Genomic DNA, 487587 nt, shown 5'->3' on the forward strand with positions numbered 1-487587 from the left:
ACCAATGGAAGGATGGCCAGGCAGTACTGGGAGGGGTGGGGGCAAACTAGTCAGGCTGAGGAGATAAAAAAAAAAAGAGGGGTAGGAAGGCGGGCAGGGGCAGAGACCACCTAGAGGTAGGGGGAAGGAAAGTCAGACATGGAGGCAAACAAAAGACCTGGAATTAGCTGGGTGGGAACCTGGCTGGGTGGGAGGGAAAACTTGACCCTTGACCTGGCCAGGCAGGAACAATGATGTCATCTTGGACCTGAAGTGGCAGTCCTCCATCAGGTCCTTCCACAGGTGGGAACTTGAACTTTGATATAATTGGATATTGCCAGAATTCCTTGAAGGGACCAATCAGAAGCTAGCAGAGTATATGAATACCCCCTAGACAAAGAGCTGAAGTGATAACCCATTTTCATATATCTCCTAAGCTTTGTTTTTTTCCCCCAATAAATTTTGTTTTCCTCCCACCAATTTTGTCTGTGAATCTATTCTTCAGTTTTATGAGACAAAGAGCTCAGACCCGACCACATTTTGGGTATATTTTGGGTTTCAGGGCTGGGGGATCATGAGTTTGCAGTGGCATCTGCTGGGAGTGGGGTGGAGTGGGGTCGTCTAAGTTTCTGTATGTAGCAGAGCTATGTCCCCTGACAGCTAGAATGTGGACTTCATCCAGGGGTGAGATTGTTAGTGGGGTGCAATGGACTGGGGGCAAGGAATTTAAACCTGGAAAGGGAAGGACCTAAAGAAAGTGAGAATACTAGAGAGAGAAATGGAGGGTCCAGAGACTGGAAGTCCCCATATTAACAAAAGAAAGGGTGTGGCGGGACAAAGAGGAGACAAGTTTAGAGTGTAGAGTAGGGGTGTCGAACTCAATCAGAGAAGGGGCCAAAATCTAAAATCCAGCCTAAATCGCGGGCCGAATGGTTTACTGAACAGTCATAAACTGACAATGTCATAAACTGACAGCGGAGTGCAGTGATGACAGCGCGGTGCGGGCCACATTGCAAGGCCTGGCGGGCTGGATTTGGCCCGCGGGCCTTGTGTTTGACACATGTGGTGTAGAGCATTGAAGTTCAAGATTTCAGAAGTGCAGGTGTTCAGAGTGAAAAGAGAGAAGATCCATTAGTGGAACTGAAGCGGCCAAAGAACTGGGAAGTGAGGGCAGCAGGGAACTGGCCTCTTCCCTCTGCATCCAAGTTTCTCGGCCATTCCAGGTGGACTTGGAGCCCACCACTCCATGGAAACTGCTGTTATGCACGTCAACAATAACCCTGTTGCCAAATGTCTAGTCCTCATCATACTCCATATGTCATTAGCCTTGGGTAAGTTGACCAATTCCTTTTCCTTGAAATCTTTCTTTCTCGGTGCACAGACACACAAGCTCTTGGCATCTTTCTCTTCTGGCCACTCCTGTCTCTTTTGCCAGCTCCTTTTTCTGACCTAACTAGAGGCCCACTGCACAAATTCGTGCACTGGTGGGGTCTGGCTGGCCCAGCACCAATAAGGGCAGATTGGGGCTGGGCCTGTTGGGAGGAGGAGATGGTGGGAGGTTGGCTGGCTGGCCCACCTGGATTGGGGCCCAATCAGGACCCTGAATCAGGACCGGGATGGCTAGGGGAAGGGGCTTTGGCGATTGGCTGGCAGGTCCCACCCCCAAATGGGGTTAGGGGGGCTGATTGGGGATAAAGCCAGCAATAGGAAGGTGATGTGGATGGTGGGCTGGCCAGCCCCATCCCCAAATAGGGTGGGTGGGGGTGCCGATCAGGGACCAACAGCCTGGGGGAGGGGCCATGGGTAGTTGGTTGGCCAGCCCTGCCCCTGATCAGGGTGGGGGGCCAATCTGGGGTGGAGCCAGGAGGGGGGTGGGGCTTCAGGAGATTGGCCAGCCATCCCCGCCCCCTATTGGGTTAGGGGGGCAATCAGGGGTGGGGCTGGCCAGAGGGAGGGGCTGTGGGCCTATTGTGGTGGGGCAGGCTGATTGGTGTGCAGCTGGGGGTGGCGATAGGGGGAGTAGGGGAGGGGACATTTGGCCAGCAGGCCCCGCTCCTGATTGGGGTGGGAGAGTCCGAACAGGAGCAGGCTGGCAGGGGGGAGGGGCTCCAGGTTAGCTGCGGGCCTCACCCTTTGATCAGGCCTGTTCATTGGCCACAGTGGGCGTCATAGCAACCAATTGTTAGGCCGTTATAGCTATTACGGTAGCTGCCTTTTTATACATATAGATGTGGATGTGCTCAGACTCCATCATCAGACTTCTTCTCTACACTCTTGCCCTAGATGATCCCTTTTGGTTTAAATTCTATCCTTACCCTGATGTCTCTCAATTTAAGTCTTAAGTTTCCACCTTGTTCCTCAACTCCAGGTGCTTGGATACAAACATTTTCTTGGTATTTCCACTTAGGTGCCTATTGATACCTCAACTTTAATGTGTCAAAAATAGAAGGCATGGTTTCCCCTGCCCAAACTTCCATCCCTACTGATCCTCATGCTAGGGATTGGTGACTTCATCATTCCAGTTCCTTAGTTTGTTGCCAGATGCTTCTTTGTGTTTCCATTTTCTTATCCACAAACAGAGTGAGTAATGGTACTTACTTCAGAGAATTCTTGTAAGGACTAATTGAATTATTGCACATAAAGCACTTAACAGGCCTGGCCGGGTGGCACAGTTGGTAGAGCGTCATCCCATACACCGAAAGGTTTCGAGTTTGATTCCCAGTCAGGGCACATAACTAGGGTTCTCAATCCCTGGTTGGGTTGCATATAGGGGGCAACCAAATCATGTTTCTCATTCTCTCTCTCATTCTGTCTTTCTTAAAATCAATAAAATCATATCCTCAGGTGAAGATTTTAAAAAAGAAAAGAAAAAGCGCTTAACATTGTTCCCCACTCATAGAAAATGCTCAGAAGTTACCTATTATTAGAATGTGTATATCTATACATATATATGTATGCAAAATCCTGACTCTGCATTGCCTGAAGCTAACTGATAATGAGCTCCTAATAATGTAACTGGCTTAGAATGGAGTTTTTGTTGCTTAAAAGCCATTAAGTCTGGCTTAATGAGAAAGAGTTCAAGATCAGTGTGGGTGTGTAAGATTGGATGAGGAAAGAAATTCCTTATTGCTGTTTTCAGTTTTGTTCTGGTAGCCAAAACATGTGGATAAAAAATGAACATTTCATCTGGATAAAAAAAAAAAAAAAAAAAAAAAAGGAGCATTTTTTACTTTTGAGGCCAGGAGGCCAAATGTGTCATCTTTGGCAGCCATGGGAAACCCACTGCCCGGGCAGCCTATGGATTGCTGGGGCCCTAGCGGGGTTTCGTGGCCTGAGGCCCAGGGGCAGGGTGAGAGTGGGCGGTGGGGAGAGATCCCTGGCGAAGCTTTGTTCCAGGGTCTGGAATTTAAACAAATCCTGTTTTCAATTATTCAGATATTTCCTAGAAAACAGATGTTTAACTTCACATAGCTGTAATATGACAACAATCAGCTACATTTCCCATGCAGCCACGGGAGCAGTGCGAGAGCCGCATTCGCCTCTCCCAGAGCCCGGCCGCAGGGGTTTTGCCGCTGGGATCCTGCACCGTCTTCCTCCCCTTCTCTAAACCTTTGGGCATGTTCTTTTGCTGTGAGAGAAGATGTTACTCCCGAGCTCCTAACAGGTCCTTCCTCACTGTTGCCACCTTGCTCACTCCAGTCCTCTTGTACGTGGATCTGGAGTCCAGCCAAGACAGTTGTGCCCGGAGAACGCCCTCCTTGTACGGGAAGGCCACCCTTCCCCACCCCGATGGTGCAGCATTGGACGGCATGCCTGGAGAGGGGAGAGGAGACCCGGAGCTTCCTTCCGCAGCAACCCAGTCAGCCTCATCCCCAGGCCCCCATGGAGGTGATGGATGTCCCAGCCATGCCCCCCTCATCTCTGGGACGGTATTTATAGCAACTTTGCAGAGTAGGCTTTAACTTTTAAAAAAGAAATCAATAAACCAAGAGCTGCTAAATTTAAACTGTTAAGAGAAAATCAAATATAGAATCTTGAGCGAGAATGAAAACAAATAAGTGAAGAGATGGACCTCCCTGGAGATTCCTGAGTCAGTTCCTCTGAGTGCTCTACGTGACAGTTTTATATCCTGAGTACTTTTGCCCACACAGCTCTTGTCATGTAAGCGGAGAGGACATATACAGGTGGGAGAAAGGAAAGAGGCAGCGGCTGTGTCTGCACGTGCTGACATATCCCCACCACGAAATGAGCCAGGTTGTCAAACGTGCAGGTGTTTATGTATGCCACTCCTGAGAGTGCACTGATTTCAGCTTCAGCTTGTCATGGCACCCCCAATCTATGGTAAGATGTTGGGTTTTTACACCCACACCTGACAATGGACAGGGGCTTCAGTTCCTGTTTTATTGAGTCCAGCCAAGACAGTGAAGTACAAGGGAGGCATGTGTGTCTAGGGTAGAACCTGAGAAGAGTCCTGTTACTGGATCCTGCTGGCCAGCAAAAGATGTAGGAAGCTTCTGGTGAGAAGAATTAAAGAGAGAGAAAAGAACAAAGAGAGGAGGAAGGAAGGAAAAGGAACCCCAAGAGAACAAAAGGAGTACAGGGTGGGCGTGGGGCTGCTGTGCCCAATGTCATTGAAAGGCTTTGAGAAACAAAAAAGAACGTGCACATTCAAAAGAGAATTGCCCAGCCCTTGCCAGTTTGCCTCAGTGATTAAGAGCATCAGCCTGTGGAAGGAAGGGTCTTGGGTTTGATTCCCAGTCAAATGCATGTACCTCAGTTGCAGGTTTGTTTCTGGCCCCAGTTGGGGCATGTGCAGGAGGCCACCAATCCTTGTGTCTCTCTCACATTGATGTTTCTCTCTCTATCTCTCCCCTTCCATTCTGCTCTCTATAAATCAATGGGAAAAATATCATTGGGTGAGGATTAACGAGAGAGAGAGAGAGAGAGAGAGAGAGAGAGAGAGAGAGAGAGAAATTACCCTCTTTCAAAGAAGTCCCCTTGAAAGGGAAATTGTTACATATTTTCAAAGTGCAAATATTTTGACACTTCGGATCATGAACCTAAAATACTGTCCATACAATTTGAATAGCCATTCTTTGCCTAGGAACCAAGTTAGTTCATCTCAAATATAAAATTGTTCGGCATGCAAAGACGTGACTCTCAACCAGTGGTTCGCAACCCTCTTTAAACTTTAGAATTACGTAGAGAGTCTTCAAAATATACTGGTGCCTGAGCCTCCACCCAAACCCTGGGGTGGAGCCAAAGTGCAGCCCATATTGGCTGCTGCTGTTTGTTTGTTTGTTTTAAAGCTCCTGGGTAATTTCAGTGCACAGACAGATTGGATGACCAGTGATGGAGATCTTCGCTTGAATGAAGCCTTCACACTATTCGGACTTACTCAAGTTTCATCTCCTTTGAAAGGCTGCCTTAATCTCTATCCCATGCCATACCCCATTCCAGATACCGTCTACATTTTCCTGTCTCACTGTCTTCAAGGATTTCTATTCATTTCTTTCTCTTTGTCTTTCTTTTCCCTAATAGGATCTATATCACTATATTTTCTTTAGTCTCTAATTCTGAGGACCCTTTCTCACTGTATTGTGTAGGATGTTGGAGAGCAGGTGATGGGTCACTGATTCTTAGTAATTAAAACTCTACCCTAGAGAGGCCAAACAGAAAGTTCTGGTAGCTTCTCTGGCCTTCCCCATTTCCTACAGCAGCAGCCAGGGACTCCTCCTCTCCTGGTTTAGGGTGTTTCCAGGATCCTCCCCGCTTCCACCAGGGTAGTGCCTTCAGCCACTTGAGCTTATTCATTAGGGGACGTTATAAGAATTCTCAGGCATGTTGACTCTTTTTCTGGATTAGAAGCCACATTGGGACATGCTGATCAGAATCTTCAACCAGCTACCACTTTTCAAAGTGCAGTTCAAGACATTGTGTTCCCTCTTGTTCCTGGGGGAGTTGGGGGATGTTCCCCCCCACCCCCCAATTTCCATTATTTCTACTCTCTCACTCATTTTGTTAGCTTAAAGCATGGAAGAATCACCAAGAATCACCAAGAATGCAAATCATTTGACTGCACCATTTTATCAGGAAGTCATAAAAAGTTCATAGTAATGTAATAAAATGCTAATATTTATGGCAATCAGTCAAAATACCAGGCATCAATATATTCATGCAGTATGATAGTGACTTTTTAATATAAAAAAGGTGAGAGGACATACAATAAAATGATAACAGGAATGGAATTTTTATGGGGGATGATGAAAGAGGTTAACATAAAACTTTTCAGTACTTCTCAAGTTTTCCACAACATTCTTATTTTGCTTTTATAGTGATAAAAAGTACTGTAAAAACAAAAAGCAAAAGCAGTCCTCTTGGGAGCCCGAACTCTTTTTCACAGAATTCTCTTATTGCTCCGATAGTTAACCCTCCTCTGTCAGAATCATCCAGATACTTTGGTCTCTTCCATGACTGTCCTAATCGGAACTCATCTTCATCCAAAGCCCTGAGGCTCAGTGAGTGGTCAGGCTGAGAAATCCCACTGATGGTTAGCATGGGGCTGAGTGCTGGCTTCGAGGTCTCCTCTTGGAAAAGATCTGAGATGCTTTGCAAACTGACAACAGCTAGACTTTCTCAAGTGCACTTACTCTGTGCCAGGCACCATCTCAAGCCCTTCACATGTTTGAGTGTACTTAATACACAGGATGATCCAATACATTTGGAACTACTTTAAGCCCAATTTTGTAGATGAAAAAGCCAAGGATAATATCTTAGAGCAAGTCACAGAGCTTGAATTTATACTTGTGAGCCAGCTCTCAATTAAGGTCCTATACTAACCCTTGTAACAAGATGGTAGCATCACTGGAAAGATTCAAAGCCATGTCCCAGGAGATACCTTAAAGAGGGCAAGGAAAAACTGGTATGGGTCTGACAGGTTTGATATCATTGTCCCAAAGTGACAGGTAAACTGCAGAGTGATGGCTAATGAATGAGTAGAAGATGGAGTGGTGGAGTATTAACCGTATGGGGTACCAATCTGTCCCCAAGCACCTAAACCACTGGCTAGTGCCAGTGTCCTGCAAGGCCAATCCCCACCACTGAAGGCACTCACCTGTCATTCTGCCTTCTGACAGAAAGTTGGTTAGAGGGGCAGTATTTGGGTCATGACCTCATTTGTTCTCTCGGGACTCATTATGTCACAAAAAATGCAGCTGCACACACATTCCTCTATTCCTGGGTGCCAATGGGCACAAGGACACTTAGTTCTAGGCTTATCTGAGGACCAAAGCTAGATCTCTAGTGCTTCCCTAAGGATTGCTGTGTGTGGAACAATCTTTAATTCCCTCACGTTTCTCCCTTCCTCTCTCTGTCTCCACACCTTCCCTCTTCCTCTTCTCCTCTCTGGCATTCCTCCTTCCCTTTCTCTTATTTCACTCAGCATCCTTGGAACTGTGGCTCTGAATCTTTCAGAGGCCACAGATGCCTTTGAGATTCTAGTGAGAGCTACTGACCTTCTCCTCAGCAAAATGCACAGAACACACACACACAGACACACACACACACACACACAAACACACACACACACACACGTATATATATGAAATCTTTCCATGGACCATCATGAGCCTCTCAGTGCCCGCAGAGATCCCTGATCTCTAGGTGAAATTCTTCCTTCCTTACACTATTCCACAGACAAGATTGTGGCTCTATGTGCAATGTCCTCTTGACAGATCAGAGAGTGAGCATGCTTGGTCCCAATTCTTCTTTTCTCTCACTCAGGCCCTTCTCATGGCCAAGTGATTAAAGGCATGGACTGTGAGGACAGATCACCTGGGGAAAAAATATGCTTCTTTCCTTTAGTTAAGTGCCCTTCAGCAAGTTTCTTCACAACCAATTGAGAATAATGTTAATGTCGTTGTGGAGATTGATTATGATTCCTTGCATTAATAAATATAAAAGCCCTTAGAATAATGTCTGACAGGGAGAAAACATGATCAGTATTTGCCATTATTATTATTTGAGTGCTCAGTGAAAGAGGGAACAGAATAAGCCTTTGTGGTAAGGGCTCATTGTAGCTTCCCCCGCTCCCTCCCTGTTTCAGGCATTTTCAGACCCTCATAAGAGCAGCCTAAATAATTCAAATATCCAGGAAACATTTAAGCCCTCTGGAAATCACTAAGATACACTTATTACCACCAAGGAGCTTAAAATTTATCCCCAGAAATAAAATAAACCAAAACAACTGTAATGCCAGGCAGAGTCTGACAAATAGTTTAAGAGAGGAATTAATCCAGAGCTGAGGAAGAGATTCTGTCCAGCTTTGGAGGTGGGCGGCTTTGGGAGGTGGAGGTGAAGTTGGGCCATGAAGAATGTGTAGGCAGGCTGCTGTGAAGGGCATGTTTTGCAGCAGGAGTGGAGGGGGAGATACGAGGCTACCTGTGTTTCGGTGCCTGGGAAACAGGGTTCTGGAGAAGACCGTCCTGGGGAGTTAGAAGAAATGGGGGGAAATCTTTAATGATATGTTTTAAAGGTTAATTTGGTTGAAGAGCAGAAACCCAGGCAAACTAGCTTATATACATGGTGATTTATTATAATATATTGTGGTTTCTCACAAAGTCCACGGACAAGAAATATAGCTGGGTTACTCAAGGGACTTAAACTAGGAATCAGAATTCATTGTCCCATCTCTCCCCTCGCCCGCTCCCCACCACATGCGTACACACACACACACACACACACACACACACGATTGTCTGTCTGGAATCTCTCTCCTGCACATCTCCTCCATTCTTTTTACTTGCTCTCCAGCATTTAGTGTTAAAATTATGGCCCTAAACTCATGTCCACATGATGTCTGGGGTCCATGTACCCACAGACTGACTTTCTCAGCAGGGCTGCTGTGCATGACTGGGCAGATTAGGCCCTGCACATGGGTACTCTGCCACGGGAGTGAGGAGTGGCTGAAATTCAGGGAAATTCTCTCACTAATGTTTATTGGCCACAGCAAGGTCCATGAACAAACGTCAAAGGAAAAGGGTACATATGTGTGTTCCCACCATGGATCCAGGAGTATTTATGAACAGCTCAAAAGCTGATTACTTGGTAAAAAAAAAAAAAATGTAATCTGTACAAAGTGGTATTCAGTGGGAAGAAGTTCTTCTTTCCACACCAGCACATTCCTTTTAACGGCTGCATAATATTCCACCTCGCTCTTTTAAACGGCTGTATCACTCATTCCTACTAAGATAGGCTGTATAGCATTACATTGTAGGCTGTTCCATGATTTGCTCGTGCTTTCTTTTCACGGGACAGTTGGGTTGTTTCAATCTTTCTAATATAAATAACAAGGCAATAATTTCCCATGCCTATATATGTATTTTACTTAAATGCATAGCTGTAGGATATGTAGAGAACTGGAAAAGATGGGTCCCCTCCCTCCATTGTTATAGCAGGGTAAAAGCTAAACAAGCATCACATTAATGACTGTTGGTGAACCCATCAGGAAACTGATGTCACAGAACAAGCCAGGTACCTTTAGGGAAACACAGAACCTGGGCATTGATTATCTAGAGACAGAAGCCACTGGAATACCATATAAGCTGGTAGAAATTTTAAAGTAGCAATTTTAATGATTTCCTGGGAGCCCAGTGTGAACCAGTAAGAGAATATAAAGCTCTAAATAAGGCTGTGATCATAGGGGAGGACGCCCCCACCCTTTGTAGAGTTTTTCTCCCTCTCTCCCTCCCTTTCTTTCTCTAAAATCAATAAAAACATATCCTTAGGTGAGGATTCAAAAAAACATTGAGGGAATTCACTGCCAGCAGATTACTATATAAGGTATGTTTAAAGAGGTTCTTCAGGCAAAAGGAATATTATAAAAAGAAAAAAAAAAATCTACAAAAGAAATGAAGTATGTTGGACTTGGAATAAAGATAAAATACATTTTTACTTATTTTTAGTTGCTCTAAAAAGTAGGTGATCAGGCGTCCCGCTTTTGGCGGGACAGTCCCGATTTTTAACAATTTGTCCCGCATCCCGTGGCATTTTTAAAAAGTCCCGATTTTCCAACACACGATATATGTGACTAACTTTCCGAGTGCATACTTTCAGTGGAGTTCTGGGTCAAAGTCATGATTATGAGGGCTTGGGAGTGAGTGAAGGGAGTGGAGGCATTCGGACTAACTCCTCCACAAAGCTCGGCAGTGACAGGAAGGAGAAATATGGGCCACAGCCTGAGCACCAGCTGGGTTGAGGAATCATATTTTAAGGGTGGATGAAACCATTTTTCTATAGACTCAGGAACAATTGGGGAAGCGGGATGGACTGATGGGAGGAGATAGGATAGGAGCTGAGCGGAGTGCTCCTGCCAGGAGGTGTGAGCACAGGAGGGCGGGTTGGGTGAGGAGACAGAGAAACTGACACCAACGGGATGGAATTGAAAGGAGTTCACTGTGTGGTTACAATCTCCCTGAAGCCCATGAGGTCATCAGCTGAGCACAGTTGGGACTGGTGTGTGTTTGGGGCCTCCAGGAAGTGGGAACATTTGGACAGAGACTCTGAGAAAGTCAGCAGGGAGCCAACAAGAGCAGCAATGAGAAGCCAAATAGGGGAAGAGTCAGAGCAGCTTCAGGGCTGTCTACCACCACTCAGGACTCCAAGAGTGGAAAAAGCAGGAGGGAGGCTTGGCATGGCCCTGGTGCAGATGGGGAGATGCTGCTGCAGAGCCTCTGACTGGGAAGGAAGCACACTTGGGTGTCAGGAGCTGAGGACAAAAGTAGGGGAAAGCTGGCTTTCATAAGCACCATGCCCTGACCTCTGCTCAGATGGTCTGCTTCTGTCTTATCTGAGTTTCCCTGTACGGCCTCCCACTGATCTACTGGCCCTGTCAGGCAGCAGCCTCATCACCCCTTCTCATAGCGGGAGCCTCCTGGTCTCCAGATGTAGAACTCCTCACCTGCAGATTCCAGGGAGCAGGGAAATCAAGTGGTACCTCTTTGAATGCCTCAGCAAAGCACCTGGGTTCTCCACTTACTGAGCCCAAGAATGCTCAGCTTCTCATCACCCCTACATTCTACCAGCTTGATTGCTCCAAGAGCTTGAGCTTCTTGCTGGTGCCAGGCCTTGTTCTGAGCACGAGGGGACAGGTGTGGATGATATCGAGCTGCTGCTGAAGGAAGTTCAGAGCAGAAGGCAAGAGGGGTAACCTGTACCTTTTCCAGGCACATGATTCCAACTCAGCAGGGTTCCAACAGGAGAGGTCTGCAAAAGGCAGCCCTGGAGATGAGTCCAGAGGACCCAATGAGCAGAAGGAGCCCCAGTGAGCAAGGTTCCGAATCAGGGCAAGCCTGCAGTGTGGGCCACCCACGATCAGAGTGACTGGAGCACCAGGCACTGCAGACCCATGCTGCACAGTGCGGGTGGGCGCTTTCCTGTGGGCTGGATCCTAGTTCCGCAGTTGCCAAGGTGTGAGCAAACGTGGTTCCATTTGGTCTTGGACAGGGACCCTGCTCTGGAGGCTGCTCCGCATGTGGGTCCTGGGCCCTCAGAGCAGAGATGTTGCTCTCTGTCCTCTGAGTGGATCTCTGCCTGTGGAGAACATCTCTCCACTTTCCCAGAGCTGTAATCCCTGCGGAGGCCTATTCACTGTGGGCTCCCTGATCTGTGCTGAATGGAGTGCGCTCCCAAGCTGAGTCCCTCTCTGTGCCTGGTCTCAGTTTCTTCATGCACCTGGCAGGTGGAGGTCTGGAGGGTGTCTAGTCCTCCTTTAGCACTAGGTCCATGCTCCTGCCCCTCCAGCTCTCCCTCTTGCCTCCTCTTGTTAGGGGCAAAAATAGAATATTGGGAACTAGCTATAGTTATAAAAAATATTAATCATGCTCTGTTAACATTGATTGCCTTGTTATGATTAAAGAAAGCACATTCTGACCTGGCTGGGAGTTGTAAGCCCCCTGGACCTGGGAGTCAACCTTGGAATGCCATCCACTCTCATTCATGATTTAATAGCATGGAAAGATTAAAACCTTGTTGCCCAAACAATGGAGTCTTGCCCCAGCCCCCACTGGCTACTTCCCCATGCCTATCATTCCCACTTCCCCATGGAATCTTTGTCTTATCGAACTTTAGCAGCTGGCTGATGGGGGGTTGCAGAGAAGATATTTGTGGATGACCTGCTCTTCTCCCACAATGCTGGCATTATTGGAACAAATGGCTCATATATGCTGAACTGGCTCAAGTAGTGACAGGCAGCCCAGACTTCTTGGTTGCCTGGTTATACTCTCCTTTCCTTCTGCTGCGCTGCGATTTATTGGAATCATGTCCAGTACTGTGGCTCATCATATGCTAATAATGTAATTACTTGGTTATAGGATCAGGTCAGCAGAACACCAGCCAGGAAGAGAACTAAGTCAAAGTTGGGCTTTGCTGGGACAAGGTCCAATGTCTCTTCAGCAAAGCCTCTCCCAGATCCCAGCCCAGGGCGCGAGGCCTCAGAGCTGGGCCTGGGGGAGGAACCTCATGCAGCTTCAGGGCTGTGAAACTGAGGGAGGAACAAGCGCCGAGAGGGCCAGCCCTCCCAGACCAGCAGCCCTGGGGCCCAGTCACCAACCAGCTTGGCAAACAGTGTCAGACTCTAACTGGTTCCTGGGGCTTTCTCCTGTCCAAAGGAGGCCGGGTCCTTTGTGTGGTGTGTGCCTCACCCCCATATTGAAAGAGCAGAGAAGCACCAAGAAGCGCATTGACTTGCTAGTCAGGCATGCTAACCGGCTCCTCAGTGCTTGGCAAGACTGGCACCTGGTCTTCTGGCCCAGAGAGAAGCGATTTTCATTCCATTCCATGCTTCCTCAAGTGCCTGCTTGTTACTGTGGTTCCTCAGGACCAGTGGGAGGGACTATGGGTGCCACCAACTCTTGGGTTAAAAGGGGGAGAAACAGGATGAAAAAGAGGGAAAAAGAAGATGAGGGAAGTTAAGAGGGTAGGAAGCATACCAACATGCAACAGCCAGGGCTGTGGAGAGTTGAGGAATATTGATCACACCCTATTGACATGGCCCCTCCCTTTCCTTTCTCCACTGGCCCAATGCGCTTTCCAAGTGGGGGGCCGTGCAGGAACCCAAAGGGAGAGTTAATGAGGGTGGCCACCCTCCTCCGCCCTATCTCTTTCTGGAAGCTTTCACTCCCAGGAGCCCCTTCCCCTCCAAGACCCACCCAGGGTCTGGATTTCGTTAAATACCAAGGAAGTAAAAACACTTCTTAATCATCTGCAAGATTTGAACTCTTAAAGGCTCATGTCAGTGGTTTCAAAATGTGACCCAAAGCACCGGAGAAAGTGTTAGAAATGCAAAGGCAGATGGATTCAATGTAAGGCAAGGTTGGAAAACATCTCCTTCAGCAGTTACTCTGTCTGCTGATGCCAGGTAATGTGCCCTCATCCTGGAGAGCAGGGACAGACCAGTATTCACTGAGCACGTGCCAAATGCCAGGCATGGTGCTAAACGCCTCATCAAGACTCATCTCTTTAGCAGATGAAGAAATGGAAGGTCAGAGTAGTTCAGTGACTTGCCCAAGACTGCTTATATCAATTAGCCTGTGGTATAATTGGCTTCATTATATGTCGTTTGGTGCAATCCCAAGAACCAATCCATGACTTAGTGAGGATTTACTGTAAAATAGTCCCCCTTATCTGCAGGGGATATGTTCGAAGACACTCAGTGGATGCCCGAAACTGCAGATAGTATCAAACCCTGCATATACCAGGCTTTTCCTGTACATACATACCTTCCTTCCTAACCCACTTCAACTCTGCGGGCAATGTGGCCACAGCTTCTTCACCAGCAGGCACAGCCTCTGCAGTAGTTCCTACGTTTCTCAGACCAAACCTATTCCTGAACCTGTGTAACCACCCCTTACTTCAGTAAATGGCTTGGTGTCACCGCTTTCAGAGGATCCCTTGCTCAGGTCTTTGTATAGGCTCAGTGCTTTCTGGCGCAGCATGCTGCCATCAACCGGAACACATCTTCTGTTCATGTCTTCCACCCACAAACTTAATGCCTTTTCCATCTTAACTAAGCACTTGTCACGCACGGTGGCCTTAACTTTTGCAGTCTGAGGTGCAATGGCAAAAGTCTTTTCTCTTCTTCACAATTTCATGGATAAAAGATTCGTTCTTACTATAGATCTTAACAACCTCAGCATGGGATTTTTTTTCCCCTTTTCCTTATGAAGTTGAGAACTTTCACCTTCTCACTTAAAGGGAGCATTCACAGCTCCTCGTTGGCATTTCTGAATTGCCAGCATCACTCCACTTACACTTCGGGGCCATTATTAAGTAAAATGAGTGCTACCTCACCAGAAGCACTGTGGTACCAGGGCCGTTGGTGTGAGGATGGAGAGGCCGATGGGCAGGCTGCGTGTCCAGAGAGCAAGGGGACACTGGACAAAGGGCTGACTCACATCCTGGGTGGGGGGAGGTTTCATCACCACACTCAGGACGGCCTGCAATTTAAAAACCGCTTATTTCTGGAATTTTCTGTTTAATATTTCAGACCACCCTTCACCACAGGTAACAAAAACCATGGAAAGGGAAATCATGGGTTAGGGAGGTCTACTGTGTTATTGTAAAGTAGTTTTAATCTTGCAGGTGCCCTCACAGGTTCTTGGGGACCCCAGAGGACCCTGGACTGCTGGACTGGAGTATAGTGAGGAATCATCCTGAGTGTTTCAGGAGAGCTTTTACTGAATCCATCTTTCACAAATACTGAGTTATGGTCCCTCGTCTGGCAGGAAGCTGCTGCCACATTTTCTTTAAAAAATATTTAAAAACTTTTAAAATCCCCACCCAAGGATATTTTCCCCATTGATTTCTAGAAAGAGTAGAAAAGAGGGAAGAGGCAAGGAGAGAGAGAGAGAGAAAGAGAGAGAGAGAGAGAGAGAGAGAGAGAGAGAGAGAGAGAGGAACAATGTGAAAGAGACACATCATTTAGCTGTCTCTCACATGGGTTGGGGAACCTGCCATGGAGGTATGTGCCCTTGACTGGGAACCAAATCCATGACCCTTTGATCCACAAGCCTATGCTCTAACTACTGAGCTAAACTGGCCAGGGCCAGATTTTCATTGGAGAGATGGGCTGAGGCAGGGGAAGAGGAGGCACTGGTGGGAAACAGAATGTGCTGCTGGAATCTGAGTCAGACCGCATGGTCTCCTGGTCTCCAGTAAGAAAGACTGGGCTGCTGGCAGCTCACTGGGTTTGCTGCAGGCCTTCTCTAAGGATGATGGCTGCAGAGTCAGGATGCCCAGCCCAGCCCGCTGCCCCTGAGCTGCCCCGGCTAGCACAGCCCATGACTCCGCTCTGGCCTGCAGTGAAATTACAGCCTACAGGATATTTAAGCTGTCTGAGACCCACCACCAGTGGGGAAACTGAGGCTCAGAGAATGCAACCTGCTCAACAGCACACAGCCCCTCCTGGGAGGGCTGAGTGGAAGCCAGGTGCTGCCTCTGTGGCTGCCCTGCCATACTCAGTGTCCAGCTGGTGATCCCTCTATCCAGGGGAAGTCAGAGGCCCCCGTTAGCCAGTGCCCATAGTGAGTGCATTATATATGGAGGTGACCTGCTCCTTGGATGCCATTTCTCCTTCTTTACATTTTAATAGCCTCTCTGGGTACAAAATATCATTTCTACCACCACGTCTGACGACATGTAACTATGACAGCCATCCTGGATATCGTCAGTGGAACCTTCAGGCCACCCACCCGGGGGTTCTTGGCTCTGATGCTCCTTCCTGGCTGCATCCAAATGGCCCCACAACCAGGTGCAGCCCAGGGACCCTTCCTCCCTCCCTCCTTCCCTCCCTCCCTCCCTCCCTCCCTCCCTCCCTCCTTCTCTTTTCTTTCTTCCTTCCTTCCTTCCTTCCTTCCTTCCTTCCTTCCTTCCTTCCTTCCTTCCTTCCTTCCTCCCTTCCTTCCTTCCTTCTTTTCTTCCACTGGTCACTTACAATGTCCCTTCTGCCATTGCTGGGGACACATGAACAACTCGGAGCTTACCCTTGAAAAGCCCACCGTCCCAGTGGACAGAGAAAATGAAGGGCACCACCAGGACAGGGTGTGATAAATACTACAGGGTTAGAGATGGTGCAAGAGGAAACAGGCTACGGCAGGCGCTTAAGAAGTGGGGAGACTCAGTGCATGGAAAGCCAGCAGGCTGGGATGTGAAGCCAGAGGCGAAGGAGAGGGTGGGAGTGGCTGGGGGGTGCGGGGGGAGTGAGGACCCTGGGAAAATGGGTGTCATAGGGTTCCCTCTCAAGGCTTCTTGGGGGAGCTTAGCAGGGCTGTGGGGTTGTAACACCTCAAGTAGACAAATTATGTGGTGGCTTCTCCAGATTTTGATCAGCCACAGAAATCTGTCTGTCCTATCCCTGGCAGGGTCTGTCTGCCTCTCGCTTCTGGTGAAACAATGATTCCCCTGGGACTAGACGAGGCTGATGGTAAGCCCTGATTTAAGCAAGAAAGGACAAGGAGAGAGACAAGCTGGAAGGGGGTGGGGTGGGCTGGATTCAGAGTAGACTGAGCTGGACTCAGCCACTGTGTTCCCATTAATTAGTGCTCTGGGACTCATTACTGTGTCTGACAGCACCCCTGCTCCATATGTCTAGCTGAGCCTCCCTTGAGAGGTTTCAGAGCCAGGGCAGCATGGAGGTCCCTCCTGGGCACTACATCCCTCAGCTCTGCTTTCTCTGCCCTGAGACCTCTGAAGAAGCACCTGACAGTCCTCATGGGATTGAGCACGCTCTGTGGAAAGGGTTTTGTTCAGTTGTTTTTAGGTTTCAGCCTCTTTGCCTCTAGAAATTTTTGATTAAAAAAGAAATCGTATAAAGCTGTAAGATAAACATACTTAAGTTTACCCTATTTTGAAAATTCTCCCAGTGGTAAGATGATCACAGATCAAATGTGTTTAGAGAATAAATGCCCTAAAAACCTTGCCATCACATTGCATCAGCATTAAGAGTCAAGGGCAGGCTGAGGCTGTCGCAGAGAGAACTGGGCATATCTGAGCATGGCTTACAGAACACAGCCAGTAGGCAAGTTGGAGGCTGCGTGCACCATGCCTGACCTCCCCATTTCACAGATAAAAGACCCAAGTTCAAGGAGGTTCAGTGACAGGTTAAAACAGAAAGAGATGTGAACAGCAAAGTGCTAAGTGCCACCCTGTTAACATAAAAACACTCAAACCTGTAAAGAATTTTTGTGAGTTTATTTGAGCCGAAATGTCGACAATTGGTGGGAAGCAGTATCTCAACAGACTGGGATAGTGCTCTGGGGAATAGTGGGTATTCATCTGTTTTTATACATTGCAATCAAAGGAGGAAACATAGGTGGGCCACATGAAATCCATTGGTGATAGATTAGAGAGGTGGGAGAAAGCAAAGCAGGGAAACCACTGGGACTGGATAGAAAGTAAAATGATGGACACAAACTTAGATGTGTCAACAATTAACATGGTAACAATGAAGGAATTTATGGCATCTGTCCTGGTGCCCAGGCACATTAGGTTGTGCCCCAAGGGGTCCTGAAAAAGGGAAGTTACAAGTTACCCAGACATTGTAAGGGGTATGTTATTATAGATGCAAAAAGACAGATAGTCTCAGTTAAGGTAAAAGTTGACCTTGTCATTGAAGATATGGGCCTAGGACATAACTACCCACCATAACTGCTTTTAGTTAAAGTTTAATTTCAGACCATCCTTTGTGGTTACTTTAGGTCTCTGAGTTTCCAAGACCGCCATGCAGGGCCTCTCTGAGCTTGTCAGGTTAGCATGTGGCCCCTTTCATCCACAGCCCACAGACTAGACAAGAAATGTAAATCATTCATTTATTCAGCAAATAGGAAGTGATCCCCCACTTCATGTAAAGCATGGCCCCAAGCCCTGCAAACACAACTATGAAGAAAACAGGAGGAAACCCTGCCTTACATTCTGTGGGCTCTGTGTGGTGGGGAGACAGACAGGTTTAGAAAGAGCAATAAGCAAGTGCATGAGACAGAAAGGCTAGGTTAGAGGTTGCTATCTAGAGACGGCCATGCAACCGACAGGTTGAGAACCACTAGCAGGGTCACTTAAGACCATCGGAAAACACAGATATTTACATTACGATTCACTAACAGTAGCAAAATTATAGTTATGAAGTAGCAACAAAAATAATTTTATGGTTGGGGGGGTCACCACAACATGAGAACTGTATTAAAGGGTCGAAGCATTAGAAAGGTTAAGAACCACTGTTCTAGATAGAGTGGTAGGGGTAGGGGGAGAAGGGAAGTGAAAGAAACATCAATGTGAGAGAGACACATCAATTGGTTGCCTCACGCACACCCCCCAACCAGGGCCTGGGGAAATCAAACCTGCAACTCAGGTACCTGCAACTCATGCCCTTGACTGGGAATCAAACCAGAGATACTTCTGTGCACAGGCAGATGCTCTAACCACTGAGAAACACTGACCAGGGCAGGTTCTTACAGTCTGAAGCAGCTATAGGCTTGACTCTAGGCTTCTCCAGCAACAGGACAGATTGAGGCCCACATTAAGGGAGCAGATGGTGTGCTTCAGTGTCTCCACCCACTTCAGTTGAGAACCAAATGTCTCCTTCTCTGTAGCAGTGGGGTTGCTGCTATTCAACAAAGTAGCTCACAACTTCCTCCAAGGCAGTTTGCTTAAAGTCATGAAAAAATGTCTAGGGCTCCTCCAAACTGTGAGGTTCTTTAGAGCCATTCTCTTCCCCAGTTACTTATTCACTTAACAATGTTTGAAGTCTAACTCTGGCCAACTCAGTGTGTGAGGTTCTAGGCAGACACAAATGAAAGGTTGAATGTGGACCTCTGACTTGATTTATCCAGCCCTATAAGACCCCTGGTGGTCCCAAGCATTATAGTTCTGGGATTCCAGAATTAACTGAGCTCATTTAAGTGCCCAGATCCATTACTGGGAACCAAGCCCATGACCTCCAAGTTAAGCCTCTGGAGTAGTTGCCCATGAGCAGACATCCTGCTGTAGACACATGGTTACACACACACACACACACACACACACACACACACACACACATAACACATAGCCCTTTCCCTGAACAAGGTTTCTGTCTTCAAGACTAGCTTCATTCTCTCTTTTACTTCCAGCATTTTTATTGTGGTTAAATTTATTTAATATTAGGGGCCCAGTGCACAAATTCGGGCACCTTAAAAGAAACTGTGGGGCTGCAAGGCTGTGGTAGGCACAGAGGCGGGTCTCAGCCCATCATCCTTCATGCCCTCACCCAGCCCCTCCTGCCATGGCTCCCAGTCCCCTATCTGCCAGCAGCCCCACTCCCACATGCTGATGGCGCCAGCCCCGCTCATCTCTGCTAACAGCACAGAGCAATTGGGGCCAGTGCCAGCAGCAGTGTGAGTGGGGCACTGTCAGTGGGTGTAAGTGGTGGCTGCTGTCCTGATCGCCCCTCAGGAGCAGGGGGAGGTGGAGAAGCCCTCAGAGAAGCCGCCACTTGCACCACTGATGATGCTGAGTGATCAGAACCGGCGCCAGGCACTGGCAGTGGGTGTGATGGTGGCTCTGGCACTAGCTGCAGGTGTAAGCAGGGCTGGTGTTGGCAGCAGGTGTGTGCCAGGTGGAATCATGGCATGAAGGAGCAAAGAATTTTCAGTAACCAACAGAGGCTCGCCCCAATGACAGTGACCAGCATCCTGCCTTGGTCTTGCCCCCTGCTCACCTGCCCCACCATCCAGCCTGGCCATGGGGAGGGGACATGGGTGGTTGGCCAGTCTGCCTGCTGGTCGAACTCCGTCAAGGGGACAATTTGCATATTAGCCTTTTATTAAATAGGATGTACACTGAGTGGCCAGATTATTATTCACTTAGAGATCATAATAATCTGGCCACTCTGTATATATTTAGTAGTGGACCGGGAAGAGGGCCATCACACTGACTTATGTAAACTTCATGAAGACTTCTGGCTGCCAGGTAGATTTGCATACAAGACAGGTTGCTCAAGGTGAATTCAATCCAAGGAGGTATCATTTGTGAAGAATCAAAATACTTCTCACAGAAGACAGCCCTATGGGAGCAACACTAAGAACAGGGTCATAGAAAATGGGATGGACTAGTGCTTTATTTTATGGAAATTTACACAGTACATTTCCACAGTCTGTGAACAATGGCACCCAAGATGTCCATGTCCAAATCCCTAGAACCTGTGGATGGCATCTTACATGGCAAAAACTTTGCAGATGGAATTACGGGTCTTACAATGGGGAGATTATCCTGGATGATCTGGATGGGTCTTAAATGTAATTGCAAGTGCTCTTATAAGAGGAAGGCAGAGGGAGATTACAGACAACTTGACCACAGACATTGAGATTAGAGTGATCTGGCAACAATCCATGGAATGCTGACAACCACCAGAAGTAGGAAGAGGCAAGGAACGAATTATCCCTCAGAGACTTCATAGAGAGCATGGCCCTGCTATCATCTTGATTTTGGCCAGTGAAACTAATTTCAGATTTCTGATAAGAACTGGTAAGAAAATGAATCTGTTTTGTTTTAAGCTACTGCGTTTGTGGTAATTTGTTATAGCAGCCATAGGAAAATAATACAGATGTATTGATTGAATAACTACAGTCTGGCACTTGTGATAAAAGAATGAATTAGACTTACCCCCTCATGTCAAGGAATCTAAATAGTCTGATGGAAGGAGAAGTATGTAAAGGAAGGCTTCTTGGAGGAGGTGATGCTTGAGCCCAATCTAAAAGAATGAGCAGGAGGTAGCCAGGTGAAGAGAAGGAAGTACATGCCAACAAGAGGAGGAGCCTCAGATCCATAATGAGGACTCACAGAATTCCTGGAAAGGCATGAGAACTACATCTGAGATCCTGAAAATTGGAATGATGTTCAAGGTTGTGCTGTACAATGGCTGTCACTTTGTAATGCTTTTCCTACCCCTCCAATGGGCTACATGAGCATTATCCTCTATGACTCAGGAATCTGGATCGAAATTAGGACTTCTTCACGTTCCGAACTTCTGACTTGGAGTCTAGGCAGGGAAGGGCACATGATCAACTGAGCCTGGCCATACATCCATGCCTAGCTGCAAGGGAAGCTAGAAAAATCAGTATCTTGCACTTTTAGCTTCTATATGAAAGTTGGGCTAGGTTAAGGGCTTTCAGATGTCAGGCAGCCGGAAAGAATTACAATGATCACTCTACTAGGAATGGAAATGACAGGGTGGATTTAAAGGACTTTGTAGTCTTCTTCAGAGTGAAAGTGACTTAGCTGTGAAGGAAATTAAGAAACCTTGATGCCTGGCCATTATGATATTAACTCATCAGGAGAGCCCTCTCCTGCCTGAGCAGAACCTTTGGCACTGCAAACGGAATGCAGCTCTGCTGCTGAATGTTTTATGGTCGGTGGACAAGGATGCTGTCCTTTATGAACTACCGTCCATTATAGAAACAGCAGGTGTTTCAATTGCTACTTCTCTGATCAGCACGGTCTGACATTTCAAGTATTTTATATTTTAACCCAGAAGGCAATTTTTAGTATCTTTATCCTGAGCATTTCAGAAAGCTGAAGAGGTCGTTCTGGGGATTACCACATGCTTCACAGGACTTGGGAGCCCCAGGGTATCTCTGATTATCCAGTCTGTGTTAGGGGGCCTGGTTTCTCCGCAGAGAAGTGCTCTCCCTGCGTTGAGTTTTTCTTGTTTCTTCTGCGGAGATTTCCTCAAATCTGGACATCCTGGAGAGATTTAACCCCGCCCCCTGAAAACTTGGACTCACTCATCATTGTCATTGTGATACCTTTTTTTTTTTTTTTTTGCTAAGAATCATAGATTCCCTTCACTTAATGCCGCACAGCCTTTCGAAGGTGTATATACAGAGTATTCCAAAAAATGTATGCACACTTTCCCAGGTGATAGTTCATTTTGAAAATGAAATGTATTTTCATTAACACCACCTTTAGTATTATTCAAAGTGTATGTATATACAGTTTTTGGGACACCCTCTCTATTATAATTCATGTTTTATAGATGGGGAAATGGAGTCAAGAAGAGAGTAGGTGATTTATCTTGTTGCTGTAGGTGCTGAGAACCACTTAACCCACCTGCTCCCATTTGCTTCCCTAGAAAAAACATTTACGCATCAAAATGAGAGAAAGGTCTGCCACTGCTGGTGAGGTAGTGAGGAACTCAGGCCACCGGACCCCAGAGTGTGTTCCTCTCACTCTGCAGGTAAGCTGGTTTTTAGTCTTGGTGGTGGTCACTCACAGGAGAGCAACAGGGCCTCCCAAGTAGCTCCGGCTCCAGCTGTAGGAGGAAAGCCTCTGGGAAGTGGTGAAAATGCAAGGCTTTACAGCAGTTGGAGGGTATGATTTGGCCCCAAATAACACCCACCTAATAAATATGAACATTGCTGTGTGATGGTAAAATTAAGCAAAAGCCTGCTTCCTGTTTGAGACCTGGGACCAAGTGGCAACGCCCTCCAGGTCCTGAGCGGCAGAAGGGGCCATGGCCCTGGGAAGCCAGCCCCGGGGCAGTGGGAGTTGGTCAGCAGAGGTAGGAACAGACACAGTAAAGGGCAGATTTAACGGCCCCAGCAGTGCCAGGAAGGCGTGGAGGGGGACATCCATTGTGAGGACTGGACTCAGAGTCAAGCTGAAGGACAAGCTGAGCCATGGTCCCTCTTACACCTCTGGCAGCGGCTCGGGGACCTCTGGGTCACATCTGTCCTCCCCTCCCCACTGTGTCAGGCTGCATTTCTGCCACGTGGCTAGCATTTATCTTGGCCATCCTCCTTGTGGCGATCGCCACTTGACCCCTCTGAGACATAAACAGGGACTGGTTATTAATAGCTCTGAGTTGTCACATGGCTAATTTAGGGGAAATAAATGACTTTACAGCTTTCATCTTTCCCAAATGAAAGAGAAAGAAAAAGAATTGTGGCACCAGAATAGATACTTCTGGAAAGCGACTTCTAGCATGAGAACGACGCTGAGATTTCCCATTTATTTTATGTGCTGTGAAGTCAAATCATTTACAGGCAAAAACAAACACATTACTGAATTAAAAACAAAACAAAACACAGATCACTTGAAAGCATTAAGTATTTAAATGTCTCTGGTAAAACTAATTGAGCTGAAAGAACGTGGGGAAAAACATGATGACTTCATTTTGGAGGATGCTGGGCCTGGGGTAGGTGGGCTTCCTCGGGTCTGCCATGCCTCACCCCACCTACACCTTCCCCAGCCTTTGATCTCCTCTCTGGCCAGTCAGCTCATCACCTGCTGCAAGCTGGTATAAAGAGTATGGCAGGACATGAGTCTCGGCACATGGAGGTGATGCTGACCCACTGCCTGCCAGTGCATAATTCTAGGCTCAGCCTTTGCACCCTGTGTGCCTCAGTTGCCAAAGGAGAGAATATTGCCCTTGTGCAGATCAATCAAGACCAGATGCTATGTAAACCCGCCAGTAACCCACAAAAATTCCTAATACCTCTTTATAGCAATGGCTCCCTGTGCTTTCTGTTCATAGCTTGCTGCTGTAGGGGCTGTGAACCACTTAACCCGCCTGCTTTCATTTGCTTGAATTGTTGATTCACTTCTGAAAGTCAAGATGAGCACGGCCAAATTCTAAACACAAGCAATGTTGCTGGGTGGGTCAGGAAACAAATAATTGCTGATTATGATTTCGAGTTTTATCTGTATGAGTGTGATATGTTTTAAGGACTAGATTCAGAGAACAGCCAGAGGGACCTTTGCAAGAGGTTTTGTGGCCAGCCCAGTCCTGTGGGCGCCCTGCCATCTGGGTGGCGCATCAAGGCCTGTCTCGGTCTGTACCGCACTGTCACTTCTCTAGGGCCTCAGCTGAAAGTCTTGAGATGTGAGCCCCTGCTTCCGATTTGCCCACTATGGGAGCCAGTCCTGCCAGAGCGGATTAAAGGCATGAGTGCTAGAACAAATCTCTTCCTCTATTAAAACCATCTTATCCTTGCCTTTTGAAGATGATACTGCTAAGCCACCATCAGTGGCATGTAAACTAGGAGCTGTTTTCCCAGAAGCGGAGAGGGGTTTATCCTGTTCCATCCACACGTTCTGGCCTGCTGCTTTTACAAGCAGTATCAGGCGCCCGGCCAAGGTCAAGAGAACTCAGCAAACTGGCTGAGGAAGGAAATGACACTGTGATCCATTGAGCCAACCAGGCTCATCAAACCCCAGAGGCGAGGCAAAGGGGGGGGGGGGGGAGGAGAAAAGGACCCTTGGAGGAAATGTCATCATCATCTAGATTTGCTTCATCGTGAAGCTCTCCAAAACATTCATTTAATTATAGCATCTTCTTTGCAGCTTTCAGTCAATGCCCTCACCCTTCCATTAGTGACATCTTTAGTACCTTCTTTGGTAAGAATGTTAAAAGGCTTGAGGAAGAGAGAGAGATACCATGGTGCTACTGTCTGCACAAGATAATTAGCACTTGAAACTTTTAAATCTATAATAAAAGCGTAATATGCTAATTAGACGAAGCAGGGGCTGCGAGGGCCGAGGCAAGCCACCTTAGCTTCAAGGGCCAAGCCCCTTGCACAAATTTTGTGCACTGGGTCTCTAGTAGGTAAACAAATAAATAAAGAAGATTACATATACAGTCTCATACACACCATGCCCCTTTCTACAAAGGCTTGAAGGTAGTATACAAGAATATAAACAACATGTTAAGTAGGAAACAAAAATTTAAATTATGACATAGGTAAATAAAGATATAACATATGCCGAAACCAGTTTGACTCAGTGGATAGAGCGTCAAGCTGTGGATTGAAAGGTCCCAGGTTCGATTCCTGTCGGGGGCATGTACCTTGGTTGCGAGCACATCCCCAGTAGGGGGTATGTAAGAGGCAGCTGATCGATGTTTCTCTCTATTGATGTTTCTAACTCTCTATTCCTCTCTCTTCCTCTCTGTAAAAAAATCAATAAAATATATTAAAAAAACCCCAACATATAACATAGGAGTATGTCAGGTAGAAACCCAAGAATTATATATGGTTCAATAAGGCAAAAAGATAGCTATAAAATTGGGGACAGTATCCTGGCCACAAAAATAAAATAAGAAATATGATTTATTACACATATTCATTGTTCTTGATCACCATCTCTCAAATTTTATTACTTCTCTGGCATACATCAAAATGTCCTGAAACAGTGGGTCTAAATTTTTCTTTTCATTTGGAGCTTCATAGAAAGAACAAAGCAACAGCTTCAACAGCATGTTTGCAATGATACAAGAGCGGATTGCACAGCAGATTCTTATGGCATTCCTTAGTGTGAGCAGAGGGGCCATTTGAGAAGACTCTTTTGCTGCAGGGGCTAAACTACTGAGTTCTTCAACGATTGGGTCCAATGTCCTCAAGCTTTGGTGTAGATAAAAATTATTTGAAGAACTGGTTTAAAAAATATAGTTAGGCCTCTTGCCATAGATTTAGATTTAGTGAATTGGAGTGGGCATCTGTGTTTTTATTTTATTTTATTTAATTTTTTAAATTAAGGTATTATATGTGTACATATCTTACCGTTGTGCCCCTCCCCCCACTCCCATACATGCCCTCACCCCCCAGAGTTTTGCATCCACTGGTTATGCTTATAATAGTCTCTCCAGGTGACCCTTGTCAGATGGAACTTCATGAACCTTGCCAGGGCTCTGGTTCCAGTAGCCAGGGTCTTTCTCCCGGGCTTCTTTTAAGAGTTGCTTAATATATTGAAACACTTTGGGTATTTGCTTCAAAGGACACCCCACTGGACTTCTCCAAGTAAACAACCAAATCAATAATCCTCAGACATTTAAAGCTTTACTTTTATGTACCAGATCAGCAAGTGCAAGGAAACTTCCCCCATGTCTTGAATTCTAGCAGATTTAAATTGTATAACATGAATTGAAGTTGTATTCATTAAACACCAGGAAGGAATTATGTTGGGAAGATACATGTGCTTTCCCCTGTGGCTAGGAAGAAAGGTGTATTAGAATCACTACTGGATTCACTTCCCTTTCTCGCTGTAACTTATTCCTTTCCAGGATGCTTTCTTGGTGTTAACATGGGGCTCTCGGTTCAGCAACTTGGCTGAAATAGCCAGTTGAATTGAGTCACTTTAGTTGACAAGTTAATTAAATTAGTTGCTAATTAACTAAATAAATAACATATGTTTAACAGAAATCACCCTTAAAAACCTATAAAAATATTTGTACATGTACCCAGAGATTGTTCAATGAATCATGAAATATGTTAGCAAAAATATCTACACTAATAAAAGAGAAACATGCAAATTGACATGTAAAATAAAGTGGAGGTATGCTCCACTTTACCCACAGGCCACGCTCACCAACCAATCAGGAGCAAGTATGCAAATTAACCCAACCAAGATGGCTATAGCCACAGAGTGAGCAGGAAGCTTGGGTTTTCCTGGCAATGAAGGAAGCCAAGCTTCCCACCTGCCCTGGCTGGTCCTGACCTCCACTCAAGGCTACAAAGTTTCAATTATAGAAGATAAATAAATCCCAAGATACCAGGGCCTCCACTTGGCTTGCCAGGGGGCGTGGCCAGCCTGTAAACTACTACAGGCTCCTTGCCCAGGCCATCCCACACCCCAAGGGAACCACCACCCTGATACAGAACACCCTTCAGGGCAAACCAGCTGGCCCCCACTCATGTACCAGGCCTCTATCCTATCTAATAAAAGAGTAATATGAAAATTGACTGTCACTCCAACACACAAGATGGCTGCCCCCATGTGGTCAAAGATGGCTGCTCCCATGTGGACACAAGATGGCCACCATAAGATGGACAGCAGGGGAGGGCAGTTGGGAGGGAGCAGGCCTGCAAGGGGCAGTTGTGGGCAATCAGGCCAGCAGGGGAGGACAGCTGGGAGGGACCAGGCCTGCAAGGGAGGGCAGTTAGGGGTGACCAGGCTGGCAGAAGAGGGAAGTTGGGAGTAATAGGACCCGTGGGGAAGGGCAGTTGGGGGGAGGGGGACCCAGGCCTGCAAGAAAGAGCAGTTGGGAAGGCCTGCAGGGGAGGCAGTTAGGGGTGACCAGGCCTGCAAGGGAGGGCAATTAGGGGTGACCAGGCCTGCAGGGAGGGCAGTTTAGGATGACTAGGCCTGCAGGGAGGGCAGTTAGGGGCAATCAGGCTGGCAGGGGAGCAGTTAGGCATCAGTCAGGCTGGCAGGGAATGGTTAGGGGGTGATAAGGCTGGCAGGCAGAAGTGCTTAGGGGCAATCAGGAAGACAGCAGGCGAACAGTTGGGAGTCAGCAGTCCTGGATTATAAGAGGGATGTCCGACTGCCTGTTTAGGCCTGAGATCAGGCCTAAACAGGCAGTCAGACATCCCTTGAGGGGTTCCAGATTGGAGAAGGTGCAGGCTGGGCTGAGGGACACCCCCCATCCCCAGTGCACGAATTTCATGCGTCAGGCCCCTAGTATTTAAATATCCATGAAAGAAGGTGGCTAATTAAGTTATGTTACATCTGCAGAATGAACTAATATGCAGTTACTAAAAGTAATTCATTAACCATAAAAAAGAACAAAGTACTTATATATGACACAATACACATGAGACTCAAAACTATTATGCTAAATGAGGGGAGTGATGTCAACAAAATAGGAGGTCTCCAGCTCACATCCTCCACCCACAAATAATATGGCATCCATTCATTGGCAAAAGTGCCAATGTGGGAACTTTGGAAACCAGATAGAAGGTTGAAACACCCCAGAGCTGCCCATGACCAGAGAGAGCTGCTCTGAGAAGGCATGTCCACATCCCAGTGGCAAGCTGGCTGAATGTGGTCTCAGCAGCAGACTGAAAGCAGTCCCATTCTCCTTTGTACTTGGCCTTAGCCTCTCAGCCCCAGCCATTAAGTGACCTGGGAGCTACACCCATCAATACCCCTAGTGAGAAGCTCACCAATCTTGGTCTCAACTGAAGATCCTGAATCGGCCCTGTTATTCCAGCTCCAGGTCCAGTCTACCATGGTCCAGAGTCAACCCTGACTATTCTGAGGCCCAGTGGTACCAGTCTTTACTCCTGATATCAATCCCACTGGACCCCCATGCACCCCTGAGGTTGGCTACAGGCCTGCTATACTGTAATCTCAGAGTCAGTTCTCCCTGTTCAGAGGCCAACCCAAGGACCTGGTGGAAGCACATTCAGGAACCTGGCAGAAGCCATATCCATCTGCACCCTTGGGAACAGGCCTGCTGTCTGTGCATCTAGCTGTGCTTGATTATGGTCCTAAAAGTAGTTCCTTCCAGCTGGGGACCCAGGAGGAACCACACTCACCTCCTCTCCCCCTAGTAATAGGCCCACCAGCCATGTATCCACCCACAGACCTTGCAACAGCTCCAGCCCCACTCACTTCTGATCATAGAGGCAGTCCCAGCAGAAGGTCTTTATCTGACACAAACCAGTATGCTTCTTCAAATGGATAGACATCAATGTAGGTTATTCCGATCATGAAAAAAATTAGGCAAACATGTCACCATGAAAGAAAACTAATAAAGCTCTGATAACTGATCCCAAAGAAATATAAATCTCTGAATTGCTTAACAAATAATTAAAGATAATTGTCTCAAGGAAGCCCAGCAAACTACAATAAAACACAGACAACTCAACAAAATCAGAAAAATAATACATGAACCAAAATGAGAATTTGTTCAGAGACATAAACTATTGATATGAAACAGAACAAAACAGAAATTCTGGATTTGAAAAATATAATGACCAAAATGAAAAATTCAATAGGGAGCTTCAACAGCATAAAAGAAAGAATCTGTAAAGAAGGTAGAAGAAAAAAAAAGTTAATTTGAATGAGATCATTTGAAGTAATTTATTCAAAGCAGAAAAAGAAAAAAAATATTTAAAAAGTGAAAAAAGCTTGCAGGACTTATGTGATATCATAAACTAATCAATGTAGGCATTATGAGGATCCCAGAGGATAAAAGGGAATAGGAGCAGAAAGCTGATTTAAATAAATAATGGCTGAAAATGTCCTAAATCTTGAGAGGAGTATGGAAATCTAGATTTATGAAACTCAAAAGTTCACAGACAAGATCAACCCAAAGATTACACCAAGACATGTTATAATTACATTATCAAAAGTTAAAGACAAAGAGAATTTTAAAAGCATCAAGAGAAAAGTGACTTGGTACATACAAGAGAATTCCCATAAGTCTGTCAACAAATTTCTCAGTGGAAACCTTGATGCCAGGAAAGAGTGGAATGATACATTCAAGTAGTAAGATATCAAACTGCCAACTGAAATTACTATATCCAGAAAAGCTATCCTTCAGAAATGAAGAAGAGGTAGACTTTCTCAGATGAACAAAAGCTGAGGGAGTTCATCACTGCCAGACTTGCCTTCTTGGTATCATACAGACACAGACTAACCTGCTCTGGAATGTAGATTCCATAGCTTCTCCCCGAGTCGTCTTCGTGGCCCCAAAATACCACTCTCACCTCCCAAGCTCTTCTCATGCTTTGTCACAGACCCTGAAAAGACACTTTAAAATGCAGAATCCTCACAACAGCCATCCAAAGTAGAGAAGAGCTCCAAAATCCACATGTCCTCATTCTTTAAAGGCAATCTGGACTTGGGAAAATGCATAAGGAACTGAACTCACTACATGGGGAGCCCAGGCACCCGGGGCCTGGCTCTGTGGGTTGACATTGAAAAGACAGCAACTCTGGGCCTTGGTTTCTGTGTTATTCTGGCTTATGTGATTACAGAGGCTGAAGCCCCACCACCTGCCACCTGCAAGCTGGGAAGCCAGGAAAGTCCGGTGTAATCCAGACCGAGTCTGAAGACGTGAAAACCAGGAGCGCTGGTGTCTGAGAGCAGAGGAAGGATGACCTATCCAACAAAATGAGAACAAATCTGCCCTTCCTCTACTATTTTGGTTTATTCAGCCCCTTCGTGGATTGGATGATGCCCATGGCATTAGTCAGGATGAGGTGCTTTACTCAGTCTGCCAATTCAAATGCTAATCTCCTCCAGAAACATCCTCACAGACACACCCAGAAATCATGCTGACCTGCTATGTGGGCATCCCTTAGCCCAGTCAAGTGGACATACACAAATAACCACCATAGAATTCCTTCTTTTAAAATAACTAGAGGCCCAATGCATGAAATTTGTGCAAGGGGCTGGGCTCTCACAGCCACGGCAGCTTGTCTCGGCCCCCGCATCCACAGCTTCATCAGGAAGATCGTTTGGCTGTCTGGTCTAATTAGCATATTACACTTTTATTATTATAGATAAAATTTGAATAAATGATTTATAAAATTTGCTCTTTCCAAAGCCAACATTCTGTGCTACTTCTAACTGTACTGCCCAGAGTGTTCTGCTGACCCTGACCCTGACTCTGCCTCCTTGTCTCTTACCTATGTCCACTGTAGTTGAGAGCCCTGCACAATCTTTACCCCTGATATCAAGCCCACTGGACCCCGATGCACCCCTGAGATTGGCTACAGGCCTGCTGTACTGTAATCTCAGAGTCAGTTCTCCTTGTTCAGGGGCCCACCCAGGGACCTGGTGGAAGCACATTCAGGAATCCGGCAGAAGCCACATCCATCTGCCCCCTTGGCAGTGGTTTGCAGTCACCATTCCCATCCTATTGCCCAAGCCCGCTACATCTGCTCCCTCTCCTGGGCATGAAGACTTTTTGTTCTTCCCAGGTATCTGTGAGAGAAGACGGCTGTGTTTTGATCAGATAGCCCTTGCTCTGCTCACCCAAAACCTGCTGCTCGGAAAATCATAGGTCACGCCTCTGACAGCATCATTAGTGTGAGTCAGCATGGTGTTGTTCAGGCACAGGCATAATGGAGGGAGTGAAGGGTGTAATTTGCTTGAACGCACACACTCTCCTGCAGAATAATTACTTTACAACCCACACACTTTGAGGGGAGGGGAGGAATTCCGCTTGACCCAAGCACAGGCTTCTTTGTCATCTTCTGTCTGAAGAAAGACAGCTGCTCCACAGTCAGAAATGAAAGGGTGAGCAAAACAAATGGAAAAACAAATAATTCAGGGAGACAGGATTTTTTTTTTTTTTTTTTTTTGCATCATTTGCTGCTCCAAGGCTTTCTTTGCCATCAGGATGAGCAGAGGTCCTCATGCTTCACTGTTTTGGACTTTGATAAAAGCCCAAACAGGAGACCGCTCCAGCTTCCAAGCAAGTTAGTTTAGCAGAAGGACAGTCTGCTGATGGGATATGAGGATTTCACCTGTTCTTGTACATCTCCCAACCTTTTGGACTATTCCTATGGCTTCCCCCCTCCCCCCACGGTGGTCTGTTAGCACCTCTCCTCCATGTATGAATCTCAACTTGGAGTACAATGTAAGGAGCTGAATGCACCACAGAAGAAAGATCGCTGCATGGAACCAGGGGACTGGGGCCTGGTCAGTGGGTTGGCCTTGGAAAAGCAATTAGCCACTCCCAGCATTGGTCTCCTTTCTTATAAAATAATAAGGTTGGAATAAATCACATTCTGTGATTCTATTTCTACCTCCACTGTACAGTGTCCTACTGATCCTGACCCTGACTCTTCCCTAGTAGTTTTAAGGGATGGCTATTTGCAATATCAAACACATACCACTATTGAAGACCTACCCCGTGGTTTCAGTGATTTAACACAATCCACCATACAACTACACACACACACACACACACACACAGACTCACACACACACAGCCAGCCTAGTGAAATTACAACATTATGCTTTCTTTACCATTCAGATGCTAATAAATATTGAGCTTCTACTGTGGGTCTAGCTTGGCACTAGGCCCAATGGGGTGTACTAGGGAGACTGTGACATGGCCCTTTGCTACACAGAACTGAAGATTCACTTGAAGATATGCAACACCCATAAAACAAGCAGGGAATGAGAATAAAAGAGGTTTGAAGAAGAAAAGGATGCTTCTTTGTCATCTTCTGGACCCCACTTCCAGAACCAGGTTTTGAGTGGGATCTCTGAGCTAAAATTACTGCACTGTTTGAAGACAGGAGCTAAAAAAGGGCTTGCTGAGCACGCCCATGAAAGTGGAGAGAAGTATTAGGAGCCAAATGGGGTTGAGGCTGGGTTTTCCAGGACAGGTGGAATCTGGATAGGGAGAATCCTGTGCTATCTGCTGTAGAGATTACCTGTTGGAAATGAGGGAAGGTAAACTGGACATGGTTATCATGCAAATACCACTCTGTGCTCATTACAGAACTCTCTTATCTAAGTCATCTCATTTAATTTTATGATGTCCCTCTGAGCAGATTTTGCCTCTTTTTCACAGATGAATAAACGGTGACTCAGAAAAGTTATATAACTTGCCAACAGTCACAGAGCTAATAAAAGAGATAGAGGCAAAAGCCCATGGATCCTGAATTAAAGTCAATGTTCCTTTTATTCTGTAATGCTTTGTGAGCCAGGTTATAGTGGGCCTTAAATGACAGGCCAGACTTTGGGGAGAAAGGTCTGAGACTTTGACACACAAAGGTTATCATCATAACTTTCATTTTCTCAGTTTGTCCCAATGATTTTTACCTGGTGGTCTGACCTGACATAGAGCTATGGGTTTCTGAGAGGAGCTCTGGAGGGAGATACCATTTAGCACCCACTGGAATAAAGGAGCAGGTTTTGAAAGTGAAGGATGAGTCTGCCTAAGAATTTTGAGGTAGGTTGGAGTTAAAATGAAGGAGAGAAAAACTCAGCTGGAAGAAGTAAATTAATGAAGAACTTATGACTGCAAATTTCTTTTCAGATATTAACTCTTTTATTAACTGCCTACTATGGGCTAGGTGCTTTGCAGGTACTAGTTTTGGTTCTTTAATGTAATGGTCAGCCATTCCAATCATTCCTTACCATCTTATAATATTTTCCCTCAGTGTCCTTCCATCACTTCAACCTTCAGTTATAAACTCATCCAGCAAATATTTGTTGAGCATACAAATGATATGCTTCCCACTTTAGGTCTAGGAATGAAAAAAAAAATCAAATAATGGGATAGAGTTGAAACCAAAGAATCTGAAATAGATGCGAAATTGATATTGATGTTTTATACATAATTAAAATGGTATTTAAAATCATTAGTCTGACATAATTAGTACACAACTTGGATCCCTACTTGTACACTAATTAAATAGATCCCAGAGGGACTAGAGAGTTAAACATAAGGAAGAAACAAACCATAAGAAGAAATCGTAAGATCATGTTTCTCTCTTTTGATGGGAGAGACGTTTCTAACCATAAAAGCAAGGGGAGAAATCATATAAAGATATCACTAACTCTAACTTCACAATTAAAAATATGTACACACAAATAAAAATACTGTAAGCAATATTGTTGGAGGTCTTTCAGGGCAAATCAATACTGTGAGTTCACAGCTGAATGATGGTTTTTGCTGGAAACTCAGCAATGATGGACACAACACAAAAGGGAGAAGTGAAAGGTAGACTGAGGCTCAAGCACAAGATAAACATTTTCGTGGATAGGACACAGCAGAAACACAAGCTGAAGCCCTGGGCTTGCTAGACCCTGAGCCAGACCGAGAGTGAGTATCTGAGCTAACATCACTGCTCTGTTTGAAGACAGGAGCTGAAGAGAGGCTTAGTGAATGAGCCCACAAAAAGGGGCTGAAGAAGAAAGGCTACAAAATGCTGTCAAAGGAAATTCTTTCAGATCATACATCCTACAAGGGACTTTTATCTAGATTACTTAAGGAATTCTTTCAACAATAAAAAAAACCCAAATAATCTAATCAAAAATGGGCAAAAGATTTAAATAGACCATGTCTCCAAGGAAGATAACTCAAGTGGCCAATAAGCACATGGAAAGGTGTTCAATACCATTAGTCATTACAGACATGCAAATTAAAACCACAGGGAGATACCATTTAGCACCCACTGGAATAGGTGTTATAATAAAAAAGATGGATAATAGCAAGTGTTAACGAGGATGTGGAGGAAATAGAATCCTCATACATTGCTTGTGGGAATGTAAAATGGTGCAGCTGCTATGAAAAATGGTTTGGCAGTTTCTCAAAAAGCTAAACCTAGAATTGCCATATGACCAAGAAATTCCATTTCTAGAGATATGCTCAGGAGAACTGAAAACGTGTACATAGATGCTCATAGCAGGTGATACAGGCTGAATTGTGTGCCCACAAATTTCTATGTTGAAACCCTAATCCCCAGTGTGATGGCCACGGGAAGTGGGGCCTTTGGGAGATCATTTGGTTTATATGAGGTCGTGAGAGTGGGGCCCCTTGATGGTGTTAGTGCCTTCCTAAGATGAGACACCAGAGAACCTTTCCCTTCCCCCCTCCTCCCTCCCATGTAAGGACACAGAATGTGGCCATGTGCAATCTAGGAAGGGAGTTTTCAAAGTGCTGGCCCCCGATTTCAGACTTCCAGCTTCCAGAACTGTGAGGAATTTAGCCTATAGTATTTCGTTATGACAGCCTGCACTGATTAAGACAGATTTTGGTGCCAAGAAGTACACTTTATCCTATAACAAACGTCTAAACATTTGGAAGCAGTTTTGGAACTGGATGAAAAGGAGAGGTAAGAATAGTTTTGAGGTGCATGCTGGAAATATGAATGGTATGAGTGATTATGGTGGCATCTCAGATGGAAGTGAGGAACATTTTATTGAAAATGGAGGAAAGGTGATCCTTGTTATAAAGTGCCAAAGAACTTGGCTGAATTGTGTTCCAGTGTTTTATGAAAGATAGAATTTGTGAATGATGAAATTGGGTCTTTAGTTGAGGAGATTTCTAAGCTAGGTGTTCCTCTTGATTCTTTATAGCAGCGTTTTTCAACCGCTGTTCCGCGGCACACTAGATGTTGCCTGGTGTGCCGTAGGTGCAGACAAGACAAGAATTTTATAATTTTTCACTATTTTGTTTACTTAATATTTCATAATAAAGTAATTATAAAATACTTTCTTTGTGTTTATTTGATTCCTATTCAAGAGAATTACTTTATATATAGTCAATATAGGCACAGAGTTAAATTTTTTAACATTTTCTAATGGTGCTGTGCCTCGTGATTTTTTTCATGAAACAAGTGTGCCTTTGCCCAAAAAAGGTTGAAAAACACTGCTTTATAGTAAAATGCAAAAGAGGAGAGATGAATTAAAGAAGAAATTATTAAACAAAGAAAGCACCTAGAACTTGAAGATTTGGAAAATTCTAGTCTATTCATATTGTAAAAAAATGAGAAAAAATTTAAAAAATTTTTAAATGAAAAAACTTTTTCTGAAAAGAACACTAAGAGTTTAGCTGAACAAATATTCAATAAAGACATTATGGGTGCAACTGGTAGACTTAATCTGCTATCTCTGCAGAAGCCAGGTGGTTTTATACTGGCAAAGACACTGCAGGATACATATTTATCGATTTCAGAGAGGAAGGGAGAGGGAGAGAGAGAAATATCAATGATGAATAATAATAACAATAAGGTGGCCATATGGTGTGATTCCAGTCAAGGGCACATACCTTGGTTGCAGGCTCCTCCCTGGCCCAGTCCCTGGTCAGGACTTGTGCAGCAGGCAACCAATTGATGTATTTCTCTCACATTATTGTTTCTGTCTGTCTTTCCCTCTCTCTTCCACTCTCCCTTTTAAAAAAAAATCAACGGGAAAAAATATCCTTGGGTGAGGATTAACAACAACAACAAATAACAACAACAATAATAATAATAATAAATAAAAATGAAAATATCTCAAATTTCCATCAATTGATGACTAGATAAATAAAATATAGTATACTCATATAGTGGACTAGCTCGAGTGCCCATCATCAGATGAATGGATTAAAAAACTGGTACATCTACACAATGGAATACTATGTTGCTGTAAAAAGGAAGGAACTCCTACCATTTTCTACAGCGTGGATGGCACTGGAGAGCATTATGCTAAGCGAAATAAGTCAGTCAGAGAAAGATAAATATCACTCATTTGTGAATTATAATGAACAACATAAACTGATGAACAAAGATAGATCCAGAGACAGAGAAGCATCGAATGGATGCTCAGACCTCAGAGGGAAGGTAGGAAAGGGTAGGGGTAAGGGGGAGAGATAAACCAAAGAACTTGTATGCATGCATATAAGCATAACCAATGGATGCGGACACCAGGGGGGTGAGGGCATGAATGGGAGTGGGGGTAATGGGGGGGATAAGGACACATATGTAATACCTTAATCAATAAAGAAAAATAAATAAATAAATAAATAAAATAAAAATGAAAATATCCCAAATTTCCATCAATTGATGACTAGATAAATAAATATAATATACTCACACAATGGACTTTTATTGAGCCATAAAAAGGACTAACTACTGACACATGCGATAATATAGATGAACACAGAAAACAAGCTAAGTGAAAGAAACCAGACATAGAAGGCCATATATTGTATGATTCCATTTACATAAAATGACCAGAATAGACAAATCCATAGTGAGAGAAGAATTAGTGACTGCCAGAGGCTGGAGATAGAAGGGAAGAAGGACCACTACTAATAGGTACTGGGTTTCTTTTGAGGAGGATAAAAATATTCTAGAATCCATGAACAACTTTGTGACTGTACAAAAACAACTGAATTGTGAACTTTACAAATATGATTTTATAGTATGCAAATTATTTCTTAATAAAACTATTATTTTAAAAATGTTGCCTAGGGCCATAGCTCCTAATAAGCTGTAGGTTTAGGGAGAAAGGTGAATACTGCTAGACAAGCTCTGAACCAGCTCTGTCATTGAATATTTGATGTTTCAACATCAAAACAAGGCCTGGTCTGGAGTGGAATCCTGAAGGATCAGTGGAGGCAGCTGCAAACCACTAGAGAGAGAGAATAGGAAAAATGAAAATGAAACAAAAATATTCAATAGAAAATTAAACCATGAACAAAAACATCAAAATGCAAGAAAAAATATATCATGGAAAATAACCAAGGAAATCAACATTTAGAACAGAACATAGATTCATGCATAAGAAATTAAATTTATTGAGCCATAAAAGGACAGTTTGACAAAGACTTTCAAATTATAAAATATAAAATCAAAAATTTAATATATTTTTTTATTTATTTAAGAGAGGAATGGAGAGGGAGAGGGAGATAGAAACATTAATGATGAGAGAGAATCATTGATAGGCTGCCTTCTGCACACCCCCTACTGGGAATCGAGCCCACAACCTGGGCATGTGCCCTTGACCTGAATTGAAACTGGGACTTTTCAGTACGCAAGTTGATGCTCTATCCACTAAACCAAACCAGTTAGGGCATAAAATCAATTTACAAAATATTATTTTTTATAATATTAGGAGGCTCAAATATGAAAATGAAGACATACTTTTGATTAAAAAATCAAGAGATTACAAAAGAAAGCAAATAGAGCTGAAGAAAACCAAATAGATTTTAAAAAGAATCAATTAAAACAACATAATCACAGAAAGAAAAATCATCGTTCAATTTTACAAAATGGAAACAAAAAGAGGTTTAATTACTTACAAAATAGAATTGAGAAGTTCACACAAAATGCACCATAGAAAGCAAAGAGATATTAAAACATGAGCAGTTAAGTGACATGGAAGATAAGTTGAGATACCTCAACATTCACCTGGCAAGGATTCTATAACTTCCAGAACAAAAGAATGGTGGGAATGATGAAAAGTCCTTTTTATTTTGAACAAGTAATCCATAGATATTTTCTAAAATTTTATTTTAAAAATAGTCTTCAATTTGGAAATGCACTCAAAGTAATGAACAAGATTAAACTCCATATAAAGCTCAGAAACATACCCTAAAGCAGTGTTTCCCAACCTTCTCTCATGATGAGAATCACCTGGTGGAGTTGTTAAAACACAGATTCCTGAATCCCAACTAAGAAGTGCTAAACTAGAATTTTTGAGAACATATAGGTAAAATTGCATACCTAACTTAGTGCTCTGTATATAACATCTGTGTTAGAGCACTAGTTAAGTATACAATTTTACCTATATGTTCCCAAAAATTCTAGTTTAGCACTTCTTAGTTGGGATTCAGGAATCTGTGTTTTAACAACTCCAACAGGTGATTCTCATCATGAGAGAAGGTTAGGAAACACTGCTCTAGAGTATATGGAAACTCAGCATAGTAAAAAGATAGCATCATAAATTAATGGAGAAAAAACTGTTGCAGGAGAAATATGGAAAATACTAAGCTCTGACTGCAAACTGTAAACCAAATAAATTTTAACTGGACTAAAAACCCACATTTCAAAAGCAGATGTTTAAGAATTTTAGAAGAAAATATAAAAGAATTTCTTTATAATCTTTTGGTAAGGAGGACCTATTTAAAGGAAAGCACAAAACATAAAGAAAAGATTGATAAATTGGATTATGTTCATATAAATATTCTTCACAATTAGAGTAGAAGAAAATAAATTAAAAGGCAAGCCTCATATTGAGAGAAGATATTTACAATGTGTAAATCAGATAATTATGTACAGAACATTTAAAGAGCATCTACTACCAATAAAAAAGATGATCCAATAAAAAAGGACAAACAATATGAACAAGCAAATTATGATTTATGAATAAACATACAAAATGATTCATGGAAATACAAATTAAAATGACAGGTCATCATGGAAATACAAATTAAAATGACAATGAATGTCAATTCATCCCTATCTGATTGGTAAAAGTTAAATACCCAGTGTGGATAAGAATATGGAGAAGCAAACTCTATTTCACTGCTCCTGAATTGATATAACAACTGGGGATGAATTTGATTGCATCTAGTAAAGCAGAAGATTTTTATGCTCTACCACCCAGGAAAAAAATTCTCACATTATGCTAAAGGAGACATATTTATAAATACTCACTGAAAAATTGTTTGCAATAGCAAAAAGAAGAAACGATGTGAGTATTCAATCCACGCTAGGGAGAATGAATAAATCATTTATGACATGTTAATATAGTCAAATATACTGCAGCTAAAGTGAATGAACTACAGTTAAATCTATGAACATTGAGAAATGTTGGGGGGAAATGTTAAATGAAGAGGGCACAGTTCAGAGGAGTATATGCCAAATACATAAAATGTAAAGTAAAAAGTGTAAAACAATAAGATTGAAAATCTGTAGATATCTAAACTTGTAGCAAATATATGGAATGAAATTACCAAATTCATGGATAGTGGCTAAATAAATGGGAAAATAGCAAAGGGCCTGGGATTGGGGAGGAGACATGGAGACCTCAAGTTGATCTGCAAAATGATATTTCTTTAAAACAAGTCTGAACTAAATGTAGAATAATGTTAAGATTTAAAAAAGCAAAGTAGTGGGTGTTCATTTTACTATTTAAAATTTTAGCTATATGTTTTAAAAGTATTGTAATAAAAATATTAAAATCCAAACACATCAGTACTAATAGATAAAAGTATATATTAGGAAAGAATAATTGCAATACATGTCAGACAGATGATTGAACTTCTTATTCTATAAACTGCTTTTATTAGGCAATGGAAGTGAGATGAGGATCCCAGAGGAAGGTTGAGTCACAGGATTAACAGGCAATTTGCAAGAAGAGAGGTACAAATGATTTGTGAATTTATGAAAGCAAATTCGATAGCACTGCAAAAAAATGAAGACTGAAGCAACAAATGAAACACAATTTTTAATTTATCCAATTCTAGGAATTTATCCTAAAGATGTGGCCAGGACTTCTCATAACTTTATTTCTAGGATATTATTCGTGGTTATTATAGTGGTGAAAACAGACAATAATAGAGTGGGTGCATCTGTCCAAGCTGGTAAACTAGGAGAAAAATTTTAAATTTCATTTTATCCTCTTACTCCTCATTCCCAAATAAGGATTGTTCTGCTTCTTAAATTCGATGTCACACATTTTTTTTCCTTCACATGTTAGCCTCTGTGAAATTGGATTGTGTATTAAACTCACTGCCTGCCAGGGGGCAGTCAGGGGGCAGTTGTCACTGTCTAAACATGCTCATCAAAACTCGAATATACATTAGGTGTTCCATTCTTCTCAAGAGCTTCGTAAGTGCTTTGTGGACTTTGTATGTGCACATAAGCTCAGGAGCACAGAGCCATCTCAAAAGTACCCATCTGGGTGCAAGTGAGAGCACATTAAAGTGAATCTAAGCAGGTTAAGTGAAAACAATGTCAAACTCACACATGTATACGTAAGCTAACTTCCTAAGGTGACACAGAGCAAATCTGAATGAAATCAAGTAATTGGAAACAGCCGGGAAATGGCACTTCAAATTTTTTGTTAAATGTAGAGTGAGTTTAAACAAAACTAAGCAGTTTATGTCAAATGATCTCAGAATCTGTCATTCTTAAAACCAATTTCTTATGAAGCAATAGAGCAAGTTCTAGTGGATCCTAAACAGTTCATGCGAAGCCAAGCTCAAAATCCCTTGTTCACATCAAACAAAATGTATTTCTCGTTAGGACTAATCAATGTGCAATAGAACAATTTATATTAAACCAAGCACAGACTCAATCATTCTTTTCAAAAGTAGCATCTTAGATGATGTAAAATATGTGCAATTAAAACTGAGCAATACGAATATATGTCAAACCAAAATCTCTCACAAGCTTCAGAAACGCTGTCTGTGCAAACAGACAGAAGTGTTTTTGCCTTGGCTATCAATGGGGTCATGTGATTCACTGACCATTTGTTTCCTGCACCCCTTTAAGACAGATTTTGGTTGCTTTGGATGTAAAGGATAAACTTAGTAGCTCCTCAGGGAAAGCATTTTAGGGACACATCAGGAAGGATTTGTGGGTCCTCTAAAGAAATGTACAAGAAGTGATGCGGACCAAGAGTTAATATATCTTCTTTGTGTAAAGGGCCTATAAAAATCTATTTTTAAAAAATGCACAAAAACATAAGCCTCCAAAAGATGAGTGGGCCAAGAAGAGAGAGCTCAGAAAGGAGGAAATACAACCAGCCAAGAAACATTTGAAACATATATAAACTTCAAAGGAGATCAGCTAATGCAGGCTAGGACAAGAAGTTTTGCCTATCAAATGACCAAAGACTTAAACAACCATCTATCCACTGTGGCCCCGGTTCCAGTAAAACAGGAACTATCATCTCCTCCTCACGGGAGGGTTTATTGAATCAGCCTTCCTGGAAAGCAATTTGCCAAGATGTGAAAAGAGCCTAGAAACAGCCATACCTTGCTCATTTATGCAAGGAAAAAAAGTACCGGTATAGGAAGGATAACAGGAAAACTAAACAAATTAGTTGTCTGTGGCAGGAGGAGGGGCATAAAAAAGGAAAAATTAGTAGGGACAGGGAAGAAGTAACAATTCTTTGAATATATATATACCTTTCACATTTGTTTGAGTTTTGGAAAGACAGTAATGCTTTACTTAATTCCATAAATAAATGTATAATTAGGAATCAACCAGGATCTGGAGATTCCCCAAATGGAATATTATTCAGTCTTAGAAGGGAGGGAATTGTGTCACATGCTACAATTTGGGTGAACCTTGAGAGTTCACCCAAATTGTAAATGAAATAAGACAAGTTCTGTATGATTGAAAGATATGAGATTTCTAAAGTAGTTAAATTCATAGGAACACGGAGTATAAGCATGGTTAACAGAAGCTGGAGGCAGAATGGGAAGGGAGTGTGATTTAATGGGTATAGAGTTTCAGATTTTTAAAAAATATTTAACACAGTTTATGAGAAATGCAGATTATTTTTCCATCAGGTGGAAAAAGACAAAAAGGTAACATTTAAAATTATTACATCTTGGAAACAGTGTTGTAACAGCATCACCATATGATCCAGCAATTCCACTACCAGATGCATCCCCACAAGAGCTGAGCACAGACACTCGGGTATCTGTCCATCCATGTTCATAGCAGCATTATTCACAACCAGAGGTCTGGTGCATGAAATTTGTGCACAGGGGAAGGGGGGGGGGGTGGATGGCAGGGATCCCTCAGCCTGGCCTGTGTCCTCTCGCAACCCAGGACCCCTCAGGGGATGTCCTGTAGGGATCAGGCCTAAACCAGCAGTCGGACATCCCTCTTGCAATCCAGGACCACTTGTCCCTAACAGCTCACCTGCCTGTCTGCTCAGTGCACATCATAGCAACTGGTGGTTCTGGTCATTCCACTGTAATGGTCACTTAGGCTTTTATATACATATCAATAGCCTAAAGAAATGACCAAATGCCCTTGACAAGGGACTGGACAAAATGTGGTCTACGCATACAATGGAATATTATTCACCCTTTAAAAAGGAACAAAATTCAAAAACATGCTATAACATGGATGAAACCTGAAAATATTCTGCTAAGTGAAATAAGCCAGTCACAAAGGACAAACATTGCCTAATTCCACTCATGAAATACCGAGAGTGAGTGGTGGTTGCCAGGGATGGGAGTGCAGGGAGGGAGGGAGAGGAAATGGAAGGTTAGCATTTAAGGCGGACAGAGTTTCAGTTGGAGAAGATGAAAAAGTCCCAGGGATGGATGGTAATAGTGGCACAACAATATGAATGTACTTAATGCCACTGAATTGTACAGCTGAAAGTTATTAGAATGGTAAATTTTATGTCCATTTTACCACAATAAAATATTAAATAAGACTTAAAATATATATATATATATATATATATATATATATATATATATACACACACACACACACACACACACACACACACACATTGTATCCAGTAACAGCGATCCAGTTCTTCAGAGGTGCCTGCCCGTTTCAGGTTGCAGGGATCCCACCAGAGGGAGCACATCCAGGAACTACAGTCACTACACCTCACATACGCAGAGGCCCAGGGTTATACACTGCACTTCCCACATGCAGGGGCCCAAGGTTACACACTGCACCTCGCACACCCAGAAGCCCAGGGTGACTGACTGTGCACGGACCTCACCACAGGGGGCACATCTAGGAATTACAGACACACTGCACCTGTGCACACGCAGAGGCCCAGGGTTACACACTGCACCTGTACACACACAGGCCCAGGGTGACTGCTGCTTCACAAAACTTCCCAGTGGCAACAACTCAAAAGCTCCTGGACGGAGGGTTGCTTAAGTAAAGGAAATCAACCAACCAACCAACCATCAAAGAATAAGTAGCACTTACCTTTATAGTTGATGACAGGCCCTATTATCAGAATTTTGCATAAATTCATCCATTTAATTCTCACAACCACGAGCAAACTTATCCCAGTTTACAGAGGAGGAGATTGAAACACAGAAGGTGTACGGCTTCCTCCTGTTGGGCACTGGGCTCTGAGCAAAGCGACCGGTGGAGTGCTGTGTGTCAGTGCCTCTCAGGTTATGTGACATTCGGACAAGAGCCACGTAGAAGAAGGACTAAGAATCACATCAAATGGAGGCCACGTTCCACAGTCTTGAGCTGCTCTGTTCCATTGGAAGTCAGTGTCCATTCTGCTCCCTCCTGTGCGTAGAGCCAGGGGCTGCGGACCTTGTTGGCTGGAGCACAGCGTACTAGTCTTTCCTGTCAGTCCCCCCGCTGCGATGGGCTTAGAGCAGGGACAGATGAACAGGTGGAGGGGCCCTTACCTTTTGCTTACAAATCGTTTACATTTGTTTGCACATCCGATGCATGCAAAAAAAACAAACAAACAAAAACAAACAAACAAAACTGTGATGATCAATAAGTAACGGAAGGCTCCGTTGGCCTGTTCCGAGAGGCTCACTGTCACGTGATGCTGAGAAGGGAAGGAGGCCAAGTGCGGTGTAAGTGACAACAGACGAGCCCCGGTGTCCCCGGCGTTTCCATCAGCACGTGGCGTCTCCATCAGCACGTGCTAGCACTGGACAGAGTTTTCTGCGTGTTACAATGCTCCTCAGAGAGGCCTACTGGCAGGTGAGCCTGTGCGCGACTTCCGGCCTTGCGCCCTGGCCACCGGGCCTCGGGGCTTTGCAGCTTCCGGGATGGGGAGTAAGCCCCCAGGTGCGGGAGCAGCCATGGAGCCACCTGCAGAGCTGGGCTGGGCCCCCGAGTTTCAAATTTTCAAGAAGTTGTGGAGTTCTGTTTCACAACAATATGAAGATACTTAACATTGCTGAACTGTGCACTTAAAAATGGTTAAGATAGTCATTTTTATTCAAAACAAAAATAAATGAATAAAAATTTGAGGAAAAAATGGATTTTTGCATAGTCTTAAAGACTTTCCCCTTATTCAAATATTTATTAATTACAAAGGGAGAAATAGGAACTCTACAGATAACTGGCAGGTACCACTTTAACAGTGTTAACATCAAAAAAAAAAAAAAAAAAACCCACACCAAGATTTATCAGTCTTATCAGCCAGCCCCTCACAGGATTCACTGAGAAGGACATATCACCTCTATGGTTTTCTTGAAGAAAAAAAACCAAAAAACATTACCTCAATCTAAGTATGAGAAACCATAAAATAAACTCACTTTTAGGGACATTCTACAAAAGATCTTACCAGTGCTCTTCAAAAATCTCAAGGTTGAGGAACTATCACAGATTAGAGGAAACAGAAAAAAAAAATTATAACTAAATACAAAGTGTAACCCTGAATTGGATCCTTGCCCACAAAAGAAGAACATTAGTGAAAAAAATTGTGAAATTTGAATAGAGTTTATACTTTATTTAATAGTATTTTTCCAACTTCTAAATTTTGATAATTGTCCTATGGTTATGCAAGATATTAACATTGGAGGAAGGTAAAAGAAATATTTATAGGAATTCTCTATACTATTTTTTGCAACTTTTCTGTAAGTCTAAAATTATTTCAAATTAGAATTTTTAAAAAATTCATACCCAGGTGGGAAAAACCTCAGGAGCTCCTTTTCCAGCAATGTTTTCTGAAGAAATAATCTGAAATATAAAAGTGTTTATATAAAAGGTGTTCATCATAGCATTATTTATAAAAATTAAAAAATCAGACACATCCTCTATGCTCCTAATAGGATGATGGTTAGTAAATTATGATCTCCTCTGGTCTCTGTACTTTATTTTATTTTTATTTTTTTAAATAAATTTTTATTTATTTCAGAGAGAGGAAGGGAGAAGAAAGAGTTAGAAACATCAATGATGAGAGAGAATCATTGATTGGCTGTCTCCTGCACACCCACTACTGGGGATCAAGCCTGCAACCCAGGCATGTGCCCTTGACTGGAATGGAACCTGGGACCCTTCAGTCTGCAGTCCAATGCTCTATGCATTGAGCCAAACCAGCTAGGACTGGGTTCTCCACTTTAAATACAACCTGATGACATCCAAATATATATCTTCATATAATTGACTCTTGGCTCCACTTAGAAGAAGGACTAAGAATCAAATCAAATTAATATGGCTAAAATCTCTTTCTTGTCTCCTTCCCTTACCCCAATCTTTGTCTTCCCTAGGGCTTAGGTGAAAACCTGCAAACCATCCTTGATTCACTTCATTTCCTTGTCTTCCCTACTTCTTGCATAAGAAAGTCCCTTTGCGGTCGGCCTGAGGACTGAAAGGTCCCAGGTTCGATTCCGGTCAAGGGCATGTATCTGGGTTGCGGGCACATCCCCATTAGGGGGTGTGCAAGGGGCAGCTGATCGATTATTCTCTCTCATCGATGTTTCTAACTCTCTGTCCCTCTCTCTTCCTCTCTGTGAAAAATCAATAAAATATATTTTTAAAAAAAGAAAGAAAGAAAGAAAGAAAGAAAGAAAGAAGGAAAGAAAGAAGGAAAGAAAGAAGGAAAGAAAGAAGGAAAGAAAGAAAGTCCCTTTGCTCTCCCTTCAAAGCATTCCATTGGTCCACTTGTTTCTCCCCAGCACCATTGCTTCTCCTGACGCAAGGCGCCATCATCTCTCCTGGACCCTGTGCTTTCTCTGCTGCCCTCTATCACCGTTCTCCACGGGGCAGTCTGAATGATGCTGTACTTCAATCAACCCATTGCTCCTCTGCCTAATGCCCTCCAGTGGTTTCCCATCGCACTTACAATAAAGTCCAGTTTCCTTACCATCTGCTGGGTTCCACAGGAACTCTTCAAGCCTCCATTTCAGGCCCCACTCCTTCATCCCCGGGCCCCACTCCCCTCGTGTCTCCTGTGTTCTTGCCACGGGGGCCTCATTCAGTTTCTTGAATAGCAAAGGTCCTTTCCTCTTCCAGGCCTCTACTATTTCCTCTGTCCAGAAGGTTCTGTGTCTAGATCTTCCCATGGTTGTTTTCTTCTTATCATTCAGGTTTTGAACCAACTGTCACCTTTTTGAAAAGCCTGCTCTGACCAGTTAACATTAAGTAGTCCCCACTGCACCTCACCATCACTCCGTATGTCAACAATATCTTTTAATGACTTCTGAGCACTAGTAATACATTCAATGATTAACATTCTGCCTCTCTTCTCTAAAATGTAATCTTCAGTCTGGTTGGAGTGGTTCAGTGGTTGAGCACTGACCTTGAACCAGGAGGTCAGGTTCGATTCCCAGTCAGGGCAAATACCTGGGTTGCAGCCTCGATCCCCAATGTGAGGCATGCAGGAGGCAGCTGGTCAATGATTCTCTCTCAACAGTGATGTTTCTATCTCTCTCTCCCTCAACCTTCCTCTCTGAAATAAATAAAAAATAAAACAAATGAGCATAGTTTAATTGTATTTGGGAAAAAATTTAGACCTACATAAAAGCTGAAAGAATGAAAGAATAATACATACACCTTGCTTAGATTCATCAAATGGTAACACTGTATCACATTATCTTTCTCTCATTACACACACACAGACACAGACACACACACACACACACACACACACTTTTACCTTAGCCATTTGAAATAAGTTGCAGACAACGTAGCATTTCATTCCTAAACACTTCCTCATGCATTTCTTAAGAATAATTACGTTTATCTATATAATATCTAATATCATCAACACACTTAAGAAAAATAATACTTCCATCTCATCTATTGTAGAGTCCAAATCTCTCCAACTCTCCTAAAGATGTCTTTTATGTCAGTTTTATCTTTTTTCTTGACTCAGGATCCAGCCAAGTGGCAAGCATTGTGTTTGGTTGTCATGTCTTTGTACTCTCTCTCGCATACCTGCCTCTTACTTTTTCATAATGTTGACTCTGATGTTGAATGAAGAGTGTGCATTCCTCAAAGAGCCGTGTGTCTTACACAATGCACTGCACTCTGCATTTGTCTGCTTACTTGCTCATGGTGTCAGTTACCTGTATCTTTTGTGATTTCTTTTAGCCAGAGGTGAACTCCAGAGCAGCACGGTCCTATAGGGCAGCTACTAGCCTTGTTTCTATTGAGCACTTGAAATGTGGCTAGTGTGACTGAGGAGCCAGAATTTCACTTTCATTAGGTTGTAATTAATTTATATTTAAAACTTTAAACTTCTACTCTTTTAAGTTACTGGAAACTTATAAAGTAGGTTTGGAGAAATAATGTTTAGGTATGTGAATCTGTTTTTTTTTTTGTTTTGTTTTGTTTTTTGTTTTTTTTTTAACTATATTTTATTGATTTTGTACAGAGAGGAAGGGAGAGAGATAGAGAGTTAGAAACATCGATGAGAGGGAGTCATCGATCAGCTGCCTCTTGCACACCCCCTACTGGGGATATGCCCGCAACCAAGGTACATGCCCTTGACCGGAATCGAACCCGGGACCTTTCAGTCCCCAAGCCGACGCTCTATCCATTGAGCCAAACCGGTTTCGGCATGTTTTTTGGTTTTTTTTTTAAACTATATATTATGAACTCTCTGATTTGAGATCACTTTAGTTATAAAATACAAACTGAATTTTGAAGATTTGGAAATAAAAAAAAAATCCATTCACAAATTCTGAACTCAAGCCATGGTTAAAAATGTAAACACACACACACACACACACACACACACACACACACAGACACTTTTAAGTCAGAGAGGAACAGGAAGAGAAAGGTGTGCTGAAAATCTCTCCAGGCTGTAAATTCCATTTGGCGGGGAATCAGGCACCTCTCGCTCACCAATGTGTCTGTGGTGTCTACACACTGTCTTATGCGGAGTTGATGGGTAACAGATATTTTTTAACAAATGAAAGTGGATGTCCCAGTGGTTAGGTCTCTGAGGCAGGAAGAATGGCTTTGCTCAGAGAGTGGGGGAGGCCCTTCCTAGCAGACCAGCAAGCACTAACAGCAAACAAAGGTGCCCTCATAGTGAAAAGATGGCTAGAGAGAACAGAGGCCGGGAGGGCTGGGGAGAGGCTGGGAAAACCCCAGGGCAGCATTCAGGATTTCTGGAACTGGCTCTGTGGATGCAGCAGGGGTGCCAAAGGGCAGACTGAGTGAGTGATGGAATGAAGCAGGACCTGGACCTTGCCCTTCTTTGGACATTCTTAGTGGGGACCTGTTTTGGCTTGAACACCCCCAGAGTGTGGCAGCCTGGCATGGTCCCCACCCTGAGACAGGGCTCTTGGCAAGCAGGAACGGCAGGCTGATACCTGTGCTGGTGAGCGGCCTGGCACAGGCACAGCCCTGCCAGCTGCATCTCGCCTCCCTGTGCCCCGACTGTACTGGGGACTAATTCATTTACGTTTACCGAGCCAAGTTCTTACATACTGTCTGTTCTAATCCTGCAAGGCACGTATCCTTACCCACCGTTTAGATAGGAAGAAGCTTCGTTACAATAGGTTGAACAATTTACCTAAGGTCACACAGCCAGTCAGCGCCTGTGTTGGCTTCTGAGCGTAGCTGGCCCCAAGCTGACCTCTGTTTTCACTGCTCTCTTTTCTCTAGGGAGAACAGACCTGTAATCACTTCCTTTTCCAGGGTGGTCTTTGCACAGCGCTGGGGGCTGTGCCCCCCAGTAATAACTCTGTCGCACTAAGCTGTGCTGTCCCAGAGGGCTATATGTCACTTTGTGTGATTATGCACAGGCAAAGATATATATGTGTGTATTACATATACTAGTATGACATAGATACTGCATGTTTTTCATTATATCATAGGAAGAAAGTCTTGACATCCAAATCTCTGGGTATTATTATTAAAAGCTTAAAGGAAAAACTACTAAACCATAATGGGCACAAACCAATTCCTTGTAAAGTGATTTTTCATTTTGAATCGGACCCAATCCTAGGAACAGCACTGGAACTGTCTTCTTGCAAGACCAGCATTCCCGGTCAGTGCCAGGCCTTATTGTTTACCACATAACTGGGGTCTCGGCCAATACTGCCCAATCCCGAGGTGTCAACCCTGGGCCTGTCTAAAGTGGTTTTATCACCCGGCTGGCATGGTTCAGTGGTTGAGTATCAACCTATAAATCAGGGAGGTCACAGTTCGATTCCTAGTCAGGGCACATGCCTGAGTTTCGGGCTCAATCCCCAGTGGGGAGCGTGCACTAGGCAGCCCAGCAATGATTCTCTCTCATCATTGATGTTTCTATCTCTTTCTCCCTCTCCCTTCCTCTCTGAAATCAATAACAATATGTAGAAAAATAAAAAATAAAGTGCTTTCATCTAAACATTCTCCTGTTGAAAGGCTGAGTGTTTCCATGAGAGCGGGCTCCAGTTTTACAATGATCAGAAAGCAGGGTGAAGGGGGCTCTGGTCTCCCCACTGAAGAGCATTGCCCATGGAGAACATCTAAGAGACACCGAACAAGGTCCTCTCCCAGCTACACGTAAACCCCCTGCTGGGAGGAGGGGGAACTGCCCTTCACACAATTCTTCAAGACTCTGGGGCAAATGTGTACGGGGTGTGGACATTTATTTTCATTTCTTTCCTAAATCCCACTAAGACAGAAAGTAGATTTTTTTTTTTTATGCTGAGTGAAATAAGCCAGTCAGTGAAAGAAAAACACCACATGATCTCACTCATTTATGGATAATAAAGAACATTATAAACTGATGAACAAAAAGATAGATACAGAGACAGTAAAGCAACAAACAGACTTTCAAATTACAGCCGGGAGGGTAGGGAGATATGGGGGAGATAAGAGATCAACCGAAGGACTTGTATGCATGCATATAAGCATAACCAATGGACACAAAACTCTGGGAGTGGGGGGGGGGGGGGGCGGAGAGACACAATGGTAAGCTATGTACACATATAATACTTTAATTTAAAAAATGGAAAAAAAAATAAATCTACTTGCTACTTGAAAAAAAAAAAAAGTAAACACAAATGTTTGGATAAACAAGAGGAAAGATAGCAACACCATTTTGGAAGATGGCTGGAAGCAGACGTACGTGATACGTGTGGAAATGGACGCAGGAGGCCCAGGAAAGCCTCAGGCACCTGTGGGCATCGCTGGGAACTCTGATCCATGTTGCAGAGTCCCAAGGAGGCGCGGGAAGTGGTGCCTCTGGACCCGGGGAGAAGGCAGGGGCTAAGGTGAGAGGAGTGGGTAAAAACGACACACATCTGGAGGGAGGCAGAGGGAATGTAGCTGTGCCGTTCCACTTCCTTCCTCGTGTATGTGGGACCAACAGCCGTCCTGGCGCGTCAGCCCTAGGCCTGTCCAAAGTGCTTTTATCTAAAATTCTCCTATGGAAAGGCTGAGCGTTAAGAGGGCTTAGCTAGGAAAAGCCTTCTGCATGCTTCTCTCAACATCTACCTAAATTAAACACGTCAACTTAACATTGTTACCATACATGTCAAAAAGAGAAAAGGAACTTCAAAATAAAAAAAGGCAAGAGTGTGAGAATGTTCAACGAAGTGAGAACTTATAGATTGGTTGCCAGGTCTCAGAAGGAGTGAGTCTTTGCCCCGTGGAGCTAAATTCTCTCTCTCACTCAAGTTGCCTACCCTCTGATGGCAGGCCCTCCAGGCCGGTGCCCTGGGTAACGGTGCTCTCATTGCTCAGGGCTGAAGGATGGCGCCATGCGGACTCAGAGAGAAAACTGTCAGCTGCCTAGAGTTTCTTTCTTGGCACCAATTGCTTTAAACACCTTTGAGTCACACATTTCATAAATTCATCAAGAATTACCTTCTAGAAATACCCTGCAATGTCTCTGTCTGAGCTGGGAGGTTTCCGTTTTAGGCAATCTAAATGCAGAGGTAGGGGCCTGCCATTGTGCCAGCACCAGAGAGCTATCACAAAATGGCACTGAAATAATTTTGGTGACAGGTTTGAGTAGTAAACAGAGAGGTGGCATAGCATTTTTTCCAACTTAAAGGAAAGCATCTCCTCTAAGGGAAGGGGAAAAGCATTTTTCACATAACGTCGAGCATTGACTCAAATTACTTACTTGCTACTGAAACATATACAACTTTAAACAAGACATAAATGCCTTATGCTATAGCTCCGAAGCGATAAAGCCAAAACAGATGTTCACGTTGCACAAAACGCAAGGAAAATAACACTTTTGAATGGATGACATCGAGTTTCCCCCTACTTAGGCTACAGATCACGGCAGCTTATTGCTCCTGCCATAAGGACCGAGTAAAGGGACATGTCACATAGCTTCAAAGATCAGAGAGATGTTGGTGCAAATAAGTTGAAAGGAATACATTCCAGAGAGGAGAGAGCCTTTTCTTAGTGAGCAGAGGTCAGCAAGCTTCTTCCCAGGGAAAGAGCAGCCATTGTCATTTTTAAGGACCTCATGGGCTGGGAGGAAGAATTGGAAGAAGGGGTTTCTCTACCTGCCAGTTTTCTATCACATGACGCTTACTGAGCGCTGGGGTTGTGATTAAGACTAGGGCTTGGCTAGAAAAGCAGAGGAAGGGGAAAGAGTCCCTGCCTGCTTCTGGAAAACTACTGGAGGGAGGATGGGGGGGAGGGGGGAGGCATGAAGTGAACACAAGACAAGTCTCACCCTTAATAAACTTGAAATGAAATAAAAATTAAAACTAACTTAAACTGAAACCCAGTGTCCATGTAGCTCGATTTTTTTCTTTACAGAAAAAAGGGCATGTTTTTGTCTGGGGAAAATAATATGGGTCTCAGTCTGTACGGCTTTCCTATACACAGTATCTGGCATACAATAAAGAATTAAGTGATTTGCAAGGAAACAAAAAAATATGACTCATAATAAAAAAATAACATTCTACTGAAAAACACCTACAGAGAACCCAGGTTTTAGAATTAGCAGAGGACCTAAACACAATCATTATAGATATATTTTTTTTCTACAAGAAAATCTAGACAAAAAAATGGATAGAAAAAAAATAGAGAATTTAAACAAATAAATATAACCTACATAAAAACCCAAATGTCATCCTGGAACTTAAAAAGGTAGTATTTGAAAGCAAGTGGGAAGAGGGTAAGGAAGGACAGGACTTCCAAATTGGTTGAATGAAAAAACATCAGCAAAACATTTCCCCAAAAGCAACTAAAATCTGGGTACGGTGGTCAAAAACAACAATTATAGGATTCTGTAAATTGGCCAAAGACACACACACACACACACACACACACACACACACACACTCACACAAACACACCTGAGTTGCATTTTATTTGAGAAAAACTACTGGACCTCAGATAAACACCCTGGGAACCTATGGTATTTTAGCCTGGAGCTGCTCTCACTCCGCATGCTCCCCTCCCCACTCTGCTGGGGCAAGTCAAGAAACCCAGCAGTTTTGCTGAGGACGGGAGCTGACTTGATTCATTGCTGAGTGCAGAAAAACCTATACTCAAGGCCATTATTGAAAACATAGTGACCTTGGTAGCAAACAAGTAATGTTGGAAAAGGCCAACATTACTTCCAGCCTATTGTTGCAGTAAACAGCAGATCAGGCACACAGGCCAGACCTTTAAGAGATTCGGGGAATGAGCTGGTTACAATGGGCTAAGTGCCTGCATATCCCTGGTAACCTGGAAGTTCCCATGCATGCTCAAGGTTGTTCATGCGTCCAAGTGAGATTAAAGGGGCCCTATTTATCTCCTCTACTTGCAGAGGAGACAACAGAAGGCCCGGTAGAAAGTATATGTAAGGGCCAGTTCCAGCTATATAATTTGCAGAGCCTGGTGCAAAAGGAAAATGCAGAGCTCCTTATTAAAATATTAAAAAGCATTTCAAGATGGCAGCAACGTAACATTAAACTAAGTATTGAGCCCTTTTAAGTAGGGACTCCATGTGACTCCATAGATTGTACACCTAGGAAACTGGCCCAGGCTGGATGTTTTCCCCCAAAATATACACAGGTTGATAAAGAGTAGAAGATTTACTGGCCTAATGTATTTGAGTTCAACCTTTAACCAATCATTGGCTGACCACTAAGCTATGCTGACTCAAGGTCAAATTCTAGGAAGGTAGGCTTAAACATAAACACATTAAAAATTGAGCAGACATGCTAGTAGCCACACACTGGATTGTGTGAATTAAGGGGGTAGAGGTGGAGTGAGATGGGAGACAGAGTTTACAGAATTAATCAAAGTAAGGCATTGAACAAACAAAATGACCAGTAATGATCTCAGAAGGAGAGAATAAAAATCTAAACTTGCTACAATATATTTCCTAAAATATTTAATTTTCAAAGGCAATAAAAAACAACAACTATAAGACATGCAAACAAACAGGGAAGTGTGACCCATCTCCAGTTAAACAAAGCGTTCATTAGAAACTGTCTCTGCTAAATTCAAATGCTGGCATCGCTGAATGAGAAAAGAATTCCAAATGCACACTTGCGGAGAAGTTTAAAGATAAAAGTAAGATTTTATTGTGAATTAAGGGGAATTAATACACCCTCGAGGACTGTTTTGTCACCCTGACTCTCATTGTACATGCCCAAAAGTTTCATTACATCACCTAGTTCCTGTTTTACTTGTGCCTAGCAGAGGAATCACCCCCTCCCCCTCCCCCCCCAGCCTTACCTTCATACGGGGCTTTGAGCACCCCTGGGGAGATTTCCTGTCCTGTTCCATTGGGAGAATTAAGTCTCCTGGCTGCAGTGCCCTAGAGTTGTGTGAATGTGCCTGTTTACCAGTAAACTGGATGGGAATTCTGCTCTGTTACCTGCTTCTGCTTTCCAATTTATTAAGATTACTTAATTCCATTTTGCTTCTTTTCTTATATTAATAACTAGCTATTTTCCTCATATCAATAACTAGCTACCTATGCTGGCTTTATAAACAACACAGACTTGAAAAAGTTATTATAAATATGTTCAAAGAACAAAAGGAAACCATGTTTATGAATTAAAGAAGAGTTTGATGATACTTTCTCATCGAAGAAAATAATAAAACGATAGACATAAAATAAATAAAAAACAAAACAAATTATAAGAACATGAAAACTCTGGAATTGCTTGGTACTGAAATTAAAAATTCATTAGAAGGGTTCAAAAGCAGATCTGATGTGAACTGACAGAAGAAAGAATCAGTGAACTTTAAGACAGACCAATAAAAATGATCTAATCTGAAGAATGAGGAAAAGTGAACAGTGCCTCAGAAACCTGTAGAAAACCAAGTAACCCAGCATGGTTTTAGACTCAGATAAAAGAGGCAAAGGCACACCCACACAAAAAAAATTCTAAGAAATAATGGATGGAGCCTTCTCAAATTTCATAAAAAACATATATCAACACATCTAAAGAAGATTAATGAACTCTACTATAAATACAAAGAGATCCACACCTAGATACAGCACAGTGAGAGAAATTAAAGCTCTAAGTAAACAAAGAGACATCCCATGTTCATGTATTGGAAGCTTAATATTGTCAAGATGGCAGTTCTCCAAAACTGAGTAATGGACTCAATGCAATCTCTATCAAAACCTAAGAAAGACATTTTTAGAGAAATTAACAAGATAATACTGTAATTAATAAGAAAATGCAAAAAACAGAATAGTCAAAACAATCTTTAACAAAAACACACACACACAAAAAACAAATCTTGAGGACTTCTAGTAGCTGATTTCAAAGTTTATTTTAATCAAGGTAGTGTAGTATTAGCATAAAGATAGACATATATTAATGGAAAAGAATAGAATATCCAGAAATAAACCCTTACCTTTATGGTCAATTGATTTTGACAAAAATTTCAAGGCAATTCAATTGGGGGTGGGAGGGGTGGAGGGGTGAGGGGCGGGTGGAGCAGAGTATAGAATTTTTAACAAATGATGCTGGAAAAATTAGATTTCTATATTTTTAAAAAGAATTTAGACCATATACAAAAATTAACTCAAAATGGACCATTTGTTATTATGAATAAGTGTTCCCATATTTTTTGGTGAATACCCAGAAGAGGAAGTGACAGGTCATATGAAAGTGCTAGAAAAATTCTAGTCTTACTATTTTGAGGACCCTCCATACTGTTTCCCACAGTGGCTGCCCTAATTTACATTCACACCAATAGTGTAAAAGCATTCCCTTTCTCCACATTCTTCCCAGCACTTACTATTTCTTGTGCTTTTTGTTGTTGTTGTTGTTGTTGTTGTTAATTCTGAGGATGTTTTTTTCATTAATTTTTTTTGTTTGTTTTTAGAGAGAGAGTAGAAGGAAGAAAGGGAGGGAGGGAGAGAGAGAGAGAGAGAGAGAGAGAGAGAGAGAGAGAGAAAGAGAGAGAGAAACATTGATATGAGAGAGACATACCAATTGGTTGCCTCCTGCACCTGCTCCCCACCAGGGCTGGGAATCAAGCCTGTGAGAGCCCTTGAGTCTATAGGCCAACACTCTAACCACTGAACAAACCAGCTAGGGCTATTACTTTTATTTTGATATTAAGCATTTTATGAAAGTTACTAGAGGTCCTGTGCATAAAATTTGTGCACCCTCGAGAAGGAGGGGGTTTTCCTCAGCCTGGCCTGTGCCCTTGGGGGATGTCCAACTGATGGCGGGGAGCAGGCCTAAGCTGTCAATCAGACATCTTTAGTGCTGCTGTGGAGGCGGGAGAGGCCCCTGCCATCACCACTGTGTTCACCAGCCACGAGTCCGGCGCCTGGCTAAGCAATGCTCCCCTGTGGGAGCACACTAGCACACTGACCACCGGGGAGCATCTCCTGCATTGAGTCCCAGTCTCACTCAGTCCCAATCAGCTGGACCACAGCAGCAAGCTAACCTGCCCCCTGGTGGTCAGTGCAAGTCATAGTGAGCAATTGAGCAGCCTTAGCATATCATTAGCATATTATGCTTTGATTGGTGGAACGGCTGACCAGACGACTGGACACTTAGCATATTAGACTTTCATTACATAGGATAGAATTTTAGTAGCAGATGTTATTTACCCCAACCAATTTAATTTAAAAATGGATCATAAACCTAAATGTGAAAACTAAAATTAAAGAACTTCTTGGTGATAACCTAAGAGAAACCTTTGTAACTGTGAGCTAGGTAAAGATTTCCTAGACAAAATATCCAAACTATGATTTTTTTAAGAAAAGAATTAATAAATTGAATTTCTTTAAAATTAAAAACTTTTGCTCTTGAGAAAATAAAGAAAAGCCACTGACTGACTGGGAGCAAATGTTTATAAGTAAAAAACCTGACAAAGGACTTGCATCCAAAATATATGAAGCACTTTCAAAATGTAAAAATGAGAAGATAATCCAATTTTAAAATAGCCAAAGGACGTGGAGCAATTTGCCAAAGAAGATATACAAATGGCTAAGAAGCACATGAAACCCTAGACAGTTTGGTTCAGTGGATAGAGCATCAGTCTGTGGACTGAAGGGTCCCGGCTATATTCTGATCAAGGGCACATGCCTGGGTTGCAGACTCGATCTCCAGTGGGGGGCATGCAGGAGGCAGCCGACCAATGATTCTCTCTCATCACTGATGTTTCTATCTCTCTCTCCCTCTCTCTTCCTCTCTGAAATCAATAAAAATATATTTTAAAAAAATGTCTCATGTAATCATCTGTCTGTAGCCACTAATGCCAACATGTAGGTTATGTCTCAGTTTTAAAAAAAGAAGCACATGAGAAGATGCTCAACATCATTAGCCTGTAGCAAAATGCAAATCAAAACACAACATGATACCACTTCACGCCCACCAGGATGACTTTAATAAAAAAGACAGATTTTACCAAGTTCTGGTGAACATGTAGAGGAACTGGATACCTCATATATTGCTGGTGGGAATGTAAAATGGCACAGCCACTTTGGGAAACAATTTGGCATTTTTTAACTAGTTAAACCCATGCTTATGAGATAAAAATCTTACTCTTAAGGATCTATGAAGAGAAATGAAAATATACTTCCACATAAAGATACAGGGTGGGACAAAAGTAGGTTGTTGGTATGAAAAATATGATAATAAATAACAATACAAGAATAAACTCTGTTTCACATACACAACTGTAAACCTATTTTGCCCCACCCTGTATGTATGTGAATGTTCATAGCAGCATTGTTCATAATAACACCAAACTGGAAACAACCCAAATATCCATCAATTGGTGAATAGATAAACAAAATGTAGCATTTGCATACAATAAAATGATATTCAGCAGTAAAAAAAAAAACTATACATGTCACAACATAATAGAATCTCAAAAATGTATGGAAATGTGAAGGAAAAAAGCAAGACACAAGAACCTACATGTATTATAAAACTACATGTGAAAATCCTTATAAGTCAAGTCTTTCTAGACACAGGAAACAGATCTGGGACAAGCGGTGGGAATAAGAAGTGACTGCAAATGAGCACAAGGGGACTTTCGTGGTGATGTAAATGTTCTCTAACTATATTATGATGATGGTATCACAACAGTATACACTTCTAAAAATCACACGACTGCACTTACACTGGGCAAATCTCATAGTATGTAAATTAAATGTCAACTAAAATATTAAAATTTTTGCTAAGGGCCCTCACTGGTTTTGCCTAGTGGATAGAGCTTCAGCCTGCAGACTGAAGGGTCCTGGGTTTGATTCTGGTCAAGGGCACATGCCTGGATTGCAGGCTCAATCCCCAGTGGGGGGCGTGCAGAAGGCAGCCAATCAATGATTCCCTCTCATCATTGATGTTTCTATCTCCCTCTTCCTCTTTCTTTCTCACTGAAATAAATAAAAATATTTTTTAAAAATAATTTTATAAGATATTGTAGTAAAGGAAAATTACAGGCCCATTTTACTTATGACTGGAGACACATGGACCCTATCCAGAACAATAACAAAACAGAAGGATATAAAAAGAGAGACTATATCACCACTAGATTGTGTTAATCCAAGAATGCAAAGTTGGTTGGACTTTCAGAATTGACCAATGAAAATGGTCAACGAAAATGATGGGACCAATGTTTCACCAGCCTCTGTTGGATCAGTGGTGAGGTCTCAGCTACTTGGCATAGTGTGTGCCCTCAGCTTCACTAGTCATCTGTGTCCCAGGTGGTTGGGGACCTGGTGCTCTGCCTCCAGGGGGGGGCTTGTTAGGAGCATGAACTGGGCTGCTGCCTGTGCCCTGACTCGGGCAGATGGAGCAGGACATGGGCTGTGGCTCTAACCAGATGGGCTTCTCTACAGTTAACGTTCCAGAAGAGCAGGAGGTAATCTTCCAGCCCATGGATTTACTGGGAGAATATAAAGATTCTTTGATTGGGCTGGTATGGATAATGGAGTTGTCCATGGATGGTAGTAAGCCTAGGCAGGAACTCACACTACAACAGTACTAAAAAAATCATGGAAAACCACTATTCATAATGTGTGAAGAGGATTTTATGGAGGAAACCCTCCCTGTGGCCACCTTTTTTTCCATTATTAGAGAATAATTCTACTCCAGAGGTAAGAAAAATAAATGGGATGGATGAAAATGATATGTTAAGTACATATAGTGAGTAATCTATTAGCTTGTGAGTTATATCCAGAATTCCTAGGAATGTTAAGATTAGTTAACCCTAAATGATTTGGCTCAGTGGATAGAGTGTCAGCCTGCAGAATGAAGAGTCCCAGGTTCAATTCCAGTCAAGGGTATGTACCTTGGTTGTGGGCACATCCCTAGTAGGGAGTATGCAGGAGGCAGGGATAAAGCACATTTGTTCTATAAGAGAAGATTAGGGACAAGTATGCCTGCCTACAGCTGAGCCACCAATTACACTCACGAGCACCTGTGAATTTTATCTGCATTTTTCAGGCAGAGTAGACGTAGCGAGAATGGGGGGGGGGGGGGGGTGCGATACCAGTGAGTAGCTGATTTGGGGATAATATAACTGTCATGCTAGTGGGGGCATCATCTGTACCTGAAGAAAGTCTCTTTCATCAAGGAAAATGTCTTCTTTGTTTCTCTCTCATTGATGGTCAAATGTTTCTCTCTCATTGATGTTTCTAACTCTCTATCCCTCTCCCTCCCTCTCTGTAAAAAAAAAATCAATAAAATATTTTTTTAAAAAAGATAAGCTAATAAGTATGTGGTAAACTGAAAGACATTTTCCTTGATGAAAGAGATGGAACACCTAAGAACATTACTTATGGACAGAAAGGAATTTAAATACTTTCTTCAGGTACAGATGATGCCCCCACTAGCATGACAGTTATATTATCCCCAAATCAGCTACTCACTGGTATCGCACCCCCCCCCCCCACCCCCCCACCTCCCCCAATTCTGGCTACGTCTACTCTGCCTGAGAAATGCAGATAAAATTCACAGGTGCTCGTGAGTGTAATTGGTGCCTCAGCTGTAGGCAGGCATACTTGTCCCTAATCTTCTCTTATAGAACAAATGTGCTTTATGGACACCAGCCAGTCCTGTCCTGTTGCTTCCTTGCACACACTCAACTCTGGTGATTGTGACCACATCATCCAGCGAAGGCTGAGGCAGGAGGCAGGGAAGGGGGATAGAGGGAAGGAGGGAGGAGGAAGGAGAGAGAGAGAGAGAGAGAGAGAGAGAGAGAGAGAGAGAGAGAGAGAGAGAGAGACTGAGAAATTATGTGTCTACTCCATCTCCGTCTCTTTTTTTCTGGCTTCTTTCTATGTGCTTGAAGCATCTTATTTTGGTCTCTGAGCCTTTCTGTTCTGTGAGCTCTGGAAGATCCTGCCAGGTAGTACACTTGGAGGTTATCATCACATCAAAGTAATTTTCCATATGATACCATTGTTGGCTATATCAAACCAGAAATGATCTATGATTCTTTAGAATCACTTATTTTAGCAACTCAAGATAATTCTAAAGAAGCTCAGATGGATTTACTGAGCATGATTGAATTTACTGAACGTCTGAAACTCAAAGAACACAATTTCCTTCTGGTTCCCAAAAGCAAAATAGTGAATGGCCACTTTTGAAAAACCATCTTGTTTATTAGTTTACTATTGCCATGTTTCCCTGCTTTTATCTTTAAGTCTAATTCATGGTTATATTAAAAAACAATTTCCTGTGGTGGAATTAGTTTAAATAGTATAATGTAGTTACTATATTATTTTTCAAAGGTCATATTAAACCCATATTGGAAGAATACTAGGAAGACTAATTATTTTATTTTAAATCTTTATTTTTGAAAGTATTAGATATGTCCCATTTTTTACATGTAAGACTCTTTGTTTTTCATTTCTATTTTCCTTTTCTTTTGATTTTCCTCCCCAGTCTTTTCTTGCTTTCCCTTCTCTTGCCTCCCTAAACAATTCAATCCTGAGGCCTTTAGGTGGGCAGAGCTGTGAGGGCCCAGGGCAGTGTCAGAGTCCAGGTGGGAGTGTGGGAGGGACATCCATACTGGGACACCTAGAATGGGTCATATAACCATAAAGAAAAGAAAAGTGAGACATCAGTTCATACATACAATTCAATTTCAGGTTGATTGTAGAACTAAATGTGAGAGGAAAACAACAAAGCTTTTAGGAAATAATACAAGAGAATATTATATGACCCTAGAGCAGCGATTTTCAACCCTTTTCTTCTCATGGTGCACATAAACTAATTACTAAAATTCTGTGGCATAACATAAACTCTATTTTGCCAACCTGATGAAAAAAAAAAGGTATAATTTTGATTCATTCATACCAGACAGCTATTGTTGTGTTGGCTGTTGTAATTCTACCCCCCCTCCCCTCCACACACACACACACACACACACAATTTAAGGTTAAAGAGGTCAGTACCTCTGACTAGTCAGGTATTGCATCTTTTAAAATTTCTTGCAGCACACTGGCTGAAATTCACTATATTGTATGAAAAATGCCTTCAAGAACATTCTAATTTATGCCCTTCAGCATATGTAAGGATGCAAATACGCTAAGTGGCCAGATTATTATGATCTCTGAATGCATAATAATCTGGCCACTCAGTGTCTATCCTATATAATAAAAGGCTAATATGCAAATTGTTTCCTCAACCAGGAGTTTGACCAGCAGGCAGGCCAGCCAACCGCCTATGTCCCCTCCCCCTGGCCAGACTGGCGGGACCCCACCCATGCATGAATTCATGCACTGGGCCTCTAATATATATATAAATATATTAGACACACACACACACACACACACACACTGAGTGACCAGATTATTATGATCTCTGAACACGTAATAATCTGGCCACTCAGTATACTTATGTATAAGGGAAAGCTTGAAAATCTTGATATGTCAAGGGACCAGGAGATAGTGGCCCACAGCCTCTCATTAATAAATCCTTTGCTTCTTTCTAACTACCCACAATACAGTTCTTTTACATGGAAAAACCTTATTTTAAAATTCCAACTCTGTGATGAGTCTACAATGAGTGGCCAGATTATTATGTGTTCAGAGATCATAATAATCTGGCCATTCAGTGTATATTGGGTAGAATTTTTAGGAGAGAATTTTTTTGGTCATTGGCTCTGTATATTTTCACATTTAATAGAGAAAAAAAAATATTACCCAAGTGGCTTTAACAACTTATACTCAAGAAAATTCTGAAGAAGCTCAGATGGATTTGAGCCATGATTGGATTTGCTGAATGTCTGAAACTCAAATAAGACAATTCTGAGTAGAAGAGAATTCACCTGCTGCACCTCTTTGGCAATAAACTTGTTATCCTCAGACTTACACATTTTAGTCGATCTGGTGGATGCCCAGTGGTGCAACTTTGTGTTTTCAATTTGCATTTTCATAATTGTTAATGACATCTAATACCTTTGCATTTGATTATTGGATGTTTAAATATGCCTTTTTGATGCACTCTTGCTATGCCTTTTTGATGTACTCATTCAAGTCTCTTGCCCATTTTTATTTTCTGTTATTTTTCTTATTAATTTGCAGAAGTTATTTATATGTTCTTTCACAAATCCTTTTGTTGGTTATATTTATTGCAAATATCTTCTACCTCTGCTAATTGTCTTTTCATTCTGTTAATGGTGATTATTATTATTATTTTTTTTTTTGTCAAAGTTTATTTCTTTAGTGTGCTATGTGCTGGAAGGCACGAATTAGAATGTCCTTGAAGGCATTTCTCGTACAATATAGATCACCAATAAAGAGTTTACTGTGAAACCATATTAAACATTCATATAAATCAATAAGAAAACAGTTAACAGAAATATAGATGTAACGTATAGATAACTACTTGACAAAATAAAATATCCAATGGCCAATAAGCATTTGAAAGTTGTTAACTGAGTTAATCATCGGGGAAATGCAAATTAAAATCACTATTCAGTAACATTATACACCCACCTGAATAAGAAATATACAAACACTGGCCATTCAAATGGCAAAGACAGAGCAATTAGAGCTTTTATCTATTGTTGACGGGAGTTGAAGCTTTTGCAACACCATTTCAACTAAAGTTAAATATAGACCTACCCTATGGCATAGTTATTCCTCTACTTTTAGGTTTTTACCTAAAAGAAATATGATCACATGCACTAGGAGATATTTGTAGCAGCATTATCTATAGTGGCTATAAAAATGAGACAACTGAAGTCCATAACAGACAAATCAATTGTGGTACATTTATTCAGTGGAATACTCAACCCCAGCAGAAATGAACACACCAGCTCTCACACCCCTCAAATGGACCTCACAGACGTGGTGTTGAAAGATACCAGGCACAAAGAATGCACAATGTGTGAAGTCAAACAACAGAAATGGTGTGATTAGGGATTTGTGGTTGGGTGGTAAAACTGTAAGAAACAACAAGGAAATGCTTACCGTTGGCAAAGATTCTCTCCTGGACCAAACTTTAGCCAGGCTCATCGGAACTTCTTCTGAAGCTTCAAGGTTGGCCCATGAAAGCATACACTCTCAGCTCCCAGCCCTCACGCTAAAAGTCTTAAACAAACAGTAACATAGTTCTAGCAGCTTAAGGCTGCATTCCTAGGGTGACTCTGGGCTCCCTTAAAGTGTCTGCCTGAGAAAGCACAAGGTCAAAAGAATTTACTGTTTCTTCCTCTCAACCCTGGAAGATAGATGTCAACCCGTCTTTCTTAGAGCACTTATTAAAAAGGCCTTCCAAGGGCGAGTCTTCCTTCCCTCCCTCTGAGAAGCATATGTATCTCCTGTGACTGAGGAGTGTCTTTCCCAAGGACCTGAAAGCCATTCCTTGAAAATGAACTCATCAGGAAGGCTGGGGCCTCTGTCTCCCTGTCTCTGTGGGAGGATGGAAGCCTAACTTTGGCCATTGCCAGCTGACAGACACAGCTGGCCTGATCAACATGTACACTAACCAACCCTTTGTCATTCTTCACTTTCCAGACTCTTCTGAGCCTGTGCTCTCCCTTCTCGTTACTCCCTCCTCCTTCTTTTGAAACTCCCAGTCGTCTCTATGCAAATCAAAGTCAAGTTCAAGCTGGGCTGGCTTCCCTACTGCAATAGTATGTTCCCCATTAACATCTGACCTCAGCGCTCTCACTAGTGTCAGACCTTGCTTATCTGTGACACCATAAGAGGTGGGCGAGGATATAAATGGGAGGGGTGCCAACAGCTCTTCTGGGTGCTGAAGTTTTTCTTTCTTTCTTTCTTTCTTTCTTTCTTTCTTTCTTTCTTTCTTTCTTTCTTTCTTTCTTTCTTTCTTTCTTTCTTTCTTCTTCTTCTTCTTCTTCTTCTTCTTCTTCTTCTTCTTCTTCTTCTTCTTCTTCTTCTTCTTCTTCTTTTAATGTATTTCTTTATTGATTTCAGAGAGTAAGGGAGAAGGAGAGAGAGGTAGAAACATCAATGATGAGAGAGAATCATTGACCGGCTGCCTCCTGCATGCCCCGACTGGGGACCGAGCCCGCAACCCAGGTATGTGCTCTTGGCCAGAATCGAACCTGGGACCCTTCAGTCCACAGGCCAAGACTCTATCCACTGAGCCAAGCCGGCCAGGCCTGAAGTTCTATTTCTTGACCAGAGTGTTGGTTACACAGGTGACTGCTTTGTGTGAGTCCCTGTGCTGTCCATTTTTTTCTTTGTAAGCATTTCTGAAGGTGTGTTATAGTTCACCATTTTAAAAAAGGGTTAAAAAACTACTCCTGGCTTTGCTCCTCCCCGAAGGCTTTCTAAGAATGGAAACCAAGTGCCGCTCATTGTTAGCTTTAGGAGAACTGCCCTCTGTGGTATTGCTAATAGGATTCATTGTAGGAAGAATATAGATTTTTATTCATCACTAGCTTTTTGAGAAGCTACTTGTGTTCGATTTTAAGCGTTTGATATAGAATCTTGCCACATACTTAATAATTTCTTTACATTTTTTATTTTTAAATTATTGACAGTATTACAGATGTTCCCCACCCCCCTCTTTGCCACCCTCCACCCAGCCCCCACCTCACCCCAGGCTTCACCACACTGTTGTCTGTGCCCACGGGATATGCATATATGCATACAAGTTCTTTAGTCAATTTTTTCCTGCTCCCTACCCCCTCCACTCTGAGATCTGTCGATCTGTTTTATGCAAACATGTTTCTGGACATATTCTGTTTATCAGTATATTTTGTATATTAGATTCCATATATAAGTGAAATCATGTTGTTACAGAGTTCCCAAACAATCAAACAATGCAGAAGGAGAGTTTGGAGAGGCTTACTTTATTCATCACGCGATGGGCTTAGAGAAAATGAATTCTAATTCTAAGCAAAGCTATAAGCAGAACTTCTCTTTTTATTAAAGAGCCAGCCCTATGTGAATTACTCAGTGGCCACCAAGTTGGCATCGGCGAGGCCAGCAGAATGGTCTATGGGTCTGGTCCCCAGTAGCTCCAATAATGGTGACCTCCTTCCCTGAGAGAGGCACTACTTTCTGTGTGACTACTGAGTGCTCCGCTCCTGTATCAACCATAAAGTCCACATTCTGGCCCCCAATTTTCATCCTGACCATGGGCTCATGGGGGCCCAGCTGAAAAGAGCCTGGTCTGTGCTAGTCCGAGTCAGCTGCTGCCAGGCCAATAGGTCTGCTTCAGGTGGTTCTGGTTGATAGCGAATGGGTGGAAAAGGGGGCCCTAATTTCTTGCTCTGCCGTTTGGAACATTCATTCTCCAGTGCCCTGTTTCTTTACAATAGGCACACTGGTCCCGTCTCAAACTTGCTCTTCCTTTCTGGGCTGTTTGGGGGCCCAAACCTCTGAAAGCTGCTGCTATCACATTGGCCCTTCTTTGCATTCTCTTTTCTTCCTCTTGTTTTGCTGTCCTGTCTTGGTTAATGAAAACCTTGTTGGCTATCTCTAGCAGCTCACTAGCATTTTTTTCCTGCAAATCCTTCCAGCTTTTGTAATTTTCTCCTGATATCAGGCTGGGCTTGGCCTACAAAGGCAGCAGTTACCATGGTTTGAGTGTTCGGGGCCTCAGGGTTAAAGGGAGTGTAGATTCGGTATGCCTCACATAGTCTCTCATAGAAAGCTGCTGGGCTTTCGTCAGGCTTCTGGAAAACCTCAGAGATTTTAGCTATATTGGTGGGCTTCTTGGCTCTGGCCTTGACCCCCAGGAGGAAAGCCAGCCGGTATCTTTCTAGCCTGGTCTTTCCGTCTTCTGAGTTTGAGGACCAATTAGGTTCCTCATCGGAGAGGGCCTCCCTTGCCCATCTGTCTGTGTCTAATGTCCCTGCCTGCCTCTCCTTTGCACACACAGAACCGGACCCAAGGCGGCAAGGTCTGAGCAATTTCTAATCTAGCTGTCTATATAGGGAAATTGATCTGGGTGTCCAGGATCTCCTGTGACTACATTCCACACCGCCCTGACCAATCCTTCATTTAAAGAGCCTTCTGAGGGCCAGTCAACCCTGAAGACTGGCCATTCCACTTCACACAATTTCCTCAGTGTTTCAGAATTCATTTTAATTCTACAATCTCCATCAAATCCCTTTAAAAAAATTTTCAACTTGCAATTGAGAACAGTGGGTTTACTCTGTCCCGACCCCATAATGATCAGTGGCGCAAGACAGACAAGGGAGGGGGTGACCTGTTTTCACAGATCTCACTCAGATGCCCGCCTGGCTGCGTCCCTTGAGAGCTTAGATTCGTCTTAGCTAAAGTGCACCCGTATAAACCCCGGGCCTGGTCACCTCCATGTGGGGTGAGTCACCGTTATGCCATATGACGAATCTCGGAACCGCAGGTTGGGGCCCACTCAGACTCCGTAACTGAAGTCGTGGAGCCACACAAAGGATAAGAGAGGGCAGGCCCTCTCCCTCCACACTCACACACTTTCACCAGACATTCACTCAGAGTTTAAACAACAATCGTCCCAATTCCTGATTTGCATGAGGAAGCCGTATGGCTTCCTGAAAGAAAAGATCTTCAATCCAGTTACAAATGCTATTAGAATCAGGGTCCATAGATAGTTAATAATAACTTCAGCCTTAGTTCCACGTTGGACTATGATGTCACAGGCAGGGCCAGGGTCTGTAAATCTTTTCGACCTTCGGAGCTGTAAGCCCTGTCTCTGAAAGTCTCAGATTACCAAAGAGATAATAAAGCCATAAATAAAAGTTCTTTGTTCCTTGAAATGTCACCAATTTATACCTTTAAATTAACCTTAGAACTTTAAAATTTTAATTTAATATAGCAAATTTACAAATCAGAGCAAACTGAAACCCTTACTTATACAAACTTATAAACACACAGAGAAATTTTTATTAGCTAAATGGGCTGATTCCCTTCACTGTGATAGAGAGCAAACATCTCTGAGAAAAATAACTCAGCAGTGCTTGTTTAAGACATTTGTAGACCATCATCACCCTATCTTTAAACAATTTAAACAACAGAAAGAGATAACAAATAAAGCAGTTTTCACTTCACACAGACCATTTAATGAACAGATAATTATACCAAAGCAGATAAACATCCATACTCACACTCTCTCCGTAGACTAGCCCAGATTGAAGCTGAGCAGATAAACACAACAATGCCCAACTCCCCAGACGGGCTTGGGGGCACTCCAAGCACCCATGCCCCAAAACAGAATTTTCGACCAACATCTTGGTGAGAAACTACCAGAGGAGTTAAGACTGCGTCCAGTCCCACTTCTCGGTAACAGATTGGCTAGTCCCACACAAACAAACAGCAGAATGAACTCATAATTCCTTCATTCACATCAAAAGTCCCACATTTTTATACTAGCTAGTCCACGTTTTTTAATTCTACCAGATATTTACCCAGATTTTAAACAATCACCTGATTCCTGACTCCTGATTAATTTACCTGAGGAAGCTCTATGGCCTCTGGAGAGGTGATTAAGCTTCCCCTTCCACTCATTCAAGTGGGCTGAACTGACGGGGCCCCTACCTTACAGATTCTGTTGACAGGTCCAGAAGTGTCTGTCCACTCTCTCCAAATGCTGGCCGGGTCCCGGGCTGAGGTCCGGGAGTGCCCAAAGTCCCCCGGTTTAATTCTGCTAAATCAGCAGAGAGGCGCCTTCCGGAGGCCTGTCCAATGCCCCCGGGCCCCAAACCCGGTCCATCCTCCAGATGCTAAAAGAGCTGCAAGGGTTGGTTCCTCGGGCCAATGCACCAAATTATGTTACAGAGTTCCCGAACAATCAAACAACGCAGGAGGAGAGTTTGGAGAGGCTTACTTTATTCATCGCGCGATGGGCTTAGAGAAAATGAATTCAAATTCTAAGCAAAGCTATAAGCAGAACTTCCCTTTTTATTAAAGAGCCAGCCCTATGTGCATTTAGTGGTTATCGCGATGCTGACCTTGAAAACAATACAATTCTATCCAATTAAAAAATGCACCTGGCAAGGCATTAAGATTATGGGCATATCTAGTCTCCGGCCTACAAGGTCATAAAGCTATGTTTATTATCATTATTCTTCAAACAGGCTAAAGCAGATTAGAAAGCAACATTTTATCTAAGAACAACAGCAGAAAATTCCAAACAGCAGTTTGTTACAAATAGGGGTTTCCTTCTCAATGTGATACTTATCTTTCTCTGACTGGCTTATTTTGTTTAGCAGCATAATAGTCTCCAGGTCCCTCTATGTTGCCATAAAGAGTAAGAGTTCCTTCTTTTTCACAGGCAGATAGTATTCCATTGTGTAAATGTACCACAGCATTTTTATCCACACATCTGCTGATGGCACTTGGGCTGCTTCCAGACCTTGGCTATTGTAAATAACGCTGCTATGAATACAGGGGTGTGGATATTCTTTCTGCTTGGTGTTTTGGAATTCTGAGGATATATTCCCAGAAATGGGGTCGCTGGTAGAAAATTCCTTGGAGTAGCAAACTGGTAAAGCTTAGACTTCAAAGGATGTTGCATGTTGCTGTTGTTTTTTGTTTTGTTTTGTTTTGTTTTGTTTTATCTATAATAATAAAAGGGTAATATGTTCATTAGACTCAACATCTTCTGGATGTCCTTTCTTACGAAGCTGGGCTGGAGGGAAGCCAGTCTGGGCCCTGGGTGCCTGCAGGCGGCCCAAGGAGAGCACAGGTACTGGGTGCCAGAGGGAAGTCATTGCTGGCAACTAGTAGAAGGAAGGCCTACTCTTGCATGAATTTTTGTGCATCGCGGCTACAGTTTTTAATAAGAGCAAGCACATATAATGCTTACTATGTGGTTCTGCCTAAGTGCTTCATGTATATTAACTCATTTAATCTTCAAAATAAGTCTATAAGGAAGGTACTATTTTTTATCTCTATTGTACAGACAATAACACTAAGGATCAGAAAGGTTGATCTATTCGCCCAAGATCACACAGCCAGTGGTAGAATTGGACTTTGAACCATGTAGTCAGGCCTCAAAATACACATTCTTAATCAATATACTGCATTGTCTTATAAATGATATTATAAATAATTTCACTGCATATGACACCAATAATAGCGAGAGTATACAAACAAACAATGGCCAGCCCTTATATAAAAATAGAACTACAACCCACAATCTATAGTAACCAGCATAGAAAACCAATCCATTAGCTATACTAACCAGCCCAAGAACTGCTATCTCAATCAGACTTGTAGGAATTCAGACAACTAACTTTTGGTAACTGTTCCAGAAACTAAACAATAACAAACAGCAACAGTTCACCCAGAATGACCAGGACTTGATTAATAACTGACAGCTTCCCTAATTTTTGTTCCTGCTTCAACTTAGGACCAATCAGAGAAAGCAAAATATGCTCCCCTACTATATCATGACTGCACTCTATACTTGGACTCTGAACTATTTAAATGATCTGTGTTGTAGGTATGCAGCTGCCAATTAGGACACAGCTAAGGTTTCTCTTTTCCCACTTGCTGGAACCTAAACCTAACATTGTCTCTGGTAATAAAATGTAAAAAGAGCTAGCCAGGCTTGATGGCTCTGAATGGTCAGACTTATTAACTCATTGACTCTAAGTTGAGTCACTGGTAGTAAATTATAGGAAGAGCTAGCCAACCTTGATGGCTCTGAATGGTCAAAGCTATTAACTCATTGTCTAGTTGAGATAGTGGTGGCTGAGGCAACTTTAATTTGTTAATCATATGTAAATGTAAGTTGATTTTCTATTGTTGGAACTTCCCGCCTAAGAGATGACTTTGTCTCAGAATCTCAATAAAAGGAATGGTAAAAAGCCAGAGCAGGGGTTAGTCTTCCCACTAGAGGTGGACTTCCCACCTGGCCCCCATTTTCCCAAATTAACTCTTTTTCAGTCTCTCTTCATTTTAGTGTGCGGCCTTCTCCAGAAACCGGACCCTGAGTGGGCCCTGAACCACGTGGGTAATGTTAAGGGATCCCACACCCACTCTAAGGCTCTCCCACCCTCTGCCTGCCTTTGAGTCTCTGCTAAGTGAAAGTAAAGGTGCTAAGTCCCTTGCAATAGCAAGCTCTTAACAGACCGCCTTTGCTTTTTCTCATTTGATGGTCTTCATTTATTTCCACAAGTGATAGCAATGTCATAACATCTGACATTGTTTCCTAACATTTAAAGGAAATAGACACCACCAGCATAAGGAAAATATGTTTCAGAGTCTATAAGTATATTGATTATACTTTAGCCTGGGGATATGTGATCACAGCCATTACTTTGCTACCTCCACCACCTTTACCTGGACCCAGGAGCCTCTTTCATTCTCTTGCTGGTCCCTGTTTACTTCCCTCTCTCTGTCCTCCAGCCCTTCCCAAGCTTCTAGCTAACATTCATCACCTCCCTTTCACTTCCAAGGCCAGTGTTGGTCCTCAGCCCTGAACAACAAATAAACTTTGTGAGAAGTTTCTATAAACAGCCTTGGCGTTCTCTTCTGGAGAGCACTATGCCTCAGGCCATTAGAGAAGAGGCTTACTCAGGATTTATTTCAAAAAAATCAAAGGGAGAAGGACTATTTGACTTGCAAAATCCCTGTCTCAACTGTGAGATTCTGCAGTTTTCTTTTAGACAGAATGAAGGATGGGGCGCTGGCATTTACCCATTAAAGTAATGACGAGTAGGTCTAATTTGTGGTATCTGTAACTGATAGTTTGTATCTTAAGGTTAAGATGCTTTATTGCTTCCAGATGGTCAGCTTACTTCCAGCCAGAGGAACATTACTGCGGAGTTTAAGAATAACTACGTTGCAAAGAGAGACTTTAATTATCATGTGAAGGATCTAATTAAAAAGACATAGAGTGGTCGGCTTTTCACATGCTCAATCCTATAAAAATCAGTAGTTTAAAAAATTACCTTGCGGAGGAAATTGGAAAATTATTCAATTTGAAGCACAGACACTTGAGGAATATCTAAAATTAGGGAAGAGGATTTAGGTTAACTGCTTGCTCCTAGATGCCTCAATTTCCACATTGTTCCTTCTATTATGTTTTATGCCACAAACTTGTGAAGAAAGTTCTTCAAGTCCTTTGCTCCTTTGTTAGTTTATTTCTGGAATGAAACAGATTCTCTTCATTCACTCAGTCAATCAAGCAGCAAGCAAGCAAATGTGATCAATTTCTTAGTTTCAGAACTTGAGACCTGTGTTCAGGCCTAGATTCCTGCACTTTGCAGGTGATCTGGGGCAAAGCATGTAACTGCTCTGAGCCTCAGCTTCCTGGTGTGTAAAATGATCAGCCCTCTCCTGAGGGTTTCTGCAGCATATCATGAAACAATAGATGTTAGCTGTGCTTATCTGCAGAACTGTAGATGAGGCCAAGGACTCTGGAGGACAACCCATGACTAGCCCCAAGAATTCTATAGAGATACTCTACAATGCACTGTCTTATCTTTGACTTCCTCTCTCTGACTCCTGAGCTCCACAGCACCGGAACATTTTACTGTTACGCCCAGACTTCATGATCACCAAGGACCACCAGGGAGCTGAGTCCGATGCAATGAACAAAAGAGCCCTTTTCCATGCTAGCATGGGCTCTGTCCCACTCGTGCTGGCAGCATGGCCGAAGAGCGAGGGAATTTCGCCCAGTCCGGGGGTTTTACTCCATCGGTGGTGATGTCACTGCCTCGGCTAACCCTGATTGGTTGGGTGAGGGCTAGGGTTCAATTACAGAATGGAGGATAACTCCGCCCTGCCCTCTCATTCCCCCCTTGTCTAATGTGCCTAGTCAAATCATTGACTCAGCCTACTTCCTTTCAGCATAAACAACAAATACAGTTACCAAGACCCTTAGTACCACAGTTCCCATCAGTACTATCCTCTCTTAAGTCCAGTTCCCCTCCTGCAGGCATCAGTTCTCCTCCTGGCCTGTAGTTGCCAGGATCCAAGCCATGCAGGAGCTGGGAGTCATGTAGTCAGGTCTGGGTGCCATCTACTTCAACAGCAGTGGGCGTGCTCAGGATAACAGTGCAGCATCCCTTTGAGTCCTTGGGCAGTGAATTTCTTTACCCACACTGAGTTCTGGGGCTACAGGGTCTGCGGTGGGCACTGGCAGTGCATCTGGAACAAGCAAACTGCAGAGCCTGTAAGGACTAGAGCAAGGGAATGGTTACCATACATGACCCCCTCCCAAAAAAGGGGAAACTTGTCCCAGTAAGGGGTACACCTGGCCCTCAAGAGGGCAAAGGACAGGGGATTGGTCCAATTTTCACCGATTCTAGGACACATTTAGTTAAACCCCTTTTCCAGAGTCTCACTTACCTGTCCTAAGGCTAGAGCTATACTCTGAGATACCTTAGCTACCAAGGTGGGGTTGTTATCTGATACTGGCAGCCCGAATCTAGGTATAATCTCCTGGAGTAATCTCTTGACTACTATAGAGGCAGTTTTTGTCTTAGTGGGGTATACTTCAACCTAATCTGAAGTGTCTACAAAAACTAGACCTTAATGCTGGTGGTTTAATTTCTGAAATCCACCTACCAATGCTCTCCTGGGGAAGTTCCCTGGGACCCGAATTACCAGGGGGACCCCCTTACCTTGCTTAGCATTTACCTGTGTAAAGACAGTACTTCTAGCAATTCTGCCTCACAGAAGTTCAGAAGTCTTGGTGACACTTAAGTGGGTAACCTGGTGTCACTGGGCAACTCTGACCTAGAGCCTCTGGGACCAACAGTCTTGTCATCTGGAGGGTCCACCAATCATCTGGTCCTTCAGTGGCTTGCTTCTGTTCAGCCAATTCCTTCTGGCTGCAGTTGGTAACCCTCTTTTCTCTGTGGATGGCACAGTGTCTCCATCAAAGGGCCTGGATTAAGGCCAAAAGTTCTGGAGCTGTGCTCAAATGGTGTGGTCCAGGGTGACTACCACTGCCCCTGCGTATCAGGTCCCTTCCTGAACATAACTGCTCCCATCCGTGAACAGTACCTTGTCGTCTGTTACCTCTGTGCAGTCATGAATGGGTTCCTCCATCATCATCTGGAAGCAGGCTGGCAGGGTTGATGGCCAGAGTCTTATGAATCCGGACACAGGGCTGGTCCAGGAGAAAAGCCTGGCCCATCCAGGTTAGCTCCTGGCCCAGAGTCTGTTTATCTGCCTCCTTCACCAGCAATGCTGTGGTGGCCACTGCCTGGAAGCACGCTGGCCACCCTGCTGCCATAGGGTCCAGTCTCTTAGACAGATAGGCAACCGGTCTCTTCCAGGGACCTAGAGTCTGAGTGAGAACCCCTTTGGCAATGCCTCTTACCTCACTCACGTAGAGGTGGAAGGGCTTCATGACATCTGGCAAGGCTAGGGCAGCTGCTGAGATGAGAGCCTTCTTTAGCTCCTCAAAGGCCCGTTGTTCCACTTTGGACCAGTTCAACAGCTGCATTCCCCCAGTACGTGTTCCTTCCGAGGACCACAGTCCTTCTTGATGTCCAAGGAAAACAGGCAGTTTGTTGGGTGGCTTCCTGGGCTGATGTACGAGTCCTATCGGCTCTCTCAAGACTAAATAGGCTGCTCAATGCCCATCAGGAAACTAACAGGGTTGCCTCTCCTAGCTAACCTATCAGGAAATTCTCTTTATAACTTTTATAAAAATCTTATCTTCCAAAAATACATAACCATGCCTCAAATTTTAAAGAAAAGGCAAGGGAGGAGGGAGCAGATCCAGTACCTATTCCCAGGCCTCTTGAAATTTAAAATGCCACATTTTTCCTACAGATACAGATTCATATGCATTTCTAAGCCCCCTCTATTCCCCCCCGCAGAACATCGGTGAAAATTGTCCAAGCAGTCACGGGGGGTTAAATCATACAAATAATTGTTTTCACGTTGTTTTAACACAATTCTAAATAAATTATAAACCTTTGTGATGAAGCCTACTTAAATCTATAAAGTAGACACACATGACTGAAACCAAAAATGATTCCCAAAGTTTAACCAACTGAATGTACAAATATAAGATGCAGGTACAAGCCCAAATTCAACAACAATGGCATATGAGAAAAGCAAAAAAAACAACAAACAAATTAATATGGCTATCACTTTTTCTACATTAAGAGAAAAATATATGACTTGGCCTACTTCTTCACAAGAGGCACACTATAAATTCCCAACAAATTTACTTAGGTCTGTATGAAACAACCTGGATAGGGCTCAAGCATCATATAGATTCCTCATCTGACAAATGAGAATAAATCAATTCTTGAGATTTTGATCATTACTGCTTATTCTTAACACATGTAATACAGTTTAGCCTGCCATATTCTAGGCATTTAGTTAACTTTTCCTAATTCAATTTATACTTTGAACTTTTAAAGCTGGCAAGTCAAATATATTTGGCATTTTTTAGATTAATAACATTACATTTCTAATACATCCTGCTTACTTAGGGTAAAGTTTCAGCAACAGATCTGGTCACACATTTTTTCAGATCTCAAAATTTTTTCTGAAGTTCAAACAAGCACTGAATAATCTCTTTGCAGGAGAGCTAATAGTCTTGCTCTCTCCGGCCTCCCCTAGACCTCTCCGCACCAGAGGCAGTTTACTAAGATTTAAGACAATGTCAGAAAAAAGAATGAATTTTGTTCATAGGTCAATCACAATTCATACTTAAGTAGCTATATGACTCTGCTTAGCTGATACCAATGACAAGGACTAAACATTGTAAGCAAGGCCATCTGGGCAGCTTCACCACGGAATCACCTGCCACTCCCTGCAGATCACTGGAGTAGCATTCAAATGCAAATGAACACATTCTTTAGCTGAAGACTCCCAGCCATTACCATCTAGTTTCCTGCCTCACGGTGGGGAATTTCAAAAGCTGCTTTCAATGACTTGGGAAACCAGTTCTAATTTATCTCCCAGTTAATCTCCACCATTTTTAAAGCTCATTCTGTACACAGAAAAGTTTTAAGCACAGCCCAAAACTTTAAGCACAGCCCAAAACTATGCGAACTAGTTTTGAACTGGCCTTTTAACTTTACTGAGCACAGAAATTTGCCCTTGAGCTCTTCTCCCATACCCGAGGCCTCCACGCTGGCTCAGGCCCCCAGAGCGAGGCTGCTGCCACTGCCGCCCCAGCCACGCTCCAACGCGCAGACTGAGCCCCGCGGGAGCCCCCCCTCCGACCCAACGCCGCCAGGGGGCCCCACACCACCATGCCAGCCACATTTCGCTGGCTCCATCCTGGGGCACCATGTCGCCCGCAGATACCAAACTCAGACCTGGGAAAGGCTCACTTTCTGCAGGTGAGGCAACGGCTCACGCTGCTCACCTCATCCTGGGAGAGGCTTCCATTCCTCTCCGCACATGAGGGTCCCTCGAGGGCCCTCCCGGGAGGTCAGAACGTCTTCTGACCTCCTGCCCGTAGCCTTCATGGTGCGTCCACCAGGCGTATTCGGGCACCAATTCCATGAGGGGTTTTACGTGCCTCCAGAGCGCGCACACACCTACCACGGCCAGTCAGGCTCTCCGGACTGGGGTCCCTCATGGTCCTGCCTGGGGATCCCAGACGAATTCCCCCATATGTTACGCCCAGACTTTGTGATCCCCAAGGACCACCAGGGAGCCGAGTCCGATGCAATAAACAAAAGAGCCCTTTTCCATGCTAGCATGGGCTCTGTCCCACTCATGCTGGCAGCATGGCGGAAGAGAGAGCGAATTTCGCCCAGTCCAGGGGTTTTACTCCATCGGTGGTGATGTCACTGCCTTGGTTAACCCTGATTGGTTGGGTGAGGGCTAGGGTTCAATTACAGAATGGAGGATAACTCTGTCCTGCCCTCTCATTTACAAAAGGAGCAGTGGTGTTTGCAGAGTCCAGCTGCAGACAAACTGAGCTCCTTGGGCTTAAATGATTTGAAAACAGGAAGCTACGAATGAGTGATAACAATAACCTGGAATAGACATGGTCTTCCCACTTCCCTGTATGATACCTTCAAGACCTTCTGACCCACCCCTCCCATTTGGCACCTGGGGACAGTGTTGGAACATATATCTGAAAGTGGCCAGAAAAATGCAATTTTAAAAATGCCCCATCCATTCTCTCTCCCTTTGTGGCCTGCAGTCATCTTAAAGTCTCCACATTCTCTTTCCATTCTCCTTCCCATTCAAATTTGATCCAGGGGGTTAATTTAATTGAATAAACCTGAGGTCTCCAAATATGTTAATTCTGGAGGTGGGTGTTTCTATACCCTGAGAGGACAGGACAGGGTTAACTCCTGACAGTACTGTGGGGCAAGGTGGGGCTGACTCCATCTTGTACTGTATCCTCCATTTTGTATAACTATGTCACTGTGTAATTGGACCCTAGCCCTCACCCAACCAATCCGGTCAGCCAAAGCAGTGACCTCACCATCCCTATAAATCCTTTGTTCTAGAGAAACCTGCTCTCTCTCTACTATGCCGCTGTGTCAATGTACGTAGGATTGAGCTCAGGCTAGCCTGAATAAGACTCTTTTGCTTTTGCATCAGACTTGGCTCCCTGGTGGTCTTTGGGGATCACAAAATCTGGGCATAACATTTGAAGGCTCGTCCTGGACCCCAAGACCCTGAGGGACACCCAGACCCAAGAGCCTGACTGGCCATGATAGGTGTCTGTTTGTACTCTGTCTCTTTTGTGTGAGCTCATTTCTGAAATGCTGGTTGTGCCTGACACAGTCTAAACTTATAAATTAAAGCTTTCTAGGCAGATGTCCAAGCTTAGTTATATAGGGTTAAGCTGCCTGTTTACAGCAAAACAACTTTCTCCCATGCACAAATAAATTTCAGGGAAATTAGACAGGCTGTGTTTGTGGCTAGAAAGAATAACTGGCCACCATGCACAGCCCTGACAGTGTCCTGCAGAAAACTATATAAAAACTTAGATGATGCCTGTGTCTTCATGGACATGACTCCAGAAAGACAAGGACAATTTTGATTTGTGTGGGAAGGTTAAAAGCAAGGACCAAATTCTAAAGTTAACTATTTACAAGAAGGAAGCTTGAGTTGGCAAAGTCACCAAGTTTGCCCAACAAGCTCAAAAACTAAATAAATCTTATTTCTAACACCTGTTGTCACCCAATCTTGATCAGTGGTGGAGGAACGGTATCAGAATTATTTGTCTCAATTGGCCATTTAAGTTTGATGTGATTAATGATTACAGTACATTGTAAAATCTTTGGAAGGAAAAAAAAATATTTTATGGGCTACCTGGTCCTTGTATGTACATATGTCAATTCTTAAATTATAATTTTAAAATCAATAATATTAATAGAAACACACTCAAGCAGAGGAGCTTTTTAGAAAGGTCAGGGTCACCGGTCCCCTCCCATGCCACCTTCATCGGCAGAAGGCAAGCGATTTTCCCAGCGGACTGCCAATTGAAAACGCCCTAGTAGGAGCACCTCCTTCACCACCTAGGACTCATGCCACACTCCCTGCCTCCACCCACCCAGTGTCCATCCCCTCTAGGGATTGTTTTGAATAGCGGTGGTAGAAACAAGGAGGGGAATTCCCTTGTGACCCCCTGCACCTCAATAAGACCCAAGAACCCCCAGTGACTCCTTGGACACTTTTCACCGTGTTCTGTTAGGGGGTGCTTAAAGGTGCAGCTAGAAATTCTCCCATTCCCCTTTTCAGGTTTATCAGAATCTGAGATCTGTATCTATAGGAGAAATGTGGCATTTTAAATTTCAAGCAGCTGGAGGTCTGGGAACAGGGTACTGGACCTGCTCCCTCCTCCCTCTGCCTTTTTCTAAATATTTTAAAATAATAGAAAATTTAAGTCATGGTTATGCATTTTTTTAAATTTTTTTTATTTTTTATTTTTTATTTTTAGAAAAGGCCAGCAGCAAATAGGAAGGAATTAGCATGCTTATTGTAGGAAGCAGGGTCACTGAAAGAGAGAATGTCCTGGCAGGTTAGCTAGAGAAGCAAAAAAGGAGACTCAAACTCCAAGGGTCTTTAACTTAGAGGAAGAGGACTGACAGGACTGGGGCTCCTTTCCATTAAGCCCCCAAGGGTAACCTTACAAGTGAGGAGCAAACCTGTTAGTTTCCTGGTGGACACTGGGGCAGCCTATTCAGTCTTGACAGAGCCGATGGGACCTGTAACCTCTAAGAAGACATCAGTCCAGGGAGCCACCGGACAAACTGCCTGTTTTCCTTGGATATCAAGAAGGACTGTAGACCTCAGAAGGAACATGTATTGGGGAATGCAGCCGCTGAACTAGACCAAAGTGGAACAGCGGGTCTTTGAGGAGCTAAAGGCTCTCATCTCAGCATCTGCCCTAGCTTTGCCAGATGTCATGAAGCCCTTCCACCTCTACATGAGTGAGGTAAGGGGCATTGCCAAAGGGATTCTCACTCAGACTCTAGGTCCTTGGAAGACACCTGTTTATCTATCTGCCTGTGGTAGCAGGGTGGCCAGCATGCCTCCGGGCAGTGGCCACCACAGGCATTGCTGGTGAAGGAGGCCGATAAGCAGAGTCTGAGCCAGGAGCTAGCCCTGACAACACCCTATGGTATAGAGGTCTTTTTTCAAGGTGCTCCAGAGAAATTGATGTCAAATACCAGAGTCACCCAGTGCCAAGCTCTTCTCCTGGACCAGCCCTGCATCTGGTTCCATAAGCCACTGGCCATCAACCCTGCCAGCCTGCTTCCAGAGGATCCAGAGGAACCCTTTCATGACTTCATAGAGATAATAGACGCAATACAAACAGCTCACCCAGACCTGACAGATGTCCAGCTCTCATCACCAGACAAGGTACTGTTCACGGATGGGAGTAGTTACGTTTAGGATGGGATCTGATATGCAAAGGCAGCAGCAGTCACCATGGACCACACCATTTGGGCACAGTTCCTGAATAGAGGAATCACGGCACAAAAAGTCAAATTTTTGGCCTTAATCTAGGCCCTTTGATGGGGACACAGCGCCATCCCCCAGGAAAGAGGGTCATCAACTGCATCCAGAAAGGAGATTAAAAATAAGGAAGAAATATTAACCTTATTAGAGGTCATATGGCTCCCAAAGGCAGTTGCAATAGTACACTACAAAGGACATTAGAAAGGGAAGACAATTGAAACCAGAGGAAATAAAGCCACAGACCAAACTGCTAAGGAAGATGCCCCAAAACCAGTGGGGCCTTTACAAGTCTTAGTAACCCTGCCAGACCCCGACCTACGATGGAACCCCTCCTACACCAAACAAGAGGAAGAATTGGCAAAACAGAAGCAAACCATCAAAAGACCAGATGGTTGGTGGACCCTACCAGATGACAGACTGTTGGTCCCAGAGGCTCTAGGTTGGATGTTAGTTGCCTAGTTATACCAGGATACCCACTTAGGCATCATCAAGATTTCTAAACTTCTGCAAGGCAGATACTACCAAGCTTAAATAAGATAATTAAAAGCATAGTCACTAGAAGTACTGTCTGTGCACAGGTAAATGCTAAGCAAGGTAAGAGGGTCTCCCTTGTAGGGGGCTGTCTGAGAAGGCACATGGACATTCTTTAAATTGTCAGCTGAGCCCGAGGCACTGGCAGAGTACCTTTGTCCAGGTGTCAGCAGGGGTGGGTCTAGATATGTAAGTCCAGTAATGCTAGAGCCTAGTTAAGAATGCAAATAAGCTCCTTTGACCCTATAAAATAATAAAATAAACCTGCTGCGTGGCTCGGGTCGCCTTGCTGCCTCTCCATCAGAGAGATGGTGCCCACCTAGCGCCCAGCTTGATGAATCTATTTCTGCCTCCATGTCTCTTTCTTCTTTCTCTAATTTCTTTTTTTCTTTCTTTCTATTTTTTTAAAAATATATTTTATTGATTTTTTACAGAGAGGAAGGGAGAGAGATAGAGAGCCAGAAACGTCGATGAGAGAGAAACATCGAGCAGCCGCCTCCTGCAACACCCCCCACTAGGGATGTGCCCGCAGCCAACGTACATGCCCTTGACCGGAATCGAACCCGGGACCTTTCAGTTCGCAGACCGACGATCTACCACTGAGCCAAACCGGTTTCGGCTTCTTTCTCTAATTTCTTAATCCCCAGCTCCTCCACTCAGGAAACTGTCATTTTCCGTGATGGACATGGAAAACAGAGAAACAGCCCACCGCACCCTCTGAGAATTCGGGCCCCAGGAAAATTGCCCAGGAGAGCATTGGGAGGTGGATTCCAGAGATTAAGCCACTAGCATCAGGGTACAAGTACATGCTAGTTTTTGTAGATACCTTCTCAGATTAGGTTGAAACATACCCCACTAGAACAGAAACTGCCTCTATAGTAGTCAATAAATTACTCCAGGAAATTATACCTAGATTCGGGCTGCCAGTAATCATAGGAACAGATAACAGCCCCACCTTTGTAGCCAAGGTATCTCAGAATATATAGCTCAAGGACAAGCACGAACAGGACTCTAAAAAGGAGTTTAACTTATTATGTCCTAAAAACCAGTGAAAACTGGACCAACCTCCTGCCCTTCCGCCCTCTTATGGGCCAGGTGTACCCCCTACCAGGAAGGATTCCCCCTTTTGAGATCATGTATGGTAGACCTCCCTCCATCTTTCCCAGGGTCAGGGAGAAACTGAAAGCTGAAATTCATAACCATTCCTTTGCTCAAGTCCTTACAGGCTCTGCAGTATACCCAGAGAGCCACCCATAAACTTGTTCCAGATACACTGCCAGTGCCCACCACGGACCCTGTACATCCCTTCCAGCCCGGGGACTCAGTGTGGGTAAAGAAATTCACTGTCCTTGCTGAAACCGGTTTGGCTCAGTGGATAGAGCGTTGGCCTGCGGACTGAAGGGTCCCGGGTTCGATTCCGGTCAAGGGCATGTACCTTGGCTGCGGGCACATCCCTGGTAGGGGATGTGCAAGAGGTAGCTGGTCGATGTTTCTCTCTCATCAACGTTTCTAGCTCTCTATCCCTCTCTCTTCCTCTCTGTAAAAAATCAATAAAATATTAAAAAAGAAAAGAAAAGAAAAGAAAGAAATTCACTGCCCAACAACTCACCCCAACCTGAAAGGGACACTACACTGTTATCCTGAGCACCAGAAAATGGCCTGGATCCTGGCAACCAGCAGCCTCACCCATGAGATCCCTAGCCTGGGCTCCACACAGGCCAGGAGGAGACTTGATGCCTACTGGAAGGGAACTGGACTTCAGTAAGCACAGTACTAATGGGAACTGCGGTACTAAAGGTGTTGGTAACTGTAAGAACATTTTTACTAGCCAGTGAAAAAATCCAGGACTAAGTAAGGCTAGAAGTACAAGGAGACAGAAAAGCTGGAACAGGGATATCCTCACTTATATTACAGAATAAAAATTATAAGCTACTAAGGGCAGCTATTGACTTAGACATAGAACGAATTAAGAAATCCATTACTCATCTGCAAGAATCCCTTACTTCCTTATCTGAAGTAATACTCCAGAACAGAAGAAGATTAGACTTACTATTCATACAGCAAGGGGGCCTATGTGCGGCCCTAAGAGAGGAATACTGTTTCTATATTGACCATTCAGAAGTAGTCAAGGAATCTATGGCCCTTATAAGAGAAAGACTACAGAAACAAAAGTTAGAGAAGGAGCTATCCCAATCCTGGTATGAGTTCTTATTCAATTGGTCCCCATGATTAACTACCCTTGTCTCAGCCCTTGTTGGACTCCTTACAATCCTGCTGCTACTGCTAACCTTTGGTCCCTGTATCATCAATTGGCTAGTTTAGATAATGGTCTAATTACCCAGTACAGGCCTCTAACAGCAGGCAATAAAATAGAAATACAGATGATCCCATGATTGGGTCCATAAGTTCCAAGATGAGGGGGAATGAGAGGACAGGACAGGATTAACTCCTGACTCCATCTTGTACTGTATCCTCCGTTTTGTATAACTATGTCACTGTGTAATTGGACCCTAGCCCTCACCCAACCAATCGGGGTCAGCCAAAGCAGTGACCTCACCACCCCTATAAATCCTTTGTTCTAGAGAAACCTGCTCTCTCTCTACTACGCCGCTGCGTCGGTGTACATGGGATTGAGCTTGTACTCTTTTGCTTTTGCATTGGACTCAGCTCCTTAGTGGTCTCTGGGGATCACGAAATCTGGGCATAACATACCCCAGTCTTCTTTATAGCTCTGTTGAGTGCCATGAAGCTTGGCCAGATGCTAGAAAGAGAAAAAACACCCCTCCTTCTGCTACTCCTGTTTGGGAGCCCTAATTTATTTGGCACCAAGGCTGTTCCCTTGATAAGCGTAACCCAATCTGAGAGCTGACCCACAACCTATAGCATCTTTAAATTTCTGTTTTCAACTTCAATTGTTGCACACATTGTTTGATTAAGGGGCAGAGGCAGGAACCTGGAGGGATCATTATGGAAGAATGAGTTATGGTCTCCTTTCCTTCAAGCCAGTGGGTAACGGGACTCACATTCAATTTTCTGGACTCAGTAGAACTCACAAGGCAGAACAGTGGCCCAGGTCAAAGGATATTTAACTTGTTCCCTGGGGTGACTGTAATAGCCTTACCTGGATCCTGGTGGGAGTGGTAGGTAGTAGCTATGCCTTCCTGAAAGTCCTTTTCTGTATTCCCACCCTCCCTTTTCTCCTTCCTTTCTGCTATGTTCAGAAGTCAGATTTTAGAGAAAGAGAAGAAGGTTGTAGGCCAGAAGCAAAGCCAGGAAAGAAAGAAGGTTGTTCTCCTAGAAACAAAGCACAGAGCACCAACTAAATGCAACAGATGTCAGCCATAGACAGGAGGCCAGGCTAGTTCACACACCTGTTGTGGACAAGGAGGCGCTGATAACTAGGATTCAGCTGGTTCTGGTAACTAGATTCAGGTGCGTAATACAGACTAACTCCTTACTGCCAATTACATAGAAAAGGGACTGTGTTTAGCTAGACCCATGGTCGGCAAGCTGCGGCTCTTTGGCTTCTTGAGTGGGGCTCTTCCACAAAATACCCCAGCCTGGGCGAGTCTATTTTGAAGAAGTGGCATTATAAGAAGTTTAAGTTTAAAAAATTCGGCTCTCAAAAGAAATTTCAATCGTTTTACTGTTGATATTTGGCTCTGCTGCCTAATGAGTTTGCCGACCACTGGACTCTAGACTAGATAGAGCAATGAAATAATAGTCCGTCAAAACAGAAAATAGATTTAAACCAATACTTCATGAAAGAAGATGTGTGAATGACCTGCAAGCATACAAACAGATGTACATCATCCTTGGTCATGAGGAAAAACGCAAATTAAAACCACGATGATATGATCATGTCACACCCACTAAAATGGCCAAGACTTACCATGCCAAGTACTGGTGAGATGTGGGACTGAATCTCTTATGTGTTGCTGATATAAGTCCTTACAGCCACTCTGGGAGTCAGATTGGCAGTTTCCAATGAAGTTGAACATACACTTACCATATAGTCCAGCAAATCTATGCCTAGGTATTTACTCAAGAGAAATAAAAATTTCCACACAAAGGCTTGGGTATGAATGTTCATTAATAGTTTTCTTAATACTAGCAAAAAAATGGAACCAACCTGATTTTCATCAACAGATGAATAGATAAAGCAAATTAGAATATCTCTACACAGTGGAATATTATCAGAAAAAAAAATTTAAAAAATGATTGATACGTGCTACTATATGAATGAATCTCAAAAGCCAGGCAAAAGATATATAATTCCATATTGCATAATTTAATTTATACGAAAAGTAACCCATTGTTTTCCTGGGGCTGGAGTTAGGAGAGATTGATCACAGAGAGTGTGAGTGAACTTTTTGGGAGGGTGGTGAAAATATTTTCTATCTTGTAAAGAGATCCTGCCATTTGCAACAACATGGCTAACCCCAGAGTACATTATGCTAAGTGAGATAAGCCTGACACAGAAATTTAAATAACTGTATGATCCCACTTGTATGTGCAATCTAAAAAAAGGCAAATACCCAGAAACCAAGAGTAGAGTGGTGGTTACTAGGAGCTGGGTGCTGAGGGAAATGGAAATGGATATCAATGGGTACAAAATTATGGTCACATAGGATGAATAAGTCTATAGATCTACACTGAGTGGCTAGATTATTATGATCTCTGAACGCATAATAATCTGGACTCAGTGTGTCAGTGTGTGTGTGTGTATATATATATATATATATATATATATATATATATATATATATTAGGCCAGGTGCATGAATTCATGCATGGATGGGGTCTGGCCAGTCTGTTCAGGCGGAGGGGACATGGGCGGTTGGCCAGCCTGCCTGCTGGTTGAACTCCTGGTCCAGGAGACAATTTGCATATTAGCCTTTTATTATGTAGGCTATACACTGAGTGGCCAGATTATTATGCATCCAGAGATAATAATGATCTGGCCACTCAGTGTAAGATACAGCATGGTAACTATAGCTAATGATACTATATTGAATACTGGAAATTTGATGAACTAGTAGATGCTATCATCACAAAAAAGGTAACTATGTGAGGAGAAGATGTGTTAATTAGCTTGACTGTAGTCATCATTTCACTCTATGTATGTATATCAAATCAGCATATTGCACACCTTAAACAAATACAATGTTTATTTAAAAATAAAATAAAAATCAATAATGAAGTAGAATAGAATATTCTCTGTCTTGAAAGTGGTGCTTGTTACACGAGTGAAGAATATATTTGCTAAAACTCATTGAAATGTACACTTAAAACAATTACCTTTTGCCGAGACCGGTTTGGCTCAATGGACAGAGCGTCGGCTTGGGGACTGAGGGGTCCCGGGTTCGATTCCGGTCAAGGGCATGTACCTTGGTTGCGGGCATATCCCCAGTAGGGGGTGTGCAAGAGGCAGCTGATCGATGACTCTCTCTCATCGATGTTTCTAACTCTCTATCTCTCTCCCTTCCTTTCTGTATAAAATCATTAAAATATATTTTTTTAAAAATTATCTTTTATTATATGCAATTTACACCACAATAAAATTGAATTTTTAAAAAGAATGGGAGAGCACAACTCTGAACCCAAACCAATAAACACAACCAAAGGTACTGCTACGACTTTAGAGGGGGCTGAGGCATTACTATGGGGGTGCAATGATCAAAATTTACAGCAGGAAGCCAAGTCAGTTGTACAAAACCAGAAATGTTGGTGTTTCTTAAGGAAGAAAATTTCCCCCAAAAGAATCCTGCCTCCCCTTCCTGCTGCCCCACCCCTGCCCCTGCCACCACCTCGTAGTTTGCACACAGCTGTCTTCCTGAAGCTAACATAGTAGTCTGGCTGGTGAATATTGAAAGACAGACAGTGGCTCGTTCATTCTATATGAAATCACATCTATGATGCTAACAGTAAAAACAAGTTACTTGTAAGTGCTAGATGGTAGTGGGGAGTCAGGGGGTCCTAAACTCAGAAAGTGTCAGCTAACATGTTGTTTTGGGTCTGCATTGAGACACCAATATTCTAAGCTTTGGGATGCTACCGTGGGTCTGGAAGGCACAGGGCAATGTTCTGATGCTGGTTTTATGGATACCAATAAAGAAATCTCCGGTATATTGGACACAAATAGGCTTTCAGTTTCTATCAGATTCAAATATCTCCTTTATTCCTTCTTACAGGAATAAAAGCCCATATATACCACAGCAAACACAAATCAAATGCAATGGAAATACTCCATATTTCAGGCTGAAGAACATAAACAAGGGCTACTGTGGGTCACTCTCATGACTCATTCAGACTTCTTGCTCATTTATTTTTTTCCCCCCAGTTCATTAACTCCCTCACTTATTCAGCCAATGTTCATTGTGGAGCTTCTGCATGCAGCGTGTGGAAGAGACAGACAGGTTTTGACTTTAAGTCGCTCACAGTCCGTTGGTGACAGAAATTTGAACAATTTTGATGCAGTATGACCCTTGAGGTGAGCATTCACAAAGCTATGGGAATACAGACAGGGGTAACTCACGGGAACTAGGCAATTAGAAAAGATTTTGCACACACACGCACACACACATATACACACTCGTACATGCACACTGGTACACACACACACACACACACACACACACACACAGATGCCAAGGACCAGTTTGTTGGGAAATCCCTGATTCTCAACCTTACTTTCAAACAACCTTGTTGAATAAATATATCATCTGTGGATTTCTCTAAATCCATGTCAGGTTGAAAATAACAGAACAATGATTAAAGGAGGAAAATTCCTCAGAATGTCTCAATTCTGGGATGAAGAGGATGGGCAACTTGATTTCCTTCATCCTAAGAAAGCACCTTCTGGGGGGAAAAATATCACTTTGGTACAATTTATTTATTCATCTTATTTATGGACTAGGGGCTCAGTTCATGAATTAATGCACCTTTAAAAGAACTGTAGACTGCAAAGCTGCAGGGCACAGAGGCAGGTCTCGGCCCATCCTCCATGTCCCGGCCTGGCCCCTTCTGCCATGGCCCCGGTACCCTGTCTGCTGGCATTTCTGCTCCCATTGCCATTGCTCCCACATGCTGACTGTGCTGGCTCTGCTTGCACCCACTGATGACATGGAGCAATTAGGGCCAGCACCAGCATTGGGTACTAGTGGGACTGGCGCTGTCAGTGGGTGCAAGTGGTGACTGCTGCCCCGATCATCCCTCAGGAACAGGGGAAGGTGAAGAAGCCCTCAGGGGCAATTGGGGCCAGCAGCTGCTGCTCATACCCGCTGATGGTGCCGAGCAATCTGGGCCAGTGCTGGACGCTGGCAGTGGGTGAGAGTGGCAGCTCTAGTGCCAGCTGTGGATGTGAGCAGGGCCATTGCCGGCAGCAAGAACAAGTGGTGGCTGCCAGCACAAGAGCAGGGGGAGGTGGAGAAGCCCTGAGGGGCAATCAGGTCAGCAGCCCCCACTTCCACATTCTGATGTGCCAAGTGATCAGGGCTGGCTCCAAGCACTGGCAACGGGTGCGAGTGGGGCCGCCTTGGTCTGGCCCTGCCTTGGTCTGGTACCCCTGCTCACCTCCTCCACCATTTCACCATGGCTGATGCCCCTGCCATGTTCTGCACTCTGCAACCTCCCGCCACCTGCCATGTTTGGCACGTGCCCCTGTGGTCAGTGCACATCATAGCGACGGGTTGTTCAGTTGTTCTGTAGTTCAGTCTGTTTGCATATTAGGGTTTTATTTATATGGATGTGTGTGGATGTGCTTATTAGTTACCTTTATGTCATTATACAGATACATTTCCCCAAATCCTCATGATGCTTGGATTTGGTTATATCACTCTTGATTTCCATTCTTTGTTCTGGTTCTCCTTTTCCCTCTTATTTTTATTTTAAATATATTTTATTGATTTTTCACAGAGAGGAAGAGAGAGGGATAGAGAGTTAGAAACATTGATGAGAGGAAGCATCGATCCAGTGTCTCCTGCACAAACCCCACTGGGGATGTGCCCACAACCAAGGTACATGCCCTTGACTGGAATCGAACCTGGGACCCTTCAGTCCGCAGGCCGATGCTCTATCCACTGAGCCAAATCGGTTTTGGCTATTTTTCCTTTTATTTTTTATATACCTTTAACTTACTTGTCTTCCGAGGCAAAAAGATCAATAAGAAAAACACTCACTTGCAAATTTTGTAATGATATTCTGAAAATGCAGGTTGGTAACAGAGCATTCTGGGACTGTCTGTATCATGGGGTAAGTTTGTCCCCTGCCTTCCCAGCTCTCAGGTACCAGCTGTGGAACCTCACAAGTTACTAAATGTTTCTGTGCCTTAGTTTCCTCATTTGTTAACTGGGCATGATAATAATAGTGCCTGCCTTATAGGGTTCTTATGAGCCTTATACCTACAAGCTAATGTGTGTGAAACAGTATATAAGTTACAAGGTGTGTGACAAAGCATGATCCATAGTAAGCATCTGATAAAATATTATTTTGTGAATATTTTTTTGTCTAAAATGTACCTATTTGAAAACAGAAGTGAGTTTGTTTCAATAAAAATCATATTTATAATAAAACAGTTGGTATTTAAACATTAAAAGATTGGTAATGGCCGACACTGGTTTGGCTCAGTGGATAGAGTGTCAGCCTGCAGACTGAAAGGTCCCAGGTTCAATTCAGGTCAAGGTTACGTACCTTGGTTGCTTGCACATCCCCAGTAGGGGGTGTGCAAGAGGCAGCTGATCGATGTTTCTTTCTATCGATGTTTCTAACTCTCTATCCCTCTCTCTTCCTCTCTGTAAAAACTCAATAAAATATATTTAAAACAAATAAATAAAAGATTGGTAATGTATTCATTAGGGAAGGCCTAAGTGACTGCAACAAATAGAACCCCCCAATTCAGTGGCTTGGTCCTGCAGGAGTAGAGCTGGCAAGGCTGCTGAGTGCGGTCAGGGAGTGTGGCTAAGGCACTGCAGGTAGTGGGCCTTCATCACTGTCACTCTTGTGGGTGGTTCGAGGTCCCGGTCATCTGCTTTCTTTCCCAGGTGCTCCATCCACTCAGGCCAGAACTTCCTGAGCAGCATCAGCATCAGCATCAGCATCGGCCTCACACTGTCTGTGTGGCCTATGGCAGGCAGGGCCCAGTCTTTTGGCCTCTCTCTCTCTCTCTCTCTCTCTCTCTCTGTGTGTGTCTATAATTGAAGTGGCTAGGTATGCTCCTTTAGGGCTTGAGAATTTATGCTGTAGGCAGAACCTGTTCAATTTAGTTCCTTCATATCATTTCACCACTCATTTATACAAACTTGTTGGCCTGAGTCTAGAGTTTTCTTTCTTCTATCCAGGTATGCAAGCAATTATTGATACAGAGCTCACGAGCCTTGCGTGTCTTCTCACAACTGATTTCATAAACAGCTAGCAAAGAATAACTATTTAGCTCATTATGTTTTTGCACATCTAACATATGCCAGGGAAGTTCTTAAATTTTTGGTGTCACTGACCACATTGGGAATCTGATGAAAGTTAGCGATCTTTTCCCCATAAAAATACCCATATGGCATATACAAAGGTTTTGTATCTGGTTGAGGAGTATTTATGGACATTTGATGTCTACTCTGGACACCTCTATGGAGAGGAGCTTGTTAGGGACATGAAACAGTGTTTTTGTTTGCTTGTTTGTAATATGTTTTTATTGATTTCAGAGAGGAAGGGAGAGTGAGAGATAGAAACATCAATGAGAGAGAATCATTGATCAGCTGCCTTCTGCATGATTGAGCCTACAACTTGGGCAAGGGCCCTTGACTGGCATAGAACCAGAGACCCATCAGTCTGCAGGCCACATCCTTAGCCACTGAGCCAAACCAACTAGGGTGGAACAGTGTTTTTGAGAACAATTGAAGATCCAGCTAAAGTTAGACACCATTGACTGGTAATGTCCCCAAGATTTCAGATGACACAGTTTTCCCTAGGCACACTCTCTTGCCTGGGTGTATGGGTACAAGAAAGAAGATGGTGAGATTGTTTAGAGACCGGGATTGCGGTATTGGGGCAGTGAGAGACCATATGTAAATGAATGTGTATGTATTGTAGCTGTTCCTGGGAATGTGCTGGGAATAAATGAGTACCCAGAACTCCAGAGTAACCAGGGAAGGTAGAAAAGGAACTTAAGAGGGCATAAAAGGGCTTAGATACCTGGGAGGGAGGGAGAGAGGGATTGCTGGTGGCTGGAGAATATTTGGTTGGAATTGAGAAAGGGAGAGGTAAAAGCTAGGGAATGTGGTCACCGGAAGGGATTTTAGAGCAGAACTGCAGGAGTGGAGTATTTCTGTGTGGTGACAAGGCTTAGGGTGTGACCTTGTCGGGGATGTCAGATGTCATTTATGAGCATAAAAGCTGTCCAGGATGCATGCAGAGGTGAGGGGAGAAGCCTGTAAGATACAAGATAATCAGTTAATTTGGAAAAGGTACCTCTTTGATTTTAGAGAGAGAAAAGAAAGCTCTCTGAAGTTGAGTTTTGTCTGGAAACTTCATTAATCTGAGAACTTTCCCCCCCACTCTTTTTTTTTTTTTTACTTTGCTTGCTGTCTCCTACTCCCAAAAAGGCACATGCTTGGGAATCAGACCTACCTGTTTAGAGCCATTTATTATTGGGGACCCTTGATCAGTGCCTCAGGGTTCCCACTTTAGGTCCTGTGGCCCAGGGAATGTGCAAACATTATTTTTGCAGAACTTGCCATTAATTGTGCTAGCTTCCATCTATAGAGTGGTTATAACAACTCCTAACTCAATGGGGTATTCAGTGAAATAAAGTGGGGACTGTGCCTGGCCCAGTACCTGTTATATCGTAATTGCTCAATAACTCAGGCTTCTTTCTACTCAATGCCTTTTGTGCCCAGCACCTCTGGCCCCTTGTGCTTCTGACCTGGCTTTTTCATTTAACTGGTTTGTATTCACTTTCCTGTACATCATACAAAGCAAAAACCATAAAAGTGATATTGAACCCAGGTTTAGGGTTCCAAGGGATAAAAGGATGATTATGTTTTCATGTACTTTTCTACGTTAAAAATCAATGCTTAAGATAATAAATAGGCAACAAAACTTTAGTGAGATGGAAACGATGTGATGAAAACTACCAGATTCATTGCCTGATCTTTATTAGTTGGCAGCCTGGTTTCGTTTTTAGGATAAAGGAATTAAATGGATCAAGGAGGGGCTTTGATTTCCAGCATTTAGAGCTCCAGCTTTGGGGAGAGAAAGAGATCACGGAAACCCAGGAGCCAAAATATGCTTCTGATCATAATAGGCGTAGAGGGGTGTGGGTGGACAAAGAAATTGTGACTTAGAATTTTTATACGCAGGGAACCCACCCAGCCCGCTATTTTGCCCTGCCAGGTTCCCAAAGTAACGGAATCCAAATCTCCAGGCCAGATTTTCCCTCTAGCCATTCCCGGCCACGCAGAGCGGAGCTGGGAGCCCACAGAAAGGGATGTCTTCATCGCCAACCAGGGATGGAACAAACCCGCTCGCTCAGGGAGCGCTGAGAACCGAGGGGTCCCTCCACCGCCCTCAGCAGCCAACATGACTTGACTGCCCCCCATTCGCGCGGTGCCCACTCTCCCGGCGCCCCCACCCTTTCCGGGTGCGCGCGCAGGAGCCGGCGAGCCGGGGAGCTGTGCGCCCGGCAGCCTGCGGGCGGCGGCCGGCGGGCTCTGGCGGAGGGAGGGGGGTGTCCAGTGGCCGCGGCGGCGGCGGAGTAGCTATTACCGCAGGGGGTCCCCTCGGCCGCGCCCCGCTGCCACCTGCGCGTCTCCCTGGACCCTCCAGCGCCGGGCCGTGGGGCCTGTCAGTGCCGCAGCGGCGGTGTCCCCGGGTCCGCCAATTAGGAGCCCGGGCATTTGGCTCCCGGGGGCGCGGGGCGAGCGGCGCTGCCCGTTCCGGCGTGCGGAGGTGGCGCCGCGCGAGTCCCTCCCGCCGCGCCCCCCGCGACGTTTTCGCAGGGGGGGAGATAGAGAACTGCTGTGACTTTTGAGGTCCGACTCCTCCTTCCGGCCATCCTCCTGACGCGCCAGCCCGAGAGAGGCCAGCGTGACCGGCAGGCCCCGAAGGCTCCAGGCGTGGTGCTGGGACTTGGAACGGGTCCCGAGCCCGCGGCTCCGTGCGCGCTGGTTCGTTTGGCGTGGGTTGGGGTGTCCCCAGGCGCAAGGGGGCGGGAAGGACTTCGCACTTTGCTTCGTTACCCACCCCTCCCACCCCCTAGTACTGTTTCCACTTTGAGAGTCATTGAGACTTGAGCCTGACTGCGGAGCCCCCCAGGAGGATGCGGGCGCCGGGCGCGCGGGCTTGCCTTCCCCCCGCCCGGCGTGATGAAGCCGGTTTGTGAGCGGAACAAAGGCACCCGCCCCGGGGGGGAGCGGGTCCGGGGCTGAAGACCGCGGGGCGCGGGCGCGACAGCCGGCTGCCTGCGGACTCGGGTGGTGGCGGTGCCGCCCGAGGAGGCGAGGCGCGCTTCTCCGGGGGCGGACCACGAACCCAGAGCCCGGCACCTGCGCGCCGTCCCCGCCCCGGCGCCGGGCAGCCCCGCCTGCTGGCCCGCTGGCCACGGAGGTCTCCTGCTGCCGCAGCCCCAGTCCCGGAGGCCCGAGTGCCAGCGACGGACCACTTGCTGGTGCGGAGGAGAGGCCCCCGATCTCCGGCCCTTCGCCGAGAAGCCCGGGCGCCTGGAAGGGGCCGCGCGCCGTGGAGTGTACGCAGGCGGATCCGGGAGCACTTCTGCACCCTCAGGGCTTCCAAGTGAGCGATTTGGCCCTCCCCCTGAGCGCCCTGCTCTCTCCACCGTCTCGGCCGCTGGAGCATCCGCTCTGTGGGGCCGGCGGGAGCGGCTGGGATTCTCGCTGTCCACCCGGAGTGTGTGGAGTGTGAGGCTCTCACGGTCCCGGTTGCCCCGCGCCTGCCTCGCCGGAGCCAGAGCCAGAAAGGGCACACGGGTCCGGGGCGAGGGCCGGTCGGGCGTGTTTGATGGCTTCACTGAGAAGAGTCAAAGTGCTGCTGGTGTTGAACTTGATAGCGGTGGCCGGCTTCGTGCTCTTCCTGGCCAAGTGCCGGCCCATCGCGGTGCGCAGCGGAGATGCCTTCCACGAGATTCGGCCGCGCGCTGAGGCGGCCAACCTGAGCGCGCACGGCGCCAGCCCCATCCAGGACGCGGTCCTGAAGCGCCTCTCGCTGCTGGAGGACATCGTCTACCGGCAGCTGAATGGTAAGGACGCGCGCCAGCGCCCACGGGGCTTCGGTAAACCCCGTGGGGGCCTTGGCTTGCACGCGGTTTGGGGGAGCCCCACACCTCCCGGCTCCCGCGCGCTCCCTCTTCTTACCCTTTCTGCCCTGCCTTGGCCAAGAGGCCAGGGCTGCTGGAAACAATTCCCCCTAAGTTTGCTTTTATTGTGGAAACGTGTCCCTACAGCTGGTTCCCGCGTTCAGGGACGTGCAGGAATCATTACCTGGCGACTGAATCCCAAGTGCAGAAACCAGTCCCGTGACCAAGTGACTTAGAGAAAGAAAATAGTCTTACAGTTTAGCGTTTGGTGGAGTCTGACTGGGAGGGACTTTGGTGGGCTTTAATGTTTACAAAGTCAAGGCCTCAGGTCTGGAGCTAGTGTGCTTGGGTAGTAAGTTGGAGGAGGCAAGCTGCACGGCTAATAATGAGACTCCTCCTCCATTTCGCAGCCCAGGGGGAGGCTGCTATTAAAAACACACCTGGCTTCGCCCAGAGAAATGCCTGGGGGCGATGTTAAAGTTCTTGGTGTTCCGGGAAACAGGTTTTTATAGTGTAAAGCGAGGTGTGCCATCCAATTACAGCAGGTCCTCCAATAACTTGAATTCGTTCAACTTCATTTCCTAAAACGTTGATGAAATGCCGAGGAAACTTAGCTCTTGCTCATATCAATTAGCTTGCGGTAAAATTGGTTTCGTTATGCCAGTCTTCTTAAAGTCATAGGATCTATCCTTGACGTGAAGTGATGACTTCCTGAATCTGTCCCATCTCAAATGTTCTCTTCAGTGCTTTAGGAGACGAGAGATATTTAAAGTGCTCTGGTTACATCTGGTCCAGGGACTGACAAGTCCTTGTACACTAGTCAGGTTGAGAATTCCCTACTCAGGTACAGGCAGCTCTCCAGGGCTTGCATAGCCGCTATCTGAGGCAGATCTAAGGCTGCCACCTCCCTTCCTGAGTTTCTAACAAAAGTTCTCATGGTAGTTCCAGAATTAGAGATAATCACAAAGATAATGATTACAATAATTGGTAGAATTCTTGCTGTGTTCCAGATGCTGTGCAGGGCTGTCATAAGTGCATTGAATGCTGTCCCCACAATCAGCTATGAGAAAAGAAGGCTTGGCGAGTTTGACTAAGTTGCCTGGTGTCCTGTAGCTAGTCAGGGGTAGGGTCTGGAATCAGAGCCCATTGTCTGGTTGACCACAGAGCCTATGTTCTTGACAACTTCTATTTACCGTCTCTTCCTAATTATAAGCAGTTTTAAGTTTGATGACAAGAGGATTCTACGTTAGGAAGAACTGACTCCATTGTCTTCCCTGCAATTAGAGTGAGAGACCAGGCTGGCGGCAGGGAGAAGAATGACACCAGATTGTTTTCCAATAATCCTTTCTGGGTCCTTCTGGGTGGGATGTGGGCAGATCTCTGAAAGAATGGTGTTCTCTGTATCATTCAACAAGTACCCAGGGTTCTTGAACTTACCTCCACTGTGGGAAGCTGCAGCCCTCCCAGCCCCTCACAGACATTGTGGCCTGCTGAGCGGTCGTGAGGGAATGCATCTCCTGAGTGTCACAAAATTACTACCCACAGCTCATTTCTGGAGGAATTAGAAGCTTATGGGGAGGGCCTTATTATTCTACACAGATACCTGCCATAGAGGGACCTGTAGGACCCAAAAGAGAGAGTGCAACATAGCCTGAGCTCCCTCACTGTCCAGCTGCATTCAAGACACAAGCTGTTTCAGTATTGGTTTTAATTAGGAAACTAAATATGATATAGTCATGCGTCCATAAATATCCCAAAAGGAAGAATACAATTCCAAAATATATCTCCTAAGTGACACCCAGGGCTCATTTAGTCTTTACCACTACTCTAGGAGATAGGTGCTCTCTCTTCACCCCAGTTAGCTTGCTTACAGTCAGCCACCCAGTCAGGGGCCTGTAGAGCTGGGACTTGAACTCAGATACTCTGGTTCTGGAATTGAGGTTCTTAGCTGTTGCACCAGTGAGTCTCAATCTTTCCCTCTAGATGCTTTCTTGTATCTGTTCTTCCATTCTTTCCGTGAGGCCCCACAGAGAGGGCCTGTTAAGACACATTTCGGGCCCCACCCTCAGAGTCTCTGATTCCGTAGATCTGGGGTGAGGGCCTGAGATTTTGCATCTCTGACAAGCTTGTGCCTGGCCCATGGTCCCCTGCCCTCTACTCTGCTGCCTGCATCAAGCAAAGCAAAGAGGAAAAACGATTTGTGTGCCAACACCGGGGTGGGGGTGGGGACTACTGAGAAGCAAGAGCTTGCTTCAGATGGGCTGAGGGTCTGGCTTCTGCCATGCAAGTGACTCCGTGGGGGAAAGTGGGGGTATCCTGTGCTTGGGACTGGCTGGGTCAGGTGCCAGGGGTGGGAAGGCTGAGTTTTCTTGACTTGCATTCTCCGAGGAAGAGCTGACAGGAGAGCAGCGTTGAGATCTTTTCCCAGGCAAGCCAGGAATTCAAGCTACAACTAGGTAGATGTTATCCTCCTGCTGCAGAGTGTAATTTGTAGTGACATGAAGCCTGGAGGAGGAGAGCAGGGGAAAGTTGTAAAATGGAAGGAACCCACTCCTCTCCACCCCACCCTCCAGCACTCCCTCCTCTGCCTGTGCTTGCTTTGGGTGCTGGTGTCCCGCCTGCTGAGGTGCTAGGCCGCAGGGGCCACCTGCTGAGTGGAGGCTGGTGAAGGGAGGAGAGGTTTCCCGGTGCCTGAGTGATGGGGCCTGTATTGCTGTGTCCATTTGCTTTGTACTGTTCCATCTGTTCCTACTGAAGGAGAAGAGGGAAACCTTGACTTTGGCATTCTTTGTTCCTCAGGATTATGGGGGGCCTGGGAGAGCCAGGCACTGGGCATATAGTAGAAACAAGGCCACTTGGGTCCAGCCCCTCGGGTACAAAGTGGGAGCTAGTATGTATGTGTGTGTGTGTGTGTGTGTGTGTGTGTGTATATATATATATATATATATATATATATATATATATATTTAACTTCTTTATTGATTTCAGAGAAAAAGAAAGAGGGAGAGAGAGATAGAAGCATCAATGATGAGAGGGAATCATTGATCGGCTGCCTCCTGCATGCCCCGTACTGGGAATTGAGCCCACAACCCAGGCATGTGCCCTTGACTGGAATCGAACCCAGGACCCCTCAGTCTGCAGGCCGATGCTCTATCCACCGAGCCAAACTGGCTAGGGCGGGAGCTGGTATTTTAAAGTTTTCCATATTTCTTAAACCTTTCCTGTGAACTCTTATGAAGTTCCAGCAGCAGGGACTCCTGGAGGGCTCCAGGCATTCCCGGTGCTCTCTCAAGGACAGGTTTCCTTGGGGGTTCTGACAGGGCCCCCTGGGCTGGGGCACCTGGATGACTCAGATATCCTCAGGATTTATCTCTCTGCCAAGACTCTTGGTACCAAGGTTTCGAATCCTGCCTTTTGGAAAAACAGTTACAGGTTGTAATTGTTAGTGTTTTTGTTTGTCTTAATCCAGTCTGAAAAGGACATTTTAAAGTGACAGTGGAGATGTTGGTATTGGAGGAAAGAGCACACAGAGATGAATTAGTGTTTTCTCTCTAGATGCTTTCTTGTATCTGCTCTTCCATTCTTTCAATGAGGCCCCATTGTTGACCCTGACCTTAATGGCAGTACCCTCTAACCCAGTGCCCTGCCTCTGGTCTCTCACCCCTCTCTTCCCTGAGCATGCGTAGTTCCAGCTATCCGAGTGGAAAGCACCACCTCCTAAAGGTCCCACACCTACCAGGGGTTCTCTGTTTCCTGAGGGATCATGGTCAGGCCTGGAGGCTGACAGCCAGGACCTGCCACAGCCTGCTCCAGTCCCCATCTCCCACGTTCCCACCCTTGCTTCAGTGTTCTCTGTCTCTTTGAGCCATACTGATCCACTTGCTGCAATACCTCTCATTTGCCTTCAGATTGTAGCCTCCACATTTCAGCCCGTCTTTGAGAAGGACTAGGTATCCTGGTTGTCTCTCCCTGCCCCTTTCTACATTCTTCTTTAAAGCTTGGCTCAAGGTCATGAGCCCTGGGTGGGGAACTTGTGCCAGGACACAAGGTCTGAGCTCTTCCTGCTCCAAGTTGGCTGAGGCTCAGCTATCAGTGACCTTTGTACCATAATTTGGATTTTTTGATACCACCTCTATCCCACATAAACTCATGTGGGATCCTCATTGCTTTTTCTCTTTACCTGTATGCGGTGGCCTTAGAGTCCACCTCTTGGTGGCATACAAAATGATCCTTAGTCCCTGAATGACTGCACTGGCTCTTGTCTTGATGTCTCTGTGCATTGGGCCATCATGCTAACCAGGGGTCTTCAAACTACGGCCCGCGGGCCACATGCGGCCCGCAGAGGAGTCTGATCCGGCCCGCCAGGTCTTTTGGGCAGTGAGCGCAGCCGAGGTGTTACAGTAGGAATTAGTAGTTCATATAGTCCGGCCCTCCAGCTCTCTGAGGGACCGTGATCTGGCCCCCACTTTAAAAAGTTTGAGGACCCCTGCAACCCATTGAGATTTTGGAGCTTATCTATTACAGCAGCTAGTGCTAATTACCCTACTTTGATTAGGCAAGGTTAGAACACTTGATTCCCTAAGTGACAGGCCACACTATCTACTGTAGGTGTCTGTCCTCAATTTATAGGATCAGGAAATGCCATTGCACCTTGACCATAATGTGGGCACCTAAGGTTTATTGGTTGATTGATTGGATGTGAGCTAGTTTTAGGAGATAATTGATAGCCACAAAGGAAATAACCTCAACGCTACAAAGGCTGAGTTGGGTTGGGTAGATATGATGAGGGGAAGAGGGTGGGAAGACTTAGATGGAAAAACTGAGTGTGAGGAGCCATTTTGCCTGTATCATCTTGCTTGCCTATACCATCTTGTTTGCCTGTACCATCTTGAGGCTGCTCTGGTACTTAACTTTCTTGTCTGAAGGGCACCCAGTCCTTCTGAGGAGCTTGGAAGTGATGGAGTCAGCCAGGTTAGGGAGCAGCATGTTTTAGTATGTTTTCTTTGAATATGTAATTTTATAACATGAATATCGTTTTATGTTCCCTTTTCTGTAGAGTAAAATTCCTATTGTAAAAAATTTGGAAAACCAGAATAAATTCATACAGAATGTGTGAAACTGTTTTTTAAATGGCAACATGGTGGTTTTGTAGCTGCCTTAGGAAAATGGACCCAGGGACAGGCAGGTTTCTCGTTAGATTCCTGTGTAACTCTGTACATGACTTTTGGCCTCCTATCATCCTCGGAGGAAGTTATTTGTTTCTCTCATTTTAGAGCCAGGGAAGGTGAGAAATTGATAGGATGTTACTTAGCTTGGATGAACAGCCAGTGAAGGGCCGAGCTAAGATTCTTCAATCCCCCTCTCCTTGTCCCCAATCCAGCACCTCCTGAGGAGTCAGGGGAAGACAGTGGAAGGGTGTGGTGTTTCCCTTGCCCCGAGCTCTGGCTGGTGACCCAGTCCCTCACCAGAGCCCCTGTGCAATGAATTGGAAAGACACATGTCACTACTTGGTTCAGTAAGCCCAGGGCAGCTCTGTCGTAAGTGGAAATTCAATCGATTCAGGTTAGGTTCCAAATTTAGATTTCAGAAGGATATTGAATAGAAGCAGGGTTGCTTGAAGAAATTGAAAATCTTTGTGGGAATGGGGAAAAGTCAGAATTACCTGTCCTACTCCTGCCCCCAAGCCACATAGGCAGACAAGGCTGGAGTCTGAGCTGCAGAAAACCAAGACGTCCCCAGATAACCAGGTGCAGCCCACCCAGCCAGATACATAAGCCAAACCCTCCAGTCAGGGAAAGTGAGTTGGTACAGAGAGACAGTGATAGAGATTTACTGGACAGGCATCCAGGGTGGGGTCAGAGAGAGAGGGACAGTGTTTGAAAGCATCTGTTCATGAGACCAGAGTCGACCCACAGCTGTTTCCTCTTTCCTGCCAGGATATAGATGTGGTCCTATAGACACTACCCAGCTGGATGGTGCCAGCATTTCCTATAAGAAGGAAGTAACGGAGGCCCAGAGGGCCATGGTGGTATGAAAATCCATCACTGCAATGAGCATCAGCAGGAAACCAGGGCAGTGCCTGCCTCCACGGTTTGCCTGCAGGCCCTCAGGTGTGGGGGCCTGAGCTCTGGAGGGAGGCTCTCTTCATTTACCATCGACAGACGGATAGTGCCTGGTGGCAGCAAGTCCCTCCCAGAGAGAAGGGGAATGCAATTTTTGGAAAGCCCTCAAATGCAGGCACATCTGGATTGGCCAGTATGTGTGCTGCAGGTGCCCTCCCCAGGGGGTCGGAGTGGGGGTGGGCAGCTGCTGCCTGCCCAGCCCATGGGTATCCAGGAGAGGCCGCCAGTGCCATTCTCCAGGAGGAAATCCAACCCCCTGACCTTTGGTGTTGCCAAATTGGGAGTGTCCTTTGTGGACAGGAAGAAGGCTCTGTAATTGGAGCTAACAGTGACAAGGGGGAGAAGGGATGTGGGCACAGCGAGGCCCATATCAAATGGAGAGAGGACCTAAGATTAGACAGTCCTTAAGAATAAAATATTAGAAGGAAGGTTGTTGGGCACCAGGCAGACTGGGTTTGAATTCTGTTGTAACCTTGGGCGGATCACTTCACTTCTCCACTGTGCAGCGGGGTTGTTCTAAGTCAGGATGGATCGGGATCCAAAATGACCAGCAAGAGACATAGGGCCAGATGCCTAGCAGCTGGGAGAATGCCAACTGCTTGAAGGTAGGGACCTTGCATGCCTGCTCCCTGTCACAGTCCTGATGCTGAGAACTGCTTTGGCTCATAGTAGGTGCTTAGCAAATCTTCCTGGAATGAATGCGTGAAAGCTAGCACTGCATTGTGGCAGAGTGTGGCCATTGCCACCTGGGGTAGAAATCTCGAGGGGTAAGAGGAGGCCCTTTCCCTTTGACTTGCTTAGACTCTGAATTAACTTAGGACCCTTCTCTCTTTGTGTGTGTTTGAGGCTGAGCTCTCTTTCCTTCTCCTTTCGAATCCCTACAACCCCCAACACACCTCCTCCGCTTAGTAATGATGATGCCTTCGGGTGATCACTTTTGAGGCCTAAGAGAAGAAATGACAGCCTATACATGTCAAGTCCCATTACAGAGCATGTGGGTCCTTCACATCTGTTAGCGAGCCCTGCCCCACTGTGAGGTGTGGGCTGGAATTACAGAGAGGTGCAGACTTTATGCCCAACTAGACACTTGTGGTCTAGTTGGAAAGATAGGTTTGTAGGATATACTAGGTCCCAGAAGAATATTAGAATGAGTATGGAAGGGTGAGGCTTGAACTTGTACACAGTAGGTGCTTAACCAATGAGTGTTGAACAGGAGAACTCAGCAGTTTTGACACATGAATCATAGGAGACAAGTAATGAGGCCATCTGGGGACCTGATGTTGGGGTTCAGTGTATGTGGACAGGTAGGACAGTGGTTAGAACATAGGAGTGGGTATAAAGCATTGGTGTCACTGGCCCAGCTGAGCCTCTGATTCAGGACCTTAAGTGAATCCAGGTGCATCTCACTTCAGAGCCCCTTCCTTGGCCACATCCCTAGCTAAGAGAACTGCTCCCTTTGGAAAATCTGAATCAGCCCTCAGGCACTCTGACCTGAGTGCTCCCCTCCAGCTGGCCAGCCCCACCCCCAACTTCATGAAGGCACCCAGCCCCCCAGCCACACCCTTTCTCTAGCTCCAGCGGCTCCATCCTTCCATGTTAGCCTGGACAGCCCGTCCCATGGTGAGCCTGGCAGGAGTTTCCTTGCCAGCTCCTTCACGGTCTTCACCTCTGCGTCCTCTCCTCCACCCACACAGTGATGCTCTGATGAGCTGAGGAAAATGGGCCCAGGGACAGGCAGGTTTCTTGTTAGATTCCTGTGTAACTCTGCACATGACTTTTGGCCTCCTATCATTCTCTGAGGAAGTTATTCCAGAGGAAGGCCCACCTCATCGCAGGAATTGGCGCCTGGACGATGCAGGCTCTGCAGGCTTAGCAGAGCCCGGCTAGTCCAGCACCTGATGATAGGTGTCACTCTCTGCCCCCATCCCCTTCCCACCCAAAGAGAAGTGGGTAGGTGGGAGGGTTCTATGGGAAGCCCTGGTGAGGAGAGCAGCGCCATTCTCTCTCCAAACCAAGCTTTGTCCCAGCAATGGCTGCTGCAACCACCATATGGGTCTGCCTCTGAGGCTACTGTCAGGCATCTGGGTCCTCCTGCCCTTTCTGGATTCATCCCTCATGTCATGTTGCAGGGCAGGACCTGCCTCCTCAGCAGCTGCTGAGGGGTCAGAAGATGGAATTCAGAAGTTCAGGGGACCCAGCTCCCATGGGTTAGCCTTTGACCAAGGGTAATAGCTACAAAAGAGCAGATAAGTTGTCACCCCTCCCCCCCCCCCCAAACAGGAGACCTGGGACTCTCTGCCTCTCCTCCCTCTCCCCCTTTCCTCCCTCATTCCCTCTGTTGCTCCCTTTCTTTCTCCCTCCTTTCCTGATGCCTGTAATACTTTTAGAAAAAAAATGCAGGACTCACTTGGTTGAAAGACCATCCTCTGCCTTCATTATTGCTCCTCACAGGTCTTTAGACTGTTCTGACATGTGGATGACAATCGGCTTAGCCACTGATAGAGAAGTTTTTGCTTTTAATAATGTTCCTGTCATGGCTGAGCCTCAGCCTTGCATGCATGAGTAATAAACCTCTGCCGTAATTACAGGCAGCATCCAGACACCGGCACACGAGCGAGCTGACAGTTAATAGGGAGCAGGGTTCCACAAGGGCCTCCTTCCATCCTGGTCTCAGATACAATGCCTAATTGTGTGATTAGTGTTCACCGAGGGGTGCATAATGGTTATGCATGGCTTGTTAGGCGCTGTCCCTTCCTGGTTGAAAAAGTACTAACTACTACATGGTCAGGAAACCGGAGTTCCAGTTCTACTCTGTTTCTGACCAAAGCTCGTGCATGTAAAAATGAGAGCTACATGACTTCAGGGTCCGTTAACTTTTCAGATTATGAATAATATGCCTCTACCCGTCTTATTAAAACCTCATGCATTCTCCAAGGACCCGATTCTGAAGCCCTTTATACCCCGAAACCTCCCCTGGCCACCTTGTCAGAATTAATTGTTCCTTCTCTGAACTTTAGACTGAACTTCGCATGGGTCTCCCTTTAGCCTTTGTTGATCTGTGCCTTGCATTAACACGAATTGTTTACATAGTAGGACCCAATAGTTTGCAAGAGAATAGATTTTATTCATTTTTTTAAAAATCCCTCTATAGGTCATTTAGGGATTAATTCACAAGCAGGTAACTTTTTCTCACTTAACAAGCCCAGAAGTAGTGGTAGGATTGACCCAGAGTCCTGAGGTCATTATGATGACATTATAATATAATTTCTTTTGAACTGTTCTTCATAGTTACAAGAAGGCTGCTATAGTCCCAGTCATTGCATCCTTACACAGCGTAGGAATTATTACTGGTATACCACTGGCCATATTTCCTCCTATTGTTTAATCAGGAAAGAAAATCTTTTCCAAAAATGTCCCTGGATGGGCTTCCATGTGTTGAGAAAACAGTCATCATCTGACCAACCTTCAAGAAAATAGCTGCTTTCCAGAGAAATTAAGTGTGGTGGAGGCAAAAGAGAAGAGAAGAAATAGTATTTGCATTGGGAAATGTACATCTTCTCTACACCCCCATTACATTTTTAATGAATATTAAAATGAAGCAAGATTCTGCTACAAGGAATTGAATTAACAAGGATATTCAATCCCTTGAGCATTCTGGTTAAGTTGGATTTGACTTGAAGACATCTCATAGAGTGAAACTGCCATGAATCTAACCATGTTTTGTCAATGATACACGCACATTCGTTACATCTCTGAAGTTGAGATCCATTTTATGATCAATGGTGTATCATATTTTAGTTAGTAGTATTTTTCCCTTTATGGGTACATAAAAATGGTACAACATACAGTGGTAGGCATTGCAGATTCAATGAAATACAACGCATGATATTTGTACACATACATGTATACCATGGTTTATTATTCATAGTGTTTGTATTGAGCAAGTGTTTCATGGTCCTTAATTCTACATGAGACCTACTTATACTATTCTACCCATTTTATACCATAAAAAAGCCTTGTTCTCTACCTTCAAGGAAGTTCAAACTAAACAACCCCGGGTCTGTGGCACAGATCAGAGTGGTGAACAGCATGAGAAGAAGGGTGCCAAGGGGCTTACCCTCTGAACACAAAGGAACCACTCTGGCCATCTGCGTTAGCTATGTGTTGATATGAGGAAGCTGAAACTCTGAGCAATAAATAAGGTGTCCAGAGACATGGTTGGATAATCACAGTGACTGTTGCCTGACAATAAGCTTTTATTTATTTAAATGCAAGTGCCTGCCGTTAAGCTTCAGCTTGCCCGGGCATCCATTTCAGAGACATCCATCATGAATAAACATATTGACAACTACACGACTAGATAAAGAGCCAGGCAGCCACACCACCCCCTTCCCCCTCCGCCCCCCATCAAGTTCCTCTTTTGGAAAGCTCTAGGTGACAGATAACTGACTTCCTGAGTGACCCTGCTTTTCCTTTCTTGCACTGTAATTCCCAATTTTATGTTTTAAACTCACCAATCGAGAATGAATTTACAGAACCCTGGGCACCCCAGCTTTGACCCCAATAAAGACAGAGCCCCAGGCCTGCTCTCTTGCCTCCCTATCTGACCTTGCTGTGTGGCCTGGGGTGTCTACCCTTCAGGACTTGTGAGTAATGACCTTGGTTTTTCAAAGTTCCCTTCTTGTACTCATAATAAGAACTCTAGCCAAAACCGGTTTGGCTCAGTGGATAGAGCGTCGGCCTGCCAGGTTCGATTCCGGTCAAGGGCATGCACCTTGGTTGCGGGCACATCCCCAATATGGGTGTGCAAGAGGCAACTGATCGATGATGCTCTCTCATTGATGTTTCTAACTCTCTATTCATCTCTCTTCCTCTCTGTAAAAAAAATCAATAAAATATATTTAAAAAAAAAAAAAAAAAAAGAACTCTAAGGGCCAGTCCAGCCTCAGCATTGGCTTTGATCAGGGAAATGTCTGTGGGGGCTGCAGCTGGTAGGAGGGGCTCAGCGAGAGCTCCTAGGTGCTTCTGGCTGATAGCATCACTATCCTTAGACTGACACTGACCCAAAACAGGCACCCACCAGCTGCCCCTCTGGGTCTTCCTTTGTGAAGCTGATGCTGGGAGAGGGCCTCAGTGCTGACCAGCATCGGCAGCTGGTCTGGGATTTGGAGAGGGGCACGCATGGGGATGCAGTGACAGGATGGTGGCAGGGAACCTCCCTTCCCTCATGCTCAGCAGTTACTAGTGTGTAAAGTTGTAAAGCTGTTCATTCTGGGCCTCTATATTATGCTGTGTGAGTTTTAAATCCAGCCCATAATTAGACAAAATATGAGAAAAGTGAAATTGATATTAAGTTAATTAAAAGGCTTTGCTTATATTTACAAGGAAATTAGCACAACAGGAGTGGCTGACAAGAGCACATTGTTAATTTCTTCTTCATCTGGGCAACTCTCAGGAGGCCTCAGGCAAGCTTTGTTCTTGGCTTCAGCCCTGTGCCCTCCCTACAATCAGATATGCGTTGTTTTGGTATCATGCTAGCTTTAATTGGGTATGATCCAGTATAAGCTTGTAATGGTCATATTTTCAATGGTACCAAGCCTTACATAGGAAACACACCATCCACCTGAGGGTTTGAGCCGAGAAGTGTGTGTAGGGGGCTTCAAGGATTATATCCACACATAGCTAATGTAGATGTCCAGTGTGGTTCCTTTGTTGTTCACAGGGTAACCCCTTTGCCACCCTTTCCCTCATGCTGTTCACCATTCTGATCTGTGCCACGGACCCAGGGTTGATTGTGTTCTGTAGAAATTTAGTTTGAACTCCCTTAAGGTGGAGGACAGGCCTTTTTATGGTATCGTTTATACCAGATCAGATTCTGGATTAGGGAGGCTGACAGGCAGTATAGAGCTACCCTTATCTCTAGTTGGGGTGGCAGAGGCAACACGGTATTCACCGTAGACTTTTCCTCTTTGACACAGAGATAATCTGTAGTCTGCCCCATAGTTAGGTGTGGCTATGAGATATATCTAACTTCCGGGCAGTGGAAGATGGGTATGTTTGCCATTGTCAGGCCTGGCCACATAAACCTCTGTGGGGTCCTCCATACATTTACCTTTGCCTTTACCTTTACCTTTACCTTTGCCTTTACCTTTCTGTAATGGTCTTAGAGTCCACCACTCGGTGGCATACAAAATGATCCTTAGTCCCTGAATGACTGTATGGAGCAGAGCACTGCCCTTCTTAGCTCTGTCTTGATGTCTCTTTGCATTAAAAGATGAAATAGAGAGGGGCTGGAGACCGGGATGCCAGGACACAGGCTTTATTGAAGAGAAGAGTACCACTGCTGGCTGCTTCCAGAGAGAGAGCAGAAGAGAGCAAGGGCCAGGGTACAAGCACTTTTTAAGGGGAGGATAAGAGATGGGGCTTAGGGCACTCAGCACACACTGATTGGTGGTTTCGTTTAAGGCCTATGATTAGGGACGTAGGGACTTAGGAATCGGAGGCTTAGGGTATTTGGCAGGTGCTGATTAGTGGTTCAGTGCTCAGGAATGTCTGGCTGCAGGTGGAGTTTACGTCTGTCCATCAGTTGGAGGAAGGGAGGATCTATCATGCATTAGACCATCATGCTAAGCCATTGAGATCTTGGAGCTCATCTGTTATGGCAGCTAGTGTTAATTATCCTGACTAATTTGATGAGGCAGGGTTAGAACACTTGTCTACCCAAGTAACAGGCCTGTCTATCTACTGTAGGAAATCAAGGTTTCTGTCCTTGATTAAGATGATCAGCAGATACTGAGTGAATGAAACAAAAAGTGACGTTGGGTAAGGTAGATTGAAAGCCTGCTGGTTCCAGACCAGCTTTTCTATCTGCTCTACTGTTGGCTTTAAGAAAATAGTCTTAGGTCCCAGTATTCCATTGTTCTGAATGATGGAATGCTTGTAATCATACCCTATTTATGCTCCATGTTGGAGATGAGAGTTAAGTATTGAAACATAGCTAAGTTGTTTGCAATTATAAACCACTAAATAATATATGCATTGCTTTTACTACATCTTCTGCTGATGGGAATGGCATTTTTCAAGATGAGACAAACCGAAAAGGTTAGTTTAAGAATTAGCAATTAAAAAAAATCATGATCTTTGCTGCCGCTGCATTTTAAATCATGCAAACATTTATGTTTGTGCCAAAGTCGCACAGTTTCCTTTAGAGAAATTACTGAAATGCATTCGCAAGATAAAAATGTAGTTCGGGTAGAATATTTAAGAGCTCTTTAATGATGTTAAAACTTTGCTAATTTGCCAAGTTGTTCTAAAATCCACTTCAGTCTTGCTTCCTGCCTCCCCTTCTTCCAGCCGCTGAACTGATTCCAAGAGATTTGAAGATAGGGGCTTAGAATGCTATTAAAACACACACATCTTATGAAATAATTTTTCAAGAGTTCCCCTCTCCCCTCTTCATTAGCTGAAGGTGAACACTCAGGAAGATAGAAGAATCCTTGGGCTGCGATTACTTGAACAGAGCAGTTTGGGAGAAAACAAAAGCTATACAGCAGGTACTAATGGGTGGTTTGGATGAAACACTTGTATGTTGCTACTCTCCAGTAGCCTTTACATATAGACCCTTGGGGAGAGTAGGCTGCTCTCAATTCTTCTACTCGTCCTCCTCACTCAGATCTCCCTTTGGCATCACTGCAGCCAGTGAAAGACTTGCAGCCCCTCCAGCACCACTACTCTGTGGGTGCTCCAGCTCCCTCTGCAGGGCTCTGAGAACCCCAGGCTGCTGGGGATCCAGATCTGTCCTTCCTCTTCTCCACAAGAAAGGACCAGTGTTAATGGTGCATGTTTTCATTAGAGTGTATGTTCATGGGTATCTCTCAGGGATGGTTGGGTTGAAAGCATAATCTTCGTTAGAACATTGAGTTCCAGACAAGAGCCAGAGACTGCAGCCCTGGTTTGCTGCCAGAGAGATCCCCCTAACCAGCTGACCTCCAGGGAGCGCCAAACAGTGGCCTGAGGGTGGGCTTTCACGCTAGAGACAGGGAATCTCAAACTTCCTTTGACTAGTACTTAAAGCTAAGCCAAAGCTTGGATTTGGGGCAACTCGCATAACATTGCTGAACTCCCGTTTACCCATCTGGGAGACGTCAGCTGCTCTTATGAGTATGACAAAGACTATGCAAGATGATATTTTAGAATACTTTGAAGTGTGCCTGTAAATAATAAGAGAATGCTGATAAATGGTTTTATTAACACTATAGCAGTGGTAGACAGAATTGGAGCAAGACCTTTAATCCCCCTGCCCACCCCTCCAAGGACTCAGTTTTCTCCCTGGTGAAAGCTAGACAAGATCTAAAGCATTTTCAACTTCCGTAATTTTATAGATCAGATAGGTAGAGTCGACGATTGAAAGAGTGTCTTTTCCTATCAATAATGGCTGGCCCAGACTGGTCAGATTTGCATCTTTTGGCAGCAATAAAAAGTTCAGTCTAAAAGAATGAGAAATGATTTTCCTGGGCGTAGTGGTTTAAAAAACGTATCTGTAAATTCTTTGACACTATTCCCAGCAAAAGGTAGAGTTTAATTCCCCATTGATTATTATGGGATGGCCTTAATGACTTGCTTCTGGTGGATAGAATTCAATGGAAACGATGTTGCCTGACTTCCAAGAGGCTGGATCGTGAGCTTCAGTCCACCCCACCCACCACTGCCCTGGAGCCTCTTCAGCTGGTGCCAAGAGCAGAGAGGAGCTGCCCCCACCCCACGCCCTGCCCAAATTGCAGGTTCATGAGCTAAAGAAATGTAGTTGTTCTTTAAGCCACTAACCTTTGGGGTGGTTTGTTATATAGGAGTAAGTTACTGGATTACTAGGCCGGTATCCCCGTGTTTATTAATAAGGCGGTGGTTTTCCTCCTAACCATAAAAAATGGGTTCCTGATTATAATGATGATGATAACAGTGCTAACAGTAATAAATATAACAATAGTAAACATTTATTGTGCACTTCCTTAAAGTACCCAGCACTATGCTAAAAAGACTTTATATGGGTGTAAAAGTGAGCAATGCATATTTTTTTTTCCAAGTCTTGGGTTTATACACCACAGATAGGCTATGGGTAATAGCCTAACTATTGCAGAGAGGTTTAGGTTGGCCAAGGACTTAAGATGTCTTTTAACTGAGTGTCAGCCTTGGCCTGGACCCCTGTGCACTGCTCTGTGTGTAGGTGGGAGAAAGAAGGGTGGCTGGTCTGCGATAGCTCCCTCCCACGAGGCATCACTTAGCTAACATACAACATCCTGTCCAGGCTCATGGACCAAAAGTTCCCAACATGGCACTGTTTCAGGTCCCTTAGCAGCCTCTAGGGCACATCCGACAGAACCTGCTTCTACAGGAGACAAATGATCACCTGCCTTTTGTGGAACCTGGAGGATTTGGTGCTTCTCCCAAAAACACACACGGCAAAGCTACAGAGCACCTGCTCTCCAGAAGTTTAAACAAATACTGCAGACTTCTTTGATTCTAGTTAAGTACTTTGGGAAATAGGGAACTTGCCAGAATTATGGTTTTATAACAGAGGAAATGAATCAACATCTCACTTATTCCACAGCGAGAACCTTTTTTTATTTTTTTATTTCAGTGTTAACTTGGACAAAGGCACAGAGCCTACAGCTTTCACACTTAGTGGAGACCACAGGATGCACTAGGCAGTGGTCGCCAAACTGCGGCTCGCGAGCCATATGTGGCTCTTTGGCCCCTTGAGTGTGGCTCTTCCACAAAATACCACGTGCAGGCGCACACGTACAGTGTGATTGAAACTTCGTGGCCCATGCGCAGAAGTCGGTTTTTGGCTCTCAAAAGAAATTTCAATTGTTGTACTGTTGATATTTGGCTCTGTTGACTAATGAGTTTGCCGACCATTGCACTAGGCCAGTGGTTCCTGTGCCTGAGGCCAGTTCTCAGATCTTTCATCCTGAAGGTTCCCATTTTGCAGATGCAGGGTGGGACGTGGAAATCCTTCCCTTCAAAGGCTCAGTGGAGGATTTTGGTGAGCAGCTGGGAGCCACTGGGATGACTGACACCTGTGCTTTGATATACTTCTTAGTCCTTTCCTCCTGGCAGAAGCTTTTCAGCCCTCATACCTCTGCACTACTTCTTGAGGGCAGATATCACCCTTAGTTTCAACGTCTTCGACTGTAAAAATAAAGTTGGCTTCATAGGGTTAGATGAAACCTGTTGGGAGGATTAGATGAGTTTATTCATGTGGGATGTATGATATAGTTCTGGCTTCATGTAAACCCTCTGCTCCCCTCTATCTTCTCCTCTCTTCACCTCTTCCCTCCCCTTCCTGTCCTCACTTAATTAACTTTATCACCGGTGTTTGACTCTTTAATGTCAAGGTTTAAAAATTTCAGAGTGGATCCCCGTGTCCTGTCTGTCTTCAAAACAGATAATCTTTCTTGTCTCACCGTGGTAAGAACACTTAGCATGAGATCTGCCCTCTTGATCAAGAGATGTTATTGTGGCTCTTGCTTCTCTGGCCCAGGCTGTTGGCACCCTCTTTGGGGCTTATGCTGCCTCCTGTTCTGCCTACACCATGCCTTCATCTCGTGCCATCTGCGGTGTCTTTTGTTTGGTAAGCTGGATCTGGCAAAATATATTTCGGTCTGTTCATTTTACCTTTTCATGTAAAACCTGCTTCTCTGGTGTTTCCTGAATCAGTTTAATGTGCTATTAGTCTGCTGCTTTTTCAGGCCAGTACCTCAGTCTTTCCTCTCACACCAATGCCTATCCACAGCTCACCCATGGGAACTCCCACCTCCTCTGCACTGTTTCCCCTGCTGCCTCTTCCCAGTGAGGCTCTGTCCTGCAGGACCCGGGGATCCACTCTGACATTGTTCCTGCTTCCAAGACCTGCTCTTTTTAAGTCTGGGCTGCATGATAGCCTCAGTTTTAAGAAGGCAACTTTGTGATGCAGTGTGCAGAAATCTTCTGCATTTTTCCAAAATTCATATGGTTGCTTGGTCCACACCTAGTTGCATACCTTTCTTTTTTAGCTTTTTTTGTGGAGTCATTCTAAAGCATTCAACTTGGTTTTCACTGCAACAGTAATCCTCTTTCTTTTCTCACTCATAATGTCATCAATTTATGTAATTTAATAGAATTACGTAATTATAGTAACAAGCACAGCTGGCATGAAGAGGAAAAAAAAGCCAGCGAACTGTTGGCAGGTATACAACTCAACTGGTGAGAGCAGAAACAGGCAGATCAGATAGGAGGGGTGCCTGCCAGCTGAGCTGACAGTGTGCTGGCGGCTGTCTTCCTTCTGGTCCACAGAGGTGATGGAGAGTGGCAGTCAGTCTGGTGCATCAGTTAAGAGTGTCTGTTGTATTAAATTTGCATGTTCATCGGGAAAACGAGGGAAATAGAAATCAGAAAGCAAAAAAAGAAAGGTTTATAATTCTACAGCATTAAAATAACAAGCATTTTGCTTCCCCCCCCCCCCCGTAAACATTTTTACATCTTTAAGATCATACTCATATGTAAACGTTTGTATCCTATGCTTTCTGTTAATAGTAAATTTTCCCATTTACTGAACACCTTATGGTCATTAATTTTAGTTGCTGAAAGTTATTTTTGTGCAGAGGTTTTACCATAAGTTACTGTCTCACTTCACTATAGACAGAGATGTAGATTGCTTTGAAATATTTATTCTGTGGGTTTTTTTTTTTTTTTTTTTTTTTTTTTTTTTGTGTGTGTGTGTGTGTGTGTGAGAGTTTATTTTGCTCATTAGATTCCACATTTAAGTGAGATTATATGGTATTTGTCTTATTTCACTTAGCATAATAATCTCCAGGTCTATCCATGCTCTCATAAAAGGTAAGATTTCCTTCTTTTTTTTTTTCCTTTTCTTTTTCTTTTCTTTTCCAGCCTAGTAGTATTCCATTGTGTAAATATACCACAGCTTTTTTATTTACTCATCTACTACTGGGCATTTGGCTTGTTTTCAGATTTGGCTATTATAAATGACTGGAGGCACTGTGCATGAACATTCATGCACTGGAGGGGGCGTCCCTCAGCCAGGCCTGCCCCCTCTCACAGTCTGGGTGCCCTCAGAGACGGGAGGTGACACAGAGATCAGGGGAAGGCGATGCCCCCGTTACACCTCTGCTGCTGCCTTTGCCGGCATGTGCAAGCCTCGGCTGGCCCTGATTACCTGAGCCTCGAGCAGCCCTGTGTGGCTGGGCAGCTGCCATCTGAGACTTGCCTGTGCCTTGGGCCAGCCTTGGGCTGCTGGGCAGCTGCCATCTGAGGCTTGCCTGCACCTTGAGCCAGCCTTGGGTGGCTGGGCAGCCACTATCCAAGGCTTGCCTGCACCTAGAGGGAAATAGAAATTAGAAAGGAAGAAAGAAAAAGCAAACAAACATAAGGCTTGCCTGCATCCCCTGAGAGGCTGGGGGGCTGAGGGGACTGAGGGACTCTGGAGGCCGGTGTGCAGAGTGGCTGGGCCCACCTGGGGGCTGGTCCAGCCTTGCCACTCCCCTGCTGCCCGGCGAGGCTGACAGGACTGGGCGCTGCCATCTTGTGGCTGTGGGTGCTGCCATCTTTGGGATGGCGAGAGAGTCAGTTAGTATATTCCCTCCTTATTAGATAGGATGCTTCTATGAACATAGGGGTACAGTACATATATTCTTTTGAATTGGTGTTTCAGGATTCTTAGGATATATTCCCAGAAGTGAGATTGAGCAAAATATAGAAACAGAAGCATGGATACATGGAACAGATTGACAGCTGTCAGAGGGCAGGGGTGGAGCTGCTGGTAGAAAGAAGGTGAAGGAATTCTCCAAAGAACATATATGCATAACCAATGAACACAGGAAACGGTGTGGTTATGGCCAAAGGGAATGAGGCTTGGGGGCTGGGAGGAGGTGGGCAAAGGGTGTGAAAATGGGGGGACATCTGTAATAGCATCAACAACAAAAATAAAATGGATATTGCAGGGAAAAATATTTTTAAAAATTTATTCTAAATAATGGTGTGATGAACATCTTTATATGCAAATCTTTAAATCCATTATCAAATAGAAATAGTCTAATGGGTAATTTATTAGGCCAAAAGGTATGGGCTTTTTAAAGGTTTTTTGCTATATCTTGCCAAACTGGTTTCCGTTAGTTTTGTATCACTTTATAATTTCACCAACAATGCATGAAAGTCCCTGTGTTGCCCTGTCCCCCTTTACAATGACTAGGTAATTTGTAAAATCTTGTCAATTTGCTAAATAATCACATATTCCTATTTTAGCTTGCATTTTCTCGATAGGTAGTAAGACTGATTATTTTTCCAAATGTTATTTATTTGCATTTGCATTTTTAGTTCTGATTTAAAGTTCTGATTTAGCTATTAAAAACAGAATTTTTCTGTTGATTAATTCAATTGTTCATTTGCATGCATTTGTTTTATGTGGCGAAGAAATTATCTGTGTTCAGTGTTTATTACAAATATGCTTTCCAAATGCATTGCTTACCTTTTAGTGTTGATAATGTTTTTAAATGGAGTGTATAGGTTTTACATTTTCATAGAGCATTTAATCTTAAAAAGTTTTATCTCATTCAGTGTTTGAAGAAATATTCATATATTTTTTCAGACTTTAAAAATGAAATTGAATTTTCAGCATATAGCTAAAAATATACATAGGAATTATAATTAGGAATTATACTTGGGAGTTGAGGATCTTTTTCATTTGATCTTTTTCATTTATTTTAGTTTTGTCTCCCCCATTACTTGAGTAATTCTGCTTTCTTACCAACTCATGACCCTCCTTTGTCATGCCCTCAATTGTTATATGGAAAAAGAACAATAATGTTTCTGAGGTGTTTGTTCTGCTCTAATTTTATATCTATACTTGAATCATTGCCATGTTGTGTTAATTATGTAATCATATTAGTCCTCATCATTTGTCTTCTCTTATTTTTTTTTCTTTTTAAAGATGCTATGCATCTTTCTGGTCACAGGGTCCACATACTGGAATTCTGAATTTATTTGTCTTTCAAAGACCAGTAACATTCCAAAAGGAAAGGTACATAGATGATAGATTTTCAGGGGCTTTGTTTTGTATTTTTCTTTTGCTTTTACACATATATGCTTTGGCTAACTATAAAATTTCTTTGTCAGAATCTTTCCCCCAACAGCTATGACATTATATTATAACATTTAGTGTTGCAGTGCATAAGTTGAGTCTGTCTGCCCATCCACTCATCCATCCATCCATCCATCCATCCATCCATCCATCCATCCAGGAATAGCTATGTAATTTGTGAAGTCTGTTAAAAAACAAAAATGTGGCTCTCCTTGTTCAATAATTAGTAACAATTTCAAGATGGTGACAGCAGAACATTAAATCAAGTTCAGGGCCCTTCTAAGCCACAGGGCTCTGTGTGACTGCACAACATCACCTGTGAAGTTGGCCCTGCACTTATTCCTTTCCTGGACACTTATGGAACACCTACTATGTGTTGTGTGTTTTAAAGGAAAGAACCCTCAAGATAGAGTCCTGTGAAGGACACCAGCGAGCCAGACATGGTATTATCAGTACTTGACAGAGGTGTGCACAGGATGCTGTGCGTGCACAGAGGAGAGGGAACTCCACCAGGCCAGCTGCTTCTGGAGGAGATGATGCTTGTACTGATGTCCTAAACCTTTTGCTCTGAGTGGCACAGGGAGACTTTGAGCTCAACATAGTGGCATGCTTCAATTCAAATGCTTTCCAAAGATCATCCATGATGTTATATTGTAGGCGATATGGGTGAAAGGAAGAGTGGAAGCAGTTAGGAGCTATTGCAATCATCTGGGCAAGAAAAGATGGCTGGACCTGTTTGGAATAGTGGAGGTTGTAAGACGTGAATATATTTTGAAGACGGCACTGTGATGATCTATGGATGAAATAGATATAGGGTAGGAGATAAAGAGAGCCATTGACTCACATTTTTATCTAACCAACTAGAAGAGTTGTTATTCACTGAGATGAGATGAGGAAGACCTAAAAGGGAGCAGGTTTTGGAGGAGATGTAACATCTAATTATGGACACATTAAGTTTGAAATGCTTACTCAGTGTCCAGTGGAGATGTCGATTAGACAGATGAATGTGCAATTATGGATTTGAGTTTGATCTAACATCAGGAAGAGGTGGGAGGGAAGAGGCTTTGCCAAGGAGATTGTTGGAGAAGAGAAAAAAGATACGGTCAATAAAATGTTCTTGGTGACTGATTGGATACAGGGAGGAAGGAAACAAGATTTAGAAAATGGAACTCATCAGCTTTTAAAGTCCTTCCCTCCCTCATTCATTAGCCAAACAGGGATTCTAGAATATGGAGTCATTTCATTTCTTCCTTCCTTCCTTTCTTCCTTCCTTCCTTCCTTCCTTCCTTCCTTCCTTCCTTCCTTCCTTCCTTCCTTCCTTCCTTCCTTCTTTTCTTCCTTCCTTCCTTCCTTCCTTCCTTCCTTCCTTCCTTCCTTCCTTCCTTCCTTCCTTCCTTCCTTCCTTCCTTCCTTTCTTTCTTTCTTTCTTTCTTTCTTTCTTTCTTTTTAAGAGTTAGTCTTGGAGCTATTTCTTCTAGTTTAGATTCCTGTGGGAGTTGCTGAAGGTAATTTCTTGGTATTTATTTATGATGAAGAGAGAATTATGCCACTTAAGTATTGAATTATTAATGATTTAGGAGGAAATGATTTCTTTCAGAAACACCAAATCTGAAGGCCCATTAGCTATAAGCCAAGTAGTAAATTACCTCTTTCAGCAACAGGCCTGAGAGTTGATGCGCATGGAAAGGGGAGGCTGTGGTGACCTTCTGTGGGTTGAATTTGGACAGTCCTGATGTTGGAAGCAAGTGCAGGATTGATTTGCTTATGATGCTCAGCATATTTTAGAAACTCATCTTTCCTTATAGAATCCATTACTATGGGATTAATCAATCACTAGGGAGAATGCTGGTCACTCAGTGGAAAATCAGTAGATTTGGAACTGAAACAGCATTTTCAAGATGCAAGAAAACTGGGTGGGACCCAGGCCATTCAGATCCAACCTTATGGGTTCTTCCCACTCTGGCTGACCATTACCAGGGTGGTAATAAATTATGCAAGATAAAATGTGGATACTCATCCCCTTTCAAAAGTAAGAGAAATATTTGCAGAGAAGGGAAGTAGTGGGGAAATGCACTTAAGTAGGACTTGCCATGATGTGTGGTATTCTGTCTCCATTTTGAAACTCAATGCGGGGACAGAGAAAACACATATTAAACCACCGAGTAACCTGGTGAGTGTGAGTGTGGGTGTGACCAAGTATTTATTTTATCATCATCTCAGTCTCTCACTTTCTAAAAAGAGGTTAAGTGATCTAAGGACATTTGCTGTGTTTTAGAATGGATTAAAACCCGCCTTTATTTTCAGTGAGTGATCTAAACACTGTATAACTCATTTATAATTGAATAAAAATGTGGTGGCTCTTTACAGATTTTGAAGGCATTCTCTCCAAAAAGGCTGTTTTGTTTTCTCTTTTTGAAATAAACATGAATTAGCATACGAAATGAGGAGGCTGTGAAAGGAATCAAAATTAACTGGAAAGGGATTTCACACTTTAAATGCATTACACATTCCTATTAGGAGAGATAGGGAGAAACAGGGAATCAGTTCAAAGAGAAGCTGAGGCTCATAAAAGAGTGGCCTACTTCAAGAAGATGAATATTTAAAGTAAGAAAAGCTTGAAAAATAATTTACTTTCCACTGATGGACCGCAGCTCAAGATGACAGTGGAGCCTAACAGAAAGACAGGCCTTTCTGGGATTGGCAAGGTGCTGGGGAGCATTGAGGTGCTGGGAGGAAGCCTAAGCTTGGAGTCTGAAAGTCTGGGTTTGAGGTCTGGCAGTCCTGATTAGTTTTTTTTTTTTTTTTTAAATATATGCTTTTGTTCCCACCCTTAAAACTCTTTTCCTTGCCCCACAGTGGTGGCTCAAGTGTTGACCTATGAACCAGGAGGTCATGGGGTATGCAGGAGGCAGCTGATCAGTGATTCTCTCTTCATTGATGCTTCTCTCCCTCTCTCCCTCTTCCTTCCTCTCTGAAATCAATAAAATATATATAAAACCCCCCATGATTTTCCTTTGTATTGCAAATGAAATTTGCTTGAGTTGACTTGAAATTTGAACTTAAGCCTGTTTAATTTTTCTAGGTGTACAGTGAACCAGGAACAGAGGCGTTGAGGCGGAGCTAGATGTTTAGGGTGGGTGGGTTGAGTATGGGGAGTGACTGCCTCTGGAAGTGACTGGCAACCCTCCTTGAAGAGGTGTGCTGCAAAGACTCCAGTGAGGGGCACTCTCCTTCCCCACCTGAAGCTCTCTTTACCTCCTGTGTGTGGGTCCTCTGGAGAGGGGGTCACGAATCTCGCGATAAATACATGATCAGGGAGGGGCGGGTGACGTTTCCTCCTTCTGAAGAGTGTCCTTTGCAGACTGGTACCGACTTCATAGTTGCAGCACAGTGTGCCCAACCATCGATTTTCCTTTTGCGAGTGAAGATGTGGGTGCTCAGTGTGGGTGCCTGACGGAGCTCAAACAAAGTTCTCTGTTTACCTGGCAAATGACTCAGAATTTCCTTGTGAATTAAATGTAAATAATGCCCAAAAGACTTGCTCATGAATTTCAATTTTTTACTTACATTTTTAAAAAGTTTTTAAAGTAGCTTTATGAAGTATAATTAATGTACTATAAACTGCACATGCTTAAAGGGTAGTTTGGTAAGTTTTCGGCATATGCGTGCACCAGTGAAACCATCATCATAATAAAGAAGATAAACAGCCCTAGCTGGTTTGGCTCAGTGGATAGAGCATCGGCCTGCAGACCTTAGGGTTTTGGGTTTCTGGTCAACAGCAGGTTCCTTGGTTGCAGGCTTCTCTCCTCAGCCTGGGCCCTGATCAGGGTGTGTGGAGGAGGCCACCATTTGATGTGTTTTTCTCACATTGCTATTTCTCTCAATCTTTCCTTCTCTTTTCCACTCTCTCTAAAATCAATGGAAAAATATCATTGGGTGAGGATTAAAAAAGAAGAAGAAGATAAACATATTCATCACCAAAAGTGCCCTGTGCCCCTGTGTAACACTGTCCCCCTGCCCCTCCCACCCTTAGGCAAGCCCGACCTGCCTCTGTCACTGTCGATTAGTTCACATCTTTCCCGAGTTTTACCTGAAGGAGATGATATACAGTGTGTGTTCTTTTTTGGCTGACTTCTTTCACTCAGCATAATTGTTTTGAGACTCATCTGTGTTGTAGTTTATATCAATAATTCATTCCTTTTTATTGCTGAGTATATTCCATTATATGGTTAGAACACAATTTGTTTATCCATTTTTCTTGTTGATGGACATTTGGGTTGTTTCCAAATTTTGGCTATTCCAAATAAGACTGCTCTGAACATTCCTGTGTAAGTCTTTGTATGGACAAGCTCTCATTTCTCACAGGTAAATACTTAGATGCAGAGTGGAGAGATCACATAGTAGGTGTATATTTCACTTTTAAAGAAATAGACTGTTTTCCATTTTATATTCCTACCATCAGGGTGTGAAAGTTCCTGCTCCTCCAGATCCTTGTCTCCATGTTTCAATTTTAACCATTTTGATGTGTGTAGTGATATCTCTCTGTAGTTTTAATTAGCATTTCCCTAATGACTAATGATATTGATCGTTTTTTTGTGTGTGCTTATTGGCCATCCGTATATCTTGTTTTAAGTTTCTCCTTAAACCGTTGCCCATGGTTTGAATTCATATTTTCTTTTTATTACTGAGTTTTGAGAGTCCTTTATATTCTGGATATAAGTACCTACCTTATCAGATATGTGATCACAAATATTTTCTCCCAGTCTGTGGCTTATGGTTTCATACTTCTAATGATGTCTTTTGAAGAGAAGTTTTAAATTTTGATGATGTCCAGCTTTATCATTTCATTCTATATATCATGCTTTAGATAGCATATCTAAAAAAAAATCTTTCCATAACCGGTTATCACAAAGGTTTAATTCCATGTTTTACTTTATAAGTTTCATGATTTTAGGTTTCACATTTAGGTCTCTGATCCATTCTGAATTAAATTTTTGTATATGATGCAAGTCATGGATCGAAGCATATTAAAAAAAATTATATATGAATGTCCAATTGTTCCAGCATCATTTGTTGATAAGAATATCCTTTCTTCAATAATTGCTTTTGTTCATCAGTCAAAAATCATTTGTCCATGTGTGTGTGGGGGTCTATGTCTGGACCCTCTGTTGTGCTCCACTGCTGTGTTTGTCTGTATTTACAACAATACCACACTGCTTTGATGACTGTAGTTTTTATTTATAAAAACTCTTGAAATTGGGTAGTGTGAATCTTCTAACTTAGTACTTATTTTTTAAAAGTTGTTTTGGCTGCTGTAGGTTCCTTACAGTCAGTTTCTGCAAATGGGGGAAGTTCCACTTGGCCATCTTTTAAATTTATTGTTGAATTTGATTTGTTAAAATTATGTGTAGAATTACTGTATATACTGACTGCTAACAGCCAGCACTTTTGTTGGGCCTGTGTGAGTCCCTGGCACTTTTAGCTCTGATTATTTTGGGTGGTTCTTTCCCCAGCCTCGAGTCCTTTTTTAAATATATATTTTTATTAATGATATCAGAGAGAAAGGGAGAGGAAGAAAGGTAGGGAGGGAGGGGGAGAAAGAGAGAGGGAGAGAGAGAGAGACAGAGAGAAGCTTCAATGATGAGAGAGAATCATTGATTGGCTGACTCCTGCACACCCCTCAGTGGGGATTTAGCCTGCCACCTGGGCATGTGCCCCAACTGGGAATCAAACCGTGACCTCCTGGTTCATAGGCTGACACTCAACCACTGAACCATGCCAGCCGGGCATCGGGTCATTTCTTCACATTAATGTGTTTTGTTCAGCTGATGGTTACAGAGGGGCCTCTGCAGAACTCTGGGAGTCTCGGTCTGTGCAGCTCTCTCCTCCCCAGTACTCTGTCCTGTGAATCCTAGCTGCCTTGGTCTCCCTGGACACTCATCTCTGTCCCTGCAACTCAGGAAGGCTGCTGGCTTTCATCTGGGTTCCTGTTTCCTTCTCTTCGGTTTGGAAACTCTCAAGGTGGTGGCTTACCTCATTTGTGTCCTGTCTCTCAGGGATCACCATGCTTCGTTGCCTGATATCCAGTGTCTTAAATAGTTTTTTGTTTGTTTGTTTGTTTGTTTGTTTTATACTTTATCTGTTATTTTAGTGGTTTCAGGTGGGAAAGTAAATTTGGTCCCTGTTCCTTCATCTGGGTTGGAAGTAGAAGTCACTTACTTGGGTTTTACACAGTATTTAAAAAAAAAATATTTTTTTTTAATGTTGTTTGGTGTACTTTTTAGATGGGATCTTGCTCTAGCCATCTGACACAGGCCATCTGACCTTTTTTATGTGAGTGCAAGTTTTGTCCATCCAGAAATCCCTTCCTTTGCCTTGAATTCATAACACTTTGTCTTAACTTCTGCCATTTAAAAAAATTGTGTACCTTTCCCACTTGACTGTAGTCTCCCTGAGGATTGTGGCTGAGTCTTATTTACATCTTTTCCTGAGAGTAAATGTTTGTTTATAGGGTAATGAATGAGTGAATGAATGAAAGTGAATGAAATATTCCATTTCCATAAAAATATATAGCATGCTCTTTTCCACTTCTCCCTCAAAGAAGTAGATGAAAAAGGACATATGTTCTGTTTAAAGGCTGAAGCTTTATTTGGAATGTAGCTTATTTTAAATTTTGAGCGTGTTTGTGTGCATGCATGCATGGAATAATGACAGGGTGCTTGTTTGGTTTTTTAACATTGGTTAAGGGATGGCTAATTGGGATTTAAAGTGCCTCCAAAATAATTAATGGTCTATGATAAATTTCTCTCCAGATGATACAGGTCCGAGACCATATGATCCTGAACTCTGCTTTTTAAATGAAAATTTATTAAACAGATGCCATCATGCTTTATAGCTATTTAAACTAATCTGTGCTGTTTAATTTTTTTCACTTTTATTGCTAAATCAGACAGAGGTAGAATTGCCCAAATACATGATTAATAGGAAGCTTCTGTGGGAATTTTCTGCCCTTAGGGATCTAGTGAGTTTGAGGGAGGAACAGCAGTACAGTAAAAATTTAGCAGAAAAGGTGTCTCTGTGAGTAATTATTTTAGAAAGGGAGCTTATATCTCACCAGAAATGAATTGTTAGACATTTTTGATTTCCAATTACTTGTAAGTTACTGATTTGGGGAGGTGAACTTACTCATTATCCTTGCCGTGTGCTTTGCTTAATTCTCTGTGATTTGTGCTTGTAGTTATCACAGAATGTGAAATGTAAAATGAATACAGACTCAGTTTTTAATCAATTTGAACAATTTGGAAACTTGCATCTCACTGTAATGGAATTTTCTGTGGGGTGCCAAAGGATTTTTTGATTCTGAAGTTTTTGTGCTAGTTCTTTGGCTCTATTTGAAAAAGATTCTGGGATCTTGCCCAAGACAACTGGGAATTGCTCATTACTATATTGGAAACCCACACGAAGTGGTTGAATGTGGAAGCACAGCTGCTTATGTTGTAAATCATTCCTAGAGTTGCGGCTGGGCTTGGTGATAGCTTTTAACTAGTTTTTTTTTTTTTTTTTTGTGATCACGTTCGTAAAGGGATTGTGAAGAATGTGGAGTTATGGGAGTTTTGCAGCTAGATCACCTTCAACAAAAGTTTCTAGAATATTTTCCTTAACTATTTTTGATTTTTCATTTGGTTTAGATTTGTTTTCTAGGAAGGATCTGACACCCTTCCCCTCCCTAGCTGTTGAGGTTACTTGTATGTGCTAATGAACGAGTGATTTTATGTAAGCGAATTGAGGATTCAGTAGGAGTAAACCACATAGGACAGAAGAAAACAGGATGTAGGAAGAATTTGGAAGAGAGCAAAGGAATAAAAAAGAGAGGTGAAGGTATAGGTCTTCATCACTATTGATGAAGTTAGTGAGGTTTAGGAATGGATTCTAAGATTCTGAAATAACATTTACTGTCTCTAGTGTCATCTAAGATGCTTGATTATCCCCCAATGGATAGATACCATCCTGGCCTGCCCTTTGGTACTGAGGACTCCATAGGGGCCAAGCCCTCTAGTGTGAACACCTATGTCACTGTACTTCAAATTGCACAATGCCTTATACATAATAGTAGCTTAAATGTTTACTGAATAATAAAAGTCCCTTAGCATTGAAATTGTGCTTAAACTTCATGATATTTTAAATAAACAGAGTAACCTTAGAGACGGGTATTTAGGGTGTCTTTGAAATGTCCTGATGCTTCCTATTTGCTTTGAAATGAAGATGTTGTGTCCTACAGGCGAGGAGAAAAGGGCTTATGGAGGAACTGACAATAGGTAAAGGAAAACCAGGAGAAGAAGATGGGTCCAGGAAAAGAGCAGAGGCTAGACTAGGATTTGGGTTTTGTGGAGCTACAAAGCGACTATATATTTCTTGGTATCATGACTGTGATTGTTTTGACTTAAGACATTAGAAGTCTTATTCTTCCATCATGACACAATACATGTGTAGCTTCTGGACAGTATAATGCCCATTGCAGGAGAGTCAGGGAGGGTTCTATACTATTATCTGGATGTTTCTATGAGCCTCAGATGTATTAGTGCATGTGGGACTCTCTGGAACATCTGGGCTTTGCAGAATAATTCTGGATATGGACCCTGGAGTCCCCAACCAAAATGGTTAGAAATAGGATGGTGGGCCTGCTCTTCTGGGGTCAAGCCATAGACTTCAGCTTTTGGGCTGTGCATATTTTGATAAAGATGATGGGTATTGTTTTAGGGGAGAGAAAGTATTTAGTCTAAATATTTTGTCTTTCTAATCTATAATAATAAAAGGGTAATATGCTAATTAGACCAGACATCTTCTGGATGTCACTCCAGATATCCTTCCTGATGAAGCCGGGGCTGGAGGGAGGCCAGCTGGGGTCTGGGTGCCTGTAGGCAGCCCAAAGGAAGCCAGCTCAGGTCTCAGGTGTCTGCAGGTGGCCAGAGTTGGGAAGCATAGGTCCTGGATGCCAGAGGGAAGCCAGTGTTGGCACCCGGGGGAAGGAAGGCCTACTCGTGCACTAATTTTTATGCATTGGGCCTCTAGGATTATATATATACTGTATGTGTGTGTGTGTGTGTATATATATATATATATATATATATATATATATATATATATATTTATCAAAAAGAATCCACATAAGCTTCAGGGCTATTTTGTTTTTATTCACATTATATAATTCTCAATACCCAGAGCCATGCTTGGCACAGAGTAAGCACTCAATAGATATTAGTTGAATTTGTAGACTGCATAGTTGCAATGAATGGGAGTCAAGTGAGGGTAGGAGAGGGAGAAGAGGGCTGAATGCATTTGTGCTTGAACCAGTTTGACTGTTTGAGATATTTTCTCTGAGGATCTTAAGAACTTAAGAGATTCTTCTGTGCTTACATGTCCCATCATAGTGCTAGGCATGGAAAGGCCAGTCCTGCCCTTGAGGAACTCTTACTCAAGCAGGAGAGAGATGGTAGCGATTAAACCATAGCCACTTAGAGTGTTGCTGTGGGGGTCTACTCTAGATGCTGGGGACATGCTAAGGATCTCCAGGGTCAGGGAGGACCTCCAGTGGAGGGGACATCTGAGCTGAGCGTGACTCCTTCCTAGGTTAACAGAGGAAGAAACTGGGTGTAGTTCCTATAAGCAGAGGCCATGCCAGAGCATTGGCACCAGGGTGCGCGACCTGGAGCTCTGGATCCTGTGGGGAGGGTCCTGGCATGGAACAGGGCATTAGCAGAAGCCAAATGAAGGAGGGACTGTGTACCATTAGTAGGAATTTGGATTTCCATCTGTAGGGAGCAATTGAAGGTTTATATTAATCTTTAAAAACCATTTTAAGGAAACATTGAAATATACATAAAAGTGTATAACACATAATATTCATAAACTCAACCTCTGGAGTCTAAAATTAATATTTTTATATATTTGCTTCATCCATGTTTCTATATCTTATCTATAAACTAGAGGCCTGATGCACAAAATTCATGCAAGGGGCTCAGTCCTTGCAGCCTTGGCTTTGTCCAGAAGGTCGTTTGGCTGTCTGGTCTAATTAGCATATTGTTCTTGTATTATTATATATATATATCCACCCACCCATCTATGCTTTGGAATTTAAGCAAGGGTGCTATTTGTATTTTAGAGGGTTCTCTGGAAGGAGCTTGGGGCATAAACTAGAGAAGGAAAGGAATGGAGTTTGGGAAGACTCTTTGAGAGTCTGTTGAAATTGTTGAAGTGATAAGTGATGGTGGCCTGAACTAAAGTTTAACAAATGGGTTGGCAAATAGAGGACTCAGAGATAAATTTATGAGGTTATTACAGATTGTCATAAAACTTAATGACTTTAAATAATGAAAATGTGTATTTTGCTTACAAATCTGCAATTTGGGCAGAGACGGCTCGTTGCTGGTCTACCCAGTGTCACCTGTAAGGATTCAAAGGTAGGGATCTGTAATCATCTGAGCCCTCTATCACTCACTTTTGGCCGGTTGATGCTTCTTTTAAGCTAGGATCTCATTTAGAACACCTACACGTGGCCTTGCCATGTGGCCCAGGTTTCTTCACAACATGATGTCTCAATTATGAGGATGAGTGGAGAGAGAGAAGAGGGGGAAAAAAAAAACACAGAGGAGAAAAGGAGAGGATGATTAGAAAGAGAGAATGAGGACACCAGGTGGAATGGTACTGAATTTCATGATGTGGGCTCTGAAATCACATCCCATTGCTTTTGCCACATTCTGTTTATGGAGGTAGTCACAAGTTCAGCAGGAGGGGAAATAGTCTCCACCTCCTGATGGGGAGTGGCAAGATTCTAGAAGACCATGTGGATCTGGAACTATTGCTGTTGACCTTTTTGGAAAATAAAGTCTGTCCATGGACTAAAATGGCAGGATTTCATAGTTGAATGTGGGGCTGTGGGGCAACAGGGAGAGAAAACAGTATGAGATGACATCTGGACTTCTAGAGTAAGGGAAATCATTCACCAAAAGGGAAATGTGGGAGGAGAGTCAGGATGTGATAAGGGAGATGATGAGGAAGGTTTTGGGGTCCCATTGATTTGTTGAGAAATCGTGCATCAGAACAGCCACCTAAACTACAAACCCACAGATGTAGCATCATTCTAGGACCAGAAAACTAAAGTTTTCATTATCTTTTAGATGAATTTGGTTTCCTGCCCTTCCTAGGTCCCCTAGAAGGCTGCTGTATATTCTGAGTCCAAGGAGGTGGTAGGGGTTAGGGGGAGGATAGACAAGTCTTTAAGTGTTCTCAAGTCTGCTGGGAACACTGTGGCTCTCAGCATCTGCTCCCCTTAGTGGGGTTGGACCCAGCATTTATGTAATTCACCCAGCAAACATTTGGGACCTAAAGGACTCATGTATTAACTAAATGCCAACATTGCCCTAAAGAGCTCTATCTTTTGAGGGGAAATGATGCCTGGTGCTAAAATTGGGATAGACTGAGTTCTGAGAGAAGCAGCTATAGAACGTGCTTGCTGGGCTTTTTTGTATTGTCCATGGAGTGTTACTGGTGTCTCACTTAAAAATAAATTTATTTATTTATTAAATTTAATAAATCTTTATTGTTCAGATTATTACAATTATTTCTCCCCCCCCCAATTGCTCCCCTCCACCTAGTTCTCAATCCACCCTCTGCCCTTACCTCCCCTCCACTGTCCTCATCCATAGGTGTATGATTTTGATCCAGTCTCTTCCTGTACCCCCGACACCTCTTTCCCCCTGAGAATTATCAATCCACTCCCATTCTATGCCCCTGATTCTATTATATGCACCAATTTATTCTGTTTCTCAGATTTTTAATTCATTTTATTTTTAGATTCACTTGTTGATAGCCACTGTTCCTACACATGGGGAAATTTATAGGCAATTGGACTCTCTAGTTCCCAAATCAAACTCAACATCAGCAAGATCACATCCCCTCCTCCATATCTGGGGAAGAAGGCAGAGCCAGTACCTAGATGCCCCTGACTAATATCGCTGTCTCCCCTTACCCCCAGGAATACCCTACTTTTCTCCTCACTCCTGACTTCCTTTGTCTGGACTCTGACTTAGTATCATCCATTCTGGGTGATTCTGATACTGAGTTTATTCTATAACTACTGACTGAAAATCTTATTCCCTGTAGTTTACTAGTATACATAAACAAGTGTAATTCAGGGTAGAAAGCACTGAAATGCTGAAGAGAGTTCCAGAGAGTGGGGAAGCCCTTCTGCCTAGGGAGAAGTGGGGAGGTTTCTTTGAGGAGAAGGTATTTGAGCTGTACTTTGGAAGTCAGACATAGTTGGATATACAGAGATGGTGGAGGTGATGGTTAAAGCATTCCAATTCGAGTACCAGCATGAGAAAAGTCAGGGAACAGGACAGAGGTGTGTTTCATTTTAAATGATTTTATCATCAATGAGTAATATGACATGCATAGAGTTTTTATGTGAAGTTATTTACTTTTATGTTTAGAATTCTTATTAAAATTATTTCATTATTTCATCCTGCCTATGAAGCAAGCATTTGATTTTATCAAGAAACCTTAAGTAGAGCCACCCAACTGAATGTAGACTATAGATTATGTGAATAGAATAATCAGATTGGGAATATTTTGATTTAACCCAAACCTTAAAATGTTTAGGAGTTATAGCACTTTTAAATTAATACTAAAGTTTTATACAGCAAAACTTCTATTAAAATTAAGAAAAATAAACCAGAATGGTAAAGTTTGCTTGTATAAAGATTTGGATAATATTCTGAAATGTGTATTTTCCAGGAGCCTTCTGTTTTTAATTCAGAGACCACTACATACATTTCCTTTTCAGTGATATTCACTGCTTCCTACAGATTTGAGTTACCATCTACAGTCATTTCCCTTCAGGCTAAAGAACTTCCTTTAAGATTTCTGGTGTATCGGTCTGCTTATGGTAAATTCTCTCATTTTGTTTATTTGAAAATGTGTTTATTGCATTTTCATTTTGAAGGGTTGTTTTGCTACTTGTAAACACTATTCCATTGTCTTCTGGCCTCCATTGTTTCTGATGGAAGTCTATTGCCTCTTGTATTATTGTTCTTCTTTATTTGTAATATGTCATTTTTCACTGGCTGTTTTCAAGATTTTAATTTTACATGTCATCAGTTTGCCTAGATGTAGTTTTCTTTATGTCTATCTTGCTTGAATTTTGTTGAGTTTCTTGAATTTCTAAGTTTGTCTTTCACTAAATTTGAGACATTTAGGACTATTTAATTTTTTTTTCCTGCTCAGTTTTTGTTTCCTTTCTTCTGGGACTCTAAACATAAGTTGGACTGATTGATATTATCACTCATATCTCAGAGGTTTTATTAATTTTTAGTTAATCTTTTTTTTTCTTTGTTCTTCAGATTGAATAGTTTCTATGATCTAGCTTGAAGTTCACTGACTCTTTCGCTCTCCAATCTGCAGCTGGTACCATTCTAGTTATTGTATGTTTCATTTCTAGAATTCCCTTTTGGTTCTTTCTTCATAGTATCTAATTTCTGGGTTGAGATTACTATATATTCATTAATTGTGTACACATTTTTATTTATATTTTTGAATATATTGAATATAACTGGTCATCTTGCTTGATTGAAAACGTTTTTTTCAATAACAGTGATTTTTGAGTTTTGAACATGAGTTATATTTTCCTCTTTCTTTGCATGCCCGATGATTTTTGATCTATTCCTGGACAATATTAAATATATGTTATGGAGACTTTAAATCCTGTTATATTTCTTTCAACAGGATGTGACAGGAGAGGGGAGATGTAGGATTTTGTTTTAATTTTTAACTTGGCTGGACTTAAACTTCCAAGCCAGTCCCTTGCATTAGGCAGCCGCTGAGATCTCTGCTTATTATTTTCTGCTTCCAGTTGTTGCTTTTCCATCATACCCACTGTGTAGTTAGTAGTCAGCCAGGATTCTGGGTAGATTTATCACAGATTTTTGTGTGCGCATACCTTCTGCAGTTGCTTCCCTTCCAGGATTTCACCTCTAATTTTCTGGTTGTTCTTCTAGCCACCAGTTTTTCTTCTGGTACTTCAAGCCAGTTTAGGCTGTGGCTTTCTTCCACCCCTAGTTGCATGCAAACCAGGGAGTATCCTTAGGCAAATGTCTGCTGCAAACTCACCCGTCTCATCTTCTGCAGTTGTCTTTCAAGGGAAGACTCCTGTCCAGTTTCTGTTGCTTTTGGTCTCTTTCCAATACCTTTAAATACATTAAAAAAATACATTTTGGCACTTTGGGCTTGGACTTCCCAGCCTCCAGAGCTGTGAGAAATAAAGCTTTGTTCTTTAAGCCACCCAACCTATGGTAATTTTGTTCCTAAACTAAGACATTTTGTGATTGTACAATGGTTATTCATATCACCCTTCTTCGAATGAAGAATTGAAGTGGACGTGTTAAGCCATTTGCCCTTTTCATATACCTCCCTTTTTTTCTTACTACACACCTGGGGAGACACAAAAGTCATAGTCCTGCCTTCAGGAGTTCAATTTTATATTGATTGGAAAGGGAAAATGGCTCAGAGCAGGTACAGGTAGGTCTGGGGCAGAGGATATGGAGACCATGAAAGCCAAGTGTAGGTATTTGGACCAGATGTGGGGTGCAGTGGGGAACACTGCAGTGCTTGAGCAGAGGAGTGCTGTGACAACAGTCCTGTGTGTGTGATGAAGGAAAGGCTCAGGAAGAACAGGCAAGGAGCCCAGTTTGGGAAGCAGGTGCAGTGAGCAGGGTAATGTGATGAGCATGGCTGGTGTGGAAATGGAAAAGAAACAGACATTAGAACCTTTTCAAAGGAAGAGCTGCAAAGAGAGAGACTGGATGAGAGAGAGAAAAGAGAAGGAAGGGCCAAGGGTAGCCTCTTTATTAATTTTTGACCTGGGTGCTATTCACTGCACGTGATACATAAACGATCAATGAATGTTAGTTGAAATAAATTCAAGGGTGATGGGCAGAAGGCTGAGGGGGTGAAGCTTGTTTACAAATCACTAAATAAACAGTTCCAGTACTTACCTGTGTGCCAGGATCATCTTGAGGTTAATTGCTGGGTCCTACCTGAGTTTCTGATTCAGTACGAGTGGAGTGCATCCCCCCTCCCCCGCCCCCCATGCATTTCTAACAAGTCCAGCTGATGCTGCTGGCCCAGGGCCACACTTCGAGAATCAACTGCTCCAAGTCAAGAGAGTTTTTACAGATTCCACTGTCTGCCCTTTATGCTTCAAGGCTGATTGTATAGGAATGTTTTTCTCCCAGTCTTGTCTGCTGGAGTCGACAGTCAGAGAGTCATAAATCACAATTTAACATTTGTAAGCAATCTACTTTATTACTTCACTTAAACTCGGGAACCTTGTTTGTGAAGCCTCTTGGGTAACATTTTTGAGAGCGCCACATGTTCTGCCACAAATTCTTTGTGAAAAAGCGAGGAGGCTTTCCAAGGGTTACAGGGAATCCTGTGTCCTGGGGAGGGCGGAGCCGCTGGCTCCCGCAGCAGACCGCTTGGGAGTGCTCCTGGGATTACATTATGTTCATTAGCTAATTTGTGGAGTCCCGACCTCCCTTATCCGTGGGTAGGGCATCCTGGACATCTTGCCCACTTGCCTGGGGCCTTCTTGGGCTTCTGTTTGGTTTGCAAAGAAAAGAATGTTTCTGCACTCCTTGTTGCCAGGCTTTGCGAGCTGGGCCTTTGGATGCAGAGAGTAATTGTTAGAACGAGCGCTTCCTGCCAATGAGCCGCAGGGCTGCTGGAGCATCGTGGAGCCTGTGGAATGTCATGATACTTTTATGATTTTATGACCCAGATGTGCAGAGCGAGGCGGTTCAGCTTTCTTCAGTTTAATGTTAGTTTGTGGCAGAAGCTGTGCTCCAGAAGGTGACAGTGACCCAGTGGCCTTGGTCTTTTCTCCAGGAACCTAGTCTGGGTGCTTAGGGGACCACAGGCATTCTCCAGCTGGATATTTAACCATTGCACCCATCCTGTCCAATGTGGCTGATAGCTTTGCTGTCTCCATACACTTCCTCCCATTGTCACTCTTGGAGACAATGAGACTCACCCTGAGAAAGCACCCTGGCATGCAGTCCAGATGCTGCCATCCCTCTCCCCTTCATATCCTCCCTCCCCCTACCCTCCCTTTCTCCCTCTCCACTCAGATGGCACATCTTCTACAAAGACCCTCACTTCCAGGGTTTTGAGTCAGGGCCCTTCCGGGAGCTTTTAATTCCTCCAAAGGAGTTTTCCCTTTAGTGTTTTTCCCAGGTGAGAGTTGATTCTGAGTGTTACTTGCCAAGTCCCTGATATCTGATTGCCTCTCTCCCGCCCCCCCGCCCCCCCCTTCTGCTAGAATCCAGTGTGTGGTGCTTATCTGTAAAAACCAACAAACAAAGCAGTGGTAACAACAACCACACCTTCGAGAAGAACTGCCGCACATATGTTACGGGCTAAATTGTGTCCCCCCCAAAAGTTGTATGTCAAAGTCCCAACCCCAATACTTCAGAATGTAAGTATATTTAGGGAAAAGGTCTTTAAAGAGGGAATTAAGTTAAAAGGAGGTTGATAGGATGGGCCCTAAAGCAATAGGACTGGTGTTCTTATTAGAAGAAGGTGTTTGGACACAGAGGAAAGACCATGTGATGACATAGGGAGAAGGCAGCCCTGGGCAAGCCAAGGAAGAAACCAACCCTGCTGACACCTTGATCTCAGACTTCCAGCCTCCAGAACTGCGGGAAAATAAAATTCTGTTGGTTAAGCCACCCAGACTGTGGTACTCCTTTAGGCATCCCTAGCAAGCGAACGCAGTGTCTACTGTTGAAGTAAAGCCAGACCCTGTGGGTGACTTGCTCCCTTGGCTTGCATGCTGGAACTAAATTCCACCGAATTCCCCAGCTTTGGCCCTTAGACCTATGTAGAAAACTTATAGTCAGATGCAGCCCATCTTCTGGTCTGTTTTAATGACATACTCTTTACTTGGGTAAATCCTCCCCATCTTTAGCTCAGCCATCTAAGCTCTGTTGGGTTAGAGATTGCCATCCCCAACCTAGCTGTATACCTTGGGCCATACTCTTAGTTCCCCTCTCAGCTTTACTGTATGGTGGGTATTATTACAGGCCAGGGTTACCTTATCCTATGTGTACCTGCCAATTCTGCCCATTGGTGTTAACTGGAATTCTCAATTAACTTTGTAGCAGCACTACAATTTGCATGGGAAAGGATGTAGAGGGGTTAAGGCAGCCTGCTATACCAAAGGTGCGAGCTGGGGGCAATATCTAACTTTCTGTGACTCTGTTTCTATGTCTCCGCAGTGAGTCACAGGGTCACCGTGCAGTATAGAGATACCTGTTACAAAGCACTGGCTCCCCCTGGAGAGAACACTTACAAAGGTTAGTTAGCTAGCAGGATTGTTATTTCACAGGAAAGATTTCCAAGATAATTCAAGATCCCTGTGTGTCCTCTGAATCACAGAGCTGTATTAAATAATGGCAGTTATAGTTTTGGCATTTAGTGTAAGTCATTGTATTTAGGCTTTCCAAAAACCGGTAATCTATGTAGAGCAATGGCACACAACCCCGGTTTTTGAACAAAGAGAATTTTGCTTTTCTTTGGGTCTTTTAAGCCCTTAGTTTTATATTTTCTGGCTAATTTCCTTTTGTTACTTTAAGCCAGAAGCTAAAGTTGCATCCTGCTTCATCCCCCCACCCTTGCTCCAAGAGGAGAGAATACTTGTGTCCTTGGGTTAGACTCCAGGACCTGGATGAAGCCAGGCTTTTGGTGGCCTGGGTCATGGAGTGTGAGAACCTAGTGTCTCAAAGAGGTGGGGCCTCCTTTGCTTTCTCTCACCCATGTTGCTGCGCTACACTGAGCTGGGCCCCTCCTCCTGGGGTGGGTCCAATTATCTTACCATGTTTCCTCTCTCCTGTGGGCACTCCATGCTCGCATATTTCAAGCAGAAAGTGTTAGAGCTCATGTTTTGGATTTGGGCTTAGTGGGTGGGCGAAACCTTTAGAGCTTGATGGTAAGTCCCATGCAGCAAACGAGAGATTTCACTTCGCCTTTGCATTAGCTTTTGGGTGCCCATCAACCTTGGGAGCATGATGGAAAGGAGGGGTGAACAGCCTAATATCATCAAAGCTCCAAACTCGGGACCCTAACGAAGGGATTTATAGCTATGATTTCTCTGGCCAGTACCAAATGAAAGTGGGATTTGGGCCTGCACTGACTTAGCTACCTGGTCATGCCAGTTAAGACTGATGCTATAGTGGGAAAATAAATATGGCCCTAACTCAAGAAAGGCTGGGCTTGCTGCAGCCTACAACTCCTTCCCTGGACAGAGCCTGTATTTCTCTTCTTTTCTTTTCTTTTTCTCCCTGAAAGTAAACACACAAGCAGACAGCTGCCCCCACCCCTGCTCCCCAGACCTCCTTCCTGTTTTCTCTGGATTTTGTCTTTTATTATTTATTTATTTAGTTACTTACTTTGTATTTTTTAGTTTACTTTACTATAAAGTGAAGTTTTATATATCAGTTTTGTTAAAGGACAATATCACCCAACTTACTCATTACTGTGACAAACATTTAATACATTCATAATAGTAGGCAAGAATTAAGGAATTTATAAATATAGATTTACAAGTTAGTAATGTGTATGGCCATATATACACACATTTATATAAAACATTAGCACTTACAGTCACATTAGTAATCTTTATTTTCTCAGATATTATAAATATAGAACAATGGCTTATTTATTTTTACATTTTTATTGAATGTATTGATATTGGTTAATGTAATTATATAGGTTTCAGGTGTACAGTCCTATAATATATCATTTGTATAATGTATTGTGTGTTCACTAGCCTAAGTCAAGTCTTCTTCCATCACCATTTATCCCCCTTTCCCTTCTTCTGGCTCCCCTCAGCCCCATTCCCTCTAGTAATCACCACACAGTTATCTATTTCTGTTAGTTTTTTCTCCCCTTAATTCCTTCACCTTTTTAAAAAGGGAAGCTTAAATATCTGACACATGGACCCAACAAAGGGAGGACATTTCCAAGTCTTAGTAGACACCTTAAAATGACTAATTCGGTAAGAAGGTCTGGAATAAAGACCTGGAAAAACTCGCCAGTGAGCCTGTTCCAGGCTCACTTTTGTCTGCTTTGTTTATTTAGATCATTCTTGTTAGTTTTTGTTTGCTCAGTAATTTTATTTTTAAAGAAACCACAAAAATAAACTGTTTCCTAATATATCCCCTGCTCAAACCATTTTCCACTGTGGAATTCTCTGTCCTTTTGGGAGTAGAGTTTGGACTTCAAAGTCAGGCGATGCTGACGTGGAAGTAGGTTGCAGTTGTTCTATCTTGGGAAATGGCTGGTACAGCCCGTTCAGAGCCACATCACTCTATATGTTGGAATGTCCTCAGCAAAGCCCTGGACACGTCATTGGGTTTCTGGACACAAGTGTATCTCAGAGGAACTAGTGGGCTTGGGGAGAGAGAGAGAATGTAGGTTTTTCAGAGGGGCAGCCCAGTTTATGTGTAAAATACATCTTGGTATAGTAAGTATGTGTGTTTTGATTCATGCTCCACAGCTACTGTAGAAAAAAAAATAAGTGGTTTTGAAACAAGAAAGAGGGGAAGTGTGCGCAAAACACTTCTTGGATGACAGGCTTTCTCATGGTCCTTCACTTAGACGTTCCTGCCAGCAGTGCTGTGGGGTAGCAGGCCTGGTGTGTACTGACCAAAGGGATCCATGGGTTAGTCTGCAGTCTCAGTCTCTGGCCAGAAGGGCAGTCAGAGAGAGGGAAGGGGGAGAGAGCTTGTCCATGAGAGCTGACCAGTCACTGTGGTCCAGTAGCTCATGCAGGGAGAAAGCAAGGATGTGGGTCACTGATGCTGTGACCAGGCTGTGAGGAGGGCACTCATAGGATGTCTTGAGTGGGGAGTCGGGAGAAGAGGTGGTCTGGCCTCACCTTTGCCTCAACCAGAGCATCTTTGCTTTGAGTTTCTTCTATGTTGGGCATGTACCAGAGGACTGTTTGGACAAAGACTGCACAGGCATGCTTTCTTTTATTGCACTTCCCAGATTTTTTTTTTTTTTTTTTTTTAATGTTTGTTCTGTTTGTTTGTTTTTTTACAAATTGAAAGCAAAACCCTCTACTGGCAAAAAGATTACAAATCCCCATATTGCAATGCTCGCTTTATTGGGGTGGTCTGGACTTGAACCCACAATATCTCCGAGCTATGCCTGTAGATGAAATAAGTTAAAAACTAAGTCTTTTGAGGGGTCCCAAGAGGTCTAAGGCTTGGTCATTAGAAACATCTGGTAATTAAGAAAAAGCAGCTGCACAAGATGAGCTTGAACTTGAATTTCAAATGGGAAGCTTAGGATGCAAAGCATCCAAGGAGAAGAAATAGAGGGCCAAGTTTAGACCTAAGATTCTGTATATATGTTTCTTGAAAAAGATTTTTTTTTTTTTTGGTATTTCTAAATTGAGGTGTAATTTACATATAGAGTGAAATGCACAGATCTTAACTGTGCTGTGTGATCACTTTGGACAAACTGCATACATTTATGTAACCCACACCTCATCAATATATGGAACAATTCTGTCATCCAGAAAATTCTCTTGGGCCCCTCCTCAGTCAGTCTTCCACATCCAGCAGAAACAAGCACTATTCTGATATTTTTCGCTGTAGATTAGCATTGACTATTCTAGAACTTCACAGAAATGAAATCATGAAATATGTATTCTTTTGTTTCTTTTTATTTCCTTCACTCAGTAACACTTTTTTTTTTCATTTACGTTTGTCAGGGGTCTGCAAACTTGTTCTTAAAGAAGCAAAAAGCAAATATTTTTGGCCTGCCAGTCACAAGATCTCTGACAATATGCAAATAATTGGGTGAGGCTCTGTTCCAATAAAACTTTATTAGCAATGACCGGTGGCTGGTCTGTAGGTATAATTTTCTGACCCATCTGGAGTTTTGTCCCTTTCTGTTGAGTAATAATAATCCACATGTCGATATATCACAGTTTATTTATCAATTCTTCTATTGATGGGCACCCTGGCTGTTTCCAGTTTTGTGCTATCATGAATAGAGCTGCCAGTAGAATGTTTTTGTGTAAGATTGTTGTGCACCGAAGTTTTAATTTCTCTTGAATAGATACTGAGAAGTGGAATGACTGTCACAGGGTAGATGTTGAACTCTTAAAGATACTACTAGACACTTTTGTTAGGTCACTGTGCCACTTTAGACATCTGTCCAGAGCATATGAGGGTTTTGGCTGCTCTTCATCTTTACCTGTGTTTGGTATCACCTTTTCCCTTCAGTCCTGATATCATAGCTCATCTGTGCTCTGAGTAGGTCTTGATTGGTGGGTTCAATCCAGGCTTGTCCTTGTTTCTGAGGTGGCTGGAGAGGCTACATCTCTTACTGCTGTCACCTCCCAGGCATTGAATAGCCTCTCTCACACAGAGCCTGGTTGTGTAAGTAGCATCCATACACCCAAAGTCCTGGACAGCATGCATTTTTGTCTTTAATCACCGCCTGTTTAAACTGTTCGCAGGAGTCAGATTTTACACTTTACACCCCCTTTGCCTTTTTTAGTGCAAACACCCTACTTTCTTGGCTCAGTTGGTGGAGCAGAGCTGGGATAAGAATGTCCACAGTGACATCATTTTTGGGTTTTGCAAATGCCGTGGTCTTTCCTCCACCAGAGCTTAAGACCAGGCCGGCCCTCATTTATTGCAACACCCGGCCAACGATTCCTTCCCACCATATGGTTGACTTTCCCCAGGGGTGAGGGGGAAGATTGAGAAAACAAACCCATATGTTGCTGGCTAGTCTGTTTGTTTGGATGGGGAGTTTAATTTATGTCAGAAAATAGTAGTATTCTTATTTTTTTAATTTCCTTTTGCTCCTTTTATAAAAGGAAAGAATAAAAGCTGGGAAATCAGCTACAGAAATAACAAGTGAATAATAAAATAATGTGTTGTTGTTCATGTGCAGTTAAAAAAGGAATAATATTTTGCTTTCTTTTGGTGTGTATTGACAAAAATCATACTGGCTTCTGGGATCAATGTGGTGTTCTAAGGATATGCAGCATTATTGTAGCTACTCTCTTATTCACTAATAAAAATAACCTTGTGAAGTAGTTTTTATTAGACATGATGCCCATTTTATAAAAATGAGGAATCTGAGTGTCACAGCTGTGTAGTAACTTGCCTAAGGTCACTTAGCTTGGGCTGTGTTACTAGTTCAATAGGTATTTGAAATTGAAAATTTCTTGGTATGTCATAAGATATTCCAGTGAAAAAACTTTCCCCACCTTGGAAAAGGGGACATGGAATCTTTAAAAAAAGCTTTTTGATCTACAAGGTCAAATAATGCTATTCTCCAGAAGGTATAATATTGAAATTGGAGGAAGAAGGGACAAGTAGGTTTTTGGGAAAAGAAGTCGATATAGAGATTTATGCATGTGACGAAACCAAGCCTGCTGCTGGCATGGTGCTTACTACTGGGGACATGGGTAGTGGAGGGGACAGAGGAAGAGTTATGTTCACCTCTGTGTCCTGGATAAGCCATTTAACTCCTCTGCACCTCTGTTTTCTCATCTGTAAATTCGGTTCTTTGATATGACCTTTTTTCTTCTTTCCAGCTCTAAACTGTACTCATAGCCTAAAGCAACTTCAGTTCCCTCCATTTTAATTACTCCCTTGAATTAAAGAGTGATGCCTTGGTAGAGTTACAAGCAAAGCAGTAGTACCCTTCAGCGCTCAGCACTGTCTCAGATGTGTATGGTCTATTGGAGGAAGGTTCTTAAGGAATTAAATGGATCAGGAGATGGATAAAGAGCTGGCTGTCCCTATATCTGGATATACTATAGTGGCCTCTGGCAAGATCCCTGTTTGTAGGTCCTCGGGATGTGAGCTGATGCAGACAAGTGTTTGCCTAACTCTGGCCTGGGATCAAGGGGGTAAATGGGGAGGTAATAGTAGCTGATATTAGAGTTTATGGTCTGTGTTAGGCACCTGCTCTGAAATTTATGCTCATTACCATATTATACCCTCATAACAACTCCGTGGGTAGGTACTACGATTAACCCTATTTACAGATGAGTGCTTTGTAAAACCTTTAGATGATGCACCCAATGTAACAGAGCTGGCATCTAGACCTAGGTTGTACGTGACTCACAGGTTGAGAACCACCAGCAGGGTCGCCTAAGACCACAGAAAAACACAGATATTTAATTAGGATTCATAACAGTAGCAAAATTATAGTTATGAGGTAGCAACAAAAATAATTTTATGGTTGGGGAACTGTATTAAAGGGTCGCTGCATTAGAAAGGTTGAGAACCACTGCTCTTCAAACACAAGGCCCGCGGGCCAAATCCAGCCTGCCAGGCCTTGCAATGTGGCCCGCACCACGCTGTCATCACTGCACTCCGCTGTCAGTTTATGACATTGTCAGTTTATGACTGTTCAGTAAACCATTCGGCCCGCGATTTAGGCTGGATTTTAGATTTTGGCCCCTTCTCTGATTGAGTTCGACACTCCTACTCTAGAGAATGAATATGTTCACTTTAAACATGTATTTTTAAATGAAAGTGTCTTTTTTTTTTTTTTGATAAATTATCCCTTTAATTTTTCTAGTGAGTTACAGTTGAATCCATTGGATTAATACCACTGCTTGCTTGCACATATATATTTCTTCAGAAAATGTTTTGAGTAAGCTGCTGATTTCTTGAAGTGAAGACACAGCATTTGTTGTTGTTAATTGATTTTTTAGGAAGGGGAAGGGAGAGAGAAACATCCATAAGAGAGAAATATATTGATCAGCTGCCTGCTGCATGTCCCCTCCTGCATGACTGGATCAAGCCCATAGTCCGATTATGTGCCCTGACTGGGAATCGAACCTGTGACTTCTCCATGCATGGGACGACACTCAACCAACTGAGACACATGAGTCAGGGCTGCACAAATGTCTTTAACTCAGTGCCTTTTGTGGAAAAGTATTTTCTTTCAAAGAAGCTTTCATAGCCTCTTGATGATAATGACAGAAAAGTTTTTCTCTGAATAAGGGTGCTGCTTTAGCGAAACATCTGCATTGTTAGCTGGTATCTTCAAGACCTCTGTGTGTTTCAGTGTCTGGCCAGTGGTTCTGGGCAAGATGGTTGTGGAAGGTGAGTTTGCAGTGATGGACCATCCTGACTGAGTCTACTTACACTATGTACTCATAATCATTAGTGGGCACCCCTGTAAATCATTCTAGAGGAATTTCCTGGGGACCCTTGGACCAGCTACCCTTTGGCCTTCACCACTAGGTGAGGTAATTCAGGTAACAGCATGTTTGTGGGTATTAACTGCTTGAATGGTTTCTAGAGACTGGCCCTGAAGGATGTAAATGGTATACTGGTATTTGCTCTGTGTTCCTTCATTCTGCAGAAATATTAAAAATTTACATTATAAATTTTTATTAAAATATATGAATTATTTTCATCTCTCCTTATCCTCGTCCCATCTTTATTTAAACAAACAGAGCTTTTTACTTGGTTGTAGTCATTATGGATATTCAACTTTTTCAGCTTTCCTCACTTCACGTTATTTTGCAAATGTTCTTTCCTGCTCTTACATGGCCATAATGACTCTGTAATAGTCCCCGGAAAATATACCTTTATTGCTTTTCCATTTCCCATTGCTGGATATTAGGTCATTTCTATATTTTAGAAATAACTAAATGATTTTATGCCTAGCATACACACACACATAACCTATATACAGAAGAAAAAAAAAAAGAAAGCCCAAGCAAACTCTTTTTTCTTCTTTTGAATTCTTTACATACATTTATATGATTGGGTTATTATTCTTACATTTTTAGTTACTCTTGATACAACTAGTTAGACTTTCTTCCCAAAGTATTGAGCCAATGTACTTATCTCCCTGCCAAAATTGGGCTTCATATTTTTTTTCCCAATTAAATAAAATTTAAAGAGTACACCCTCTGTTTTGATTTGCATTTATTTAATAACTAACACATTAAATCCATTTTTGGTCATTGACTCACTGAAGGAGTTCTGTTCATACACATGTTCATGTTTGTGCTGGAGACTGTGGAATGTTTTCCCTTTGAATGATATATATATATATTATATACATACACACACACACATACACACACATATCTGTGAGTGTATGTGTGTGTATTAATATTTATGTCTGAGTGTCCTAATGCTATTGTTTTCCCTTTAGTTAGGGTTTTCTAATCTTCATAAATGTTGCTAATATTTATAAAATGACATGTACTAATTACAGCTAAACCTGCTAAGAATAGTTATCTTTCCTTTGAAATATTTCCTGTTACGATAACATTGAAAATTCTTTATTTGGGAGAAGAATGTTAATTTGTTTTATTCTAATTTTTCCTATATTTGATTTGTTATAGTTACTTTTTTTTGTCACTAAATTTAGATTGGATATGGATCTTAGGTAATTTTATCCATTTTGTTATTTGGTTTCTTGTTATACTGTATGATATTACATTTTATCTTAATTTATTTAATTCTTTAAAAATTTGGATCTAAATTTGGGGTGCCTCTTCTGCCTCCATGGTTTTGGCTTGGCTTTAAGCAAGCCATTGTTACCGTTTATATGTTTTGAACATATTCTAATATTTAATAGAGGAAATCTTTTTTATTCAGTCCTTTCCCCTAAGTAGTGATATTTTTTTGCTGTTTTTAATTGCATTCTACATACAACAGTATAAAAAAATAATGAAAAGTTTTATAGATCAAAAGGAGTACAAAGAGCAGCTTCCCCTTCTTTTGTTCCAATGAAATAAAATTAGAAAATTTTTAATTATATTTAAAAAATTCATCAAATAGCCAATTGTGGCAGTCTATTCACTATAGATACAATATTTATAAAATCATTATGTTGTACCCTAAAACTAACACAATTTTATATATCAATTTTATCACCATAATAAAAAATCATGGACAATATTACAATAATAGTAAAGAAAATAAAGTGAAAAATTCACCCATACTCACCTGTAATATTTTCTTGAAATACACACATAATTCTCTTTATACTTATATGTGAAGTTTTACATGAGTTTAAAAAAATATATTTTTATTGATTTCAAGAGGAAGGGATAGGGAGAGAGACAGAGATAGAGACATCAATGATGAGAGAGAATCATTGATCAGCTGCCTCCTGCACACCCCACACTGGGGATCAAGCCCACAACCTGGGCAAGTGCCCTAACTGGGAATCAAATCATGACCTCCTGGTTCATAGGTCGACACTCAACCACTGAGCCATGCTGGCAGAGCTTCATGGTTTTAATTACAGCTAAACTTTAGTGTCATATTTTATATTTATGGAACTAACTTTATAGCAGAAAGATTTCTCCATATTATTATATTTTAAATAATTATTTTACATGAGTCAGTAAACTCTATTCTGTTGACTTTGAGTTGGTGTTTAATAATTTACCTAACCAGTTTCTTTTGTTAAATAATTCGGTTGATTCTATCGTTTTGCTATTATAGAAAATACAGTAATAAACTTTGCAGTACATATGACTTTTCTTGTTTTAAGAATGAATTTTGTAGGATATGCCACTGTAGTTGTTGGGTCACTAGACCAACACATATAAACATATGGGTGTTTATACAAATTGACAAATTGCTTTCCCAACTTGAGAATTTATATAAATTGTACAATGTAAACAAATGCTTGGTGAATTTTACCACAGCTTTGACTGTGTGTTTGCATCAAGCAGTAGTCACCTTGTACTCATGAAATTAGCAATAATTACATGACACGAGGACCCGGTGATCATATAATTTGTTTGTATTTCTTTGAGGTTGAACGTTTCTCTATTCATTCATATGGTATTTCTTAGGTGAGTTTTGTTTCCTGTTCCATTTACCAGAGCTTTCTTAAGCATCCACCAAGAGCCAGGCCATGTGCAGAGACTGCTTAAAGCAGCCCAGGCTTCCCTGCCCACTCAGAGGACGGGGAATGGTCGATTCAGCACGTGGGAGAAGGACACAGCTGGGAACGGAGGCTGCTCGGCAGCACGTGGCAGGGCACCTGACTGGACCTTGATTTCCCACGCTCCCCATCTCTGAGCCCTTCCTGACTGCAATAGTGATGAATAGACCAGGTGATCCGTGAGGACAATGTAATTGCATGATTTATTATCTGCCCTGACGTGGCCAGAGGCAGCAGGAGAAGCAACGGGCCTCCGAAACTCTCTTGAAGGTAGAGGCCCAAGCTAATATTTTTACTAAATCATATGGATATTACTCTTTGAGGTATAAACTCATTCCCCAAATTCCTTCCCACAGGTTCCTATAATAGAGCTAAATAGACTGTGGGTAGCCCCGATTTTAATTCATAGTCTTTTATTTGCAGGATTTTGTCTCATGATGAGGTGAGGTGTAGAGAGAGGTTCTGTTGTCAGTGACTCAGGTGTCCCAAGCAATTCTGATGAAGACCTCGACGTGGGCAGAGCGTGCAGAACATCTCTGGGTTCTCCCATGTCCTCTCTCTGTTTTGCTCTTTCTGTACAAAGAGAGAGCAAAACTTTTCTCGTAAAGACAGATCTGTTTCCCTTGCTCTTTCTGTACAAAGAGAGAGCAAAACTTTTCTCGTAAAGACAGATCTGTTTTCCTGGACTCTTCCAGTCTAACTTTTGATGCCTTTCTCTCCTCACATACAAGAAAGCCTTTCTCTGGATTTTGCCTTTGATCGACTGTGTTGCATCTTTAGTAAGCAACATACTAAAGATGCAACACAGTTTCTATTTTCTTTTATTTTTTTTTAAATATATTTTATTGATTTTTTACAGAGAGGAAGGGAGAGAGATAGAGAGTTAGAAACATCGATGAGAGTCATCGATCAGCTGCCTCCTGCACACCCCCTACTGGGGCTATGCCCCCAACCAAGGTACATGCCCTTGACCGGAATCGAACCCAGGACCTTTCAGTCCCCAAGCCGACGCTCTATCCATTGAGCCAAACCGGTTTCGGCCAGTTTCTATTTTCAATACCTTTTTTTTTTAACTTGTAAGTTTAAATCAGGCCCTTTCGTTGTCAAACTTTACCTTTTGGTTTTATTCTTGACATCCTCTGTTATTGCCCTACCATCCTCTTCTTTCGTACCCCTTCATCTTCTGTTATATGGAGTGAGAATAATTTCTGCAGTGATGTAGAAGATGGGTATCCTATTTCATTATCCCGCTAGTGTGCACCAAGGACTACAAGGAACTCATCAGGCTCCGTAGATGATGGAAGCTGGTTTGTGTAGGGGTTGGGGTATTATAGAGTGCATGCCACATCGGGTGGACAGTCTGAGAGCAAAGGTTCCCTGAGGCAAGAAATGACGTACCACCGTGCGTTAGTGTCACCAGTGCCCGGTGTTTGGGGAGGAGGTAGTGAGAAATGAGCTGAGAACCAGTAAGCAGTCCGTCCTTCCGGCTGTATGCACCATATTCATGAATGTCAAACTTGACCTTAAAGACATGAGGAGCTATTGGAGCTAAGCCATCGGCGTCTTTTTGAAATGGAGGAGCAAAGGTTCATTGAAGAAGATTTTTCTGGTCATTTCTCTCGCTTGGGCATGTGTCCTAGATACACACTTAGAGCCATTGGTATGCATTCAGGTTATGAGATGGACAAAGCACCATAATTTTGGATGGTCCCCAGAACAGCAACAGGTACCTGCTACCACAGAGGAAACTGATCAAGGGAGAAGGAACCTCCCCTCCATAGATGACTAACTACAGGCCTCAGCCAGACTCAGCCGTGCAGACAAATCCCCCCAAAGAAATGCATACGGCATAGCTTTCCCATTGTTTGTTTCAATATAATAAGTGCTTATAAATATACTGTTGGGGGATATAACCACCAATTGACTTGGGCAGTTGGAGGCTCCTCACCTCCACCCCCTCTCCTCCCGCCCCTGCAATCCTGGAAATGTATATTCTGCTGGCCTTCCTCAGGCTAGAAGCTGCTTTAGAATACAGTCTTGAGAAAGGTGTTGTTGAGACCATCATGATGGTGTATGTGATTGAACCCAGTTAAGGCCTCTACTTGAACTTCTAAGAATGTGGTGGGTGGGTATGGAAAACCTATTGGTCTTTCGGTCACCCAGGATGAGCGTAAGTTCCCTTACTTGTTAGAAATGCCGTCTACCTATTTAGAGTGGCCTGCCTCTTTCTTCAGTCTCTCCCTGCCCTCCACATGGGGTTGGGTGGGGGGGCAGTTTCAGTTTATACCTGGGAAATTCGAGGGGGTTTTGACCCAACACATATATTTATATTTAATTTTTCCTATAAGCAGTTTCAGTATTTTTATAGTAGGATATGGGCTTCCAGGAATAGAGTCTCCATTTGTAACATTATACTCACAGGAAACAAATTATTGATTTATAAATACTTGACTTCTTCCCTTTGTCTAATAACAGTTTAGGTCAAGGGTTGGCACACTTCTTCTGAAAAGGGTTGGGCAGTAAATATTTTCAGCACTGTAGGCCATATGGTTTCCGTCATCACTACACAACTCTGCCACTGTGATGTGAAAGCAACCATAGTTACTATGTAAACAAATGAGCATGGTTGTGTGCCAATAAAATTTTATTTTTGGACAATAAAATTTGAATTTCATATAATTTCCATGTATCACAAAATATTATTACTATTCTTTGGATAGTTTTCCCAACGGAGAACATTATGCTAAGTGAAATAAGCCAGTCAAAGAAAGACAAATACCATATGATTCCACTCATATGTGGAATTTAATGAACAAAATGAAGTAACAAGCAAAATAGAGACAGACTCAGAGATAGAGAGCAGGCTGGAAGGGGTAGTGTAGGAGTCATTGAGCAAAAAAAGGAAAAAAAAAAAGAGAAAAAAACTCACAGATATGGACAACAGTGTGGTGATTGCTGGTGGGGGGGAGGTGGAGGAGGAGGCTATAGGGGGGATAAATGGTGATGTATGGAGACGTGACATGAGGTGGTGAACACACACTACAGTGTACAGATGATGTGTAGTTGAATTATGCACCTGAAACCTGTATACTTTTGTTAAACGGTGTCACCCCAATACATTTAATAAAATAAAAAATACAAAACCATTCTTAACCCATGGGCCATATAAAAACTGGCCTGGATTTGGGCCTTACCTTACCGTCCCCTGGTTTAGGCCATAATTTCAGGTTGCCTGGCTAACTATTTACTTAACACATTGTGTGTGCTAAGACAGTGCTACTTGCTTTTCATGTGTCAGGTTATATAATTCTCATGGAAACTTTAAGTTATGTATTTATTTATAGGTGGGGACACTGAGTCTTACTGAGATTAAGTCCCTCACCCATGGTGACAGAGTAGTCCTGTAAAGGCGGAATGACATTTTGAACTGAGCTCTACTTGAGTTTAGTTTTTACTGTAAAATCCCTATTCTTGAGGACATTCCAGAGTTGTGGGGAAGATAGTGGGTAGGTAATTAACCAATATTGTGATTGTAATAGACAGTCATTATAATTCAACTAATAAGTACATTCCCTAGCTAGAACAGATGAATAAAGACTAACATGAGTTTGCTCTTGGGTTCTACGTCACTCTTAAGAGTGTAGTCAATAATATTGTAATAGCAATGTACAACTAGAGTTATTGGGCTGATCACTTCATACGTTATAGAAATGTCAAAAAAATTTAAATAAAAAAAAAGAAAAGAATCAAGAAAAGAATAAAAAGGGGGGGGGGGGAGACACTCAGAATGGTACCACAATTTATCCTAGATGGTATAGCTAGCCAGCTGAGCAGGTTTTAAAGCTCATTTCAGGATATCAAGTCATTTTGTTGGCAATGTATCATGAAAATATTACCCACACATTTAATAAAAAAAAAGTGATAGTGCAAGAAAGAGGATATATTGGATATGAATCTGGCTCCATCACTTGGAATTTCAGTGACTTTCAAGTTATTTATTCTTTCTCTGCCTCAGTTTCCTTAAATGTAAATGGAAGTAAAAATAGTATTTTTTCTTATAGAGTCATCAGGAGAATTATATGAGCTGAGGTAGTCTAAGTGACTAGCACAGTAGTATGTGGCCAATGAATGGGAGTGTTGCTACTCTTTTGAGCTTTTGGAAATTCATGCTGCTGCTAAATATTTCCTTTCCCATTCTGTATTTGTAAACTTGTTTTGGAAAAAAAAAAAAGGGTTACACTTAATGAACTAGTATCATGTTCCATATATTTTCACCACATTAAAAAATGAAACTTCAGAAGAATTTCCTCATGTATGCAATCCTTGGTAAATTTTAATGATTGGGGAATGATGCTTTTCAGGATGAAATATATCACATGCTGCCTCCCATCCCCCAGGTTTAGAATTACTTTGCATTGCTTAGCAAAATTCTTGCACTTAAATTTATTATAGATTTTTCAGATTTGGAAGGATTGTGAGTATATTTGTCTATATGTGTATAGTTTTGTTTTTATTTTATAATTGCTTGTTTTCTCTCCAGTAATTGATTTGTACAAGTTTTATATTTCTCATTGGCTTGGAATTTTGAACTTTAATAGAAAATCATAAATTACCATTAGATTAATCAATTTAGTGGTATGTAACTGTGCATAGCCTTCTTAAATGACTTTCCTTCATCTTATTCATTGTTATTTATTCTTTCTAATGTTGTGCAGTTGTGTTTCCTTTGTCTCTTGTTTAAATTTACCTTAAGATTTTGTATTTTGTTAGTGTTTTGTAAAAAAAATCTTATTTTTATTTATCACTTCCCAAAACTTCTCGATCTGCCTTTTCTTAACCTATGTTTATTATATTGTGATCAGCTAACTTGACTAACATAATAATTACTTCTTTGTGCCCACGCATATAGTATAGTCTTAATTATTACTGTATTTCTTTTTTAAAAAGAGAAACATTCCCTTTTTATTTGTTCTAATTCTTTATTAATTCAGTTATTAATTTATTGTTTAGATCCATGTGTTTGCTTTTTAGTGTACTTGATATCTGTACTCTAATAGCACAGTTGAAGGGCAAATCTTACAACAGAGATTCTATTACACTCTCTACATTGGCAATCAGTTTTTATTTACATATTTAATTGACATTTATTATTTGAAAAATAATCAACATTCTTTGGTTTTTAGTTCTTAGTATGCCTTTAACATTTTATAATAATCAAATATAATTTTAACTCATACACTCAGAATCTAGTCATTCTTACTTTGTAATTAAAAAAAACCTATATATTATACATCTTTTAATACTCACATTTTGTTCATGTGTAATAACTTTTACTTTCTAATCCAGTCAGGAACTTCCCTTTCCCCCATCATGAGGTAATCATTAAGTTCTTTTATTTTTGGAGTAACATTTGGATCATCTTCTGTCATCTTTAACTTTTATTTTTATAGTTGTTTCAACATGTCTTTCCAATTATGACTGCAGAATCCAGACCATTGCTCAATGGCATGGTTCCTTCTCCTCCCCACCCATTTATTTTATTCTTATGGTAATCAGCTTTTTTTCTACAGAAAGGCATCATTCTGCAATATTACCACCCCACATTGATCAGCAAGCACTATTTCTATGTAGACATGTTTAATTACTTAAACCAGTAAGTTTTGTTTTTAAAAAATCATTTATAATAAAATTTTATGTATTTAATGGCTATATAATGACTTGATGTATATTATACAGTATATATAATAAAAGGATTATTACAATCGAGCTAATGTAGTGTATCATCTCCTTACAAAGTTAACCATTTGTGTGTGTAGAATGAGAGCACTCGAGATAGACTCAGCGAATTTCCAGTATCCAATACGGTATCATTAGCTAGTGTCATCATGCTGTACATTAGATCTCTAGACTAATTCATCCTTCATGACTCTAATTTTGTTCCCACTGAGCAACATCTTTCTATTTCCCCCAGCACCCTCCCCAACCCCCCGTAACCACCCCTCTACTCTCTGCTTCTGGGCATTTGACTTGTTTAGACTTCACCTGTAAGTGAGATCATGCCGTGTTGTTTTCTTTCCGTGTTGAGCTGGTTTCACTTAGCACAATCTCAGCAATTTGGGATTCTCATGGTGGAAGAAGAGCAGTTGTGTCTCCACCCTCTCCCCATTCCCTTCTCACGCTGAACAGGGAGAAGCTCAGGCACAGTTTTTCTTTCCTTCTTAATAGCTTTGTCTTTGCCTTCACACTTTATAAGGTTCTCATTGATCTGTGATTCTTATTCCCCACAATACGGCAGCCCTTCCCGCTAGTGCCCCTTTATTTATCTTTGGGAGTTGGCATTTAAGCTCAGTTGCTATTCCGAAGTAATTTTGGAAGTGAAATTTGTCAGTGAGGGGTGTGAGCAATAAATGATGCCTTCAGGCGTTGGACACATTTAGGTCCTTCTGTCACAGGCACTCTGAAGCGACAGCTTTGCAGGTAAAGAATACCTGGAATCTTCTGTTTTTGGTTCTGAGGGATGATGCCTATTGCTGAGGTCTAAGATGAGAAGCCAGAGAAAAGGCTCATTTGTTGTGCTTCTTTAAATGTGACTCGTTTTCCTATTTCAGCGCATGAATAATATTGTTATATTATTTCCTAAGAGAGAGACAGGCCCTGGTCTCTGGAAGACATCCCCTTTCCTCTCCAAACTCAGTTTGTACGCAGTCTAAGAGAACTGTTTCCTCCCAGGGCACTGCTTCCTTCTCCTTCTCAATCCAGCTTTTATAGCTCCCTCCTCCCCGCTTGCAATTGTACAATTTGAAGTTTAGGTTTCCCATGGCCACATGCTTTGTTTCTCCCCCAGGTTACTGTAGTTCTCTCCACTCTTCTTCGTTTCATTGATGGGATGTGTTGTTACAGAACCAATTCTGCTTTTGACAGCATTTCTGGGATGTCCTTAATTGTGTTATCATTTTACTGTAGTCTTCTTTCAAACCCCAGTTTAATCTTGATTGATGATTGCAATGCCACCCTTCATCTTTTCAGGAACAGATGCCAATGGTTTCCCGAATGCGTTTTTTGATTCTGGTAGCTGCTGCATTTTGGTTCCCAAAGTATAGTTCTCGGCCATCCCCATGGCTGATTCCGAGGGCTTTGAGTTCCTGTCCCATGATACTTTTTCATCACTTGTGTTTTTTATTTTTTTATTTTTTTTAAACCTTGTTAAAATGTATTTTTCTGTTTTATTGATATTTTTAATGGAAGAACCTGTTTTGTCGTCATTAATTTTTGGAAAGTGTTTTTATATTATCATTATTTAAAAAAAATGGTCCATTATTTTATGTTATGTTTTCCCTGATATAACTATTGCCATAAATAATTGACTCTATTACATTCATTTATCTCTTAACTGTATTGTGACAATAAAATTCTGTACAAAAGTAGAGAGGATTGCATAGTGCTCCTTCATGTCACCATGTAGATACCCAGATATTTGTCCTAAAGATCAATTTTCAGTCCCATTTCATTCTCAACCCATACCCCAATTCCCGCCCCACTGTTTGTCCTGGATATTTTAAAGCAAATCCCCAATATTGTGTCATTTCATCTATAAATTAGATTCCTGAGTGTGTCTGATGCTTCCTCATAGTGTCATTGCACTTGCTCCTCCAGACCCTGTATTTCCTAGGAAGTATAGTTGGATGAAGGGCAGGGATTCTCAAACTCTTTGGCCTCAGTACCTCTTTACAATTTATAAATAACCGAGGACTCACATGATTAAGTATGTGGTTTCTATCCACTGATATTTAGTATATTAAAAGTTGAAACTGAGAGAATGTTAAAACAGTAGTAGATACAAGCTCACCCTCCTGGGGCTATCGATGATGTTATCATGTGCCATGCACTTCTAGAAAACTCCGCTGTATACTTGAGGAAGAATGAGAGTGAAAAAGACATACTATGTCCTTGTACTTTTAAGCAAATAGTTTTGATCTTGTGGACTCTGTGAAGTGATCCTGGGGGCCCCCAGAAGTCCCAGATCACACATTGAGAACCTCCGATCTAGAGGCTCATGCACATCCAGATTCATCTCTTTGTGGGCAGAAGAGGACAAAAATATCTCTTGGGGGTACTGTATGCTTCTACGATCCCATCAGGGATAGGAGGTCTAGTTGTCCTCTGTTATGGATGCTGAGATAGATCTATGGCTGCAGGTAAGACCATAGAATTGGACCTAGTGTTTGGGAAGGTCTTATGTACATTTGAAAAATATATATATTCTGTTTCTCCTGTTGGTACAATCACAGTTAATTAGTTCTACTTTCTCAATTGCTTTATTTAAAATAAGTATTTTAATTTTTCACTTGATTATCATATTATGATATTGGGTATTATGATTTGTCACTAGTTCCACGAAAACATTTTTTTATATTACCACTATATTGTTTGGGGGTGCCTCTTTATATTCTGTTCATTTCTTTTGTTCTTTATTGTTATATTATTTCCTTGTGTGTACATACATTTTAGCTTTTTGTTTCTGTTTTTACTTACTCTTTTGGCTTAAATTCTCATTTGTGGGTATGATGCTGCACTTGCATTTGATTAACCATTTTGTATTTTAATCTTAGGCTTGGCTAGTTTCCATGAGCTTTCTATAATCAGCATATGGTTGCATGTGAGAATTTCCTTCTTTTTTTTTTTTATCAAACTAATTAGGTTGTTTATAGCTAGGTGTCTGCTTGTTATATTTGAAATACCTTATATCATTCTAGTTTTTTCACCTTTTAGTTCTTTTAATCATGCCCTCCTTTTTCTTATTTAACTAAAAGTACCTAAGTCATATGTACATACATCGTTAGTGAAAAATTTAATAATAGGGCAGGAGAGGAAAGCAAAAGCCCCTTTACAAAATTCTCTCCACCCTGTGCTAAACTGCAGATAATTTAGTGTGTTCCTTTTCAAGACTTCTTCTATGCATTTATCTACAAATATTGGCACCCATAGCAATAAAGTAAGTATTTGGTTTCTAAAAAATTATAAAGGGTATGCACACTTATATTTTGTGTGTGTGTGTGTGTGTGTGTGTGTGTGTGTGTATTTGAACCTGAGAGTCTGTCCTTGTTGGCCCAATAGGCTCTACAGCAGCAGTTCTCAACTTGTGGGTCATGACCTAAGACCATTGGAAAACACAGATATTTACATTACATTCATTAGCAGTAGCAAAATTACAGTTATGAAGTAGCAATGAAAATGTGTCCCTTTTTTGCTTGGCGGTTGTTTGTTGAGTACTTAGGATACACAGGGCACCCTGCTAGGTACTTCCAATATGTCATCTCTGGTGCTTGCCATTCTCCTGCAGGGCCCCTGTGCCTCTGCAGAGGTGACCCTGGAGTGACCGCCTGGTATGCTGCCCCGGTGTGGTCCCTCCCACACTGAACCCACAGTGGCCAGGGCCTCCCTCTGTCCAGTACAGTGTGGCGGAAGTAAGGCCATGCTGGACTCTGGGCAGTTGCTTTCAGAAGTTGCGTGTGCCCTTGAGGGCTCGGCCGCAGTACAGGGGAGAACCCTGGAGAGAAGGCCAGCTGTGCCCGTGTCCAGCTGAGCCCAGCCTTCTTGGATGCACCAGCATCATCCACCACCTGACTGTAACCATAAAACCAGCTAGAGAACTGATCAGCTGAGCCTCATCAACCTGCAGCATTATGAGAAATAGTAAAATGGTGATGGTTTTTAAAATACTAGTGGGTGTGATTCCTTGTGCTGCAATAAATAACTGAAACGGTGAGGCACACATACCTGCTCTGGGCAAGAGATGAGCTAAAGGACTATTGGTAACAAGACTAACAATAGCTGTCATTCCGCGAGGAGTCTATGGTGGTCCTGGGATGGTGTAGAGATAATGTACACACATTCTGCATGGGGAGCTCCTACGTTCTTCATGGATCATTAATCATTTCCTAAGAAAATGACTAAGAACAACTACTCTTTACTGAGCAGCCAATACATGCCAGGCATATTCTCTAGGTATTTGGGTGGGTTCTTCTTGGCTGACTCCTGCCCATCCTTCAAGACTGTGTACAGAAGGAGGAGAAGGCCACCGGACTGTAGGCGCTGCTATCGTGGCTGAGTTCCCTTTGCTTGCAGAGCGCCTGCCCGCTCCACAGCTGTTGTCACTTTGTCTCATGACCTGTCTTTCTCCCTCCTCCCTTCCGGTACCTGCATATTGTAGCTGTTGATTGAGTCAGTACTTAGCATTTACCAGATGACTATGTATGTATTGTTCCCTGATAACTCTGATTATATTGTTAATCTTGTACAGCATATGGAGTTAATAATAATGCCTCTCTTTTTTCCCCTGTTCCTTGCGTGGATGTTTTTTATTTGTTGAAGGTCTAGAACTGAAGGAGAAGCATGTGTAAGGTGCAGCTATGCCCCAGTCCTCCACCCACCACACACCCGGACAGCTGACAGTGTCTCCCCCAGAGGCTCCAGTGCACAGAAGAGGGCAAGGGGTTAAAGGGAACAAAGAGAGGTAATATGAAAGTATAGACACCCCCCCCCCCCCACACAGCCCTCCAAATACCTAGAGAATATGCCTGGCATATATTGGCTGCTCAGTAAATAGTAGTTGTTCTTACTCATTTTCTTATAAAATGATTAATGTTCTGAAAGCCAAAGGGAAAACATACTTTGTAGACACGTGGATCTCAGACTTCTGGCCTCCAGAACTGTGAGGAAATAAATTTACTGTATGAGCCTCCCAACAAGATCGTAAACCCCTCCGAATGCTGCTCTTTGCCACATGGTCATGCATTCAGCTCTCCTTTCTGTTGAGTTTTGGCTATTTCCTTGGAGAGGGACCTCCTGGAACCCTGGGGTGCCTGCCATGCGCCCTTCTCCCTGGGATTCCCTCCTGGACTCAGCACCCCGTTTCCATGCGCTCCCCTTTCTCTCTTTGATTGGCTCCCTGGGGATCCTCGGTTCTGGTGTAAATTCCTTAATTTAATCTTCTTACCCTCTGCTTTCTCTGGTCTCTTTTTCTGAAATGCTTCTACACCAGGGGCATTGAACCCTCGGATTTTTCTTATTTCTCTAAAATTATTTGCCATTTGTCTTTTTCTTGTTTTCCAGAAGATTTGGTCTCTCGTCTCTTCTCTTAAACATTTAAAATTTCTGTTTTACGTAAGCATTTTCTTAATCTCTGGCTGCTGCTCTTCTGAATACGCCGTTTCTGTTTGGTGAGTGTGGTTTCTTTCCTCACTCCAGAGGGTTACTGAGGTTTCCTGTCCTCTGCACGCGATCTGCACACTGTCTGCACGCTCTGTGGTCACGTGTATTATCTATCTGTTGCTTTTGACATCTGACCTCTGAACTCATGTTGTTAGTTTTCCTCAAAGCCTAGTAATGCTTTGTTCTTTCAGATTTAGGAGGGAGGCTCTGAAGCATTTGGGGGCTTTCTGTGCATTTTTGTGTAGAACAATCTCTTGCCCTCACTGGTAGGTGCTTAGGCTGGTGTATGGTTATTTTTCTGGGTGTTACGGTCTGAATTGTGTTTTTCCCCAAATTATATGTTAAAGTCCTAAGTCTCAGTACTCACAATGTGGTTGTTTTGGGAGATGGGCCTTAAAGAAGGATTAGGTTAAATGAGATTGTTAGGATAGGCCCTAATCCAATATCCCTGGTGTCCTTCTAAGAAGAGGTCAGGACACGGACACACGGAGGAGAGACCATGTAGGCAGGCAGGGAGAAGGCGGCCATCTGAAAGCCAAAGGGAAAACCTACTTTGTTGACACCTGGATCTCAGACTTCTGGCTTCCAGAACTGCGAGGAAATAAATTTACTGTTTGAGCCACTATGGCAGCCCAGGCAGAGGATGCACTGGGCGAAGCTCACATGTCAATATTTGTTGATCTTTCCTCTGGCGCCATTCAGTTTTCCAAGGACAGCAAGGTGCAGTCTGCTGTCCCCTGTCTGTCTGCCTGTGAGCATTCTGGGAGCTCATGCGGAGGCATGGGGCCTTGTGTGGGGGTGTCTATATTTTCATGTTACCTCCCTGTGTTTCCTTTAACCTCTTCCCCTCCTCTGTGCACTGGAGCCTCTGGGGGAGACACTGTCAGCTGTCTGGGTGGGGGTGGAGGACTGGGGCATAGCTGCACCTTATACAGAATGACTACCATGCTTCTCCTTCAGTTCTACACCTTCTGGAACCTCTTTTCTGGGCTCCTGGACATGAATTGGCATCTCCCTCCTTGCTCTTCCTCCCCCGTTTCTTCTGCCAAATTTCAGTTCATGCTGCCTGTCAGTAGTCTCCTCTCCTGCTTTTTGTTCTTGCAAGTTTATAGATTTTTTATTTTTATTTTTTTACCTCTCTGGACATAGGGAATTTATTATTGGTTCAAGCCAATAGATGGTCCAGTGGGCAGGGGCCATCAACACGCTCATGCAGTAGAGGAGTGTGATCTAGAAAGGTGTCTTTTTCTGTCTCTCTGTGCTGTTGCCTGTGGTGCGAGCTTCATTCCAAACTTTGTATTCTGAAATAATTTTAGACGCACGGAAAAGTTCCAAAAATAGTACAGTGAGTTCCCTGATGGTGACATCTTACATAACACTGGCATGACTATTGAAGCGAAGAAATTAACACTGGCGCAATACTAAAACTAAATACAAGCGGAATGTAATGACTAAATAAAAATAACTAAATACAATAACTGGATTTGATTCCGATCTGACCAGATTTTCTGGCGATGTCCTTTTCCTGTCCCAGGATCCACTCCAGGATCCTAAGTTGCATTTAGCTGTCAAGTTCTCGGTGTTTCTCAGTATTTCCTGGTGTTTCATGACCTCGATACTTTTGAAGAGTGCTGATCAGGTGTTTTCTAGAATGTCCTCATTTGGGCTTGTTTGGCATTTTCTTAGGATTTGATTGAGGTTTTGGATTGGGGGGAGGGGGAAGGACATCACAGAGACGATGCCCCCTTTCAGGGCATCACATTGGGGTTACCTGAGTTCCATGTGACTGGTGATGTTCATGTGATCACCGGCTAAAGTAGCCTCTGCCAGCTTCTCTCCTGGAAAGTTCCAGGGGAGGGTAAAGCTTTCTTCTTTATGATTAATACAAATTTGGGGGATACTTGGAGGCTATGCAAATATCTTACTTGCCCTTAAACTTTTGCCCACAATTTTTAGCATTCATTGGTGGACATTGCCTGCCACAAGGATTACTTGTGGTTTCTAGAGAACATTTTCTGCTTCTCTTCTTCATCCCACACTTCTTAATTGGAATTCTTCTGTAAGGAAAGTTGTCTCTTCTCCCAAGTTTTTATTCAATTTTTTAATTTACGTCAGTGTGGATTTATGAATATTTATTTTATCCTTTGGCTACATCTAATGCTATGTTTATTTCTTTTATTCCAGTGTTGGCCATTCCCTCTTTTAGACCATCAGGTTGGTTCTTGTGTGCTTTGGAAATAACTCCTCCAAGTTAAAAAAAAAAAAAGAACTTTCTTACTTCTTGGCACCACAAGATGCTCCAAATTCACATTGTATAGTTAATAGATTTAAAAATTTGTTTACTTTTATTTTGATATGGTTTCAGAAGGAAGCAGAGAAGAAGTAGGTATTCAATATGGTGTTTTCCCCAAACGTCTTGGATTGTAAAGATTTTGCTTCTTATGATGTTAATGTTATTTTAATTTTTACTCACTGTTGCCTAAATCATTAATTTCTGAGATGGACATCTGTTTGAATGAGTGCATCCAGTCCCTATTTTTTCAGAGATGTCCTCCCCATTGCTGCCCTGGCGTGCTGGACTGACAACACCTAACTCCAGTTCAGAAGGACTTACTTGGTGCAAACCATTCAGCAGCTAGCATCCTGGTCAGAGCCAGCAAACCACAAGAAAACCTTGTGGTTTAGGGAGCTGCCTCCATGGACAGCATATGGGTGAAGCCAGCCCAAGAAGGGAGGGAGAGGTGGGCAGCACCAGCACCTTGGGAATTCGATTGTGTTGCTGCTCCAGGAAGCCTCACCTGACTTTCATTTGCACACCCAACTCAGGGACCAAAATGCTCCCTTTATTATTGAAGCCAGAAGTATTGTCTTTTTTTCTGCACCTTTATTCCTAATACGTTCTCATTCTTACACAAATTGCGCTTGACACCTTAAATATGCAAGCAGGGTATGCAATAAAGATAGCAATACTCAACTGACCTGTAAATATTTTCAATCAAGCACATCTTATTTTATATTTCCAGGTTGGTACACACTCATTTCTGTCATTTTGATCAGTTTGTTTTTTATTTATCCAAATCAAGTTTATATTGCTTAGAATTAATATGTTAAAATGAATGAAACAAAAATAGCTAAATGGCACTTGTGCCCTTCCCTGGGAACTTAAATATCTGAACAATGAGCGACAAGCTTTTTTAATCATTGGGCTTGTAGTGAACTGCAAAGGTCTTCAGTGGCTGTGATTTGGGTATTTTTCTGACCAGCCACCCTGCCCTTCTTGGTGGCTGGCTCTGGCAGCCGTGTGGGGAGGCAGGGCTTCCTTGGAAGCCGAGGAGCAAAGATAAATATGAAAACAACAGACCTTGGTTCTAATTTGGGAACTTTCATTTCTTATCCTCATGGTCTTGGTTGAATCACTCCTCTGTTACCTTGGGGGCAGGATAATGGCTTTGGTGCTCCATTGCAGTGCAGTGATACCTGAGTTATCACACTCAAAAGAACCTCATCAACTCAACATTTGTTGGAAAGGCTCTGTGTCCTTTCAGGTCTTGACTGGGATGTTGGCCCTACCCCTTACGTTTCTTAGCTTGATAGTCTGGCCCCTCCTGTGCTGCCTTCTAAGGAACATTGGAATGGGAGGGAGCTGGGGGATCACCATGTCCCTTCCAGCCCTTGAGCCCCTCCTCTGAATCTGCCTCTGTCAGGCACCCTGTCCGATGACACTCCTTATCCCATTCTCACTAAATGGCAGCTCCCTAAACCAAATGGCATGGGCACTATTTGGAAGCTTTGGGCCTTTTTCATAAGCCATGATTATGTTCCTTTGGCAAGAGAACCAGCTGTCCCTCCTGCCCTCTGTGCTTGATAGCCTAATTTTGTCTGCGTCCACCATTTGATTTGATTTGATGGTGTGCACCATGAGGTCCCCAAATCGTTTCTGCCTGTTAAGCAAACATATATTTCTGGGATTGATGTTTTAATTTAATGAAACACATTCTAATGAGGGTCAGCTGCAGTTATGAATATTTTATGAGTAATTTGCTGAAAAGCACATCAAATGGCAACATCCTGGCCTTGGTTGAGTGGGTCTGAGTCCGCGCTCCAGCATGTGGATTGAGGGAGCACAGGGCAAGGTTCTGCTGGCCTTGGCGTGCCTGGCTTCTCCTGCTGTGCGCTAGTCATGTCCTCTACTTCCATGCTGTTGGCTTGTCCGATGCCTTATTCCCAAGACTCCCTTTCATTGTTACAAATAGGGGCGATTTCGGATTGTTACAGTCCAATAGAGGAGAAAACAGTGGTCCCAGAGGACCTTGGCTTGGTATTTGCTCCAGAAACCCTTCTTCAAGAGATATTAGGGCAGAGATTCAGGAGGACCCTGCTTGGTGTGTGTGTGTGTGTGTGTGTGTGTGTGTGTGTGTGTGTATCTGTATGCATGCATATGTGTGTGTGCATGTGGGGCACTGAAGTAGAAAGGAGAGGTCAGAATCTCAGGGAAGGAACGTCAGGCTGACAGCTGGTTTCCTAGCAGAAGCCATTCTCCCTTGTATTAATTTCCTGCAGGGGCTGTAACAAATTATGACAAACTTAGTGACTTAAAACAAGAGAAATTTATTCTCTCACAGTTATGGAGGCCAGATGTCCAAAGTCAGTACCATTGGATTGAAATCAAGGTGGTGGCAGGGCTTTGCTATCTCCAGATGTTCTAGGGAAGAATCTGTTTCTTGCTTCTTCCAGCTTCTGGTAGCTCCTGGCATCCCTTGGCTTGTGGCAGCATTGCTCCGTTCTTCAAGGCCCGGCATCTTCAGATCCTTTGACTCCATCTTCACCTTGCCTTCTCCTTTCCTGAAGGTGTCAGTTGAAGCTGCCTATGCCTCTTCTTATAAGAACATTTGAGTTGGCTTTCAGGATCCACCTGGAAAATCCAGGATAATCTCTCCATGTCAAGATCCCTAACGATCTCACCTGCAGAGACCTCTTTCCCAAAGAAGGAAACATCCACAGTATCCAGGGATTAGGACCTGTGTCTTTGGATCATTCTTCAGCTTACAACAGCCCTTCCTTCCCCCAATCTGATCCCCCCTTGGCCAACAGCTCTACTGTAATTCATTGCCCTGCACCTGACTGATCTGGGATGTGGCTCAGTTTGGTCCATGAGGCCAGCGGCATGTCAGCAGTGGGCATCTAGATTTGCTTCCTTCCCTGACAAAGAAAGCAGCGCAGGAAAATACCCTTTTGTTCTTGCTCCTGCTTTTCTGCACTGGGTGCTGCTGTGGGAGGACATGCTTCTTGGAGGTGATGTAGTTATTCTACTATCATGGGCGGATGTCCAAGAGATAGAAATCTGACCCAGCACTCTGACAAGAATTCCTGCCTCCATGTCTCTCTGGCTGAGCCACTGCTTGTGGAGTGCTGCAGCCAGAAGGTTGTGCACTGACACAGAATTCACTTGTGAGGCCCCTCCTACCCTGACCGACAGGCCAGCCTGATCTTGATGGCCTGGGGATAAGGGCATGATGGCCCAGTCTGGATCTTAGTGTTCTCTCTCTCTCTCTCTCTCTCTCTCTCTCTCTCTCTCTCTCTCTCTCTCTCTCCCTCCCTCCCTCCCTCCCTCCCTCCCTCCCTCCCTCCCTCTCCCCTCTTTTGGCACATTGAACAGCTGCAGGCCATGTGGCTTGGCCACAGGCTGTGCTATTTCTGAGTTTCCCTGTCTGGAAACCACTGGGTCTAAAAGATAAGGTCATCAATGAAGCAAATTTAGGGATACTCGTGAGCCATTCCCATTCTTGCTATGGAGGAGTCTCTCACTGTCCCCAACAGCCCCTGATATCCAGATAGACAGGAGTATAGGATGGCTGGACTATTTGAAAGGCTCCCAATTCAACCCAAGAAATGTCAGGTTGATGCAGTGGCTGGGCCCTAGTTTCATGTGGGGAATGGGGGAAGTCACTGATCCACCTGCCCTGCTCATTCAGCTCTGTGTCTGCAACACACTGTGCCCAGGGCCTGGTGGATTCACACTTGGTCACCCACAAGCAGAAGGAGAATAATGGGATGAAGCCAAGAGTGGCAACTAGCCTGTCTGATGGGCTTAAGTTGACCACGCCAGAGGCTAGCTGAGTCTGTTTGCTTGGAGCGACCTGCAGAACAGCTCTCAGGCATCACCCAGCACAGAGCACACCCTGTGCTGAACTTGAGTCAGTGACTCAGATTTGAGAATCACAGACTTAGAGGCTGGGGAGTCCAAGAGATCAGGGTTCCAGCGCAGTGGGTTCTGGTGACAGCCCTCTTCCTGCCTAATGGATGGCTGCCTTCTCTTGGTGTCCTCACCTGGTGGGGAGAGAGAGGGAGAACATGGGAAGGAGAGAGCTCCCATCACCATCCCCACCTCCATCACCTTGGGGGTTAGGGCTTCCACATTTGAATTTGGGGACATAAGAATTCAGCTCAAAACAATGGGGAAGTAGGGTCTAGGTGGTGGTCTCCTTTGGGGCATAGAAAGGTCTTTAGTATTCCCAGCATTTCCCAAGTTATGCCCCATGTCACCATTCACATTGGAGAATTCTGGCATTTCCACAGAAACCAGTGAGCACTGAGGGCAGAATGGGTGTCCATGAGCACTAAGGAAGTTTGGGACGTGAGATGCAGGTGGTAGAGTCTGAGTGAAAGCTCATCCTCCTCAGGAGTCATCTGCTGAACCCTCCAGGCGAGGCCTCCGTGCCTTCCTCCCTCAGTCTTCTTGTCCCCCTTTCTCTTGTCACCCCCATCCTGTTTGTACAAGAGTGAAAGCTCTTCTCAAGGCTTTGGCAGTCAAGGTCAGTGTGTGGGGTTCAGCCTTTCAGAGCACACGCTTCCACTACTGACCACCTCAGGGTTACTTACTTGTGTTTTAGTGGGGACAAGAGAAATGAGGAGGGAGGGGGCCATAGTCACAAGGCAGAGGGGCAGAAAGAACGGAGGCGAGGGGTTCTCATGGGTGACTGAGCAGTGTGAGTTTCCACGGTGAATTCCGAATTCACACACATTATCTCGTTTAATTCTCCACAACCCCGTGACGATAGAGGGGTACTACTCCCTCTGTCACAGATGGGGAAACTGAGGTGCAGAGAACTGCAGGTCTCTCTGCCAACCAGCAGGAAAGCTGAGTTTTAAATGCTCGGGTGTTCTGCTGCTAACCCTGGCAGCCTGTGCACCATCCACTCCCTTCCCACACCCTTCTCACACCTTCCTTTCCAAGTGTGGAGTCTAAGTTACCGAGATGTCCCTGAGCCTGGGGCTGTGAGCTTCTCAGATGGCAGTGCCCAGGGGTGTGCCACTCCCCACCTCATAGGTTTATATCCTTCTTCACAGAATTAGGATGAGGTTTGGAGGGAGAGGACAGAGTTGGACTGGGGAGCCCCTTACTGTATCAGCATCTTGTCCTGTGCTCGCTTTCGCTCTCTCTCTCTCTCTCTCTCTCTCTCTCAAAATAAGGATGTCTTTTATGCTTGGATATTCATATTGCTTTTAAATTTGTTCTGTGTTCTGAGGCTCCAAAGACCATGCTCAGGTGAGGGAAAGTCACACTCCACAGAAGGAGATCATAATGCTGATGAGTTAAGTGGCATGGAGAGATATAACTGCTATCAGCCTAGGAGGTTAGAGTTGGCGTGACTGTATGAAAAGCCAAAGAATAGTCGGAGGGTTACTCTGTGAGCCTGGAGTCTGAATAAGGGAGCCAGGTGAATCAGTGTGTGATGGCAGGCGGTGTAGGATAGTGGCTACGTCTGTATAGCCTCATGGAAGGGTGGTCTTGACATTGGGACTTCGGTTCCATGGTTCCAAGCTGACACACTTGTTGCTTTAGATGTTGAACACAGTCAGCCAGGCCTTTATCTGATGGTTTCGAAAAACTGATTTCTGTGCTAGGGTGTGCTGCTGTGAATTTAATCTTGGAGGACAGACTGAATGGGAAGGGCAGGGTGGGTTGAAGGGAGAGAAACTAAGCTAATCCCATGCACTGGCCAAGTGTTCTGGAATGGGTCTTAATTTCATCCATGGTAACAATTACATTCTTATGGAGCTTTCTACAGTGATAAGCCACAGCTTTGTACAGATTGCTTTATTCCCATTGTCGAAACAAATTTCAATATTATGGGTGCTAATTCCTGAATTTGGTGGTTAGGGGTTTGTCCCATGCCCTTTCCTGCATGCTGGCTCCTGGATCTCCTACCTATCAAGAGCACACTAAGTTTTTTCTCTCTTAATCCTCACACGAAGATATGTTTTATTGATTTTAGAGGGAGGAAGAGAGAGAGAGAGACAGACAGACAGACAGACATAGAGACATTGATGTGAGAAAAAATCATCGATCGATTGCCTCCTGTATGTGCTCCGACCAGGAATTGAACCTGTGATCTTTTCAGTGTATGTGACGATGTCCCAACAGACTGCCAGCACAAGAGGACACCAAGTTTTGACTTTGCACTTGGGGATTAAACACTCAATCTGCTCATCTTGGCTTTTGGTCTCAGTTGGCAGTAAGACCCTCTGTCCATGGTTTGTTGACTACACAGAAGTTCCCATTACCCAGTGTCTCTATTCTTAATGCTGCCACAGAATTTCATTTAGCTCTTTTTGTTTGCTAAGGACCTGAAGTGACTTGGATGGTATTACCACTGGAATAAATGATGTATGAAATGAGAAATCTCTGTCCAGTACTGCAAGGGTGGGAGGAAAGGAGGCATTCGACAGAACCGCTGTTATGCAGAATTAGTTCTGAGATGGCCAGAAAACACAGAGGACAAAGGCAAAGAACCATCAGATCTTTCTCTCCCATTTTTACAGAAAGCTAGGCTTTTATCAGCCTCCCATCCCCCTCGCAGGCTCCCAGTGATGGACGGTGGCTCTTGCATCTAATGAAAGCAACCTTCCACTTGGTTGGGTCTGTGGCCTGGGTTCTGCAGGGGCCAGCACAGGGGAGCATTTAGAAGGGGTGTTTTTATCCTTCCAGCCTGTCCCCCCACTTTGAGGTGACCCCTCCTGCCACCCGGTTCTCTGTGTCTTGTCCTCTCATCTCCTTTGCCTTGAAAAATATACTCTCTCAGGAGAGGCATTGCCACACTCATGCACACTGCGGTTCAGCGGTGGGGAAGGCTTCATTGCTAACTATCCTTGGGGGGTTTTTCCTTGGAATGGTGTGAAACCGAGATCCAAGGGCTTAGAGAAATGAGGACTTCATGTACTAGAAAGCAGACCGTGACTGCTCAGAGGCAGTGGCCATGCTGCTTCAGGCTTCAGCAGTAAGACCACACCTCTCACAGCTTCACCGCTGGGTGGGTCCAATCTCCGAGGTGGGGTGCTTTCTCAGGCTCTGCACACCACACATCCTGGGTGGCTGCACCCCACTGTCTGTAAGCCTGCTTGTTTTCTTTTCCCCAGGATTGGGTAATGGCATTGTTTTGCCCCAGAGCTCCTGATGTCCCCTGGGAGGGCCCGGCTGGTGTTCCCTCTGCCACCAGGTGTGCCTGGATCTCCAGATGAAACCTGCAGGCTGTGTTGGCAATCGGCAGCGGGCGACAATAACAAGAAAAGCGGAATCCGGGCCAGCCCTCAGCGGGGGCACCTGCCCTTGACCTCGCTCACAGCACTTCTGTGGGGTGTTTACAAAAACTGCACCTGCTGCAATAGCTGCCGGTCATGCTGGGGAAAAAAAATAATCATCTAAATCATTAGAAAGAGGAAAGGAAAGAAAGGCAGCCCAGGGAAGGAAATGGTCCATGCTCGGCTCTATTTCTGTCTCTGCATGCTCACTGAGTGTCCTTGAGGGAGTGGCTGCTGTCCTTTGTCTTGGGTTGTTACTACCTTGGCAAAATCTTGCAGGTGCCTGCCAGTACCCACAGGGAATCTTAGCCTCTCCACAGCACACAGACATACTGGCACATTCTGTGGGGGCCAGAGAGTGAGAGGTGGGGTGGTAAGTCATGGAATGGAACAGCGATGCCAAGTTTATCAGATCATAGGCAAATTGAATCCTCCTTTGTACTGCGCTTTCCAAGAGAGACCCCTTTCCCTCCCTGACTCACACCCTCCTACAAACCATGAAATGCATGCCAGGAAGACTAGCTGTGTTGGTGTTTACTGTGTACTCTACACCAACTTTATGTATTTCATATCATTTGCTTCCCACTTTAAAGATGGGAGAATTGAGGCTTAGAGGATCCAGTCATTTTCCTGGAGCAGAATGGTGTATTTCCTCAGGCCCCACCATGGAGCCCAGCACATAGTAGTTGATGGTTAGCTAGGGGTTTGGAAGCTTTGGGGGTTGATGATTCGAGCTCTACCCTGTCTTTTAGTACCTTGGTTTAGTCACCTGTAAAATGAAGGTGTGAACTAGGTGGCTCAATCTTAGTGTGCCATGGAGATGGCTGGGGAGGGCGATTGTGATTGTTAGCACCCCTTCCTACCTCTCCTGAGTTGGAAGTCATATGAAAAACAAGCAGAGGAACCAGGCCAATAGAGTAGAAATTATCCTCTTTATTAGTGATAGAAGCCAGCTTGAAGGGTGGGGCTTAGATCTGTGGCCACAGTAGGTTTCTTACGACTTGACCCAGAATTAAACTTATCCATGGAATACAGCCAGAGTGGGACAGCTGTCCTGTGGGACAGGGCACATTCATTCCACGTGGCAGAGGGCAGGTGAGCCACACATCCTCTCTGTGGCAGGCAGAACTGAGAGAGCCTGAAGGGGCTCTGCCAGAGCAGTGACTCTCTTCTCTGCTATCACACGCAGGATGGTCACTCTGGGTCTGGGGCTGGGGCAGGCAATGCGAGGAGTCGAGAGTCAGGTGGTTTCTGAAGCCGTTTACATTTGCATCTAGCTGCATTCCTTCTTTATTAAATCAGTGGGTTAAATATCAAAGGCCTGGGGAACGCAGGTTCCCCAGCTCTGTGCATCTCTTGGGTTCTGTGTTGGATCTTGCTCCCCAGTGAAACAATGAATTGATACCTCTTTTTATAGACAGTGAATGCCTTGCCCCTATTGTCACAAGGAAGACCTGGTAGGCAACCTCCAAGGTGGTCCCTCTAAGGTGGCCTCCTACCTCTGGAATTTACATTCTCCTGTAACCCTCTCCCCTTGAATGTGGGCAGAACTTACTGTCTCATCCTAATGAACATAGTACAGCAAAAGTGACACATGACTTCCATGTGGGGCACACTCTCTCTCTCAGACCTGGGAGGACCCCACTGCCATGTCATGCATGAGATAGGCCTGTGGAGAGGCCCTGGTGGCAAGGGATGGAGGCCTGCCAACAGATGTGTGTGAGCCTGGAAGAGAATCCCACTCATCCCTAAGTTCAGATGGGACAGCAGCCCTGGCTGACAGTTTGATTGCCATCTAAAGAGAAACCATGAGCCAGTGTTCCCAGGCTAAGCCATGCCCAGATTTCTGACCCATACAAACCATGAGATGTTGTTTTAAGCCACTACATTTTGGAGTCGTTTTTCATGCCATGGTAGATAACTGATGCAAAAATCTTTCTCCTTCCCTATGCAAGGGTCCCTGAATGGTATTTTTTTACCAAGATGGCCCAGTGATGTCTTAACCCCATAGCCTTTTATTTAGCAGGATCAGAGGCTGCCTGTTTGAAGCAACTCAGCCAAATCGAGCGCGGGATTATTTTCCTCCTCAGACCCTAGACTAGAGCTACTGATGAGCAGGACCACGTGGTTACTCTCTGCACACAGATTTAAAAACACTAGCTCACACTCTGAAATTTAAGCCCGACATTTAGGAAATGTGGAGTGTAGCTGGAAAGTGATTTCTACATTATTACTCTTCAAGAACAAAGTGATAAGTGACTTTGGAGTCAGAGGAAGTGGCTGTTTGCAGAGTTTATGAAAAATAAGCTGTCATCTTTGTCTTATATTACATTGGAGTCGCTGGGAGAGAGCTCAGGTTTCTTAAATTTGGGTGTTTTAAGAGACCTTGGATATATTGAGCTAAAAGAACGCCTCACAGTTATACAGAATTGACATATCCCACTTTCTCCCCTCGAGGATGGAACATTTAAAAGCACGCTTACTTTGGGATCCTTACCAAGCAGCGCTAGTGCAGTGCCCGGGGAATATTCTGACGTAGACACGTGTTGCCCCAGCTGCCTCAGCTGAGCTTGGAGGGATTGTCAATTATAACTAGATAAGATATATTCTCATATGTCAAACATGCTTTCTAGCAGCATTTGGAGGACCAGGGAGATCTGTTTCCTGGGTTCTGAGCTTGTCCAGGAGATCTGTGCAAGTGCTTGTTTTGCCAACATACGGTACTTAGCATATTCCAAAACATTCCCACGGAAGTTAGTGGTCTTGGATGACTCTTTGCCTTCAGGGCCTTTCTCTCCTCCTTGGTTTGGCTGATCTGGGGAAGGGCACTATGGGAGAGTTGTTTGGGGAAGCAAGCTCCTTGGGGACAGATACCATGCTTCCTTTGTGTCTTTCACCCTTTGTGACAAAGATTATTAGTTGCTCTCTGCCCCCACTTCTGAGCTCCCCATCCTCTCTAGAGACAGAGGCTGTGGCCGGTACTGGCCGCCAGAAGAGCACTGTATCTGTGGCTGCTCTCCCATGGGTCGCAGGAATAGGAACTAATGGAGCACAAACAGAAGTGCCTTGTGCCACTTCCACAGTTGTCCTTAATAAAGGGAAAGGGAGTGTGCTCCTCTTCCCTGTCCCCCTTACCACTGGTTGGATGTAGATCTAGTTTTGAGCCAACTTGGACACATGCTAGGGAAGAGCCAGGGCCCTTGAGAACTTTGCCAAGCAAGACTGCCACTTGCCTTGTTTCAACCAGAGTCATTTCATGTCTCTGTCATACACAGCAGAAAGTGTGTCATCACTCCTAATCTTTTAGACACCTGTCACTGGGCCAGCTATAGAAGGTACCCAATAGGCATGGAAGTATGTGGTTGACCAAGTCCTCAGCCAGGTGAAGACAACCACTGGAAATAAATGATACCTTCCTTCTTCAGTCTGTGGCCTTAAATTGCTTATGCCACTAGGATCCTAGAGTTGGAAGAATCTTCTAGATCATCTCTCTAGTTCACCCTTCATTGATATCAATGTCACCATGTCATTTTGACCAGTGTAGTTTTTAGCCCGACAGTGTAGCCTATTGTTGCTCATTATTCTTTTTATATCTATTTTTTATTTTTGTTAATCCTCACTCAAGGTTATTTTTCCCATTGATTTTTAGAGAGAGTGGAAGGAAGGAGGAGAGACACACAGAGAGAAACTTCGATGTGAGATACACATCAATTGGTTGCCTCTCCTATATGCCCCAACTGGGGCCAAGGATTTTGAGCCTGCAACTGAGGAACGTGTCCTTGACCAGAATCAAACCCACGATCCTTCAGTCTGCAGACCGACATTCTAACTACTAAGCCAGATTGGCTAGGGCTGTTGGTCATTCTTAATTGCACCAAAGGTCTTTTAGGCAAGCAGAAATCCACCATCTTCTAACTTCTACTCTTTGTTCTTACCCTTGTTATCCTCTTTGAGTCCTCTTAAAACAATACATTTAGAAGCAGATTTTTCAGGGACATTGTGATAAGCAGTGTTCAAATTCATCTAAAAATGAAAAATGTCCATTAATGTAAAAACTGAAATATCACCTTTAGATTTGACACTTCATGGGTGTGCTTCACTGGAGTAGGGGTGGAAGCCAGAATGAAGTAGTTTGAGATATGAGGTGAGAAAATGGGAACAAGGAGCTGATGTGGATGGCTATTTCAAGAAATTGGATTGAAAAGTGAGGAAAAGGGTAGTGGAGGCACAGGGTTACAGGAAGCGTTTGCTGTGCCTTTCTTTGGGAAGTGAGGGATATGAACAGGTTTAGAGGCCACAAGAGAAAGTTAAGACTGAGGGAAAAGGTGAAGATACAGGGAAGTGGAGACTGGCTGATAGAGCATACATAGTCTATGAGAAGGGGGGGAGGGTAGTAAGATTGTAATCGGGCCGCTTGATTAATGAGCAGGTGGATAAACACTTTATCCTTTTAGACCAGAGGGAGGGAGAGAAGAAGGCTATCTGACAGAAGGTGGAGGACCAGAAGCTGAGGGAGATGAGCTTGGTGGAATTAATGAGGTAGGTGGCAAGGCTGTCTGCTGAGGCCAGGGGTCTGATGGGCATGGGAGAGGGAACCTAGAAGACCTGGGTATGGTTGACCAAGGTGCTGAGGAGCTAGAACTTTCAAAATGAATTGTAGTGGCATTCCACATGCTGGTGTGATTCATTCTGAACTTGCTAGATTACAATGACGAAGGCTGGATTTATCTTTGATCCAGGGTGGGGTTGGGCTCTGGAGGAACAGGGATTCTGAGGAGTTGAAATGAGAGTGAGAAAACAGCTCTGGGTGTCAACCTTGGGCTGTATGGAGAAAAAGAGACTGTGGGAGTCAGTGGTTTCTTAGAGCAGTTTCCCCTTAAGCTGGGGGTGGTACAGGAAGATGTGGAAGGCTCAGCCTGGGTTTCTTTTAGGTATGGAAATAGGACAAGCCACCCCCGCCACCTCCTCTTTGTGTCTGGCTCCAGAAGATGCTATCTCCATCTCATTAGGACAGTCCTATTCTGACCAGTCTCTTCTATCCAGTCTCTTCCTTGAATCTCCTGTTGTTCTGTCCCCATCCTTGCTCTGGGGTCCAGCCCCCACCACTCCATGCCCATCCCAGCTGAGTGCTCATCCCAGCTGAATGAGCATTTGGTTTTATTGCTCATTCATTCTCCTAAGAGAGACATAGAGCTTGGTGGTCAGGAGCTAAGGTTTTAGAGTCACACAGACCTAAGTTTGAACCTTAATCCCACCCTTTATTAGCTGTGTGACTTTGGGCAAGTTATTCAGCCTCTTTGTCTCCATCTGTTAAATGGGGATAATAGGAGTGCCAACCTCTTAAGCTTGTATGGAGGAATAAAGGAGAAATTACATGAGAGCTTTGTGGGAATGATATTTTAGTATGAGACTGGGATCCCTAATGTTGCTAAAACTTGGATTAGAAATCAACCAAGTAAACCATCTATCTTTTGGGAAGGACCCCCACTGAGAAATGGGTATTTGTAAGGAAAAGCAATTAATCTGTGTCACATAGCCCCACCCTAGACACTTCCCAAATGCCCTACGGTATTTGTGTTGTTGACTCAGAGACAATAAGCCATTTGTTAGTTACATTCTAATTCTCAGGCTGCCTGTCACCCTTGTATTCCACCCACCTAAGCTGTGGAAACTTTGTCAACAGCCTACAAGTAATGTGACTGGAATCTGTGGGTTTTGCTAACTGAACACACACTGTCAAGTAAGTGGGAAGATTCTTTGGGGGCTATGCTAAGAATGTGTGCTGAAAGACAGACCGTTTTAAAAACCATCTCGATTTCATGAGACAGGCTGCTGTGCCATTTTTATTTTGCACTGCTTGCCACCCAGGACTTAAAGGAGGGTACAGGTCAGAAAGAGTCCTCCTAAGTCCATTTTTCTTGGGCTGTTTGGAAAGGAGGAGGCAGGTAGAAGAGTATAGAGCACCAGGCCTGGTGCAGCTGGAGAAACGTGACTTTGCCATAAAAATGTGGGGGCTCTGAGGACACCCTCAGGTACACAGATGCCCCTTCTAGTTATGAGTGTCTGAAGGTGAACAGTTCTGGGGACTGAAATGGTTGAGTGTTTAGACTGCCTGGTTGTCTGATGGGCAGAAGCTAGAGATAACTCAGGGGAGGACTATGTGTAAATTAGTATTTCAAATTAGCTTTCTGGAGATGGAAAATTTGGAAAACAAAAGAGTACAGAAATCACTCAGTGAAAACAAGGGGACCCAGTGGGAGGAGGCCAGCATGAATGTGAAGTCTGCAGAGAGAACTTTTTTTGCAAACAGATACTTGCTCCAAATGCAGTTGAGCTTTTACTTAGATTCACAGTCTCACAGCTAGCCTGGTGGCCTTGTAAATTTAGAATCACACTTTTGGAAAGACATTTGGAAGTACGTATCATGAGCCATAAAAAATATTTCATGTCCTCTGAACTAGTAATCTCCCTTCAAGGAATTTATCTTGGGACAATCAATCTGAAAGGAGAAAAAGTGCCACATGAAAATGCTGATTGCCTCATTGCTTTTAATGCTAAGAATTTGGAAGCCAACGGGAATGGAATGGTCATATAAATTGTGGGGTATCGAATCAGAGTATTCTTCGTTTATTAAGATTATAATTGTGAATATCACATAGAAGCATATATCCATCTGAAATAACCTTTTAGCACATGTGAAAATAAGCACTATTTATCATGTTGTTCATACTACGATTTATATATAAAACTAGAGGCTCGGTGCACGAAATTCATTCATGGAGGGGGGTGTACCTCAGTCAAGCCTGCATCCTCTCCAATTTGGGACCCCTTGAGGGATATCTGACTGCCCGTTCAGGCCCGATCCCGGTGGGATCGGGATCCAGCCTAAACGGGCAGTTGGACATCCCTCTCACAATCCAGGACTCCTTGCTCCCAACTGTTTGTCTTCCTGCTTTCCTGATTGCCCCTAACTGCTTCTGCCTGCCAGCCTGATCACCCTATAACCACTCCCCTGCCAGACTGATTGATGGCTAACTGGTCCCCTGCCAGTCTGTTGGCCCCTAACTGCTCTCCTGGATCCTCCCCAACTGCCCTTCCCTGCAGGCCCGGTCACGCCCAACTTCCCTCCTCTGCTGGCCTGGTCACCCCTAACTGCCCTCCCCTGCAGGTTTGATGGTCCCCAACTTCCCACCCTTTCAGGCCTGGTCCCTCCCAACTGTCCTCCCCTGCTGGCCATCTTGTGGTGGCCATCTTGTGTCCACATGGGGGCAAGATCTTTGACTACATGGGTGTTCTGGGCTGCAAACATTGCACAGTTCCTCCACTGCCTGGAGGCAGGACACCTTGGGACGGAGGGAGGTAGAGTAGGTCACTGAACAATGGATTGTCTGGAGTTTAGAGGGAGGAGGCAGTTCAAGCTCTGGCCAAGCATGCCTAGGCATTGCACCTGTGTCCTGAGTTTCTTGGAAACGGCTGAAATAACTTTTGTAACCTCTGGGTTGTCATTGTAATTGTCCTAACTCCCTCTTGTGGATTCTGAGTATAAATTTGCTGTAACACCTGTGGTCTGCACTGCAATTGAGCCTTTACCGAGGTGAAGTGCTGCAACTATAGTCGCTGGCCAGCTTAATAAAGACTCATAAATTTTTATCTCTGTCACTGGTGGTCGTCTCTTGTGGTTTTCCCATAACAATGGGGGCAACCATCTTGTGTGTTGGAATGATGGTCAATCTGCATATTACTCTTTTATTAGATAGGATAGAGGCCTGGTGCATGGGTGGGGCCAGCTGGTTTGCCCTGAAGGGTGTCCTGGATCAGGGTGGAGGTTTCCGGGGTTTGGGGTGGCCTGGACTAGGGGCCTGCGGTAATTTGCAGGCTGGTCCGCCTCCGGTGACCCAAGCAGAGGCTCTGGTATCTGGGATATATTTTTCTTCTACAATTGAAACTTTGTAACCTGGAGTGGAGGCCTAGGCCAGCAGGACTGCAGAAGCTTGGCTTCCTCCATCGCTGGGGAAACCCAAGCTTCCTGCTCTTTCCAGCTCTGTGGCTGCCACCATTTCTGTTTGGATTTGTTTACCTTTTATAATTGAATTGTAGCCTTGAGTGGAGGTGTAGGCCGGCAAGGGCAGGCAGAAAGCTTGGCTTCCTCCATTGCTGAGTAAACCCAAGTCTCCCTCCTGTTCTCTGTGGCCGTATTCATCTTGGTTGGGTTTATTTGCATATTTGCTCCTGATTGGCTCTGTGGGTGTGGCTTGTGGGTGTAGTGGAGGTGTGGTCAATTTGCATATTACTCTTTTATTGGATAGGATAATATGAAAAGGACCAGGAAGGAATCTGCCGAATGTTTGATGGGTTCTTTTGATAAAAACAGGAATGATTATTTTCCTTTTTGTTAATCCTCACCTGAGGATATTTTTTCAATTGATTTTTAGAGAGTGGAAGGGAGAGAGAGAGAAGCATCAATGTGAGAGAGACACATCCATCAATTGGTTGCCTCTAACACATGCCCCATCTGGGTTTGGGGATCAAACCTGTAATTCAAGTCCATGCCCTTGGTTAGGAACCCTTCAGTGCAGAGGTTGCTCTAACCATTTAGCACGTGGGCCAGAACTGTTTTTCTTTTTTAGATATCTTCATTATTGTTGTGATGCTGCTGAAAGTTAATTCCCGTTTTGTCATTGGATTTCTTTAGTTTTGTTATCTGTAAAATGGTCAGACCATTGACCTCTCTATCAAACTCCTAATCACATTCTGCCCTAACTTTCCCTGTCATTCCTGAATGCTCTCTGAGAGCAGGGACAGTGTCTTATCATCTTAGAGCCTAGCCCTATGCACTGATTTCGTTTGTTGAGTCAATTGAATTGAAATACAGGGAGGCTGTCATTGGGGTACCTGGTGACCATGAGAGCTGCTCACACATGAGGAGGCCCTCTGGGAGGCAGGGAACTCCCCGGCTGACGCTGGTAATGCTCAGTCAGAGACTGGCCTTTCCTTCTGAAGGGCCCTGCAGAGAGGTCCAAAGGCAGGCCCCTGAGCCCACATATTGTAGGGGGGTTAGTCTCCTTTCTCCACAGAGGAAGAGTCATGTACACTGGACTGCATAGCAAGCCTACACAGGGGAGGGATTGGTACCTGGACTATGGTTTCTCCAGAAGGAGTTAAAAAATATTTCTTTTGGGGAAAAAAAAAAAAGACTAGAAAAATCCATTTCCAAGTCTTTGAAGTGAGCAGATATGAGTTTTTATAAATCAAATTACAGTGTTTTCAGTCACAAATAATCATGGAAACGTTTCCAAACATCCATTTTCAAAAAGCCTCTCCAGTAGTACAAGTTTAGGTTTTTGTTTTTGTTTTTGTAAAGCATCGCTTTTTCATTCATGGTGAAAATGTCATGTTTACTTTGCGGGAACAAATTATGCCTCCTTTTCCTGAAAATATCTGCCGGGTGCTCTTGATAGTCACCTGCCATCCAAGAATACATCCTCAAAATGTGAACTTAAAGAGGAACTCACACCGCAGTCCTCAGTCATACTAGCCTTCAGTTTTGATTTCTGTGGCTTCAGCTACCTATGGTCAGTTGTGGTCTGAAAATATTAAATGGAAAATTCCAGAAAGAAATAACTCATACATTTTAAATTCTGAGTAGCATGATGAAATCTTGCTTTGTCCTGCTCTGTGTTACCCTGGATGTAAACCGTCCCTTTGCCCAACATATCCCTGCTGTATTCACTCCACGCCTGTCACTTAGTCACTTAGCCATCTTGGTTATCGAATTGACTGTCAGATATAACAGTGCTTATGTTCAATCCTTATTTTATTTCACAATGGCCCAAAAGCCATTCACATAATTTTTATCACAGTATATTGCCATAATTGCTCTATTAGTTACTAGAGGCCCAGTGCATAAAACTCGCAGTCCGGGACCCCTCAGGGGATGTCCTCCTGCCAGCTTGGGCCCTATCCCCCTATCAGTGCACATCATAGCAAGCGGTTGACAGGCCTTAGCATATCATTAGCATATTATGCTTTGATTAGTTGAATGGCTGACCAGAGGACCCAACACTTAGCATATTAGGCTTTTGTTATATAGGGTGGTTGTTAATCTCTTATTGTGCCTAACTTATAAGTTAAACTTTCTCATAGGTATGTATTTATAGGAAAACATACTCTATGTGGGGTTCATTACTGTCTGAGGTTTCAGGCATCCACAGGGGGTCTTGGCATGTGCCTCCTGTGCATAGCAGGTGATTACTGTAATTCATTTTTAAACTCACAACTCTTCTAAAGTCCTTTGACATGATAACCAGAAAACTTCTGGATGTTCCAGGAGATTTAGGTCACTGCTCTCCTTATTATAGAAGTTTGGTTAAGCTTGGCCAGCGTGGCTTACGGGTTGAGTATCAACCTGTGAACCAGGAGGTCACAGTTGGGGCATATGCCCAGGTTGCAGGCTGGATCCCCAGTGTGGGATGTGTGGGAGGCAGCCGATCAATGATTCTCTCTCACGATTGATATTTCTATCTCTATCTCTCTCTCTCCTTCTCCTTTTCTCTCTGAAATCAGTAAAATTATTTTTATAAAAAGAAGTTTGGTAAAGATAAGTACATGTAAGTACGTTTTAAGACTGATACCCTGAATCTTTGCTGCAGTCACTTGCAGGGATGATGGCGTGAATGGTTTTCACTGCATTGATGAGGCTTCTGCACCCTTGCTCCCCACAAACCCTCCCGCACTCAGGGTAAGCATACCTTCCATCGGCAGTCAGACCAGAACAAAGCTCTCATCTAAGAAGCCACTGAATTCAGAATATGAATTTACTATACGCCCTTTGTTAATGGACTCACAAGAAATAGCACTTCACCCGTGTGGTATTATCTAGCACACACCACACGCTGACACATGTTTGAGAAGCCCTCACCCCAGGGGGTAGCAGGCTCCACGCTGGCTCACGCCTCTCTCAGGTTTCTCTCTTCAGATCGTCACCAGTGTTTTCAGTACGCTTCTCAAAGGTGTTTGCTGACAAAGAAAAGCATTTAATGTGTGGCTGTATGGTGGAGCGTGATCAGCTAATTTTTCCTGCCATCCAGAGCACAAGCCTCTCTCCAGGTGGCCTCCTACCTTTTAAGCTATTGAGTAAGAAACCTTAAAATATAATCAAAATGTTTATCGTTTCATTTGGGGACAATTCGGAAGGTACCTGAACTGTATCTGGCGTGATGTAAAATATCACTGAGAGCATTGTGGAGATTTATCTTCAGTTTGATTTCATTTTAAAATGTCATCTGAATGTGATGGTTTCCTGCTATGCTTTGCTTGGAGCTCAGGGTGCACTGTATTCTTCAGGTGAGGGTCTCGGTTCTTGATGGGGGATGGGTACCCACAGTACTCTTCTTGTCAATTCCTTCTTTCTCCCCAGATCTGTATCACATTGTCACTGTTCTTACCTTGCAGTGTGGCTGGAGACCAGTTCTCACCAGGAGGAAAGTGTCAGCTTTGCTGCGTTAGATTGTTAGCCTTACTACCCTCATCCTTGGTGCATGCGTTCTTTGTAGAAATCAAAGTCTCCATCCGACCTGTTTACAGAGGCTGGTTTTGTTAAACCTGTGTCCTAGAATCACCATAGTTACTGTGTGGACACTCGGACCCTTGCAGAGGGTGTCCCTGTGGCCTCCTCTGACTGTGGAGGTGCTGGACTCAACGGGGCACACTTTTCCTTATGACACATGACATCCCACTGGCAGGAGGCATGCCACTGCCAGTGCGTGTATGATTAGACCCAATATATTTATCTTGTTTTCCAATCAATATGTATTTCTATCACATAATTTGTAGTGCCGTTCTGAAACTCCAATGAAGGGGTATCTGAACCCACAGAATGTACAACACAAAAGTGAACCCTAATGTAAACTATGGATTTTGGATGGTAATGAAGTTCAATGTGGGTTCATCGATTTGTGGATGAAAAGGATGTCCAAACCTAAGAAAAAATGTTTCGAGTTTATTTGAGCCAAAGCTGAGGACCAGGCCTGAGAACATGATCCCAAGAGTTTCAGAAAGCTTCTGGGGAATGTATTTCTTTTTATACATTTAGAATCAAAGGAGGAAACCTAAGGAGGGTTACATGGAATCCATTGGTAGTAGATTAAGGAAGCAGGAAAAAGTAAGTAGGGGAAATCTCTTGGATTGGATAAAAAGTAAAATGGAGAGATACAAACTTCTTTTTCATAGGTGGGTTCAGGATCATTAACATGCAACATTTAAACCAAATAGGAACAGTATGCGGGCAAAAAGGTAAGAGTGGGATGTTCTGGACTTGTACTGGGTCCTGCCTCTAGGGGTCTGGAAAAGAAAATTGCTCCGGCATTTCAAAGGTTTGTTATCCTGGCTGCCTACCAACAGCAGACAGAGCTCACGGAACGTAAAGATTGATCTTTGTTTAGGAAGCTGTGTGGGTGACTACCCCTCATGACCTGCTAAGTTAGGGATGTATGACCAGACCATCCTGTGTGCTTACTCTCGGTCACTGAGCTTTTGTTCACAGGTTGTAACAAATGTGGGGAACAGTGAAAATGGGAGGCTGTGTGTGTGCAGAGGCATGAAGGGTAGAGGAAATCTCTGCACCTCCCTCTCAATTTTGCTGGGAACCTAAACTGCTCTAAAATATAGCATTTTTAAAAAGGTAGTAAAGCCTAACCTCCACTGAAAAGGAGGCTATTTATAGTGTGGATCCCATTTAGTGTGTTTACTCTGTATAGGGCAGGAATGTGCGCATGTCTATTTGGGTTCTGGCCCAGGCTCACTGGGGAGTGTTATAGGTCATATATGTAAAGTGACACACTGCCTTTCTAAAACTCCTAAACCCAGCTGGGCCCAAGGTTTTAGATATGGGATTGTAACCCACCCTCCATGCACTTCCCACAGCCCTGAGGGCTGTTCTGGCTGCCCCGGTGCTCATGCATTCACTTTTGAACTTATAAAGGGTGACACCAAAGCCCAGGGCAGTTCTGACCCACTCCAGCTCACCCAGCACACTGGGAACAGGAAACGAGGCTGGCCACTGCTGCTTTCCCAGAATCACTCCTGTCGCCCACCTGCGGAGGAGATTCAAGGTCTGTTCAAACCAGAGCTTCCCCAGGAGAACACGTATACCAGGGGCCTTGCGCCCGGAGAAGCTTTGGTTCACTGCCAGCATGAGCTGGGAGAGGCAGTGTCAGCGAATGGGATGGATCTAGAACCACAGAGAGTCCAAGTGTGAGCTTCCTGTCCATTCCACACACCCATTCAGCAAAATACCTATTCACCAGTCCTGTACTGAGCATCAAGTGAAAGCTGGAGATGCTGCAAGGAAAAGTCTGTTCGTCTACCTGCCCTGGAGAGGTGTTCACAGTTTACTGTGGGACAGATGAGCAAATCCACGCGGGCAGTCCCAGTCTGCATGGTAAACGCTGTGGACTTGAGGGAGAGTTCCTTCCCCGAAGTGAGGATGGGCTTGAGGGGACAGGAGCTCTTCTAGGGAAACTTGAGGGAAGACTGGGTGCCTGGGGAAGGCACTCCAGTTGAAGGAACAGCATGGGCAAAGGCCAGGCGGCTGGCCAGGAGACTTGCTCAGTCTCCTTGGGTGTGAAAAATGAGAACACAGAAGGAATTAAATTGAAGTATTCCACACCCATTTCTCCAGAAGAGGACATGTTGCAAGTGCAGAAAGCCTTTGAAAGACCTGGTTTTAGAACCAGCGGGGGTCACGGGGGTGAGGAGTAAGCAAGGTGGCTAATTTAGAACCCAGCCTGTTTGGCAGGAGCCCTGCCATCCCAGGCCCTGTGCTGAGGGCTGAAGGTATCTTGTGTGGAGCTAGTGAAGCCCTTTGAGCAGAGGAGGGATGAGTTTGTCTAAAAGTGCTCCCTCCCCCAATTCTCCCCCCATGGGTTAGGGAACACTCTGCCAGAGGGTTGAGCTTGACCACTTCCAGGGAATGTTCCTTCGCTAGCAGGGAACTTAAATCCTTTCATCTAGCTCATGATCCGTGACCCCCGCTGGTTCTAAAACCAGGTCTTTCAAAGGCTTTCTGCACTTGCAACATGTCCTCTTCTGGAGAAATGGGTGTGGAATACTTCAATTTAATTCCTTCTGTGTTCTCATTTTTCACACCAGTTGTCTTATTATTCTTAACTGTTATTAAAAGGAATGATAAAAAGCAATTAACCATCTGGAACAGATTCATGCTTCCCATTAGTCAGGGCATCCATTATAAAGCCTCCCCAAAGTTCAGCCTTGGAAATGAATTTTCCAAGTAGGTGGATTAGCTAATGAATTTTTCTTCTCCAAAGGCAAGCGTATTTTCCCAGCACAGCCAGTCCCTCCACTGCCCATTTATCAAAGGGCGAAAAAAGTAGACGTGGAAATAGAAATGACTTGTCAGTATAATTTACCATGTAAAAGCTGGAGATTTGATAGGTTTTTGCAAGGTTTTTGCACTTGTACTTTCCCCATTCATATTAATGGATTTGGTGGCGCGTTGACATCGGCTTCAGGAAGGTAACTACATTGAGTCAATGCTCCCTTCTGGATGCCTGGAGAGCACCCCGGTTGTTCCCAGGCCCTGGTGGGGATATAAAAGATGTGGGAAGGGTGTCAGAGGCCTCATATTATTCTGTGTGGGTGCCATTGTGAGTTTTAGGGCTACTTGGAATTCAAGAAAGGATGAACTATGTTTGCAAGAGGGTAAGCTGCTTGGGCTGCCTTTGTTCTGTGAATCACTCTCACGGCATCCTGGGCATGGACTGCTGTCTGACTCCTGGAAGATCATGTGACCCCGTGGCCAGCTTTGTTGGACCTCCAGCTTGACCCCATTACACATAAACCCAGAGGGTTGATTTTCTCTGTCTCTTCCCTTGTGTTCCACCATCGCCCATATCTCTGGACTCAGGTGGGATTCATAGTGGGAACTCCTCCAGGCTCAGGGCTGCCCTGGAGCTCACATGAGCTCAGACCCCAAAAGTCCCTCCTTGGAGAAAAGCTGCTGCCCCTGGTGTTTCTTCTTGGACACAGAACACCGTGGCCAGGCCTCCAAGGGCCGGGAGGGTGACTCCCTGTCATCTGTCAACAGGAAGCATTTGCTTTCCCCGGATTCGAAGCTCCTCACTGCGCTCAGAATTCCCGGAGTACAGTGCTGATGCATGGCCAGGAGCGGACCCTTCATGCTTCATGAACTCTTCCACGATTTTTCATTAGCCTGATAAGGCTTCGCCCCAGTACGGTGTCTTTCACAAAGGCTTGATAATTCTAGTTTACAAATTGATTCTGTTCAACAAATATTTATATAGCACCTTTTGTATTCCAAGCCCCGAGATACACACAGAGGATGCAGGGATGAATGAGGCATGGACCTGTCCTCAAGGAGTTCTCCGTCGTGCCTGTAGGGAAAAATTACAGATAGATATGGTAAGTGCTAAAGAGAGGGCCCAGGAATATGCCCCAGGAGACTGGAGAAAAGCATTCTCAGAGACTTTGAAGGCTTAGGAAAACCTTCAGAGAGGATGGTGTTTATGCAGTCACAGGAGTTTTCCAATTGGAAATGGATGCAGGACTGGGGAAGAAAGGACACATACAGAACAGGGCTTGAAAGGCTGTGGGGTAGGGTACGGTGTGTTTCTTGAGACGGTGTGTGTCATGGAGGGCGAGGCTGTAGCCCTTCCTGGTTGTACTTCATGATGTCACACTCACCTTAGACTCTGAGCCTGGCACGCAGGGCCCACAGGGACATATGTTGGGGGTGGGAAGCCCAGGAGGAGTTAGTGGTTAGGGCTGGGGCAGGGAGCTAGCTTCCACCTTCTGGAGAAGTGACTAAATGTGACTGTCTAGGAGATCCTACACCCCAAAGTGTCAAAAGTGGGGGTCAAAGCGGCAGTTTTCTGAGTAGAGGAGGGAGCTAGGGTGTAAGAAGCAGCAGAAGCAAGCTGTTTCAGCCACGTATGAATGAGGAATTGCGTTTTTCTGTTTTACGCATGAATGTTTTTTCAAATAAATGATATGCTCCTGGGAAGGGATAACTTGAAATTTCTTTGCAAGTTCTATCCACCAGGGCCTAATAAAGTATTGTTAAAACATACGAGAGGTCATGCCGCTTGCCCACAGTTATACAGCTTGTCAGGTGGCTGAGGCAGAAGTAGCCAGCTTTTAGAGCCTGTGTGTTTACCAAGGTCTGTGTCCCCTCCAAGTTCATTTGCTGAAAGCTGGTCCAGTGTGAGAGTGTTAGGAGGTTAGAAGTGATTATGTCATGAGGGTGGAGCCTTCATGAATGCATTACTGCCATTTTTGAACAAAAGAGTCCCAGAGACCTCCCTTGTCCTGTCCACCAGGGGAGACCACAGCAAGAAGATAGGCATCCATAAACCAGGAAGTGGCCTCTCACCACACACCGAATCTGCCTGTGCCTTGATCTTGGACTTCCCAGCCCCCAGATTTACGAGGAATAAATGTTTGCTGTTTAAACTGCCCCAGCTGGTGATATTCTGTTACTGCAGCGTTAGCGGACTAAGACAGCAGCCTCCAGATGAAAGCAGATAACGATCTCCGTCTTGTGGGTCAGATCTCCAATAGAGAATGTGCTTAGCTGACAGTGTCACATGTCAGAAGGGACTGTAACAATGCAGAGAATGCAGATCTGCCGTCCTTTTTCTTGTCCCTAAAAAAAAAAAAAATAAATAAAAAAAAATTAAGGAAGCCGAGAAGATGCCAGGGAAACCTGTCATTGGATATTGCAGGAATGTCATGTAGAAGAAGGATATCTTGTCCCATGTGGCCTCAGGGGCCCTAGATGGAAGTGGGATTAATACAGATCTCCCCCTAACCACTATGGCTGCCAAAAATGGCCACAGGCTGTCTAGGAAGGCTGAGGGTCCCGGACAAAAGGCATGAACAGTAGGGTTGTGGTCAAGGAGCTTTCTCCTTTGAATAGGAGATTCTGCCAAATGATCTGCAATGTCTCTCCACACTTCTGTACTAGTAATTCTGCCCTGTTCCCCTGGCTCCCAGGAGCAGTGGCTCAGTGAAGACATCAGAGGCGGAGAGGATGGCTGATTGACACCTGGCCTTTGCCTTCATTATCTCAGTGTGTGGGACCCATTTGCCAAGAGAAATCAGGAAACATATTTTTAGCTGAGGCATGTGCTTTTATGGGACCCAAGTTCCTAGAAATGCTCCGTTCCTCCTCTTTTATGACACTCCTTATCCTTGCCCAGGATTTTTACTCCTTGGGGTGCTATTTGGATTATTTCCTTTTTCATCTCTTAAACTGGGTTGATTCCAGCAGGATTAAAACCCAGGTGTTAGAATTCAAAATAGAGAGACAGTATCTCATTGATTGTCACAGAAAACACTACCTCCTGAGTGAGCAGGATTCTGTGCCTTGTTTGAAACATCCCTGTTCCCTGGCTGCATGAAGACCAGTTAGATCAGAAACCCTTGGAGGGACCAGGCACCAGAAGTTTTTAAAGCTCCCTGGATAGTTCTTATGTAGAGTCACATCTGAGAATTATGGCTTAAAATACATTCTGGAGTCTCCCTGGTAGGATCTTTGGGTCCCTGGTCCATGTGGACCTTAAAGGCATGGAACAAAGCAGCTTACAGGTTCACCATCTGCCACCTATATACCTGGAGTAAGTTATTTGACTTCTTGGAGCCTCCGTATGGAGCCCTTAGAAGGTCAGCTTTATATATATATGGTTCTTGACATGGTGTCTGTTAGTGATGATGATGATGATGATGATGATGATGCCGATGCCGCTGACAGCAATGATGATGTGGAGAGAAGATGGGCTTGAATTGAGAGGGGGAGAAATGGTGGTAATTCAGTAGTGTTGGATGAAGGAATTATGAAGCCTGGAGGACTCAAGTTTATAATGGGGCCATTTTTAATGGTGCCATTAATCAGTAGAAGGATACAGGCCCTTCTGTCTCCTGGCTCACTTCCCTTTAGACCTGTCAGAACGTGTTTCTGGTGAGCCTTGTGCTGTTTCATGTTCCCAAAGCACCACACGTCCTGCTAGCAGGATCCTCGTGTCCTGGTGCAATGTCCTCAGCTCTCCTGTCTCACGGGTTAGGCTGCCAGATGTGGCTCTGGTTCTTGTCTGTTGGGTTCCTCTATTCATATGTAGAGACTTGGACGCAGTGGCTGAAGCCAGAGACCTGGAGATCTGCGGTTGCTAAGACTCCTTTCCCACTGTACACCTTCCTGGAATGATGATGGGGGCTGAGATGTTAACCTTGATCTCCCCGGTTATGGATTTTTAGTTTCTGCCCCTTCAGGAAGTCATGTACCACTCAGGATGTCATGTAGTCTCTAAAATGGGTGTAAATAAACCTAATAGATGCAAGTGACTTGGAAATTTATCACGGAGGGAAATTTCAGCTGGAAATATCAGAAAGCAATTTTCAAGGCTACTTGCCTGCGTATTTCCAGAAATGTGCTCTCCCTCGAGATAATATTTCTTGTATCTGTTCAGTAAATATCTTTCTGTTCATTTGCTGATGGAGTTAGAAGCTTTCTGTCCCCTGGGTGTTCTGTCTCTTTCCTAACCCTTTACCCTGCTTATTTCTTAAAGTGACAGGACATAGTAGGTTCCTTTATTTAAAAGCAAGGGATGGGATGTTGAAGGGGGCTTTTCCTTTTGCTTTTGAATTATATATATATATATATATATATATATATATATATATATATATATATATATATATATATATATATATATTTTTTTTTTGTCCCAAAGCTGAGAGCAGTAGTTCTTATTTAGGGGAGGACCTACTGCAAGTTGAGTGATTGGTCCTGCACCCTCTCTCCCCCAACCTCCCTTTCCCGCATGACTTTCCTCTATCAGGATGAGATGAGGTCACAGAGGAGAGACTTATAGGAGAGATGGGTGTTAATCTGCCCCCCCCCCCAGCACAGTGACTCCTGCAGGTTGAATGGGGAGCTCTAAGCAGACTGCACATAGAGATGGGGGTGCCTTCCAGAAGAGGGGACAGGCATCTGCCTCCCTGGCTGGCGGGGTACTTGCTGAACTCTAGCTCTCCCTATCTTCATACCAGGGAGCAGCTTTGGATAAGAATGTTCCAGAACCTCTGGAATATGGAAGAAATTGACATGAGTTCTCTGTATTGGGGGGCCTATGTGGACACGAGGGAATTCTGAAGGCAGGGGGCAGCAGTCTCCCACCACTGCATGGCAACAGGTGCGAAGTCTGCTGTGGACACATGGAGATGCAGCAGGGGGCTGGAAGGGGGTCTGCTGTGGAGGGGCCTGGGCACTGCGACTGCCAGGGTCCAGTGAAAGTTCCAGGTGGAGATTCTGGAGAGAGCTGCATCATTCATCGCTGTATCGGGGAGCCCTGTAGTGTGGGGGCCTCCCAGCAGGACCTGGAGAATCAACTTTTGATCACTTGCCAAGATATACAGCAAAGTCTTTAAATGGCAGGCTTACCTTCTCTTGCTCTATCTTCTCTTGCTCCACTCTTCCTCCTGCTTGGTCTTGGAGGAGCCAGGAGGGCTGGGGAGGAGGAACCCGGGGGACCAGCCTTGACCTACCTGCAGCTGTAGGCCCTTGACTCACAGCTGGGGCCCAAGCTAAGGGCGGGGACGAAGCTAGGAATCAGATGTGAATTGAAATATTCACATGGGGTTGTACTGTACTTTTTAAATCCTAAAACAAAGTGGTACTTTCCTAACGTATTTTGTTTGAAGGCTGTGGGATCTGCTTGAGATTATCATTGGGCAAGTAATGGACATTTGTGGCTGGGACAGAGACGGAAGAAAAATGAAGCCTTTGCTTTTTATCCCACGGAGTTCAGCCCATTTGACAAACTTATTATCAAACCTGACATGAACACAAGGCAGGGTGTCAACACAGGATCTGAGATTTCATATATTTTGTGAATTGTTTTGTACTGATTTCGAGACTTTAAGAAAATGTGTGTGTGTGTGTGTGTGTGTGTGTGTGTGTGTAATGTTTCTCTTTCTGATGTTGGAGCTTATAAATGTCTCCCTACTGTCCTGCATATTTAGTAAATGTGCTTTAAATTCATTTATTCCTCACAACAAACTTATGCGTAGGTACTATCGTTGGCCCCATGTTTACAAAGAGTACAGAGAGGTTAAGGAACTCACATAAGGGTGCACAGCAGGTGTGAAGAAGCAGGCATCCGCACCCTGGCTTTCTGGCTCCTTGCACTGTTCTTTGTCTCTCTCATCTGTACCACAATCATCTCTGTCTCTCAATTTTTTATTATAGAATTTTCCAAGCATAAGGTAGAATAATACGTTCACTCAGCTTCAGCATGTCTAAATTTATAATTCGGGCTCAGAACCCCCACGCTCTTCTGCCTCTTTTAGCAGATTTGTTTGAGGTGGTGGATGCTTGCTGAGCGGATGGATAAAAAAAAAAAAAATAGCTGAAGTGTAATTGCCATTTGATACAGAACAGAAGAGCTTAGCTTTGGTTTAAGCTGTTTGTCCCCCTCCCACATTCTGAAGTTCAGCTGCCAGGGGAAAAAATAAAAGTAATTCAAATAATTTAAATTCTGCATGTCGGTTTGTCCTCATCTTATCTGACCTTATTTATTAGACCAAGAGAAAAAAAAAAAGACCAGGAAGGCGTTTTCTAGGGGCTTCATCTCATTAAGGCCCTTTAAATGAATCTTCCATTTACACTTACATAATTGTTTCATACTGGGTAGTCTTAATAATATCAAATTTCATTTCTAAAGCAAGCTGACAAAAGCTTTTAGAGATTCACTAATTCAAATGTGTTAGAGAAGCTGAGAATAACAATCTGCTGCCGATCCATTTCCTTTCAATATTTTCTGTCTAAGGGCACCACACTTTTCCTTTTAAAAAGCCCACAGCTATAGCACAGACAGTGCATCCTGAGCCCAGATCCCCTTCCCAGGTCCTATAAGGTAAGATATGTGCCCTCCATTCCACTCCACCCCCCCCCCCCCCAGGACTCATCAGGCACAACTTCCCGCAGGGGGGACCTGGGGGTGCCAGAGGGGTCACTCCACCTGCTGGCCAAGTGGACTCACATCCTGTGCACCCACCTGCGTCCCAACTTACTCAGTTCACCCCTAGACACCTGTGTCTAGGAGACTGGCTTTGCTAAAGTTCCAGAAACAGTGTTTTAAAGAATCTGATCTTATGGAAATGAATTTAAAAACCTCCAGCCTTCATTCAGGGTTCTCCTTTAAGTGACATTTAGTGGTCTAATTTACATATACTAAAATTCACCTTTGTAGGTGTACAGTTCCGTGAGTTCTGACAGTGTACGCAGCCACCTCTCTATCCACAGAGTTGAGACGCAGAACCGTTCTATTATCCCCAAATCCCTTGCCAATCCCATTCCCAGGCAGCCACTGATCCACTCCCTGCTTTTAAGGTTTTACTTTTCCAGAATGCCATCTAAGTGGAATCATCCAGCGTGTGGCCTTCTGGGTCTGGCTTCTTTCACTCAGTAGTAATGCTTTTGAGATTCATCCCAGTGGTTGCATCTATTGGGAGTTCATTCTGTTTTACTGCTGAGTAGTTTGCCAGTGTATGGACGGGTGTTTGGGTTGTTTCCAGTTTGGGGCATCACAAATAGAGCTTCTGTTAAACATTCACATACAGCCTTTGTGTGACACGTTTTCATTTTTTGGGGTAGAACCTAGAAGGGGAGTGCTGGGCCTTATGGTGAGTGTTTGCACTCGGCAGCAATGTATCAGAGTTCTACTTGCTCTCCATCCCTGTCAGCCGTTGGTATTATCAGGTACCTTTTTAGCTATTCTATTACGTGTGTAGAGGTCATGCAGATTTTTATGAATGGAAGGGTAAACATTTACTATTAAAAACCGGGCCTCTGCTCCAGCCAGGTAGTTCAGTTGGTTAGAGTGTCATCCACTATGCCAAGTTTTTGTGTTTGATTCTCTGTCAGGACACTTCAACAAATGAATGCATAAGTAAGTAGAACAACAAACCAATGAGTCAGTCTCTCTCTCTCTCTCTCTCTCTCTCTCTCTCTCTCTCTCTCTCTCTCTCTCTCTCTCTCTCCTCCTCCTTCTTTCCCTCCCTCCCCCCCCCCCTTTTTTTCCTCTTCCTCTTTCCCCCCAACCCCGCCTCTCTGTCTAAAAGTAAATAAAACAAATAAACAAAAACTTGGTCTCAATTGCGACCCCTTGAGTCTCTCCTGAAAGCCTTAAACTTCTGCTTCAGGCAGTTGAGTGCAAGATCCCCTGAGTATGGGGATCTGTGCCACTGAAGTGAAGCTTGGGTGAGACTTTGCAGCCCACTGCTGGTGTCCCCATTGGGGCGGCGGGCTGGTAACAGGGCTGAGGAGGGCCAAGGTTGTATGATTGGAAGAACATGTTCTTCAAAGCCTGCAGCCAGCCGAGTCCCTTCCTTCCACTTGTCACACCCCTGACATCCAGCAAATTATCTGAGGACTGTGCTTGCCTGTCTCCTCCTGTGAAATGGAGATAATCATGGCTGCTTGCCCACCAACCGATGAGCAAAGAAGAGCCTTGAAATGGCAAAGTGCAATCAGAGAAGGAAGGTGGGCATGGTTATTTTTATCGCTATTGAGTTTGCTGCTGGCTAAAATCCCAGGACCGAAGTTAAAGCATTACTGTTATTAGCAGTGAAGGTCATCGAGACTGTTTTTCATCCGCTTAGTTATTTCTTAAGCATTTTATATACATATAATTCTACGGAACTGCCACAAAACTGCTTGGAGTCAGAAGCTGCACGCTCTGTTGTGACTTTTAATATAAAGTTCTCTTTAGGCCTAGACGTCCCCTTGTAATCACTCACCTCACTTCCCAGATACCAGTCCTCTGTAATGTAATTGGAGACCTTGCTCCAATTCCAAACACTGTCAATTCTTGCTCATAAAAGGAGCTGTTTATATAGTTTGTGGATTATTCCTTTTCCCTTTTGGGCCATTTGTTTTGCTGCTCGGTGCCATTCTCAGTTGGCTCAGACAGGCAGGAGAAATGGAAGATAATGAAATGTAGGCTCCATTATTTTCTCTCTGGTTACGGCTGTAGTTGAAAGTTTGGCTAAAATGTAGCTTTTTGGCTGTCCGGGGATTTGAATTATTCATGCTGTCCCTCTTTTCCGTTAGCAAAGTCAGCAAAGAGTTGAATGAAGGTGGGCCATGAGATATTCCTGTTTGTGGTCCAGGGATTCTCTCCTGTGTATAGTACATAGTATTATGTTCAAAGTTTGTATGGAGCAAAATTTCTTAGGCACTTAGTTCTCATTTGTATATTGGAGACAACGAGTGTTTTTTGTGGGAGCAGTAGAAAAAGAGAGCAAAGATTCTTTGGCTAAGCATTCTTTTGATCAGCTATGAGAAGTTTGATTGTTACTGATTGTCGAATATAATAGTGGCATTTCTAAAAAAAATTCTTAATGCAATGATGTGTGTGTGTGTGCGTGTGCATGAATAAATCATAGGCCTCCATTGACCTCTGTTTTAATGTTGGAGATTCTTTCAGAGATTCACGCCCACAGAAAATGCCTGGCTTCTGAGCACAGCAAGCAGCACTCTTGAGTCCTCATGTTCTAGTTAATCGGGGCCATGCTGGTAGGCAGGCTCTCCGCTGGGGCCGGGAGCCAAGGCGTGGGTGGTGGGGTGGGCCCTTGGTGCACATATCCCTGCCATGGTCGATGTCAAGCTCCCAGAGCTGACTTCCAAGCACAGCCTTCATTTCCAGGCACGCGCTGCTCTGTCAGTGATCCACTTGCACAGGTTTCATTTTCCCACAGATCCCCTTCTAAGACACTTGTCCAGAGCCTGCGCTTCACACCGGTGCACATGGTAATAGGCTAAACTGCATACGGGAGATGCTGCCACCTGGCAGATTTTGGTTTGATTGGAAACACCTTCACCTCCGTGCCCTCAAGGGTTCGTGTGGTCTCAATGGGTGATCCAGTTCCCTGGGGACCTGAAAGCTCAGAGCTCTTTTCTGAATGTCTGTGGAATGGATGGGAGGGTGGGCGAGTGAGTGTTCTCAGGGCCAGTAAGTGTGCAAGTCTGGGTCCTTCACATATGTAAAGAGACTGGGTTTGCATCAATTTGCCTAAAATTTCTTTGCTGATCTGGAAGCACTGAAAAAGAACCCTTGAAAGTTAAGCAAAGCTAAAGGTATCACACTTTAAAAAAAATTAAAGTCTATTGCAAAACTATAGTAATTAAAATAGTATGGTACCTGCATAAAGACAGGCATATAGACCACTGGAATGGAACAGAGAACCCAGAGATAAACCTTCACATGCACAATTAACTGATCCTCAATAAAGAGCTAAGAATACACAGTGGGGAAAGAACAGTCTCTCTAAAAGACGGAGCTGGGGAAACTGGATATCCACATGCAAAAGAAAAAAATCAAAATGGTCTAAAGACTTAAAGGTAAGGTCTGACACTGTAAAATTTCTAGAAGAAAAAATAGGGAAAAAACTTCTTGACATTCTTGGCAATGATTTTTTGGATATGACAACAAAACCACAAGCAGCAAAAGCAAAAATCAAACAAGTGGCACTATACCAAACTAAAAATCTCCTGCACAACAAAGGAGACAATCGGTAGAATGAAAAAACAACCCACATAATGGGAGAAAATACGTGCAAGTCATATATTTGATAAGGAGTTAATAGTCAACATACTCCTACAACTCAATAGCAAAACATTAAGTATGTGCAGTTTTATGTAAATTAGTTATGCTTTGGTACAGCTGGAAAGATAGAAAAAGAAAGGAAAAATAAAAAAGAAGATAGTTGCCCCAATAAGGAGAGAAAGTTTTCTCTTTTTATAAATAGCAAAACAAACAAACAAAAAACCACACATACAATCCTGCCTGCATGCTCAGTGGTTTAGCATCAACCTATGAACCAGGAGGTCACAGTTTGATTCCCGGTCAGGGCATATGCCCGGGTTGCGGCCTTAATCTCCAGTGTGGGGCTTGCAGAAGGCAGCCAATCAATGATTCTCTTTCATTATTGATGTTTCTATCTCTCACTCCCTCTTCCTTCCTCTCTGTAATCAATAAAAATATTAAAACACACGTGCACACACACACACACACACACACACACACACCAATGCCATACCCAAGAATACCTAAATAACCCAATTAAAAATACTGACAAAAAAATTTAATGGGCATTTCTTCAAAGAAGACATACAAATGGCAAGCAGGTATATGAAAAATGCTTAAACTCATGAATCATCAGGGAAATGCATATCAAATGAGATATCATCTCATGCCTGTAAGGATCACTGTTATCAAAACGCCGAAAGGTAGCTGTTGGTGAGGATAGAGAAATTGGAACCCTGGTACACTGTCGCTGGGAATGTAAAATGGTTTAGTCACTGTAGAAAGCAGTATTGGGAGGTTCTTAAAAAATTATATATAGAACTATATAGAATTGCCATGCAGTCCAGCAATTCCATTTGGGGTATATATCCCAAAGAATTGAAATCAAGATATGGAAGAGATATTTGCACTTCCAAATATATTGTAGCATTTTTCACAATAACCAAATGGTGGAAACAACCTAAATGTCCTACACCAGATGAATAAAGAAAACGTGGTGTATACATACAGTGGAACATTGTTCAGTCTTTAAAAAGAGGGAAATATGCCTTAGATAAAAAACATGGAAGAACCTAGAGGACATCATATTGAGTGAAATAAGCCAGTCACAGGAAGACAAATACTGCAAATTCTATTTATCTGAGGCATTTAAAATAGTCAAACTCATAGAAGCAGATAGTAGAAGTGGTTGTGAAGGGATGAGGGGAGGCATGCTTGCTGTTCATTGGGTGTAAAGTTTCATTTATACAAGATGAATACGTTCTAGAGATCTGCTTACAACATAGTGCCTACATTAACAATACTGTATTATGCACTTTAGAAATTGGGTAAGAAAGTAGATCTCATATTAAATGTATTTTTACTCCCCCTAAGAAACGAGGGGACATAGGGAAACTTTTGGAACTGATGTTTAATACCTGGATTGTGTTGATGGTTTCATGGGTGTATGCTTATGTCCAAAGTCACCAAATTGTATACATTAAATATATGCAGTTTTATGTCTATCAGTTATATTTCAGTAAAGCTGTAAAGAAAGAAGACAGCTATCCCAATTACGAGAGAGAGTTTTTCTACTCTTAGGAATAATGACAATTGCATTTTTTCTCATCCTGGTCCCCATCTGTGGTCTTCATTTCGATTCATTTTTTTGCTGCTTTTGTGCCCTGCATGGTCACCCTTGAAGGAAAATATTTCGTTTACACAAAGGGGAAAGAAACTTGAAAACCCATTGTTTCTTTGTAGTTTGAAAAATTAATTTGTGAGCAGAGCTTGTGTTTTGAACCTAAGATGATTGGGCATTTTTTTTTTTTCCTAACTTCTCTATAATGATACTCCTTCCTCTGCTTTTTATTCTATTCAGCCCCTCAATGGATTGAATGATGCTCACTCACGCTGGGGAGGGCCATCTGCTTTGCAAATGTTAATCTCACCCAGAAATACCCTCATGAATACACCCAGACATAATATTGAATCTGGGCATTCCATGGTCAGTCACGTTGACACATAGAATGAACCATCACACTGTGTTTTTACATACTTCTCATAAAAACACTATGAATTGGTCCTATTATTAGTTTCCCTATTCATAGATGAGAAACTGAAGCTAAGAGAGTTTAAGTGATTTGTTCCAGATCAACCACACCCTTTTATTAGTTTCCCAGGGCTTTTATGACATGTTTCCATAAACTGGGTGGCTTAAACAATGGACATTTATTCTTTCAGATTTATGGACTTTGGAGACCTGAAAATAAGGTGTCCCCTAGGCTGTGCTCCCTCTGAAGACTCTAGAGAAGAATTCTTCTTGCCTCATCTAGCTTCTGGTGGCTGCTGGCAAGCCTTGGGTTCCTTGGCTTGTAGCCGTACCACTCCAGGGTCTGCCTCCATCTCTGTGTGTCCTCTTCTTATAAGGACACCAGTCATTGGACTTGGGGCTCATCCTATTCCAGTACGACTTCATCTTAATTTAATGATGTCTGCAAAGACCCTCTTTCCAAATAAGGTCATTCTGAAATTCTGGTGAATATGAGTTTTGAGAGACCACTATTCAACCACTACAACCCTATCTATCTGACTTCAGAGCTATGTCTTCTCTGATGCCGTATATAGGCTAGTGCATGGCAGCTTCCGTGCAGGTGTGCCCAGGCCTGAAGGAATGGAGGAAGGCTGGGCAAAGGGGGTCCAGGAACAGGGAGAATATTCCACCGAGGGGGATGTTTGCCTTGTTCAGGTTCTTCATGTTATTTGGTATGTAAACTTTCTTGACTGTCACATCTTCATTGGGAATTTTACCTTTTATCAAAACTAAATAGTTGTCTGGCCCATATAATGATTTTTGTTTCTCCATCCCTATGTGATATTAACCTGTAGTTCTTACTTCCTGTTTGTGTTTGGCCAATATATCTTGGGGCATGCTTTTAATTGATCTCTGGATTATGTTGTTTTAAGGATGCTTGGTAAGGTGCAGAGAGGAGCATTTTCTACCCTGTTGGGGAGATTTTTGCTTTTGGATGTGAGGGACTGGTAATAGAGGTTGTGGGAGGGAACAGAGCCCAGGAGGACTGTCCTCATTTTCCTGTGTTCTCCTGTCTTCATGGTTACCCTGTGAAGTAGATGAAGTTGATGTAATTTACCTCCCTGTGGTCATTATTAGCGGCACAGCAGGATGAAGTCACTATGTCAGCTTGCCTCTACTTTCCACTTCCACCAAGAGAGGACGGCAGCAGGTGAGGGTGAAAGTGAAAAAGACCAGGATGAAGACACTGACTTAGGAGTATACTTATCTAGTTATCAAGATCTTTTAAATGACAGAAAATTAATTCATCCTGGACTATGCAGGAAAAGGAGAAGGCCAGAACTTATTAGCTCCTATAACTGGGAGTATATGGTTTCAGATAAGGCCAAATCCATGGAGTTTAAGTCATGTCTTGAAGACTCTACCCCTCTTTTTATGTCATAGACAGGCTTTCTCATGGGGTAGCTAAGGTGGCAGCTGGAGAAAGAGGCTCTTCTGGGAGAGATCCATCAGAGAAGTCTTAGGAAATCTGGTCTGGTTTGAGGCACACAATTGTCTTTGAACCCCTACAGGGGTCAGGGGCCTAGGATTTGTGATTGGTTGTGGGGGCTGCATCACATGCCCACGTGTGCCTTAGCAGAGTGGCTTAACTCTGGTCCACATGGGGTGGAGTTTGTTCCCATAAGAAGGGGCCGGAGATGCTTTGCAGATAAGATGCCTAAAGGTGGTGGTGGGCTTGCCAAGAAAGTAGATTGCTTCAGCCCATGAGTACACAAAGAGAAACACAGGAACCACAGGGCTGGCTGTTGGGAATGACCAGGGCTACAGGTTTGAGGAGTAGGAGAAACCACAAGGAGGCCCAGTGAAAATAATCAGTGTCATTCCACAGTGTTATCAACCAGCGGCAAGTTCAGGCATCTCCTCTGTGCACCGTGAGGGCTAAGCCTGTGAATCTAGATGGAGGCTGCATCAGTCAGCTCGGGCTGCCGTAAAAAACATGCCACAGACAGGGCTCATAATTTCTCATAGGGGCTGGGCAGTCTGAAATCAGGTGCCAGCTTAGGTGGGTTGTGGAAAGGACCCATGTCCTGGTGTGCAGACATCTTCCTTCTCGCTGCATCCACACGTGGCAGAGAGAGGATAGTTCTCTTCTTCTAAGAACACGAATCCCACCCTCATGGCCTAATTGCCTCCCAAAGATCCCACATCTAAATAACGTCACATTAGGGCTTCCACCTGTGAATCTTGGGGGCCGCAAAGATTCAGTCCATAGCAGAGGGCTGGCAATAATAACCAGGCCAAAAAAGGAGAATCCATTCTTAGATGGGCCAGTGAAATGCTTCAGCTTGGGTACCTATAAACATTGATGAATCATTTTGCAAGGCCACCCTCCGGAGTTAACTTCTGGAGAAGTCCACCCCTCCTCCCCACTCTAGATTGAGGATGATCCCTGGTCCTGCCCTCAGCCCTAGACTGTGCACATGGTGACTACACAGATAGAGGCCACCCTGATGGCCTGGCTTCCTTTTGGAAGAGAAACAGCCACCTCTGATCTCCATCATGTGACCACCTCACTGAAGGAGGAGAATAATAATAATAATAATAATAATAATAATAATAAATAATAGAATGCCATTTAGCTCAAAAGACTTGGCTCCCATGACTCCAGCTCCAGTACAGACAGGAAAATAGCCCATTTCCTGGAATTTGCAAATGGCCATGGGCAGGTGCACTGACTGGAGAAAGGAATTCCAGACCCACTGCTGCAGCTTTAATTGGATTTGACTCCAGGTGCTGTGATGTCTAGAGAATGACAGGGCCCGAGAGACAGCTTCTCGGTCGAACTCTAATGAGCAGAGTATAAAAATGCATTGTCTCCTTTATTTGTGACCTTCTGCCATCCCTCACCTTTTCCTTTGTGATCATGTCACTGAATTGAGCCTTTTCTAAAGGCAACTATAGTGTCAACGCAGGAGTGTTTCCTTACGCTGGAAATTGTGTCAGCAGTTTTAAATTTGGGAGAAGATTATATATATTTTCTGATATCAGAAAAATCCATTTTGACTGGACCATCTCCCTGTGTAGGAACAGTTTATGGTTTTCTACTTGCTGTTTGAAAACTCATTTGGAATAAAAAAAAGATAGTGACCCATAGATTTCAGGTTAGTTTCCTGGGATAAAGATGAGCTACCTGCTGGAGCTGATTCTGTTCTGGAATGAACCTGATGCTTCCTCATGCCTGCGAGGGTCCAGGCCACAGACTGTCTCCTGATGTCTTCACTGTTTCTTCTTCGAGGTTCTCCATGGTGATCAATGAGAATGCTACCTTTGGGCTCCTGTGTCCTCCGTGAATCTTGCTTTCATGGAGACAAACCCAAGAAGCATCCTCATGCTGATGGCCACTACATGGAATCCCAAACTTGTTCAGTGGGGTGCTCTCTTTTGTGAGCTAAAGCTTTCTACTACTGACTTTAAAGTTTAGTTTAGCAAATGTTTGGGGTTTGAAACACAGCCACGTGGGGGACCTTTGAGCCTGTGGGAAAGATGGTGATTGAATCAGGGAATAAGCAGTGTGGGCCTAGGGAGGAGGGAAAGGAAAGAGTGTGTTTTTCTTGGTTCCCTCATGGTGGACACTAATTCCGTGTTTGTTGGATGGGTGGGCCTCAGCCAAACTGGAGAGCCTGGAGCATGTTTATAGGCCAAAAGGAAAGTCTGACACTAGGGCAGAGGAGGGAGGAATGTGTGCAGAGAGGTTGGGGGTTGGGGAGAAAGTCCCAATAGACTCAGGGCTTGGGTGATGGGTCCACCTGGGAGGGGGTGTCTGCATCTTTGGGCAGGATCAGGTTTCAGGGAAAGCAAACAAGGTGCAGGGAGTTCAGTGGGAGGAAGCTGAAGCCCCCAGAGTTATACTATGGGTCAGGGTCTTAGTGGCTACCCGGGAAGGGTTTGCCAGGAGGAGAGAGGGCTGGCTGGGAGGAGTAAAGGGGTAAAGGCTAGAGAAAGGATTGATGGCAGGAGGGGCTCTCAGGACACACAGGAGGCAGTGCATCAGCTAGTGGAGTCCTCTGAGAGTGGAGGGGTGGGGACAGCAGCTGTGATGTTCCTTAGGTGATTCCCAAGGGCACTTCTCATTTCTTACCCCTTATAATTTGTGGCTCCAATTTTTGTCTTGGGCTAATGCTATTCATTTTATTGTACCATGAACCACAATGAGATTATTCTCATGTAGATACATGCATATAAATCAGTTAGTTTAAAAAAAATTAGGCTCTTCATTGATATTAAAAAGCCAGGTGCTCCTCTTTGGAAGTGAACATCGGTGTGCACTCAAGATTCCGTCCCCCCCCCCCCCCCCCAACTCTTCTGGACACAGTGTTTTCTGAAAGAGTTCTAGTCGGGTTCTATGAGCTTTTGTGGTTAGAAGGTCCTTTTCCTTCTGTATAATTGTTCTACTCACTGTTGTTTAATCCATTTCGGTCCTTGGTGGAGATGCTTTAAAATCAATGCATTTGTTTTTATGAAAGAAAATTCTGATGATTTCCCCACCCTAAATGAGCAAATGTGAGAAATGAAATTAAAAACGTGAGAGCACTCAGTTAGGGGGCTTGGCCTTGGGCTTTTCTGGGGCTGGAAGCTTATCTGATTTTAGCTCCTTCTTTAAGAAAAAGAATGTAAAATCAGCATTACAGAATTAGGTGCAAAAGTAAATATCTAGGGTGAGAAAAAATTCTAAACAGTGCCAACTTAAAAAAGCAAACAATTATCACAAACACCACAAAATCCAGGAAAACAGTGTATTTTTTTTTAGCTACCTGACACACCTTTGCAATCCTTTCTCTGACACTTTTGATGGCATACTTATTTGACTAACTCTGTGTGACAGTGACTTTGAATATCCTTTTCTATTGAGAGAATAGAAAGGTAATTCATTCTTTTTTCCAGTGTGGTTGACTGATTGATCATTTTGGTTTTTAAAGACTTGATGCTTTCAAAAATTAAATTTTAGCTTCACGAGTCAATATTGATAACATCATGCAAATTTTTAATTGTTGTCAAATTTGGGGCAATCTCTATCCATTTGCTATGTGAGCTATAAGATTAGAAGACATTTCACGTTTTCTTGTGTCATTTGTATTAAATATTACATTTTTAATTGATGACATTATGCATACTCTTGGAAAGCTTTTCCTATTCCAGGGCAGCTCAACAATATATGGGAGACTGGGAACCGCCATAAACATATTCCACTAAAGTGACAGTCACCTAGCTGATTGTAATAAAAGCGACTTGCTTTTGCAAACTTCACAAAAACATCTGACCATGTGCACAGGGTCCACAGGGTCCTTTCACGGCTTTCAAAAGGACCCAGGTAAGGGAGGAGCTTCAGGTGCAGTAGCTTCATGGTAAACCCGGCTCCGCACCTGGTTGATTACTTCTGAATGTGAACACTTGCTAAATCCCCTGCGAAGGAACTGGAATAGCATGCCCTGGTGTTTTCTCTTTTCTAATAAACCTTCAAAATTGAAAAAAAATTTTTTAATTGAAATTAGTATTAAGAATACTTGCCCAAGTAATAATGACATTTCTTTACTTCGTGTAGTGGTTTGTAGGCGTTCAAAATGATTTATTTCATATTCACTCCATCCCTCTGAGCTACACAGGGCCAGTGATATTCCTGTTGGCAAGTAAGGCAACAGGCTCTGAGCTTGCCAGGGTTTTTTCCATCTCCTCTCAGGAGGAGCGTGTATGGCAGGAAGCAGCTAACGTGTGAGCAGGGGCTGCTGGGCACCAATCCAGAGGCTGTGTCCATGCTAACCGGCATGGGCTGTCCCTGAGTTTCTGTGTTGAGCCTTCACCAGGCCTCAGTTTCCTTATTTGTCAAGAAGAAATGATCTCCCGGCGGTGATTTTTACGGCCCTTTGTCTACACTGTCTGCCATTTGACGAGGGTTCTTGCATGTTCCCTGACATCCAAATAGCAGTAACTGAGCTTTTGCTCTCCTATTTCTTTGGCTCCTGATGCCTTTTTACTTCCTGGCCTTGTCTGACATCCCATTTCCCGACTTGGCTGGCTCATCCTGGAGATTGTTTTCATGCTCATCTGTCTGATTTCAGAAGCACTTCTCAGGCTCGCAGGTGTTTAAGCACCCAGGTCTCCCCAGGATGGTCACGCTGCAAGCGCACACCTGGTGGCAGTGCAGTGGTCCTGCATTTTGGACGGGTTCCTGGACTGTGGTTCACTGCCTCAGCCCCTGCTTTGATGCACATGTTCTCCCTGACATTCAGAGATTCCACAGTGTCAGAGCTGGGCAGAATGCATTGCTGGAGCAGGTCCTATTGGAGGGTGAAGGAGAAGGGAGTTGGTTGAGTCCGGGAGCATTTTGAATCGGATATACTCCTTTTCATGAGATTAGCAGCTCATTAGATTTTTTCTTTAAATAATCTACTTAAAATAATACAAAAGCATGATTTGGTTCATAGAGTTGAAAAAGACCATAAACTGCATATTTATTGTGTCCATTTTACTTATGGGAAAATTGAGAAATTAGGATGAGAGGTTAGGAATTCTGATTAAACAAATAACTGGGACCCTGGCTGGTGTGGCTCAGTTGGTTGGGCATTGACCCATGCACCAAAGGGTTGCTGGTTTGATTCTCAATCAGGCACATGCCTGGGGCACGTCGGGGTTGTGGGCTCTATCCCCAGTGGGGAGCATGCAGGAGGCAGCTGGTTTATGCTACGCTCTCACATTGACTTTTCTCTCTAAAAATATATTTAAAAAAAAACACACACGGATAAATGGGGACCTGGAGTATATGTTTAGACTGCCTCCATCCTGTGGGCCCATCATTTAAACCATTTTGAAGGTACAATTCAGTGGATTTTAGTATATTTACAATGTTGTGCAACCATCATTGGTTTTATATTGGTTTTATAAATAAAGATTTGCATACCATGATGCCAAGCATATACTTGAGTATGTGTGTCCTCCCCAATGGCTGTACATCTTTCACTTTGTTATGGGAATCTTTAGAAAGGATTCTGTCCTGGCGGCATGTCCAGGAATATGCTCAGTGTTTGAACCTGCCATGGATTGTGAAGCCTTTCTTTGGCTAATGCTGAACTGATGATCTGGGGAAAGTACTGTAAGGGGCTGGGGGAGGGGGGTGCGGGGAGTAGAGGCTATAGGAGTGGTGGGGAGGGAGGATGATTGACCATGGAGCCCCCTCTACTTTCTGAGCCCTGGAGAGTCAGACCGAGGGCAGCATGAAGAGATGAGCGGAGAGGGCTGTCTGCAGAAAGGGGCAGGGAGCCATGGTCCTGGTGGCTGTCTATTAAAGGTTCCCTCTGCAATTTGACAACAGCACCCATATTGGCTGATCACATCCTGTCTCTGAAAACCCTCCCTAAAGTTGATTTGTATATGTTACTTGATTCTCTCTGTGTCTCTCTGCTGTGGATTACTCTTGTTCTAGAAGCTCGTATGTGCAGAGAGCTGCCTTCGTTTATTGTAGGTGATAATTGGGAACAGTATGGCTAGATAGACATAATGCTGGACACAGTGCTCATCTTGGCTGTCGGCCTGTCTGTGTGACCCTGGCCAAGTCACTTGCCTTCTCTGGGCCTTGGTTTGCTCATTTTTAAGTGAGTTGATTGGAACAGATGGTCTAGAAGTTGTTATCAGGATTAAATGAGATAACAAAAGTAAAGCCTTTGGCACAATGCCTGGCACACAGCTTAAGGGCTCAATAAATGGTTATTAATAAAAATATAATTATGATTATTAATATATTAACCATAATAAATTGGTTTATTTAACCAGAATTAACTTCTAAATTGCCATTTCTCCAACACCATTTGATAATTTCTGACACCTTAATTTGTAACACCTCTTTTATCATATATTCAATTCTTATGAATCCTTTGGTCCTGTAACTGGACTTGGTGTGTTTGTTAATTCATTAAAATAACACAATTTTGGCTTTATTAAACAATCTTAACTAAAAGAATTTTAACTCTTCTTACTTCTCTGTTCTTCTGTATATTTTTAAAAAAATATATACATTTTTATTGACTTTTTTACAGAGAGGAAGGGAGATGGATAGAGAGTTAAAAACATCAATGAGGGAGAAACATTGATTAGCTGCCTCCTGCACACCTTCTACTTGGGTGCCCAAAACCAAGGTATATGCCCTTGACTGAAATCGAACCTGGGACCTTTCAGTCTGCAGGCCAACGCTCTATCCACTGAGCCAAACTGGTTAGGACTTATATATTCTTAAGAGATATTTTGTTGGGTTGCCCCCAAATTCTATTGGGAGTGATTAGATCCAGTGACAGTATATTGTCATTTTGGTTTGTGAAAACTGGCTGCCTAACAATATTCAGTGGAATATGTTTATGATGCTTTCCTGTCTCCCATGTATTGGTGAGCTGCCTTGGAGTGGAACAGTTTCCACAAATACTCATGATATTATCAATTCAAAGTGCATCTAAGACAAGTGACCACAAGAAAACATGAAGATCTGCAAACAGTCCTTTAACTATTGCCTATTACAACTTGACATCACTGAAACCGGTTTGGCTCAATGGATAGAGCATCGGTCTGCGGACTGAAAGGTCCCAGGTTTGATTCCGATCAAGGGCATGTACCTTGGTTGTGGGCACATCCCCTGTAGGGGGTGTGCAGGAGGCAGCTGGTCGATGTTTCTCTTTCATCAACATTTCTAGCTCTCTATCCCTCTCCCTTCCTCTCTGTGGAAAATCAATAAAATATATTAAAAAACAAACTAACTTGACATCCTTAGTAGACTTTTGCACTCATATCTAGAGCACTTCATCAGGAGTGCCTGCTGCCTGCCCAGAAAGTACTGTATGCCTTTCTAAGTACTCATTATCAGTGTTATTTGTCAATTATTGTTACTATTTTAACTGGTATGTTCCCCATTATGTATTCTAATTGGCTTTTTTGCTTTAGGAAAGATATTGATTTTTAATTTTTATATACTTACCTTATGTCCAATCATGTCACTGACCTATAGACTAATTTTCAAACTTATAATTTTTATTATTTCATGGTTTCTAGACATATAATCATTGATTATACAAATAATGATAACTTTATCTTCTTTACTAGTGGCCCTGTGCACGAATCCATGTGTGAGTAGCTTGCTGCTGCTCGCCTCAGCTGGCCACCCAGCCCACCGCCACTGTGGCTCTTTGCTGCATGGAGCTCACTGCCCCTGCCCTCCTGTAGCTCTCTGCCACTTGTAGCTCGCCGCCTCACCCTCCTGGTGATCTGTCATTACGCCTTACAGCATAACGACCATTTGCATATTACCTCTTTATTATATAGGATAAGTTTGATTTGCCAGACAATTACCTCTTTTATTATTTTAAACCAATTTCTGCACTTATTTAACAATTATTTATTTAGGCTTTTTTTTTCTTTTCTGTTTTCTGATTCTTTAGTTTCTGCTCTTCATCTCTTATTTTTCACTTCTCCTTTTATTTCTTTGTCTAACTTCTTCAATAGAACAATTGGTTCATTTATTTTAATTTTTTTGGTTTAATAATGAAAATATTTAAGACCATGAATTTTTTTCTGAGTACACATAACTCTGGGTTATTACCATTTTAGATACTTTCAAACTTGTTTATAGTTGCAGATTTGATTTTCTTTTTGGACTATTTGTTTCCCTAATTCTCTTTCTGTGCTAGAATCCTGGGAGAATGAAGTCAATAGTCAAATGGTCTAGAAAGTGTTTTTATGAAGGGAGCAGGGTTAGACACAGGAATGACTTGTAGCAAAGCGTGTCACAGGCGGCCATATGACAGCAAATAAAGGCACGAGTTTTGCTGGGCATCCTGGGTGAAGGGCTCTCGGCATGAGATGCCCTGGGCTACAAAGCCCACAAAGGATGCCAAATCTGTATAGACAATAGTTAATTGAAGGATTTTTTTTTTCCTCTTTCAGATCTTTATGTGGTTTGGATTCTTTTTGTTTGAAATGTTTTTTTTTTTTGTTTGTTTTGTTTTATTGTATTGTAAATTAAATGGGGGTTGGGGAGATTTTGCTTTTTGAAATTTATTGAGGTTAATTTTGTATGGAAAAACATATAATACAAGAACAAATTCTGTGTTTCTCTTACTCACAACTGTAAACCTACTTTTGCCCACCTCTGAATAATATGATAATGTATGATGCATATGTGTAGGTGTCTGCCTGCTTGCTGGCATTCTTCTTCTGATGTCTGGTGCACTAAGGAGAAGCCTTTCCTGGCCTCACTGCCGGCTCTTCCATCATTCTCACCAGATGGGTTCAGTGAAAACTCTCAGGTTCTCCTCCCCACACAGTCCCCTGGGGAAGGCACATCAAGCATGTGGTGCTGCTATAGCCTTTGGTCTCGGCCACACTCTCTCCTGGGAGCCACTGTGTCAAAACTGACCTCATACAACAGGAGGGTCTGGACCAAAATGCTCATAGTGGCCTGATCCCTAATATCTCTGAACTGGAAACCACCCAAATGTCCACCAACAGTTGGGTGAATAAACACACTGGTAGGTTTGTGCTGTGAAATACAGCAAAATGGAGGAGTGAATGGCTGAGGCATGCAACACATCAGGTGAAACGTGAAAAATAGCATGTGGATCAAGGAGGGACCTACAGAAGGATCCCACTTGTAAGAATTCTAGAACAGCAACAGCCATCTGGTGGAGGGGAGAGTTGACTGTGAGAGGCATAGGGACACTTTCTCATGAGCTGGAAATGTCCTAGATCTTGTCACGGGTGGTAACACATCAGATTTTTACAGCTGTCAAACATACTGAACTTGGGATCAGGGTGTTTTATTGTGAGTACATTATATATCAATAAATCACATGTTTTGCAAAAATAAAAAAGAATAGGGGAATGAGATACCACTTCACAACCATGAGGCTATAGTCAAAACAAGCAGAAAATAATGAGTATTGGGGAGGATGTGAAGAAAAATCAGAAGTGTTGTATACTGCTGGTACATAAAGTGATGCATCATGTGGAAAAGAAATTGGTGGTTACCCAAAAAGTTGAACATAGAATTATTATATGACCCAGCAGTTCCAATACTACATATATACCCAAAAGGATTGAAAACAGGTATTATAACAAATGCTTGTACATGACTGTCCATAGCAGCACTGTGTACAGTAGCCAAAATCCATCAATGAATTGATGGATAAAAAAATGTGATCTGCCGAAACCGGTTTGGCTCAGTGGTAGAGTGTTGGTCTGCGGACTGAAAGGTCACAGGTTCGATTCTGGTCAAGGACATGTACATTGGTTGTGGGCACATCCCCGGTGGGAGGTGTGCAGGAGGCAGCTGGTCGATGTTTCTCTCTCATCGACGTTTCTAGCTCTCTATCTCTCTCCCTTCCTCTCTGTAAAAAATCAATAAAATATATATTTTTTTAAAAAATGTGACCTATCCATATAATGGAGTACTGTTCAGCCATAAAATGCACTGACATTCTGATACATGCTACCATGTGGATGAACCTCAAAAACATTATGCTCAGTGAAAGAAGTCAAATGAAAGGTCCCATTTCCTATATAATAAAAGGCTAATATGAAAATTGTCTCCCTGACTGGGAGTTGGACCAGGGGGCAGGGCTGGTCAGTCAACTGCCCTCGGCCCTCTCTCCCCACCCTGCCCCAGTCATGATTGCCCCACCCCCACCCCCGATTGGCAGTGGGGCTGGATGGCTGACCTCCTGTGTCCCCTCTCCCCAGCAGCTTGACCCAATTGGCCCTGATTGGGGCAGGCCAACCAGACCCCACTTGTGCATGAATTTGTGCACTAGGCCTCTAGTATTATATGATTTTATTTGTGTGAAATTCCAGAAAGCTGATTAGTAGCTGAACACTTTATAATGGTTAATTTTATGTTTATACTAGAGGCCCAGCTCGCGAAATAGTGCAAGATCCTGAGTCCTGCCGCTGCCGTGGGATCCAAAGTTTCTCCCACCGAGGCTGTGGGATCCAGAGTCCCACCACTGCTGCGTGCAAAATCGCATGAGATCCAGAGTCCCGTCATGCCTCGGGATCCAAAGTCCCACCCACCACTGCCACGGGACCTAGAGTCCCTTCTGCAGCAGCCGCAGTACCCATCAATGCACCTCCTGGTGACTGGTTGTTTGGTCATTCCAGCATTCCAGCATTTTGGCCACTGGCCTTTTATAATATAGATGAGTTTCACCTCAGTTTTAAAAATATCAATATAATATTAAACAAAAATATTAGAGGAACAAAGAAGTATGTTAACCGAAATAAAATATGAGAATGTTTTTTTGTTTTTTTTAAAAAAGTTAGTGAGGTTGAAGGTGAGGGCTTAGCAGGCACGGATGGGGGATGGGTCTTGGCTCCTGAGGTTGGACCCATGCACAGGCTGTCCCTTTGTCTTTCTGGTTCAGACCTGGGTTTTCCTCTGAGCTGACCATGGAGGACAGTGACAGCCTGATTTCCTGTCTTTGTTCCGAGTGGCTGAGTTTTTCTATTACCAAGGGTAAAGGTGTGTTCAGGTCACTGTATTTTTCAATCTAGCTCTATCAGATTTGTACATCATTTTTATTTCCAGCCGGGGTGTGTGTGTGTGTGTGTGTGTGTGTGTGTGTGTGTGTGTGTTTTCCACCATGTGGACACAGAATGGAATATTGATAGAAATATTTTTTGGGTTGTTTTGGGGAAGCCTGTTTCAGAACTTGGCAGACTAATGCCATTTGAACCCCAAAATCTAGAATATGATTTTCAAAAATAGTAGCTCCCTGAGAGACCTTAGCAGGGGAATAGTGCCAGTGGTGTGATTGTGGATTTGTCACATATCCATGAGTGAGCGCATGAGAGTATTCACGTGGTGACTCCCAGATGCGAGTCCCCTCCCTTGTGGCTGACGAGCAGAGTTAAGAATGTAGAGGACAGAGCCTCTCAGCCACACACAGACCAAGAGAGGTAGAGTCTGCTCAGGACCTTTGATCCCTGGGTCCACCCCTCATCTGACAGACCTGAGCCCCCGAGAGAAATGGCGGTGAAGGGCCTGTGGGGAGCTGGGTGCCCACCTAGACCAAAGTGCTTGGCGTATTATTAACTTTTCTGCTGGACGTTGTTGTTGGTCCGTCTGGACTAAATTATTCTGTCATAAGTCCCTGTGTGCAGGTTACCCCCAGTGTGCCAGGTGCTGGACATATGTCACATCATGAACTCTTCCCAGTAGACCTGTGTGGTGGGGGTCCCCAACCCCATTGAACAGATAAGGAAACTGAGGCTTAGGCAGACTTAGGATTTGCAACACTAGGATTTCCCCCCAGCTCTGTGCCACCACAGTAGCATAGCCTCTGTTCCTTGGTGGGTACTGGCTGGCTGGCTGCTCTGTGCCAGGCACCGAGCACATTTTTGCTGTCATGGGGTGTGCAGGCTGCCCCCCCGCCCCGCCCCGGCAAGTCAGAATCCAGGGGGGTTAGCACAGAGAAAACGTGTGGTGAAGAGAATGCCACGGGTCACATGGAGCCGTGTGTCCTTCACGAGCCTGTGCCTTTAGCCCTCTGGTGGGCATGATCCACCCTCCTTATCACAGTATCACCCAGTCTGCCCTTCCAGCACATCTGGCATTGATGGAGGGAAAATGACAGCTATGTTCCATCCCACTTTTGAGGGAGGTGATTGAAAATTGCTTTGATAATACCCATGGGAGTTGGGCTCCTTTTAAGAATTTAGGGTGAAGGAAGGGATGTGTGCTCTCCTGAAGGAGAGGAGGGGGATTTGGCTCTGGCCTTGAGGTTTTTTTCTCTCTACAAGGAGGCTTGTTGAGTTTAAACATAGGATGACACAGAGCGCGAGACATGTCCGTCTCCTCTCATGTGTCCCTCTCTGCAGAGCTGGTGCGGCTGAGCTTTCTCGATTCACTGACTTTTGGACATTCATGGGCTTGGACAGGATAACAAATGGAAAGGGGGTTACTTTCTGATCCTAATAAGTGAGAAACAGCTGTTCTTCTTAGCTTGGAAGGCAAGTCATTTGTTTTCTATACACACACACACACACACACACACACACACACACACACACACACTTGTACATACATCATTATCAACATGCTGCTGGGAAAAAATTAAAAATTGCACTCAGTATCTCTAAAAGGGAAAGAAGAGAAAGGGGGTTTCCAGACATCCAAACATTCCCCCAACCCCCCATTGCTGAAAATCTCACTGCGTGGATGCTGTGTGTACACATCCCAGCATTCACAGCATGCTCCTGAGGTGGACTGACCCTGACCGTGAGCTCCGCCCTCTGTTCTCCGGCCAGGGCTGAAGAGACATTAGCTGCTCTGAGGGCCTTGAAAACTGGACTCAGTCCTTTGCCATAATTTATCATTGACCATTTATTTCACTTTAGAAGAATGTTACTTTTAGAATGAATAATGTTTGATCCATTAACGTTTAAAATGATAGGAAAGGACTTACCGTTGTCATTTTGGTCATTGTTTTCTGTTAGTTTTGCCATCAATGGGCATGAAGTCTCAGTTAAGTAAGATAAATGGGTTTCAGAAATCTACAGTATACAGCATCATGTCCATAGGTGATAATGTGATAATTTGCACCTGAAACTTTGTTAAGAGGGTAGATCTCATGTTCACTGTTCTTATGACAAGATAAAATTAAAAAAAAAACAACAACACACAAATAATGTCAATTGTAGATAAATTAAGGAGACACCTAGTGAAAAAAGAATTTAAATATAATTTGAATTAGCCTCTTATTGGTGGCTTCCACTTTTTACCCAGGGGAGGAAGGTGAACTTGCTGTGGCCAGTAACTTTGAAAATATGACCTAAGTTAGTACAAAATGGGGTCACAAACAATGAAACTGTTCCTTGAACATATACTAAAATTTATATTTTGAAATGAGAGTGCTCTAACTTTAAATGGTTACCTTGGGATACGGTACAGTTTTTCCAGGGCTCATAATTATAAACATACACGTGCTGGCCCCGTGTGCACACGCACCCTCTTTGGTTCTTAGCACATAAGTCTTCCTGTCTTCTGCTTCCCAGCTCAGAGACTGTAATCACATAGAATGCGACTGCAGTGGGGAAAGAAAGCCAGTTTGAGTTGATGAAAACCCAGAAATACTATTTTATTGAGTTGTATTAGTTTTACTAAATTTATTTTTTTCAGAAACATAGCATGACTCTGCTGGAAAAAATTGAGACTTTTTTGAACTCACCTCATGCAACATGGGGCACTCATTTGTTATCAGGAGCAGTCACTTTCATGCAGGTAATTAGTGTTCTAAGTCCTTAAAAACACGATGGTGAGTTAGGTTAGGCATGCCAGTCTTATTTATATCACCTGCTTTCTTTTTGAAAAATGTTTCTTTATAAATTATACCCAGGTGAAATTAGCCAGCCTATATTGAGTGAATGATCTCTGGACACTTGACGGGAAAGAGTTCATGGTCAAATACAAATCCAGTCTTTTTTCTGACCTGTGCTGGAAAGATGTCTGATTCTAATTCTTCTTGTGACTGCAGTAATTATGGGCAGTTAGCACATGGATCGGTTACTTGGTAATGATTAACATATTCTCTGGTACTAGGGGATCACTCTTTTGTTTCTTCGAGAGGTTGGACTTTCCTCTAAACAGGAAGCCCTTGGATTTGATGAAGAGCCACATTTCTGTGAGACTTGAACTCAAACATTTGAGATTGGCCTTTGAATTTCTCTTTCTAGAAGTCTGACAACAAAAATCAGTGCATTTTTCTGTCTAGGATCAAAATGATAGCTAAACTCCTCAGGGGTAGCTGTGAGGCAATTTTCTTTCTTTCTTTCTTTTTTTTTTTTTTTAAACAACCATGTTAAAGTTATCTGGAGACTGCCAACAAGAGTCGACTTTTATTTCCCCACACCTGTCTCAAGGAGCACCTGTGTGTACTTGGGTCCATGAACACATGAAATGAGCTTGTCCCTCAAGAATGTACAGAGCCTGAAACACCAAGTTGAAAGAATATGCACATCCCTATATTCATAGCAGTGTTATTTACAATAGGCAGGACATGAAAACAGTCCAAGGATCATTAGTAGATGAGCGGATGAAAAAGCTGTGGTACGTTTACACAGGGAATATTATGTGGCTGTGGAAAAGAGGACACTCTTACCCTTTGTGGCAGCATGGAGGGACCTGAAGAGTATGACGCTGAGTGAAATCAGCCAGTCAGAAAAAGACATGTACCATATGATTTCACTCACATGTGGAATCTATTGAACAAAATAAACTGACAATCAAAACAGAATCAAATGCATAGACATGTGGAACAGACTGGCAGCTGTCAGAGGGGACAGGGTTAAAAGAAGATGAAGGGATTAGCCAGAGAACATAAGCATATCACATAGACACAGACAGCAGTGTAGTGATGGCCAGAGGGAAGGGGGGCAGAGGCTGGGTGGAGGTGGGCAAAGGGGGTAAAAATGGGGACAGTTGGTACTAGTGTCAACAATAAAAATAAAATAAAAAAGAACATGTGCATAGCTTATCACTCTAATTTCTCTGATTCATCTCTTAAACATGCTTTGCTTCTACTTCTTGGGTAGCCAGGTACTTGATGTTTCCAGGTGTTACGGGGGAAGAAACTTCTCTACCCTCCTAGGTTCTTTTGGCTGGTTTAATAAATATACATGAGACACATTAATAAGAGAAAATAACCAAACTGGATTACATATGTATGCCTGGAGAGCCCACATACATGGAGAGTCAGAGATTCTACATACTTGAGAGGTTCCAGGGCAGACAGTTAAAATGATGCATATATGACATCCTGAGTTAGGAAGGAGGTAAGGTGCCCTGGGGCTTGCAAAGGAGAGGAAGGTCATTGTTGGACAATAAGAAGAGCAGGTGTTCAGTAATTAGAAGTTTGCTGTGCTGTAGAGATAAATTGCAAAAAGTTATTTCTGGTGATAACTCTCATTCTGGGCAAGGCCCCTCATGTAAATTATTTAAGGGAGAGGTAAACTTCTTTTGTGAGCAGGCAAGATCTTGATTGCTTTTAGTTCAAAATAATTCACATGCCAAAGCGGCCCATTTTGGGGGAGGTTTGTTCTGAATTCCTTCATAACCTTTCTTCTTAAGAGAATCAGCAATACGCAAGCAGTATTCACTCATGCACTGATTCATGTGCAATTTGACCCACATTTTTGAGCATTTACAAAGTTCCAAGCATGGCGTAGCTTTGGGAACACAAAGTCCCTGGTCTCTTGGAGCTTATTATCTGGGACAGTGGTCGACAAACTCATTAGTCAACAGAGCCAAATATCAACAGTACGACGATTGAAATTTCTTTGGAGAGCCAATTTTTTTAAACTTAAACTTCTTCTAATGCCACTTCTTCAAAATAGACTCGCCCAGACCATGGTATTTTGTGGATGAGCCACACTCAAAGGGCCAAAGAGCCACATGTGGCTCACAAGCCACAGTTTGCCGATCACAGATCTGGGGGACTAGACAGAAAAGAAAGCAGGATAGAGGATGGAGAGTGGGAGAAATTGACGTTTTATTTAGAGTGACATTTGAGTCAAGAGCTTAAAGTAGGAAGAAAGCCATGCAGACATCTGGGGAAAGAGGACTGTAATTAGAGGGAATAGAACTTGCACAGTCCCTAGGCAGGAACCTTCTCGGCCCCCTTAAGGAAACACAGGATGGCCCTTTTAGATTAGAGGGAGGGCAGGCAAGGAAGGATGGTAGGTGAGTCAGGGAGAGGGCTGAGGGTTGTGCAGGCCTTTGTCTTATTCCAAGCTGGCCTGGCCATGGCAAGGACTTGAGTCTCCTCTGTGTAAGTGGTAAGGGATGTGAACAAATGTATTTTTAAAACATCACTCTGAATTCTGTGTTGGAAATTTTGGGAAAGGGAAGCAGGGAAGATGGATGAGGAGATGGATTTCGGGAGAGATGGTAGTGACTTGGTGGGAGGTGGTAGTCAGTTTTGAAGGTATTTTAAAGAAAGAACTGATGGAGTTCCTAAGGCCTTCGTGGGAGTGAGGGAAGGAGCAGATGACAAGGAGAGCCCCTGGAAGAGTGGAGCTGCCCCGTGAGGAGAGGGGAGGTATGTGAGGGCTGCAAGTCCAGAGTGGCCTTGGGAGCTGGGGTTTGGACATGTTGAGTTCGGGGTGCCTGTTAGACACTCAGGATGAGATGCTGCTTGCAGGTTGGATGTATGTGTTTAGAGCTGAAGGGAGGAATTTGGAATGGATAGATCCTCAGTGTATAGAAGATGTTTAAAGCCATGAGACTGGCTTTATGGGCTTAGGGAATGAGAGTAGCCTGGGGAGAGGAGAGGCGAGGACTGAGGACTGAGGACTGAGACTGAGGCCAGCCTTCGAAGCCAGAAAATGTGAAGGAATCACCAAGGAGACTGAAAGGAAGCCAGGGATAAGATGGAAGGAAAACCAGGAGAGGTTGGTGTCCTGGGATGCTGATGGAGAAGAAATGTTTCAGGTAGGAAGTGATAAAATCCTGTGATTATCCAGGACTTAAGGCAGTTCACAAAGAGAAAATGGAGAGAGAAGAGCGAGGGTGAAGGGGAGGGGAAGAGAGGTGAGGGGAAGAAAGGGGAGCAACACAGTCACATTGTGGAAGAAAAGGGAGCACAGCAGGAATGAGCTGGGGGGCCTCTGACCGCAATATGAATCTGAGAAAGTCAGACTCTTAGTTGTCTGTCCCCCACCGGTCATGCTCCAGAGGTGCTCACAGCTGGAGGCTGTCCATGGGCCAAGTTCTTTCTGGAAGGGAGGGTCAGACAGCATCTGCATGGCCACCATCCCTGGCACTGTTGTTTCCTGTGAATATTGAGGGCTTTGTGAAGGACTGGGCTGGTGCTTGCCTTTCCTCACCATCGGCTTACCTTGCATCTTTGTCACTGGGTCTGGTTCATTAACACTCATCCAGGAGCTTGCCAGCCTCCAAAATCCTGTTCTTAATTGTCTCCTCTTCTATGTGCCCCAGGCATGAGGGCATATATCTTAACAAATAAATTCAACTTCGGAACTGTTAGTTGGGTCATTTGGGGTAAGAACAAAATTATATGTGTGTGCCCAATCTGCCATCTTCACCCACTGGGAAAAGACAAAGCAGAGAGGAGGAAGAGAAGTGAGGATAAAAAATACTGACTTCCATTTTGGAAGAGTCCAGAATTGCCTACACAGGTTTAACACTAAATTGAGTGAAAGAGGATGGATGAGGGATTCATTGATGTACAAATGGAAACTGAAAGCAAGGGGGGTTGGGGGGGAGAAGGGGGAGGAGGAGGGCGGAGAGGGTTGACAACATGGGTTCTGGCATTGGTTCTCTCCCTTTGAAGTTTGAATAACCTTTGGAAAATTACCATGGCCCTGAATAGGTGCCTGTGTTTGGTTACATTCAATCAATGGGCAAACCAGTGAAAATGGAGAGGGGTTAGATTAGGATTATCACATGAATGTTTTTATTAGGAAATGTTCCAATGTCATCTTTCTCGTGCCATGTCAAGGTCTGATCAACTGGAGATCATCAGACCTTATTTGCAGGACTCTCAAGATGCAAATTACCTACATTTGCCAATCTGTGTCAAGGGGATACCTGCAGTTCAGAGAGCTTTGGTTTGTGCTTTTTATCCCAGTGTTTTGGTTGGAAAACGATCTGCTAAATGAGCATCCATTACTAGTTTTACCTAAAAGTTCAGTATTTTACTTAGAATTTCAGACTTTCCCCTCTTTGGGTGCTATGGGCTGAATTGTGTCCCCCTAAAAATTCATATGTTGAAGTCCCCCAATACTTCACAATGTGACTGTATTTGGTTATATAGGGTCTTTAAAGAACTAATTAAGCTAACATGAGGTTGCTAGGATGGGTCCTAATCCAATATCATCTGTGCCCTTATAAAAAGAGATTAGGACACAGACACAGACAGGGAAGACTATTGGAGACCCAGGGAGAAGACTGCCATCTAGAGGCCAAGGAGAGAGGCCTCTGAAGAAACCCGCCCTGCCCACACCTTCTTCTAAAAACTGAGACAAGATTTCTGTTGTTTATGCTGCCCAGTCAGCAGTGTTTTGTTATGGCAGCCCAAGCTGACTAATACATTGTGGAAACAAAAAGAACAGAGTTGGGATAGGGGTAGATGTGGCTGTATATATAAGTGAATGGATATAAAAAATTAAATGCCTTACCTCCAACTGTGTTATTTTTCTTATATCTAACATATTCCGATTAGGAGCAAAAAGATTTTGAGTGCATTTAAATTTTGCTAATTTACTGGGAGGGGTTTATTATTTATTTTTTCACACTCCTGCTTCCAGGACCTGCAAATTAGAAAATGATAATATAAAGCTTTATATATTAGCAAATCTTTATCCTATCTCTTTCTTCCTGGGGGCGACCCTCCTTAAATTGGAGATCAAATTTGGCTCCGGGCTAAAGCACCAAGATTTATTTTTTTCTCTTTTTGACTCACCCACTGGCAAGAATAAATGTTCTTTTCTCATGGGGTGGCAGGTTGTCCTGGAAATTCATGGAAGGAGTGAAATTGTTAGCAGTTGTTAAAATCTGGTCCTCTCTCTTTTGCAGAGACTGTGCCTTTGACATGCCTTTATGTTTAAAGAGGAAATCTGTCAACTCATTCTCCTCACAGTGCCGGTGTTTTTGGTGAATGTCCCAAAATTAGCTAGGGCAGGGCCCTCTCTCGGATGCTGTGTTCATAGGTCTGATTGGGTCATTGGTCAAGGATACGTCAGGCTGGTTATCTGGGGTGGCAGGCTTTGGACACGCAGCCTGTGAATTTCCATGTTTCAATGCACATTCTGGATTTTAGGAGAGATCATCCTTATTAACTCAGCTGACTGGCCACAGAAGACTGCTCCCCTGATGTGGCATGATTCATTCTGCCACTCTTTTAACCAGATTCCCTGGAAGGCATTGGGCATTATAAGTAGAAGGGTACCATGACTTGATTTATGCTTTAAAAATTATTGATTGTGGTAAAATATACATAACGTAAAACTTGCCATCGTAACCATTTTTAATTACATTAAGTACATACACATTGTTGCGCAATCAATCTCCAGAACTTTTTTAGCTTCCCAAACAGAAACCCTGTACCCATTAAACCATGACTCATTCTGCCCTCCCACTGGCCCCTGGCAACCACCATTCCACTTACTGTCCCTATGTACTGGACTACTCTAGGTACAGCATATAAAAGGAATCAGATAGTATTTGTCTTTTTGTGACTGGCTTATTTCACTTAGCACACTGTCCTCAAGCTTCATTTATGTTGCAGCATATGTCAGAATCTTCTTCCTTTTTAAGGCTGGATGATATTTCCCTGTGTGTATCAACTGCATTTTGTTTATCCATTCATCTGTTGAGAGTTGACAGACACTTGAGCTGCTCCCACCTTCTGACTATTGTGAATAAGGCTGCTATGAATAGGCTCTTTGAGACTCTGCTCTCAATTCTTTTTGGATCTTTAAAGATTGCGGGATCATAATGGTAATTCTATTTTTAATGTTTTGAGGACCTGCCATACTGTGGTCCATAGCAGCTGCACCATTTCCCATTCCCAGGAGAGTGGACCGATTCCAGTGTCTCCACATCCTCACCAACATGTAATATCTTCTGTTTCTTTGACATAACCTTCCTGATGGGTAAGAGGTGGTATCTCTTTGTAGTTTGCTGCAGTTTTGAATGCCTGCTGCCTGTGTGTTAATACGTTTTCAGGATCTAGTACACAGAGGCAGTAAGACCCAGTTTCTGCCACGAGAAAGGACTCTCATGGTCTGTTGGAGGACAGAGGCATCCAGACAGATCATTATACTACTGCATGACAGGTGTCAGGATAGAGACGGGTCTTATGAGAGCCCAGAGTGGATGCAATCAAGGAAGACTTCCCTGAGGTGGGGATATTTCTTAAGGCATTCTAAAGCTATTCAGTAGAAAAATCCAGAAAATGAGAAACTAAATCTAAACTTCATGTGATTGATGGGTTTGGATTAGAGCAATACTTTTGGGATAGAAGGATGTTTGAAGCATTTTTCCCTTCTGGTGTGTGTGTCTCTCTGGTACTGTGAGATTGTCAAGGTTACTTACATCCCAGTTAGTGGTTATCAGAAAGAGTCCAAACTGAGAGCTTTGGGGAGAAAATGTGGACAGCAGGTAAGCAGGGGAGATGTGTGCATTGGGCCTGATCTGATGACATGCATTTTCTACTTCATTCATTCCAGGCAAGTTTGAAGGCTCTGGGTCAGGGGAAGGATTGTCATTGTCACATGAGGCAAAGTGCAATGACAAGATGGCAAATGTGGGCAGAAAAGCAAAGCATATAAAGGCCTGCTATGTAGGAATGGTGCTTTTCTTGTGGTGACTCACACTTGCCAAGCCTTTGAGGATATACTGTATGCAGAGGAAGAGGGAAGGATGGAATTGCAGCTTGGAGGTGGACATTCTGGCTCCCAGACCGGGGACTGAGGCAGAGTATGATCTCACCCCTGTTTCTCAGGGCCCACCTGACACTCGACTGCTTGCTTGCCATTTCCTTATCTCTGCATTGCCACTTATAGAGCTGCTATCTAAAGAGGCAACGGATCTGATGTCTCAAGAACTGTATGTCTTTCTGGGGGTGGGAGAAAGAGAGACAGAGACAGAGATGGGGATGGAGAGGGAGAGAGAGAGAGAGAGAGAGAGAGAGAGAGAGAGAGAGAGAGAGAGAGAGAGAGAGAGAGAGAGAGAGAGAGAGAGAGAATTTAGCTGAAGTTCTGTATGAACCCCTCTCCCCCCCCCCCCATTTGATTTTGATTTAGTACTTTTATATTTAGCAGACACTCCTTGTAAGGCCCCTCAAAGCTTGTCTGTGTCTCAGAGTAGATCAAGAGCCCTCCGTATCCCAGCACCTAGTGCCAGGCCCTTGGCAGGAGGGTGGTAACCATGGGCACATGGACGACTGGCCGTGGTGGCTGTTGAGAATACAGCAGTGGCCACATCTGCTCTGCTCCCGGAGGAACCTTCCTTTCTGTCTCAGTCTCTCTCCGTCTCCCCCTACCACCACTCTCTTAGCTCATGTCCCTTTGACAGCTGCCGATGCCTTCTGATGGCTTTTCTCCCTTCAGTGTTATTTTCCTGACTTTAGTCAGTCATCTTTGTATCATGTAACATAGACCTGGCCATTTCTTTTTTCTTTTCTACTCAGTACTTTTTATGGTTTGCTGGGATCCAGAGACCCAAACCCATGACCCTTTGCGATTTGATTCCTGTATGTCTCTCCGGCCTTGCCACCCTTCCCCGGATCCCTCCCCTGTCTCATTCTACCTTAAATTTGCCCCTCCCTTCTGTGACTTGAGGTAGATGCTTTTCCTTCTCTGGGGATGTGCTTCTTCCTCCTCTCTTTGGCCTGGCACCTTCCCACTCGTCCTGCAGAATGAAATCCAAGTGCTACCACCTCCTTAGGGAAGCTGTCCGTGTTCCCCTGAAGGAGAGAAGGCTGTGCCTTCATCTGCGTTCCCATAGTCTATGGACAGGTCTTCATGTGTCCTTTGCCCCACAAATCCACCCAAAGTATCTTTTATTCATATTTACTTACTTATTAATTTCAAAAATGATTGGAGGCAAAATAAAGATTATGCACTGCAGAATTATCCTATGAATATAGAATGTCCAGTTATAATGAGAATAGTTATGTTCAGAAATTCATGACAAAGGGTAGAGGTAGGGGGTTGATGAAGCTGGGGGTCACGTGACGGTGAATGCCTATGCTGAAAAAGACTATATATTTGCTAGAGATGGAGCTCGGATTTGCACTTTTGCTTTCTGCCAGCCAATACCAAGACAGAAGTATCGTCCATGTGGTTCACAGTGTGTGCGGGATAAAGCCAGTCAGAAGCAGCACAGCTACAGCTATGCCTGGTGCTGAAGCATTGAAAAGATTTCCATTAAGATGTCATAAAAGACACCCTGAATTTCACTATGTCTGCAGTGGCAGAGGAGATCAAAATAACCTCACATTTTATGTGCCTGATTGCATTTGTTTGCAAATAACAGAATACCTAGCAGTGTCTGAAACCATGAAGACATTTACTTTTTACTTAACAAGAATTCTTGAGCTCCAAGGCTCGTTCATAACTCTAAAGCAGGGGAGGGGAACCTTTTTTCTGCCAAGGGCCAATTGGGTATTTATAACATCATTCGTGGGCCATACAAAATTATCAACTTAAAAATTAGCCTGTATTTGGTCAAACATTTAATTACACACCCCTAATGTATTGGCAAGGCCAGACCAAATGATTTCATGGGCCTTATATGGTCCTCATGCTAGACATTCCCAACCCCACTGTACAGCGTAAGGAGAGTGGTTCTCCTCTCTATCGCGTGCACTCTTTTCCTCGTGCCTCATCTGAACGTTATGTCCTGACACCGGCATCCCAAGCAGGTCAGATAGAAAAGGGCTTTCCTTTCTATCAGGGACCAACAGCCTTTCTAGAATCTCTTTAGAAGACTTCCCTTTATGTTGGCCAGAGCAAGATCCTGGGACCCATAGCAGCAAGAGGGCAGGTGAGGTGTTGAGCAAATGGATATGACTGGCCTAGACCAGCAATGTCATCCTGGGGCTGGGCAAAATGTCACATGGCCCATGTTTTGTTAGCAAGGATGAAGGTGGGAGGAGAAGAGAAAGGGCTCATGGGATGGCAACTAAGAGTGACAGCCACTGTAGGCTTCAACGCTGTTCTACATGGGGGCAAAACTAGATGTATTCCCAGAATAACTCTAAAGTCTTGAGAGGAATGGCTGCTCCGTATTTCATCTCAGGAAGCCTCTATGGATATTAGTTCTTTCCCACTGACCTCGCCTATAACCTGAGCAGCCAGGAACTTGAAAATTAAGCTTTCTGGTAATAAGTTACTATTTGACCAGTTCGCCCTGTGCTTCGTCCCTCCTCAAGGATGGGGATAAGTGACCACATCTTTTCAGCAAGGTTGATGGACCCCACAAGGATGCTTTGTTTCCTTACATGTGTAGGGTAGCTCCTGGAGGAATGGCATACTCTAGGGTTAGCAATGACTCCTCTGGTTCAGGCCTTCTGGGTAAGCCATGCTGGGGTGGGACCGTTGGTGATCCAAACAGATGAGGAAGCTTCTGTGGTTGGAGATAGTGTGAGGGTCAAGCCCCTCCATAGAGGGTGGGCCAAGGATGCTGTTATTGAAGCAGGTGGGAAGCCCAGTCAGACAGGTTATGCAGCAATAAGTAAGGTCGGGTGTGTGGAAGATGTTCCCTTTAATTGGTTCCTACCTGGCAAAGCAATGGGAACATATGGTATTGAATAGTATTGAAAACCACTAATTGCAGGTATTGCAATTATCACCTGAGATGTGAAAATAGATGTAATCACAGATGCGAACCCCAGAGAAAATATATGGGAGATAGACTAGATATTGTAGAAACCCAATCTCTGCCTCTCCCCTAAATCCCAAGGAGTTCCCCAGAGACAACCAGGGCAAAATGCTCTCCACCTCTGGGCCAGGCTCTCCCACTTCTACCTCCTTCTCCATGACCAAGATATCTTCCCAGAATTCACCCAGGGATACTACACCTGCCTCCCAACACATTTCCTTAGTACTTTCGAGATGTAGACTCCTGAACTCCAGCCTAGGTTCCAGGGTGGAGTCAGTGGGTCAACTGGGATAGACAGAATATAAGTAGTGTTCTAAATGCACAGATTGGGTAAGGAAGGAACGAGGTTTCTGGGAAGAGAATCTGAGTTTCCAGTGGGATAGGAGTCTGCAGATCCCCTGGCTATCTTGCTGACAAGGGGGATGGGATGGAAGTGCTCAGTGAAGCAAGCACTCGCTTAACAAAAGGAAGATAAACAATCCAATCAAAAAATGGTCAAAGGATATAAATAGACACTTTCGAAAAATGATATATCGAAGGCCAACAAACATGAAAAAAATCTCAAAGTCACTATTCATCCCAGAGATGCAAATCAAAACAATAATGAGATACCATCTCACTCCTTTCAGAATGGCTATCATCAGCAAATCAACAAATGATAAGTATTGGCAAGGATGAGGAGAAAAAGGAACCCTCGTGTACTGCTGGTAGGAATGCAGACTGGTGCAGCCACTGTGGAAGACAGTATGGAGTTTCCTCAAAAAGTTAAAAATGGAACTTGCATTTGACCCAGTAATCCCACTCCTAGGACTATGTCCCAAGAAACCAGAAACACTAATCAGAAAGGATATATGCACCCCTATGTTCATAGCAACACAATTTACAATAGCTAAGATTTGGAAACAGCCTAAATGCCCAACAGCAGATGAGTGGATTAAAAAACTGTGGTACATCTACACAATGGAATACTATGCCACTATAAAATAGAAGGAATTTTTAACATTTGCAACAACATGGATGGAACTGGAGAACATTATGCTAAGCTAAATAAGCCAGTCGGAGAAAGATAAATATCACCTGATCTCATTCATATGGGGGATATAATGATCGACATAATTTGATGAACAAGAATAGATTGATCTAGAGACAAATGGTAGGGGAGAGGGGTAGAGAGAAACCAAAGGACTTGTATGCATGCATATTAGCATAACCAATGGTCGCAGACACTGGGGTGGTGGGGGCTTGCCCGGGGTGGGAATGGCTGGTGGAGGGGGGAGGCAGTCAATTGGGGAAAAAGTAGACATACGTAAAACTTTAGACAATAAAAAGATAAAGTATGAATAACAAAAAATTGAAAATGCTGAGAGGGATCACGGCTCATGCTTCTTTTTCCTCCAGAGCACAGATTCAAAACTTGTGGTCTAGGTCAATGTCTATATTTTATAAACGAGGAAACTCACATCCAGGGCAGTGGAGAAATTAATCAGAGCAGCACACCCTGTCAACGTAGAGCTATGAGGAGGACACAGCTGGGAGCACCTTCCCTTGGCTCATGGTAATTCTTGAGATAAGTGAGGAAAGGTACAGGAGTGTTTGTATTTAAGGATACAGATGGGTGGACCCTGCAGTTGCTCACCAGCCTCTGTGTGAGAGAAGCATAAGATGCAAAAGAAGAAGGACCTTGAGGTCACTGAGAGGGAAGAGAGCATTGCCTACAGTATAGCTCACCTTCTCATACCAACTGTCCCTTTGTCTGCTTCCACCAGTCTTTTCATCATTGATCTACTGACCTAGATCAAAACCTTGACATTCACTTTGGCCTCCTTGTCACCACTACTAAAAAGCCCTAGAAAATCAGCAGGACAGTCTGTGATAGTATATTAGTTTACTAGGCTGCCATAAAAAAATGCCATAGATTGGATGAATTATAGAACAAGTTTTTTTTCACAGTTTGGGAGGCTGGGAGTTCAAGATCAAGGTGTTGGCAGGGCTGGTTCTTCCCAAGGCTTCTCTCCTTGGCTTATAGATGGCCATCCTCTTCACCTGGTCTTTGTGGGTCACCCCTAGTGTCTCTTCCTCTTCTTATAGGACACCAGATTGGGTTAGGGCCCAACATAATAGACTCATTTGGACTAAATCATCTCTTTAGAGACCTTAGCTTTAAAAAAGGTACATTCTGAGGTAACCCAGAGTTGGGACTTCAACATGTAACAGTATGCAACAGGGCATATTTATTACATGTTCTGTTCCCATGCTATACACCTCACTTATTATACTTTAGTTAATTACTAGTAATTTAAGTATTTACTTTAAATGGATGACTTGTAAATTAGTTGCACTATGTCCTTCCCCTTTAGGCTGCAAGAGTCACGAGGCCAGGAATTGTGTTTGATTTATTTGTGGCTAAATCTCTAGGCCTGGGACATATATGTGCCCAGTAAATCTACAGCTGTTAGGGCATGAATGACTCTTTTTCTTTTCCATTCCATATGTTGTACCCTTGTCACATGGCTCCTGGGCCCACTCCTTTTTTAACTGTGCTCACTGGAGGAGTGCATGTGGGTGGGTGTGGTGGGTGAGCACTTCCCCAAAGAGAGAGCTATGAAATCCCGACTCAGAGTTCATGTTGGGGAGAGCCCCAGACTTTCCACTTGTTGAACTAGGAGCAATGTTTCTTTCTTTCTTTCTCTCTTTTTCTTTCTTTCTTTCTTTCTTTCTTTCTTTCTTTCTTTCTTTCTCTCTTTTTAAAACATATTTTATTGATTTTTTACAGAGAGGAAGAGAGAGGGAGAGAGAGTTAGAAACATCAATGAGAGAGAATCATCAATCAGTTGCCTCTTGCACACCCCCCACTGGGGATGTGCCTACAACCAAGGTACATGCCCTTGACTGGAATCGAACCTGGGATCCTTCAGGCCAACACTCTATCCACTGATCCAAACCAGTTTCAGCTAGGAGCATTGTTTCTTAGCATACTTGGATATTATGAACATGAATACATTATTCTAAGCCCGTACTGATCTCCCAGTTTCCTGGGTCACTGCAAAAATCGTTCTAAGGAGTCTTTATTCTTACAATTAAGCAGTGTGAGTGCCTCTCAGCTCCCTGTCCAGACCGTAGATTACAGAAGGGCAAGGGTACATCCTCAGGGTGACTTTTCCTTCCAGGTGTCTGAGTGTTTGGAATGATACCCTTTCAGTGGATTGACATTTGAAAGAGTAAATGAAACAGGGTAGTAATTGAGGAGCAAAGGTTCTCCTGCACGTGGCCAGCTGTCCCGTGCAACAAAGACACAGAAGCAAGCCCTAGTGCTTGCTTGTTTCTCTTTAGGAAAGAGTCATTATCAAGAATGAGAGCAGCCTCAGAACAAAATCTTCAATGAATATTCTGTAAAGGCGATGTTTTGACCTTAAAACGTGGTGAGCCATAGCTCAGTAAAAGCTAATTAGAGTACAGAGCAAGCTAGTCTGGGGAGAAAATGTATATGGACTCAGAGTTTCTCTCTAAGGCAGTTTGCATAACAATGATTACATATTGGGTTTGAGGCCATTATTGCTCACTGGAATCCCTCCAGAGGAACTGTCCTGGTGGATGCTGAGCCCCCTCAAAAACCTGGTTCCGAAAGGAAATTAAATGTGAAGGGTTGAGTTGCTGCCATTGTTAGCCTTGGGAAAGGATTAAAGGGGATGGTTTGTCATGTGAAATGTCAGGAAAATTCAGGAGCAGCTCACTCGGTTGTCTACTGGGAAAGAATCTTCCCCTAATGGATTCAGATACAGAATATTTAATTTTGGCTCACTATTAGCCATTATGAGCAGGGGGAAGGCAGACTTTCATTTTTATGAGGGCAGTGAGTTTTTCTACCTCTGTAAAGTAAAATAAAACATAACTGAAATATTTTTGGTCTGTAGTTCATTCCTCTGCAGACAATGGAATGGAAAAGTTATCATGGATTATTATTCATGAAGAAAAGAAAAGTGTGTGTGTGTGTGTGTGTGTTCGTAACCATGACACAAGACTGCTTCTAATTTATTTGGCAATAGTAACTGAATTGGACAGGAAAAATATGGCAATTAGGGAATTGTGCAGAGGAAAAGAAATAGAATGAAATAGAACTAAGGTGGATGGGTGGATGGATGGATGGATGTGTGGATAGATAGATGGATAAATAGGAAGATTATATGATTCATATACATGCAATTATATACTTTGTTGTTGTTTTTTTGTCTTGTGTCTCTAACTTAGCATAAGTTATCAAGGTTTATCCATGTTGTAGCATATATTAGTATTTCATTCCTTTCAATCCTATCTAATAAAAGAGTAATATGCAAATCAACCATCACTTCAACAAACAAGATGGCTGCCCCCATGTGGCCAAAGATGGTCGCCCCCATGTGGACACAAGATGGCCACTACAAAATGGCTGGCAGGGAAGGGCAGTTGTGGGTGATCAGGCCAGCAGGGGAGGGCAGTTGGGAGGGACCAGGCCTGCAGGGGAGGACAGTTAGTGGTGACCAGGCCAGCAGAGGAGGGCAGTTGGGGGCAACCAGGCCTTCAGGGGAGGGCATTTTGGGGGGACCAGGCCAGCAGGTGAGTGCAGTTGGGGGTGACCAGGCCAGCAGGGGAGGGCAGTTGGAAGAGACCAGGCTTACAGGGGAGGGCAGTTGAGGGTGATCAGGCCAACAGGGGACTGCAGTTGGGGGAGGGGGATTAGGCCTGAAAGGGAGAGCAGTTGGGAGTGACCAGGTCGGCAGGAGAGGGCAATTAGGAGTGACCAGGCTGGCAAGGGAGGGCAGTTAGGGGTGACCAGGCCAGTAGGGGAGGGCAGTTAGGGGCCATCGGGCCAGTAGGGGAGCAGCTAAGTGTCGATCAGGCTGGCAGGGGCAATCAGGCAGGCAGGCAGATAAGCAGTTGGTAGCCAGCAGTTCTGGATTGTGAGAGGGATGTTCCAGATTAGAGAGGGTGCAGGCTGGGCTGAGGAATACATATACCCCCCCCCCCCCGGGGCACGAATTTTGTGCACCAGACCTCTAGTGATTGAATAATATTCTATTGTATGGGTATACCACATTTAGTTTATCTATTCAACAGTGGATGGGCCTGTGGGTTGTTTTCAGTTTTGGGCTATTATGAGTGATGCTGCTATGGACACTTGTGTACATGTATTTATGTGGACATATGTTTTCATCCCCCTGTGGATCTGTTTCTAGGAGTGATATTGCTGGGTCATGTGAGCTTTTAAGGAATTGCTAAACTGTTTTCTGAAATGGCCGAACGGTTTTACATCCCTAGTGGCAATGGACAAGAGCATCTTCACTATTGAGCCCCTATTGTTTGCCAAACACTGTGCTGTTTGCTTGGTGCGTGTTGTTATGTATGAGTTTATAGTCATTATTCCTCCTTTATAGGATAAAATACAGAAGCTCTGAGAGTTTAAGATGTGTATGTATGTGTGTGTGAGAAAGAGAAAGAGAGATATTACTGATGTTATTGTTTTATGGCCAACTGTGGGACCTTACCTAAGACTGAAATCCTGAGATCCTGCCCCAGGGGATGGTGGACACAGTGTAAGTGCAGGCTGGAGTGCTGATGGAGAGGCCTGTAATACAGCAGAGCATTGGGGAAACCAGCCCAGCACCACATCATGCAACAGACCAGCCCTGGGCAGGAGTCTATATCCCATGCCTTTCTGCTGTGTCTGCAGCTGCAACCAGAGCTGAAACCGAGAGAAGCTAAGAGCCTCACAGTCCACATGGGGCCCAGGAGGATGCCACAGGTCAGAACCAGTGAGAGAGCAGGTGGGCTGGGCCGGGTCCCTGACTGTGGTCACTGGATCCCCATCAGGTGGGAGTGGCTGGACAATCCCTAAGACCACCTGTACAGTCTGTCGTACCCACCCACACCTGCCCCAGATCAGGAACTGGACTAGTATTGATCCATGACTTAGTTTTGCCACTTCTCATTATTCTTCTCATAATTACTGACTTTTGCTTTGATTATTATTGTTGCTGTTATTTTTGCACAAGGAGGTCTATAAATATAATAAATACATCCCAAGTTAAAGTGCTCCTTCAGGTCAAGTTAAATAAGTACCGTGTAACCTAGACACCTCCTGCTGACCTTGCAGAGGGAGAAGAGGCTGGTGGTGCCACCCACTCCTGCACACCCAGACAGGTGTGCTTGTCTCACACCTCCTGAATGCTCTGGCCCTGGCCTGGGGTTGACAGGCTCTTTGGAAATGGAAATTGGCATTTTAGCCTTGGGGCCTCTTCAGATGCACCTGTTCCATAGGTCATTAACCCGAAGAGGCTTCCAGATGTTCTCAAGACAAGAACAATAAATTCAGGGTGTTTTTAATAGATTATTTCCACAAGCTCTGGTCATAAAGGCATTTTCTGAGAGGTGGAGAATAACTGGGGCATGGCCACGTGTGTGGTTTCTCTTGCTGTATTATATCCGCTTTCATCTCTCTTTAGGGAACTATCCAAATGGTTCCGCTCATTCACCTGCATAAACCTGCAGCTGCCAGGTTGAGCTGGGCAGGTCTGTTAACCATGGTCGGAGACAGTGTATGTGTCTCCAAGGAATACTTACCTCTCCTGTGCCTGCTGTTTGTCTCGTCCAGGAACTTAAGCAAGAGAAATCAAGCACATGGAATGTTGAGGAGCATGTGAGGAGAACTGGGAGGAGTAAAGATGGAGAAATCTGTTCTGGCTGGATGGTGCCTGGGGGTTTTGGGGACATGATAGCTGTGAGCAAATCAGCTTTCCCTATGTGTTCACAGGCAGAATTCTGACCAGTGTGGGGAAGACGCAATGATGAGGCTGTTTAGAGACCAGGTAAAACAGGCCTCATGTAGTGAGTTGTTTGGGGCTCAGATGTGGATTGATGCCTCTGGAAGTGTTTGTTCTGAGGCTGGAAACGTCCTGGCCACAGCCTGGAGGCTACATCCTGCAATAAGTGGAGGACTGGAGCGGCCCTCGATGATCTGAGAGTTTGGGTTTTGGGGTATTTGGTCATTTCATATTTGTTCAAAGTAGGTCGGGGGAGCTATTTCATATCTGCTGAATTGACACATTTTTAAGAAGTTGGATTTTATCACTTGTACATCTAGGGGATAAATCCTAAGCTAATGTCTGTATGCTCTCTGGGACCACGTGGATAAGGAAGACCGTTGCCTCTTCCTTCCCTTCTTCTGGTTCATTGGGATGCCCAGGGCTCTCAGGTTTGAGTCAGGTGTTGAGACTCAACAGTTGCCCACTTCATGAGTCACACAGAACCAGAAAACCTCCATAACGAACACCTTTGGGAATCTACTGATTCCTGGCACAGTCATGCTATTCCACATTTTTCATTTACTGATGGCTGGGCTTTCTTGCTGTGTCCTCATTCTGTCACATGTTTTCACACTGGAGCTGCCGAGAGGGAGCATGGAATCTGAGAGCTGCAGGGGTTTCAGACACTCATCAGTCCTTGTCCCCATTTGACACATGTGAGCTCGGTGGCAGGCATTCTCTGAGGCCATTGGCCGACCAGGACAGAGCAGGCCCTGGGAACTATAGAATATATACCCTGCCCAGGCCAAGCCTCATTTATGTATTTTTTTTTTCTGTCAGAGTCTCTAGAAGAGAAGCAGATTCACATTTATCACTCTCACTCTGTTTATACAGATTCATTGGAAGCGTTGCCTGTACCTGTTGCTTCATGTCTTCACCTCTTCTCTCTCTTTTATTTTTATTATTATTTGGGAGAGAGATAGAGAGGGAGAGAGAGAGAGAGATAGATTTGTTGTTCCACTATGCATTCATTGGTTGATTCTTGTAGGTGCCTTGACTGGGGATTAAACCTGGAACCTTGGTCTATTGGGGCAACGCACCAACCAACTGAGCTAGTCAGCGAGGGCCTCTCACCTCTTTTCTCTTGAGCCCACTCTGGCTTTCATCCTCTGAAATTTATCCCAGAAAATTCACTGATGCCATGTCTTGGTCTGTGTTTCTCAGTGGTTAGAGCATCGGCCCACACATCAATGGATCATGGGTTCAATTCCTGGTCAGTGGCATGTAGCTTGGTTGTAGGTTTGCTCCCTGGCCCTGGTTGGGGTGAGTGTGGGAGGAAACCAATCAATATGTCTCTCTCACACGGATGTTTCTCAATGGAAAAAATATTCTCGGGTGATGTTTTTCACTGATGCCTCAACCTTACTCAGTCCAAGGGGCATTCTTGGATTCCACCATTTCCAGCATTTCCATCTATATTCCTCTCAGTTTTCTTTTCTTGGCTCTTTTCCTTCTGGTCCCCCTTGTTGGGGTGCCCAGGCCTCAATGTTCAGGCTTCCTTTTCCTCTGTGTATCTTTGTTGCTTAGGTGACTCCTCAAGAACTACGTCTGTAAATTCCTTTAGACACTGGTGAATTCCAATTTATATGTATCTCCAAGCCTGATCTCATCCCATATCATGTGCTTGACATGTCCATTTGGATGTCTCATGGACATATACAGTTTAATTGTCCCAACCAAACTCTTGGTTCTGTGTCACACCCACTAGTATCCAAAATTCTTTCCTCTCCCATTTCTCCATCTTAACAAATGGCACCAATGGCCACCATTCTTCATTGCTCAGCTCAAATATGTAAAATGAGGCTATTCTTGAAACTCCTCTTCCTCTTGTGTGTCTTCAGATGAGGTGATCTGGGCCGAGCTTAGCTGGGCTTGGTTCTGAGCTGCAGGTTGGCTCCTGCTGTATCTGTCATCCTCATTGGACCAATAGGCCTCCCAAAGCATGTTGTCATGATGGTGCCAGAATGGCGACGCCTAGACCAACAGTGCAAGCACATTTCAAGCCTTTCATGGCCAAGCCCGAAGTGAAGGGTGGGGAGGAACACTGCCCACAAAATGGTCAGGACCAGCATACATTGAGTAGGAATGTGTGCTCTTTCTAGAGATGTAGAAGCAGAAAGTAGATATTTACTAAACAGAAATCTCCTGTAGCCCCTTGGAGAAGAGCTTAAAGCAGGACATTTACTTACAAATAATGGGATCTTGTCAACAGGGACTTTAGGGGAGGACCTGGATATTTGTTTTTTTAAATGTTTGGAGCTTCTGAATAGCTCTTTGAGAGTAGGTATTTTATTGTTTCCAGGTTCTAATAATTAGGAATGGTCATGGTGGTGGGTGTGTGTGTATGGAAGTAAGGTGGTATTGAGGATTTGCAGGGGCTAAAAGGAAGGTATCAAGATTTTCCGACAGTGGTTCATTTTTGTTTTTTCTTACTCTTTATTATCTCACTTCTGCTTTCATAACTACCCTCTATGACATGACCTGGTTGTTGTCACTCTAAATCTGCAGGTCATGTGATATTAAAAAATTATATGCTTTTTGCAGAATTTGGTGAAGGTTAGTGTTGCCTCTCTCCCTCCTTTCTAAACCCTCTCATTAACTAAGCCCTCCATTAGGCATAAAATCCTAGAAGGAGGGTTTGGGGCATGAGAAGGGCTGAGTGGAAATTTCCTCTGAAAGCTGCTGGGCCCTGCAGGTGCTGAGAGGATGTGGCCGTGGCTGGTCTGCAGTGTCGGGCATATTTGACGCCAGCACATTCCTTAGGTCATGGCAGGGGTTTCCTTCCATTCAGCACATTTCCCACCTGGCTCTAGGTCAGCTTTTAACCCGTGTGTGGTTTTATAAATGATGTGGGGCTAAGTGACACAATTAACCTGTGCAGCCAGCATCTTTCATCCGTCTGCTCCAAGCCATCTTGATGATTGCCAAACTCTTTGTTCTATTAGAAACTAGAGGCCCAGCATGTGATTGAAATTGCATGAGGAGGCACCCTGCGGATGAGCCAGGACCTGTGCCTAACTCACAGCATCCCCTGCCCCCCCTGCCTGTATCTGAGGTTGCTAGGGCAGCTTGGGCAGGCCCCCCTGCCTCTGTCTCCATCTCTGCTTCAGGCCTCACCTGCGCACAACCTCCTCCTGTCTGGTTGTGACCTGTTATGGAGTCCTGGCCTAATTTGCATATTACCTCTTTATACTATATTTTCACCCCCCATTTTCAGGTGCATGCATCAACCAGCATGGGGCCAGGCCGAGGCTCTGTGTTGCTCACCACTGCACAGGGATGTGTGTGTACCAGTGTTCCTTTGGCCCTGAGAGTGGCCTTTCTGACCTTCTCTGTCACAGAGGCATGAAATCTAAGAGCATTTTCTGAAACCACATGCTTGGCAACCTGAAAAAGGACCCAGGTTCTAAGTCCACTTCTGACCATCTTCAGCAGCCTTAGGAACATTCTTTGTCTTTGTTGGGCCTCCTCTTTGTATCTACTAAAGGTGGCTGCGGCTACTATAAGGAGCAAATTAAAAAATCTTCCAAGAAAATCTCCAGGAAGTATAACATTAATAATATAAGGCATGTCATTTTGAATAAATCCGCAATTTGAAAATTTATAGACAGTTTGTTCCAAAGGCACTTCAAGCACATAACAATGATTCATGTCTCTGGGAACTGCAAATGCTGCATGAACAGTTTGGTTAATGGGCAAAAGTGTACTTCCAGTATTTTTGGTTCTGGCAGGAGCCCACATCCAGAGATCATTAGTCATCGTGTTGTTTTCTAGGACAGAATTCTACAGAGAATGACCATGTGTTATGGACTAAATGTTTGTGTTCCCCCCTCAAATTCACATGTTGCAGCCCTACTCAACATTGTGATAGTATTAGGAGGTGGGAGCCTTTGGAAGGTGATTAAGTTTGGATGAGGTCACCAGGATGGGGCCCCTGATGGGATTAGTGCCCTTATAAGAGGAGGAAGAGACACCAAAACTTGCTTTCTCTCCACCATGTGAGGACACAGTTAGAAGGCAGGTGTCTAGAACTCAGGAGGAGGGCCCTCACCAAGAATCAAATCTGCCAGCCCCTTGTTTTTGGACTTACCAGCCTCCAGAACTGTGAGAAATAGAAGTTTGTTGTTTAAACCACTGTATCTATGGTATTTTGTTATTGAAGCATGAACAGACTAAGAAATCATGGAAAAATTTAAAACATGATCCTATAAAGATGGTTGAAAGAGCAGATATGTCTAGCTTGGAAATAAGATATGAGAACAGGTCATAATAATGTCTTTTAAATTTTTTTAAATTACAGGAAAATGTAATTATATGCACAATAGATATAGACAAGAGCAATAAGATAACTGTGTAAAAGAAACTGGGCAATGCATTTTTGAAATTTTATCTATGTGAGCTGTAAAATAGGAATGCCCAGCTCTGCAAAGTGGTGAGGAGGAATACAGCACAAGCTGGGTGGCCCTCTCGCTGGAATTTCTGCCTTGGATCCCAGAGGCCCAGCCAGCTGAATTCTTCTTTCTTCCAGCCCAGGATCCTAACCTGGACTCCAGGTGTAATATTGGTCTTAGACTTAGGGAACACTGTACTCTGTTCTCTTTCACCAAGTGGAACTCTGATGGCTTCATTCAGAGTATTAAGACTAACATAACCTTTGGACATCATGTCTGGAAACACTGAGAATGTCAAAATCGTTCTAATGTAGATGGCAACAAATGTCAAGATCACAGTGCTAATATATGAAATAGAGAATCAATAAGGATTCGACCTGAGTTCATGAAGCAATGCTTTATCCATCTTGGATGTCTCTAGGAGATTACTGTTTCAACACAGGAACATGGTAATATATTTGGCCAGCCCCGCTAGCAATACACTCATTCATTGATTTTTTTCCTCTCATTTATTTGCTCACTTTGCTCATTTGGCCATTCATTCATGGTACAACATGTATGAGGTGCTTACTATGTGCCAGAGCACATATAAGACACAAAGATGTCTTCCTAGTTGCAGAGGCCTGTGCTCCTGTGAGTGAGCAGTCTATGAGCAATGCTGAGGCTGAGATTTCTGCCCAGGAGCAGCATCTAACTTTCTGGGTAGGATCGTGTTCAGAGGGAGTTGCAGGGTTGTGTGAGTAGAAAGGATGGCTGGCAGCTGCACCGAGGGGCAGTGGCTTGAGAAGCATCAGAAGAGAGTGGGGTCTCTAAAGCAGAGGATGCTGCAGAAGGGGGAGGTGGAGGCTGAGGCTGGGCCGGGAGTCAACTAATGAGTAACTTTGCATATTACAGGAAGAGTTTTGGATTTCTCTTCCATAGGCAGCAGGAATGCACTAATGAACTTTAACCAGGCAGCCATCAGATCTGCATGCAAGAAAGCTCACTGTGAAGATAATGTTAGCAGTCAACTGCAGTAACTTTAAGAAAAAGATGAGTTGAGCTTGAATCTCAGTGGTGGCAGATATGAATTACTAGTAAGCTAATTGAAATATCTACGTTTAACACAAATGCATATAGTTAATATGTTTAATGTAAATATTGTACATATGCTATATATTATAAAAAAAAGTGCTTAGATAGGCTTTGTATCCAGTGGATATTTGTCAGTTCAATTATCACTAACACTGTATCCAAAATGGTGCTCTCCCCTCCCTCTTCCAGCAATATTTATGGGCTCTTTTTCTGTCCCATCGATCTGCCTGTCATTTCCTGTTCCATTACCTCAGTATCTTCATTATTAGAGCTTTTCGCTATGTTTTACTAGCCAGCAGGGTAAGTCCCTTCATGGCCCCTCTTCAAGCATTTCTCAGATGTCCTATTTATCTCCATCATCAGGCTGGCTTCCTCGGAAAGGCAGACCTGGAGGTTGGCCAGGAATAAACCTGGAATTATTGCTCACTATGAAGCTTATGGCTGTGATGTCCCGATTGTCCATACCTGTCATCAACCTCCACATGCTTTAACATCGTGGGATGTCCCTGGGACTCGGGCCTTCAGGAGGAGTCAGGACTTCCTGTAGAGATCAGCTATCATGTGTTTGTTCACCTGAAGACAGCCGTGTGGCATGATGGACTCTCTGGCTGTGTGTGTGTGCATGTGCATGCATGTGTGGATGCATATGAGAGAGAGAGAGAGAGAGAGAGAGAGAGAGAGAGAGAGAGAGAGAGAGAGAGAGAGAGGAGGTTGTCTTTCCCCATGCTGGGCTGTGGCTGCTGAGATGCTGAGATGAGGGGGAGCTTCCTGAGTAGACAAGGTGCCCCCAGGTTGCATTTGGTGCGTCTCTCTCTCTTCCGGAGTTTGTGTGTTTGTTGTGAATACCATCTTTATTTCTGAAAGAGTAATGCCAGCTACACTGTGACCCTGGGAAAACTTATTATATTGTGTGAAGGGAGGTGGGAAGGCAGCTTGGAGTTGATTTAGAACCTTCACTCTTTACTTTTTCCACCACTATGGCGCCTTCAGAACTTGGGTCCAACCGAAGGCAGATGTGGGCAGCATGATTGACTCTTGCTGAGCAGGTGTCAAGCACATGCACCTCCCAGGCCCCAGGCCCCGTGGGACAGAGCTGCTCCGTCATCCACGTGTGATGCTGTGCAGAGAATAGGTGTTGACTCGACTGAGCTGGAAAGGAATTTCTAAAATTCTGAAAGTGGAGGTTCTTTTTGTTACTTAAGGTTTGGAAAGTTGCATGATTATTTGAGAAAAAAATTTTTTAGAGCCTCACCTCCCAGCATATATGTAAAATCACCTCTCTATCACCATGCCACTTTATTAATTGCTTTATGTCCTAACCTAATATGGGATAGGGCAATTCCCCATTTTTATTCTTTTACAAAAAATGTCTACATTTTATTACCTCTGTGTTTGTGTAGGTTAATTTTAGAATCTGTTCTTATGTTTAAAAAAATCCCATTTGGAATTACATTAAACCCATACATAACATTTTGTTATAAGTTTCGTTTAATGTCATTTTGTTATAAGGTTGATGAAATGTCATAGGAAATTAACTCTTGTTTATTTCAATTAGCCTGTGGTCAAATTGGTTTTGTTATATGTGGTTTCCCTTAAAGACACAGAGCCTATCTCTGACTTTAAGTGAGAGCTTAATTTTGTATCATCATAACATTGTTTCTTTTCATTCAAAAACATCCCTCTCACTGCCAATTTATATAGCGTATTTTCCGGCGTATAAGACGACCCCCTAATTTTACAGTTAAAACATAGGTTTAGGCCTATATTCGCTGTATAAGACTACCCCCCACTTCCAAGGCAACACCAGTTCTTTTTTTTAATAGACCGCCTCTCTGACTCTGGCCAATCTGAGCAGGCTTTTTACTAGAACACAGTGTAGCTTCGGGTAAAGAACATGTATAATTTGCATGCATAAAAAGCCTGCTTGGATTGGCTGAGTTAGAGAGGCGGTCTATTAAAAGAAAGAACTGGTGTTGCCTCGGAAGTGGGGGGTAGTCTTATACAGCGAATGTAGGCATAAACCTATGTTTTAACTGTAAAATTAGGGGGTCGTCTTATACACCGGAAAATACGGTATATACTAGAGGTCCAGTGCACGAAACTCATGCACTGAGGGAGGGGTGTCCCTCAACCCAGCCTATACCCTCTCCAATCTGGGACTGCTGGCCCCTAACTACTTGCCTGCCTGCCTGCTGATAGCCCCTTAACCACTCCCTTGCCAGCCTGATTGACACCTAACTGCTCCCCTGACATCCCAATCACCCCCAACTGCCCTTCCCTGCAGGCCTGGTGCTCCTCAACTGCCCTCCTCTGTCATCTTGTGGCAGCCATCATGTGATGACGTGGGGGCACCCATCTTGTTACACATGGAGGTGGCCATCTTGTGACATGAGGGTGTGAGGGTCAATTTGCATATCACCTCTTTGTTATATAGGATTCCACTTAGTAAAATTTTATAATTTTCTTTCTATGGTTCAAGTTATGTATATTTTACATTCTGTATTCTGGTTTGTTATGGCTGGGATACAAAACACTATTAGCATGTGAGCCTCTTCATGCCCCAAGCACCCTGCACTTTTAGTGCCCTGGAAGCACCTGCTTCACTGACGTGGCCATTTCCTGGGTCTCAGGCACCTGTCCCGCTGCCAAGTCAGATGGCCTCAGTCAGGCTGGCTTTGTCTGTGACGTTCATCAGTGCAGACATTCTTCTTCTTTTTGAGTATAAATATGCTAGAATATGTCCTTTTACCCACTCCTCTTCTCCTACTAGATGTTTTTTTTTTTTTTTTTTTCCTCTTCTGGATTTTTAATTTTCTTTCTCAATCTCATTTTGTAACAAATGTTCCCAAATTCATTCTCCAGATTTTATCTCTTGTCATCCATATACTCGACAGTTTTTAATGTGTCAGGCACCGGGTGACCATATCCCTGCCCATAAGGAGAATACCTAGAAGTCTTCCCACGGGGCTGGGAAGATGTTGTATCTGTCAGGTTCCTGCAGGAAACAGATGGCACACTCAGAGGGGTGAGTGAAGAGATTTAGCCAAACATTATAAAAGTTTGGAGCAGAGTTCAGGGGAATCAACAAGGAATGACAAAGAATGGTGAATTTCTCTAGGGCTGGCAACAGAGGAGGGCTGATGGGACCACAGGAGGGAGCAGGTGGCATAACAGGGGCTTAGCTGTGACCCTGGGTTGACCCTGGGGGAGGGCCATCTGATTGAGCTGGAAAAATGCAGCCTCTGCTATACCAGTGCCCAGTCTGGAGGGAGCTGGGGGAATAAACACCCCGACCTCTCTCTCTTTCTACCCATCAATCTCCTTAAGGTGTTACCTGTTGGTTGAACCCTGCCCAAAGCAAGGGAACCTTGATGTTGTCTATACAGGTCTCTTCTGCTGGGGCATGCAGCGGGGGAAAAAGGTGGAGTGGGTAAGGAGAGAAACATGAAGAATATTCACTGTAGGTGCTACGGGATGACTGACCTCAATTTACCGTTCTTCATTTTATCCTCAGCTTCTTGTCCAATAACTCCCCTCGGCTCTGCAGCCTTCAGCTAAAACAACTCAGGAGGCAGTGCCTGATGTGGAAGAGGGAATCATGAGTCCTCCCAGGCCTGCTGCCAGGCAGCTACCTCATTCTCTTCCCTCTTTCCCTCTTTGCTTCTTCTTCTTCCCTTTGCCAAATATGACTTTCACGCCTACAAGTTCATTTGGTCTGCAGCGGCTGCCACAGCTTCTGGCCAAAGAGCAAAGGGTGCTTTCAGAAAAGAAGGTTCCCTGGTCCAGGAGGCATCCGAACCTGCTCTGGGTGGCAAGTTTTCCAGTGAAATGAGCCCTGCTGGTGAATTTGAACTCTTATGTATCTTTGCCAAAGGTTTCTTGGACCCGCTAAGTAAACACATTAAAATGCCAGTAAAAATTTTTGCTGCTTTGTTGAACCTTTCTGGCGGGTTAAATTGGGGGGAAAATGGGAACACGTAGACCACAAAACACATAATTCGTAGTTGTCATATTGCACTGTGAGGAGTGATCTTTTTGAGGCTCCTAAGTGGGTGCCTTTCACACTGGAGGAAATAATGACACAGGAAGGCAAAAAGCATCTCACTGGGAACCATCATTCCCTGTGTGTCCTTGGTGGGAAGCACGCTTTCCTAATCCTCATTCCTATGCCATTTATAACAAATCCCCTCTCCGGCCTCCTGGCCTGCATTGGAAAGGCTGCTGCTGGGAGCGTACTGGGCAATCTCAGCTGAGATGCATTTTAGCTCTGAGGGGACATTTAATGACTTGGATTGGAAGTTGTCTCTTTAGACTGGACAAAAGAAATGCTATTATGATATCAAGGGAAGAAAAGGATGTGCCAAAAACCACACGGATGAAATAAGAAGAAAAATCAGATGTTTTCCACTGGAACTGCTGAGTTAAGTTGAAGGCCAATCTGCCCTGTTCCAATAGTTTCCTTCCTTGGCTCCTGGGCTCCTTGCTGGCAAGAAAACCACAAAAGGCTGCCCTGTGGCTTGTGAGCAAAGGCAGCAGGTACTGGGAAGGAAAAGAGAAACCCAAGGTGAATGAATAGAAATATATAAAACAAGGAGAAAAACCCACTGTCAGTGGTCTGTTATATCTCCCCCGCCACCCAGTCCCCATTCCCCGTTCACCATTGGGCGATCTGAGCCTGCCAGCCAGGAAAAGGGGCCGAGAGGTGGTCAGTGCACCTCATAGTGACTGGTTAAGCAGTCATTCTGGTTGTTCTGCTGTTAGAGTCAATTTGCATATTATCCTTTTATTATATAGGATAGTTCACAGATTGTTTGAATCACATATATGTCAGATAATCTTACCTAATAATAGACAAACATGTAAATTGACCGTACCTCTGCTATCCCCACAGCCAATCAGAGTGAGTATGCAAATTAGAAGGCCAAGATGGCAGATGCCCAGCTACTCCAGGTGCAGAGTGGCTGGTGGGCCAGCATGCCTGCTATAAGAGGGAGGGCTGAGGGTAAAGGAATCGATAGTGCTGCAGTGAAGACAAGACTACAGACTTCCGCATCTGCAGTGAAGACAAAATGGCTTGAGTCTGCAGCAAAGACAAAGAAGGCAGACTCTGGCTGAAGCAAAGGCCTGTGTCCCAGATGCCAGAGGAAAACCAGTGCTGGAAGCCAAAGGAAGAAAGGCTTATTGCACAAATCTCTTCATGCAGTGGGCCTCTAGTAATTATATAATTTTCCTGAACTTACAATCTTTCATTTACCATTCATCATATGTTTTAATTCTGGGTTCTTCTTTCCTACAGAATTTCCTGGATATAGTGTGTGTGTGTGTGTGTGTGTGTGTGTGTGTGTGTGTGTTTGAAGGTTGGAAAGAACATATCATTCTGTCTCTATTATTTCTGGACAATCAAATAATTCATCTTTCTGAACCTCCATTTCTTCATTTCTGAATTCATCATGGTCATATCTATCCTGCATGTCTAATAGAAAAATGGATATAAACACATTGAAAACAATGAAAGCCTAAACAATCCCCATCACTGGGTGGAGAAAGAGTGGTCAAATCGATTTATGAAGATAAGCAGGAAGCTTTACCATTTGATCTATATTGAGACGTTTCTGTACTGTAATTCTTTAAGTCTCAGTTCCTTGAAGTCTTGAGCTTCCAATGAAAGTTTGATGACAGAACATGCCTATAGAGCAGAGAAGAAATAAGCTTTGAGGTATGTGATTCCTACCCTAGATTTGGTCCAAGTGTGCATGAGGAGCATGGTCAGATAACACTTCCTGAGTGATGTCTGTCCTTCTCTTTCTTGCTGCTCAGCATTCCCCCCACCCTTTATCATGGCTACCGTCCCCACCCCCACATGCTGATGGCACCAAGTCCAAATTTCTGTCATCTGAACTTCCATTCTTCTGTGTTCCACTGAGCATCTGATCCTATGTGAATGCTCCATGGTTGCCCCATATTCAAAACACAGAGAATGCAACTCCTCAAACTTACTTCTGAAAGTTTTTAAGGTTCATCCATGTTGTAGCATATATCACTCTTTTATTCTTTTGTATTGCCAAATAATATCACATTGTATGGAGTTTTTGTGTAGGCATATATTTTCATTTCTTTTAGACATATACCTCGTAATGGACTTGCTGGATCATATGGTAAGTATGTTTAGCATTTTGAAGAACTGCCAAACTATTTTCCAAAGTACCTGCACCATTCTACATCCCCCTAGTAATGTCGTTTTAAAACCCAACTCAGATATTTATACTCGACATGGGAAGAGTTCTTGTAGGTTTTTTGAGTATGGTGAAGGTGATGTTATTGAAATTGCACATTAATGTGGAACAAGAAATTAAAGACCAGGAAGCTGGTAGAAGGTGCTGCAGTAATCAAATCCTCACTTCCTGATGTCTGTATTGGGATGGTGGCAGGCAGGAAAATATCAGGGTTCCCAAAGAACATAGTGGACAGTGGAGATGATTCTCAGGCAGAAAAATAATTTTCACCTAAGTTCAACTCTGAGATATTCGCTCAACCTTTGCTTTCTAATCTTGATATTTCAGAAAATAAATACTTGTTTGTAGAGAAGCAGGAAAGGGATGAATACAAGTCTTGCCATTATGTGATAGAGGACCATGTGACTGGCGCAGATCTGTGAGTCTGTGATTTACATGGAATTCCTTAGAAGTTGCATCCTCCTAGGCTAAGTGGGCTGCCCACTGTGAAGGCTGAGGTAACCATCTACAACCCTAGTCCATGTTTTTCCTACCAGTGGCAGCAGTGAGACTTTTGTGGATATAGTTCTCTGTGTGTGTGCGTGTGCGTGTGCGTGTCCTCGTGTATAGTGTGTGTGTGTGTGTGTGTGTGTGTGTGTGTACTGAGTAGCTTGAGCATTTGAAATAGCCAAAGGGAATGAGAGTTCTTAGCAGCAAGTTTTCTAGCTGAGTAGTAAAACCCCCCATAGCTCTAGGACTTAAAAATTGCCCATGAAGCTGTTCATCGTGTGATGGGACAATAGTTGTAAAGCTGCCACCATCCGGGAACTTGCAGTTGCTCAGTGAGGCTTGTTACTGGGGCCTCCTACTCTACTTGGCACAGTTATCACCCTTATGGTTTTTTTCCGCTGTAATTTATTCTCAAGCATTTTGTATTTCCTTTGCCATTTAGATGAAATTTAAATAAAACCTTTAGGTAAAGAACCATGTCAGGTTGTTACACACATTAAACTCACAATAAAAGCAATCTGTATATCGCTCTTTGTTCAAATGAAGTAAAAACACCTGCATTTTTGCAGTTTTCTGTTACCAGCTCTTCTTATCTAGTGTTATATGGGGTGTCTCTGGGCCTTCCTAGCCTTGTTGTAATAGCCCCTTGTAGAGAGGAAAATAGGCATGAATAATAGCCCCCATTCTGTCCCATTTCCTGTGTCCCCCTTGGTTACTACTCTAGGCAGTCTCTTTTATAGACTCCAGCTCTCAAAAAGGGAGAGGGTAACCAGACCTAAACCCACAATTTGCCCATCCTCTCAGTTCTTACTGTAGATGTGCTCAGAGCATATTCCCAAGACTGATCAAATAGAACATAACTCTTTCCATGACAGGTAATGTTAGAATTTCCATTGAAGCTGCACCTGAGCTTGAGTGACATATCATGATTCAGTGGTTTTCAAATAATTCTTTTTTCCCTCCTTTTTCTAGGCTTATCCAAATCTCTTGGGCTCATCGAAGGTTATGGAGGGCGGGGCAAAGGGGGCCTTCCTGCTACCCTTTCCCCAGCTGAAGAGGAAAAAGCCAAGGGACCCCATGAAAAGTATGGCTACAATTCCTACCTCAGTGAAAAAATCTCGCTGGATCGTTCCATTCCGGATTATCGTCCCACCAAGTAAGTTCTGGTCCAGTCATTCAGAGGAGACCCCTTGATCCTATGGGTGGACAAAGACCCCAGCCTGTGGCATTTTCTGATGTCATTTGTAACTAGTGAGGGAGCTTTTATCTCACTCTGCTCCTCAACCAGCAAACTGAGTACTGTGGATTGTGAAATATTAGCTAAATAAAACATTTGGTTTGTATAAAAGCAACCCAGAAACATATAGAAATGTCTGCAATACAAAAAGTTTTCAATAAAAATCGGAAATCACCATGATCTCATTACATAGAGACAGCAACTGGTAAACTCTGTCTTCAAGTCTATTTTCTCTACAGATTATGAGAATATGATATATTGTTTTACCTCTTTTTTTTTCATTTAACATTATTTCATGAGCATTTTCTGATGTTACTAGCTATGATCATTATTTCCATTGCTTGGGACTTTGATTTTTCATTATTATAAATAACACTTAGATGACTAGCTTCCCATTCAAGTCTTTATGTGTATTGATTAGATATTTATTGTCTTAATTCACATTTCTAAAAGTATATTCCTTAGATCACATTGTAGGAATATTTTTTGCAGGCTCTAGACACATATTGTGATGTTCCCCTCCAAAAAGTTTATAGCAACCTCTACTCCTTTTAGAATTTTATTTGACCCTTCCAAAATAGGGTGCTGCCATTTAAAAAATGCCTTGCCAAGCTGATAGATGAGGAAGTACACCCACAACTGTTTCTATTCTTTTGTCTGAGATTCTTACCATTTAAACCACATGTGTCAAACACAAGGCCCGCGGGCCAAATCCAGCCCGCCAGGCCTTGCAATGTGGCCCGCACCGCGCTGTCATCACTGCACTCCGCTGTCAGTTTATGACATTGTCAGTTTATGACTGTTCAGTAAACCATTCGGCCCGCGATTTAGGCTGGATTTTAGATTTTGGCCCCTTCTCTGATTGAGTTCGACACCCCTAATTTAAACAGTTTGTTCGGCATCTTGATTGTCTTATGAAAGTTCTTTTTTTCTATGCCCTCAGATTTAAGAATTATTTGTTTTCTCCTTGTGAAATAGAGAAAAGAAATTGCTCATAGAATCAGGATGCTGGAGGAAAACCTATTTTCTAAGCGGGAGTCTGCCTTGGCCTCTCAAAAAGATTCCTCGTTTCCGGTTAGGTTTGCAGTGTCTCTCTTTTTCTATTCAGAGTGCGGCCTTGTTTTGAGCAGATTATTTCTTTTTTCAAATGGGTTTTGTACAAATCAGTTAAGTATCCTGTTTGCTGAGAAAAATAGATTTGAGATAAAGAAAATTATCTTAAATGGATTTAAAATTGCAGGATTCACCATAGAACCTGTTAACTCTCTCTCCCTGCCTAATAAGCATATATTCATTTGAATAACTAGGAATAATATACATCACCTCTGTTGGAAGCTGTTTTGTATTCCTGGACTTTGGCTCTTAAAAACATCTGGCTGTTTTCATTTTCTGGTACTCTCTGATTAGCCTTCCTTATTTGGACTTTGGCAAATAAACAGAGTCCTGTTTTTTTTCACTCCTGTAAGAATAAAAATGTCTCCAACGTGAAGCTACTGGAAATGGGTCAGTTGAACAAATATTAGTGAGCACCTATTATGTGCCAGATGTTTTTCTCCACACGAGATAGAGGCAGGACATTGGATAAGACACAGTCCTTGCATACTTACTATTTGTCTAGGGAGGGAGACAGATGTGCAGGCAGATTAATTCAGCACAATATGGTCTATATGGTGTGTATCAGGCCAGTGATATACATAGCATGCACAGGGAGGATATGGGAAAGATTCCTGCTTAAGATGATGCCTGAGCTTAATTTTGAAGGACTAATAAAGATTGGAAAATTGAAGAATGGAGAGGGATAAGGGAAGACCAGGCAAGGGAACTGCAAGATCAGAGTTTGGGGTGCAAATAAAAATATGGTGTGCTCAGGGAAGAATGTATGGGTCCATAGTGCTCTGTAGTGTAGCATAGTGGCTTGAGCATGCCACTTGTTTCTTATCACTCCTGAAATTTCACTAATAATAAAGGACTAGAGAAAATGGCAATCCCTAAGGGACAACTAATTTTCATTCTTCTTATGGCCAAATAATATTCCTGTGTGTGTGTGTGTATGTGTGTGTGTGTGTGTGATATTATTTTTCTATTCACCTATCAATGGACACTTAGGTTTTTATCTTGGCTATTATAAATGATGCTGCAATGGGCATGAGGGTGCATACATCTTTTTGAATTAGTGTTTGGGTTTCTTTCAGTAAATACCCAGAAGTGGAATATCTGGGTCATATGGTGGTTCTATTTTGCTTTTTGAAGCACATTTATACTGTTTTCCATAGTGCCTGCACCAATTTACATCCCCACCAACAGTGCACAAGGGTTACCTTTTCTCCACATCCTTTTTATTCCTTGTCTTTTAAAAAATAGCCATTCTAACAGGTGTGAAGTGATATCTCATTATGGTTTTGATTTGCATTTCCCTGATGATTAGTTATAATTGAGCATCTTTTCAGGTACCTCTTGGCCATCTGTACATCTTCTTTGGAAAAATTCAGATCCTCTGTTCATTTTTAAATCAGATATTTTGTGTTTGCTATTGAATTGTGGGACTTTTTAAAATATATTTTGGAAATTAACATCTTATCAGATATATGGTTTGCTATTACAATAGTTTCTCTTCCCCCCTCCCATTCATTAGATTGCCTTTTTATTTTGTTGATGTTTTTCTTTGTTGTGTAAAAGCCTTTTAGTTTGATATAGGCCCACTTGTTTATTTTTTCTTTAGTTGCATTTGCAGGATATTTTTAACCATTCTTTCTAAAAGTTTGGGACTGAATTAGTGATAGTCACAGAAAAAAAATTTGTGAAAAAGCAAAGCAATTATTACCTACACAACAAAACAAAATTTTCTCAAGAAAAGAATTGCAATTCTATACACTCTGTGGCTCAGCTGTAAACAATATAGTCATACAAATGTAAATAATGGATAATTATTTAACTACTAATTATGATATAACTATATTGAAAGAAGAAGGGGACCGAATGGGTGTGTGAGTGGGTGGTATAAGAAAACTAAATCTTAATCTTCAGAAACAAAATCAATTGAAAATATCTAAAATTTGAACATCAAGAAATAGTAGCACAACCATTATTATTAAGAAATGGAGTCCTAGCCTGTTTGGCTAAGTGAGTAGAGCATCGGCCTGAGGAATGAAGGGTCCCAGGTTCGATTCCAGCCAAGGGTACATGCCTGGGTTGTGGGCTTGATCCCCAATGTGGGTGGTGCAGGAGGCAGCCAATCAATGATTCCCGCTCATCATTGATTGTTCTATTTCTCTCTCCCTCTCCCTTCCTCTCTGAAATCAATAAAAATACACTGTAAAAAAAAGAAAAGACGTGTATGGAGATTAGAAAAGTGTGATGAGACTATGCATGTTTTGTTTTAATAAAACAGAAGTTTAAGCTATACATGTAAAACTGTACCAAAAAATTAAGCACAAGATAGGAAGGGTGAAAGTAGGGTAGAAGAAAGCGTTGGAGATCTAGATTGGTTGACATGGCTACATTTGCCATTTTAGATTATGTGGGCAGCTCTGAGGAGGAGGAATTTGAAGGGGAAATTAGAGATAAATTTGAGGGCTTGCCCACAGGCCAGGCATGGTGACCAGGGGCACCATTGTATAATAATTGTAGGCTTCAGAGCAGGCATTACCCAATTAATCTTTTTAATTGCAAGTTAATCCTTGCTGTCCACGAGTGGGAAAGGCCTTGCCTGTAGAAGCTGCTTTTTTGATATCTGAGGGCTGGGGATGGGGAGGGGGCAGCTGCCGGGCCAGAGCGGCTGCTTTCTTCTTCCTTGGCAGGTCCAGGCCCAGGAGAAATTACACCCCCATGGGCAAGATCCTTCCTGAGAAGCCCCCCCCAAATCTCTTCCAATGTTTAGGGTATTTAAATTCTATTGCGAATTTTATGCAAAATCTCATGTTGATTTAAGTCTTATTGTTTTATCATTAGACTACTCCTGAGAGATTTGTTTTACCCTTATTAATATGAGTGAATTTTTAGGCAGTAGTAGGATTTAACTATTTGCTTGTCATAGTCCAGGCAAATGGTTTCCAATATGTTGTTTTTCCTTTTACTTTAATTTTGTGATTTTTTTTTCCCCTTCCACTGGACAGATACTTCAAATTGTTTGAATCCCAAACTGTTGATCTTTCCATTTTCCTTTCTTCACTGCTTCAAAGCTGAGGAAGATGCCATCCCTCAAAAAAGTTATAAATATTATATTCTGCTCTGTGTGGCTGTTCCCTGTCTCTCATATTTCACTCCTCCATCCATCTAGAGTTTATTTTAAAAGTACAGGGTATGTATCTTTTGTTTAAAATGTTTGCCCACGCTGTTTCAAAACCATTTTTTGTAAATACCCTTTTCTCTTATTTGGAGGTGCTAAAGATAATACTTTTTTTTTGTTTGTTTGTTATATTTCAGTGGGCTTATTTTTTAGGCTCTATGCTATTTCTTTGGTATACATTTCTTTTCAAAAATTTTTTTTATTGTTTAAAGTATTACAAATAGTAGAACATATGTCTCCTTTTTTCCCTGTTGACCTCCCTGTAGCCTCCCCCACCCACCCAGCACATGCCCTTACCCATCTAGTGTCTATGTCCATTGATTATACTTACATGCATGCATATAAATCATTTGGTTGATCTCTTACTTCTCCCCCTCCCTACAAACCTCCCCTGCCTTCCTGCTGAAGGGTAACAGTCTGTTCCATTCTTCTTTGTCTCTGTATCTATTTTTGTTCATCAGTTTATAATGGTCATTATATTCCACAAATGAGTGAGATCACACGATGTTTACCTTTCTCTGACTAGCTTATTTCGCTTAGCACAATGCTTTCCAATACCATCCATGCTATTGCAAGTGGTAAGAATTCCTTCTTTTTTACAGCAGGATAGTACTCCATTGTGTAGATGTACCATAGTTTTCTAATCCAGATTAAGTGCCCATCAGTAAATGAGTGGATTAGAAAACTGTGGTATATATTTCTTTTCTTTAATTCTTAAAAAATATTAAAAACTAGAAGCCCGGTGCATGAAATTCATGCACTCAGGACAGGAGGCGGGGTGTCCCTCAACCCATATTGTTGGCCAGCTGGAGAAGGGACCACAGGAGCTCTTCAGGGCAGGTCCAGCCCGTCTCGCTCAGTCCCGATCAGCTGGATCCCAGCAGCAAGCTAACCTACTGGTTGGAGCATCTGCCCCCCCTGTGGTCAGTGCACATCATAGCGAGCAGTTGAGTGGCCTTAGCATATCATTAGCATATCATGCTTTGATTGGTTGACTGGCTGACTGGACATTTTGCATATTAGGCTTTTAATATATAGGATGGCTTTTGAGTGAAGCCTCCAACCTGCCAGGCCCTGTGCTGGCAGCCTGAAGAGGAGCATGGCGCATCTGGGCTTCCTAGGAAATCTGAGAGAGGGGTTGTCCACATTCCTGGGGTTGCCCATCGAGGACCCTAGAACCTAAGACAAGGGAATGCGCCCTCCTGGGAGAAGCAAATGATGGCACAGAAGTGACCTTGGTCTTAAGGGTGAGGAGAATTTTCCCTCCAAAGAGAATGTAGGGCATTTGAGAGAGAAGTGCAAGTGCAGGAGGAGTACTGGAAACCATCTTGGATTTGGGGCTTAGGAGAACAGCACAGAATCTTGTGGCTCAGCTCAGTTTCCAGAGTGAATTGTGAAAGAGCTTGGGGATAGGGGGAGCCCTGCAAAGCACCTCATGCGCCAGCCTGTGTTAGGCACATACTTTATCATTTCAATGGACACCAGTGAAGGCTGTGAGGCAAGATATTGTTATTGTTACCCTCTGATTTTTAAAAATGATGACTAATTGAGGGAGAAATGTGGGGGATAGCTTAGAGGAGATGAAGGCTGCTGGCAGGATGGCCAAATATAAGTCTTTTCTCCATCCACCCAACCTTTGCCAAGCGTCAGCTATGTGTGAGGCACTGCACTGTGGGGAGAGAGAGATAATTCTGATAACACAGCAGATGTTTTATAATGATCACATGGCTTTCACAGCAGTTATTTCTCTTGTAACAAACCAGGGACTAAGAAGAGGTGGAGTGGGATGGCTAGATTCAAGAAAAATTTTCGGAGTTATCAGCAAGATGAGAAGTAATTGGATATGGGTGAAGTGGGTGCAATCAGAGGTTTCTAGCTTGGGAGACAAAGGGAGGGTTAATTCCTTAACCAGGAGAGAGACCCCTGCAGAGGTACTTATTTGTGGAGAAGATAGCTGTTCTGCTTGGCTGGGGTTCCCCATAGTTACAGATTTATTGAGGTCACAACAGGAGACGAATCTCTTCAGCTTCATTCATTATTTGGCGATGTGTGTGTGAGTCAGAAGGTAAAATTTGGTGACACCAGGAGCTAGGCAAGGCTTTAAAAAGCTCTACTCCTTTCCTGTGCTGAGATATATCATCTCGTATTATAAAATTGCGTATTAATGATCTGTTTGCCCCATTATTTTGTAATGTGGGGGAGGAATCCCTGGCAGCACAGAAATCTGTGTGTATTAAAGCCACTGCGGAGGTCCCTGAACACGTTTTATGGCTTGCCTCCTGTTTCCAGACCGCGTAGGTAATTTATGGACAGTTTCTACTACTGTTATCTTCAATTTCTCCTTTGGCCTCATGCTTATAAATCCAGATGTCAAGTTTCTTTGAAATTCATTTTGCTTCACTCAGACAGTCTCCTCTTCCCTTTATTGCCATAAACTCTAACCTGTTAAATTCCAGCAGTGCCTGCTCTGGACACAAGCAGCGTGAGATGCCTGTGGACCATTTTCATGTTGTATCTGGTGGACAGCTGCATGTTTGGGTCTGGAGGTCAGGATGATAGCTGGAATGACCATGGGAATTTGGGAGTTATCCATCCCAGTGGGTGTTTTAGGTTGAGACTGTGTGTATGTGAGTTGTGTGCCTATGTGAGTTAAGATGTTAGATAAAATCTAGTGGAATGAATCTGCTCATCGGTCAGTACCCAACTCAAGTTTTCCCTTTGGATCATTAAAAGGAAGCATCTGATCATTAAAGCTGTACAGGGCTTCTTCTATGTGTTTCTTGTCTTTTCTTTTTTACAGAGAGGAAGGGAGAGGGATAGAGAGTTAGAAACATCGATCAGCTACCTCCTGCACATTCCCTACTGGGTATGTGCCTGTAACCAAGGTACATGCCCTTGACCGGAATTAAACCTGGGACCCTTGAGTCCATAGGCTGAAGCTCTATCTACTGGGCCAAACTAGTTGGAGCTGTGTGTTTGTTTTCTGAATCATTTCTTGAGCAGGAGAATCCTATGGGTCATAAGTTGGTTTTCATATAGAATGAAAGAACCTTAACGATGGTCAGAGATCCTGTGTTAACCTTTCTCTGCCACAGAGGTCAGCTCAGAAGGTAGCTAACCTGTAAATACTTGTTGGTTGAAATAATGAATAGGTGCCTGCTTAGGCGTGTCTCTGACTCACTAACCACAATAATAATTCCCTTTTATTGACTGCCTCTTATGTGTTTGTCACTGTGCTGCATGTTTTATTGATCTCATTTAAATTTAACCGCTCTCTGAAGTAGCTGTTACCTTCTCTGTTTTAAAATGAGGAAAGTCGGGTGGGGAGTTTGGAGAAGTTGAGCAACCTCCCTGAGGTCACAGGCGTAGTAAGTAACGGTGCCCGGATTCAAATCGTCCTCCCTCCACACCAGGTGCCCTGCCTTTCCTTCCATGAGTGGACTGGGACCTCCTACTTCACACTGGTATCACCAGAAGAAGAAATTCTGAGTCTTAAGACAGGACCATTTCCCTGAGGAATTATGTGTGTGTGTGTGTGTGTGTGTGTGTGTGTGTGTGCATGCACATGCTTGCTTAGTTAGTCTTCTTCCTTTGGTCCCTTTACCCACTCCAGCTGTAATAGAATCCCATTACCACAGGGGATAATTTGATTAACTGTTACCATTAAATTAGCCTTATAGTGTAATATGGTTGAAACTCTCTTTAAGCGACAGGGTATTTTTTGTAAAAATCAGGAAAAATAAAATTTTAAAAATACTATTATGTTTAGGAACTATCTTACTGATTTAAGATAGAGGCATAATCAGAGGGGACCTCTTTTGTCAGAGCTGGTCCTTACTCAGCTGTGGGCTGAAGGGTAATGTGCAGGTAGAGGTGCCTTCCCTTTTAATATGTGAGGGTAATAATTCCTGAAGCGCTTGTAGGTGGATATTGATCCCACGTTTGTGATCTCCCTACATCTGGACCATTTAGAAACCTTAATGAGAGAGTTTTTCATAGAGGTCAAGAGCACGGACCTGGAACTCTGTTCTAATTCCAGTTTCGCCTCTTCCTGGCTATGCAACCTTTGGGAGAATTATATGACCTTTCTGTGCCTCAGTTTCCTCATCTGTGAAATGGCAATGTAATAATATCTACTTTATGGGGTTGCTGTGGGGAGGAAAATGTTACACGTGAACTGCATTAGTCTCAACCCTTCTCCTGTATTAACATCTGAACACTAAATATTAGCTGCAGTATTTTTAGATCCTTTGCCATACATCCTTCTTATCCTTATAACACATTGCATGGGATGATAGATTCTTTAGGAAAGCATCTCTCTGAAAAGTGGGTTAGTCCTGCATGTCTCACTCAGATGGATAACTTGGCTCTAGGTTAATTCGTACTCTTTGTCCGGAACTTGGCACTGAAGTGTGAGGCAGCCAGCCCGAGACAGACACCAGGCTGTGCTGAGTGCCTGGGAAGGGCATGTCCGCTTCCTAAGGCTCTTCCGGGCTTGATCAGAGGTTCGGCTCTGAGATTTACAGCAGCTTCCTTATGAAGGAAGGTCAGTCCAGCTGTCCTGAGGGCAGGGACACTTGGGAAAGCCACTGGGATGGGGCCAGCTGCCTCCTGCTGTTTCTTTGCCATCATCAATACTGGTTAGGCCAAAAGCAGCACAACATATGCTCTACTTTTTTACACATCGGAATTATTTTCCCACATATGAAAGTAATTTTTCATGAAAAGGGCTGAATATTAAAAAGCATATTACAGAGTGCTTTTTCTCAAAGGGCGGTATGTGGGGCTTTCTAATAACGGAGGTTGCCGAGCCCAACAGAGATCCTGGTCTGAAGTCTTGGCCACGGCCTGTGGATTACTTCTGTGTGTTGAGAACCTCTGAGGGGGTCAGGAGGGTTTGAAAGATCGGGCATCATTCAGCTGTGGCCTTGCCTGCAAAAGGCCCGTGTACTGAGTGAAGTTTTGAGTTTGGAGACTTCTGGCGAAACTGCTCCAATGTGGAGCATGACTGGACCTCCAAAGCTTGGGGGTGTGTGGCTGGGAGGGGGTGAAGGGACTGCTCCTGCCTCTTGCAAGCTGTTCTGGGATCTGGGCAGCAGAAAGAAAACCCTTTGTTACCTCAATCAGATACTCCTGTCTTAATATCCCCAACTGTCATGGTCAAGAGTGAATGGCTCAGTTTTCATGATCATTTCCTGCCTGTTATGAAAAGATGTGAACCTTGGAGTAAACATGAGTATTCAAAGAGGATGGAGTGATCTTTGGGTAAAGGTGTCAGAAGTTGCAAAAGTAAAAAGTAGACGTTCTTATAGGGCTTACATCCCTGCTCTCCCTAAACCGATGGTTCTCAGTGTCCGCTGGGCATTGAAATTATCTGGGGAGCTTTGAAGGTTGGCTGCCCAGGCTCTACCCCAGAGTAAGCAAACTGGAATCTCTGGGAGTGGGGCCCAAGCATCCATATTAAATTATTTATAAGAAGCTCCCCATGTGACCCCAATGTTCCATAAGCTTGAGAGCTAGCAGGCCTGTCATATTTTGGACAATAGGGTCCTTGCATTTGAATCAACCAGGGCTGCTACAGAGATTGTAGACCAGAACAGAAGCAGTAAATCTATATTTTTCCAAACCCGTGAGGGTTGATTCTTTTTTTTTTTTTTTAATATATTTTATTGATTTTACACAGAGAGGAATTGAGAGGGACAGAGAGTTAGAAACGTCGATGAGAGAGAAACATCGACCAGCTGCCTCTTGCACACCCCCCACTGGGGATGTGCCCGCAACCAAGAAACATGCCCTTGACCGGAATCGAACCCGGGACCCTTCAGTCTGCAGGTTGATGCTCTATCCACTGAGCCAAACCGGTCCCGGCATGATTCTTAATTTTAAAATTTGAGCACCCTGGCACCCACCATCTTCTGAGATTCTCCAGGAGGCAGGTGGAAGAGAAAATAAGGGTCAGGGCAGGGGTTCCCACACTTGGGGGAGTTCCTGTCCTTTGTTGGTGGCTCAGCTTTTGTCACTTCCCTCCCTCCCCACCTGTTCCTTCCCAACTCATGTTCATCCATTTATTTTAACAAAGGAAAGTTGATAGAAATCAACCTCATTTTTAATTATTTGCCTTTTAGAATTTTATTATACCCCATGAATGGTTGATAGCACTCTGGGGTGTCTCAAACACAGAGATGTAGAATAGGAAGATAGAGATGAAGCTAAGAGACTATTTGCAGTATGAGAGGCACCTTAAACATGATGGGGGTCAAAGATTTCCCTCATTTTATAGAAAGGATTCCCACTTCTTGCTAGAGGCAGTGTCAGCCTGGGCCTAAAAGTTTATGAGTTGGCAAACTTAATTCAGTCTTTTATTGGGACTTGAGAGGATTCTCATCTAAATGCATTAAAGTGAGGCCAAGGAAAAGATACCCCTCCATTTCTGTTCTGGAGAGCTTTTTGGACAAGTTTCAATTTCTTGCATGAGGAACTTGAAATCAGTGGATAGAAACCAATGTGCACCTTGTCTTGTCTATGCAAATGGATCTGGTCTATGGCCTGTTCACAACCTTCAGGGTCATTGAGTTCCAAATTCATGTTCCCCCAAATCATGTTTCCCAAATGCAGATGTGTTTATGGGAAATGGGATTCTTGATTTATAACCTTAAATCAAACCAGTGTTGGAATTTGCATAAATGTGGTCCTTGATTCTGTAGCCCTTGGCTGCCTTATGTCAGGATTGTCGGCACTTTAGAACTGTAGGAGAATAGCTCATCATGCAGCAATCAAAATTTCTATAATGCTGGTTACCGGAGATTCTAGATTTGGAACCTGCAACCTTATCTTTCTAGGGGGTTACTCTGCCTTCCCTGTTTCATCCATGGACTTTTATTCTGGTAGTACATGTAAGGTAACACACACACACACACACACACACACACACACACACACCCCTACAAGAAAGCCCAAGGTAGCCTACATGAGCCTAGGGTAGGCAACCTGCCAAATTCTACTCTGATTTGTCCTGAAAATAATTGTTTCTTAGCCCTGAAGATAAGGCAAATGTTTGTGCAATCACAACGCCTTTTTTTACGTCGGGGAGGTTCCTCATTGTTTTGCTCTGTGAGTAGAGCAGGGTATCGACAAGATGCTTTGTAACAAAGAGATTTACAGTGTGGTTAGGGCTGGGGGAATAAGTAAGGCTTCTGGTGGAATGGGCAAAATGGACTAACTTCAGGTATTAATGGGAGTGCTCAATGGGCACTGCAGAGGGAGACAGGTTCATCAGTATTACAGATGGGTTGCCCTTGGAGTTAATTTAGAAGAAATTCTGATCAGCCAACAGAGCTTTGAGAATGCATGCAGGAGAAAGAAGACGGTGGCATATGGAGAGAACATATTTGTTCCTGGAAAATCAGTAGAAAATGTTTAATGTCATCAAAACCTCATTTGCATAAAAATAGTTATATGCAAGAAACCAAATGAAAGCAAAGGAAATCGTGATGGAACCAATGCTTTTTGAATTTCATTTCATTATGAATAACATAAATAATTCAATTGAATAAATAAATACAAAATTGCTTCAAGTAGATGTGCTGCAGAGTATTATTCCATGAAAATTCCTTTACTGGTACATTTGAGACAATGAAGTAATGTGATATTCCTCCATGGACAGCACCTTGACCCTGGATAAGAATACTGAGCTCTTCCTAACTCTCAAATGTTATAGGGTCACAAACGAAGTTTTTAGTAGCACAGTCCTATTCATAACACGACCTTGAAGAAGCTAAATAAGCTACAGAGTACCTTCATCATGATGAATACAGTCCCACTTTGCATGTGGGTCTGCTTAAGCAATATCTGATAAGCAGAAATTTGATGAGCTTTCAATTGTGCTATGCTAGGTACATAATTCTTTTTAAAATTGTTTAACTTTATTTATTTATTTAATTGAGTTTATTGGGGTGACATTGGTTAATAAACTTATATAGGTTTCAGGTGTACAATTCTATAATATGTCATCTGTAAATTGTACTGTGTGTTCACCACCCCATTCAAATCTCTTTCCATTACCATTTATCCCCCTTTTGCCCCACCTTTTTTTCTTTTACCTCCCCTACCTGCCTTTCCCTCTTGTGCTCACCATACTATATTCATGAGTTTGTTTTTTATTGTTGTTGTTGCTTAATCATTTTACATTTTTCACCTAGCCCCAAATGTAATTATTAATAAATATTTGGAACCTGGTGGCAGAATTAGAGCCATTGTTTTTGTCTTACAAAGTCTGATCAGAGAATTTTTGTGTAGGCATAAATTGTGGCTTAGGGAAAATTGATGGAATTTGTTAGTTGATTTCAACAAACATTTTCAAGGACTATATAGATAGCCATGGGCATGTACTATGGGGATTAGAGCAGCTGTATATGGTACAGTCTCTGTACTAATTTGAATTGATTCACTCAGTGAATACTCAGTGATCCACTCCCATGTGCTGGGTACTATGCTAGATGCTGAGATTACAATGGAGCACATAATAAACTGGGAAAAAGTAAATACAAGGTAATTATAGACTGTGATCATGCTTTGAAGTAAATAAACAGGATGCTTATTATAGAGTAACTGGAAATTGGGGTCCACAGGGGAAGCAGAAGAGGTGAGGATGGGCGAGCAGGTCAAGCACCTGGCAGAAACACTCTTCTGGCAGGAAGAACAGTCCTCAGAAAAGCCCTGCGTTTGGAACCGGTTTGGCTCTATTTAGGAGCTGTTAGGAGATACTGGCAAAAGGTCTGAGGAGGATGGTACTGTAGGCAAGAACTAGATCATGCAGGATTGTGTGCTGATAAAGAGTTTAGGATGCATTCCAATGGGAATAGAAGAGACTTATTGGGTTGAAGAGTGTACCCCTTTCCCCCCAAACTTCAAATCCATCTGGAAGCTCAGATGGTAACCTTATGTGAAAGGGTTTTTGCAGAAGTTAGTGAAGATGTCATATTGGGGTGGGCCCTAAATCCAAGATGACTGCTGTCCTTATAAGAAGAAAGTCAAAGAGACACAAGGGAAGAAGGCTGCGGGAAGACAGAGGCAGAAAGGAGTGATGCAGTCACAAGCCAAGGAGCGCCAAGGACTACTAGCAATCATCATCCCTACAGCCTTGAAAGCATGGCCCTGTTGACATCTTGCATTCAGACTTCTAGCCTCCAGAACTGTGAGACATTAAATTCCTGCTATTTTAAGACACTCAGTCGTACTTTGTTATTAGCTTTAGGATACTAATTAGTAAATTAGTTCTATTTACTAATATTTGTAGCAATATTTGTAGTGACTGGGAATTTGATATAGGGAAGTGTCATGATCTGGTTTATGTTTTTTCAAAGATCATTCTAAATTCTGTTGGAGGATAAGCTGTATGGAGCGAGAGTGAAGCAAGGAGTCCAGATTGCAGGGTAGTTCAGGCAGGAGATCCAACTTGGGTGAGCATTGTTAGATGGAGCGAAGAAGGCAGAGGTCTACATGAGAGATAAATGAGGGAGACTTCTGGGTTTTAGCTGGAAACCCATGGGTGGATGTTAGTGCCCTTTACTAGGGGGAAAGACTGGAAAACAAACAAATTTGGGGAAACATTTAAGACTTCTACTTTGGACAGGGTAAGTTTGATTTAACTTTTAGTCATGCAATTGGAGATATCAGGTACATGACTGAATGATTTGTGAATCTGGAGCTCAGAGAGAGGTTGGGGTTGGGTGTAACAGTTTTGGAGGTGTCAGCATAGAAACAGCCATTCAAGCTGAGATCATGAAGGAAAGTTGGAGATGAGGCAGAACCCAGATTGAGTGCTGTACCATGCTCACATTTAGAGCATAGAAAGAGGAGAGGAATTCAGCAAAAGATGTGGAGAATGAACAGTTAACGAAGGAGGAAGAGATCCAGGAAAATGGAATGACATGGAATCCAAAAGAGGAGAGTGTTTCCAGAAAGAAGGAGTGATCACAACCCTCAAGTGATACAGAATGCCTGAAGAAGTGGGTGTGGCAGCAGGAAGTTCATAGATGATCTCAACAAGGAAATATGATCCTGATTGGGTTGGTTAAGGAATGAATGAGAGGGAGGAAATGAAGAGAGCCAATGACTACTCTAGACAGATTTTATTGTGAAGGGAAGAAGTCACGCGGTTGTAGCTTTGAGAGCTTTGAGAATCAAAGGAGCTTCTTCTTATCATTACTGCTAATTTTTGAATTTTCATTTTGATATAACTTCAGACTTACAGAAAAGTTGCAAAATTCTACATACCCTTTACCCAGATTCCTCAGATGTTAACATTTCACAATATTTATGTCTCTCCATATGCACATATTTTCCCCTGAACCACTTGAGACTAAATTGCAGGCATGATGCCCCTTTTCTTCTAAATACTTCACTGTGTGTATCCTAAGAACAAGGATTTCTCTTGCATAACCACAATACAGGTAAGAATATTACCTATTTATAGACCTTATTCATAATTTACCAATTATGTACATACTACAAAAAGGAAGTCCTAGATCGTGTATTGTATTATATTCCTTGTTACAACTTTTGTTTTGAGACAATCATTCATTATGTCTGTGTCTTTTGTGACAATGACATTTTTGAAGACTGCAGTCCAGTTATTTGGAAAAATGTCCTCAATTTGGATTTATCATTTTTTTTTTTCTTTTCAAAATTAGATTCAGGTTGTTCTGTTGTGCAGGAATACAAGAGTGATGTGTTTGTCTCAGTGCACCTTATGAGGATGCACATGGGATCTATTTCTCATTACGATGGTATTAATGCTGATCACTTGGTTAAAGGTGGTATCTGCCTGGTAGTCAAATACATTTCCTGACCCCTCCAGTACAGTGTTGAATTGCATAGTACAGTGGGTGCCTTGCCTTGTTCCTGACCTTAATAGAAATGCCTCTAATACTAGTATTTCGCTGTTAAGGAAGAAGTTGGTTCTATGACTATAGTATAGTAGTTTAACATGCTAAGAAAGTATTCATCAATTCCTATTTTCTTGAGATTTTTGTTAGGATGAGTTGAATTTGTTGAGAGCTTTAATTATTTTCAATATCTGTACAGATAGTCATCAATTTTTTCTTTCCCATGCCTATTAATGTTGTATACTGCATTACTGGATTTCCGAATATTGAACCAAATTTGCATTTCTGGAATAAATTCCACTAGATCCTGGTATATTATTTTCTTAATGTGATATTCACTAAAATTTTATGTAGAAATTTTGCATCAGTAGTTGTAATTCATTCATTCACTCATTCATTCATTTTTTTTTTGGTACTATCCTTAAGAGATTTAGGAATCATTCCTATATAATCCTATATAATCAAGATGTAATATGCAAATGGTCATTACACCGTAAAGCATAACGACAGACAGCATAATGACCAGATCACAAATCAGCAGAAGGGTGGAGCAGCGAGCTACAAATGGGTGGCAGAGAGCTACAGGAGTGGGCAGGGCAGCAAGCTGTGGGGGGGGGTGGGGGGGGTGGGGGGGAGGAGGAACTACAGGAGGGCGGGGCAGTGGGCAGAGAGCTACTGGAGGGCAGCAGCGAGCTACTGGTGATTGGATTCATGCATAGGGCTACTAGTATATCATGAAATGAATTAGGAAGTTTTCTTACTTTTCAATGTTTGATACAGTTTATGGAGCATTATTACTGCCTAGTCTTTGAAAGTTTGATAGAATTCACCTGTGAAACCATTTGGTTCTGATGATTTTTTTAATGCATTAATTTCTCAATGTTTTTTTTTTTCTATTCCTTCTGGTAAAATAGTTCTGATAAAGGGTTCTTTCTGTCTCTAATGAGGTCAAGCTTTATAAAATGCTTTTCCTTAGTGAATTGTGTTTTTCATCTAGGCTTTCCAATTTATTTGCACAGACATCTGCAAATTAGCCTCCCTTTGGCTTAAAAAAAATCTTATTTCAATGCTTACTTTCCCCTTTGATTTTTTATTTTATATCATTGTGTTTTCTCCCCTTACCCCTCAATTAAATTAGCTAAAGTTTGCCTTATTTTCTTAATTACCTTTCAAAAACTAAACTTTTGATTTATTAATTAAATCTTGTATTTTTCTATTTGCTAATGCATTGATTTCTGCTTATATATCTGTTATTGCCTTACTTGTATTTTTTTTTTTTTTTTTTTTTTTGGTTTACTTTGTAGTTCTTTGTTTAGCTGGCTGAGCTGTTAATAAATTTAAGTATTTGTATTGCTAAAGGTTTTTAAGGCTTTAAGTATTCTTATTGCTTGAAAGTTTCTAATTATTTTGTGTGGTGTTTTCATTATCATTATTTTTTAGAAACTCTTTAATTTTGGTTTGTATTTACCCGGGACTCAAGATTTGTTTGGTAGTTTTTGTTTTTAATTTCCAGGTAGATGGCTTTAAAAATTATTAATGATTTTTAATTTTATCGCATTGTGGTCAAGAGTGTTGTTTATAACATCTCTATTTGTTTTAAATGAACTAATGTTCCCGTTGTGATTATTTTTTACAATCTTCCTCTGAGGTTGGGAAGAAGGTGTATTATCTCTTCTCAGGCAGTAAAATTTGATACATATCCATAAGTTCTTATTGATTTTATTATTTAAGTTTTCTATATTTTTACTCATTGTCTCTTTTATTTGCTTGTACTAAGAATAGGGTGCTACAATTTCCTATTATTGGGCATTCTGCCTATGTCTTATTGTATCTACCATATTGATTCAAAAATATGGTTGCAATGTTATTTGCTATGTAGATATGAAAACTTGTTATATCTTCACTGTGAACTGTCAATGTTAGCATTAAAATGACCTTTTTTTATTACATTTAATTTGTTGCATTTAATACTTTTTGGCTTGAATTCTCCTTTTTTGTGGTACCAGGATCACAACCCTCTTTTTTTTTTTTTTAATTTTTGAAGCTTTAGGAATTCTCTGTCTTATAGTAATGCTATAATTCTATTTTTTTATTTTAGTTATTATTATTATTTTGCAGAACGTGTTGAAAAATTTGGATTTAAGGAGCCCAAAATGTTAATTCTGATTTTAAGTTGGGAGGTACTAGTTTATACTGATGGGGATATTAACCTACATTAGAGAAGCAACTATATCAAAATTCCTGGGGGCTCTTGTTATACTACAGATACTTAGGCTTCAGCCTGGATAGACTGGATTAAAATCTCTAGATGTGGGGCTTAGCGATATGTAGTTAAAGTGCAACTTCAGATGGTTCTTATGATCTTAAAGTTTAAGATTCACTGATATAGATGGTAAAGACTATAAAATTAGATATAGGAACAACTGTTGGCTACACCACTGCAAACCAGGAATTTTGGAGATTTGGATATTTGGATAACACATAATATTTATGAGGCCCAATGTGTCATTCATTTACATATTCATTCAGCAAGAACTTATTGGTCACCAATAACTTCTATCAGGAACACTTGCTTCTTTATTTTTAATACTGGAGGCTCAGTGCACAAAATTTGTGCACAGTCAGGGTGGGGGGGCGTTGTGTCCTACAGCCCAGCCTGCACCCTCTCCAATCTGGGACCCCTCAAGGGCAGTCGGACATCCCTCACACAATCCAGGACTGCAGGCTCCCAACTGCTCACTTACCTGCCTTCCTGATTGCCCCTAACTGCTTCTGCCTGCCAGCCTGATCACCCCTTAACCACTCTCCTGCCAGCCTGATTGATATCTAACTGCTCCCCTTCCAGCCTGTTTGCCTCCAACTTCCCTCCTCTGCTGGCCTGATCACCCACAACTGCCCTTCCTTGCAGGCCTGGTCCCTCCCAACTGCCCTCCCCTGCCGGCCATCTTGTGGTGGCCATCTTGTGTCCACATGGGGGCAGGATCTTTGACCATATGGGGCAGCCATTTTGTGTTTTGGAGTGATGGGCAATCTGCATATTACTCTTTTATTAGATAGAATAGAGGCCTGGTCATGGTTTAGGCCAGCTGGTTTGCCCTGAAGGGTGTCCCAGATCAGGGTGGGGGTTCCCTTGGGGCATGGGGCAGCCTGGGAGAGGTGCCTGTGGTGGTTTGTAGGCTGGCCACACCCCTGGCAACCCAAGTGGAGGCTCTGGTATTGGGGATTTATTTATCTTCTACAATTGAAACTTTGTAGCCTAGAGCAGAGCCAAGCCTTCTGCTCACTCCATGGCGGTAGCCATTTCAGTTGGAATTTATTTATCTTCTATAATTGAAACTTTGTAGCCTTAAGTGAAGGCCTGGGCTGGCCAGGGTGTGTGGAAAGCTTGGCTTCCTCCATCCTGGGAAAACCCAAGCCTCTCGCCTGCTCTCTCTGTGGCTGCAGCCATGTTGGTTGAGCTAATTTGCATACTCGCTCCTAATTGGCTGATGGGCATGGCTTGTGGGTGTAGCGAGGTTTTAGTTAATTTGCATATTACTCTTTTATTAGATAGGATTGATGTGACTAAGACTTCCAGTAGTATGTTGAATAGAAGTGCTGAAAGTGGCAACCATAACTTGTTCCTGGTCTTAAGCAAAAACACTTTTAGCTTTTCCCTTTTGAGAATTATGTTAGTTCTGGGTTTCTCACATGGCCTTTAATATGTGTAGGTATGTTCCCTCTACTCCCACTTTGCAGAGAGTTTTATCATAAATGGGTGCTAGATTTTGTAACAAATACTTTAGTCTATTGATATGATCATATGATTTTTACCCTTCATTTTTAAATGTGGTATATCACATTAATTGATGTGTGGATATTGAACCACACTTGCATCTTAGGAATAAATCCCACTTGATCATAGTATATGATCTTTTTAAAAATATATTTTTATTGATATTTAGAGAGAGAACAAAAGGGAGAGAAAGATAGGAAGATTGATGAGAAACATTATTTGGCTCCCTCCTGCATGTTCCCTACTGGGAATTGACCCCACAATCCAGGCATGTGCCCTAACCAGGGATCAAACTAGCGACCGCTTGGTGCATGGATCAACACTCAACCATTGAACCACACTGGCAAGGCCATGGTGTATGATCTTTTTAATGTATTGCTGAGTTTGGTTTGCTAATATTTTGTTGAGGATCTTTGCATCTGAGTTCATCAGGGATATTGGCCTATAATTTTCTTTTTTTGTAATGTTTTTGTCTGGTTTTGGAATCAGGGTAATGATGGTTTTGTAAAATGAGGTTGGAGTCTTTCATCCTCTTGAATATTTTTTGAATAGTTTGAGTATAATCACATCTAGTGTTTTCTTTATTTTAGTTACTGTATTCTTAATTTTTGTCTGATTCTTTTTTATGATCCCTGTGTCCTTTTTTATACAAACCTCTTTGTTGAAGTTCTCATTAATTTCTTAATCATCCTTATAACCAGTGTTTCAAACTCTGTATCTGGTAGATTGCTTGCCTCACTTAATTTCATCAAGCTTTTTTTTCTGGAGATTTTTCCTGTTCTTTCATTTGGCATAGGTTTGTCTCCGCATTTTTTTTGCTGCTTCTATTTGTTTCTATGTATTAGGATGATCCAATATGTCTCCAGTCTTGATAGAGTAGCCTAATATCATGTAGGGATCAGACCAATTTTCTATGCCTGTCTGTCTGCTATATTTAGAGTGATAACTGGTGCTCCAAGGTCATGTTCCCAGGAACTTCGAAGTGACTTTTTCATCACACACTTGTTCTTCCTTTAGGGTTCTTGCTTTAGTGATTCATCTGAACTGGAAGTCACAGTTCTTTATTTTACTTATGAATCTCGGTGGTGGAGGTTATGTCTTATCTGAATTGTTAGTCTTAGTATCTGGATGATCAGCAGATGAACTCCTTTTTAAACAAAAGTATACACTGAAAGTCCTCATTAAACAGTTAAAATATCAAATTGTATTTAGTTGATTTAGTTTAGTACTTGTGTTTGCATTATATTTGGTTAGCCATATGAAGTCGCTGATATTTGACTAGATATGGCAATTTCAAACGCTGCAATCTTATATTTTATTTCTTAGAAACTTGGTCCTGTGTATGGTTTAGCTAATGCCTTCCCATTAATCAGAATAGTTAAGTAACCACAAGGTGCCTTATTTTCATTATGGATACATTATTTACTTAGCTGAAAGTTTTCAGATTTTTAAAAGGTTCTTCCTTTGTACCAAGACTAAATGAATCATTTCACACTTGATTGGAAGACCTTAAATGGTTTCACAATATAAATGGAAATCAACCCAGGATTGGATTATCATTAAAAAAAAATTTTTTTTTTGAGTTTTGCATTGCAGCTGTGATTTGAGAGTCAACAAGCTTCATCAGTGTGCCTCTCCCGTTAAGTTTTAGCACCTGAAACCCACTAATGTCATTTTCCATAACCTAAGATGGTCTTGAAGGTCCCTTTCCCTTTTCATGCTTTCCTCTGTTCTTCTTTCATTCTAATTCTTGGGAAGAATCTTTCATTTAGTTCAACAAATAGTAATTGCTTATTTACTAGGTCAGTGTTGGCAAACCATGGCTGGCGAGCCACATGTGGCTTTTTGGCCCTTGAGTGTTCTAACGCCACTTTTTCAAAATAGACTCACGCAGGCCAAAAACCAACTTCTGTGCATGGGCCACGAAGTTTCAATCGCACTGTATGTGCGCTCCCTCACGTGCTATTTTGTGGAAGAGCCACACTCAAGGGGCCAAAGAACCGCATGTGGCTCTCGAGCAGCGTTTTGCCCACCACTGTACTAGGTGATAGACACACAGCCAAGAGCTTGAGGAATGTGGAAATGAACAAGACACGCTTCCTGACTGCAAGGAGTTTTCAATCTAATAGGAGAAGCGGGCATGTGTGGCTGTAATGCTTAGCAGAATAAAATAGCTGTGACATCCAGTTCCTGTTGGGCTTTACTCCTGTTACATAGATTGAAGGTCTTCTGCTTCAGGTTACAAATCCCGGTGACTGTAGCACAATATATGTTATAAATAGAAAATAGCATTGCATCTTGACTGCAAATGAACTCAGAGAGGAGTGGGCAGACAGGGATATATGAGGTTGGGAATAATTTGCTTATGAGATTGAACCATGACTGGACCCAGGTGCTGTTAATGTCTAGAAGAGGCAGCCTCCTTTCCTGTATGAGATTTTGTCTCTGTGACTAAAACACTTTGGTGAGTGTGTCTGTGTGCAAACTTGCATTCTGCCCGTAAGCCTGTGTGTTCATGCTTAACTGATTCAACGACTACATTTCCCCCAGCATATTACACCAAATGTACTTAACAGCAATTAGAATGTTTGCCGCCTGCTGTGTGCAAATCTCTCCAGAAAACAAAAACTCTCCTAAATGGTAGTATAAGTAATTCTGAAGATTAAATCCGGTGATTTGCAGAGCGCTTGGTTCGTTTGCTTCCTGCAAATATCAAGATTAACAAAGAAATTCATTGATCCCATTTCGCCTCCTTGAAGCTTGTGCACAGGCCTGAGGGAGTACATCACACGTGGCTCTTTGATTCGGATGAAGACTTACTTGGCTTTCTCTTATGGCCAAGTTGCTGACTTAGTGGCATTTATCTTGGCAAAAGTATTTCAAGGAAACAAACCAGTTTATGTGTATTTTATAGGAAGCGCTCCACTCAGTCCTTTCCAGTGCCTTCTCCATGGGCTGTGGAGGAAGCATGACCAATTTGCACCTGTTGGAAGGGCAACTCAGGTCCCAACTCCAAGATCAGACCCTGGTTGTGTGATGTTGGGTAGATCTCAGCTGCCCTGGGCACTCTTTCCTCAACTGTGAATACAGGGCCTTCCTTGAACAAGCTGCTCTTTTAAGCCTCCTTCCGTTTCTAATGCACTCATTTACTCTGAACCAATATTTTTGGAGCATGGATGATGTGTTCTGGATTGCACCAGGCGCTGGAAAATACAGTAGTGATTTGAGGCACAGTCCTTGCCCTCAGAGCAGAAAAATCTTTTCCAAACTCTCATTATGTCCCAGGCACTCTGCGGCAGCCAGCTGCCAATGCTCTGCCATTTTAGACACTTTTCTTTTTAGTCATCTCTGCCTCCTCCCTTCCCTTTGATCTAGACCTTTCTGTTCCCACTCTCATCGCCCCAGCTCGGAACTCTTCTCTTGGCTGATTCTCTGACTTCAAACCAGCCTCCCTTTGCTTCCTCTCTCAGGTCCTTCCCGCTCCTCACTCCCCACCCAGAGGACTTAAGTAACTTGCCCACAGCTAGTTAGTGGCAGAGCCGGGATTCAAAGTCAAGGCTGCTCTGTCTTTTCGACTCTAAGTGGGATCCATGTTCCCTTGACCCCTTCATCAGCTGTAAGCTTGTTAGAAATGCCAGATCGCAGGCCTCACTCCAAATCTGAATCAGAATCTGCATGTGAACAAAACTCTCTGGTGGTTCACATGCACAGGCAGGTCTCAGAAGCCCTGGGTTAGACCAGTACACCGACCAGCCTCTCTATAACGGCTGTTCTTCTCCCCTTCTGGAGAAAGTACTGAGACATTCTGGCTGAGTCCCCACTAGCCACTGGAGTGGATGGAATTCTCCAATTGGCTTCACTCGCTCATCTCCTGTGCTCCTGGTGGCCAGACCCCCTGAGCAACTACCCCAGGGCAGAGGCTGTCCTGTCCCAGTCTTATCCAGATCTGGCTATAGCCAACATCATTAAAACTAACAGGCAGTGTGGGGAGGGAAGGAGAAAACCCTGGATGTACAGTAACTTTCAGCCGAGTTAAGCAGCTGCAGGGAAGGGATTCCCTCAGGTGCTGAACTTTCATGCACAGACTGGTACTGAGGCCAAGTGCACTGACTTTTTCCAGATGGATGGATATTTTGCGCCCTACTCACTAACAAGCCCACTGTCCCCTCAGTGCTGGCTAGAACCAGAAAGGACAACAGGCTGCCCAAGGGGCTCTAAGAGGCCCCTCAGAAGGTCCAGGGTGAGCAGTATAAAGGGCCTGCTAAATAAATATTACTGGACCTCAGCAGGAGAATCCCAGTTGGAGGTGCCCTCCAACAATGGTCTCCACGTATGCACAAATCTCTCTTGTTGAAACTTTTAAAATGGATTCTTGGCTGTTTATGTCTCTAGAGACCATCTGATGTTCTACTGCTAGCAAGCCCCATCATTTTGCTAGTATTTTATACTTTCTTCAGTTTTCCTGGTGTCTCTACCACATTCACCCGGCACAGAGACAGTGTACAGGGAACACATGGAATTCTTCAGGGCCATCACCAGCTCCTGGACTAGGTAAGGAAGGTGCATCTTTGGAGTATTGCAGACATTTTGCTACCTATTTTTCAGTAGAGCCCATTTGCAATGATTCATTAAAGCAATTTTTAAGTTCTCTCTCTCTCTCTCTCTCTCTCTCTCTCTCTCTCTCTCTCTCTCTCTGTCTTTGTCTCTGTCTCTCTCTCCCTTCCTCCCTCCCTCCCTTCCTCCCTCCCTCCCTCTCCCTCTCTGAGACAGGTTGTAACATGTCTCAGGAAGGAAAGATATGCCAGGACACTAATTTTGAAAAGCTATTAGCTTGACTGCTAGACCTTAACATGCCTCCTGCCTGCAATCAGGCCCGGTGACAGAACAGGGAAGCAGATTCTTCAAGGATGTGGGAGCACAGGACCAGAGGGACTCATTTGCTGGGGCTGAATGCCAAGTAAGGATTTCTCGTCTTGAACCAACTTGCTGGCTACTTCTTTCCCTCCGCTTCCCGGCTTTTGGGAGGAATGCTCTTAATGCTCTGCATCTGCCATTTCCTCCACGTCATAGGAAACTCTATACTGAGACTTACAGATGTCTCCTATGACTTTCTAACTGCCATATGTAACAGGTTCTTAAGTCTTTTTTCTTATTCTTATTTTTTAAAAATATATTTTTATTTATTTCAGAGAGAAAGGGAGAGGGAGAGAAAGATAGAAACATCAATGATGGGAGAGAATCATCGAGCCCACAACCAGGCTTGTGCCCTTGACTCGAACTGAACCCGGGACCCTTTAGTCCGCAGGCCAATGCTCTATCCACTTAGCCAAACTGACTAGGGCTCAAGTCTTTTTTTAATTGAAAGAAAATACACAAATGACAGTTGATTGTATTGTTTAAGGATTGTGTGTATATATATAGAAAGCCAAAAACCCATCTGCAAACTTCAGCCCCAAACTTCACTCTCCTCAACCAAGGTAGCCTCTGTCGACTGCTTCATGTGCATCTGTCTGACACGGACATGCGGGGCATGTTTATTTTTAATTTTGATGGATGCCGCTCACTTGCTCTCCAAAGAACTTTGCCTATTTATTCAACCAGCCAGTGTGTGTATCTTTTTTCATACTTGACAGTTCTGTACAAGATCAGTCTTCAACTTGCTTTGCCAACCTGAAGGATAAAAAACATATTTCCTTACAGCTCTTGAATGTTTCTTTGATTGCCATAGAGATTGATCATCTTTCCGTAGATTTATTTTATATTTTTGCTTCTTTTGATTTCTGAGAGAGATGTGTTACTATCATTATGATAGTGAATTTGTCTCTTCTTGAATTTTCTATACATTCTGCTTTACATATTTTCAAACTATGTTGTTAAGTGCATATATTTATGACTATTTAATTATCCTAAGTCATACATTTTACCAGCAAGAACGCTTTCATTCTTCTGACTCAGGATCTCTGCATATCTCTTACCTTTAAGGGGCGGGGCCAGGTTAGGGTAAGGCCTCCTATTGCCTGAGGCCACCAGGAAATTGAAAAATCAGATTTGGCAAGTTGCCTGCTTCTTTGAGAGGTCTCACCAACCAGTGATGAGTCCACCATCTCCTCCTAAATTTAGTTTCGGGGGCATGCCTATTAGACAAAATGCCTTCTCCATAGTTCTGATGACTTGATAAAAAAAACATTTTCTGCCAATCAAACAAGCTATATGTTTATGTGATCAAGGAAGTATTTTTTTTATTTTTATTATGGCCTTTATTCAGGGGAGATAGGGAGGCCCAGCCAAAGATCCATTCTGAACGCCACTCTCAGGGCTTTGGGACCTAAGAGAGAAATTGCAATGTCAGAACCAATCACGAGCATCATTGGATGATGTCTCTTATTGCCCAAAGTGCCTGGGCCAATTGGGGCATATTGTCCGAGGCTATGGCTGGAACAGAGGAACAGACATGGTGAGGAGTTAGGGCTATGATCCCACAGTCTGACATGAATGAGCTCCTTGGACAGAGAATATTTCCACCCATGTCCTTTTTGAGAGCCTGGATCTCAGCTCCTTCAGTTCATCTTGGCCCGACTTGAAGGATGCAGTTCTTTGATTTAGACACATGCCATCCATTGTCATGTCACATCCCTGTTCAGCAATCCTTGACATCATGGCTTCCACTGCTGGAGGATCGAGTCTGAATTGTATAAACTGCCTTCAGAGTACCTGCTGTTTCCTTATCCTCACCCAGTCACTCCCCAAAACACCTATTTCTGTTTCTTGGTGGCACACTACACTTGTTCTCTCCTCTGTTTCTGCACACAATATTCATTTCATTTTGCTTAAAGCGATTTTCCCTTCCTCCCCTCTCTCCCTTCACAAGCTCTCACCTGGAAATCACATACTCATGTTTCCTGACCCAGGTCAAATTTCATCTCATCTGCAAAACCTTTGCGGGGCGGGCCCCCTCTACCTCCTTGCAGAGCAGAAATGAGCTCCCACAGCATTCTGAACAAACCTCCCCGTTACAGTTTTTTAGATGTATGCATACTGGTACAAGAGCCACAAAAAAATCCAGAGATAGGTGCTGCTTTCCATCTGCCATAAGCATTGAGACATATTTGTACTGTTTCGTTGTCTAGTTTCCTCTCTCTTGGCTCTTGCTAGCAGGATAAAATATGTTTGGAATTAGGAAAAGTCACCATCCTCAGCAAGTTGAGCTGCTTCTCCAGTGATCTAATGTGGCATCTTCATAATAGACATAGGAGGTACCCTGGGAGGGGGCTCAGACTTCCTATAATTGTAGACTCTTCATTAAATAATTGGAATTCCAGAACTAGATGCTCCAGCGTCTTTATGCCATAAGTGACTAATATTTTTTTTTTGTGTGTGTATTAATGTACTTACAAATATATATTGAACACAACTTATGTGCTGGAACTATATCACATATAGGGTTGTGGTTCCTGACTCCATGGAACCTACAGGCCAGTGATGAGAACAGTAAATGTTGGGGCCAAAGCCTCATGGAAAGGTTTATTATTACTCTCTGCCTCGTGTATCTACAACCACTTCTGTACCAGCCCAAGATGTGAGAGTTGAGTCGAAATAGAGGGCTCCAAGTTAGCAGAAGATTTTACCTGTGGGATTTTAGAAAAGAAGGCATTACCTGGAGGAAGGTTGAAAAGGATGAAAGCTATATCCTTTCTGAGGGATGATACAAAAGTGGGAGGGAGAATTCTACAGGACATTGCAAAAACAGTGGAAATGGGATTTAAAGAGGATCAAAGTCTTTTTTCATGTGATTCTACTCCCGAGTAGAAGGATGTCCTCCAGTTAGGAATCGGTCACAGAAGTTTAGGTTGTTTTGTAAATGGGTCTTAATAAATGAGACAGGATGCCTGGCAAGCTCAATGGGATGGTTCAGTTCCTTTATAAAATGCCCAGGCTTGGGCTCACATCCCGTTTAGTATTTACTATCATTGTAAACAGCAGTTTCCACAACCTTAAGAAATTGGCATATAGCTGGAGCTAACTCGGATCATTTTCTGTGTGAGTTTTGCATGCCCTTTCAAAGCCACATGTTGACTAACAGGGAACGGCCTGCAATTGGGAGTGACTGGTTTTATGTTTATTATACAAGCCTGTCTCAGAATAGCTTCTGGAAAGAGAGGGAAGTTGGAGTTCATTTCCGTGGTATGTTTGTTTTCTAGAATGGATAGCATGAGGTTGGGCTATTCCATCTTTCCCTCACACCTGCATTTGAAAAGGTAGAATACTTGTGATCTCTGTTTCCGCTCAGAATTCCATCTCTGATTGTGGCCCCAGGGCGCATGTGTGAGATGACTTGGGGTGTCTCTTATTCATGCCAACTGATCTCATGCCCACTTGGAAATCCAAGAATTTCTGGTCAAGCATTGAAGTTTCTTTTTCTTTCTTTTCTTTCTTTTTTCTTTTGCAACATGGTTCTTTTGTCCATCTGTTAATCCAAACTGATGTGTTTTTCTGCGTTATATTTGCTCACTCTAAAAAAATAACAGCAAATGTATAAAGAGGCAAGAAAAATGTTTTTATAATTTCACCACCTAGAGACAAAATGTCATTTCATTATTGTTTTAATTGGAAATTATTTTATTACTAGCGAGGCTCCACCTAGTTTCATGTTTGTTATTTGTTTCTTTCATTCTCTGAATTGTGTGTTTTTATTTATCTAATTGTGTTCTTCAGGTTTTCATTATCTTTTACGCTTTTATAATTGCTATGAAATTTTTTTTTGCAGTTTGCTGTTGCTTTTAAATTTTATTATTTTTGTGATCAGAGGTTTGCAATTACATTGAAACTATTGAAGACTCTTCAACATGCAGAGTATTATGAATATTCATTTACATTTTTATTTCACTTATACTTGGTGTTCTAAATTTAACTGTTTTACCTATATAAAATCTATTTTGAAGTGTGTTTGGACCTCTTATTATTATACCCAATAGAGAGACGGTGGTGCCAGCATCATTTGTTGAATGATTCGTCCTTACTCTTTGCCTTATGGCAACTTCTTGTTATCAGTTCTCTAGGGCAGGGTCAGTTGTTAAGTCAACTTGTTCTTGATTAAATTTTATTAATTTACATTGGATTTTAGCATCATATAATTCTCCAGGTTTCCTTAAACCCTTTTCCCCTTAATAGTTTTGTCATTCTTACCTGTTTATTTTTTTCAGGTCAATATTGACATCATTAGTCAAGTGCTAAGATTATTTCCTTAGAAATATTTTAAAAAGTAACAATTTATGAAATGTTCAGTTATGAAAGTAGTGCATGTTTGGTGTAGAACCCTGGAAATTACAGTGAAATACAGATGAATAAACAGAATCCATCAAAAACCCCTCCACTCAGATCCTCCTTGATAAATAATTTCTTTTCTCAGAGGCAAAAACAAAGGGCCTTGGAGTCAGGCACATATGGTTTTAAAGTTTGGCTCTGCCCACCACTCACTTTCCTTTGGGCAAGGGACCCTGAGTCTCCCTTTTCTCAACAGCAAAATGGGGTCCATACATTATTGGCTCATTATGAAAACTAATGGGATGATGTCTACCTACACTCTCAAGTTCTTGGCACAGTGAGTTGCTGCAGTGGCTGGGCTCACATATGCATGTGAGTCCTGTGGGGGCCACCTTTTCTCCCCTCATCATCCATCCTCATTTGGGACCAGAGGGCCAGCCCAGTAGTTCTCAGATGATGGCTAAGGGCATGAGAAGCTCTCTTGAGACTCATGCTTAGATCTGGCACAAGCACTTCACCTTGTTCTACTGGTCGAAGCAAGTCATGCGTCTGAGCCCAGGATCCAAAGTGTGGGGGAATAAATGTAGCCTCTTTAGTAAGAAAAACTTCCAAGTCCTGTGGCAAAGCACATGCATGCATGGAGGGGAAGGGTAGGGACATTAATGCATTTACCACACAGCGTAAGCAGAGTCTTCTGAATCACACCAGCAGTTCAGGGGGGGAGAAGGCATTTTCTATCCAAGTGAGATACCCAAGGCCAGGTTAGGACCCAACTGGGCCTGGAGGGGCTGGTGTGTGGGATTTGACTCCGAGTGGGGAGGGCCTGGCCTCGGGGAAAGACTTCATGGGTGGCGGAAACAGAATAAAAGTAACAACAATAACGCCAAGGACAGAGTAGTGGCCCAGATGTGGGAATAAACAGAAGTATTTTCAGAGTTGGGGTGAGTAAAAAGGCAGGCTTGAATGGCCAATTTGGCTGGAACATTAAAAGGAAAAATAGCTCGTTGGATAATATGTTTCTCATTGCCGTGCTGAAGTTACGGGATAACAGCCTTTGGAACCAAATGGAGCTCTGAGCAGGGGCTGGGCATGGGGGAGGCGAGACTGGCTGGGAACACAGTGTTTGTGGTCTTCAGATTCTATGAAGAATCCTATTGACCAAATTTTGGACCTGCTGGGCCTTGGAATACAGTTATTTATTCTTTCCAATTGGCACCGTTTCCTAATGTATTTTCATCCCTCCTCAGCGGTCGGGGCTGTCCCCTCTCATTCGACTCACCTTAAAAGGTTCTCAGATAAACACAGTGTATGAGTACTTAGGCACATTTCCTGGGCCAGAAGTCCGCTGAGGGTGTCTTAACTCTGGCCTGAAACTGTCTGCATTCATTTACCTTTAATTGCAGAAATCCTGTCCCTGAGCCATTGCTTAATAAAACTCTAGAGTTTTTCTTTTTCTTTAATTCTGCTCTCCACAGTTGAATACAAGAAGATAAGCTACCTCTGGACAGATTCATCTACAGAGCTGAGAGTCTGAGGCTACCCCTGTTCTTGCCCCGTTTGTATGTGTCCTCATTTCCCTCTTAGAGAAAGCAGTGTGCACAGAGCAGGGAACTCTGGGCAGAGCTGGGGGTTAGAGAAGGTGAACCAACCCCTTGCACTTAAAAAACCTTCTGCAGATAGAGAGAGAGAGGTAGGGTTTTTGCCCCTCTTACCACTTTCTACTACACCTTGAAACTGGTTTAGCTGCCACCTGGCCAAGGAGAGCTGAGTCTCATGGTTTTTCTGGCAAATGGCAATTGCCTTGTCCTTGGAAAGGCAACTTTTTTCAACTCAGAGAAAGTGGCCTCCCAGGATGCCATGAGCCAATAGGTAATCCGTCCAAAAACCAAAAATGGTTTGGAGAGTATTTCAAAGTAAACGTTTATAGAAACCAGGCTGGTAAGGGGGAAGCATAGAGCTTTGTGACCTTATGGTGCTCGAAAATAGGGCCTGGGCACTGGTCTTTAACCAGAGGCTGCAAACTGACCATGGTGCTCTGAGCCATGTCGCCCGGGTTCATCCCCTCCTACCGTGCTCTTGTGAGAAGCAAAGAAAAGGGTATAGATTCCCCCCCCCCCCAGAAAAAAACTAGCATTGCTATACTCACAACATCTTGCATTTACTTTCTGAGGGTTTTCCTGAAGCTCTGTGCTCCCCAGGATAAGAATCATGCCATACACAGAGCAGGCTGAGTCTTGATTCATAAAACGGCCCCAGATAGCTCGGTTGGTTAGAGCTGGTTAGAGCATCATCCTGGTACCCACAAGGTTCCCAGTCAGGGCACATATAAGAATCAACCAATGAATGTATAAATAAGTGGAACAACAAATCCATCTTCCTCCCCTCCTCCCTCCTTCGCCCCCCCCTTTCTGTTTCTCCCCTCCCTTCCTTCCTCCCTCCTTCTTTCTCCCTCTCTTCTTCCCCCACATCCTCTCTCTAAAATCAAGAAATAAAAAATTAGCCGAAACCTGTTTGGCTCAGTGGTAGAGCGTCAGTCTGCGGACTGAAAGGTCCCAGGTTTGATTCTGGTCAAGGGCATGTACATTGGTTGCGGGCACATCCCCGGTAGGGGGTGTGCAGGAGGCAGCTTGTCGATGTTTCTCTCTCATCGACGTTTCTAGCTCTATCTCTCCCCCTTCCTCTCTGCAAAAAATCAATAAAATATAAAAAAAAAATTAAAACGAGAGGAAAGTGGCCCCAGTGCCACTGATGGGCAGGCAGGACACAGGGCCTTGAATGCTGGAGTCTGCTCTCTGTGGGAGCCCAGCTAACGAGGTGTGCTGCTCCTTCAATGAGAGGAAGTGAAGCCACTCAGCAAAGTGTGCATTTTCCCTAATAATGAGAGGTCTGAAACAGGGCCTCATACATCTCAGGTATTCAGCCCCACATCTTGTTTTGCAATGTTCGCTGTTGCTAAAAATGATACCACTCTTCCCTAGGATTATAAGAAAGGCTTGATGCAGAGGAAGGAGGGAAAAAAAGGAGTGTCGAGCTGGTTAATGCACTTGACCCAAGCAGCTTTCAGAATCTGAGGACTGATTAGTAAATGCAGGGAGACAGCAGGTGGCTGTGTTCAGGATGGTATCTTTTAAGTGTTGAGGTACCATCACCGGTGTCATAATTGAGGGAGGAGATAAGTAATGTCTTTGATCACAAGAAGAGCAAAGGAAATGCATAGGGAAGGTAGAAGGGTATTCTCTCGTTCATTCAGTAACCATTTGTCTGCCTGAAAGTGGGCTGGTGAAAGAAGATGAGAATAGCTACCCTGCAGGGGAGAGGACAGAGGGAAGAGGGCCCAGATGGCCATGAGCTGAGGGAGAGGAAGCAACAAAGGGAGGGGCTAGATTGCCAGCTTGGGCTCTGGGGAGGTGCCTGGAGCTGGGGCTGGAGGGAGGAGGGCATGTCAGGCAGAAGGAAGGGCCCTTCAGGCAGAGAGAAAAGTGTGTGAATGGGAGAAAGCATTCCCAGTTCTGGGGAATACAGGGTACAGTGGCTGGAGGAAGGTGGTGTAGGAGATGAGGTTGGAGAGAGACGCTTGGCCTCAACGTGGGTGCCAGGCAAAGGTATCTGAGCCACATTCCAAAGGCTAAGGAGAGGCAAAGAGTTAGTGTGAGGAGTGACATGATCACATTTGCATTTTAGGAAGCTCCTTCTTGAGGTGATGAGATGGTTAGAATGGGGCTTAGCTGCCAAGGGGCAGACTGGAGGCAAGGGTCCAGTTACACCTTTGGGTGTCATGCAAGAGGGAATTGATGAGTGGAGCTAAGGCAGTAAAGATGGGGGCAATGGACTGAGTGTCATAAAACATCCTCACGGTGGCAGAATCTCCAGGATCTGGTGAGTTATGGGTGTGTTGAGCTATTAGACACGTTGGCTGGGTCATGATTTTAACTTGACTCCTGAAGAGAAAGGGGGATGCCCTTGAAGGAAGACAGGAAGGTACAAGGGAGCAGGTGTCAGTTTTAGGCATACCGGATTGGGGAGGCTGGGAGACACCCAAGTAGAGATGTCCAGTGGGGAACTTAAGCTTGAATGAAGGTACAGGCCAGAGATGCGGGTCTGGAAGTTGCCAGTGGAATGAAGGGGAGATAAAGGAGGGAGACAGGGAGGGCAAACAAAGGGAAGGTGGTGATTGAGGCCATGGGAAAGGGACTTCTTTTATTTGCTTGGGAGAGACTTGAGTTCCCTACTGGACAAACATCAGTGGGGGGAGAGGGAAGAGAGAAGCGAGAGAGGCGAGAGAGCGGTGGGAGAAGCAAGGCCCTGAGGTGGGAGGAGGCTGGAGACTCCACAGCACAGATGTGGGGTGAGCACTGACCTCCTGACCTGCTTCCTTCAAGGCTGAGTTTAGAGGCCAACCAAGAAAGAGCGTGCCCATTAACTAGGGAACAGGTGTGCCAGTTCTGGAAGTGCAGGAGCCGTGGCACAGAGGGACATTCCAGGATTGGTCTAGTAGAGAAAGCTCATTCAGAATTGACAAGGGAGACACTCGGGGACTGTCCACTGTGAAGTGGGTGTGATGTTGTCTGGAGATGATAGTGATGGCGAGGCCCTTTCAGAAGGAGTCCTCGCCTCCCATGTTTGCTGCAGCCGTGGGAGAGGTGGCTGTGGCATGTGTCCCCCCCACGCCTGTCACAATTATCAGTAGTTTTCTCATTGGAGCAAGGCTGCTCTCGGGGTGGCCAGGCAGTGTTTTCGGACTCAAACTGCCTATTCTTTGTAGACGCCCTGAACCTTCCTTCCTCTCACTTCAGTCCATGTTGCCTTTCGGCGCCCGACAGGAGGCCTGGCCCTTAGAGCACAGGTGTCCTGAGCTGTGGAATCTTTATGCGTGGGTTTTTATGACGCTATGTCTGTCTGTGAAGCATTTTGAAGATGAAGATCAGTCTCGTAGGACTTTGCAGAGCTTGATGTGAGTCCGAGGTTCCAACATCAGGCTCTTTACCACTCCATCTCTAAACAAACGTAGACAGATTTCTTCTGGAAGAGAAAAATAAGGGGGCCCTAGTGCCTCTGTGTGCTTAGAAGAGCTCTAATTGCCCGCCCCTCCCTCTGTTCTTGACTGTGCAAGTTTGATCCATTGATCCACCTTTCAAATCCAGCTCACAGCTCATCTTCCCTGCCCTCCTGGTCTCACTCAGCTCATCCATCACTCTGGTGGAGGTACAGCCACCGGGCACTTAGCATCCACTGCGTTGCATTACAAACGGCCTTGTTAGAGTCCTGGGTTTGCTTCAGCTGTCAAAACCCAGGACTCCCGTTTACTGACAGCAGGTTAGAGCTTAGGCAGTGCTCGGTGAGTGGTCCCTTCACGAGAGTGGGGCAGCTGGTGGGCAGGAACTGAGAGGCCTTATTGCACCTAGGAGCCAGAGCTAGCCACCAGTGATGGGCCATGTGAGCCAAGTGATGTGGAGACCCTGGGCAGGCCCTGGAAGGAGAGCCCTCACTTTAGATGGGACCTGAGGGACTGATGGGCAGGAATGGGACCAGGGACAGAACTGGAGCCTGAGTGTAGGCCTGTGCGCACCTGCCGTGAACCAGCCCCACCCAGCCATCCAGAGGACACACACAGGTGCACCCTCCACATCCAGCCCCAGCGGTCCTGGGGCTCTCTGACCCTGAGGTCCTTCAGTTCAGAGGCTTCTGATAACACCCTGGTGCACCACCCAAGGTAGCACCTGCCCAGATCACAGACAGAATACTAGGATCTTTGGGTGGGGGTGGGGGTGGGGGGTTGTGGAGTACTGGGGATGGGATAAGGACACATATGTAATAACTTAATCAATAAAGAAAAAAAAAGAGTACTAGGATCTTTGGTTGGGGATGGAGGGGCAATGGGGGGAGATAAGTACATATGTAATAACTTAATCAATAAATAAAAAAAAGAATACTAGGATATTTGCCTATTTTCCCTCCAGCCTTATTAAGCCCGGGTTTTGGGGACTGGCTTCTGCTCACCCACATCCCACTTGCATGGAATTTTCCTGGTCTGTGCTCCTTTGGCCCCCAGCAGGCTATAGGCTATAGGCACGGTGCCACTGTCCACAGAGGGCTGTCTCCAAGTCAGGGCTTTTAGGGCAGGAATAGGAAGCTGAGGCTCAAATCAACTGAACAACTTGCCAAGGTCCCAGCTAGGAAGAGGCTAGGCTAGAAATTTTGTGGGGGTTGTCTGCTGCAGTTACCGCATTTTGCCTTGGTCTGGCAGGAGCTTTGGAAGAGTCAAAACATCAGATGATGAAGCTCACATCCTGGCATTCTTGTTGCAGGTTGCTATGTGAGTTAGGGGAAATGACTTCACCTCATCTGTGAGATACTGCCCACCGTGAGTACGAAATGAGACAGTACAGAACATACTAGCTCCAGCAGTTTCAGGCATGTGGGTTGCTGTGTATATGTTGGTTATTATCATCATCATTATCTGTAACCTCCTGGGTCTCCTGGACTACATTGCATCTATTTTTTTTTTTTTTTTTTTTTTTTTTTTTTTTTTTTTTTTTACAATATTTGGGGATATTTGGGGTCATATTTTTGTTTCCAGTTGGCAGACTGGGCCACAGTGTGTCTAGATACATCTTATCTGCAACACATTGGGTCATATAAGTTGTTTCCTTAAAAGTTGATCATGGACAGCGGTCTGCTTATGAGAAGGTGTGGCCAACTCTTTGGACTTTGATTCCTTCCTTGCCTGGGGCCTTGGTCCCTGACCTTCTTTCAATTCAACTGTGATTCTCTCTGGAGGGTTCGCAATGCAGGTCGGGTCTCCTGGCTCTCCTCTCCTTACCATCAGTGAGATAAGTGAAGTCATTCCTGGCATTAAGTGAAGTCAATGCCAAGGGCTTTGGGGTGATTGGGAATGAGGAAGTGGGAAACAGGGATCACTGAGGTGAGTTACAAGGAAGCTTCTCAGGCATATGGACAGCTGGACAGGCAGTCAGGTAGACAGATGTGAGGCGTCTAAGAGACCTCATTTGGTAAATCAATTGCTTTCTTTTCTGAACAGCTTCATAAGAATCTGTTCCTTGTGAGGCTTTGAGGAGCAGAGCCTGGTCTTGAATTTCTCTGCAGCCCTTTCCTGCCTGGAGCACTGACTGACGTTGATCCAGACCATCTTAGTTCAGGCAAAGGATTGTTTAATGCTTGATGACTAGTTATCGAAAGGAAATTTGTGATTTCTGGGACACACACACACACACGCTATAGATTTTGAGGTATTTTGTTGTTTCTGCTGTGTGTTATCATCTCTTCACTCCCTGCGTGTCTTTCAGTCTGGGACCTGTTCTTTTATCCTCACACACTCCCAGGTTACTCTTACTTACCTGGATTTTGCAGTGGGAAACATCTGATTCTGTATGTTCCATTATGTCAAGATGGGACTAGAAGCCAAGCTGAGCCACCTGCTGCCATCCCCAAGTTGACCTGCCCAGTCTACTTGGCACTGGCCACGCCTGGGGTCACCCAGAGAGCACCATGTGCATCTCTGTGGCTCTGAGCACCTTCCTCCTTTAGCTCAGCAGGAACTTGGGAATGAGAGGAGGGGCTTCTGTCATGTCAGCCTTGATCTGCAGGGTATGGGGACCCAGATCTACTGCCCTAAGGTCATAAGGCCACAGCAACAGTTGTGTTAGCGCCAACTCCTAGGTGCAGGAGCTCTGTATATCCGCTTCCTCTGTGCAATCTCTAGTGCTTCTCTGGCTGGAGAGTCTCTCTCTTTCTTTGTATTACCCACCCTTAATCTCCCTCCCACTCTCATCTTCTGTCCTATCTAGCATTGGATGTCTGATTGGAAGTAACATATATATGTATGCTACTCCTTACAGAGAATGATTAAAACTTCAGTTGCCCACCTCCCCAACATATTCCTCCATGCATCTTCTATGTATCAGGCAATAAGCCAGATTAGAGAGATATTTTTCTTTTTAAAGCATAATCTATAACCCTGGAGTTGAAAGAACAACAAAAATAATGCTGATTTTCTTTAAAATGACTATATTCCTATTTTCTGCCTATGGTGAGACCCTGAGGATGTCTGCACAGGAGACATGTATCATTGTAAGCTGGGTGAGGTTAGAGACCTGGGCTTGTTGGGGAGGAGAGTCCTGGATTTCTGCAGAAACCACCTGGTTGAGTGAAAATTTGGGAAGCCTAGCCAGTGGTGATTAGGAATGTGTGAGATGGAACAGTGAAGTGGAAAGGAGGATGGAGGGGCCAACCAGACAGACTGAGTCTTTCCATTAGATGTTACACCAAATTTTCACAGGGCTCTCAAAGGCTGGTCTCATTTGATCCACGCAGAGCTAGGGATGGTGAGGACTTTTCTGACAGTTTAGAGATGAAGAAACATGTGCCCAGGGTAACGTGTCCAATGTGAGGCAGAGCAATTTTCACTTCTGAAAATCCTGCAGGATTTACTGAATGGCCACCTTGACTCATGAAGAGAGAAGGATCAGCCCCCTTCCCATCCCCCCTTGTACCCCTCCTGCTCCCCTGAGGTTCCCATGTTTCCCATTTCACCAGGGGGGCCTGTCTGCTCTGGCCAAGAGGCCTGACTCCCAACTCAGGCTTGATTGACTACAGTGTGACCCCATGGTCTGTGGGTGCAGAAGTTGGTGCTGGTACAGTGCACTCTGGCCTTTTTGCGTCTTAATTTCAAGGGCCAGAAGCTGTTGAAAACAAAGGACTAAAGAGACCAGCCCCAGGAATGAATGCTCAGAGTAGGTGGGTGTGGAAGGTGTGTGTGCTCACATGTATGGGCTGGTGAATAATGGGCTGAGGAGGAGCAGCTGACAGCCTGCCAGGCTCAGGACAGCTGCCAGGGGGCTCTGAGGGACCTTCCCAGTGCCCTCCTCTCTCGGATCACCACACAGTAAATGAGATGATTCCCGCAGACTGCCCAGGAGCCCGTCAATATCCATTCTAATCTCCCTGGCAGCCCCAGAGGTGAATTTACAGCGATGTGGTAAAAATGAGGCTGCATGATCAATGCATCTCTGGACGGCCTCTTCCAGGAGACACAAATGTATATTGCAACAAAACTTTATTTTCTTCCGAAAATTGCCTACATGATTAATATGGCCCGACACAGGCCAAGCTGTTCAGCATAAAAAACAGCCACATTTCTTGCTCCATCTTCTTCCTGCTTTGCTCACTCCATTCCTTCCTCCCGTTGCGTGGGTTTTGCTCTCACACTTTGTGCTCTACAGGGGGAAGGGGAATGCGAGATCCGGATTCCAGTCCACCTTGTTTCTCCTTGTATTTCCAGGGTGGCTCAGACTAAGCGTGGAACCAAATGCCCGGTGTGTGGGAGCTTCTGGGACTGAGCCACGCAGAGCACGTCCTCTGGGCATTGTACTATCTCTGACATCACCAGCTCTCTGCCCCGAGTCCAGCATGGATGAAAAGGATTCTCCCCTTTCGCCTTGTCTTTGGGATGGGGCAGTTGCTGGGTCATAAGAGGGAGGACCTCTTAGGCAGGTGGTGCCACTTCCTGTCCTCATGGCGGTTTTAGAAAGAAGAGATGGGGTGTGTCAGGAAGCTGAGGACCCATTTCCTTGATTATGATTATGTGCACGTGTGTGTTATGTCTCCTAGAGCGTAAGCTCTGTGAGAGCAGGGGTCTCCTGTAGATGTCTTAGTATGGGTTCCCCCAGAAGCTGACCCTGAGACAAAGAGTTGAGTGCATTAGTCTATTTGGGAAGTAGAGAGGGGACTGGGGAAGTAGGATTAGGAAGGGAAGGCATCCCCAAAGGGGGTGCCATGCAGATTGTTACTGTGTGTGACAGGAACTTCATCTCAGGAGGACCCTGGGAGGCAGTGTAAAAGCTACCCCTCAGAGTCAACCTGCTCCAGAGCTGAGAAGTCAGGTGTTTATGCGCCAGCCCCCACCAGTCTCTGGATGAGAACTGATGGGAGTGGGTAACTGCTTAGGTGGCATCATAGCAGGCGAGCCCCAGACAAGGAAGTGCAGGTGCCTGGAGTGGCGGTTGGACAGGTGGGCACTGATGTGACCAGGGGGTACATGTGGGCGCAGCAGCCTGTGATATGGCAGATGTGTGCCCAAGACTGTGCTTCCCATTCATACAAAGTTGGCAAATTTGGGATAAGTGGGGCTGGATCCCTTGACCCTTTCCTCCTTAGGTTTTTATTCTCAGTTCTTAACCAAGAGACCCAGTTGGTGCAGGGAACCAGTGGTTCACACCTCAGGACGACATGTACAAGGATTGGGCGGACGTCCTTCCTGTGTCCAGCACAGCCCGTGTGCCCCTCCTTCCTGATGTGGCTCTCCCTGCTCTCCTCCCCAGGTGTAAGGAGCTGAAGTACGCCAAGGAGCTGCCCCAGATCTCCATCATTTTTATCTTTGTGAACGAGGCCCTGTCGGTGATCCTGCGGTCGGTCCACAGCGCTGTCAACCACACGCCCACACACCTGCTGAAGGAAATCATCCTGGTGGATGACAACAGCGACGAAGGTATGGGGGTGGCCGACCCAGGGGTTTCTTTGAGAGGAGGATGCAAACTCACAGTATCAGCAGGGGCAATGCCCCTCCATTCCAGCACCAGCCCACGTGTCTCTGTCTTCTGTTCCTGGGGCATATCCAGGGAAAGGGAGAAGTTTGGAGGAGGAAATCCAAGCAAACACTTCATTAGTCGATCAGTCCTCTAGGGCTGAGAGTAAACGACCGGTGATGTATCTAGATTAATTTTAATTTCTCCTCTTTTATCAATGAAGGAGATGGCATTAAAGGGTTGAATTCCTCCACACAACCCCTTTCCTGGGAGGCTAGAGAACCAGGGAAATTCTGTCCTGTGATGGGAAGTCCTACCTCTGGGCCACTGTGCCCACAATGACTGTGGATAGAAATGAGCAGAGTTTGCAGGCCTTTTGGAATTGAGCTCTGTGGGGAATGGTGGCTCAATTTAAAAATATAAAACAAGCAAATACCGGATGGCAGCAGCAGAAGTTCTGTGAGGTCCTTGGAGATGAGAGCCTGGTGTTGAGTTGGTGGGGGGTTGGTTTGGCTAATAATTGTACCTTCATGTTGGCTCATAGCCTGCAGAATCCACTGTGCTCAGTGCAGGGAGAGAACTCACAGCAGGTTACAGACAGAGAGCCAGCCAAGAGGCTTATCTTCTGAGCAACTGTAGGATTAAGGGGCAGCTGAACCCCTTGCTCTCAGCAGACTGAGCACAGACGGATCATCCTGTGAGCTCCTGGTTGGGAGAGGCAGGAAGAGCCACAGGCCCTATTTGAAACCTGATTATCTTGGGGAGCTCCGGGTGACCCAATCACATTTGATTGGCTGAAGGGCTGAAGTCCCCCTGCCCCTTCTGAACCTGCATTATAGCAGGGTGCCCTCAGGCACTACTCTTTGGTGGTGGGGAGTCCTCTGGATTTGGAGGACTAATGGTCCATTTGCTGAATTTTTCACATCCCTATTTTTCTTTTTTGATCTCTGGCCTTTTCATTATCTATATATTCTTTTAAAACTGACATTGAGCCCTGATCTATGAATCAGAAGATCTCCGTTTGATTCCTGGTTAGAGCACATGTCTGGGTTGCGGGCTTGATTCCCAGTTGGGGGCATGCAGGAGACAACCAGTCAATGATTCTCTCTCATCATTGATGGTTCTATCTCCCGTTCCCTCTCTGAAATCAATAAAAATACATTTTTAGAAAACTGACATCGAGAGTCTTGTTGTGAGATGGAGGCTTGCAGTTCCTTGAAGCCTCTAAGTCAGTGGTTCTCAACCTTTCTAATGCCACGATCCTTTAATACAGTTCCTCATGTTGTGGTGATCCCCAACCATAAAATTATTTTTGTTGCTACTTCATAACTGTAATTTTGCTATTGATAATGAATCGTAATATAAATACCTGTGTTTTCCGATGGTCTTAGGCCAGGGGTCTGCGACCTTTAAGACATAAAGAGCCACTTGGACCCATTTCCGAAGGAAAAAAAAACCTGGGAGACGCAAAACCATTGCGATATTTAAAACAAATATAACACTGCATATATTGTTTCTTACCTTAATGCTATATACCGGATCATGCAGTTAGCTGTCAATCTGAAGAAAAAAAGGACTTTTTCACTTAACAATGTAAAATATATTTTTGTAAATTAATAGCTAATGAAAATATTTAATTTACCTGGTTAATGGGATTTTTGCTCCTGAACCTCAGTGCACAGTGTCAGCACATCAGGGCTGTAAGACGTTACCTTCATTTTCACACAGGCTTGCAAATTGTTGGAGCCGCATGCAGCTCTGGAGCCGTAGGTTGCCGACACCTGTCTTAGGCTCTACAGCAGCGGTTCTCAACCTGTGGGTCACATCCTCTTGCAGAGCTCTGCCTGGCTGCTCACAGCGTACCTGGCAGCCTCTCTGTTCACCCAGAGAGACCTCTTGCTTCAGCAGGACTTTCAGACCCCTGCAGGGAATCTCTGCTACTACCCACCCTCCTCACTGCTGGCTAACCCCACTCCTTCCCCAAGTCTCCCAGGGTGTCACACCCTCCAAGACTTTGCCAACATCCTAAGTCCCTGCTCTATACTGCTGTGATACCCTGTATCCTCCTGGAGCCCATGATACCGCCTCTACCTGCATATCCTCACTCCAAGTTCTGGGCAGGACTTTGTCCTATGGGCCTGGCTGGTAGCTGACCCTTAGTCAAGGAGCTAGCAGCTGAGGGGCTGGAAGTGCCACTCAGAAGAGCTGGCCAACCCAGAAAAGAGAGGGAACTGAGAATGAGGTGAGGACTCACTGCCGGTGGGGCTCTCTCTCCCACAAAAATCTCGCAGAGCCTGGCCAGAGAGGAGGGAATGGTGTCTCCATAGATGCCTTAGCTTGGGTTCCCCAACACACAGACCCTGAGACAAAGAGTTGAATGCATTAGCTTATTTGGGAGGTGAAGAGGGGCCTGGGGAAGTAGGACTGGGGAGGGAAGGCACCCCTCAAAGGGGGTGTCATGCAGATTTTTACTGTGGTTAACCGGAGCTTCATCCCAGGGGGACTCTGGAGTCAGTGTAAAAGCCACCCCTCAGGATTATCCTGCTCCAGGGCTGAGGCAGCCAGGGTGTCTATACACCGCTAGCATCAGATGTTTTCCCCTGGGAACCTTGTGGCGCCCTACCCTGGAGGAAGCTCAGTTTCAGGAGTTCAGGGTGGGGCAAAGGGATTTGCATTTCTTACTGGCTCCTGGGGGATTCCCCTGGTGCAGGGACCACACTTGGAGAACCACTGAGTTAAGTACCGTTTCAATGATTCACACTTCAGCTTTCATAAAGATGGTCAGTGGGTGAGAACAAGCAGGAAGAGGCATTTGGTCCATTCTGACCTTAACGCTAACTCCCATTCATCCTTCCCTGTCCTCCCCAGTACCTAGCACAGGGGTGGGAAACCTTTTTTTCTGCCAACAGCCATATGGATATTTATAACGTCATTCCAGGGTCATGCAAAATTATCAACTTAAAATGTATTTGCTTGCTATATTTGGTCAAACATTTTATTAACTCGGCCCTAATGTCTCGGCAGAGCCAGACCAAATGATTTCACAGGCTTTATTCTGTTTGCAGACCATAAGTTCCCCACCTCTGGCCTATGGAACCAGGAGTGGACTACATTAATGTTCTCTCTCTCTCTCACTCTCTCTCTTTCTTTCTCTCTGTCTCTCTCGCTGGGAAAAGAAGGCACTCCTATACTTTCTCTTTAATGGGAAGATAAATTTAACATTTTTTTCTTTATTAAGGTTTTCCTTGTGACTAGTATTATTGAGTTTTGTTAATGTTCTGTATACACTTGAAAAGACCCCCACACTGCGATCACGGAATTGAATTCCTGCCAGACATCAATTATGTGTATTTAGATAGACTCGGGGTTTGTCTTCTTACGTCTCTTTGATAATGGTGTTCTAACATCACCTTCTACAATGACTGTTCCTTCTCGTGTTTTCAATAATGTTTGATTTCTGTATCTTGTCAGTTTCTTTGGCAACATAGATTTGTATCTGCATGGCTTCATTGTTAGTGGAGGTTATTACCATTATGTAATGTTCCCTTTATCTTCAAGAATACCTTTTTTTTTCTTGCCTTGCATTTATATTGCCTAGCATTAATATTTTTTATCCCTTCTTACTGTCTGTTTCGAGTTTGATTAAAATATTTTTCCCAGCCTTCCCATGTTTCTGATCTTAAAAGTAATACATGCTCTTTGTAGGGAAATTTGAATGCGTCCAAAAGCACATCTAATTGAAAAAAACAAACAAAACAAAACACAAATACTGTGAGACTAGCCAGCGGTGACTGCTCATTTGTCCATGTTCTCACTCTCTTTTTAATGTGCATTTGACACAGTTATGATCCTATAGTAAAAAGAAGTTAATGTCCTCGTTTTCCCCCTGAACGTGGAAGCACATTTCCCTTTTCATTAAAAAGGCTCTGGGAACATCATTTTAATGAGGGTAGAATGGTCTGTTCTCAGGTTGGTCAACACTGGCACAGGTGGAAACAATAGCGCCCCACTTCCATATGTTTTTACATCCATTCAAGATAAAAGGCTTTTTCAGAAAAAAAAGAGAAGGAGGAAGAAGATGAGGAGGAGGAGGAGGGGGAGAAGGATGGGGAGGAGGGGGGGAGAATGTTGGTGTAGAGAATGTGTCAGCATTGGGACACTGGTAGTTCCTCTACTGTGTATGTTCTGAAGATCCTCAAATCCATCCCCCCAGCCCAGAGCAACTTAGCCTCTCCCCCAAGCTCCACCCCTGTATCCTCTGTCTCCTAGGTGACAGCTCAGGGTCCCTCTGAAACCATACTCTCAATGGGTCCAGTGGCTCATCATTTTCTTCTCAATCTCAGAAAACTGTTTCTCACCAATTATTTCCTGTCTCATTGAAGAGCTTTACCTTTTTCTCAGTTATCTCATCATCAAAGCCTGGAAGCCTTTGCAAGCTCTTCCTTGTCCCTTTCCCAGTAGCATCTGGTTAGTTACTGTTGAGCGTGGTCCTACTTGGCCATATCCCAAGCCACTGGCTTTTTGTTCAGGTCCTCAGCATTTTTTGCCTTGAAATTTGTTTGAAGGGTTAAGGGCACACAGATTTGTGACCATTATAATTCTTGACACACCCTTTTTTTTATTATACTTTGTTTTAACTGAGATATAATTCACATAACATAAAAGATATCACTATGTTTTGCAACTATTACCACTAATTCCAGAATATTTTCCAAAGGAAGCCCTGAATCTCTTAGCAGTCTCTCCCAATTGCTTGGGCAACCATTAAAGTACTTTCTGTCTCTATCCTATCCTTGACCTTTGAAATCTACAATATGTGTCCTTTTGTGTCTGACTTCTTTCACTTAACAATGTTTTCTATGTCCATCCATGTTATAGTACATATGGATACTTCATCATTCCTTTTTATGGCTAAGTAATATTCATTCATCAATTGACATAGACATCCTTCACCCCAACCACCCTCCTCCAGGCTTTCACCACTCTATTGTCTGTGTCCATGGATTATATATTTATGCATTATAAGTTCTTTGGTTAACCTCTCCCTAACCACCCACCCACCCCTGCCTTCCTTCTGAGATTCACCAGTCTGTTCCATGCTTCTATGTCTCTGGATCTATTTTTTTCATCAGTTTATTTTGTTTATTAAATTTCATATATGAGTAAGATCATGTGATACTTATCTTTGTCTCACTGGCTTATTTTTCTTAGCATAATACATTTTTATGTGGACATATTTTTTAATTTTCTTGGGCATATACCTAGGAGTGAAAATTGCTGGGCGGTATGATAATTTTATGGTTAGTTTTTCTTTTTGAGAAACCATCAAATTGTTTTTCACAATTGACTGTTTTTCACAGCACTGGAATCATTTCACATTCGTACCAGCAATAGGGTTCCAATTTCTCCACATTTTCACCAACATTTATTTTCTCTCTTATTTAAGTTATGCCTAGTGGGTGGTATATTGTGGATTTATTTGCCTAATGACTAATTATCCTAAGCATCTTTTATGTGCTTATTTGCTATTAGTTTATCTTATTTGGAGGAATGTCTATTCAAATCCATTGCCCATTTTGAAAATGGATTATTTGTCTTTCTATGAACTGTAATTGTTCTTTACACATTCTGGGTCTGCACTCTTATAAAATACTAGAGGTCTGGTGCACAAAATTTGTGTACTGAGGGGTGTCCCTCACCCAGCCTACACCCTCTTCAATCTAGGACCCCTTGGGGGATGTCTGACTGCTGGTTTAAGTCTAATCCCTGTGGAATTGAACGTAAACCAGCAGTCAGACATCCCTCTCAAAATCTGGGACTGTTGGCTCCCAACTGCTCGCCTGCCTGCCTGTCTGATTACTCCTAACTGCTTCTGCCTGCCAGCCTGATCAATGTCTAACTGCTCCCCTGCCAGCCTACTCACCCCCAACTGCCCTCTCCTACCAACCTGATCACCCCCAACTGCCCTCCCTGCTGACCTGATCACCTCCAAATAACCTCCTCTGCCAGTAAGTTGGCCCTAACTGCCCTCCCCTGCTGGCCTGGTTGCCCCTAACTGCCCTCCCTCCACTGCAGGCCCAGTCATCCCTAACTTCCCTCCCCTGATGGCCATCTTGTGATGGCCATCTTGTGACCACATGGGGGCAGCCATCTTGTGCAAGGGCATGATGGTTAATTTGCATATTACCTCTTTATTATATAGGCTATTCTGTAAGTATTTTTTTTATAAATACATCTAAATATTTTTTTTCCATTCTGTGGATTATCTTTTCACTTTCTTCATAGTGTCCTCTGGTGCACATAGTTTTTAATTTTTATCAAGTCCAATTTGTCTATTTTCCATTGGGTGCTTGAGCTTTTGGTGTCCAATCTAAGAAACTACTGCCTAATCCAAAGTCACAAGGATTTACACCTATATTTTCTTCTAAGAGTTTTATTGTTTTAGCCCTTACCTTATGTAGGTTTTTACTGATTGTAAGTTAGTGTTTGTATGTCCTTTGAGTTAGGGGTTTGAATTCACTTTATCTATGAGGATATTTAGTTGTCCTGGTACCATTTTTTGAAAAGATTATTCTTGCTCTATTGAGTGGTCATGGCACCCTTATCAAAAAGCAACTGACTATAAATGTGAGGAGGGTTTATTTCTGAACTCTAATTCCTGTTTCATTGATGTATGTGTCTATCCTTGTGTCAGTACCACACTATCTTGATAACTATTCCTTAGTAGTAAGTGTTAAAATCAGAAAGTGTGAGCCTTCCAAACTTGTTCCTCTTTTTCAATATTGTTTTGTCTATCTGAGTCCTGAGTATTGACATATAAAATTTAGGATCCCCTGTCAATTTCTGCAAAAAGGCAGTTGTAATTTTGATAGGGATTGCATCAAATCTAAAGTACAATTTAAGGAGTATTGTCAGCTTAACAATATTAATGCTTCAAATCCATAAACATAGGATGTTTTTCTATTTATTTAGGCCTTCTTTGATCTCTTTGACAATGTTTTGTAGTTTTTAATAAACAAATCTTGCACTTCTTTGGTTAAATTTATTAAATATTTTATTAATTTTGATGCTATTTTAATGTTTTCTTAATTTTAGATTTGGACTGTTCATTGCTAGTGTATAGAGATGCAACTGAGTTTTGTACATTGATTTTATATTTTTCTACTTTTCTAAACTTCTTTATTATCTCTAGTAGTTTTGTGTGTATGTGTATATTTTTCAGAGTTTTTAACATATAATATCAACCCATCTTTAAATAGCCATACTTTTACTTCATGGATGCCTTTTTTCTCTTTTTTCTTTTTGTTCAGGTTTCCTGACTCCTTTGTGTTTTTAAATGTGCTTATTAATAAGTGCTTGTTAACCTACCAGGTCAAGAACAAGAACATTGACCTATATGCTCTCCTAAGAGTTTCCAAAAGCCTCCCTGAAAAAGACAGCAAAAGTCACGAGAGAGCTCAGGGAGGCATGGGGCTCATTCCAGTGGGGGCATATGGCAGGTCTATTGTGTGAACCCGGCACTGGGTATAAAGCAAAAGTCCGGACAGATAGAACGGCCGCTTTGTGATTCCTGCCTCTGACCTCCAGGAGGAGGTCAAAGCGGGTCAGACCTGAGGGATGAAATGAATGTCCTCAACTGATCCAGGCAGCAGGCATGTAGAGAGAGCTCCAATTTAGTCATCCTGTGTTCAGAACATCCAATTACAGGAGATAATGAGGACAATTCGTCCTCATTTAGACATTATGTCATTCATCAGAATAGCAGAAATGACAAAGATTCAGTGTTGGTGAGGATATAGAGGAAAAGACACTTTCCTGTTCTTTTTTGTGGGCTGGTACCAGAACAAATTATCAGTTCGTATTAAAAGTTTGTGTCTCATTCAGACAGCCTGTCCTTAGCCTCAAGTGAGGTAAGTTTGCAGGAGAGATCATAATTACAACCATCATGCGTCTGCCCTAAGGCACCCTGTCTGCTGCGGACGGTGGCCGCAGTGCAGGTGCACCCTGGTCACCTTGGGTCCTCCTTCGCCTTCCTCTTGGGCAGGATCCCATGCCTTTCTTTTTCTTGGTTTACATGCTTATTCTGGTGAAACACACAACTAGGAGCTTCTTTAGGAAGTCTAAAAGGAAGATAAAATCTTTTGAGATCATTCATGTCTGAAGAAAGCTTTGTGCTTATCTTCTATGTGAATGGTGGCCTGGTTGAGTTAGGTAACTTCTTTCAGAATTTTGATGATTTTGCTCCATCATCTTCTTTTGAATTTTTTTTTTTAAAGAAACACAGCATTCAAATTCCTGATCCTTTGTAATTCCCTCCCCCTCCGCCCCGCCTTTCTTGAAGCCTATGGAATCTTCATTTCCTCCTCTCCTCCCTGACCCCTCTGAGTTTTGGAATTCACAATGAGGAGTCCAGAGGTGGATCAGTTATCATCCACTGGGCTGAGCATTTAATGGCTTCAGTCTGGAATCTAATGTATATCAGTTTTTTGAAAACTTCTTAGAATATTTAACTGACAGTTTCCATTTTTTTCTATTCTCTCTTTCAGCATCTCCCATTTTTGTATTATTAAGTCTCCTATATTGGACCTCTAACTTTCTTATCTCTCTTTGCTATCATATCATTTCCTCTGTTCTGACTGCGTTTTTCAATTTTATCTTTCTTCCCTTCTATCCAGTATTTTATTTCTGCTTTCATGAGTTTATTTCCAAGTGCTCATTTTTATTCCCTGAAAGTTCCTTTTTATAGCATATTGTTCTTATTTAATGGAAACAATATATTTTCCTATCCCTTGGAGGATATTAATAATGCTTTATTTGGTTTGTTTTTTAGTTTTTCTCCCTGAATAGTTTGTTCCCACAGTTGCTTTTTTCTTTTTGTTGTTTAGTTTCTACCTTCCATGTTGAATGCTCTCCTTGGATGCCCAGTGAACCTGTTGTCTGTACATAATCTCTTCAAGGTGATTCGATAGCCTCAGGAGCTGGGCGTGCAGAAATGGAGAGTTAGTGAGTCTAGTTTACAAGTTGAAAAAGTTCTGGAATTGGATGGTGGTGATGATTACACAACAATGTGAATGTACTTAATGCTACCAAACCATACACTTAAAAATGATTAAAATGGAAAATTTAACATTGTATCCTCCCTCTCCCTCCCCTTCTCTTTCCCCCCTCTCCCTCACCCTCTCTTTCTCTCTCTTTCTGAGCTTGGGTTTGGACTTTCTGGTTTGGACCACACAGGTGTCTGACACATCTGTCACTTTGGTTACCCTGTGCATCTGCTTTCCAGCTTCCCAGTGTTGTGGTTGGTATGTCTTGTGTTTTCCCTGATCAGGAATGGTATGGGTTCATTTTATTTTTTAAATCCTTTTACTGTAGTTTTCAGTGGCTTTTGAGTAGGGGACATGTCTGATTTATGAGTTAAGCTCATTGTCTTATCCTGAAAGTTCAATATTCATTTTTAAAATTTTTTCATATGAAGTGATTAATATTTCTCCGGGTATGTGGTACTATATGCAAGTGTATCCTCTGTATCCCCACCAACACCGAATCTTATTCACCTTTGTCCCCTTCATTGTTCTGAGAAGTGAAGAATCACACGTTATGCTTAACTCTGCACTTTTAAAATACTGCCTTCTTTGTGCTTAAGCAATAAGATGTGGTGCAAAAAGTGGAATTAAATCCTGTGTGATGTTGGCCAAGGGACCTACCTTTTCTGATCTTGAGTAGATTGGGGATAGTAGTGGCTTTTCTGCAGTGTTTAAATTGTGAGGTTTAGAGATAATACTTGCAAAAGCCCATAGTTCAAATCCTGGCAGTACATTAAAGGGCGTGACTGTTGAATGTGCTCATGGCAGTATTTGATTTGCTAGCTCTAAACCCTTCCCTCCACATTCTGTTTCTGACTCACCCCTTCTGGAAGCCTCCCAAGATTTCCCTCTGCTCCCAGGGCACCGTGTGTAGTTCGGTTCAGCACTTGCCATGCTGTATTGCATTGTGTACTTGCCCACCTCTAAACTGTAAGGCCCTCAAGGGCAAGAACCATCAATGTGCTGTGTTCCCCAGGGCCTTGCCCATAGCTAAGTTACCGTGATTGCTGAATAGGTTCATTTACACTGCACGTGTGCAAACTTTTTTTCCCTTCTTTCTCTGACATTATCCTGGGGTTTATTGTCTTTGGCATTTTTGTACATATTTTGGCTTCTACTCCATAGTTATTTCGCTTTAGAACTCAAAAAAACAAAAACAAACAAACAAAAACACACACACAAAAAAAACACACACAAAAAGCCTATCTCCTATCACTTGGTATCTCAGTGATCTGGACAGCTGTAACCTTGTCACTGTTTCCCTGTGGAACAAGCACACCTGGTCACGCTCTTCCCTTGGTTGGTTGGTGTGTTCACAGGTTGGAAACAGGAAGGCTCGGGTTTGGAAACGGTTTTGAGTGGAAGGATACAGACACCCTCTGGACTTGCAGGCGGGATTTTGGAGGAGCACACCGGCATTGTTTGCTTTTCTTCTCGCCTTATAATTGCAGAGATTGGAGAGTCTGGTGTTTTGGAAAGATAACATTTTTCCTGTGTTGTCGAGGCTCCCAGTGAAGTAGCTGAGAGACACCTCGTTATCACACATGTCCACGCCGGGCCAGCTTCCTTACCAGGCCATCACCTGCCTTCCCCCCTGCCCGGGAAGAGTCTTTCTAATCAGAAATAATGCTTGTTTTTGTCCCCAACTAGATCACTGCAGTGTGACAGCATTTGCTCTGTGGGTCTGTAATCACAGATGGGTTGTGCATTTACATTTTTTCTTGTGTGTTTTTAGGCCGCGGGGAGGAGAGGATAAGAGGAAGAGTGTATATCTTTACACAAGAGATAACACGGGAACCCCAGCGAAAGCTTTCTTTGCAAACTGGCTTTTAAAAAAACAGTAACAGCAACCAAAGAAATTTGTTGTTTTGAAATAGCTATAAATTCCAAAGAAGTTGGAAGAATGTACAAGAGGTCTCATGTACCTGTCGCGGTTTCCTCCATTAGTAACATCTTGAAGAATCCTAGTACATGATCACAAGCAGGAAATGGACTTAGGTCAATCCAGAGAGCTTCCTCTGATCTCACCAGTTTAACATGTGTGTGTGTGTGTGTGTGTGTGTGTGTGTAGATAGATTTATACAACTTTATCAAATATGTATATTACTGTAACCACACCACAATTGAGACACAGAAAAAAGCTCCCCCATGTTGCTCTTCTTTTTAACCCCACCCAGCTCCCTCTTCCATTTCTGTCCCCCCACTACCCTTATTTGTTCTCAGTCTGTATACTTCTGTTATTTCAAGAATGTTCTATAGAGTAAACCATGTGGTACATGATCTTTGTGATTGATTTCTTTTTTAAAAATATATTTTTATTGATTTCAGAGAGGAAAGGAGATGGAGAGAGACATATAAACATTGATGATGAGAGAGAATCGTTGATTAGCTGCCTCCTGCATGCCCCCTACTGGGGACCGAGCCTGCAACCCGGGCATGTGCCCTGACTGGAAATTGAACCATGATCTCCTGGTTTATACGTCAATGCTCAACCACTGAGCCACACCCGGCCAGGCTGGGATTGGCTTCTGCCCTCAGTGTAAGTACGTTACAATTCATCCCAGTTGCTGTGAGCACCATGAGTTCGTTCCTCATTATTTCTGCCTGGTGTTCCATGGGTTTACCACAGTTTGTCTAACATTTGGCTTGTTTCAGTTTGGGATTTTTACAAAAAAAAAGTTGCTATCAACATTCATGTGCAGATGTTTCTGTGAAAATTAATTTTCATGTCTCTGAGATAATGCCTAAGAGTACAATGCTTGAGTTATGGTAAACACATGTTCAAGAGAGCTGTTTTTTTGGTCATTTATTCCATTTATGTGACATCCCTCTAAAAAAAAAATCTGATTATTTTTTAAATCTCCCAATAGAGAAGATGTTTTTGTTTTGGCCTTGGAGACTGTAACTATGTAACTATGATACCGGAAGGAATGGGTTGCATTCCAGCAGTACCTGGAGCAATCCCAAAAGCATGTTGAAAGCCTTGCCCTATGATCAAACTGGGCACCCATTAGATTGGAACCCAGCGATGTAAGAATGATAGAGGGTCCGACATAGCCCAGGGCAGGAGTGTAGGCCAGGCCACAGGAGAGTCAGGCCCAGGCACTTCCAGGGGCCTCTGTCTGGGTCTCTGCTATCTCAGCCCCTCCCTCCTTGTCAGCTTGTGAAGACAGGCCACCTCCAGCGCTCCATGCCACCTGGAGGGTTCTATGGCTGCAGAGACAGCTCAGAGTTGACATTGTAATGACAGCTTCAGGCATTGGAGAGGGACAGGGAAGGGAGTCCCAGGGAAGGGAAATGATGCCTTTCCGTAGATCTGTCAGCTGTGACCAGGAGGGCAGAGTCCTGCACAGAACCACCACCCATTAGTAGCCGTGGGGCAGCACTCCAGAAAGGGAGAGGCTGGTGGACAAGCATACCATGGACTCTTAATGTGACAACATCAGTGGGCTTTGCCCGTGGTATTTCCACGAGTTGGGGAAATAACTGAGGCTTTTGTGAAGGATGTGGCACTTGAGTTGGATCACGAGAGACAGTTAGAATTTGGACTCCAGGAGGGAAATGATGGGGGCGGGAGGCAGAAATGTAGAGACAGAGAAGCTTGGGACCTGTAGAGGGAAGTGTGCAGATGGGATCGATATGTAGGAAAGGATGGGTGGATTAGATGTTCAGAGAGTCCCAGGGAGAGGTGGAGGGCCTTGTGGGCACAGGATTGTGGGGGGAGGAGGGACAGTGTGAACAGGTGAGTCTTTGATGTTTCTGACAATCCCTGAGCCGGAAGGATGTGGAAGGCTCCTTAAACAGCCCTGCTGGGATGGAGATCAGCCAGCCTGACAGTGAGAAGGAGGGGGAGGCAGGGCAAGGAAGCTCAGGGCTGTCAGAAAAGCCAGGCAGGCTATTTTCACCTTTATTCTGGAAGAGCAGTGTTTCAGCTTTGATCTTATTTTATTGGAAATGTGAGATGACATTGACTTGAGTGTCTTTAGATCACTTTAGCTGGGAGCTCTAGTTGGCTTGCTGGACAGAGGCTCTTAGGCCTCAGGCTGTGCTACAGGGAAGTGGGAGCTGTGCCCCTAACCAGCACTCAGCCCAGGAAACCCTGTGGGGCAGGATGGCTGCCTTCAGAATCATGAATCCTGCAGGCCACTAACTTCCCTCTTCTCTTACACATGAAAGGAGAGGAAGGCGAAAGGAAAGGCAGAGTCTGGCCTGAATGGGGCCTGCTAGTTAATTACCCCTGCAGGACATCCAGGAACACCAGAGGCTGAGGCTTCCAGGCAAATGCAGAGCAGGCCTGTCAAGTTGTCCCCCTGCCTGGGCTGAGGACCACATGTATCTTCTTGGGTTTTGACCGGACCCTCTGGCAACTGGTCATTGACATTTAAAAAGGAGAGGAAGGTGTCTTGCCTGTGGCAGCACAGCCAGAATTCACCTGAGCGAAGGCTTTGGCTCAACTGTCCCAGTCCTGGAACCAGGCCTCTCAGGCCTCCTTTCTGTACCTCCATCCTCCTCCTCCAAACCTTCCCCTCTGTGCTCCCCCCTCCCTTCCAGTTTACCACTGTTTCCCTTCCCAAAGCTCCTTTTAACCCTTCCTACATACTTATGACTCATCTCTTTGTTTCCCAAGACACATCTAGTTTCCCTGTACTATATATTTTAAAAATGAATAATAATTTTAACCATTATTGAGTGCATGCTATGTGCCAGGCACCGAGCTAAGCGCTTAGCATGTGTTATCTTATTTAAATACCCAAACTGCCCTTTTGGATAAGGACTTTTATTATCCATACTAGTGACCTGGTGCACGGATTTGTGCACATTGAAAGGAAATTAATTAGAAGGTGGCCAGAGAGGCAGGACTGGGCGAGACTGGCTGGTCATGCCCTGGAGCCAGCTTCCTGCCGTACCTCCCCAGCTGGCCACACCTGGGGTGCCACCATGGCTTGAAGGGCATCTGTGGAGTGAGTGGGGTCCTTCCAGGGGACCTGTGGAGTGAGTGGGGTCCTTCCCTTGGCCTGGCCTAAACCAGCTCTTTGACATCCCCCAAGGGGTCCTGGAGTGCAAGAGAGCACTCTGCAAAGTTGCTGGTACAGGTTGTGGAATGCAAACGCAAGTGAACAGTAAACCAGATTCAAGGCCAATAGTGCTCCAGCAGCAACATAACCCACAGCCGAAAGTGGAATCTCACAGTTCCGTGAGGAACAGGCTCCCTCCTCTCTGGTTTCAGATTGTGTTACCCAAGAACCACTGCTGCCAAGACACTGCAGCTTGGCAGCTCCTGCATTGAGAGTCTGCCCTATGGTAGTCAGTGCACATCATAGCTGCCGGTTAGACGGACACTTAGCATACTAGCCTTTTATATATACAGATTAACGCTTTACCCTGATGTCACAGAGCAGCTCAAGGTGAATTCTCCTGACCAGGTGTGTCCTTCCTCCCCAGGTACCGCTGGCTTAAGGTAGGAGCACACAGTGCACTTGGCCTGGTAGCACCTTTATTCTTGAGACCTTCCCAATATCATCTTTTTCTAGATCAAAGCATTCCTGCCCTGTGCGCACTCTGTGTGTGCCTAAACCCAGTGGCACTTCTGTGAGGATTTAGCCCAAATGAGTGTGCAGGGTGGGAATGTCAGGTGTGATGGCAGGTTAATATTAGCAGAGCTTCTGTTCAGCCAGCAGGTTGAGGTGTGGCGGTCCAGCTCACATCTGTTCTAACCCGCCAGTGCCTGTGTGTCCAGATGTTCTCTGTCTTTACAGTCTCCTAGGTTAGAAGAGACATATAAGGTTCTGCAGACCTTCTGGACCCTAACAAAAGCTGCTCTTTATAGAATACTTTTATGCTACGTAACATATTAATATGCACTGTTTTGTTTTGATCTTTTGTGAGCATGCATAAGAACCTAGCACCATGCTGCCTTTGACCTTGGAGATTTCAGGGCTGTGCATACAGAGGCTCCCCAATGCTAGAGCAGGACTAACCAGATGCCTTGCTCTACTTACCACATTTCTGGTTGCCAGCTGTGTTTAAAGAAAACTCCGAGATGTGACCCTGTTCTCTCCAGGACTTCACGTGTCTCCTGTGCTGTTTTGCTCTCTCCCCTCCCCCTATTAATGACTGTGACTTTTGCTATTTCAAAGGAAGAGGTTTGCGGGCTTCAGAGCATTCAGAATCAATATCGTAGTAAATAAGAAACATAATGAAAAAAAAACACACTGCAGCCTGTAGGCAAATTTTATCGCTTACGTTCACATGTTATTATTAGACTCAGATGCAAATACCAGGCTTGCAACTGCCTTTTGATGGGGCAAGATAGGAGACTACTCTTGTAATTTGGGGTAACAATTTGGAGGCATCATCTATAGGCATTATGATGTTTCTCTGTTGGTTTGAGCTACTTGTGTCTGTTTTTTTTTAAAGGTGAAATTTAAATGGAAGAAGTGGTGGAGAGGAATTTCTTAACAAAGCAACTAAAAGCAGAGATGGCCTTCCTTTGAAAGCTCCCCTCTTGAACGCACAACTCCGTGTGATATATTTAGTTTAACACTTTGGTATTTGTATCTCACATCTCCTTTCTTGCTACTTTTCGTCTTTTGCTTTCTTTTGTCCTTGCTTTGATCTCACTATGGAATCACCTCTAAAATGCTTTCATACACAGCAAAAACATCCCTTTTTAATCTTCCCCATTCTTCCTGAAGTTTCTTGTTCTCACCTCTTTTTTGTTCCCGTAGTCAGAACAGGCATTATTTAATCCACAAAGCTGACAGAAGCTCAGAGAATAAAATAGTCACTATGGCTGCCTTCTGTGTTATTCCATTCTGCATTTTCACACGTGTACTTCCTCTCCATCCCTATTGTTAATGGCCAGAATTTTCCAAAGCCAGATGCCCATGCAGCAGGGGGGGGGAGGGGGGGGGCGGGAACCAGGGCTCTTGTATCCCTGCTGTCCTTTCAGAGTTTGGTGGGCTGCTTGGAGGAGCTGGAAGCTAGCCGGTCCTCCTGGATGCCCACTTTTTTTGAGCCCCTCCTTCAGCCAGTGTCCTTCTCCGGACAGGGCTGACCACTGTCTGAGGACAGCTGTCTAGAAAGGTGGATAGATGTGTGCACCAAGGCCAGAGCAGCAGTGTGGGTGACTCAGAGTGACAGAGAGCCATTGCAGGAGAAGCCTCAGTCTGGCCTTCTTTTTTTTTTTTTATCCTCACCTGAGGATATTTTTTCCATTGATTATTAGAGAGAGTGGTAGGGAGGGGGAAGAGAGAGAAAAACATTGATGTGAGAGACACATCAATTGATTGCTTCCCAAGGGTACCTACTGGGGCCGGGATTGAACGGAGGTACGTATCCTTGACAGGAAATTGAACCCATGACACTTGGGTCCTCGGGCTGATGCTCTAACCACTGAGTAAGTGGCCAGGGCTTAGCCTGGACACAAGGTACAATTCTATGGGAGCAGACAAACATCTTCAGATTTTGCAATCATCGCATCCACAGGAACCAGAGGCAGAATAACAAGGAGCGCAGGCACGCCACTGACAAGCTTTTTGCAAGGTATTCATCCTCTCTGTGTCTCAGCGTCCGCGTCCATAAAATGGGGATAACACTACCCCTTACCTCACCGAGTTGTTAGGAGGGTAAAAAGAGTTGACATAGTTCAAGGGGTCACCACAGCAAGTTAAAACAACTTTGTGAAATGCTGTGAGTTTGCAGGATCGATTACCATATGGTTAAATGTGAACGGGAAAGTAATCCAAAGAGTGTTTTTGGAGCATCTCACGATTGGCTGACATTTTGAGTCAGCTTGGTTAGCAGTTCTCTAGGTTATAAATATTTCATTTTTGATACAGATGGGCATAGTATTGAACATGGCTGAAAATGAGTGACTGTCAGCATAAAAGGAACTTTGCCTCCAGGAAGTGAGCCTCTCCAGGGTGCACTGGCCATGACACTGACAACTGATGCTGAAGCTTATGGTTGGGGCCCCTTTTAGCCCTCCAGGGGGGAGAGGGGCCTAACGATGCCTTAACATGTGCATTTCTTTTTGTAGGATTTACAGAAGAGAAAATTTTCTTTTCATTAAAGAAGCTCCTCAAAATTGTATATACTTCAGGTCCCACAAAACCTGCCTTAATGTCTGGATCTTTCTAGCTCTGTTTGGCAGGTGAGAAACCCAGAGGTGGCATGACCAGGATATGCACCAAGTTTCTCCACCTTTCCTTTAAAAAATTTTAAAAGCTAATTTTTTTAACTTCAAATTTTTGATTGAATATACTTGACACTGTGTAAATGTAAGGTGCACAGTGTCTTACTTGGGCACATTTATATTATTGTAATGTGATGGTTGATGTAGCGATATTTACCACATTACAGATGTTCCTTCACTTACAGTGGAGTGACAGCCCTATAAACCCATCATAAATTGAAAACATCCTCAGTCACAAATGCATTTAATACACACAACCTACCAAACATCACGGCGTAGCCCAGCCCATCTTAAACATGCTCAGAACACAATATCCAAAAGACATTAGCCACACAGTATGGAGCATCTGATGTTGACCTTGTGATCATGTGACTGAATGGGAGCTGTGCTCGCTGCTCTGCCCAGCATAAGGAAACAGTATCATACTGCATATCACCAGCTCAGGAAAAGATCAAAATTCAAAATAAGAACTATGCTGTTACATCACCAAAAGGAAAAAACTTCTAAGTCCAGCCATTGTAAGTCAGGGACCGTCTATGCTAATTAGACTGGACAGCTGAATGATCTTCCAGAAGTCATTCTGGACATCCTTCCTAACAAAGCTGTGGTGGTGGGGGCCAAGGTAGAGGCGGTTAGGGGTGATTAGGCAGGCAGGGAAGTGGTTAGGAGTGATGAGACAGGCAGGCAGAGTGGTTGGGGTGATCAGGCAGTCAGGCAGGTGAGTGGTTAGGAGCCAGAGGTTCCAGATTGCAAGAGGGTGCAAGCAGGACTGAAGGCTCTCCCTCCCCCTCCCCATGCATGAATTTCATGCATTAGGCCTCTAGTTGTCTATATTTATTGTACTGTGTATTAGATCTCTGTGGCTTATTTTCTACATGCTATAAGTTTGTAGCCTTAATCACCATCAATCTTATTTCCACTCCATCCCCTGGTAACCACCATTTGACTGTTTTACAGGTTCAATTTTTTGAGGTCACACATGAGATCATACACATGCTTGTCTTTCTCTGTCTGACTAAAAGATAACTTAAAAATTCATTACTGGCCTTTGTATGGGTACTTTTATGCATTTTGTTTGTTGTTTATTGCAAGCATAAAGATATTCTCAGGCATACCTGAAAATCCAGGTTTTTTTTAAATCTAATTTTTGTGTTCTTTCTATGGCATCATTCTCATAAGTAGTCAATATTGAATATTTTATATAACTTGTTTAAAAAGACACAGTGGAAATGTAGAGCATTGTGACTAATGTCTGTGCTCAAACTGTGTTGCAAATCTGTTTTTCCTGATCTTCTGGTCCCCAAGCTGGGAGCCAGGAGCTAGGGATGAGGGATGAACACAGTTCTGAATCCTCCCCTTAGAGAGATCAGAACCCTCTCTCTGAGTCGGGGGGGGGGGGGGGGGAGGGGGGGAGGGGGGTGTAGCTGGGGGCTTTGGGAGTTGGCTTCTCTGATCCCCATGGTGGTTATCTGGTTAACAGAGGTCAGGGACCAACAACCACAATGGGAATCAGAGAAGCTAACTGGCAAGGGAATATGGATTCAGATCTTCAGCAAGGCCTAGGGGTTTAAACTCACCCCAAAACTTTGCTTTACCTCTTCCCCTCCATCTTAATAACTGACTAGGACTTACAGATACAAAAGCCACATATTGTATGATTCCATTTTTGTGAAATATCAAGAGGAGGCAAATTTATAGAGATGGGAAACAGATTAGTGGTCATCAGGGGCTGAGGTGGGCAGGGGCAGGAAAAAGCTGACTGTTTACAGGGTGCAGGGCTTCCGTTCAGGGTGATGACAAGGTTCTGGAACCAGTCAGTGGTCATGGTTGCACCACACTGTGTATGCACTGCTTGACCCTGAATTTATATACTTTAAAATGGTCAAAATAGTAAGTTTCTGGATGAGTATTTGTGATCCCAGTGAAAGCAATAAATACAAAAACAAAACAAAACAAAAAAGCACAATGCTTTGAGAAGTTTTGGGGTTTTATGAGAATCCTCTAGAGTGCTGGTCAACCCCACTACTGCCCACTAACTTAGAAATTCTTAAGATGGTCTTGAAAACCTGCATTTTCACAAGGTCCCAGCTAATTCCCAGGTAGGGACTGCACTCTGAGCAACACTGGCTCTGAGGCAGGTGTTTTTTGTTTTTAATTGGAATGTGCTATGTGTGCTATTTTTTTGTCCTATTTGTCACAACCCGTCCATGCCCAGCTAGCAGCATGCCCAAACCTCAACAATGGCAGGCAGGGATAAGGGTTGGAAATGAATGCCTGGGGTGGTGACATGGGCACTGATGGTGGCAGAAGCAATATTGGTAGAATTGTAGCAGTATCAGCAGCAGTAAGAACAATAGGGAGAGTGAGAGCAGACGCCAGGATCATATGGGGTCCTAGCCAGGGGACTAGCCTGATTGTGAGGGTGTTCCATGCAGGGGTAGCCAGCAATCAGGATCCCAATTTTGGAAATGGCAAGAAAGACCCTCATTATGTAGATTGGGGTCAACTCCCAGGGGCTCAATCTTGCAGTCAAGGCAGGACAAGAAGGCCAGGTAGTGGAAAAGCACAGACATTACAATAACAGTAAGAGAAATATCTCCCTCCCAATCCCTTCTGTTATCAGGCAGTGGCACAGAACCCTGGGGTTCTGGCACAGCTGCTCGGTTAGGATGAACCCTTTTCTGCACACAGGGGCTGACTCTCTGCACGTGGGGCTGGGTCGGGGGCCAACTCTAAGCCAGAGCTACTCAGAATGAGGTCCCCAGAGCAGCAGCAGCAGCATCTCTTTGGAACTTGTAAAAATGCAAGTTCTTGGGTCACACTCCTGACCTGCTGGTGAGGCCGGCGCAGGTTCAAGTTTGAGAAGCAAACTTGATTAGTGCCAAGTTAGATTGATTTGTGCCAAGTTGCCATACCTTGAGGGAGAATAAGAACATTCAATAAGTCTCACTGCCAAGACCTGATAACTGTGAGGGTTGAGGGATACAGACATGGCCCAACCCGAGGTGGTATGGCCACTTGCAAGCCCGGGCCTGTGTGGCCCAGAGTTTCATGCACTGGTTTGGGGAGCAGGTGGAGAGGAGTCTGCTAGGTCAGCACTTGCTTCTGAGCTGGGCTTAGAGATAAGGCTCTGGACGGATGGTTTATTCTCTTACATCACTCCAAGTGTGAGATCTAAATATAATTCCATAATAATGTGTGTTTTTTAAAATATGTTTTTATTGCTTTCAGAGAGGAAGGGAGAGATAGAAATATAAATGATGAGAGAGAATTATTGATTGGCGTCCACAAGCGGAACATGTGCCGCAACTGGGAATGGAAGCGTAACCTCTTGGTTCATAGGTCGACACTCAACCATTGAGCTACGCTGGCCAGGCCACAATAATGTATTTTTTTTTTTTTTTTGCCTTAGTTCTGTTTGCAATTTCTTGCTGTCAATGTGTACTCCTTGAGCCTGATGACAGGTGTTTCCTTTATTGTTAAGGAGCAGATTTATCTCCCTCCCGGTTCCTTCTGATCACAGGCAGTAATGCTTCTTCCCTGTTGACCTCCCCAAATGCTATTTACCAAAACGTATAACACACAAGAATTCCCAAATGGCTCTCGACCAATTTACTATTGGATTTTGTAACACTGGAAGGTAAACATTTATTTTTGCAGAAATGAGTTTCTGTTTTCCTCTCTGAGTTTGTCAGGGAGAAAAATCTTCTGTAAAATGTTTTTCTTACTGTTATTGTAATGTGGTAGAATGGGTTCATTTGTTAAGGATAACATTTCTTAGGTAAAGTGTTTTTCTTACTGTTACTGTAATGTCTTAGAATGGGCTCATTTGTTAAGTGTGACATTTGGGGATTTGTTTCCTTCCCTGGTGAGCCTGGGGCCTTGTTTTTACTTGGTTAACGGGTGGGTTCTCTCACTTTAAGGCAATTTTCAAATCTCAGCACACCAATGCCCTCAGGCTGTCACCGTCCTGTCCATCAGGAAAAGTCTTTCTGGAAGACTCGCCTGAGCTGTCTGCTCATCCTCTTCTCCCACAGGGCCCAGATGCATCCTGAAGGGAATTCTTTTTTTCTCACTGGTCCCATTAGGAACCTGCTATTTGCTTAAATCAGTGGTCCATCTCAACTCTCATTTTCTCTAATGCATTTTGATTTTCCTGACATTGGACGTGGTGTGACTCTGAGGATAAAAATGGTGTCATTTTTCAGCCATATAGCCTCTCTGTACATATTTGTGAAATGAATGCATATATCTTCCTTTTGTAAACTCCACCCTTGATATGATTCCACCTCTTTGATGCTGTTTCTAGCCCATCTGATCCTCTAGCTTGTCTTCCTGTCTCCTCAGTATACATGTTTCCAGAGTACAGTTCTAGTCTTCTTCACTCTCTCCTGGAACTCTCACCCTCTTATGGGCCGACATCTCTCATCTGTGTCCCCGATGCTCTGAGCCTTTCCTCCTCACCTCTGGACCATCTTTTTTTTTTTTTTTTTTTTTTTTTTTAAATATATTTTATTGATTTTTTTTTTTTTTACAGAGAGGAAGAGAGAGGGATAGAGAGTTAGAAACATCGATGAGAGAGACATTGACCAGCTGCCTCTTGCACACCCCCCTAATAGGGATGTGCCCACAACAAAGGTACATGCCCTTGGCCGGAATCGAACCAGGGATCTTTCAGTCCGCAGGCCAACATTCTATCCACTGAGCCAAACTGGTTTTGGCACCTCTGGACCATTCTTTTCATTCAGCAGGCCACCCCTGAATGTCTGCGGGGCTTCACCCAGGTGAACTCAACTTGTTTTTCCACTTTTCTTTTTTCCCCTCTTTTCTAATTAGTGGCATCTGCCCAATCACCCAGACACTGGTGATTCCATAGATCCAATTCAATGCTCATGTCTTTTGATTATGTCTATGATCTGGAATAGTGAGAGCACATGTTCAAATCTCTGCTTAACTCAGACTACCTTCTCCATGAACACTGCCAACCAAAATAATTTCTCCTTCTGTGACCCCTCATAGCACTTTCCTTCCAACAGCCATTTTCCCCCTTTGACCTTTGCTCTGTTTCCCTTGTAAAACTGAATATTCCAACTCTTTGAACTTGTCTCCCTCCTGCACTACATTGTAAGCATCTTGACGGAGCACTTGTGTCGGAGTTGATGTTAAGTATGGGCAGGGGCCCAACCCAATACCTTATGGGGTGCTGAGTCACATGCAGGGGCTGGGAAGAAAAGCCTGCTCACTGTCACTTGTTTTTGAACCCTGCCAGTGTCAGGGTGATGTAGAACAATGTATATCGGAAGCAGGTCAGGGTGAAGCTGGTGTCACCCACTTTCCCTTTTGACAAACTTGTAAAGGCTTGCCTCTCGCTCTCTCTCCTGATGTCTCAGTCACAACCACTAAACCAATGAGGAGAACACTTGACACTTGGACACGGTGACTGTCATGGCTAACAGCTGACATCCAGTTACTGGGCAGAGCCAAAACTCAGTCCCAGGTCACTTGGCAACTAATGGTTCACAGGTGTGGGTCCCCAGGCATGGTGTTCAGTGCTCAGCATTCAGAATGTTCTTGTTGAACTTATGGAGTTGCCCGTAAGGGCAAATGGGCAAATCCTTCCATGGGTGCTGTGCCCATGCATGGTTCCTTGCCTCCTTCTACAGCTTGTCCTTTTGTCTCCAGCGCACATGGTAAGGGTGGGGGGTTGGGGGGAAGAGGGAGAGAAAGGAAAAACCAAACAGGTTAGGTATGGCCTCCTAACCTTCTTGCTAGCATTACCGTTTCAAGAAATTTAACACAGAAAAAGCCAGCCAACTTGTAGTAGATGGTTTCTAGAAGCTGGGCATTCTTTGGTTATCCTTTCAATTCATGGTTATTTGGTTATCCTTTCAATTCATGGTAAGTGAAGAAGCAGAGGGTCCCCACAGCCTGGCTTCTCCACCAGCATCCTTAACAAACTCTTGGATGAGGGCAAAGATGTCACCCGCCTAGAAAACCCACAGAGGGCGTGCTGTGTGCCCAAGATGGTCCTATGACTTCCAGCTCAGTGATTCTCAAAGTGGTTCCCATAGAAAGCATGGACACTCCTGGATCCACTTAGAAACAGAAGCACTCAAGCTCCACCCTAGACCTTTAAAAATGAAGCTGTGGGGGAGGGGTCAGCAATCTGTCCCAACAACTCCCGGAATGCTGATGTGCCCTCTGGTTTGAGACCACCATTCTAGCGTATGGGCCTATTTTTTCATCTTGGACACAGCTTCCTCAGGTGATCTGGGCTGCTCTGGAATCTCTTTTCTTGTGTTCTAACCCTTCCTAGAGTGAAAATAATCATTAAGACCGGCTACTCAATGTTTAGCATATACCTGATGCCAGATGCCAAGGATAATTCTAGACATCTATGTATTTAACTTATTTAATGCTCACCACAACCCTATGAGGTCCCCCTTCTGTAAATGAGAAAATTGAGGCACAAATTGACTGGCTGAATTGCCCAGGGTCACCCTGGTAATAAATGTTAGCACTTGGTTCTGAAACAAGGCAGTCTGACTCCCAACCACATGCTATGCCTCATTAGAGGTGTCTGCCACCTCCCCACCCAGGCTCCAGCTTTTTCTCCTTTCATAACAAATACCTGTGTTAGTCTGCTAGGACTGCCATAGCCAAGTACCACAGACTGGATGTCTTAATAGAATTCATTTTCACATATTTCAGGAAGCTGAAAGTCCAGCCAAGATCAAGGTGTCGGCAGGGTTTCTCCTAAAGCCTCTCTTCTTGGTTTGCAGGTAGCTGCCTTCTCACTGTGTCCTCACATGGTCTATCCTCTGTGTGCATGTCCCTGGGGGCTCTGTCTCTGTGTCCAAAATCTCCTTTTTTTGGTTTTGTTTGAAATTATATAGTTTTGCTTTTCAATTACATTTAACATTCAATATTATATTAGTTTCAGGTGTATAGCATAGTGGTTAGACATTTACATAATTTATGAAGTGATTCTTCAGTAAGTCTAATACCCACCTGGCATTCACACATAGTTATTACAATATTATTGACTGTATAACCTATGCTGTACTTTACATCCCCAAGATACAGTGTAACTACTAATTTGTGCTTCTTAATCTATTTATCTTTTTCAACTTTCTCTTATCTGGCAACCATCAGTTTCTTCTCTGTATGTATGAGTCCTTTTCTATTTTGTTTGTTCATTTATTTTGTTTTTCAGATTCCACATATCAGTAAAATTATATGGTAATTATCTTTCTCTGTCTGACTTATTTCACTTAGCATAATGCCATCTAGGTCCATCCATGTTGTTGCAAATGTAAGATTTAATTCTTTTTCATGGCTGAGTAGTGTCCCATTGTGTACATATACCACATCTTTATTCAATTGTCTGTCAATGGATACTTCAGTTGCTTCCATATCTTGGCTGTTAAATATAAAATATTCTTCTTTGTCTCTTGTGATAAGCATTGCTCTTCCAGCTTTTTCAAAAATTCCATTTGCCTCCTACATTTGGTGATTGTTATGTACATAGAGGTATCAACCTTCAAGTCTGGGGAGTTGGGCCCATTTGGCCTGTGTTTCAGACCTTCCATTACTAGGTGTGCAACCTTGGGACAGGTTAGCATTCATGAGACTGTCTCTTAATTTGTGAAGTAAAATTAATCTAGATTAATAATTAGTGGAATTAATATGGCAATTTCCTAGGGTTGCTGTAAGGTTTAAATTAGGTCATAGAAATAAAGCTCTTTACACTACCTGCTCGTGCAGAAGGAGATGTGTGTAATCTCTGTGAATACTGCTTCTGCCCATGGCAGCATGTTCATTACGGGGCAAAGATTTCCTTTACATCCTAAGACCAAAGCACCAACCCTGTTAACATTGCCTCTGGTGCATGACTATGTGTCTGGACCACTTAGGACATTTCCTATTTAAAAAAAAAGTGTATATGCAGATGGAAATGCCCTTATAACAGTTGATAAACAGAACCAAGGGACAGTGAGAGGACAGGAATGCTGGCCAGGGAAGGGTGGTGGGCCACAAAGAAAATAAATCTCAGAGGACACCTGCCAGCTGCAGCAGTGGGTTCTGAAAGCTGGGCCTCACTTCTGTCCAGGTGTACAGCTCGGCTGCTGGAAGAACATTGCTGTCCTGGGCTGCTATGTCACAGTTGTCTTCTGACTCACACTGACTGGGTTGTCAACAATTTTCTACTAAAATTACCAACTTGCAAACTTTTCTGCTATTGTATCTTCATTTCCTGAAGGTCTGTCTCAGTGGGTTGGACGCACATTTGAGATGACATGTCATGGACCATCTTGTGTTTTGTCATTTACAGAGGAGCTAAAGGCCCCCTTAGAGGAGTACGTCCACAAACGCTACCCGGGGCTGGTGAAGGTGGTGCGCAACCAAAAACGTGAGGGCCTGATCCGAGCACGCATTGAGGGCTGGAAGGCGGCCACCGGCCAGGTCACTGGCTTCTTTGATGCCCACGTGGAATTCACTGCTGGCTGGTAGGTCACACGCTGAACCCTAGGGGTACTCAGGACCTGCAGTGAGGTCAGGATGGGTTAAAGTCTGGGAGGTTGGGTGCCTGGTTCCTCTGGGGCCCCTGGAAGAATGGAAAAAGGGTGGTTGGAAAAGAGGGTGAGACCATAGTCTGGGATAAAACTGGGAAGCAGGGAGAAATTTACCTGTTGTCTACTTAGTCCATCATTGTCATTGTCATAGGTCCCTTGGGATTCCTCGTTATAGGCAGACACTGTGTCGCAACGTTCACTAAGTTGTCCTGTAGCAATCCTCTCAGCCTCCGGGCGATGATAAAGATTTCTGTCTTGTCCATGTGGCAGGTCCAGCATGGACTGTCTGTGGCTCTGTCCACCTGTCCTCTGCACTCACTCCTGTCTAGGACAGCGCACCACTTCTGTGGCTCAGAGAAAAGAATGCCGGTTGAACCTTGCAATGATGATGCACGTGTCTGCTCTGTGGTGACATTGTCACTTCTGCTCACATCCCATGGGTTAAAGCAAGTCACATGTCCAAGCTAAACATTGATTGCGGGTGAGGGAGAGAGTGCAGCCCTCTGCAGGGAGGCCCTGCGGGCCACATGGTAAGAGGCAGGGTGTCCCCTGGACGGGGAAGCAAATTGCTGGGAACAGTGGCGCACACTGTCACAGACTGGAAATGGAGCTGCTCTCTTCACAAGCATTCTTTGAACACAGTCTCCTGCCCCCATGCTCAGTCAACCATCCAGAGAGAGACTGAGCTGGGTGCTTCTCAGTGTGTGGCAGCAGACAACCTGGGGAAAGTGTGGTCCATTGAAGGAGGCAGTGGGGCTTTAGGGTTGGGGCCGAAGCCAGACCACCTGGGTTAGAAGCCTGGTTCTGCCACCAGCCGGCTATGTGGCCTGAGGCAAGTGACTTAACCTCCTGGACCTCGGTTTCCTCATTTGTAGAATGATGGCCATACTATGTACTTAATGGGATTCTTGTGAGATTTAAATTAGCCATGTGATGTGTTTAGAATGGTGCCTGGCTCGTAGTGAGTAATCAATAAATATGAACTATCATGAGCTTATAAGGAAAAATATGTGTTCATAGATTAACAAAGGCAGCCTGTAATCAGAGTGACATGGATAAGGTGGAGAAGATGGTCTAAGAGTTGAGATGGAGAAGAGAGCCTTCCTACTGGGGGAAATTAGGGAAGGCTTCTTGGAAGAGGCGGCACATGATCTAATTAGCCTCAGTAGGTAGCCAGGCTCCCTGCCGGTGGCAGAAGGGCATTCCCAGAGGAGAGCAGCGTGAGAGAAGACTAGGAGGGGACAAAGAACTGAAGCGTGTCTCCACCTCACCCTGGATGGTGTGTGCAGGAGTATTGGAGGCAGGAAATGGCCCAGCATATATTTTATTGCTCATTTAAAATAGAAAGATGAGGTGAGCCAGCAGGTAATTCAGAAGCTGCAAATGAAAAGAGATGGGATATAGGCCGAGCTTTCTCATCATTCTTCCAAATAATGCAGAGGAATGGGATCTCGCTTGACTCTTTTCCGGAGCCTGTGCTCCCTGTTAAGCAGGGAGATTAATGTGTGGCTTGTGAGAGCCATCTTCTTCCCGAATGAGGGGAAGGAGCCCTGCCTGCGTCTGCTACGGAGACGCACACTGGCAGGGTGACTTACCATCTGCTTTCTCCCAAACCAGCAGGGCTACACCTAGAACCTGGAGCCTTCAAACTTCAGAGGGAAGGCAGGGAAGGTGTAGGGAGAGGAGGGGTGCAGAGAGAGGTCAACCAAAAGACTTGTATGCACTTGTCTGTGTCCATTGGTTATGCTTATATCATGCATACAAGTCTTTTGGTTGACCTCTCTCTGCACCCCTCCTCTCCCTACACCTTCCCTGCCTTCCCTCTGAAGTTTGAAGGCTCCAGGTTATGCTGTGTCTAGGGGGTGAGGGCATGTGCTGGAGGGGGGGAATGGCTGGCAGGGAAAGATCAATGGGGACATATGTAATACTTTAAACAATAAAGAATTAAAAACAAAAAAACAAATGAACAAAAAATGAGCCGGGTCACCGCCTATCTCCCCTGTGCAGCCTTGAGGGGCAGGCTCTCTGGGATGCAGGCATCTGCCTGCGTTTGCATTTAATTCATCCATCCGGTCAGCCATTGCCAACCAATTCAATTAGATCCCTTTTAAGAAATCAATTAAATAATCAATTAAAACAACTGAAATAATCACATACACACACAAAGAAGCTAGCGAAATGCTCATTAAAACCAGGCCATCAAGGACAGAAGCGACCTATTTTAGGAAAGGAAATTCAGCTCCAGCAGAAAATACAAGAAGCATCAACCAGTGCCCTGGGGGGAACTGAAGCTGCTATGTAAAACTGTAATGCGATGCAAATCATAGAGTCAGATGGCCGTGCTTTGGCCTACGAGGCAGGTATAAAAGACAGGCTGGCACTTTCTGAATTCTTGCTCCAGGCCTCTCCTGCAGGCATCAGCATGGCAGCATCCCACTTGGCGAGGGCCTGAGCTGCACGGCACAGCGTTCACTTAGAGCTGCACCATCCAACTGGGGCAGGCCACTCGGGAGCCTCAGTTTGCACCCGAGTTCCAGCCTGCCAGAGCCCATCCCTTAGCTCCAGTGCTGCTGCTCATTTCCTGCCGCCCGGGGGTCTGTGCCCGTGGAGGTGTGGGCTACTCAGGAGAGAGACTTTATTTCTACTTCTCTGTTTCAGGGCCGAGCCGGTTCTCTCCCGAATCCAGGAGAACCGGAAGCGGGTGATCCTCCCATCCATCGACAACATCAAGCAGGACACCTTTGAGGTGCAGCGGTATGAGAACTCGGCCCACGGGTACAGCTGGGAGCTGTGGTGCATGTACATCAGCCCCCCGAAAGACTGGTGGGACGCCGGCGACCCTTCTCTCCCCATCAGGTCTGTGGCAGGCACGCTCTGGAGGCCTGGAGTCCCAGAACCCAGAGGACAGAGGAGCCAGGGGAGGAGGCTAGGGGACAGCCTGGGGATGGGGCAGTGGTGTGTAAACGCTGCTTTAGGAATTTTGGGTGTCCTGCCATGGCAGCATTTTGATCCTTTAGCTACCGTTTTCAAGGGCAGCTTCTTAAACTGAAAGACTGAATTGCTGGTGTTACTCAGGGTGTGAATCCCCCCTTTCTGAGACCCCCAAAGGGGGCTCTTTTGCTGTTCAGCACAAGCTTTATTAAATGGTTCCATCCATAATTAAAAGTGGGCATATGAAAAAAAAAAAATAAAATGGCCAGAGAATTGGGAAGCAGAAGCATATTCTGGTTTTAGCTTGGAGAGGAGAAGTTGTGTATCCACAGGATAGAAATTAAGGGGTGGTCTAAGCAAATAAGAGGGGGGCGGGGATATTCATGGTCTTTCTGGGAAAGGGGTGGTGGTTTTCCCCAGAACTGGCTTCCACCTCGTTTCTGTTTTTCTTTATGGTCCCTTCTGGTTATCATCACGGTGAATATCAGTTGTCATGGGGGTCCAGGTGTCTGCAGAGAGGGGTCCTTCCGGAGGCAAGGGGAGAATCCACTTCCTTGCCTCTTCCAGCTTGTAGAGATTGTCTTCACTCTGGCTCATGACTGCATCACACCCATTCCCCCCTCTTCCTTCTTCACATGGCCTTCTTTCTTTGATTTTCTTGCCTACCTTTATGGTGACATTTGGGGTGCACACGAGTACTCCAGGATAATCTCCCCATATCAAGATCCTTAATTACATAAGTCAAGTACCTTTCCCCATATAAAGTAAATTTTTTTTTTTTGGGGGGGGGCATCATTATTCAGCCAGCCACAGATGCCCTGACTTTTCAATTACGATGATACTTGAATTATAGTTCAGTACTGTTTGTGATTTCTAATTGAGGCCAAACTGATTTAAACTTTCATGATTCCGTCTTACGTTAGAGGAGAGGGGAGAAGGGTTCTTATTTTGCCCTAGTTTTAGGACACTGTTGGTATAAAGAGGGATCTCAAGAAGGAATAGTGGAAGAGCAGTGAGAACACTTTACAGGTAGCCATGAAGTTCTTTCTTAGTTTACAGACTTTTAATCAATAAGAGATTTTGAGATATACAGGACCCCCCCATCCCAGCATCCCCATCCCCGCCCCATCTATAATAATAAAAGCATAATATGCTAATTAGACTGGATAGCTGGATGATGTTCTGAACATTATTTCAGATGTCCTTCTGGACGAAGCACTGAGGCAGAGGTGGTTAGGGGTGATGAGGCAGGCAGGTGGGTGGTTAGGGGTGATCAGGCAGGCAGGCAGAGGGGTTAGGGGATATCAGACAGGCAAGTGGTTAGGGGGTGATCAGACAGGCAGGTAGGTGAACGGTTAGGAGCCAATGGTCCCAGTTTGTGAGAGAGTGCAGGCCGGACTATGGGACCCCTCTCTCTGCCATGTACGAATTTTGTGCACCGGCTTCTAGTGTTCTTCTATTTTCCTGCTCAAATTGAAAGCTTAAAAACTGCATTAAAGTAGAACCACCTATGGGCAAATCTGTATAATAAGAAAGGCAGCCTTTTGGGGCCAATAACTTACTCAGCCAAAGATGACTCCATGGCTCAGTCCTATCCCAACCTAGATATTCAGTGTCTTTGTGCGATGCTACAGAGCCACACTCTTGACTCACTACAAATAATAATGCAGATTCATCACTAAGGTGTCGTCTGAGAACCAAAGCATAACCCTTGGGATATTTAAAAATTAATGGGTGAGATACTACTTCACATCCATTTGGATGGTTACTGTTAACAACGACAACAGAAAAGAACAAGTGTTGGCAAGGATGTGGAGAAATTGGAAACTTGTGCACTATAGGTGGGAACATCTTGTGGTACATACTAGTATATGTAATGGAATACTACTCAGTCTTCTAAAAGGAAGGGAATTCTGACGCTGCAACATGGATGAATCTTGGAAACATTATGCTAAGTAAAATTCATCAGTCACCAAAAGACAAAACTATGATTTCACTCATACGAGGTATCTAAAATAGCCAACACAAAGACAGATGGTACAATGGTGGTTGCCAGGGGGTGGGGTGAAGGAGGAATGGGGAGTTGTTATTTAAAGGGTATAATAGAATTTCAGCTTTGAAAAATGAAAACTGTTATGAAAATTGGTTGCACAATAACATAAACACACTTAACACTGCTGAACTGTACACGTAAAAGTAGTTAAGACAGAAAATTTTATGTCATGTGTGTTTTACCATGATTACAACAAATGAATGTGGAGTGCTTAAAGACCCCTTGGCGCTCAGATTTTTGAAGGAATGAAGTTCAAGTGATTGGCTGACAAGCAGTGAGATTCATATTTTTGGCCAAATGTTGCTTCCTCCAGGACATACAGGAAGGCTGACCTCTGGCCTTGGTAAGTAAGGGAATGAATGAGGTTGTGACGGTGGTGTTAGTGACAGAGGAAAAGAAGTAACCGTAGTGCAGAGCTGCGGGTGCCCGGAAAGCATGCTGTCTCTGTGTATTTAACGCACTAAAGCAAAAACGTGGCTGCTATCTTATGAGCTTAGGGCAACATTAACAGATGATGAATAGGCATTTTTAAAAGACTAGAAAATAGAGTGGTGATCATGAATCATTAATTCACATGCATCTCTGATGTACAAAATAGAATCACATACCAATGATCTCTTTTTAATGTACCATCACTTATAAAATGCTTAATCTGTTTATAGTTGATGGAGATATTTAATTGTAGGAAGGAGTTTTTATGGCCCTTCTGATGTTATTAAGCAGATACAATATGATTCATAAATATTAGGACATGGTGGTTCCCACCTGTCCCCCGCCCCCCTGGGCCCATTATTTTAATAGTAACGATTTTATTCTGGCCAAGGATGGGATGAGAAGAGCTTTCTTGCAATCCAAATGGCATCAACTTGGATGGTCTTTGTATACAGAGCCATCTCAGTAGGCAACATAAAGTAGAAGATTTCGCATTAAGGGACTATGTTTCCTTTCTGTTTTTCTTCTTCCCCTCTTTCTTCCTATATAACTTCTGCTCGGCATACAGCTCTTTCCAGAGGTTTTCTATTTTTCCTCCGCTCGCCTTTGGGAACACCGGAGTTTCAGGTGTGGAGGGCGGGCAGTTACCATTAAAGAAGACAGAGCTAAGTGTAAGGCGTGGGGATGGGAATTGAAGAACTAGGGCCCCCCAGGGAGGTGCCAGTCCATGCGATGGTGCTGGGGACACGGGGCCAGCCTTATCAGGTCCTGAGAGTTGTAAGAAAAGACACAAATCCCTATCATTTCATAAAATCCCTGAATTCTCAGTGTTGGCAATAAGTCTTTCTTTTTCCAGACAGCATGTTTCCAGACTAGATTTGACCAGGAGGGTCCCTGGAGTTGATCTTAGTCTATACAGGCTGCTTTGGGACCTCTGACATTCCCAGGACAGCCTGACTCCATACTTCTCACACTGGGAGCTGAGAGTACATGCGGTTTGTGGCATTATTGTGGGGCTGAGGGATTAGGGGAAAGTGAGAGACCCCCTCCTCCTGCCTCCATTGTGTGCCCAGTCCTCTGCCTGTGGCTGAGATTGTTAGGCTTTGAGGGGTGTTGACCCAGCTCTTGCCTCTGTGCAGAGAAGGCTCCCAAATCTATGTCTTACTTAAGCCCTAATTTTTCACCAAAATGGCATCATCTCCAATGTTATATCAAAAACCTATCATTAGACCAGTTGAGCTTAAACTTTTTTGAGTCAAGGACCTCTGTGATAATCTAATGAAAGCCAGAGATCCTATCACGCTGAACGTGGCTAAACAAACAACTTTGCATATAGTTTTATGAAGTTTATCGGTGCCTTGAAGCCACCCTCCTAATGATCCCCTGGGCTTCTATTCAGGACTGCTACATGTTTCTACTTCTCCAGTTGGAGAGCCTTTCATTACCATTTTTTTTTTTATCACCCACTCGTCGATATACTTTATGAAGCCAGGACTGTGGTCGTGTCATTTGCATCCCAGTACTTAATGAGTCCCTTGATGCCTGACAGCTGAGGCTCAGAATAGAGGTCAGGGTTAATGAACCACGAGGAAGGGGGTAAGATTACTTAGAGGTCCATTAGGGAAGGAGAAAGAAAACCCAAATATTTCTGGATGAAGGGAGCCTCCATCAGCGGGGCTGACAAGTAATGAGTGCTCAGAGAGGTAGGGGACTAGCAGAGCAGCTGTGGCATAAATATTTAATCACAGGCCCTAGCTGGTGTGGCCCAGTTGGTTGAGCATTATCCCACACACCAAAAGGTTGCTGGTTCAATTTCCCATTTTGGCACATGCCCAGCTTGTGGGTTTGATACCTGGTTGGGGTGTGTGCAGGATGCAACTGACTGATGTTTTTCTTTCTTTCCCTCTCCCATCCTCTCTCAAATCAGTAAAAACTTTTTTTTAAAAGCACCCAATAACAGGAAGACTACAAGCAACATTTGGTTTAAGGGATTAACTGGGCTGGGTATAATCTTAGTAAAAACATTATAACATAGTACTACCCTGTTTCCCCGAAAATAAGACAGTGTCTTATATTAATTTTTGCTCCCAAAGATGCGTTAGGTTTTATTTTTAGGGGATGCCTTATTTTTACATGAAGAAGAATACGGTACACATTTATTGTTAAATGAACATAAAGGAAATTTATTACCTGTATACGGTACGGTAGTACGGTAGTTGTCAACACAAACCAGACAAACTGTGAATCCTACAGTATCAAGAATTTACTCATTTATTCAATGACAATCATGTCATCATCTTCTGGAACATCATCATAACAATCCAATTCCTGAATTTCCTGGTGAATTTCTTGTGACTCCATTTCTTTCAGAATCAGTGGACCAAATCTCTCATGTTTAGCAATAGCATTCTTGGACAGAGCCTGGGGGGGGGGGGGGGGCTTATTTTTGGGGGATGCCTTATATTTCACTCAGAAGGAAACCTGTAAGTAGGTCTTATTTTTGGAGGATGTTTTATTTTTGGGGAAACACGGTAGTATATGGGTCTGAAGGTGGATGGCAGTGGGTGAGAAAATGAATTGGACATGAAGAGGTGAGGAAAGTGAGTGTGCATTATACTTCTTGAGATGTTTGAGGGAGACTTGGAGAGGGGCAGAACTGTGGATGGAGTGACAAGATAGAGTGGCATGTTTGTTTGTTTGTTTGTTTGTTTGTTTGTTTTTAAAATGGGAGACACCCAAGAAGTACCTCTAGCACAATGAGCAACTAGAACTCAGGGTTTATATTTCTAAAACCCCAGTTGCTTTGCTTTCCTCCTGTTTCATTTAACTTGTTTAGCACAATGAATCCTTCTCTTCCCTCCAGCAAGTCCCATGATGTTTCTTATTACTCTTGGGTAATGAAAATCCTAGGGTCACTTTAATTCACAAACCAGCCTCAATTTGTTATTGAAATTGTCCTCCTCTCCCTCAGCTGTGGTCTGCTGCTTTGCAGAGGAAGAGAGGCTGGAGCCTCTTATTCTTTTCTCCCTCACCCATCTTTCTCCTGGGAGGTGCAATGTCTGACTCCATGGGGGCCCTGAGGGGTGAGGTGGGGAGATGAAGGGTGTAGGAAGATTCTTGTTTGATTGACACTCTCTTATAATGGTTTGAGCTCTCTGGAACAGCAGGTGGGTAAAGCTGGTTTTTCCCTTGGACACATGGAAGGTATTTTGATGCCTCAGTGTGGGCTGGGACTCCTGCTCAGCTGGCCCCTCCCAGGGCTACCCCACCCCCCATCCCCCACCTCTGCCTTGACATCCACACACTCTTGCTGCTAGGATCTCCAGCAAGCCATGACTTCTTTTACTAATTAATTAATTAATTGGGCCTATTATAGCATTTCCTAATTAAGTAGTATTCCTGTGTGTACATGTAACACGTTTGTTATCCATCCATTCCCCCCCCTCCCCCGCTCTATTGAGGTATGTATAAAAGGGTTGTATATATTTAAGGTGTACAACGTGATATTTTGATATACATGTAATATGAAATTATTATCATAGGGAAGCTAATGAACACATTCATCATCTCACATGGTTATCTTTTTTCTTTTCTTTTCTTTTCTTTTCTTTTCTTTTCTTTTCTTTTCTTTTCTTTATGGTGACAACACTTAGGACCTACTCTTTCAGCAAATTTTAGGTATACAATATGTTATTATTAACTATAGTCACTATGCTATACATCAGGTCTCCAGAACTTATTCATCTTATAAATTCAAGTTTGACCAGCATCACCCCTCTCCCACCTGCAAGCCCCAGGCAGCCACCACTCAATTCTATTTCTATGAGTTCAACTCCTTAAGATTACACATAAATTAGATCATTCATTCAGCATAATGCTCCCCAAGTCTACCCATATTTTTCCAAATGGCAGGATTCTCTTTATAGAAGCTGAATAGTATTCTGTGTGTACATATAGCACATTTCTTACCCATTCTTCCACTACGAACACTTAGGTGGTTTTTTTATATTCTTGTATGTCGCCATCTTGGACATCCTTTTTTTGTTATGTTTCATTGATAATGTTTTTAATTGTGGTAAAATACATATAACAAATTTTACCATTTTAAATGTAGAATCCAGTGGCATTAAGTAGGTTTACAATGCTGTGCAATCATCACCGCCATTTAGCTCCAGAGTTTTGTCATCACCCCTGAGACCTACACACTAAGCAGTTGTTCTCTTCTTCCCTCACTCCCTCCAGTCCGGGCAGTGCCAGCCTGCTTCCTGTCTCCATGGATTTGCCTATTCTCATATAAGTGGCATCACACAATATGTGGTCTTTTGTGTGTCTTGGTTCTTTTATAGCATAAAGTTTATCCATGTTGGTATATGTAGCATGTATCAGTACTTCATTCCTTTCTATAAGTGAGCTTTTATAATGACAACTTTTAAAGTGGCCACAGGTCAATATCCCTTCTGGGTACCATATCGGTTTCCAAGATTTACACACCTTTGTTCTGCACAGAGGAGAAGAGGCGACTTCCCCCACAGGGCTCCCTGTGCCATGGGCCCCTTGCCCTTTGCCCTTTGCCCTTTGCTGGGGTGACTCTGGCACCAGGGAGGGTGTCTCTCCACTGCCAGGAATACTGAACCCCAGGCTTAGGGTTAGATGGTAGGACCCCTAGTCCTTCTCCTTGGCGAGGGGGATTCAAGGTAAAACTCCCCGCCCCACAACTAGGGAAACTTCTGACACATTCCTCCCTGAAACTTCACTCAGTCATCCTCATTGGTCAGCTAACTGCGGTTTGGTTATCTGCTTTGAACTTTTTGCATGATCTCTTTGAATACAGCGCCTATGAGAACATGAAAGGTTCCTTTTTAACAGAGTACATACTAGTGCAGCTGAGGGCATGGAATGAGGAGAGAGGGAAGGGCTGAGCCATACAAGGAGAGGGCTGGTTAAAAAAGAAGGACTCTGAGGGGGAGGAAGGAGTGGGCATAGTTGCAGTTCAGTCTTGAAGAAGAGAAAGAGAGCTTGAGCTATATGGCCCACCTTTTTGTGGTGATTTAGGAGGAGAAAATCAGAGCTCATAGGGAGAGCTAGACCTTGGCTGGGGGGCGCTGGAAAAACGAAAAAGGTCTGGATTAATTGCTGAGAGGAATGGGAATGGGCTAGCCGGCCAAGAACACAGAAACTAATTGTTGGCTGTTATGAGGGCCTAGGAATATAAATTCAATAAATTTCCCACAAGGATTTCTTTGCAACAGCTACTATGCATTCAGTTGTGCTTGGATACAAACATAACTTTTATTGCTCATAACATGATGTATGTATACAGGGCTAGGCAAAGTGGGTTAATAATAATAATACATAATAAATAATAATACAAGAATAAATTCTGTGTTTCACATACACACTATTACAAGCCTACTTTTGCCCATCTTCACGTGTGAAAAATGGTAGCAAAGATAAGAATGAAGCATAACATATATTTAGCCTAAAGCCATGGTCGGGAAACTGGGGCTCTTGAGCCACCTGCAGCTCTTTGGCCACTTGAGTGTGGCTCTTCCACAAAATACCGCGGCTTGGGCGAGTCTATTTTGAAGAAGTGGCATTAGAAGTTAAAGTTTAAAAAATTTGGCTCTCAAAAGAAATTTCAATCATTGTACTGTTGATATTTGGCTTTGTTGACTAATGAGTTTGCCAACCACTGGCCAAAAGGCACCTTGGTTGTGCTCACCACGAAGTCATGGAAACCCGCTTACTAGTAGAGCAGCAGGCTTCGGAAGTCCGCGGCTCACAGCTTGGTAACCACCGATCTGTAGGTTCTCTCCAGCTGTAAAGCCCTGTGGCTTTTACCACGGGAGGGAAGGGCCTCTGGTGTCATCTGAGATGGGACACTTCACAGCACATTACTTTGGGGGCACAGGCATCTGCTGTGAGGTGCCAGTGGTGCCCGCCCGCTCTGTGTAGGTGGCCCTGTAATTAGTGACATGACTCATTAATAACTAATTCAAGCTGATGATTAACAATTAGCAATCCTTAATTCAACATATAATTTGATAATAAATTATAAGGCACAGGAGCCAATAGAGCCTGTGAGACTGTTTGAAATGGCTGTTAAGGATATATAGAGTTGCTGGGATCTCAAATGCTGTACACACATGTACATAAAAGGAGAAGGTTAGTTTTTCTTTCATGGAGGACTATGATAGCTTACACAGAGGAAATTAAGTGAAGAATTGGGTTTTCTTAGACTTGGTAATAGAGGTAGCTTTCCTATGCATTAGCAAATATGTTTTAGGAACCAATTATATGCTCAGCCTGTGGTAGGAAATTACATGGTCCTGCAGAAGGAGTTCGTAGGCTGGCTGGAGACACGGCCCACGCGTGAATAATCACACTTCAGCCCAGGTAAGAGAGGATGTGTGGGAAAGAGGCGAGAGTGGGCGTGATATGCATAGAAAAGCTCATAAGAATCTAACTCTGGAATTCTCTGTGTGCCAGGCATTATTCTTTACATAAAACCAATCCATTTCCACCTGGTACTGGCACTAAGGAATAAATATCATTTTCCCTGTTTCATGGACAGACTACTGAGGTGCAAGGGTAAATCCCTTTACCCAAGCTCACACACCTCATAAGGTGAAGCTGGGATTCAGGTCTCTGATGTTTGTGATGTCTGAGCTCTCTTCCCTGGGAAAGGTGTGGATTATGGGGCCTTGCGGGCTGAGGGGAATTGACACTGGCAGAGAATATGGGAGATGACACAATAATAGGTGTAGTAGTGAACACAAGGCTGTCTGGGGTCCCCAGGATCACCCTTGCATTTGATAACTCATTAGAAGGACTCAAGAAACTCAGGATATTTGTTATGCTCATGGTTATCATTTATTAGAGTGAAGGGATAAAGGCTAGAACCAACAAAGGAAAAAAAAAAACACATAGGAAGGAGTTCAGGAGAAATCAGGCATGAGCTTCTAGTGGTCCTCTCCTTGTGGAGTGGCAAGGACCATGCTGCATTCTCCCAGCAATGACATGTAACATGTATGAAGTGTTGCTAACCAGAGAAGCTCTCCAGAGCCTGGGTGTTCAGGGTTTTTACTGGGGCTCAGCCATGTGGACATGGGAGCACCCATATGACTAACCTTGGCTACTCGGTCTCCAGCACCAGCACCACTCCAGAGACTAGGCTGATATAGCAGGGCCCTAGCAGGGTCTGGGCCTCAGAGTCAGGATGTTCTGCGGGCTGAGCCGGGCAAGAGCCATTTCTTCCTTTGGAAGGTGCCGGGTTTGGACAGCCAAGTCCACTGAGTTAACCCTTACCTGCACAATAGGAGGGGGTGTTTCGGGTCTGGTGATGGTAGGGAATGTGCATTAAGAAGTAGGAGAAAGTGAAAGATTGAGTAGATCAAAACAGGAGGTCACTTTAGGGAAAGTTCTAAATGTACAAAACGGGTGTAGACTATCCAGTGGTCCATTAAGGTAGACAGACGGGAATAAAAAGCTAATAATAAGACACAAAATATAGTGTAGTGATTGGTTAGGGCTGGGGGAAGGGGAGGAGAAGAGTGACTGCTAATGGGTATGGGTGTTTTTTTTTGAGGGGGGGTGATGTAGAGGTACTAAAATTGATTTTGGTGATGGTTATACAACTCTGAACATACTAAAAACTATTGAATTGTATTCTTTAAATAGATGAATTGTGTGGAATGTGAATTCTATCTCAGGAGCTGATGGCCATCAGCAGATGGCAGATGGCCAATCTTGCAACAAGATGAAAACAGTTTAATTATTGGCTCAGAATCTGTGTGGTCCCCCTTTCATGGGAAGTTACAGGGCAGCACAGAGTACCATAGACAATTGAACTGGGGTCAAGTCCCAGAGTGGCAGAATTTGTCCTGATGGAGTCACAAGCAGGGATTCAGGCACTAAGGAGCATCCTGGACAGAAGCTGAGCATTGCCTAGCATTGGACCCATCCACCCGGGACTGCTGACCAACCTGAGCTATGTATATGATGCTGGTCAGTGGCAGCATGTTATGGGAAAGGACAGGATGAAGTCCACAGTTATTAGTACTTGGTTTTGGGTCTAGCAAAGGAGAGTCTGGGAAGAGGAATCTAGCTCAAGGGCCAGGTGAAGCCTGTCACAGTTCAGGAAGAGAAAACCTATAGTGGAAAACCTACATGTTCTCTACATCCTCTTCTGTTTTTCAGTAATGGAGGAATGACCTGTTCAATTTGCCACCAACAGGGTCTGTATCATTGGGCAGAACACTGCCATCTATGTAAATGTGCTTTTAATTTTCTTATCCATAAAACCTACCCAACAATTAAAGATGTATTGTTCCAGTAGCAGACAATTTCCATAACAAAGCTTTTGGTCTCACAGATGAAAAGCAAACACTGATTGTAAACTCTCTGAAGTTATGGGATATGGTGTTGTGGAAAATTAAATGTTTTAGTTAATAGAGTTCTACAGAATCAAGACAAAGGCCAATTTACAGTTAAAAAACAAAACAAAACAAAACACCTCCACAAAACTCTACTTGCTTTCTTCAGGGGAATATCCTGGAGGTGCACAGCTGATAGAAGGTGTTGGTGTAGTCCACACCGTGGGGTTTCCTATCACTTGGAAGAGACATCATTATGACGTAGGATCGGGAATAGTGGTTGGCCTGTAGTGTTGCGCCATGAGCACCCGATTCCCGTTGTGCGAAATCTCTGCTCTGAGCGGCATGGAGGATTCCCTCCTGTGTTTCAGTCCTTTTCCAGTTTACCCAGATTGACACATGTTTGAGACCCCAAATGAGGGCTCAGTGAATGAAAATGACAGCTGGAGAAACAGGGAAGGGAGTCTGCCCTTCTGTAAGATTGTCTTAAGAAAGACATATCTAAACATTTGCCCCTTGGTCAGTTAGCTGGAAAGAATGCCTAGTCATGGTCACAGTTGTCAGAACTTTGAAGGAGCATCATCCTCAACTTTGTCACTTCATGGGCAAGCAGCAGGATGGTTCCCATGGAAACATAGGACATCACTGTCCAGGTGTCCACTCTCCATAGCTATCGACTGCTGGTGCTCAAGGAATACCTGACTCCACAGCTGGGAGCAAGTGGTTCTCAAATGACCCCAGGTGTCAGCTCTCTGATGGGATGGAATCAACATGCCCACGATCCCAAGACTTGTTTTCTATGCTAGATGTGACCACTAGCTTTGAGCCTCAGTTTACTTCTCTGTAAAACGACTAGATGTGCTATGGACCCATTCTATGAGACCTGGGACAAGTAACTTAACCTCTCTGTGCCTTAGTTTCTTCCTCTGTGAATGGGGGTATTCATATATTTTACAGGGTTGTTGTAAAGATTAAGTGTAAAACGTTTTAACATGCTAGCTATTCTGATTGTTGTTGCTATTATTTTTGCCCTCTGTGTCATCCAAAGGCAATCTTACTATTTGCTATGGGAACCCTACAATCCTTTTCTTGCTACCTGGTCTATTCATGTGACTAGATGATTATGACAAAGGATTCTTCCTGAATTGGAACTGCTTATGGAGCAAGTCTGGGTGCTAGTGGAGGAGAGGCATTTTCAATGCCAGGGGATTTTCACAGGAACATCTGGGGGCCCATATTCCTTAGTTGGTCCCTTCAGGGAGGCTGTTCATTACAAAATGGAAGTGTGCTGACACAATGGTGAACACACTGCTTTGGGGTGAAAGGAATGGTATTTCTTGACATCACCTGTCTTCCTCAATACCAGCCTGAGCAGATTGGGTTTCCTCTTTGCATGACACATCCATGTCCCTGCTACATACCTTCCCCTGGGAAGCCAAGTCCCCAGGCAGTGCCCTGGAGCTAGAGCAAGGTTTTCAGGGTAACCATTCCGGCAATGACAAGCAGAGATCTGCCTCCATCAGCCAACACGCATCTTGACAGCTCACAGCAGCACGCAAGTGACTTTGAGTAATATTGGCAAGGCTTCCCTTCTCGCTCGCAAGGAGTTCAATGTGGTGGGCTGCTGAAGAACAGATGAGTTTTAAATTTAAGATTTTTTTAAAAGGGAGACACTTCTCCTCTGAGTTAAATGCTCAGTTCTGGCTTCTTGCTGGAGCAGGAATACCATCAATTTGAGCAAGTGGTTCTGGCAGGAAGAGGGTAGCTCAGATTCCTCTTCAGTTGGAACTGCATGGGTACAATTTGAGTACGGTGGGGAAAGGTACACTCCAGCCATTGTGTTGGTAGCTTTAATCTCCCTTTTCTAAATGATTCCAGAATGAGCCATCTTCTGGCCCCTCTCATATTCCTTCTCCTGCCATTTCCATTTTTCTTTTCACCTCCACCCTCAAAGCGCGAACTTAACTATCGAAGACCCTGGGATTGCATTCAGAGCCAAAGGTGCCCTGTCTTCCTGTCTTCCCGTGCTGCCCCATTCTTTTCTCTGCATCACAGTTTAGAAACTGTTTGTTGGCTTCCCGGTCCATCCGGTTCTCAGTGCGTTGTTTTCCCCGTCTCTTTCAGCGAGTGCTTTGGGTAAAATGACGAAGACACAGGATGTAACTTGTTCTCAGCCTTTTCCACTCACCCAGCTCTCTGGCAGTACTTGCCAGACAGAGTTTCATCCTCCAAGATGCTTACTCCTTATCAGTCCTTCCCAGTTGTGCAGCATTTGCTACATCTGAGGCTCCGGGTGGAGCCCAGCCCCTATCCATTGCCCCTTCTCTTTTATGGAAATGCAGGAACACCTGACTCTGTCATTTCTCCTGGGTTGCAGAGAAGCAAATAGGATGTCCCTTCAGAGCTGGGGCGGTTCACTGTAAGCCCTGACAGCAGCGCCCATGGTGCCCTTCTCTGCCAGGTGGCGAGCTGCCAGCCGTCCAGCACACAGGGCCGGTGGCCGCTGCCTCCCCGGGCACAGGGACATTTTCAGTCCATTGACCCAGCGCCGTTTTTAAGGCAGCAAGGTTCTCTCCAGACTCTCCTAAAGAAAGGACATTTGGGCGGACACTTTGCAATATCTGTCTGGAGTGTGAGGCCACAGTCTTCAGTGTTTTCTGCTGTCAACATGGATCTAAAAATAGCTTCTGCAGCCAGGCACACGAAACATTCGGAGCAGTGGCTTCAGTTTGCTGCAGGCCCCCATGTCCTTCCACCGCCCCGAGGCAGCGCGTCCTCGGCAGCCGAGAGGCTGCAGGGAGCTGCCTTTACTGACAGGAACGACCTGACTACCAGTGCCGATGGGGCAAAGGCCCCATGGGAGGCCCTTCATAGACCCGGGAGGGTGCCCACCTTAGTATGTTGGAGTCTGACTTCTGTGTGTGAAGTTCAATGGACCCCCACGTTCCTAAGAAGTTTAACTGAAAGGCACAAAGAAGGAAACAGTCCTTGAGTGGTTTTTGTTAGCACTGCCTTTCCGACCGCAGTGTCCGTGGCAGCTGCAGGGCTTTCATAGACAGAACCCGCTGCGGGGGAGCCATTCCTGTCCCCGCCAAATCTGAAGTTCCAGGTGGAGAGAGGGCTCTGGGAATGACTCTGGGCAAGTGGAACATTTCTCCTTAAGATTTTTAATTGATTTTTAAAGAGAGAGGAAGGGAGAGGGTAAGCGGGGAAAAAATTGATCAGCTGCTTCCTTCATGCCTCCTCTTCCTCCCCCCACTGGGGATTGAGCACAAAACCGGGGCATGTGCCCTGGCCAGGAATTGAACCAGCACCCTCCAGTCCACAGGATGATGCCCAACCAACTGAACCACACTGCCCAGGGAACCGGCCACAGCTTTTCACATTAGTGGTCAACTTGGCCTCCAATTCTAATTCTACTTAGTTTAGTTTATAAATGTATGCATTTTCATACATATGTATGCATTTTCACACATATGTATGAATGTGCACATGTGTATGTTTGCACGCAAATGTATGCATGTGCATGTATTCATCTTTTTTGCCATCAGTCAGTAAAGGTTTACAGCAAACTTGCTCGCTTATACTGAGAAATAAGGTAACCAACCTTTTTTTTAAAAAAAAAATAGCTTATTAATTTTTAGAGAGAGAGGAGGGGAGAGGGAGAGAGAGAAACATTGATGTGAAAGCATAACATCCAAAGGCTGCCTCCTGAACAACCCTTACCAGGGATCAAGGCTGAAACCTGGGCTTGTGCTGCCCTTGACCATGAGTCAAGCCAGCAAACTTTTGGTGGACATTCTGATTCGCAGTCAACTGAGCCACACCAGCCAGGGCAGTAATAACAGTTCTTAAGCCAGACATTATTGTTACTTCTTGGTATACCACCCGTCTGCTGCCCCACTCCCAGCAGTGACTGATCTGTGTTACGATGAACTCGATGGAAGCAAAAAGGCAGTGAACGTCAATTCTTTTCATCCTATGCCTGACATCCTAGCTTCAATGAAATGCTCTGCCATGGAGAGGAATGATAAGATGGCACATCTGCCATTAAGATGTTACGAAGTTTCTTTAGTTGTAAATCAAATATCTTAGAGAAGTGCAAATATTAAATCCTTCACCCACTCACCGTATTTATTGAGCCCTTACTATACGCCAAGCTCAGCCAATTAAGAAATCTAGGGGCTGTGGCTGGGTTTGGGTTATTGATCATATTTTGTAATATGATCAATAGAAATGCTCAGCCTCTTCTGGAAGCACGTTTAGTCTCAGATGGCTTCTGGGGGTGTGAGAGCATTCCCCAGTGGCTGAGCGGAAGCCTCAGGGTCTTGTTGTGTCTCTCCTTCCCATGTGTCGTGGCCCAGCCCACCCAGCTGCTCCTTGCCCTGCTGGGTTATTGGCAGTCATCTCCGCTGCCTGGCATGTGAGCTGACCTCTCGGCTTGGTCAGGGCCCCCTGGCCTTGGCTCCTCATGGCTTGTGCTGGCTGGAGACACCTGAGCTTAGGTCATGTTTCTCCTCGTCCATCCCAGCCGCAGCTGCAGACTCATCTGGTCCCAGGGGAGACCCTCAGCTGCTCCTCCTCTTCCCTGCGTAGGAACTGAGCCTCCTGCTGGCCACAGTGCACCGCACTTCACCTTGAGGAGGTGGGCCCCAGAGGGATATGAGCCACCTGTGAGGCAGGCTCCTTCCACAGTCCCCATGGAAAAGGCCCACTCTACCCTCTGGACCAGCCTCACTGTGCAACACATCTTTCCCTCTCTCTGGGCTGAATCCAGGCACTCGTCACCTTTTACCCCCTCCCTCTTGCTTGTCTCCTTCCCATGGGACCCTGGGTGGGGAGACGGTGGGCTTTCATGAGAGCGCTGCTAAATTCCTCCCAGCACCGGCCCCAGTGGTCTGCTTCCTCCCGGCCTAGCATCCCCTCCGGAAGGCAGAGGTGAAGGAGCGGAGGTAAAGGAGAAGAGAAAACTCCAAAGTCTCCGCCTTGCAACTTGCAGCAAAGGTCACGTAGTCCCCAAGAGGAAAGAAAGCACGTGAACAGTTGTCCAATGATTACCTCCACTGAACAGGTTTTGCCTTTTCCGGAGTAACACGAGGGGGTTTCAGAAGAATAGCTGCTCCCAGCCTCTGCTTCATCGGGTTTTAGAGGACAAGTGGGGACAGCAATGAGGACCTCTGTCTTTTGTCAGCCTTGCCCTCAATTTCCACGCTGGTTCTTTCTCCAGCTCCTCTGAGATCTCTGCCCTACCTTCTCGTCTGCAAACACAGTCCTACTCTGGGCCCTGGGCCAAGACGTGGGCGTGCAGGACGCAGTCCCAGCCCCCACTAGAAGCAAGCCGCGTTTGCCTCTCAAACCTAGAGCCACCCACGCACCCTGCCAAATCTCCCCCTCCTGCGAGTCTGCCCTAGTCACAGAGGCCTGCCTTCCAGCAGCCGGGAGCCTCTTACTTCAGTCAGTCCCTCTCTCAGCAGACACCAGCTGTCCACGCAGAGTCCTAGGCTCCTGCTGGGCCTGCCCCCTGCCCTGGAATAACTGCTCTGAATCCTGCTTCCTTGTTGCTCTGCTGTGCCCCTGCCCCAGCTCATGGTCTCCCTTTGGATCTCTGGTGCCCGGATCACTGAGCTCTGGTCGGTTCCTTCCACAGTCCCCAAGGGTTAGGCCGGAACCCTTACCTGCAGTGACTTTGCCTGAAGAGCTGTGTCCCTGTGGCCAGTACATGACGTTCCTGGCTCCAAATGGCCACCCTGACTTTCCCAGTCCCTGTCTCTGGGTATCCCCTTGAACATACTCCTATGTCTCTTAAGTGGTAAAGGATGGTAGTCTCATTGCTCATAAATTTTACGTGACTTGGACATGCATATCCGCTTCCATCAAACCCTATAGGAATTTCTTAAAAGTAACCATGCACAGAAAAATGCATCCCTTAAATCTTGTAGTCATCTCCGGAAAACTAGAATATTTGCTAGAAGAGGCTTGAAATTTCAGAGACTTGAAATCCTAAAGAATATGAGGAGGGAGGAGCAGAGGCTGTCAGCCATGAGATGAGCGCTGTGTAATTCGTCCAGAGGCACTCAGGGGGAGAAACAAGAATGGCTTTCTTCCCTGCTTCTCATCCAGATGTGGTCTTCCTGCCTCACAGAGAGCAAGGGCAGCCACCAGGAGACCAGAGAATTTCAAAATCACGTTCTAAAAATACTTTTTCATTATATGTTTACTAGAGGCCTGGTACATGAAATTCATGCATGGGGTTGGGGGAGGTGTCCTTCAGCCCAGCCTGCACCCTCTCTAATCTGGGACCCTCTCAATTGCCCTCCCTTGCAGGCCTGGTGCCTCCCAACTGCCCTCCCCTGCTGGCCATCTTGTGGTGGCCATTTTGTGTCCACGTAGGGGCAGGATCTTTGACCACATGGGGGCAGCCATCTGGTGTGTTGGAGTGATGGTCAGTTTGCATATTACTCTTTCATTAGATAGGATTGTAAAATGTACTGTACATTCATTGTAAATTTAATATTTATTATAAAAATTGGAAAATACAAAAAGTATTAGATAATCACTTTTCATTATACATCCCTGTGACAACCACTCTTGATATTTCATTAGTATCTAAGATTCATTAGAATCTTACATATTTTAAGTCATTTTGTAGTTTTGTAATAATTACATATATTTGTGTTTCAAAAGTCAAATATATATTCTACAATGCCCTACTCCCTGTCTAGAGATAGCACCCTCCACTCTTGTAAATCATCTGTTTACCTGTCTCTAAATAACATGCTTATTTTTTATGTGCTTTGTTTTATTTTTTATTTTTGAGATGTAGGCATGATTTTTTAAACTTTCTGCTATGGGAAATATGGTAATAACTCTTTATTGCTCACCCACTGCTTCTCATTCCTTCTCCCATTGTCCATTATAGTAATACTAGGGGCCCAGTGCACGAATGCATGCACCTTAAAAAGAACTGTGGGTCGCTTTGGGCACAGAGGTGGGTCTCAGCCCATCCTCCATGCTCCCCACCCGGCCCCTCCAACCACAAGCCTTAGTCCCCAGTCCCTGGTCCTGCAGCCTCTGCTCCCATGCCCTGATGGCACCAGCCCTGCTCACACCTGCTGATCTTGCAGAGTGTTTGGGGCCAGAATCCTCAGCCAGTGCGAGTGGCTGCTGCTGCCCTGGATTGCCCCCTCAGGAGCAGGGGGAGGTGGAGAAGCGCTCAGAGGTGAACAGGGCTGGCTCAGGGCACCAGCAGTGGGTGCAAGGGGCGGCTCCGGTACCCGCTGGGGGTGCGAGCAGGGCCATCTTAGGCAGCAGGTACAAGCACCAGCTGAACGGTCTGCGCGAGAGCAAAGAATTTTCAGTAATCACCAGAGGCTCGCCCTGATGATAGCAACTGGCACCCAACCTTGGTCTGGTGCCCCCACTCATCTGCTCCATCATCCTGCCTTAGCCAACACCCACCATGTTTTGCATGCACCACCTGGTGGTCAGCACACATCATAGCAACTGAATGTTTGGTTCAGTGGTTCTGCCATTCAGTCTATTTTTATATTAGGGATATATATATATATTTTACATTTTCGTTTAGATCATTTTTAAAATATTTAACTTTATTATAACTACTTACAGCTCATCCACATGATATACTTTGGTTATTTTCCCTTTCCTGGACAGTTTTTCGTTTATCCTATAATTAATCATTTTCTTTTTGTTTGTTCACTTACTTTGCTTTCTATATACTTTTCACCAACTCAGCCCAAGACACTCTGCTTCTTATCTGAATCCCCTCAATCCTCACAGCCATGTTAGGTATTCTGTCCAGTTCATCCTTTTGCAGAAATCTCTCTAGGGTGCTCCAGCTTTTTCCATCGATTGGGACTGGCCCAATATAATACATATTTGGGGGGTTCCTTTCACCTCTCTCCTGTGTTAAGTCCCCTGTGTCCTGATCCCAGGAAATAAATAAATATATATATATATATATATATATATATATATATATATATATATATATATATGTGTGTGTGTGTGTGTGTGTGTGTGTGTGTGTGTGTGTGTATGTATATATATATATATATATATATATATATATATATATATATTTACTCCCTCGTATTTCTTGAGGCTCATATCCTCAAAGAAATATTTTAGTATTTGAATACATAAAAATATTGGGATTCCCATTTCCCACTTGGAAAGATTTTTCTCTCAGACTTTGAAGGCCATGTCTATTGTCTTTTAACTTCCTACATGCCTCCAATTCTTTGAAAGTGACTTGTCGTTATCTCTAGAATCCTTTTATCCCAGGTGTTTGGAAATTTCAAAATAGTGTGTATTGGGATTTGCTTTTACCAATTTTGCTAAACACTCAGTAGAATTTTCCAATGGAAACTCATATTCATTGTTGATATTCTTTGTGTGTGTGTGTGGGGGGGGGGGCGCGGGGGCGGGTCTCCATTTTTGGATCTTCTTTTACTTGGGTTTTCTACCTCCTGGACTAGTTGTCTAATTTTCTTATCTTTTCTTTCTTATTCAACATTACTTTATTTGTTGACTATATTTTCTTGGAAATTTCCATTTCTGTCTTTGCATTTTAATTTTTAAGGATTCTTATTGGTTCTCTAACTGATGTTTTGTTACAGCACTCATTTCTTGTATCATGAACAAACATATGTTCAAACATAAGTTTAATCAAAGAATCCAGATCCCAAAGAGTATACCAGTATACTGTTTTATTCTTTGTATATACATTTGAAAATCAAGCACAACTAGTCTACATTGTTGCAATTCAGAATAGGGGTTATCTTAGGGCAAGTAAACACAGGGTGAGAAGTACATGGGGGGTTCTGGAAGACTGGTCATCTGTGTCTTGACTTGGATGATGGTTAAATGAGTGTGTCCTATTTGTGAAAACTAACAGAGTTGAACACTTAAGATTTATGTGATTTCCTGTATGTCTGCTCTACTTCAAGTAAATAACATTATAAATACAACTGGTCACATTCCTGAAATCTTTAGGAGTTCTAATAATTTTCATTGATTTTTTATTTTAATTTTTCAAAGTAGATCATCACATTATGAACAAATCAACATAATTTTGCCTCTTTCTTTTCATTCTGTACTTTTTGATTGCCTCAGCTGAAATCTGCAGATCACTATTGAATATTAACTGTGACAGCATATCTTTATCTCATTCCTCAGTTAATGCAATGCCTTGAGCGTTTCACTGTTACGATGAATGTTAGTTTATTTTCAATAGACATGAGGTTGGGGAAATGTGCTTCCTAATTTACGAGGAGTTTTTCTTGGGAGCACATGTGGAATGTTTGCACATGCTTTTTTTTTTGAATTTATTAAAGTGATTATAATTTTTCCTTTTGAATCATATTGATATAATGTGTACAATAAGGCCATATTTATATTGCTAGAATAAATTCTACTTGGTCTTGGTGTATTAATTGCCAATATTTTAGTTAAAAATCACAACCTTCAATTGATTACTGCAATTTGTATGTAGCTTTCTCTTTTTGTGTGTGTCTGTGCTAGCTTAAAAAAATAATAGTTCTTTTTAGATATAACTTATGTCATGCATTTTACTCATTTAATGTATGTACAATTAAATGATTTTCAGTATTGTATATCTACAGGGTTGTGCAACCACCACCAGATAGCTAGTACATACTTTCACCCATAAAAGAAAACCCTTACTCATTTCATCCTGATACCCACAGCCCTAGCGATCACCTACTTTCTGTCTCTATAGATTTGGCTATTTTGGACATGTTATGTAAATGAAGTGGTATTTTGTTGCTGACTTCTTTCACTGAGCATAATGTTTTCAATGTGTGTGCTGGCTTTCCTGCTTTTATAATGAACACTAGTGGCCCAGTGCATGGATCTGTGCACATTGAAAGAAAATTAATTACAAAATGTGGCCAGCGGGGTGGGACTGGGCGAGATGGATTGGACACCCCTTGGAGCCAACCTCCCATGATTCCTCTCAGGCCGACCACACCTGGGGCAGCGCCGGGGCTCAAAAGGCGTCCACAAAGTGAGCAGGGTCCCTCTGGCAGGTGGGGTCCCTTGGCCTGCTGGGATTGGGCCAAAACCAGCAGTCTGACATCCCCAAAAGGGTCCTGGAATGCAAGAGGGCACTCTGCAAAGTTGCTGTCACTCAGCAGCCCCTGCCTTGAGCTTCTGCCCCCTGGTGGTCAGTGCACATCAGACCTATTGGCCGGTCAGCCAGTTGACTGGTTGTCCGGTAGCTTAGCCTTTTATATATATAGATTAGAGACCCAGTGGATGAAATTCGTGCACAGGCTCAGCCCAGCCTGCACCCTCTCCAATTTGGGACGCCTCTCACAATCCAGGACTACTGGCTCCCAACTGCTCACTTGCCTGCCTGCTTGATTGCTCCTAACTGCTTCTGCCTACCAGACTTATCACCCCCTAATCACTCCCCTGCCAGCCTAATCAATACCTAACTGCTCCCCTTCCGGCCCAAATTGCCCCTAACTGCCCTTTCCTACAGGCCTAGTCTCTCCCAATTGCCCTCCCTTGCAGGCCTTATTCCCTGCAACTGCCCTCCCCTGCAGGCTTGGTTATCCCTCAACTGCCCTACCCTGCTGGCCTGGTCACCCCTAACTGCCCTCCATTGCCAGCCTGGTCCCTCACAACTGCCTGATCGCCCATAACTGCTCTCCCTTGCTGGCCATCTTGTGGTGGTCATCTTTGACCACAGAAGGGCGGCCATCTTGTGTGTTGGAGTGATGGTCAATTTGCATATTACCTCTTTAGTATATAGGATTACTCACATTTGGAGAAAATGATAATGTTTTCATTTTCTGTTCTGGGGTACTTCAGATCACATGCTGTTTTTTCTATTCCTCAAAAAATTGACACAATTTATCTGTAGTATAATACACACTGGGTCCAGTGCCTCATTGGATTTTTGGCAATTTCCCGCCCCCAGGATTTTCAGTGGTTAGTCTATACTAGTTTTCTACCATCTCAGGAAGCTTCCCTTTTGAAATTTCTTCCATTCATTTATCTTTAAACCATTTAAAAACTTCTTTATGCTTGTGGAAAAGCCCTTTCCTCAATCCTAATAGCATTTATGTGTTTTTCTCTCCTTTTAAAATTAGATTTAATTTTGCTTGGCCTTTTCAAAGAAGCCACTCCTGAGTTATCAATTCCCCTCCCCCCGTGTATGAATCCTACAGTCTGCTTTGTCTCTTGCCCCTTTGCCCTTGGTTTCTTGCTTTCCACCCTTTTGAGTTGAAATCTCAGTGCCTTTATTTTCCTCTCGTCTTGCTTAATAGCAAAGCATTTAATGTTATGTGTTTTCCTCCAAGTACAGATCTTGCCACAGCTCATAAGGTTTTATATGTAGTGTTTGAATTGGCGCTGTTTTCTAAATAGTGTATAATTTCCGTTTTTATTTTCTTTTTGATCTAAGAGTTATTTAGAACTATTTTTTATAACCCAGTGGGTAGGTTTTAAAAAATGTAAGCCTTTATTTTTAATTTCATGCTCTCACTGCATTGTAGTGGTTTTCTTTTTTAAGTATTAAAATGTGGGGCGGGGAGGTTAATATATAATCACTCTTTATGATGTTTATTGGGAAAGAAGTTGTGCTTTCCATTGGGTAGAAAGTTGGTATGCATTTTTGAAATCACTGGTATTTGTCTCCTTGGTTTGTCCCTGAGGAGTGGTGTGAGCTGAGCAGGGCTGGGTGCCTGTCCCCTCTCTAGAGCAGCATCTCAAGGAAAGGTGACTTTCTGGTACATGCAGACCCAAGGGCCCAGGGTAGGCATAAAGCACCTTGCAATTTAATTTTTTCATGATGTGTAGTCAGAGTATTCACTTTGCTAAATCCTGGGTTGCTTTTTCTCGATTTTGCTCCATCTGCCTAAAATGATTACCAATTCTGCCTACATCCTGGACCTAGATTCTCTGTCACTTTCCAGTATGCTTATTTGTCCTGTCCATCATTTTCTCTGTTCTCACTGGTGGTTCATTGAGTTCCAGACTCAAAAGAGAGAGTATTATGCTTACCTTGTGCATGCTTATCTCCCGAGCACCTTGCCTGAAACATAGCAAATAAACATTTTTTAAAAACAATTACACATTTAATCTTTTTAAAATATATATATATATATATTATTGATTTTTTACAGAGAGGAAGAGAGAGGGATAGAGAGTTAGAAACATCAATGAGAGAGAATCACTGATCAGCTGCCTCTTGCACACCCCCTACTGGGGATGTGCCTGCAACCAGGTACATGCCCTTGACTGGAATTAAACCTGGGACCTTTCAGTCTGCAAGCTGATGCTCTATCCACTGAGCCAAATCAGTTTCGGCACAAATAAACATTTTGTGCATGAATTCAGGTTGAGCGTGGCTGCCTGGGTTGGAACAGGTAGGGGAGAGCTTCCAGATTTTATTTGAACATCATTCATAATTATATTCCAGATATTTTTTGTGTATATTTGTTATAATCAGCAAACTTGATATTTTTTATATCACTCTTTAATATGTATGATAGCATGGAGGGCAGACATAGAAGGGCCGTGAAGTGAGCAGTCTGTCATCCTCCTTCCTTTGACTATTTCACCTCTTTCAGCAGCACCTTCTCCCCTTCTCCACAAACCCCCACTGGGCATTGAGTGTCTTCATGGGGTTCCTCTTGTCTGTCAATAGGTATACCCAGTGGCTCCATTGTTTTCTGTCATTCCAACTCCTATCTGGACTCTTCACATCCTCTCTTAAGAGCTTATGTGTTCAAGCCCTGCTCCCTGATGACTTGCTCCATCTCTTATACACTTGTTCACACTACAACTTTAAAAGTTTATGATATAAGTTAGTATGTCCCATGAATATTGATATATTTCAGGATATTTTTTGGCATTTCAATCAGTCTTTATTCATCATCTCGCTCACTCATTCAGCAAATGTTTTTTGAACATCACTATGAATGAGGCACTGTACCAGACCCTGGGGGTGGGAGGGCAAATGATAGTTTCCACTCCCAGAGAAGACAGCTAACACTAGTGCTTTTAGTCCCCCTCCCCAGTCTTATATCTGGAACCTCAAATCCCACTGGGCAAACACCTCACTGGACATGGGATAACTTCTCTTTAAGCAATAGTCCTATTTGCATAAGGGGACAAGTCAGTCTTTGAAAACCAAGTAGACTGGCTCAAACTTTGCTCCCAGCACTTGTCTGCTCTTTGTCCTGGTTAATTTCAGGGAGCCCCAGATCCCATGAGAAGTCTCAGGAGGGATTGCTATGTCTAGGGCTCCTCTCTGAAGGTTAAGGTAGGTAAAATGGGCAGTGCCATTTACCCAAGTCCATAGCATATAATGGGAGCCAGTGAACTGTTAGGCCTCTCCTACTTTTCTGAAAATAGAGTCTGGGAGGGGAGGAAATAGATGTTGGCTACTGCATTTACATTTTTAAATAAGTATCATTGTAGAAATGAGCTAATGACATTTTAACTAGAACAGCAGGCATCAACAGAAGGCAGGACACATGGCCGCCCGACAGCTCTAGTCTGTGAAGCCCCAATGTGTTCCTCAGTAGGCCCTCTATTCTCTCCCCTCTCCATCCCTCCATGGAGCTCCATGGCAAATTCGTTGGGAGGAGTCATCCAGGATGTGCTGCCAGGCTTTGAGGTTGGCCAGTCCTTTTCCATCATTGCTACAGAGGGACTCTGTTCTGTGCATTAGGAGACTAATACATGATTGATCTTTGGTTGTTCCAGGAATAAGGCAAGCAGAGCTTTTCTGTTGAGTTAAAACTTCCATGGAACAGTATATAGTCTCATCAGATACACAGGTGGAATTAGATATTTTCATCAAATAGATAAGGATGGTCATATTGGAGCATTGGTTGGGGGGAATAGTAAGCAGACAAGAGATTCTTATTTCTTTGTTTTTATTTTAATATATTTTATTGATTTTTTTTTTTTTTTTTTTTTTTTTTTTTTTTTTTTTTTTTTTTTTTTTTTTACAGAAAGGAAGAGAGGGATAGAGAGTTATATACATCAATGAGAGAGAAGCATTGATCAGCTGCCTCCTGGACACCCCCTACTGGGGATGTGCCCACAACCAAGGTACATGCCCTTGACCGGAATTGAACCTGGGACCTTTCAGTCTACAGCACACATGTCAAACACAAGGCCCACGGGCCAAATCTGGCCCGCCAGGCCTTGCAATGTGGCCCGCACCGCGCTGTCATCACTGCACTCCGCTGCGTTCCATCACAATGACGCATAGTGACATAGGAGGCTTGTGATCTCGCCGGCCGCCTCGCCAGCCGCCGTACTTGCTATCTATTACGCATGCACATAGATAACAAGTCACGCGAGATTCAGGAGGCGTGACCTATAGTCCGGCATCCGATGTGGTTGTGCGGGTGGTAGAGCAGAGGAGAGAGTGAGTGTGCGGGCATAAAAAATACACAGCAGAAGCTGCCAGTTCCTGGCATAAAGTGCAGGCATAAAAATCGCAACAGAATCTGCTATCTGTACCCAGCCAGGCATTTATTGACTGACTTTTTTTTTTCTCCACTCCATCTGCCAAATCAAGCTATCCCTGTGCAGTTTTCAACTTTTTCCTTCTAACGCAGATTTCCAATAAACTACATCTTTTACTGCCAATATTGATCCCAAAATGTCCAGGAAAAGAAAAGTTGACGGTGAAGGCAATTTAATGACAAATGGGAAAATGAATACATGTTTGTGCTTAGAGAGGGCAAACCAGTGTGTATATTGTGTTATGAGACAGTGTCGGTGATGAAAGAGTACAATATACGTCGTCATTTTGACACCAAACATAATGTTAAGTATGGCAAATATACTTTTAAAGAAAAGCATAAAATTGTTAAAGAACTAAAAGGCAAACTACAATCACAGCAGCAAATGTTTACAAAGGCTACAGCGAAAAATGATGCTGCAGTGAAAGCAAGCTTTATAGTGGCTGAAGAAATTGCCCGTACTTCAAGGTGTTTTTCAGAGGGTGCCTTTTTGAAGCAATGCATGCTAAAAGTGTGTGAGCAAGTATGCCCAGACCAGATACAGAGTTTTCAAAATGTCAGTTTGTCAAGAAACACCATTGCAGATAGAGTTCAAGAACTCTCAGGAAATCTATCATCACAGCTGGCCGAACAGGCATGCAGTTATCTCGCTTTTTCACTTGCTATCAATGAAAGCACAGACAACACTGATACAGCGCAGCTGTCCATCTTTATATGTGCTACGAAGACCGACCTCTCTGTCACTGAGGAACTTTTGGATGTAGCTGCCATGCATGGGACAACGACTGGTAGAGATATATTTGAGGCTGTGGAGAAATCTATAAATAATTTTAAATTACCCTGGGAAAAGTTGGTGGGGCTAACTACCGATGGCGCACCTTCAATGTGCGGAGAAAAGAAAGGCTTGGTTGGACTAATGAAGGAAAGAATGCAAAAAAGTCACTGCCACACACCCTTGATTACTTATCATTGCATTATCCACCAAGAGGCTATGTGTGGAAAAGTTCTGGACATGAATGACATAATGACCACAGTCATTAAAACTATTAACTTTATATTATACCGGCACATGGGCTGAATCATCGCCAGTTCCAGCAGTTTTTACAGGAGGTGGGTGCAGAGCATGGAGACTTGCCATACCACACAGAAGTAAGATGGCTGAGCAAGAGCGCAGTCCTCAAAAGATTTTTTGAGCTCAGAGAACAAATTGCTCTTTTCATGGAAAGTAAAGGAAAGCCCTTGCCTGAACTGTCGGATCCCGCCTGGCTATGTGATTTTGCTATGATGTGTGACATATGCGAGCATCTCGCCCAACTGAATCTGAAGCTGCAGGGACGCAAACAAGTCATCACGAAGATGTCTGACATGATCACAGCATTCCAGCGTAAACTTCAACTATGGAAGTCCCAACTGGAACAGGACAATCTTGCCCACTTTCCCGTTTGTTTGAATATCTCAACCACTATTTCTGGTACTTTTCCTTGCAGTCGGCTGGCTACCAAAGTTAGCCGTTTACTAAGTGAATTTGAGCGGTGCTTCTCTGACTTTAGAACACAGCACTCAGGCTTTGACATCTTTGCCAATCCTTTTACAGTTGATGTCAACAATGTGCCCCATCACCTTCAGATGGAGATAATCGAGCTTCAGTCTGACAGTGGCCTGAAATCAAGGTTTCAGGATGTTGAAATTGAGGACTTCTACCCTCTACTGCCCCCTGACTCAATGCCAGAGCTCCGACTTCATGCTGCCCGTATTCTATCCATGTTCGGGAGCACCTATCTTTGTGAACAGATGTTTTCAATAATGAATCTGAACAAAAACAAGCACAGATCACGCATTACCGATGACAACCTCCATGCTGTTTTGCGGGTTGCTACAGCCCAAGAAATAAAACCGAACATTGACTCATTGATCCGGGGAAAACGGTGTCAGACATCTAGCCAGAAAACAAAACAATGAGCATTTTAGGTACATTCCAATATTACTGTTTTGCTTGATACCAATATTATTGTTTTGCTTGATAGCATGTGAGTTGGTTAACAGCACTGTTAAGGAAAAGATTGTTCCACTCATTTTAAATTCACATTTCTGGTTAACATTGTCAGTTTATGACTGTTCAGTAAACCATTCGGCCTGCGATTTAGGCTGGATTTTAGATTTTGGCCCCCCTTCTCTGATTGAGTTCGACACCCCTAGTCTACAGGCTCTATCCACTGAGCCAAACTGGTTAGGGCAGATTCTTATTTCTTAATGTTATCAAGCAAGGACTTGCTGCCTGATGCACATAGGAACCAATACTATGGCACCAGCTTTTGGGGAAAGAAAAAGCTTTTATTGCTAAGTTGACCTGCAAGGAAATAGGAGGCAAAGCTCAAAGCTGTCTCCCCAATCCAAAGTTCAGGATGAGTTTTAAGGGGTCAGAGGAAACCAGCTATTATTTGGATGTACTAGCTGGGCAGGCTTTGATTGGACAGCTTTGGAGCTTGGCTATTTATGGTAAGGGGCTTCAGCATCAGAACTTTCTGGACAGTGGACCCTTTACTTCTGAAAGGTTCCAATGTTCAAGTTCGGGTTATGTCCCAATCCTTTGGTGTGGAGTGGATGGTCGAGATTTCAGTCCCAGGTGAAAATGGAGGTGAACATTCTCTCCTCTGAGCATGCTCCAGATGCATGGCTTGTGGTTTTGGTCTGTTGCCTCTGAGAAAAACTCAGTATCTTGTTAGAAACAGGATAGAACCATTTTGAGTTGGTTCTTCGGTTACATTAAGTAGAATTTTTTTTAATCACATATAGCAGATAAAAATATTATTTTTACTGGGTAGTAAAAGTAATCTTTCCTTTTATTCTTCATGATTCTCTACTGGGGTCCCATAGACAAAGACAATTAACAAGAGACACAAAGAGAACTTTATTAACTTGTATATCTCATATACAACTCACCCTTGAACTACACAGGAGTTAGGGGCGCTGACCACCCGCACAATCAGAAATCCAAGTATAACTTATTTCAGCCTTCTGCATACACAGATTCCCAGCTGTGGATTGAAAATACAGTAGACCTTTGGACAAATTGATTTAAACTGCATGAGTCTTGCACTGCATATAAGTGGACCCATGCAGTTCAAGGGCCAACTGTATAACTGGAAGAAACTCATGGATGAATAAACTCAAAGAGGTGGCTTAGAACTGGGGCTTAACTACCATCTTCAGCAAACAAAGGAAGAAGGGTGTGGAGGACCAGTTATGGGAAGGGGACCAGGAAAAGTACAATGGACAAGGTATGGTTTGTTAAGCAGATTTAAGTCCCTGCCTCCTAGCAGGATAAGAGTCTTGTGATGTAGAATCATCTTCTCTTCTAGGTACAGAGGGTGAGTACCTTTTACAAAGGAGGTTCCTTATAAACGTAAATTTCTCTGACAAAAGGGGAACTTCTGTTGTCAGAGCTTCTCCTGTGTCTACCCTTTCTCAAACTAACTCTTAAGCATATTTTGAGATGGCATATTCTGATCTCCTACAGGCATATTTTGGGGTGACATATTAGAATCTTCTATAAAACTCAAACATTACCATTCTAACAACAACTACAAGCAGAGTTTGGGTAGCAACTGCCCATCTGTGATTGGTATATGTGACCAGATCTTTTTCAAGGACAAGGGGGCAAAGTAGATCTCATACCAAGGAATTGGGTTTGAGAATAAAATAAAAAGTAGAGAGGGTGGATCCTGAGAAGAAAGATTCATTTGATGTGAAACCCAATAAGGAATTCATCTACCGAGGCAGACTCCCCATAGTCAACTGAGGTCCCAAATTATATGAGTAATAAAAGCCTAGTGGCCATTTGCTGACAGAGGCTCCTCATGTACTCAGCATACTGGGAAGAACCTCACACTGAACCCTAAGCTCATTCACACTATCTGAATCGACTATAACAAGAGGGTTCCTGCTTTCTTATTTTGAACAATGGACTAAGACCTGCTTCATCCATCAGAACTACACAAATTATATCCATATTTGCATATATACCAACCAATCAAAACTGTATGACTTTGGATGCCTCATTTACATAAAACAGACCTATTTGAGAATCTGGGTGGGAACTTAATATATATATATTTCAGAGAGGAAGAGAGAGAGAGGGAGAGAAAAATACCAGTGATGAAAAAGAATCTTTGATCAGCTACCTCCCGCATGCCCCATACTAGGGACCAAGCCTGCAACCTGGGCATGTGCCCTGACCAGTAATCAAACTGTGACCTCCTGGTTCATAGGTCAACACTCAACCACTGAACCATGCTGGCTGGGCTGGGTGAGAACTTTTGCTGTAAAAGGCAGCCTCCCCTTTGTCTTGGTGGAACACAACTTAGGTTGCTACCTGAATCTGAGTTTCCTTGGCTGCAACTCCTTTGTGCTCGAGTAAATACTTTTTTAAAAAAATTCTTTATTACAGTCTAAAATTCATTTTGGTTTACAGATGAAATTAGACAGGTATCAAACTTCACATTCCTGAAAACTTCTCATGCTATGGCTGAACCCCAGGCATTTAGAACTTATTAGAATATCATCACCCTGTTTTTCTAAACCAAAGGAAGGCCATATCTAAACCTCACTGTGAACATTGGACCTCTTAACTCACAGATGTTAGACAAACACTTGAAAACAACCTGAGGAAAAGAATGGAGAGAATGAAGTAATAGGCCTTCCAGTTTTCTTAAGCAGGAGACATTTAAATAGTTATGTTGTTGACATGCCCCTCTCTTTTCTCATTACCAAACTAAGTATTTGATGACTTCCGTGCTAAGTGTTTGAAATAGAAAGGTGATAATAGAAACATTTCTTAGAAGCAAAGTGAAGAAGCCCTTCATCCCAAGGCTGAGGAAGAATATTTGGAGAAGGATTGCTGAGAACTGTGGTTTCCTTTCATGTGTGTATTAATTCGTTGTCCTTTCTGCTCAGTGGGGCATAAACATACATCATTGAAATTAACATAAAAAGGCAGAAATGGGACCTCCATTAACATATCCTTGGGGGAATGAGCATTTCCCACTTGATTGCCCGATTCCACTGCCTCCCTCCTCGGAGCTGGGCTGCCTGGCCAGCCTTCTGCTGACCCCCTGCCGCTTCTCTGCCTTTCCCTGTTCCATTCTGGAGTGTCATTCCCAGCAGGTTCTCTCATTTTGACAATCACTCCCACAGATGCCCCCACAGGTCTGAGTTATCTATTATGTAATTGCTGTGAACTTGTTGTGTGACCCTGTGGGATGAGAAATGATGCATATCTTTAGTTTTTGGATCATGAAAACTGGCTTTGTTAGTTAGATGTCTGGGAATGCAATTGTTTCGCTCCCCTGTTCCCACCTACTTTATTAAGGATGCAGAAGTCCTAGGAAAGCAGAGCAGATTCTATGTTCAATACTGTGGACATCCCTGACTGGTATGGCTCAATGGATAGAGCGTCAGCCTACGGACTGGAGGGTCCAAGTTCGATTCTAGTCCAGGGCATGTACGTTGGTTGTGGGCACATCCCCAGTAGGGGGTATGCAGGAGGCAGCTGATCAATGTTTCTAACTCTCTATCCCTCTCTTCCTCTCTGTAAAAAAATCAATAATATATATATATATATATATATATATATATATATATATATATATATATATATATATATATAAACCACAAGACTGTGGAGATAGGAGTATCTACAGATACACCACTTGGGTAGATTCACAAGATGCCTCTGCTGCTCAGCCTCCCAAAGACATCCATGTAGCTATTCCCTGTTGGGGCACTGTGGGGGTCAAGATAAAGTTCTCCCCTATACAGTAGGATGCCTATACACATCCTCAGGAGTTATGTTCTAAGACCCACAGAGGATGCCTGAAACCACAGATCATATAGAACACTATATAGACTGCTTTTCCTATACATGTATACCTATGATAAAGTTTAACTTATAAATTAGATACAGTAAGAGATTAAGAACAATAACTAATAATGAAATAGAATAATTTTAACAATATACTTTAATTAAATATGTGAATGTGGTCTTTCTCTCCAAATATCTTATTTCACTATACTCTGCCTTCTTATTGTAATGACTAGAGGCCTGGTGCATGGGATTTGTGCATGGATTAGGCTGTCCCTCAGCTTAGCCTGCACCCTCTACAATCTGGGTGAACGGGATCAGGCTTAAACAGGCAGTTGGACATCCCTATCACAATCCAGGACTGCTGGCTCCCAACTGCTCGCCTGCCTGCCTTCCTGATTGATCCTAACTACTTCTACCTGCCAACCTGATTACCCCCTAACCACTCCCATTTTAGCCTGATTGATGTCTAACTGCTCCCCTGCCAGCCTGTTTGCCCCCAACTTCCCTCCTCTGCCAGCCTGGTCACTCCTAACTGCCCTCCCTGCAAGGTTAATAGCCTCCAACTGCCCTCCCTTGCAGACCTGGTACCTCCCAACTGCCCCACCCTACTGGCCATCTTGTGGTGACCATCTTGTGTCCACAGAGGGGCAGGATCTTTGACCACTTGGGGGCAGCTATTGTGTGTTGGAGTAATGGACAACCTGCATATTACTCTTTTATTAGATAGGATAGAGGCCTAGTGCATGGGTGGGGGCCAGCTGATTGCCCTGAAGGGTGTCACAGATCAGGGTGGGGATTCCCTTGGGGCCTGGGGTGGCCTAGGCAAGGGGCCTGTGGTGGTTTGCAGGCCAGCCACACCCCCTGGTGACCCAAGCAGAGGCCCTGGTATCTGCAATTTATTTTCCTTCTACAAGTGAAACTTTGTAGCCTGGAGTGGAGCCAAGCCTCCTGCTCACTCCGTGGCCAGCAGCCATTTCTGTTTGAATTTGTTTACCTTCTATAATTGAAACTTTGTAGCCTTTTCTGTTGCCTGGGAAACCCAAGCCTCCCTCATGTTCTCTGTGGCTGTAGCCATCTTGGTTGGGTTTATTTGCATACTCGCTATGATTGGCTGGTGGGCATGGCTGCTGGGTGTGGCTTGTGTGGCTGAGTGATGGTTAATTTGCATATTACTCTTTTATTAGGTAGGATGTGAGGTGATACAGTGCCTATGTGAATGAGATGAAGTAAGGCTAATGACATAGACATTGTGATATAGCATTAGGCTGCTATAGGGTGACTAGAACACGAATACTATGAAACCAGTGACTAGTACATGGTAGTACCCATAGCATAGATATACTGGACAAAGGCAGGATTAACACCCCAGGCAGGATGGAGCAGAGCAGTGTACAATTTAAAACGTGTGAATTATTTATTACTAGAATTTTCCATTTAATATTTTTGAGCCATAATTTATTAGGGGCAACTGAAATTGTGGAAAGCAAAACCAGCGATAAGGGGGCCTACTGTAGTGGAGAACATTTTACAGTTTCAAGGATGCTCATCCCCACCTCCAACTATTATATCTCCTTCACTCAAAAGGTATTAAAAATTTTATGACACTTGTCAAAATGGTAAGGAAGACTTTATTCAAGACTTTTGCAATAGGACTTGACTTTCTTGAAATAGGAGAGAAAGCTCAAGCTCTCCTCTGACTACAATGAAGACAAGTGGGAATTTATAGCCAAGGAGCAGGGTGACGGGGTCAGTGGATGGAAAAATTCTAAGAAAACATCAATCTTGGGATGGTTCTTCCTAATCTAACCTAACAAGATTCTTGCTGAAGGTCAGGCTCAGTAAAGGCTTACACATCAAGAGTGGGGGATGAGTAACTTGATTAGATATGAAGGGTTGGGGGTTTCCCTCTAAAGGGACTTTGTAGGATCCTCGCTAAAACTTGACTCAGCAAGGATAGACAGAAGGTCAAGACCAAGGCCTGGTGGAGAAGAAGGTTCAGAGGAGCCTAATTAAAGTTTGGTCAAGGGAGTCTTTGTCAAGGGAATCCTTCTATTCCCTTCCATGGGAATAGAAGGATTCCCATGGAAGGGAATCCTTCCATGGGAATCCTTCTATGCCATGAAGGAGGATGGGGTGGGGCTTTCTCTAGAGATTCCCCTAAAACATGAAGAAGCTATTTTACTGTCCCTCTATTTCCCCTCCCCCAACACAACTGTCAGGCCACAGAGATTTGATGGAAAAATTACCTTTTTGTTCTTTCCTGTTGATTTTCTTTATTGATTAAGGTATTACATATGTGTCCTTATCCTCCCCATTGCCTCCCACCCCCCCACTTTTGCCCTCACCCACCTGGTTTCTGTGTCCATTGATTAAGCTTATATGCATCCATACAAGTCCTTTGGTTGATCGCTTCCCCTTACCCCGACCCTCCCCTACCTTCCCTTTGAGGTTTGATGGTTTGATTGATGTTTCTCTGTCTCTGAATCTGTTTTTCTTCATCATTTAATATTGTTCATTATATTTCACAAATACCAGTAAGTGAGATCATGTGATATTTGTCTTTCTCTGAGTGGCTTATTTCGCTTAGCATAATGCTCTCCAGTTTCATTCATGTTGTTGCAAATGGTAAGAATTCCTTCTTTTTTACCGAAGCATAGTATTTCATTGTGTAGATGTATCATGTTTTTTTTTTTTTTTTTTTTTTTTTTTTTTTTGTGTGTGTGTGTGTGTGTGTGTGTGTTTAAATATATTTTATTGATTTTTTACAGAGAGGAAGAGAGAGGGAGAGAGAGTTAGAAGCATCAGTGAGAGAGAATCATCAATCAGCTGCCACTTGCGCAACCCCCACTGTGGATGTGCCCGCAACCAAGGCACATGCCCTTGACTGGAATCGAATCCACAGGCTGACACTCTATCCACTGAGACAAACCAGTTTCGGCTATCATGGGTTTTTAATACACTTATCTGCTAGTGGGCACTTAGGCTGTTTCCAAATTCTAGCTATGGTAAATTGAGCTGCTATGAACATAGGGGTGCATATATCCCTTCTGATTGGTGTTTCTAGTTTCTTGGGATATACTCCTAGAAGTGGGATTACTGGGTCAAATGGGAATTCCATTTTTAGTTTTTTGAGGAAATTCCATACTGTTCTTCACAGTGGCTGCACCAGTCTGTATTCCTATCAGTACCAGGCTTCCTTTTTCTCTACATCCTCACCAGCACTTGTCTTTTGTTGATTTGTTGATGATAGTCATTCTGACAAGTGTGAGATGGTACTGAATTGTCATTTCGACTTGCATTTCTCAGATGATTAGTGACTTTGAGCATGTTTTCATATATCTCTTTGCTTTCCTTATGTCTTCTTTTGAAAAGTATCTTATTTAGGTCCTTGGCCCATTTTTTGATTGGGTTGTTTATCTTCCTTTTGTTAAGTTGTATGAGTTTCCTTTAAATATTAGAGATTAAACCCTTATCGGTGATAACATTGGCAAATAAGTTCTCCTGTGCAGTGGGCTTTCGTTGTTTTGTTGATGGTTTCTTTTGCTGCACAGAAGCTTTTTATTTTGATGTAGTCCCATTTATTTTCTCTTTAGTTTCCATTGTCCTAGGAGCTGTGTCAGTGAAGATATTGCTTAGGCAAAACCAGATAAAGACAACACAATGAAAAAGAATTACAGGCCAATATCCTTCATGAACATAGATACCAAAATCCCCAACAAAATTCTAGCAAATAGGATCCAGCATTACAACAGATAGATCATACACCATGATCAAGTAGGATTTGTCCTGGGATGCAAGGCTGGTACAATATTCACAAATCAATAAATGTGATACATCACATAAACAAGTTGAGAAATAAAAATCACATAGTCATATAAATTGATGCAGAAAAGCATTTGACAAAATTCAACACCCTTTCTTGATAAAAACCTTCAGCAAAATGGGAATAGAGGGATCATACCTCAACATAATAAAAGCCTTATATGACAAACCTACAGCCAACATCATACTCAGTGGGCAAAAACTAAAACCATTTCACCTAAGAACGGGAATGAGACAGGAATGCCCACTTTCAACACTCCTGTTTGACATAGTTCTGGAAGTGTTAGCCTTAGCAATTAGACAAGAAGAAATAAAAGTTATTCAAATTGGAAAAGAAAATGTAAAACTGTCATTATTCACAGATGACACGATATTATACATAGAAAACCCTAAAGATTCCATCAAAAATTACTAGACTTAATAAATTAATTTAGCTATGTAGCAGGATACAAATTAATGACAAGAAATCTATGGCATTTTTATACACCAATAGTGAACTTACAGAAAGAGAGATTAAAAATAAAATCCCATTTATCATTGCATCAAGAAAATTAAGATACCCAGGGATAAACTAAGGAGGTAAAAGATCTGTACTTGAAAAACTACAGGACACTGAAAAAAAGAGGTAGAAGAAGACATAACAGATGGAAGATCATACCATGTTATGGAGAATCAACATCATTAAAATGTCAATACTAACCAAAGCAATCTATAGATTAAATGCACTCCCCATTAAAATACCAACAGCATATTTCACAGACCTAGAACGAATTCTCCAAAAATTCATTTGGAATTAAAAAAACACGCTGAATAGCTGCAGCAATCCTGAGGAAGAAGAACAAAATAGGAGGGTTCTCAATACGAGATATCAAGCTGTATTATAAAGCCATTGTTCTCAAAACTGCCCAGAACAAGAACAGAATATAGACCAATGGAATAGAATAGAGAACCCAGAAATTGACCCAAACCACTATGCTCAATTAATATTTGACAAAGGAGGCAAGAACGTACAAAGACAGTCTCTTCAATAAATGGTGTTGGGAAAATTGGACAGATACATGTAAAAAAATGAAACTAGACCGCCAACTTACATCATACACAAAAATAAACTCAAAATGAATAAAAGACTTAAACATAAGATGGGAAACCATAAAAATATTAGAGGAATCCTGTCTTCATATGCACATGAAAAGGACAGGGATTAGAACACTCCTTGATAGGCAATCCTTTCACATGCTCATCTCTAATTCCCAGCAAGTCCATCATGGCATCAGGATCCCCGGTGTCCTGGTGGTGGGGGACAGACAAGAGACAGAGAAGACAGCTTTCTTCTCTGATGTGTCCCTCCCCTACTGTTGTCAGTAGCCTCCTAAACACATTAGTGCTAGAGCTATAGCATCACACAAAGAAGAAAAGTTTTAGGGAAACGGAATTTAAACTACTCTGCTTGCTCTGTTGAGAGAGAGTTTTCCAAGACTACCTCTTCACATGCAAAGTTTGACAGCCTTAGCCCTCCCCATGATGATCACGTAATAGATAGGTACCAATGGGATGAAGCTCTGTCTCCTCCTCCTGCATCTAAGCCACCAGGGCCCAACATTAGTGGGAACAAAGTTCCAAACAGCTTCCTTAGCTCATTGAGGTTGCTTAATAAAAGCATTATTAGGTCTTGCTTTGCCTTCAATTCACCTACATTACTTCCTCTTTTCCTCAATCTAGTCACTCTTTTTAGTTAAGTGTCTAAGCAATTCTTGTGCAGATAGCAATAACTGCAGAATCTAGATAGAAGGTGGAGAGCTTTCCCTTTCCAATCCAGGGACTGGCAACATGTCTGATTGGAAAGGGGATTGAATGGAGTTAGGCAACATGTCTTAGAGCCAATTGCATGTCAGCTATACTATGTTATAGATCAGTAGTAGGAGCCTGTCTTTCTAAATAGGCTTTTATTTACGTAAGACCCCATGTGAGACTGAGTAAAAGCTGATTGCCTACATTACAAAAGCATTACTTTAAAAAAAATAATTGGGTTAATTTTTTTTTTTACATATTTTATTGATTTTTTTTGCCCCCCTCCCTCCCACACATCCCCTCCCTCCCCAGAGTTTTATGTCCATTGGTTGTACTTATATGCATGTATACAAGTCCTTTGGTTGATCTATTATCTCCCCCAGATCTCCCTATCCTCCCCATTGTAATTTGACAGTCTGCCTGTTGCTTTACTTATTGGGGTGATGCCTGAAGGATAGTGGGCATCGAAAACACAAGGATAAGAAGTGCTATTTTTCACCTAAAGTACAGAAATAGCTTGTTTTACATAAGAGATATGTGCTTGAAAAAATGGCCTGAAAGTAATTTCTGCATCAGAATCCTACTTATTTGACCCCCTCCTCCTGGCAATACTTGGCCTGATGAGCTACCAGCTTATTGATGAGAAGAAGATTTGGGGTTCTGAGGGCCTGAGTCTCATGAACAGAGTTCGGTTCTAGACAGCAGGGAACATGGAAAGCCAAAGAAAGAGCCAAAAGTCTATGTGGAAACCTGAAGTCCAGATACTGGGGAAATTAAACATGGGTGACAGCTGTCACTTGGCCAAGCAAAGAGGGAGCACTTTTCATTGAAAGTCCTCTTCCTGGTGGTGTCCATCTGAAGTAATCGTAGGTCTCTCTTTGGTTGTTCGGACCTAAACTCAGGAAGAAAAAAAACTCTTTTAAATTGCTGGCTTTAGAAATTCAAAGATGATCCAAGCAGAAGGAAGGAGGGTCTGTAGAAAGCACCACCTAGACAGAGATTAACTAGTAAAACTGGGTCAGAAATCAGACAGACTGGAGAGCTGGGTTACTTGAAAGGCACCAGAAGGAACCCACAGTTCCCAACACACACGATGGGGAGCCACTGACTAAGGCAGTTATTTGGATCTTGTTCTTCAGAGAATGAGGGTGGGTGTTTTGCACATTGAGTAATATTTGGGTTGTTAACTTTTTTTTTGTTTTGTTTTTTTGTAATGAGAGATCATTAGTTCTCGTTTCCTTTTTATAAAAAATTATTTTTAGATTTTGTGCAGGTTCATTAAATTTGAGATGCAGTAATGGACTGAAATCCTGCCAAGTTGGATTCCTCAAACCGCAGAGAATTCGCTAGACATTTTAAAAAGCATGCGTGTAGTTTTTTAAAATAAATTATGTATGACTCCAATGTGACTGGGCCCCTGTGGGCAGCTTCTGTTCCCATCCCTCCATCCTTCTAGAAATCAGCTCTGTATCTTTGAAAAACAAACCCAGCTTCACAAAGCATGTGTTATGTCAAATGGGTTGTACAGGCCATTAATGCCAGAGGGAGTAGAGAGGCTGTGTCACATGCCTCAGTAAAATTTAAAGTTGCTGTTAATTACCTGATTGTACACTTCATTTTCCTCATTGGCTCCTGGTTCCTCTCCCCCTTCTTCCCCCCCCCCCCCAATATCTTTAATATTTCTTTTCTTATTCTAAGCACAATAACTCTGCTCTTCTGATCTGATTTTCTCAAACCCATCTTTGCTTTCAGCAAAGGACCCTCCAGTGCTTCTTCTTTTGCAGTTTGTGGATTATAAACACCAAATATTGCTTTCCTATCAGATATTTATTTTTCAGTTTGCATGTGTGTGTTGCTCCATCCTAATATTTGCATTTTATGATTATGTCCTGAAGTAGAAGATAAACAACCCAACTCATCTTGACCAGGTCCATCATTGTGTCTGCACTCAGAGACGCTAACCCGTGCTTTGTTTTCCAAGTGTTCATTGTCAAAGATGTTCACTGAACTAAATTGCAAGCAAACTGCAGCTTTCATAGCCTCATGGCAAAGCCAGATGGTACATTATAGGCCACTCAGTTCAGCCATCATGTCAGGGCAGTACAGAGCAGTGGGTCCTCCAGCCAGACCATCCTTCCTAGCTGTGCGAACTTGGACAAGTCTCCTAAACTCTCTGGGACTCTATTTTATAATTTTTAAAAATGGGGATCTCTCATAGCACCTAGCTCATGGACTTGTGCTGAGTAGAATTTTCAAAAAGGTAAAATCATGTTTTACATGAGAATATAAAGGGAAAACATAACATTTCCTTTAAGTTATTAATCATGGAAGAATAAATAAGATGTTAAGTCTAGTCAACCACACATGGCCCTGCCCCCTGGTCGAACTCCCAGTCAAAGTCCCAGTTGAGAGGACAATTTGCATATTAGCCTTTTATTATATAGGGTGGCAAAGAAAGCCTTTTCAGATGTGATTGAAGTTTCTGAGATGAAAATATTATCCTGGTGGGTCCTAAAATGGAATTATTTGTATCCTTATAAGAGGAAAGCAGAGGAGATTTGGTGTGCATGTGGCAAATCTTCAGAGAGGTGCGCATACACACAAGGAGGCAGTGTGGCCATAGATGCAGAGAGCAGAGTGATGTGACCACAAACCAAGGAATGCTGGCAGCCACTAGATACTGGCAGAGGCAAGGGACAGCCTCTCTGCCGGGTCTGGAGGGAGTGCTGCCCTGCAGTTACCACAAGTTCAGCCCAGTGAAACTGATTTCAGACTTCTGACCTCCAGAGCTGAGATAGAATAAATTTATGTTGTTTAAGCCACAAGTTTGTAGTGATTGGTTAAAGCAGCCACAGGAATTGGCTACAGAGTTATAAAATAGCCCCCTCAACAGAAAGTCACTCCAAGGCACACACTCCCTAGATGGTTTGCTGGACCAGACCAGGAACTGCATGAAGAGGACCTGAAGGAATCTCTTTCCCATTCCCACATTTGGACAAGTCTTCTCCGTGGTCTTGGGAAATATGTAAAGTCTAAAGTGTTTGGAAAATATGTAAAACATCCAATTCATAGTAAACATTACTATGTAAGTGTTAAGCTCTAATACTTTCTATACTAATAAAAGGGTAATATGCTAATTAGACTGGGAGACCTTCTGGACAAAGCCATGGTGGTGGGGTTGAGGCTGAGGCGGGTAGGGGTGATCAGGCTGGCAGTTGTGGGCAAGCAGGCTGGTGGGGAGGGAGGTTGGGGGCAACAAAGCCATGGTGGTGGGGCCCAGGCAGAGGTGGTTAGGGGCAATCAGGCAGCCAGGGTGGGGCAGTTGGGGGGCGAGCAGGAGGTGGGAGGAGGAGTTGGGGGTGCAGGCAGGCAGTGGGGGGGGCAGTTGGGGGCAATCAGGTTGGCAGGCAGGTGAGCAGTTGGGAGCCAGTGGTCCTGGATTGTGAGATGGATGTCCTACTGGCAATCAAACATCCTCCAACTGGTCTCAGACTGGAATGGGTGCAGGCCAGGCTGAGGGACACCCCCCTACCCCCCATGGATGAATTTTGTGCACTGTGTCACTAGTTACTAATAATTAATTACCATCATCTTTCTCATCATAGATATTATCATCATTTTCTTTTATGCCTGGTCGGCCCTTTAACTTGATGGATTGTGTTGATTGGGAACCAGTGAATCCGTTGCCTGATTGGGATTAATGTCCCAATGGAAGAGAATGATGGAAATTCAAGTGGAAGAAAAATTGCTCTAGTTGGAGGTTGGTGTTTCAGGTTTTAGGAGTAGGAGTATAATAGTGTAAGGTGTTGGCAGTGATGTGCTTTGTATTACCCAAGCCTCCCAGCTTGATGTCCTGAGCTGCTGGGGAAATAAAGATAGCAAAAAGGACAATTAAATAGAAAAGTGTATGGCTTACCATGAACAAAAATCGCAGAGAGTGCTAATAGGATATAAAAGTGCTGACTTGCAAATCCCCTGAATAGGAGAAGTAAGTGCATTATTGCTAACTTAAAAGGAGATTGCATTTTTTTTAATGAATGAGGAAAAGCCATAGGTTGATGAGAATGCTGAAGAAATGGAGTGTGACATTTAATAGAATTTTGAATTAATTTAGTGGTTCTCAAGAAGGTGGGGGAGGATTTTGTTCCTCAGGGGACACTTAGCAATATGTAGTGACATTTTTGGTCATCACATCTGGGGTATTGCTGGCATCTAGTGGGTAGAGGGCAGGGATACACATTCTACAATGCACAGGACAGCTCCACAATGCAGAATTATGCAACACCAGATGTCAATAGTGCTGAGGCTGAGAAGTTTGCATCTAGGGTGAGAGTTCAAGATTCATAGAATCAGAGCCCTGGAGGGGACCATAAAGATCATAAAGTTGAGTGGTTTTCACATGACCTCTTTCAGATCCCACAGGGTGGATGAGGAGGCCCTGGGAGCTACAGTGGGACCAGAGGTGAGCGGGGTATTCTCCAGATGTCACCACATCCTGGCCCTTCTTTCCTCTGCCCTTGGGTTGGTGGGGGAAGGAATGTTTCAGCCAGGTATCATTGCCGCTCAACAGAAGTTGTAAAGATTTTCAGACATGAACTGGTTTAGTTTCTGGCCATAATGAACATATAAAACTGGATACAATAAAAGAGAGCTGTATTTATTGAGAATCTTACTGAGACTGTTTACAAAGGCACTTACTGTGCCTACCCTGCATTTAGTTCTGAACATTTAGAAAGGGTAGGAGTTACAGTTGAAATTATCCAATTCCAGTGCATATTCTGGAAGTTGGGTTGTAAATAAACCTCAGCTTATGTTTAGCCTCCCCTAAACATAAGGGCCAGGAAAAATAAGGACACACTGGGTGTCTTGCTGTCTTCTTCTTGGTGGCTGCCCAGCACTGTGTTTGAGGGAGTTTCCACTATGAGTCCTGATTTCTAAGGTCAAACAGAAACTCACCTGCCCAGCTCCCTTGCAGCTAAGGCCAGTAGTGAAAGCCAACTTCTCCAATCCGATTCACCTACGGGAAGCTCGGGGGAGGGAGAGGGGGTTACCGCAGCAACTCTATTTTGGTAACAGGGAGGAGAAAAACATTTTGTTCCCAGCATGGCCAGATGGCTGCTGGGTTCGGATCTCCTTGAATATATTCCTGTTCCGCTAACCTAGCGAGGGTCTGGGTATTGCAACTCAAAACTCTGCCTGATGTGGAAGGAGAAATAGTACAACAGAAGTACCTCAGAGACCAAATCACTTCTCATTTCTGCGTTTTTGTTAAATGCTCCTTGGAACCATGAGACAAATCTCCAGTTTCCACTTTTGTGCTGCACACCCTAATTGGGCAGGTTACAGAAGAACTCACTAACAGTAGTATCTTGTCCACAGCCTAGTCGTCTTTTGTAGTTGAGTTTAAGACCAGTGGTTTTACGAGAGGCCTTGCACAGCCCAGGGTAACCATATGTATGACTCTCTATACTTGAATTTCAAAAAGTGTTTTAAGTGAAGTAAAAACAGAAAGTTAACATTTTGTCCACCTAGTTTTTTCATTGTGTTGCTCAGCACATATAGTAGCTTCAAGTGGGCTCTGCCTTGATGCTTGGAAGGTGCCACAGAGCAAAGGCCATGATAGGCCGAGAAAGCTGCCTTGATTACACCTCAGCAGGGCTTCAAATGACACCCAGGTAGTTCATTGATTCAGACAAGAGAATCTGTGTGTGATAAGCAGCAGAGACCTTTTCTTTTCAGCTGGTCAGTCTCAGAGGATGACTTTCTCCTGCTGGAGCTCATTTGTTTGCAAATAGGAAGTTGTTTACTAGTAAACATCAGTAGAAATGCCCAGGGGTTGTAAAATCTAAGATTATGTTTGCAGAGAGCATCAAGCTCGTGCTCAGGTGCATAACAAAATTGCTCTTGAGTGGACTGGGTTTGAAGAGCTGCTACTGGTGACCGAATCAAGGCTTGCTCTGAAGTTGTCAGGCTGCAGGGCCGACGTTGTGGCCACTCCAGTCATTTCTCTAAAAGCGTTCAAGTGGAAACACTACACCGGAGCTGCCTTTGTGAGATGTGTCACATCTTCTTCCATGATGCTGATGAAGCCACATTCTGTTTACTTTGTAGTAAACCCCCTTTCAACCAAGCAGGTGTATATTTGGTTGCTTCCTTGGTTGCCACCTGGTGTGCTTCCATCTTTTAATGACCCGAACTCATGTTTTCTGGATCATCGTAACATCAGTTGGACCAATGGTTAAAACTTAGTCCCCAGTAGCAGTCACAGGTTGTGGCTCTTTGGAACCATAGGATTCTGAGGACTCCTCTGTGGTCCTGACTGCCTCTCCCAGCAGGATCTCTGCTTTCAGTCCCCTTGTCTACCAGCATGATACCTTCCATTTCTTCTTCTGCTCCTGTGTGATGTCTCCTGTGGCTTTGAAGCCCCAAAATGCCAGTGTTGTGGGTGGCACAGTGTCCACAAGCAGGCACAGCTGTCCACACTCACTCAAGGTGCTTTGGTGATACACGGTGCCCACCATTGGTGTCTGATGTCAAGGACTTTGTCCCTCAGCATCACAGAAGGGGCTGGTGTCTATTCTGCTGTGACCTTATGCTTTCAAAACCCAGTAAAGATTTTCCCGAATGATCCCCTTCACTGCAGCACAGTCAGCACAGAGCAAAAGGGCAGAAGCCTTTGCAGGTTGCCTGTGAAGCTCATGAGATATATACCCACATCCTGAGCTTGCAGTCCTCTCTCTCCTTTTAGCGTGGCCCCAGCTTTGTACCAAACTGGTGCACTTGTTCAGGAGGTAGCTGTGAATCCCTTGTGAAAGCTCACCTGGTGAGTCCTTCTGACAGTTTCAGCTTAGTTGAAAGCTGAGTATGTTGGCCTGGGGATGTTTCAGCGTGGCCTGGCTGAACTACATTCCCCAGCATTCCCTTCCCAGGATGTTTTCCCATAGTGTAGACCAAAGAGAGATTCAAATAGAAGATGTGAAAGGTAGAGGCGAAGCCATAGCGCACACATATGTTGCTACTCATATGCTGGCTCCAGATACAATAAGGCTCAGTATCTCCTCTTAGGAATTCATAATCTGACAAAATTCATGCACGGGGGTGGGGGGAATGTCCCTCAGCTCAGCCTGCACCCTCTCCAATCTGGGACCCTTCGAGGGATGTCCACAGGGATTGGGCCTAAACTGGCAGTTGGATGTCCCTCTCACAATCTGGGACTGCTGGCTTCTAATGACTTACTCTCCTGGCTGCCTGATTGCTCCTAACCATTCTCTTCCTGGCATGATTAACACCTAACTGTTCCCCTGCTGGCCCGATCACCCCCAACTGCCTTACCCTGCAGGCCTGGTGCCCCTCCCCCCCCAATTGCTCTCCCCTGCAGGTCTGGTCCCCCAAACTGCCCTTCCCTGCAGGCTTGGTTGCCCCCAACTGTCCTCCCCTGCCGGCCATCTTGTGACAATGTGAAGGTGGCCATCTTGTGGCAGCAATCTTGTGACAACGTGGGGGTGGCCATCTTGTGGTGGCCATCTTGTAACAATGTGGGAGTGGCCATCTTGTGATGTGAGGGTGTGAGGGTCAATTTGCATATCACCTCTTTATTATATAGGATTGTTGTCTTTCCCTGGTGGGAGCAAAATCACGTTTCACCAATCTCAATTTTATAGTAATGGAATACATAATGCTCTAGCTACTAATTTTCACCATATCTGAATGACTTAAGGTGCATTTAATGTATTCCTCCCTGGTCTTGGCTGAACCTGCAGTGGCAGATTTTCATAACTTTCTAGACTGTTGAGCACTGTCAGTGTTACTCACAGGAATACAACCTAGAGCCCAGATTCTCGAATTTAAATGGCATCGCAGCTCTCAGTCTCATCCCCAGATTTTCTTATTCAGTAGGTCAGAGATGGGTAGGGCCTGAGGATTTGCATTTTTAACAAGTTCCCATGTGATGCTGATGCTGATGCTGCTGGTCTAGGGCCTTGCTCTGAGAATCTAGACAGAGAGGGAGACCAGAAGATAGGTCAACATGGAGACCTCAGTAGGGCCCTAAAATGCCTTATTCACACACCAAGTTTCTCTAGACAGAGACAGAATTAGGTCCAGAAGGCTGAAATAAGTTCAGGAGATTCAGACAAAACAGACAACCTGCTCTAATCAACAGACTTGAAGATAGATATTCACTATGGGAAGAGACTCAACTGCTCTGAGCCTTGTTCTTCATCTGTAAAAAGGGGGTAATACCAGCAGTCACATAGGGAGGGGTGTTGTAAGAATTGACAGATAAAGTATGGATGTCTGGCTAGAACAAGCTCTCCCTAGATGGAATAATAGCAAGATGGAGTAACTAAATAGGTTCAAAGATATCTTGATGGGATGATAGCAAGGTCCCAGAAGTGTTTGTAGGGCACATGGGGGGTGTAGGCAGAGGGGAACAGCATCTTGAGTGACTGAGTTGGGTTCCATGGGCAAGGGGAGTTAGTCCCTTCAAAAGGTTGGCCTTTTGGTGTTCTGGGCTCTGTTCATACTCTTTCTCCCAGGTTCAGGGTCCCACCAAGTAGCTGGGGAAAAGGTGGTGGTGGTGGGAGTGAGGGAAGGGTGGTGGTACAGGTGTTTTGTTATTTTTCCATAGGCAGGGCATGTAGGAAGCTCCACCAGTTGCATTTCACTGTGGATGATTTGTAGTGAAACACGTAGTCTTATTTATGTTTGTTCCCGGCCTTGTTCCTGGGAAGATTGAAAGCAGCCACACACCCCAGGGTATCAATCCATCTCTGAGCCTATGGAGACAGGCAGAGCTCTGCTCTCAGCCCAGGCAGCTTGGCCTGGTGGGGCAGTCTGAGCGGCAGACCTAGCACCACTTTGGTGCAGGAGGAAGCAAACCATTGGAGCAGCTGTGCAAGGACCTGTTCACACACAGACTGCTAGGCCTAATTAGGTGAGGGCGGCCTGGGGATTGGCATTTCTGACAAGTTACCCGCTGATGCTGATGCCACTGCTGGTCAGGGGCCACATTTTGGGAAGTGCTGACCTGGAGGAACTGAGATCTGTCGTCTGTAAGCCTGAGCCAGATTTTGTGCCCAAGCTTCAGGGACAACTGGGTCTGTTTTCGGCCCTCTTTCCCACCCACAGAGCTGCTGGAGCTTCTCCCTTAGACCCACCTTTCTGAATGCATGATGTGCTAGAACTTTCCTATCCTGGTACCTGTGGAAACCCTGAGTTCTATTGGCTCTCACTCTCTGGGACTTGCTGGGAGTCAGCATCCTAATCCATTGTATGTAAACTAAGAGATAGATAATATTTGAGGCGTGGTTCTTCCCTGGCAGAACAGAAGACAGGCTTTGGGAACTGGGGGACCTGGGTTCCAAAGGTAAGTTGGCCAGGTCCTTATTGGGTGCAACTGGGCAAGTTACTTAAATTCTCTCCATTTGTTAATCTGTAAAATGGGGAGAATACAGTTTCATGGACTCATTCTGAAAATTCAAGTTCATAATAACGAAGTACTTGACACCATGTCATATTCGTCCCTTTTCCGTCCAAAGTGCATCCTAATAAGAGCCATATCTTGAAGGAATGGCCAATAAAAAAAGATTTGGGGAATTATGATGAGCCAGAAGAGTGACTGGGAAGATTTGGGGCCTGGGGTCCCTCTTTAGCATTCCTTAGTTCATATGCTATGTATGGAAATCAGCCCCTGATTTCCACTGGTAGCCAACTAAATTGCATGAATAAATATAAATATTTTTGTTGAAATGACCAGATTCCAGAGTAAATAGTTTGGTTTCTTCTACTGCTCATGCTTAAATTCCAGCAGGTGCCAAGCATCTGAACTGGGTGCTGTGCGTACAGAGATCCATGCAGCATAGTATTTAGTAAAAGTTTATTGTACGTGGAAGAATAGTTTGCAAACTGGTAGCTTTCGAACCCACAACTGAAATGGAGCTCGGAGGCAGGAGGTTACGGGATGTGTTCTCCAGTGAAAACAAGGAAGTCAGAAGTCGCCCAGCCTTTACAAGGATTGCTTATTACAGTGGGGTTTCCCTCGGGCAGAAGAGCAGTTAGGAGGGATTATCTCATACCCCTTTTACAAATGTGACTGGTTTCTTTTATGCTTTTCTGAAGCATTTACAAGACATAAGCTAAGTTTGGTTTATGTTCATGAACTAGACTAGATTTGGTTTTGCTTTTATGGTTTAAGTGGATTTGGGTACTCAGGGACTTTGCAAGTCTGGTCTCCATTTTGTATTTAATTTGAACAAATGTCAGCATTATGGGCTTGGGGTATAAGAGAGAACAGAGTGTGCATGGAGGGATGGACATTTGCCCAGAGTTGCAATGGCCAGAAGCAAAGGATGTGATACTACGGAAGCTGAAGCAGCATCAAATGAAGTATTGGGCCACCTCAGAAATCCTATGAGATGGGTGCTCCAGCCATATACCTGTGCCATAGAGATGAGTAGGGTTGAAATAGATGACATTTTTGTCCCCCTAACCCTGAGATGCTGTGGTCCTGTGAAAATGCAAAACCCATGAGTTAAGCTATCTTTGAGGACATGGTGACATTTGATGCTAAAGAGCATCTGTTGATATTTCTTTTGAAATCTACACTGTGCCAACTCTACCTTTAAGGATGACCTGCAAGACGTTGGAATACTGTGCTAATCTCCATAGCAACTCTTTTGGCAGAAGTGTATTCTTAGGAGGATCCAAAAGCAGAAAGACAGTGTGGTGTTATTTTTTTCATCTCCGAACCTCATGTCTAATGAAATGGCATTTCTTCCTCAGATAATTCCCTTCTCCTGCATCTAAATAACTGTACCATTTCCAATGCCCAGGCCCCAGTGTTGCCAGGATCTAAGTGTGGGCTTATTGTTTACTGGTATTTCGCATGAACCAACAATATTTTGGATCCCAGAAGATGTTGATTTGTAGGGAGTGTTGTAGTGGGAGAGATGGGTGGTAACTCAAACCTGGTGCAAAACGGTAGGCTCAGATCACCAGTAGGAGAAGGTACTGCAGTGAGCATCATTTGCATTAATGGCATGATTATTTTGTGAGTGCTTTAAAGATTCTAAGGGGATATATCCTTAAACTCAGACAAATCGTGAACAGGAGCATTTGCTCTGGCTTCCATCCAGCTGAAATGCTCTCCCAGTTTCTCTTCATCTATTCAATTTTACCTGCTCCTCCTGCACCATTTTGAATCCATATTCTTACTCTATAAACCCAACCCTGCCACGTCCTTCCCAATGAATTGCTTCCTCCTGTAAATTTCCTAGAGCAGTTATTGACAATTCATTGCACTGCTCTGTGCTGTCCTTTACAGTCTTGAATGTCTAGTAAAACATCTGTGCTTGCTTATGTGTTTAGTAAAGTGCTGTGAAAATAATACGCATGCAATAAAGATTCTCTGATTTGCTTGACAAGCCACTGTTATTGTAAGCAGTAAGTGTTTACTGCACAGTGATTGTATCCTCAACTAAGGCAGACCCTGATGGCGCCTTCCTCATCACTCCACACTGCCAGCATCATGAGTCACTTCAGGATCGAAAAGATGCCACTTCTCACATGCTGGCCTATCTGATTCTCAGCTTCCTTCTCTCTGTTGATATCTTGCCCTTGACCTTGGCCATCTAGTCCCCTGGACATACTTCCAGAGCTTGTCATAGTAATGCCTGCCATACCTTGACTTGCTCCACTGGCTCACGATTCTGAGTGTCTTTTGATGGCATCAAAACCTGCAGCATTGCCTCTCTCTTTTCTTCAGGACACTCTTTTCTCATCACTTACTCCTTGCCTGGTTTAGATTCCAGGCCTCAGCTTTTCAATCCCGCCATCTCTGCACACTAAATGCTCTTGTTCTGCCATCTTTCTGTTACACAGTATGGCAAAGCCTCAGCCCTGGATGGGTCTCCTACCTGAACTCCTGCCCTGAGTAGTGATAGGTACTATAATGGGGTATGTGGGCTCCTGATCACCAATCCCAAGCAGACTTGCATCTTGCCACAGTGTGAGAGCAAATCCAACTTCCCTTAGGTAGTGTTTCGGGTCAGCCACAGTCCCAGACCTCTGACCTCCTTTCTCCATGCACTCCCAGCAAGTGAACACAGCTGTTGCACAGAGGAAGCAGGAGCCATCCTCATCCTTAAGACTGCAGCTATAAATGTGGAAATGTGACCACGAGTAGGCTCCTTCACCAACACTTGGGGTTCACTCCCCCTCTTTGCAGGCACTTTGCATTGATAACTGATGAGCCTTTTCCCTCCTGTGTATTCAGCCTTCCCCTCTCCAATGGGTCTGTCCCACTGGCCTTTAAACATGCTGGGCTCTCACATGAAAAGAAGGAAAAAAAAAAAGAGTGATGGGAGAAAAATAAATCAGGGAAAAGAAATTGAGAAAGTTTGGAGAAGTTAAATATAAATAAGTGTGGTCTCACTGAAAAATGTCTTTAGAGAAGAAGCCTGAAGGAAGTGAGGAAGGGAGCATGTAGCTAACTGGGAAGAGCAGTTCGGGTAGAGGGCAAAGCAAGTGCAATTACCCTGAAGTGGGAGCATCCCTGAGGCAAATAAGTCATTGTCATGTGGTGGAGACAGAAATTACAAATCAATGAATGAGGTGGAACATTTGTTTACCTTGTGACAAAAAAAAATAGATTTGTACCTCATACTGTACACAAAACTAATTCCCAGCAGATATTATACTTAAATGTGAGAAGCAAAACTTTATCTTTTAGAAGACATGGGGAATATTTTAATGGCCTTAAGGTAAGAAAAAAATTTAATTAAGACAAATAAAGGTTCAAACAACTGAGAAGACAAAACAAATCAATGTTATATTTGTTGGCATCTCTCTCTTACCCCTCATGACCAATTTTCTAGACTTTTGCTCTTTACTTCTTTACTTCCCTTTCCTTCCTGTGGCAGATTGTCTTTTCCAAAGATAACCATACCAGGAGAAATCCCATCTCATGCTCTTCTTACATTGTAATGTTGACAGTCTTCTATTGAGATATGGGGTCCTGGAGGATCTTGGTAACTGTCTCGGTCAATAAAATGTGGTGGAGTATGGCTGCCTGACCTCTGAGGTTGAGTCATAATAGGCAATATGGCACGTTTTTCTCTAAATTTATCTCAGTACACACCTTAGGAATCTTGAACCAACGTGTAAGAAGTGTGACTTCTTCAAAACCACCATGCTGGAAACCCATGTAGAGAGACCACATGGACACTGAGAGAGATGCTCCAGAAGTCCCTGCTGTTCCCACCCAGCTGTTTAAGTCTTCCCAATGTCAACCATTAGACATAACCACGAGAAAGGCTTTGAACAGCCCAGCTCACACTGAGCAGGGCAGAAACACAGCATCCCCACTGAGCCCTGCCCAAATTGGAGATTAGGGAACTACATTTGTGAGTCAGAGTATTGTTTGAAGCCACTACATTTTAGTGTGGTTTGTCAAAAAGTATTAGCTAACCAAGTGAACTCCCAAACCTTACCCAAGACTACCTTTTGCCCTGTTATATGCTTGAAATATCTCTTATTAGGCTCATCATGTTTCTAAGTCTAATAGGTATTGTTCGGTTTCTGAGTAATTAGCCCTCTATACGGTGGACCCTCCATCCTGAAATGCTAGATTCTTTTGGTATCAATTGTATGGACCCTTATTTTTCTCTCTACTTCTTAGGCTTCTTCCTCCTCTTTTTCTTATATGATTCTGTCATTAGCTATTAAATACTGAAATTCTTCAGGACTCAAGCCTAGACTTCTTTCCTCACTCTGTGCTCTCTCCCTAGGCAATTCTTCCACAGTCACATTTCAATTACCACTTCTGTGCACATGAGTCACATTCACATCACATATCTGAATTCCTGACCCATATATTCCATTTCCTACTGCTAATTCCCTTTTGGCAATGTCAAAGGCACCTCCAGTTCAACATGGTCATGATTGCAAAATGGTACTCATGATCTGCTGCTCCCTGCACCTGCTCTACTTTGGGGTTCATGAGACTTGGTCATTGTGGGGGTGCTATTTCTACCTAGTATTTGAGTAAAACAGATGAAGTTCCTGCCTTCTTGGAGCTTTCATTCTAGATACACGGGTCCTAGAGTTAAATGCATTAATATGTGAATAAATAAACAAACTAAAAAATAGAGACAAATACTGGACAGCAGATTTCACAAAGGTAGTGTGCTGAAGACAGACTGGGTGCTCATTAAGAGGGGAACTGAGTGACAAAACTGAGATGGGCATGACAAAAAGAGCCACCTTACAATGAAAAGAGATGAAGTACTGGTATGTGCTAAAAGGTAGATGAGTGTTGCAAACATGCCAAGAGAAAGATGCCAAGTGTCCCTATGGGAGTTCAACTAGGAGACCGGGAATTCTATTGCTCGCTATTATGTGGGCTGACCTCCAGGGGAATGAAGAAAGGCCCCTGCTGCAGCCAGCAGCCAGGGAAGGGAGGCCCCAGCTGGCAGCTGGAAGGCCCTGATCAGTCCTGATCACCCACCAGGCCTAGGGACCTTACCCGTGCATGAATTTCGCGCGCTGGGCCTCTAGTATATTGCATAATTCCATATACAGGAAATGTCCGGAAAAGGCAAATCTACATAGAAAGTAGATTGTGACTTGCCTTGGGCTGTGGAGTTGGGGAAAATAGTGAGTGGCTGTTAATGGGTGTGTATTTCTTTTTGGAGTGATAAAAATGTTCTGAGCTTAATTGTAGTGATAATTGCTCAACTCTGTGAATACACTAATAACCATTGAATTAGTCACTTCCAATAAGTGGACTGTAAGGTGTGTGAATTGTATCTCAATAAAGCTTTTGTAAAAATAAAACCAAACCAACATAGAGATTAGATGGCAAGAGCATTCATGGCGGAGAGAACAGCGATGGAAAGACCTTTAAGTGGAAACAAAATCTTGAAACTCACAGGGAAGTGAAGTCCACTGTGTGCTCTAGAGAGTGGAGGGAGTGATGATCTGAGATGGAACAAAGAGGGAGGCTCTAGCCAATTCACGCAAGAAAGCGGGATCGGGACTCGAATTGTGTCCTAAGTGGGATGGAAACCATGGTGTTGTCTAAACAGGTAGTGACATGATCTGGTTTAAAAAGGTTCCCCCAGCTTCTGGGTGGGGAATGGGCTGTTGAGGAAACTCATGGAGGCAGGAAGGCCATGCAGAGGCTGGTTCAGGTGGGCAGGCAGGACATGGGGATGATGGTGATGAGGAGAATTGGGTAGGTTTGGGATGTGTTTTGGAGCTTCAGTCAACATAATTTGTGAGCATTAAATGTGAGGGATGACAAGAGAAGAGGGTGATCTCTAGACCCTTAGCTTGGGCAATGGGATGGAGGATGGTGGTGCCATTTTTTTGAAATAATAGGTTGGGGGATGAATTCAAAGTTTTATTTGGCTATATTAAGTCTGAGGAAACTATTCACCATTCACATGGAAGTGCTGAGTCAGTGGCTGGATATATGAGGCTGGGGTCAGAGACTCGGGGGCTCAGCGTCCTTACATAAACCCATGGGGCTGAAGAGGTGATGGAGAGAAAATGGGTAGTTACACACAGAGAGAAGACACCACACAGAGCCTTGAGGACACTGACATGTAGAGGAGCAGCCCAAGAGCAAAGAGGAAACCCAGGAGAGAGCAAGGCACCTTCGGACACAAAGGGAAGTGGATGATTCTGCTGCCCAGCCAGTTACTCAACCAGAAACATCATTCTGAACACACCTGTGTCCCTCACTCTCCACATCCCATTCAGCTGTTAATACTGTGACCTGCAGTGGCTTCCATTGGCTTTTAGGATTAATAGTCTAATTCTTTACTTAGTCCTCTTACCTATCTTCACAGCCCCAGCTGGAACAATCTCAACCCTTGTGCTCACCACACCAGCTTTCCTCTTCTTTCTACCACATGCCCCAGGACCTTTGCACATACTTGTCCCCCTGCTGGGATGTCTTCTCTTCCCTCTTCCACCAGTTAATTTATTCTCATTTCCCTTCTAGAGAACCTCCAGGGTATTCCTGACATCAAATTCCTCCATTACTTACTTTTAGCACGAGCCCCTCCTTCTGAGTTCCAATTGCAGTTAATTGTGTGTATATTTTTTACTACATCTCCCCACCCCCAATAATGCTCCTTGAAGACTCTCCATAGGTACCTGCCTTCAAAGAAGTTGGAAAAAAAAAAATGTGAGGACAGAAAGTGATTGTTTATGTTTTTGTGGCACTGAACACTTAATCTCTCTGATCGTCCAACCCAACATTTCTCTCAGCTCATTAATAAGCATAACATATACCTGAGATGTGGAGGCCACAAGCTCCATGACCCTGGCTTCTCTCTTCTTCCCCTTGGCTAAGGCAAAACCAAGAATTAAAACCAAACAGGAGGGCATCAGCTGGGACAGAGAAGGAAGGCTTTAAAAGGCACGTTCCAGGCCCCAGAAGGTCTGAGGTGAGGACTCCATCCTCCCTCCCTGAACCCCGTCCTCTCCTGCCTGAACACACATTTCTTTCCTGAGCTTATTTGGTAACTTGCTTTTATATACAATGAAAATTAAATTCAGCCCCAATGATGAAAACACTTGGTGAGCTTATGCGATCAACCTAGATGATTTCTGCGGGGGAAAAACCTTATCATGGGTCCAGTATATTCTGAGATGGTTTTGCTAAAACTGCTGTCTGGAACTAAACACTCACTCATGGTGCACTTTGACCTTTGATTCTGAATTTGGTCTGGGCCAGCCTCGACACACCAAGACAATTATACCGGCTTGTATCTGCGAACATAACCAGGCCCCGAGCCAATGTGAGCTTAATCTTCTAGCGGTGTGTCCCTTTACCTCAGTGGTAATTTGCATCTTTTGATTACCTATTTATTACCTGTCAGATAAAAGAATGATCTAGATCCTAGAACACCTCACAGTTCCCCCAGGAGACAAGGGGCCGTGGTGCAGGCTGTGTGGCTGGGAAGTGATTGAACCTGTGAGGAGGGAGGAAAATGAGGCGTCTCTCCCTCCGAGATAAACCTAATTGTTTTAAGCAGGGGGATTTGGAGTCCTGCACACCTGGGATCAGCATTCAGCTCACAGGCTTTGCTAAGCTTGTGTGACAGGATAATCTCCTTTGTTCGGTGCCTGAGGAGGATATTTTCTGCATTATTAGACAAGTCAATGAAGATAAAACAAAATATTAACTATTTTAAGCTGCACTAGGCCATCCCAAAGGAATTAAGTCACCTCATCCTAATTGTACCGGGCTTCCTTGTCATAATGAGCCGCAGGCTGGGGCCTGGGTTTGTAAGACCTGCAGTCCCCAGCTCATTCTGAGCAGGCTTTGCCTCTCCTCTGCTTTGCTCTTTCCCTGGGGTGATTTGCAGAGCTGGGGACCTTGTTTCCAGGCAAGGAAAGAAAGAAATGAAGCTTCAATGAAGACCACAGGGGTGTGACATCCATCAGCATAGTATAAAAAGGCATCTTATGTCTCTGTTGCAATTATGTTAAGCCAGCTAATCCCGGATCTGGGCTTTCACAACCTGGATTCAGTCATGCAAAACTGCTGGTCCTGTATTTGCATCTGTAACAATATGCAGTTTCCAAATGGGCTTACTAAGACAGAAACCTGGCTGTCCTCACCTAAGCATGGATAGTGTCTGCCCTCTTTTCTGGCTCCTCAGAAGCCAGAGTGGTCATGAAAAGCCAGAGAGATTCCTGGCAGGTCAGCTGAACCCTGTCCTGGCTGATGTAGGTGATGGTCCTCCTGGCCCGTGTCTGCATGTCCTGCTGAGCCAGGTCCTCTGGGTCCTCAGCCTTGCCCTCAAGTCCTGGTTTTACAGATTAGCTACTTGTTGGAGGTGTTACAGACTCCCTGTTTTACTTCCCTCCAGAGGTCCTGGCCCTACCCAGCTGGAAGCCTCCCACCCAGGAGCCGCCATGTGACAGGGTCACTGCTTTACAGTTCTGTGCTCTGAGTCGTTTGCTTGGCACTGGAATGTCAGACCTGGGAAAGGACCATGAACACCTTTGTGTGTGCACGTGCGTGCGTGTGTGTGTGTGTGTGTGTGTGTGCAGTCCCTGACCTGGGTTACCTTTCAGCCACTTGCCTATCCACTCCACTAAGTCCCATCTCTGTTAGTTCTAGTGCTTGGCACTGTTTTGGGTGTTGTATTTGCTGTCTTATTTAATCCTCACAAGAACCTTTATGAAGTGGGTATAATTATCTCCGTTTTGTAGCTAAGGAAACGTGGCTTCCCTGAGCCTTAAACCTGCCCAAAGCTAATAAGTTAGTGGCAGAGCTAGGATCCAACGAGAGGCTGGGTCTCAGGCTGGGATGCCAGCAGAGTCCCCGAAGCTAGGATTAGGAGCAAGCAATGTACTGGGAGGGAGTGATCTCAGAAAGCACTGTGACAGGGAACCGAGGCTGTGAAGGGGCTTTCACCAGCAAGCCATTGCTGCAGGTGGCTGGGCTCAACCTTGGGGGACCCCTGAGAACCTGAGGAACATAGCATTTTCCCAGGAAAGGAGAGATCTTTTTTTAAAAAAGAGATTTATTGGAATGTAATCCGCATGAAATACAATTCTGCCATTTAAAGTGTCAATGGCTTTGAGTGTATTCACAGAGTCGTACACCTATCACAACAGTCAATGTTAGAACATTTTCATCATCCCCCAAAAAACTCCATGCTTTTTAAAATATATATATATTTTATTGGTTTTTTACAGAGAGGAAGGGAGAAGGATAGAGAGTTAGAAACATCGATCAGTTGCCTCCTGCATGCCCCCTACTGGGGATGTGCCCGCAACCAAAGTACATGCTCTTGACTGGAATCGAACCTGGGACCCTTGAGTCTACAGGCTGACACTCTCTCCACTGAGCCAAACCGGTTAGAGCGAAACTCCATGCTTCTTAGTCATCCCCCAGACCTGGACAACCACTAGTCTACGTTCTTTTTGTATAGATTGGCCTGGCATTGGGGTTTTGTCCACCCAAATCCTGTCCTCCACCTGTGGGGTCACTCCTGGTGCTGATTCCCTGGCAGGTTCAGCCTGCCCAGGGTGCAGGCTCACAGGCCAAGCCCGCGTCCACACAGAGAATGCAGAACACACCCTGGCAGACGGCCCGGAAGCTGAAGGCTGTGGTGGGTGGGCAGGGCATGGGGCAGGTTCTGACAGCATCTGTGACCATGTGTCTTCCCTGTGCTGCCCGTGGTCCTCTTCTCATCCTTTTCTTTGCTTCCCTCCATTAAATCATGCCCCTCTTTCCATCCAAGATCCAGGGAAGCTGTTGTGAGCAGTCTCTCCTCATCAGATCCATTTCATTTGTTGCTTCCTCTTTATTGCATCCTTTCCAGGCAGGAGTCTTAGGGAGGACGGGCAGGGCATGCTTCTCTAAGCTGAGACCTGAAGGAGAAAAGTGAGCAGAGTCCTGGGGAAGCGCATCCCCTTGCAAAGTTGGGGAACAGGAGTCAGCTAAGAGCTGGCAAGGATCAGACAGGAAGCAGGCTGGGGCCTGGAGTTGGGTAGCGAGGGGTAAGGGGCATGATGAAGTGGGACAAGAGTGTGGGAGCAGCAGATCCTGCACGCTGGCTCTTGGTGACTCTGTAGGGAGTTTGTTTTTCTCATTCCAAAGCAATGGGATACCTTGGAGAGTGGTGAGCAGGGAGGCGACCTGCTCTGATTTCCTGCTGAGGCCTAGTCCATTTGCCTAGGACTTTAGCATCGGATTTGCTAGCCTTCTCCAGCCACCTGGCCCTCCATCCAGCCTGTAGACTCCAGTCCTGGACATGGGTCCTGACACCAGCACCCTTGCTAGCCCAAACAGCACCTGGAGCAAATTAGGAAAAGGCAGGAGACACTTTGTTGCCATCTGCTGGAAAGCCATCATAATTACCATACAAGCCTAGACTGGGGCTGTGCACAGCCTGCCTGCCACCCTCCGCAGACTGTTCTGATGATGTAGTCTGGATTCCCCAGAGTTCACTTCTCTTGTCTGACAGCCCGGAGTCCTACTTCTCTTAGACATTTCTGGTAGTCACTGCCACATGCCACTGTACATCCAGGTGCCATCTGCCTGGGTGGAAAGAATTCTTTCTTTTCTGCTTTTTAAAATTAATTAATAAGTTATATTTTTAATGATTTTTAGAGAGAGAGAGGAAGGAAGCGGTAGAGAATGAGAGAGACGAGAGAGAGAGCGAGAGCGAGAGCGAGAGCGAGAGCGAGAGCGAGAGCGAGAGAGAGAGAGAGAGAGAGAGAGAAAAGCGTCAGATGTGAGAGAGAAACATCGATCAGCTGCTTCCCACATGCCCCTATAGGGGATCGAGCCTGCAACCCAGGCATGTGCCCTGACCAGGAATCAAACCAGCAAACTTTGGGTGCATGGGATAATGCCCAATCAATTGAACCACATCAGCTAGAGCTAAATTTATTTTTTTTTATTGAGATATAACTGACATTTTAAAAACTAAATTTATTGGGGTGACATTGGTTAATAACATCATGTAAGTTTCAAGTGTACAATGCATCAAGCATCATCTGTACATTGCACTGACTTTAACATTTTTAAAAAATTATCTTTTCTGCACTCGAGTCTGTTCCCCCAGCCCTGACTCTTGGGATCTGTCCTCCTGGTATCTCTGAGGTTGCCTTCCCTCCCCAGCTGAGGAGTGGGGTGTGACAGTGAGGAGTGGTTCGGGTGGGGCTTTGCCTGCCTCTCTTCTAGGCATCTGTGTGGATGGCCCCTGCCTTCCAGTGCATAGGTCATCTGGCTGCCTGGGCCTCCCACAGGCCCCGGCTCTTCAGAATTCAAGGAGGTAATTGCCTGTGAGAAATGTCTGTTGGGTGATCAGCACAAATGTTCCGAGGGCAGCTCTGCTTTGCAGCCTTTCCCCCCCTGTCCCGAGGCCCCTTCGCTGACATAGGAGGCTGGGATGTTTTCTAGGCTCTCAGCTCCACCACCTGGGAAGTGGCCCACTTTGGCTGTGCCCATTTATCCTGGTGGTGACTGTGCTGGGTGTTGCCCAGGGTGCTGTTCTCTCCCCCTCTGACAGCCAGGCAGGGACCGGGCTCCCTGTGTTGGGGGTGAAGCATGATGGGGGCATGGGGAGAAGGTGGTGGAGGCCCAGGTCATGGGCCAGCGGAGGGAAATACTTCATTGTTGTCAAATGGGCCAAGACACCTTGTGCTATGACCTGGACTCCTCTTTTTGAGCTCTGCCATCTCCCCAAATGGCAATTGGAAACTGAAACACTACATTAAATAGCATTTCTGTGCAATTAAAGCACATTAAAATGGCAATTAAGTTTCACAAACAGCCTCCTCTATGTTCCCGGGTTGATTAGGCTGTTTGTGCTCTTTTTCAAGGATGATTGTTGTAACTAAAGGCTGAGTTGTCTTTTCACGCATTGAGCCATTCTATGAAAAGCAAGAGTTCTAAATCATTTATTCTTCCCTTGGCAATTTCAGTTTATTATTATTTTTTTGCTCCTTTTTTATGGAAAATTTCAAGCCTATACAAAAGTAGAGAGAATAGTATAACACACCTCCATGCAACCATCACCCATCTACAACAATTATCAACTCAGGGACAATATCCCCTTAACTATTTTCTTTACTACAGATTTTTTTTTTTAAGAAGAAGAAACGTGTAGGGAAATTCTGGTAAGAAAAATCGACATGAACTAAAAGCGTTCTATGTCCCAGGACTGTGGTTACAGTGATGACTAAGATAAATGGCACCCACGCCCTAAGGAGCTAGAGGTCTGGTTGGGAAAACAGATGAGTGAAATGTTAGAACTCGGGATGTGGCAGGTGCTATTTCCCCTAAAAGACGTGGGAATGAATGGTCCCTGAGCCAGCTGAGGTGTGATTGGGGAAGCTGATAACTCCTTTTTTAGGACCTGGGGCATTGCTGTCAGGTATGCCTTCCTTGAGAGATGAGGATCTGCCACTGTAATGGGTTCCATCTGCCCTTTGTCCTCCACCCGCACCCTTATCAGATGCTCATCTGATCCCTCCCTTTTGCTAAAATCTACTAGCTGTCTCATCTCCTTCAGTCTCACACGTGTCCAGCCTCCACCCTGGATGCCCGATTCCTCTTTCTGAAACACTCTCTCATTCTGCCATCCCCTTGCTCGCCTTGCTTTGCCTCCAGCGAGGTCCTTTTCTCCACCGATCTAAATCTAAGCTTCTTGGTTTACAGCTGCCAAAATGTTTTGTTTTGGTCTGTTACAGTGAGACTCCTCCCTCTAGAGCCTGGCAATCCCCTGGTTCATTTGCAAAGGATGTAAGGAGAGAGCATTGCCCCGGGAGCCCTGAGAGGCTGGGGTTGGCATCCCACCCACCCTGAATCCTTGGATTGCAGCTGCCAAGAGACCCCCAGTCAGCAGAATGCAGCCCGTTGGGGTGGGGAGTGGGGGGCAGCCCTGTACAGATGTCATTTCTCTCCTGGTATTGAAGCATGTCCCTTGTAGAACAGGCTACATCGCAACATATCTCTCTGTCAGTCATTTTTCCACTTTTGGGCTTCATGGTCTAAAAAGGACGTCACTGGGATTGGCAGCAGGGCCTTTTGAGGTTGGGCTTCTTAAGAACATTCTCTGAGGTCGGACCAAGGCCCTTGACCTTGACGGTGCTTTCTTCTCATTCATGGACATAAGCCCTCTTTAAATGGATGCTCTTCCGTTTCCTTCCTTTGCTTTCCCATGGGGATAAGAGAGAGATAGTTCTTTCCCTTCTCATTCTGGTAAAGGAGGAATTTAGTGATTGCTCAGAGTCTGCAGAGTCTAGGCACAAAGAAGGACTAGGACTCGAATCTTAACCCTTTGCCCATGACCGGTTTTCCTGTCCTTCACACCTGCAGCAGCCACCATATCACACTCCCACAGCTCAGGAGACGCCCCTCTGGGGAATAGATAAAGGCAGGGAGGCTGGAACCTGTGCCCAGAGGGGAGGGGAGGGGATGTGGAGACAGTGGTGGTTAGGGCCAGACTGCAAGTGCCTTCTCCACCAGGGCAGGCAGGTAGTGCTTTTATTCTTAGCGCAGAGGGAAGCCTTCAGAGGGTATTAAGTGGAGCCATGATCTGATCTAGTTCATAAAAATAAAAATGATGCATGAGGATGCTCATCCGTCATTGCCCCCTCATATACCCAATTTCTTCCTTATTTTCTACCGAATCGTACATTTTCTGCTTTCTTTGATTTCTGAAGAAGACAATTATTTGATCTTCACATCGTCATTTTTACTGCCCTTTTATGGAGGGATCCGAGTTCTAACCCAGAAGTTGCTTTCCCAAGGAACTCTGATTGGATGCCAGCTCTTGAAGGCATTGTAACCTGCTGTGCTTGGAATCTGGTGTGTTTTTTTAAAGTCCTAGAGAAACTGTGGGATTTAAGCAGGAGAGCATGAATCACCCGGGAGACACAGGCCAGCTTATGTTCCTAAAATCGATATGGTGTGAGATTGCCATTTCCAGAATGCCTCCTCACTTGGTGAGTCACCAGGAAGCTTCAGAATAGCTGTGCATCTCCAAACCCTGCGCTTCCTCCTAACAGGATTTGGATACACTCTCACCCTGCCCCTTGGGTGGAGGAGTACAGATGGACGTTCTTAACAACACGTATTACTCAAAGCCCACTGCCAGACAGGATTAAAACCGCTGCCTGGAGTGAGATGGGAAGATTCTCTGGGTTCCAGTAAATGGCCCCATGCCCATTTCCCCCTGTCTCTTGCTTGGATGAGGTAAATGGTTTAATCAGTGAATGTTGGCCAATTCATTCATTTATTCTCACATCGATTCATTTTGTAACCACTCACCCTGCCAAATGTTGTGGAGGGTGTTGAGAGGAGAAACATTGCTTCTTCCCTCCAGGAACTTGCAAGGACTCTTCAGAGTCATGGTTGAGACTCATTTAGGTGTATTCTGTTGGCCAAGGGATGAGAGCCTCAGGTGGGGTGGCTTCAGAGCAGGAGCAGCCAGGAGGGACCAGGTGTGAGTTCAGCGGACTCAGGGAGTGTGGTGGATAGGGAAGGGTGGTCTATAATGGGCTCAGCAGTTCTCTAAGGAGTGTGTGTAACTACCGTGTGAATGCAGGATGCAGGGCAGGCGGGGAGGGGTGGGAGGAATGAACTAGGGCTGTGATTCAAGCAGAAGGCAGCATAGTCATTCATTCAGTGAACATATATTGAGCATTTTATGTGAGCTGAGTTTGTATAAGACTCTGAGAATTTAGATGAGGCCCCAGCCCTCAAAGAGTTCACAGTTAGGGGGAGATACACACTTAAATAGGTACTTATAATACAGTGGGGTTGGATTATGGTCATTTCTGCACAGGGTCCCCTGGGATCCTAGAGTTGGGGGCCTTCTCATCCTGTGTGGCCTCTCCAGGATTCTTCCCGAAGAAGTGCCAGAATTCCAAGTGCAAGGAGGTGGGATGGAATCCAGGAGAGGGACCAGCATGGGCCAGAGCAGGGAGGTATGAGGCAGGGTGATGTGTGTGTGGAAGCTGCAAACACATACTTGAAGTGGATGGTGTGAAAGGCAGGCAGGTGGAGGGGCAACCCTGCCTTGACCCGGATCCGGATGCTAGGAGGCTGACCAGGTGATTCTTAGTCAGTGAGATTCCAGGAAGGATTACTGGGCAGAAAGTGGGATTAGGAGTCTGGAGAAAGCAGGGTGGAAGAAGATGGGGCATGGGTTGCAGGGACCCAGCAAAAGGACTGTCAGGAAGAGACTGGGAGAGAAGGAGCAGGGGAGTGGATAGCTTGGATTGTTTAGCCGAGTGGCAAATGGTGTCACTCCCTATTTCCCCACGGAACCTATAGTGAAATCTGCTAAGGGGTCAGTGTGACTTTTGCCACTCTCTGAAGTGCAAAGCAGATGGATCTCCACGTAGGTGTAAGGGAAGAGCAAAAGCTGCCAGTGGGAGCCACTGAAGATCCTGGATATGTATGTGTGTGTGTGTGTGTGTGTGTGTGTGTGTGTACGTGTGTATTCAAGTGTGCGCATGCACAGTGAGTGCTGTGATTCCAGAATGTCACACTTCTCTGTAGCACTACCGAGCTGTGGCTGTGGGTGCTCAGGTACCACGCCAGCTCTCTTTCTGAAAGCAGGTCCTAGGGCTGCTTGCATTTGTGTGCTCACAGGTTTAAGCACTGGAGAGTCAGGCACAGGCCAGGCTTAGCACACCCGTGCCCTCGTCGTAAGAGCAGCCAGGTCTGCCATGTACGAAGGCTGCCTTCTTCCCCATTCTTGCTCATCTGCCAGAGAATCTCCACCAGCTCATCTTTCCCGGGATCTGGACCACAGATTTCCAGGGCCTCCCTGGGAACCATCTTTGTTTTAACTGTGGCTACCCAGGCTTTCTCCATGTCATTCATTGGGACCCTAGTGCCAACATGGCAGCCGATCTGCCCCCAACGGAGGAGGATGGCAGTTTAATCACATCCCTATGGCTGAGCCCAACTCGGGGCCTGCTGCCTAGCAAGGCAGCACCACTCTGTTCTTCTTGGACTTCTCATGCCCAGGCTCTGAGCCCAGCATGTTTCGCCACACTAGCTTGCTTGGAAAAACGTTTTTTTCCCTGCACATTTGGAGCAGGATGAATATCATCAGTCATGTTGCTAGGAAAAGGGCCTGGATTACTAGCTGATGGCATTGTGTTCAAGGCACATCTGAGGCAGTGACAGATGGCTTGTATTAAAGTGTGAATGTTGAGTGAGCATTCCCATCATCACAAGACTTTTTCCCTGAAATTTTGATTCTAGGAGGAATCATAGAACATTAGGCTCCTAAGGCTTCTGGAAAGATTCTCATCTAAATGTCTCATTTAAAAGGAAACCAAAATCCATGGGCATTAAGTGATTTGCCCAAGGTCAGTGAGCTGGTTGGTGATGTAGCTGAGAGTAAAACCTGGGTTCTTCACATTCAGTCCAGTGTTCCTTGCACAGCACCGTGGGACTTCTGGATCTAGGCTTTGTCTTCTCTTAGAGACAAAAGAAGAAAATGCCAGAAGCCCACAGGGTAGATATAATTCTGGTGTAACATCAGCCCTGGGATGCAAACAGTCCTCACCTCCTCATGAGCATGGCTGGCCTTCTGGAAGGTGATCAGGTGATTCTTGGGGCTCCTGCTTGCATGGACTGGCCACACTCACTAGCTCTGCTCTTCCAACCAGTGAGGTAGCCACAGGGCAAGGGCCTTCTACCTGGTGGGGTCTGGTTTCACCTGAGGTTGTTTCTTGATTCATTGGGGATGTTTGCAGTGGTTCTCAACATTTGTTCCTTGGATCAGCAGCATAGTATCCCCTGGGAACATATTAGAAGTTCAGATAACTAGGCCCCCCTGACCTACTGACTAAGAAACTCTAGGGGTGGGCCCAACAAATCCGTCATGTGATCCTGGTGCCACCCACACCTGGGGACCACTGGTCTAAGCTGTCCCCAGTAGTAAAGCTATGACAGAACTCTACCTGAAATCCATGCATGACCTCAGTCTCCAATGGAGCAGATGGCATTTCCTAAAACACTTGGTTTTGCCCTTGGAGAAAGATGTTCAAGCAAGTGAAGTCATTGTGTTCCTGTGTGTATAACTCTCTGCTTTAATCTTATGAAAAGAGTGAGAGTCTTACCAGCACAGGTCTCTGGCATGTACAGGGTAACGAGCATGCTGTTCATTGTCCTGAAATTGACATTACCTCTTGCTTTCTTTTTGTTTGCTTTTGCCCAGTAAACCTTTGCTCGTCTTTTTAACCTTTCTGTGATGTCTTAAGCATGTGGCTCGAGAGTAGGACATGGACAGATTTGGTTTTTAAACTCAGTACAGAGTCTTTTCATTTTGTATTGGAGTCTGAACTGTATATGATTATTGTAAGAATTAACACCGTTGCCCTTATTTTGTGTTTGTAGACACCTTCTATTTGCATACTTCCTTTGCCTTGGTTAACATCTTTTTCTCTGATGTATGTTTTCTTTGTTTTCCTCTTCTTAGTGATTTGGAAAATACATGTGTTTGTTGTTGTTTTTGCTTTTATTTTATTTTCAAAAATACTTAAAGCCTATATATATTTTTTACAGCAATACCTGCTCATTTATTTATCTCTACCGAACACTGCTCTGGGGATGCCTCACAGGTACTTGGCTAGATGCTAGCAGAATAACACGTGAATGGGCTTAGCTTTTTTATTCCCATACTTCTAAATCATCTTTAATTTTTTTCAATTACAGTTTATATTCAGTATTATTATGTATTAGTTTCAGGTACATACCATAGTGGTTAGACAATCATACACTTTACAGAGTGGTCCCCCAACATTTCCAGTACCCACCTGGCCCCATACATAGTTATACAATGTTATTGACTATATTCCCTATGCTGTACTTAACATCCCTGGGACTGTTCTTTAACTACCAATTTGTATGTTTTTAAATTGATTTCAGAGAGGAAGGAAGAGGGAGTGAGAGATAAAAACATCAATGATGAGAGAATCATCGATTGGCTGCCTCCTGCATGCTCCCCTCTGTGGATTAAGTCCAAAACCCAAGATTGGATCTTATTTATTTCTGTGTTCAACCTGTGTCTAGCATAATGTGTTGAAAATAAAAGACATTTTGTCCAATGTTGCAAAAATTGTGGTTGTCATCAATGGAGATATCCATTAAATTCTGAACAAATGGAGTTAATTCAGCATATGTGGAGACATCCCTTCAGTTCAATATCAAAAGGGAAGGAAGGTCCAAAGATAGATCAGTATAATATATAAAAATCATACAGAAAAACCATTATACAGGTCATTAGACAATACAAATTCATAGAAAAGGAAAATTAGGGCAAGATCATCAGAACTAATACCATTTTAAGTGTGAAGAACTACTGTTTGAGCCCTGATTAGGTGAGGTCAGTCCTTGGAGAATGTCATCAGGTTTCCTGGCATGTCACTGAAGAAAGATTCATCTCCCTCCTTTCTGGCCTAGTTATTATCCTTCCTCCACAGGCTGACACTGTAGTCTTGATGTCAAGGCTTGTGTCAACTTTTAACTCTCTTATCACTGTGCTCATTTTACAGTCAGATGGTTAATAAACATTTGCCATCTATAGTAAATTTTGAAATGAAGCAAAACCTTAAAATGTCTACAGTTCAAAGCGAGACAAGGATCTTGGCCATTCTTAAGAAAAGACCTCTATTTTCTCTTTAAATACACACACCACCATTACCACCACATTTCCCTTTCTGTATTTATTCATCTTTTCTTCACCTTTGAAATATGACTGGCAAGCCAAGGTTTTAACAAAATTCCCTTCAGGTTTTTTTTTTATTTGTTTGTTTGTTTGTTTTTTGTTATGGGAGAGGGGGAGGAAGGGCCAAATAATCAAGGTCAGTGTGCCAAACCCAAAGGGACTCTGCAGGGGTGAAATTAAATGGCAGAGAACCTGACAATGACTCGTAACAGGACAGGAGCTCTCACCTCTCCTTGCAATCCAAGGCACAGGATTACTGAGCACCCTTGAATTTCACTGCTGTGGTTTTTGGTATTGCCTCACTGTCTGGGGATTCCTTCTATGACACATCTTCCGTTTTCATTGCTAGAAGGTTTTAGACCAACGTAACCCATATAGCCAGCGTGTCTCTGACCTCATGTCAGGTCCAGTGTACTGTGAGCTGATCCCATCAGGTGGTGCTCCATCAAATGTGGCCAGTGCTCCAGCCCATCCCTTTGCATCAGCAGCAGCAAAATTAAGAAGAGTGCTTATGCTCTGTTTGGTGGCATAACCTGTAACCCCAGATCTTAGTGGCCTCACCAATGTAGGTCATTGTTTCTCATATCACATGTCATCTGTAGGTTAGAGACAACTCAACAACTCTTCTCCAGCTGTGGGTTGATAGGTGTCTTATCATTCAGAGAACCAGGCACAAGAGTAGTATGTACATGGGACATGCTGTTCTTTTGGAGGGGGCAATGAGGGCCAAATTGAGCATGTGTATTTAAAGCTATTGTTTGAATATAGTAGTCTGTATCACCTCCAGTCACATTCCACTGGCCCAGTCAAGTCATACAACCAAGCAAGTAGTCAGTGAGGCAGGAAGTGCCCAGGAAAGCATGGTCAGAGCAGGGAGAACATGAATTGTGTTCAATTAATACATTCCATCTCCCTTTATAACTCTAATATATTCAGGGGAGAATTGGAAATCCTAGTGAAATTAGTTTCTGAATTATAGCTGTCACCCACAGCAAGGAAGAATAGTTTGAATGGGTAGATGGATGGATGAATTAATAATCCCCTATTTGCAGGGGGGAAAATGTAAGGAGACTTGTAGTAAAAGAGCAGATAGAAGATTTAAATCATGTGACATAAGATTAAATGTAAAAAATGATTGAATGTAGAATAAAATGTAATGTTACATAAAAATGGGAATATAAAGTGTCATTGATTGAAATAGCCCACGTAGTACTTAGGGCAGAGAGAGAATGCTGAAACACCTTGCTCCCATTTGGTGGTAGCGGGATGTGCACAAGTACATTATGAGACACAACTTTCCCCACTTCTGAGTTTTAAGAACATTTGTTATTTGGATCTTTGCATAAAGAGGTTGAGCAGTCTATTCAATAATATCCTCAATGGCAGATTATGCATTCCATGTGAATCTCCTGTAAGAGGGGAAGGTTGGGTGCAGGTGTTACTGCACTGCTAGGTAATTAATAATCCCTGAATTGTAGGTATATTTACCTTAGCTCCTTCAACACTGATTATGCAATCAAGAATTCATTGTTTCGAAAGTGTTATTTAGGTTTGACTCCTGGGCTTTCCTATGGAAAAATTTTTGAAATATAAATACCTGCATATGTGAACAAACTTCTTGTTGAGAAATAAAGATTAATTGTTATAATCAAAGTAGAGGCATTCACTAAACAATGAGCTCTGTGATTAGAAAGGTGAATAAGAACAAGGAATTAAATCTGTTTGTGGCTCAGGCAATGTTTCGCTGCTCAGTCTATTTCCTACTTACCTGGTCAGAAGGAGGAGAGTCTTGGGCCCCATATATTCTGGGTTCTGTGCTGAATTGGGCTCATCCCAAGATTGTTGATTTCTGTTATTCTGTTTACTTGTGAGTTAATAGTATTTATGTTTGTCTATACCACACACACACACACACACACACACACACACACACACACTTCTCTTAAAGACTTTTAGGAGGAATGTTAGGAAGTAAATGCCCTATTCTCTTATCTCAGTTGCTCTGAAAGTGTGGTTGGGGAGCCCAGCCGCTCCTGAGGGGCACTGTTACTAACACTGATCGTACAAACCCTCCAATTAGCACATTTTGGAGGAGCACAGGAAGTTTACTTTTAACAAGCTCTCAGTTGATTCTCAGGTGCGCAGTGATCTAGATCAGCACTGTTCAGCAGAGCTTCCTGTGCAGATGGGAGATGCCATAACTGCATGGACTAGTGCTGTAGCCCCACGTGGCCACACCAGCAGCTCAGATGTAACCAGTGCACTGGGGCGACTGCATTCCTCATTTTAATTAATTTATATTAAATAACTTCCAGTGGCTAGCGGCTACTGTATTGGATGGTGCAGAGCTAGATGATAATTCGACAGCATTTGCAGCTGGAGCAATAGGAGTGAGTGACAATGTCAACACTTGTGTGTGACTTGACCTTTGGGCTTTTCAAATGTACTACATGCTAGACTCTAATCTGTGTATTTACAATGTAATAACTAATTTAAACTTCACAGAATTCTAGGGTATTTCCTGAAGGTATGGGTCAATGTGGGTCCAGTCAAGCACACAGAAGCCTACTAGGTATGTCAAGTAGAGAGGGTGCTAATGTCAGGTGCTCAGATCCCCTGGGTCTCAGTGCGGGTGGTGCCAGGAACTCGGAGCTTCCGTGGAGTGTGGAGCTCTTGTCTTCTTTCACTCTTTGAGAGCTGTGGACCCAAGCTGAAGGCAGGGAATGAATCGGTTTCCTTTTCCTGACTTCAAGCCTCCTGGTGGTACCTCCCATTGGTAGAATCTAATTTATGGCACATATAATCTGTGTAACCTAATCTAATCAGAATCTAATCAGAAAATTAATCAGAATATAATCAGGTAACAGGGTCTGGAAAATACCATCTGGGGATTCCGTGCTCCAGTTTCACAGGGCTGCGCTCAGAAGAGTGGGCCTGTGGTTGGGAGAGAATAGACAAGTCACCGGCACTGTTGTGATGAGTACTTCTCTTAAATGCGCATGTGTCTCAATGCATTCATCATGTCAGTACCTTCCAAGCTCAATGTCACAGGTCAGACAATGTCTCCTGAGACAGCCTGGGTCTAAAGGAACAAATCTTGACAAATTACCAATTTCCACATCACCTCAGCCAGGTTCTGTGCATAGGCTATATGCATAGGGGCTGCCAGCTCCTTCCACAGGCCTTCATCCTTACTTTGCTTCTCTCTGATGAGCCGCGTGTAGAACTTAAAGTTCTAGAGACAACTTTGTCCACTCCTGTTCAAAGCTCACTACCCCCAAGTGGGAGGAAGAAAGGAATAAAAAAATACAAGGAAGGGAACACGACCTTTCTACACCTGTACAGGTTCCCTGCTTCTCCCAGTAAAAGCTCCATCACCTTAGTAGGGCTTTGTGTCTCCCTCTTGTGGTCAGGGTTATATAGAGCTCTTCACCTCTGGTGATGGATGGGACAAGTGCATGCCCCATCACACTGAGTCTGTGGTTAAAGGTAGTTGATGGTTAAGTTTCTCTTTTACCCATCACTTGACCAAGACATTTGGAAATACCTTTCTTTATAAAAAATTGCATTTTCTAAGGGAATTTATCTTCATCACAAGGCTTGAAAGTGCTCACATGGAAGCAAAGCTAAGGAATTAAGGCAAGAACCAGCTTGAGTTAGTCATATGAGTGACTAGCTCATGAATTTATTAAGCTAGAGGAGTACAAAATATATCCATCTTTCCTGCCAGAATCCATTAAGTAACTATGAAGTATGATGTCCTAGAAAACAGATTAGGAAAGATCATGAGACTATGCATTCTTGCAACTTGAAGTTGATGATGATAAACTTTAAAAAAGAAACATTTCTGGTTCTGTAGTAAATAATTTCAGAGCTATACTCTTTCTTGGAGACTTCAGGAAGGTATTTTCTTTGCACAGACTCCCATCCCCTGGAGAGGTGCTGGGCAAGATGGTTCAGTGTCCCAGGCTTGACTTGCCAGTCAGAGCCTATTTTCCGTCCTTACAGCCGGGGGCAGAAGGATGCACATAGATCACAAGTATACATCTGGACACTTCATCCATGCATCTCTTCTGGACCAATATGGTATCATCTCTTTACCCCATCCCTGGGGACTCAGAGGCTCTGTAGGTTTGCTTTTGCATATTTGTTTGGCATTTCTTTGTATCTACTTTGCATATTGAGTCTCACTATCTCAGTGCTGCCTCCTCCCTTCCCTGCTCACCTATGAGAACTGAACTTTTTTGGTACCTTGAGTCACATTTCTTCTAGCCATATTTACTGTCTAGTCTGGGAGTTTCAAGCTCCCAAAGGAGAATGGTATAAACCCAGTATCTTGTCCCCTATAGTAGTAGAAGCCAAGATGTTCAGTTTTCTGTTTCTCTATATCTCTGGCCTTTGGGCCAGTGAGAAGGACCATAAATCTTTCTCATCATCCCAGAAAAGAACAAAAATGCTGTTTAAGAGGGAAGCACAGTTGTGTTTCTCGATCCAGCCCCACTGATTTTTTTATAGTATATATTTCTGCCAGGTTCTGGCAGTAGGCTGCCTGAATCCAAGCTTTAGAATGATCAGAAATGTTTATTTTCTCTTGTGTTTTAATTCTTCTTGCCACCTGTTGAGAATGTGGCATGAGGAGGTGGTAGCCAGATGCTAGCTGACCTCTGAGTCTGGCTCATACTATTCTCACTCTTCTGTCTTTTTGTTCTGAAATACTACCTAGGCTCCTGCTCCCTGACAGATGAGGGAACAAGCTTAGATCTGTATGGAAAAGAAGGGCAGAGAGTAAAATCTACTAGTTATTCTTTCATTTCTATGTATTTTTACCCATGAATTAAAAGTATATAAAATTCTGTTTAGGGGCCATTAAGTTCTGCTATGAACAGATGATTGTATAAGCAGCGAGTCATCCCTCTTTGAGATGCTTCCTTCTAACATATGGCCCGATAATGACCACACTTTGTCTCTGGAGTCTGCATTGAGCATCTGTGTCAGAAGTGTGGTGGGCTCACGCGAACTCCTTAGTCCTGTGGTCATGATTTCATTTGATCCGCTTATCAACATGATAGATGTCATCTCTGGGCCATGTGTCAAGACCCACAGGGTGCTTTAGCAATTGGAATATTAGTCAGTAAACATTAAGTATTTGCTCACCTGAGGCTGATTTCCCAAAGCAATTTAATTTGCAGGAGTAAGTGCATTTCATTTCCAGCAGTTGGAATTTTTGACTCTGTGTACTGTTACCACTGAAGCCGTGTCTGTATAACACCCAGCCAGGCCATTATCGGAGCTCGTTTAGTTGTAAAAATCAATGCATTCAGTCTAACAATTCACTTTATGACTTAACTGACTGTTTTAGCCATCAGTCTATTTGGGCACTTAGCTATCAAAGATTAAAGATTAAAGTAGTGTTTATCTACTCTGGCCACTGCTCTTCTCAGTGAACTCCTTTTCCCAGATGTCACTGAGAGGACCCGCATCTGCGGCAGCCGTGTCCAGGCTGGTTTCTGGTCACACCCAACACTCTGCTTTGGGAGCCTTGCCTCTGGGCCTCATCCTTTCTCCAGGAGCAGCTGGGCAGCCTGACACGGAGCCCAGGCCTGGCCCCAGCTGTGGCCTGGACACTGTTGATTGCTCAGGGGAACATAGAAATGGGCCTTCAGCCTTGAAGAGCTTCTTGTGTACTGGGAGCGCACAGATACAGACTGACACATCTGAGGTGACTAAAAGTTGAGTGATGGCAAGTGCTTGGCATGAACTTGGAAGAACAAGATTCTTCACATATGATCTCACACGGTCAATTACGTCTCCTGGTTCATCCTTCCCCAATGCACTCACAGAAGGACCCTGTGCTCCTGTCCCCCTTGGTTTCTTTGCATGCCCTGAACACACCATGCACATTCAAAACCCCATTTCTTCCTCCATGAGCCCATGGTCTCTGCTGCCTGGATGCCCATTCTCATCCCACTGTATCTGTCTGCCTGGTGGGGGCCTGTTCATTCTTTAAGGCCCAGCCTCAAAGCACTCTCCTCATCCTCCTCTCCCCTGCATCAGTCTCTCTGCTTCAGAAGTATTGTTTCCTTTCACCTTGTAGATTTCATATCACTGTTACTTGATTACATATAACAAACTAAGACTCTTCCATTGGGAGGATTATGCTTATGTGTCTTTGTAGCCTCAGTGCCTAATGTTAGGGTGGAAGATTGAATGGTGCCCCCCCCCCCCAAAAAAAAAAAAAAAAAAGATATGTCCACATTTTGACCCCTGAACCTGTGATTGTGACCTTGTATGGAAAGGGTGGGGGAGTTGTTGATGCAATTAGGTTGAGGCTTTTGAGCTGACACCATTATGGATTAGATGGGCCCTAAGTCAAATGGCAAATGTCCTTATAAGAGACAGAAGAGGAGAAGTCACAGACACAGAGGAAAGGGGTGAGATTGGAGTTCTATAGTCACAGGCCAAGGAGCCACCGGAAGCTGGAAGAAGCCAGGGCAGATTCTTCCCGAGAGCCTATAGGATTCTGAGAGGATAAATCTGTGATACAGGCCACCCAGTTTCTGGTCATTTGTTACAGCAGCCCTAGGAAACATCTGTCTGCAGTCTATCTGTCGATAGATAGATAGATAGAGTGACTATTACAAATTCAGAGCTCAACTGTTAAGTGAATAGATACTAAGTATCTATTTTGTACTTAGTATACCAAGTGGTTAAAGATATTAAAAAGGAAGGAGAAAGGGTATTTCAAAGGAAAGAGAAAATTCTTGATGTGTTTCCTAGCCCAGTCACATTTTTATGAGTCCACTTGAAACCCGGAAATCCCAGCTCACCAACACCGTTTCAAGCTCTATGCTCCTCTGTGCATGATGGCATGGCCCCACTGCTTTAGCCCACGATGTACGGAAGGCATCTTCATTCCCTCTGCGTCCAGTTTCCAGCAGGGAGCAAGGACCAAGAACTCTTCCTTTGAGCTTTCCAGTCCACCTGATAGGATATGACGGACTGCAGAGCAAAAGTGCACAAAAGACATCATCAATTAACCCAATAAAGTTGATTTAAAGGCTTTTAAACTTGAGAGCCAGTGCAGTGCCTGTGGAAGATCTTTCCAGTCCCTTGAAGTGATGAAATAAAATGATCAATCGCCCTTATCAGCCTCCCTTTTTTTGGTAATGTGGTGGTAGGAAGAGGTTCTCCGCTATCAAATTAACCCTCATTTTATGAAGGGCTTCTCTGGTCTCTTCCCTGCCCTCACTCAGCTCAGGCACGACCGGGGATATCATTTCTCCATCTGTCTCCTCACATTCTATGGGAGGACGGGAGGAGGCAGTTCAGGACCAACTGTAATGATGGATTGTTCTTTATTCAAGCTACTATGCTGGGCCCTTTGCAAAGGGTTTGGGGAGTCTTGGAGGCTGAAATGTTTTGAATGTCATTTGAATTATAAAAATAGAAATATATTTGTAATAAAAAATTCAACCCATTGAGAATGAGGTAGGCCCTTCCTTTGGGTATCTAGCCTTCCAGACCCTTTCTTTATGCATTTACCAATATGTGTTTGTGTGTGGTGTGCACTACATGTGCTCATAAACATACATGACCCAATTTCACTTAAATTCAACAAACTTTTCTTCAGTAAATATGTTCATGGCACCTACGATGTGCCAAATTCTGAGTACATTTTTCATATTGTTCTGCAACTTACTTTTTTTTTTCCACTTAATATACCAAGGGCACATATCCATGTTTGGAATTTAGTTCTACCTCAGTTATCTTAACAGTTGGATGCCATCTGATTCATCTCATATAAACCAATATTTATTGAGCACCTACTGTATGTCATGCAGTATTCTAAGTCCTGGCCTTATAGCGGAAGTCTGTCTGCCCTGTGAAGCATTTTAATCAAGCCCTGTTGATGCACATTAGGTTATTTCTGTGTTGTTTTCTATTACAACAAATGCAACAGTTAATAGCCTTAAATGCATACTTACATTTCCCTGCACAGATATATTTCTGGGCCAGTTTCCTGGAGGTAGAAGTGATCTGTTCAGTCATATGAACATGACAGTTATAATTCACTAACCAGAGTGAGAGGTTTGAACTGCCCAAGACAGTAGCACTCACCAATGGGCCATTTTCTTTATTAATGCAAGGCTAGTTACCATCCATAGTTGCACTAAATTCACTTCTCCTTTTTTTAAATATGTATTTTTATTGATTTCAAAGAGGAAGGGAGAGAGAGATAGAAATATCAATGATGAGAGAGAATCATTGATTGGCCGCCTCCTGCATGCCCCCTACTGAGGATGGAGTCCACAACCCGGGCATGTGCCCTTGACTGGAATCGAACCCAGGACCCTTCAGTCCCCAGGCCAACACTCTATCCATTGAGCCAAACCAGCCCTACTTGCCCAGGCTGAAGTCTTTAAGTCACTACACAATGTTAAGCTAAAGAAACAGTGTCTGCTTGCTACCAGGTTGTGTGGAGGGAGAATTAATTCTTCAATCTCCTGTCCTCACTCAGTTCCCATTCACAACCTCCCAGTACCCCTTACTTCCTCCCCTCACCCCCGCCACCGCCACCTCTACCTCTGTAACCTGATCACTATTCTGCTCTTTTCCAACTCCTGACAACATGAGGAGATCTGAACTGCACCTTCCTGTGAATTCTTCCTGAGAACCCAACAGGATCACATTGCAAATCTGAAACAAAAATGGAAAGGGCAACTTAATTATAAATATGACCACTTACTGACTTGCACATCATGTCTTTCTGAATGACTGCTGCTCTCTCATGAATATGCATGGAGGTGCTTTTCAGAGAAGACTTCTTTAGGCAGAAGAGTTACTGAAGAAAGTGTGTCTTAATCAGACCCATTCTCTCATTCGCTACCCATCAAATATTGATAGAACACTTACTAAATGAAGGAAGATGCATTAAATGCTGTTGACTATATGCAGGAGGACTGAAACAGGAGCATAACGGTAGAGCAGGAGAACTAGAGCACATACATGAGTAGCTGCAGTTCAAGGCAGAAGCAGTACCTGTCGGAGAGGTGAAGGGCAAAGCTTGCTCAGATCCACTGGAGGCAGCCCCACTTCCCTTCACTGCTGATGCTCCGGGAGAAGCCACTCTTCCTTAATAAAAGACAATGATAATCTGGAGAAGGTTATTGAAATTGCGAAGGATGTCACTGAAGCAGGGTACATAGACCTGTATTCTATCAATACTTCCCTTGCTCTTTTGAGAATTAAAATATACAACCTCTATTTCTCAAGCAGATTTACCCAAACTCCTCCTGCCAAGGTTAATGAATCCAGAGCCTCATCAGATTTAAGATCCCACCTGGCAGAGGTGTGGAATCCCAGTAAATAATAAATTTGAGCTGTTGGAATGTAGAAATCAAGCCCGTTTGTCATGGCAGGGTTTCTCAGGAACTTGACAACTGCACCATTTGTTTTAGTGTCTTTAGTGGGAAGATGCTTGACCTTTTAAAAAGAAAGCCTCGTCCAAAAGAATTTCATTTTCCTTTGTCCTTTGGTCAAAGTTTCAGTAACCTGGGGCTGGATTATGGTTTCAACCCATATTTGAGAATATGTTTCTCACCCTGTGCCCTGTCTGTGAAATTGGCCCTCCCGTAGTTCTCATCCAGTTTATTTTCCTCTGAAATAGGGAAGAAATGAATGGTGTGTTGACACCCTCCCACCCAAATGATGTAGTCCAGGGTGATAGGAGTTCATTCTAAGAACTGGTTGCAGCCGGCAATGTACATTGATGTAAGCTATCCTGTCCTTCCTGCCTTTCCTCCCCCGCAGGTGTAGGCTGATTCTGCCTGAGCAGATGGAGGTAGCTTTCAAAGCCGAGGGAGGAAAGTTGCTTTGTAGTTCTGGCCTGAAGCTATTGTTAACTTCACACCGTGGAGACCCAAGCTTCCTTCAGTAGCATCCTAGCTGGCATTTGTTGTGGTCAGAATGTGAGTGTCTTAACCAGTTTCATACTTTGAAATCCAAAGGCCCAATGTGACAGTGATAGGAGATGGGGTTTTGTGGAAATGATTAAGTAACAATGGTAGGATGCTCAGGTATGACCCATGTCCATGACACAAGGAAAAGTTTGCAAACTGGAAGGCTGTCCTCCTTGGACATACTGGCACCCAGATCTTAGAGTTCCAGCCTGTGAGAAATAAATTCCTGCTGTTTATAAGCTACTCAGCCTGTATTATTTTGTTACAGCAGAAAAAAAAAAAAGACAAAATCAGCATTTCTTTCATTGAGAAACATTCACCAAGAGGAGATAGTAGAGAGGGAAAGGCCTTCTGAAGAGTCCCTCTGGTTTTCATCTTCCTTTTTTGATGAGCTATGTGTGTACAACTTCCTTAAATCTTTCTGAGTTTCCATTTCTTGATAAGTAATTTAAAGTCACCTGTGCCTCCATGATATGGATTTTTTTGAGGGTCAAGCAAATTATGTGAATTAATCTCAAAAGCTTGATTTGTAAATTATAAAGCTGTATTTCAATGTAGTTATTTAGTAATTTCCATCAATGTTGGCAACAGGGAGAAATTGCCCAAGCTCCATCAGCGTGCTGGCTAGTGTTTGCATTGCAGGATCCAACTTTAATATCTCTTAACCTCTTTCTTATATTTTCTATCTGTTTATATGCTCATAGGGTAATTTCATTAATATATCCCTTTGTTCACTCTATTAAATTTTGTAAGCTATAAATAATCTGCTATTTGACCTGCCTGCTGTGTTTTCCATTTGAAATCTCTGTTTTTTCATTTCTAGAAGTTTTGTTTGGTTATTTTTAGTCTGCTCATTTAGTTTTTATAAGGCCTTATTTTTATGTTTTTGACCCCTATTTTTATGTTTTCAGTTTTGTTTGGTTTGAAGTTTTGTTTGATTCTTTTTCAGTCTGCTCATTTAGTTTTTATAAGGCCTTATTTTTATGTTTTTGACCCCTATTTTTATGTTTTTCAGTCATTTGAACATTTTTTATCTTGTGCTCTCTATCTGGTAGTTCTATGACCTCAAGTTCTTGGGAATTCTAATCCTATTTTATTTGCTGACTCTCACTCATGGTGGATTGTTTCCTCATATGTTTGTAATTTTAGATTATGAGCTCATCTTCAGTGGAGCTTGGAGTTCTCTTTTGTCAGAATCTGGGTTGAATTGGGTCCCTTCAGTGAGGTTTTTATTTGTTTTTGCCAGTCCCTCCTAGGTGTCACCAGTGAGAATTACCTACATTTCATGTAAATTTCTAGGCTGCTTGTTTCCTGATTATGTGACTAATGTAAATTACAGTCTCAAAATCTATTATGAGCAAGTCATTATGGATTTTTAGGGGACACATTTCCCCCCATGCCCAGAGCCCCAGAGGAGACAGAGATATTTCCTTGTTTCCCTGTGACATATGTTGGAACAGTTTTTCTGAATGCCGATGGCTGATGTGATCACCGTGCTGAGAGTCAGGCCTGACGGTTGGCCTTCTCCTTGCTGTATTAGAGCAAAGCACCCAACTTCTCTGACCTTCAGTGTTGCAGTGCTAGTGAGTCTCAAAAGCAGATGCTATCCCTGTGAGAATCAGATCGGATTACAAATACATGTGGAGCTCAGGGCCTCCGACCACCTTAGAGGAAGCTGTGTACCCATGGTGGCTGCTTGCTGTCTCCCCACTGCAGAAGTGGAGAAACTCCTGGACAGGGCAGGCCTTATTTCATGTGCAGGCATCGTCCTCCTCTCAGAAACCCACTCATGGGTCCACTTGCCCACATTTGGTAAATTTGCCTGCCTTTAAACAGTAGGAGAGGATTTGATTTTTTGCCTTTGCTCCTTTCCTTAAATTCTGTCTCAAACTTAGAGCTGGGTCCCTGGCTCCAGGAGAGAAACCCAAGCTGACAGGGGAGGGGCTGTCACTGTTTCCATGGATAATGAAGGCAATTTTCCAATGGGAAAGAAAGCACAACAAAAGCTATCTCCTGCAAGGGCTCTCATTATCCTTTCTCTAGTCTTTTCCAAGCAATCAGGGCTTCTTGGAAATTGTTTTCCAGAGTTTTCAAATAAAGAAATGATTTGTACACAATGATTTTTAAGGTCACTTCTAGCACTAATATTCTGTGAATAGATTTAGTTGGAGGCTGTGGGAAATAGTTAAAGTTCATGGACCCTGGGAGCTCTGTTCATTTTTTTATTTTCTTGAGTGGTAGAGACAATGTTCCTATCTCATTCCAACCCCAAATGACAAGGACAGCAGCCTTTTCTTATGCCTTTGCTCATTCAGCCCTGGGCCATGGGCCTGACTCCTTCTTTTCATTGTCAAGAGGGAGGAGACCAGCTGGCCTTAGGGTCCAACTTTCCCAGTCATTTTCTCAGCCAAACCTCTACTCAGCCTTTGACTTACTTATCTATGAGGAGACCCATTCCAGCCTGTCTCCTGTACAAGCTTGTTATGAGGCTCTATAAAATAGGTAAGCTTAGGAAGTGTGGAACCTGGCACAACTGGAAAGGAAAAGTTGGCCCATGGGGGTGTTATATCGTCTCTATGGAATAGTGTGCAGAAAAGTCAACATAAAAGGCCCAAATGCTTGTTCTTAAAAAGGCCTGCTTACAAGGCTGGCCCTTGGCTGGCATCTAGGAACTTTGATTTTTGATAAGACTGGCTCCCTGCACCTAAACTGTTGGAACAAACAATATGGTTTATGCTAAGTGCCCGCTTTCCTCCCGGGAGAATGGAAATTTGGTGCATGCCAGGCAGAGAGTGTCTCCAGGACCACCCTCCCAATAAAAACTCAGGGTACTAAGTCCCTAATGAGCCTTCCTAGTATTGCCACAACCATTGCCGGGGGCGTAAAGCATGTGCTGTGTGATTCCACAGGGAGAGGAACTTGAAAGCTTGTGCCTGGTTTCTCCAGCTTTCCTCCTTGCACTTTCTTTCCCTTTGCTGATTTTTCTTTTGATCCTTTTGTTGTCATACATCATAGTATGACCATAAGCTATGTCCTATGAATCTTCCTAGTGAATGGTCAAACCTGTGTGGTGTTGGGGACACTCTGACACAGATGTCAATATCTGATGTTTGAGTAATACACTGCATTGGGCTCCCCTAGACACCGCAGTGCCTTGACCACACAGGGCTCAGAGCCCAGGCTGTGACTTGCATCAGGCTCATGTCTTACAGAACAGGAGTCAGCAGGCCCGGCTGGAGCAGGAGGGATGCAGGCCAGAGGAGCTGGGAAGATACACCACCTCTGGGCATAAGGGCTGGTCTCCAGAAGAACAGGGAGGTGCTGGAGGTAAGGCAGGAATAGCCTGCCTGAGGGAGTGCTGTGCCCGGGGAGGACCAACCCATTTGGCTCTGAGGACCACTCCCAACAGCATGGTTCTCCCTAGGCAAGGGCAGGGCCCACCAAAAGTGAGGCAAACCAGTGGAGGGGTCAGGCGGGGAGAAAGCTCTGCAGGCCTTGTCTGGGAAAGTCTGGGTTCAGGTCTTGGCTATGCCACTTACTATATGATGCTGGGAAAATTATTTACCTCCTTTGTGCCTCAGTTTCCTCATCTTTAAATTGGGGACATTAACAGTACCTACCTCATAGGTTGTTGGGAGGATGAAGTGAAATAATGTATATAAATGCTTAGAATAGTTCCTAGGACTTAACAAGCACTTGATTAAACTCAGTGATGATGGTGTTGGTGGCAAAGCAGCAAAGTCAGGGGCCCGGACATCATTGTCCCTCAGGCTAGCAGCAGAGGTCCCTCCCAGTGGACAGGTGAAGAGAGGTGTGCCCTGGGCTCATAAATACCAATCAAAACCACAGCTGCTCAGTCTGCTCAGGAATACACCCCTGCTCTGTTTTTCACTCTGCAACTCCTCCCTCTGAGTCTGGACTTGACTCTGGTCCTGAACTTGGATTTTTTGGCCTCCTCCCTGGAAAATGACTGGAGTCCTGTCTTTTACACAGAACTAGCAGGGCTGCCAGGCACAGCACAGCCCTTCCAAAGGTCAGCCTCATGCCTACACTCCCGGCTCCCCCTTTGCCAAGCTCCTTCCTCCAACCCAGCTGCTCCCAATACATCATGAGTCACAGCTGTTCTTAGTATTTCATCCCACCCTGGCCTCCTCTCAAAGCCCTCCCTGACAGAATTATTCTCCTTTGTACCCAATTTGATGGTGTGGATGGCAAGGATGCAATGCATTCGTCATATCCATCAAATGCTGAAGTGTGCTCTAAGGCTGATTCGTGGTACCCACTCTCTCCCATCATTGAAGACTGTGTGTCCAATGCCCACAATAGGGAAGAGATCAGCATGGCCATTTCTTTATTCCTGGGGTATGGAGGTAGGGGTGAGGAGACACGGGAAGAATGGAAAACAAAACAATACACTCGCCAAAGGAGTGCTACAGACAACTGGCACTCAGAAGGTGCACACTGTGCTGAGCCAGTCAGACCATTCCTGGAGGCAGCTGGGCTGAAGCTAACCCCATTGAATACAGGGATTGAACAAGAGCTAGTAGGGGACAGCCTGAACATGGGGAAGGAGCACAGATGCTCTGGGCATTTGAGTGAGGAGCAGACGATTCACAGAGAGGATGAAGAAAAGGAATGTGAAAGGCTAGGAAAGGGGCAGATCTCAGTGAGCCTTGAGCATTGCTTAGGAGTTTGGGACCCATCAACTGTTAAGGTACCTTGAGGTGAGCATGGGAGTGACCTTTGAGTGATTATTGCCTTTGCACTCAGAGGCAGGTGAGAGAAAACCTTCCGGGCATTGGACGGCATTTTGAGGCAGAGTCAGCTGGTGTCACTATGAGTAGCATCGGTGTCCTGTCTCCTCTTCTTCATAACAGAGACATTTAGAAAGGAATGATTTCATTAAGAAAAAAAAGAAAAAAAAACAATACAGTGTAAGTCCTGTTTCTGTAAAGTATTGCTTAATTACATGTGCTCTATCTCCTTGTAATTAGTCTTCTAAGGAAACAACTGACTGCACTTGCAATTTATCTCACTGAGCCAGGAAGCAAATGAGAAGCTACTTTGCTTCTATGCTTCTGGGGGTTCTGGATAAAGCCCCTCACCAGCCTCTGGACTTCGGTAACCATGTGGCCTCTTGTATGATCCCTTCCTCACACCCTATTTCCCGGAGGTCAACAGCAGCACATTGCATATTCAACGTGGTCTTGCTGTTATTCCAATAAGTCTCCAAAACTCCAAGTCTACGTGGACTTGATGGTCAGTCCTGGGCACCCACCCCTTTGTTGATTTGATTCCTGAGTGGAGTTCCAGAGGAGTTTCGAGTAGAGAGTTAGCCTTAGACCCATGTGGGTTGAAGAGACAATAGAAGAAAGATCTTCATGAACTTCTTGGTCAATTTTGATAAGTAATGTTTTGGTTAAAATTCTTATACAAAAACATTTTTAAAAATCTGTCTTTTGCTTTCCCTCTCTGACCATTTATTAGATTCTGTTTCTGTTATTTAAATTTTTCTTGATATTTGTTTTTCTCTTCTTGAATCTGTAGGTTGATATCTTTCTACAGTTTTTGGACATTTTCAACCATAACCTCTTCCAATATTGCTTCTGCCCTGTTTCTCCTCTTCTGGTATCTCACAAACCAGTGTCAGAAATTACCCTATTCTCTATCTCCTCTATTCTCCTCTCTGTATTTTTCATCTTTTTACCTCTCTGTGCTTAATTCTGAAAAATGTTTTCTGACCTGCCTATCTTCTACTTCATTAATACTCTCTACAGCTATGTCTAATTTGCTATGAAAATCCATCAAATTCCTAATTTTACTCAACTTTTCAATTTTACATGTTTCTCTTTATTCTTTTTCAAACCTTCTGTGTCACTTTGTATAGTTTGTATGTTTTTAATGAAAATGTTAAGCTTACTTTTTATCTCTTCATATATAATAACACATGTATTTTGCAATTAGTATTTGATAGTGCCAATATCTGGAGGTTATATGCCAGTTTGTTATTTCCACAGATCTGATTTTTGATATCTTGACTCCTGATGTTTCTGATTACCTTTGATTATGTGCTAGAGATCATATTCGAATACTTATTTATTGAATTAATTTGAAACCTAGGATGATGTTATCTGCCTCCCCTGAGAACTTTTGTTTACTTTTGTCAGGATCACAGGAGTGCTAGCAGCCTTGATCCCTTAAGTAAAATTAAAGATTTAAGGGTGTCTGAGGCACCCAGATGAAATTAAGCAGACCTGCAGCTTGTGGGAGGGCAGGTTGATTTCGAGTAGAGAGTTAGCCTTAGGGATAGGATAGCCTTTCACTATCCCAGATAAAAATGGAAGGTGGCTTGCCTGGCTGGTGTGGCTCCGTGGATGAGCATCAACCTATGAACCGGGAGGTCATGGTTTGACTTCTGGTCAGGGCACATGCCCGGGTTGCGGGCTCAATCCCCAATAGGGAGTGTGCAGGAGGCAGCCGATCAATGATTCTCCCTCATCATCAATGTTTCTCTTTCTCTTTATTCCTCTCCATTCCTCTCTAAAATCAATAATATATATATATATATATATATATATATATATATATATATATATATATATATATTAAAGGTGGCTTATTAGGCACTGAAGTCCAACTTTTAACTCAGGTCTTTTGAGGTTTCCAGAAATGCTCAGCCTCTTAGTCCCCTTTTTAGACTAGTATTATACTTACCTCTGGGCAGAAGCAAACCCAGTGTGGGGCTTCTCTCTCTTTGTTCCAGTGTCAGCCAGGTCTCAACTCAATCATTTTCATTTTGTTCATTTTTAATAGGTTTATTAAGAGTTTAAATTATTTTATCCAGTTTCCTTCATTTTTTTCAGTGATAGAGTTGTCCAAATCAAATAATCTGACATTCCCAGGGGCAGAAATCATTATAATTCTCTAGGATATATTCCTAGCAATAGAATAGGTCTAAGACATGTAGATTTTGAAGACTCATGAGACGTATTGCCCCCCAAATTCCAGAAAACTTGTTTTCTTTATATGAGTCCTTTGTTCTTTTTCCCTCCCAGTTTCTGCCCGTGTCTTAGAGTCCATTCATTCTTCTAAGTATTCAGAAACATGTAGCAGGTTTGAATTTGTAGTTGCAAGTAGATGTAAAAAAATGTTGACTTCCCCCTCCCTGAACCACCCCCTGCCCCATATTTGGATTCAACTTGTTCTCTAGCTCCCATTTCACTGCTGATGGAAAAGAAAACGAATCTTGTCATTTCAAGGTAACTCAGTTTCTTCCAATTTAAGGCTCCATTTCTTTTAAGTCAATTGCTCAGTGAAATTGGGATTAAACAGACTGTTCTTTGTAAGGGCCTCACTTCCACCTTGAAAGGTCTCCCTCTCCCACCTCCCCTCTCAAATAGCACTAGGAGCAAGAAGAAGCTGGGGAGAGGTGTCTGGGCCACAGACTGACCCCTGGAACCTCCCTGTCCCTATTGACTTACCTCACACCTCCCCATCTTCAGATTTTGTCCTCTCTGTCGTCACTGCTGATGTCCTTGGTCCTGAACTCAGGATGCAATCTCCACTCATTCTGTGCCCTCTGATCCTCTGATTTGTGTTCAGCTGCCAGTATTTGCCACCCCTTCCCTGGGGAATGCAGAAGTGCCGAGATTAACTGCCTGCTAGGAGCTGGCTGTGGGTCCTGGGAGCCCTATTGTAGGTCTTCTCTCTGCTTGAACATTACTTCACCATTTCTGCCCCACTGCCTGGGTTCTCCACAAGACACTCTCCCACCCACAGAGTGCTGGCCAGCAAGCACAGCATCAACTCTGTTGCCATTCCAGCCTCAATCTATTTGCAGAATTTCTCCCTCCGCACCCTGAATTGCACCCTGCAAAGAAGGACTAGGCTAACAGTCCCTCAGAAGAGGCCTTCCGCAGGTCTGTCTTCCTTCCTCCACTCTCTTCAGACCCTGTCCCCAAGCCAGGAAGAATTAGCCTCCTTTGGGGATTGGAAACACCCCACCTGTCAGTGGTTCTCAACCCTGGTTGCACTTTTGAATCAAATATAAATGTCGACCAGCTGAATCTGAGTGCCTAGGAATGACCCGAGCTCAGGTAATTTTTTAAAGCTCCCCAGGTAATCCTAAGGTGAGCCAGCGCCAAGCACCATGGCTGGCCGTGTCACGCCCTCCATCTTCTGGCTTTGCCTGACCGTTGTCCTTGATATTTCAAAGGAGATGGAGAATTTAGAAAATAGTTCTCCCCAGGGCACGGCTTGTGCACTTGAAATTCTGGCTTCAAGACTGTTTCAGAAGTTGGCTTCAGGGTTCAGGTTTTATAATCACAGCCAGAAATTAACATCTTTGCTTCTCTTCCTCCCAGCTCTGCCAGTCTCAATCTGCCTCAAAGCTGCAATTGCCTCTGAATGAGAGCAAAGCCAGACTAGAAAAGGCCATTCATATAGTTCAAAATATAGTGTTATTTATTTGACTGCTTTCTTAGATCTATTCTTCTGCTAAACTAGTCCTTAAATAAGCAAGGCCATCAGAAAGCTACGACCTCATTTTGGCCTTGGGAACAATTATTCTCATCGGATACGCGGGTAAATGCTGAGAGCCAATGCTGACCAGTGACTTACAGATCTGGGAAGCTCCTTAATTACTGACGTGGTGTTGCAAGGAGACTGTTCATCAAGTTCCTCAGTATAGAAATTGCTTTTGGGTCGTCATGGCCAAGAAGCTATATTCTTCTCTTCTAAAGAATATTTTAGATACCACAGAACATTTCTGTTTGCAGGAAGCGTGGAGCTGACTGTGTGGCCCGCCTTTGCGAAATGGACCTTTTGTACACTGAGCTCACCTTGACATCACCTTATCCTGCTCCTTCTCATTTCCCTTTTGTTCTCTTGTTCTCATTTAGTTATTTTTAATTTTATTTTATCCCACGGTGACTGCATTTATATAGGATATTCTAAAACTTTCTCTGAGAGCCGAAACCAGTTTAGCTCAGTGGATAGAGTGTCAGCCTGCAAACTGAAGGGTCCCAGGTTTGATTCCGGTCAAGGTTGCGGGCACATCCCCATTGGGGGCTGTGGAGGAGGCAGCTGATCAATGTTTCTCTCTCATGGATGTTTCTAGCTCTCTATCTCTCTCTCTTCCTCTCTGTGGAAAATCAATATATATATATATATATATATATATATATATATATATATATATATATATATAGCAAAACACACACAAAAAAACCACCTTTCTCTGAGAAATTTCCACCAGTCACAAATCTTAGTACTCTTCCTTTCTTTAGAGAAGGACGCGTGTTTCGCCAGCCTGATACCACTCTCAAGTGCTGCCCAAAGCCTCTATGAAATTTGTTCTCACATCAGCCCTGGGAGCTGAGAGAGATGATTATCCTTCTTTACAGATGAGAAGGAGGCTCATCCATCTTTCAAGTTTTTCTCTCCCCCTAGCCCCTTATCTGTCCTTTTTCAAGTTACCTTCCTGCCAGTCACTCGGGACTGAGTTGTTCCTTGTGGAGTCTCACTCATCTTCAGGGTTTCTGCAGTTTTTCTGTAAAGGGCCAAATAGCAAATATTTTAGGATTTGTGAGCCAAGGCAAAAATCAAGGCTATTATATGGGTATTTATAAACAAGAGCCAAAACAAATTTTCACAAATATTTTAGTGATGAAATAAAAAATGTGATATAGTAAAGCACACAGTTTTTTGGAATTACTATGTCCATTAATGAGAAAAATTGAATTTTTCTTGAGGAAGGGTTGTTCCCATTTTTTAATAGGTTTTAAATATTAACAACAACAACAACAATAAAACCAAAAACATTTCTCATTGTCTGGCTGGACAAAAACAGATGGTGTAACCCTAGCTGGTGTGGTTCAGTTGGTTGGGTATCATTCTGTGCACCGAAAGGTTGCCAGTTTGATTCCAGGTCAGGGCACATGCCCCAGTTTGAGATTCAACTCTCAGTAGGGGCCTACAGGAGGCAGCTGATGGGTATTATGTTCTCACACCTCTCTCTCTCTCTCTCTCTCTCTCTCTCTCTCTCTCTCTCTTCCCCTCTCTCTCTCTCCCTTCCCCCCTCTCTCTCTCCCTCCCTCTCCCTATCCCTCTCTCTCTCTTTCTCTTTCTTTAAAAATCAAAAAAAGTATTCTTTAAAAAAAAAAATAGGTGGTGTAATTTGTTGACCTCTGTCTTGGGCCTTTCCTCTTTTTCTCTTTCCCAAACGTCTACCCAGATATGTTTCATTGCATACAAGATAGCTCACCACACAAAGAGTTTCCACCTCTTTAGAACTTTGTGCTTTTACAAAAAACATCTTCAAAGGATTGCTTGCAAATGAGTTTCTCAAACAAAATATGATTAGCAACGAACTAAGTGTGATGCTTGAGAAAATCACCTTTAGGAAACATCTTACTAGAGTTTCTATATGGTCGTTGTTTTACTAAAAGCAGCCCAGAGGAAATCAGTCAGCCAAGGAAGTGCGTTTGGGACTGGCAACTTCAGTCCCCACCGGCGTTTTCCGCATCTGTGAAAAATCACACTCCAGAGAGAGGAGCATTTCTGTTATCCTCCGCAGGGAAAGGCTCTCATTACCCAGACAGCTCACTTCCCAATCCGGAGGAAGTGGTTGGTTTCAGCATGAGACATCTTTTCAGAAACAATAGGGAAAGTGCTACCTCCATCTAACAGGCTAGGCTCAGGCCTCTGGGCCCTATTTTCTTGTGAGATATTTGTGTGCTGGAGACAGCATTTGATTTTTTAAAAGGCGGAGGGACTTACCCTTGTAGGTGTTTATATGTATAGCAGAGGCAAATGGAACTTTGAGTATTAAATTACTGTACTGTGCCAATTGAGAATTCTATGCAAGCCAGCCAACTCCTTCCCCCAAATTGTATTTTTAGTGTTTAGCAGCTGCAAGTTTCCAGAAATCTTCAGAGCGGGACCACTTATTCTACCCAGTGTGAAGCTCTTAACTGCTGACAATTTTCAGGGATTTGGTTGGGGAGGCAGTAGGATACCTAGGAGGCTGTGGGGTCAAACACCACCTGCTGCTCCTCACTCCACATGTACATGGATGGGCCCGCCCTTGACCAGTTCACTTAACCCTTAGCCTCAAGTTTTCTCAGCTAGAAGGTGGAGCTTATCTCTACCAAGTAGAGCTGGTTGGAGGCTTAGAAATAATTTATCACATCCATTTGCTCAGTTCAGGGCGTTGCTGGCCTGAGTGATGCAATGCCCACCGCTCTCCTTCCCCTCCCTGGCCTGTCTTTTGGTCCCTTGAGCATATCAGTGTCTGTGCCAGAGGGTGACTGAGGAAGGCAATATCCACATCAGTCTCTTGTCCTATTGATTAGGAAATGGTGCAAAAAGAATTCATGGTGTGTGCGATATTTCAACCAAGTGCATGGAAATAAGTGTGTTTTGATTAACCAAGCTAGCTCTTACTGAAGAATAGACAGTCCTATCAAAATACCCAGTGCTACTGTATTCTGAGAATAGGATTTGCAGAAAGTCATCCAAGACAACAGGGAAGGCGTTGAGTTTTATATGTTTTTCTGCCAATGGGGCATTGGCATTAGAAAGTGCTCAGCAAACAGGCCACACATTAGCTGAGGCAGAGCTGGGACCAGTGAAACAGCAGGTGTTTAAGTTTAAGGTCAGACATAGGTACCAAGTCCCAACCAGAGAGGCCATTGGAGTCATGAAACGGGAAAACAGGGTGAGCCTGGGCCCCTGCCTCATGAAACATCAGCCTAACATGAATTTGGAGATGTGGCCACCAGAGACAGGGGGCTGGGACCTGCGAGAGCAGCAGGAGGTGAAAGGCTGGGGTGAGCAAAGCAAAAGGCAAACATTCTGGCCCCAGTACTCTGAGTGATGACAGAGACACCCCGCTATTCAGTGACATGCACTCACCCTGATAGGAGCCATCACTGAATAGGAGCCCTGAGGGGTGTCCCTTCCCAATGGGGGCTTCATTCTGAGGACAGCAGGCCACCCAGTCCCCTGTCTTCTAGCTCCTTCTTTCCTCTCCATCAGTGAAGCCTGCTCTAACCACTACATGGCCTCACTCATCAAGGTATAACAGGGGGCACCCTGGCTTCACCCAGAAATCATTTTTATTAAGGAACAACAAAACTAGTGTTTGCTTGCTCACTAGTAGTGTAGAACATGCCTAAGACTTAGTCCAACAAAGCCATCCTTCATTGTCTCACAGTGCTGGTTGACCAGGTGAACAAATGCACAGATGAGGGATACATTTGATCCTAACTCAGAACCCTTCTGTGTGAATGAGGAGAAGTTCTTCGGAACTGAACGGATGCTGGGGCCATTGGGGAGGTGGTATTTCACACACGCTCTCTTGGACTCCTCCTGCACAGGCCCAGACTCTGCTCTCAGGCCTGGAGCTGCGGGATGACCTTGGTCAGGCTAGGCCATCTACAGGGCAGGCATCCCCCACCCTGTCATTGTGGGCTGGACAGGCCTTCCTCTGACTGCCCCACTCTGTTCCCTAAGGTGTTGTCACACACCTGTCCCGATACTCACCTCAGAATTCCTGCCTCTATGCCATGTAATACCAGACTTTCTCTTTCCTCCTAGAACTCTGTCTGTGCTCATCTCCCTCTTGACCTGAGCTGTTTCCTAGAGCGACACCATTTTCCAAGATCTTCACAAGTATCTCTCTCCTGTTCACCCTTTACCCCCAGCCCACCCGCCATCCTTTGTTGCTCACTTTTCTTTAAAATTCTCAGTAATAATGATGCACATGTGTTGAGCACATTGCCATGCACAGAGTACACCTGTATTCATGATCTCATCAGACACTCACCACAATCCCATTGAGTCATCAGGGAAGTCTCGGGCCTGTGTACAGATGTTCGGATGACTGCCCAGAAGTGGCAGGACTTTCAGGTTAGTGTGCTTTCCTTGAGCCTTGGCGCCATAGTCCCCACCAATCCTAGAATGAGCACAATGGGGCATGTGCTCTTCACCTCAGATTGAACATATGGTGTTTGGGCTAAAACTTGAAACATTTTGAGACTTTATCTTCAGAGTACTGGAAAAGCTGTCTCCATGAATGGAAGGCAAGAACAGAGATAAAAGCACCCCTCTGGTCTCCTGCCCTCTGTTCTAATGGCAATTGGAAATTTTAACTTCATATTTATAATTAAATAAAGCAAATTGAGTTTTAGGATTGTTATCTCCAGCTCAGTATTTTTTATTGTGGTAAAATACATATGAAATTTACAATTTTAAGCCTACAACTCAGTAGCATTAAGTACATTCACAGGGTTGTGCAACCATCTATTCACTCCCAGAGCATTTTCATCACCCAAAGTGGAAATCCCATACCCATGAATCAGTTACTCCCTCTCCCACCTCTCTCTCCCCTGCCTCTGACTACCATCAATCTGCTTTCTGTTTCTATGGATTTGCCTATTCTGGACACTTTATATAAATGAAATCATATAATATGTGACTCTTTGTGTCTGGCTTCTGTCACTCGGAATAATGTTTTTGAGATTCATCCATGTTGTAGTATGTATCAAAAATTTATTCCTTTTCTTGGCTAGGTAATATTCTCTTGTGAGGATGTACTATATTTTGTTTATCCATTTATCTATTAATGGACATTTGGGTTGTTTAAATCTTTTGGCTATTGTGGATAATGGTACTATGAACATGCATGTACAAGTTACTGTTGGAACACCCATTTTCAGTTATTTGGGGTATGTGGCTGGAGCAGAAAGGTCATGAAATGAACCAGCCCAAGAGAGAAGAGGACATGATGGCTTCAGCTAAGAACATAGACAGTCAGTTATAGCAAAAGGAATGAAAGTGGATGACAGATTCTCGTAGATGTGGGAGGTGAGATATTCTCTTTTTATTTTATTTTTTCTTTCTTTCTATTTTTCTTAGGGAAGTAGGTCATCAGTTGAGAGTGAGGAAAAAGGAGGTGGTGTTAAGAGGTTTGAGAGGGTGGAGAAGGCCTGGGCAGAATTTTCTAGAAGTGAGAGAGGAGTAACTCAGGGCCTGTAGCAGGATTGAAGGGCAGCATTAAGGACCCACTGGAGCTCATGGCCCTGAATTTAAAGTTAAATGAACCCACATGATTACATATTTCTCTGACCAGGTCCAGCTATGCGATACAGATGGAGTATCAGCATTACGGTTTTACCAACTAAGAACAACAGAGTGAAAGGAGAGTGCCAGAGCACCATTATAATAATGGACTATGTCCTTGAACTCTATAGGGAGAGGAAAGAGGAAACGGGGGAGGGTTCTGCTGTAAGGTGGGAGGGCCAGTGGATCAGAGGTCCCAGTGGGGTGGAAGGATGGATGGATCCCGATACTTGAAGAGGTAAGTTTTATGATAGGGGATAGATGTTAATCACAGAGCTGAGTGCTTATCGTCAGAGGATACATATGATATTTTATTATTTATAAAAATATGTAACATTTTTTCTTATTTTTTGTTGAGGTATATTTTCTTAAGAGTTATTTATTCGTTTTTTGTAACATGCTGGTTTTCAAAAAGAAAGAAATGTGTTTTGAAATGTGGGCAGGATCTGGATAGATGCAGGCAGTCACATGATGTTTCTGGAGAAGAAGGTATAAGTACCGCTTCCGAAACTACACAGAGCCTGGGTGACCAGGCCATGGAGTATTTGGGGCCTGTGGCTGGAAAGATATGAGGAGGACAGGGATGCCAAGGAAGTCCTTGAACTTAATTCTGGAGAGAACAGGGAGCCAGCGAAGGATTGTGAAGAGAGGAATCTGGGACACAGATGGGGCTTTGTCACCTCTGAGAAGGGGGAGCATTGACATTGAGAAAATCTTGCAGATCTTGGTGAGAGTTTCTGGAACCACTACCTCTCTTTAGTCCTTTCTCATCTCTCTCAGCAGGAAAGGTTGTGTGTGTTGCATATATTCTGTGTAACAGCAACAATAAGAGTGATTACTTTTCATTTCTGTTCTTCTATGTAATGGAGCTATTAGACTGTGGCAGATCCCTTTAATATGATGATCATCTTTGAGTGATTTTGACTGGAAATGTTTGCATGAATGGTGGTAATTGCTGCCATTGTGTGTGAAGAATGAGGCCATAGGCTCATGTTCCAGAATCTTATCAACCCTGAAGTGCCATTGACTGTGCCTCTTGTGGCTGGGCAGGCATCGAGGGAGCCTTGGAGGGGTAGGTGGGCGTGCTGGCTTTTGGCTGACTATAAGGTCAAGCCTGGCTAACTAGTGGGGCCAGGAGGTGGCTTTCTGTTGGAGACCTGTTTCTCCCCATACAGAGGACAGCCGCTCTCTGTCAGCCAGTCAAGTATATAGTTCCAGAATCGGCCTACCTGTGGGGGAGAACATGTCTCTTAGTTATCTAGTCTCCACCTTCACCCATTATCCATTAGCTGCCTGGCTGTAAGGCAGACCTCTGAACCTGCTGTTTGTAGGACTAGGGTCTTGCTCTGTGGGGAGGCTGCCTCCCTCCAAAGATGGTTTCTAGGCCGCTGCCGGTCTCTTTCCCACCATCCCCGTCAGGTGTGTTTTTCTTGACACAGTGGCAGACTTTTAACCTTGGCTTTTAGGGGATCATTTCACATGTTCATTCCATGTTGCATTAGGAGCCGCCTCCTGTCCTTCATCTTTGGGTTCTGACTCCGGCTCGGATGCAGACAGAGGCCTGCTTTGCCATGGCCTCCTGGGGGCCCTTGTGCCAGCTAGGGCATCTGCTGAGGCCTGGTTTTTATGAGAAGGCCCCAGGAGACCTCTTGGTTCTGCCATGAGGAATCCCAGGGCTTCTGCGGTGGAACCTGGCCAAATATGCTGAACAGAACAGCAACCAGTCCATAGAGGACCCAAGGCACTCGTACGTACTGTGAATGCTCTTCTCACCACCATAACCAACACTAGCCTCATATTTCCATAAAGCAGAGGAAGAATTTCCATTGACAGAGGAAGGTGTCTCCCCACAGCAATCTGAAAGGCTCTGGAACAAGGGTCCTCAAACTTTTTAAAGTGGGGGCCAGATCACGGTCCCTCAGAGAGCTGGAGGGCTGGACTATATGAACTACTAATTCCTACTGTAACACCTCGGCTGCGCTCACTGCCCAAAAAACCTGGCAGGCCGGATCAGACTCCTCTGCGGGCCGCATGTGGCCCGCGGGCCGTAGTTTGAAGACCCCTGCTCTGGAAGGACAGGGATCCAGACTGCCCTCCTTGACTGGGAAAGTTTGTGCTTTGGACCCTTCTCTCCCAACTTTCCCCGTTTTCCTGCAGCACTTTTGTCTCTTTTTCCTTCCTCTTCCTCCCTCTTCCATTCTCCACCTGACCGCACTATTCCTACTCTCTTCTTCTCTGCCCTTCTTTCATCTCCCCCTTCTGGCCCTAGCTATAGCACACTCCCCTGCTGTCCTTGGGTTCTGATTCGGTTCAGACAGCTATCCCTGAGCCTTTTTAGAGCCTTTCCCCAACAGGGACAGGCAGCATGGTCATTACACTAATTTATTTTTTCAACAGGATCTAGCAAGTGCTCTGTGTCAGGCAAGGCACTAGCTCCTGGGAATACAATGGCAAATTAAGAAATTAGAGGGATAACCTCTCTATTGATGGGAGGAGCGAGATGACTTTTCTGCTACAAACACACATTTCTGAGTCTAGTCTTTTTAACCTGGTTCCTTGATCCCGGGCCACACCCAGGAATCTGCATTTTCTAAGGGGCCATCCAAGTGATGCTGGTGCAGGTGGAGCTGATGCAGATGGGTCAATCTCAAAAAGAAACATTGCTTTCCCCATGAGGCAGTGTCCAAAGCTACCCTTTCGGAGTGTTGGATGACCGTGCCATGTGATTTTAACTGCCCTTCTTGCCTTTAAGAGGTTAGGAAGTACAGAGTCTTGGATAAGGATCTTAGTTTCACATGGGTGTTAACATCAGACAATTTCAGATACCAGGCACAAGCTTTTATGGGGGATTGTTGTGACTTACAAGAATGTCTTGATGTGCTCAGCAATTACTCTCTAGAAAACTGACTTAACACCAGGCTGCCTCCTGCCCCCCTCTCTGCAGACTCCTGCATTCCCACGCTGCACCTCCATACTCCGAGCATGGGTGTCTGTGGCATTTCTCCATCACAAGGGTGGACCCTGGCATTTAGCTCTCCCAGAATGAATCTTCCCCGAAGTTTGCCTCTCCTGGCCATGGGCTACCATCCCCATCCCGCCCTGGGTCATAAGTAGGAGGGGACACATGTGTCATCATCACAGTTTGGTGGCAAGAACAGAAGCCTGTCTAACAGGGTTTAAGTCAAGAAAGACCACAAAGACAGGGGACTCTCACATGCCCCGGGCAGAGAGTGGAGCCACACCTCTCAGCAGATGGGCAGCTGAAGTCGCCAGGCAGCCCTGACCCTCTGGCCTCAGATCTCCACTGTGTAACTGCCTTGCTCCCTATGTGCCATCATCCACATGCACCAGAGCTGTCCCCTATGGTGGCCTGTCCCTGCATATGGATGAGGCCACCTAGTTCTAGCAGCCAGCACTGCCTCAATTCCAAGTTTCAGCAAAAACATAATTTGATTGACTGTTTAGGTTTGGTTGATTGAAGCGGGAGATTGGGCTCACACAGTGCTTTTCTAGGCTGCAGATCTACGGCTTCTCTTTGAGGGGTCAAGGGCTGGAGAAATGATTGACAGTGAGTGGTTGCTGTCCCAGGTGTAGCTGGGGTGGCACATCTGCACCAGTAGAGGGCAGTGCCCCACGTACACAGGTATGATTGCTAGGAGGTTTCTGGAAAAGCTTGGATGAGCCTCAGTAGAGGGCAAAGGAGCATTATTTGCTGAGCTTGTGCCTTGTGCGCTGGGCTCATCTCACATCTTTTCACAGCAGTATGCTGTACAGAAGTAACTGGGACCCAGGGTGCTCCATTAACCTATCTCAGTACCATCTCCAGTGGCAGTATCAGCATTCACACTGGGTTCTTTCAACTCTGAACACTGCTATTTCCAGCATGCCCTACTGCTGCCCTGGCTTGTGGAAAGCAGGAGAAATTCCATAGAGTCAGAAACGTGGACAGTGAGGTCAAAGTCAAGCTCAGAAGGAGCAGATGAGGATCTGAGACTGAGGTCTATAGTTCAGCTCCAGAGAATGTCATTGAGTACCTTCCTAATGGCCCAGGGGAGTTTCACTGGGCCTCCTTATGAGATGTCTCTTTTGCCCACAACAGCATCTTAATGGCACGTCTGGTGTTTGGCAGCTTGGGGGTTGCCAGCTCCTCCATGGAGCCATGGCTGGAATATGCCACATATCACATGGCTAGAGGGTGCCACGTATCAGTAGGGCTTTGAAGATGAATGGTTTCTGAGCCCTACTCTGTGACTCAGGGCCAGGCCACTACATCCCCGTGGGGCTTGGCTTTTAGGTGGAGATGGCCCCTCCTTCGCAGGGCTGTGGAGGTTTCTAACTGAGTCAGTGTGTGAAAAAGCGCTTTGCACTGTGCTGGAGACATAGTAATTACTCAATAAAGAGCTGCTATAATAATAATAATATAGAAATAATGATGATGACTCTTAGTTGCTTGAATGCAGGAAGTATATTGTGCATTTTTCTACCCCCTACAGCACCAGTAAAATGCCTTTGATAGGGTAGGTGCTGAGAAAATATTTGCTGAATGGATTTATTATACAAGGGTATGTAGGAAGTCTGGAAGCAGAGATGAAAAGACATAAAGAATTTGTTGATATTGCACTACAATGCAGGAGGTAATATAATATAATACAATGCAGTATGTAAAATGTAACAGTGGTTGTCCGTTATTAGCTATGCAGGGTTCAATGCTTTATGCAAAATTGCCATGAACATTGTAGATCAATGCTGTGTTTCCATCAATTTCTGCACATGCATCCATGATGTGTTGCCTCAGATGGTTTTTGTCTCCGATTTTCATTGAATTCAACTTGTGCCTTTAGCCTACTCCAGAAGAAATAATCTAGAAGATTCATATATACAAAAGTAAAATATTAACATTTGTTTCCAATGGTCACCCTGTCAGTACCTTTCATCTCTCCCGCTCAGTACCCCTTCTCTGTGGACTGAGACACCAGTGTCTCCTCTGAGTCTTCTCCCCTCTGTGAGGACCAGCATCCTGATCCACTGTCTCCCATCGGAATGTGGAGTCTAGACCTCCTCCTGTTGACCTTCCTTTCTCCAGTTTCCCTCCATGTCCCCAACTGGTAAAGCCCTTCTTCCTGGGACAGGAGATAGACACATCTGTTCTTCTCTGAGCTTCTCTGAGACTTCCCATGCACCCATCCTGTCACACAGCTGTCCCAAGACATGCAGTGAGAACCAGTCTCCATGTTTGCAGACTTCACGTGACATGTGAGACCTGTTCTTGTTTAAGCTGCAAAGGTTCCTGGTTATCCCCAGATGCTTTGGGGCCCATAGTTTGACTGAAGCTAAAACATAGCTATATGGAGAATGGGGGTATGGGAACTGAGGCCTTCAGGAAGTTATCCCATTGGCCAGAGTGGAACGAAGCCCCAAGTTATTCCATTGGCCAGAGTGGAACCACCCCCAAAGGATGGTGCCTATGATGGGCTTCTGGTGCTGATGACTTTAGCATCTTTTTAAGAAATTGAGATATAATTGGCATATAACGCTGTGTAAGTTTAAGGTGCACAACATGTTGATTTGGTTCATGTATATGTTGCAATATGATTACCACCATTGCATTAGCTAACACCTCCATTACATCACATAATCATTTCCTTTTGTGGTAAGAGCATTTAAGATCTAATCTCTTAGCAACTTTAGAATTTATAATCTGGTATTGTTTGCTATAATCACTATGCCATACATCAAATATCCAGAACTTACTCATCTTCCTTCCACTGCAAGTTTAGACCCTTTGACTAACATTTCCCCGTTTCCCCCACTTCCCAGTCTGTGGTAAGACAATTCCCCCTGTTTCTACTAATTTGGCTTTTTTTTAAATTTTTTTTTTCAAATTTCACATGTGAAAACATTTGTCATTCACTGTCTGACTTAGCTCACTTAGTATAATGACCTCCAGGCCCATCCATATTGATGCAAATGGTGGGATTTCCTTTTTTCTAGTAGCTGAATAAAATTCCAGTGTGTATACTAGTATTTGATGATTTTAATCAAGTTAGCATCTCTCTCTCTCTTCCACAGGACACCAGCAATGATTGGCTGTTCCTTCGTAGTCAACAGGAAGTTCTTTGGTGAAATTGGTCTGCTAGACCCTGGGATGGATGTGTATGGAGGAGAAAACATCGAACTTGGAATCAAGGTTTGTGACATGGTGACCTTTGCTCTTGTTCACATTTGTGAGCAGAGCTGCCTGGTCACCTTCATGTATATCTAAAGCTTCCTTAGCTGGTGAATGACAGATTCCTTCATCCCACCCCTGTCCCTGAGGATGTTCTAGCAAGATTGTCACTCCTCTTTAGACAGAGAATCCTGGGCTTTCCCTTCCAAAGAGTTGAACAATTTATTCCATGTCTTGGTGATTCACTCTGGACAATAGCCACAGAATTTATTGCCTATTCTCTTTAGGTTTCATTCTCTCCTTACATTTGTCTTAAAATTAAATTGCTCCTTAAGTTAGTATTGCCATTCTATGACTTTTGATGGTTTATGTACATTGTGGAATCACAAGATGCCAGAGAAGAGCAGGGCCATGTTCTGTGGGACCCTCCCTTGTCTCAGAAATGCTTCTAAAGAGAATGGCAGGGTCTGGGAGTGAGAAGAATGCAGAATGAGCCTCTTGCTGGGCCCCTAGGCCAGATCACTTCCACTGTTAGACATGTTAGATACTGGGATTTGCTTAAGATTTTGTTTGAAAAGAGAATTCCACTGCAAAAAAATAAAATGGGACACATAGATATATTCCAACCTCCTCTTTTTAGAGTTAAGATAAATGACTGCTCCCCAACTGGTAAGGTACACCTTTAAGCGCTGTCAACCTCTTAACAGTAGACTTGCTGCTCCTGCCTAGTGCCAATCTCTCTCCACATTGCAAAGAATGAGTCCTGAGAGGACGCCCTTCCTGCCGAGGTCTTTGTGTCTGTTGCCCCCTGTCCTGAGTGTTTGCATACCTAGGCCCCTGGAAAGTAGGCTTGTTGGAAATGGCCCAGGACACAATTGTAAGGAGTTAAGTTTATTGCATTTCTTGCGCCTTCCTGTTGTATTCTCGATTTTGTTCTACCAGGCAGGTACCCAGTGCGGAATCCCTGTTCCTAATCAAAGCCTGCTCTGTTTGTGATTTCATTGGGTTAGCCCTAGCTGCTCAGTACCTTTAAGACACCCCATCAGCCCCTCATCAATCCTTGAGTCCGCTTTGTGGAATGAAAGGCTGTGTGCCCATAGGATGTAATGAATGGTCAGGCTACATGAGTGAAGGAAATGTTGGCGACCCTCTCTGGATCCTAAAATCATTCTCTTTTTGTCCTGTGCTTTCAATTCCAGGCAGGGTTCTTTCCTCAGTGGAATTTGCATGAGATTTCTTTGTAAAATCTGGCAATTTAAAAAAATCCATCAATATGTTATCATAGCTAATACACTGTCTTTCATCTGTTTTGAATTTAATTGCAGACACAGATCTGGACCTAGCATGTTGAACTTGGCCCTGCTCCCACCTTCTCATCCCTCCTTTTGCTGACTCCATAGAAGCCTGTTTTCTGCCCATTCTTAAAGTAGAGTTGAGTGCTGTTGATGCCATAAAGGTCAAGACCTGGGTTCAGGGTCTTCAGAGCCACCGTCTTCACTATCCTGTGGTTCTCAAGGTGTGGTCCCTGACCAGTAGCATCGACTTCACCTGGAAACTTGTTACAAATGCAGATTCTCAGGCCCCACCTCAGATCCCCTACATCAAACACTCTGGGGTGGGGTCCAGAAACTTGTGTTTTAACAAGCCTTCCAGGGATTCTGTCACATGGCCAAGCTTAAGTGCTGCTGGGTCTACACCTTGACCTTAGCTTCCTAGCAGATGAAAGGAGCTCATGTGAGAGTTCATATGTTTCAAGGCCCTCCTCCAGGTGTCCTCATGGCCATTGTGGGCCCACAGTGAGTCCCTTCTCCTCACTCCCAGCTCACACAGCACAACCCCCCCCTACCCCCCCAACCCCTTAGGTAACCATACCTACTTCCTCCTGAGCTTAGTATGTAGGTGTCTGGACCAAGTGACCGTAGGTTCCTGGAGAGGGCTCCCTTTTACCTGGAGATCTATGTAAGCTGCTTTGTTTACCAATCATAGTATTTCTCTTTTCATTCTGTGCTATTTTATACGGCTTAGAGGGAACAATACATTTTTTAAGAAAGCCATCCCACAGCTTGAAAAAACTTCAAGCTTTTTGTCATCTTCTACACACATATTAATTTGAATACAGTGAACACACATACATTTATATAAATTAGCTAGGAGAAACGATACAGAATCCTATGCTTATGTTAAGTGGGACGTTTTCAATATGAGCATACTTTCGTTGGGATTCTTTTTTTCCCCCACCAAGAAATAGGTCCATCTGCAGTCTTTCTAACTATTCTCTGACATTTTTCATTACTTTTTAATTCCTCAGAAAGTAGAGTGTCACAAGAATAGGAAAAATAGACAGTCTCGCTGAGGCTCAAGGCTGACTTCTGGCTGTCGCTGGGATGAAAGGCAGCTTGCCTGCGACCAAAACAATCGATACACTACAGTGAAGGGGAGGAAAAGCTTCCAGGACCGAGAAAATAAATGAGGTTAGAAATGGAAAGGTTTCATCTTGTTCTGAGTAACATTCATCAGAAACTTTTAACGAGGCATATTATTGTAACATATCTAAATGGGAAGGAAAAAAAAATCTCCCAAGGAGAGAAGAGCAGATAGATCACTTTTAAGTGGAATAAAATCAGGTGGCTTCAGACTACCCTGGTATATCAGTCTTCTTGGAGAAATAAGAGGCACTACTTATTATGAAACCTCATATAAAAGAGTGACAGGCAAGACTGCTGAATCCTGTCACACAGCTGTTCCGAATGGAAGACAATAGAAAGGTGCTGTCAGACCCTACAACTATCAGAAAATGTCTTAGCTTGAACAGAACCCTCGAGGACTGAGTAAAAGACAGGATTCATGTGTGTGTACATGGCTGTTAAAATTATTTATGAGGCCAAGGACCCACAATAGAGATGAAGGAGATGAGTAAGCATGTGGGTGTGGAGTGCACAGGTGTGATAACCTTGCCTGGCCCTTCCCAGCCCGAGGGCCTTCTCCTGGGTGCAGTTTCTGCCTGTGCTCCACAAGAGTCCCAGTCAATGCATTCAGACTCGTATCCTGGTGAATTAAGGGAAAGGGGTGTATATATTGATATTTTAATTTGTACAGAGTAACAATAATATTCTTAAAAAGAAGATTTTGCCCAACCGGTGTGACTCAGTGGTTGAGCGTCAACCTATAAACCAGGAGGTCACAGTTCAATACCTGGTCAGGGCACAGACCTGGGTTGCAGGCTCGATCCCCAGTGTGGGGCATGCAGGAGGCAGCCAATCAATGATTCTCTCTCATCATTGATGTTTCTATCTCTCTCTCTCCCTCTTCTTTCCTATCTGAAATCAATAATAATATATATATTTTAAAAGCGGAGTTTAGACCTGGGTGCCACAACTGCTAGTTGCATAATTGGATGCCTTGGGCCACACCATTTTTTCCTGAAGAGCTGGATGCCATTCTAATGACTCAGGTGGGTCCAAGATGGGCATCCTTGCCACCTTACCTGGCCCAGTCCACTTGGGCTCAACTCATTGAAGATCTAAGGCTGGGGTGCTCAGAGTCCCTATGCCGATCAGGATAGCTTCATCAGTAGATTTGGAGAATTGCCGCCTTGAGAGGGATCATTCAGAAAACCCCAGACCCCCAAATGAACTCACACTGATCTCTTCTGTCCCATCTCTTGCTCACCTTGTCTCTTGTTTCTGAGAAGCTAGTGGTGTAATTCAGTCTGAATCTGAAGGCCTGGAAATCGGGGAATATATACAGTCCCAGTCTGAGTCTGAAAGTCCAAGAACCAGGAGTGCTGATGTCTGAGGACGAGTGAATATAGATGTTGTAGCTCACGCAGAAACATGAAACAGGTGCTTTGATCCCCAGCCTCTCCTCTGTCTGTGGGTCTGAGACTCACCCTCCAGTATCCATTTGAATCAGGATAGATTCCCTTCCCTCTCTGAAGCCCCTGACATCAGCCCTTCCAGTGCCCAGAAGCCTCCTATGACCTTTGTCTTCCACACTATTAACAATGTGCATCAGGGACCCCTTTTTTCTTGGGCTCAAATCTACTACATCTGGTGAATGTTGTGATTGGAAAACTGTCACTCCTGGAGGGGACTCAGACTGGGCCATATATACCCCAAATCTCAGGTCTTGAGGGTATGTTTTGGAATTTTGTTTACTTTTTCTAACCTCTAGATTGCTTGTGGCTTTGGTTCTCCCTTTGCTGCTGGCATTGGTCATACCTGGCTATGTGAATGTCTTCATAGTGCAGGGTTAGAGTCTATCTGTGTTAAAATTCAGAGCGAAGTTCCTAGTCTTGTCTGGGGATAGAATAGGCTTTTGGGTTTCACAGACTGGACTTTAATCTGGATGCATATATTATATGTGGCCAACAGGTCAGTCGAATGCTTTTGAATATGAGGAAGACGTGTTGAGTGCCTTCTCTACTCCAGCAGGCACCTTCACTGCAGATACCATGGTCAGGCAAAAAATCCATTCATTTAACAGACAAGTATCAATGTGATGAGCATGAAAAGATAGGATGGGGGATGATATGGGAGAACATATCAAGGGGAAATTATCTAGTCTAGAGTGTTGGAATGAGCCTCCCTAAGGAAAAGATGTTTAAGACTTTAAAAATGAGTTGAATTTAGATAGACAAAGCGAGTGTGGGAGAGGAGTGTGGGAGTAGGAATATGCCAGGAGTTACAGTCATGCGAAATGAGTAAGTCCTAGAGGTCTACTGTGTGGGCCTCGTGCCTAGAGTTAATACTTATTATATGCTTAAAAATTTGCTAAGAGGGTAGATATTTTGTAATGTTCTTTAAAAAACTTTTATTTATTTATTTTGAGAACAAACTGACATACATCTCTGTATCAGTTGAAGTTGCACAGCATAATGGTTTGACTTACATATATTGTGAAATAATTACTGCAGTATATTTTTTAAACTTTTTTTTTTTTTTTTTTTGATTTTGTACAGAGAGGAAGGGAGAGAGATAGAAAGTCAGAAACACCGTTGAGAGAGAGTCATCAATCAGCTGCCTCTTGCACACCCCCTACTGGGGACATGCCCACAACCAAGGTACATGCCCCCGACCAGAATCGAACCCGGGACCCTTCAGTCCCCAAGCCGACACTCTATCCACTGAGCCAAACCAGTTTCGGCTACTGCAGTATATTTATTTAGCGTACATCTTGAATAGATACAATACAAAGAGAAAGAAGAAAAAGAATTTTTTTCCTTGTGTGAGAACTTTTAGGATTTACTCTCCTTAACAACTTTCATGCATATCATACAGCAGTACCTGTAGTCCTCATGCTGTACATTATATCCCTAGTAAATGTTGGTACCTTTGACCACCTTTCTTCAATCTCCTCTCCCCTCACCCCTGCCTCTGATAACAATAAATTTGATATCTTTTTCTATAAACTTGGGGGGTTTTGTATTTGGGGTGTGTGTTTTTGTTAGATTCCATATAAAAGTGAGATCATACAGTATTTGTCTTTCTCTGTCTTATTTCACTCATTATTGTCCTCAAGGTCCAGCCATATTGTTGCAAATGGCAAGATTTCCTCATTTTTTATGGATGCATAATTTTTCATTGCATGCTTTACATATGTTCATTCATCCATCAGTGAGCGCTTACGTTGCTTCAATGATTTGGCTATTGTGTATAATGCTGATATGAATATAGAGGTGGAGATATCTTTTCAAGTTGTGTTTTCATTCTCTTTGGACATGTTCCCAGAAGTAGAATTGCTGGATCATATGGTAATTCTGTTATTAATTTTAGAGGATCCTTTATATTATTTTCCATAGTGGCTGTACCAATTTACAACACTACTAACAGTGTGCATCAGGGATCCCTTTTTTTTCCACATCCATGCCAGTTTTTATTTATTTTTTGGTCTTTTTTTTTTTTTTATGACAACCATTTTACCAGATATGAAGTAAAATCTCAATATCTCATTGTAGTTTTGATATGTATTTCCCTAATGACTAGTGATGTTGATCAACTTTTCAGGTATCTATTGGTCTTATTTGAAAAATGTCTATTCAGATCTTTTTAAAAATTGGATTATTTGGCTTTCTGCTATTGAATTGTATGAGTTATTTTTGTAATTTGAACTAGAGGTCCGGTGCATGTAATTCATGCATGGATACAGTCCCTAGGCCTGGCCAGTGATCAGGGCCGATTGGGGCTTTCCAGCTGCCAGCCAGGGCCTTCCTTCATTCTGTATTGCCCCCTGGTGGTCAACACATATCATAGCGAGTGATGGAACTCCCAGTCTCCTGATGGAACTTTTGAGGGGACACTTTGCATACTAGCCATATATATATGGCAATTTGGGGTCTTTTGTGGCATCATATAAATTTTAGGATTTTTTCTACCTCTGTAAAAAATATCATTGTAATCTTGATGGGGATTGCATTGAATCTATAGATGGCTTTTGGTAATATGGACATTTTAACAATATTAATTCTTCCAATCTATAAACACAATACTTTTCCATTTATTTGTGCTTTCAATTTTTTAAATCAATGCCTTATAGTTTTTAGAGTAGAAATCTTTCATCTTTTGATTAACTCCTAAGTATTATATATTTTTTTATGCTATTATAAGTGGGATCATTTCTTTATTTCTTTTTCAGAAAATTTGTTAGTATATAGAAACACTACTGATTTTTTATGATCTAATATCCCATGACTTTACTGAATTAGTGATTAGATCTAACAGCTTCTTGGTCTTTAGAATTTTCTCTCTATATATAATCATGTCATTTGCAACTAGAGATAATTTTACTTCTTCCTTTCCAATTCTGATGCTGTTCATTTCTTTTTCTTGCCTGATTGCTCTGGCAACAACTTTCAATATTATGATATAAGGGTAGTGAGGGTGAACATCCTTGTCTTACTCCTACTCTCCAAAGAAAAGTTTTCAAACTTTCACCATTGAGTATGATCTTAGTTGTGGACTTACCATATATGGGCTTTATTATGTTAAGGTATGTTCTTTCCATATCTAATTTGTTAAGATTTTTTATCATGAACAAATGTTGAATTTTGTCAAATGTTTTTTCTGCATCTTCTGAAATGGTTATATGACTTAAGTCAGGGGTCTTCAAACTATGGCCCGCGGGCCACATGTGGCCCGCAGAGGAGTCTGATCCTGCCCGCCAGGTTTTTTGGGCAGTGAGTGCAGCCGAAGTGTTACAGTAGGAATTAGTAGTTCATATAGTCCGGCCCTCCAGCTCTCTGAGGGACCGTGATCTGGCCCCCACTTTAAAAAGTTTGAGGACCCCTGACTTAAGTGGTATCACAAAATAGTAGTAATCTGGTAGTAGTAAAAATTATATATATATATATAAAAGCCTAAGTGACTGGCTGACCATTCGACCGTCCAACTGGTAGCTATGATGCACACTGACCACCAGGGGGCAGATGCTCAATGCAGGAGCTGCTGAACTGCATGGCTTGGCAGCTGTAGTTCTCTGGTGATGCACCTGGAGCCAGAGAGGAGGGAGCCAGATTCCAAGGTGCGTCACCTGAGAACCACCGTCTCACAATCCGGGACCCCTCAGGGTATGTTTGAGAGCCAGTTTATGCCCAATACCCACAGCCAGGCTGAGGGACTCAGCTTCTAACCCCTTGGTTCCCCACTTCAGTTCTGGCTCCCCACCGGGCCTCTAGCCCATTGCAGAGGGCATGGGTCTGGCTCTTATAGAAACTTTTGACTCAATTAGCTAAATGATGGGATGTGCAGGACCTACTAGCTGAGATCCTGATGTCTGGCACCCACTCCAGGCCCCCTACTTAATATTGATTTCCAGTGGAGGCAGTGAATTTTCCAACTACCATTCTCAGCTAGGAAACTGGCCATAGCTTCCCTCCTTCCAGGTGGACAGTAGTGCCAGTGGGCAACTTCCGGGAAGGGAAGGAGGCGAAGGAGCAGCTGAGGTGGGAAGAAGGAGGTTCCTGCCACCACAGGACTCTGCCTTAGCAGAAGGGCCTGGGTGAGAACCTGACACTGAACAGGGTCCTGCTTTAGGCCAATTAGATTCCAGGCTAAGTAAATCCTGTTTGCTAAATAATTGTATTTTGCAGCTAAATGCCCACAAATCATCAGTTACTGCCAAGCTTAGAGTAAAGTGAGATGAAAGAAATGAGACAAATACAGAGAGAAAGTGACATAATATTGGGAGAAGAGAGGAGGGAGCCCAATTCCAGGGTGCATCACTCGAGAACCACCCTCTCACAATCCACCAGGACCCCTCAGGGGATGTCGGAGAGCCCATTTTGGCAATCCCCACATGTCAGGAGGGGAGACCCTCGCCCACTAGTGCATGAATCTGTGAACCAGACTCTAGTAATAAATAAAGGAGTCTAGGAGGAAACTTCTGGAGGTGATGGATATATTTACAGCATAGATTGTGGTGATGGCTTCACAGGTGTACACTTATCTCCAAACTCATCAAGTTGATTTTTTTGTGTGTTGATCATAGCTCCATAAAGTGGTTTAAAAAAGAAAAAGATTATTTTAGTCAAGGAGAAAAAAATGTGCAAAGGTTTAGAATTCTCAGAGGAAAACATGTTAGGGAACTGTGGAAATTCCATATGGCTGAAGCAAGAAAGGAAGAGGAAAACTTGTTAAATGTAGTATAAGGAACAATGTGAACATTTTTTGGGGAAATATATATATATATGAAATAAAAATATATATACACACTTTGAATAATTATTAATTTAAATTATTAAAGTTAAATCTGAAAAGAAAGAAACATCAATTGAGCTATCAGCTGTTAAAGTGTGTATATATTTGTGGGGGACACCCTGTGTATATACAGTACAATATGCTCACCACCTGCTCCTTTGAAAATATTTAAGAGGAGTCGGGTCATCAGACTTTTAAAAATAAATTAATGGATCATTATGACTGCCAGGTAGAGAACAGATTATAAAACTCAGTAGACTTAGAAGAAGGGCACTGAGAGAGCTTGGACTATGGTTGGGGCAGTGGGAGAAAAATGGATAGATTCATACACAGAATTTTGAAGGAAAATAGGATTAAGGCTGACTCCCAAGTTGCTCATTTGAGCAAATGCAAGATGCCAATGCTATTCTCTGAGATAAAGACACCACTAGAGGAGGTTTGGAGAAGGCACAGAGACAATGTTTTCTATTTTAGATAGGGTCAGTCTGTAATTTCTTAAATACTCCAGTTTATCCAATAGGCAGTTGGCTGTGTGGGAATTGAGAAAACTTGAGATAAATTTGGCCATCAGTGGCACATCGATCATATTTGAAGTCATGAGAGGGAAAGGGTTGCCTAAAGAAGGGAGGAGGGATGATACAGAAGTCCAGATAAAAGAAACATGGAAGGCATGGAAGGAGCAGCTGAAAAGGAAACTGAGGAGTGACCTGGAGGGTGAGTTCCTGGCAGCTGAGAGGGGAGTGTGTGTAAGAACCCAAAGTCGGACTTAGCAACAGTAAGCAAGGAGAATGGAGGATGAATGTGAGCGCCATTTAGGAGGTATGACCAGCAGGACCTGGTTGGTGATTGAATGTGAGGAATGAATGAGAGGAGAGTAGAAGGAAATCTCCAGGTTTCTGAGCACCTAGGTGGATTCAGTTCAAGAGCACTGGCCGAGAAGAAGGTCTTAGGTGGAGACTCGGGAAGTTCCATTTTAGAGACACTGGGTTTGAGGAGTAGCAGTCCTCTGTGACCTGGGCAGTGTGATGTCAAGGGAATGTAGTAGTAGGAATTGGTAGAGGGTTCCAGACAAGTGTAGGGTGTTTACCATTCCTCTCTGGTAACTGCTGGACCGGGGCGCCTAGCGTTTGGCTGACTTAAAGGAGCTAGGGCATGGTGGTCCCTTGTATGATTTGAACCAGTGGCTGACAGGAGTTGCCCTTTGTGCTATACCTAAAGAACTCAAGAATTAGGAAAATGGTGTTTTGTTTTTTTTTTAATTGAGGACTCTTTGTCCTTCTTTTATAAAATATTTTTGGGATAAGATCTTAATTTTTAAAGATGATTAGAACTTTCACATCTCGAATCTCGGCTCCATATTCTAATTTCACGTAGGTTTGTGGGATTCCTAGCTGCTCACCGAGCCCTACTGTATTCGTCCTACTGTGCTTGTTTCTGTGGCACCTCCCTAAAAGAGATAGTGAGGCCCCACTAGGGCCCCAGCTGATGAGCCAGCTCCCTGTAAAGTTTGAACATCTTTAGTACCACCTTGCTCTTCCAGCATTCACTGCTGTGCAACATATCATGTGCAGAACTGCTTTATGGGGCACAGAAAGAGCAGGAAAAAGGTAATTTAAACAGCAATTCTGGCATTAGATATCAGGGCCAATTTGTATTTTGATTGAAATGTATTGTCAGCCTCTTAAACAAGAAAAATAGGCTCTTGTAGAAAGCTGCAAAAACAAAAAACACATACATGCATGCACACCCCCCACCACACACACACACACACACACACACACACACACACACACACACATCAACTAAACCTTCCTCAAGAGACTTTCCAAAAAGCAGTCAGCAATGGGATGTCGATGGAGAATAAAATGGCTTCCACAGTTTCTAAAATCCTTTAAATCTAATTTTGTAAAGGCTGGGAATTGCACCCTGAGTGGATGAGGGGTTTAGATTATTTTGTTTCTTGTTATTTTTCCCCCTCAAAACAAATTGGAGAATGAAGAATTCAGTAATTACATTTTATGTTAATTTCTCTTATTTTAATTTAACATTTAATTATGGAGAATTAAAACATACACAAAAATAGAGCAGTTTAATGAACCCAATCTCCTACTCATTCAACTTCAACAAATGCCAACATTTTATGTGTTTTTCAACTACTGTTCCTCAGCTTTTTAAAAAGAAATTCCCATCTCTGGCTGGTGTGGCTCAGTTGGTTAGAGCATCATCCCAAGCACTGAAGAGTCATGGGTTTGATTCCCAGTCAGGGCATATATCTAGGTTTTGGGTTCAATCCCTGGCCAGGGTGAGTTCAAAAGGCAATCAATCAATGCTTTTTCTCTCACATTAATGCCTCTTTCTGTGTGTCTCTCCACACCCTCCCTGCCTCTCCCTTCCTCTCTCCAGGTTCAATGAAAAATGTATCATTGGATAAAGATTTTGAAAAATAATAAGTAAAGTCCCATATTTCAGCTATAAACATTTAGAGTGTATTGCTAACATAAAACTTTTTAAAACATAGGCTCAACATAAAATTACTTAGTAAAATCCAATTCCCAGTTCATGTTTTTCAAAAATATTTCTCAAAAGTTTGTAAGATTTCTCTATCATCTATCTATCTATCTATCTATCTATCTACCTACCTACCTACCTACCTACCTATCTATCTTATTTATCTAGAACTGATTTGTTCAAATAAGGTTTCAAACAAGAACCACAAATTTCAATAGGTTGATATGTCACTTAAGTACCTTTTAATATTTAACATTTCCCCTCATCTTTATTTTCTTATGTCATTCCTTTGTTGAAGACACCAAGTCATTTGTTCTATAAAATTTTGCACAATCTGAATATGACAGATTGATTCATTCCTCTTGATGCCTTTGACATCTCCTAATCTCCATTTTCTCTAAGTTGTAACCAAATCTAGAAGGTTGAGTAGACTCGATTTTCTTCCTTCCTTATTTCCTGGTAAGAATATTTTAGGTGGTGCTATAAACTTCCTATCGCATTCCATCAGGAAATACATAACATTTGATTGTCTGACTTTTAGTTTAGATTCAAAAGTGAAGCCATGTACTGTCAGTCCAATTCATTCTTTATAAAAGTCTCCATCAACCTTTCACCCAGTGTTTTTAGCAGCCAGTAATGGGCATTGCTTAGATCTGTATTTCTTCAGGGCCTGCAAAATAGTGATTTTTAAACTCTATATTCATTATACATTTATAAGCTGTAATTCTTCTACCAGGTGTATGGGTTAATAATGTGGATTTTTTTCAATAGATAGAGTTACACATATCTTGATATACAGTGGTGCCTCACACAACGAACTTAATTCGTTCCAGGAGCAAGCTTGTTATGCAAAAAGTTCGTTATGTGAAAAGCGTTTTCCCATAACAATACATGTTAAAAAAAATAATTCGTTCTGTAGCATAAAATATGCTAAGATGACATAAAAAAAAATATGCTAAGATGACATATTTTTATTTAGATACATCTAAAAACATAATTTTTTAAAAAAAAAAACACACACATTTTTTTAATTTTAAGACAGACTAAGTAGAGTCTACCGAATCTTGCACATCTTCATCCATTTTCTGCTTTTTGGCCGATGGTTTCATGAAAAATCTGTCCAAAGTTCGCTGTGCGAGGCGTTCGTTATGCGAGGCACCACTGTATATGCAATTTGATATGTATGCTATTTTGTTGTATTGACAACAAGCTTCAAAACTTCATAGGTCAAATTTTCTGAAGGTGTTAACATCATAGATATTTTTACGCTTAAAAATGTCGAATTTTGTGCCAAAAAAAAGAGCATTTGTGGGAAGTTTTAATTCATTACTTTATTTTGAAGAAAAGTGTTGCTGAAAGTTATCGTCTACTTCAGGAAGTGTATGGTGAACATGCTCCACCTCAAGATACTTGTAAATGCTGGATTAATTGCTTTAAAAGTGATAATTTCCATGTGAAAGACAAAGAACGTCCAGGTTAATTGGAAAAGTTTGAAGACCAACAATTACAAGCATTATTGGATGAAAATGCATGTCAAACTCAAAAACAACTTGCAGAAAGATTATATGTTACTCAGCAAACACTTTCCTATTGTTTACAAGCAATGGGAAAAATTTTAAAGGAAGGGAAATGGGTTCCATATCAACTGAGCGAAAGCAAATGGAAAACCAAAAAGTCATCAGTAAAATGTTGTTTCAATGACTGTCGATGAAAAGTGGGTTTATTTTGATAATCCCAAGTGCACAAAATCATGGGTTAATCCAGGCCAACCACAAACATCAACTGCAAGGCCAAATCGCTTCAGAAAGAAGACAATGCTCCGCATTTGGTGGAATCATGATGGTGTGGTGTGTTATGAGCTTCTGAAATCAGGTGAAACCATTAATACGGATCGCTACCGACAACAAATAATCAATTTGAACCATGCTTTGATCATAAAAAGATCAGAATGTGCCAGAAGACAGGGCAAAGTAATTTTTCTTCATGATGATGCACCATCACACACTTCAAAACCAGTTAAAGACACATTAAAAGATCTTGCCTGGGAAATATTAAACCACCTGCTGTATTCACCAGACCTTGCTCCTTCAGATTACCACTTGTTCCGATCAATGGCTCACACTTTTTGAGCAGCACTTCAAAATGTACAAAGAAGTGGAAAACTGGGTCTCTGAATGGTACATTTGCTACAATAGATGAATCTACCCTGACACATCTTAATCACCCAAAGTCCATGGTTTATATTAGGGTTCACTGCTGCTGTATATTCTGTGAGTTTGGACCAATGTGAAATGACATGTATCCATTATAACAGTATCTTACAGAGTACTTTTACTGCACTAAAATTCATCCCCATACCTCCAATCCTTGGCAACCACTGATCTTTTTACTGTCTCTATAGTTTTGCCTTTTCCAGAATGTCATATATTTGGCATTGTAGAGTATGTAGCCTTTTCAGATTGGCTTCTTTCTCTTGGTGGTGTGCATTTAAGATTCCTCCATGTATTTTTATGACCTGAGAACTCATTTGCTTTGAATGTTGAATAATATTTCTTTGTCTGGATATATCACAGTTCACTTATTCATTCACCTACTGAAGGATAGTTGCTTTCAAGCTTTGACAATTATGAACAACAACAAAAAAAAACTGCTCTGGCTGTGCTGTATAGTCATGGCAATGTGCACCACACACTGCTTTCAGGCTGATTTCTGCTTGGAGCCCTCTTGGGCTTTTGGTTCTCTGGTGTCCAGCAACCCTTACTACCGGGAAGCTGCAGAGTGGACTGCTGCTACACATGGATTCGTTTTGTGTGTGAATCTGCTCCAGCCCATTTTCACTGTGACTAAGCTCGTGGGTCTGATTAGTGAGTGAGGGGTGGAGGTTTAATTGTTACTATTGCTAGAGCAATGGAAAACAATCCAGGAATTGCCAGACATAAGGAAAACACACCCCCACTAAAAGTGTCTTATGGATTGTCAAAGCTAAGTTAAATCCTTGTATACTAAAGGTAAGCCAGACAAGAGGTAGGGGTAATGCCCATTTATGAGCCTCAGAACTCTAAAAGTGGCATGAGAGTGCCAAGGAAAACCTACACACTGTCATCTGATTGGTGGAGGGACTAGAGAATAGAATGGTCACCCGGGAGAAGAGAAACAAAACAACAGTAGGAAGAGCCCACAGGCTTTCTCTGTTTCCGTTGTACACCACTGTTAGTCTACACTCAGTCTATACTTGGTCTTAAGAAGATAAGCAAGAGGGTTCTATGTTTGCGATTGCATTCCCACAAATGTCATCACATTTAAATAAGAGAGAGAAACATTTAAAACTATTTTTATTGGCACTATTATTTGCCAAGCACCATGCTGGGCACTTTATAAATATTATCTTATTCATGAAAATTAATCATTGTTAATTCCATTTTATGAGATGATGATATTTGGGCTTGACAGAAGTCAAGAAATTTGTCCAAGATATTGCAGCTAGTAAGTAGAAGAGCTAGAACTCAACTCAAATCTCTCTGACTCTAAAGCTCTCAGTAACTTTAGATATTTACTCATCTAAAGCACCTCATGCGCCCACACTTGGATTAGCGAGCACAGTAACTAGGATTATGTAGTGATGTTCTTATATAGTAGGTGCTTGAGATGTTGCTTGTACAGAATATATACCCTAAAATCATTCCATTTGTAATAGATGCAGTGTTGATAATTCTTATGTAGACACAGATGGACATCATTGCCATACATCTATTTCATGTAATATACTATCTCAGACATAGAGAACTGTAGTTATGTAATAAACAAAAATGCATTTGAAACAGCATGAAATTGGATTTCTTCATCCATAAATTGTGTTATATTTATGTCTAACTTAGAGTTCAGGAAACAGAACTGCAATGTTGATATTTTTATAAATGGTGTCTAATGTATTTCTATTAAGGGGAGATATATTTGTTGTGCTGAAATGTATTATCATAATAGCCAAAGCATTTACTCTACCACTGCAAAATAGTGTGGTGTTCTACCCGGAATTTCACTTGCCAGCTCTCAGCCTGCCAGATCTATTGTAAATTACGATAGGCGTCTGTGAGTTATTTTATAGAAAACATCCATCTATTTTTACAACTCCAAAAAGCCTGTCACTCTCATTCATCTCCCTGGGAATAAAGCAATAATTTTATTCTCTGTAAATGTGAACCTGAGTTTACACCATCCTCTCCAATTGCAACTGTAGTGATGTGGGTGATTTATTGGGCCAGGGGACTAGAAAGTGGCATCCTGACCTGGTGGACTTGTTGCCACTTTCCACTATTTCCACAGGAAGGGGCACGGGAGTGGGGGGGGGGGGCGGGTGGAATCAGCCTGCTTCTATTCTATTTGGTCCATAACTGTTTTGTTTTCTGTAGTGTGTAGGCCTGTTGAATACCATGCCACAAAGAACAGTCTGGGGGTCCTGAGCTACTCTGTTCAGCCTGGATCCAGTAGTTGGGTGGATGTCTGCAAACACACCCTGGGCACTGTGATGAGCTCAGCCTTTGAGAAGTGCCACGCAAAAAATTCAGGGCTTCAATGGGAAGACAGCCAAATGCTGGAGCCTTTCAGATATTTCCTGTCCTGATTACCCCATTGGGCAAGTCCAGGTTGGCCCTTTTGGCATCCCATCCTTTGGCCCAGGGGTCTTCAAACTACGGCCCGCGGGCCACATGCGGCCCGCAGAGGAGTCTGATCCGGCCCGCCAGGTTTTTTGGGCAGTGAGCGCAGCCGAGGTGTTACAGTAGGAATTAGTAGTTCATATAGTCCGGCCCTCCAGCTCTCTGAGGGACCGTGATCTGGCCCCCACTTTAAAAAGTTTGAGGACCCCTGCTTTGGCCCTTTGGAGAAGAGTTTGTGAAATATCACTGTTTATCACCTTTACTCCACTATGATGCCCAGGTGAGAGATGTCCTTTTGCCAGCTCTCTGGGGTCCTGTGGGACCAAGGCTGTTTGGGCCCAGAAGTATAGATGCTTTCCAGGGCCAGGGAAGTGGACAGAGGGAAGAGAATCTAAAATGAGGAGGTAAAGGGCATGAGCAGATATCAGGGCTGCAGCAGGTAGCCAAGGAATTGGAGAGTCAAGAAGATCAGGTGAAGAAATGATGAACCTGGCAAGCAAAGGGGAGAGAAATCCTGGGGGAGCACCTGGAACAGACCAGATCTGGTGTTCTGGGCTGGCCTTCCCACTCATTCTACAGCATGATGCCTGGGTGGGCTGGCTGCATTCAAAGGCCCTCAGAATAGGATAACCCATCACTTGTCTGCAGTCCCCACTGAGGAATCTGGATTCACCCACAAAAGTGTCTCTGACTTCTCTGTCATGTTCTGAGTCTGGATGGTTTCTGCTGGGGGCTCTACCTAATTGGAACCATTTGTCCTTGAAGGTCATTTCCTAAGTATTACAGCCTAGCTCAGCAAGGAAATCCTTTTTTATGCTAATGGCCTTTATTATTGTGGCAGCTCTTATTTAAACCAGTTTATTTTGGGGAAAGAAGTCTGAGTGGAAATGTGATGGGTGAATTTGCCAGTTGTGACCCTCAACTTTGAAGCCACTGTCCACACATGTGCAAAATGCCATGTGTGGGCACTTGTTCTAGCTGACAGCTACGGGTAGCCACTGCCTGCTTCACAGAGCATGAAATGGCACCCCCTTCGACTATTTTGTAATTAATTCCCTTCCCTTTGGAAAATCTAAATTGGAAATATATTGTGCATTTGACAACTTCATAAATTTTAAAGTGCTCAAGCTTAGAAACACAACTCTGTGTCCTCTATGTGACAGAAATGGAAAGAATTAAAGCCTCACTTCAAAAAGTAAAGTTTTTTAAAACTTGCATTTATATTCCTTTTAACCTTTTTGAGACACATTCCATTCCTCCTACGAGAACAGTCATGCAGGAAATTACAAAGGTCCATTCTGTTGATGCAAAAGAGGCCAAAGGAATGTACAGATTGCAGTGAAAAGCTATGGCTTTATTTTTTATGGTTTTGCCCCCGCTGCTGCTCACACCAAGCTCTCCTTTTTTTGCTTACTCAGAAAGTCAACCAGTACTTTGGGCTTACAATGGTTATGAGAAATGTGTTTGTATGGAATGTTATCAGGGGGAAATTAGCCTTGAGGCATGCCAGGGGTCTGGGACAAGTTGGGATGGCGTGCCTGAGTCTGAGAGCACTGGGCCTGCTGTGGGGCATGCTCTGGACTCTGGAGAGTACAAAGGGTGTGCTCTGAAGATGCTCAGGCTACTTAAATAACTGGCAGCTTAGACATCTTCAGTAAAGCTATGATAAAAATAGGCCCACATTCAGGCAAGAAAGTGGGGGTCGCTTGGAGACTAGATGATCAATGAGTTCAATGGGCTTGAGGAAGTTAGTTGTTGGTTGGTGTTCCAGTTCTAGCTCCATAACACATTGGCATATCTGAATTGCTGTCGTTACTCTTCTTGCACTTTGGGGCCATTATTCATTTGTGATGGTACCACGGCAGTCAATCTGATAACCAAGATGACTACTAAGTGACTAATGGGAGGAGCGTCCACAGCTTGGAGATGCTTGACAAAAGGATGATTCATGTTCAGGCAGGGTGGATGGGATGTTGTGGGATTTTATCATGTTAGTCAGAACAGTGTGCAATTTAAAACATGAATTATTTATTTCTGGAATGTTCTATTGAATATTTTTCGACCATGGGTGACTGAAACCATAGATAATGAAGCTGTGAATAAGGGGGTCTACTCTAGTGATAACTCAAGAGGACCCCTGGATTCCAGAGAAGGGATATAGACCTCATTTCTTGGTGGGAAAAATGTTAGTCATGGTGCATATTAAATGAGAGAGATGGTTGCAGCAAATTTTAGAATACACAATTTGCATATTAGAGAATGCATCCCATCACTCCACCAGCTGGTTGGAGTACATACCCATCTACTAGGGGCTGGGATCGCCTCTCCTCCCTCCCTTCCACTTTCAACTCTGCCATCTTCTTTATGGGCTATTTCTGCTGCCACATATGGTCCTTGAAGCCTTGGTCTAGTCTCCCCTGAGGGGGAATTAAATTCCATTTAATTGACATTTTCTGAGTCCTGAGTGCACGAAAATGAGCTGAAACCCTGTGTTAGCAGACAGGAAAGTTTGCTGGTCTAGAGGAGTTACAGCAATGTGGGGCAATGACAGATGTGCAGCTGACTATGGTGCAAGGTCAGTGTGACTAGTATGGCACATGGAAGCAAGGTGTCAGAGACCCTGGATACTGTAAGCAATTTCTTGGTAGAGTTAGTGGGGTCAGCTCCATTTCAGGGTCATCCTGCAGCCAGTGCCACATGATGCCTGACTTGGCAAGGTGGGACTGTGGGTCTTCTGCCCCCAGCCACTCTCTGAGTCTCTCTGACTCCTCATCTTCCTGATCATGGCGCTATCTTTTCTCATGATCCCCACACCCCACTGTAACAGCACCACAGCTTCCTCTCTAACTCTGAGGGGAACGTGGAGTTCCCTAATTCAGAAGGCAGGGAGCACCTCCCCCATTCAAGGAAAAACTGTCTGTCTGAGAGCACTGGATGACTCCCTCAGAAGCTGCAAAGTATGTCCTTTACATACTAGTACTGTGGCCAACAACTGGTCTCCTGGGTCAGCAGGATATGGCTCATACGAAATGGAGGAGTTGAACTCAAACGAGTGAAGACACAGTAGAGAGATGTGTTTATCATTTCTTTAATGTGCATTTGTGGGAGCATTTTATTTCCAGTGAGACTTTTGGGTTTGCTAGGAGCCTTTTATTCTCTTCTTAATTCAGTAGATTTAAGATAGAAAGACCTAGGAGATATATCTATAGGAATGACATACTCAACCAACTTTTTAGGGATACTTTAGCATGTAATCATAGATGGAAATGCCTAGAGTTCAATCATTTGACAAATACTTATTAAGCATCTACTGTATGCTGGCACTCTGTGAGGCCTGGGGTATTCAGAGGTCTCTGACATCACAGTATTGAGAGTCTGGTGGAGAGTCTGGTTGGGCTTAGTTATTAAACATATGAATGTTGAATAACTAAGCCCACACAATGGACAGGGATGCATTGGGATAAACAATGTAAAGGCAGAATACTGAGTGCTAGGAGGAAGAGCAGAGGGTTTGGATGGTGGGCTGGGGACATTGAGGCCAGGGAGGAATCACGTTGAAACGTGACCTAAAGGGGGAAGGAGACAGCCGAGGACAGCCAGGAATGTTCCAGACAGAGTAGGACAGACAATGCCTCGAGCTCCAGAAACAAATGGGTCTGTTGAGTTCCAAGGCCTGGGGAGGGCCTGCATGGCTGAGCAGAATGAGAAGTGCAGGCTGAGAGTGAAGACCTTGCAGGGCCTCACGGGCTACCCTGTGTGCTGGGGGCTTTATCCCAATATAAATGAGACATCTCGGAAGGGAGAACTGCAACCATGTGATCCCACCATAGACTTTGGGTGAGTTAAGTTTGAGGGGATATAGGATGGTCTCATTGCACTGGGAAAGCCGTGACAAAATGCTTTTCGGGCTTTTACTCTCTTTTATTTGAAACAGGGGTGGGGGATATCTGGCCAGCAGGACCCTATAAGGCCCACAAATTCATTTGGTCTGGCCCTACCAAGGCATTAGGGGTGAGTTAATTTAATGTTTGACCAATACAAAGTTAAAAATATAGCAGGCTAATTTTTATGTTGATAATTTTGTATGGCCCACAAATTATGTGATAAATATCCAAATGGCCCTGGGCAGAAAAAGGTTCCGCACCCCTGATTTAAAAGGTCAAAGCCACCCTCTGACAGTCATGCTCTGTGAGTCTCTAAGGTTTGAAGGTATGGCAGAACAACTGGGATTTGGGTCAGGGCCTCTGCGCCTTATTGGCTATGCAGGTGGGCCTCAGCTAGCACCCTCCAGCCCTGGCCTGTCACTGCATCCCTCTGTGCAATCACGGAAAGGCCATCCCCTGTGAGAGAATCTCTGAAAGCAGGGAGGCCACTGAAATTGACACCTGTGATATGTCTTCTGCCTGGGCTGAGGCCCCTGGAGGGCTCCTAGGGTCACCCATTCAAGCAGACTTTCCCCCCTGGACACTGGAATTTGGCGCTGAGGTAACACCTTTGTTGCGGGGCCAGGGGTATCCTGTGCGTTGTAGGACATAGGGCAGTATCTCTGTCCCTTACCCACCTAGATGCCAGAACTGCCCTTTCCCCACCAAGCTGTGGAAACCAAAAATACCTTTAGATTTGGCCACATGTCCCTGAGGGGAGGGGGAGGGGGAGGGAACAAAGCTACCCACAGGGAAGAGCCGCTGATTTAGACCAGCCTCTTCTATGGAACAACATGCCCCCAGGGACCTGGGAGGGGCGCAAATCTTAGGTATTCCCATGCTTGGTAGCCCTCCAAAGGGCCACAGCACATAAGCAGATGTACGCTATACCGGGGTTATTAAAATGCAAGGGGGGTGGATGTCAATTAGGAGAAAAAGTCTAAAGAAGCTCTTTTCAGGGGTGATAGTTAAAAACAAGGTTGAGAAACACTGATTTAGACCAGGGGAGAGCCAGTTTTCCTGGGAGGCTATAGAGTGAGAATCTGGAAATTGAAATGGAGAAACAGAGGCTTCCAGCAGCGGGAGGGTTCGGGCACCGGGACTATCATGATGACAGCTGACAATGCCACCTGAGCGTGGGCCAGGCGCTGAGCCAGGGGGCTTTAGTACAACGGCGATGCCATTTCTTTCCCACTTTACAGATGGGACACTGAGGCCCACACAGGTTAAGCAGTCCACAGTCAGTGTCCAGAGGTCATGCCCTGTGTTGTGCTGGTCCAGGCTGACTTGTGCATGGTCTGTGTGACCTGAGGAGCTGACTAGAGGGGTTTCACCTTGGGGTAGTTTGGGGTCATGGATCACTGAGAGCAGGGACCCTGTGAGATAACAGGGAGCAGCAGAGGCAAGACAGTAGTGAGTGATTAGTGAGAAACTGAAAATGGGGAGGTTAGGCTAGGGAGGGAGGGAGGGAGGGAGCCCAGAATCTGGCAAGCATGGATTAACCTCCGTGTTCAGTGCGATCCTTAATATAACCTTCCCCCGGGGCCTCGGCAGTCTCTTTCCTCCCCAGTGGCTGCAGAGCGGGACTAGAGCAGGCCTGGCTGGGCAGCTGCAAATGGATTCTTTCCCACTGACCCATGCAAGGCTGGCCTTCTCCATGTCCTTTCGCACTTGCTAAGTAAATCAATTTGCCACCTGACCTCCCCCTGGGGCCTGTCTCAACTGTCCCCTTTCTTGTCCTAAGCTCATGATCTTTTAGGAAAGGAATTTTGTGAGCATCCAACTTAAGAAAAGAAATGCATAGAGTATTTTCTGCCCACGCCATATATCTACAAAGAGAAATAACACGATTTCTTGCCATTTGGGGGGCAAATATTGCTCTCTTCTCAGACTAAAAATTTCAGCTATTTTTATCTTCAGTCTATACTGAGGAAGTTTAAGCTCAAGTCCGCAGGGCCTGTTGCCCAGAAGGCAGCTCCCAGCCCCCAGCACGGACTCTCCTTTGCTCAGCAGTGGTGACCTGGGAAGGCTAGAAAAGCTGCCTCTTTGATGCTTCAACTTTGAAAAGTTGTTCTAATGTAAAGTAATAGGCGCATTTCTAATTAGAAATGAGAGAGCTGACTGAGTGTTGCTCTCTCAGAGGTGTCTCTTGCACACAGATTCGGTGCAAACCGCCCCCCCGCCCCTCCCGCTCCTTCTTTAGTTCTCTCTTTCTGCAGCTGTTAAAGGGTTCACAGTCCTGTAGCACTTTGCATGGGAAATGCCCAGCAGGTTTTTCTCAGGCTCCCAGATTCACTGTAGAGTTCTGTCAGGAGGGACCTAAAAGCTCATGTGCTGGCAGGTAGCCAGCCTGTGCTTGAACCCTTCTGGTGACAAGGCATTCACCACCTAACAGCCCTCCTACCACTGGACTACCTGGGCCACTGGGAATAGGCAGTGGCTTTAGTGGCTTGCTTTGATAGTGCTGACCAATAAGCCGGGTGCTGAACTAAGTGCTCATTGTTTACTTCTGAGACCTGTCCAATGAGCTAGTCTTATTGTCACCATTGCAAAGACAGGGACGCTGAGTTGCAGAGCTAGCAAATGGTGGATCCCGGTTTAAAACACAAGACATCTGATTCAGAGGCATAATGAACCACCATGCAATATTGCCTTATAATTTATTACACTGTCTGGTTCAATTTCTTTTCTGCACAAGATTCTTTCAGGTAATTGGCCCTGTGGTGGACCCCATCCTGTCCTACCACCCCTCCCCCACCCAGTCCTCTCTTCTGTAGGATGAGCATACCTACTTGCTCTCTGGTTCTTCTAATCTCGTGCTCCAGCTCTCCCTCCCACTCTTCAGGGCCTTCTCCTCTTGTGTTGCCCAAAAAATACCTGAGTCTTCAATCTGGCAAACAGCAGGGAGGGGGCAAGGAACACGTCCTTTTCTTATTTGAGAACTTTTGCTTAAAACCGAAGGTCACATCACACTGTGGACACAGAGTAAATACACCCACCTGGTTTCCCACAGACAAAGCATGTCTTTGGGGATTGCCTTCAGAACCAGTCTCTGGAGCTACGTTGAGAAGACCTCATTCAGGATACGTAGAAAGCTGTCCCCACTCTTCACCCTCAGACTCGCCATTCTTCAACACAATGTAGTTAAACTTAAGGAAGGCAGGAAGGCTTGCCATTGTGCCAGCATTCTGTGTATTCATTACCCCAGGCATTCATCATTCACTATTCACAGAGCAACAGAGAGCCTACCAGGTTTCAAGCAGGGCACTGGGTTTTGGAGAAATGAACTTAAAGAACCAGAGGTCCTGTTCCCAAGAAAGAAAACAATATCAATAGATATAATAAAGCATGATGGGAGCAGTTATACAGAATGGAGTCACTTCTGACTGTAACGTAGAAAACAGGCAGAAGTGGTGGTGTTGTTCTCTGGAAGGAGAGAGCATGCCCAGAGGACAGAAATTTATTTAGCCTCAGGGAAACTTTCCAAGATCAAGGGTGGCGAGTTAGTATAAATCATATTGGAGGAAGCTGGCCAACTTTAAATGTTAATGGGCTGCAGCCAAATGCGCACACTTCCCTATGTCCCTCGGCCATTCCTGATCTGTCATCTGTCATCGTGTGGCAGAGTACTCAGAGGCCAGCACTGGATCTGAAGAGGGTACAGGAGATTCCACAGCTCCTGGCAGCATTATCTTTTTGTGAAATGGCCCTTCCTCCTCCCTCCCTCCACCGTAGGGATGCTTTATTTTTATTGATCTTTTGTGGCACCTGATCTTATCTCACAGCAGTACCAGTACATCTCAATTTTCATAGAGATCTAAAGGTTCTTACTTGTGGAATCCTGGTGGCCTGATTGTAGTCTCTTCTCTCACTTGGGCTGGTAAACACCCTCACCACCCGCCGCTTTTCCAGTATGTACATGGTCATATGATTGGTGACTGTTTCTTAGGAGATACCCGGCTTTGTTGAGTTTACTTTGATTCACTTTAGCCATTACTGTTAATTCTCATTCATACATACACACACGCTCACATCTACACATACACACATACATGAGTCCATTTTGATTCATTTTGCTCACAATCAGATCTGTACAGCAGGATGACCCAGACTGATACATTGAAGAAGGCACACACAGTATTAACAGAGTCGTCCAGTGAAATTGAAAGATGAGGGCAGTGTGGAGCAAAGGCAAAGCTATGTAATTTTTTTGGTGGACAGGAATAAATGGCCTGTTCCCATGGAGCCTTCTCTTCAACTGCATAGCCTGTTAAAATACAACTTAATATCATCTCATATGGTGATAGGATGAGAAGCTCATTAAAAATGTTTCTAATTCTGCCTGAGAAATAAGTTTTATTGTCAATTCATTGAGGTCAGAAAAGTATATGAACAAACATAAAAACTAAGCCTGTGAAAACATTTTGTAACACCAAAGAATAAAGTCATAAGAACTTAAAGGTGCACCTAAATTATGATTTACTCGAAACCCACAGAAAAGTTAGAGAATAATTATTAAAGATCCTCAGGAAGATAGAGGAGGGTTTTGTACCTATTAATCATAAACAGGGTGGCACATACTAAGAAAGTGGGATTAAAATGCTAAGAAATCATATATTATTCATTATTGTTGTATTGAAAGGTAAAATGAACACTAAAGAAGATAAACAGATAAACAAGAAATATTTTCAAAGGAATGTGAGAAAAGAGACCTTGTCATAAAACACAGAGATATAATCTATGAAAAATAGAAGTTTCCAAAGAAGAAGAGAAAAAAAACATGCCCGGATGTAAAGGAAACAAGAAGAATCTCCATCTATTGATTTTTACTCTTCCTTTGGTGATTTCTCAACAGAGCAGACCAAACGTGAACCAAACCCTTTTCCTCCTTTGTTGGTATTCCACACATTTATACACACTGACATTTTCTGAAGAACTGTATTGGTCAGGATAGGATAAGCTATGCTATAGTAACAACTTTACCCCAAACTTTCTTGCTTAACACACAGAAGTCCTTCCACGAAGTTCAATGAGAGTTGGGTGACACTTCAAAGTAGTTTCTTTTCAATTGGTAGTTTAGGGAACCAGTCTGCTTTAAACTTGCATAATATAGGGTACCCATAGTGCTGTTTCTCTAGGAAAATCCTGCTGTCCTGGCATAACTATGACAAGTACCTCTTTTGATCCCAAAATGTTCAAGTGAGTGCATCATCATCTAGTCATCTTAGAGTTGCACTAGCTTCCAGATCACCAAAGCAGGAGAGAGTGAAACTGAAGACTCATGTACCAGTTTTGTTCTTAAATGTTTTGGCCCATGTTGTTTCCACTCACCACTCATTGGAGTCACAAGGCTTCATCTAATTACAGAGAGACCAGGACATGTATAGTGAGATTAAATCGTGGATATTTAGTTTCACTCAGAAATCTCAGGGAGCAACACATATCACTGTCATAATAACCTTATTAAAATCAATTAAAATTAAAGAAAGATAGTTATGCAAGCATAAGGACTATCAAAATAATGAAGTTTCTGAGTAACATCATATAATGTTAGCTCTTCGGTAGTAACCACAGTGGGGACCTGAACTTTGCCTGGTTTTCCCACTCCCTGCCAGGTCCAAACAAAACACCATCTCATTATTTGACCCAGCCAGATAGTCACATGGGCATCCTTTATTCTTCCTGAACAAAGCCAACAGAGGATATTCACCTGTCTAACTCTTCTCCTCCAGAACCTTCATTATGGTCTTGATGTCTACACTGAAGGATGGGCCTCATTCTTCTTCCATGGCATTGGTTCACTTATTCTGGGCCTTTTGTCTGAGCATGGCTATGGAGAGTATGGATTCAGAATGAGGGATCATTTGAGGTACAGTTAGGTACTAGTCGGCTGAAATAGGACCACTGTGGTCACAAATGTTCCTTTGTGAGTAGTGAGAATTTAAAGAAGAGGACCAACATTGTAGGGATGAAGAAGGATCCAGGTACAAAACATCCAGTGAATCGAGATGCCACAATAAAGTAGAAATTGCTGGTGTACCATTCTTAACACATGGCATACTGAGAAAAAAATAGAAATTATATAGCGGATATGAAGGATATAATTAATTTGGCTTAATCACATTTAACAAACATTTATTCATCAATTATACGATCAACGAATGAGTGAACACACATAATTAATAAAGGTATGTATTTGAACTTGAATGACTTCCAAAAGGAGAGCAGAACTTCTTTTCAAATGGTTATAAATCAGGCACAAAAGTTGATTATGTCCCAGCCTGCAAAATTTTCATGGATCTTAAAAAGCAGACATTTTATAGATCTTATTCTCTGATTACAATGTAATAAAGCCAAAAAGTAATAATGTAGGATTGAATAAAAAGACCCCTTGGGGGAAAGGCGTCCTGGACATTTATAAATGTTCCTAAATACAGCATTGTTGGACAAAGGAGAACAGCAAGAAAATCCTAACAAGCTACTAAAAGTAATACAAAATGAAAAGAGCACTATCAGACCCAGGGAAAGCTGACAAAGTAATGCTCAAAGGTAAATTAACAGCTTTCACCAAAGTCATTATAATTACTCCTGGTGTGTGAGGAGAGAATCATGAATATTCAATCTCAGTAAAAAATTCCCTTTGCCACTGGCCACAAGCCTCTTACCATGTGTCCTACCTCTTTATTTTGCTCCACATCTAGTTCATCCAGGAGTTCCCTTGGAGCATTCTCAGATTGTCTGTGCTTATTGCCTTCCCTCCTTTAGACCATTGCTTCCATCCCAGTGGTTTTGTCAGCAGTCTCCTCTTTCTAAATCAGAAGCATTTGCTGTGTCCCTACTGCTGTCTGTGGATGGGCCCTCAAGCTCTCTTCCACAGATGACCTCAGTCCAATGTACTTGAATTCAAGAACCAGTTCAAGAGCCAGCTGACCTCTACGTACAAGTAATTATTCATTCCAGCCCAATACTTCCCACCCACCTTTGCTCATAGTTAGTGTGATTCTATTCTATTCTATTCTATTCTATTCTATTCTATTCTATTATATTATATAATAGAAACACTTGTCTAATCTATAATAATAAAAGCATAATATGCTAATTAGACCAGACATCCTTCCAGGTGACCTTCAGGATGAAGCCAGGGCTGTGAGGGAAGCCTAGGTCCCAGGTGCCAGAGGGAAGCTGGTGCTGGCAGAGGAAGGCCTACTCTTGCACAAATTTTGTGCCTTAGGCCTCTAGTATTACATAATAGAAAGACTTGTCTTTCTACCAGTAGCTTATAAGCTTCTTTCCTATGTCCTATTGCCTTCACAAACCTGTTTTCCCCTCTTCATCCACACTGTGCCACAGCACAACACTATCAGCACAGAAATCTAGGACACATGTTTGCTAGATGTTAGAGAATTTTTCTCAGGGCCTAGAGCAGTCATAGGCACTCAAAAAAAAGTACTTGCTCATTGGTGTTAATATATTAAACTTTTGGGGAAAGGGGGAAACTATATTGTTAACCAGTGCCATGAAGGCACTAAAAGAATTCAAAGAAAATGGTGTGGAATAACCCAGGATGCTCTGATATGTTGCTGACTTTGCAGAAGGGAAAACCTTGCAACAATGAAGGAGCTCATGGCCTGGAATTACTGGCTGGAGGAATAGGGCCCAAAGCACATAGAGGGAGTGAGTGTGGGGACAGTGAAGGGGTCACCGTACCTGTAGACAGTCCCCAATGAGGAGCACAGGAGATGAGTTGGGACAGGCCACATACCCACCCTCTTGCCACAATTTGGGTGAGAGTTGACCCCATCTCATATCTCTAGAACATCAGTGGTTGAAGCAGTCTACTTGTATCATTAGGACCCATGTAGGTTTCTTTGTTCTTGGAAACCTTATTCAGCTGGAATTAACAATGTCTATACGTTTAAATGGAATGATCTTCCCAACGTAGAAGACGTTATCTATTGTTTGCAGTATTAGACTAAGAGAGTAAAGGCATTTGAGGACAGACCAGAGTTTGTGTGAATGAGAGAAGAGAGAATGGTACGGAATTGTTTGGATTTTCCCCCTCTTGGTTTTCATCCCACATTGCACAGTGGCTTAATCACAACACATAGCCCATCCAAGTGCTTGCATATGGAAATAGTCCTTTAGACACTTAGGATTAGGCACTCTATATTGTGCATAATTACTCTGCCAGCATTTCAAAGTGGACGACTGGCCTTCAGTTCATGCCCTTCATGTGCTCACTTAAAATTAGTTAAATCAAAGGAATGCGTGGAGAAGAGATTGTGTTTAGCAAGCCATTGTCTGATATTCTGATTAAGTGTAAGCTTTTTAGCATACCATGTCAGTGAGATGCACTGCTGTATTAATAAGCTGTAAATGCTAAATAATTGCCTGATAGAATGAAAAGCTAAGGCGATGGGCTTCCAGAATGCTGATGATTCCCCTCAGTCACAGAAGACAAGAGAACCCTTTCCTGCAACAGTTTCCCTTCAGAAAGGAAAGGACATTTTGGCCAGGCAGATTGATGGAAAACATTAAAAATCTTCTCAGTGATTCTTTTGTTACCATTCCTTTGAGCTTCTGGTACATTCACACCTTTACAGACATCCACTGGGCAGGTGAACAGTTCCCACGTGAGCCACTCATTTTCTGTTTGTATGGATGACAAGCAACTTCTTTTTCTGGTAAGAGAAGGGAAATCCTGTTTTCTGAGCCAGCACAGTCCCCAGGTACAGAAAGAGCATCCCTTGGGGGTCAGACCTGGAGGTGAATGACTTGGCCATCTGCTCCCTCATCCCCAGGCTCCAGCAGACATTTTTGATGTGAGGACGCTCAGCTCTGACTCCAAGCCAGCACTGGTTGTTGGTCCCAATTAAAAAGCAATTGCATTCCCAGCAGTTCAAGGCTGCGGCCAAAAATACAGCATGTTCAGAAAAGCATGATCTTTTTTGAGAGGCAAATTACTCCATAAAGAGATAGATGCTGCCAGGGAGGGCTAACGATGGTGCATTTATATGTGATAAAAGTGTTGAAGTTCAAAGAAGAAACCAAGAGTAGACAATTGACTTTGGAATTATTCATAGACAGCAATGAGGATTTTCTGTTTGTCTCCCCCACTCTTTCCCCACCAGCTTCAAGCAGCCCTTTTATTAGAGGGCAAATAGGAATTGACCTTTGTCAGACAGCAAGGAAACAGAGCAATCACATTAAGGAAATCAAATGGGTAAAATGCTAAGGGTCAGCATTAACCAGCCCAGAGAAGCAGTGTCATTCTGCAGTTGCATCAGCGGAATCAGCGTCTGTCTCTCCATGAGCTGGCTCTGCTTTCTGAGAGGACCAATCAGGACGTGGAGTTTGAAGCAACTCCAGGTCATGGTCTTCAGTCTCCTTTACTGGCCGAATGCTTGTGTTCAGGTTTTTGTTTGTTTTCCTTTGCTTTGTTTTGTTTTTAATAATCCTCTCCATCTTGTTTGGCTCCAGGACACACAATTTTTTAAAAATCATAAAACTGAGAGTCAAGAGCCCTGATTTTTTTTTTCCCAGGGCTAACTCACTCACTTTAAGACCTGGAGCAAGTCATTGAACCTCTCTGGGCAGTCACTGGGAGTTATAAGTAGCTAATTTTATTTTAGACTTAGTGTCTATGATTTTATAGTAAAACCATTCAACCTCATCACCAATAAAGTTAGTATTTCAAAACAAATAATGACCCTTGATTTCCAGTTACTTGTGATCATATTAGGTTGGGCCAACCCAAATAATTCTTCTGGAGAGGGCCAACAGATCCCCTCTGGGGTCATTTCCAACCTCACACTGCTAGTTTTCCTTCAGGAGGAAGTGCCATAGCAGCCTGTTTCAAGACCAGTGTGGCCAGTGAGACTCTTCCAGCATCACCATAGTGGTTCATTGCCCTGGAAGAGAGGATGCCAGCAGCAGGTTAGGGTGTGATGAGGCCTGAACATCAGGAGAGAACAGAGAGCTCACCTAGTTGCCAGTACTGTGCATATCTGAACAGGCTGTTTGTCATATTTAATTTTAGATGTAATTGTTCAATCGGGACCTATCCAGAGTGGCTTCTAACCTGCTAGCCTGCTCTGCCCCCTTGTCCCAAGCTCAGTCAACTCCACTACTTTCCCAGCCCTTCATCCACTGACCAACCCCCAGATCACCTAGGTCATCAGCCTCAGGTATAGCTGTTCCAGCCTTTGGAGCAGATTCAAGTTCCCCTTCTAGCTGTGATTTTCTCTTCCCCTCTTCTCATCCCCTCACAGTGCCTTGACTTTCACTGTTCCTCCATCTGCCTCACCTGGGTGACTTTTCTGAAACTGCTTTCCCAACAGTCACCAGAGACTTTGTGTGAACATCTGAGTTGTTATCCTACTGAGCCACCCTGGCTTTCCTTTTTCCCACTGCCCCCTACCTCCACCACCACCCCATCATTCTCCTCTTCTCCTGAGGGAATCTGCTTTGTAGTTTTAAGGACCAACCAAAAGGGTTTGGCTTAATTGTTCTTCCTTATTAATGTTAAAGATGTCCTGTTCTTGAACTTTTATGGTAGGTGGCTGAAGGTCAGGAAGCACAACATCTAGATTTTCTATGGAAAAGAAGGTGATGCCTCATTTAAGAACTGGAACACACACCCACTCCCCCACATTTCGTAGATCATGTCTTTGTCACCTAAGTCTCATCCTTCAACTACAGCAGCCTCTTGGCCATGATGAAGAGGTATGGTTGTAGAGGCGTCTTCTGTGCTGTGTGCTCAATGCTTGATTCTTACAGACTATGGAGCCACTGGGTCTCCAAGTTCAGTGGCCCAGAGGAAGGACTGCTGATACCCTGTCCAGCAGACTTTTCCCTCTAGGTGGAGACTGCACCCACGGGACAGGCATTTAAAGCATGTATTTGGCCACAAATGCCCCTCCCCAAAGAGTAGGCCAGGAAAGTTGCCTTTGTCAACCAAAAACACCAGCTCTAGAGCCACTTCTGCCCAGGGAATCCCACAGGGAGCCTGAGGTGAGGCCCTCGTCATGTTTTTTGTCATCCATAATCATGAATGAGATTCATAACAAGCGATGGAAGTGTCATTCTTCTCTCTTAAATCCTAAAATTAGTTGGAAGTGTGCACTTTTCTTTTGGGGTTATATGTGGAGAAATGCGAACCTTGCCGCTTTCTTCTTTCATCAATACATTGCTCAGTCTTCATAATTTGTGAAAGTTTTTTTTCTTTTTTTAAATCATTCATCTCACCCAAAGAGTAATTTTGAGACAAGGTGGAGAGAATTGATAGGAAAAGGCAGCAAATCTGTTTGACAAAGAGGGAATAATTGTCAGAAGCATAGAGCCTACTCAATGTCAAGTTTCTGCTGACCTCTCCAGCTATTCTAGTTCATTCTTTTCTGGCATCAGCAATGGTTTTCTTCCCCTCTGGATAAATATCAGGTTTATTCTCATTCTCAATTCACATAGGCTTGTAAATTCAGATCACACTGAAGACCAAATTACTGCCTTTGGGACAATGGCCTTTGTCTGATTGCTAATTAGGGATTTAGTAAATAGCCCAAGAGTTTCACTGGGTTGCATTTTTTAAAAACTCAGCTAATTACAGGCTTAAGTCATATATTCAAATGTAAATATGAGAGATACATTATTTTTACATTTTAATTGAATCCTTAGGTAAAGAGAGTTTGAGCTGGGTTTTAATTCAGCGTGAACAATCCCACTGTGAACACACTTCCTTTTTAATGCCTGGCTTTTGGGGGTGTGTGTGTTTTTGTTGTTTTTTGTTTTTTTCTCCTTTGCCATACATCTGTGCTGTCTTGTGGCACCCAGACATCTGTCCTTCTCCATTTACTAGAAATACTTGTAATTGCTTCATCAGCTCCCTTTATTTGTTAGATGGTAAACTCCATAAGAAGAGAGTTTGTGTCTATTTTATTCATCAAAGTATCCTCTGACCAATCTAGGTGGTACCTGGCATGTTGTTGGCCTTTATGAAATGTGTGGGATGAATGGGCAGATGGACAGATAGATGGATGTGTGGATGGATGGATAGACTGATGGGCAGGCAATGGATAAAATATTTTTCCTACCTTCTATTTTTGAAAACCATAATTAATTCATAGCATCCTAGGATGGAAATAGAACCTTTGCTGAGCATTAAAGAATTCCCTTCCTAATTGGCCACCTACTATGTCGTAGGGAAGGATTCTTGTTCTTTTTCTTTAGTAAAGTTCAGCAAAATATCTTTTCTTTGGTCATGGTCTCTGGGCCCCAGTTTTTTCATCTGTCAACAAGAAAAAGAGAATGTCCTCCTTGGATCAATGGCTAGGAATGCATCTTTCACTCTTTGGAGATGAGAAATTAATAATAGATGCCACGTTGCAGTCTTCCCAGCTCCTTTGCTACAAGGGATTTTTCTGACACTTGGTACTTTGGAGTGATGGCCCTGCAGCAAAAAAGCAGGATGGGCAGGGCCACAGGCTGCTCAGCTTCAGGACGTACCATACGGGGAACAGGACCCAACATAGAATCTACGTGAATGGGTCTCTGGAGTGTGCAATGTGGTGGCCTTATCATTGCGCAGGTAGAAGGCTTGTTTTGCAGCTCACATTATGAAATTGCTCCATTGTGTTAATCAGACTATTCTAGGTGTTCTTTTCCTGAGGCTTTCTGAGCACAACATGATGGTCTTACTAGGCATTATAATAAAAAAATAAAAGCATGCTTTTCCAAGTGGTAGGAGCATCAGTTCAAACACTGGACAAAGAGGTCATTAAAACTTACTGAGAACAGCTAGAAGCCTGGGTCTTCAGAAGCAGTGCTGTTATTTTGAGGACGAGTGGCCTTTGTCTGAACACCTTTTCTAGGCCTACTCTCACCTATTTGGTGTGGGCCTCTCTGAGTTCAGCTTATTTGGGACTCTGCACTTCCTGGATTCCTGTGTCTTTTTCCTTCACCAGGATAGGGAAGTTTTCAGTCATTACTTTATCAAATATTATAGATTCTCAATCTCTAGCTCGCTCGTGCTCTCTCTCTCTCTCTCTCTCTCTCTCTCTCTCTCTCTCTCTCGCTCTCTCTCGCTCTCTCTCGCTCTCTCTCTTTCTCTCTCTCCTCTTCTCTGATAATTCTAAGATGTAGATGTTGTTACCCTTCAAGTTGTCCCAAAGATCCTTAAAATATCCTTATTCTTTTTAATTCTTGTTTCTTTCTGCTCTGATTGGGTGGTGGTTTTTGTTTGTTTGTTTGTTTGTTTGTTTTTGTTTTGTTTTGTTTTGTTTTGTTGTTATCTTGTCTTCCAAATCCCTGTTTTGATCCTCTGCTTCATCTATTCTGCTATTGATGTCTTCTAGTGTATTCTTCACTTCAGCTACTGTATTCTTCATTTCGGACTGGTTCTTTTTATATTTTCTATGTTCTTTTTCATGCTATTGTAGTTCTCACTAAGTTCCTTGAGCATATTTATAACCACTTTTTGAACTCTATATCTGATAAATTGCTCATTCCACTTCATTTAGCTTTTTTTCTGGTGATTTCTCCTGTTCTTTCCTTTGGCGCATGTTTCTTTGTCTTCTCATTTTGGCTGCCTCTTTGTGTTTGTTTCTATGTATTAGATATATCTGCTATGTCTCCAATTCTTGGTAGGGTGGCTTTACATAGAAGGTGTCCTGTGGGACCCAGTGGCACAGTCTCTTTGTACACCTGAGCTGGGTTTTCTGGGAATTTCCCTTGTGTGGGTTATGTGAGCCCTCCTGTTGTCATTGAGCCATGATTACTATTGGCCCATTCATGTGTGGGATTGACTCTTTTTGAGGATCAACTTTGACCACAGTGCATAAGCTGCTGTGTAGGTGCTGACCACATAAATCAGAATTTGCTCCAGCAAAGACAGTGGCCAATATCACCAAGTTGGGCAATTTTTTATGGCTTTGTGATGGTTGCTGTTCCACTCTGTGCTTATTAACTGTATCAGCAGAGAGGTGCTGATTTCCCAGAGTTGTCACCACCCACAGGGTGCAGGGGCCCATCAGAGACTAAAGATGTGAGTTCTGGGAAGGTAAGGCTGAGCAGCACTTCTCATTGAGCTCAGAAGAGCAGTGTAGGGAGGAGCAGCCCTTAGGCCCAGGTGCTCACGAGGTTCTAGGTAATCTATTTCTATGAGATCCTGGGGGAAATTAAGTCAGGTCTTAAAATAAATGAACTGGAAGAAAATGACATAAAGCAAAATGAAGAAAAATGCCTACTGGTCATCAATGAGCTTCATTCATTCTTTTGGAGGACTCATGCTCAGACTTTTTGGTTTTAATACCCATTCACAACCTTAAAGATTATGGAGGACCCCTCCCCCCCCCACACACACACACAAACAGCTTTTGTTAATATATGTCCTCTCTATTGATTTTTACTGTCTTTGAAGTTAAAACTGAAATTTAAAAATATTTATTTATTGAATCACCTAAAAATGACAATAATAAATCAATTTTATGGTAATCTAACACATTTTATAAAAAAACAACTGTATTTTACAAAGCAAGAAATATGAAAATAAAAAAATGAGAAGGAGAATGGCATTGTCTTACCTTGCTACAAATCTCCTGATAGCTGGCTTACTCAGTACTTGGATTCTCATATCTGCATCATGCATTCATTAGTTGTCAGAGCAATGGCACCATCCTGTGTGATACCTCCTCTGGAAAAACTACACTAGAAAATTCTCACACTCATGAGAAAATGAAAGCAAAAAAATGACAAATGACATCTAACTAGGAAAATAGCTTTGACCTTGTGGACGCTGAAAAACTATCATGTGGATCCTGTGGATCATACTTTGAAAACTGCAGCTGAAGAACCCAAATCAATGTTGCTTCTGGGATCTCCAGACTTTATAAAACCAGCCTCTGAGTTGTTTAAAAAAAAAAAAAAAAAGAATAATTAGTGGCACTTGTTAAAGATGGGGAGGCAGACTGTATCAAGGACCATCACCATAGGTGTATGGCCCACTTCATTGGGTTTTTGCCATGGAGGAAAGAGTTTAGATAAACTCTGAATCCAGCATCTAACATGGGCAGGTGGGGATGTATAGCCAAGGAGCAGGGTAGGTATCAGTAGATGGGAAATTACTAAGAGGATTACTCCAGGGGTAAATCAGCCTTATAGGACTCTTGCTAAAGATAGGCAGGGTCTCACACATCCCCTTGGGAATGGTGGAAGATGAGGAATCTGACCAGAGGGTTGTCAGCAACACACTTTAGCAGGATTCCTGCTAAAATTGGATTTCCCAAGCAAGTGTACAGGTGGGCTTACGAGGATGTTCAGGAGCCTAACTAAAGTTTCATCAAGCAAAGACTCTTTGTCAAAGCATTTGCCATGCCCTTAGAGACTAATTTTTACTTATTTATTTTTAAATTGCTTACAGTGTTTGGTGTTTTAGTAGGGGTGGGGGCAGGAGTGGCAGTGCAGCGAGGAAAGGTGCCTGGGAAGGTTACTGGATAACAGCCCTGGGAACCCTAGGTCTGCGCCCAAGGCCTGGGGCTGGGTTATTGTGGGCAGTGACTTCTTCCTGGCCCTCATTTTTCCAGTTAATAAAATGAATGAGCAACAGTTCCCAAAGCTCCCAAAGTTTCTTTGTGACTTAAACTTGAGAGGCTCAATTCCACCTCTTATGGACTAAATCAGTGTTCAGCAAACTCATTAGTCAACAGAACCAAATATCAACAGTACAACGATTGACATTTCCTTTGAGAGCCAAATTTTTTAAACTTAAACTTCTTCTAATGCCACTTCTTCAAAATAGACTCGCCCAGGCTATGGTATTTTGTGGAAGAGCCACACTCAAGGGGCCAAAGAGCCACATGTGGCTTGCAAGCCGTAGTTTGCCGACCACTGGACTAAATGATTCCCCTTCCAACTTTATATGCCGAAGCTTTAACCCCCAGGAACTCAGAATGTGACTGTATTTGGAGTTAGGGTCTTTAAAGAAGTAACTAAGTTAAAAATGAGGTGATTAAAGTGGGCCCTAGGCCAGTATGACTGGTGCTCTTACAAGAAGAGATTAGGACACAGACACACACAGGGGGAGACCCTGTGAGGACACAGGGAGAAGACGGCCATCAACAAGCCAAGGAGAGAGACCTCAGAAGAACCAACCTGCCGACACACATTGATCTTGGACTTCCAGCCCCTGAACTGTGAGACAGTAAACTTCCGTTGTTCAACCACCCCATCTGTGGTACTTCGTTATGGCAGCCCTTGCAGCCTAATGCACCACGCATTGTGTTCTGTAAACCTGCGTCCCACAGTGCAAGAGAATGTTGCTTTGAACTTAGACCGACTTCTTTGTTTTTTAAACAGTTCCCCTGGGAGAGGGTGCATGACCACAGTTCCTGAAGAGATACATCACCCGGGCAGCTCCAGAGAGTGTGCAGGGGACCTGGGCACTAACTGTGGCCATGGTGCTCCTATGCTTTGGCTTATCTCCCAAGTAGAGAGAGAGTGAGAAACTCAATATCTTCAAGTAGAATGATTTCACCTTTGTTTCAAGAGAAACCAGGAAATGAATCTGAATCTCCAGTGTCTGCCATGTCTGTGCTAAGCCTTGTGGAGAGAGAATTATCACAGCCGAGGGCATGTACCTTCAGACACCATGATGTTCCTCAGACTTTCTCCAGGTCTCATGATGGGAAGAATTTCAAACCAGGGTGATAGGGTCCGAATATACCCTATCTGGCACCCCAGGAACCTCCAACTTTTCCGCATCAGCCAAGAGAAGGAAGAGGTTCTGATTCGTACCGATTGATTTCCAATGACCTTTGACCTTGGGGCAAAGGACCAGGAACGGTACCTCAGGCTGTTTTTTTCTGAACTGTGTCCCTTGGTATGCTAGTTCCCTGGGTTATCGTAGGCCTTCTATAAGAAGAAAAGGAGCCAAAACCGATTTGGCTCAGTAGATCGAGCATCGGCCTGCGGACTGAAAGGTCCCAGGTTCGATTCCGGTCAAGGGCATGTGACTTGGTTGCGGGCACATCCCCAGGAGGGGGTGTGCAGGAGGCAGCTGATGGATGTTTCTCTCTCATCCATGTTTCTGATTCTCTATCTCTCTCCCTTCCTCTCTGTAAAAAAAATCAATAAAATATATATTAAAAAGAAGAGGAAGAAGGAGGAGGAGGAGGAGGAGGAGGAGGAGGAGGAGGAGGAGGAGTTGGAGTTGAATGAAAGTAGAAGCAATGGAGTTGGAAGCCTCTGACTTACACAGAGACCGGCGGGCGTCGCTGCTTCGTGGACAGGCTCCCAGCTCTCCCACGCTGACAGCGCTGCAGGTGTGCCTGGCGGAGCACTCCCGGGCTGGTGCTCGCTGCACTGGTTGCCCGCATGCCAGAAGCAGCCTTCCAGGTGGCTGGCGGGGCTCCCGGGGCTGCCCTGAGATGTCCGGATTCCAATCAGCGAGCGGTCACCAGACAAATGACTAAAGGAGCAAGAACATTGGGGATGACTGTCCTCCTCCTTCTCATCTGTCCTAGAGTCCCAAGACCCAACAGGAAAATAAGGAGGCTTACCAACATCCACAGTTTAAAAAAAAAAAAATCAGTGTAATGTCCTAACTATAATGCACAAAAGGGAAAGAAAAGAAATGTGATTTACAATAATGTGTATATTTTATTAGCTGGCAGGAGCAGCCCCCAGATTTCCAAGCCCCTCCTGCAGCAGTGCTTCTCAGACATCGATGCCATGCCTTCTGATCTGCACGGTCCCAGCGGGGTGGAAATTGGTTCTTAGAGGGGGTGCAAAAGAGTATTTTTCTTTTTATGTATACACCACAAACACATAAAGCACACAAACAGATTTGCAGAATATCACTGCTATTAAAATTTTATGGTGGGGGCAGAGTGGGTGGCTGTGAAGACGAAGGGCTATCTAAAAATGCTCCATGGGGCGGGGGCTAATAATGAGAAAAAGGTTGAGAAACACTGATGCATTCAATCCATCACAGTCTGATACTTTTATAAAATGCAATAAAAATGAATTACTAGAAAAATAAATGGGGGAAAAGGAAACAACGCAAGTTTTTATTATTAGATTTGACTAACACAGAATTGCTCAGCCAAATTGCTTTTAAAGCTTACTGACAATTTCCCTGCGCATCTTTTTGCAGACCACTGGAGGACAGGGAGCGATCTTGGGGCTGCACTTTAGATGGTCTTGATCTGGGGGTCCTGAGTGGGAGAGAAGCAGGGGTGCCTGGGACAGGCCTTGAGGAGGGCACCCCAGAGGGGTCTAGAAACACAATAGGAGTTAGCTGGTGAGGAAGGAGGGAACAGAAGGAACAGCCTGGACAAAGGCACCAGGTGTGAATCACTTGTCAACTCTAAAGGTAGCAATGGAAAGGTAGGGCTCCAGTAGGAGGTGAGGGCCAGAGGAGGAAGAGAGGCCTGGCAGGAAGGCAGTGCATACTGCCCCAGGCAAGAGCAGGACGCTGGCCCTTTGGGCTACATTTCACACCCTTAACATTTTGGGGGTCAGTGTCACTGAGATTCTGGTGACATGGATAGACCTCTCCTCAAATACTGAACTGACTCAAGACATCGTATGAACAGCCTGAGGGGAAAGTTTCACAAAATCCATTCAGGGTCTCTAGAATCAGAGCGATCCCTCTGAACACGCCTCGTGTGCCCATTCATTCATCCCATGTTTATGGATCACAGCTGTGTGCTGACTCCAGTCCCATCAGGCCTGTTAGATACACAGGGGACAGCCACCACCCAGAGTGACTGAAAGCCCAGGATTCCAGAGGGCTGGGGCAAAGCCTGACCCTTCCCTTGGTAGAGCACCAGGCCAGAGGAGCGGAGGGAAGACCCAGGACATCCTGTGAGGACGAGGAGCTGGGTATTCTCCTAACACGCTGACAAACCGCCCCCCCCTCCCCCCCCCCCGGGTGTAGTCTGGTCCTCCCCTTCCCAACCTCTCCACGTTGTACCAATCTGCATGTTAATCTTTCATGGACTCACTGTGAGCTTCCGCCGGATGAGCTATGGTGGCCAAAACCACTCAAGACCGGAATGTCATTGAGGTTTGTGAGGACTGGCACAGATTTAGTGGGCAATTTCAACAAGGTTTGTACAGAATATAAAAAGGAACTAGCAAGTGAAAATATGCCCGGAGAGGCAGCTGGGCTAATTGGCCCTTGCAAACACACAGGAAGGGCTCTTCTAAAAATACCGGGGCAGCGCTGAAAGAGTCAGGCCAAGGACTCCACTCAGCAAGGGTACAAAATGACAAGGACAACATGTTTGGATATTCTGACACAGTCCAGAAATCATGGGGCTTGGGGTTGAGGACTCAGGAGAGAGGTGCCTTTGGGATGTAAAGAAATGAAGCAAATCTGACACAGGCCACATTGCTGAATTCATACCCACGAATCCTGTGTCGACGCTGGGACTGTAAATTCAAGTGGAGGTTCTTGCATTCATTTACTCATTCAGTGGCTGCTTGTTGAGAACTCATTGTGTGTCAGGCCCTGTTCTGGCACTGGGAATGTAGCAGAGAATAAAACAGGCCTATTCTCTCCCTGCAGAGCAGACAATAAGCAAGTATCATGGACTAAGTGGACAGAGGCAGGGGGGATGGGGGAGACTCTTTTGAATAGTGTAGACATGGAATGTTCGAGGGTTAAGAAAGTATTTAAGCAGGCCTGGATGAAGTAAAGGGACAAGACGTGGATTTCTAGAGGAAGAATATGCCTTGCAGAAGGAATAGCAAGAGCAAAGGCCCTGACATTAGAACAAGTGGGGCCCAGTTGAGGCGCAGGTGGAGGTCAGTGTGGCTGGAGTGGCATATGCAAGGGTGTGAGGGTCAGAGGAGACGACAGGTCAGGGCAGATAGACCATCCTCCATTGTTTGGATCGTGGTATGTACTCTGGGATGCATGGGAGGGTTTGGGGCAGAGGAGCGACATGTGCAACGTATGTTCTGCACCACCTCATTGCTCTATTGGAATTCTACCATGGGGACAAGAGCAGAAATGGGGCCCAGCTAGGCATGAAGGTAGTATCAATCTAGGTGAGAGAGCACCAGGTGCTTCAACTCAGATGGGCAAGTAAGTGTAGGTGCTGGAAGCTAATGGCAAACTGAGGAAGAGAAAGATTAGTCAATAACCAGGCTAAGTCTTTCAGGGCCTGAAGTAACCCTCAGCACCCTCGGCAGGGCCCAGGAGCCTCATCAAATGGGGATCCTTTAAAGGAGCCAGAGAGGTTTAGCCTAAAGAGAGAAAGAAAAAGCACTGGGGGCCACAAGCCCTTTCTTCAGATACCTGAAGAGATACCCATAGGAGGAGAACCATTATGGCTCTAGCCTACCCTTCCACCACAAAACAGGCTGCTGTGGCGATGGTGAGAGCCTGCCCTGGAAGTGAAGCCCCATGAAACCCCCTGGTGGGAGGCTCCGGCCAGTGGGAGCCATCCCAAATCAGAGTCTCCTGTGCATTCTTTCATTCCTGATATCGGTGGGGTTCTCCTGCCACTGCTGGGATTCTAATATTGAACAAGATCCAGTCCCTGCCCTTGGTGAGGGGAGGCAGTATTGGGTACTCTGATGGGTGAGAATGTTTCTTACAGGGGTTTCCATTCAGGCTTAGGATGGCATACATTAGCCACACCTAATGTATCTGTGAGTCTGACTGCATTGAGGGTAAAGGGGAAGAGAGAATCTGGCACCTTCCTGGCCATGGGAAATATGGCTGGAGTGTGGGAGTGAGGAGGAGCAGTGGGAATGCAGAAAACGCCCCATCTCTTAGATGCACGAGGAGGTATGCAGGTGTGTGTGGTCAGGGTGGTAGCTCCTCTTTATTTGAAATTTTAACATTTTGCTTGTCGTGGAGTTTTTTGCATCATCGTTTTTAATTGCTGCAATCATAATATTTGTCTTGATTCCTGAGTTTTTATTGCGCCCCTTAGATGCTGCATGCAGAGTGCTTCACTCACCTCACTCTGGATTGGGGAGGTTTCCCCACGGTGGAGCTTTTGATGATAATCTGGGAGAACTGCATCAGAAAACCATAGGAAGGGGTCTTACCGTCATGGCCTGCCTACCGACCTTTACAAAGGGCAGACTGAGGCTAGACCATTTGTCCTGAGGGCCGGGAGAGCCCTGCAGTCAGCAGATGCATTTGGGGAGGACTCCCCTAAATCCATCTGAACCCGGAGTAAAGTGCTTTGCCCCAACAGGGAGTAAATGAATGTTGCCGGTGTCACCTCATTATTTATTTATTTAGAGAGATTGGCGGTTCTCTCTGCTAATCTTCATATAACATGCCTCATTGCCCTCTGGAGGCCCTGGAGAGGTGTCTTGTAGCATTTGTTTGGTTGAATTTGTTCTTGAAATCTGGTTGCTCATTAATCGCTCCCCTGGAAATACCAGGCAGAAAGTGAGTCATATTAGAGGCAAGTTTGCTGATGGCAAATCCGGGGCATACTTGGTATTTGCAAGTAAGAACCCAAGGAGAAAGCCCATGGTTTCTTCCCACTTGTAGCCCTGTGCTCAACTACATCAAGAATTGGGAGGGGGCCATCCCTGGGCAAGGCAGAGACAGAGACAGAGGAAAGAAGCTTGTGGGTAGGGCCTATCCCCTGCTTGCAGGGGACACTGGCATCCAGGGCACTCTCCCTTAGAAGTCTCCTTCCACTCCCTGCCTAGTCTGAGGCTGCCAGGCCCACAAGCCTAGTCCTAGATACCACCCAGTCCCAGTCCCCACCCAGTGTAACTCTCACCCCAGTCCTAGACTCTCCTAGAATTGTGCCCCTAGGAAGAGCCCATGCCATCACCACCCCCTTCAGATGAGTAAGTTTTAACAGAGTCCTCAAAAGAGAGGACGAGCTCCCCAGGAATGTGCTGCCTTGAGCAGTGGGCAGAGTCAGTGGCCAGAGTGGCTGTTTGGGTGAGTGAGTCTTCCCCAAGATCCCAGTGCACTGGCCCCTGAATTTTCAGCTCTTTCCGTTAGACCTCTGGCCTGGACTTGCCCACACCTTCAGCTGCACTCTCAGCATTGGCACCTCGCTCCATTTCATAAGCCGCAGGATTGTTTGAAGATGTCTTGGATCCTGTGGCCCTCTCCTTGGGTAAAGCAGGAAGGACAGTATATGCAGACTGCCAGCATTCAAATCCCAGCTCAGCCACAACCTAGCTGGGTGGTTTGTGCTTGGGTCTTTATTTATAATGGTGGCCAAGTGACAACACAGAGGTCAATGCCACTGAAAGAGAAGCTTAATGTGTCTCACAGTTTCTCTAGAAATGAGGCCATAAAGGGAAACCCCAGGTTTGGTCAAAGGTAGAAAAAGCAAGGGGGACATGTAGGCCAGAGCCTTCATTGGGGTTTCTACAGGGAAAGCAAGGCAGGGTAGGCAAGCAGCTTAGGACTGACTGGTGTGAATAATTCCAGTACACTTGTCCCACTCGCCTGGTACTGGGCCCTGGGTGATTTAGGGGAATATTGGCTTGGTGAGTGAGAGTCAGATAAGGAGGTGGTTCAGAGTACGCACTCTGGATCTCAGAGAAGAGGTGAACTAATTTGGCCAATAGTTTGGCCCTATGATTAATGGCTACCAAACAGATACAGAACCTAAGAAAATGTAGTTGAGACCTAGGTATTTGGCAATCTACTAAAGTCTGCTTTTCCACAATTTCTTTGTGTCTAAAATGGGAGGATATTAGTACATTTCTCATAATGTGATTATCTCGTTATGTGATTGAGTTAGTAAATGTGAAGAGCTTAAAACACAGTTAAGTGTTGGTTTTTATTACTTTGTTATTATTATAGTCATTGTACGGCTGAGGCTCTCCTTCAGAGCAGGTTTGGTGGGAGGAAGTGAATGAGAGAACCAGCAGGAAAGAAAAGGAGCCTGCGGTCAGAGTGGGTTTCCCATTGTGGCCAGCGTCTAACTGTGGGAACAGGGGGTTGCTGTGGAGGATGAGGGTCAGTGAGATGGGCCAGCTGGGACATTGCTCAGCACTGGCTCCGTATGCAGCTCACCAATTAGAATCACACACAATGTCCCCATGCACGGCGGCACTTTAGGCCATCTGCTCCATCTGTGAAATCGTAGCACAAATGTGGTGTGTTGTAATAGACAAAGAGAGGGCCTGTCACTTCTTTGGAGGGTTAGGAAATGCTTAATAGAGGGCGTCCCTGGGCCTTGAAAGGCGAGTGGGATTTGGATGGGAGGAGAGGAGAGGAGAGAGGACGGTCCTTGAGGTCGAAATGTGGACAGTCATTAAAGTTATTGGGTCGGCAAGTAAGTAATTGCGGATTTTTTAAAGAAAATCAAAGACAATTTTTTCATGGAACTAAATAACTTTATTCTGTAATGTATTGCCCATTTTGATCAATGACCTTTTGCCATCTTTCAGGCAGCATCATAATCCCACGTTCAAAAAACTTCTGGTTTTTATTAGCAAAAAACTGAATCAGGTACGATTTGACATCATCATCATTATTGAAATTTTTACCATTCAAGGAGTTTTGTAAAGATCGAAACAAAAAGTAATCAGATGGTGCAAGGTCAGGACTATATGGTGGATGTGGCAAAACATCCCAACCAAGCTCCATTAATTTTTGCCAAGTGACCAAAGATGTGTGTGGCCTTGCATTGTCATGATGGAATACAACACCTTTTCGATTTGTCAATTCGGGCCGCTTTTCTTCAACTGCATTGTTTAATTTCGTTAGTTGTTCAATGTAGACATCAGAATTGATCGTTCGGTTGGGTGGTAAGAGTTCAAAGTAGACAATTCCTTTGTAATCCCACCAAACTGATAACAAAACCTTCTTTTGATGAATATCAGCTTTTGATGTTGTTTGAGTTGGTTCACCTGGCCTGCTCCACGATCTTTTCCGCTTGATATTGTTGTAAACAATCCATTTTTCATCGCCAGTTATCAGTCGTTTTAAAAATGGATCATTTTCATTACGTTTCTTTAGCAAATCGCAGCTGCTAATGCGTTGCGTTAACTGTGATTCTTTCAGTTCGTGAGGAACCCATGTATCGAGTTTTTAAACATAGCCAAGTTGTTTTAAGTGATTTTCAATGCATGTATGTGATACATGAAGCTTCTCTGCAATCTCACGTGTTGTACTGTGACAGTCCGAATTGATTATTGCTTTGATTAGGGCGTCATCAACTTCAACTGGACGACCAGAGCGTTTTTCATCTTTGAGTGAAAAATCACCAGAACGAAATTTGGCAAACCAATTTTGACACTGCCGTTCTTTTAAGGCTTCGTCACCATAAACAGCACATAACTTTTTATGAGCTTGCGATGCGTTTTTCCCTTTGAGGAAATAAAAAAGCAAAATATGACGAAAATGTTCCTTTTGATTTTCCATTTTTTAACGAACGCCAAACGAAAACTACAAAACAGATCAAAAAACTTTTTTTTACTGATTAACAGCTGAATAGCCAACTATCAAATAACAAAATGTGTTTTACATTTGTACTACGTCTGCAAACCTAAAAATTCAACTGAAGCCATATATGTGTGAAACCCGCAATTACTTACTTGCCGACCCAATAGAATGGTCAGGATGTCTTATAGGGATGGTGGGGGAGGCAAGTCGGAGAGTGGAGGTTTGGGCCAAAGTAACAGATGGAAATAATGAAAACAGGCCTTTTGATTTTTCTGATTTGGTACTGTCCTCAGTGTATAGGTGAGAGCTGGAAATCTGGATTCTGGCCCATGATGCTGTGTGAGGGATGAAAATTGCTTATAGGAATCCACAGAAAAAAAGATTTGAGGAGACCCAAAGGGCATTGGGTGCTTTGATAAGATTCTTCCCTGGACAAAGCCATGCCTAAGTGAAGCTCACACTCATCTCCAAGTCACACACCGGGGCCAGACTCCACTTTCTCCCAGGTGATCTGGGCTGGGCCCACCAGTGTCCTGAGATGACAGCTGTCCATCACCCTCATCAAGTTGGTGTCTCTAATCCACCCCTGAAGGGTTTTGGGCACAGCTCAGCTTGCTCCAGCGGGAGACACTGACCTCCCTGTTACCTCTGCCATGAACATGAGTCACTGTGAGAGGCCTGGGAAACACCAAAAGCCACCTACACCATAACTTTCAGCTACTAAAGGCTTGGTGAGCATGCACATGCTACCCCGGTATCTGCTGAGCACAGCGCACTTACTGGTGTTGGTGAGGCGTTGCTCCTAGTGGCCACATGGAGCTTTTCGTTATTGCTTTTTCCAATTGAAGCTCCGGTTAGTTCATCGAGGCCAAGGAAATGGCGGCTGATTACAGGGAGAACGCAGCCTTTTCCATGAATATATCTTTGGCACCATTTGCTCTGAGTAAGGATAATCATTTCTCACAGCCTGGAAACCAAGTTATTTAGAAAATTAAGATAAGTGCAAAACAAAGCAAGATTGGGGAAAATAACTTTAATCTTAGATTGCCAGAATGCTGACAGGAAGATAAATCATGCAACAATTTCCCCTGTGAGATTTGCATGAATGTGATTTTTTACAGTTACTCTCCCACTAGTGGTGGTTAATTTTCAAATCAGTCATTTAATAGGCTCTTGGCCTGGGAGAAAAGATCGAAATATCCATGCAGACTTCGAGTTGCTGTTGAAAATCAAGCACCTTTTGATTTTACCTCTTGGAAAACATATTTGTGGAGACATGAAAAATATCTTTTGAAAACATATTCTAAATATTTTCTTTTATTTTTAATTAGCCTTAGCCCCCAAACAAGCATCCATGCATCTGCAAGGAGTCTGTGATAGAATCAAAGGGCCCATAAACTTGGTCCTTCAAGATGAGATTCTTTGAAGGAAGGTTTTCCTTTGCAGACCTTCTTCTAGATTCTCTAGAATGTTCTACTGGTCAGTGCTAGCTGGGTTCCCCTAGGCAGTGTCATGTCATGAAATCAGGGAAAATGTAGGAAGGAACAGAGCACCACAGACCGGGTGGTTGAAACAAAAGAAATGTCTTTTCTCACAATTCTGGAGGCTGGAAGTCCAAGAGCAGAGCTGGTTTTCTCTGACTCCTCTGTCCTCTGCTTGTTGATGTCTGTCTTCTCTCTATGTCCTCACAGGGTCTTCCTTCTGCGTGTGTGTGAGCCCTAGTCTCCTCTTATTATCAGGACCCCTTTCCTATTGGGTAGGGCCCCCTTAATGACCTCAATTAACCTTAACACCCTCTTGAAAGGCCCTGTCCCCAAGTATCATCACATTCTGAAAGACTACGGGTTAGGGCTTCAACCTATGAATTTTGGAAATACACAATTGAGCCCTGACATGATTTCTATCTGCCCTCTAAGTACTTCTCATAGGATGCAGGGGTGGCAAAAAAAATATATATAGGGGCACGTGACATCTATTGGGAACATCAGACCTGATAAAATTCAATCATAGGGTGGATTGTTGCTTCAAATTCCCCAGGACAAAGGCCTCTGAAGGAACCCTAAGCTGACGGTTCTTTAAGCTTTCAGATCAATGCTTTTCAATGTTATTCTGTCTAAGAACTAACAAAACCCAACCCCACACACCCCAGGGTTCTTACAAAAGGAAAAAAAGAAGAGTGCATTAAAGATAACACAGTGCCTTTCGTATGTTTTCTTTCAGCCAGACAGTGGGTAGACATATTTTGCTCAGGCCGGCTGGCTTTTTGAGTGTGTTCTGTGAATGGGTAGTGTATGCATGCATTCCGTCTCCCCGGCTCTGTGGGAGCCAGGCTGCCAGCTGCTTGCAGCAGCAGAAGCCAGCAGGTGGGAGATGACATTTAGCATTGTTCAAATAGGCCACAGGCCTGGAAGAGATGCCGGACACAGTGTTCAGAGAGCACGAACAAAGCAGCACCGGGAAGAACTGTTTAAAAATTTAAAAGACCATTTCTCTTTATCAGCTCCGCTGCTGGCTACTATTCCAGCAATTTCCAAAACATGAAATTGGCCCCAAGCAGGGCAGAGAATAGAATGAGATGGGGCAGTTTGGTGACATTTTCAATATTCAGGTGCAATAGCCAGCCTGCATGGAAGCTGAGGAATGAGTTGTTTTCTGGGAGAGAAACAGAAATATGATTACTGGATTGGAAAGAATCTCAGGGAGGCCAGTTGCTTCAGGACAACTAATCCATGCAAAGCATGGGATTCCTGGACACATTTTAAAGTTTTACACAATTAAAAGGCAAAATACAGGAGGGAGAGTGTCTGGGTCACTCTGGAACAAGCAACCCTCCAAATCTCAGTGACTTAACTGAGATTTTAGTAAAAAAAACAAACAAAAAACATCGAGGATATTTATGTGTTGGCAGGTGGCCTTCCTTGTGGTTATGTAGACCCTTGGTTTCTTCCATGAGTGGTTCTTCCACCTTCAACAGGTGACTTCCAAAGTCCCTGTGTGGTGGAAGGGAGGGTAGAGAAGGCATGCGGGTGCCCACATTGCAGCCTGTGCCCCAGAGAAGTTGGCTTAGATTTTAGTTCTGTCGGGGACTAAATTAGAAGTTAGAGTTCAATGACAAGAACTGAGATTCATCTCTTTTTTTTTTTCAGTATCCCCTCCAGTTGTTAGGATTCTTTCCTGATCAAAGCCCCAATGTTTGCATTAAAAAATTAAAGAGATTGTGAAGCCTACTGATGTTGTAACTCTTCAAACTGCCAGCCTCCAGTTGCTGGCCCAGATTCCCTGAGGAGATTCGTAGTTCTGAAGTTTCATTTTTGTGCCAAGACCCAAGCAAACTAAGATCTGTGTTTATCTTGGCTCTGCTTTAAATTATCCAACATCCCCAAGAGCACTGCGTCAAATGAAGGCCCAGAATTTCTGGTCTTCACTCTCTTATGGGGTAGTTCCCTTACCCACAAGACCCCCACTCAGGTGCTTATTCACTGTCAGCCATTTGTCCCAGGTCCCTGGACCCTACTCCATTCTGCAACGTGGAACATCATCTCTGCCTCTTTGCTGGCCTATAGCTCATCATCATTTTCAGAAATCCCCCAAATCCCCCATGTCCCCCATGTCCATGGCATCTAACCCAATAACTAGACTAACATTTTAAAAGTGAATTGACATTGTTATAGTTTATGCAAAAAGAACAGGCTGGCATGGAGTCATCAGAAGGATTCTGAGGTGGCTTCAGTCTTGAAGGAAGCAGTGCGTGACCCGGCTCAGGAAGGCAGGACCAGGGTGCTCCCAATGCTTCAGCAACCCTGGCCATGGACCTTCTCTTTAACTAATTGGCTGCCTGCAAGGGTTCCAGTGTCCTTCTATCTTTGGAGTGGAATGGAAGGTGGACTCACCGTCTGTTTAAATTTAACTTACTCTTTCTTTGTGGAACCTGGGAACCTGAGTGTATGTTCACTTGTCACTGTGGTCCTCTGTGTGTACCAGTTCACAGGGGAAGCAAGTGGATCATGCTCCTCCCCTCGGCTGCAGGAGAAATGAAAACCTCCCTACACCTGGACACTGCTTCTTCATGATCTTTTAACAAGGCAGTGTGTTGGTGATGCCGTTCTGGTTAGGGATGTCCAAATCTGCTATGTATGGATGGCAACAGGTTGGAGGCCTAGTATGATGCCCAATTCCTGGAGTTCCTACAGGAACTGGAGAGAAAGAGCATGAGTGACAACTTCTCGTGTCCTCTGTTGATGCCTTTTCTTTTCCTAGTAGACCGTCTGCCCACATGGACTCCAGGTTAGGGCAGCTGGGCAGGAACGGGACCCAGAAACCCACATCTCCTCTTTCTGTGAGCCTCTCACCCCCAGTGCTGCAGGAATTCCAGATGGTACTCAGGGTCCCTCTGAGTTTCTCCTAAGTGATTGTCCTTAGTTTCTGAGCCTCCATGAATGCCCAACACCACCTTCCATTCTAGGAAATCCTTGGCCCTGACCCTCTGGGGGAAAGTAAGAGGGCTGTGGATCTTCCCAGCCAGGTAGGGTAGAGCTCAGCCCATCAGGGAGCCCACATCCAATAGCAGGTCTCAACCTTGGGCAAAAGCCTGAATGTGCACAAAGGGGCTCCTGGTACCTGGATGGTGAGACCCGTAACCCTGCACTAGAATCAGCAGGCCTCACTCTCACCACAGTCACTGTGTCCTCACTGCTCAAGACACAGCTCACTTCATAGCTGCATTTGTGGTCAGCTATTAATAGCTAACTTGGTGTTTTGTTTTGTTTTTCAGCATTTACTGTGAGCTGTCATTGTGCTGTTAGTGGCTGACCACAAGTGCACGTTAGTTACCCTATTTCTTTTTCACAACAACCCTCAGATCAGGTGCTCTAAGTTATCAGCTGTACTTCAAGGCTGAGGAAACCAAAGTTCGGGGATGAGAGTAGTCAGGCTGCCACGTAGCAGAGCCAGATGTGAGCCCAGTGCTCCTCATCTAACACGGACCTTTCATGAATCCATGCTCTACAGTTGCCCAGAAATTGCCTTTGAGAAGCATAGAGACAGTGGGCCCAAAAGGATGTTGGCACTCTGTTCTGAGCGGTGCCTTACAGGGTCCTCATGCCCACTTCCTGTCTGCAAAGGTGGCTCCTGTCCTCCCTTCACCAGCTCTCACCACCGTGCCTCTCTCTCATCTTCCCAGCTCTCCCATTGCTGTTGGCTCTGTTTTGGCCTCAGATTCTGGTCTTGGGTGCCTGCAACCTGACCAGTTGTTGTGTGGGGGTTTTCAAGTTCTGCCTCTATCAGGGTATCTCCTCTGAACCAGACTTTGGTATGTACCCCTGACTCCAAACTTTGTAACCTTGAGTGAGGGGTCCTCACATCTCTATCCCCAATGAGGAGGGAGACTGGGCTTCTGCTGGGTAAGAGAGCAAGGGTAATAAGTAGCCAGCCAACGTTCTCTCCAAGGCATGTCTCAGGCAGGCCCTCTTGGCTGCATTGTAATGACTGGAAGGTGGTTACTAGTATTTGATGATGGCCAATGGCAGATGCTTCATCTGGTGGATCTATGGTGGGCTGACTGGTCCTGGCTTTGTCCTAGTCATAGTCCCAAACTTCTGGCAACCTCTGCAGCCACTGTTCCCTTCTGCAGATTTCTGGAAATGATAATTGGCAAGGCCTTTTATTTAGCCCTGACTGTGATGGTTTCAGGGAGGGAGCTCGGGCACTAGAGAGATCGATCACTTTTGAGGGCCTTCGAACCATGGTGATAGGATGCACTCTGACGCATGAGGACATTCCAGTTTCCTCCCAGGTCTCTGTACATGATCACAAAGCTCTGGCCCTTTGGTGTTAAAAACACAATTAACTATCGTTCATTTTTCTCCTTTGGTTAAGCACGGTTCACCTGTAATTGCACTCTTCCAGCTCCTCTTTAATCCTAGGCAAATGCAGACTAACTGATGGGAGAACATGGGTGCACAGGTCAGGAAATGAAGGCCCCTCTTCTGGCTGCTTTCTCATCAAGGTTCTAAAGCGATCTTCAGCACTTGCCTAGAATTCTAATTTTAAGCTGGAAGGAAAGAGCAAAGACAATGAGTAGGACCCCTGTCTAAATTATCTTTCTATTCCTGGCAGCATTTAGCTCTGTGCTCTGATCTTAGTAAATATGTGCGAGGTATGGAATGGAATGAATGAAGAAGGTGAATTATTTACAAGTTGAAGACATCAATCAGGCTGAGTACAAAGACAGGTAACATGCTTAACACCTACTTTGTTAAAGCTGCTCTTGCAAAAGGAGGGACTGTCCAAAGGAAGGAGTCAGTGAACAGGGCAGAGATAGGACAGAACAGGAGCACAGAACGCTGACATGGGGAACTCATAAGTGGTCAGGAAAGAGGGAGTGAAGGGAAAGCGATGAAAGCAAAGAAGTGAGAGGAAGTCAGGGCCCAGCTGACTTAAAAGTGGGGTGCTTTGGACTATTTTTCTAACACAGAGGCCCAGGCCCTCTCTGACAATAACATGCTGTAGGGCAGGGGTAGATTTTAAACTGGTGAGCATAGACCCAGTATTATTCTACCTTCCCCCACCCCCAATATTATCCTTTTAAGTACAAAAGCAATGGCAACAAAAAATCAAAAGAAGCAAGCTCTCCCAACACTTCTTCCAGGCTCGATAAATCAAGCTGCTTTCCCCGTGCACATCTCCCCTCCTCTGAATCACATGTCTCTTACAGACTTCATTTTAATTCCTCATCTGGTATTAAGAGAAATGACTGGCATCGACTGGCAAGAGAATCCAGGTACTTAAGTGTTCTTGTCATTGTGGTAGCTAAATTGAGATATGTCTTGAGGTCCATATTTGTAAATCCTCACTTCTGAGAAACAGTAATAAATAAAGCAGAAGAATTAAAATTGAATTCTCACAAAAGGACTGTAGGAGCAAAGCCACTACATGATCTCCAATCTCGTAGCATAGAATGTGCATGTAAACTGGGAAAAGCCAACTCGCTGTCTCCAGCATGGCAGAGGGGGTGCTGAGGACCCCTGGGGGCCCTGATCTTCAGGAGGGTGAGCTCTGGCCTCTGGAAGGTGGGTTACCAGGTAATCCCTAAAATGATTGGGAGGATGTGAATAACAAATCAGACGTTCTCTTAGGCAGAAATCTGTGTTGCTTGGAACAGATTTTACCAACAGACAAAAGACTTAAATTTGCCTGCACTTGGATTACTGAATGGAGTTGTTTCTGTGTTGAACGTTCCTCTGATGTTGTTTTTAACAATGTAAGTGGGTTTAAATGGGTCCTGAAGTGACTTCAATCTGCTACCAGGAAGGATTCCTGTCCCTGGAAGGAGATGGCTGAGAGACTCCCAAGGGGCAGGGCTTCCCTCACCCTCCAAGGGGAAGGAGAGGAGAGGCCGCACCCAGGACTGGACTCCCAGGTTCTGTGGGTCAGATACATAGGTCAGGCCGTGAAAGGAGGTCTTAGGAGGGAGGATGCTGGGGTTGAAGGCCAGGTGCCTCCACTTCTCCTTAAGGGGTGACCTTGAGGGCTCCATGAGTCCCTGTGGCCCCTGAACACCTCATTATCCAGAATGTCTGGAGCTGCTGGCCACAAACCATGGGAAGCCATCAGAGCGTTTATTTAATTCTGGGCTCTTGGACTTCCCTCCCCCCACCTTTTTCTAAAAGGGCAAACTTTTTTTTTTTCTTTTTTATACTTCAAATCTTCATGACAAAATATAGAGAAAAATATAGAGAAAATTGTGTTTTCTTCTCTCCTGAGAGGTGTCAGTGGAATTTCCTGGCCCTTCCAGTATGTGAATTGGGAAGAAAGCTCACTGAACACAGGCTGGAAGCCTTCATAGAGAAGGTTTATTTTCTGTGCCCTCATTCTGGCTGCCTCACTGGTTTTAACTCCCTCGGAATTCTCCCATTTGAGTCCCCGTGTTTGTCATTCTTTCATCTAATCAATGAGAGAAAATCCAAATCTAGAAAGAAACTTTATAAGAGTTTATCTGAGCCAAATCTGAGGACATGCCAGGAAGCAAGATCTCAGCTGATTGAGAAAATGCTCCGGAGAATGGCCATTTGGCAGGTTACTTTATACATCAGAATCAAAGGATAAAAACGGAAGAGGGGATACATGAAATCCATTGGTGGTAGGTTAAGGAGGAGGAGAAGCCGAAACCAGTTTGGCTCAGTGGATAGAGTGTCTGTCTGCAGACTGAAAGGTCCTAGGTTTGATTCCGGTCAAGGGCATGTACATTGGTTGCAGGCACATCCCCGGTAGGGGGTGTGCAAGAGGCAGCTGGTCGATGTTTCTCTCTCATTGATGTTTCTAGCTCTCTATCCCTCTTCCTTCCTCTCCATAAAAAAATCAATAAATATAATTAATTAATTAATTAATTTAAAAGGAGGCAGGAGAAAGTGACGAGGGAAATCTCAAGGATTTGATTAAAAAGGAAAATGGAGAATCACATAGTTGTTTTCATTGGTGGGTACTGGATAGTTAACATTAAACACATACAGCATATAGAGATGGTGTGCAAGCAGCAGGATAACAATGAAGGGTATCGTGGTCTTGTGCTCTACTGACAGCTGTTGTGCCTTGAGGGGTCTGGAAAAGAAGATTACTCTGGTGTTTCAAAGGTATGTTATCCTAGATGCATAAGAGCAATGTACTAGAGTCTAGCCTCATGTAGGGTAAAGATTGACCTTTGCTTAGGAAGCTGGAGGCCTGGGAGGGGACTACCCGCTGTGGCCTGCCCAATTAGGAATTTATGATCAGAGCAGTTTATGTGGTTATTTTGATCACTGAGCTTGTCAGGTCTGCTATGTAATTCCTTTTACGTTCATCAGAGAAAAACTATACATAACTTGTGAGGATAACGTAGCTCATGAATAGTGACATCTGTAAGACATCAGAGTAGGACTCTGCATCATTATTGGGTAGACTTCGGACTGCAGAGTTGCTTCACTAGCTTTGGTGGAGAGACCTGGCTGGACGGTGTGGGGCACCCATAGTTACCACTGGAGAAGTTAACAGACCTTGTGAGTGAGTATGATGTAGAGGAGAAAAATCTTTTTTCTACCCTTCAAGGTTCTCAATTGGGGCCCCTATAACAAAAGATAGATTAACAAGAGAAAATCAATCAGATACTTATTAACATGCATATCTTACATATACCTGGGAGAAACTCAGAAAGGAGTAACGCAAAGCGGTAGCTTAGAATTAGGGTGTGGAGGACTCAGTTAGCTGAGTCATCATTATTATCATTACTCCCAGGGTAGATTTCCAACCCCTTATCCTTTCTGAGAAGAGGATGTGCTAGACTGTTTCTAGAAGGTTTCTCCATGACCAACCACTGAATTCACGGGACTGAATTTCCAGTTGCACTGTCTCTTCCAGACTACCAGACTCCCCTCAGTCGTCCAGGCCTGTGTCTGAAGTGCATGTATGGACTATGCCCTTCAGAGACCTGGCTACCACTCTCCCTCAGATATGCTCCCCTCAGCTCCCCTCTCCTGTCTCTCCCCACTCAGCCCCCTGGTGAGTGAGGAAGACCCGCATCTCAGCCCAAAGCAGCATCTTGCTCTCTACCCCAAACATATGCCCTACAGCCCCTCCATTCATTAGTACATTCACGTTGTCATTCAAACAAGAATTTATCAGGTGCTTACTTGTGTGCCAGGCACAGTGCTCATGGAGCTGGCAGCTAGAGAAGAGATAAGATAATGTGCATCATGAAGGCGTGATGGGGGCTTTGATTTTCGGGGGGGCCTCCCTGAGGAAGCAATGATTGAGCTAAAGGCTAAAGAAGGAATTAACTAGATGGAGAGTGGAGGAGTGCGAAGCAGGGGGATAAAAAGATTTTGAAGCTGGAAAGAGTGTGGCACCCAGAAGAATAGAAAGGATTATTGGGGAAAGTGCATTGTTGATGCTGGTGGGACAAGGAGATGCAAGTCCTTTTAGGGCTTCATTCTCAGAGTAGTGAGAGCCAGGAAGTGCTCCGAGGCATGGCATGATCAGATCATACCACCTGCTGCTGCAGGTTGGATGGATGGAGCTGTGGAGAGGTGGTTGCTGTGGTCTAGGTGTCAGCTTAAAGTGATGGTGGAGGCGATGTGGCTTGGTGGTCTTGGCGGGTGTGATGGGAAGTGAGTGGAGTTGAGCCATGGGGAGGAGTCATCATCTGCAGGACTTGGTGGTAGACTGGCCAGAGCTGAGGAATGGAGTGCTCAGGAGAGCACCAGGGATTCTTTCTGGCTCCTGCTGCTTCCTGTTCAATTTGAATGATTGTGGTGTGGGGTGGGGAGAGGGCTCTGGGCTTCCTCCTGTAACAGCATGTGAGGCTCTTTCCAGAATTGCAGTGTCCCTGGGGGTTCTTGGAGCATCTCTGAAAAATGGCTTTTAAGTAATCATGGCTCTCAATGTCAAAAGTTGAAAATTCTCACTAGGTTACTGTGGCCCAAACCTCCTCATTCCTGAATATTTCCTGCTGTCCAAGATAAACAGCTGGTTTCTTAAAATGGGGGCGCGGGGGGGGGGGGGGGAGAGATAAGACTTGACCTTGAATATTTGAATTCTTAACGTGGTTTCCAAAGTGGGCCACACAAGAAAATCCACTGGGGTACAAAAGGAATATAATAATGCTTCCCTTTTCATGTCATTTTCAATTTCTATATATATGTTAATTTATCATGTATAAAATATATTAGTACAGTAGCATGTGCATATAATTTAAAATGGATAAACTAAACATATTGAAGGATATGCTTTAATTTTTTCCCAGAGGAGAATGAATATCAAAAACGTTTGGAGGCCACTGCCTACAGGAATAAATGATATAAGCAAATCAGTCACATTGGTTCTGACTCCTTGGCTTCCCCCACAGCTCTTCACCTGCACCTGGCAGTGGCTTCAGGCTCCCACCTTTTCCTCCCTTGCTGACCTCAGTGACAGAGGCCCTGGGAGAGCTGGGCAGCACCTGGCACATTAGATGCCCTGCCTCTTGTCAACACCTGGAACCACTACCAGACTGAACCGGCTTTGGCCAGGCACAGCCTAGCTTCTTTCAGCCCCTGTGATATAGAGACATAGCACCACAGCCTCAGAAAAGCCCTAGGCTAGTGGTTCCCAAACCTGGTTACACATCACAACATAAAAAGTCGGGGAAATCTTTAAATACCCAGTTCTACACCAGAAGAATTAGATTCTTAGGTCTGGAGTGGGACTCAGACATTTATAATTTTTAAAAGCTCTCTTAGTGCTTCAAAGGCACATCCAGGCTTTGGAACCAGCAATGTAAGACAATTTTTCATCCAGTCCATGAAGGAAAGACGGAAGACTTCAACTGAGAAAATATAGAGGACAATCAGGGACACCATTGACCAGGCTGAGATCGAGGGGTAATTCTGGGAATACCAACTTTTCCTACTTTGATGACAAACTTTTCACAATCCTTAAAGCTCTAAGTGAAATATTTATTAAATGATATGAGTTGAATGAATGAAAGAGACATGCATCAGATGGAATTAAACCAGCACACCCTTGAAGTCTCTCCTCTCTCTCTCTCTCTCTCTCTCTCTCTCTCTCTCTCTCTCTCTCTCTCTCTCTCTCTCTCTCTCTCTCTCTTCCATTTTCATGCTGGTAGAGATACCAATGCCACCTGCCCACTGGCATACCTCTCCCATAATGTCCTCTTCTTCCAGGGCATCAATTGTTCTGAAGCAGAAGAGATATGTTTTGTTAAGACTTCTTAGGACCTAGAGTCTTGTGATTCATTCTCTTTCTCTCTCTCCCATTTCCCCCTTTTCTTACCTATCTCTTCACCACCCTCCCTTTTGGAAACTATTAGCTAGTTTTACTTATCTATGGATCTGTTTTTGTTTTGTTTTGTATATTCATTTGGTGTGGGGTTTTTTTTGTTGTGAAATCATAAGTGAAATCATATGGTATTTGACTTTCTCTGTTTGACTCACTTCACTTAGCAAAATACCCTCTAGATCCATTCATGTTCTTGCAAATAGCAAGATTTCATTCTCTTTTATGAATGAGTAGTATTCCATTGTATATATGTACCACATCTTATTTATCCATTCATCTAACAGTTGACACCCAGGCTTCTCCAGACAGAGACTAGGAATCTGGGCCAGTACCTACCATGGTAATTCACTCTCTTTTCTGGGTCCAACAGAGTCTGAGAGCCCCTTGCCCCACCCCAGACTATACAGGAAGAGCCAAGTGGCTGTGCATTGGTTCTCACTGAGCAAGCCAATTCATATCTACATGCCAGAGCCCAGCACAGGAAGCCAGGTTCATGCCACACAGGACAGGAGTATTTCATTGCCTGTATCTTGGCCTGGGACATCATTGCTCCCTGGTCATTTAAGAGATTTGGGATATGACGCAGGGTGCAACCTGACTCCTCTTCTCTTCTCACCTTTACTTCTAACGAGGCCACTTGAGCCTTCTCATGAGCATAATTGCACTTTGGGCTTTGGAGCAATACTGACCTTGATCTGGGCAGCTTACCAAGGATTGGCACCAAACAGGCCTGGTTGCAGGTTCTGTTCCCACCTGGTGGCTCTGTTCTTGGAACTGGGTTCCTGGCTTTTGCTGAGGCTTTTCATATACCTGCACCTGTGATCCCTGCTTGTACCAACCCCTTCTTGGTTTTCCTCAGTCGTTCGGGACCTCCCCAACCCGGAATCCAACTCTGGAATTTCTTTTCTCCATCTCTTTGTGAACTTATTTATCTGTCTTCCTATCAATTTCTTTACTTTGTCACAGCTTTGTTGAGATACTTACATACCATTATAATTCACCCATTTAAAGTGTACAACTCAGTGGCTTTTTAGTATATTTAGAATTGTACAATGATCAACACAAATTTAGAACATTTTGTTCACCTTAAAAAGAAGCAGTCTTTCTACCTTTCTCCAAACCCACCCCTAGTAGCCCTAGGCAACCATCAATTTACTTTCTGTCTCTATGGATTTTCTTATCCTAGACATTTCATGTAAATGGAATCATACAGTATATGGTTCTTTGTCACTGGCATCTTTCATTCAGGATAATGTTTTCAAGGTTTGTTCATATCATAGCATATATCAGTATTCCATTTACTTTTATTGCTAAATAATATCCCATTGTATGGATATACCACATTTGTTTATCCATTCATCAGTTGATGAACATTTGTATAATCCAAGGTCATGAAAATATGCTCTTGTATTTTCATCTAGGAGTTCTACAGTTTTAGCTCTTACATTAAGTTTAATTTACAGTTTAATTAAGTTCTATTTACAGTTCAATTTTTGTAGAGGTAGTGTCCAAAGGCATTCTTTTGCAGTTGTCCAGCACAATTAAAAGACTATTCTCCACCCACCCACCCACTGAATTGTCTTGGCACCCTTGTTGAAAGCTGAATCTTTAGATCAGTTTAACAAGTATTGCCATCCTAACAATATTAACTTTTCTCATTGGTGACCACGAGTGTCTTTTCATTTATTTCCTCAATCTTTTTAAAAAATATTTATTTATTGACTCGAGAGTGAGGGAGGGAGGGATAAAAGAAAAGAGGGAGGAAGAGAACAAGACAGAGACAGAGAGAGACATCCATTTGTTGTTCCACTTATTTATGCACCTACTGGCTGTTTCTTGTATGTGCCCTGACCAGGAATCAAGCCCACAACCTTGGCTCATTCTAACCAACCAAGCTACTTAGCCAGAGCCCCCTGAATATTGAACTATCAAATGCCACATAACTGTGGAACTCTGTGTCTTTTCCTCAACCCTAGAAATTTAGCTGCCTTGTTTTACCCTTCAGGGTGTCTTTCCCCTATTCCCCACAGATCTTTTGCGATATTTTGCCTCCCTGACTTGGCTTCCTTCTAACGCATCTGTCTCAACTAAAGAGGACACCTAGTTACCAGGTTCCAAATCAGATTAGTCTGAAGCACCACTGTCTACAAATCCCTTCGCTCACTGTCTCCTCATTGAAGGCATGAGCAGTGAATGAGGATTCTTGGTGATGGGGACAATGTTCCAGAGGTATATGATTTCCCTGTGATATAATCAGAGTTGGGAAATAGAAACAGAGGATCACACACATATGAATTTTGTCACCAAATTTAATCAATAAAGGACCAGGAGAGGTGGACAGATACTCAAGGAGAGACTACATGCCGAAACCGGTTTGGCTCAGTGGATAGAGCGTCAGCCTGCGGACTGAAAGGTCCCAGGTTCGATTCCGGTCAAGGGCATGTATGTTGGTTACGGGCATATCCCCAGTAGGGGTTGTGCAGGAGACAGCTGATCGATGATTCTCTCTCATCAATGTTTCTAACTCTCTATCCCTCTCCCTTCCTCTCTGTAGAAAATCAATAGAAATATAAAATATAAAAAATTAAAAAAGGAAAGACTACAGGTAGAATGGCTTGAAATGACCCCGTCTGGGATGAGCATACTTTGTGCTGACCTCAGTCAGTTCACCAGCACAATGTCCTTTACGGGGGAATACACAGGAGCTCTCCACAGGACATCTCACAGGTCCCTGAACTCACTCTGTGTCTTCTTCCTCTTTTCCCAAGAAGCAGGACATTTCACAGGTCCCTGAAATCACTCTGTGTCTTCTTCCTCCTTTCCCAAGAAGCAGGACATTTCACAAAGTAATCCTTCTGGGCAATCAGAAATGCTTTGTTTTTCCTGCCTGGGCCTGAGAGTGGTTGGATGGTCCAGCTTCCCCTGGAAGCAGGGCCTGGGAGCCTGGACGCCTGCCATGCCCAGGCAGAGAACAGCAGGTGTCGCTTCCTTGAGCTTTGGCATCTCTCGAAGACAACCATCCTGTCAGCCTTCCACCTGATTATTCCAGGAACAGTGATGCCTGTACATGATCTTATTGGGGTGGATGCTTCTAGAATGCCGGGCATCTGTGCTCTCCGGACTCCACATTGGAGCATATTAACAATGCAGAACTAGACCCCTGTGTCCTGGTACTTTGTGCTGATGTGAACAAAGATGGCCTGTTTTTTAGTTTGAATTTTCCAGTCTAAATCCCCTGGACACAGTTCCAGCAGGTGGGGAGTGGGAGGGGGGGGTTTCATGGATGCCAGTGCACCACTGAGAACAGAGAAAGCCATGTGTCCCAGGAGCACCTTGATGGGTCACTCTTACCCAGAGCTGGATTTTAATATTCTAGACATATTTATAAAAATTCCCCAAATCTCTTCTACCTGTTTTAATTAGGTTAGGTTAGGGCTGCAGATACAAACCAACCCTGAAATCTCATATGGCTTCATATGTTAACATGTTATTTCTCACTTCCACTATGTCTCCTGAGCCATTGCCTTGGGGCCTCGGGGAGGGGCAGTGACCTCTGGGAATGTCTCTCTCAGGCTGACGAAGTCCTTGCACCTCCAGGTATGGCTCTGCGGGGGCAGCATGGAGGTCCTGCCTTGCTCACGGGTGGCCCACATCGAGCGGAAGAAGAAGCCATACAATAGCAACATCGGCTTCTACACCAAGAGGAATGCTCTCCGGGTGGCTGAGGTCTGGATGGACGATTACAAGTCTCACGTGTACATAGCGTGGAACCTGCCGCTGGAGGTAGGGCCCAGAAACCCTCCCCATCTCCCTAGAACATTGATCTTTGTGTTGGATGGGACATTGACCCCTTTAATAAGCTGATACTTCCTCCCTAGAAAGATGTTCAGACTTGCAAAATTATGAACGCATTTTGAGGGGGTCCACAGAGCTCCAGGTTTTGGAGCCCTCACTGTGCAGGGGGACTGTGACAACAGAAACCTCAAAATCCATTTACAAGGACTAGAAGGGTCATATTGGGTCAGTCCCAGTCTTATTACAGTCATCTGGATGCCCTGCTTCCAAACATGCACTGTTCGGAAGGTCCTTGCCCAAAACTGTTGGCACCAGACCCTGTCATCTGCTCTAACGGCTTGCCCTCCTGTGGAGCTCCAGCTGCCTCGTGACATGTGCCCCCACTGTCTACTGAATCCCTTGTTTACATAGCTCTTCAGCTCTTCCCCATATTCTGCCCAGAAGGTAGCCTAGGAAAATGCCCGTGTTACTGCAGCCCTTTGAATCCCAGCCCTGCCACTTACTAGTTATGAGATCTTGAATGAATCCATTTATACAGCCTTTGTACCTTGGGTTCCTCAGCTATAAAATGGGGGTAATAGCGGGTCCTCCTTCCTCGGTGGTTGTGAGAACTACATCTAAAGTACTAAATCTAAGTACAGTGACATCCTTAGAGCAGTGCCTGGCAGGGGTATAGGAATGTCGGTGAGTGTGGTTTGTCCTCTGCCACATAGCAGGGTGAGCCGAACCCCCAGCCACAGCTGGCTTTACCTCGTCAGCCAAGTGTCCAAGCCATGCCCTTGATAGGATTGCCTAGAATGTTCCTGCTGAGAAATAGCAGCCTCCATGTTTCAGGAAGCTGGAGCCCAAAACAGCAGAAATGCAGTTGAATGTGTGCAGAGTCTGTGGATAACGAGGATGAAAGTGAAGCATTTATATCATTGTTGTTACAATTGTGGAAACAAGGTTCTACAGTATTGAAAACCCCCATGGCAATGGAGTGCTTTGAGCTGTGACATTATAAGTGATGTTACATGTTAGGATATCAAGATAGGCAACATTTGTTGAGCCCTTACTAAGTCCCAGGCGCTAGGTAAGTTCCTTACTTGTAATATCTCATTTAGCCCTCAAAACAACCTCAAGCTTAGGAACCATCTGCCTCGGTTTCCTCATCTGTACAACAGGGATTGTTCACATTTCTCTCCTAGGGCTCCTGGGAAGCTAAAAATAAGGCTTGGAACAGAGCATGGCAAACATTAAGGGCTCGATAAATGCTAACTTGATGTGAACCTAGTGTAATGTCCATTTTACAGATGGGTAAACTAAAGCTCTGGGGGTTAAAAGGGACTTGCTTATTAAGGTCCTGCACATAGCACGTGGCAGAGGCGGGTGCAAAGTCCAGTCTTCATTCACCTGTGCCCACACCCTGTGATGTCAGTGGAATGGGTGTTATTTTTCCCGTTTTGCAGATGAGGAGCTGTGACCTAGAATGGTGGTGTGACTTTGAGTCCTAAGACCTCAGGGCTGCCAACTATCCCAATGCCTTCTCCATCATCACAAACCACCTCTGGTCCCTAACGCCAGAGTCCCCCACCACACTTTTTACAAAGGACCGTTCTCGTTAAGCATGCTAAGTATATTAAAACAAAGAGTTAAATATCAGAACCCCAGCTTGCCTTTGAATTTTAATGTCTGACATTTAAAGGGCTGTTCCTTTGGAAATCACTGTTTGGCTGCTGAAGAAGAAATCTTAATGAAATCATCTGATCTCTCCTGGACCCCCAAGATGCTGTGTGGCTCCCCGCCTCTGTGGTCTCTGTGGAGAGCAGCCTGTATCCACCAGTTCAGGGCCATCTTGTGGCTGAGTCTGTGGAGTCATATTTCAGCTACTTTATTTCTCCCTGTCAGCACACAGCAGCCCATTACAGGTTCATTTCTGTAAAAGCAGAGTGAATTATTCATTAGGACATTATTACAAGCTTTGCGATGGAAAATTATTTCACTTTCTGCATAAATGAACTCCACAAAGAGCCAACAAAGGGGGAAATTACACCTGTGCAGAAAAAGAAAGACAGGAGGTGGTGTAGAGGCATCTATTTCCTTGTCTTAATCAAATAATTCCTCTGATAATTGGCTCGATAGTCACTCAGAAAATGTGGGAGAGGCACAGCCGGGGATACAGGGTGCCACATAGGGTGTCCCGGGACCCTTTTTGCACAGCAATGATCAGGGCAGCTGATTTGGGGACCGTGTGATGTGCTCAGAGGACAGTAGTGTCTAGTTTGGGGATAGATGATCAAATAGGTGCCCTTAAATCCGACACTGGGAGTAGCTTGCAGAGAAATTAAGATTTTTCTCCAACCGTTTACTCGAGGGTAACACTCCAATGGTTTACCACAGTCACTAATGCCCTTTGCTTCTCTTTGCTTTCAGAACCCGGGAATCGACATTGGTGATGTCTCTGAAAGAAGAGCCTTAAGGAAAAGTTTGAAGTGTAAGAATTTCCAGTGGTACCTGGACCACGTTTACCCAGAAATGAGAAGATACAATAACACCATTGCATACGGGGAGGTAATTAAGACCATACATGCTCTGAGCCACGGGTTGTATATTGCTTTGATGGGAGAAAATAAGAAACAGTCATTCATTCATGTACTCATTCATTCATTCATTCATTCAGTGAGTGGATTTTGATGGTGCAGTCCCAACTGGTAGAAGAGACAAAAGGAATGTTACAGTGGGGCGTGGGCCATCCTTCAGCCTGTGGTGTGGAATGGCTAATGAGTTCTCTTTGGAGCATTTTGATTTTGAAGTCCCCTAGAACCTGTACATGGGACATTCACTAGGAAGTTGGGTATAAAATGAGGTGGAGACTGGATCTCTCCATGGCTCAATGCTGTGTGGCCCAGGGCCATTTACCACCAAAGAAAGGGTGCAAATGTGCTTCTCGTATTTCCTATGATGAGAAAATAGCACCTTCCTTACACCTGAATTCTTTCTTATTACAACTGTCATAAATATAGATTTTAGAAAAGTTTTAAAATAAAAGCTTACTGGGTGCTTTCAAAATGCCATGCACTATTCTAAAAGTGCTTTTTACATATGAATTTGTTTCACTGTCACCTTATGAGGTCCTAGTATTTTTCCCATTTTATTGATAAGAAAGCTGAGACTTAGAGAAATTAAATTACCTAAGTTTTACAGCCTATCAGTCATGTAGCCAGGATTGTATCTAGGCATAGATAATGTGTACATTTTGATGTGTGGTCTTCTTTCTTGTGTGTGTATATTGTTTTTTACTAAAAACATATATTTTATACACACACATATGTGCTTTTTATACACACATTAGAAACCCAGTGCATGAAATTCATGCATGGGGCCGGGGGTTCCCCTCAGCCCAGCCTGTACCCTCTCAGGAACCCCTTGGGGATGTCTGACTGCTGGTTTAAACCTGATCCCTCTCACAGTCCTGGACCACTGGCTCCTAACTGCTCACCTGCCTGCCTGCCTGATTGCCCCTAAATGCCCACCCTGCCAGCCTGGTCACCCCAACTGCCACCCCTACTGGCCTGATCATCCCTAACTGACCCCCCCACACCAGCCTGCTCCTTTCTTACTGCCCCCTCCTGCCAACCTGGTTACCCCAGCTACCGCCCTGCTGGCCTGGTCATCCCTTACTTGCCCCCCCCCGCCCCCTTGCTGGCCTGGTAGCCCCTAACTGCTCCCTCTCCCCCCACGCCAGCCTGACTGCCCCATGCAGCCTGTTTGTTCAGTTATTTGGTTGTCCCTCACTATCCCCCCTGATGGCCTGGTTGCCCCACAAAGCCTGCTGTTTGGTCGTTACTGTTACTGTGATGGCATCCCAGTCAATTTGCATATTCTTCTATTATTAGTAAAGATTCTCCATCTCTGATTATAGACTGAAGCTAGCAAGGCATTCTTTGATTTAGCATGTTTACTCTTTTTTATAGCTGTGAATTTTCCTACTTTATGCCTGGTGCCTTTTATTATTTTAATTTTTATTGAATTTATTGGGATGACATTGGTTAATAAAATTATAGTTTTTTTAAGTGTACAGATCTATAATACATCATCTGTATATTGTATTATGTGTTCATCATCCCAAATCAAGTCTCCTTCCATCACCATTTATCCCCCCTTTACCTTCTTCTACCCTCCCACCTTTCTCTCTGGTAATCACCGTACTGTTATCTGTGTCTATGAGGGTGTGTGTGTGTGTGTGTGTGTGTGTGTGTGCCTGTGTGTGTGTTTGCTTAACCCCTTCACCTTTTTCACCCAGCCCCCCAATTTCCCTCCATTCTGACAGCTGTCAGTTTGTTCTCTATGAGTCTGCTTCATTTCTTTTCCTTTTTTTATTGATGAAGAAAAAGAGAGAGGGAGAAAGAAACATCAATGATGAGAGAGAATCATTGATTGGCTGCCTCCTGCACTCCCCATACTGGGGATCAAGCCCACAACCCTGGTATGTGCCCTGACCAGGGACAGAACTGTGGCCTGGTTCATAGATGGATGCTCAACCACTGAACCATGTTGGCCGGGCCTATGAGTGTTTATATTTGCTTGTTAGTTCATTTTATTCATTAAATTCATTCCACATATGAGTGAAATCATGAGTACTTGTCTCTATCTGGCTTAGTTCACTTAGCATAATGCTCCCTAGATCTACCAATGTATCACAAAGAATAAGATTTCCTTTTTTTATGGCTGGGTAGTATTCCATTGTATAAATATACCGCAGCTTTTTCATTCATTGGGTTGCTTTCAGATCTTGGCTATTGTAATCAGACATCAGGGTCCAGGCCAGGTGTCTCTCCTGAGCGGGAATTGGGAAAGGGAAGCTTGCTTCTTTCAGGAGCAGTCTGTGTCATGCAGACCCCGGAGCCAGCCTGCTGGATGAATCCACTACCTCAGGGGGCTCCTCTCAGCTTCCATTCCTTCATCTGTGAAATGGGGGAAGGAAAATGCTTACTGCATGGGGTTGTTGGGAATATGAAACGTACGATGTGTAGAGTTCTTAGAACAGTAACTGGCACACAGCAGTAATTATGAAGTCTTCTCTTTTTTTAAATAAAATAACATGGTTTGGGTGTTTTGTTTGTTTTTTGTTACCAAAGTAAGATCAAACATAAAGGAAGCATTGGAAAATGGTGGGCAGTGAATGGATTATTTGTAAGATAATTAGGTAAATTGCCTAGCTCTTTGGAAAAGAAAACAATTTAGATTCTAACAGCTTGCCATATCCCAAAGTGAATTTCAGATGAGCTATAGCATTAAGTGAAAGAAAAGAAACCATAATAGAACCATAGGGAAATAGATATGAATCTCATCTCTAAAAGGGGAAGGAAGGGCTTTCTAAGAATCAAAGCCATGAAAGAAAATGTAAAAGAAAAGGATAATGGATCTGAGCTCATAAATATTAAAGTAATCTATACATCAACCAAACAGAGAAATATATGCCAAACTGGAAATAGGTAAGCCATAAATACTATAGATGAATGGATAGTATCATTAATAGATAATGAGCCCTGAAAAATGATTTAAATTAAAAATTTAACCTAAATAAAATTTAAAATCCCAGAGAAAAATAAAGTACAAAAGAAAATACAATAGTTGAAAAAAACATGAAAATTTCTAATTTATTTTATAATCAAAGAAGTGAAAACTAATTTTAAAATACATTGCAATAGCTTTTCTCCTACTACCAAGTGAACAAATACTCATTGTTAGAATATGTGCTGGTACTTTGCCAGCAAGGTCTTGGTAATATAAAAAGCCACATATCCTCTCATGAGAGTGCAAATTGAAATGAGCTTTTTAAAAAGCAATTTGAACCGCATGTATTACAGGGCTTAATGATAGCCATTCCACTCTTCTCCTAAGCAAATAATCTGAAATGAGGACAAAGATTTGAGAGTAAAATTGTTCATCTTAGTGACTTTTTTTTTTTAATCAAAAATTCTGAATCTAACTTGAAGGTTAGTTAAATATACTGTCTTAATGGTTTAAATATAGTTTGTAGCTATTTCAAAAGGTTTGTACAAAAGTTTAATGACTTGAGAAAAGTATTGATAATGTAATTCTTAAAAGCAAGTGGGACAGGCAGGTTTTGTGTGGGGACTTTTTCATGTCTCCCAGATATCACTAGTGTTTATGTGTAATATTATAATTAGAAGAACAAAATAGTACTAACAAAGGAAGAATAAAAATGGGAAAATGCGGGAAGATGGCCAGGGCAGAGGAAATGATGTCTCTGGAGCCCAACTAAGGGATGGCCTTGGAGATGGTTGTTGATTTTGGGGTGGGGAGGACGTCTTACTTATGCAGAAATCTCCTCTTCTAAGTAATACATTTAAGGAATACATTTTGTAGAAAATATAAAGATGAAAACAAAACTTACTCCAATTCCCAGGCATTGTTAACGTTTTCAGCATCTTCTGTTTGCTGAGCTCACCATTAACTGAAATGTGTTTCAGATGTACTATCGCATTCAATGAAAAAAGTCACACTGACCAAATTTAGTTTGTAACAAAATCTACCATTATTTAGATACCACTATTTTTTTAAATATGTTTTTTTCTGATTTCAGAGAGGAAGGGAGAGAAAGGTAGAGACATCATTGATGAGAGAAAACCTTTTGCTGCCTCCTGTACTTTCCCCACTGGGGATGGAGCCTGCAACCTGGGCATGTGCCCTGATCAGGAATCAAACCGTGACCTCCTGGTTCATAGATTGACACTCACCCCCTGAGTCACACCAGCTGGGCTACTTGCATTTTATACATTTCTTTAAGAATAACTTTGTAGTCAAATTCAGTTCAGTGACAAAATTTACCAATATTCAGACAAGTGTAATTTAAAGTTTACTACTAGTAGTTCTTATCACCACACCAGACCCCAGCCAGTGACGAAGGGAGACACACCCCTCTGAGCAGATGTCACCTTTGGCATTCCTGCCTCACTGGACATCCAGTGCCAGTGTCCAGGCTTACTTAGGCAATAATTCACTTTTCATTCATTTTAAAATATTTTTATCTATGTTATCTAGAATGTCTTAAAATAATTTTAAAAGAAAGTTATGTGTATGCTTTATATCCTGACTTTTGCATGCATGAGACACTGCCTTCCTACATGCAAAAGCATGTCAGTGTGCACAAAACAGTGGGTCACTAACTCCTCTGCTCAAAATACTGCAGTTGGTCCATACTACCCTCATGGCCTGGTCTGCCCTAGCCCCTAGTTCACTTTTGCACTTCTTTTTTTTCCTTTAGGCATTATCATATGAAATATAACACATATACAGTGGGCATAAAGTATATATGTGCAGTGTAACAATATAAAGCAAATGTCCACATAGCTACCATCTGGCTAAAAAACAGAATATTGCCGGCATTGTTCCAACTGTCCTTTTTAGCATTTAGCTCAGGAGCCACCTCCCCTCCATCTCTGAACCCCTCGTCTTGATTTACCCAGTTAGTTTGGTTTCCATGGAGAGCATAATCTGGAGGGGACCATGTACATGGAGAAGGCCAGCATTGCTGTTTTCCCGCTGGTTGAGATTGCAGGGTGGTGGGTGGGATGGACACCCACATAGAACACAGTGCACCTGGAGGGCCAAATTAGGGGACTTTTGTCTGTTCCTTTGAAGGTGCACTCTGAACACTTGGTGCCTGGCCTGCTGTATGCCTTCAGTGGATATTTTTTGAATAAATAAATAAATAAATAATGCTAAAGTTCTGCATGATGGAAAGGCCTTTGCTTGCTTTTTGATGACTGTTTTCCATGCCTCTCTGTCAGTAATGAACTGAGAAGCTGTCCTGTGATTCGTAATGTTATTGAAACCAGCATTGGTGCTGAAGCTCACTTTGGAAAACCAATGTCTGACCAGTGTTTCTTTGTCCAAATGTTTCCTGAGATCCTTTTTCAGGGAGCCATGTGGGTGAAGGTCATAGACATAGTATTGGTGCCCATGGCATCCTCTGAAGAATGAGCTCTGATGGATGTTTTTCTTATTCCTGCAGCTTCGCAACAACAAGGCAAAAGATGTCTGCTTGGACCAGGGGCCACCAGAGAACCACACAGCAATACTGTACCCATGCCATGGCTGGGGACCCCAGGTAGGAGGATCCCTGACCAGGAAAAGAGTAAACTCAGCGGCCCACAAGGGATTTGTGGGACTTCTGTGTCTTCTACCTGGGTGGCTGTCACCTGTTCTATGGGGAGAGTTCTGGTTGTTTCTCTGTGAGGTTCACAAGTGGTGGGCATGGGCCGTACTGAAAGGAAAATGTAAACTGAGGATCATTTGCTAATAGAGAAGTGTATGTATTGTAATTATATACAAAAGCCTGCAAAGAAAGGGTTAGCAGAAACCTTCAAAGAAAGGGTTAGCAGATTCCCTGGTGAAAACCTGATGGACATGTCCACCCTGGGAGGCCATCAGTTTGATCGGAAGAATGACCTGGTCTGTAGTGTTGGTGCGAGAGCCAGGTGCTGACTGGGAAGGAGGAAGGTGCTTGCAGTACATTTCAGAGAACATGTGTTCTCGAATCTCTCATTAGAACACACAAGATAACTCAAAAAGGACAGAATGATCAACCAACAAAGTGAAAACAAGAATTTCTGCTAAGCGCTCGCACACGAGCGCTTAGCAGAAATTCTTGAAGATTGGGAATAAGCATATCGAAAAATGTCATTCCACTTGCCATTCATAAAAATTTAAAACATTTTTATGTCAATCAATAGCAATAAAAGGCAAGCTATCAATTGGGAAAACATTTATTATTCAATTCCAGAGGAGTACTACATGTTTGATTCAAAGCCAGACTCGCAGATTGTCCTGTGAAAGGAAGACCCTGGACAAAGTACCCTGAAACCTTCTTTTGTCTCTCTCATGTCCTATGAACGCACCTGTTCACATGCAAATTTACATTCATTCACAAGTACTCATGCATGCATTCATAAAGGCTCACAGCTTTGTCTGCTCGGAGAACTTTGTTTCCCACTAAGCCAGGACCTGGGAAGAAGAGTTGTGTTCCCTCTGCCATCACCACAGGCAGTTCTCATAGTCCAGACCCTCGGCCCTTCAAGATGATGGGTCCCCCGAAGGAGAAATGCCAGACAGGTCAAATCCCGAATCCTTTGGTCCTTGCAACCGCTCTGGGAAGTAGCAGACAGCATAAGGAAACTGAAGCATGGAGGGACAAGTGCCTGTTAGCAAAGCAGGCTAGAATGCAGGCCTTCTAGCACAGTGGTTTTCAACCTTCCTAATGTCACAATCCTTTAATACAGTTCCTCATGCTGTGGTGACTCCCAACCATAAAATTATTTTCGTTGCTACTTCATAACTAATTTTGCTACTGTTAATGAATCATAATGTAAATATCTGTGTTTTCCAATGGTCTTAGGCTCTTCAGCATTGTGTCACCTAGCAGAGTCCAGCACAACCAAAGCATTTTAAGTTCAAATCTTATCTGTTTAATTCAAGATTGATTACTGGGCCCTGCCAGAATTGATAATTGGCTAAAAGTGCCATAGGGTACAGAAGAATGACTGGGTAGATGGGCTTCTTCCCATTGGGAAAATGGGTTTTGGCATCAAAGGCAGCAGGGACTAAAGAAGCCAGTGAGTGTCTTCATTCATTCATTCACTCATTCTCTCAACAGATACATCTTGATCACCTCCTGTGGGTGCTAGTCACAGTTGCATTTGGTAACTGATAAGATACCCACCCTGTTCTCAAGTGGTTTACACTTGGGGGGGGCGGGGAAGACAAGTAAAGAGGCAGGAAACCTACAGCATAGTCAGGGTGGAAGGAGCAAGATAGCTCAGGGTGCTGTGTGTTGGAGGACAGAGGTGCCCTCTTTGCCCAGGGCTTAGAATGCAAGAGGGAAAGAAGTGCTGAGAGAAGGGAGGTGCAGAGGCAGATCTATAGTGGCCTGATCGTGCTCCACAGCACAGATGCCCACATATCAGTGTGCTGGGGAACCACCTGGAAGCACCCACTACCGGGCCCCACCCCCAGAGTTTCTGAGTTGGGAGGTTGGATTAGGGCCTGAGGTTTTGTATTTCTAACAAGTTCCCAGATGGTGCAAGGGATGCTGGGACTTGACCCTGAGGGCAATGGAGAGACACAGAAGGGCTTACGTTGGGGAATGGCATGTTCAGACTATGCACAGAGACCCGGAGGAGTCCAGAGAGAGATGGATGCTCTTGCCATGTAGCTGAAGATGGACTGGCAGACCAAATTAGGCTGCTCATTGCTGCCTACAGCTCTAGGATTCATACTATAAGTTGGCCATGGTTGTTTTCCATCAACTGATTTAAAAAAAAATCTTTTTATTGATTTCAGAGAGGAAGGGAGAGAGAGAGAGAAACATCAATGAGAGAGAATCATTGATTGGCCGCTTCCTGCACACCCCACCCTGAGGATCTGGCCCACAACTCTTGCATGTGCCCTGACTGGGAATTGAACTCTGACCTCCTGGTTCATAGGTCAATGCTCAACCACTGAACCACACAGGCTGGGCAATACTTTACCAGTAAAGTAAGTCTAATGGTGTGTTTTGGTCTACCGCGTGTTCAGAATTAGAGTGGGAACTCCCCTCCAGCCACCAGGCTGCCCCTCCCCTGGCTCGTCAAGGTTTCTCCTCTTCCTCCTAACAGCTCCCTCTACACCAGGAGTCATTCCCCACCAGTCACGTGCGTTGGCATCTTTTTAAACTGCTTCATAAAGTGCTGTGGGTTAATGGAGACTAATTCAAAGCTCTGTAATAAGGCAACTCCCAGAAGAAGGAATTGGTGTTCCATGGACATTGTTAGCTTAATTAATGGACTCTGTTGTAATTTATTGTCAAACAGCAATTAAACAGAGATAAAATGGGCACTGAGGAGGGTAATTTCCTGTCTTGTAACGTGTGTTTGTCAACAAGATGGAAATGGTTCCCAGCCATTCAGAGAGCCTGTTCGCTGGCGAGTGTATGCCAGGAGCTATGACCAGCCTTGGTTTGGACTGGTTACTAATTTGGATTAAACAAACACTCATTTCTTTTTTGAACCTAACTGTCATTTAAAAATAGGATATCAAGGACACAGCAGCAGCCTTTGCTGTTAGCTTGACCCCATTTACAGTATAGAGTCTTGTTCAAGGATGCGACAGCTCCTCACCCCACTCCAGGCTGCTGCCATCCTGGGCCCAGGTCGGGTGGGTCCCCAAGCTGGAGCAGCCAAGGTCGCCCCACAGGGGTAGAGGCCATGGCAATGGCCTTCTTGGCAGCCCCTCCCTTTGTTCTCTCTCAGCCGAGCCCTTACCCTCCCCATCCACTGCTCCTGATTTCCCTTGGTGGCAAAGGTCAAATTGAGAGAAATGGGTGGGCAGTGCTTCTCTGAGGGGCTCGGGGGCATGGAGCATCTTCCTGGCCCCTTAATACTTCTGACTGCTCTGGGGCTGCTCTAAGCTGAGCTGTTTGCCTGAGGGCCCTGCCCTGTGACAGGCTGCAGTGAGATCCAGAGCCACAGGTCAGAGCCTGCCTACAGACAGCTCTGAGCACTCAGGCCAGAGGCCTGGCTGGGTTGAGGCAGGGAACCAAAAATGTTGCTACTGATAAACCCATTTCTATTTTAGTGATGAATTCAGTGCAGTCACGTAGGTAGCGACTGCCCCTTTTACTGGTGCGAGACTCATGTAGTGTGTTCCGTCCCACTCTTCAAACTCAAGCTCTCTGACTCCTGAACTTGGGCACTCTGCTCTCCAGTCCTTGAGCCCCAAATGTTCTGTAGCCTGTAGCCGGCCATGGTAGAAAGAGCTGAGCAAGCTTAGAGCCATTGCTAGGCAATTAGAATGTCAGAGCAAAGGGGGGGGGGGGGGTGCATACTCCATGTTTGATGGACAATCAGGCAATTGGCTGTGGCAAGTGATTGAGGGTGGTCAACAGGGAGAATAGTACTGAGAGCCCTAGGGCTTCCCCCAGCATCTCAGGTGTGGTCCTTGGGACCGCGGGCCACCAGGAACTCCTGACAAATGCTGACCCCTGAGTCCTGGCCCAGACACACAGAAAGTGGGGCCTAGGAATCTGCGTGTTAACACTCATCTCCAAGTGCCTTTTTTCCCAATTGACACAATTATTGATTATCTGTTATGTACAAAATTGTGTGTTAGACAGATAATAGTGAAGGTATGTCTCTCTTTGTCCAGAGCAGGTCCAGGTTATGCTTAGTGTTCCAGCCTAACTTTTTAAATTCATAATACCATTTCATTTTTTATATAATTGAGTTTTTAAGATAAAATTTACTTTTTTTTTTTAAATCATCACTTGAGGATATTTTTTTACATTGACTTTTTAGAGAGAATGGAGGGGAGTGAAGAGGAGAGGAAAGGAAAACAGTGAGAGAGAGAGAGAGAGAGAGAGAGAGAGAGAGAGAGAGAGAGAGGTGAGACACATCAATTGGTTGCCTCCAGTTCACACCCAGACCAGGGCCAGGGATTGAGCCTACAACCAAGGTACATGGTTGGAAATTGAACCCATGACCCTTTGGTCTGCAGGCCAACACTAACCACTGAGCAACCATCCAGGGCTCACTCTTTCTAATATATAGTTTTGTGAGTTTTGACAAACATGTGGTCAAGTAACCCCACCACAGTCAAGGCATAGAGCAGTTCTGCCCCTCCCCCTCCGCTCCCTGACCCCTTTGGAGGGAATCCTGCCTCTACCCCAGGCGCTTTGCACCCATTGGGTCTGGGGCCCGCTTCACTGGGAGTGTGCACAGGACCCCACATAAATGCTGCCCATGTACAAACATAGAATGTCCCGCTGCAGGCCCCTCCTGGGTGAGGACCATAGCTCTCAGGCTGCCCATGCGTGGACAGGGCATGACCAGCACAGGGTCCAAGTGATGTGGCCCTGGGGACTTCTGGGAGGACTTTGAAACAGCTGCTCTGTAGAGGGGCATTCTTAAGACAAAGTGTGCATGGCGGGGAGGAATTGAGGGCTGTCAGGCTCTGTGCCAAGGACTTTTCTGATTCTCTGGGCTCCGGAAAGGGCACCACAGGTCCCTTCTGTTTGTCCTTCTGTCAATACGTTTTATTCTTCCTCTCCCTCTTTTCTGAGAAGCTCACAACCCTCCCCTCAGTTAATTCATCACCAGGATGACAGATGAGAATTCTCCCATCCCATAATTAAATTTAATCTGATCTTGGACTTAACTCTCTGATGGCTTCATCCCTTCAGCGACACATCATCCCCAGCCTTGTCACAATGATGCATGTGCCAGAGAGGCGCAGAGCCCCGCCGGAGTGGCAGGCTCTGGCGCTGTTAGCACGTGGAAGGCGCTTGGAAACACGGGCGCTAATGGTATCCAGCAGCCTCGTGGCTTCCAAACAAAGTCATGTAGGCGTTGAGGCTCAGGGGACGGAGCCGTTGAGAGCACATTGACGTTAACACCCCTCCCCCCACGGCTTTGCCCCATAAAACAAGCCCATGACTCTGGACAGGGGCTTCCCACATTTGGTAGGAAGCAAACCCAGTAATCCCTTCCGATTTCTGGAAAGCACCATGAGGTCAAAGCAGGGCCAACAGGGTTGGATGAATGAGGGCAGGGACTTTTTATGTTAGGAAATCTGGCCACATACACCAAAGAGAGAGAGAGGAAAACAGGGCAGAAGACACCTGTGCTGTGGGAGACACGGCGGAGTTTCTGTGCTGCTCAGTTCCATTCCCTATTTCTTATGCAATATTTAAAAGCCTACCCCCCACCCCTGCATTCCAGTGAGACACTCATACATTCATTTTGCCTTGTCGCAGAGAGTGGGCATATTTAAGAGCCCTTTTTTCTTGTTTCTCTGCCTCATCTTTTATAAAAATATCCTAAATGTTTCTGATTTTATTATTTCAGGGTTGTTAGTTCCTGCCTCCAGGGCCCTGCCTCCATCCAGCCCATATGCACCTCCCTGATGCCCCCCCTCTTTGCAGACTTCCCTGGAGCACAGGGTAGCCTTTCTGCTTCTGGGGGCTTTGAGGAAGTTGATGGGGACCTGAGCCTCTGTCTCCGCCATCTGCTTTGCTTCCCTTTTCAAGTTCCAGTTTCTGACTCCCTTCTTCTAATTAACCCTGAAAGTGGGTCTCAAAGTCCACACACAGGGAGCGGGCGAACTCAATTTCCTAAGAGGCATACAGAAGTAAACTCACGCCCCGTTGACCTTGCTCAAGGAGTCCTCTGGGTTAAGGAGAAATTACTGTGCATTCTTTCTTGCCAGAATGGGTTGATGAGCTGTTCTTTCTTGAAAATCTGAACTACAATCATAAATTGTTTTCCAGTAGAAATGATTAATTAAAAGTTTTATGTCTCTTTAGAATGTTAGTTGACTTTTCTCTAGACACACAGAGGGATCCAGGCAGGTTTTGTGTTAATGTTGGGCTTGGAATAAGGAACCCAGACTGAACAACGTGGTGGTGGCCACATTATCAACTGAACATTCCTACCTTGCCCAGAGCTGTCAAGTTAAAAAAAAAAAAAGTCACTGCTAATCTTTTTCTTTTCTACTTAAGATACAGCAGCATTACAGGAGTATAAAAACATCCAAATTTAAATCACCCATAATCCTATCACTCTGAAACCTCTATTATTGATTTGGAGGCTTGCTTTAGTCTTTTTTTTTTTAAGAAACATCTTGTTGTTGTTTTTTAGGTTGTTTTTTATATCACAGAATTAATAAAGAAACAATACTATCGCTTTTGAAGGACATGAAGGGGGAGGAGAAGACTGCTGGTGAAAAGGGTGTTTAGGGCTTCAGCACTACAGAGTTAGTGCAGAATTTTGATTTTTCTTTGGCTCAGGTGTGTCTGCTGAATGATTATTTGGGAATATGTTCCTTGTTTGGAAGGGAGGACATCTGAGATCATGACCAATCAGAATGAAGGGTAGATCTGGAAGAGTGTACGGCTAGTGGAGTTGGGGCCACTGGTAGTGATGTTGGGGCCTCAGGAGTCTGGGTTCCCACTGGAGGCCAGAGGAAGGCCAGATGTGGGGAGCAGAATGTCTTAGACTGTCCTCATCTTACCACCTGCCTGGCTCAGATGCTAGGTAGGGTTCGTGTGAAGTACCATGGTTCAGAAATCATGCTGGAATCTCACCCACATAGAGATCCCTGAGGTGCCATGTACACATGGAGGGTGCTTGTGTGGCCTCCTATGGCTTCCTCCTATCGCTTCAGGGGGCTGAGTGTCATAGGCGATGGGTCCTGCTTTCAGGGGATTCCTATCAATCATGTTGACTGCCTGAGACTGCTTCCCAAAGGCTAGGTTCATGTCTGTGAAATTCCTGCAAAGCCTGAGTCTGTGCTCTCCATGGAGACTGAAGGTCAACCAGCCACATCTTGAAGGTGAATCCCAAGAACCCTTGCAGGAAGGATTCATGCACAAGGATGGGTTGTTGTCAGCTCCATCTCAGGATCCTCCATGGAAATGGTCGGTTTGGCCATGGACTTACCTCAGTTTCAGGGAAGGAAGATGAGTTCTGATTGGGGAAATGTGAGCTTTGGGGAGAGTGGGCTTTGAGAATCCCAGTGGTGATGTCCTCCAGGCAGCCAAACATTTCAACCCAGTGCCAAGGACAGATGGGGCTCCAGGTTGTGTACTGAGGGACATCAGAGCAGTAGTCCTAGGAAAGACCCCAGGGAAACAAGGCATGTGGCTGCCGGCTGTGAGTTTGACATGCTTGCCTTAGGGCATCTCCATGTTTAGTGGGAACAGAGCCAGAGCAGTTCACACAAGGAAGATGGTCACCCCAGCCAAGGGACAGTAGCATCAAATGTTGCTGCTAGAGTAAGGTAGACCACGCTGCGTGTTCGATGTAGCAACAAAGAAACCGAGGGAGGGAGAACTCTCTGTGTGGCGTGGAAGCCAGACTGGAGTGGGTGCAGGGAAGGAAGGGAGGCGGGGAGGCAGAGGCATGATGGAGAGAACGCTCTGGAAGCTTAACTTTCAGGGGAAGTGAGAAGACAGGTGGGTGGCAGCGGGGACCAGAACTGGAAAGCACCATTAAGATGGAGTGAAAGGAAGTGGAAAACTAAACAGAAAGGAACTAATTACATTTCTAAAACATTAGTGGAAAGCGCAGAGAACACTGAGGATTAATGCTTGGAAAGTAGATGTTCTGTAGTCTTAATTTGAACAAAACTAAATTTCCCCTGGGTCAAATTATGGGATAGGGGAGCAGAAATTTAAGACTTTCTCTTTTTTCTGAGAGAAAGTTGTGAATTTATCTTGACAGAAATATAGGAATCGGCTGACCTGCCAGCCAAGATTCCCCCCTCTGAGAACTACAATTTTTAGCCCACTTGGCACAATTTACAATGCCGAAGGCCCCAAATCCTCCTGACTGAGGAGGCTGGGACATGGTGGGCCATCTACAGATGTTTAGTATTGAATGAGGAGTCACAAATGGTGTATCAGCTGTTGGCGGGATGGGCCTGCTGCTTCGGCCAGGCCTGTGTTGTGGCCATGAGCTGAACCCAGAGTGGCCACAGCCTGGTACCAGTGCCAGGATGGACCCCTGAGCTCAGGTGGGAGACACAGCGTGAGAGGACCAGTCCAGTGGGAGGGGTCCACAAAACGAGGAGAGTAAAGCTGCTGTGCCAATGGGAGTTTTGGCTTCTAGAATCAGAAGTAAAAAGTAGAGTCTCTTCCACCTTTTAGGGTCCTTGTCCTTGGTCAAATAACGTTATGCAAATGAACAGGCCCAGACCAGGGCCTGGAGAGTAAGGCTGTGTGGTGACCTTGGACACCTGGACCTGAGTCTCAGGGCTGGTTCCATTTCAGAGCACCTTCCCCTTGGCTCTCTCACACATGAGTGTAACACCCAGGCCCACGTCTGACTCCTCTGTGAAGGCTCTGAATTCCAGTGGTTGAGGCTGATCAAGTAGATGATTGGCCTGGGACTCCTCGGGGAACATGCCAGGAGCAGAAAACAGGCACAGTCCTTCTGCCCCCACTGCAGAGGTGTGAGGAAGGGGCAGGAGCCAGAAATGAGACACCATGAAAGCTAAGGACCTGGGGCAACTGGGTGGCATTGGGGACACAGAGCTGACACCAGTCCAAGGCAGGGCCCCAGCCTTCCAGGAATCAGCCCCATCCAGGCAAGGGCACGTGGATTCTGGGTCAAACCAGGGAAGTAAAGTGGAGGAAGGAAGAAGAGCAGGAGCAGAGCCCCCAAGCCTTCCCTGAGTCAGGGGTCAAACACAGGAAACCCACTGTCCCAGCCCAAGAGAGCCTGATGGCCTGGATAGCTGCCTCAGGTACTAGCTGCTCAGCAGTATTGCTAAGGCACTTGGGCCAGTATCCTCTGTCCTTGGGGACCAATGGCTCTGGGAGAGGACAGGAAGCATAGAGTGGCCGAGTGCCCAAAGGAGCTAGGGATAGGAATTGCCACCTGTGGCCACAGGGAGCCAGTGGGGAGGAGCAGAACTCTGCAGTGAGGCGGAAGCGAGGCCGTCCTCCACTGGAGCACAATTCAGGGAAATGAGAATAGCGCATATACAGGGCTTACTATTATGTCTCCCCATTCATTCAAAGTAGCACGTGCATTTTCTGGAACCACCATGCTTTAACCCAGCATGATGAGTGATGAGTGACAGAAGGGAGAAGACTGAGGAGGGAGGCCCTTGGGACCATCCCACCTCTAGGACCTGGCTCTCTGCAAAAAAAAAAACAAACAATAACAACAAAACAGCTGGTCCTCTAACGTATCCTCTAAGCTCCCATAAATATATATATATATATATATATATATATATATATATATATATATATATATATATATATATATTAATTAACCTTATTGATGTATAAGGTAAAGACCATAAAGTGCAGCTATTTGAGGTATAAGCTTGATGCATTTTGTTAGGTATGTACATCTGGGAACTGCCTTCCCAGACAAAACACAAAACATTTCCATCTCCTCTCCTCCCTTCCCACCCCCCTGCCCCCCTGCAGCCATCCCACTTACACAACAAAGCTTGCTCCTGCCCCTTTTCTCTAACCCCCCATTCCTAGGCAGCCACCACTCGACCACTCTGACATAGACTATGGAGACATTTTTTCTGTATTCAATTTGGGATCTGGCATGCCCTGGCTAGTGATGGAGAAAGGCTGTTTTTGAGAATATACATGCACACGTGTAGTTACAAGAAACCATTCAGTCAAGCAACAAAGAAGTCTATCCCAAAGCAGGCTTGTGTCAATGAAACCCATGTCTCTGCCTGCTGAGTAGAAGCTGGGTGAACTACATTCCTCCTTTAGGATGGTTTTCTACACTGACTAGGCCTGGTTTTAAAGTGATGAGAAAGACCCTTAATATGAAAGCAATTGCAAGCCAGGCTTTTATTGACATTCCAATGGATTTTCTGCGTTCCAGAGTCATTCCACAATTATTTGGCTCGTTCTTATTTATCTGGCCATACCCTGAATGTTTTAGTTTTCCCTCAAGGCTGTTAAATCTGGGTTAATACTCGTGTGTGCCTCTTAGATCATCTCAAATAGAAAAATTGGTGTGTGTTTTTTTCTTGCCTAAATGAGAATTAACTGTATTTGAGCTCAGAGGTTTTTCCTCCCTAATGCCTTAGTGTTGTGGGTAATGACGTTCATTTCTCCTCCCAGCCCCAGCGGCCGAAACGTAGAATAATCCCATTCAATTCAAAAGACATTTATAGAACATTTGCTTTTTCCAAGATAATTTTCTTGGTCCTTACGCTGTATGAAAAAGGGTAGGATACTGATGTCCTAAAACAACCACAATGAAAACCTGTAGCAAGGAAAGACACATTCATAAAATACACAATTGTGTAAGTGGAAGAGATCACATCGGGGGGGGGGGGGGGGGGCGGGCTTTGCGGACCAGTGGAGATGGTAAGGGGAGGGGAGGGACATCTTCCAGATAGGGAAGACTATTGGCTGTTTTTGAGAAATGTCGTCATCTGTCAGGCTAAGCCAAGAATCTAAGAGTTAAGCTTCAAAACGTAAGCTGCAGCCCTGTAGTGCAATGTCATGGTAAAAAATTTACTCTTAAATCAGTGAGCAGTGGGAGCAATGAAGGCTGAGGCAAGGGATGCTCTGATTTGAACCTGCAGGATTAGGGCAGATGGGAACTGGGAAGGTCTGGAGGTAGGAGAACCAGTTAGAAAGCTACTGCAGCAGATCAGGTGCCACCAGGTCAGGCTATTAGGAAGAAATATGTAAAAGAGACCTACGGAGGCAGAAATTGTAAGACTTTTAACATTATTGATGAGGCAGAGGAAGACAGGAAAGGTGATTCAAGTTTACAAACCTAGAGCCTGGGAGGTTATGGGAGCCAGTGGTCTGTTGACCCTGACTAGAAGAATGAGTCAGCAAATCCCAAGCAGTCACCAATTCAGAGGAGAAAGCTTCACCCATTGGCCGCTCAGCAGCACATGCTTCAGGATTACCTTGGCAACAGTGAGCATCGTACTGGAATGACAAATTCCACCGAGAGTGGCTTGGCCATAACTTTGTATGTGAGTATATAGACAGATGAGATAGCTCTCAACAATAGAGCAGGTTAGACACTTTGAACAGTCTCCCCAGTACTGTATAACTAGATTCTAGATCATCTACAACAAATCCAACTTAAAAACTTTTTTAGGTGCACAAAAGCTTTGTATCCATTAGATTTTGCTGAGTAACAAATCATCCCAAGACATTTTCACATCAACAAAATCTGAGTGGATTTACCATGACAGACAATCACCAAAGGAACTTCTAAGGAATGTACTTCAAGAAGCAAGATGAGCCCAGAAGAATGTCTTAAAGCAAGAATTAACTCCAGATAAAGAAATTTATAAATATATAAGTAGATCTAGACAAATATTTCTTACATAAAATAATGAGAATGGTATTTATTTGTTCCTCTGTGGAAATATATCCAAAAGACTGAACAGTTAGAAAGAGATGATCAGATTTCATATGCTAATGTCCTTGAATTTTATTGATTGGAAGTAGATGTTAAGATATTGAATAACTTTACATTTTACTGAATTGTTAATGGCTACATTTCAAGAGTGAACTATAAAAAATAGAAATGACATATAATTTCCTAATTTGTAGAGGGAAACAAAGAAATATGATACCATTTCCACAAATAACCCAAAAAACACAACCAATACAAACAAAGGCAAATAGAGGAGAAAAAGGAAACAAAAAAGGTTGGATACACAGAAAGTATAAAGAAAGATAGTAGAAATAAGTCCAAATATATCATTAATCACAGTAAAAGCACATAAACTAATCTTTCTGGTTAAGAGACGGAGGCTGTCACCTTACATTTTTTAAATTACAGGAGTATTCCATCTTCAAGAGACACATTTAGAATACAAAGACAGAGAAACTTTGAAAGTGAAAAGATGGAAAATGGAATGGCAGGCAATTCTAAAGAGCAGAAAGCTGGGGTGACTACATTAATATCAAACAAAGTAGCCTTCCACACACAAAGAATGATTAAAGATGAAGTGTGTCATTTCATGATGATGAATCTCACCAGGAAGAAAGAGTCCTTCTTAACTTGGATGCACTTCTCAAATCTGTCATGTTCTCTCCTTCAGTGTTGCCACCATTGTTCAGTCCTTCATCGGCCCCTGGGCTGTCATCAAGCCCCACCACAGGTCATTCTCCCCTCAGCAACCAGTGTGGCCCTCCTACCATTCAGATGGCTCCTTGTGATAAAGCCCGACCCCTGGGCATGATGTGTCCCTAAGGTGCAGTCTCCTCTGCTCTGTGCCCACCCCTTTCTATTTCTGTCACAGCTGTTACACTCTATGGTTTCCACTGGTCTTCAGGCCTTTGAACATTCTCTTGCCTTTGTCTGGTCTGCTCTGCCTTCTCCTACTCATCTAGTTGTCCTAAATGCCCCCTCCTCTGGGAAGAATACTCTGCCCTCCCTCTTCTGGACTAGGCCCTCCTGTTCTGGTTCTAAAAAGATATTTAGTATATTTCATAGCATTATTTCACACAGTGTCATCCTTACCTCTTTACTTCCTGGCCTACCTGAGTAAAGGGTGAACTCCTTGACAGCAGGTCCTGTGCCATTCATTCATGATGTCCGTAAGAATTTACTGAGCACCTCCTGTGTGTCAGGCACACTTCTAAGAGCTAGGGATAGGGTTGAACAACAACAAGAAAAACTACAAACGAAGCTTCTGCCTCATGTCTTTCACATTCCAGTGGAAGGAGTCAGATGACAAACTCTATAAATAAGGAAAATAAATATAGTCTATTAGAAGATAATATGTTCTTGGGGAGAAATAACGCAAGGGAAGGGATAAGGAGTGAGTGGTGTAAGTGAACTTTTCAATAAGATGGTCAAGCACCGAGAAGATGGCATTTGGAAGAAACTTGGGAGAGGTGAGGGAGTGGCCCTTTCATGTGTCTGGGAGAAGAGTATCCAAGAGAGAAGGGGCGGCAAGTGCAAAGGTTTTGAGCCAGGAGATGAGGTGTCCTATTAACAGACCAACAAGGAGGCTGGTGTAGCTGGAATGGAGTGAGCAAGGAGCAGAGTGGTGGGCATTGAGCTCAGGGAGCTATTGTTATATTGGCCTTGTGGGCCATAGTAAGGATTTTGGACTTTTATTCTGAGTGAGATGGGAAACCTCTGGAGAATGTTGAGCAGAGGAAAGGCATGGCCTAACTCCAATTTAAAGTAATATAATTCTAAATGATATATTTTAAAAGCAACCATTCAGAATGCTATATTGAAAATGGCCAAGGGAGGCAAGGGTGGGAGCTGTGAGACTCTTTAGGAGACAATGGTACTAATCTACTTGAGAGATTAAGGTGGTTTGGCACAGGGAGGTCCGTATGGAGGTGAAATCTGTAAATGTTTTGCTAACGGATTGAATGTGGTGTGTCATAGAAAGAGGCCCATAAAGGGTGAACACAAAGTGTTCGGCCTAAACAACTGGAAGGATGGAGTTGTCATTACCAAGATGAAACAGATAGATATTGGATGTGTGTGAGGAGGAAGGGACAAGGCAAGGAGGAATTTGGTTTGAGACACGTAAATTGAAATGGCCATTAGACACCCAAGTAGTATGTCAAGTGGGGAGTTAGATATACAAATCTGGAACTGAAGGGAACGTTTGGTTTAGAGATAGAAATTTGGCACCATCAGGAAAAGTTACCATATAGATGCTATGGCAGCCCTAAGAAGGGCAAGCTCTCCAAGAAAATGGATGTGGAGAGAAGACGTGTATCACCTGCACCCAGCACAGCATCTGTCCCACATTTGGTGCCTAATATAAAGACTAAGAAAAAGCAATTGAAGTTGATAATTAATGGATCTTGTTGACAATTGCCATGAGTAGTGGTGGTAGAAGCCAAATTGCCAGGCACTGAGGAATTAGAGAGAGGAACTCCAAGGACAAAATTAGGAGGTAATAAGAGCTGTGACTGGAGAGAATAGGGGGAAGGTGGGGCATAAAGATTTAGTTATGTTTGTAGCTTGGAAAAAGTGAAAGAGACAGGAGAAATAATGACTTAAGGTGCCTGCAGAGTGAGGAGAGGGCTGAAACTGAAAAGAAGTGAGGAAATGTGAAGGAAGTCAGGTTTTGAGGGGTAGGAGCCATAACTTCCAAACAAGGAGGGAGACGAGACTCCCTGAGGACCATGAAGGCCCAGGACACTAGGCTAGGGATGGAGGAGGAAGGACACATTTTTTAAATCTAGATCCTTGAAGGGATGAGAGGGGTATTGGCTGAGAGAGTTTCGAGAGGTGAAGGAAAAGCTGAGAGACCGAGGGTGAGGCCCAGGCACAGTGGAATACGAATGGGTCTGCAGTGGGTGTGGGCAGCCAGCATCTGGCCCTGGTCTGTGGAGGCAGGAACTAAGGGGACCTTCCGAGCCCTCAGTTCTGGGTGACCAGGAGGTACCAGATGGCGGCCTGTGGTTCACAGAAGACACTGCCTACGCTGGCAATGAACATCTGAAAAGGACATGAAGACACCAGTACCATTGCAATAGCATCAAAAAAGAGAAAATACTTAGGAATACATGTAACCAAAGCAGAGTAAGACTTGTACACTAAAAACAACCAAACACTATTGAAAGGAATGAAAGACCTAAATAAAAGGGTCTCCCGTTTTTAAGACCCACCACTGTGAAGATGGTAGTTCTGAGCTAATCTGTAGGTTCAGTTCAATCACCATCAAAATTCAACAGCCTTGCTTGCAGGAATGGAAAAGCTGATCCTAAAATTCATATGTAAATGCAAGAGACCCCCAAGTAGCCAGCATATGGATCTGTGTTGTGCCAAAGACTTACTGGGAGTTGACAGAATGTTTCAGAGAAGAAAGACATTGTGGAATGGAGAGACCTGCATTGAGGTCTGGGAATTCTAAGGCCAGAAAGTCCTAGAGGAAGGCCAATAAAAAGCATTTCCAGGCAGGGAGACACTGGAGCAAGGCCCTGGAGATGGAGAGCCTCTTGGACTTACCAAGGACAGGGAGCAAAGGTGTTTAAGGAGGGAGCATAAGGGTGGAAAGTGGGGGGCGGTGGGAAGTGGGGGAGATTAGGCAGACTCTCAATCCAGGAGTGGAGGAAAAGGGGAGAGGGATGTCAGGTCTCAGCGCTTACGATCCTCCTGTCTTGTTAAGCCCAATGGTCCATCCAAACCACAGTGTCCTTCCCCTGATCCTGGCCCCTTGGAGGGGCCAGCAGAGCCTATTTATGTGGCCTGGTACCTCCTGTATGAGAATCAGCCTTCCCCCAGGACAGAAACCCTACAGGTCTCTTCAGCCCCCTGCCCACCCCGATGCCTGCAGGGCTTGGGGCTGGTGTGTGACCTTTGCAGGTCCTAGCAGGCTGGGTCTCCTTGTTTCATGCCCTAACTCCCAGGAGCATTTAGTGTCACTCTTTAAACATCTGAGTCACAGATACGTTTAGTTAATTAATGTTCTTAGCGTTACTCATTTGCCTGCTGGATAATAGATTGATTCATAATTTCAATAAGCAGCTGTGTATATCTTTCCCCTGAACATAAAGGCAGCTTGTTGTCATTCATCACTTTGCATTTGGTGAATTTAAATATATTCAGAGACATTGTTTAAGGAGGGGTAGGGAGAGTTCTGATTTTCTTATCATTTTGCCTCTAACAATTACTCTGATTTGGAATTAATTTGAGTTTAAAGCATATGTTAACTGCATCTCTCTCAAGGGCACTCAATAAACTCTGCCACTTGTTTCTGGGGGACCAGGAAGGCTTCCCATTGGGGATCAGAGCAGAGGGTTTCTGAGCAGCTTCTATCAGGAGCTTAGAACTGCCCGAGGAGAATGTTATCCTCTGAAAAGAGGCACTCAGGTTGTTGTGGGTGACCCACGAATGACGACCACCAGTCATTTATTACAAACTCAAGTCCGGGCTCATGTCTCAACTGACACAGCAGCGAGCAACGAGAGCCCCAACCCACTCTAAGCATGCTACTTTTATCCCTGTCTTAGGGATGCCTGGCAGATTATGATTGGCTAAAGTTTTAACAAAGAAAGGTCAGTTATAAGTTATAGAAAAATTCCACTAGTACAGTAACATTTAAAGTTTATACAACACGTCAGGTGGGGGGTTATCGACCCCACAACAAGGTCTCTGGGCAGAGCTGCTTTCTTGCTCCATGCCTGGCCAGAAACACCCAGACTCTTAGGAGGAGGAAAGGGTCCTTTGGGAGGGGCCCCTTTGCTGCTCAGCTGCTGGGACAGGGCCACCACCCATAGGATCTCTAGGGACCCAACGGAGGCCAGGGCCATCAGGTGACCAGATGTCTTCATTCCTAGGTTTCTCCATCTTTAAAATGGGTGAGTAGTAGCACCTATTTCATAGGGTTTTGTGAAAATTTCATTATTTTTTTTAAAATAAATCTTTATTGTTCATATTATTATAGATGTTCCTCTTCTCCCCCCCCCATATATTTCCCCCTGCCCCCACCCCATGCCTTTACCCTCGCCACTGTCCTCATCCATAGGTGTATGATTTCTGTTCAATCTCTTCCCATACCCCTCACACTACCTTCCCCCCGAGAATTGTCAGTCCACTCCCTTTCTGTGCCCCTGATTCTATTCTATTCACCATTTTATTCACTTGATTTTTAGACTCACTTGTTGATAAATATATATTTGTTCTCATTTTGTTGTTCATAATTTTTATCTTTACCTTTTTCTTCTTCTTGCTCTTCTTAAAGAATACCATTCAGCATTTCATGTAATCCTGGTTTGGTGGTGATGAACTCCTTTAGCTTTTTCTTGTCTGTGAAGCTCTTTATCTGACCTTCCATTCTAAATGATAGTTTTGCTGGGTAGAGTAATCTTGGTTGTAGGTTCTTGCTGTTCATCACTTTGAATATTTCTTGCCACTCCCTTCTGGCCTGCATAGTTTATGTTGAAAAATCAGCTGACAGTTGAATGGGTACTCCCTTGTAGGTAACTAACTTTTTGTTTCGCTTTTTTCAATATTCTCTCTTTGTCTTTTGTCCTTGACATTTTAATTATTATGTGTCTTGGTGTGGTCCTCTTTGGATTCCTCTTGTTTGGTATTCTCGGTGCTTCCTGGACTTGTAAGTCTATTTCTTTCACCAGGTAGGGAAAGTTTTCTGTCATTATTTCTTCTAATAAGTTTTCAATATTTTGCTCTCTCTCTTCTTCTGGCACCCCCATAATTCGGATGCTGTTATGCTTGAAGTTGTCCCAGAGGCACCTTACACTATCTTCATATTTTTGGATTCTTTTTGTTTTTTTCTTCTTCATATTTCAAATCTTTGGTTTGATTCTTGGAGTCCTTTGGTTTACTGTTGAATTTCTGTATATTATTCTTTATTTCAGACGTGTATGCTTAATTTCTGACTGGTCCTTTTTTTTTTTTTTTTGCATTCTCATTAAGATTCTTAAAGGTCTCACTAAGTTCCTTGGGGGGTTCTAGAAGATTCTTGAGTAACTTTATAACTATGGTTTTGAACTCTATATCCAGTAGTTTGCTTTCCTTAATTTCTATCATTCATGACATGTTTCTTTGTCTCCACATTTTGGCTGCTTCCCTGTGTTGATAGAGTGGCTTTGTATGGTAGATGACCTATAAGGGGCAGTGGCTCAGCCTCCCCAATCACTTGAGGTGGACACTCTTGGAACATCCATTTGTGGGCTGAGTGCACAGTCTTGTAGTTAAGTCTTGATTGCTGTTGGTACCCTGGGAGGAATTGACCTCCAGGCCAATTGGCTGTGAGGATCCACTGTGTCTATAATGGAAGAACTGCTGTGCTGGAGACGCCCTTATGGGGCCAGACTTGCTTCAGCGGGGCTTTGGTACTCACTGAGTATGCCTCTTGAGTGTGTCACTTATGGATGTAAGGAGTTGAAATCTGGTGTTGTCTCACACAGTGACCACTAGGTACACTGGCTCCTGAATCTCCAAGAATGTGCAGGTCAATGAGAGAGACTAGCATGATCCTCTGTCAGCTACTGTCTGAGGAAACCCAGCAGGAGCTATAGCAAGATCTGCAAATTTCTCCTCTTTGCTTAGGGTTTGGAAGTTTTGGAGCTGACTCAGCTGCAGTTTGTTAGGTTAAGCTGCAATAGGGCAGGCCATTCATATGCAAAAGCTGCTGCACACAGTTTGGGTGGGTTTGTAAATTGCATGTGGCAAACAGTAATGGCTGCCAGTCAGCCCTCTCTGTGTCTCCACACCCCGCGCCCCAGTGCAGTAAACAATGATTCCTACACACACCTCTGCAAGAAAGCCACCCTCACTTTCTGACCTAATGGCAGACAGTCCCGCTTCTCCTGGTAGGAGTCTGGGTCCCCATAGTCTCGCCAGAAACTGGAGTTTAGAGCAGTTAGGAACTTGTGTCTTCTTTCGAATTGAAGGAAAAAAAACAAAAACAAAAAAAAACAACACTGCACCCAGATGCCAACTCTCTCTGCACATGCCTCCATACCTCTGCTTTTCCGCACCTGTGCACATCCTACCTGGTCTCAATGCTCTTTTCTTTCTTTTTAGTTGTAGGACTTCTACTCAGCCAGCTTTCCCATGGTTCTGGGTGACAGACGTTTTGTCTTTTAGTTGTAGTTTTGGTGTGGTTGTGAGCACATACAGGTGTAAACCTTATGTCGCCATCTTGGTTTGACAATTCCATTATTTACCCCCATGTACAATCTTAGAAATGATGCAGAGTATGCCTTTGCTACCTGCAAGCTGGTCATTTTACTTTTTTACTTTTTTAGGAACCTGTATATCAATAGTCATCACTCCTACTCTAGTAACCTCTTAAGACTGTAAGAACAAACAGGAGGATCATGCTAGTCTCTCTCATTGTCCTCACCAGCCTACACTGGAACCATCTCAGTGGGAACACAGCCTATCCTTATATACCCAGAGGGCTGTCTCTGGGCACACAGAGTTGTCTTCAAAACATGCTTGTAGAATTTAAATGTAGATGGGGCTTTATTTGTTTTTTTTAAATGAGGATATTTACTAGATTTACAATGTGCTCATTCACACATTTTTGAGTGCTTGGTTTGTGATTGTCCTCCTAACAATGAATGAAATGAATTGGACACAGTCCCTGCCCCTGAAAGAGTGTGAATGGCAAGTGGATCCGTTTCTTCAAAAGTTGGAATACAGTTTTAAACAATGTGGACAGGCAGGAGAGTAGAACCCTGCTGGGGGAATGGTTGTCAGGAAACACCATCTCTATATCAGTAATTGCTGCATAACAACTATCCCACACTTAGTGGCATGAAGCAGTCTGCATTTATTATTTCTCATGAGTGCATAGGCCAGATGGATGATTCTGTGATCTGGACCAGGCTCAGCTGATCTTGACAGGATTCATTCACGAGACTCCTATCAGCTATCAGGTTGGCTGAGGACTACCTGACCTCTAATGACCTCATCCCCTTGGCTGGTGGTTGTCTCTCATTCTCTGGCAGTCCATCCTACACTTACTACAGTGGGAGCAGCAAGGTTTCAGGAGGGTAGAAGTATGCAGGGTCTAATTCAAGAATAGGCACATCTCGCATCTTCTTCATTCTGTTGGCCAAAGCAAGTCACCAATGTGTTGGAAACTGCTGCAGAGTCACATTACCAAGGTTGTACAGGAGGAAGAGTGAAGGATGTGGCCATTTTTAAAATTTCCCACAATCGCCCAGCACTCCTTGCAGTACATGGAGCAGAAAGCAATTCCAGGACCGTGCTGTTGCACATTTAGGATGTTATAAATAATGTTGCAGTAAACACCCTATACATAAACTTTTGTTCAGAGTTCTGATTATTTCCCTGGGATACATTTCTAGAAGTAGATTTATTGAGTCAAAGGAGAACATTTTAAAAGCACAAAGTGTGTATTTTGAAATCACCTCTTTGCAAGGTTGTAGTAATTTACCCTCCTGCCAGCCCATCTTATGCTACCCTTGACAAAATGGGAATAAGTTCTTATTTAAAATGTGGTATCTCATTGCTACTTTATTTATTTAAGAGCCTATGAGGTTGAATGCTTTTTAATAATGTCTGTTTCTTGCGTGCACAGCATCTTTGGGTCCTTTGCAGCAGGGTAGATTTCATTAATCCCCAATTACAAAGGAGGAGGAAATAGAGGCTCAGAGAGGTTAAGTGAATTATTCAAGGCAACCCAGCCAGCTGGAAGCAGAACCAAGCTTTAGAAATCAGCTATCTTGCTCCTTCACTTACTTATCTCTGCTCTCTGTATTGCTGGGCAGAAGGCTGGATTCCTGGAACATTGACGAGGACATGCTTAGGAAAATATCAGAGAGTGGATGAGGGGAATTAGTATCCTGGCTTAGCAAACCGGAGGGCTTCCTGGCCAGGGCTCCCCTGTGAGTTGGGAATGTGGGTGTGTGACAGGCCTGACACAGTGGCCACAGCTGCATCGTGAACAGAGGCTTGGGTGAGACCTGTAGATCTCAACCCTGTTTTCCTTCATGGTCTCATCCCTACCCTCCTGACCCTCCTCCCCTGCCACTCTGCTCTCTCTTCCCAGCTGGCCCGCTACACCAAGGAAGGCTTTCTGCATTTGGGAGCCCTGGGGACCACCACGCTCCTCCCTGACACCCGCTGCTTGGTAGACAACTCCAAGAGTCGGTTGCCCCAGCTGCTTGACTGTGACAAGGTCAAGAGCAGCCTGTACAAGAGGTGGAACTTCATCCAGGTGAGTGCTCCATGGACAGGGCTGGCACCCCAGAGCAGCTGAGGGCAATCCGACTTCCCCAAGGGTATCCAGGTCTCCCAGCCCTGGGCCAGGTGCCTGGACCCAGAGTACATTTGGGGGGAATCAGTCAAAGACAGCCTTCCAGATCCCTGCAGCAGTGATAGGCTTGGTTGGCTCTGCTACATCTTGGGAAGAGGTTGTGGGGGTCATTTTCCTGAAATCAGCTAAGTAAGGCTAAGAAAATCAGACCTGGAATATCCCTGGAAATTCCTCCTTCTGACACCATTTCCCATTGATCCTCATTACCTGCTTCATCCACTCAGACTTGCTGAAGCTTATTTATTGTCTGGCTTGATTTCCAGAGGAGGCCCCAGTGATCTCTTCCCTGTACAAGGAATGTTCCCATGAGAGGCCATGTGCTGGGCACTAAGGTGGTTAAGTCTCTCTTTCTCTCTTTTCCTCTCTCCCTCCTTCGCCTCTTTTGACCCAGAATGGAGCCATTATGAATAAGGGCACTGGGCGTTGCCTAGAGGTGGAGAACCGTGGCCTGGCTGGCATTGACCTCATCCTCCGCAGCTGCACGGGACAGAGGTGGACGATTAAGAATTTCATCAAGTAGTGGGGAGAAGTTGGGGGCCCGGAGACTGGCCCCCAGGGCAGGGTCTGCCCGTGCTCTGGACCAGATATGCTGGTGGAGAGAACAGCTGGGAGCCAGCAGGTGCTCTTGGGTACCCGGGCTTCTCCAGGGCAGCATGGGGGGAGGGGGGTCGATGGAGACACCGTGTCCACCTCAGGCACTCAGCTCCTGCACCCTGGGAAAGCACCCTGCCCCCACTCTTCTCTGGGAACCCAGGTGCTGTGTGTTCTGCAGCCCAGATGTGGACCTGGCACCAAGGAGTGAAACACCCATATCTCCGTCGTCACCTTCCCACCAGCTATCAGGACTGGACTGGCAGTGACCTCTCCTCTTTCTCATCTCTTACAGCAGCAGCTTCCAATTTCACCCCAGCCCTCAAATAAAGTGAAGGAAGAGCTCAGCCACATCCTAGCTCTTCCTGCTCAGAGGAGACAGTGAGGCCCTGAGACTTAGTTTCCCCTGAGGTTGCCTCTGCCTAGATGTCCATTCACAACCAAGGCAGCCTCCAGCCTAAACCTATCCATTAGGTGGCACTGAGGAAGGTCACAGCTCTGGATTTTTCTGATTCCACCCCTGAATGGCCTGGAGCTGACACCTCCATGGTCGCCTGCGCATTGCCTAGGCTCCTGTGTTCCTGGGCCAGCCCTTTTTGCCTGTGTCTGGAGAGCTGAGACAGGAATCGGCTGAGCACAGAGTAGGCTAAGCTGTGAAGGACTCAAGCTGGAGCCAGAGCAGTGCCACTTCGCCTGCCCGGGGAACAGGGAGCCTTGACTCAGAGGTTGCTGCAGGGGGAGCATGGAGGAGACTGGAGCTTCCAGTCTGGAGCCAGCACAGCAAAGGGGGCCAGGACCCTGGGGTCTGCTCTGTGCTCATCTCATTTCAGCCCACGCTCTACTGGCTGACAGGGGAGAAGGCAGTCGATTCCTCTCTGAAGAGTAATAATTTTTTTTTGATTGCCCTCTGGTTAGGGTGCACTTATAAATCAGAGTTAATATATGGACCTGTGTGCATGCATATGATGAGTATGGGTGCCTGTGTGGTGCTCGTGGCAGGGTGTGTGCAGCTGCATGTGCGTGTGTGCATGTGTGACGCCACGTGGCATGTGCGTCTGGGTGTGTGTGTGTGTGGTAGAGCAGACGTAGAAGTATGGCTTTGGGCTTGCGCTTCATCGCTCACCTGGATCAGGACAGGGCTGCTGAGAAGCTTGGGTGGGGGTGGGGGTGGCCACACATCAGGCCAGAAGGATGTGGCTCAGTCTTGCCCGTGTGGTGCCCAGACAGAAGGCTGTCCTTCTGCCAGTCCCCATTCCTCTCCCTCATGCTGTCCCCAAAGGCCAAGCCCTGCCCAGAGCCAAACCCAGTAGTTGTCCAGTTTAGGGTTCATATGTCTCATTTGGTGGCACCTTGTTGGTGATCAGCCCTCTCCATCTCCCCCCTTGTGAAATAAATACATGTGAGCACTTCCCAAAGCAGCCTTGTTTGCTTCTTGATTTCTCCAGAATCTGGATTTTGGGGAGTTCCTGGGATATGGTGGAGGGATCCTTTAGTTTGGGGCTTTGATCTTATTGCAGGCAAAAACCCTCACAGCCTGGAGCTGAGACAAATTCAGCCTGCCCTTGTGATGGCCTTTGCCTCGAACCCAAAGCGGGACAAGCTGGCCGCGGGTAGTGGCTTACTAGAACTTCTAAGGAAGAGGAGGGTTGGGTGACTTGGCTGAGCCATCCAGATCCGTCCCCTCCTGCTGCCAGATGTCAACTCCCACCTCTGGAGACCATAGAGCATCAGGCCTTCTGTTCATGGAAGAGGGAAATCTAAAGAGCCGCCAGGCCTTCTGTCCTGGAAATGCTTATGGAAGAAATGGGAGGTCCCTAGGCTGGGACATCCTGCTCCTCTTTCCCTTGAGGAGGCCGGGAAGGCCCATCTCCTTTGGTGTCACACGACACACAGACATGCTGACCAGTTGCCATTTTTCTGTTGGTCCTACGAGAATCGGGGTCCACAGGCACATTGCTGGAAAATGCTGTTGGTTAGTAAT

The 487587-nt window shown here is 43.9% G+C and overlaps 1 protein-coding gene across 1 annotated transcript; it reads left to right on the forward strand.

Moving 5' to 3' along the window:
- Positions 1-91087: 91087 nt before the first annotated feature.
- Positions 91088-487021, forward strand: GALNT17 (polypeptide N-acetylgalactosaminyltransferase 17). Its single transcript, XM_084880693.1, has 11 exons — positions 91088-92620; positions 232803-232986; positions 271612-271778; positions 297431-297605; positions 300330-300527; positions 395857-395974; positions 455520-455705; positions 458130-458267; positions 463738-463833; positions 484749-484916; positions 485407-487021. The coding sequence occupies exons 1-11, from the start codon at positions 92383-92385 to the stop codon at positions 485533-485535; spliced, it is 1797 nt and encodes a 598-aa protein (XP_084736819.1). The 5' UTR covers positions 91088-92382; the 3' UTR covers positions 485536-487021.
- The last annotated feature ends 566 nt before the right edge of the window (positions 487022-487587 follow it).

Source organism: Pipistrellus hanaki (assembly GCF_964339955.1).
Source record: "Pipistrellus hanaki genome assembly, chromosome: 4".
Lineage (NCBI taxonomy): Eukaryota > Metazoa > Chordata > Mammalia > Chiroptera > Vespertilionidae > Pipistrellus > Pipistrellus hanaki.

What these genes read in the sequence shown, in the direction of transcription:
- GALNT17 (XM_084880693.1), top strand. Translation starts at nt 92,383, where the DNA reads ATGGCTTCACTGAGAAGAGTCAAAGTGCTGCTGGTGTTGAACTTGATA. An exon ending in GTGGAATTCACTGCTGGCTG is followed by an intron (nt 297,606 to 300,329) that starts GTAGGTCACACG and finishes TCTCTGTTTCAG; the next exon opens with GGCCGAGCCGGTTCTCTCCC. An exon ending in ACATCGAACTTGGAATCAAG is followed by an intron (nt 395,975 to 455,519) that starts GTTTGTGACATG and finishes TTGCACCTCCAG; the next exon opens with GTATGGCTCTGCGGGGGCAG.